Source organism: Nycticebus coucang, chromosome 2 (assembly GCF_027406575.1).
Source record: "Nycticebus coucang isolate mNycCou1 chromosome 2, mNycCou1.pri, whole genome shotgun sequence".
NCBI lineage: Eukaryota > Metazoa > Chordata > Mammalia > Primates > Lorisidae > Nycticebus > Nycticebus coucang.
In genome coordinates this window covers 6,541,434-7,009,561 of record NC_069781.1, presented here as the reverse complement: position 1 = coordinate 7,009,561, position 468,128 = coordinate 6,541,434, and the positions used below count along the sequence as shown (strand labels likewise).

General features: G+C 48.3%; 7 protein-coding genes, 1 long non-coding RNA gene and 1 pseudogene across 14 annotated transcripts; 7 read left to right on the top strand and 2 right to left on the bottom strand.

Moving 5' to 3' along the window:
* Positions 1-13,673: 13,673 nt before the first annotated feature.
* Positions 13,674-14,932, top strand: LOC128564062 (ribosome production factor 1-like). The gene has a single exon (XM_053559711.1). The coding sequence runs from the start codon at positions 13,688-13,690 to the stop codon at positions 14,735-14,737; it is 1,050 nt and encodes a 349-aa protein (XP_053415686.1). The 5' UTR covers positions 13,674-13,687; the 3' UTR covers positions 14,738-14,932.
* Positions 14,933-77,684: 62,752 nt separating this feature from the next.
* On the top strand, positions 77,685-143,603 carry FUBP3 (far upstream element binding protein 3). 2 transcript variants are annotated; one of them, XM_053559614.1, is made up of 19 exons: positions 77,685-77,836; positions 95,648-95,753; positions 112,638-112,668; positions 115,308-115,357; positions 115,756-115,827; positions 117,082-117,139; positions 119,103-119,265; positions 121,088-121,186; positions 125,132-125,236; positions 126,620-126,722; positions 128,072-128,172; positions 130,533-130,674; positions 135,100-135,260; positions 136,003-136,076; positions 136,378-136,458; positions 136,641-136,717; positions 139,255-139,326; positions 140,676-140,803; positions 142,279-143,603. In XM_053559614.1, exons 1-19 carry the CDS (start codon positions 77,753-77,755, stop codon positions 142,285-142,287), a joined length of 1,716 nt encoding a protein of 571 aa, XP_053415589.1. In that variant the 5' UTR covers positions 77,685-77,752; the 3' UTR covers positions 142,288-143,603. The 2 variants fall into 2 exon arrangements, with proteins under 2 accessions (XP_053415589.1, XP_053415586.1); XM_053559611.1 differs by having other exon boundaries at positions 112,635-112,668.
* A 21,805-nt stretch (positions 143,604-165,408) lies between these two features.
* On the top strand, positions 165,409-183,911 carry PRDM12 (PR/SET domain 12). Of its 4 annotated transcripts, none has more exons than XM_053559636.1 (6): positions 165,409-166,261; positions 166,982-167,301; positions 169,155-169,345; positions 170,800-170,955; positions 180,462-180,573; positions 182,359-183,911. In XM_053559636.1, exons 2-6 carry the CDS (start codon positions 167,079-167,081, stop codon positions 182,772-182,774), a joined length of 1,098 nt encoding a protein of 365 aa, XP_053415611.1. In that variant the 5' UTR covers positions 165,409-166,261; positions 166,982-167,078; the 3' UTR covers positions 182,775-183,911. The 4 variants fall into 4 exon arrangements, with proteins under 4 accessions (XP_053415611.1, XP_053415602.1, XP_053415597.1 ...); XM_053559627.1 differs by having other exon boundaries at positions 165,409-166,315; positions 169,155-169,291; XM_053559622.1 differs by having other exon boundaries at positions 165,409-166,315.
* An 8,770-nt stretch (positions 183,912-192,681) lies between these two features.
* EXOSC2 (exosome component 2) lies at positions 192,682-205,110 on the top strand. 2 transcript variants are annotated; one of them, XM_053559680.1, is made up of 9 exons: positions 192,682-192,849; positions 194,686-194,787; positions 197,278-197,323; positions 197,548-197,637; positions 200,067-200,132; positions 200,660-200,728; positions 203,007-203,159; positions 203,827-203,955; positions 204,722-205,110. In XM_053559680.1, the coding sequence occupies exons 1-9, from the start codon at positions 192,728-192,730 to the stop codon at positions 204,800-204,802; spliced, it is 858 nt and encodes a 285-aa protein (XP_053415655.1). In that variant the 5' UTR covers positions 192,682-192,727; the 3' UTR covers positions 204,803-205,110. The 2 variants fall into 2 exon arrangements, with proteins under 2 accessions (XP_053415655.1, XP_053415644.1); XM_053559669.1 differs by having other exon boundaries at positions 202,983-203,159.
* Positions 205,111-212,600: 7,490 nt separating this feature from the next.
* LOC128564061 (uncharacterized) lies at positions 212,601-213,583 on the top strand. Its single transcript, XR_008373954.1, has one exon. It is a non-coding gene; the product is annotated as an uncharacterized LOC128564061 (long non-coding RNA).
* Positions 213,316-364,416, top strand: ABL1 (ABL proto-oncogene 1, non-receptor tyrosine kinase). 2 transcript variants are annotated; one of them, XM_053559600.1, is made up of 11 exons: positions 213,316-213,451; positions 333,911-334,084; positions 334,636-334,931; positions 342,109-342,381; positions 351,337-351,421; positions 351,984-352,161; positions 353,880-354,064; positions 356,470-356,622; positions 358,798-358,887; positions 359,211-359,375; positions 361,722-364,416. In XM_053559600.1, exons 1-11 carry the CDS (start codon positions 213,316-213,318, stop codon positions 363,443-363,445), a joined length of 3,459 nt encoding a protein of 1,152 aa, XP_053415575.1. In that variant the 3' UTR covers positions 363,446-364,416. The 2 variants fall into 2 exon arrangements, with proteins under 2 accessions (XP_053415575.1, XP_053415580.1); XM_053559605.1 differs by lacking the exon at positions 213,316-213,451 and adding an exon at positions 315,461-316,265.
* Positions 255,889-256,973, top strand: LOC128564052 (cyclic AMP-dependent transcription factor ATF-4-like; annotated as a pseudogene).
* Positions 364,417-370,335: 5,919 nt separating the features above from the next.
* On the bottom strand, positions 370,336-371,537 carry QRFP (pyroglutamylated RFamide peptide). The gene has a single exon (XM_053576113.1). It carries the CDS (start codon positions 371,406-371,408, stop codon positions 370,998-371,000), a length of 411 nt encoding a protein of 136 aa, XP_053432088.1. The 5' UTR covers positions 371,409-371,537; the 3' UTR covers positions 370,336-370,997.
* An 8,576-nt stretch (positions 371,538-380,113) lies between these two features.
* Positions 380,114-410,956, bottom strand: FIBCD1 (fibrinogen C domain containing 1). Its single transcript, XM_053561744.1, has 7 exons — positions 410,647-410,956; positions 401,334-401,813; positions 397,458-397,617; positions 396,928-397,064; positions 386,586-386,682; positions 381,906-382,085; positions 380,114-381,449 (listed from the first exon to the last, which is right to left on the bottom strand). Exons 1-7 carry the CDS (start codon positions 410,716-410,718, stop codon positions 381,190-381,192), a joined length of 1,386 nt encoding a protein of 461 aa, XP_053417719.1. The 5' UTR covers positions 410,719-410,956; the 3' UTR covers positions 380,114-381,189.
* Between the last annotated feature and the right edge of the window lie 57,172 nt (positions 410,957-468,128).

Sequence of the window (468,128 nt, the reverse complement as noted above, 5' to 3'; positions counted from 1 at the left end):
AATGTCCATGCTAATAATGACTCAATGAATGTTAACTCTGCAAACATTTGCTACACATTTTATTCATGTTATGTCACTGAATCCTCAAAACAACACAGCAAGGCAAACACTTTTTATTGTCATTTTGCAGAGGAGGCAACAAAGGTACAAAGAAATTGATTTGCCGAAAGCCACTCAGCTAGCAAGTGACAGAACCAAGACCCAAACCCTAACCTGGCTGCCTCCCAAAATCTTGTGATTATGTCTTTAACCATAATGATAAGCTGTGTCTTACAAAAAAAAGAAAAGAAGGAAGAAAATAAGAAATAACTTACCCGTCATCTCACCAACCAGTTACAAACACTGCTTACATTTGTTATATTTCTTTTTTTTTTTATTATTTTTAATTTCAGCTTGCTTGTTCATTCTTCTTCGTTTGAAGTACTCTTTTTGTTGTTCTTGTTCATTTTCTTGCCTCTTTTTTTTAGATGTTCTTCCTCTGGCGATGCTCTGACCCCTTGCCTTCCCAGTAGCTGGGATTACAGACGCCCACCAACAACGTCTGGCTGTTTTTAATGTTAGTAGAGACGGGGTCTTGCTCTGGCTCACTGCTCATACTGGTCTCGAACCTCTGAGCTCAGGCAATCCACCCGCCTCGGACTCCCATAGTGCTGAGACTACAGGCGTGAGCCACCATGCCCAGCCTGTTATATTTCTTATCAGTCATATTTTTTCTATGCTTATAATCCTTTTGCAAAGTTATTTAGGTTAAAATATACTTCATATTTTATAATCTATAAATGTATAATTTATACTTTAAAATGTAAGTATATATCTGGGCTTAAATATATATACCTTGTACCTTGCTTTTAAAAAATTAACATTCTCAGCTCAGTGTCGGTGTTTCAAGCAGCTAAGGTGCCAGCCACATACACCTGAGCTGGTGGGTTCGATTCCAGCCCGGGCCCACCAAACAACAGTGACGGCTGCAACCAAAAAACAGCTGGGCGTTGTGGTGGGTGCCTGTAGTCCCAGCTACTTGGGAGGTGGAGGCAGGAGAATCGCTTGAGCCCAGGAGTTGGAGCTTGCTGTGGGCTGTGATGCCATGGCACTCTACCCAGGGCAACAGCTTGAGGCTCTGTCTCAAAAAGAAAAAAAAAAAACAACTCTACTTAAACATTTTGTTTGAGACAGAGTCTCACTATGTCACCCTTCGTAGAGTGCCATCGGGGCACAGCTCACAGCAACCTCCAACTCCTGGGCTTAAGCGATTCTCTTGCCTCAGCCTCCCAAGTAGCTGGGACTACAGGCGCCCACCACAATACCTGGCTATTTTTTGTTAAGGTTGTTGTTGTTGTTTAGCTGGCCTGGGCCGGGTTTGAACTCACCACTCTCAGTATATATGGCTGGTGCCATAACCACTGTGTTATGGGCGCCAAACCTACTTAAACATTTTCAACAACTACATGAAATTTAGTTTTTTCCACATTCTAGGTTATTTTTCTGCTCTGGATTTAATTAAAGCATTTTTAATAATTGGTTTATTATACTTCTTTTTTACTTTTTTTATTCAAATTTTTATTTGTTTATATTTAGGTACTTGCATTTTTGTATTAAAAAGAAATTTTGGGGGCGGCACCTGTGGCTCAGTGAGTAGGGCGCCGGCCCCATATGCCGAGGGTGGTGGGTTCAAACCCAGCCCCGGCCAAACTGCAACAAAAAAAAAACTAGCTGGGTGCTGTGGCGGGCGCCTGTAGTCCCAGCTACTCGGGAGGCTGAGGCAAGAGAATCGCTTAAGCCCAGGAGCTGGAGGTTGCTGTGAGCTGTGTGATGCCACGGCACTCTACCAAGGGCCATAAAGTGAAACTCTGTCTCTATAAAAAAAAAAAAAAAAAAAAGGAATTTTGGCACTTATTTTTTTTATTGTTTGAGATTCATTGAGGGTACAAAAGAATTAGGTTACACTGCGTTTTTCAGATAAAGTCCCTCTTATATTGTGTCCTGCCCCCAAGAAGTGTGCTATACACTGTGACCTCCTATCCCTCTCCTTCCTCCCCTCTCCCCACTAGCTCATTCCCCTACCCCCCTCCTTGTGTTAGCTCATCTGCTGCCTTCATATTGAGTACATAGGATTCTTGCTTCTCCATTCTTGTGATGCTTTACTAAAAAGGATGCATTCCACCTCCATCTGGGTTAATACAAAAGATGTAAAGTCTCCATCTTTTTTAGTGGCTGAATAGTATTCCATGGTGCACATATACCACAGCTTGTTAATCCATTCCTGGGTTGGGGGGCATTTAGGCTGTTTCCACATTCGGCGATTGTAAATTGAGCTGCGATAAACAGTCTAGTGCAAATGTCCCTATGATAAAAGGATTTTTTTTCTTCTGGGTAGATGCCCAGTAATGGGATTGCAGGTTCAAAGGGGAGGTCTAATTTCAGTTCTTTGAGGATTCTCCATACTTCTTTCAAAAAAGATTGTCTTAGTTTGCAGTCCCACCAGTAGTGTAAGTTTTCCCTTCTCTCCACATCCACACCAGTACCTGCAGCTTTGAGACTTTGTGATGTGAGCCATTCTCCCTGGGATTAGGTGATATCTCAGGGTAGTTTTTAATTTTTATTTATGTATTTATTTATTTATTTGAGACACAGTCTCACTCTCTCACCCTGGGTAGAGTGCCGTGGCATCACAGCTCACAGCAAGCTCCAACTCCTGGGCTCAAGCAATTCTCCTGCCTCCACCTCCCAAGTAGCTGGGACTACAGGCGCCTGCCACAAAGCCCGGCTATTTTTTAGTTGCAGCCGTCATTGTTGTTTGGCGGGCCCAGGCTGGATTTGAACCCACCAGCTCAAGTGTATGTGGCTGGTGCCTTAGCTGCTTGAGCCACAGGCACTGAGCCATCTCAAGGTAGTTTTGATTTGCATTTCTCTGATGATTAGGGACTATGAGCATTTTTTCGTGTTTGTTAGCCATTCATCTCTCTTCTTTAGAGAAGGTTCTATTCATGTCTCTTGCCCAGTGATATACGGGACTGTTGGGTCTTTTTTTGTTGTGGTGGATTAATTTGAGTTCTCTATAGATCCTAGCTATCAAGCTTCTGTCCAATTCATAAAATGCAAATATATTTTCCCATTCTGAAGGTTATCTGTTTGCTTTGGTTGTTTCTTTAGCTGTACAGAAGCTTTTCTTAAGTTTATTTAAGTCCCATTTGTTTATTTTTGTTGTTGTTGCAATGGCCATGGAACTCTTCTTTTTTTTTTTTTTTTGTAGAGACAGAGTCTCACTCTATGGCCCTCAGTAGAGTGCCGTGGCCTCACACGGCTCACAGCAACCTCCAACTCCTGGGCTTAAGTGATTCTCTTGCCTCAGCCTCCCGAGTAGCTGGGACTACAGGCGCCCGCCACAACGCCCGGCTATTTTTTTGTTGCAGTTTGGCCGGGGCCGAGTTTGAACCCGCCACCCTCGGTATATGGGGCCAGCGCCTTACCGACTGAGCCACAGGCGCCGCCCTACCATGGAACTCTTCTTCATAAAATCTTCTCCCGGGCTGATATCTTCAAGTTTTTTCCCCACATTTTGTTCGAGGATTTTTATTGTTTCATGCCGTAGATCTTTTTTGCTTTTTTTAGTGGCTTCCCTAGGATTTACAATATACATCTTTAACTTACCACAGTCTATCTTCAACCAATAGAATGGCACCTTACAACAGTACAACCTCGGGACATCCACTTTGTGCTTTTGCTGTCAGAGATACTATTTCTACCAAACCCATAATAACATTGCTATTATTAAGAACACTCTGACTTGATTATTACAGTTTTATAGCAAGTCTTCAAATTAAGTAGCATAACACCTCCAACTCTATTCTTCTTTTTAAAGATTAGAGCACAAAAACATGACAATTAGAAAAGTAGCTCATTTGGGCGGCACCTGTGGCCGGTACATAGGGCGCCGGCCCTATATACCGAGGGTGGTGGGTTCAAACCCGGCCCCAGGAAAAATGCAACAAAAAATAGCTGGGTGTTATGGCAAGCACCTATAGTCCCAGCTACTCAGGAGGCTGAGGCAAGAGAATTGCCTAAGCCCAGGAGTTGGAGGTTGCTGTGAGCTGTGACGTCACAGCACTCTACTGAGGGCGACAGAGTAAGACTCTGTCTCAAAAAAAAAGAAAGAAAAGAAAAAAGAAAAGTAGCTCATTTGTAATCCATTCTCACTGTATTCTCTAAAAAAATTGATATGTTAATGTGCCAAGAAGCCACCCTTGTTACTGCTTTTGTGAAGTGTAGTTCTGACGTAGCAGCTACACAGAGATCTCTCAACCTACAAACTGTACATTTCTGAGCCCTGTTGGCACAATAAACAGGGCATTTAGCAAACTAAAATGAGCGCGCCATTCAGCATCTGGAGCATAATTATAATAGCTGCTTTAATGTCCTTTTCTGCTAATTCCATCACCTTTAGCACTTGTTGATCTGCTCCTACTGGCTGATTTTCCTTCTGGCAATGGATCATATTATATTTCTTCATGTATCTCATAATTTTTTATTGGATTCTGGGCATTGTAAATTTTATGCTATCAAGTGATAAATTTTCTTGTATTCTCTTTAAGAGTATTGGAAGGCAATTCAGTTACTTGTACTTTGATCTTTTCGACATTTGTTGTTTAACTCTTCTGGGGAAGATCTAGTCTTTATTCTGGAGCTAAACTAATTCTATGTCTAATATTTGGCCCCTCTGGGATTTCCTTTTTTTTGAGATAGAGTCTTATTTTGTCGCCCTTGGTAGTGTTGTGGCGTCACAGCTCACAGCAACCTCAAACTCTTGGGCTCAATTTATTCTTTTGCTTCAGCCTCCCAAGTAGCTGGGACTATAGGCGCCCACCACAGTGTCTGGCTAGTTTTAGAGCCGGGGTCTCACTCTTGTTTAGGCTGGTCTCAAACCCGTGAGCTCAGGCAATTCATTCATCCCAGCTTCCCAGAGTGCTAGGATTATAGGCGTGAGCCACGATGCCCAGTCCCTCCTGGGATTTCTAAGTGATTTTTTTTTTTTTTTTTTTTGAGACAGAGTCTCACTAAGTCACCCTCGGTAGAGTGTCGTGGTGTCACAGCTGACAGCAACCTCAAACTCTTGGGCTCAAGCAATTCTCTTGCCTCAGCCTCCTGAGTAGCTGGGACTACAGGTGCCTGCCACAATGCCTGGCTATTTTTTGGTTGCATTTGTCGTTGTTTGGCAGGCCCGGGCTGGGCTCAAACCCACCAGCTTTGGTGTATGTGGCTGGCGCCCTACTCACTGAGCTATAGTCTCCGAGCCTAAATTATTTTTGTATTCAGTGAAGTCTCTCCACTCTAGCTGGAGGAAACTCAAACAATTCTTAGTTCTATGTGAGCTTACCAATAATTTTTCTTTCTGCCAAAGTTGTTGACCGTCCTCATGGGGGTTTATTGTATGTTTGGGGAGACTGGCACCCACCAAAGATGCAAAGTGTCCACTTAGGCCAGCGGTTCTCAACGTGTGGGTCACGACATTAGGAAGGTTGAGAATCACTGACTTAGGCAGCCTGCTAGAGTTCTTCCTGTTGGTCACTCCCCTTTCCTGGTAGTCAGTCCCACAGATTTCTTGGCTTCCTCACACTCCACCTCTGTCCCCCCAGATCAGCAGGTTCACTGGACTCTTTGTTTCCCTCTACATACTGCAGTTTTGGAATTATAGGCAGAAAACTAGGTGAAGGTAGGACTTAGCTTGTTACTTCCTCTTTCCTCGGGGATCATAGCCCTGTGTTCCCTGTTGCTGAATGTCTGAAAATAGTTGTTTCTTGAGTTTTGCCCAGTTTTCCTTTGTTTACAGTGAGAGAATAGTTCTGGAGCATCTTACTCCTTTGGGGGCAGACATGGAAGTTAATCTTTTTCAATATAAAAATTATATAATCTAGGCCAGGTGCAGTGGCTCATGCCTATAATCTTAGCACTCTGGGAGGCTGAGGCAGTAGATTGTCTGAGCTCAGGAGTTCGAGACCAGCCTGAGCAAGAGCGAGACCCCAACTCTAAAAATAGCCAGGGATGGAGGCGGGCGCCTGTAGTCCCAGCTGCTTGGGAGGCTGAGTCAAGAGGATCACCTGAGCCCAAGAGTTGGAGGTTACTGTGAGCTGTGACACCACAGCACTCTACCAAGGGTGACAAAGTGAGGCTCGGTCTCAAAAAGTACAGTTACTAAATGCAGAATATAAATATCTGAACACAATAACTAAGAAAATGCCATGAGGGCTATGTTAACCAGTTCGATGAAAATATTTCAAATTACAGGGGTACACATGAAACTTAGTAAATGTAGAATATAAATGTCTTAACACAATAACTAAGAAAATGCCAGGAAGGCTATGTTAACCAGTCTGATGAAAGATATGTCAAATGGTCTATAAAACCAGTGTATGGTGCCCCATGATTGCATTAATGTACACAGCTATGATTTAATAATAAAATAAATAAATAAAAAATAAATTAAAAAAAGAAAATATTTCAAATTGTATATAAAACCAGCACATTGTACCTATGGGTGCATTAATGTACACAGCTGTGATTAAATAAAAAATAACCTAAAGCCTTAAAATTAAAAAATATATATATATAATATAATCTATGTACTCCTAAACTACCCTTGCCTGAGATTAAACTTAGTATCTCATTAACATGAGTCTCATAGTTTCTCATACTTGCTACACTAACACCCCCCCACCCCCCGCTTTCCTATCGGCTCCCCACTTCACTCAACATAAAATGTGAAGTCCTTGCTACATCCAGCGCCAATTACCTGACAAGGGTATGAGAACCCACGGGAGCCTCCAGTTAAGCCATAAGATGAGAGCAAATAAATACCGGAATGGTTCCACATGAGAACAGTAAAACTGACTGCTAAACTGTAGCACCTGAGCAAGAATAAAGTATTATTTTAATACACTGGGTTTTAGGGTTGTTTCTTATGCAGCAACAGATAATTGATACGCTTTCTATGGCCTAAAAGCCCCTACTGGTTCCCTACCACCGCCCTTCTTCTCTGCCTCACTGTGCCCCTTCTCACCATCTCACTTCACGTTCCTCACACAAACTAAGTTCCCCTGGAACTTTCCCCAGCCAACCACAAGGCTCTGTTGTTACCGCCTCCACCTGACACTGATTGTACCCTTTCCCCTGGCTTCCTCTTCCCCATAGCACTATCACCATCACCTGACATGTGATTATTTGCTTTGTAATCTAGTAATTTTTTATTGACTATTAGGCATTGTTATGGGTCTCCCTCCAGACTGTGCCTGTATTATTCACAGCTGTGTCCCAGATGCTGAAACCATGCCTGGTCCATCACAGAGGCTCAATCAATATTTGTGAGTGAGTGAATATCCATCCAGTCTTCATTCAGAAGCCTCCCTTGAGGCATGTCAGGAACCTCCCCCACCTCAGGGCTCATCTCTGCTTAGGAACCCACAAAATGGTGCCTGGGCACTCGGGAGCCATTCTGATCTAGTCTTCATGCCACAGCCCAGAACCTACCCTCACTCACCTCCTTGTGTCTCCTATTACTCACTCCAGCCACCCCAGTTCCACTGAGATAGTAGGAAACCACCCCCTCAGGGGATCTACCGTAGAGTTGTTTAAACACTGAGATGTTAGAACCCTTAGCTTCCTTGTAAACAGACTGCTGGGCCTGGATATGCAGGTGTGGGGATGGTTTCAACCACTAGCCCCCAGCTGTCCCTGGAACCACCTTGTCCTCCAGCTCCCACACCCTATTGCAGGGGATAGCTCATTGGGACTCACTTTTCCTTCATTCAGGGTACGTTCTGGCCTTGGGAGACCCCCTGCTATAAGGCTTTCATGGGGCTGCCCCCAGACCACCGCAGAAGGCTGAATATGTCTGGGTCCAAGTCACTCTAGGAATGTTCCTAACCCTCAGTCAATCAGGAAATGCTAATAGATGTTGTGGTGTAGGTGGGATTGCTGCTACTCACAGCCATTGTTTACCTGGGCTCAGAGTGTCCGGTAAAGTATAGAGACTTGGGAAAATAATTGGAAAAAATATTCATTTCTGATTCCAATATCTTGATCAAAACGCTTTGGTTAAGGTTCTGATGTATTTCCTGTCAGTCATTTTTTCATATGCACATCTGTACACACACGTGTAATGTTGTTTGTTTGCATTGTGGACCTGCACATTGGTTTTAATTTAACCTAATAGCATAATTAATTTTCCACACTGTCAATAGGCTTCAGAGCCAACTTGAATTGTACATTTAAAATGGGTACATTTTATATGTATACGGCTCATAGATTTACATATCGTTAATGAGATACGTAAATCGTATCTCTCTGTGATCTCACCATGCGTAAATCGTATCTCATAAAGCTTTTATTTTTTTTTTTTATTTTTTCTTTTTTTGTAGAGACAGAGTCTCACTTTATGGCCCTCTGTAGAGTGCCGTGGCCTCACACAGCTCACAGCAACCTCCAACTCCTGGGCTTAAGCGATTCTCTAGCCTCAGCCTCCCGAGCAGCTGGGACTACAGGCGCCCGCCGCAACGCCCAGCTATTTTTTTGGTTGCAGTTTGGCCGGGGCCGGGTTTTGAACCCGCCACCCTCGGTATATGGGGCCAGCGCCTTACCGACTGAGCCACAGGCGCCGCCCCTCATAAAGCTTTTAAAAATAAATAATGTTTTAATGTAAAAAGGAAAGAAAAAATGGCCAATGTTAGAGAAAGGGATTGAGAAGAGCTGGGTTAACAAAGCACTGGGCTGGAACAGAAGGGGGTGAGGGGAGCCATCAAAGGCAACTGTGGGCAAGGCAGGGGGACCAGAGGAGGGGCAGAATGTTGGGCACACAGCGTGGTCTTTATGGAAGGTGGGGTGCAGAGTGGGACACGAGGGTCCCAGCTTGGGGACCAGACTTAGGCTACCCGGACTAAATCCTGCTACTTTCCCCTTCCCTTTTCATGGTGAGAACTTGGGCGTGAACTTCACCCCTGAACCTCAGTGTCTCCATCTGTAGGATGGGATTATAATGGGCCTTTCCGTCCATGGATATTGGAGGATCCTCAGAGGTGCACAGGGGGCCATTGGGGATGGGAGCCTGGTCTCAGGGGTTATTGCACATGAGAGGTTCTGTGGCATCAAGGTGGCCAGGCAAGGCAAACAGCTGCCCTCAGTGTGTGCACTGGGCCGACCACTCAGAGACAGGTGTTTTTTCTCTCTCCCTCTGTCCCCCTTCATGCCACAGGAGTCCCACAACCATCATGGGTGAAGGAAAGTGGAACGAATCCCCCCGTTTTTTTTCAAATCCCCTCATTTTACAGGGGAGGCAGCACAGACCTGGGTTTGAATCCTGGCTCTGCCACTTCCTAACCTGTGGCCTGGGTGACTTCCTCAGCACCTCTAATTAGCATCTGTGTCCTCAGCCATGAAACCAAGATAATATTAGTGCCCATCTCGTAGGGCTGTCGAGGGGAATAAAAGCCACGTGTAGCTTCACACTAGGACCAGGGTGTGGTGGGGCCTCAGTAGACATCCAGGACCGGCAGTGGGTGTGAGGAACCCGATAGCCAGTGTCCAGGTGGGTTCAGACACTGTCGGTGCTGACCCCGTGGATGTTTCTGCCCCTGCCCCCTGGACGTTTTCGGCATCCTGGGCATCCTCCCCAGAGTCCCTGCTGTACTAGTCGTGTTTGTCATTTTCTGAATTTTAGGACGCTTTGACATCCCAGGGCCTTGCTAATCCTGGACAGCCTGCCCCTCCCAGAGCTAATTCCTAGAGATAGCAAACGACTTGCCTGCAAACCTGCCTTTCATATACAAGCCAGCCAACCCAGAGTCCATATCCCAACCACCTCGTCCCTCTGACTCTCACGCCCCAAACCAATATTTCCCCTGCCTTAAATCACCCCCAAGCCACTTCCCAGGCAACGAGAAACCACTCCTATGGCTGAGAGTCCCCACAATTATTCAAATTAGCCAGTGCCAACCTTGTTCAAACATGCCTCCCCTGCGTCACCCATTCCTTCCTGCAGAAACCGCCAAGCAGGCTGAGGGCCGCGCTCTCCCCGTGCTCCTGCTGCCTCCCGACTGGCCCCAGTGCTTCCCAAGTCCTGAGTGATGCGGCAGGGTGCGTCCCCTCCTCTTGGAACTGGGACTCACCACCTCTCCCGGCAGGCAGCTGTCTCTCTCTGTGATCTCACCACCCCTTCTGAAACAGACCTGGGCAGCCCTCCCTCCTAAGCTGCCTGAGATCACATCCCAAACGCAAGGCCTGTGCCAGGTCCTTGTCTCAGGGTCGGCTCTGAGGGGAACTGAACTAAGACCACTGCTTACCAGGAGTGCTGGGCCCCAGGATGCTGAAGGAGGATTCGAAAGATCCTCCTGGGAGCTCCTGGCCCAACCCAGGCCATAGACACGCCAACACTTACACTGTGGGTTCCTGTGTGGTTGTCCCATGCCAACCCCTTTCTCCTGGACAGCGGATAAGGTGGGAGTCCCCAGGGGCAGACATGCTGAGCACAGAGCACTCCCCTGCCTTCCTCCCTCCCCTCCTCGCTCTCTTCCTCTCACTTCCGTCCGTCCTTCCTTCCTTCCTTCCTTCCTTCCTTCCTTCCTTCCTTCCTTCCTTCCTTCCGCTCATCTTCTCTCGCTCCCTCCTCTTTCCTCTCTCCTTCTCTTTTTCCTTCCCTCCAAATACACATTTGATGAGTGCTAGTTTGTGCAGACATCGTGCTGTGCTTCAGAGGATATGGCAGGAAACAGGCTGGACCAGGAGCTGGCGTTCTAGTGGGGGCGGGTGGGACAGACGGTAGCATGAGGGCATGTGGTGCTCTGCACTTGGAGGAGACAACCTTCAGTGGGTGGAGTGATAGAGCCCAGAGGCAGGTGCATGAAGCCATGTGGTGCTCTGCACTTAGAGGAGACATCCTTCAGTGGGTGGAGTGACAGAGTGATAGAGCCCAGAGGCAGGTGGGGGGAGCACCTGGACTGCATTCAGAAAGGCCCAGAACAGTGGCTCAGTCGGTAAGGCGCCGGCCCATATACCGAGGGTGGCGGGTTCAAACCCAGCCCCATATACTGAGGGTGGCGGGTTCAAACCCGGCCCCGGCTGAACTGCAACCAAAAAATAGCTGGGCGTTGTGGCGGGCGCCTGTAGTCCCAGCTACTCGGGAGGCTGAGGCAAGAGAATCACTTAAGCCCAGGAGTTGGAGGTTGCTGTGAGCTGTGTGAGACCACGGAACTCTACTGAGGGCCATAAAGTGAGACTCTGTCTCTACAAAAAAAGAAAGGCCCAGAAGACCTCGTGTGAGCGCAGGTCTGGGCCCCAGTGTCCAGGGCAGAGGAGCTGCAGTATAAAGGTCCTGGGAAGGACATGCACGGGCCCATGTGAGGAAACAAAACAAAACAAGGACTGGCATGCCCGGCATATTGAGAACAAGGCAGAGGAAGGTGAGAGGTCAGGTGACAGGTGCACCTGGCCAGGGCTGGGATTCTACCCTGTGAGAAAGGAAAAGACAAGACTTGGCCTGAGCGTTGAAGAGACGCCTATGGCATTGAGTGATGAAAGTGAGGGGAGAGCAAGAGAGGAGATGGAGGGCTGGGGGATGGTGGCCTGGACCAGGTGTTGGCAGTGGATCACATGTGGGGGATGTGGGAGAATGAAGACTGCTGTGGAACTGGAATTGGGGAGAGAGATGAGAGAACCAGAATTAAGGATGGCTTCCAGGGCTTGGCTGAGTCCAAGGTGAGGAAGCCCGAGGGGCAAGCCCTTGGCTCAGGTCCCAGGTAGCTCCCTGAGCACCCCCTTCAACTCCGGCAGGTGCCACAGCTGCTGGAACATTCAGTTTCCTGCCCAAATGGGAGAATGAGGAGGATCCCTGAAAGCTATAAGAATGACTTAGGTCTGTCTCTATGCATTCTCAGCAAGAAATATATGTATAGTAACACTTTATTTGGGGGGTTTAATAATCCTTTTTCTAGGCTCGGTGCCTGTAGCTCAGTGAGTAGGGCACCAGCCACATACACCAAGGCTGGCGGGTTTGAGCCTGGCCCAGGCCTGCTAAAACAATAATGACAACTGCAACCAAAAAATAGCCAGGCATTGTGGTGGGCACCTGTAATTCCAGCTACTTAGGAGGCTGAGGCAAGAGAATCACTTAAGCCTAAGAGTTTAAGGTTTGAGTTTGTGAGCTGGCACTCTACCAAGGGTGACATAGTGAGACTCTGTCTCAAAAAAGAAAATCAAAAAGGGCTGCACCTATGGCTCAGTGAGTAGGGTGCCGGCCCCATATACCGAGGGTGGCGGGTTCAAACCTGGCCCTGGCCAAACTGCAACCAAAAAATAGCTGGGCGTTGTGGCAGGCGCCTGTTGTCCCAGCTACTCGGGAGGCTGAGGCAAGAGAATCGCCTAAGCCCAGGAGCTAGAGGTTGCTGTGAGCTGTGATGCCATGGCACTCTACTAAGGGCCACAAAGTGAGACTGTCTCAAAGAAAAAAGAAAATAAAACGAAATAATAATCCTTTTTCTAATTTTGTGATACATGTTTGATTACGTGCTAATAATTTTTAATAAGAGGAATTTCATTTCACTGAAAATCAGACAACGTTCATTGTCATCAGGTACATATTTGTGTTACACGGATGTGTGATATGGTAGTTGACAAGGCTTTCTATGACAAAATAGTGCCATTGAATATAATTCTATGTGAAAAATAAAATGGAGGGCGGCGCCTGTGGCTCAGTGAGTAGGGCGCCAGCCCCATATGCCGAGGGTGGCGGGTTCAAACCCAGCCCCGGCCAAACTGCAACAAAAAAATAGCCGGGCGTTGTGGCGGGCGCCTGTAGTCCCAGCTGCTCGGGAGGCTGAGGCAAGAGAATCGCGTAAGCCCAAGAGTTAGAGGTTGCTGTGAACCGTGTGACGCCACGGCACTGTACCCGAGGGCGGTGCAGTGAGACTCTACAAAAAAAAAAAAAAGAAAAGAAAATGGAAATAATGAGATCAAGGGAAAATTAAAGCAAGCAATTGTCAGCTGTTGAAAAAGTGACTTGGACTGACCCCCGACGATTGAGGACTTGTCATGGTCTTGGTGAGAGGAGTGTCGACCTGCCTCTAGGGGAGGGCAGCCGCCCACTGACCAGGGCTCCCCGGGAACAACACGGCAGACATGAATCTTCCTCCCACCCTTGAAGGAAGCCCTAGCAAAAGAGCTCCCTGGCATGTGCTAGACTCTCCCTGCTGCCACGATCTGCTCGAGCCTCCCATGAGTGGGTGCGGTGGGCAGGATTAGGTAGAATTATAGTGTTGGGGTTGGCCAGTCCTGGGCTCGGGACTCAGACTGGCTGGGCCTGAGAGAATCCGAGGTCAGCCACTGACCACTTGTTTCCTACTCCATGGAACAGCCTCAAAATTGGACCAACAGCATAGTGTTGAGGTGGGAATGGAGGGAAGTAATATAAATACCAAGCACCGAGAATATTATATGCACTCAGTCCATACTGTTTCTAAAGATGAGAACAATGGACATGTTGAACCTTTACCATAAAGCCGGGCGCAGTGGCTCGTGCCTGTAATCCTAGCACTCTGGGAGGCCGAGGCAGGTGGATTGCTTGAGCTCAGGGTTTCAAGACCAGCCTGAGCACGAGTGAGACCCTGTCACTACTAAAAATAGAAAAATCGAGACGCCAGGAGCCAAGACCATGGCGAAGTCCGGGGATAAGAGCAGTGGCAACGGGAAGAAAAGCCTGAAACGGAAAGTCGCTACTGAGGAACCTCAGGAGGCTGCAGTCGCGGAGGATGGGGCGACAGAAAGCGGGGTCCAACCCGCGAAAGCGGCTGCCTTTCCCCCAGGCTTCAGCATTTCAGAGATCAAGAATAAACAGCGGCGACATTTAATGTTCACGCGGTGGAAACAGCAGCAGCGGAAGGAAAAGTTGGCAGCTAAAAAAAGACTTAAAAAAGAGAGAGAGGCTCTTGGTGATAAGGCTCCACCAAAGCCTATACCAAAGACCATTGACAACCAGCGAGTGTATGATGAAACCACAGTAGACCCTAATGATGAAGAGGTTGCTTATGATGAAGCTACAGATGAATTTGCTTCTTACTTCAACAGGCAGACTTCTCCCAAGATTCTGATCACAACATCAGATAGGCCTCATGGGAGAACAGTACGACTCTGTGAACAGCTCTCCACAGTGATACCAAACTCCCATGTTTATTACAGAAGAGGACTGGCTCTGAAAAAAATTATTCCACAGTGCATCGCAAGAGATTTCACAGATCTGATTGTTATTAATGAAGATCGTAAAACTCCGAACGGACTTATTTTGAGTCACTTGCCAAATGGTCCAACTGCTCACTTTAAAATGAGCAGTGTTCGTCTTCGTAAGGAAATTAAGAGAAGAGGCAAGGACCCTACAGAACACATACCTGAGATAATTCTGAATAATTTTACAACACGGTTGGGTCATTCAGTTGGACGAATGTTTGCATCTCTCTTTCCTCATGATCCTCAATTTATGGGAAGGCAGGTTGCCACATTCCATAATCAGCGAGATTATATCTTCTTTAGATTTCACAGGTACATATTCAAGAGTGAAAAGAAAGTAGGAATTCAAGAACTTGGACCACGTTTTACCTTAAAATTAAGATCTCTTCAGAAAGGAACCTTTGATTCTAAATATGCAGAATATGAATGGGTCCATAAGCCCCGAGAAATGGATACAAGTAGAAGAAAATTCCATTTATAAAGCCGAAGTAACAGAATTAGACTTTGCTGAACAGATCAATTTTAAAGTTGGTAAAATATTTGTGACAGAACACTCTTTTCAAAATGGTATTTACTGATTTCATAAATCATCTTTCGTGTCTGGACAAATTGCTAAATAATAGTATATTTATATATCAAACACAAATAAAAGTCACTTGGTGACATGTTAGATTTCCTAAAAAAAAAAAATAAAAAATAAAAAAAATAAAATAAAATAAAAATAGAAAAATCAGCCAGGCATGGTGGTGGGCACAGCAACCTCAAACTCTTGGGCTTAAGCGATTCTCTTGCCTCAACCTCTCAAATAGGTGGGACTACAGGTGCCCGCCACAACACCCAGCTATTTTTTGGTTGTAGTTGTCATTGTTGTTTGGCAGCCCCAGGCTGGATTTGAACTCGCCAGCTCCAGTGTTTGGGGCTGGTGCCCTAGCCGCTGAGCTACAGGCGCTGAGCCACTTTAACGTCTTTTTAATAAAATAATACAACTTAAAATTACATATTCAAAAATAACAAAATCAAAAACCATTCGAAAAAGAATAAATGGTAATAATAACAAAAACCATTTGGCTTATCCAAGTTTTCTTCCTAGAAGGAGGTTTACATCACAAGTTCTACTTAATTTCTATTTGGCTGTCTAAGCACTTTCTCATGACCTTTATTATGAAGGGATGACTAGCTTAGCACCCGAGTAAAGGATAACATTTTAAAATGTTTTAATGTGATTGTTTGGTAATGGGATTAATAGTAAATATAATTAAAATAAATAAATGAATAAAGGTACATTTTATGATAGAACTTTGAATTTTTATAAAATGTGTTCACTGAAAACTGTTAAAGGAGCAATGTGAAATGAGCAGGCATTTTTACAAGGTGTCAAGATAAAGAACTGTCCGATTGTCTTTATTACTTGACTGTGATTGCACCAGAAGTGCCTTTAAAAATGTTATCTCTATTATGCACTCATTGTGTTATTGAACTGCACAGTAATTTATTTGTTTCAATATCGTTCAAAAGAAAATAAACATCTTTCATGGCTAAGCGCTCATGCATGTAATCCTAGCATTCTGGGAGGCTGAGGAAAGTGAATTGCTTGAGTTCAGGAGTTTGAGACCAGCCTGAGCAAGAGCGAGACCCCATTTCTACTAAAAATAGAAAACCTAGCCAGGCATGTGATGAACACCTGTGGTCCCATCTACTTGGGATGCTGAGGCAGGAGGATCCCCTTGAGCCCAGGAGTTTGAGGCTGCTGTGAGCTGTGATGCCACAGCATTTTACCCAGGGTGAAAGAGTGAGAGCGTGTCTCTAAAAAAAAGGGGGGGGGGAATGAAAGAAAATAGACATCTTTCACATAAAAATAACTAAATAAATAAATAAAAATAAAAGTGGCCCGTAGTACAGTGGTTACGGCGCCAGCCACATACACTGAGGATGGCAGGTTCAAACCCGGCCCGGGCCAGCTAAACAACTGAAACAAAAAAATAGCCTGGTGTTGTGGCAGGCACCTGTAGTCCCAGCTACTTTGGAGGCTGAGGCAAGAGAATCGCTTTAGCCCAAGAGTTTGAGGTTGCTGTGAGCTGTGACTTCACAGCACTCTACTGAGAGCAACATAGTGAGACTCTGTCTCAAAAAAAAAAAAAAGAAAAAAGAAAAAGAAAGTGACTGAAGAGGTGTATCAGCCAGTCACAATGTGGGTTTCATATTGGACTCTTGATTCAAATAAACTATTAAAAGGTGACATTTTAAGATACAGGGAATGTGAGCACTTCCTGACACTGTTGGGGAGTTACAGTAAATGTTTTAAGCAGTGGTTCTCAACCTTCCTAATGCTGCGATGTATTTTCATTGTTACAAAGGGTTCAAGACCCACAGGTTGAGAACCGCTGTATTAATGGACTGTGTCTTTTTTTTTTTTTTTGTAGAGACAGAGTCTCACTTTATGGCCCTTGGTAGAGTGCCATGGCGTCACACAGCTCACAGCAACCTCCAACTCCTGGGCTTAGGCGATTCACCTGCCTCAGCCTCCCGAGTAGCTGGGACTACAGGCGCTCGCCACAACGCCCGGCTATTTTTTTTGTTGCAGTTTGGCCGGGGCTGGGTTTGAACCCGCCACCCTCGGTATGTGGTGCCGGCGCCCTGCTCACTGAGCCACAGGTGCCGCCCTGGACTGTGTCTTTTAAGAAAATGCTTTAAGGGTGGCTCCTGTGGCTCAAGGAGTGGGGTGCCGGCCCCATATACCGGAGGTGATGGGTTCAAACCCGGCCCTGGCCAAAAACTGCAAAAAGAAGAAAACGCGTTAAGATTCATACTGGACTGTTTAGAAATGAAATCTATGATGTCTGTGTTTACTCTGAAGCCATTAGTAGGGTGAGCAGGCTGGGGGGCTGATCTGGCACTGAGTGGCTGTGTGAGTGCTCATTATAATATTAAAATGTTCTGTTTTTGTGTATTTTCTTTTTTTGAGACAGAATCTCATTCTTTTTTTTTTTTTTTTTGTAGAGACAGAGTCTCACTGTACCACCCTCAGGTTGAGTGCCGTGGCATCACACGGCTCACAGCAACCTCTAACTCTTGGGCTTCCACGATTCTCTTGCCTCAGCCTCCGGAGCAGCTGGGACTACAGGCACCCGCCACAACGCCCAGCTATTTTTTTGTTGCAGTTTGGCCGGGGCCAGGTTTGAACCCACCACCCTCGGCATATGGGGCCGGCACCCTACTCACTGAGCCACAGGTGCCGTCGTTTTTGTGTATTTTCAATTTTCTCCCTTAAAAAAAAAAAAAAAGAGGTTGACTTGGCGCCTGTAGCTCAAGCGGCTAAGGCGCCAGCCACATACACCTGAGCTGGCGGGTTCGAATCCAGCCCAGGCCCGCCAAACAACAATGATGGCTGCAACCAAAAAATAGTTGGGCGTTGTGGTGGGTACCTGTAGTCCCAGCTACTTGGGATGCGGAAGCAGGAGAATAGCTTGAGCCCAGGAGCTGGAGGTTGCTGTGAGCTGTAATACCACGGCACTCTACCCAGGGTGAGAGAGTGAGACTGTCTCAAAAAAAAAAAAAAAAAAAGTTGGGCAGAGCCTCTGGCTCAGTGGGTAGGGTGCCAGCTCCATATACCAAGGGTGGTGAGTTCAAACCTGGCCCCAGCCAAACTGCAACAAAAAAATAGCCAGGAGTTGTGGTGGCCACTTGTAGTCCCAGCTACTCAGGAGGTTGAGGCAAGAGAATCACCTAAAGCCCAAAAGCTGGAGGTTGCTTTCAGCTGTGATGCCACAGCACTCTACCAAGGGTGACAAAGTAGGACTCTGTCTCTAAAAAAAAAAAAGGATTTTTCCAGGGGTGATGGCTTATGCCTGTAATCCCAGAACTCTGGGAGGCTGAGGTGGGTAGATCGCTTGAGCTCAAGAGTTGAGACCAGCCAGAAAAAGAGTGAGACCCCATTCTACTAAAAATAGCCAAGCATGGTGGAACACACCTATAGTCCCAGTTACTCAGGAGGCTGAGGCAAGAGGATCACTCAAGCCCAAGAGTTTGAGATTGCTGTGAGCTATGACCCCAAGGCACTCTACCAAGGGCGACAGAGTGAGACTCTGTCTCAAAAAAAAAAGGGTTTTGTGAAAAGAGGGATTGAATTTGCAAAAAGCAGCTGCTTCATGGTTACACAGGAAGAAGGGGTGCTGGGTCGACCTCATGTCCCATGGGTCCACATCCAGGCTCTTTCTACTGGTCCACACTGACCCTTCTTCAGAGGCTGGAAAAGTCCTGTGACCTTTTGGGGCTGTGGGGACAGAGAGGGATCCCAGCCTCCAGCTGGCCTCCTCCATCCAGCCGCTCCTACCTCCTTGGAAGAAACAACACATTCCTGTGGGAAGGCAGGAGATGAGATTGTTGTGTGCCGAGGCACACAATACACACAACACACGTGATGTGCACACACTTAATAAACGGCAGAATTTTTAGCTACACAGCTCAGTGAATTTGTACCTGTGTACTCACCTGTGTAATATTCACCCAGATGAAGATAAGGAAGATTCCCAGAGCCCCAGAAGACTCTCTGGTGACGGGGAGGCCATGTTGAAGTTACAGGGTTAGAAAAAGAGAAGGGAAATGCCTTTCTTCTTTTCAAAAATGTACAGAGGCGGCTCGGCGCCTGTATCTCAAGCAACTAAGGCGCCAGCCACATACACCAGAGCTGGCTGATTCAAATCCAGCCCGGGCCTGCCAAACAGCAATGACAACTACAACCAAAAAACAGCCAGGTGTTATGGCGGGCGCCTGTAGTCCCAGCTACTTGGGAGGTGGAGGCAAGAGAATTGCTTAAAAACCCAGGAGTTGGAGGTTGCTGTGAGCTGTGATGCCACTGCACTCTATCCAAGGCAACAGCTTGAGGCTCTGTCTCAAAAAAAAAAAAAAAATATATATATATATATATATATGTATATATATATACACACACACAGAGGCATGTTGGGCCCAGCGCAGTGGCTCACACCTATAATCCTAGCATTCTCGGAGGCTGAGGAAGGTGGATTGCCTGAACTCATGGGTTCGAGACCAGCTTGAGCAAGAGCAAAACTCCATCACTAAAAAATAGCCTGGCATTGTGGCAGAATCCTGTAGTCCCAACTACTTGGGAGGCTGAGGCAAGAGAATCATTTAAGCCCAAGAGTTTGAGGTTGCTGTGAGCTGTGACACCAAGGCACTCTACCGAGGGCAAAGATGTGAGACTTTGTCTCAAAAAAAAAAAAAGTACATAGGCTGGTTGGGAAAATGAGAAAGTGGACAAAGCTCAAAGTCACCTGGCTGTCCCCACTGCAAAGCTAATGGCCAGGGTCAGGAAGGGCCTCTTGCTCATGTGACATGAGCTCTGGGCTGCACTCACTCCTTCCCTGCAGGATTCTGGCAGCTGCCTTTGCTCTCGTGCCCTCCCGTGATTTCTGCTGAGATAATCGAGTGTGTTATGACCCACGCATGGGCCACGTGCCCACTGTGCTGTGGCGTACTGAGGAAAGCCGCTCCCCCACAGGCCTCCAGCCCCTGGGGCCGATCCTGAGGGTTCACCCTTCCATTCCCAGTGCTCTGATGCCCAACTACGGGCAGCTGCTGCAGACCTTAGCCTTTGCTACCAGGTCAAGGGGGTCTAGGGAGGAGGCTGAAGCCTCAGGAAGACAAAACGGTGTTGAGAGCATATCACCTCCTGGCCCCAAAGCTTCCTGTGGTCTCTCAACTGCTGGCATCGCACTGTCCTCCCAAAGCAGCCTCCTCCCACTCCCTGTAGCCCAGCCAGACCCGGTGTCCTTTCCAGCTTCGCTCCTTTCCTGCCACCCCTTAAAATGGCCCCTCCCCATCTCCTGTCTTGAAATCTGAGAGCACATGATGCAGGCTCAGCCTGCCTCAACCCCTGGGAGACCAGCCCAGGCCAGCCTGCCTGGGGGGACAGGTCAGCCCCACCTGGATTCTGCTGCTCCTGGCTGTGTGGAAAGCCAAGGGCCTTGGCTGCCTGGGACCACGAGCTGCAGGCTGCATGCCTGGCACTGAGCTGATCTGCACTCCTCTCAGGCTGGGGAAAGGGCTCGCCTGGGGTCAGCGCAATCGATATCTCATCCGCAGCTCTCCTAGCGGAAGTGATGGCTATTGGAACATGGTAATGGGTGTTGTCTAGTGGAAGAGACTAATCTTCCCAGCTGTGGAGGACTCTGCAGGTGGCCCATGCGCCAGCAGGCTTAGCTCAGTGCTCACTGCTGTCACTGCTGCTGCTGGGCTCTCAAGGCACTTTTAAAGCCACAGTGGCCTCATTGCATGCATGCTGGTGTCCGCCCAGTCTTCCCAGCAGCTTCCTGGCACAGTCTTTCCAAGCACAGGGGGGGGAGTCTGAGGCCAGTGATTTGCCCAAGGCCACATACTCATCTGGGAGATAGCCAACCAATATTACACAGACCATGGCCACGGGCCTAACTTGGCCTTAGGTATTCAGGGATTTCCATTGCCTGGCTTGTTGCTTCTTTTTTTGTGTGTGTGTGTGGTTTTTGGCCAGGGTTGGGCTTGAACCCGCCACCTGTGGCATATGGGATAGGCGCCCTACCCTGTTGAGCCACAGGCACTGCCCAGGCTTGTTGCTTCTTGGAAAAACTAGAATTCGGGCGGCGCCTGTGGCTCAGTCGGTAAGGCACCGGCCCCATATATCGAGGGTGACGGGTTCAAACCCGGCCCTGGCCAAACTGCAACCAAAAAATAGCCGGGCGTTGTGGCGGGTGCCTGTAGTCCCAGCTATTCAGGAGGCTGAGGCAGGAGAGTTGCTTGAGCCCAGGAGTTGGAGGTTGCTGTGAGCTGTGTGATGCCATGGCACTCTACCGAGGGTGATAAAGTGAGACTCTGTCTCTACAAAAAAAAAAAAAAAGAAAAAGAAAAAACTAGAATTCAGGAGGAGTACAGTAGCTCACCCCTGTAATACTAGCAATCTGGGAACCTAAGCAGGAGGATCACGTGAGCTCAGGAGTTCAAGATCAGCTTGAGCAACAGCATGAACCTGTTTACATTAAAAACAGAAAAAATTAGCCAGGTGTGGTGGTGGGCACATGTAGTCATAGCCACTCGGGGGGCTGAGCAGAAGGATCACTTGAACACAGGAGTTTGAGGTTGCTGTGAGCTGGGCCGAGGCCATGGCACTCTAGCCTGGGCAACAGAGCACATCTCTGTCTCAAAATAAAATAAACAAAACAAACCTAGAATTCAAATGCCATCAAGATTGGCCCCAGTGCCTACCGTTCCTTAATGTCTCACACTCAGTCCGCTGTGCTCATTCTATCACAATCTGATGTCGCATCAGTAACACTGAGGTCTCCACATGTAGAGATAGGGAGGGAGGGAATCTCTTCCCCTGAAAGAACCCCCCATCCACCCTTGTCCTAGCTGATGGCGGGTGGAGCCTGGGCGGGTGGAGCCTGGCCAGCTGTGTGCCCTGCGCCCTCTGCTGGGGGTGTTGCTCAGTGCATGTTTTAGCAATACTAACTGAGCACCTGTTGCATGCCAGACCTCCCCACCCACAATCCCTGTTCACCAGCTCCAAAGGACAAATGACTGGCACCCGCAAAGCCACAGAGAAATGGGGATCCAAGTGGTTTCAGCCCCAGTTAGAACACAGGCAGAATTGGAACATGCCAACTACTTCATTTTTCTGAGTCTCTGTTTGCTCATCTGTAAAATGGGCCCAATAGTAGTACTTACTTTATGTGGCTGTCCTGAGGAATGGATTATACACATAAAGAGCTTAAAGTAGGGTGGACACCTGGTAACTGTTACACAAATGAGAACTTTTGTCCTGTGAGTACTGTTGCCATCTTGCCACTGCCCCACACACTTGGGTCCTCCCCGGCCCCTCCCCTACACCCTGACCCTAGGGTGGGGGCAGGCACCAATTGTAACTAATCATGACATGACCTCCCACCCCCAGGGCCCACAGGAACCCAACCATCCACTCAGCTGAGACTAGTGAAGTGGCTATGGAATGGAAGGCCTTTCCACCTGGGCCCCTGCCCCGGCTGACTAGCTCCTGCCTGGGGTTGGGGAAGGCATCATGGAAGGCATCACCCCCCGCCCACAGTTTATCCCTGGTGCAGCCAGTTAGCTCTGTCTGCGCTACCCAGTCCCACCAGCTCCCCTTTCTTGTCACCCCTGCTGCTGTCCATGAAGACAGCGTCCTTAGAGGGTGGCTGGGGGGTGTGAGGAGATGGAATTAGGGTTGCCAGGCCCCCCTTCCCCCTTCCCCTTCTTAAAGCGGGAGTGGCTCACACAGTCAATACACATATATTGTGCCCATCTATGCACCGGCACAGTTGGAGGTGCAGGGTATAGAGGTGAAACAAACAAGCTCCCCGTGGGCTGGGAGATCCCTGGGGAGCATTTGGACAGGGACATCAGGGAGGCCTCTGAGGAGGCTGTGGGGGAGACAGACATGTGAAAGTGCGGGGAAGGGCATTCCAGGCAGAGGGAACAGTGGTCAAAGCTAGAGGTTCAAGGAACCCAAAGGAGTTGAGGGTGTACTCAGGACAGAGAGAAGGTGGGCTGGCAACCAGTGGGAAGGAGGGCAGGGTGAGGGTATGGGTTCATTCTAAGACCATCCGGGAGGCAAAACATGGTTGAGAAAAGCCAGGTTGAGCAGCAGCCAGGGAACTTCAGGACCCAGGAGTGCTGCTCCCAGTGACCCCAGGCCCCTCAACCCTACCCTCCCCGACCTCTGAGCCCAGGGCACAGTGAAGCTCATGGCCCACTCCTGGGAGCAGCTGGCCCCCTGTACCCTGGTGAGCCCCTGAGGGGGAAGCTCTCACCAGGGATTGGGGTCCTTGCTCTCTTGGAGCCCTCCCGACAAGGCGGCTTTGTCTGCAACTCCAAGGACCCCCATGCTTCTCCCCAGGCCCCCTGGGGCGCCTGTGCAGAGCTCTGAAAGAAGGCTTTATTTGTGTCCCCGGCCAGCTTGCTGGGAAGCGAGTGGCTGGGACCAGTACAAGGGGCTAGGCAGCAGCCACAGCCATGACTCCAGGGCTGCAGACACGGAAAGAGGCTGAGACACAGGGTGCCCTGGGGGGGGCAGGCAGGCAAAGCCCACCCCAGAGGAAGACAAGAGGGCTACACAGGCACCCCGCAGACCCCCACCCCACCCCTGCAATCTGGTCACTCATTCAAAGTGGTCAGTGACATGGCCCTTTGTGCAGCCACCGCCCCATGGGAGAGGGAGACAGGTGAGGCTGGGGCTGCCTGTAACTGGATCTTCTGGGGCCAGCTCTCTGTTCCCTTTCTCTGGTCCTAGGAGGCATTAGGAGGGTGGGAATGATTTTTCAGGACAGCACCTTTCCAAGTGAAAAGCAGCTTCAAGAGAGAGCTACACCCTGAGCCACCATCCAGCAGACTGGGGAGACTGAGAAGCAGAAAGAAGAAACGTCGGGAAAGCGGATGTCCACCGAGCCTTGGCTTCCTGGTGTGAGGAGTGGGTGGGGGTGTCTCCCGCACGGCCTCCTCAGAGGCCTCCCTGATGTCCCTGTCCAAATGCTCCCCAGGGACCTCCCAGCCCACGGGGAGCTTATTTGTTTCACCTCTACACCCCCCACACCTCTAACTGTGCCGGTGCATAGACGGGCACAATAGATGTGTATTGACTGTGTGAGCCACTCCCGCTTTAAGAAGGGGAAGGGGAAGGGGGGCCTGGCAACCCTACTTCCATCTCCTCACACCCCCAGCCACCCTCTAAGGACGCTGTCTTCTTGGATAGCAGCAGGGGTGACAGGAAAGGGGAGCTGGTGGGACTGGGTAGCGCAGACAGAGCTAACTGGCTGCACCAGGGATAAACTGTGGGCGGGGGTTTCCATGATGCCTTCCCCAACCCCAGGCAGGAGCTAGTCAGCCGGGGCAGGGGCCCAGGTGGAAAGGCCTGCTCAGCCCTGATTACTGTAGATGAGGGCAAAAGTGATGCTCTCACAACATGCCTGCAGGGATTGACTCACATATCTGTGCCAACCTGTGGCAGGGTGGGCAGCCCTGTCCTGGGGTTTATGAAGAGGCCCAGAGAGGCTACAGGACCTGCCCAAAGCCACCCAGCTTGTGAGAGGCACAGCTAGATTCAACCTCAGGAGTATCTGATACCGGAGCCCAGGCCCTGGACGTCATGCCTCTCAGCTTGGCTGGGTCCACCCATTTGCCAAACAGCTGACATGTCCAAAAGCTTCACATCAGCTTTGTCCTGGCTTTGGGTCTACTGAACATAAAAACTGGAAGAGGGCCAGGCACAGTGGCTCACTCCTGTAATCCTAGCACTCTGGGAGGCCGAGGCAGGTGAATTGCCTGAGCTCATAGGTTAGAGACCAGCCTGAACAAGAGCGAGAGCCCGTCTCTTAAAAAAAAAAGCCAGGTGTTGTGGCAGACACCTATAGTCCCAGTTTCTTGGGAGGCTGAGACAAGAGAATGGCTTGAGCCCAAGAATTTGAGGTTGCTGTGAGCTATAACACCACAGCACTCTAACAAGGGTGACAAAGTGAGACTCTGTCACAAAAAAAAAAGAAAGAAAACTGGAAGAGACACCAGTCATCACCTGCCACCTGCATAGGACCAACTCACTATCAGTCCTACTTAGGATTTTTCCTTGAAGTGAGTCTGCTCTCTCTTAGTTATGAATGAGTTTATTTATTTATTTATTTATTTATTTATTTTTTGAGACAGAGCCTCAAGCTGTCGCCCTAGGTAGAGTGCTGTGGCATCACAGCTCACAGCAACCTCCAACTCCTGGGCTCAAGCAAGTCTCCTGCCTCCACCTCCCAAGTAGCTGGGACTACAGGTGCCTGCCACAACGCCCAGCTATTTTTTTTTTTTTTTGGTTGCAGCCATCATTGTTTGGCTGGCCCAGGCTGGATTCAAACCCACCAGCTCAGGTGTATGTGACTGGCGCCTTAGCTGCTTGAGCCACAGGTGCCGAGCCATGAGTGAGTTTATTAACATTACTGAACTGTACACTTAAGGATAGTTAAGATGGTAAATTTTGTTATGCAGATTTCAACACAATTTAAATTTTTTCTTTAAATATTCAGACATAGGGGCAGCGCCTGTGGCTCAAAGGAGTAGGGTGCTGGCCCCTTATACCAGAGGTGGTGGGTTCAAACCTGGCCCCGGCCAAAAACTGCAAAAAAAAAAAAAAAAAAGTTCGAACATAGAAGAAAAAAAAGGACACCCTGGGCACAGTGGCTCACACCCGTAATCCCAGCACTTTGGGAGGCTGAGGTGGGTAGATTGCCTGAGCTCACAGGTTTGAGACCAGCCTGAGCCAAAGTGAGCTGGGTATTGTGGTGGGTGCCTATAGTCCCAGCTACTCGGGAGGCTGAGGCAGGAGGATCACTTGAGCCTAAGAGTTGGAAGTTGCTGTGAGGTATGATGCCATGACACTTTACTGAGGGCGACAAAATAGACTGTCTCAAAGAAAAGCGGGGAGGGGAGGCTCCCAGCTAATATCAAAGAGGCTCTAAACCAGTGGTTCTCAACCTTCCTAATGCCGCGACCCTTTAATAAAATTCCTCATGTGGTCACTGCTCTAAACAAAATGACACCAGCCCAAGTCTCCCTGATACAACAGGAAGGAGCGGAAGAGAGTGGTGTGGGGTGACGTCTTGTCACAGGGAGTTGGGCGCTGGGCGCTGCTCTTCGGCCAGCTTCCAGGCCTCCAGGCACACCCACTGCATTTCGGAAAAGCCATCTATGTGAATGGGGAGACTGAGGCTTATAGGGAGAAGGGCTCAGCCTGGATGCCAGCACTCGTCACGGTGAAGAAGCCGGGTGGGACTCTGCCAGACTCCCAGTGTGCCTCAGTCCAGGAGAAACTGAGGCTCAGAGAGAAGCCTCTTGCTCACGTCCACACAGCAGATCAGGGGTTCAGATGGGACTTGACCCCAGGTCTGTCAGACTCCCAGGCCTATGGGTAAATACCTGGGAAGATGTTGTGGGTGGGGCCGGGGGACAGTGCAATCCCAGCACTTTGGGAGGGCCCCTTCATGGCCACCACACCAGCCCATCCGATGGCCCCACACCAAAGCCAATGAGAGCTTTCTGGAACACAATTGCATCATGTCACTGCCCCCTCCCTCGGCCTGAGCTAAAACCCCCATGTGGCTCCTTAAGGTGTGAAGATGGTCCCCAGGCCACCTCTGGGCCTCACTCCCACGTGTCTAGAGCCCTCTTGGATTTCATCCTTCAGCAGCACTGACCTTCAAAAGCTCAGCCACTGGGCCAAGTCTGAGCCCAGTCTTCTCCATGTCAGTCTGCTCCTTCCAGGAAGGATAGAATATGGAGCGTGTGCAAACTGTAAAGTGCTGTCTCCGTCTTACATGACGACAGAGGAGAGCAGATCAAGCCCAGCCAGGCTGTGGCTGCCAGAGGCTGGGCATCTGTGTGCCCAGCCCATGGCCTCTCACTTTGCTGGCATCCCCTTCACTACCTCCTCCCGCCCCATCCTCACTGTCTCCACTGTCCCCAGGGGAGGCAGATCCACCCCCAGATTTACTAGGGCATGTTAAGAACGTGGTTTGAAGCCATCTCTGAGGTCACGAGGTCATGGCAGTTTCCCATCGATCTATTTGTCCCTCCCTTGGCTGGAGCCCTTTGCCCTGCCAGCCCCCAGAGCCATATCAAACTTCAGCAGCCCCAAGGAGCCAAAACACAGGGCAAGGCTTTAAAACGCAGCCACCGGGCGATTTACCAGCTGGGCTGCCGAACCCCTGACCTCCGGAGGAGATGTAATGCACCTCCCTGGTTTAGCTGGATCAATGTGCTGTGAAAAACAGCCCCATGTGGGCCAGTTACAGGAGAGGAAACACCCCCTCCACCAGAAATCCCACCCTTATAGCTACTGAGCCAGCATCTGTGCGCACAGTGTGGCCTTGGGACATCTCTGGGCTTGTCCACTGTTCCCTGAAATGTTTCAGGCATGAGCTGTGAGAGCTGGGATTACTGAGCCTGGTCACCTAGGACTCAGGTAGGGAAACTGAGGCTGAGTGGGCCCCTCAAGGCTGCAGAGCAGGTTCAACAGGGTCTCCAGCTCCCTATTGGAAACTCACCCTGCTCAGGGCTTCTGCCTTCCCCTGTGGGCAAAGGTGACAGTGGCCAGTTTTATAAAGCAGTGATGCTATTGAGGGTATCAGGGGTGCCTTGGGAAGTCACGTTTCTCTGTCCCACAGCCTGTGGGCAGAAGTGGACTCAATGGGCCATGAGGGTGGAGCTTCCTGCTTTGACTTAGTGTGGCCGAAACCAGACCTTTGAGACAGTGTCCTGGCTTGGTCACTTCGTTCTGCCAAGGGCGAGGCCTGAGGTAGCTAGCCACCCTGCACTTAGTCCCCCTGCTCCCTAGAAAGAACAGCAGCCTCTACTTAGGGAAGATTAAGAAGAGTGGGAGGGCCATGGGTCCAAACTTTCCTCGGTCCTCCCACCTCCAGCCTGAGCCAGCAGGAAAGGCCAGTGGCTCCACAGCCTCCCTACTTCAAGCAGGTGCACGGAGCCGCAGGACAGCCTGGGAGCCCATGAGAAAGGCAGCGGCTAACTCTTTTCCTCCAGACCCAGTGCTCTGGAGAAGCCGACATTTTAACAAGATCCCAGATGATTCCCATGCTTGTCAAGGTTTGAAAAGTGCTGGTGTGCAGGATTCCCTAGTTAAATGAGGAGGGTGTGTGTGTGTGTGTGTGTGTGCACGTGCTTACCCTGAAGAGAGAGCTTGAGTAGCAGAAGGAAGAAAGGGAGAAGGGAGGGAGGGAGGATACTCTGCTTGTGGCTTGTGTCCAAAAATTATCTGAAGGAACTTCAGAACAGGACGTGGCAACCCCTTTAAAGAAAACAAGCAAAACTGATTCCACTTGAAAGAACAGAGGGAGGCAGTTTCCAGGGCCACCGTGAGGCAGTCTCCCCACAGAAGCCTCATCCCCAAGCAGCCCAGTGGTGCATCTGCTGGGGCCAGAAGCTCCCAGCTCACCTGGACCACATTGTCCTAGAACTGACCTGTGCCTCTCAGCCACTCTGTCTTTGCAACTCTACTCAGGACAGCTGCTTCCTCCTCACAGTGGGGAGTGGGAGTGAGGGAGGGGCTGCCATCCTCCCAGGCTTATGTGCAAGCTTCCCTGGGTCACTCTGGCATGAGTCAGAGTTCTGGTTCTATATCTTTCTTGCGGTGTAACTTTGGGCAAATCGCTTAACTTTTTGGAATCGCAGTTTACTCATCTGTAAATTGGGAGCATATTACCACCTTACAGAGTGGTAGTAATATGCTTCAGTAAGGTAGCAGCTGTGATGTGCTTGGCACAGAGGAAGGGCTTGAGATGCTCCCTGCTATCCCTGGTGAGTTTCGGAGGGGCTGCCCTTGCACCTGCCTGCCCCTGCTCTGGACTCCATCAACCTGGCAGAGGCATAGATACTTTCTGTCATTTCCACAGAGCCACCTGTTACATCAGGCTTTGGTATATGCAAGAGCCTCTATGCACAGGGGCTTAGGAAGGAGAGGTTCATGTCACATAACCCAGGGAACTTCAGACTGAGTTAGTGTTCTAACCCCGGGCACCCTGCCAGGTGGCTGGATGTGTCAGAACCCCTTCCGACCTTCCTCCCCACCCAGTCCCCTATCCCACCCCATGCAGAGTGCCCTAGAGAACTTCTAGGTTTGTTTGGATCTTGCCAACCCAAGCCTCAAAGCCTTACTTTCTTTCTTGAGGATTCTGAGATGGCAGCTTGAAGGTCATAATTTTTCCACCCCTTCTCTGTGAGCCTAAGGCTTAAATGACCACTAATAACACCCAGCGCGGTACGTGATGTGCTATTCAACATTCATTTATTCCCTGCATTGAACATTAAGAACATGCCAGACACTGGGCTAAAGGCTGGGGATAGAGCAGTGAGCAAATCAGACGGGAACTCAGCCCCCAGATATTGGAATCTGGAGCCACACTGCCCAGAACAGTAGCCACCAGCTGTGTATGACGCTTGAGTGCAGAAATGTGGCCAGTTCCCTTCAGGATGTGCTGTGTTAAATACACACTGGATTTCAAAGACTTGGTGCCAACCAAAGAGTGCAAAATATCTCAATTTTAAAAATATTGACTACATGTTGACAAAATACACTGCATTACACAAGACATATAAATCCCATAAGTTCATATGTTTCTTTTGTTTTCCTTTAGTGTGGTTAAAAAAAAAGTCAAAATTACATACTGGGCTCACTGCACTCTGGAAAGCCAAGGTGAGAGGATCACTTGAGCTCAGTTTGAGACCTGCCTGAGCAAGAGCAAGACCCCATCTCTACCAAACATAGAAAAATTAGCTGAATACTGTGGCAGGCTCTATAGTCCCATCTACTCAGGAGGCCGAGGCAGGAGGCCTGGTTGAGCCCAGGAGTTTGGGGTTCTGTGAGCTAGGCTAATGCCAGGCACTGTAGCCTAGGTGACAGACTCGGTCACGTCTGGCCCTCTTTACTTTCACATCCCTTATCCCGGACAGAATGAGGCCACTGTTTCTGGGCAATGGACAGCAGGGAGCATGAGACCACCTTCCCCAGAAAGGAAACCCAGAAGGTGAGTTCTACAACCACCACCTCTCAGTGTAGGGCCAGTTTCCCAGCAACAGATCAAAAAGCAGGGACCCAAGCAGGACACGATCTTCCCCCTACACTGGGGAGGCTGAGATCAGGATGTGGAGCTGCCAAAGCGGCTGGGAGCTGTAGGGGGGAGGAGAGGAGGATGCTGCACAGGGCTGGGTTTCTAAGTCTTTGACCATAGTCTGGGCTTCCCAGGCTCGGAACAAGACTATGTGGGGCTTTCCAGAGAGCTGTGGCTGTGGGTAGGTAGGATGTGGAACAGATATGCTCTAGGACAGCGGTTCTCAACCTGTGGGTAGCGACCCCTTGGTAACAATGAAAATACATCCTGCATATCAGATATTTACACTACGATTCATAACAGTAGTAAAATTAGTGTTATGAAGTAGCAACAAAAAAAATTTTATGGTTGGGGTCAACATGAGGAACTGTATGAAAGGGTCGCAGCGTTAGGAGGCATTAGGAAGGTTGAGAACCACTGCTCTAGGACATACTGGGGGACAAGAGGCGGGAAGGAGAGAGGTGAGAAGGGACAGATCACACAGGGACTGTGGGCAGGGAGGAGAGTTTGACTTTTGCTGAGTGAGACCAGAGGTACTGGAGGATTTGGGCAGAGAAGTCTCGCGGTCTCTCGTATTATCAAAGGGCCTGCTGGCTACTGAGTGGACAAGTCCTAGGAGGAGGCACCGTCCAGACAGACACAGGAGCCCATTAGGAGATTCGGTGTGGGAGCTTGGGCCAGGGTCCAGGGCAGAGGTGGTGCCCTGCCCTGCAGGTCCCAGTGTGGGGTCAGGAACGATTCTGAAGGTGGAGCCCATGGACTGAATGTGGAGGAGGTGGAGGCCGAAGGCGAGAGCGACGGGGCTCCAGGGTTCTGGGCCTGTCGACTTCTAGGACACCTGACTTGCTCTTACAGCAAGTACATATCACTATTGTCATGGGAAAACCCCCAAGACATGTCTTTTACTCAAGGGGGAGAAAGCACTCTGCTTGTTGAGAGCGATCCTCAGGAAGGGAGAGGCGAGGCACAAGTTTCCCCAGGTCGCCCTCCCGGGTGCCCTCCCCTGCCGGCCGCAGATGGCGCCATGGGCTCATGCTGGCTCTTCCTTTCTGCGGCACATGCTCTTCCTCGCAGGCCAGGGCTGGAGGACAGGAAGGACAGAGGAATAGAAGGCCCGGCGTGGGGCTGTGAGGGAAGAACGAGAGGCAGCTGAAGCCCAGGGAAATCCTCGCTCCTGGTAAAGACAGCGTCTCCCTTCCCCGGCAACGGGGTTCTGGGCCCAAACAGGGCAGGTTCCTCCTGCCCGAGAACTGCCCCTGGGGCTGCAGTGTTCTCCGGCCTGACTTGGAGAGCAGGGCCTCCTGGTCTCACGCATGTGTCCAGCCTCAGGCGGCCTCCCCAGAACCTTCCTACTGCCCCTCCATTGCCCAGACGACTCCTCCTCTCCCTCCCTCTCTGCTCCCCAGAGCTCAGCCTCCTTCAGAGGCCAGTGAAAAGCCATTCTACCTCCAAAGCCTCTCCCTCTGTCCACCCTCGGGTGACCACTGCCTGTCTGCTGCTCTCCTCCCTCCTCCCGGGCCCCAGCCCCAGCCTCCCTGCCCAGTGCCCCCTCCACAGATGGCGACTTTCTTGCTCACAGCTTTTTGCCAAACCAGGAGCAAAAGCCTAAGCGCAGGTGCCTGAGAGACAGGCCCTTTGTCCAAGCCTCAGCCCAGGGTGTGGGCGTGGGGGCCCTCCCGCCTCCCCACTCCCTCTGCCATCTCTCTCTCTGACTTTTGTCCTTGGATCATCTGCGTGATCAGAAGAGGTTTCATTCTCTGGCAACTGGGCAGCCATTAGGAAGAAGCAGCCCCATTACCCTCTCACCACACAATAGTTGGCTACTTCAGTTATTCTGTTTCACCTGAAGACTTATTTGCAGACAGAGCTGCCCCTTCAGAGCAGGGCGGGCCCCATCTGTTGGACAGTTTGCTCCAATATCTCTGGCCATTGTGCCTGCACTCGGCCTGGGTGGCCTGTGCGCACAGAGAGCAGGAGAGACAGTGCGGCTGCCTGCCCCACACCCTCCCTCTTCCCTCTTTATCATTCTCCCAGGGCCGAACAGAACTTGCTTCAAGGAGTGATGTCAGATGTGTACAAAGCAGACCCATAAAACCTAATGCACTCACCACCCTTTGTCTGTCTCATTCTCCTGCCCCACGATTTCCACTCACAAAGCCACTCAAAACACATCAGCAGTAACTTCACAAAACAGCCACTTGTTGGCTAATTGTGCTCAGCAGCAGCCAGCAAGGCTGGGGGCAGGGTGGAGGGGGGTGACCTGGGAGCCCTCTGCTCCCCCTGACAGAGCCTTGCCCTAGAGGAGGCATCACCTCCCACCCCCAGCCTTGCACCTCGAGGATTGGCTTACTGGGTGGGGGCCTGGGAGCATGGGGGACTGGGGACCAAGCAGCGAGGATTCGCTCCCTGCTCTGCTCCAACTCGCTAGAGGACCCTGGGGAGTGACTGCCCATCTCTGGGTCTCAATTTCCCCACCTGCACCATAAGCGGGTTATGCGGATTTCTAAGGTCTCTTCCAGCTCCCAAAGGCTGCTTCTGTGCACCAAGAGCTTTGGACAACTGAGGTTCAAATCCTGGCTCTGCTGCGGACTGACCATTTTTGACATGCAGCCTGAGGCTCTCTGAGCATGTTTTCGTCCCTGGAAATGGGATAATGGCAGCACTGCCCCAATCTCAAGCTGTGAAAATTCACAGAGGTGCCATCCAGACACATGGAGGGGCCGATGAGCAAGGGCCTCCCCCTGCCCTCGACAGCTCACAGTCTGAAGGATGGACAGAGGACACTGGGGCCCATAACAGGGCACCCTGATGCAGTCTTGGAAACTAGGGTGAGTTAAGCTAATACCTGAAGGATTCTGGACACCAGGGCCTGGGCATGGGCAGGAAGGACATGTGCAAAGACCTTGAGACAGGGCTGAATTGGAGGACAGAAAGGAGACCAGTGTGACTGGAGTCTAGATGGAAGGGCTGGCCAAGTGGCAAGGCCAGGTTGGAAGCCCCTGCAGGCTGCAGTGAGGCACTTGGTTTTATCCTGAGGGCAATAGGGAGCCATGGAGGGGATGAGAGCAGCAAGATATCTTTTTCAAAGACTCCTCCTGGCTTCTAAGGGAGAAAGAGTTGGGGGATAGGGTCCCAGAGCAAAAGCAGAGAGTTCTCCCTCTGTTCTAGCAGCCCAGGCTGGGTAGGAGAAATGACAAGAGAGGATGGAACCGGGGCTCAGGCTCTGGTTCTGCAGGGACCCCTGCTAATTGGCACCACTGGAAAGGCAGGGGTTAAGCACTGCGGTCTCAGAGAAATCAAAGAATTACAGGTTTGCTGGTGGCCTGCCACACACAATGCCGCTTGCCATCTCTGGGCTCAACCGTCACCACTGTGCATGTATCCAAACACCATTAGGGAGGCCGAGGCAGTGCCTCACAGCTGTCACAAGGGCAACAAGTCCTCATCCTATTGCCACTGCACTTGTAGTTCTGTCCCCTTTGTCACAGGCTGGGGAGCCCTGGGCACAGTTAGCACACCTGGGGTCAGGGTCTGAGCGGCCAGATGTGAAGCCCACCTCTGCCACTTCTGCCTCCAGGCCCCTGACGCTGACCTGCACAGTGAGGGCAGTGGTGCTCCAGGCCCCTGACGCTGACCTGCACAGTGAGGGCAGTGGTGCTCCAGGCCCCTGACGCTGACCTGCACAGTGAGGGCAGTGGTGCTCCAGGCCCCTGACGCTGACCTGCACAGTGAGGGCAGTGGTGCTCCAGGCCCCTGACGCTGACCTGCACAGTGAGGGCAGTGGTGCTCCAGGCCCCTGACGCTGACCTGCACAGTGAGGGCAGTGGTGCTCCAGGCCCCTGACGCTGACCTGCACAGTGAGGGCAGTGGTGCTCCAGGCCCCTGACGCTGACCTGCACAGTGAGGGCAGTGGTGCTCCAGGCTGGCAGGCACCAGGCTCAGCCAGCTCTCAGCAACTTGGGGCTGCTGCCATTGTTTTTCTTCAACTGCCCCTTGTGCGTGTTATTTTTATTCTTCCACATTCTTCCCCTGCCAGTGTCCCTTTTGCCCTTGTCTTTGGAAGCTCAAAGTCAAGGTGAATCGTTCTTCAAAATAGCTCACTCTTCCTGGGTTCCTGGTATAATTACCACCCCCCGTCATTTTTGCTTCTGATATCTCTCCTGTTTTTTCTCAGTAAATTTAACTGTCCTGTGTGTGTGTGTTTAAAATCTTACAAATGAAAATAACTTAATTGCTTTTTCTGATTTTCAGAGTAACACATGCTTATTATGAAAAACACCCAGACAATATAGAGGAGTGAAAAGAGCAGAGGAAAAACAATGTGGTCGTTTCCAAGCAGCCTCAAGTAATTTGTAGCAGAGTCCGCGAGAATAGGCCCCCTCTTTGTAAGACGGGGTTCTCTCCCCACGCCCCACCCCACCCCCCATTCCCTTCTCTAACCATCCCCCCACATCCTACCCGCCCCCGCACGTCAGCTCCAGTGCTCAGCCCCACAGAGGCTTCCTACTTCCTAGACTTCAGCAGCGCAGAGCCATCACCCCTTCCACTGACCTGAAGTCTCTCCATTTCAGCAAATATTTATTGAGCATCTACTTTGGGACAAGAGATAACATCTAGCCATCTGGACTCAACCCCTGTTGCCTGCATTTAATCGGCTTTTGTTATTTTTTTCTGCCATGTGTCTAAACTCCTCCCTCCTCTGTAAAGGCACACCCCAGCTTCTGTCTTCTGTTGTTCCCTAGAAGGACTTCCCAGGCGCCTGCAGGGAGGGAGCCGCTGTGGATTGCATGAGCTGGGCACCGTGCCAAGCTCCTGGCATGCATGATCTTGTCTGATCCTCATACCGACTGTGGGAGGTGGGTGTACCCCGCTCTGCAGGTGAGGAAACTGAGTTCAGACAAGTTTGCCCAAGGAACCATGGTGGATGAATTGAGAGCCAGGAATTCAACCTGAGTCTTCCAGGCCTGAGCTCTGAGCTCCTTCCTTGAACAACTCAGTGACGGTATCTAGCAGAGGATAAATGCTCTCAGCAAGGTGTGCCCAGGTCAGGAAGAATAGTGCCATCCTCCCACCCCCAGGGACTTGGGAAGGCACCCTGGAGGAGTTGTTCCCTGATCAAGATTCAAAGGATGCATAGGAATTGGCCTGATGGAAAACAGGCAGAAGGCATTGATGAGGAGGGAACAGCTTGGGGTCAGGCCAAAGGTGTGAGTCGGGCCGGACGGGAGAACATGGGCTCTTCTGAGTTGCAGGTATAGGGTGCACACGGGACAGGGCTGAGAGGTCAGGGGCGTGGGGTGGTCATCACGCTTCACACACACTGATCAGGCATTTGGACTTGAGCTTTAAACCAAGTTAGTTCAAACTGAGCTACCTGGAATTCTCAGGGTTCCTCAGTGGTGTCGTGGCAACCTGGAGGAAGGTAAACCAGAGGGAGGTGGCTGCACAGGCTGTGTGCCCAGCCCCACCCTGGTCCTCGGGGGAGCTGTGCTCTCCTGAGCTGCTTGGTTAGATTTTCAGGATAGGACTTCACTTGAAGGGCTCCTCAGCAAACATGTTTAAACCGTGTGGGCTGGAGGAAGTTTTAAGCCTGAAGTGACACAACCAGAGTTTTACGATTCCTTTGTTCTTCAAAAACCTTCCCTGAGCCCCACCCTCTAGGCTCCTAGCTCAGGCTCCTGAGTCCTGGGCCCAGGGCCAAGGTCCTTGAGTTCTAGTCCCAGCTCTCCTGTGATTTACTGGGTAGTAGACTGTACACCTTCCCCTTCTCGGGGTCTCAGGATTCTGGCCCTAGGCCTTGACCTTGATCTGGGCTTGTGGCCACAGAGCAGACATAATCTTAGCCCAGCCAGTTCTCCTAAAGGCAGACGCTCAGTCCTGATGAGCATTTGCTGTCCAGGGGCAGAGCCTCCTAGATTAGAAAAAGAACTAAGATGGGCAGCACCTGTGGCTCAGCGAGTAGGGCACCGACCCCATACACCGAGGGTGGTGGGTTCAAACCCAGCCCCAGCCACATTACAATGATAGCAAAAAAAAAAATAGCTGGGCATTGTGAAGGGCACCTGTAGTCTCAGCTACTCAGGAGGCTGAGGCAAGAGAATCACCTAAGCCCAAGAGCTGGAGGTTGCTGTGAGCTGTGACACCATGACACTCTACTGAGGGCAACAAAACGAGACTCTGTCTCTAAAAAAAAAAAGAACTAAGAGAACCCAGCAGCCATGTCCAGTACCAGCAGCCAGACACTTCCTTCTCCATGTATAGTCTGACCACTCCTTGTACAGGTGGAAGAACAAAGACTCAGGAGTGAGGCCTCCTGCTAGACTCTCAGCAACTAAACGACAGAGGCAAAGGCTGTGGCCCTGGAGTCTGCATTGACCCCCACTTCCGGGGTGGGCTGGGGCAGGGGCTGTCTGCCTACAGCAGTGTGGCTGGCCTGCACAGGAGGGGCTGGTGAGCCTCCAGTCTGGGCCTCCACGGCAAGGCTCTTTGCTGTCCCTCCCAGGATGTCTGCTGGGGCCTCCCGGCCTCCCTGCCCTTGACTGTGAACACTTATTCCCAGCCTCGGATATGATCCCTGTGCTGTGGGCATGAGGACTTCCCTCCTACCTTCTCCTCTATCTCTGGAGTTCCCCTTGGTTCACACTGGCAGCTCTAACGGGAGCCCCATTCCTGCGCTCAGCCCCAATCTACACCCTAGAGTCGCTCACACCAGCGCTGTGGGTTTTGTGGCATTTCCTGGAGATTATTGGGCTGGGGGCCATCCCAGGGCAGTCACTGAGCTCCTCACCGTCCCCCCACAGACCTTCACCATCTTCTCCCTCTGCTCTGCAGAGCTCCTCTGGCCTGCTCTCCCCACCCTCCCCACCTTCCCCACATCTGCCACCTCGGGCCCCTTCACCCCAATCTCTGCTGTTTACCCCTGGAAACAGCCTGGTCCTCAGCCACTGCCAGGCCTCTGCTCAGCCCAGCACATGAGCAGGCTGCCAAGTGGTTGGACTCAGTGGCTCTGGTGAGTGTGCTCTCCTGACACACTCAGGGTGAGTGTGTCACCCTGCAGCATGCTTAGTGGTGGTTGCATGATTTTGCAACCCTGATGTTGGATTAACCTGACTGGAAACCCACGTGGATGACCACAGGGAGGGATCTGGGAGCGAGGAGCAGCTCTGCCTCACGCCCAGGGCTTTGAGTTCTTCCCGCAAGTGTGCGGCCCACAGTGGGAGATCTCTCCCAGGTTGTTCACATCAATTTTTTAAAGAAGGAAAAATTCTGCAAACACCTTTTCTACCGGAATGCTCATTTTGAGAAGTGTCCCCAGCTATGGCAAATTTACATAAAGTCAAAACTTCTGTTAAGAACTGCCCATCTTCATTTACCATGAGGAACAGCCACTGTGCTCCTGTGGCTGGGGCTCCCTTCCGTAGACACATTGAAAGGAGGGGGCTGGGACAGAAGCTTCTACAGTTTTTCTTTAATTTGCTCAGTTAGCAAATAAGTTGTGAGCTCCTGTCATATGGAGTATAAATTGGAAAAAGGCAAAGGAGGGCTCTAGCCCCCGGGGAACTGGGAATGCAGGCCAGAGGAACGGGGAAATAGTCAGTGTGGTTAGTGTAACAGCCAGGATGGCAGGCCCAGCAAGGGGGGGGGTGGCTTCGCAGCTTCCGGAAGGCACTCCCAGGGAGGTCTGGTCTGGCTAAGACCTGGGGAGGCTCAGCCACACAGAGAGGAGGAGGGAAGGGCATTGCAGCAGAAGGCTCTGCACGTGCAAAGGCTGGGAGGTTAGAAAGTGCTGTCTGGGAGCAGAAGGATCAGTGTGGCAGGAGGGAGGCACCCAGCCAGGGTGAAGGGACCCAAGGGGCCCAGGAGAGAGATGAGGCAGAAGACAAGGGCAGGGATGGGGCCTCACAGGAGGTCAGGAGTTAGGAGGTCACCAGGGAGGGTTAGGCAAAGGAGTGACTGAATCTGAAGCATACTTAGAAAAATCTCTGTGGAGGAGCCTTAATCTAGAGATTAGCGATTGGAAGTTCGGGCTCAGGCATCTCTGGGGTCTGACTTGGAGTCCTGATTCTGCCAGGAGTTAAGTAACTGTGAATGAACTGCTCAAGCTCTCTGAGCCTCAGTTTCCCCAGCTGTACGTGGAGCACAAAATCTCTACGAGTGACGTGGGAGGTGTCTGGGAAACGGTGTGTCGGGAGACGGTGTGACACTGTCAGCCCAGTACCTGAGGGAGGTGGATGCTCTTTGCTGCTGTATCTTCACACCCGGAAAATAATAGAAACCCCAAAGTATGTTTCCAGTGAATTCCAGAGGTGGTTGTTGAGTGGATGGTGGGTCGGAGGGGCACACAGGGAATGCTCTTGACTGGAAGACCAGCCAGTGAAAATAGCTCATTAGCAGTCACGCAGGCACAAGGCGCTGAGCCTGAAACTTGCACCTTTGACTCGGAAGCCTTTGTAATCAGACAGCTGCGCCACATACGCCATGAGGGCCAAGCACCACACTGGCCTCTTGCTCTGTGGGCAGCTGCCTCTGGCCAAGGCACCTGCAAGTGCTGGCCTAGTAGAGACCGGCAGACATGAAATTCAGTGGTGCCCAGAAAGAGCCCAGTCCCACAGAATCTCCAGTCGGTCACTGGCAGTTCATTGAGCTCCCACAGCATGTGCTGCCTGCAACTTCAGCACCCAGGCACGTGGGGGCTCACAGGCTAGTGGAGGGGACAGCCATCACACAGAGGCCTGCAGGTGAGGACAGGCAAGCTGATGGCTGCTGATGCCCACACAGGTTAAAGCCCCGGGATATTCTGAGTCTGTTTCCCTCATCTAGGCCCACTGCACATGCGTCACCACACCTCCAGGCCCTGCCAGCATCCCTTGTGAGCAGCTGTGCCCTGTCCCCGCCAGGTGCCATGACAGCCCGGCCTTGGTGATGCTTCAGTGAAGCTGGAGGCTGAGTGAGAGTTGTGAGCAGGTGGAGCGGGATCCACAGCTGCAAAGGCTCAAGGCGGGAAGGAGCTGGGGGCAGGGAAGAGGATTCATGATGAAGCTGAGGTGGGGCCGGACTTGTGGCCTTCGGTGCCAGGGCAACTATGTGGCTTTGATCCCAGGCCAACCAGAGGTTGTATCTCAATATCGATGACCCACAAGGGCTTCTAAGAAAAGCAGGGACTTGGCCTGGTGAGAAGGGCCTGAGAGGGGAGAGGCGGAAGAGGATGGCACAGACCCAGGCCAGGGCAGGGGCAAGGAGAGAGGCCAGAAGAGGTGCCAGCAACTGACAGGACCCTCCCCAAGTGTCCCTGCCACCCAGGGCCCAGGGCCTGAGGCTCAGACACGGAGCCCTGGGAGTCCTAGAGCCCCAAAAGAGACCTGTCTGGAGTCTGCTGCAGGCTGCAGAGCTGGGCCCTCACCCACCGGAGAGGCAGAGATGAGCGCAGCAGCCACCAGCCCCAGCTCCCCAGAGCGCCAATTCCGAAAATGACAAGCAGAGAGCCAATAAGAAGGTTGGAAAATGGGCACCTCTGTGCCTCCTTACGTCTATTGCAGGGTTTGGAAATAGCTGGGATGAGAGGAGAGCGGCCAGGAGGGGTGCTCGCCGGGCAGACGAGAGGCCTGGAGAAGCTGCTACTGCTAGTTAGGAGCCAGAGGTAAGACAGGAAGGCCAAGGAGGGAGAGGAGACCCCGGAGGGGGGGACAGGAGGAGGAAAGTACAAGAGCCCCAAGGACATGTACAGAAGACGGGAAGGACAAATGTCAAAATGGACACACACAAAAAGAGCAGCCGTGGTGTGTGCCTACAATTGTGGGGGGTGTGCGTGTGTGCAATTTGGCTTTTAAGGAGCAATTCAAAAGCCTCTGGCCCCTCGGCTCATCTAAACACCCCCCTTCTCTCTTCGCCCCCAACCACTAAAAAAAAAAAAAGAGAGAGAGAGTGAGAGAGAGAAAGAAGGAAAACAAAATATCTACAGTTGTCGAGACAAGAGGAGAAAAATAGAGGCAAACATCCGTAATTTTCTCTGTGGGGCTTTGCGGTAATTGAGCCATTTGGATAAAAATAAAGGCAGCAGGCCCCTTAGGTAAGAAGAGCTTTTGCAATCTAAGAAGCTTGAATTATGCGTCTTGTGTCACTTGAAATCCCCCGTTCTCCCCCTTCTGCAGCGACCCAAACCACTTTCCCTTTCCTTATTATTTTTTTTAAGTACCCTGTCAAATGTTGTCTGCAGAGCAGAGAATTTCAGCTGTCACAACTAATTTCAATTTTTCCATGCGCATTCTCCCCTTGTTGTGGGGGGGGCGGCTGAGCCCCCTTTCCCTCCCTCTTTGATCTACTCACTCTTTTTATTTCTCATCATTATTATTATTTCAAAACCAGATTTACATCATAAATTTGTTTGGGGAAGTGTTTAAGGACAGTGCTCTGCTGTTGAGGGAGGCTGGGATCTGCCCTATTGCCTTCTGCCTCTCTCCTCACTCACACGCACCCCACTACCATCCTGAGTCCTGGGCCTCCACCTGCCACTCCTGGCCCTGAGCTGCAGCCCCTGCTGGCCATCCCCTGGGGAAATCCAGACTTCAGACACGACATTAAATCTTGAGGTTCTGTCCGGACCGTGGGTACCATGTACATCTCCCTGGTGAGAGAAGGTTCCTGGTGGAGGGGACAGCCAGAGATGGCAAGTGTCGTGATCTCCCCATCTCCCCACCCTTTAGTCTCATCCTTCTTCCCCTCTCACTTTGAGCATTCACTCAACAGGCCTCCAGCCAGGCCCTGCCGAGGTGCTAGGCATACCAGGGTGAGTAAGGTGCAACCCTTGCCCTTGAGGAGATGACAATCTAGTGGGGTCTGGGAGAAGAAAGGCCAAGTGGATGGTGAAGTGTTTGGTGTCCTGCGGGGGCTGTGCAAGGACAGAGAGCCACAAAGGAGAGATGAGTTCTTCTGGCCCAGCTACTGACAGTTTGCTGTGGGTTGAAGATGTCCTCCCAGGATTTGGGTGTTGCCAATATGACAGTATCAAAGAGGGCTGGCTGGGAGTGGTGGCTCATGCCTGTAATCCTAGCACTTTGGGAGGCCGAGGCGGGTGAATTGTCTGAGCTCACAGGTTTGAGACCAGCCTGAGCAAGAGCAAGACCCCGTCTCTAAAAAATAGCCAGGCGGGGTGGTATGCACCTATAGTCTCAGCTACTTGGGAGGCTGAGGTGAGAGAATCGCTTAAGCCCAAGAGTTTGAGGTTGCTGTGAGCTGTAATGCCATGGCACTCTACCAAGGGTAAAAGTGAGAACGAGACTCTGTCTTAAAACAAAAAAAAGAAGGTGGAGCCTGTAGCTCAAGTGGCTAAGGCGCCAGCCACATACACCAGAGCTGGCAAGTTTGAATCTGGCCCGGGCCTGCCAAACAATGACAACTACAACCAAAAACTAGCCAGGCATTGTGGTGGGCACCTGTAGTCCCAGTTACTTGGAAGGCTGAGGCAAGAGAATCGCTTAAGCCCAGGAGTTGGAGGTTGCTGTGAGCTGTGAGGCCACAGCACTCTACCCAGGGCTATAGCTTGAGGCTCAGTCTCGAAAAAGAAAAAGAAAGAAAGAAAAGAAAAGAAAACAGGCTTGGCAGCTATAGCTCAAGCGGCCAAGGCACCAGCCACATACACCAGAGCTGGCAGTTTCGAATCCAGCCCGGGCCTCCAAACAACAATGACAACCACAACCAAAAAATAGCCAGGCATTGTGGCAGGTGCCTGTAGTCGCAGCTACTTGGGAGGCTGAGGCAAGAGAATCACTTAAGCCCAAGAAAGAGTTGGAGATTACTGTGAACTATGACGCTATGACACTCTACCGAGGAAGACATAGTAAGACTCTGTCTCAAGAAAAAAAGAAGTGGTTGCTGTTAAAAGGTGATTAGGCCTGAGGGCTCCTCTGTGTTGAAAGAGGTTAGGTCCCCTCCTATGGAGGTTCTTGCCGGAGAGAGTTGTCCCTTCTTGCCCTGCCACCTTCTACCACATGATTATGTAGCAGGAAGGCCCTCCCCAGATGCCAGCGTCTTGATCTGGAACTTTCCAGCCTCCAGAACAGTGAGAAATAAATTTCTATCTACTTCTACCCATTTTCGTGGTATTTTGTTATAACAGCAAGAAGAACAAACTCAGTAAGGTCTTCTCCAAGGAGTGGTGCTTGGCTGATTTTTGGAAGCAAATACATACTTGACAACCGGGGGAGGGGAGTTTCAGGCAGAGGGAACAGCGTGAGCAAAGCCTCATGTTACAGGCTGAATTGTGTCTGCCCCCAAATTAACCCTCAGTACCTCGGAATGTGAGCTCATGTAGAAAACTGGGTTGTTGCAGATACAGTTAGTTTAAGATGAGGCCCTACTGGTGTAGGAACGGACTCTAATCCAAATGACTGCTGTGGCTGGGTGCCCTGAGCTCAGTGGTTAGGGCACTAGCCACATATGCTGGGGCTGGCGGGTTCGGACCCAGCCCGGGGCCTGCTACACAACAATGACAACTACAGCAACAACAAAAATAGCTGGGTGTTGTGACGGGTACCTGTAGTACCAGCTACTTGGGAGGCTAAGGCAGGAGAATCGCTTAAGCCCAAGAGTTTGAGGTTGCTGTGAGCTGTGATGCTACAGCACTCTACCAAGGGTGACATAGTGACAAAAAGAAAAAAATGACCGGTGTCCTTAGGAGAAGGGTCAATCTGGACACAGACACACGCGCAAAGGCAGAAGATAAAGGCAGAGAGATGAGGGTGGTGCTTCTAGAAGCCAAAGAACACCAGAAATGGCCAGAGACCATCAGAAGCTCTGTGAGAGGCCTGGGACACATTCTTCCTCTCAGCCCCAGAAGGAACCAATCCTGTAGACACCTCATCTCAGAGTTTAGACCCCAGAACTGCAAGACAATAAATTTCTGTTGTTAAAGCTGTCGGGCGTGGTGCTTCATTCCAGCAGCCCCAGCAAAGGAATACACGTGGGGTAGCCGGGCATTGTGGTGGGCGCCTGTAGTCTCAGCTACTCGGGAGGCTGAGGCAAGAGAATCGCTTAAGCCCAGGAGTTGGAGGTTGCTGTGAGCTGTGTGAGGCCATGGCACTCTACCGAGGGCCATAAAGTAAGACCCTGTCTCTACAAAAAAAAAAAAAAAAGGAATACACGTGGGGACACGAACCAGCATGCTCTGATAGGGCTTATAGTTGAGCAAGGTGGGTGCTTGGAGCTTGGAAGTGACGAGGGTTGGGGTGGAGCACAGTGGGACAGAGCCTGTGTGCTGGGAATGTCACCTGCTGGGTGGTGGGGAGTTGGGGAGGTCAGGCAGGATTTTGAGCAGAAATGAAAAGGTATGGAATGAGATTTGAGCTTTGTTAAATGCACAGCCTGGTTGCAGAGAAAGCGCTGGGGCAAAATGCTTTTCTCCTCCCTCCCTCCTGGTCGCCCCCTCTCCTGCTAGTGCTGGGCAGGGCGGGGCCTGGCTCTACCTATGCCCGGGCAGATTCCTGGGCCCAGGACAGGGCCTGCCCCTCCCAGGCCTTGACCAAGAAATGGGCCAGCCACGGCCCTCAGGGAGCACCTGGGGTACAGGACACCGGAGCATAGACTAGAGGAAGAAGTGGGGTGGCCGGAAAGCACCAGAGATGCGGGTGCCTTGACCCGAGGAGGTGCTGTTTAAAGGAGGAGGTGAGTGACAATATGTCCACTCTGAGACAAGGTCGCAGAGGGAGAAGTGGCCACTTTAGGGCTGGCGCCATCAAATGAGGACATTTGTGGGCAAGATTCAGAACTGGGCCTCTTCTTCTCGATGCCCTCGCCTTCCTCCTTGGTCCAGCCCAGGTTCCTGGTGTGAACTGCTAATCCCCTGCTGTTCTGCCTTCCTCCTCTTCCCATTCTGTCCCCAGGGAAGAGTAGGGAAGGGCCTGGAAAAGGCTAAGACTCTTCTCTAGGAAAGGAGAAAGGACCTGACTAGTGACATTACCTAGGGTGAGTCAGGCTGGGTCACTGTCATAAAACCACACTGAGAAGAATGACCCCCTTGCCACCTGCCTGGCCCCATTCCAAGTGCTCTGTATGGATTAACTCACCGGATCCTCACAGCAGCCCTGTGCAGTCGGTACTTCACTGCCCCCATTTTACAGAAGGGGAAGCTGAGGCACAGAGCAGCTACCTAACCTGTCCAAAGTCATACTGCTGGCAAGAGGCAGAGTTGCGGATTGATTGAGCCCAGGAAGTTGGGACCAGCGCCCTCACTCTCAGACACATGCGCTTCCCAGTGGGCACTCAGTGTCCATTTATTCAATGCAGTACTATCTTCCAGAGAGGCAGTGTAGCCTGAGAGTCAAGTGGGTGCTCTCTGGAATCAGAGAGGTGGACTGAACTCCAGCTGGGCAACTGGACGCCTCTGAGACTCCATCTCCAAGCCTATGTCTCCTCACCTGCAAAATGGGAATGTGAGTGGTTCCTACAGGTGGCAAATATCAGTGGCATCTCTCTTTTCCTGCTGGGTACACAGCCTGACTACACTTCCCAGGATTCCCTGCAGGCAGGTAGGGCCATGTGACTGGGTTCTGGCCAATGGAATTTAAGGAGAAAGTGATGTCACTACTTCCAGTCCTGTCTCCTAAAACCTCCTGCAGTCTTCATGCTCCCAATCTTGGGCCAATGAATGACTCCAAACCCGACAGCCCTCCTCACACTGGATTGGGCTGTTACTGTAGGCTACTTGTTAAGATAGTTAGCCTGCTCTGGTGAACACACTTCCCCTGGGGTGCTCATGAGGATTAAAGAGTTATTCTCTCCTTGATAGAAGAATGGCCAGTAAATACATGAAAAAAATGTTAATCATACTTAATCATCAGAGAAATACAAATCAAAATCACTTTGACATATCACCTAACCCCAGTGAGAATGCCCCACATCACAAGGTCCCAAAGCAACTATTGCTGGTGGGGGAGGAGAGAAGGGAACACTCCTACACTGTTGATGGGACTGCAAACTTGTACATCCTCTATGGAAAGAAGTATGGAGATTCCTCAAAGAACTAAAAATAGACCTACCATTTGACCTTACTATTCCACTACTAGCCATTTATTCAAACAAACAAACAAACAAAAAAAGACATTTTACTACTGGGACATTTGCACTAGAATATTCACTGCTGTTCAATTCACAGTCTCAAATATGTGGAAATAATCCAAGTGCCCATCAACACATTGAATGGATTAATAAACTGTGGTATATGTATACCATGGAAAACTATTCTTCCCTAAATAAGATGGAAATCTTGCATTCTTTATAACAACGTGGATGGATTTGAAGAACATTCTCCTCAGTATCACAAGGGGGACAAGCATGACATGCACTCAATGCCAACTTGAAATTAGTAGATTAACAACCACAGACCACGTGAGAGAAAATCTCAAACTCAAGAAGTTGGGGGGAGGGGAGGGGTTCGGTAGCTTCCCACCCACTGGGTACAACGCATGGATATATGGTATGGCACACTCCCTGGCTGCAGGACACAACTATAACTCTGAGTTTTACCTGCCATGTGTAAATTATATAGCCTAATGGTTCGTACCCTCATACTAACCTGAAATTTAAAAAAGCATGGAAAAAAAAGGAGTTAAGCTCTCCGGAGTGCTCAGCCCAGTGCCTGGTGCTGGGAGAACCCTGGTTGGTGACTTGTCACTATTGTTCTGCAGCTCCCTCCTGCTGGAGGGTAAGCTCTTAGGGCCTGGCTCTGACCCAGTGCTCAGTCAGTACCTGCCAGATGCTGTGGGCACCCGTGTCTGGAGTCTCTAACAGCTATAGTGTCTAAGACAGTGTTTTTCAACCTTGTTTATCACATTTAAATTATGTTGATCCCCCCAAAAAAGAATAAAGGTGGGTGTGGTGGCTCAACCCTGTAATCCTAGCACTTTGGGAGGCCAAGGCTGGTGGATTGCTTGAGCTCAGGAGTTCAAGACCAGCCTGAGCAAGAGTGAGACCACACCTCTACTAAAAATAGAAAAACCCAGTCGGGCATGTGGCAGATGCCTGTAGTCCCAGATGTTCAGAAGGCTGAGGCAAGGGGAACGCTAGAGCCTAAGATTTAGAGGCTGCAATGGGCTACGATGATGTCACGGCACTCTACTCAGGGCAACAGAGTGACACTGTGTCTCAAAAAAAAAAAAAGAAAAGAAAATGTAAAATAAAGAATATACTCACTGTGCTTTGAACTTCTTTTAAAAATAATTTAATTAGGCTCCGTGCCTGTAGCTCAAGCCGCTAGGATGCCAGCCACATACACCTGAGCTGGCAGGTTCGAATCCAGCCCAGGCCTGCTAAACAACAATGACAATTGCAACCAAAAACTAGCTGGGCATTCTGGTGGGCGCCTGTAGTCCCAGCTACTTGGGAGGCTAGGCAAGAGAATTGCTTAAGCCCAAGAGTTGGAGGTTGCTGTGAGCTGTGATGCCACAGCACTCTACCCAGGGTGACAACTTGAGATACTGTCTCAAAAAAAAATAATAATAATAATTTAATTAGGCAGGGCGCGGTAGCTCATGCCTATAATCCTAGCACTCTGGGAGGCCAAGGCGGGTGGATTGCCGGAGCTCACGAGTTTCAGACCAGCCTAAGCAAAAGCAAGACCCTGTCTCTTAAAAAATAGCTGGGCATTGTGGCGGGCACCTATAGTCCCAGCTACATGGGAGACTGAGGCAAGAGAATCACGTGAGCCCAAGAGTTGGAGGTTGCTGTGAGCTATGACAGCACAGCACTCTATGGAGCATGACAAAGTAAGATTCTGTCTTAAAAAAGAAATTAATGAATGATCTTTAAAAATTTCTGTGGCATACCTAAGATCCTCTCATGGCACACCAGTGTGCCACAGCACAATGTTTGAAAACCACTGCTCTAAGAGCTGGGCTCCCAATCCCTCTCCCTTCAGGAGATGTTGCCCTCTTTGGTCTTCCTCATCCCTGTAGCTATAGACTCGACCTTGTCTCCACCCACCGCAGGGATCCCCCAGCCAGAGGCCATGCCTCAGATGCAAGTTAAGAGTTCCTGTGCAAGAATCTGAGGACCCATCCTAGGATTTGACCCCCCAAATCCCCCTAAGTTACTCCATAATCTGGGCAGTGCTGCACTGCCTCCCCCCTCTAAATTTCCGCGTAAGTAGTACTAGGACCACGCAGGATTGCACCTGCAGGGGTCCTCAAACTACTGCTGGCCACGGGCCACATGCGGCGGTGTGATTGTATTTGTTCCCATTTTGTTTTTTACTTCAAAATAAGATATGTGCAGTGTGCATAGGAATTTGTTCATAGTTTTTTTTTTTTTTTTTTTTGTAGAGACAGAGTCTCACTGTACTGCCCTCGGGTACAGTGCCATGGCGTCACATGGCTCACAGCAACCTCCAACTCCTGGGCTTACGCGATTCTCTTGCCTCAGCCTCCCGAGCAGCTGGGACTACAGGCGCCCGCCACAACGCCGGGCTATTTTTTTGTTGTGTTGCAGTTTGGCCGGGGCTGGGTTTGAACCCGCCACCCTTGGCATATGGGGCCGGCGCCCTACTCACTGAGCCACAGGTGCCGCCCCTTTTAGTTGTTTTTTTTAAACTGTAGTCCGGCCTTCCAATGGTCTGAGGGACAGTGAACTGGCCCCCTGTTTAAAAAGTTTGAGGGCCCCTTAGACAAGTCTTGCCTTCCTAACGTTTAGGAGCTTTTGAGGGGAGAGCTGTGTGACTTTGGACATGCATCTTAGCCTCTCTGAACCTCAGTTTCCCACCTTGACAATTCTGCCGGTTATGGTACAGAGGAGGGAGGGGCTCAAGCAGTGTACAGGGTCAGGGCTCTGCTCGCCCTTCCATGAGCCTTAAGTGTCAAGGAGCTGCTTCAGAGATAACACCTCAATTGGCAGCACAGAGCAGATCCAGGGAAGCCCCGCCGAGTTCTCAGCTCTGTGCTGAGCCTGGGAGTCATTCGGCTGGGAAATCACTTCTACCAGTCCGAGCCCACTCTTGAAGCTGAGCTACCGTGAGGGAAATTGCTCTAAATGTGAATCCACGTACGAGCCTGGGGAAAGTGATTTTGATGCTCATGAGCGAATTGCAGTAGCCCTTCTGTGCACAATGTTTTCAGCTTGTCTGCCTTTCAATCACTCCTAAATAATATGTTTTATTTGGTGTGACTGCTCTCCGGGGCCTGCTCCACCCAGCACTGGCAGCCAAAGCAGGACATTTAAAATCACATCTGCTTTTCATTCATAATGAACAAAATAGGTTTCTAACTCCCACAGTCGGCGCCCAGTGCTGAGAAGCCGGCCTCTCCAGGATGGCTTTGGGTCACCAACAGGCCTGTCACTGAGTGGGCACCCACATGAACTGGAGACCTGTGCCATCTGCCTGAAAGAAAGGATGGGCAGAGTGGCTGCGTGGATGGAGCACCCCTGGGTGCAAATCCTGACCCCTTCTCTACTTCTGTGCTGTGGCCGTGTGACTTCTGGCCCACTGCGTGTTCTCTCTGGGCATCACGTACTCATCTGTGGAAGAGATGACAAAGTCTTTGCCAGCAGGTGGTTCCCTCAACTTGTCTCCCAACAAGAAGCCCCTGGGGGCAGCGCTTGGTTTGCCCCTTCACGAATTCAAGTCATCTTCTGATGACTATTCATAATTGCCAAAAGGTAGAAGCAGCCCTGTCCCGGAAGACTGAATGGATATAGAAAATGTGGTCTATCCATGTGAGGAGAGAGCACTCAGCTTCTGAAGGGTAGGCCACCCCACACGTGGCCTTTGAAGACATTATGCAAAGTGAAATAAACCAGACCTTAAAGGGCTAATCCTACATGATTCTACTCACATGAGGTCCAATGACAGTAATCAAATTCTTTTTTTTTTTGAGATGAAGTCTCATTCTGTCACTCTGGGTAAGTGCTGTGCTTCCATAGCTCACAGCAACTCTTGCCTCAGCCTCCCAAGTAGCTGGGACTACAGGTGCCTGCCACAATGCCTGGCTAGCTTTTCTATTTTTAGTAGAGACAGGGTCTCACTCTTGCTCAGACTGGTCTTGAACTCTTGAGCTCAAGGGATCCGCTCGCCTTGGCCTCCCAGAGTGCTGGGAGCCACTGTGAAGGCCTGAGCCACTGTGCCTGGCAGAGGATGATGATTTCTTTCTTTCTTTTTTTTTTTTTTTTTTTTGCAGTTTTTTGGCTGGGGATGGGTTTGAACCCATACCTTCGGTATATGGGGCCAACGCCCTACTCCTTGAGCCATAGGGCCGCCCAAGGATGATTTCTTTATTATTTTTATTTATTTTTTATTTTTTGAGACAGAGCCCAAGCTGTCACCCTGGGTAGAGTGCTGTGGCATCACAGCTCATAGCAACCTCCAACTCCTGGGCTCAAGTGATTCTCCTGCTTCCGCCTCCCAAGTAGCTGGGACTACAGGCACCGGCCACAACGTCAGCTGCTTTTTTTTGGTCGCAGCTGTCATTGTTGCTTGGCAGCCCCAGGCTGGATTCAAACCTACCAGCTCAGGTGTATGTGGCTGGTGCCTTAGCTGCTTAAGCCACAGGCACCGAGCCCCAAGGATGATTTCTATGAGCAATTTCCTTGACTGTGGCCGAAGGGAGCCCATTCATCCATCAGCTTCATTCCAAAGCAATCAATGGTACTTCACTAGCAGTCCTGGGGCCCAAATCCCTCAAGGCCGGCTGGCCACACCTTGGGGGACGGCAGCAACCCAGAGTGGAATTAAGGTTATTGCTTAGGAATTCAACAGGATGTGAACAATTGCATTTTTTTTTTTTTTGTAGAGACAGAGTTTCACTTTATCGCCCTCAGCAGAGTGCCGTGGCGTCACACAGCTCACAGCAACCTCCAACTCCTGGGCTTAGGCGATTCTCCTGCCTCAGCCTCCCAAGTAGCTGGGACTACAAGCACCCGCCACAATGCCCGGCTATTTTTTTTTGTTGTTGCAGTTTGGCCGGGGCTGGGTCTGAACCCGCCACCCTTGGTGTATGGGGCCGGCGCCCTGTTCACTGAGCCACAGGCGCCACCTGTGAACAATTGCATTTTACAAATAGCTACCACAGTGGCTCCCAGCCCACCTGCTAATCAACAAGGTGACTTTGACACTCTTGCCATAAAAAATGATGTCTACATCCCCTTCCCTCCAATCTGAATGGGCTTTTACGATTGTTGCAGGGAATACTGAAAGGCAGAGGTGTTTTCCCAGGCAAGGTCAAAAAGGCTGGGTGTGGTGGCTCACACCTATAAGGCCAGAACTTTGGGAGCCTGAGGCAGGAGGATCTCTTGACCCCAGGAGTTCAAGACCAGCCTGAGCAACTAGTGAGACCCCCATCTCTATAGAAGAATTAGCTGGGCATGGTGATGTGGGACTGTAGGGGCTTGAGCCCAGGAGTTTGAGGTTGTAGCAAGCTATGACAACATCACTGCACTAGCTGGGGTGACAGAGCAAGACCCTGTCTCAAAAAAAAACAAGGCAAGCAGTGTCTACCTTGCTCACTGACAGCTCTACCTGCTTTCAAAGAACCTTCAGCCACCATGTGAGCTATCTAACTGCCCGCAGCTGCCAAGCTGTGCGGAAGCCCAGTGGAGCCTGTGTAAGGCCGTGTGTGATGATGCCACATGGAGAGGAGTCAGGAGCAAGACAGAGGCTCACTAGCCCCAGGCGGTCCCAGAAGCCCACAACAGCTGTTCTGCTACCACCCCGGCCATCCCAGCTTCAGTTATCTCACTGCCGCTCCATGCTCAAATGACCCCCCACGCCAGAAACAACGCCCGGTCACGCCCTCCCAAATTCCTGATCGCAAGTATAAACAAACACTTGTTTGAAGGTGTTAAGGTTTGGGGTGATTTATTATTTAGCAAGAGTAATAGAGTACCCGCTTAGAAGCCACCGCAGTAGGGTCAGGACCATGGGTAGGGCGTTTCCAGGAACTCTGCCTTGAAGCACTCCAGGAGTCTAAGGAGGGCCTTGCTGGTTTCTGACCTGATTTTTTTAAAGGCTGCACTCCTGTCAGGGTTATGAGAACTCCTTCCTCACAAGTAACTGGTCAAGAAATCTTTCCCCCCTTAGCCTGCTGCTCTCTCTCTCTCTCACTGAGCCCATCATGCCTGCAGGAACACCTGGGAGGGCAGCCCTCGTATAGCAGCCTGGTCCCTCACTGCTGTATGGTCCCTAAAAGCACAGCATTAGCCCAAGAAGAAGGGGGAAGAGGAGAGGGAGGGGCGAGCGAGGAGGGGGTGGGGTGGGCCGAGGGAGGGTAATTGGTGAGACCTCGCCTATGGTGCATTTTACAAGGGGACACGTTAAGTTTACTAAGTGTAGAGTATAAATGTCTGAGCACAATAACTAAGAAATTGCGGTGAAGGCTACGTTAACCAGTTTGATGAAAATATTTCAAATGGTGCATATTTTCAATCAGACAAAAGCTTGATAACTAGGATCTATAGAGAACTCAAATTAATCCACATGAAAAAAGCCAACAATCCCATATATCAATGGGCAAGAGACATGAATAGAACTTTCTCTAAAGATGACAGACGAATGGCTAACAAACACATGAAAAAATGTTCATCATCTCTGTATATTAGAGAAATGCAAATCAAAACAACCCTGAGATACCATCTAACCCCAGTGAGAATGGCCCACATCACAAAATCTCAAAACTGCAGATGCTGGCGTGGATGTGGAGAGAAGGGAACACTTTTACACTGCTGGTGGGACTGCAAACTAGTACAACCTTTCTGGAAGGAAGTATGGAGAAACCTCAAAGCACTCAAGCTAGACCTCCCATTCGATCCTGCAATCCCATTACTGGGCATCTACACAGAAGGAAAAAAATCCTTTTATCATAAGGATTTTTATCAACAGTACTTTTATCAACAGTACTAGACTGTTTATTGCAGTTCAATTTACAATCGCCAAAATGTGGAAACAGCCTAAATGCCCACCAACCCAGGAATGGATTGACAAGCTGTGGTATATGTATACCATGGAATACTATTCAGCCATTAAAAAAATGGAGACTTTACATCCTTCGTATTAACCTGGATGGAAGTGGAAGACATTATTCTTAGTAAAGCATCACAAGAATGGAGAAGCATGAATCCTATGTACTCAATTTTGATATGAGAACAATTAATGACAATTAAGGTTATGGGGGGGAGGAAAAGCAGAAATAGGGACGGAGGGAGGGGGTGGGGCCTTGGTGTGTGTCACACTTTATGGGGGCAAGACATGATTGCAAGAGGGACTTTACCTAACAATCGCAATCAGTGTAACCCGGCTTATTGTACCCTCAATGAATCCCCAACAATAAAAAATAAAATAAAATAAAGAAAGAAAATATTTCAAATGGTATATAAAACCAGCACATTGTACCCCATGATTGCATTAATGTACACAGCTATGATTTAATTTTTAAAAAAAGCACAGCATTATGGCCTCTAAAGGGTTAAAGTGTGCTGAATCATCTGAGGTGCCTGGATGTCCTGTGGAGAGTGAGACACCAGGGCTCAGCAACCCAGATCACCTCCATCCAGGCCTCCCAGAAGGAAGCCCCTGCCCCTGGCGTTTCCAGGTTATTAATGGTGAAAATGCTGAAGAACCAGGTGTGGGTGGAATCTACCCTGTCTCTGGAGGGATGCCATTCCCAGTCTGGGACACACCAGGGTTGATCTGCCCTCGAGGCACCTCCACCTACTCTCAGAGCCTTCAAGGAGGCCAGGTGCAGTGGCTCATGCCTTAAATCCCAGCACTCTGGGAGGCCGAGGCAGTTGGGTTGCCTGAGCTCAGGAGTTGGAGACCAGCCTGAGCCAGAGTGAGACTCCATCTCTAAAAATAGCAGGCACCTGTAGTCTCAGCTGCTTGGGAGGCTGAGGCAGGAAGATTGCTTGAACCCAGGAATTTGAGGCTGCAGTGAACTATGATGATGCCACAGCACTCTTACCCAGGGCAATAGAATGAGACTCTCTCTCAAACAAACAAATAAATAAAAATAAAAAGAACCCTGAGCAGCAGAGGTGGTCCGGGCTGGCCAGGAACACCTTCCCAATACCTGCAGGAGAGGGAAGGACAGAAGCTGCCTGGCCTCACCACAGTGTCTGCCACAGCGTAGAAACATACAGTTTGGTGGCTCAGTCCTGGAGACCCAGCCCTCAGCCCTGCTGGCAATGCCAACCCTGATAGTAGGCCCTTCTGAGCACCCTCCTGCCACCCGCCCGTGGCCTCTGCGCTTCCTGTGTAGATTTCTGAGCACATGCCTGTGATGTTTTATAAGGGAGGGCACTGGGGTCAGTCAGAGATTTCAGGGACTTGCCCAGGGTGACTAAGTGGCAGAGCAGGCATTGGGGCCAGTTCTGACACTAGGGCCCATGCTCTCATCCCTGGGGAGTGGGAGGGAGGACGTCAAGCCCAGGTGTCCAGCCTGGCTCGGGACCAAGAAGGTTTCTGAGACTTTACGCCAAGGTGCTCCCAGCCGCCTATTTCCTCTGCCCTGTTCCCCTTTCTCCTCCTTTGCACCATCCTTTCTTCCTGCCTCTCTTCCTGATGAGAGATCTGGCATAGAACTGGGGTGAAGACCCACAAGAAAGGAGAGGAGACCAGTCCAGGGACAAGGAATGACTTTAATAGAGGGAAAAGCAGAAAGGAGACTGACCAGGAGCTCAGCTCCCAGACAGTTGCAAAGGGCTTTAATTAGCTTCATCAGTATAGCTGGAGTGGGGAAGTGAGCCCAGAATACCACCCAGTTCCCTAGTGCTGGTCAGGATTACAGTCACATCCTTAAGGTCAAGAATATGGGTGTTTCCTAAGGGTCAGGGCTGTGGGCTTATCCTTAGTACCAGCCAGGAAATGGGTAGGGTGTTTCCAGGAACTCTGACCTTGAGGCATTCCAGGAATCTGGGGAGGGGATGGCTGGTTTCTAACCCAATTTTCTTTCTCTTTTTGTTTTAGACAGAGTTCTGGGTAGAATGCTATGGTATCACAGCAACCTCAAACTCTTTGGCTCGAGGGATCCTCTTGCCTCAGCCTCCAACTAGCGGGGGCTATAAACGTGTGCCACCACATCCAGCTACTTTTAATCTATTTTTAGTAAAGACAAGGTCTCACTCTTGCTCAGGCTGGTCTTGAACTACTGAGCTCAAGTGATCCTCCCGCTGCAGCCTCCTAGTGTGCTAGGAATACAGGCGGGGGCCACCATGCCCATTTTCTCACCTGATTTTCTAAAATGGCTACACTCCTTGTCAGGGTTGTAAGAATTCCTTTCCCACACCCAATTCCCACCACTTTCTAACATTCTTGGAGGAAGGGAGTCTAGAGTCAGCAGGGCCCTCTCCCCTGCTGGGGAAAAATTTTACCAAATGGTGTAACATCACAGTCAAAAGTGCTGGTTATGCAGTCGAAAGACGTGGACTTCAGTTCTGCAACTTAACTAACCTTGGGCAAGTCCTTTTACCTCTTTAAGCCTCAGCTTCCTCATGGGTAAAATGGGAATAATTAATAGTAACCAACTTAAAAGGTTTAAATTAGATAATACAGATAAATGTTTTACCTCAAGGCTACCCTAGCTCAGGATATGAACTAACCCCATCATCCCCCCAGGATTACTTGTAAAAATGAGGGGCAAATGTTAGGCACTCAGCCAGTGTTACTTTCTCCCCTTCCTTTATATAATCTGCAATCTTTGTTTCTCCCAGCTTTGGTAGCTTCACTATAGACTAGAAATTAAAGTCTTTTTAAAAATGGATGTTTAGGGCAGTGCCTATGGCTCAAAGGAGTAGGGTGCCAGCCCCATATGCTGGAGGTGGTGGGTTCAAACCCAGCCCTGGCAAAAAACTGCAAAATAAATAAATAAAAATGGATGTTTAGGGTGGTGCCTGTGGCTCAAAGGAGTAGAGCGCTGGCCCCATATGCCGGAGGTGGTGGGTTCAAACCTCGCCCAGGACAAAAACTGCAAAAAAAAAAAAAAATGGATGTTTAATTACATAAGTAATGCATAAATACATACTACTACTTTTTTTTCTTTGAGACAGAGTCTCACTTTGTCATCCTTGGTAGAGTCCCGTGGCGTCAACAGCAACCTCAAATTCTTGGGCTCAAGTGATTCTCTTGCCTCAGCCTCCCAAGTGCTGGGATTACAGGCATGAGCCACTGTGCCCAGCCATACTGCTTGTTTTTAAAACACTTTTAATACTATAGGTAAGGCTAAAATCTCTCTCTCTCTCTTTTTTTTTTTTAGAGACAGAGTCTCACTTTGTCACCCTCTGTAGAGTGTGGTGGCGTCACAGCTCACAGCAACCTCCAGCCCTTGGGCTTAGGTGATTCTCTTGCCTCAGCCTCCCGAGTAGCTGGGACTACAGGTGCCCACCACAATGCCCTAGTATATTTTTGTTGCAGTTTGGCCAGGGCAGATTTGAACCCGCCACCCTCGGTATATGAGGCCAGTGCCCTACTCACTGAGCCACAGGCGCCGCCCAAGGCTAAAATCTCTTACCTACCTGTTCTGCACACTCCCTCATCTCTGGGTCCCTTCCCTGCTCTTCTGAGGTAATCTCTGTTATCATTTTCCTGCCTCTGCCCCAGGCGTTTCTCTGTGCACTTGTGTACTGGTATCCTTATTCCTTGAAATAGACAATGTGGTTTCTATGTATTTGTTCTGTTTTTACACAAAGGGATCAGACTGATCATACCACTCTACAACTTGATTTTTTTTTTTTTTTTTTTTGGTTAGGGACAGAGTCTCACTTTATGGCCCTCAGTAGAGAGCGTCACACAGCTCACAGCAACCTCCAGCTCTTGGGCTTAAGTGATTCTCTTACCTCAGCCTCCCGAGTAGCTAGGACTATGGGCGCCCGCCACAACGCCCGGCTATTTTTTTGTTGCAGTTTGGCTGAGGCTGGGTTTGAACCCACCACCCTTGGTCTATAGGACCGGCGCCCTACTCACTGAGCCACAGGCGCTGCCCTTGATTTTTTTTTTTTTTTTTTTGACAGAGAGTCGCACTCTGTCACCCTGGGTTGAGTGCCAGAGCATCATAGCTCACAGCAAGTTCCAACTCTTGGGCAGAAGTGATGCACTTGCCTCAACCTCCTTAGTAGCTGGGCCTACAGGTGCCTGCTGCCATGCCAGGCTGGTTTTTCTATTTTTAGTAGAGACAGGGTCTTGCTTTTGCTAAGGATTATAGGCGTTAGCCACCATGCCCGGCCTTACAACTGCTTTTTTTATACAATAAATAACACATCTTGTTGTTCAAGATGTGAATATTTCAAATGCCAGAACAAAAGGAGGGAGGAGATCTAGCAGCTGGACAGGTAGACAGGGCAGAAGGTCCACCACTGAGAAGCCACTGGCTGGTCACCTGGATGCTTAACTTTAGGATGCTCCCCTGTGCTCTCCAGAGTTTCATCTGGTTTATCTTTGCAAACAAACCACAATCTATTCTCTGTCTGAATCGCCCACAAGCTTGCAGGTTCTAAAGAAATCAAAACATCCTTCTTCCCCGCTGTTCAATAAGTGGACCCTGCCTTGTCGGAGGGAGGCTCTCTGTAAGGTGCATTTATTTTATTTAATTTTATTTATTTATTTATTTATTTTGAGACAAAGTCTCATTTTGTCTCCCTAGGCATCACAGCTCACAGCAACCTCAAACTCTTGGGCTCAAGTGATTCTCTTGCCTCAGCCTCCCAAGTAGCTGGGACTGCAGGCGCCCAACACAACCCCTGGCTATTTTTTGGTTGTAGCTGTCATTGTTTGGCAGGCCCCGGCTGGGTTCAAACCCACCAGCTCCGGTGTATGTGGCTGGTGCCCTAGCCGCTGAGCTACAGGCACTGAGCCAACTGCAAACTCTTGGGCTCAAGTGACTCTCTTGCCTCAGCCTCCCAAGTAGCTGGGACTGCAGGTGCCCGCCACACCACCTGGTTATTTTTAGAATGGGGGTCTTGCTCTTGCTCAGGCTGTTCTGTCACCCTCCTCGGCCTCCTAGAGTGCTGGGATTACAGGTGTGAGCCACCGTGCCCAGCCTCGTTTATCCTTTATGAGATTATGAAAACATGGTTCAGGGGCTGCAAGGCCCAGGGCCTGTCCTCAGCACCAGCCTCTTTTCTTGAGCCCTGAGTCCGTCAGAAGCTGTGAAAATCAACAAGAAAAACCAGAAAGGCGCATGTCACCCACGAAGCATGGAATATCTACCAAGGCGTTACAAAGGTTGCCTGTGACTCAACTCTTTTTTTTTTTTTTTACAGTTTTTAGCCGGGGCAGGGCTTGAACCCACCACCTCTGGCATATGGGGCCAGTGCCCCACTCCTTGACTCACAGGCGCCACCCGTGACTCAACTCTTGAGTCAGACAATGTTTTAGTCACTGACAGAGATATAAGGACTGGCCCTCGGGGGATTTTTTTTTTTTTTGATCCCTAGGGTCATCCCAGCTACTGACCTTGTCCTAGAGATTAAATGGCCCTAACTCGAAGTGGCATTTTGGTAAAAATGTAGTCAGACTACTTCCTGCTGGTGTACGGGTGGAATTTTCTTTGGAAGCGTCACATTTTTTCTGCCTCATGACAGCCTTGTTCTGGTGAAGTAGTCATTGTCTCTCTCCTTGGCCTCCAGGCCCAGAGCTGAGCCAAGCACAACAAACAGGTTACAGGGCTGAGAACCAGTGTTCCTAAAATGTGTCTGAAACAAACCCAGTCCGCCTCTGTGGCTGGGAGAGGGGAGCCTGCCTGCCCCTGTCTATCCCAGATACTTCTAGCCTCAACCCGATTCCCCACCGCAACACACACACTCTTCACTATATCCCTAATTTGGGGGACCAAAAGTCATGAAATTTTAAGCTCTCTCGAAATCTCATTACCTTCGGTAATAAAGATAGCAAATTAATGTCTGGGCAGTCACTGTTCTAGAACTGTTGGCATGTCCTTCTCTTTCATAACCAGGCACTAGACTAGCCCGGGGGGTGCACTGCTCAGCCCCTGTACCATCACCACCCAGCCCCCCTCCACCTGCTCCTCCCTCTCTCCCCAGTCCCAGGCAGCACTTGCTGCTTCCCTGTCGCCTGGTCATCTCCTGGTAACCTTTGCAGCTTCCTCTTAGATTTCATTTCTAGGCCCCTTCCAAGGTCTCCTTTTCTCAGTATCAGCCCCTTACTTTTGAGGATGGATTGGTTTTGTTTTGTTTTTGGAGACAGAATTTTACTTTGTCACCCTCAGTAGAGTGCCATGGTGTCATAGCTTGCAGCAACCTCAACCTCTTGGGTCAAGCGATTCTCTTGTTTCAGCAGCCTCCAAAGTAGCTGGGACATCAGGGACCCTCCATAATGTCTGACTATTTTTTAGAGGCAAGGTCTCTCTCTAGCTCAGGCTGGTCTTGAACTCATGAGCTCAAGCAACCCCACCACCACCACCTCGGCCTCCCAGAGTTCCAGGATTACAGGCATGAGCCACCTCACCTGGCCAAGGATGGATTATTAAAGGCAAAGGCCTTTCAGCGACCCTGGCCTTAATAACTCATCCACAGGAAGGGCCTTTGTCCAATGGACGGATAGAAGTAAGTTTAGTGTAAGTCACTTTTATTTACTCTATATGCAGGAGGAAAGGAAGCACTTTCCTAGGCAACCAAATAATTCTATATTGTTCTAGGCAGGGAAAAAGACAACTCTGTCTAACTCTGTGTAAGTAGGCCTGAGAGAGAAGGAATATACGCAACGGGGGCACACATTTTTTTTTATTCTTTTTAAATTTCAGAGTAATATGAGAGTACAAACCATTAGGTTACATAATTTACACATGACAGGTGAAATCGGAATTGTAGTTGTGTCCTATACCCAGGGAGTACACATATTCTTGAATGCTGTATGAACACGACCCATTTGAACTCATCCTCTTTTCCCAAACCTGCTTCTCCTCCTATATCCTCGGACTGTCCTGGTGTCACCATTTGTTTGTTTGTTTCTTTTTTTGTTTTTTCTTTCTCCTTCTTTTTTGAGACAGAGCCTCAAGCTGTCGCCCTGAGTAGGTAGAGTGCTGTGGCATCACAGCTCACAGCAACCTCCAACTCCTGGGCTCAAGTGAGTCTCCTGCCTTCGCCTCCCAAGTAGCTGGGCCTACAGGCGCCTGCCACAACGCCAGGCTATTTCTTGGTTGCAGCCATCATTGTTGTCTGGCGGGCCCTGACTGGATTCGAACCCGCCAGCTCAGGTGTATGTTGCTGGCACCTTAGCCGCTCGAGCCACAGGTGCTGAGCCTGTTTGTTTCTTTATAGAGACAAGGTCTTGCTGTCTCTCAGGCTGCAATGCAGTGGCACAAACATAGCTCACTGCAGCCTTGAACTGAGCTCAAGTGATTCTCTGCCTCAGCCTTTCAAGTAGCTGAGCTCCAGGTGCACACCACCACACTTGGCCAATTTTTTTTTGCTGTTGTTGCAGTTTGGCTGGGGCCGGGTTCCAACTTGCCACCCTCGGTATATGGGGCTGGCACCCTACCCCTGAGCCACAGGTACTGCCCCACTTGGCCAATTTTTAAAAGTATTTTGTAGAGCCAAGTTCTTGCTATATTACCCAGACAGGTCTGGAACTCCTGGCCTCAAGTGATCCTCCCTCTTCAGTCTCCCAAAGTGCTTGGACTAAGGCACGAGCCCCCCCACCCCCCACCCACCTGGCATCACCATTTATAGTAGGCAAGAGTTGTTTATTTATACTGCATCAATTTTTCTTCTGGTAACATCCACATTTTCCTTAGGGGATTGTTCCCTTCACCCATACTCAAGCCCAGTGGCTCTGAGATCTCTGAAATCTCTGAAGTCATAATGATTTAGAGCTGAGATCTATGACTCAACTCCCTCCCCCCAAAATGGATCATAGAATCTTTTTTCAGTATGTTATTATGAAATTTTCAAACAGAGAGCAAAGTAGAAATAATTCAATAGTCCGGCTCAGTGCCCGTAGCACAGTGGTTATGGCACCAGACACATACACCGAGGGTGGTAGGCTGAAACCTGGTCTGAGTCAGCTAGACAACTGCAACAAAAAAATAGCCAGGCATTGTGGCAGGCGCCTGTAGTCCCAGCTACTTGGGAGGCCGAGGCAAGAGAATCGCTAAGCCCAAGAGTTAGAGGTTGCTGTGAGCTGTGACACCACAGCACTCTACTGAGGGCGACATAGTGAGACTGTCTCAAAAGAAAAAAAAAAAAGAAGGGCAGTGCCTGTGGCTCAAAGGAGTAGGGCGCCAGCCCCATATACTGGAGGTGGCAGGTTCAAACCTGGCCCTGGCCAAAAACTGCAAAAAAAAAAAAAAAAAAAAAGAATTCAAAAGTCTCCACCCATTAACCCACCACCTAGATTCTATTATTATTTTACTGCACTTGCTTTTTTGTGTGTCTATTCATCCATCTATCTGTCCATCAAAGTAACCCATCTAGTTTTGGGTGCATTTCAAAGTAAATTGCAGACATCAGTATACTCCCTCCTAAATAGGTACTATTGGCTCCAGTCAAATATTTATTTATGTGGTTTTTCTTTTATTGTAAAATTTGCATATAATAAACTACACAACCCTCGTCATTTGCTGAGCTTCATGCACCCTGTGTGCCCCAAGTCCCTATCAATATATTGAACATCATGCCAAAAAGTTCCTTCATACCTTTTTCCGATCAATCTCCACCCTCTGTTGCTGGACCAAAGTGGAGGAGAGATCGACAGTTTCACTTTTATTTACAGAAAAGCCAGGAATTCAGGACAGATGTGGGGATATCTCCCCAAAAAACTGCTCTGCCCTCCTGTTTCCCCTTGTTACTTTTATTTTCACAGTAAAAGTAAACATCAGCAGTGTGTTGTTGTTTTTTTGTAAAGACAGAGTCTCACTTTATCGCCCTCGTAGAGTGCTGTGGCCTCACAGCTCACAGCAACCTCCAACTCAGGGGCTTAGGCAATTTCTTTTGCCTCAGCCTCCCGAGTAGCTGGGACTACAGGCGCCCACCACAATGCCTGGCTATTTTTTTGTTGTTGCAGTTTGGCTGGGGCTGGGTTCAAACCCACCACCCTCAGTATATGGGGCTGGCGCCCTACTCACTGAGCCACAGGCGCCGCCCTAAACATCAGCAGTGTTATTACTCACCATAGTATACTGTAAACAGATTTCTCCTCATGGGCTACAAGGCTACTCCAAAGCTGCTATAAAAATTATTGTACAACTTCTTTTATAGACACATGGTTTTATTTCTCTTGGGTAAACTAGTAGGAGTAAAATTGCTGTGTTATTGAGTGAATAATATTTTCAGTTAAAGAAACTTCACTCCTTTTTTCTGAGTGGTTGTACTGTTTTGCATTTACATGAACAACGTGGATTCCAGTTGCTCCATAACCTTGCCAACATTTAGTGCTGTCAGTCTCTTTGGTGTTAGCCATTTGGCTTGGTGTGCAGCCATTTTAATTTGCTTTCACCTACTGGCTAATAATGTTGAGCACATTTCCTTGTGTTTATTAACCATATTCCTCTTCCTTTATGTAGTGTCTGTCCAAATTTTTCTGCCCATTTCATTGGGTTATCTGTTTATTTATTAATTTAATTTATTTATTTATTTGAGACAGAGCCTCAAGCTGTCGCCCTGGGTAGAGTGCAGTGACATCACAGCTCACAGCAACCTCAAACTCTTGGTCTCACCCAATTCTCTTGCCTCAGCCTTCTGCATAGCTAAGACTATAAGCACCCTCACAACACCCAGCTATTTTTAGAGGCAGGGTCTTGCTCTTGCTCAGGCTGGTCTCAAATGTATGAGCTCAAGCAATCCACCCTCCTCGGCCTCCCAGTGTGCTAGGATTACAGATATGAGCCACTGTTCCTGGCCTTTTCTTTTTTCTTTTAAAGAGACGGGGTCTCCCAATTGCTGGTCTTAAACTCTTGGCATGAAGCGATCCTTCTGCCTTGGGCTTCCCCGATTGCTGAGATTACAGGCACAAGCCACCTGGCTCAGCTATTTTCTTACTGGTGTTTTTGATGGGTATATAATGTGAGCCTATGTTAATTTGTAAATCTCATTGCCAAGGCCTTGGAGATTATTTGAGAGGAGTGGTATGTGGCCAGGCAAGCCCATGGGTCATTCTCTAGGAAAGCTGGGACAAAAAGAGGCACTCTGAATGTGTCTGGGCCTGAGGAGATGTGTTCTCTGTTGCTCTCGGCATCCACTCATCCATCTTTCCGCACACGGAGAGACTCAATCTGAGAATGGCTCCATGCCAGGAAGAAAAACGCCAGGCAGACAAAGAAACCAGGTCTCAGGGGCATCATCTGAGTCCTTGCTTCAGGTGATAGATTGGTAAAATGTTACCCACAAAGACGTCCCATCTTCTGGCCTTTATTCCTTTGTTCATGTGCTCCCCTGGCCAGGATGCCTTCGGCCCCTTCTCTGAGCATCCACAGGGAAGCTCAGAGGCTGCCTTCTGCACTGAGTGCTCCTGGGTCTCTCTAGTGACCTCCTCTTCTGAGTGTTGTTGGTGTCTCCCGGCTTGCATCATGTGTAACGTGCATCATCACCATTGGGATTCTGCATGACTTTTTTACAAAAGTGCAAACCCTCTTTGCATCTGGATTCTTATCTGATATTGGTATCACTCACATAATATGGCTTCTGAGAATATTTACTGACAGAGATTTCTGGAGGTGGGAGCACAGAAACCTTTAATTTTCCACATGTGGTATTCCTATAACCCTTTATAAAAGCAGATATTGCTTTTGTATTCAGAAAAGGAAATAAAGATGTTAAAACTCACTGAATGAGGCTCGGTGCCTGTAGCACAGTGGTTATGGCACCAGCCGCATGCACCAAGGCTGGTGGGTTCGAACCCGGCCTGGGCCTGCTAAACAGCAATGACAACTGCAACAAGAAAATAGCCGGGCATTGTGGTGGGCACCTGTAGGCCCAGCTACTTGGGAGGCTGAAGCAAGAGAATCGCTTAAGCCCAAGAGTTGGAGGTTGCTGTGAGCTGTGATGCCAGGGCACTCTACTGAGGGTGACATAGTGAGACTCTGTCTCAAAAAACAAAAACAAAAACAAAAAAACCCTCATTGAATGAAAGAGTGAACAAATGCGTATATTTAGTAGCTTTAATTCCACTCCCAAATGTCTGCATCCCAACTTTGGCAGGATGCAGTCAACACTGTATTTCCCCTTTGGGCTCCTCTCCCACCCGTTCCCTCCTTTTTACTGTGCTTTACTCCCCTCTCCAGTTCTCCTCCCTTCCCAAAGTACAAAGCACCAGCCAGGAATAGCTAAGATAGCCAGACTGGCACACAAGAAGAGTGGTCTTTTATGGGTCTGTTTTTCTACTCCTTGCATGACCAACTCATCCCAATTTTCTCAGGACTTTCCTGTGTTTAGCATTGAAAGTTCCATATCCCTGGGCGGCGCCTGTGGCTCAGTCGGTAGGGCACCGGCCCCATATGCCGAGGGTGGCGGGTTCAAACCCAGCCCCGGCCAAACTGCAACAAAAAAAATAGCCGGGCGTTGTGGCGGGTGCCTGTAGTCCCAGCTGCTTGGGAGGCTGAGGCAAGAGAATCCCGTAAGCCCAAGAGTAAGAGGTTGCTGTGAGCCGTGTGACGCCACGGCACTCTACCCGAGGGCAGTATAGTGAGACTCTGTCTCTACAAAAAAAAAAAAAAAAAAAGAAAGTTCCATATCCCGGGAACATTCCCAGGTAAGCCTGAATGGCTGGTTACCCTACTGGCTCCCCCAGACCCCACCCATCATATTCTATCACATGGAAGAGAGAAACTTTCTCTTTTTTTTTTTTTTGTAGAGACAGAGTCTCACTTTATGGCCCTCGGTAGAGTGCCGTGGCATCACACAGCTCACAGCAACCTCCAACTCCTGGGCTTAAGCGATTCTCTTGCCTCAGCCTCCCGAGCAGCTGGGACTACAGGCGCCCGCTACAACGCCCGGCTATTTTGGTTGCAGTTTGGCCGGGGCCGGGTTTGAACCCGCCACCCTCGGTATATGGGGCTGGCGCCTTACCGACTGAGCCACAGGCGCCACCTGGAAGAGAGAAACTTTCATTGGTTTCTAGGGTAGGCAGAATTCTAAGACCACCCCTAAGGGCCTGTCCCCTGGCATGTACACCCTATATCGCCCTCCAACCTTGAGTACAGGGGAGACCTGTGAATAGGATGGGCTCAATTCTTGTGATTAGGTTACTAATCAGTTGATTCTAGCCAACTGGGTGGGTCTGACCTGAACAGGTGATTCTTTTTTTTTTTTTTTTTGTAGAGACAGAGTCTCACTGTACCGCCCTATGGTAGAGTGCCGTGGCATCACATGGCTCACAGCAACCTCTAACTCTTGGGCTTACATGATTCTCTTGCCTCAGCCTCCCGAGCAGCTGGGACTACAGGCGCCGGCCACAACGCCTGGCTATTTTTTTTGAACAGGTGATTCTTTCAGAGAAGGTGAAGTGTCAGAGAGCATCACTCCTTCTAGTCATGCACACCTGCCCCTCCATGATCTTCAGCTATAAGGAAATGAACTCTGCTGAAAACCATGTGAGCTTGGAATGCACCCATGAAGAAACCTCAGCCCCAGCCTCTGATGAAACCTCAGCCCCAGCAAACACCTTAATTTTAGCCTTGTAAGACCTCAAGGAAAGAGTGCAGCCATGCTCTGGCATGACTTCTGAGCTACAGAACTGTGAGATAATAACTCTATGTTGTTTTAAGCTCCTAAATTTGGGGTCACATGTTACGTAACAATAGAAAAGTAATGCCATCTTTTCTCCATACAGGAGAAAGCTAGGTGACTGTGGCAAGTTCCTCCATCTGTCGGACCTCCTGTGAGCAGTGCTACTGTAAACATGGGTGCATAAGTATCTGTCGAATCCCCGCTTTCACTAAAATTGAATTCTGATTCATATTCTCTCATTGGACTTTGTGCATATCAGCTGTCCAGGAAGATAAACCCCAGGAGGCCTTACCTCTGTGCCCCATAGCACTTAGCATATGTGAGCACTCAGAACATAATGATGGGCTCATTGACAGAAAAAAGAGGCCAGATTTCCTCCCCAGCCAGGCAGGGTTATGGTAACTGATGTGCAGGCTACTCCATAATTACACACAGGGAGGGCCCGAGATAGAATCTCACCGTGGAATTTCAGAACACTAGAGGAAAACACACAAAAAAAGAAGGAAATGCTGTAGGTTTCCAGGGAAAGGAAGAGAATGTCACAAAGGATCATATATCCGAACAGTATCAGGCTTCACAACCACTACAATGCCTCATGGAAGATAATCAAGGAATACCTTGGAAATTATTATTTTGATTTAAAATTCTACACTCCGCCTAACTATTAGTCAACTACGGGGGCAGAATAATGAGCTAAAGAGATTTTCCTTTTGTCAGCAAGGAGTAGAACAGCTTTGAATAGAATTGATGCTACCACTTCAATTCTAGCACAGCGCCTGGAGGAAACTCTACCTGACTGGTAATACTTGGGGATTTAACTGGTTGGAATTCATCTACCCAGCCTACGTTAGTGTATTTATGGGCCAGATACCTGGTGTTGGGGATATAGACAGACAACATGGTCTAATTTCTATTAGGATTCTGGATACATCACTTGACCTCACTGTGCCTTACTTTCTCAACTTCTAAAATGGATCTGATGTTCACTTGTTTGCCTTACGAGGATGATGGAAAGGGCAAAAGGATAAGAGATAGAGTAATTTCAGCACCAAGATGAACAAATGTGAATCCAATTCTTTCTCTTTGTGCAACTCTGTAATAGATACTGACTGCTCAGCAAACACTTCCAGCAATATAGTGCTTTGGGTAGTGAGGACAGTCCCTCCCCTTCACTCCAATTTCATGGTTGATTTGGCTCCAATCTAGGCTACAGTTGATGGGTGTAGGGCTGGACAACTGACCTCTCTCAGCCAATCAGAATCTTGCCCTGGGATTCTGGAACTGAGTTATCAAGTCAGTTTCTCTTCAGGGAGCTGGAACTGAGTTATCAAGTCAGTTTCTCTTCAGGGAGCTGAAACTGAGGTCACTTGAGGTCATGCAGGTATGTTTGCATTGATATTTCATCATCCAGTGCAAAGAGCAAAAATAGCAAGTTGGCCACAGGAAAGAAAGATAAAGCTGGAGGAGGCACAGGAGAATTAGCAAGGTGAGGGAGGCAGAGAGAGCACTTCCTGACGCTGGAGCCTTTCTCTGTCGCCATCCTTGGCCCCTCTGTGGCATGCGTCCCTCAAGCTTCCCAGCATCACTCCAGCAGATCCCTCCCTTTCCCACTCCTCAAAAATTTCTTAGGTTGATTAATTTTAATTATGGTGAAATATAAATAACATAAAATTTACCACTTTAATCATTTTTAATTGTACAACTCATTGGCATTAAGTACATTCCCACTGCTGTGCAGCCGCCACTGCTATCCATCTCCAGAACTTTACCATCACCCCAAACAGAAACTCTGTGCTGTTAAACAATAACTCACCATCACCCCTCCTCCCAGCGCCTGTACCCTCTGCTCTACTGTCTGTCTCCATGAGTTTGACTACTCTAGGTACTTCCTATAAGTAGGTTGTATTTGTCCTTTTCTGACTGGCTCAATTCATTTAGCATAATGTTGCCAAGGATCCCTCATGTGATAGCATGTATCAGAATTTCACTCCAATTTCACTGGTCCCGGTGGCTCACGCCTGTAATCCTAGCACTTTGGGAGGCCAAGGAGGTAGATTGCTTGAGCTCAGGATTTTGAGACCAGTCTGAGCAAGAGTGAGACCTGTCTCCAAAAATAGCCAGCATTGTGGTAGGTGTTTATAGTCCTAGCTACTCAGCAGGCTGAGGCAAGAGGATCACTTGACCCCAACAGCTTGAGGTTGCTGTGAGCTATGACGCCATGGCCCTCTACCAAGGGCATCAAAGTGAGACTCTGTCTCAAAAAAAAAAAAAAAAGAATTTCACTCCTTAAGGCTGAATTTGGATTTATATACAATGTGCCACATTTACTTATCCATTCGTCTACTAATGGACATTTTGATTGTTTTCACTTCTTAGCTATTGTGAATGACGCTGCTATGGACATTGGTGTAAGACAGATGCCTTTTTTGTTTAAGTAAGCCCCGTAACAGTTTTTGTTTTAGACTAACTAATTTCTAAGATTTCTAACTAATACAGGGAAGGAGAAATTATAACCCTTAAAGCCAAAAGACCGGCTTGGCACCAGTAGCACAGTGGTTATGGCACCAGCCACATACACCGAGGGTAGTGGGTTCGAATCCTGCCTGGGCCAGCTAAACAACAATGACAACTGTTACAAAAACTAGCTGGGTGTTGTGGCGGGCACCCGTAGTCCCAACTACGTGGGAGGCTGAGGCAGGAGAACTGCTTAAGCCCAAGAGTTTGAGGTTGCTGTAAGCTGCGACGCCACGGCACTCTACCTAGGGCGACATAGTGAGACTCTCTCAAAAAAAGGCAGCAGACCTCTTCCCTTCCAAGAATAAGTGATCCAACCTCAATGTGACACCAGACCCATTTGGAATTGTGAGTATAAAAATCTAGGTGGAAATGAAGACAGGGAGCTGAAAAATGAATTACCTTTTGCATGCTATTCCACACTATGAGAGACTTGGTAGTCAGGGAAGTATAGTAGTCATTTACGATAGTAAGGCTTTGGGGCAGAAAAGCTCTTTAGTAGGCAGGAATTATGGAATAAATAGGTAAACCGAAACTCAAAGAGAAGACATGTTCAGAACATGACACTGTTTTCATCCTTTGTGTTTCATAACACTGGAATGCTTTTCTACAAATACTGACTAAGCATCCAACATATATGTCCATATATGCTGCTATGGACATTGGTGTAAGACTTAGAACTGAGCTGTGTGGCTCAGTGGGTAGGACCCTGGCCACATGCTTTGGGGCTGGTGGGTTTGAACCCAGTCTGGGCCAACTAAACAAAACAAAACAAAAAAAAGTCTTGCATTGTGGTGGGCACCTGTAGTCCCAGCTACTAGGGAGGCTGAGGCAAAACAATCTATTTAGCCCAAGAGTTTAAGGTTGCTGTGAGCTATGATGCTAGGGCACTCTACCAAGGGTGACAAGGTGAGAGTCTGTCTCAATAAAAATTTAAAAAAAAACTGAGATGTGAGGGCTGGCGTGGTGGCTCATGCCTATAATCCTAGAATTTAGGGAGGCCGAGTCAGGTGGATTGCCTGAGTTCATGGATTCAATACCAGCCTGAGCCAGGAGTTGCGAGGGGGTGCCTGTAGTCCCAGCTACTCGGGAGGCTGAGGCAAGAGAATTGCTTGAGACTAAGAGTTTGAGGTTGCTCGGCTGGGTGCCTGTGGCTCAAGCAGCTAAGATGCCAGCCATGTACACCTGAGCTGGCAAGTTCGAATCCAGCCTGGGCCCACCAAACAACAATGACAGCTGCAACCAAAAAATGGCCTGGTGTTGTGGCACACACCTATAGTCCCATCTACTTGGGAGGCAGAGGCAGGAGAATTGCTTGAGCCCAGAAATTAGAGATTGCTGTGAGCTGTGATGCCACAGTACTCTACCCAGGGCGATAGTTTGAGGCTCTGTTTCAAAAAAAAAGAATTTGAGGTTGCTGTGAGCTATGACACCATGACACTCCACCGAGGGTGACAAAGTGAGACTGTTGCCCCCCCTCAAAAAAAAGAACTGAGGGGCGGCGCCTGTGGCTCAGTCGGTAAGGCGCCGGCCCCATATACCGAGGGTGGCGGGTTCAAACCCGGCCCCGGCCAAACTGCAACCAAAAAATAGCCGGGTGTTGTGGCGGGCGCCTATAGTCCCAGCTACTCGGGAGGTTGAGGCAAGAGAATCGCTTAAGCCCAGGAGTTGGAGGTTGCTGTGAGCTGTGTGAGGCCACGGCACTCTACCGAGGGCCATAAAGTGAGACTCTGTCTCTACAAAAAAAAAAAAAAAAAAAGAACTGAGATATGATGGTGAATACGCCAGAAATGGCCTCTGGCCTCTTAGAACATCCAGTCTTACAGGGTCCGGCTCATAGCAGGTGTTCAATATGTATATTTTGAGTGAATGATCTATTAATTATTTCTGTATGCTCCCTAGTATTTTTATGTGTAGCAGTTTCTTTGACAGATGTCATTGCTTGAACAAATTCCTCCCCGTCAGAAGTGAAAAGAGGGGCAGTGCCTGTGGCTCAGTGAGTAGGGCACCGGCCCCATATACTGAGGGTTAGGGGTTCAAACCCGGCCCCAGCCAAATTGCAACAAAAAAATAGCCGGGCGTTGTGGCGGGCCCCTGTAGTCCCAGCTACTAGGGAGCCTGAGGCAAGAGAATCACCTAAGCCCAAAAGCTGGAGGTTGTTGTGAGCTGTGATGCCACGACACTCTAGTGAGGGCGATAAAGCGAGACTCTGTCTCTACAAAAAAAAAACAAAAAAACCCCCACAGAAGTGAAAAGACTCTTAGATTACATGAAAAATCAAACCTGAGTACAATAGCTGGGGCCGGTCAATGTGTGGTGGTGTTCCCAACTGGGCCAGGTTTCCATTGGCTGCAGTTTTCCTTGGAGCCAGTGAGCTTTTTAGCCACAGGCACAATCCCACCCAAGGCATCTGTTAGCTACCACGGTTACTTACTGTAATGGAGACATAAATGAAGATCCTCAGACTTTTTGAGTGTATATTTAAAAGACCACCTTGAAGGCCAAGCATGGTGGCTCACACCTATAATCCTAGCACCCTGGGAGGCCAAGGCGAGTGGATTGGCTGAGCTCACAGGTTCAACACCAGCCTGAGCACGAGCAAGACCCTGTCTCTGAAAAAATAGCTGGGCATTTTGGTGGGCGCCTATAGTCCAAGCTTCTTGGGAGGCTGAGGCAAGAGAATCACTTGAGCCCAAGAGTTGGACATTGCTGTGAGCTATGACATCAGATCATACCACTGTACCAAGGGTGACAAAGTGAGAGTCTCTCTCAAAAAAAAAGATGCTCAGCACCTATAGCTCAAGTGGCTAGGGCGCCAGCCACATACACCAAAGCTGGTGAGTTTGAATCTAGCCCATGCCTGCCAAACAACGACAACTAGAACCAAAAAAAAAAAAAAAATAGCCAGGTGTTGTGGTAGGCACCTGTAGTCCCCCTTACTTGGGAGGCTGAGGCAAAATAATTACTTAAGCTCAAGAGTTTGAGGTTGCTGTGAGCTGTGATGCCACGGCACTCTACCCTGGGTGCATAGTGAGACTCTGTCTCAAAAAAAAAAAAGAACGGAAACATATTAAAAGTTAAAAAGCCAGCACATCAAAGTGCATGGGGGAGAGAAAAACAGCTGACAAGAAGTGCAAACGAATTTCTAGAATGCACAAATTAGATGGCAGCAACTCACAAAGCATAGCAGAAGCCAAGAATCTTCGTAGGTGAGGATGCCGAGGCGAGGTACAGATGAGCCCTACAGACCACAGAGTTCCAGGACTCAGAAAAACAGGGTAAAGCAGGGAGTGAGAGTGAGACCAAAAATACAAACAAAGAAGAAAATAAGTTGATGACTTGCTAAAAAGTAAATAAATAGGTGCGGCACCTGTGGCTCAACGGAACAGGGTGCCGGCCCTATATGCTGGAGGTGGTGGGTTCAAACCCAGCCCTGGCCAAAAACTGCAAAAAATAAAAAATAAAATAAATAAGCATTCTTAGCCAGGCGTGTGGCTCACCTGTAATCAGGCCAAGGCAGGCAGGTTGACTGAGCCCAGGAGTTCAAGACAGATGGACATTGTGCCTGTAGTCCCATCTACTTGGGAGGCTGAGGCAGAAGGATCCCTTGAGCCCGGGAGTTTGAGGTTGCTGTGAGCTATGATGTCACGGCACTCTACCAAGGGTGACAGAGTGAGACTCTGTCTCAAAAAATAAATAAATAAATAATTCTAAGAATAAAAATAGATGCTTATCCCTTAAATATAATTGTTAAAGTCATGGTAAATAAACGTTTTATGGGACAATTAAAAAAATAATAATAAAAACAGAAACACTAGCCAGGCGTTGTAGCGGGCTCCTGTAGTCCCAGCTACTTGGGAGGCTGAGGCAAGAGGATCACTGGAGCCCTGGAGTCTGAGGTTGCCGTGAGCTGTGACAGACGTGACTGAGTGAGACTCTGTCTCACAAAAAAAAAAAAAAAAAAGATAAACATTCTCTAGAGGGTTCCAACAGGACCCAGAAGCTACATACACAATGTCTAGGACATAGTCCAGAATCTCTGGAAATACAAAGAACCAAGAAAATGTCTCATTTTCCAGGTCTCATTACAGGAAAAATGTAATCAACAAATGGCAACCCTGAGATGACTCACATGAGGCAACAAGAAGGCGGCAAAGCAGATGTTACAACTGTGCTCCACAGGGAGAAGTAAATCTGAAATGAAGATTCAGAAAACAGTATCTGACACTTAAAAATCACCGAATGGGCTAAATAGTAGAATAGGGATGACAGAGGACAGAACCAGTGAACTTGACGATGTACTACATATCAACAAACATTATGCAATCTGAAGAATAGAAAAGAATAGAAAAGGTTTGGCTCCCATAGCACAGTGGTTAGGGCGCCAGCCTCATACACTGAGGGTGGCAGGTTCGAACCCAGCCTAGGCCAGCTAAAAATTAAAAAAATTAAATTAAATTTTAAAAAAGGGCGGTGCCTGTGGTTCAGTGGGTAGGGCGCCGGTCCCATATACCGAGGGTGGTGGATTTGAACTAGCCCCGGCCAAACTGCAACAACAACAAAAAACAGCCGGGTGTTATGGCGGGCGCCTGTAGTCCCAGGCACTTGGGAGGCTGAGGCAAGAGAATCGCTTGAGCCCAAGAGTTCGAGGTTGCTGTGAGCTGTCGCACTCTACCGAGGGCAACAAAGTGAGACTCCGTCTCTAAAAAAAAAAAAAAAGAGAGAATCCATCACCAGCAGATCTGCTCTACAAGAAAAGCTGAAGGAAGCTCTTGAGGCTGAGGAAAAATGATACCAGATGGAAAGTTAGAACTTTAGTAAAGAAAGAACTAGTAAATGAAATGATTATCTGGATAATATAAACAATATTATTTTCTTGTTGAGTTCTTTAAAAATATATAGACCATTAAATTAAAAAATTATAACATCTGGCGAAAGTTTCAGTATATATAGATGTAATATATGCTAGCTATAACAGGGGACTTACATAATTGTAAGTCATCTACATTGTATCTACAGTAGTAAAATATCTACTCCAAGTGGACTTAGAAAAGCTTAGTATGTATATTTTAATGCCTGGGTAACCACCCCCAAACCTTACAAAGGAATATAGCCAAAAAGCCAATAAATAAATTGGCGCCTGTGGCTCAGTGAGCAGGGTGCCGGCCCCATATACTGAGGTGGCGGGTTCAAACCCAGCCCCGGCCAAACTGCAACAAAAAAATAGCCAGGCGTTGTGGCGGGCGCCTGTAGTCCCAGGTACTCGGGAGGCTGAGGCAGGAGAATCGCTTAAGCCCAGGAGTTGGAGGTTGCTGTGAGCTGTGTGATGCCACGGCACTCTACCGAGGGCAATAAAGTGAAACTCTGTCTCTACAAAAAAAAAAAAAATTAAATTAAAAATAAAAATAAATTGGCTCAGCACCTGTAGCACATTGGTTTTGGTGCCAGCCACATACACCAAGGCTGGCAGGTTCAAACCTAGCCAAGGCCTGCCAAACAACAATGACATCTACAACCAAAAACTAGCTGGGTGTTCTGGCGGGCGCCTGTAGTTCCAGCTACTTGGCCGGCTGAGGCAAGAGAATCGTGTAAACCCAAAAGTTGGAGGTTGCTGTGAGCTGTGACGCCACGGCTCTCTATCCATGGCGACAGCTTGAGACAGTCAAAAAAAAAAAAAAAAAGCCAATAGATAAATTAAAAGGGAACACTAAAAAATATTCAAATAGGGGCGGCACCTGTGGCTCAGTCGGTAAGGCGCCGGCCCCATATACCGAGGGTGGCGGGTTCAAACCCTGCCCCGGCCAAACTGCAACCAAAAAATAGCCGGGCATTGTGGCAGGCGCCTGTAGTCCCAGCTACTCGGGAGGCTGAGGCAAGAGAATCGCTTAAGCCCAGGAGTTGGAGGTTGCTGTGAGCTGTGTGAGGCCACGGCACTCTACCGAGGGCCATAAAGTGAGACTCTGTCTCTACAAAAAAAAAAAAAATATATATATATATATTCAAATAGTCTAGAAGGCAAAAGGGAAACAGATAAAAAAACAAAAAAACAACAAAAAAAGAGGGGATAAACAGACTACAAACAATAAAGTGTTAGCCCTAAATTAAACCAAATCAACAATTAGTCTATAATCAACAATTACAGGCTCACACTTATAATCCTAGCACTCTGGGAGGCCAAGGCCTGTAGATTGCTTGAGATCAGGAGCTCAAGACCAGCCTGATCAAGAGTGACACCCATCTCTACTAAAAATATAAAAAAATAGCCAAGCGTTGTGGCAGGTGCCTGTAGTCCCAGCTACTTGGGAGGCTGAGACAAGAGGATCTCTTGAGCCCAAGAGTTCGAGGTTGCTGTCAGCTATGACAACATGGCACTCTAGCCCAAGGCAACAGAGTGCAACTCTGTTACAAAAAAATAATAATAAGGCTCAGCGCCTGTGGCTCAAGCAGCAAAGGCGCTAGTCACATACACCTGAGCTGGCAGGTTCGAATACAGCCCGGACCCGCCAAACAACAATGACGGCTGCAACCAAAAAATAGCTGGGCATTGTGGCGGGTGCCTGTAGTCCCAGCTACTTGGGAGGTGGGGGCAGCAGAATTGCTTGAGCCCAGGGGTTGGAAGTTGCTGTGAGCTGTGATGCCACAGCACTCTACCCAGGGTGACAGCTTGAGGCTCTATTTAAAAAAAAAAAAAAAAATAATAATAATAATAAATAAAATAAAGAAAACAATATTACTGGGGACAAAGAGGGACATTACAATGTATCTGTAATATTAGATAAAAAATAATAAAATCAGTAAAAATAATAAAAGGAACAATTCACCAAGGAGAAATAACGCTATCTTTCTGCCCCTCTGCCTCCTGCCTGTCCCTGGTCCTTTTCCACAGGGCCCTGCATGGTGGTCTGTGCCTCCTATTTCTAGGGATGTATGAATATAACTTTCTTTCTTCATGATGATCATTTCCATGTCTGCACATCTTACCATACCTGATTAAAACAAATTCTGGGTACCCGAATTGCCGTATGTTTACACAAGAAATCTGGGGGCTCTCCACCCGTAGCTAAGTGAGTAGGGTGCCAGCCACATACACCAAAGCTGGCAGGTTTAAACCCGGCCCTGGCCCTCTAAAAAACAACAACTGCGGGTGGCGCCTGTGGCTCAAAGGGGTAGGGCACCAGCCCCATATGCCGGAGGTGGTGAGTTCAAGCCCAGCCTCGGCCAAAAACTGCAAAAAAAAAAAAAACAACTGCAACCAAAAAATAGCCAGTCATTGTGGCAGGCACCTGTGGTCCCAACTACTTGGGAGGCTGAGGCAAGAGGATCACTTAAGCCCAAGAGTTTGACGTTGCTGTGAGCTATGACACCATGGCACTCTACAAAGGGCGACATAGTGAGACGCTGTCTCAAAATAAATAAATAAAAGAAAAAGAAATTCGGGTATTTTCGGGATAGCCCTATATTTACTAAAGAAATTGATTCACAGATTAAAATTTCCAGCAACAATAAGTAAAACAAACAAAAACCCTCTAGACCCAGATGACTTCACTGGAAAATTCCACAAAACATTTAAGGAGAAATAAGACCAATTCTACACAAACTCTTAAAGAAAATAGAAAAGGAACTAATATCTCCCATTTCATTTTATGAGGCCCCCCAAATCAGACAAAGACATAACAAGAACAGAAAACTACAGACCAATATCCCTAATAAAGGCAAAAATGTTCAACAAAATGTTAGCAATTCAAATCTAGCAAAAAGGATAATCATCGTGACCAAGGAGCATTTATTGTGGAAACGAAAGTTCGTGTCAACATTTGAGGATTGATCGATGTAATTCACTGCATGAACAGGCCAAAGAATAAAAATCATGGCTGGGGGTGGCATCCTTAGCACAGTGTTTACGGCGCCAACCACATGCACTGAGGGTAACGGGTTCTAACCCACCCAGGCGTACTAACCATCAATGACAACAGCAACAAAAAAATAGCCAAGCGTTGTGGCAGGTGCCTATAGTTCCAGCTACTTGGGAGGCTGAGACAAGAGAATAGCTTAAACCTAAAGAGTTTGAGGTTGCTGTGAGCTGTGACACTACAGCACTCTACTGAGGGTGACATAGTGAGACTCTGTCTCAAACAATCAAACATGGCTCACCGCCCATACCATAGTGGTTACAGTGGTTGGCCACATGCACTGAGGGTGGCCGGTTCGAAACCATCCTGGACCAGCTAAACAACAACTGCAACGAAAAAATAGCTGGGCATTGTTGCAGGTGCCTGTAATCCCAGCTACTTAGGAGGCTGAGGCAAGAGAATCACTTAAGCCCAAAATGAGTTTGAGGTTGCTGTGAACAGTGACACCACTGTACTCTGCCAAGAGCAACGCAGTGAGACTCTGTCTCAAAAAAACAAAAAACTTCAAGTTGGGCCTAAAATGCTTTACCACATGGTTCTCCATTAAAATCCAACTTTTGGCACCACAGGGCTTGGGAAATACGAAATACAAGGGCAATTGGGTTAATTAAAAAATGGGCAGCCAGATTTTGGTGGGGTTTTTTTTTTTTTTTTTTTTTTGTTTTTGGAGACAAGAGTCTCATTTTCTCGCCCTCAGTAGAATGCCATGGCGTCACAGCTCACAGCAACTTCTAACTCCTGGGCTTAGGTGATTCTCTCGCCTCAACCTCCCGAGTAGCTGTGAGGACAGGCCACAACACCTGGCTATTTTTTGTTGCAGTTTGGCTGGGGCTGGGTTCGAACCTGCTACCCTCAGTACATGAGGCCTGCACCCTACTCACTAAGCCACAGGCACTGCCCAGGCCTGCACCCTACTCACTAAGCCACAGGCACAGATTTGGACCTGCTGTTACAGGACAAGTGGCATCCCAGCCAGCTTGTGGAGCTGGGGGGCTGAGGGCTGCCTCCACCTTGGCCGTATTGGTGCAGTGGCAGAGAGCAGAGGAACCAGCAGGCTGGAGGGTGGGGGTGGGGGTCCCCAGCAGGAGGCTCCAGTAGTCAGAGGGACCAGACAACTACTGGGGAGACACTAGCACCTTAGGTTTCCCTCCCCTTGCACTTGGGGCTGAACAGGAAACCCTCACTTTCTAGGCCTGGTCAATTTCATGTAAATTTCCCAGGCTTGGGAATTAAAGGGATTGTAGTCATTCATTTGGGTCCCAGAAACGTAGTCCCAGACACACTAAATGTAACCATTGAGGGTCCCAGACACGCTAAATGTAACTACAGAGGGTCCCAGACACGCTAAATGTAACCACAGAGGGTCCCAGACAAAGAGCCCTGGGACAGAGAATCAGACAGACAGAGAGTGAGCTTTTCTCTCCCTGCTGGGAGCTTTGGTGTTTTTGTATTCTTTTCTATAAATAAATCCTGTTCTACCACTGATCTGTGGTCTGCAGATTTATTCTTCAAATCAGGAGACCAAGAACCTACTGAAGACGAAATTCCGGTATCACTGCCACTAACAAGATGGGCGTGGAAGCCGCTTAGCCTTGTTACTTTGGGGTCAGGGGCGGTTTGTTTTCTCATTTGCAATACGACACACTTCAAAGTCTCGGGTGTATTCCTGCACTAAGATTCCTTCCCTTGCTTTGAAAGATATACCTACTACCTTTTTTTTTTTTTTTTTGTAGAGACAGAGTCTCACTTTATGGCCCTGGGTAGAGTGCCGTGGCCTCACACAGCTCACAGCAACCTCCAACTCCTGGGCTTAGGCGATTCTCCTGCCTCAGCCTCCCGAGTAGCTGGGACTACAGGCGCCCGCCACAACGCCCGGCTATTTTTTTGTTGCAGTTTGGCCGGGGCTGGGTTTGAACCCGCCACCCTCGGCATATGGGGCCGGCGCCCTACCCACTGAGCCATAGGCACCGCCCCTTTTTTTTTTTTTTTATTAAGTTACTTTAAAGCATTCCAAGAAGCCTTCTTGCAATACAGCTTTGACTCAGCAGGCACAGAAGCGTTGATGGTTCTATAGTATTTCCAGGACGCCAAAGTCCCAAAGACCGTTGGAGGAATGTTAGGCAGAAACCACGCTGCCTTTCCGGTGGGACCATCTGTCCTTCCTAAGTGGTGTCACCCAGCAATCCCAGAGACAAGTGGCGTTGGCTCATCCTCTGGCCCAGCCTCGTGCAGACTGAGTTCCGCGCCAGGACTCAGGCCTGCACGGGCGGTCCCTTGTCCTTCATGCCTTACTCTGGAGTGCCATGACACAGCACTCCAGTCCCAATATTCCAAACCAATGGTCATGTCAGGGAAAGGCTGCCCAAGGGTCAGGTCAAGTGAACCACGACAGCTTGGCCACTACTCTCCGAGATTCCAAACGGCCGACAGCCATACACCTCGAGCCACACTCGAGCCTCTTCGACCCGTCACAACGTCTTCGACGGCCCTGGGCGAACCAAGCCCAGTCGAGGAAACGCTCGGCGGCCACGCGTCCCCCGGACCTGACCGCGGCCTCCCGCTCCGGCCCGCCCCGCGCCGCGGCCCCAACCACAACTTCCGGTCGGCCCGCGGTCACGTGCCCGGCCCGCCCCGCCCCGCGGACGCGGCTCCGCTGTCCCCGAGCGTCCCGGTTTCCCTTCCGCCGGAAGTCGAGCGACATTCCCTTTCCGGCTACGGGTCCGGGCGCGGAGCGGAGGCCGGGCCGGGGAGCCGAGCGGCGGCGGCGGGGCGGCCATGGCGGAGCTGGTGCAGGGGCAGAGCGCCCCGGCGGGGATGAAGGCCGAGGGCTTCGTGGACGCCCTGCACCGGGTCCGGCAGGTACGGGCGCGGCCGGCGGGCGGGGGCGCGGGCGCCCGAGGCGGGCCGTACGGTTCGGGGGGCTGGTGCAGCCGACAGGAGCCTGGAGAGGGGGGCGCTCCGAGAGGCCCGGCCTGCCGGGCGGGACTCCGGGTGCCCGAGGTCGGATCTGGCTCGGGGGTGGCCAGTGTGGGGTCGTGGGGTGCGCGAGGGGAGCAGGCGCGGGAGCTCGAGGGGAGGGTTGGGCTTAGACACCAGGCAGCTGTCTCACTCCTCCTAGTTTGTTAAAACTTGGAAAACATCCTTAGACTTTCTGTATTTCAAGGGTGGAGTGGAAGGAACGCGAAGATACCTTACTTTTGAGGGTGCTCTTTGGCGAGGGGAGAGAGGGAGATGTTAAGTGGGTGTGGGTGGTACGGAAGGTGGGAATTTCTTATGGCAGTAGTTTTCCTCTACTGAGGATAATGCGATGTGGACTCCTTCTGACAGGGACACTTTACCATCTGACAGTGTCAGGCTTTTTGTCAGTTGGTTTTTAAGAGGTTGCAAACTTCCCCGGAAAGTGAATATGGCACCTGCCAAAAATACTCGTTTGCTTCTGTGATTGTGCTTAGAACAGAACGTGCTCTTGCATTGTGTCTAAAACTTAACTGACACATTAGCCGTAACACGTAACTTCTCCGTTGATTGTCTTATGTTCATCTACCCTTCCTATGTAATTGTAAGTGCACTGATACTTTAAAAGTTGGGCTATAACTAATGACTGCTTGATTCCTAACAGAAAGCCACAGGACTCATTGTGTTAGAAGAAGGTCTCCACTTGGGCGCTTGAAGATATGGTCTTTCCATCTCTTTCCAGTATTCCAGGGGAGGGACCCCTACCTGTTTCCCAGATACTGACTTTTCATGTTAATACTGATGCTCCTATAGACATACTGGATCCCAGAACTTTCCAAACCTGTGGTTCCACCTAAAATTTTATCTGATGAATTGTTATTTACTGTCTAGATGTCAACCAGTACAGTAGTGAGTATCCATCTTACTTAGACTTCAAAGCCGCCCACTGGCTATAATGGATGAGCTTGCCACCCAGCTCCCCTTCTGCTACTCTGCCTGCTGGTGTGTGACAGTGCTCTCTCCACAGTACAGGGTCCTGAACCTTGTTCCTCACTGACTACTAATATGTAATGGCTTCTGCTCTGTGCTGATGTGTGACAGCCACCTTGTTGGCCTTCTGTATCCAGGAAGAATTAGAGTCACTACCCTAAAGAGCTCAGATCCTCAGTTTGCAGAAGGCCTGTAGTTGAACATAAAATGAATTTTGAACCATTGGGAAGACTTTCCACTTCTCTTGACCCAGTAGTTGAACTCTCATATTCTTGGACAACCTGCTCAAGAGGGAGACCCTCTGTTAAATGCTGACCTAATGTGGATTGTTGAAGCAGTGGTGTTTACTACTGGCAGTGAAAACTTCATTGGAATTGTTCTCAGCTCTGAAATGCACCATTGACTGGAGCAAATAAGCCCAATGGAGACAGGGCTGTAAGTGTGTTCCTTCTGAATGTTAACAGCTGGAGGTCCATACTATCTCCAAGGAGTTCATGGCCTTTAAAAACTAAAGAAAAAAACAGGTTTGTGGGTAATTTCAGGTTTATTTTACAGACTCACATTGGCAAGAACAGAATGTTAGAAACCTATGATACTGTTTGCTTATGGTAAAGCTTACCTCAAAGAATCATATATTATTTGGGCATCTGGATAGTGATGATTCTACTTCTATATTTTTATTTTATTTTATTTATTTAGTTATTCATTTTTGAGACAGAGTATCACTTTTTTGCCCTTGATAGAGTGCTATGACAGTCATGGCTCACAGCAACCTCGAAACTCTTGGGCTTAAGTGACTCTCATGCTTCAGCCTCCCAAGTAGCTGTTACTACAGGCGCCCACCACAACACCTGGCTATTTTTAGAGACGGGGTCTTGCTCTAGCTCAGGCTGGTCTCAAACTCATGAGCTCAGGCAATCCACCCACCTCAGCCTCCCAGGTGCCAGGATTACAGGCATGATCCACTGCGCCCAGCCTACTTCTGTATTTTATACACAGCATGTTGCAGAGATATGATTTTCCCCCCCAGAAAATGGAGGTAAAAGACAGTATATTTCTTCAACTGATTGCAGAGCTTTCCCTCCATGTGTCCTTACAAACTCTAGCAAGAGGCTGTAAGGCCCTCTTAAGTTTGTCAGAGGGCAGTAAGCTGTCTTGCACTCCGTTTTTCTGGCAGATCATAATAGAGTTTGAGTTGACCCTGCTAGGATTTGAATGTCAGTTTCTGTTAAGTATGGCATATGGAGTCCAGCACCTAATCTGCTAAGCTTTCCTTCTGGCATCTTTTTTTTTTTTTGTAGAGACAGAGTCTCACTTTATGGCCCTCGGTAGAGTGCCGTGGCCTCACGCAGCTCACAGCAATCTCCAACTCCTGGGCTTAAGTGATTCTCTTTCCTCAGCCTCCCAAGTAGCTGGGACTACAGGCGCCCGCCACAACGCCCGGCTATTTTTTGGTTGCAGTTTGGCCGGGGTCGGGTTTGAACCCGCCACCCTCGGTATATGGGGCGGGCGCCTTACCAACTGAGCCACAGGCGCCGCCCTCCTTCTGGCATCTTGAAGCCTCCTTGTAGATCCTTTGGACACTTTCTGACAAAGTGAACCAATTGTTAGTTCACTCTGAGCATGGTATTCTTAGACTGAAAAGGGATTTCTAAAGATGTCAAATACAATTTAAAATTTTCCCCAGCAGTGAAGTCTAGTGAGTAATAATGTTTGGCACAAACAGGTAATTTACATCCATTCTAGAGGGCAGTAGAAATGTGATCTGATTCCATCCCATTGATGTAGAAGGTGTTGCACAATAAAAAACATCATGTCTAGTTTTCATAAATCATTGGCTAGTTAAAAAATATACATTTTTTTGGCTCGGCGCCTGTGGCTCAAACAGCTAAGGCGTCAGCCACATGCACCTGAGTTGACAGGTTCGAATCCAGCCCGGGGCTGCCAAACAACAATGATGGCTGCAACCGAAAAAAAAAAAATAGTCAGGCATTATGGTGGGTGCCTGTAGTCCTAGCTACTTGGGAGGCAGAGGCAGGAGAACCGCTTGAGCCCAGGAGTTGGAGGTTACTGTGAGCTGTGATGCCACGGCACTCTACCCAGGTTGACAGCTTGAGGCTCTATCTCAAAAAATATATGTATTTTTTAAACGGTCTCACTTCGTCAGCCTTGGTAGAGTGCTGTGGCATCATAGCTCACAGCAACCTCAAACTCTTAGGCTCAAGTGATCCTCTTGCCTCAGCCTCTCAAGTAGCTGGGACTACAGGTGCCTGCCACAACACCTGGCTATTTTTTAGAGACAGGGTCTAGCTCTGGCTCAGGCTGGTCTCGAAATCCTGAGCTGAGGCAATCTACCCACCTCAGCTTCCCAGAGTGCTGGGATTACAGGCATGAGCCTCCATACCTAGCCTCTAAGCATATATATATATATATATACACAGACACATTTTTGAGACAGAGTCTCATTTTGTCGCCCGTGGTAGGGTGCTGTGGCATCACAGCTCACAGCAACCTCCAGCTCTTGGGCTTAGGTGATTCTCTTGCCTCAGCCTCCCGAGTAACTGGGACTACAGGCACGCGCCACAACACCTAGCTATTCTAAGGATATTTTAAAAATGTCCCCAAAAGTTCACACTAATGGTTTAGTAGCATCCATCATTAAGCAATTACATGTCAATAGAATAGTAAGATACCACAGTATAGTAACAGATTCCCAGCAGTCTTCTGCAAGCTGTCACTCATCACCTAAATAGAAATTCTCTTGCAAAACTGGTAATCCCTTTTAAGATCCTGTTTTCATCTAGATAGACCAATTCAGTGCTTCTGCATTGTATAACTCCAGAGTATTTTGTTCACATAGAAAATAGTATGAGTGATGTTTCATGGAGCTGGCACCATGGTGGCCCTACACCCAAATGAGTGTGACCAAGCCATTGGAGAATCTTTAGAAAGTAACCATTTAGCTGCTCAATTTTAGCATATTAGACCTTGAACCTTGTCTTTACTGGCACTTTTTTTGGGAGAAGGGGGATATTGATCAGTGTGGGACCTCAGAAGTTCAGCAGTCCTCTGGAAAATTCCTCCTAGTGCTACTGTTTTACCCTTTGAGGTTGAGCAGTAGGTAATTGGGGATGTATGTCGCATATACTCTGGGCTGGTTTGGGGTTTTCACAGCTTAGGGTGCTGACTTTTTACACACGCACTGTATTTCCCTTAGGAGAACACTGTATCATGAAAAGAAAAGGCCTCTATTTATTGTCTGTTGGATGTGCCTTATAAGATTATGTCTTTGTTCATTTAATACATGTTTTTGACTCACAGCAAAGTCAAGTGTGCCAAATGTTCAGGAGATAGAAGTTATACTCCCCTTAGACTGTGTTGTTAACATCCAGTGTTTGAATAGTGCAAGTCAGCATTTCACAAGGGATTAACTCCTGCCTATACACTCATTGTAACTTTCTCAGACCCTTGAAGGAAACCAATGTCTGCAGGAAATCCATAGACCTTTCCTGTATCGTTGTTTTGATGCAAAGAATGTGAGTCCTTGTTAAAGGTTGTTTTTTTGTTGTTTTTTTTTTTTTTTGAGACAGAGTCTCACTGTGTCACCTTCGGTAGAGTGCTGTGGCACAACACCCAGCTATTTTTTGTTGCAGTTGTCATTGCTGGTTAGCTAGCCCAGGCCGGGTTCAAACCCACCAACTTCGGTGTATGTGGCTGGTGCCATAACCGTTGTGCTACGGTTGGTGAGCCTGGTTGAAGGGTTTTGGTGATGTCACTAAACCCATTGGGGTCACCACGTGTTGATGGAAGTGCTGAACTTCGTGTCTGGTATTTTAAAAATAGATGGTAGGTACGCATTCCACTGTGTGCCTCTAAGGCGTTTCTCATTTTCAGCCATGACTTGTTTATCTTTATTTTAAAAATCTGATAGCTCATGTGCATTATCAAACTTTGATTTCTTCTGAAGTCCCAGTTATTTTGTGGATACAGATTAGACCACAGTTGTCAAACCAGCCAGCCGCCTGTGGGCCAGAGAATAGTGGACCTGTGGGTGTGCTTTGTTGTGCCAACATTTCACGTAAACATCAAGATTTCTGTCTTCCCTAGAAAAGATCTGGCCACAGTGTTCCCACATCCTGCATGGTGATAAATGGCAATCATAGGGAGGTGCCAGTGGCTCAGTGGGTAGGGTGCCAGCCCCATATAGCGAGGGTGGCGGGTTTGAACCTGGCCTTGGCCAAATTGCAACAAAAAATAGCTGGGCATTATGGTGAGTGCCTGTAGTCCCAGCTACTCGGGAGGCTGAAACAAGATAATTGCCTAAGCCCAAGAGCTAAAGGTTGCTGTGAGCTGTGACAATACGGCACTCCACTGAGGGTGACAAAGTGAGACTCTGTCTCTTAAAAAACAAAAGGCAATCCTGATCAGCAGGAGCTGAGCAGCTGCTGCCCCTTCCCAGGGCCCTTGACTCTGCGTTGTCTTTATTCCTGCCACCTTGCTGCTGTTTTACATTGCCCATCGGGATGCCTAGTTGACACCTTTTTTTCCTGATCCTTTTCCACATTGTGAATCCATCTTCTCTTGAGTTTTATTTGAAATTCCTTATGGAAAAAACTCTGGATGAACATTTAGGAGATCTGAATTTCCTGCTAGCAAATGACCTTGGGCTAGCAAATGCTTTCCTAGCATTTGATCTATAGGCTGTTAATAGAGCTTCCATGGAGGGCAGCACTTGAAGCTCAGTGCATAGTGCGCAGGTCACATACACCCAGGTTGGCAGGTTTGAACCTGGCCTGGGCCAGCTAAACAATGACAACTGCAATAAAGAAAATAGCCAGGCATTGTGGCGGGTGCCAGCTACTTGGCAAGAGAATCGCTTAAGCCTCAAAGTTTGAGGTTGCTGTGAACTGTGACGCCACCACACTCTACTGAGGGCAATGTAATGAGACTCTGTGCAAAAAAAAAAAAAATGGCTCCACGCCTGTGGCTGAAGCGGCTAAGGCACCAGCCACATACACCTGAGCTGGCGGGTTCGAATCCAGCCGGGACCCGCCAAACAACAATGACGGCTGCAACCAAAAAATAGCTGGGCATTGTGGCGGGCGCCTGTAGTTCCAGCTACTTGGGAGGTGGAGGCAGGAGAATCACTTGAGCCCAGGAGTTGGAGGTTGCTGTGAACTGTGATGTCACAGCACTCTACCTAGGGTGACAGCTTGAGGTTCTGTCTCAAAAAAAAAAAAAAAAAATAGATGTTCCATGGAAAAGGGCTCACGGACAAATAAGTTCTGGGAATACAGGATTAAATCAAAGTGGATTGGCTTCTCTACTGGAGACTTTTCAGAGCCTTTACTATGCTTGTGAACGTTAACTACTGCAAGGGTGTGGTATGTGTATTGTAAATATCCTAAAGTTTTATCCCTCATGCTCTCTTCTCATGGAACCAAATTATACTCTGTGGATCAAGCTTCAGAAAATGTTCAGCTACATGGTAATTTTAACGGTCCCTTCAAACTCATGATCATTCAGAGTTTCCATCTACCTGGATCTGAAAACAATTTTAACCATGTTATTTTGGCTCTTTTGGTTTCTCTTGTTTTATTGGTTATCTATTCTAACTCCTTTGTCCTCTGCATGTTTTCGCGTCTTTTTATTCTGTTGTGTTGCCTTAGAATCATGCCAATTGAGGATGCTTTGGATTTGGAGTTCTGTCATAAAGATACTTGTTAAGGGATACCCAATACTTTTGGAGACATGCCTACACTTTGATTCTAACACCAGATGGTAACGAATTACTTGCAGGACTGGGTAACATTAATGGAAGTAGTGATATGATTTCAGGTTACTTCCCATTCATAGAGGATCTGCTGAGTTCAAGGCTCTTGCTGGGGGCTGGGTCAGTACAAAGATAAATAAGACAGGTTTGTAGCTGATTTTATCTTCTGGAATTGGATCCTCACAACAATCAGGTAGTCAGGCTGAGGGCTATAATTTTCATTTCCTATTTGAAAATAATGAGCCAAAGGGAAATGAAGCAGTTTTTTTCAGAGGTACACAAATAGTTAATATATACAGTAGACCCATGCCTTCTGCGTTTTGAGATCTTGATTTCTTTTTTTTTTTTTTTTTTTTGAGACAGACCCTCAAGCTATCACCCTGGATAGAGTGCCGCAGCATCACAGCTCACAACAACCTCCAACTCCTGGGCTTAAGTGATTCTCTTGCCTCAGCCTCCCAAGTAGCTGGGACTATAGTCACCCACCACAATGCCCGGCTGTTTTTTGGTTGTAGTTGCCAGATTCGAACCTGTCAGCTCTGGTGTATGTGGCTGGCGCCTTAGCCTCTTGAGCTACAGACACCACCCAAGGTTTAGTTTCTTTTTTTTTGTAGTGACAGAGTCTCACTTTATGGCCCTCGGTAGAGTGCCGTGGCCTCACACAGCTCACAGCAACCTCCAACTCCTGGGCTTAAGCGATTCTCTTGCCTCAGCCTCCCAAGTAGCTGGGACTACAGGCGCCCGCCACAACACCCAGCTATTTTTTGGTTGCAGTTCAGCTGGGGCGAGTTTGAACTCGCCACCCTCGGTATATGGGGCCGGCGCCTTACCAACTGAGCCACAGGCGCCGCCCAAGGTTTGGTTTCTTAACGGAGAGAGTTGAGTAGTTTTCTTTTTTCTTTCTTTTCTTTTCTTTTTTTTTTTTTTTTTTGAGACAGAGCTTCAAGCTGTTGTCCCGTTGCCCTGGGTAGAGTGCTGTTGCATCATAGCTCACAACAACCTCCAACTCCTGGGCTCAAACAATTCTCCTGCCTCTGCCTCCCAAGTAGCTGGGACTACAGGTGCCCGCCACAACACCCAGCTATTTTTTTGTTGCAGCCACCATTGTTGTTTGGCAGGCCCAGGCTGGATTCGATCCCGCCAGCTCAGGTGTATGTGGCTGGTGCCTTAGTTGCTTGAGCCACAGGCGCTGAGCCAGTTGAGTAGTTTTCAATCTCAGTAGGATGACTATAGCAGAGTCTTTGAACAGAGCTTTCAAAGGCTTTGTTGGGATGCTGGTGGGATTAAAGGAGAGAAAGTTAATGCGACTTTGGCAGGAAGAAACCTCTGTCTGGAGCAGTATTTCAGCTTAGAGCCTCTGCTGATCATCTTAGCATTTTGCCTACAAACTGGCTTCTCCATAGCTACTTTAATTCACCAGGTGTTTAATGAGTACCTTCTGTGTGCGTTGCATTAAGCTATGCATTAGGAAGTTGTTTAACTTTTTTGGACATGGACCTTCTTGAGATTTCTTGAAAACTTTGAACGTTTCCCTAGAAATATCTTTTTTTTTTTTTTTTTTGAGACAGAGTCTCACTTTGTCACTCTGGGTAGAGTGCTGTGGCGTCATAGCTCACAGCAACCTCAAACTACTGGGCTCAAGTGATCCTTTTGCCTCAGCCTCTCAAGTAGCTGGGACTATAGGCACCTGCCACAATGCCTGCCTGTTTTTAGAGATTGGGGGGAGGTCTTGCTTGGGCTGACCTGGAACTCCTGAACTCAAGCAGTTCACCCACCTCAGTCTCCCACAGTGCTGGGATGATAGGGGGATGAGCCACTGAGCCTGGCCTCTTTCCCTAGAAATATCTAACAGTCTCAAACCAGTGGGGGTGGCATGGGCCATTTTGACATGCGAAAATAAGCCATCTATGATCCTCCCCCCATTGGTATGTGACTATTTAGTTTTTATGTAATTTAGGGAAGTTAAACATTTTTTAAAACTAAACTCTAGGGTTCCCAGATAAGGTACATTTGACCTTGGAGTAGGTACCCGTATTCTGCCCAAGTGTGGTTATGGTGAGTTTGTCAGGAAAAGCTCCTGAGAAGACCTGACATTGAGTTGTCATAGAATTCCTTGTAAGTTAATGTCAGTAAGTAAGGCAGGATTGGCTAGGGTCTGTATCTGATGACAACAGTAACTGCCATTCACTGAGCTCATGTTGTGCTGGGTGCCAGGCAAGGATTTTTTTATTTTTTTTGACAAAAGTCTAAGCTGTTGCCCTGAGTAGTGTGCTGTCACATCATAGCTCACAACAACCTCTAACTCTTGGGTTCAAGCAGTCCTCTTGCCTCAGTTTTTCTGTTTTTATTTATTTATTTATTTATTTTAATTTTATTTTTTGAGACAGAGCCTCAAGCTGTCGCCCCTGGGTAGAGTGCTATGGCATCACAGCTCACAGCAACCTCCAACTCCTGGGCGCAAGCGATTCTCCTGCCTCTGCCTACCAAGAAGCCGAGAGTATAAGCTGCCACAACACCCAGCTATTTTTTGGTTGCAGCCGTCATTGTTGTTTGGCAGGCCTGGGCTGGATTCGAACCCGCCAGCTCAGGTGTATGTGGCTGGCGCCTTAGCCACTTGAGCCAAAGGCGCTGAGCCAGTTTTTCTGTTTTTATTAGAGATGGGGTTTTGCTTTTGCTCAGGCTGGTCTCAAACTCATGAGCTCAGGCAATCCACCCATCTCAGCCTCCCAGAGTGCTAGGATTACAGGTGTGAGCCACCGCACCCAGCCCCAGGCAAGGATTCTTATATATGTTCTTTCATTTGATGGTCACAGTCCCCAGGAGTAGTTTGTAAAATGGTTATTAAGAGGTAGACTTTGAGGCTAGGTATGGTGGCTCATGCCTGTAACCCTAGCTCTGGGAGTGAAGGTGGGAGGATCCCTTGAGCTCAGGAGTTCAAAACCAGCCTGAATAAGAGCAAGACTCATCTCTAGTAAAAATACAAAAACTAGCTGGGCATGGTGGTACATGCCTATAGTCCAGGTTACTTGGGAGGCTGAGGCTAAAGGATCATTTGAGCCCCAGAGTTGGAGGTTGCAGTGAGCTATGATGATGTCATTGTGATCTACTTGGGGTGACAGCAAAACTCTCAAAAAAAAAAAGTAGAGACTTTGAATTCAGACTGTATGAGTTCAAGTTCTGGTTCTGTCACTCACTAGCTTGGTAACTTGGACAAATTATTTAACTTCTTTAAGCCTTAGTTTTTTAGCCGGGCGTTGTGGCGGGCACCTGTAGTCCAGCTGCTTGGGAGGCTGAGGCAAGAGAATCGTGTAAGCCCAAGAATTAGAGGTTGCTGTGAGCGTGTGACGCCACGGCACTCTACCCGAGGGCGGTACAGTGAGACTCTGTCTCTACAAAAAAAAAAAAAAAAATCAAAGCCTTAGTTTTTTTGTTGTTGTTGTTGTTTTTAATCTGTAACGCGGAAACATGTTAGTTGATATTAGTAATAGTTTAAAAATAATAGATAATATTAGAAGTTAAGAGGTTACTTTGGGGTGAGTAGTAACTGAGGGGGGCGTGAGGCAGGCTTCTGAGGTGCTGGTAATGTTCTGTTTCTTGGTGGGGATGCTAGTTACATGGGTATTTTAGTTTGTGAAAATACAGTAAGCTGTCAACTTAGGATCCATGTGCTTTTCTGTATTATTATTATTTTTTTTTAAAGAGTATTTTTTTTTATAAATACTTTTTCTTTTTTTTTTTAATGTATTGCTCTTTATTTATTTATTTATTTATTATTTTTTTTTTTTTTGGTAGAGACAGAGTCTCACTTTATGGCCCTCGGTAGAGTGCCGTGGCCTCCCACAGCTCACAGCAACCTCCAACTCCTGGGCTTAAGCGATTCTCTTGCCTCAGCCTCCCGAGTAGCTGGGACTACAGGCGCCCGCCACAACGCCAGCTAGCTTTTCTGTATTATTTTTATACTTCAATAAAAGGTTGAAATAGCAAACATGTCTGGTTACTACTGTGTGCCCAGCATTGTTCTGGACGCCTTACATTGGTTATCTTGTTAACCCCATGGATATAATTCCAGGCAGACCGGCTTCAAAGCCCACAGTGATGAGAATAATAGCTACTTTACAAAGTCATTGTGACAGTTAAGAGGGTACTGTCAAGCACTTACTAAGTATATAATAAATTTGATATATTATCTTTTTTTTTTTTTTTTTTTGAGACAGAGTCTCACTATGTTGCCTTTGGTAGAGTGCTGTAGCGTCACAGCTCACAGCAACCTCAAACTCTTGGGCTCAAGTGATTCACTTGCCTCAGCCTCCCAAGTAGCTGGGACTACAGGTGCCCACCACAATGCCTGGCTATTTTTTTGTTGTTGTAGTTGTCACTGTTGTTTAGCAGGCCAGGGCGGGGTTCAAACCCACCAGCCCCAGTGTAAGTGGCCAGTGCCCTAACCACTGAGCTACGGGTGCTGAGCCAATATATTATTTTCTTAGTAACATACTCAGTAGTAAGATGTAGGCCTAGAACTTACTCTGTGTACCATGACTCCAAAACTGTCTTTGGAACTTGCTATTAACCACTGTGCTCTGATGCCCTGGGCACATACTATTTTCTCCTGCTTAGGGAGCAGGGACTGGTGGCTGCAGAACAGTTTCCAAAGAAACATGTTGGGTTCCTGCTCCCAAAGTGGTGATGTGAGGTAGCGTGGGCAGAGTTTGTTGTGAACTTCCTGACATTTAGGTAGCTTTGTTTCTTTCTTTCTTTCTTTCTTTTTTGACACAGAGTCTCATTTGATCACCCTCAGTAGAGTGCTATGGTGTCTTAGCTCACAGCAACCTCAAACTGATCCTCTTGTCTCAGCCTCCCAAGTAGCCGGGATTACACAAATCCCATAGTCACCACAATGCCTGGCTGTTTTTTAGAGATGGGTCTCTCTCTTCCTCAGGGTGGTCTCCAACTCATTAGGCAATCCACCCACCTCTGCCTCCCCAGGGCTAGGATTACAGGTGTGAGCCATCGTGCCTGGCCCACTTTGTCTATTTATATATTGTATAAAGTTCTGACAAGTGTGAAGTTGTGGAGATAATCACAGCTTTCTATTTGGATTTATAACTACTTTGATTATGAAACCTGTTGTCAGAATTTTAGTCTAGAAAATGTATAATGGAAGTAGGTGTAATTAATTGCCACTTTTCCTAACTTGAGCAATTTGTGTGCCACCTTTATGATTTTTGCCATATTGTTGAACCTTTGGTATGCTATTTACTTCATATATTTACATTTATATGTATTTAAATTTTTTTTTTAGAGACAGAGTCTCACGTGGTCGCCCTCAGTAGAGTGCCGTGGCATCACAACTCACAGTAACCTCCAGCTCCTGGGCTTAGGCAATTCTCTTGCCTTGGCCTCCCGAGTAGCTGGGACTACAGTTGCCCGCCACAATGCCTGGCTATATTTAAGACATTTTTAAACTGAAACTAAATCACTGTCTTAAGTGGACAACTTTGCCATGCACAGACATTAACTGTAAGAAAAAAATATATATATATGTTTTATATATATATATATAAACATTCAACCTCCTGAAACAAAGCAAACTTCCCAAAATCACCAGGTATCTTTGAGGAACACTGGTTTAGTTTGTTTGCCCTTGCATTTTACAGGTGAAGATGCTAAGGGCTCTTGAAGGTCTTACCCAAGGTCATACACTGGAAGAACTAGCTGGAAAACCGGGATTCTTTTTTTTTTTTTTTGTAGAGACAGAGTCTCACTTTATGGCCCTTGGTAGAGTGCCATGGCATCACGCAGCAACCTCCAACTCCTGGGCTTAAGCGATTCTCTTGCCTCAGCCTCCCGAGTAGCTGGGACTACAGGCACCCGCCACAACACCCAGCTATTTTTTGGTTGCAGTTTGGCCGGGGCCGGGTTTAGAACCCGCCACCCTCGGTATATGGGGCTGGTGCCTTACCGACTGAGCCACAGGCGCTGCCCTGAAAACCGGGATTCTTGAGGGATTCCTGGTCCAGTGTTCCCTTCTCCCAAGTTTCCAGTAATCACTATCAGAGGAGGCTAAATGTCTGTGACATTAATTTTCAACTATCACTGTATTTAAAATTGGTCAGATAGTCAAATAAACCATTCGCCTCCCCTCAAAAAGCGGGAAAATGACTTATGTGGTAGAAAATCTGTAAGAGTCCCCTCAAGGTCATGCTTACAGATAAGGAGTAGAGTGGCCTTGGTTTTGTTGGCATATCCTGGCTGTTATCTTCTGGCCTACACATTACGAATTAAGGGCTGTACTCACTGCCCTAAGTAGCTGCTGTTGAAAATGATCAATTATGATGTGAAGAATTGCCTGAGCTCTATGCACTGTAAGTCATTAGATTTTAAGTCCTTGGGAATTAAAATATGTATTATGTGGAAAAAGGGAGCTAGCAAGTGATCAGGAGCATGGACTCTTTATCAGGGAGACCTGCCTGCCTCTTAGAAGGTGGGTGAGTGAGGGCAGGTCGTTCAGCTTCTTTGGGCCCTAAGTTTTTCTTGTCTTAAAATGGAAATAATAACAATCTCATAGAGACATTAGGAAGAATAAATGAGATAGCATGTTTAAAGTCCTCTTAGGATACCTCACACATACAGTAGTAAGCACTCACTGAATTTTAATTCTCACTTTTATTAGATACTATAGTTAGATAGTATAACATGAATTATAATTATGTATTACAATGTTGAGCTCATATCTAACATTTGCTTTGCCAGCATTCAAATGCAGTCTCCTGACTACCTCTTAACTATTGTATACTGCTTCTCTCTTAGTGGAAATTTCCCAAATTATAGATAACTGAAGCAAGTGTGAATTAGGAACAGATCCAGATTTAATCAAAATGGGAACAGCAAACTGTTGTAATACCGCTAACATGTCAGCATTGGGGAAAGAATTACAGCCAGGGACTAAGAATACATTTTAGTTACTTTAGAGCTAAGAAAAAAGATCTAGAAGCCAAGAGGCACCAGAAGGACAGTGTTGCATGCCTGGTATGTGGAGTTGTGCTTGGGATCCGTCTTCAGGTGACAACACACGTGTGCTGTTGGGGACTCCCGAGAACCATAATCTCTTTACCCCTTTCTTCCGTGTTCCAGGGTCATCTTCACTTTTGCCTGGGAATGTTTTAGGCCTCTTTAAAAAACAACTGGGCCAATAATCTTGAGAACCTCCATGCTGGGCATTTACTGCACGGTTTTGTTTTGTTTTTTTATTGAGACAGAGACTCACTTTGTCACCCTCGGTAAAGTATGGTGGCATCATAGCTCACAGCAACCTCAAACTTTTGGGGTCAAGGGATTCTCTTGCCTCAGCCCCCCAAGTAGCTGGGACTGCAACCGCCTGCCACAGCACCTCAGTGTTTCTTTGTTTGTTTGTTTAGCAAGCCCAGGCCGGGTTTGAACCCTCCAGCTCTGGAGCATGTGGCCAGCCCCCTAACCACTGAGCTACGGGCACCCAGCCTGTTTTGTTTTTTAGCTCACCACAATGCCCAGCTATTTTTAGAGATGGAGTCTCGCTCTAACTCAGGCTGGTCTCAAACTCATGAGCTCAAGCAGTTCGTGCACCTCAGCCTCCCATTGTTCTGTTTGTTTTGTTTTGTTTTTTTGAGACAGAGTCTCACTCTGTCATAGCTCAGACTCCTGGATTCAAGCAATCCTCCTGCCTCAGCCAACCGAGTAGCTGGGACTACTTGGCCACCATGCCCAGCTAATTTTTCTATTTTTAGTAGAGATTGGGTGTTGCTCTTGCTCAGGCTGGTCTTGAACTCCTAATCTCAAGGGATCCTTCTGCCTTGACCTTCTAGAGTGCTGGGACTACAGGTATGAGCCACTGCCCTCGGCTACTGCTCACTGCGTTGTGGCAGATGAAAGGGTCCTTGTGGGGTACGCAGTGCTGCAGTATTCTCACCTGTTAAATTCACCTGTTTTACCCACTGTGTCTTTAACAGTGTTTTTTGCAGCTTTAGTAAGTAGCCAACCTCTATAACCTTTATCCAAAACAAATATGGAAAGCAAGATTGCAAGTCAGTCATAGAGTGCTGTTAGGCAAGATTTATATGGGATTTCATTCTACAGCAATTGACCTCTTGCCCTGAGACTTGGATATAGGAGGTAGGGTTTCTATCAGCATTCTACCTTATTATTTTAATTATTTCCAAAAAAGAAAAATGTTTTGGCCAGGCACAGTGGCTCATGATTGTAATTCTAGCATTCTGAGGGGCCAAGACGGGTAGATTGTTTGAGCTTAAGACCAGCCTGAGCAAGAGTGAGACCCTGTCTCTGAAAATAGCTGAGTGTTGTGGCAGGTGCCTGTAGTCCCAGCTACTCAGGAGGCTGAGGCAAGAGGATTGCTTGAGCCCAAAAGTTTGGGGTTGCTGTGAGCTGTGACACCATGGCACTCTACCAAGTGAGACGTGTCTCCAAAGGAAAAAAAGAGAAATGTTTTAAAGCAAGCACCTATTTATGCTACTATCATCTGTAGCCTAGGCAGGAATCAGCAAACTTTTTCTTTAAAAGTTTGCATAGTGAACGTTCTGTGTTGGCTTTGCACACCGTGTGGTCTCTGCAGTTCCTCAGCTGTGCTGTTGTAGGGTATAAGCAGCTACATCCAATACGTAGGCAAATGAGTGTGGTTGTGTTCTAACAAAACCTGAAGTACAAAAGCAGGTGGTTCACCAGCCTTAGTTCTCTGACCCCTAGCCCAAACTATGTTAGTGTCTCCTAAACGGCTTTCCTGCTCCTGTCACATGTCTTTTAAAAAAACAAGGCAGTGTGCTGCTGCCCTGATTGAGACATATGGTAGCTTCCCATCAGCCTTCCTATATTTTGAGTTCCTAAATTCAAGCCCCTTACCATGACCTGAAAGGCCCCAGGTGAACTGCCTGTACCCCTGGGAACACAGCTAGTTCCCTCCACACCGACACCATTAACGTCTCTCTTCTAGACTCCTACCTACCAGGCTTTCTCCTGCCTCAGGGCTTTGTCCAGGCTATTTCCTCTGCATAGAATATTGTGCCTCAGATTTCTGTGTGGCCTGCTCCTCATCATTTGGGTCTCAGATCACATGTCACCTCCTCACAGTGGCCTGTACTTAAAGCAGCTCTCCTGAGTAGTCCGCGTGTTACCACAGGCATGCCCTCCACGAGCTGAAATCAGCCAGTTAATTAATTACCTGCGTTACATGTAACTCCCCACGGGCCCCCGCTTACTCCAGGGCAGGAGGGGCCTCAGTGCCTAGAAGAATGCCTATTTGTGAAATGCTTTCTAGTATTCAAAACTTCGCTGCCTTCAGGATATCTTATCATTTCAAAAACCATGAAGAAAATGGTGTTATAGAAAGAGACTTGCCTATGGGCGGCTCCTGTAGCTCAGTCGGTAAGGCGCCGGCCCCATATACCGAGGGTGGCGGGTTTAAACCCGGCCCCGGCCGAACTGCAACAAAAAAATAGCTGGGCGTTGTGGCGGGCGCCTGTAGTCCCAGCTACTCGGGAGGCTGAGGCAAGAGAATCGCTTAAGCCCAGGAGTTGGAGGTTGCTGTGAGCTGTGTGATGCCATGGCACTCTACCGAGGGCCATGAAGTGAAACTCTGTCTCTACAAAAAAAAAAGAAAGAGACTTGCCCAATTTCACAGAACTGGTAAATAGAGGGTGAGACCAGACCAGGCACCTGACGTTTACATCCCACATTTGGTTTTCAGTCTCATGGTTGGTTGTCTTTGATTATTGATTTATTGTAGATAATTTATATTTATGTCCGTCCTAGAAGGTTTTAGACTTTAGACACATTTAGAGCAACTCAGGATTGCAGAGAATCTCCAGGCCATAGTCACACAGAATAAATCTTTTTAAATTAAAAAAAAAAAGAGACAAGACTTTGCTCTGGAGGACAGCTGTCCTAGCTGCCCCTTGATGCAGCCCTATTCCTTATAACATCAGGAGCAGTTGCCATAAATATTCCTTTGGTTAAATGAAAGAGATGATTTATTACAAATATCACAATTTCTTGACAAGAACAAAGTAGATAAGAGTTCTGCATACCATTTGTTTCTGGGGGGGGATAATGGAATAGTTCTGTTCTTTAATAATTAAAAAAAGTTGATGCAGCTCTCAGAAATCATCTCCCTTTCTCTGAGACCGAAACCCTTTTGAAATTGGACACTCCCAGTGGAGAGAAGGAGCTCATTTTCTGTCTCTATAGGTCGTATCGCCAGTTTGTAGAATGTATATATTCCTAAAGAGTTGTCACATTTGAGCAGACAAGTCCTTTTAAATATTCTTGGGGGAATTTGTTGCTTAAGGGAACCTTGTGAGAAAGCCTTTTGAACAAACCTGATCATATGATCAACCTGCTCTTTTTTCTTAAGATGCCACATAACAGGCCGAGTGCAGCGGCTCACACGTATAATCCTGGCACTCCCGAGGTGGTGGGTTGCCTGAGCTCACAGGTTTGAGACCCCCCTGAGCAACAGCGAGACCCCATCTCTAAAAATAGTCGGGCGTTGTGGAGGGTGCCTGTAGTTCAGCTACTCGGGAGGCTGAGGCAGGAGAATCGCCTAAAAAACCCAGGAGTTGGAGGTTGCTGTGAGCTGTGATGCCACGGCACTGTACTGAGGGTGACAAAGTGAGACTCTGTCTCTAAAAATAAATAAATAAATAACATAATGATGCAACACGCGTCTGTATTAAATGGTGACAAGAATACTGGTTAGCTTGTAGAAGACATATAGTTGGGAAGTTTTTTATTTCTAAAGACACATGATTATTAAGAGCAAAAGAAAACTCACTCAGTAGTGAAGTGTCCTATCATGACACTATCTAGAGGGGAGAAATGGGGTAACTGCCCTTTGAAGAGGTCTCATCTTTCTCCAGCGCTTAGAGCGTGGTTTGTTTCTGAGTATTTAAATCTGATTCTCTCTGTAGATTGCTGCTAAAATTGATTCAATTCCTCACTTGAATAATTCCACACCTCTAGTGGACCCCTCTGTGTATGGATATGGAGTACAGAAACGGCCCTTGGATGATGGAGGTAAGTTGCTGTAAATGTCTTTGCCTTTCAGATGGTACTGAACCTGCCAGTTAGCTTTGAATCTGTCAGGCATTTCCTTAACAGCGCTGGGAAATGTCACTCTGTTAAGAGGAATGGTTGGAGTGATTTTTCTCAGCAATCCTTAGGCATTTGAGTTCCTATTTGCCTCGATAATATAGGAATCTTTTCAGCTGGGCTCTAAGGTAAAAACTTGGCCCCTGACATCAGTTTGGAAGTAATTTGACCTATTTGAGAATTTGGCTTGGGCGGCGCCTGTAGCTCAAGGAGTAGGGCGCCGGTCCCATATGCCAGAGGTGGCAGGTTCAAACCTAGCCCTGGCCAAAAAAAAAAAGAGAGAGAGAATTTGGCTTGATTTAGCGCTTCACTCTGCCAGTGCACATGTGGGAATTGATGCTCCCACTTTTCTCCAAAGAAAAGCTAGTATTTGGTACATGGCTGTCTGGATTAGGAAGCTGTGGCTACGTCTTGACCTTAAAGAATGACCTTTCCACAGTCTTGTGCTGGGTTTTCACCATTTGCATTTATGACAGGCTCTTTCTAGAAACATTTATTTTTTCATTCATTCATTTGTTGTTTTGTTGTTGTTCATATACCCTCCTCCATCCCGAAAGATACCACTTAGAAGCGCCTATCACCACCACTTTGGGGAAGAGTTTCGGATGTGCTTCTACAGAGAGCTTGAACTTTTAGTATATTTTTATCTCCTCCAAAGCATCACTGTAACAGGAACAATGAAATGCACTGGGTTGCACGTGAATTCGCATGTAGTTGAGTAGGTCGTTACCTTCTTTGCTGTTCTTTCTGTTCATCTCTGTATGTGCCTAATCACGTATGTCTGTGTATTTCTGTGATAATAAGTGAAAAATCAAGGTATAAAACAGTATGTATTATGTAATCTTCTTTTTCCAAAGGTGGGTATTTTTATGTACATAGAAAAATAAAATTGAGACCAGTCATGGTGACTCATGCCTGTCATCCCAGCATTTTGGCAGGCGAAAGGGGAAGGATTGCTAGAGGCCAGGAGTTTGAGACCAATCTGGGCAACATAGTGAGACCTCACGTTTACAACAATTTTAAAAATTAGCCAGGTGTAGTGGTGCGTGCCTGTAGTCAAGAGTTTGAGATTACAGTGAGCTATGATTTCGCCATTGCACTGAAGCCTAGGCAACAGAGAGTGACCCTGTCTCTAAAAAATAAATAAATAAGAAAGAGGCTTGGCACCCGTAGCGCAGTGGTTACGGCACCAGCCACATGCACAGAGGCTGGTGGGTTCAAATCCCGCCTGGGCCAGCTAAACAACAATGACAACTGCAACAAAAAAAATAGCCGGGTATTGTGGTGGGTGCCTGTAGTCCCAGCTACTCGGGAGGCTGCAGCAAGAGAATTGCTTAAGCCCAAGAGTTTGAGGTTACTGTGAGCTGTGACACCATGGCACTCTACCTAGGGCAACATAGTGAGACTCTTGTCTCAAAAAAGGTAAATAAATAAATAAGAAAGAAAAAGAAAATTGGATTTGACAATAATTTCTGGGGTCTCTAGGAATTCTAAAAGAGGAGATGGCAATTATTTTTAGATGTGGGAGCCTCTTTGGAATAACTGTTTAGACTGTGATGATTTTAAGGAGACAACAGTCATTTGATTAAAAATTCTTGTCTATTTTAAAAACTGTTCATGATCATGAAACATAGAAATCCACCCAGGACCATTGGAACTGAGATAACCATTTAAACTGCTCCAAAATGACATCCTGCAATCTCTTTATACTTTGGTGATTTCTTAGACTAAATGTGGCTGATTATATTATCTGTACTTCTGCCTTAGTGAAAAGGTATAATGCAAAGTAACCTTTTTATCTTTTCAGGCCAGTTGTGCTTTGGTTCCTCCAAATAGTGGGGCAACTATTGTAAAAATAAAACTTGAGTTGTCTGGCTATATGTAAATATCTCATTAATGGACAGTGCCTCTCTGGCCCAGTGTTTCCAGAAATCGAGATCAATACATTTCACAACTCATTCAACCTTTCACAACAATTTCACAATTCAGCCTTATTTTTTCCACTGGCTGCAGGGAATTCAAGTATTAAAACTTGTGCACACAATGAACAGGTAGTCTACTGTGTTTTTTGCATAAGGAATATTTTTTAAGCATGAAACAAAGTTTATTGAGGAAGAGAAAGATGGGTTTACAGAGTAAAATGGAGGTTTACAAAGGGAGATAACCATCATCATAGACAGAGAAGGGGCCCCTGTTGTTGAGACAAGGAAAGGCGTGGGTCATGGTCACTGATTCTCTTTCCTAATGTTTGGATTAGACTGACCCCATGGTTCAGAGATCACTTTGAAACCCAAGTCTTAACTGCATGCATGCAGACCCCCCCCACACACACACACACAAGACTCTCTGAGAGCCCACCGAGGGTGTGGACTGCAATGTAGATTTAAGCTAGTGACATGATCATTAGCTTAAGACTGTTCTGGCTCATTTTTAAGACTCTGTTACACCTGTTGCTAGGTTAGAGTATCTCTTGCATCTTTTTGCAGTTGCCACGCTAAGTTCTGTTAGGTAGATTGGTACGGTGGTCCCTTCTCCCCAGGTGGGAACAATCACAGGGGACAAAATTAAGGTGGCAGACTGAGATGGGGGCGTAGAGACCCCGCTTTTGTCCTTCCTCAGGAATGCTGGATCCCTAGCTATCTACCTAACATTTATCCACTGTCTACTCTAGAGACCCAAATCTTGGATAGGGGGTACCAACTCATCTGAGGAACACCTAAATATTTGCAGATGAAACCATTCGGCATTTTGCAGACATTTTTCTCCAATCCTTTGCACACCCATTTGATAGAAATTAGCATTGATAAAAGGACCTGGATCACAGGCAGATGTACCTGACTCAGCTAACATAACCCAATAACTTCAGAATCTCATTTAAAGCCCTGGTTCAATTATTACATGTTTTCACTTTTTTTTCCTTTCCTTTTCTTTTCTTTCTTTCTTTTTTTTTTTTTTGAGACAGCGTCTCAAACTATTGCCCTGGGTATAGAGTGCCATGGTATCATAGCTCACAGGTACCTCAACTCGGCCTCAAACGATCCTCTTGCCTCAGTTTTTCTTTTCTTAGTAGAGACAAGGTCTCGCTTTTTGCTCAGGCTGGTCTCAAACCTGTGAGCTCAAGCTATCCATCCACCTCATCCTCCTAGAGTGCTAGGATTACAGGCGTGAGCCACCATGCCCGGCCTTCCCTTTTTTTTTTTTTGATCACCATAATTTTTTGCATGACTGCCTTTTGGGGACTAAATTTTTTTTTTTAAGAGACAAGAGTCTCATTTTGTCCCCCTTGGTAGAGTACCATGGCGTTACAGCTCACAGCAACCTCCAGCTCTTGGGCTTAGGTGATTCTCTTGCCTGAGTCTCCCAAGTAGCAGGGACCATAGGCGCCCGCCACAATGCCTGGCTGTTTTTTGTTGCAGTTTGGCTGGGGCCGGGTTCAAACTCGCCACCTTCAGTAAATGGGGCCAGCGCCCTATTCACTGAGCTATAGGTGCTGCCCAGGGGGACTAACTCTTTTTTTTTTTTTTGTGGTCCTTTACTTATTTATTTTTTTATTAAGTATAAACACATAGATCATGTATACATTAACACATTTATGGGGTACAGTGTGCTGATTTTATGTACAATTTGGAATGCTTGTATCAAACCAGTTAATATAGCCTTCACCTCATTTACTTAATTATTGTGTTAATTTATACCCAATAGATTAGATATGTACCCTTGCAATATGCACCATAAGAGTGGGACTAACTCTTTATGAATATGTTTTCTCTCTTTCCTCCTAATTATTAACCCTTCTTACAGCAGGAAAGAACCTTTCTATGTCCTGCCAGATCTCTTGCATCCCTGGATGCCTTGTCTATGTAACAACAGACTGTGTCTGAAGAAGAAGACATTTTGCTCAGGCTTTTTACATTATGCATTAGAAATAAATAAAATTAATCCTCCCTTTTGTTGAGCGCTGTTTATATAACAGAATTACAGAAATTGCCTTTGCCTCCAAGCTGGTCTTCAGGTGTAGAATTCGAGGTTTGCATTGAGTTCCATGAGAACACTGGGTGTTTGGGGCCTGCCACAACCCCATGTCAGCTGTCTTCTGCTGGGTGTAAGGTCACTGGGCCAGTTTTAATTTCCAAAGAGAATAAATATATGAATAAACAGATCCAGTTACAAGGAGTGATGTTCATACCTACTTAGCCTTCTAAGACACAGTCTTGACATTGGTGTGATAAAAGTTCAGGAAACAGGCAGACCGAGAAGCAGCCACTGTGGTTCCTTTTCTTGCTAGTGATGATTATCAAAGTCTTCGGAGCTGTTTGGTTGGTTGGTTTGGCTTAGGGTTTTTTGTTAGAAACTCAACTGATCACTTTTTTAGCAATATAAAATTTCTAACTCCCATGAAGCAGAGTTCTTTAACTCCCGTTAGGGAGTTAAAGTTTAGTCCTCCAGAAATTTGGTGTTATTTGGGTCAGCTTAAAAATACTTGAACTTTTTTTTTTTTGTAGAAACAGAGTTTTACCTTGCAACCCTCGGTAGAGTGCCGTGGCATCACACAGCTCACAGCAACCTCCAGCTCCTGGGCTTAGGCGATTCTCCTGCCTCAGCCTCCCGAGTAGCTGGGACGACAGGTGCCTGCCACAACACCCGGCTATTTTTTCTTGCAGTTTGGCCGGGGCCGGGTTTGAACCCGCAACCCTCAGTATATGAGGCCGGCGCCCCACTCACTGACCCACATGTGCCGCCAAAAAATACTTGAACTTTTTTTTTTTTTTTTTGTGGTTTTTGGCCGGGGCTGGGTTTGAACCCGCCACCTCCGGCATATGGGACCGGCACCCTACTCCTTGAGCCACAGGCGCCGCCCAGAATACTTGAACTTTTAAGTTAACTAGAAAGTAGCCTAACATAAGATTTGTTCAGAACCTTGGGTTTTGCAAACAAATGTATGAATTGGAGGATTTAAAAATTTGCTGAGTAGGCTGGTCTGAAGGCAGAGACTGACCTCAGTTGATTGTTCACAGTTGGTTACAGATTGAACTCTTTGTTCTGCTCTTCCCTCCTTTTCACTGTTGCCCTTGACTAGTCATTTGTTTTGTTGTTGTTGTTTTTGTTTTTGTTTTTTTGCAGTTTTTGGCCAGGGCTGGGTTTGAACCCACCACCTCCAGCATATGGGGCTGGCGTCCTACTCCTTTGAGCCACAGGCGCTGCCCTGTTTTTGTTTTTTTTTTTTTTTTTGAAGACTCTCACTTTGGGCAGCGCCTGTGGCTCAGTGAGTAGGGCGCCGGCCCCATATACTGAGGGTGTTGTGTTCAAACCCAGCCCCAGCCAAACTGCAACAAAAAAATAGCCGGGCATTGTGGCGGGTGCCTGTAGTCCCAGCTGCTCGGGAGGCTGAGGCAAGAGAATTGCGTAAGCCCAAGAGCTGGAGGTTGCTGAGAGCTGTGACCCCATGGCACTCTATTGAGGACAACAAAGTGAGACTCTGTCTCTAAAAAAAAAGACTCTCACTTTGTCACCTGTCACCCTTAGTTGAATGCCTGAGTGCCCTGGCATCATACCTCACAGCAACCTCAGATTCCTGGGTTCCAGCAATCCTCTTGCCTTAGCTTCTCAAGTAGCTGGAACTACAGGTGCCTACCATCATACTGGCTATTTTTATTTATTTATTTATTTATTTATTTTTTCTATAGAGATAGAGTCTCACTTTATTGCCCTCTGTAGAGAGCTGTGGCGTCAGACAGCTCACAGCAACCTCCAACTCCTGCGTTTAGGCAAGTGTCTTGCCTCAGCCTCCCAAGTAGCTGGGACTACAGGCGCCCGCCACAACGCCCAGCTATTTTTTGCTTGCAGTTTTGCCGGGGCCGGGTTTGAACCCACCACCCTCAGTATATGGGGCTGGTGCCCTACTCACTGAGCCACAGGCACCGCCCAGACTGGCTAATTTTAGAGATAGGATCTCGTTCTCACTCAGGCTGGTCTCTTGCTCAGCCTGGTCTCCAACTCCTGAGCTCAAGCAACCCACCAGCCTCCCAGAGTGCTAGGATTACAGATGTGAGCCACCACGCCCAGCCCTTTTTTTTTTTTTTTTTTTCAGACAAGAGTCTCTGTTGCCTTGAATAGAGTGCTATGGCATTATCACAGTTCATACCAACCTCTTAACTTCTGGGCTCACATCGTCCTCCTCCCTCAGCCTTCTAATTAGCTGAAACTGCAGGTGTAGGTGTCTATCACAACACTCCAGTAATCTTTCTATTTTTCGTAGAGACAGGGATCTGGCTCTTGCTCAAGCTGGTCTTGAACTTCTGCGCTCGAGTGATCCTTTCACCTCGGCCTCCAGGAGTACTGGGAGTATAGTTGTGAGCCACCGGGCCCAACCCTAGTCTTTTTTTTTTTTTTTTTTCTTTTGAGACATAGTCTCACTTTGTTGCCCTTGGTGGAGTGCTGTGACATCACAGCTCACAGCAACCTTAAACTCTTGGGCTTACATGATTCTCTTGCCTCAGCCTCCCAAGTAACTGGGACTACAGGTGCCCGCCACAACACCCAGTTATTTTTTTTTTCTGCTCTGAACTTCCTCCACCTCCAAAGCACATCCTCTCCTTCATTCTGCGTTCTTGCTCTTGCTCAGGCTCCTCTCAAACTCCTGAGCTCAAGTAATCCACCTGCCTCCTAAATGTGGGGATTACCAGCATGAGCCACCATGCCGGTCCCTAGTCTTTTTTTTTGAGACATAGAGGCTCAAGCTGTCACTGTAGGTAGAGTGCCGTGGTGTCATAGCTCATAGCAACCTCCAACTCTTGGGCTCAAGCAATCCTCTTGCCTCAGTTTTTTTTGTTGTTGTTTGAGACAGAGTCTCACTATGTTGCCCTTGGTAGAGTGTGGTGGCATCACAGCTCACAGCAACCTCAAATTCTTGGGCTGAAGCGATTCTCTTGCCTCAGCCTCCCAAGTAGCTGGGATTACAGGCGCCTGCCACAACGCCCAGCTATTTTTTTTTCTTTTTTTAGAGGTCTTGCTCTGGCTCAGGCTGGTCTCAAACCTGTGAGCTCAGGCAGTTCAGCCACCTCAGCCTCCCAAGTGCTAGGATTACTGGCATGAGCTACCACGCCCAGCCCCTAGTCTTTTATTTTTTTTAGTTGACAAGTAATAATTGTACAGATACATGGGGTACATGGTGATGTTTCAATATGTAATGTATAGTGATAAGGTTAATTAATATATTCATCTCAAACATTACCCTTTCTTTGTGTAAGGGAACATTCATTATTCTTCTAGTTGTTTGAAACTGTGTATACTATACAGCATTAGAATTGATTCCTCCTATCTAGCTTTGAGTTTTTTATCATTTAACAGATTTCTCTCTATTGCCCCCTTCCCACTGCCCATCCCAGCTTCTAATATCCTCTCATCTGCTTTTACATTTACAGGATAAATTTATTTTAGCTTCCACATATGAGTGAAAACATACAGTGTTTAACTTTCTGAAATCCTGGCTTATTTCATTTAACTTAATATCCTCCATTTCCATCCATGGTGCCATAAATGACAGGATCTCTTTCTATGGCTGAACAATATTCCATTGTTAATATATACCACGTTTCTTTACCCAAACCTCTGTCGTTGGATGCCGCGGTTGATTCCACATCACTATTCTGAGTGGTGCTGCGGTGAACACGGGGCTCAGACATCTCCTCAGTACAGGGACTTCCTTACCTTCAGGGAAATTTCCAGTGAGGGGATTGCTGGATCATATGGTAATTCTATCTAGTTTTTTTAAGAAACCTCATTTCTTCATAATCTAAGAGGGGAAAAAATGTCATAGGCAGTAGAATAAGGGAAGAGATTTGCTCCTGATGTAAGAAGGGCTTTGGGCTAGTTGTGTTTCTGGGAGTGCAATCTAGAGCTGTCTGTCAGATTGCTGGCTTAGGCAACTGCTGAAAACAGCAAGTAGGTTTTGGAGCTCAGTGTCAAAGCCCATCTGGGTGTCCTTCCCTGGGAAGAGCAGTCATTCCACGGCACCCCACTTCAGATCAGGTCATTCTCACTTATGGCATCTTCAGTCTTGGTTGACTCTGGTTTGTTCTGACAGTCTTTGGTGCACCCTTGGTACCCCACCGGTTTCGGAAATTGTTCCACTCCAGTCTCAGTTGCGGTAGCTTTTCCATGCCCTACTTTCTTTCTTCTTTTTTTTTTTTTTTTGAGATAGAGTCTCACTATGTCACCCTCAGTAGAGTGCTCTGGCATCACAGCTCACAGCAACCTCTAACCTTTGGGGCTCTTGCCTCAGCCTCCCAAGTGACTGGGACTACAGGCGCCCACCACAACGCCCGGCTATTTTGTTGTTGCAGTTGTCATTGTTGTTTAGCAGGCCCTGGCCGGGTTCAAACCCACCTGCCTCAGTGTATGTGGCCAGTGCCTTAACCACTGGGCCCTGGGCGCCAAGCTGTCATCCTCATCTTTTGACTTTCTCAGTGCCTAAGCTCTTGATCTTCTACCACCACCCCTTTTGTCTTTCCTTCCTTCCCTTTCTCCTCCTTTTTCCCACATCTGCCTCACTAGTGAATAAGTCACGCTCTGCTGTGAACTTCATCCATATCCAAAGTACGTCCTCTCCTTCATTCTGCAGTTCCTGGGGCACGTCACACGCCTGTCCTGCTGTCATCTGCATGCTAATCATAGAAGCCGTCTGCATGTCCCCACGCACCTTACATCCTGATTGAGTAAACGCTGCATGCTCAAGTTTTTCCTTCTCTACTACGAATAGCATTTTAAAATTTTCCTTGAAAAGTAAGCTCTAGGGGCAGGGTGAGGTGGCTCATCCCTGTAATCCTAGGAAGCCAAGGAGGGTGGTTTGCCTAAGCTCAAGGGTTCAAGACCAGCCTGAGCTAGAGTAAGACCCCATCTCTAAAAATAACTGAGTGTTGTGGCGGGCACCTGTCCCAGCTACTTGGGAGGCTGAGGCAAGAGAATTGCTTGAGCCCAAGAATTTGAGGTTGCTGTGAGCTGTGACACCCTGGCACTCTAAGGGCAACAAAGTGAGACTCTGTCTCAAAAAAGAAAAATAAGTTCTAAATTTGAAAGAATGATGATAGCTAATTGGCTTCAGAGGTGAAAATTTAAATTCAATTGAAACCAGAGATTGGTGAGCTTTTTCTTCTCTTTTTTTTTTTTTTTTCTTGAGACAGAGCCTCAAGCTGTCGCCCTGGGTAGAGTGCCGTGGCATCACAGCTCACAGCAACCTCCAATTCCTGGGCTCAAGCGATTCTGTCTCCGCCTCCCAAGTAGCTGGGACCACAGGCGCCCTCCACAATGCCCAGCTATTTTTTTTTTTTTTTTGGTTGCAGCTGTCATGGTTGCTTGGCGGGGCCGGCTGGATTCGAACCTGCCAGCTCAGGTGTATGTGGCTGGCGCCTTAGCTGCTTGAGCCACAGGCGCTGAACCTGCTGAGCTTTTCATTAAAGAACCAGGTAGTAAATATTTTAGGCTTATAGGCCTTATGTCCTACCTACTCAACTGTGCTGATGGAGCCCAAAAGCAGCCATAAAGGACATGTAAACAAAGCAGCAGGGCTGTGTTCCAATAGGATGTCATTTACACAAACAGGCAGCTAGCCCTCTGGCGCAGTTTGTCAGCCCCACTCTGTATGCTGCCCATCTACTACTGTGTAGGAAGAAAACTTACTGTATGTAAGGTTTAGTGTTGTTCATGGTTTCAGGCGTCTACTGGGTCTTGGAACCATAGATAAGGGGAGGACTGCTGTATTATGGGGTAAAGGAAGAATTCTTAGGTATACTATCAAATGAATTATTTGTATAAGATTGAAATAGAAATAAAATCATTTATGTCCTTGCCAAGTTGTGTGTCAGTACTTGTGGCATAGGGCAAAGAGATGGAGGAAAAGAAGGGATAGGAGAAAAAGGCATTCAAAACTGAAAATTTAGAGAGGAACAAGGGCTAAGAGGTGCCAGTGCTGGGTTAAGGTGCTTGCTGCAAAATGTCCTGGGTGCCCAGACACTGCCTCTGGCCTGCACCTCAGCAGGGCTGCAAGCACCAAAGTCTCCCCTTTGGAAAGAGAGAGGAAAGTGAATCTCAGAGATACTGATACTTTCCTGCCTGGAAAGGTTGTGTCCTTCCCCTTGTCACGCCTCTCCTCACAGTCCCTTTCTCTGATTGGCAATGGTGCCTTATCTGGGAGGTGAAATCTTCAAGCACAGAGGTGAGTCAAGAATTCTGGGTGGGAAATGCCAAGGTGAAGTATAGAGTCTAGGTAAGAAATACTGGTGGGGACAGGGTCTGGTTTATCCAGCTTATATGTAAATTCATGGCAAATGTTTCATGCCCAGCCCCCCACCCCAGTCACCCTGTTCCTTTCTCCTCCCCTCCCATCACCCATCCGTCCATTTTAGGATTATAATTCAGAAGTGAGGAGGTAGTCACATGGCTACATGTGTGAGTGGGGGAAAGGAAGTAAGCTCCCCCCCCCAGCAAAGTATGGTCTGACTGGTCAGTTGACAATTTACTAAGTCAACTAGGTGAAGTAGGAGACAGTTTCCACAAAAATGAATGAGCTAAATCTGCAGCATCAGTGTTGTGACAAAAATATAACTGGCACTCATGTACAATGCCTGTTATATTCTTTGCAGCTATTAACCTAGGGGGAAAAATTAGATGTTAAATTAAAAGAGGATTCATACTATTTAAAAGTTCATCTTGATGGTTCAGCCTTTCTGGAAAATAGTTTTGGTTTTGTAGCCTTACAATACTAAACATGGATTTACCTGCCAGGTGAGGTGGCTCACGCCTGTAATCCTAGCACTTGGGAGGCTGAGGCAGGTAGATGGTCAGAGCTCACGGGTTCAAGACCAGCCTGAGCCAGAGCGAGACCTCATCACTAAAAAAAATAGTCCATGTACTAAGGCTAAGACAAGAGAATTGCTTGAGCCCAAGAGTTTGAGGTTGTTGTGAGCTGTGACGCCATGGCACTCTACTGAGGGTGACAAAGTAAGACTCTGTCTCAAAAAAAAAAAAAAAAATGGATTTACCATACAATCCATAATTGCTTCCTAGGCATTATCACCAAGAAATGAAAACTTGATGTTCACACAAAAACTTGTCTACAAATTTTCATAGCAGCTTTATTCATAGAACCCCCAAACTGAAAACAGCCCAGATATCCTTCAGTAGGTAAGTGGCTGTACAAACTGTGGTGTATCCATACCATGAACGATGACTCAGCAATAAAAAAGGAGCAGACTGCTGGGTGCAGCTCCCACCTGTAATCCCAGTACTCTGGGGGGCGGAGGCAGGTGGATTGCTTGAGCTCAGAAGTTGGAGACAAGCCTGAGCAAGAGTGAGCCCCCATTTCTAAAACTGTCGAGGTGTGTGGCAGTCACCTGTAGTCCTAGTTAGTTGGGAGGCTGAGGCAGGAGGATTGCTTGAGCCCAAGAATTTGAAGTTGCAAATGAACTGTGACACCATGACACTCTACTGAGGGTGACAAAGTGAGGCTTTTGTTTCAAAAAAAAAGGAAAAAAGGAACAAACTCTTGGTACATGCAGCAACTTGGTTGACTCTCTAGGGATTTATACTGAATGCAAAAGTTAATCCCAAAGATCCTCTTTGTGTTGCATTTTTGGAATACAGAACAGACTGCCCATTGCCAGGGGTTAGGGATGGAGCAGGGAGGGAAGGTAAGAAATGATCACAGCTGGAAGGGAACTTAAGGCTTAAACTCTTTATTGTGTAGATAGGGAAACCAGTGTCTGGAGAAATAAGCAGATTGATGAATGCCAGATGCCTAGGAGGTGACAAAAGAAGACTCGAACCTGGGTCTTTGTCTCACAATCTATAATGATGTCAGAGTTTGAATCCCAGCTTTGCCAGTTGTTAGCTGTGTGACTCTGAAGCAGGTTGCTTAATATCTCTGAGCCTCTGTTTCTTCACCTGTAAAATGGGGGCCAGTAATACCTACCTTATAAGATTATCATAAAGGTTATGTCAAGTTTTTTTCTTTCCTTTTTTTTTTTTTTGAGACAGTCTCTCATTTTGTGACCCTCAGTAGAGTGCTGTGCCATCACAGCTCACAGCAACCTCTAACTCCTGGGTTTAGGCGATCTTCTTGCCTCAGCCTCCCAAATAGCTTGGGACTACAGGTGCCCGCCACAATGCCTATTTTTTTGTTGCAGTTTGGCCGGGGCCGGGTTTGAACCCGCCACCCTCGGTATGTGGGGCCAGCGCCCTACTCACTGAGCCACAGGTGCCGCCCATGTCAAGTCCTTTTAAAATGTTTTGAAATGCCACTTACAGTGTGAGAAATATATTTTCTTCAGGACTAGTTAATACAGCTGTATTAAAACACATCTAACTGAAATAAAAGTTTATGGAATATATGCCCTTATTATATATGCTACATTCTGTTTTCTACTTTATTTTTAGAAAAACTGGTTGTGATCCCATTGACTTCATAACCACTGGCTTAAATGAAAATAAAGCTTAGTGCTGTAACTACAGAATCAGAGTTATTTTTTTCCTTTCTTTTTTTAAGCAGTTTTTGGCCGGGGCTGGGTTTGGACTGGCCACCTCTGGCATATGGGGCTGGTGCTCTACTCCTTTGAGCCACAGGTGTCGCCCTGTTTTTTTCCTCTTAACGTCACTCCTTTGTTCCTTGGGTCAGGCCGTGGGCAGGCACTTGTACGTGGGGAAGAGGGTGCAGATCTGCATCCCCGGAGGCTGCTTTAGGCTCCTCATGAGTTTGCTTTCCCAGCTAGACTCGAGGTTCCTTGAGAGCAAAGGTTACCTTGTTTACCATTTTATCCTCAGGACCTAGCAGGGTGTTCAGCACCCAGAACACACTGGCGTGCTTGGTGAAGAACTACCAAAAGCATTAATACCACAGTGATGGTGTTGAAGCCCTCAAGATAAAAGACAGGGAAACACGATAGAGTCGAGCTCCCGTGAGCACCACCCCTGCCCGGGCATTGTCTGGGGCTGGCCTGGCCCCTCCTCTGCAGTACAGTGGGCCTGGTGGTGTCCCGGCGGGGACTGTACAGCGTCTGCCTCTTGGGCAGGGCTCATGGGATTGGGTGGGTTTGTGCAGGTGAGACACCTAGAAAAGCAGCTGCGGTCACTGGTGGTTGTATTCTTCTCTACTCAGAAAAGCATGCTGGAGACCACATGTAAGAGTGACATTATGGAGATAAACTTGAATTTGCTCTCACTTTAAAAACAGTAGTAATTTGCAAAATTAATAACATATTATTTAGCAGGGGCCTTTCAGCAGAACTCAGGATATCAGAATTTTGTGGCCCTGGAGTAAGAGTTATGCCTAAAACACAGGAAGCCTTTGTACTGTCCTGAGAAGCTTTTTGAAAACACTTTGAATCCCCACAGTGTTACTGACCTGAGCTGGGGCTTGGAAAGGCATTGGTCAGCGTCGGAAGAGACCGGAAATCCAAGGAAGGGGCTGAGAGGAAAGACATTTCCCTCCTGACTGGCTGGCACACCTGCCTCTGGCCTGCTGCTCTGTGGGGCCAGCCTATGTGGGCTGAGCTGCTGGGGGGGGGGACTTGGTGCTTTGGTTCCTTGGGCTTTCGGGGAGTGGTGTAACTACCGAAGCTGAGGCGCATTACAAAGTTGGCTATGTTTCCCAGTTATGATTCGTTAGCATTTCTTTGGGGGGAGAAAAATGAAGTCTTTTTTTCTTTTTTTTTTTTTTTTTTTTTGTAGAGACAGAGTCTCACTGTACCGCCCTGGTGTAGAGTGCCGTGGCGTCACACGGCTCACAGCAACCTCTTAACTCTTGGGCTTACGCGATTCTCTTGCCTCAGCCTCCCGAGCAGCTGGGACTACAGGCGCCCACCACAACGCCCGGCTATTTTTTGGTTGCAGTTTGGCCGGGGCTGGGTTTGAACCCGCCACCCTCAGCATATGGGGCTGGCGCCCTACTCACTGAGCCACAGGCGCCGCCCATGAAGTCTTTTTTTCTCTTCCTCTCTTAACAGGAAAAAAATGTTCTGACCACTTTTTTAAGATAGTTCTTGAGGGCGGCGCCTGTGGCTCAAGGAGTAGGGCACCAGTCCCATATGCCAGAGGTGGCGGGTTCAAACCTAGCCCCAGCTAAAAAAAAAAAAAAAAAGGTAGTTCTTGAAATTGGCAGAGTATTGCCCTTCAGAAAGAATTTCTTCTATTGTAGATCCCTTCTTTTCTGGGAGAAGTTTGTGTTCCCGTATGTATCTGGGTGGCTTCCCATTCTACGGAGTGCAAGATAAATGGGAGCGTCCCGTGTGTGCTGGGATTGAGCTGAGGGGAACTTTGGCGGCAAGAAGCAGCATTGTTGACTGGGGTGCGCCATTTATGGAAGTTGAGCTGATTTTAGGCAGCATTTTTTTTCATTGGTGCAGTAAAATGACTAGTTCCAGTCCAGTGAGTGTGGTGGCTGTTCCCATTTGCCTTCTGAATGTGCTGCTCCTCGCTGTGAAGACTGAGGGATGGTCCTGTTGATTGAGTTGGGCCTCACAGTTTGCTGTGTGAGTGCCCAGCACCCCCCTCTAACTGCTGGTTTTCAATTTTAGGCACCAAAGGGGAATGTTTCCGAAGGGAATGAAACTTTAAATCACATATTTCAGCCTTGGACCACAACGTTTGCATAGAGGAGGGAGACAGTTCCTTCTTAAAGCATCCCATCCACCAACTCAGAGTTGACTCTGGAGTTGAAGCTGATAACCTCCCAGGTGACTAGGCTCTCATCTGTGCAGCCCACCTGTGTGTGGGATGACAGTGTGTGCACTTTCATCTGCAGTCAGCGTGAGCACCTCCATTTGTGGCTGGCAGAAATGGTGTCGTGTGTGTGGCACCTGTGGCATGTACTTTGCCAACAAAAAGGAAATGTCATTTTGTGATGGGCACAAAATTCTGAATGGCTTTTGAGCAGGAGCCCTCCAAGTGTTCTCATGAATCTCATGAAGTTCTGTGGCTTTTCTGGCTTCTTCATGGTCTTACCAAACAGCATTATGGGCCAGGAGGTTGGTTGGCCGTGCTGCCTTGGCTGAGGAATAGGCACCTCTCCTCTTGGTGACATTGCCAGGTACATTAGCCCTGGTTTTCAGCGGATTCTCCCCACCGAGACAAGTGCTGACAGTGACCAGGGAAGCTGAGTTCGGGTGGAATAATGAGCCCGACTCCTGCATACCCTGTCGTCCCATTCTCCTCTGGTCTCTTCTTTTTCTCCCCGCTGCCTTAGGTGGTAGACGTTCTTCTCCTGAGCCAGCAGTTGTCCAGTTTTCATGTGAAACTTGAGTCATGAACACTCCCTATCCCAAGCTGGAGCGTTTGTTATATTCCAACTGGATATGCAAAAAGAAAAATTGAAGAGTCAATGAAGACAATTCTCTTATCCCAATCGCTTGTTATTCTGCTTATCTGAGATAAGCAGGTTAATAATATATAATGTCAATATTTTGGCAGCAGACCATTATCTTGCTATTGATCCCAAGAAATATGGTATTGACTCAGTAGCTTCGTTTACTTTTTGCTGGTGTTGTTTCTTTATGCCTTCTTTTTAAATGTCATAATCTGGTTTCTTTCCCTTTGTCTCTTTACTGTCCAGGCAGAGTGTGACAGGGCTAAGTTTGGAAAGAAAAAAGAGCAGTTGGACTTGTGCATTTCAGACCCTTTCACTCTTTGTCTTACAGTGGATATAATTGATCCGTTCCCACTTATCTCATGTCTATCCTTACAATAACTTTCCCCAAGACTTATTTTTGAGTGCTTTTAGTGTCTTATAATGTTCATTCTGTTCTCTCTAACATGTTTCCAAATTTATTTTTTCATTGTCTGCTGACTGTATTTCCTGAGCTGCATTTTCCAAAAGAGAAACGCCACAGAATCATTTTTGCTGATGGCTGGTGAAGGAGACACTCATCAATAGCTGAAAGAGGAGAAACTGGAACAAAAAGCGTAGCTCAAGTGGATTTGTGGGAATGTGATTACAGAGTCGGTTTTAATAATAAGAGGCTGTTTGGCACTGTTGTCTCTGTGAAATGGGCTTGAAAGGCTGGCTGGTTCCTAGTGTCCACTGTGTGTGGACTGCCATGGGGGTCGGTGAGGGGGCCCAGGCAGGAGGAGGCCAGAGCCTCTCCTCGAGGTGCTTGTCGGGGGGCAGGGTGGGGGTGGGCATCTCCTCCCTCATGGCCAGCAGGGCACATATGTGCATGTTCTGAGTGACTGCAGCTGCCGTGGAGCAGTCCTTACCAATGCTTCTAAGGAGGTTACATCTTCTCATTAGTTTTTAAAAGAGAGAGAAGGTAGCCGGGCGTTGTGGCAGGCGCCTGTAGTCCCAGCTACTCGGGAGGCTGAGGCAAGAGAATCACTTAAGCCCAGGAGTTGGAGGTTGCTGTGAGCTGTATGATGCCACGGCACTCTACCAAGGGCCATAAAGTGAGACTCTGTCTGTACAAAAAAAAAAAAAGAGAGAGAAGGAATCCTCTCCATGTACACACTGAGTTTGGATCCAGAGCAGGAGGGAGGTGGGAAGGTAGAGGGATTTTCTCCCAGGCCTCTCAGCATGCGGACCCACAGATCAATTTCTTACCCTGCGTTCAGCTGGACACTGGGTTAGAGACGTTGTTGATCAAGATGTCCCCTCCTGTTTCATATCACATAACGCATTCATTTCAGCCACTGAGCCTAAATTACTGTTGGCTTTCTTTCTGCCTTTCTTTTTCCCCCCTGAAATGGTAAGAACTCGTATAAGGATGAAGTTAGTTTATCCGTGCTAATGCTTTGATTTTTCTTTTCTTTTTCTCTTTGCCACAGTAGGTAACCAGTTAGGGGCCTTGGTACATCAAAGGTAAGCAGTGGGTTATGTTTTATTATTTATTGATCATTTCTAATTGTTTATTGATCCACCATCTGTACTAGAGTATTAGGAAGTCAGAGGTGGAGAATGTGAAAAACCATGGGCTAGATTTCTTTAAGACTCAAGTTTTTTGCTAGCCCTTTCTAAGATAGTGTAAGCTCAAGGGATAAGCTGATACAAAGTGTTCAAAGATCAGCCATTATTGTTTGTAAGTGGAAAGTTGCTCTTTCTACAGATGTAATTTAATTTAATGGAAAGAATGTGAAATTTTATGAATCCTTAGTCCCTTCACTTTATGTCCAGAAGTGTGCTGTACTGGGCTCTCAGAAGGGAATGCTGTGGGTGCTCATGGCCGGTGGGTGGGTAGCCGGTGCTTGGGTCAGGGAGACAGAAGCCTGAGTCCCACCCCCTGCCACGGTGATAGGGACTTACCAGAAAACCTCTGCTAAATGCCCAGTTGATTCTCTGCCCCATTTCCGCTCACAGCTCTGTTAAACGTTCAGCATTTTGAGAGATAAAAGACCTCTGAGCTTTTCCAAGGCCAATCTGTAAGACAGGGTATTTGTGGTCAGTGTATTCCTTCAAAAAGGAAAAAGTATGCAGGTAGCTGTATACCATGGTTTCTCTTCCAGATGGCATTTTGAGCTGTAAAATGTATCTGTAACTGTGTTACCCTAACTAACCTTCAGTGCCCGTGATACAATTCTCTCATCTTTGTTCTACATGGATGTTAGGGAGTTGGTAGAAATCACCAGATATTAGTTACCCAAAAGACTTATTCTGAATTTCTGTTGTTTGCTTGCTTTGTTTTGTTTGTTAATTAATTAAAATTATTTAAGTGAGGTGGTTGTTAGTATTAAAGGCTGATTTTTGGCTGGGCTTGGTGGCTCACGCCTGTAATCCCAGCATTCTGGGAGGCCAAGGGTAGAAGGAATTTCCTGATCTCAGGAGTTGGAGACCAGCCTGAGCAAGAGCAAGACCCCGTCTCCAAAAATAGCCCGGTGTTGCGAGTACAAGCGGGCACCTGTACTTGGAAGGCTGAGGCAAGAGGATTGCTTGAGCCCAGGAGTTTGAGGTTGCTGTGAGCTATGGTGCCATGGCACTCTACCGAGGGCAACAAAATAAAACTCTGTTTCAAAAAAAAAACAAAAAACCTCAAATGCTGATTTTCCTGGAAAGCCATAATTACTCAGGATTTTACTTTTCAAAATGTTTATACTTTGTGCATTAGACAAGTTCTAGCCTTGCATTAGAATGGAGCCTTTTCTTCCAGGAATCCCAAAGCATTTGTCTTGGTATGTTTCTTCCTCAGAATCTGCTAAAATTGTTCCTGAGGGCCAAGGAACCGCCCCAGCTTTGTGAAATTTTATATTACACTAGTGTTGAAGCCAACTCCCAAGTAATATTTTCTGAGGGTGCACAGCTGGTGCTACACAAGATGTGGGCAGCAATCTCACGGCTACACACGGGAGTGTTGTCATCCCTCGCCAGAGGTCGGGAAGCACAGCCTGACCGGGCCTGACATCTGCTGTGGGATGCGTTAGGCCAGCAAGGCTTGGCACCAACATCCATAGTTTCCATAAAGAAGCTGGGAATTACGTGGTTTGAGGGAGACCACATATATCCCAAGTGGCAAGAATCCCTCCTAATGCAGAAGCCTGGGGATGGGGATGTGAGCCCCAGGAGGAGACCGTTTGCTGCCATCACAGTGATGGTGTAGCAAGTGCCATTTACCCTGTTGCATTTCTTCTAAGTGCTGCACTTTCCCTAAAAACGTGCATTTATTCACTCCTTCCCATGATGGGTAAAAATCCAGCTGTGTGAGAGATGTTTAAAAATGCTTGCCTTTTTTTTTTTCCTTCAACTACTTGCATTTAGCTTCCTCCTAAGGTAAATGTTTAGATTTAATTGCTTTCTGGGGTGTTGGGCAAATTGGATATTGTCCACAATACACTGTATGGCAAATTTGAAGGTTTGTCTCAAGAGACAGTGCAGTGGTTGTTTAAAAAAAAAAAAAAGGCACATAAGAGGTGGACTAACATTTAACAGAGTGAGTGAGGTAATTATTCTGTCCTGGTCAACACTGATTAGGCCTCTCTTGGACACTGGTTCCGTTTGGGGCATCTTACCTTAAAAGACATAGATAAATTTGAGAGCTGCCAGAAAACAGTAAAAAGATTGGGAAACAAAGAATGTTGCAGAAAGTTGAGTATCTCTTCATCTAGGGAGGGCACCCTAGTAACAGTTTGAAGGTCTCCCAGGCGTGGAGGAGCTGTGCGCATCCCGGGACTAATGCCCTGTTTGTTAGAGAGGCCTGAACAAGCAGTACCCAGGAGCTGTGTGGGGGAAAGGGGCGTGATTACCAGGGGCGTGGACGGTTTAGTGAAAAACCAGAGGTTTCTTCCTCTCACGTAAGGAGAGATGGAAGGTTTAAATCTCTGCAAGGCGTGATTGACCAGAGGGTTCATTAAATGGCACTCTTTGTAGATGGTCATGGATGTTGACTAGAGAGGCATGATTTATTTTAAGCTTTTATCTTGCAGCATTGCCAATAAGGGCAGTTTGGGAACTTAACCGTGGCTGCAAAATTCTGTGTTCTATATTTTTTCCAAAATGTTCTTTGTTTTTAGGGCCGTAATAACCGAAGAATTCAAAGTGCCTGATAAAATGGTCGGCTTTAGTGAGTATCTGCGTTGTCTGCTGCCCCCTAATTTCTGTCTGTCTTTCTTTTCAACCTCGCTTTGTCCTTGTAGTGGAATGCTTTTCACACGGTACTTGCTGCAGTCTCTCCCCAGGCTCTGGAGAAACCAGAGCTTTGGGCTGTGGACCGGCACCCCCACACACCTCCCCCCCCCACCCCAACCTCGCCCCACTTTAGCTGGAATCCCTGCCTGCCACTGTGTTGCATGTAGAATTTCGTTGCTGTAGTGCTCAGAGAATTGAGATGGGCTCACCGGGCCAACTTGGCGTTTGGTACTGTGAGCCAAGTGTAATAGTTTTTTGAATTCATTAGGCCATTCGTGCATGGTTAAATAGGGAATGGGGGGGCGTGTTCTGACCTCGTTCAATTTGTTTCAGTTATCGGCAGGGGAGGTGAGCAGATTTCACGGATTCAAGCAGAATCTGGTTGCAAAATTCAGATTGCTTCAGGTAAGGGCATCTTTTTTATAGATCTCAGTTTGATAGAAAATATTTTGCAAAATTTCCAAGATCCAGTACCTTTGCTTCTCGCTTAGAAATTTAGGGGCTTTGGGTAAGTATATGCGATTGGTGTTTCCTTTGCACTTCTGGAGTTGAACTCCCAGATGACAACCAGAACGATCAGAGTAAAAGTAGGCCAAAAAACAAGGCCTCCTAGCTGCTCCTAGCCGGCTTCTAGGTTAGACCCTCTTGCAGTTCTGTGGCCGCCTCTCCAAACACCTGCTGCTCTAGGACCTGTGCTTTCCCACCAGAATGTTAGGCCAGACATTCTGGGGCCTGCAGGAGTCTAGGGCTTTGGGACTGCTCCTGGGGACTGCATGCCAGATCCTATCGATAAGACCGTCCCTTCCCTGTGTGGGAAGAGCACATCTGGGGTTCTGGCAGAATTAGTACACGTTAAACCCATATTAGGACCTTTCCCAGGTGAGTCCATTTTGACCCTACATTATGGAGAAAGACCAGTTGAAGAGCAATTTTTATTTTATTTTTGGTTTTATTGTCTAATATGAGTTTCACCTCTTTCCGTTGTGGAGGAAGGGGTTTGAAGGACATTTGAGTAGAGAAATGTTTATCATTTTGAAAGATCCTTATTACAGTGTCTTGAAGGCAGTAACTATTGTTAGCTGTTTCTCTTCAGTTTTTTGAGGAAAGGCTTTAAGAAGAAATTTTTTTTAGGAAGAAAGTAAAGCATCATTGTAGCGTTGGAAAGTAAGATTTTCCTTTCTTGTCAGATGGCCCAGAACCAGTTCCGTATAAGATGCCCCAATCTCTTAGGATATTCCTGCAGTAACTGGTAATATCTACTGTGCATATCATTGAATTCCTTACCATTGTACCCGGTTTGTGTGCAAACAAATGACCAGTAAACTATAAATGGAGAAACGGAAGAACAGCACTAGATAACGAACTCAAGCAGTTACCAGAAACGAAGCTGAGCCTGGTAGTAAGGACCAGCTCGTAGGCCTCTGAGGCCTCCTTCCAGCTTCCTCTGTCAGACTTGTTTCTACTTTGAGAACCAAGGATGGAGCTCCCAGCTTAATATTCTATCCACAATCAGAAGCAAACTGCCTTTTCCTGGGAGGCTGGGCTTCTTTGGGGCTGGTGTAGGAGCCAGCTCCAGAGTGATAGTCTGTGCACAGAGGCAGAGGCACACGGCCGCCTGGTGCTCACCAACACACCCCGTCTTCTTGATTCTTCTTATAGAGAGTTCTGGGATTCCAGAGAGGCCCTGTGTACTTACCGGAACCCCAGAAAGTATTGAGTAAGTTTATTTTATTTACTTTTTCCTTTCACTCTTCTTCCTCCTTCCCCACATGGGGAGAACTGGAAGGGCAAGACCATCACTGAACACTGCAGACGTGTGCTGCAGTCTGGCCACACGAGCCGATGCTGCTGCAGGGACAGCCTGGGAGGTTGCTATGCCAGGGGACCTTGCTGTTACATTAAATGCTCAAGATGTCACCCTTTCCCCAAACTCTGCACAACTTCTCACAGCTGTCACATCTTCATAAACCATGGTCTTGAGAGTGTACATTCATCCGCCTGAGTGCTTTAATCAACTCACTTCTTCCTGGTTAACACCTCCTTTACCTGAGCAGGTCTGAATTAGTGAGCCTGTCACTTTGTGAACTGCTGAGAATCCTGGTACCAGGTCTTTGGCCTGGGGCTGATCCCATTACCCTTCTGATATTTGTGAACTAAAGGAATAGATTTTCTTCGTGGCCTTTGTTCCACTCAGAGGGCTGTATGGACCTGCAAGGAGATGTCTTGGCTTTGGGGCCTTCGCCGCAGCCTCCGGAGTACCTTGCTTTTCTCCCCTGGTACACACATGCTCAGAGCCTTGTTCAGAGGCAAGCCCACCTGATAAGGGGGCACACTGACTGCGAGTCTGCTCACTTTCCTTTTTCAATCTACTGAGTAGCTTTGCATTTGGGGACAGGGTGCTGAGATTATGTCTGGCTCAATAGATAAGGTTGTTTTATTGTTTCCCTTTCTCAGGGAGTGTAGATGAGTTTAAATTCTCTCCTTCTGCTGTGACATTGCAAGCAGTGAACCAGAATAAATACCACTGGCGAGTGTACATTATAGGGCAAGCTGTATGGTATTGCTGGAGTCAAGGCATTTTTCCTCCAGTGCAGGTTAATCTAGTACACACGCAAAATATTAAAAAGCTGCTGTAACTGAGAAGATACACGAAGCTGATTTTGTACGCAAAGACTCAAGTCTGCAAAGGCCACAACGTGTTTTCTACCTTTCTCTTCTTTCTTCCTAATCTTCTAACCCATTTCTGCGTAGTGTCCACTCAAGGGGTAGAGACAGGGAGATTATGATCAGGAGGAAGCAATTTGAGTTTCTTCAGTGAGCTGTGCAGCCAGCCTCTTAGTAGCTGAGTTCTGCTCTGTTAGAGGAACCAAAAAATAGATTGTGTGCAGTGATTTAGAGAATAAATGCTGAAAGTAACAGCCAGGGGAGATTCTGGTGCAGAAAAGGAAGGCAGCCCCACAGATGACCTTGGTGGTCTGGGCTGCCCTGTCACAGCATTGCCGTTTCCCTCAGCACAAGTGGCACGCCACGTGAAATGCAGGTGTCTGTGAGTGCACGGCTACATCTGACCCACCTCCCCCCTTTCCCACCTCTGGAAACTAAACTGGTGGTTAGCAGCCTTAGCCCAAAAATCAGAGAGCAGTGTTGTTGGCTTTGGAGAAGAACCCTGGGTCGGAGGGTCCGGGCAAGTACTAACCCTGCTTCTTTCCTTTCTTTCTCGTGGCGCTCTCTCCCTGCCCATATCTAACAAACCTATGTTGAGAGTATACTCTCTGAGAAGGTTTATGCTGGGTTGGAGGACAGCGAGATGTGCCGAGGGGTAAAATGTGGTCCCTGCTACTAGAGCAGCTGGTATTCAGGTCCCTGCTACTAGAGCAGCTGGTATTCATTGGAGATAACACTTTGGTGGAGACACAAGCGCGAGCAGAGGCGGACTTGAATCGGGTTGTTTCTGGCAGCAGCCTGCTCGTCTGGGCTCCGTGTTGGAACGCTGGAATCATGGTGTGTGTTGCTTTTCAATTCCAGCCTAGTAGCTTGGCGGATGGCACAGAGCCCTCCCGAGCTGTGGGGCAGGAGCTGGAGCTGGATGCAGGGCTGCCGCGGCTCCTTCAGGTTTTCCCCTGGTGCACCTGAGTGTTCCTACGGTGCTGATTCTCCTGTGGTTCTCTTCCCTCCCAAAGACAAGCCAAACGGCTCCTGGGGCAGATCGTGGACCGCTGTCGGAACGGACCGAGCTTTCATAATGACGTAGATGGCAACAGCACCATCCAGGAGATTCTCATTCCCGCGTCCAAAGTGGGTCTGGTCATCGGCAAAGGAGGGGAGACCATAAAGCAGTTACAGGTATGCGAGCCCAGAGCGGCAGAGAAGAGCGGCCGCCCTGTAGCAGGTCCCCGGCCTCCTGCTCTGGGGCCTGGTCAGAGTAGACCTCCCTGGCTGGGCTGGCTTTGCACACCACGATGCTGGAGCGGCCCCCCAGACCTCTGCCCAAGTGGTTCCACGGTCAGTTGGGAGAGGCTTCCTTCCTGCATTTGACAGATACATTCTGAACTTGTACTAAAACCAGGCCTGAGGCCATGTACTGGGGGCAGGTGTGCCCTGGCAGGGGTCCTCATGAACTTTTCCACAACCATTGTGACAGTGGAGCTCCATGAGGATACTTTGTACATCAGAGGACAGCACTTCTCGAGTCAGGAGCTATAACCCTCATTATTTGAGTGGTTGTAAATATGCTCACCACTTTTTAAAGACTGTGAAAAGGGTAAGTGCCAGCCTCTCTGTTGTAATGAAGCTGAAATAATATCCCTTCTCTGATTTTTTATATAAGAGGCTGTTACTGAGTGAGCGCTACACGACCAGAAGCCCTCAGCTGAGACTCTTGGGGCCAGAACATGTTTCAGAATTTAACACCCACTTTGGGGCGGCGCCTATGGCTCAAGGAGTAGGACACGGGCCCCATATACCGGAGGTGGCAGGTTCAAACCTGGCCCCAGCCAAAAACTGCAAAAAAAAAAAAAAAAAATCGGGGCAGCGCCTATGGCTCAAGGAGTAGGGCGCCGGTCCCATATGCCGGAGGTGGCGGGTTCAAACCTAGCCCTGGCCAAAAAAAAAAACAAAAACAAAAACAGCCAGGCGTGTGGCGGGCGCCTGTAGTCCCAGCTACTTGGGAGGCGGAATCAGGAGAATCGCTTGAGCCCAGGAGGGGTTGGAGGTTGCTGTGAGCTGTGATGCCACAGCACTCTACCCAGGGTGACAGCTTGAGGCTCTGTCTCAAAAAAAAGAAAGATCCAGAATTTAACACCCCTACCAAGTTCTAGGGCTGCACCCTGAAATATGCACATTTCTGTACCTAAATACAACAGTAGTCACACTTACTGAGAGAAAGGCTAGGAATAAAAATAGTTGGATGAGTTCAGTTCTGCCGCCAAATTAGAAATGAACAAACTTTTATTTCAGAGCCGTGGGGCTTTTGCAGTTGCAGGTAAAGGGCTGTGGCTTGCCTGGCTCGCCCTGCCATGACCCAGACCCCAGACACTGGTTATGAGGACAGGATCTGAGTGTAGACTCCGAGAACTTAGGATCTGGGGTCCCAGCATCCAAATTTTGGGGGGGTTGTTCTTTGTTTTATTTCAGAGTCATGTGAAGGTACAGTGATGATTAGCTTACATTTGCATTTGTTAGGTGACGTCTCTGTTATTCGTGCCCCTCATCCAGGAGGGGTGCCATATACCCTTACATCCTGTTAGCCAGCATCCACATTTTGGTCACCCATTTGATAGCTCTGGATCCTTGGGCAGCATATTCTCAGAGCCTTCTTTATTTGTGAAGTGGAGAGATGGTGAGAACTTCACTCAGTTCTTCAGAATTTCTAATCAGATACCGTTAAGAGTCCTTAGTCTGTGGCGTTCCATAGCAGTAGCTCACTAATGCTGAGGTACTCTAGGCACTGGAGACAGAGGATTGCTTGGGGAGATGGTTCTATGTGTTCCATTTGGATGCGGCCTGCACGTCCTGTATGTCAGTCTTCACAGAAGCCAGCCTAATGGTCACGAGCAGCAGTGCCTGGGGGTAGCTGTGGATGTGACCTGACCCAGGCCAGTGTCCTGTGCTGTCCCCTGCTCTCATTCATGACAGTGAGGGCTGTGCTGGTGTGTGTCCCCCACAGGAGCGGACTGGTGTGAAGATGGTTATGATCCAGGATGGCCCGTTGCCCACGGGCGCGGACAAGCCTCTTCGCATTACCGGAGACCCATTTAAAGTACAGGTAGGAAAGAAACCACGGATGGAGTGAGTCGTGGGTGTGTGGCTATCACTTGGTGGTAACCTAGAGCTTTTATCTTAGTAATTGTAAGACTGGATATTCCTTTATTTAAGGTAAGCTTAATTTCCTAAGCAAAATTTGGTGATAAAGCAATCTAGGGTTGTCCTGCTCGATATTGGAGCTACTAGCTACATGTGGCTGTTTAAATTAAATAAAAGTGGCTCATTTTCACTGGCCATACTCCAGGTGCTCAGTAACGAGCACGAGGTTGGGGCAGCTATCTTGGGCAGTATAGTATACATAGGGAACATTTCTGTCAGTGAGAAGCTTTTGTGAGATAGTGCTGATCAGGTGTAATTTGGATTTGCTGACCTATGGTCAGCTGAGGTATAGCCTCTGTTTGGCTTTTGTTTGCCTGTTTTCTCTCTCTGGGTCCATTTTGTAAGCCTGGCAGAGGGGGTTGAAGGAGAACACCAGTGCTGGAGCCACACAAGCATATGTGGCCCTCATAGTGGGCGTCCTATGGCCTGAGCTCCCAGGGAAGGCAGCCCTAGTGGCTGAAAGCAGCAAGGGGCTCAGTTGTCAATCCCATGGAGTGGTCTTCCTTTTCCAACACTTGCTGATACAGGAATGCAAGTGGACTATGGCTTGTGTCTGTTCTCAGTCAGTGAAATACAAATACTCTTTTTTTTCTGCAGCCTGCTTTGCCAATGCTTCATTTAGAGTAGTTCCAGGTTGACGCACCTTGGTGAGCCAGGCTGCCATGGACAGTCAGTCCTTTCTAGGAACCTTGGGGATTTGATCCTGTAAAGGTTACCAGTCCTGACAAAGTATTTCCCTATCATTCTGGTCTGAACCCTATCATTCGCCTAAACTGGTCAAGGTACACCTGTAAAATAATCATTTTAGGACAGGGTTTGGGGCAGTGGTAGACAGGATCCTGTCCTGAAGCTTTCACGTCCTTCGGGTTGGGATCCCCCATGCACTGGTCTCTCCCAAACCTCCTGGCCTTCTTTCAGTGTAAACAGGCAGGCTCTTAACAGTCAGATTGTGGCCGGGCGCAGTGGCTCACACCTGTAATCCTAGCACTCTGGAAGGTCGAGGTGGGTGGATTGCCTGAGCTTAGGAGTTCAAGACCAGCCTGTGCAAGAGTGAGACCCCATCTCTACTAAAAATAGCCGGGCATTGTGGTGGAAGCCTGTAGTCCCAGGTACTCCGGAGGCTGAGCCAAAAAGATCACTTGAGCCCAAGAGTTTGAGGTTGCCATGATGCTAAAGCACTCTACCAAGGGCAACCAAAAAAAAAGAAAAAAAATCAGAGTGCATCTCTTCCATCCTAACTTTGCTCCTGCAGGCCAGCTCACGGCATGACTCCATGGTGTTATCCGTGGACCCTGAGGAGGGCCGGGTGGGACACAGTGCCTGCCCCCACCAGCCCTCCCCACTGCCCTTGCCATCACATGGACAGGGTGAAGACGGTTAGGATCCAGGATGGCCCAGTGCCCACAGGCGCAGCTAGCCTCTTCCCATCAAGCCTTTGATGTTACCTTTTGTTGGCAAAATGTCACAACCAAAAATTGTATCATTGGGTATTTTATAAATGTGTATGAAAATAATTATTACTTACAGTTTTTCGTATGTTTTTGTTTTTTGAGACAGAGCGTCCAGCTGTCGCCCTGGGTAGAGTGATGTGGCATTACAGCTCACAGCAACCTCCAACTCTTGGGCTTAAGGGATTCTCTTGCCTCAGCCTCCCAACTAGCTGGGACAACAGGTGCCTGCCACAATGCCTAGCTATTTTTTAGTAGTAGTTGTCGTTGTTGAGCAGGCCCAGGCTGGATTCGAACCCACCAGCTCAGTGTGTGTGGCTGGTGCCATAGCCATTGAGCTACAGGCGCCAAGCCAATTTTTAGTATTTTTAATTTAAAAACTGTGTATTCCATATTAAGAGAAGCAGTCTGCCATATTTTAGGGTAAATTGTTGCTTTTTGTCCTTTTCCTAACATTTTATTATAAAAACCTTTGACCATCAGAAATACAGATTTTGATAGCAAAGCGACATTAGTTGTGAGCTCTTGTGAGGAAAGTCATTGTCTTTATCCTCTTTAGAGTTAGACTGTTGGGGTGGGTATAAAAGATGGAGTCTGTCAAATCTTTCTTTCTTAGAAATTTATTTCTGAGTTAAGTAGAAATGGTTGTATTAGATGTTCTTTATCATTTAATAATATACTTGTGTACTAAAAGATACAAGTGCTGTATAAAATCAGCCAATTATGTTAAACCAGCATATCTGCCTGTGTTGTGTTTGTCATTACCCTGAATAGAAAGGCCTTTAAAATTGATTTTTTTTAGAAAGCATTTGAATGCATTTTGTTTGGTATTATATTTATTCAATTAAGTATTAGTGCTAAACAAACAAACAAACAGACATTTGACCAGAAAAGTTAAAACGATAATACAAGGAGCACCTGCATATATCCTTAACCTAATGGGTTTTTTGTTTGGTTTCTACTTTTCTTGAGATGGAGTCTCACTATGTCACCCTCTGTAGAGTGCTGTAGCATCACAGCTCACAGTAACCTTAAACTCTTAGGCTTAAGCCATTCTCTTGCCTCAGACTCCCAAGTAGCTGGGACTACAGGCACCCGCCACAATGCCTGGCTATTTTTTTGTTGCAATTGTCGTTGTTGCTTTAGCTGGCCAGCGCTGGGTTTGAACCCACCAGCCTTGATGTATGTGGCCAGCCGGCGCCCTACCCACTGAGCTACGGGTGCTGCCCTCACCTTAATGTTTTGCCATGTGCACGCATGTGCTTTTGTCTTTATCATTTGTAAGTAGGTGACAGATGTCAGAACTCTACCCTTAAATCCTTTAGCCTGTGTCTCCTGCGAGTAATTAGGCTTACATGAACTAACCGTAATTCCATAACATCATCTGACATCCAGTGCCTATTCACGTTTCTGTAAATGCCTTAGGCCTTTCATTGCTGTTGGAGTTTTGCTTTTTCCAGGCCAGGACTCCCTGTGTTCCCACAGCACCTTGAGGTGCAGGCACAGTAGATCTTCAGTGCAGATCTCTGAGGCTGGTGCTGGTGGGGCAGACTGACGTGCAGGGCAGACTTAACAAGGAGCACTCTTTGGGAGAGGACAGTTAAATCTGCCCTGCGTGCAGTCAGGTCCCTGGAGAAGTCCTAGCTAGCGACAGAAACGAGAATTCTGGATGCCAGAACCACGCTGGTGTCCCCTGGCTGGTCTTCCCTCTGCTTCTCTGGAGTGCCTCTGTGACCAGTCTCCTTGGTATAGTCTTCTCATGGGCCTGCCCTTGGTGGGAGTTCTCATTCCGCCCTTCCTGCTAGAAACGGCATCAAGAAACACCCAGGGGCTGGACTACACACAGATGTACTGACCCAACTGTGGCTTGAAAGAAGGTGGACCCTTATCTGCATGGACATGTTGGGTAGTGTGAAGAAAATATCACTTAAGATTTGATATATGGTCGGCGCCTGTGGCTCAGTGAGTAGGGCGCCAGCCCCATATGCCGAGGGTGGCGGGTTCAAACCCAGCCCCGGCCAAACTGCAACCAAAAAATAGCCGGGCGTTGTGGCGGGCGCCTGTAGTCCCAGCTGCTCGGGAGGCTGAGGCAGGAGAATCGCGTAAGCCCAAGAGTTAAGAGGTTGCTGTGAGCCGTGTGACGCCATGGCACTCTACCCGAGGGCGGTACAGTGAGACTCTGTCTCTACAAAAAAAAAAAAAAAAAAAAAAAGATTTGATATAAATACCCCTCCGTGTCAGCCTTCCTGTGTCCCCTAAGTAGGAAGTGTGTTTTCCCATAGCCAAGTGCCTTCTGAATCTTAGCCCAAGTTGGGAGGCTTTGATCCTGAAATTTCACCCAGTATCATGTCTCTTTTCGGGGCTTTTCTCCATAATGCTTTTCGTGTGTGTTTATGCAGCAAGCAAGAGAAATGGTTCTAGAGATCATCCGAGAGAAAGACCAGGCTGACTTCCGAGGTGTCCGTGGTGATTTCAGCTCCCGGATGGGAGCAGGCAGTATAGAGGTACGCTTAAAACCCAGCATAGTGAGCAAGTGAGACTGGGGTTAGATCTGTTAGATCTCTAATCTGAGAATATGCTCACTCCCCAGCGTAGGCATGAGGACAGCCTGGGGAGAGTCAGCTTGCAGTGAGGGAAGCATTTCAGAGCATGGGGCCATTCCATTTTGGGGCTTTGCTTTAAAGGTTAACCTGCTGCCCAGATAAAGACCAAAGTCCAGGTTTTCTTCACAATCTGTGTCATGATTGTGTCGAATTTGGCAGCCTGTTTTGTTGATGAGGTTGAAAAGGGATCAAAACCTGTCCTTCAGAATGAAATTTTGGTATATGCAAACAGTATGTTTAGTGCAATGAGCCAGATGCAGAAGGACAAGGTATGTGATTCCACTTGTCTAATAAGCAAATTCATAGAGACAAAAAGCAGAAGTTACCAGACACTGGGAGAAGCAAAGTTATTGTCTTTATTTGTTTGTTTTGTTTGAGACAGAGTCTCACTTGGTCACCCTTTAGAGTGTCGTAATGTCACAGCTCACAGCAACCTAAAATTCTAGGACTTAAGCGATTCTCTTGCCTCAGCCTCCCAAGTAACTGGGACTACAGGCACCTGCCACAATAACCAGCTATTTATTTTGCTGTTGCAGTTGTCATTGTCGCAGCTGGCCCTAGCCGGGTTTGAATCTGCCAGCCTTGGTGCATGTGGCTGGCTCTATAACCACTACACTATGGGTGCCAAGTCTACCCCAATTTTTTTAAATGGAGGAAAATATATTTTAAAAAATCCACTAGTGGCCAGGAGCGATGGCTCACGCCTGTAATCCTAGCACTTGGGAGGCCAAGGCAGGTGGATTGCCTGAGCTAACAGGTTCAAGACCAGCCTGAGCCACAGCAAGACCCTGTCCCTAAAAATAGCCAGGCATTTTAGCTGGTGCCTGTAATCCCAATTGCTTGGGAGGCTAAGGCAAGAGAATTGCTTGAGCCTAGAGTTTGAAGTTGCTGTGAGCTGTGACGCCACAGCACTCCACCAAGGCGACAAAGTAAGACTAAGACTCTGTCTCAAAAAAAAAAAAAAATCCACTAGTGTAATCACTGTGTGTGATATATTTATTTCATAGACTTTGGAAGAAAAAGTTACCATTTTTAATCCTTTATCTGTCTCTAAGGTTTAGTTTTGCTTTACTTTTATAACTATTTTGGTCAAATCTCAGACACATTGGATTCACTCTGGTCAAGAATGCAATTGGCAACCACAGTATTGCTCCTAAAAGGGAAAAAATGCTTTATTGTATCATCTCCAGGAGGGCACTGTAATAAAAACCTATTAACATCTATCCTTTACAAAAAGACACCTTTACGAAAAGCTCTACTGAAGTTTGGTTTCTCTGTGCCTAGGTATCAGTGCCTAGGTTTGCTGTTGGGATTGTAATAGGAAGAAACGGGGAAATGATCAAAAAGATCCAGAATGATGCTGGCGTGAGGATTCAGTTTAAACCAGGTTGGTTTTAATGAGTCTCGAAATCCTTAGTGTCACAAGGCTTTGTTATTAGCCCATATTTATGATCTCTTTCTCTCTCTTTTTTGCAATGTTCTTTTTTTTTTTTGGAGACAGAGTCTCAAGCTGTTGCCCTTGATAGAGTGCCATGGCATCACAGCTCACAGCAACCTCCAACTCTTGGGCTTAAGCGATTCTCTTGCCTCAGCCTCCCGAGTAGCTGGGACTATAGGCGCCCAGCTATTTTTTTGTTGTTGCAGTTGTCACTGTTATTTAGCTGACCCACCACCCTTGTTGTATGTGGCCGGCACCTTACTCACTGAGTTACAGTCGCCGCCCCTTTTTACAATATTCTGCTACCAGATTGCCAACCTAAATTTCTTTTCTTGGCCCTCATTCTCTCCTTGATATGCACTAGCTTGGTCACCTTTTCCCAGAATGTTCCCAGGCCTTTTGTTTTTTCCTTGACAAGTAAAATGCATAGCATTTTCAGCTTTTGATTTTGCCAAGTAAAGATGTTTTTGAAAAAACATACCATCTATTATTTTGATTTTATAAAATTGGGGATTATTTAAAACCACTCATAAAGAGACATGTAGTAAGAGCCTCCATAGCTGACCACCTTCTTAAGGTGACCTAATTTTCATAGACCAGGTGTGTACCAAATGTGTGTATGAGTGTAATAAGCCTAGTTCCTTATGTTGACCACCTCTGTGTGTGGACCAGTTTATTACAGTCCCTTGGGTGGTCAACTTATAGAGGTTCTACTGTATTTTATACATTGTCTGAAGACAAAACATAATTTTTAGAAATTATTGATAGAGTACTGCTGTTTTCCATGGCTTTTTTTTTTTTTTTTTGCTGTTTTTGGCTGGGGCCAGGTTTGAACCTACCACCACCAGTATATGGGGTCAGCGCCCTACCATGGCTTTTTTTTTTTAAGAGACAGAGTCTCACTTTGTCGCCCCCGGTAGAGTGCTGTGGTGTTGCAGCTCACAGCAACCTCCAACTCCTGGGCTTAGGCCATTCTCTTGCCTCAGCCTCCCAAGTAGCCGGGACCAGAGGCGCCTGCCAAACGCCCGGCTATTTTTTGTTGCAGTTTGGCCAGGGCCCGGTTTGAACCCACCACCCTCTGTATATGGGGCTGGCGCCCTACTCACTGAGCCACAGGCGCTGCCCCATACACATTTTCTTATCAGTCAAACCACTCCAGAAGAGTCCCTGGAGTTGGTAATATTCTTATTTCCCCTTTTGGTATTGCTAGTAGGAATGTTGATTATGAATCACATTGTCCTTTGTCTCTTTCAAATGTTGGGCTTTTTCCTAATCTCATCTCTCACCTGGTTCCACAGATGATGGGATTAGTCCAGAGAGAGCTGCACAGGTCATGGGCCCTCCAGATCGGTGTCAGCACGCAGCACATATCATCAGCGAACTGATTCTTACAGCCCAGGTGGGTCCAGCTCACTGGAATTCAGATCTCTCACCTGCAGAAGTGGAAAGTTTTACGTGGGTCTCTCAGGGCAAGACAGAGGGTAGTCACCCCTCCAGTCAGTTGGAGGCCTGCAGAATCTCTACATCTGCCTCTTCTTTTCCCTACTAGTTTATTATGTTTCTGCCTTTATTACCCCAGAATCTGGATTGTCTTTCCCCAGTTTCTAACCAGTTAAACTATTTGGGTAGGTATCACGCAGCTTGCCAGGTTTCAAAAAAGCAAGTGTACTTAGTGTTTTTATTCAGTGAAATCTAATCTTCGTGTTAGCACTTGAGGATTACCCCCAGAGTCCTAACACTGTCTGCACATACTTGATTTCATGCACTTTGGAATATGAGCAAGCTTGTATGATGTTATCAGCATCTCCTTTTGAACACCAAAAATTCCACCTGTCCCCCATTGTGACTTGCCTTGGGGAGCCTTTGTAATGTCCTCCAAGTATTCAGGACTGAGAAAAATCCGAGAATAGCCAGAGCAGAACAGAAGCAATAGGTTGGCAATTGTAGTCCCAGCTTTGCCCTGGGCTGTAAGTCACACATTAGTTGTGTGACCTTGGACAAGCCTTTGAATTTCTGGGCCCAGTTTTCTCAGTAGCAGGGTTTCGCTAGGAAGTGCCCCTCACATGAGCCCTTAATAGCCACCTGGGGGTACTTGTTAAGATTACAAATTTGTAGGCCCCCACCCCAGATATACTAAATCAGAATATTCATTAGAGGATCTTGAGTTTTTATTTTATTTTATTTATTTTGTTGTTGTTGCAGTTTGGCTAAGGAGGGTTTGAACCCACCACCTTCAGTATATGGGGCCAGCACCCTATTCACTGAGTCACAGGCACTGCCCGGATCTTGAGTTTTATCTAGAGTCTCAGGCAGTTAGTTCTTAGGACTGTACAAGTTTAGAAAAGCCACTAAATGATTTTTAGGGGGAAGTGTAATGTTGAGGTGTGTATGATTAGGTTACATTGTGTTTGTAAGGTGAAATTCTTCACCCAGGAGGTATGCTATTATATACCTTACATTGTCCCTGTTAGGTGGGGATTTACTGAACCACCTCCCCTCCCCTTCTGGAATTCAGTTGTGTTTTTCTCTCCTGTGGGCTGTAGTCGTTGACACTGACTGATTTCTAACTTCTTATTTATAGTAAGTTTATGGACATAGTGCTACAGAGGCTCTGAGATGTTTGGGAGAGAGCCTTGTTCTCAAGATTCATAGCAAGTCGGCTGTGTGTGGTGGGGAGGGGTGTGTGTCGAGGCCAGAATCTCCTCGTTTACTTGTCAGTTGTCTCATAAAAGCAGAGTGCAGGGAAAGAGCACTTCATCTGTCTCAGCTCTCCGCTGGCCTGGATTCTGGGTAAACGTTCCCTTTACTCTTCATCATTCAGGAGCAGGTTTTGCCAAACATTCTTCTCTGCACTCAGAACCTGTTCAGCTTCTCTCTTCCTTGAAGTAGCTCTGGGCTTGACTAAGTTTGCCCTTAAAATTTAAAAGATTTTAAATACTGGAGCTCTAAAGTGACTCAGAGGACAGCAGCAGGAATGAGATTTGTCACCCTCTAAATGGAAGGTATCGTCCTCTGTTCGGTGTTAGATTTAGGCTTCACTCCCTGCTGGGTGAACAGTGTGAAAAAGATTCAGAGACTTTTCCGGCACCTGACTATGGATAGGAGGACCTGGCTGCTTTCCCCTATCCCTCCCTTCTGAAGTATCCCTGAATGATGACTCCTGAACATATTTCTGCATTTTCTTGAGGGCAGGACCACCAAATTTTCTTACAATCCCTTTTGCTGTGGGAGTGCCAGGTATGGTAAATTGAAGCAGTGACTGGACTGGTCTTCCCTGCAGCCTGACTGGGGAGGGGCAGGCCCAGATGTTTCTCCTGTACTTTCCAGTGCCCAGAGTTCATTAGCACCTCAACATCTGGCTTCCAATAGGTCTAGCGTCTGTCAGCGCAAGAAAGAACAGCCTCAGCTTTGAGGAAAAAACCAACTCTTGATGCTTGCCAGTAATGAAAACTCCAGGCAAAGGGGTCATTGAGCTTCAGACGTGGAATTTAAATCTGACCGCCTGTTTTAATTGAGTGTATTTGTGCTGTTTAGGTAACCACATGCATTTATCTGTACATGTCGTCCTCAAATGCACCTGTGATTTTGCGTTAATTCTGGTTTGAAAGACTGCTTCAAAATCTGAAGTGCGGCAAGGTGCTAGGTTCTAATATGTGGCATTGGTTGCATCCTGTCACTTAACCTGCTCCCTGGAGAAGATGAAGAGTGGCGCTAGTGGCAGTGGCAGAGATCATCACTAGAGCCTCGCTTCCTTCCCAGGAAAGAGACGGCTTCGCAGGCCTGGCAGTACCCAGAGGAAGAGGTCGCAGCCGTGGTGACTGGAGTGTGGGAACCCCTGGTGGTGTCCAGGAGATAACATACACAGTGCCAGCCGATAAGTGTGGCCTCGTCATAGGCAAAGGTAAGAGGCAGCTGCTGTACCTGAGAGGAGGCAGGTCATGCAGACCTCCCAACCTGAGCTGGAGTCTCTGCTGCAGCTGACTGGGCCTGCCACGTCTGTGGGAACAGCTGCCTTCTGCTGAAAGCTTGCTTTGCACGGATGTTCTCTGAGATTGCTGGCTGCCCTGTCGTGGGGTGGGGAGTGGAGGGGTGGGTTTTTCATTAGTAAGTATGAATAGAAAATAAAGCCCACTGCTTTGTGGCGGCAGCAGAGGTTGTTGAAAGGATACCTTGCACTAGAGGAGAGACCTCAGGATGTTTGTACATTGACTGCCTGGTAATTAACTCACCTCCAAGCATCTCAGGGGAACGGGTAAGAGAGCGTCCTCAGTGAAGGCTGCTTTCTGACAGTGTGTCACCGCTTCCCTTACTGGGTTCAGGTATTCTTTATTGACACAACATGCGAAAACGGTTTTTATCCTTTCAGCACATTTCTCGTGAGTAGCAGATACCCTGTGGAGGGAAACAAAAATTGATTTGTTAGCTGTTTCTAGACATTTTAGAGAACATTAGGTAGAAAACCTCATTAATGGGTAATATAGCCCCTTCCCGTCCTTCAGTGAGAAACGAGAGAGAAAGGGCAGATTTCTGGGCCATCAGTCCTGGGTCATCTCAGCCGGCCTTGGAACCAGGAGTGTCCACTGAGAGCAAGGCCATGGCTTTGGGGGCCATCGTCCTGCAGGGCAGCTGGGCTTGGCTTCCAGGGGGCTCCAAGCCAACCCTCACTGCCAGCGGCAGATCCCCATTTGTCACTGGGTTTTGTATCTGTCTTCATTATGTATTCCACAGCATATGGAGGAAATAAATAGTCTTCTCCCCAGAGTTTCTCAAATTTCTTTGATCACCAAATATCTCTTAGCTGTTTGATCGCTGCTCAAGTTGCAGGGAGCATGCATGACTCAAGAGTATCTTCCCCAGCAGAGAGCCTAGGGCTGGGGCAGGGTGGGGCCCCTCCTCACCCTCCAGGGGTGTGTCAGCAGGAGCAGCACCCGTCTCTGCACACTGTGTGTTTCACGCTCTTTCAGAACATTTGTCTTCTGTATCCATGTTGTGGATGATTTTAGATGATTACCCCTTCAGAGGTGATGGGGGCGAGGTGGGTTTGCCTTAGTTTTCTGGCAGCGTGCTATGGGTGTGGCCCACTGCTCAGAATACCACCCAAGGCTGCACACTGCCCAGCCATCAATTTGACTGCCATGGCATTGAATCCTCTAGGCTGAGGAAGGTTGCTTGGCTCTTTGAAAACTATTTTGTCAGCACGGTTTTTATTTGCATGTGCATTTCATCCAGCCCTTACCAGGCCTCGCTGCTTCACTGGGACAGTTCCTCTGAGGAACCAAGAGGAGCCTTGGTGCTCATGGGAAAGCTCCTCATAATGTGCCCTCCACAGAGACATCCTGACTGATTCCTAGAGGGCAGACACAGGAGAACCAGTCCTTGTCTCCCTGTTCAGAAACAGCAAAGGAAGTCCCATAATGGTTTCACTGGACATGGGGAGGGTCTTTCTCTGTCTCGTCTGTGCAAGCGCACACCCTCAGGGCTGGAGTGAGGCATTTCTTTCTCTTGGGACAGGCGCCTGGGGAAGGAGAGGGAGCCCCACGTAGTCAGGCCCTGTTCTCCCCAGCTCCAGCCCTGGACAGACGGACGGGCCCCTGCTGGATTTCCATGATAAATACAGCAGCACTGACAGATAGTATGGCCAGCCTGCTCTTGTCAGCCAGGCCTTTTAGCCTGTTTGATTAATTGCTTTACGATTTCATGACCAGCCAGGGGGTCGCTGGTGGGTCGCTTCTGCCCCGCATCAGGTGGAAGAATGAGCTGGCTGCTGAATGAGTCTATAGACAGCCACCATGTGCCAGGCTGGTGACCTTGTTTTGAAGGAAGATGAACTTAAATTAACTCCTTCTGGGCTCCGTGCAGTTTTGTGGCGCCTCCTCACCTTATTAGCATGCTTTTCCCAAGACTGGAGTGGAGGCTTTCTGGGGCTGCTGGTCCCAGTGCCCAGTGCGGAAGGCTGGACGCTTGGTTGTCTGGCCTCTCATGCTTCTGTATCCAGACCAAGTGGCATCTAGGAGGAGGCAGGTAGGATCCCTCAGGTCCTGGGTAGGCCGATGGAAACAGCCTCTTTGTATTCTTTTCTCTTCATTTCTCCCCAAAAACTGTTGCCTAGGTGCCAAGCTGCTTACTTTTGGATACAAAGATGACACCCGTGACCTTTGAGTACAGGGCCTAATGAAAGGCGCTGCTGGGTTGGGGCTGCCTGGAGGCCATGCAGAGCTGTCCTTTCTGGCCTGTGTGTCTCCAAGACAAGCAGGTGTGTCCAGGTTGGAAAATGTAGGGGTGCTTTTCTGAAGTTCTAGGAATACTTTAAGAAAATAATCAGTACAAGACTTTTTTTTGAGACAGTCTTAAGCCGTCACCCTGGGTAGAGTACTGTAGCCGTCACAGCTCACAGCAACCTCAAATTCCTGGGCTTATGCGATTCTCTTGCCTCAGCCTCCCAAGCAGCTGGGACTACAGGCGCCCACCACAATGCCCAGCCATTGTTTGGTTGTAGTTGTCATTGTTGTTTGGCAGGCCCAGGCTGGATTCGAACCCGCCAACTCCAGTGTACATGGTTGGCGCCCTAGCCACTGAGCTACAGATGCCAAGCCAGTACAAGACTTTTTTTGGCATCTTTTGCCTCCCTAAACTTGACAGTTACCTGAAGCCTTGTCCACAAGCCATCAATCTCCTACCCTCCTGTGGTGCAAGGGCCGGTCTCCTTGGGAAGGGCCACCAGCCTGTGATGCCAGAGAGTCCTTTTAGGACACAGCTTGCGTCTGCCCTGTTCTCTTGATAGGTTGTTCAGACATGGCTTTCCAGCTATAGGTGGCAGGAGGCCAGAGCCCTGGCAGAATGTAGACTGTGTCACAGTGAAGTGGTACATGTCACTCGGGATCTGTTTGGCTGTGGGCAGTGGAGGGTGAGACACCAACCTCAGGCTCTGCTTTTGCTCACAGGGCCCCCTGCTTCCCTGTACCAGATTTTCAACAGGTATAGATTGTCTTTTCCCAATTTTTGCAGAACTCTCGCTGTAAGTTTTCCTTATATTCTGGCTCATTTTAACCTCCCCCTTGTGACCCCGCCCCCCTTGAGTTGAACAGAGCTGTTCTGTAAGTTCTGTGAAATCTTTTCTTTTTCTTTTTTTTTTAGAGACAGAGTCTCACTTTGTCACCCTCAGTAAAGTACTGTGGCATCACAGCTCACAGCAACCTCCAGCTCTTGGGCTTAGGCGATTCTCTTTGCCTCTGCCTCCTGAGTAGCTGGGACTACAGGCACCCACCACGATGCCTGTCTATTTTTTGATGCAGTTTGGCCAGGGCTGGGTTTGAACCCGCCACCCTCGGCATATGGGGCCGGCGCCCTACTCACTGAGCCACAGACTACTCACTGAGCCACAGACGCCGCCCAATTCTGTGAAATTTCAAAAGAAGAATCCAATCATTGTTATGCTGGTGGACCTTTTGTTATACAGATTTCATTAAGAGACTGGGACTCTAGGTTTTTCAAAGAGTCCAACTAAATTTTCATTAGGGAGCTCCACCCAGGCCCCTGTGACCCCTGGTGCTTGGACTGCCTCTCTGTCTAGACCCATCCGCCCAACCTCCCCCCCCCCCCCCCAGTGGAGGAGGCAGGGACTGGAGGAGCGACAGGACTGGATCTTGAAAGCAGGAGAGGGCTCCAGACATTATTAGGGGCTGGGGCCGTCTGTTTGACTTGTGCAGAGAAGGAGAGTTGATGCAGTGGCCCACGCCCTGGCTGAAGGCCTCCATTAGGCCATGGAGGGGCCATTGGGTCGCCATTCTTTTTTTTTTTTTTTTTTTTGGTAGAGACAGAGTGTCACTTTATGGCCCTCGGTAGAGTGCCATGGCATCACGCAGCTCACAGCAACTTCCAACTCCTGGGCTTAAGCGATTCTCTTGCCTCAGCCTCCCGAGTAGCTGGGACTACAGGCGCCCGCCACAACGCCCAGCTATTTTTTGGTTGCAGTTCGGCCGGGGCTGGGTTTGAACCCGCCACCCTCGGTACATGGGGCCGGCGCCTTACCGACTGAGCCACAGGTGCCGCCCGGGTCGCCATTCTTGTGCAGAGGAAGGGTACGGGGCCTTGGCTGCCGTAGGAGCACCATAGGCTTGGTGAACTCGAGTATGTAGACCCTGGACCTCTGCAGGATCTGCCAAATAGTGTCTGGCCTCAGCTTGGCTCCAAAGCTAGTTTTGCACATACAGAACCCTAAGTTTTCTTAGAACTATTTAAAAGTAAACAGTACTTCTCTCCTATCAGGACAATGCTGCAGCGCCTACAGTTGCCGTTTGTCCTGCTCTTTCTCCTGCTCTGCCCACAGGTGGTGAGAACATCAAAAGCATAAACCAGCAATCAGGAGCCCACGTGGAGCTTCAGCGGAACCCCCCTCCCAACACGGACCCCAACCTGCGGATATTCACCATCAGGGGCGTTCCTCAACAGATCGAGGTGGCCAGACATCTCATAGATGAGAAAGTTGGCGTACGTACAAGGTCCTTTCCCCCACCTGGCTTAGTAATAGCTGGGCTTTCTTTTGGATGTCCAAGGTACCTGTTTTTCCCCAGAACCTTGTGCTTCCTGTGCCTTGGAATCCTCACATCATGTGAGGGGCACTTCCCCTCCCACTTTGCTGAGGGGAAGGTTGGAGACCCAGGGAATGCCAGGGCCAAGACCAGAAGCCATGAAGGAAGCCTCTGGCAGGATTCCCCACAGCCGTGTCCTCTGCAGGCTTAGATGAGCACGGAGGCAGCTTTCCCAGTACTGCCCCTGGACTCTGCTGGCATGGCCAGTGGCCAGCCTCGCAGACAGTTTTCATTGACTCTGGCTTTAGTTTCAGGCACCTCAAAGCAGATAAAGAAAGGGAGAGTTGATGGAGGACAGATGGGCCACTGCTCACCTCAATGGGGACGTAGAATGGCAGAGAGAGCCTTGGGCCAGCCTAAGTTGGCGGGAGAGTCAAGCAGGTTGGTCCCTACCCCCCAGGGTGACATGCCAGGGCAATTGTGGTGGTGCCAGTATCGGCTGTGTGTGGTATTGGTCATCCAAGGGCAGAACCACTTCTGCAAGCCAAGTCCACTGTGGGGAAGGAAGGCTAGTGTGAGTGCTGCAGGTGTCTATTTCACTTGACTCCATCTCCCCAAAGCTGGGCTTTGCCTTGGGCAGGTTTGGGCAGAGGACAGAGGGACAGGTAACAGGAGGTAAGAGCTCCCTCTGCCCACCACAGGGGACCAGTCTTGGAGCACCTGGAGCCTTTGGACAGAGTCCCTTCAGCCAGCCACCTGCCACACCTCATCAGAAGTGAGTCTTTTGCCATCCGCCTTGCCTGGGAGAATTCTTACTCCAGGAGGTCCCTCCTTACTCCTTTTTAGCTATTTCTAGGGAGTGCCAGTCAGAGCGCACTGATTTCCCTTTCCTCTCCAGCCGGTCCATCATTCACTGACCAGTGATGGGGTGGGAGCATCCCCAGAGGGCACCAAAGGGCAAAGAGCCTTCCATTCACCACCAGCATCCCCGAGGGGAGTTTGCCACCTGGGGCTGAAGGGGAGTTGTGCAGAGCCTTTCTGTTATTGAGACACTGTTTTTGTCTTTACTGTTATAGCACCTTTCCTCCAAGGAGCTCAGGGTGCTTCCCAAACATGGCTGCTAAAGTGAACGGGAACCCCCACAGCACCCCTGTGAGGTAGGTGATGCCCACTTTTACTCCAGCTGGGGAGTAGACAGGACTAGGGTCATCACTCGGTCACCACCAGCGCAAGGGGGCCATGGTGCTTGTTTGGGGGTGAGGAAGGTAAGCAGTCCAGAGGGGGACCATGCAGGGGCCATGGCCCACACTGGAACGAGTGACTCTTCTGTCATCCACAGTGGTCCTCCGGCCTTTCTGACCCAGGGCTGGGGCAGCACCTACCAGGCGTGGCAGCAGCCCGCACAGCAGGTCCCAAGTAAGTGACTGTCGGGTGAGGGACGTGTGCATCCCCTCTGGAGGGGCCATGGCCAACGACCAAGGCTGCCAGAGGCTGTGGGGCTGATGGGGTTGAAACAGCCCTCATTCCACCTTGGCCAGCAGGGAGGTCAGGGAGTCTCTGGGGCTCTGGGGCTGCCAGCACATCTGTATAGAATGTGTGGGCACAGGAGGGGCTCCAAAGGGAATGGCACAAGCCTCCCCTGGGGTGGAGACCTGGGGCTGACACTCTTGGCCCACCTCTCCTCAAAGCTGTGGGCCCCTGACACTTTTGTTGCTTACTAGCGGGTGGGCCGTGGGTGTGGCTTGAGTTGGAGCCTCTCCTCCTCCTCCCCTCTCTCTGAGGCAGACCAGAGCCTGACCAGAGCTCTGCTTACTGGGCATCCTTCACACTCCCCTCAGCCTCAGGGTGACCATCTTCCTCTCATCTCTCCAGCATCTTCTTACAAGGATTGTTCTCTAACTCCTGAACATTTCAGAAGCAAACGATAGCAAATCACCTCTGCTGAGTACCGCCTCTCCAGGGAGACTGGTGTGGAGTCATAGCCACTGTCCACTGTGCCCCGTGATAGCTTCACCACCCTTCATTCTTAGGTGGTGGAGTGGCGTGGCCCATCTTACACAGCCTTCATGAAATAAAACAAGACCCTTACCTTAGTGAATTCAGGTTCTTTTGGCCCATCTGAAGTTTCCATCTGTCCGTCTGGAAAGTCTCCTTGAGTATATCTGCAGGAGCAGCGTCATGGCCCCTTGCTTGCAAGGGACTAAGCCTGCTTCCTGGGGTTCTGCCACTTTTCCCTTGAGCAGAATTTTTTAATTCTGGTAGTGGTGAGGGCTCACTTGTTGTCTAGGCTGGTCTTGAACTCCTGGACTCCAGCGATCCTCCCAGCTCAGCCTCCCCAAGTGCTGGTGTGACAGCAGGAGCCCCCTTGCCCAGTCCACAGCTGTGTGGCTTTAGGCACATACCCCTTCCCCTTCTCTGGGGCTCCACTTTGGTTGTACGTAAAGTGAAGGGTTTGAGTTCGATTTCTAAAGTACTTTTTCAAGCCCTAAAATGGTATGTTTGTGGGGTTTTCTCTGGTATTTTATTATGAAATAGTTCAAACATCATAGAGAACTCCACAGGGATTGCCAACCCACCACCTAGGTTCCATGTTCCATTTCACCATGCTTGTTTATCTCGGAGCCTGATCGTGTTTTGTTCTCATTCCTGGCTCCATTCCCACAATGGCAGAGTCATTGACTGCCCTTCTGATCTGCGGGCACACCCAGGCAGCAAGCTGTGGCTTCACATTTTGGACTCTTGTGTGGGGTATGCTTCTGCGGAGGCAGCCTGCCCGAGGCCACGGCAGAGGACGAGTAGAAGAAGAAAGGAAAATATAGTGGGCACTTGGTGTTTTTGCTGATGGGCAAAACACCTGTTGTTGAGCTTTACTTGTTTTATTTGCTTGCTTTTGTTGTTGTTTTAAGAGACAGAGTCTCACTCTGTCACCCAGGCTGGAGAGCAGTGCTGTCATCACAGCTCACTGCAGCCTCTGACTCCTGGGCTGATGAATTCTCCCATCTGCACCTCAGGAGTAGCTGAGGCTACAGGCATGTGCCACTACACCCGTCTACTTTCTTTTTCTTTTCTTTTTTTTTTTTTTTTAATTCTGGTAGTGATGAGGGCTCACTTGTTGTCTAGGCTGGTCTTGAACTCTTGGACTCCAGCGATCCTCCCACCCCAGCCTCCCCAAGTGCTGACTTGATAGGCAGGAGCCACCTTGCCCAGCCTGTTATTTGGAAGATTTGGGAATTGAGAATTGGTTTGGGTCAGTGAAGTCTTGTTTGGAAGCAGAGTCCTGAGGGAAGAGTTTTACTACCTGTGCTCCTCCCTCGTCTCATGGTCCCCGTGAGCGTCTTCTGCTCTTCTTACCCACTCCCCCCGACCCTCTTCAGTCTGTGGTGTATTAACCAGCAGAGGAGACATTTTGCTGTGAGTTTTTAGTAGCTCTTCCTGCCTACCTGCTGTAAACTACAATTCTCACAGGAAAAGATACATGAAAGGGGCCCTTGGTGGTCCTGACCTCAGCCGAAAGGAAGGTCAGCACCTGTTGCCATGGTCAAAGTCAGGTCCTTTAATACTCTCTTACTTCCCTGGGCAGGACACTGCAGTGTTTCCCGACACTGAGTGTCTCTCCCCTACCCTGATCTCCCTTGCCAGGGTGCCTAGAGGGTACACCCAGGAGTCCACACAGAAGAGAGGGTCTGAAACACCCCATTCACACCCTCTTTCCTCTCCTTCCTCCCCAGAAAGGCCTGAGGCTAGATCGGGTGCCTGTTGTGACCATGGGCCCCTCCACTGTGTGTTCCCCACACCTCCCACAGCCAGCCAGCTCCTGCCTTCTTTCCAGGCGGGGCTTATGGAGCCGTGTGTGGCCAGGAGTGAGCGCAGAGCAGGGCCTGCCGTTGGCGGGCTGGGGGCCGAGGCGCTGAGGACGCCAGGAAGGCCTGACTGCTTTTGTGTTCTTCGCACAGGCCAGCAGAGCCAGCCGCAGAGCAGCCAGCCTGACTACAGCAAGGCTTGGGAAGACTATTACAAAAAACAGAGTGAGTGTGATGGCCTTCATGACAAGCAGTTCCCCAGTGATAGAGTCCCCCACCAGGCCTGGAGGCTTAATTGCCCATGGCTTGCTGTCACCTTCTTCCCCATGTGCCTTGAGCTCAATACTTGCCTTTGTCCGCTTCCTCTGCGCCTGCTTGTCTCTGTCAGAGGAGCCTGAGCATAGTCAGCGACTGTGGTGCTGCCGTCTGCCTGGCAGAGGCACCATCCCCCCTCTTCTCTGACCCCCCTGCTGGACTCCAAAGGACCTAGAGGTGGGTGTGGCACCCGGAAGTGTGGACTCATGTCTAGCACTGGCTGTCCCCTTTGGAACGGAATGATTCTGGTTGACAGGGTATCTTGTTCTCTCTCTCTCTCTCTGGCTGTAGGTGAAGAGAAAAGAGATGGCAAAACTCAGGAAAGGGAGCCTAAAATTGGAGTAGGTGCTGGGTTGTTAGTTTTTCTTCTTAAAACAGTCACATACTGTGGGGGGTGGTCAGAGACCGGCCCCACAGATGTTTTCTCTGGGACCAAAAATACATGCCTTTGGGATGTGACTGTTTTAAGTAAGCCCATTTTCTTAGCTGTACCGTAATTTAAAGTGGGAGGGAGGGGGTCCTAACAAGCAAAAAAAAAGCTATGGTACATCACTTAAAATTCATACTCTCTGTGTACATGCCAGAATGAGCTCAGAGTACTGGGGTATCATTTAAGGAGCTGTTCCTTGTGCCTTGCATCTGTGTAATGTTACTTGCTGGTTGGAAGAGCTCAGGCCAGAGGCTACTAGGAAAACATTCACTCTGGTTGAACTCATCACTGGCAGAGGGTGAGGATGTGAAGGTTGCCCCCTACCTCTGAGGGAGCCTGCATAAAGCTCAGAGTCCCAGTCTTCCTGAGACCTCCCACATCCAGCTTCCCCAACACACACAGACCTGTGTTTAAAGCTCCTCATGGGACAAATCCTCATGGGATACTGATAGAGGCACCCAAACTAAACCCCCTGTTCTCACCTCACTTCTGCCTCTTCCAGCACTGGGGCTGATGGGGCAGGCAGACAGGTGCAGGGACTGGGCTTCATTCAGGCCAGAATCCTTCTGTCTCTCTGTGAGAGAAGACAGATGTGAAGGTTTGTCTTCGTGTGGGGCATGACAGGAATGGGTGACAGAAGACTAATGGCACTTCTATAGCTCCAAACTGTACAGCGCTACTGCACTGTCCCCAGGCAGCAGCCTCACCAGTGTCCTTACCTTCCAGCTGTCCAGAGGGAAAACGATGCCCAGGGTCTCTGGGAAGGACATCCAGCCCACCTCAGTGCATCTGCATTCCCATTAACCTGAATGCTTCCTTTGTCAACCAGGTCACGCCGCCAGCACTGCTCCTCCAGCCAACTCCCCACCGGACTACACAATGGCCTGGGCGGAATACTACAGGCAGCAGGTTGCTTTCTATGGGCAGACATTAGGCCAAGCTCAGGCCCACAGCCAGGTTTGTAGCAGACACATGTGCTGCCACTGCTCCCTGCCAACCCAAAGCCCTTCTCAACCCTCTGTGACCCTTGACCCCAGGGTGAAAGCACTGGGCTAGGAGGGACCAACTTTGAGAGCCCAGCTGCAGCCCCAGCTCCCCTCCTTGCTCCAGGGGGAGAGAGTTGGTTGTGCAGCCTTGCAGGAAACTGCCTGATCGTCCCTCAAATCTAGATCCCGGACCTCAGTGCTGAAGAGTAATCTCTTTCTTTCTGTGGGCCTCAGCTTCTCTAACTGTAAATGAGAGTGCCAAGCTTAGAAGACAAGTCTGACACCACAAGTAGGGATGATGGAGGGGACAGAGTGGCCAGGCTGTCAGCCTTGCCCTGGGCAGCAAGAGGGTACATCCACATCCGTGCAGGCAGGGCGGAGTAGAGCCAGAGCACAGCTCCTTCCTCCTGCACAGAAGCCTGGAGGATTCTGTCCAGAGGCCAAAATCAGGTTTCTTTTCTTTTAGACAGAGTCTCACTTTGTTGCCCTAGGTAGAGTGCCATGCTCTTGGGCTTAGGTGATTCTCTTGCCTCAGCCTCCTGAGTAGCTGGGACTATAGGCGCCTGCTACAATGCCCGGCTATTATTTTTTGTTGTTGTTGCAGTTTGGCCTGGCTGGGTTTGAACCCGCCACCCTCAGTATATGGGGCCAGTGCCCTACTCACTGAGCCACAGGCACTGCCCCAATTTTTTTTTTTTTTTTTTTTTTTGAGACAGAGCCTCAAGCTGTCCCCTTGGGTAGAGTGCTGTGGGATCACGGCTCACAGCAACCTCCAACTCCTGGGCTTAAGCAGTCTCTTGCCTCTGCCTCCCAAGTAGCTGGGCCTACAGGCACCCACCATAACACCCGGCTATTTTATTTTTGGTTGCAGCCATCATCATTGTTGCTTGGCGGGCCCTGGTCTGGACTCAAACCTGCCAGCTCAGGTTTGTGTGGCTGGTGCCTTAGCTGCTTGAGCCACAGGCACTGAACCTGGTGCCCTACTCCTTTGAGCCACAGGCGCCACCCAATCAGGTTTCTTATTAAAGGGAAGAGGCCAGATGTTCCCACAGAGCATACTCCAGATGACCTGATGCCAGTTGGTCAGATAACATACCCGTTACCTCTGGCCCTGGACTCAAAGCTGATAGGGCATCTCACCACCAGATTGGCCGTCTGGGTCTGGGGAAACAGGTGTCAGGGCTGGTGGAGACTGAGAAGGACTGCTGCCCCTGCCCAGAGTCCCCAGCAGGCTGAGAAGCCCCCTGACCTCCTCTGCAAGAGAGGTTTTGTCCAGGCTGGGTCCCATGACGTGAGGCCTGGGGGGTGGTGCTTAGACTTGGGTGTGTCGGTGGCTGTTGAGGAACCAGAGGGGAGAGGCTGACCTGTCACCTCCCCACCAACACACACGACACAGGGGCTTGAGAATTTGCCCGCACAGACTAACTCCTTCTCTTCCTCCCACAGGAGCAGTAGAACAATGTCCTCGTGGCTGGCCTCTCCCCTTGAAATCATTGTGAAAGAAAACCTATTTGTAACAGGTTTTAGATTCGCAAACCTTTTGATGAAGAACCTTTGTTTTGTTCTGTGAAACACTATATTTAGATTAACAGAATTTTTCTAAAAATTGGGGAAATTAATTACTAAAATTTGCTTATCATTTTTGTTTCATTATTTTTGTTTGTTATTTCATGTGTGTGAGTAAGCTCTGGGATTCTTTTTGGAGCAATACCTGCAAATTCAGGCACCAGAATGTACCTCAGAGCAGTGACATTTCAACATGGCGTTTTTTGTTTTGTTTTGTTTTGTTTCATGTCCTTTTTATTTACAGTTTTTTCTGTTGTACCAGAAAGTGGCTTGGAAGTCTTAGGTGGTATGTAACAAATTCTTTTTTAAATTTTTTAAACAGTATTTAAGTATTCTTAAATGTGTAAATTCATTAAATGTTTTACTTCTAATTTCTTGTATCTTGGCTGTCTGGTTTTATTGCATTTTTTAAAAAACTGAACTATTATGTATTATAATTAATTATGTAATTCTGAATTGAGACAGGTAATTGTATTACTGTCCAATAGGGATTGGGAGGGGGCATTTTATAGGGTTTGTATAATTTCTAGAGTTCTAAAGGGTAATATAAAAATGTATTCATGTGTTTAGCATACTTTTTTTTTCATGTCTCCATTACCAGATGGAATTGTGTATCTAAGACCTCCAAGCTGTTTTAAAAACAAAACAAAAAACCTTTCTCTATTCTCTTGGAAATACAAATACTGTTATTTTTAAGATTAAGAAATTCAGTATAACTTTTAACAAACACTGTGGAACATTAAACCGTATAAAAATGTAGTAACTATTTTTTAATTCCAAGGTGTTTTTGCTTTTTTCTTTTAAATATTTTCTTAATATTTGTCAAATTAACTAGACGAATGAATAAATCTAGTATTAACCACAGTACGAATTAAATAATTTTGATTTAATAAAAGGGATAATATGATTTTTCAATGTTTACTGTAGTGTATCTTGTACAGATAACATGTATTTTTAAAGGAAAAAAACGGAATTGAAGCTATTTTTTCTTGCATTTTTAATTGACCTGAGGGACATTCCGTTTGAAATTTACTGAAGTTACAGCTTCTGGTTTTTTCTCCTTATTATAATGCTTGAAATGTCTAACTATTAAAAAAGGCAATTGGAAAATGTTATGCATGTTGTTTTAAGAAATGTTCTTTTTATTTGACTGACAATTCATTTTACACTCTATGTAATAAAATTCCCACAAGGCCTCTTGCGGGTGGAGTATTTTCAGCCTCTGTGCTTTCCATTCGTGCGTCCCTCCCTCCACCCCCTGCCCGCTGCCACCTGAAAGGGAAAGAGGATTCTTGATTTCTTTTTCTTTTTTTTTGTATTTATTTATTTTTTTGTAGAGGCAGAGTCTCATTTCATTGCCCTCAGTAGAGTGCTGTGGTGTCACAGCTCACAGCAACCTCTAACTCCTGGGCCCAGGCGATTCCCCTTGCCTCAGCCTCCCAAGTAGCTGGGACTACAGGCGCCCACCACAACACCCGGCTATTTTTTCATTGCACCTTGGCCAGGGCCGGGTTTGAACCCGCCACCCTCGGTATGTGGGGTGGGCGCCCTACCCACTGAGCCACAGGCGCCGCCCAGGATTCTTGATTTCTTCACTGGTCGTCTCGTCTCACACCAGGCCAGCCTGACGTAGAGGGTGAACAGCCTGGATGTCTAGCTACTTCATTAAGATTATTTTGATTATCTTATTTCAATGATATTCTATAATTTGACAGTTTGCCTTGAGAGCCTTGGTTATGGTCAGCCCCTCTTCCCTGTCACATCTAAGCCTCTCTAAGTGGTATGACACCAAGAAGTCAGTAATGGGAGATTCATTGAAAGGCAAAGGGCACCTAATCAGCTCCCTCTTCCTGTACCCCCTTGCCCACACCCGCTCCGCTCCCTGAGCCATGCGCAGGTCCCTGGTCCAGGCATGCTGTGTTCCCCTGGCCACTGTGCCTGCCACCCTCTCCTCCCAGCCTCTGCTCTCACCTGCCGCTCTGGCACTTACTCTCTCAGCCCCGTGCCCTGCTGAGGCTTTGGGTTGCTGGGACAGCTGGGAGGGGCCAGCACACATACTCATTTTGTGTTGATTTTTTTCATTAACGAAACAGAGAAAGTGTCCTTCCCCATAAGGCTAATTCATAGAGGGACGTGTGGATTCGGGACACGTGGCAACAGTGTGGCCCCGTTCTAGAGGGACAATAAGGAATAAAGATGCTTTCCGCCTGGTTGAGCATCTGGCTTTGAGCACGGTTGTCTGCCGTTCCTGAGCCTGCCTACCTTCACCTTTGCCCTTCATGGGAGTGGAGCCCCTGCTTAGGACCCGCTGGAGCCCTCTTGGGGCCCCTGTTTGGGTGCGCTGTTCCAGGCCCCGGCCCCTTGTCTTTTCTCTATCCCAGGCTCTGAGAGAAGGGAAAAAGCATCTGTGACAGCTCCTTTAGGCTGAAAAGGGTGTGTAGAGCAGCCCATCTGTGACCATTCCAGGCCTGTTGAGAGCCGGAAGACAAAAAGGAGATGTGGCATCTTTAACTACACCTCTAGAGAATCGAGTTTGACGTTGAGAAATTGAATAGTAAAAGGCACTTGGAAAGAAGGGGGAGGGGGCCGGCGGGAGGAGGGCGTAAGGCCGATGACGGTAATGGGGATTCGGAGAGGGCATTATAGAGAAGACTTCCTTCTAATTCATCTTCCAAGCTCTGTGCCAAAACAGCATTTGGCATGGTTCACAGGGAGCGATTGTGTGATAATGAACCCTAAGGTGTCCCTTAATTGAAGACTGAGCATTGCGGTTTGTGCCAAGAGTCATAAATGGTGCAGGCTTGTGGGAGGATGCATTTTCTTAAATGTATCGGTAAGTACAGATTAGCACTTGTCCCCAGTGAAATGCCCATACTATAAATTATGGAAATCTCTCTTTCTCTCTGATGCAATCTTTTATTGTGGGGGAGGAGGTTCAGTGCAGCAAGAGGCGGGGGGGGGGGGGTAGTTTGCAAGCATATGAAATTTGGCCTCTCATTAACATGGCGCCCACAGAAGATGGTTTTCATCAGCAGTCTGGTGTCCTGGAAGACTAAAGTGCTTGAAATGTACCAAGTTCAGCGGTTGTGTTCCATTAAGAAAGCTGCATGGTCATCACAGAAAGGGCAGGCTGGGTGTGGGGGGCAGGGGCCTGCGCGTGCCCAGTCTGTCTGCTGGACACTCACCCCTCCCCCGCTGGCTGAGCGAGAGGGAGAGAGACACATATGCACTCCAGGTCTGCCAGCACCCAGTTCGGGATTCGTCAAGGACCCAGAAGTTGGGCTGCAATAGAGTTACCTGGCCAACATGCCGCCATTGCTGGCCATGGCCTCTCATCAGATGGGAGGCACTGCCTTCCGTGGTCCTTCTCAAATGTTGACCACTGTGATGTCCTGTGGCCCCCGTAGCAGGGTTGGCTGGGACACAGGCTGCACTCTGCAGGGCCTGCTCTGTGAGAACATGGGGCACAATGGAGCCACAGCTTCTTACTGGCTCTACTACTGCTGTCACCCAAGCCCCATTTCTGTTCCACCGGGGCCCAGCTGGGGTTGTTTGGGATGGTCTAGAGCAAATGGGCCCGATAGAGGCTTAGATATTAATGGCCAGAAAGTGGCTTGCCACTCAGTCCCACAGGGGCTGCTGGCCTGGGGTCTGTCCTGTGTGCGTGGAAAAGGAAGCGAAGATAGCCTCCTCATTCTCCAAACAACAGTCATCTTCGTGTCCTCTGTCTTGAGGCCTTTCTGAAGCATCTACCAAAGGGGTTCTGGTCATCCCAGGCATCTCCTGGGATGGTGGTCTTCACACTCTGCGAGGCAGGTGTGACTTACTCCTCTGCACTTAGCAGGTGAGGGCCCAGAGTCAGAGGTGGGACCTGCCCTCATGGGCACACCCATAGGGATGCGGCTTCCCTGTGAAGTTCTGTGCTGCACTCCAGTGGGGCTTCAGTGGAGAGCATGACCAATGCCTACTGGGGACTCATGGGCTTCTGCAGCTGCCACCAAGTGAAGTAGTTGACAGAATGGGAAGTTAATGTTGAGACTGGGTTTGCTGGCTCACACCTGTAACCCTAGCACTGTGGGAGGCCAAGGCGGGTGGATTGCATGAGCTCATCTCTAAAAATAGCCGGGTGTTGTGGTGGGCACCAGTAGTCACAGCTAGTTGGGAGGCTGAAGCAAAAGAATCACTTAAGTCCAAGAGTTTGAGGTTGCTGTGAGCTGTGATGCCACTACCCAAGGCGACATAGTGAGACTCTGCCTCAAAAATAAACCCAAGAAGTTAATGCTGAGCACCAGCCATGGGCCTGGAAGTACACTACAGTCAATCACCATTCTCAATTCCACGTGTACAAATTCACTACTCATTAAAACTCACAGTAGAACCTCTGTAGCTGACCACTTCCTCAAGCTGACCTGTTTTCACAGACCAGACGTGCACCACATGTACATATCAGTACAGGAGGCCTAGTTCCTTATGTTGACCACCTCCGTATGTTGACCAGTTTGGAACAGTTCCCCAGGTGGTCACCTTATAGAGATTCTACTGTATTTGTAACCCCAAATCTATTCTCCCGGTGCTTTTGTGATCATTAATTGTGAAAATTTTGAGTTACCTAATGCACATGTCCCCAGCTGCTTTGTTTTTGCTCTCATACTGTAAAATCAGCACTCTTCTTGCAATCTACTCAGGGCCACATTTTTTGCATTTTTGTGCCTTTTTTTTTTATTGTTAAATCATAGCTGTGTGCATTTTTATGCTTTTTAATGATAGTTTCTCTTTAGGGCGGCGCCTGTGGCTCAGTCGGTAAGGCGCCGGCCCCATATACCGAGGGTGGCGGGTTCAAACCCGGCCCCGGCTGAACTGCAACCAAAAAATAGCCAGGCGTTGTGGCGGGCGCTTGTGGTCCCAGCTGCTCGGGAGGCTGAGGCAAGAGAATCGCTTAAGCCCAGGAGTTGGAGGTTGCTGTGAGCTGTGTGAGGCCACGGCACTCTACCGAGGGCCATAAAGTGAGACTCTGTCTCTACAAAAAAAAAAAAAAAAAAATGATAGTTTCTCTTTAAAGCAGCCCCCAAGCACCGTGTTGAAGGGCTGCCCAGTGTTCATTCCAAAGCACAAGAAGCTGAGCTGTGCCTGATGGAGACACTACATGTGCCTGAGAAGCTTCCCTCAGGCCTTCGTCACGAATGAACTGCAGGTCTTACAATTAAGTTCTCAAACTCATCCTAGAAAAAGTTCTACACAACTCATCACAGAGGTACTCTCCTTGGGAAGCTGTGCACTGGGCCAGTGTCTAGTCCACCCTTCAAAGCAATTTGGGAATTCCTTCTGGAATGGCCATCAGCTCTCTCATCATACAAGGTCTGACAATTAAGTTCATGAACTCATCCTAGAAAAAGTGCTGCATACCTCATTGCTGAACATCACTATGGTCACCTTCAAAGTACTTCCCCTTGATGGGCAGCACCTGTGGCTCAGTGGGTAGGTTGCCGGCCCCATATACCAAGGGTGGCGAGTTCAAACCCAGCCCCAGACAAACTACAACGACAACAAAAAATAGCCAGGCGTTGTGGTGGGTGCCTGTAGTCCCAGCTACTCGGGAGGCTGAGGCAAGAGAATCGCCTGGAGGTTGGAGGTTGGAGGTTGCTGTGAGCTGTGACACCACAGCATTCTACCGACGGCGATAAAGTGAGATTCTGTCTCTACAAAAAAAAAGTACTTCCCTTGGCTATCTGGTGATTGTAGTGATAGTGATGAAGTATGTAGCATTTGTTTCTAGGATGAGTTCGAGAACTTAATTGTCTAACCTCGTGTGTGTGTGGGTGTGGGTGTGTGTGTATAAAGACACCTTTAAACAGAAACACATGAAACAAGAGTACAGAGCTAGGGGTGAGGGGCGTGCAGGCATAGTGGCACATGCCTAAAATCCCAGCTACTCGGGCGGCGCCTGTGGCTCAGTCGGTAAGGCGCCGGCCCCATATACTGAGGGTGGCGGGTTCAAACCCGACCTTGGCTGAACTGCAACCAAAAAATAGCTGGGCGTTGTGGCGGGCGCCTGTAGTCCCAGCTACTCAGGAGGCTGAGGCAAGAGAATCACTTAAGCCCAGGAGTTGGAGGTTGCTGTGAGCTGTGTGACGCCACGGCACTCTACCAAGGACCATAAAGTGAGACTCTGTCTCTACAAAACAAAAAAAAAAAATCCCAGCTACTCAAGAGGCAGAGGCAGAAGGCCAGGCACAGTGGTTCACACCTATAATCCTAGCACTTTGGGAGGCTAGCTCAGGAGTTTGCCTGAGCTCAGGAGTTTGAGACCAGCCTGAGCCAGAGTGAGACCTTGTCTCTAAAAATAACTGGGCATTGTGGCAAGATCCTATAGTCTCAGGTACTTGGAAGGCTGAGGCAGGAGAATCACTCGAGCCCAAGAGTTTGGGGTTGCTGTGAGATATGACACCAGGGCACTCTACCAAGGGTGACCAAGTGAGACCCTGTCTCAAAAAGAAAAATGATTATGGAAAGATTATGTACAGATCAGTGTAGATTTGGCTGGCAGGAGTCTCACCCTGTGTTTCTCTGAGGAACAAAGGTTCAGTATTTGCCGACTCAGGGTCCAGAGGGACTCCATGCAACGTCGCTGGCATGAATAACTAGAACTCACTCTATCGCGCTTTCCTCTGAGGAAAGGCTGTTTCCACCCCACTGTGGCGATGCGCAAACAGGTTCGAACAGGTTCTTGCTGGAGCCATACCATGGATATGCAGGTAGCAGGCCCAGGCCTCAGCCACCCATATGTGGGCAGGACTGGACTGAGTGCAAGGTACACTGAATTGCTCTCAGGGCCTAAGGGCCCCAGCCCACCTACAGCAGGTGGTGTAAGGTGTAGAGTGTGGGAGCTCGCATCAGTTTGCACCCTGTCTCTACCCCTTAACACCTCTGTGACTGAACCTCTTGTTTCCTTGTCCGGGTGCAGGCTCATAGGACCCAGGCAGGAGTCAGGGTGCTGATGGAGAGCACCCCCACACCTAGCTCCAAGTAAGCACTCACAGAACAGCAACCAGCAGTAACGACTGAACCAGAACTGCTGACTGCTTCAGTGGCTCCACCGTGAGTGCCAGGGACAGACTGTGTGATACGAGAAACACAGTAGCCTCAGCGCAACCCACTAGCTTTGCCTGGGCTCCCCAGGGCCAGCTCACAATGGTCTCCTGCGTCTTCCCAGCCAAGCCGCTGGGGAAGAACACCCCCTAAGGGCCAGGTGAGACGAGACAGCTCTGAGAGAAGGCAGAACCCATATAGGGCTGTATGTGACAGAACTTCCTGCATCTTGGGCCAGACTTTGTGTGGGTCAAGCAACACTGCTGGGTTCTGGCAGAAAAGACGACACTAAAGGAAATCCCATCTCAGGCACCCTGAAGCGGTCCGATCATTTGAGTCTTTCTTCTTGTATCAGATTCTCTGACTTCCTTGAGAAGCAGGTGCTGCGGCCCCCAGTTTCAGGGACTGTCCCTCACTGCCAGCCGTTCTGCCTAGTTTGCAGCAAGCCCCGAAACCCACACGCCTTCCACCCACCGGGGCACAGTCAGGTGTTCTAGGCTGCAGCTCTGTGTATAGGAGAAAAAGGTTGATAAAGATTAGACAGTGACAGGAAGCCACTGTCGGCGGCTTCCGCGGCTTCGTTCTTGCTTCTGATATCACCTCACTAGGTTGCCTGTCTCGGTGTATATTTTGGAAGGCTCCTCTCCGACTCTGCCTCTTCTTTAGTCAAGGGGAGAGAGCAATCAACTGAGGAGCCCAGAAACCTGGCTTTCAGTCCTAACTTGGACTTGGCTATGTGACTTCAATCACTTCTCTCGATTTCAGTTTCCCTTCCTTAGGAGTGGGGCCACATCAGTGTTTTCCAAATTGGATGAGGCTAGGGTCAGTGTTTCCATAGTTGTTTGCTTCATATTTCTTTCTTTTTTCTTTTTTTTTGAGACAGAGCCTCAAGCTGTCACCCTGAGTACCATGGCATCACAGCTCACAGCAACCTCCAACTCCTGGGCTGAAGCGATTCTCCTGCCTCCGCTTCCCAAGTAGCTGGGACCATAGGCGCCCGCCACAATGTCCAGCTATTTTTTGGTTGCAGCCGTCATTGTTGTTTGGCGGCCCGGGCTGGATTCGAACCTGCCAGCTCAGGTGTATGTGGCTGGCACCTTAGTGCTTGAGCCACAGGCGCTGAGCCTGTTTGCTTCATATTGCAATAAAACATATTAAATATTTATTTATTTATTTATTCATTGAGACAGAGCCTCACTCTGTCACCCTGGGTAGAGTACCATGGCGTCACAGCTCACAGCAACCTCAAATTCTGGGGCTCAAGCGATTCTCTTGCCTCAGCCTCCCAAATAGCTGGGACTATAGACACCCTGCCATCACGCCCAGTTATTTTTAGAGACGGGGTCTCACTCTGGCTCAGGCTGGTCTGGAATCTGAGAACTCAGGCAGTCCACCCTCCTCCGCCTGCCAGAGTGCTAGGATTATAGGCGTGGGCCACCACACCCGGCCTAATAAAATATTTAATGTACTTAAACATATTTAAATGTACATTAAAGTACTTAAACATTAAATATGTACTTAAACATATTTAAATGTACTTAAACTTTTTTTTTGTTAAAGGTTGTATTAGTTTGCAGTCCCACCAGCAGTGTAAAAGTGTTCCCTTCTCTCCACACCCATGCCAGCATCTGCGGGTTTTTTTTGTTTGTTTGTTTGTTTGTTTTGCAGTTTTTGGCCGCGTCTGGGTTTGAACCCGCCACCTTGGCATATGGGGCTGGCGCTCTACTCCTTTGAGCCACAGGCACCACCCAAACATTTTTAATAATTGTTAAAAATCACCACGCACTCAAGTCTATTCCATGCTGCATTTTCATTTTATCAATCTGTTTGTCTATCCTGTGCCAATTCAGAACTGTCAAACTCTTGAGCTCAAGTGATCTTCCTGCTTTAGCCTCCCAAGTAGCTGGGACTACAGGTGCCTGCCACCAACAATTGGCTATTTTCTATTTTAGCAGAGATGGGATCTTGCTTTGCTTAGGCTGGTCTTGAATTCCTGAACTCAAAAGATCTTCTCACCTCAGCCTCCCAGAGTACTAGGATTATAGACGTGAGCCTCCACCCCATCCTGAACGGAGGTTATTACAGTAAGTTCCCTAGTTATAAACATCTGACTGATGAACAGGTAAATGTACCTGTTTCAGCTTACATAGAAACTCAACTTAAGGCGGCGCCTGTGGCTCAAGGAGTAGGGCGCCAGTCCCATATGCCGGAGGTGGCGGGTTCAAACCCTGCCCTGCCAAAAAAATCACAAAAAAAAAAAGAAAGAAAAGAAAGAAACTCATCTTAAGAACAAACCTACAGAACCTATCTCATTTGTAATCAGGTACTGCCTGTATTATATAGAGCAGGGGTCCTCAAACTTTTTAAACAGGGGGCCAATTCACTGTCCCTCAGACCATTGGAGGGCCGGACTATAGTTTAAATATAAAAACTATGAACAAATTCCGGGGGCGGCGCCTGTGGCTCAATGAGTAGGGCACCGGCCCCATATGCCGAGGGTGACGGGTTCAAACCCAGCCCTGGCCAAACTGCAATCAAAAAATAGCCAGGCGTTGTGGCGGGCGCCTGTAGTCCCAGCTGCTCGAGAGGCTGAGGCAAGAGAATCGCGTAAGCCCAGGAGTTAGAGGTTGCTGTGAGCCGTGTGACGCCATGGCACTGTACCCGAGGGCAGTACAGTGAGACTCTGTCTCTACAAAAAAAAAAAAAAAAAAAAACTATGAACAAATTCCTATGCACACTGCACATATCTTATTTTGAAGTAAAAAACAAAATGGGAACAAATACAATTCACACCGCTTCATGTGGCCCACGGGCCACAGTTTGAGGATGCCTGATATAGAGGCTAGGTGCTGTGGCTCATGCCTGTAATCCTAGCACTCTGGGAGGCTGAAGTGGATAGATTGCTTGAGCTTGTGAATTTGAGACCAGTCAGAGCAAGATCCCCTCTCTTTTTTTTTGAGACATCTCACTTTGTTGCCCCTGGTAGAGTGCAATGGCATCATTTCTCACAGCAATCTCCAACTCTTGGGCTCAAGCAATTCTCTTGCCTCAGCCTCCCAAGTAGCTGGGACTACAGGCGCCCACCACAACACCTGTCTATTTTTCCAGGCAAGGTCTTGCTCTGGCTTAGGCTGGTCTCAAACCTGTGAACTCGGGCAATCCATTTGCCTCTGCCTTGAGAACCCCTTCTTTTAAAAAAAAAAATAGCTGGGCATTGTAGCAGACGCCTATAGTCCCAGCTACTTGGGAGGGAGGCTGAGGCCAAGAGAATCACTTGAGCTCAAGAGTTTGAGGTTACTGCAAGCTATGATGCCAGAGCACTCTACCCAGGACGATTAAGTGAGACTCTTGTCTCCAATAAATAAATAAATAAATAAATAAAATAAAATAAAACTTGCTGGGATCTTGATTGGGATAGCATTGAATTCTGTAGATCAATTTGGAAAGAGTTGACAATGTAACAATACTGAGTTTACACATCCATGAGTGTGTTGTATTCCTTCTTTTGTTTAGTTCTTTTATTTCTGTCTATAATTTTAGTGCTTTTCAACACAGAGGTTTTTTACATCTTTGATTTCATTTATTCCCGTATTTTTGATGTTTTGCTGCTATTGAAAATTATACTTTTAACTTTATTTTTTATTTCTTTGTTGTACTTATAGAAATACAATTTCTTTCTATATACTGACCTTGCTTCCAATAACCTTGCCTAAATTCACTTGTTAATTCTAATAGCTTGTGGATACTTTTAGTTTTTCTGTGTTCACTATCACATCACTTATGAATAATGATGATGGTGTTATTTTTTCCTTCCCAATCATTATGCCAAGTGTTCTTTTTATGGCTTGATTGCACTGGCCCAGACCTCCAGTGCATTGTCAATAGAAAGCTGTGAGGGTGGGCATCCGGGTGTCTGCAGTCTCAGAGGGAATGCTTTCAATAATTCACCATTAATTTTGTTGCTGTGTGTTCACTGTACATGCCTTTTATCAGATGAGGAAGTCCCCTTCTGTTTCTAGTTTTCCAGGAGTTTTATCATGAATAGCTGTTGACTTTTTCAAATGCTTTTTTCAACATTGGTAGAGATTATTACATGGTTTTTCTCCTTTTTCTTTTCCTTTTTTTTTTAGAGACAGAGTCTCACTTTATTGTCCTCGATAGAGTGCTGTGGCATCACAGCAAACTCCAACTCCTGGGTTTAGGTGATTCTCTTGCTTCCACCTCCTGAGTAGCTGGGACTACAGGCGCCCGCCACAACACCCGGCTATTTTGTCTCCTTTTTCTTTTTTTTTGAGACAGAGCCTCAAGCTGTCGGCCCAGATACAGTGCCGTGGCATCACAGCTCACAGCAACCTCAAAATCTTTAGCTTACGCGATTCTCCTGCCTCAGCCTCCCAAGTGGTTGGAGCCACAGATGTCCACCACAATGCCCGTCTATTTTTTGGTTGTAGTTGTCATTGTTGTTCGGCCGGCCCAGGCTGGATTTGAACCTGCCAGCTCTGGTGTATGTGGTTAACGTCTTAGCCACTTGAGCTACAGGCACCAAGCCTCCTTTTTCACTTTAATATAGAAAATTACTTTGATTGTCAAATTTTTAACTAGCCCTGCATTCCTAGCATAAACCTCATAATAGTCATAATGTATCATTCATTTTATATATATATAAATACACACACACATACATATATGTATTTGGTTTAACTTTTTTTTTTGTAGAGACAGAACTTTTTTTTTTTATCACCCTTGTTAGAGTGCCTTGGCATCACACAGCTCATAGCAACCTCCAACTCCTGGCCTAGGGCGATTCTCTTGCCTCAGCCTCCCAAGTAGCTGGGCCTACAGGCGCCCGCCACAACGCCTGGCTATTTTTTTATTTTTCGCCTGGGCTGGGTTTGAACCCACCACCTCCGGCACATGGGACCAGTGCCCTACTCCTTGAGCCACAGGCGCCGCCCAATAGGCTTATTTGCCTGGCTATTTTTTTTGTTGCAGTTTGGCCGGGGGGTGGGGGTGGGGGTTTGAACCCACCTCCCTCGGTATATGGGGCTGGCACCCTACCCACTGAGCCACTGGCACTGCCCTGGTTTAATTTTTTTGTTTAGGATCATTGCATATACATCCATGAACACATTGGTATGTAATTTATGCCGTATTTAACCGTCTAAAGACCTGTGACATGTCCACTTGTGTTACTACTTAACTCATTTCCTTTCAGTATCTCACTGTGCACATTCCCAATGAGGCATGTTTCTCTCTGGCCTAGTTTTCAAATTCAGGCCTTCAGACAACTGCTCTGGCAAAACTGCACCTAAAAGTGCCTTTCTGGGGCGGCGCCTATGAGTCAGTGAGCAGGGCACCAGCCGCATATACCAAGGGTGGTGGGTTCAAACCCAGCCCCGGCCAAACTGCAACAAAAAATAGCCGGGCGTTGTGGCGGGCGCCCGTAGTCCCAGCTACTTGGGAGGCTGAGGCGAGAGAATGGCCTAAACCCAGGAGTTGGAGGTTGCTATGAGCTGTGTTGCCATAGCACTCTACCGAGGGCCATAAAGTGAGACTCTGTCTCTACAAAAAAAAGTGCCTTTCTCAGTTACTACTTAATTACATCCTCAATTAGATGCCAGACAAGGGTCCAGCAAGTAGATCATCTCATCATGGCCAGTGGTCATTGTGCAGTTAAAACCCACACTAGCACTGCTGACACATCTGCAGTATTTAAGGCGCTGTGCTCAGCCTTGGGGGGATAGGGCAAAGCCACTTGCCCCTCTCCGAGCCAGTCTAGGAGAGGGACTTGTTTATATTCAGCAGCGGTTAGATAGCAGTTCAACTTTGAAACAAAAAAGTTCCTCCTACACCTCTCTGAATCTTGCAAATCACTCTTGTTAAGGAATATACAAGAGAACAAGGTAAGCAGTCCAGAAACTGTCGTCCTTGACAACTGCTTATTTGTCTGAATGGGGATCATATCCATCCTGGCAACCAATGCAGAAATAACTTGGCTACTGAGGCTCATGAGACCCTGTCATCCAAAATCCCCTTGTCTGGAATCTATGGACAACAAACAGCCTCCTGGTTGCCACCGCATATACCAAGTAAATACCATAATGTGAACTGGCAAATCTATTGCCATTTCAATGTCACTAGTACCTGTTTTCTTTGGTTTTCTGCAGTCTGAATGTGTTGTGCCTGGGTGTGGTTTCTGTGTGTTTGTTTTTGTTTTGTCTTTCTGATTTGTTTGGATTTAAGGGGGTTTTGTTTAGGGTTTGTTTTGTGGGGTAGAGGGAGTTCTTTTGTTTTGTTTTACTATTTGTCTGGCTTGGTATTCTCTGAGCTTGCTTGGTATTCCTGAATCTGTAGTTTGCTGCCTGTCATTATTTTTTTCTTTTTAAGAGGCAGAGTCTTGCCATGTTGCCCCGGCTGGCGTGCAGCCGCTATTCAGAGGTGCAGTCATAGCTCACTGCAGCCTCCAACTCCCGGGCTTGGCGGGCACGATGGCTCTCACCTATAATCCTGGCACTCTTGGAGACTGAGGGGAGTGGATCGCTTGAAGACCAGCCTAAGCAAAAGCAAGACCCCCATCTCTACTAAAAATAGAAAAATAGCCAGGTATGGCGCCAAGCACCTGGAGTCCCAGCTACTCAGGAGGCTGAGGCAAGAGAATTGCCTAACCCCAGGAGTTGGAGGTTGCTGTGAGCTAGGCTGAGGCCAGGACACTCTAGACTGAGCGATAAAGCAAGACAGACTCTGTCTCAAAAAAACATAAAAGGGGCGGCACCCATGGCTCAAAGGAATATGCCGGAGGTGGTGAGTTCAGATCCAGCCCCGGCCAAAAACTGCAAAAAAAAAAAAAAGAATTCCTGGGCTCAAGCAATTCTCCTGCTTCAGCCTCCCAATTCACTGAGAGTATAGGTATGTGTCACTGACTGCACCTGGCTAATTTTTTGAAAGCTCCTCAACCACCATTGCTTCAGGCATGTCTTCCGCTCCATATAGCTCTTTCTTCTCTTTCCGATATGGTAACTGCATATGTTACATCTTGCTTTTTTTTTTTTTTTTTTAAGACTGTCTCACTTGGCTAGGCGCCTGTGGCTCAAATGGCTAAGGCACCAGCCACATACACCTGAGCTGGCGGGTTCGAATCCAGCCTGGGCCCACCAAACAACAATGACGGCTGCAACCAAAAGAAATATCCGGGCGTTGTGGCAGGTGCCTGTAATCCCAGCTACTTGGGAGGCAGAGGCAGGAGAATCACCTGAGCCCAGGAGTTGGAGGTTGCTGTGAGCTGTGATGCCATGGCACTCTACCCAGGGTGATAGCTTGAGGCTCTTTCTCAAAAAAAAAAGACAGTCTCACTCTTGCCCAGGCTAGAGTGCAGTTGAGTCAGCCTAGCTCACTCAAACTCCTGGGTTCAATCCATTCTCCTGCCTCAGCCTCTAGAGTAGCTGGACTACAGGCACTCGCCACAACACTTGGCTACGTTTTTCTATTTTTAGTAGAGACAGGGTCTCACTCTTGCTCAGGCTGGTCTCGAACTCCGGAGCTCAAGGGATCCTCCTGCCTCAGCCTCCCAAAGTGCGTGAGCCACCTAGCTAGAACTGTGTTACACCTTTTGAAGTTATCCCACGATTCTTAGATCTCCTGTTGTGTTTCCTTCTTTCTTTGTTCTCTTTGTCCTTTGGTTTCGGAAGTTTCTATTCACATATCTTCAAGCTCATTGATTATTTCCCCAACAGGGTCCAGTCTACTGATGAAGCATTCTTCGTCTCTTTTACAGTGTTTTTAACTTTATAGCATTTCTTTTTGATTCTTTCTTTCTTTCTTTTTTTAAAGACAGAGTCTCGCTTTGTCACCCTCGGTAAAGTACCATGGGGTCACAGCTCACAGCAACCTCCAGCTCTTGGGATTAGGTGATTCTCTTGCCTCAGCCTCCCGAGTAGCTGGGACCACAGACACCCGCCACAACGCCCAGCTATTTTTTGGTTGCAGTTTGGCCGGGGCTGGGTTTGGGTTTTCACCCGCCACCCTCGGTACATGGGGCTGGCGCCCTACTCACTGAGCTACAGGCGCTGCCCTCTTTTTGATTCTTTCTTAGAGCTTCCATCTCTCTGCTTATATTTCCCATCCATTCTCGCACACTGCCCACTTTTTTTATGAGAAACCATCACATGTTAATCATAGTTATCTTAAATTCCCTGTCTGCCAACTCCAGCATCTGTGTCATAGCTGAGTTCTACTCTGATCATTGATTTGTCTCTCCAGATTGTGTTTTTTCTTGCCTTTTGGCATATCTTGCCACTTTTGTTGAAAATTCGCCATGCTGCACCAGCTGACAGGAACTGAGGTGCAGAGAGGCCTTCAGTGCGCCATGCGTTTTAGTCTGGCCAGGAGCTGGGCTGTCTTCAGTGTTCCCTGTGGCTTCACATTCTCTGGGGTCCTCATTATTGTTTTCTGCTCCAAGGGATTCTTGAGCTCTTTCAGCTGTGACCCTCTGTGGTTATGCAGCAGTAATGGCTGTGCCAGTGTAGTGGGCGTGGGAGCCTCTGTCTCAGTCATGGGCCTGGGTCTCGGGGGCTGTGACTTTCCCAACTGTCCCTGCCTCCTATGGCTCAGGGAACGTTTTTCCTCCCTTATGAGGTGCAGGAAGGCTGGAGGGGACTGGATGGGGGGGAGGAATCTTTTTCCCTCAGCTGGGTTGGGCTCGGGGAAAGTCTCCCCTGGAGCCTTAGTTATGGAGAAGCCTCTGGATGTGTTTCCAGAAGATTCTCTACCCTCTACCCTCCTTTACCAGAGCCTGCAAGGTCTTTCTCAGCTAGAACAAGGGGAGGTCTCTGGAAGCAAACCTGTGAAGTATGGGGCACCCCTTAGGACGGCCAAGTAACCATGTAAATGTTCCTGCTCTATAGGGCTCCAGGGCCTTCTGCCCCAGGTCAGTAGGTATGGCTGGGACGCTCCAGGTTCTTCCCTCTCTCCAAACTCCCCTGGGTGGTTTCCCTGCACACTAGGTTCTCTGACAGGTCCAAGCACGCTGCAGTGGGCTGGGCCACTTCAAGGCCCTCCTGTCCTTCCCCTTACCTAGAGCCAGACTTCAGATTTCTCCTGGCCTCTGCCTCCAACCTCCACCCTGTGGGGCACCCTGGGGTTTTCTTTCTAGGTTATAAAAAGCTGGTGAAGGCAGAGGGAAGCAGGGGTGGGGAACAGGCTGGCAGGGCATTTGGGACTCTTGCTGGGCCTCAATTTCCTCCTCTCTAAAATGGGGTGAATGTTGGGCCGTGCTTACAGAGTTGCTATGAGTTGTCCTTGGTCTTCTGTGTGTGTCCTTGACCTGGCATTGTGCCAAGGAGCCAAAGGAGCTCTCAGGACAGGAGCTATTGGCATTTTTATCCTTGGTGCTGGTGATGGTCTGGGAACTAGGGCAATGAAAACGACAAAAGTGGCTCGGCACCTGTAGCTCTGTGGTTATGGCATCAGCCACATACACTGGGGCTGGCAGGTGTGAGCCAGCCCGGGCCTGCCAAACAACAATGACAACTACAACAAAAAATAGCCGGGCTACTTGGGAGGCTGAGTCAAGAGAATCTCTTCAGCCCAAGAGTTGGAGGTTGCTATAAGCTGTGAGGCCACAGCACTCTACTGAGGGCGATGCAACATAGTGAGACTCTGTCTCAAAAAAGAAGAAAGAAGGAAGGAAGGAAGAAAATAAATGACAAAAGTGCTCCTGAGCCTGGGAGAGGCACCTCAGATGTAGAGAGACAGAGGCTGGAGGCAAAAAACTCCAGGTAATCTGAGACCCTGAATGGGGGGTAGGGAAGAAAAGGAGGACCGGACGCAGGCCCAGCCCACTGCAGACCTCTCTGGCGCTAGATCTCAGGTCTGAGGATGTGTCCCACCTGCTGGTGTCTACTCAGCTCAGAGCATTTGGGTTTTTTTGTTTGTTTGTTTGAGACAGAGTTTCACTATGTCACTCTTGGTAGAGTGCTTTGGCGTCACAGCTCACAGCAACCTCAAACTCTTGGGCTCAAGCGATTCTCTTGCCTCAGCTTCTCAAGTAGCTGGGACTACAGATGCCCGCCACAATGCTCAGCTATTTTTTGTTGCAGTTGTCATTGTTAGGCTGGCCCAGGCTGGGTTCAAAACCCACCACCCTCAGTGTATGTGGCTGGCACCATAACCACTGTGCTACAGACACTGAGCCAGGCAGAGCATTTGTGACTGAGCTTCAGCACCACTGACTAGGCCCCCAGTTTCTGAGGATCTGGCCTGGCCTGTTGGCTGTGTTAAGCTAGTGCTCTACATTCCAGAATTGTGGAATCATCTTGCTTAGATGCTGAGGCCTCCTTGTGCCACCCAGAGGTAGCAGGCAAAGCAGAGGCCTCAAGGTACCATCATCGTTCCTCCTTCCCACCATTCATTCCCTGGCTGAGCACTCACTGTGTGCCAGCATGCTGGCCCTGAGACGAAGGGAGATGGTACAAGGTCCCCTTACTCAATGAGTTCCCAGGCCTGAGATGAGTCAGGAGGGACCCTAGCATTTATCTCTGCACATCTCATGCCCCAACGTTCAGTTCCTGAACAGTAAATGAAAGCTGCTCCTTGCCCATGGGAACAGTTTCTCGGGGCTGGCACACAGTGCCTGGGTTCCCCTGAGTCACTGTCCCTCTAGCTTGGGCAGCCCTAGCAAGGAGGAGGCTGTGCTTAGTCAGGCTGCCTGGATTTGGGTTTCAGTTCTGCTCTTTGCTCACTGTGCGGCAACTGTGAGCGTATCAGTGAAACTCTGCCCTGGTCTCCTTCCAACCTGATGTGACAGCAGGTGCAGCAGGCACTAGGAGGCACCTTGAGAACAGAGGGATTCTCAGGAGTTACTTCCTTGAACTGCTGGGCCAAGGCCCACAGACGCTTGTCTACCTTTGTGGTCTGTTAGGTGAGAAAAGAAAACCCTCGGCACAGCGGCCATGAGGTCAGGTCCACTGTTGCTTGGGCCCAGAAATGTTCTCGGCTGAGACACTTAACCTGTCTGTAGCATAGTTTCCCCTTCTGGGAGATAGAGATAATTATGGAAGTGACCTTAGTGTGTACAGTTGAGGATGGATTGAGATAATCCAAGCGAAGTTCTTTTTTTTTTTTTTTCTGTAGAGACAGAGTCTCACTGTACCGCCCTCAGGTAGAGTGCCGTGGCGTCACAGGGCTCACAGCAACCTCTAACTCTTGGGCTTACGCGATTCTCTTGCCTCAGCCTCCCGTGCAGCTGGGACTACAGGCGCCCGCCACGACGCCCGGCAATTTTTTTGTTGCAGTTTGGCCGGGGCTGGGTTTGAACCCGCCACCCTCAGCATATGGGGCCGGCGCCCTACTCACTGAGCCACAGGCGCCGCCCCCAAGCGAAGTTCTTAAAAGAGAACTTCTCAAATATATCCTCTGTCTTATGCTACGAGTTTTTCATGCATTATATCGTCTATCTATTATATCTCAGTGGAGGGTCTATTGTTAATCCCCATTTTGCAGATGAACAAACTGAGGCTCAGGTAGGGGATGTGGATGCCTTGACTCCTGGCCAGTACCTGCTGGAACCAGGCTTGGACTGACATCTGCAGTCTCAGGGGCCCTTATACTTCTTGATGGCCTCAGAGTACCTGTGCACATGGGGGTGGTCTTTGGGGAGGGGATTAAAAATAGGAAAGACAGCCACAAGCATCTTTTCACCATTCACTACAACTTGAGTGTGACTCGGTCAGTTCAGGCTTTATGAGACATGTGTAGTTATTGGTGCCACTTTACAGATGAAGTAAAAGCCACTTGGAGAAAAACCCTTGGAAAGAGCTGTCCAGAGAGGCCTCAGAGCTACCAGGGTGCCTAGAAGAGGCTCTGGCCCACCCGAGTACCCTCTCCCAGAGGCTGGTCTGAGGAGACAACGATGGGGTCTGCCCTTGGTGCCCCTGTGGCCTGGCTCACAGTTGTGCTCAATAAATATTTGTTGAACAAACCGACAATTCTCAGTGAGGCAGAGATGGTCTGGATACCAGCAAGTGGTATACAGGAGCAACAGTGAGGGCACAGACCCCTGTGCCAACCCCTCTCTGCTGAATGGTGGAGGGGAGTTGAAGGGAGGATGGCCCAGTGGAAGACAGGTGCAAGGCTCTGGGGGGCAGGAGGTCTGGGCGGGGGAGGCCGTGGAGGAGGCCGGGTAGGCTGAAAGGGGTGGAAAGGAGCTTTGTGGAAGAAGGGGCATGAGTGGAATGGGGACGGCTCCTTCCCACTGCTTCCCCTAGAGCCACAGGGTAAGGGGTGAGGGCAGCAACCACTTCTCACCTACCCTACGTCCACCTACCTCTCCCAGCCTCCTTCTCCCTTAATCTTTCTGGCTTTCTCCCAGGACTCTCTTTGCCTTCACGCCCCTGGCTGTGTCTGAAGCACCCCCCCCCCTTGCCACCCTGCTGGCCACATAACCTCAGGAAGTCTCTGGGCCTGGGGCTCTTTTGGAATCCCTGCCTTTCTCTGCCTCTGCTTCCGTCATCTCTGTCTGTGACTTTCATCTGTACCCTTCCATGGCCTCTCCTTGCCTTAGTCTCCCTCCATTTTCACCCCTTTGCCCCCAGAAGCCTGTGCGCGTGTCTCTCCTGGTGTCCCCAGAGGAAGTTCCCTGGGTCTGCTGCCTTGATCCAGGGGCGTCAGCCAGACTGGGGGCAGGAATGTGGGAGATTGGGCTGAGGATCCCACCCAGGCGCCTAGGGAGGCTCGCGTGCCAGTCACCTGCCGGCCTGGGCGCAGGCTCCCCGCCGATTCACTCGATGTGGGCGCCCTGGGGCGCGCCTTTGTCTCTCCTTAGCCTTGGAGGCTAATTAGATTGGGCAGGGATGGGATGTGAGAGGGGGCCGCTGTCCTCATTCACTGCAGCTCTGCCGCCTCCGTGCTGGGCAGCCCCGCGCGGGCTCGGCCCCAAGTCACGTCTATTGAAGCCGTTTCTGGAGCCGGCCGCGCCCCTAATCCCGCCTCAGCAGCCGGTGGTGCCTTTGTACGTGCCGGCGGGGATGCCCTGGAGCCCTGAGCCGTCCTGGGGGGGGGGGAAGGGACGTGGGAGGCACATGGGCTCCACGCGAAGAATTTATGTCCTGGGCCACAGCGGAAATGGGGACAAGAAAGATTGAAACTCTGACAGCGAAAGAGACAGGACAGGAGGAAGCTGAGAGGGTGTAGAGGCAGAGGGGGTCATGGAGCCAGCCGAGAGCGCGAGAAAGGAGAGAGACGCGGGTGGGGCGAGCGCGACTGCGACGGGGCGAGGGTGGGCAGCTCAGGGAGCAGCCGGGAACCCGCGCGGGCGACGCCAGGCTGGAGCGCGGCAGCTGTGCCCGGAGCCGAGGGAGGCGCGGGCAGCGCCAGGCGGCGCAGGGCCCCACTCCCACCGTGGGGCTGAGCGCCGGGGCTGGAGACCTGGGCGGGGGGTCTCGGGCGCCACGCCTCCACATTCTTCCCCTTTTCTTCCTTGGTTCATCCCGGCCGATCGATACCTGCGCGGGACCTGCCCCCGCCGCTAATATCTTTTTAATGAGTTTGCCAGGCTTAAAGCGAGCGCGATCTGCCCTCCAGGGTGGATTTTCCCCCGGCAGATGTTTCGGGAGGAGGAGGCGCGCGGAGCCCCCGGGAGGGGGACAAATCTCTCTCTCTCTCTGAGGGGCAAGAGCAGGAGACTTTCTTCTAAAGTTCAAAAGAAAGACGGGCTTTCACTCGGCCCCCAAAAATGTATTTTTCGGCGGACAATGGGCTTCTTTCTGCGCCTCGGAGGGCCAGCGGGGCGGGAGGGGCGGGTTCCTACGCGCTGTGGCCCCGCCTGACCGACTCTCGCCCCCTGCACCCGGGCCGAGGCTGCCAAGCCAGAGCACTGCAAACGCGGCCTCCCTTCTGAACGCGCTGTTCGCAGCCGGCCGTCGGTGAGCTGAGCCTCAGCGCACCGGCAAGAACGAAAGGGCCCTGCAGGCTGGGCCGTGGGGCTCGCGGAGCCCCGGCCTGCCCCACGCTCCTCAGCTCTGGGGATTGCCGCCTCCAGACCGAAGAGGCGCGCGCTGGTGCCTCCAGGGGAGGAAGGACAGACCTGTGGGCTTGGGCCGTGGCCCCCGTCCCCTCGGAGCTCTGCTCTGCACAGGGCAACAAGTAGCAATTAGCCGGCCCGGGCGGCGGGGCACCGCGGAGCCTCTTCCTGGCCCGGCCGTCCCTCCTTGTCGCCCCTGCCTTTCTCCTCCACCCCCGCCCTCAATGTCCCGCTGTCCGTGGGTCCGTCGCCTATCTCTGTCCCCCTCTTTCCACTGCCGTGGACTCAGAGGGAAGGAGGAACCCGGGCGGCGGGGATGACCTCCGAAGAACCGCGGCCGATTGATTCGTTCCGCCCGGAGCCGGGGCGGCGTGAATGGGGGCCCGGGCGGCAGCGGCGGCGGCGGCGGCGACGGGGATAAAGATGTTCTCCCTGAAAGGGGGAGGGGGCGTGGAGCGGGAAGCGGGGCCATTCACTCCTGGCCTGGCCCCTCGGGAAGCCGCGCCGAAGAAAGGGGGACGGGGACTATTCAAGCCCTACGAGTCGCCCACAATGGACCGATATACTGGGGGCCTCTCTATTAACGCCCATGAATATTAAAGAGATCGCAGAGCAGCGGCCCGCGGGCGTGAGGGGGGGGCGGCGCCTGCGAGCTCCGGCCCGGCCTAGGGGAGGGGGCTTCGGCGCGGGCACACTCCGCTCCCGGGCCCCGTGGAAAATGACACGGTTCATCTGCCAGGAAACCTAGTAAGGCTTCCTTCGAAATCTCCACCCAGGAAGGTGCAAGCTCAGTAATCTTGCTCCCCTATTTCAATGAACGTTGAGACTGGGCGCTACCTATGGGGTCCCATTTTCCAGGTGGGTTTGCCGCTAGGCCAGAAGCACAAAATGCCAGCGCCAGTGGAGACGCCTGGGGTCCGCGGCTCACCTGCTGGGAGGCTGCACTGCTCCCGGGGTTTGCGGTCCCAGGAAAAGTATGGGGCTCCCTGGCTGCCGTTTGAGCCCTCAGTCCTTGCACATCTTTGCCCAAAAAGGTCTGAGACCTAAATTCTGAGCCCCGGGACGGAGGGACACACAGACATGAAGGTTTTTCTCAGTGGGGTATGGCCCAGGAATTGGCGAAATCCTCAGAGTTTTAGAGGTAAAGTGACCTAACCCAAAGCGGCAAAGCAGGAAGAAAGCTCAGCTTGCACAGTCCAATGGAAACCACTGCCCAGACGAGCCCAGTGGCCCAAGGACAAAGCAGTCCTCATCCGGGTCTCCATTTAAGCTCCTGGAGGCTCTGAACTAGCTTTTGGGGCTCAGAAGCTGAATGTGACGCTCCTGGCAGCTCTCTGGCCACAGGGGCACATCCTCCTCTCCACCCCAGAAGCCAAGGCCTAAGCACCGGTGAGGCTCCCTGTCTGGACCCCTCAGATTTCATGCGCACCCCCCAATCCAAGCCCTCACTGGGAACCTTAGGTGGTGGAAGTTTCGAGACCCTAACCCTCAGGCTGCACTCCCTCCACAGCGCTGCCCTCTGCTGGTGTGATGCCCAGCTGTGTACCCTTCCTTGGGCTCCTGTCTCTGAGCGACAGGGGCTGCTCCAGGCTGCCTTCCTCCCTCTGCAGCCCTAAGTACACCGAGGGATGCTGGAGACCACTGCAGGGGCCCGGGGTCTGCACCTGCCAGGTATGACGCCCTCTTAGCGAAAGCCTGGGGAGGGGCCTCTTAGCTGAGGGGGCCTTTGGACAGGTCTGGCTTGTGGGAGGCCAGGTCTCTGCCCTCCCACTCAAGTCCGCTTGCTGTGGAGGAGTTCGCACCGTCCAGCGAGATCGTAAACTCCAACCCGACCCACACCCAAAGGGTTCAGAAAACCTCCATTAGTGCATCTGAAATTGCAAGAGTGGGGGTGAGAAGTACAGCAGGTGGGGGAGGTTGTCCCATGTCCCCTCAGCGGGTGTGTCCGGGGCTAGAGTCGAGCCTTGTGACTAACCCTGGGAGGCGGTAAAGCCTCTAGGAAGCGGTGGTCTTCCCGCCTGGCTCAGCAGCTCCCGATTTCTGCAAAGGGATTGCGCTGGCGCTCAGAGGTGCCTGGGAACCGCCACGCGGAAAGAATTCTGGTAGGGTGAGGTGGGGGAGGAGGGGAGAGGAACGACGGGAGAGAAGAAAGGGAGGTCAGAAGAGAAAAAAAGAGAGCGAGAAGGCAAGAAATAAGGAGGGCGGGAGCGCAGCGGCTCCCCTGGGTTGCAGCACAGGAAGAGCTGGGAGGCCCCAGCCGCAAGCCCAGCGGCTCTTTGGCCTGCGCGGGACTGTCTGCAGTTTCCGAGGGAGTTCGCTCGCCCGCTCCCATTCAGGCCGGCCCGGGGGTGGGTGTGGGGGCTGTGATGCCCTGGCATCCTCAGGAAAGCCTTTTCCGAGGGACTGACTTCCAGGCGGATTCAGTTCCGCGGGTTCTGACCCCCGACGCAGCCCCCCTAGAGCCAGGGAGGCTGCCGCCCACGAAGCTGTTTCAGGCTGGGCCCAGCCCCGACAGCGGCCACAGCCCCGCCTGCGCAGCCCTCTGCGCCGGCGGACGAGTTTCGTAGCCCGCTGCTCACAGCGAGCAGGTTGGTGTGGCCCGTTTGAAGCGAAGCGCTGGCTTCGGCAGTGCGGTCTGCGCGGGAAACCAGAGGGGCCAGAGCTGGAGCTGCGGCCTCCGGGGCGATCAGCGCAGCCTGAGGAGTGCAGAGCCGGGGAGAGAAGGCAGCGCCGGCCCGGGCCCGGGAGGGCCGCGGAACGAAGGTGAATGACGGGCCGGGCCCAAGTGGTGAGCGCGGATCAGGCCTGGGACCAGAGGTGAGGGGACCCGTGGGCCCGAAGCCAGGCGTCCCCTCTTGCCAGTCCGGTCCCTGGAGTCCCGGCGTGCCGCGCCGCGCCCCCTCCCCTGCTTCGTCCCCTCCTCTCCTCACAGCCTGCTGAGCCTCCTTGCCTGCCCCGCGCTTCCCACGGGGAGAGAAGGAGAGGAGGGGGAAAGAAGGGCCGGGGAGGGGAGGGAGGAGCGGAGGGGGACTGTTCCGAGCGGTCCGCGCGCCCCCGCCCTTCGCGCTGTCGCTGCGAAGGCTCCTCGAGCACCGTAGGGTACAACAAGTCTGTCCTCCGACGTCAGGGGGTCATTAATAACCAATTAGGAGGGTCACTGCGGCTCCTATAAAGGCGCTGAGATTTTGCCAAGGGGACGACGATCCGGAGCGGGTGTGGAGAGGCGAGCGCGCGTCTGAGAGCCCCTGGCCGCCGTTTCTCAGCAGCCACCCTCCTTCCACCCACCCGCATCCCCTGCACCCGCCTCCGCCCGCCCGTCTCTCCACCCTCCGCGCCGCCTCTGCCATCTCTGCAGGTTTCTCCTCTCTTCCCCACACCCCCCTTCTCTTTCCCCCCAGCCACCCCCTTGCCTCCCGCTCGCTCCTGCGGTCTGCTCCTCACCGTCCGCCCCCTGCTCCTCTTCCTTTTTCTCCGCCACCGCAGCGCTCTCCTGTCGTTCCTCTGCTCCACTCTCACGCACCTACCTCCCCAAGTCGGCCCGGCCGTCAGTCCTCCAGCGCCGGCGAGCCCCGGGCCGCCCATGATGGGCTCCGTGCTCCCGGCTGAAGCCCTGGTGCTCAAGACGGGGCTGAAGGCGCCCGGGCTGGCGCTGGCCGAGGTCATCACCTCCGACATCCTGCACAGCTTCTTGTATGGCCGCTGGCGCAACGTGCTGGGCGAGCAGCTCTTCGAGGACAAGAGCCACCACGCCAGCCCCAAGACGGCCTTCACTGCCGAGGTGCTGGCGCAGTCCTTTTCTGGCGGTGAGTCCTGCCGTCGGGGCTGGGCCCTTCCCCTCCTCACGGCGACCCCTGTTCACCGCCAGCGACGCACTGGAGGCGGCCAGGGTACCGGGCTTCGCGGTTGCCGGCGCCAATCTGGGCGCTCCCCACGCTCCGTGAGTCTCAGTTTCCCCGGCAGCCAAGCCGAGGTGGGGTGCGGGGCCCCAGGCTGGAGGACAAGGTCCCGGCGACCTGGCCGCCGCCCCCGCCGTCCTCTGCCTTCTCCTCCCTCCTCGGAGCTGGCGGGTTCTCGGCATTTAAAGCCTTACTAGGCGTGTAATAGCAGTTGACTCAAAAAGAAGGGGTTTTAAATTCATTTAGTTAACTTGGGCTTGACCCGCGAAAGTTCCCACTTAAACCAAGAACTTTAAAAGGCAGCGGGGGCTAGGGAGGGCGGGCGGGCCGGGAGAAAATGCTGCGGAGAGAGTGAGAGAGAGAAAGAGAGAGCGAGAAAAGTTTCTTTTCTTTAAGATGTCTCAAGTTCTTATTCCTCATTCATCAACCCGCAAACAATATCTTTCCCCGGCGCTGGCATCTCTGCGCGTCGCTCTCTCTTCCCCTTTACGATTTCTGTTCCTCTCTTAATTTACCGTGAAGACTAATTCCACTTCCATTCACGCTATGTCAACCATCTAATCCCCCCTTTTTGTAAGGGGAATTCCTCGGCCCCTTTTAAACAAGTCCCCTCCGCATTGAGCTACAATTTACTGCTACAGCATTCTTCCAGGGCTAATGAATTTAGAATTAGCAATTTCTTTCGAATGGAGCCGAATGAATGCGATCACTTTAACGGCGTGACAAATTGCCGGCCGCGCCGCAATGGACACCGTTTAACCCCCCCTTTCAGCCGGCCGGCTTGCCGGCTATTTTCCCAGGTAGCTTAGAGGGGAACCTTGTAAGACACGGAGGCCGCCTCTGTGCGACTCACCGCTCCCACCCAGCTGCAGAGGCCAGACCCTCGCGGAGCTGAGGGCCGGCGCTCTTCCCAGCCGAGAGGCGACTCAGGGATCGTGTGATCCCCGGCGCCACCCTCGCTGGCACCCCAGAGCCTGGAAGCAGAGAGGGACCCGGCCGCCGTGGCTCGCGTTTCTCTAGCGGTCTCACAGTGACCACAAGCTCCCGGTGCCGCTCGCACAGTGGCCGCCAGCGACCAGCTGAAGCGCCAGAAAAGCACTATGCGAAAGAGTCCTGATTCAACTTGGCCTCAGTTTCCCCATCCGTAGAACCACGGGCTGCAGATGGCTCACTTACTAGTTCTTAAACTTTTCCCCCATGGAGGGTGAAAGAAAATTTGTGCAGAGACTAAAAACCTCCTGCTGGCCAGAGCGGGGCGGTGGCTCATGCCTGTAATCCCAGCACTCTGGGAGGCCCAGACAGGTGGATTGCATGAGCTCATGGGTTCGAGACCAGCCTGAGCAAAAGCAAGACCCCGTCTCTACTAAAAATAGAAAAACTGAGCAAGAGGATTGCTTGAGTCCAAGAGTTGGAGGTTGCTGTGAGCTACGACGCCACTGCATTCTACCCAGGGCAACGGCTTGAGACTCTGGTTCAAAAAAATAAAATAAAACAAAATGAAAACCTCCTCCTAGAGATGAGCCCCAAAGCACCACTCCTTTCCAGGGCACAGAGGGTCCCCGATTGCATACAGAGGAGACAATGAGCCTCCGCACTCCAGGCACTCCCACCCCACCCACACACAAACCTGGATGACTTCTCCAAGAACTGCTGCTTAGTCCAGCTGGCTGGGCAGCCAGGAGCCAGGGTCCCTGGCGAGGGAAGGGCTGGGCCTCCCCTGTCTCAGACTCTGACCTGTTCATCTGTTCCCGTGGCTGCAGAGGTGCAGAAGCTGTCGAGCCTGGTGCTGCCGGTGGAGGTGATCATTGCTCAGAGTTCCATCCCTGGAGAGGGACTGGGCATCTTCTCCAAGACGTGGATCAAGGCCGGCACTGAGATGGGCCCCTTCACCGGCCGGGTAATCGCCCCGGAGCACGTGGACATCTGCAAGAACAACAATCTCATGTGGGAGGTAGCCCGGGCTGGGGGTGAGGGGCGCGGGTGGGACCCCCACATCTGCCATGGGCAGCTGCAGCTTCTCTTCTAGCTGGGAGCAGCAGACTTTGGGGCCAGAGGCCCCTCCACCCCCAGGCCAGATTCTAAGCTGCCCCGTCTCTGAAGCTTACCCTGCCTGGAGACTTGTCTCCAAACCTGGCAGGGAAAGCCAGGTTGGGGAAAATCTGAGTCTCCCTCCTCCAGGCCACCTTAGGCAGCAGGGCTCTTGTTGACTGCACTTCACAGACGAAGCTACTGAGACCCAGAGCAGCCATGTTATTTGCCCAGAGTCCCCATTGGAGCTGGCAAGCCATCCCTGGGAGCATTCTTTCCCTGGCCTTGGAAGCAACAAGGGAAACCTTCCCCCCACTTCCCAGGGCAAGCCTGGCCAGAGGGTGAGGTGTGGCTAGAATGGAGAATGGTGAAGGCCTGTGCTTTTCCAGGCCTGGCTTCTCACCCCTCCACCCCCACCCCCAGCAGAGTGACATTCAATGTAATCATCCAGGAATTGGTATTGAGTCAGCTTCCTGAGCCTTCAGTCTGCAATCCATGTGTTAGCTCAGCAGCCCTCAGAGTTATGTTCCCATTTTACAGAAGGAAACTGAAGCCCAGAGGCTTCCATCCCAGACCTCTGACCCCGCCATACCCAGGGAGGGCTGCCCTTAGGACAGAGCCACTCCTGCAGAGCTTCCTCTTCCTGGGGCTCTCACCTTACAGGATGGGAAACCCATTGAGGCCGGGATGGTGCACCCCTTTTCATCCTAATCTCATTCCCTCCCCCCTCACCTCCACAGACCCTGATGTAACAAATCCTGCATCTGGTCACAGGAATAGGAGGCAAGGAACTAGGATGGCCCAGGGGCCTCTGCTCACCTCACCTTCTCCCTACTCTGGGGGCCTCAGCCAGGGATTACTGTCTCTAGTTGTTGCTGGGTCAGGAAGATGGTCAGGAAGTTTGACCTCTGTGTGCCCTTGATAGCGCCCACAAAGGGAGGTAGGCCAGGCTCCAGTGTCATAGTGAGGGTGAGTCAGCCTTCCCTCCCCATGCTCCTGTGCTTCCCTCTGAGTTCCCTGCCAACACTCCTCACCGCCCCAGGGAGCATCCTGCATCTTCTGAAATCCTAGCACCTCTGCATCCTAGCTAGAGGCTACTTTGTCTGGTTATTGACCCTAGGAGACACTTCTTGGGGAAGGGGAGGACATAGCAGTAGGATCATATCATGGGCAGCCCATAGGGCCCTGGAGACTGACTCCCTGTTGACTAGGCAAGTCACTGAGCCTCCCTTTCCTCAGCTGGAAAAAGAGGCTGGTAATAGCTTTATCCACTCCCTGGGACTGTTGGGAGAGTGGAGACGGGGTGTGGAGGTGCCCAGCAGACTGGATGCGTGCCACTGCCCTGCCTCACCTGGCCTTTGCTCCATCTGCTCCCAGGTGTTCAATGAGGATGGCACAGTGCGCTACTTCATCGATGCCAGCCAAGAGGACCACCGAAGCTGGATGACCTACATCAAGTGCGCACGCAACGAGCAGGAGCAGAACCTGGAGGTGGTCCAGATTGGCACCAGCATCTTCTACAAGGCCATTGAGGTGTGTTTTGGTGTGCACGTGTGCTGTTGTGCAGAGACTAGCAGGGGTGCCTAGGGGTGAGGGGTGTGCAGGGCAGGGCAGCTGTGTCCAGGGACCACAGTGGACACAGGGGGATCAACACTGGCATAGCTGGCCCTGGGCGGAAGCATGCCTTCCCAGGCAGTTTTCTGCTGCAATCAGGAGGAACAGGGCTTTACACTGTGTGCATCTCACTGGTGAGGTCCTTGGATATAGGCTGAGGGTGTCCTGAGGTCATAGACATACAAACAGCAAGGTGTGGAGACGGGGTGTGTGTCTGCAGTGGCTCAGCTGCCCCTCTGCATGTTTGGTTTCTGTGACTTGGGATCATGACTCTGGTCTCAGCAACAGCTCCCCAGGTGCCATGTTTCTCCCTGACTTAGTATCCTCTTTAATCCTCACAAGACCCCAGGAGGAGGATCCTCTTTAATCCTCACAAGACCCCAGGAGGAAGATTCTATGATTATTTATAGTTGACAGGGAAGAAAATGGGGTCAGCCTCAGGAACTTGGGCAGGGCACTTGGGGGTGGCAGACAGGTAAATATCCCTCTCCAGGGTGTATGGAGGTGTGTCACGGAGCTGGGGCTTCTGAAGCAGGGTTTCAGGGAGGAAGGCAGAGGAGGTGCTCTGAGAAGTACTTGGCAGGAACAGAAGGTCCAGGTACCTGGGCAGGGCCAGTGGTACAAAGCAAGCTGACAGAAATCTGGCCCAAGAATGGGGGAAGCTTCCCTGGACCCCCTTGGGCAGGTTGGTGACAAGTGTGTGCAGAGGGAAGGGAAGTTGTTCCCAGTCTTCTCTGCTCCCATGTTGGGGGAAGCACAGGTCTTTGGGGGTGGGACTGAAGCTTGGCTGAATTTTTTTTTTTAAAGGCAGAGTCTCACTTTATTGCCCCTTGGTAGAGTGCCGTGGTGTCAGAGCTCACAGCAACCTCAAACTCTTGGGCTTAAGCGATTCTCTTGCCTCAGCCTCCCAAGTAGCTGGGATTACAGCACCTGCCAAAACATCCAGCTATTTTTTGGTTGCAGTTGTCATTGTTGTTTAGCTGGCCATGGCTGGGTTCAAACCCGCCAGCCTGGGCGACACCTGTGGTTCAGTGAGTAGGGTGCTGGCCCCATATATTGAGGGTGGCGGGTTCGAAACCTGGCCCCAGCCAAACTGCAACAAAAAATAGCCAGGCGCTGTGGCGGGTGCCTGTAGTCCCAGCTACTCAGGAGGCTGATGCAAGAGCTAAGCCCAAGAGCTGGAGGTTGCTGTGAGCTGTGACTCCATGACACTCTACCGAGGGTGACAGAGTGAGACTCTTTCTCTAAAAATAATAATAATAATAGTAAGATAAATAAAAATTAAAATAAAATAAAAACAAACCCACCAGCCTGGGTGTATGTGGCCAGTGCCCTAACCACTGAGCTGTGGGCGCTGCCGTTGGCTGAACTTTTTTTTTTTTTTTTATTTACAGGGGCTGGGTTTGAACCCACCACCTCTGGCATATGGGGCCGGAGCCCTAGTCCTTTGAGCCACAGGCACCGCCCCCTTGGCTGAACTTTTAAGCTGGTGTGAAGGAGCCCCTCAGGGACAGACAGCCACTGGCCTGTAGTCCACCCTGTGTTTTCTCCCTGGGGCTCAGAGCCTCAAGGTCTTTCTAAGACCTCCATGGGTGCCAGGCCTAGTTGCTTCTGGGACTGAGTTGGTTGTGTCAGGCCGCAGGGAATCTCCCAGGGCTAACGGCAGGAGGCCTTCCCTGGGTCCCAGGAGATGGAGGGTAAAGGAAAAGTGAGCAGTCCCTAGACTAGGGCTCAGACAAGAGGTGAGACAGCTGTAGGGCGGGAGAGGTCTTGAAGGCCACTCAGGCCCAGGACAGAGGTGGCTCCTGTGACCTTCTGGCTGAAACACCCTACCCTAGAATCAGCTTCTGATGCAGCCCAGTTCCACTTCTAGCAGCGAGCACCCTGTCGGACCCTCCCCAGAACGCTTGCACACATATCCTTACATTCATACACCCCTCCCCACCATCCTGAGACAGACGTGACAGAAGACTCCCACTCATCCCGTCCCTCCTGTGCACACAAGACGACACAGGAGACAGAGCAGGAATGCTGCCATCACTGGGGTGGATGTGGGGGCCTGAGTTTCATCTTGCCGTGTAGGTCACACCGGGTGAAAGCCAGACAAAATCAGGAAACAGTAACAGATGTTTATACAGAAATTCAAAGTCCAAGGGCAGGGTGGCGGGACAGTCTCTCCAGGGAGAGATCTGAGTTTGTATGATTAAAGTAAAACGGTCGCTTACGTTTGATAAGAATTGATAAAAGAGGACCAGGAGACATGTGGCCCTGTGTGCGTATACAATGTGTACCCAAAAAATGAATATATGTTTTTTTGTTGTTTTTGTTTTTTTGCAGTTTTGGCTGGGGCCGAGCTTAATCCCCGGTATATGGGCCGGCACCCTACTCTTTGAGCCACAGGCACTGCCCATGAATGCATGTTTTATGAAAGAAAAAAGCTGGGGCGGCGCCTGTGGCTCAAGGAGTAGGGCACCGTTCCCATATGCCGGAGGTGGTGGGTTCAAACCCAGCCCTGGCCAAAAACCACAAAAAAAAAAAAGAAAGAAAAAAGCTATTAAAATTGTTACCGTCAATATAGACCAATAACTGGCTCGGCGACTGTGGCTCAAGCGGCTAAGGCACCAGCCACATACACCTGAGCTGGCGGGTTCAAATCCAGCGTAGGCCCGCCAAACAACAATGACTGCTGCAACCAAAAAAAAATAGCCAGGCGTTGGCGCCTGTGGTCCCAGCTACTTGGGAGGTGGGGGCAGGAGAATCACTTGAGCCCAGGAGTTGGAGGTTGCTGTGAGCTGTGATGCCACAGCACTCTACCCAGGGCGACAGCTTGAGGCTCTGTCTCATAAAAAACAAACAAACATATATATATGTATATATATAGACCAATAACAAAAGAATACAAATCACATTAAGCCCCTCTTGTAATTGCAGAAATCAAATGTGGCTTGAGTATTACAATTTTTTTTTTTTTTGGCCGGGGCTGGGTTTGAACCCACACCTCCGGCATATGAGACTGGCGCCCTGCTCCTTGAGCCACAGGCGCCACCTGAGTATTACAATTTTAATACATTTTTTTTCTTTTTTAAAATGCGTGCACGTTTTTTTGCGCCCTCATTATTTACACACACATTATGAGACGGACAGGTAGATAGATCTACCCATGTGGCTGTTATCGCTTTCACAGAGTTAGCAGGCCTGCTAAGAAGGGACTATTTGAGTGAGCGACAAACGCAAAGTACCACCCATTTTACTTTAAATAAGTAAGGCTGGACTCATTTTTTTTTATGATGGCAATTTTCTCAAAACTTTTTATCACAATATCAGATTCCACCTGCTGGATAGGCCATGAGTCTGGGCATACATGGCCGTCCTCTCCCAAGGCCAAGGCTCGGAGCCCAAGCAGCCCTTCTGGGCTAAACCAGAGGCTATTGTTGGCCAGCCCCCAGGCCACTCCCTGGATGTCTCTGGAATAAATCAGCTGTTTGTTCTGTGCATGTGTGTGAGTTAGCCAAGGAGAGGGACCTTTGCTGTGATCTGTTTTCTTAATCTTCCTGCCACTCAGAACTGCTATTTATATTTCATAACAGTAACTCATTACTTGCCAAAAAATTGGAAGAAACATCTTTATTCAATAACAGAATATACTGTAGTTGCTCTAAACTTTTCCATAAATACAAAAAACAAACAAACAAAAAAGAAATAGACCTCTCAAGAGAGAGAAAAGCAGTGGGTCTCAGAGCCTGGGGGTCCAGTGCAGAAGCCCTGGGCAGGATGGATCTGGCCAGATGACTGACATGTTATTCTGGGGGCAGCCTTCTGGTTACTCTGCCACCGAATTTACCACAACCTCAGTGCTTAAAATGACATTTCTACAAAGTGCCTACACATAGCAAGTAAGCAATAGTGTTAAATGAATAAAAGGACCTTTTTTTAATTTAATTTAATTTAATTTTATTTTATTTTATTTTATTTATTTATTTATTTTTTTTTTCTAGAGACAGAGTCTCACTTTATGGCCCTCGGTAGAGTGCCATGGCCTCACACAGCTCACAGCAACCTCCAACTCCTGGGCTTAAGCGAGTCTCCTGCCTCAGCCTCCCGAGTACTGGGACTACACGTGCCTGCCACAACACCCAGTTATTTTTAGAGATGGGGGAGGGGTCTCACTGTTGCTCAGGCTGGTTTCAAACTCTTGACCTCAAGCAGTCCACCTGCCTTGGCGTCCCAGAGTGAAAAGGGTCTTTTTAAAGGGTCTTAGCAGCTTAAAAAAAAAATAGAATATGCTCAGCCCTGTGAGGTGCCTTCTGTTATCATACGCATTTTAATGAGGACAGGATAATTTCAAAGACATGGTGAAGATGGGTGAGCTGTGATTTGAACCCGGGCCTATCTGATCCCAGGGCTGCAGTGTTTGATCACCACGCCATGTGGCCTCCCTAGCCAATATCTATTTGACGGAACTCTATTAATTGGCATGTCGGGACATCTGTGGTACAAAGGAAATTGATGTTTGTCCAGATGACACTGAGATCCTTTTATACTCGGGCATCAGCACGAGAGGGCAGGGGAGGATATGGAGCCTCCCAGGAGCATGTTCAATGGTGGAACATGAATTTATATTGGGAAAACAACCCCCAAGCCTCATTATTTCCAATTTATGATACAAATTCAGCAAGAGGAGCAGGACACCACCTCTGGGCTGATGGGGAAGGTGAAGGAGCACCATTGAGAGAACATGTGATTTGTCAGCAAGACCCAGAGCTTTGGTGATTTGGATTTTATGGTGCTGGGACTCTGTTCCTTTAGGGATTACTTTACTTGTTGTGTGTCCCAAGCCCATCTCTGCTCCCCAGCAAAGCGAATGACTGGCTGACTCTGGTTCTTCCTCCCTGGCTGGGCCAGGCCAGAGCCCAAGGGTAGCACTACAAAGCTCCTCAGAGGCCGACGGCCATTTCTTACACCTTGGCAGGCCAGTTGTGCAGCCCTGGGCCCCCCTGGATGGTACTTCCAGTATCTCAGGGAAGAAGCTGCACATCCCTGGTTCTCTTGTGCTGGATACAGGAGTCCGTTAGATGAGCAGGCAGAGACCAGCAGCTGGGCTGAGATTACCAGTCCCCAGCTCTGGGCAGGTGAGGCTGCTTCCTTAGCACTGGTGGTTTCTGGCTGTCTGGGAGTATATGTGATTCTCAATTCCAGAAGGTTCTTCTTAATGGAGTTTTTTGCTTAAAGATTTTGTTTCATTTTGTGTATAGAATATGTGCTCATTCTTTCTTTATTTTTTGAGACAGAGTCTCACTCAGTTGCCCTGGGGTTGAGTGCCATGGTGGCATAGCCAGCAAACTCAAACTCAAGCAATTCTCTTGCCTCAGCCTCCCAAGTAGCTGAGACTACAGGCACTCACCACAACACCTGGCTATCTATCTATCTATCTATATATATTTTATTTTTTTTAGGAGATAGTGTCTTGCTCTTGTTCAGGCTGGTCTCAAACTCCTGAGCTCAAGCAATCCACCCGCCTAGGCCTCCCAGAGTGTTAGAATTATAGACATGAGCCATTGCACCTGGCCTCATTATTTTTTTTTTAAATCAAAACCATCATGTAGACCCTATCACATTGCTCTACATAAGCCTTAAATCAGCAGTTTTTAATAATTTCAAAATGACAAACCCTTCAAAGGAAAGACCTCCAGAACACCAGCGACGGTAGCTAGTTTCCAGAGTGGTAGAGAGTCATTCTCGTTATATTCCCTCCTAGGGGTTCCTACATGTTTGCCCGTGTGGCTGCATTGCTGTTTTAGTTTTTTAATTGTTAGTAACATTGATTTTAGTATATTTAGAAAAAGTTAGTATATAAATGACTCATACTGAAGCTATTACCATTAAAGCTCTTATTTAAAAAAAAAAACATTGCATGGGCGGTGCCTGTGGCTCAAGGAGTAGGGCGCCGGTCCCATATGCCGGAGGTGGCGGGTTCAAACCCAGCCCCGGCCAAAAAAAAAAAAAAAAACATTGCAAATACTCATTCTGAATCATAATATTCAAGATTTGTACAATCTAAAATGTTCTGGCTCCAATCCTCATTCATTATCACCGTTATTGTTGATACTGTTATCATACTTATTATTATTGTGTTAGTACTTGTATCATACTTATTATTAGTAGTAGTAGTTTTGTTGATACTGTTATCATACTTATTTTATATTTAGTGATAGTTGTTATTTACAATTTAAATTAAAAGGCTGTTAAATTAAAAAGGTGTTGACTTAGTATTAGATTCCCAGACCTCAAGTTTGGAGGTGAAGATGAAGGTCAGGGCAAGGTCAGGTGGGGGACTGCAGAATCTCTCATCCCTGCTGTGCTGGATGAGTGGGCTCCTCTCTCGGGGGAGATGGAGTCAGGAAGCAGTGGCGTGGGGCTGTCTGGCCCTGCCTATACTCCTTTTTTTGAGACAGAGTTTTACTATGTCGCCCTCAGTAGAGTGTTGTGGCATCACAGCTCACAGCAACCTCAAACTCTAGGGCTTAAGTAATGCTCTTGCCTCAGCCTCCCAAGTAGCTGGGACTATAGGTGCCTGGCTATTATTTTGTTGTTGTTGTTGCATTTTGTCATTGTTGTTTAGTTGGCCCAGGCTGGGTTCGAACTGGCAGCCTGGGTGTATGTGGCCAGTGAACTACCCACTGAGCTACAGGTGCTGCCCCAGCCTATACTCCTGTTGAACGCTAAAGGTCACCCTGGGCTTTAGCGGTGCCCACAACCCTCTGCCACACTCAGACTCACTGGGCACTCTGCAGGCACTTGATGTACTAGAAACTGCTGCCAGCTTCTCTGAGAGGTTGGCGAGCTCAGGTGGGGTGATAATAACCAGCACTTCCATGTCTCCATTATGTAACAGCTTTATGCATATAGCCCTGCTGAACCTGACAATCACTCAGCAAGGTCAGAACTGAGGCTCATGACATGAGGCAACTTGTCCGAGGTCATTTGCTCAGCAGGTGGAGTGCCCAGATAGATCCCAACGTGTCTGACTCCAGAGCTGAGCCAGAGCCATCTGCAGTACAGACTCCTGAAGGGGCATGGGATTCCTGAAGGGCATATTTTGATGGTGGGGTGGAGGCTGATTGCTGATGTCTGCCTCCATTTGAGGCTTGCAGCCAGGGTCAGAACAGTGCTGGAGTCTTAGAGTTGGGGGAATCCCAGGATCATGTTCTGCAGCCCCCTCATTTAAGGACACAAGCAGAAAGGCAAAGTGATTTTCCTGAGGTTATGCAGGGACCTGGTGATCGAGGGCCCAGCTATACCATCTTGTAGGGTAGCTTCCTTCACAATTTATTAAAAATATGGTGGGGATCGGACGGCTCCTATGGCTCAGTGAGTAGGGTGCCGGCCCCATATGCCGAGGGTAGCGGGTTCGGACCCAGCCCCGGTCAAACTGCAACAGAAAAATAGCCGGGCATTGTGGCGCGCGCCTGTAGTCCCAGCTGCTCGGGAGGCTGAGGCAAGAGAATCGCGTAAGCCCAAGAGTTAGAGGTTGCTGTGAGCCGTGTGACGCCACGGCACTCTACCCGAGGGCCGTACAGTGAGACTCTGTCTCTACAAAAAAAAAAAAAAAAAAAAAATATGGTGGGGATCACATTGTTATTTTGTCACAATTTGACAAAAGGAAAACACTGTATTAAATTTGTAATTCCTAAGTCCTGTTTGACTTCTGCAATTATAAGAGGTGCTCAATGTGTCTTGTATTTATCTTTGTTACCAGCACATAGAGATTACCACTGTAATAGTTTTTCTCTGTCTTAAAATATGTATACTTTTTTTGCACACTCTATTTTAGTCCCATCGTCTGCTTCTCTGAGGGGCTCACAAAGCCTCTTTCTTCTGTGTCCCTTTTTCAGTGAGGGCCTCCACCTCTGACCTGCTGGCCTCCTGGACAGTGGCCATGACTGTGAATGATGCCAGGGAGGCCACTGACTTTCACTGTGGCACTTGGTTCTAATCTGCACACTTTCTCTGACGTACCACCCAATTTTCAGGGACTGGGCTTGGGTTTTCCATGTTCATACCCTTGAATCCAGGTTGGGGTGGCACTCTCTGCTGGCTTCTTGTCATTTGCTGACTCTGAGGTTCACTGGGATGCCCATAGGCCGTGGGGTCAGCTGGGAAGGGGCATGGTAACTCTCGGCAGAGCTAACTTAGGAGGGTGGCATTCCCCTAGGTGCTCTCATACCTTCTTGTCCCCACTCCTCTCTCAACTTCCCCCCCATCTTCACGGTCGAGCAGAAATTTCTGCGGTGATTGGAGGGTCTTCCCAGCTCTGGGCAGAAGAAAGAAGTGTGGTCTACACAGGGTTCTGTGTGTGGCAGGGCTCTGCCAGCCAGAACCAAATGGAGACTGTGGGGAGGTCCTCCTCTGGGTGGCTTCAGACCCCCCTAGATGGAATCCCATGTGGCCTTTTGTGCTTCAACTAAAAGAAGACCGAAAAACCAGAGAGTGACCCCCAGGGGCAGCTGCCAAAGCCAGCACATCCCAGGTCCAGGCCTCAGCCACAGCTGTCCCTCTCTTATTCCCCTAGCTGGGTAGGGCCTTCAGCTTCCCCACTTGGGAGGGGCAACTGGCTTTCCCTAAAGCGCTGGAGCACCCCTTGGGCTATTCTGGGGTGTGTGTGGTTTATGTTCAGTGCCACACCAGGAGCAGGCCTCCCACACCTCCCAGATGGTCACTGACAAAGCATCTGACCCATTTCCCTGGGGCAGGTTTCCCCCCCCCACCCGAGGGTAAAGAACCCTGCCATCATTTGTGGGGTTCTCTGTCACAGACCTAGGACATGGTGAAGTGTATTTTTGTTCATCAATCCGAATGTTTCTTTTTAGCATCTGCCATGTGCATGGCGTCATGTAGAGCCCTATTCTGGGTAGGGAAGTATGGGCAGTGTGGTGCTGCCTGTGGTGCTTTGGGTAAGAGTTGTTTCCAGAACATTATCCAGCAGAGTGTAACCAGGTATGTAGGATGCCCTACAGCCCACACTCCTCAGAAACGCCTGGTTCAGCCCTGAGCCCTGAGGCCCGGCTGACTCTGGCTCCCCTGGGTAACAAGTGAAAAGTTTTCTAGCTTTCTACCCACCGTCACTTCTGCTTGCTGTAAGGTTCCTATGCAGTTGCTGTCAGCTTGAAGGCTCTCATGTGGCCAGAGCTTGGACAGGGAAGGTGAGAAGGCCTGGACAGGACCAGGGGAGCAGACAGCACCACACCCCAGGGCCTTCTGTGTCTGTGCAGCTTGCCAGGTCAGCTTGGTGGAAATGGAGCTAAGTGTGGCTTTCTTGGGGCTGAGACTGGATCCACGTCTACTGGCTGTGAGGGGATGTGCAGAGACCTCTGACTTGCCCCCAGCGGCTGCCTCCTCTCTGACCTCCTCTTGCCTCTTCCCTACAGATGATCCCTCCTGACCAGGAGCTGCTGGTGTGGTACGGGAACTCACACAATACCTTCCTGGGGATCCCTGGTGTGCCAGGGCTAGAGGAGGAGCAGAAAAAGAACAAGCATGGTAGGTGGTCCCGTGGGCCAGGGACAAAGACCCACAGAGGAGGGAGCCCAGGAAGGGGAGAGAGGATAGGGGCAATGGGGAGGCTCTTGGCCTCGGGGGACCCTGGTTCAAGCTCTGGCAGCATCAAGCTGATGGGACCTACTATTCCAAGGAGGCCAATGCCCCTGGAACCACCACCATGCACTGAGCATGGGTGGAACACAGTTCTCCTGCTGTCTGGGCCCAATAGGCTGTCTTATGGGGAGACCCCAAAGAAACAACAGTGTGTAGTGGGAGCTAGACAGCAGGAGCCTGGACTGCGCTCTAGTTCTGCTGTGCAATCTTAGGAATGGCTCTGTGCTTCAGCTTCCTCATCTGTAAAGGCAAAGTGTCAGGCAAGATGACCCTAAGTTCCCTTTCAGCTCTGACAACCTGTACATTTCCTCACCCTGCCTGCCACAGGGTCTGGCCCAGAGTAGATGCTCAGCATAAATCTGTTGTGTGAAGGCAGGGCAGTATGTGCCTCTGTGTTGGAATGACGCTGACTGTCACCATAGAGACCATTGGCTTTAGACCTATTTCATGCCAAGAATTGGGCTAAACCTTTACCAGGCATCATAGACCACTGTGTCCTCACAAAAACCCCTGTGAAATTTGATTATTCTTAATTTTAGCCGGCAAACCTGAGGCTCATGATCAACTTTCTTTTTTTCTTTTTTTTTGAGACAGAGTCTCACTATGTCACCCTGGGTAGAGTGCCATGGTGTCACAGCTCAGAGCAACCTCAGACTCTTGGGCTTAGGAGATTCTCTTAGCCCGGCGCGGTGGCTCATGCCTGTAATCCCAGCACTGTGGGAGGCTGAGGAGGGAGGATTGCTTGAGCTCAGGAGTTCGAGGCTTGTCTGAGCAAGAGGGAGACCCCGACTCATGGAAAAAAATGGAAAAACCCAGCTGGGCGCCGCGGCGAGCGCCTGTAATCCCAGCGGCTTCGGAGGCTGAGAAGGCAGGATGCCATTGCCCTCTGCTCAGGGCATAGGGTAGAACTCTGTCTCGACAAAAAAGAAAAAAAAGAGATTCTCTTGCCTCAGCCTCCCAAGTAGGTGGGACTACAGGCGCCCGCCAGAACGCCCGGCTATTTTTGTTGTTGCAGTTGTCATTGTTGTTTAGCAGGCCCGGGACGAACCCGCCAGCCTGGGTGTATGTGGCTGGAGCCCTAACCACTGAGCTCGGGCGGCGAGCCTGAACTACTGTTTCTTAAACCCTTGCTCTGTGGCTGAGTAATGAGAAAGCTGAGGTGCAAGTCCCCAGCACAAAGTAGGCACTTAGTAAACACTGTGGTATGAATAAATGAAAGGATTATCAAAGTAGCAGCCTGGGCCCTCCGTGGAAGGCCTACTGTGAGCCGGGCGCCGCGCCCACTCAGGCCCTGTGAGGAAGGTGACACGTAAACCTTCGGCAGACCAGTCTGCTCACCACGGGTGACCGTGCATAGACAGCCTTATGAGGCAGTACTAGGTTCCCATTTTACAGATGAGAAAGCTGCGTTAACCAAGCAGAATCGCTAAGTGTGCCCAAGGTCTCACGCTCCTACAGGACCCACCAGGGTCCCTCGCGGCCCCTCCCATCCAGTCTGGCCGCGTCCCCAGCCGCTGCGCTCTAGGGCCACCCAGCGATCGGAGGCGGCCGGCCCTGGAAGGGGCGCGTGGGCGGCGCGGGTGCCCGGCCGCGGGGCGCGTATTCTAACTGGGCTGCCCTCTCTCCCCCTCCCGCCCGCCCTCGGCCCGCCCCGGGCGCCCGCGCGCCCAGAGGACTTCCACCCCGCGGACTCGGCGGCGGGCACCGCGGGCCGCATGCGCTGCGTCATCTGCCACCGCGGCTTCAACTCGCGCAGCAACCTGCGCTCGCACATGCGCATCCACACGCTGGACAAGCCCTTCGTGTGCCGCTTCTGCAACCGCCGCTTCAGCCAGTCGTCCACGCTGCGCAACCACGTGCGTCTGCACACGGGCGAGCGCCCCTACAAGTGCCAGGTGTGCCAGAGCGCCTACTCGCAGCTGGCCGGCCTGCGCGCCCACCAGAAGAGCGCGCGCCACCGGCCGCCCAGCGCTGCGCTGCAGGCGCACTCGCCCGCCCTGCCCGCGCCGCACGCGCACGCGCCTGCGCTCGCCGCTGCCGCCGCCGCCGCCGCCGCCGCGCACCACCTGCCGGCCATGGTGCTGTGAGCGCGCGCCGATCCCGCGCGTGCCCCAGAAGTGACCCCCAGGCATACGCTCTGCGCCCCGTTTCACAGATGAGGACATTGAGGGGCGACGTCCCTTTCCCAGGCCAGCCGGTAGGTGCGGCTGCTCGGCCGCCTCCCTTTAGGTGGGGGTGGTCTCATGCACGGCCTCACCCCGGAGTCTCTCTCTTCCTATGGAGCCTGTCTCCAGGACGGCATCCCTCGCGCGGGCAGCAGGAGAAGGGACTGACAGTCTCCGAGGACCCTCAGTGGGGGCAAGGGGAGCTCTCCGTACTTTGGAAGGGCGGGGGCGGACCTTCAGTCCCAGTGCGGACTGAGCGCGGGGGAGAAGGGTAGGGAGGAGACGCCTCCTCCTCTTCCTGCCTGCTGGCACTGGTGCCCAGAAGTGTCCAAGTCAAGGACGCAGTCTCGGCAGTTGGGAACTATTGAGTTCCAGGGGCAGCTGCAAGAGTCCTGCGCTTCCTGGGCCCTGCCCTCCTTCGTGGGGCTAGATGAGGCACGAACACTTTGCAGCGTGCCAGGCAGGCTGAGAGTGGAAGCACAACGGAAATCTACTGTAGGATCCCGGGCAAGACCCTGACCTCCGTGGGCCTCAGTTTCCCTATTTGTAAAATGAGGGAATGAACCAGTGATCCCTTCCCTCCAGCTCTGACATCATGTTTGGGAAGGAGCGGGTTCCCCCAACTCCTTCCGACACACACACTCCAGCAAGAAGAGGGCAAGACTGGAACCGCTGCCCTGGATGCCAGGTTGGCTTCTCTGCGCGGAAAGCACTTCGAGCTGTTCCCAGTCCCCGGGGTTCGCCTCGCCTGCCCGCACTTCCCCGGCAGCAGCCCGTTTCCCCAAGCTGCGGCCGTGAGCGCCCTCTAGTGTCGCTTCTCACACCTTGCTGTTATTTACCAGAATTCCCGTAGGGTGTTTTCTAAAATAAACTATAATAATATTAATGAAAAATATAAAATGTATAGAGTTTTCAAGAAACTGTGTTCTCCTTCCAGAAAATTGTCACTTTAACTTTGTAAATATTTATCTGAAATGATATTTACGAAACTGTGATATATATTATTTGACTGTATATGTACAACTGTAAATACATTTGTACCTCTCTTGTATTCTAAAATAAAATTACTTGGAACATTTATTGTTTAGCATCTGAATGGTGGATATTTTTTTCTTCAGGAAAAGGATGTATGGAAAATGCTCATAAGTTAGAAAGGGGATAGTAAGAGTTGTTCCACTTACCGATGTTAAAATCCACTGTTGTACCCTCTGAAAGGGAAAATTCTGTCATAATTGGGATGTGAGATCCCAAAGAGACAGACTGCAGTGAGACAAATCTCAAAAGGGCTGGGCGGAATTCTCCTGTTTTTTGGCTGATGCCCTTTGTTACTTCCGCAATATCTTTACTTTTTTCCATTTTCACGGCCTACTTGAAGGGTTCAGTGGGGGTGGCCAATGTGACTACCAAATGCCCTCCCAATACCTAGAATTTCCAAGTGGTCTGGGCACCCATTTCCAGACCCTCCTCACAAGATGAAAGAGTAGGACGGCCATCAAGGTGAAGCCAGGGAGCTTCCCAGTCCCCACAGGGCCAGACTGGGTTTTCCTCTGCATGACCTCACTCTGGGAAGAGTGAGTTTATACCTGTGCTACATACAGCATGTGCCAGCATGAGGATATCACCCTTCCAACCAGTGGTGCATGCACACACATTTGTACACACACACCTAAGAATTTACACTTGTGTACACAGGCCATCCCCATCTGGAACTTCAGGTGTGTACTCCCAAAGACAAATACCTTGGGGGATTTGTCTGCTATCCTGGCAGATGGGGACATGGTGGAGATGTATGTATACCTGATGAGTTCAATGGGGCCAGTAGGGGAAGCCACCCCCAGTTCTCCACCTCCTCCCAACCCTTGCCTTGCCTTTGATAGCTCACCATCTGGCTCCCAGTGCTTCTGGTGGCCCCTGCTTTACCTCCTCCGGTGGCAGCCCCCACCCAGGCCATGGGTTCCTATGACCAAAGCTTGTGAGTCCTGAGTCCCATTCCCTCTGATGCCAATGGGTCGAGCCTCCCAGCAAGTGATGCTGGCTTCCGGAAGAAGAGCCTGCAGGAGTCAGACTTCAGAGAAGTCAGTGGGGCCCTTGAATAAACATCTAAATTGCTCTCCATAGGTGATTCTGTTTTGTGATGTTCCAGTCAGCAGGTCACAGGGCCCATAACCCCGTCTCCAGAACCCACCTGGTGGCAGCCATCTGTAACTGCAGACGAGGTGACTCAGGTTGAGCACTGACCTGCTTCAGTTAGCAGTGCACGGCCTTGCGTGTGCCTGGCCCTGGGACACAAAGATGAGCAGATGTGAATTTGTGAATCGTTGTTCTCAGGAATTTGCACACTGGAGGGAGGCCTGACACTGAAAAGCCTAACCTTGTGGCTTGGCACCCCGTAGCACAGTGGTTACAGCGCCAGCCACATGCACTGAGGTTGGCAAGTTTGAACCCAGCCTGGGTCAGCTAAATAACAGTGACAGCTGCAACAACAACAACAACAAAAAAGATAGCTGGGCGTTGTGGCAAGCTCCTGTAGTCCCAGCTACTTGGGAGGCTGAGGCAAGAGAATCGCTTAAGCCCAAGAGTTTGAGGTTGCTGTGAGCTGTGACGCCAAGACACTCTACCAACGGTGACATAGTAAGACTCTGTCTCAAAAAAAAAAAAAAAAAAATGGGTGGCGCCTGTGGCTCAAAGGAGTAGGGCGCCCGCCCGGTGGGTTCAAACCCAGCCCTGGCCAAAAAAAAAAAAAGAAAGAAAGAAAAGAAAAGCCTAATCTTTTACTTTGCTTGCATTTCCATAGGAGGCCTCAGGCCCCTCTCCTGAGAGTGTAGCCTAACTGCAGACAGAGGCATGCAGACGCAGTCTCAGCAATCTTCTGTGGGCCAGCCCTGGGCTTAGGGATTTAAAGATTCCAGGAATCATCCCTACAAACCCACAAGCTGATACTTTCCTGCCTCCCGCCCCCATGCACGTTTAATTAACATCCATTTGAAGAATGAGAAAACTGAGGCAGAAAAAGAGTCCATCATTTGTCCACATTACTCAATCAGAAAATGGCACAGAGGGGTTGGGTTCCCCTTCACGCATCTGACCCCAGAAGCTAAGTTTGTGATCATAGGCAACACTACCTCTTAGTCAGCTTGCAGATTCAGTCCCAAAGCCTTTCCGCATGTCTTGTAGGGAAGCAGTGCAGCCTGGCCCTCGATATTTACCTTGTATTCATCAACCTAGCAAAGCTTACTTATTCTCTGGTATCATTTTACATATTCCTTGTACCTTTCTATGTACATGACTGAGTTGTCTGTGAATAAAGACACTTTTACTTCTTCCATTCCAATTAGGACTTTTTTCCTTGCCTTATGGCATGGTCCAGAACCTTCAGTAATAGAGGATTCTAATAGAGGCCAATGGTCTGGATTTGAAACTCCGCTGTGCCATTCACTAGTTGTGTGACCTTGAGCAAGTCAATTAACTCTTTTTGCCTCAGATTCCTCATCTGGAAAGTGGCACGATGAGTTCCTAAGGATATTGTAAGGATTAAATGGGATAATGTACAAGGCCTGGTGCGGTGGCTCACGCCTGTAATCCTAGCACTGTAGGAGTCTGAGGTGAGTGGATCCCTTGAGCTCAGAGTTGGAGACCAGCCTGAGCAAGAGCAAGACCCTGTTTCTGGGGCGGCACCTGTGGCTCAATGGCGTAGGGCACCGGCCCCATATGCCAGAGGTGGCGGTTTCGAACCCAGCCCTGGCCAAAAACTGCAAAAAAAAAAAAAGACCCTGTTTCTATCAAAAATAAAATAAAATAACAAAACTAGCCAGGCATTGTGGCAGGTGCCTGTAGTCCCAGCTACTTGGGAGGCTGAGGCAAGGGGATCATTTGAGCCCAAGAGTTTGAGGTTGCTGTGAGCTAGGATGCCAAGGCACTCTACCCAGAGTGACAGAGTGAGACTCTGTCTCACACACAAAAAAATAAATTGGGTAAAGTAAGTGAATAAATTACAGAGTTTGGTGTGAGACACAGTAGGTGCTCTACAAATGAGAGTCCTTGTTAACACAGGGATGCCTTTGGAGGACAAGCAGTGTAAATGTTCCCACTACCCACCACACTGGGCATCCCTTGGAGGGCACCTGAGGCAGGTTCCCCCAACCTTTTCTAAAATCCACTTGAACTAGAGGAACAGATATCCTGAGCTTTCAGCTTCCTTCCTGCATTGGAGCTGGCCTGCTGGGATGTGTGGGTGAGGAAAGTTACGGACAATGGCTGGTTAGTTGCCATGCTTGACTGCTTCCTCACAACATGGCTGCTCTACGGTAGTCAGACTTCTTACACGTCAGTTCAGGAATCCAAAGACAAGCATTTCAAGAGAAACAGGTGGAATTTGCATAGTCTATTCTGACCTAGCCTTGCGAGCCACCCAGAGGCACTTCTGACATACATTGTCTATCCAAGCAGTGATAAGCTTGTCCAAATGCAAAGGACGGGGGATGCACAGACCCTACTTCTCAAATGAAGAAGTATAAAAATGTTTGTGATGGCGGGCGCCTGTAGTCCCAGCTGCTTGGGAGGCTGAGGCAAGAGAATTGCTTAAGCCCAGGAGTTGGAGGTTGCTGTGAGCTGTGTGATGCCACGGCACTCTACCCGAGGGCCATAAAGTGAGACTCGGTCTCTACAAAAAAAAAAAAGTTTGTGAATATTCTTAAAGATGACCATAGGCATTAAGGCTGTTTCTAGTGTGTTTAGGAGATGGGTATCCTTAGGAAAACATCTTTGTGCACATCTCTGCTTAGAAAGTTTATGCAGCTACTTTTACCATTTTAATGGAACACAAGGTAAGCCAGTGGGTAAATGAAGATTGGGCCAAGAGTTCCAGGTGAAGGAGTCCCTGCTGCCTCTATTTTCATGTTTTTCAAGACCTCCTTGTCAGTTACTTTAACTTGGAGCTCCCTTGTCCACCAACCCAACTCCCAAGGGTCCATGGTCCCTCACTTCAAAGCTCACTCAAATGCCACCTGTCAGGTAGCCTTTTCTGTCTCCCCTCCCTCTCCCATCTTTGAATACCTTAGCACCTTGATGACTGTGGCAGCAAATGACCCAGGTCTGTCAATATGTCAACCCACAGCACAGAGCTGGTAGCCAGCCAATGTGTATTGAGTAATTTATTCAACAGATTTTTACTGAGAACCATTTTGAGGGTGCTAGAATTTGTTTTATTTTTTTATTTTTATTTTTTTTTATTGTTGGGGATTCATTGAGGGTACAATAAGCCAGGTTACACTGATTGCATTTGTTAGGTAAGTCCCTCTTGCAATCATGTCTTGCCCCAAGAAGGTGTGGCACACACCAAGGCCCCACCCCTCTCCCTTCTTCCCTCTCTCTGCTTTTCCTCCACCCCCCCATGACCTTAATTGTCATTAATTGTTCTCATATCAAAATTGAGTACATGGGATTCATGTAGGATTTGTTTTAATCAGGTATTGTAAGATATGTGGACATGTATTACCGGACCAAGGAGTCCATCCGCCTGTCACCCAAGCCAATCAGCCAAGAAGCAGATGAGAGATCAACAGTTTCATTATTTTGTTTTTTCTTTTTTGCCCTCCTTAGATGTTTCCGTTTCCCTTTGATGCTTTTATATTCTCGCAGTAAATGTAAGCATCTGTAATGTTATTATTCATCAGAGTATATGTCAAACAGACTCTTCCTCATAGTTACAAGGTTACATTCTCCCTATCTTAAAGTGGCTATCTCTCTAAAGCACTCCTACTTTTGATTAAATTCATAGTTAGTACTTTACTAAGTGCATTGTCAAGTGCACTTTGTACACTGGGTCCCCTGACTGGCACCATGGTCTTTGGAGTGTCCAGTTTTCTAACTTTATCTATGACAAAAGAACTTGTACGTGAATAAACAAATCCAGATGGCAGCATACAGGTTCATCTGGCCCTGTCAGGGCCTGTCCAGCACTGCCCCGTATGTAATGGACATTTAGGATAACAGGGGCCCGGGTGGTGCCTGTAGTTCAAGTGGCTATTGCACCAGAGCTGGGGGGTTCGAATTGGTCTGGGCCTGCCAAACAATGACAACTACAAGCAAAAAATAGCCGGGTGTTGTGGCTGATGCCTGTAGTCCCAGCTATTTGGGAGGCTGAGGCAAGAGAATGGCTTAAGCCCAGGAGTTGGAGGTTGCTGTGAGCTGTGACACCACAGTACTCTACCCCTCAGGGTGATAGCTTGAGGCTCTGTCTCAAAAGAAAAAAAAAAAAGGATAGGGATGGCCCCTGTGGCTCAAAGGAGTAGGACATAGGCCTCATATACTGGAGGTGGCCGGTTCAAACCCAGCTCCAGCCAAAAAAAAAAACTGCAAAAAAAAAGGATAACAGGGGCCTCCATTACTGGCACAGAAATGACTGTCACAAAGGAAGAACTTTGTTAACTCACAGTTTCCTAAAAGTAGGAGGCAGGGCACAATGGGAAGGCACAGGGATGGGTCAGGAGGTCAAAGGAGTGAGGAGAAATTGAGTGGGAGTGTTTATTGTGGTTTCCATGGGAAGGGATGGGTAGGCAGGGTAGCCAGTTTAAGATTGGTTAGTTTAAATAATGTCTGCATGATCTGGGGCACAGGGGTTGTACCTGGTTGTTTAGTACCCGGCTCTGGGGTGATCAGGGCAGGTGGATAGTTGCCTAAAGTGCAAGAAGCCCCAACAGGTGGGAGTGTGGGCTCTGAATTGGGTGGTTTGCATTTGAAAGGCCTGCTCCTGGGTGAATTATTCATTATCTCTAAAATGGGTTAACCCTGGCTTGAGCAGGCAGTCCCTCCAGGGTCAGCAAGGCCCCTAGATGCCAAAGTATCAGAGTACAGAATCAGGGACATGGTTGATACCAGGGCCTACTACATATCAAGCCCAGTTCTAGCAACCAGGCAGTGAACGAAATAGAGTCTGGGTGTTTGTGGGGCTCAGATCCTGTGGGGGAAGATAGATAATGAGCAAACAAAAAACCAAACTGGTATTTTGTAAATAAGTCTTATTTTTTTTCCTTTTAAAATTGTTTTTTAGGCTCAGCGCCTGTAGCTCAGCGGTTAGGGCGCCAGCCACATACACCGTAGCTGGTGGATTCAAACTTGACCCCAGCCTGCCAAACAACAGTGACGACTACAACCAAAAACTAGCTGGGCGTTGTGGCGGGCGCCTGTAGTCCCAGCTACTTGGGAGGCTGAGGCCAGAGAATTGCTTAAGCCCAGGAGTTTGAGGTTGCTGTGAGCAGTGACTCTACTAAGGGTGATAAAGTGAGACTCTGTCTCAAAAAAAAATAAAAATAGGGTGGCGCCTGTGGCTCAAGGAGTAGGGCGCCGGTCCCATATGCCGGAGGTGGCGGGTTCAAACCTAGCCCTGGCCAAAAACCAAAAAAAAAAAAAAAAAAAAAATCAGCTTTTAGCCCTGTTGTCTGTCTGGGCAGTGGGTGTCCGATTTGGCATCTTCAGTACACCAGGCGTATTATCCATGTCTTGAGCCAGGCCTGCTATCCCCCTATTGGGCAGCTGAGGACAGAGATATGGTGACTTATCCCGTACAGACCATATGCAGGTGAAGTGGCAATAAATGCTAAACTGTAAGCTCCATGAGGGCAGGGCTCTTTGTTTTGTTCTCTTATGTGTCCCAAATACTTGGAACAATATCTAGCACATGATAGGCACTCAATAAATATTTGTTGAATTAAAAAAAAGTGAGGAGGACGGCGCCTGGGGCTCAGTGAGTAGGGTGCCGGTCTCATATACCAAGGGTTGTGGGTTCCAACCTGGTCCCGGCCAAACTGCAACAACAACAACAAAAAATAGCTGGGTGTTGTGGCGGGCGCCTATACTCCCAGCTACTCGGGAGGCTGAGGCAAGAGAATCGCCTAAGCCCAAGAGCTAGAGGTTGCTATCGGCTATGATGCCACAAGACTCTACTGAGGGCAACAAAGTGAGACTTTGTCTCGTAAAAAAAAAAGTGAGGAATAGGCTGGGTGCAGTAACTTACACCTATAATCCTAGCACTGTGGGAGGTCAAGATGGGTAGACCATTGGAGTTCGGGAGTTTGAGACCAGCCTGAGCAAGAATGAGATCACTTCTCTATTAAAAATAGAAAAAAACTAGTTGGGCATGGTGGCAGGTACCTGTGGTCTCAGGTACTTGTGAGGCTGAGGCAGGAGAATGGCCCAAGCCCAGGAGTTTGAAGTTGCTCTGAGCTACAATGCCATGGCACTCCGGCTAGAGCTACAGAGTGAGACTCTGTCTCAAAATAAATAAATAAATATTAAAAAGAGAAATAAAATAAAGAAGTGAGGAATAAATAACAATGCTGTAAAGCACTCAGGAAATGTTTAGTAAATGGTGCAGGCACTGGGCTAAGGCATATACAGTTGGAACAAACATTGACCTTGTGGCATCTGCTATGTGAATTCTAGTCCTTTTTTGGCCTCAGTTTTCTCCTGTATAAATGCTAACTTTGTGACAGGTTTATGAACGTAAGTGCTGCGGCAATGGCAGAGGTTAAGGTTGTGTCCAGCCCTCCTGGGATGAAACTGGGTGATATCCCCTTGGTCTAGGGACGCTCTACAGCTTTGCTCCCTACTGTCTGGACTATGCTAGCTCAAAGGACACCATCGCCCTCTTATGGCTGCAGCCCCACTCAACAGCTGGCCTGTTTTTGCAATTTTTTGGCTCTAGGCAGGCAAGAAGGAGGCCAAAGGCCTGGCCCGCCCACTTCCCTATGACTTATGGGGCACTAGCATTTATGCCATCAATGTCTGGAAGGGTTGATATGCTTGACAAGTGTAGTTGTGAGCCTTGCTTAAGTGAAAGAAATGCTCTCTTTCTGAAGATTTATAAAACAGTTGACTTGATGGATCTTCAGAGGGCAGTGGACTTGATTTATTGACCTCAACATGGGTGGATGATGCAAATTACTTCCTTTAATCCTCTTCAGAGGCTCTGTGCATGGAGAATTATCATCTCCAATTCCCTCAGGTTGAAACGCAGTTTGCTGTGAATGCTGTAAACCAGGCAGGGAGTGAAGTGGGAGGCAGGCAGAAGAGACAAAGGAAACACTCCCATTAAACAGAGCCACAGAAAAGGCCATGTGGACATCTCTCTACCCACCAGTGCCCGGCACACAGCACTCAAGTAGCTGTAAGAGCAAAGCGAAGATGTTCATATTACGAGTGCATTTGCCTCCCCACAAAATATTCCTATCTTCCAAGGTTTGTTCTGTATTCTTGGATGGTTTTTCCTCGTTCTCTCTTTTTTTTTTTCAAAAGAAATGTTAGAGTAATATCAGCTCACCCCAAAGAGGTCTTTACTAAAGAATACCACCAACTGAGTAGTACCTGGAACACTATTTAGGGTGGAGCAGCACCCACACCTCGGCAGCTATGTAGAATGCCCGAGCTACTAGGAAAGGTCTGAAAAGGAGCTCTTTTCTCTGGTCCTAGCGTTTTGTGTAGATCTCACCTCCAGATCCTTCTGAGCTGTCTCATACAAACCACGTTTTAGCTGCTTACAGTTGGACCAGACCATTCTTCAATTATCTCTAACCCTTGTGAACAAAAATTGGGATGATGAGTACGAGATACTTTTAGTAAAAAGTTACACACTTTACGACGATGCCAGGTTTTTCTTTATCGTACGGACGCTTTCTTGCCAATAGTAAACATGTCAACTCGGTTCCCTCCTTCCCTTCAGGTTAACTTAATGGTTGCCAATAGTCAACATGGCCGCCGTACTCTGCGGTCCTGGTGGTTGGTGCCCGGAAGCCCCGCCCCTCCGGGTGCGCCTGGGAATTGCGGAGCCGGATGTTGCGGCTTTCCGTCGAGCTGCGCCTGCGCAAGTTATTGGCGCCAAGATGGCGATGGAGATGAGGCTTCCTGTATCTCGGAAGCGGCTTAGCGAGAGTCTGGGGCGGGAGACTAAGAAACACCTAGTGGTGCCGGGGGACACCATCACTACGGACACCGGCTTCATGCGGTATGTGGGGACTCGGGAAACCCAGGGCCGTAGAGAGCGGCTGCAGGGCTCTCTGCACGTGGCCTGCTGTCCCGAAACCCGACTTTTAGCTCCTTGCCTCTAACTCCCTGTGGTACCCAGGGCCCATTTCCTGAGCGTCCCAGTCGCCTCGATTATGAGCCTCGTGCTTTTTACTGGCCGCGTATGTGTCCCCCTCTGCGTTTGTCTCAGTCTCTTAAAACCCTCCTGTCTTGACCTCCAGTGGCCATGATTTCTGGGTCTTCTGCTTGAAGCCCACATCTTACAGCTTTTCTTGTTGGAGACCTGGAAAACGGGAGGGGTAAGAGTAGAGCTTTCTTTCCAGTTTCCAGCTAAAGGGACAGTGGGTTTACCAGACGTGGTTTTCTTCTCCCTCAGCGTCATCTACCAGCTAGGGGCTCGGTTTTGGAATTAATAACTGATTGGGCTTAGAGCAAACAGATGTATTGTGCTACATGCACCCAAATACACAATCTTTGATTTTAGGAGCATTTTAGTGTGTTGTAGTTGAGAGGGCAGGCTCTTGAGTCAGACAATCGAGGTTCCAGTTTTGCCACCACCACATCTTATTAGCTATATTACCACTTCAAGGTCAGTTTTTTCCTCATCTGAAAGATAGTGATGATAGTATTTAATAGGGTATTGAGGATTAAATGAGATAAGAGTGTAAAAAAAGAAGCAAAACTCTCCGTTATATCATGATCAGAGATAAAAACACTAATGGTATTCCAACCCCTTTTTTTGAACACAGGTACATATCCAAGGTACAGCATGTATAGCATTGCCCTTTAATCTCTTAGTTTAAGATTATTGGAGCCTCGGAAATCTTAAGATTCATTCATGCTTTCAACATATATTCTGTGCAGTTGGGGTGTAACAGTGAACAAAGTGAAGATCTCTGGTGGAGTTCTATCACCGAGAGACAGATAATAAATACAACAGAGAAGTTATACAGAATGTTAGGCAATAAATGCAGTGGGGAAATAAGTGGAATGTGGTTGGGAATATGGTGGGAATGGAAGCAATAGGGTGGGGTACTGGTCTTTTTTGTTTGTTTGTTTTTGATAGAGTCTCAAGCTGTCACCCTGGGTAGAGTGCCATGGTGTCATAGCTCCGAGCAACCTCCAACTCTTGGGCTCAAGCAATCCTCTTGCCTCAGTTTTTCTATTTTCAATAGAGATGGGGTCTCGCTCTTGCTCAGGCTGGTCTCAAACCTGTGAGCTCAAGCTATCCACTCACTCACTTCAACCTCCCTGAGTGCTAGGATTATAGGTGTGAGCCACTGCGCCTGGCCCAGTACTGTTTTTTCCCTAATGAATGAATGAATTTATTTTTGAGACAGAGTCTCAAGTTGTTGCCCTCGGTAGAGTGCGGTGGCATCACAGCTCACAGCATCCTCAAACTCTTGGGCTAAGTGATCCTCTTGCCTCAGTCTCCCAAGTAGCTGTGACTACAGGTGTCTGCCACAATGCCTGGGGTCTTGCACTTGCTCTTGCTCAGGCTGGTCTTGAACTTCTGAGCTTAGGCAATCTACCTGTCTTGGCCTCCCAGAGTGCTGGGATTACTGGCGTGAGCAGGTAGGCCTGCTGGAGAATATGACATCTGAGCAGCAGAGTTGAGTAAGATGAGAGAGATGTCTGCATTGCTAGCTCTCTGGAGAAGCAATGTTCCAGGCAGAGGTGAGCGGCCAGCACAAAAGCCAGGATTTAAGGTAGAGGAGCCTTTAGGTTTGAGGAACACAATGTTCATGACAGGCGAGGTAACCTCAGGTGTTACACTGGTACACTGGTATTCTTTTGTGTCGTCATCTTGCAACAGGGGCCATGGAACATATATGGGGGAAGAGAAACTCGTTGCATCTGTGGCTGGCTCTGTGGAGAGAGTAAACAAGTTGATTTGTGTGAAAGCTTTGAAAACCAGGTGAGAAAAAAGGTGTATATTCTCTTTGTTGTAGCTTCCATGCTATACAACCAGATCTTTTCTGCCTCCTTTTACCTCACCCCCCCACTTTTGCCTTCCCTATCATGCTGTAAGTCTGCAGTTTTGAACATGACTTCAGGAAGGGTGTTATAGATTAGCGTGGTCTTCAAAAGTTTCTCCATGTTGGCTTGGTGCCCTTAGCACAGTGGCTATGGTGCCGGCCACATACACCAAGGCAGGCAGGTTTGAACCCAGCCCGGGCCTGCTAAACAACAATGACAACTACAACAAAAAAATAGCTGGGCATTGTAGCAGGCACCTATAGTCCCAGCTACTTTGGAGGCTGGGGCAAGAGAATTGCTTAAGCCCGAGAGTTTGAGGTTGCTGTGAACTGCAACCTCAAATTACAGCACTCTACAGAGGGTGACATAATGAAACTCTGTCTCAAAAAAAAAGAAAAAAAAAAATTTCCCTATGTTACCCGACTTCTCTAAGCCTGGGTTACCTCGTCTGCAAAGTGAGAATAATAGCATGGCCTGCCTCATAGGATTTTCATTAGAATTCAGTGAGATGGCACATGTAAAGTACTTAGTACAGGTCTGAACCCAGAAGTGTTCACTAAAGGTTAGTCCCAGAAAGGAAGCCAGTGGGGTTGGAACAGAATGAGTGAGGGACAGAGTAGGAACTGATAGCGGCAGAGAGCTGAGCTACGTGGACAGTTGGTTTGCCTTATAGCCATGATAAGCATTTTGGATTCCACTTTGTGTAATCCAAGGAGCCACTGGAAAGGGTGGAGCAGAGAAGATACATGATCTGACTTAGGTTTTAATAAAATTACTGTAGTTGCTGTGGGGAGATTGAAAGGGGACCAGACACAGGCTTAGGGAATTAGATCAGTGACTAGATTCATTACCTGACGTGGTGTAGCTTGGATTAAGGTAGTAGCGATGGAAATGGAGAGGAGTGATTAGATTCTGCATAGAGTTTTGTTTTCTGAGTGTTTTTTTTTTTTTTTTTGTAGAGACAGAGTCTCACTTTATGGCCGTCGGTAGAGTGCTGTGGCCTCACACAGCTCACAGCAACCTCCAGCTCCTGGGCATTAGGCGATTCTCTTGCCTCAGCCTCCTGAGTAGCTGGGACTACAGGCGCCCGCCACAACGCCCGGCTATTTTTTGGTTGCAGTTTGGCCGGGGCCGGGTTTGAACCCGCCACCCTCGGTATATGGGGCCGGCGCCCTACTGACTGAGCCACAGGCGCCGCCCTTCTGAGTGTTTTTATCTTGAAAGGATGTTGGAATTTTTTTTTTTTTTTGAGACAGAGTCTCACTATGTCACCCTTGGTAGAATGCCGTGGCATCACAGCTCACAGCAACCTCAAACTCTTGGGCTTAAGCAATTCTCTTGTCTCAGCTTCCCCAGTAGCTGGGACCATAGGCGCTGCCTGGCTGTTTTTTTGTTGCAGTTGTCATTGTTTGGGAGGCCCAGGCTGGGTTCCAACCCACCAGCCTCAGTTTATGTGGGTGGTGCACTAACCACTGAGCTATGGGTGCTGAGCCACTTTAGACTTTTCTATATATAAGACCCTGTCATCTGTGAATAGGAATCGTTTTACTTCTTTCTTTCAATTAGGATGCCTTTTATTTCCTGCATAGATTTTTAAGGATAGAGTCAGCAGGATTTGCTGCTTGCTGGACTTGTCCTGGAGCATTAGAGAGAAAATGAGAGAGAGAGAGGTATCAAGGGTGGCTCCAATGAGGGGGATGGAGTCAACCATTTACTGAGGGGATGAGTTATCCCATATCAGTTTGCTATGGAGGAGGGGAGGGAGCTGTTGGAAAGCTTAGTTTTAGGCTTGTTACATTTGAAAATGCTTATTAGTCATCTGAGTGGTTATGCTGTGTAGCTAGCAGCTGGATCTGGAATTCAGGGACTGGTGCAGTCATCAGTGGCGTTTTAAAGCCATGAGGTTGGACAAGCTCACCAAGAGGTGAGTGTGGGTGGAAAAGTGAAGAGGTCTAAGTACTGAGCCTGGGTGTGAAATGCTTCGTCACTAGAATCAGGGATGAGGAACTCATTGGGGGTTGATACAGGCAGCAGTGGGTGGGGAGACAGTGAGTAGACTGGTTTGGGTGGCATCTTGTTTCAGAATTTCCTTTCTCTTTAGGCTGGTGCAGAACTCATCCATATCACACAGGAAAATATTCCTTGCTTTTCATTGTCATGTAATCAAAAAAAAAAAATAGGGATTTGGAGCAAAACAAACTATTTGCAATAGTGATTTGTTTAAGGATAGTTAATGGAGATTTTATACATGGGAGAATGTTTGAAGTTAACAATTTTTGAAAATAAGTCCAAGCAGTATAGATATATGAATTTGCTAAATGTGGTGTCTACTCAAAGCCCTCATCCTGTTTAACAGAAATCTCAAATGGTGCTTGGTCCTGTAAGAAAGTCTGTTCACTTATGGATGACCTTTCATTTTATCTTTCAGATATAATGGTGAAGTGGGAGACATTGTAGTGGGGAGAATCACAGAGGTAAAGTCAATATCAGTGGTGTTTACAAAGTAAAGGCAAGCTGGTGATTTACTGAATAATTATTCTATATGATTATTACATGAAAAAGGATTCATTGCATTTGGCTATTCTGTGACCTCTGATGTAAATATTTGGCTTGTTATCTTTGAGATTACTAGTCACTTAAGATGTGAGCTCTTTCCCTTGGAGCATGTGTCCAGGTGTGGAACTTCTTTGGTTTGTAGGTTCAACAAAAGAGGTGGAAGGTGGAGACCAACTCCAGGCTGGATTCAGTGTTGCTTCTTTCGTCCATGAACCTCCCTGGAGGAGAATTGGTAAGGCAGCGGTTCTCATCCTGTGGGTCGTGACCCCTTTGGGGGTCAAACGACCCTTTCACAGGCGTCGCCTAAATACATCCTGCATATCACATATTTACATTATGATTCATAACAGTAGCAAAATTACAGTTATGAAGTGGCAATGAAAATAATTTTATGGGTGGGGGGTCACCACAACATGAGGCACTGTATTAAAGGATTGTGGCTTTAGGAAGGTTAAGAACCACTGTGGTAAGGGCTCCAACAGGGCTCTGGAGCAGGGCCAGTCGGCTAGTGGGAGCTGTGGGCCCTTCTCCACCAGATAACTTTGCTTTACACTGAGGTTACCTCTTTTACTTCTTTTTGTCTGCTATGACATTTGCTGTCTGGGTGTTTATGTAGACTTTTAACCTGGCCTAGGTGTCCCCAGGTAGGCAGCAATTGGCTTATGGTAAGATCAGAAACTGTAGCAGCCTGTATAGCCTATGGCTTGGAGGAGAGAGTTCTAAGAAATACCTATATAGCTCAATAATGGAACACCTTGGTGGAAAGGGCATGGAGAGGGATTTAGCTCTCCTAACAAGCATGAGAGCTCGTGAGATGAGAGCAGCGGTGAATTGTCAGTCTCTACACCTCTGGTGTTGAGAGGCATGAGATCAGCCTTATATTAGGCTGGAGGAGAAGGCAGTTGGGAGCATGCGCATTCTATCACGGACTCGCTTACTTTGACTCTGTCTCCTCTTCTGCCTGCAGAACGCCAGCACGGCGTCTCTCTGCTGAAGATTACCAAGCTCTGCTAAAGACTAAGATCTATCTTTCTAAGAAGAGTGCTTTATTCTCTCTATGACTCTCTCTCTCCAGCTAAAGTAGATAGCCCTCATGCCCCTAACAGACCTGAGCAAGGTAACTTAGTGGTCCATGTCCAGAACCTAGTTAAGCTGGGCCTGAGACCTGGCCAGTCCTGGGCCCTGACAAGTGGTGTCACGAATGAGATGTGACAAGAAACAACCTTTGGATGGGATCCCAAAAGAGTGCTGGGCAGAGAAACTCTTGGGTGCTTGATGCTAATAATCTTCCTTTTCTAATTTTTCTATTTTGCACTTTTTGACCAGAGCTGGGTTTGAACCCACCACCTCCAGTATATGGGGCCGGCGCCCTACTCCTTTGAGCCACAGGCACCGCCCAATCTTCCTTTTCTGGATGTATCAGCTTTACACAGTGAAGTTGTTGTCTGTACATTAGTTTTTCATGACTTGAAAGGCATCTGGTTATTCCAGATGTAACTGGAGCTACAGCCTTTTTTAAAATACCAAGGTTCACCTTTATCTTCAGTCCAGCATATCTTTACAGAGAGGCTTGCTGTGCTGGGTGCTGAGGAGAATGCCAAGCATGAGTGAGTTCCCTAGCAGGGCATTTAGATAACATCCAAAACCTGGTAGTAGAAGAATAAACAAACATGTGGTTGTGCAAAAGGAATGATTGATTTCAGTGAGAGAAGTTCATAGAAAAATCTGGCATTGGAATTGATCCTTGAAGGATGGAGAGAATTTGAATGATGAAGTGAGGGAATTTTAGAGATAGGGAAATGTGTGAGCAGAGACAGCCACGCAGGAGATAGTCTGGTCCTGCCAGAACACACAGCTTTCAGGAAAAGTGAGTGTGGAAAAGGTGGCTGGAGGAGATTGGGAGAGTTTGAAATTTACTCAGAGGAGGGAGGGAAAGAGGATGGAGAAAGGGAGCCAGATGGAGAGATAGGCAGGGTCTAGTCTTCCCATAGTTCTGTTTTTGTTTTTTTTTTTAGAGACAGTCTCACTTTATCGCCCTTGGTGGAGTGCTGTGGTGTCACAGCTCACAGCAACCTCCAACTCCTTGGCTTAAGCGATTCTCTTTTTTTTTTTTTTTTTTGTAGAAACAGAGTCTCACTTTATGGCCCTCGGTAGAGTGCCGTGGCCTACACACAGCTCACAGCAACCTCCAACTCCTGGGCTTAAGCGATTCTCCTGCCTCAGCCTCCCGAGTAGCTGGGACTACAGGCGCCCGCCACAACGCCCAGCTATTTTTTGGTTGCAGTTTGGCCGGGGCCGGGCCTGAACCCGCCACCCTCGGTATATGGGGCCAGCGCCTTACCGACTGAGTCACAGGCGCCGCCCTTAAGCGATTCTCTTGCCTCAGCCTCCCAAGTAGCCGGGACTACAGGCGACCACCACAACACCTAGCTATTTTTTTTTTTTTTTTTTTTTTTGCAGTTTGGCTGGGGCCAGGTTTGAACCCGCCACCCTCTGTATATGGGGCCGGTGCCCTACCCACTGAGCCACAGGCCATTCTTCCCATAGTTCTTAGTGCTTGAATATTGCGTTTGCTGTAAAAATCTCTAAAGGGAATGAAGTGATGGAGATCTTTCTGAGGCTCAGTCCTGAGTAATGTGGTCATTTCTTTGTATATTTCAGAGGAGAAGATCTGCAGCAGATGAGCTTGCAATGAGAGGCTTCTTACAGGAAGGGGACCTTATCAGTGTATCCTGCACACTGCCTTCCAGCCCTTGATGCTTTTCAGTGGGGCTGGGAAACAAGCCTTACATAGTATATCTCTCCCAGGTAGGGATCAGATTCTCAGATCAAGTGTCAAGGGCTTTGCTAAAGCCTTTCTCTGTCTCTTTAACTTGGGCTGACTCTCCAACACTTGTTCAGACCAGCTAAGTCCTTTCTTTGGGTTTGGTAACATACAGTGACCTGTGCTTTAGGCTAGACTTAGATTCACCTAATGTGTTAATTTATACCCTAGGGCAACGGTTCTCAACGGGGCATTAGGAAGGTTGAGAACCACTGCTCTAGGGAGTAGAAAAGGTGTTTGTTGTTCCTGACAACCAAGGAGAGAGGTGAGGTTACAGTGGTGTGCTTGAGTTTGTCTAGATGTCTAAGGTCATTGATCTGGACTACTGGAGATGGGAGGAAGAGACGGAGGCATAGGGTTGGGGCTGGGGACACAGCAACATGGGAGGGGGTGGCTGAGCTGCTGTTTGTTCCTTCACCCTCCTGGCCAGGCTGAGGTCCAGGCAGTTTTCTCTGATGGAGCTGTCTCTCTGCACACGAGGAGCCTGAAATATGGAAAAGTAAGTCAGCTATTGGTGTTCTTGTTTGCTAACTGAGACTTCAAATCACCATAGTTTTCTGGAATTCTGACCTGGAGAACCTACTAGTTAAGTGCTAATAATAGTTGGCATCACACAAACTAATCATGTTCCCTGAACTTAACAGACAGAAGATTGGGATTCACAAGTCATGGGTTAGTAGCATTGCAAAGGACATCAACTTTATTTATTTATTTATTTATTTAGAGACAGTTTCACTGTATTGCTCTTCGTAGAGTGCTGTGGTGTCAGCTCACAGCAGCCTCCAACTCTTGGGCTTAAGCGATTCTCTTGCCTTTACCTCCCATGTAGCTGGGACTACAGGCGCCCGCCACAATGCCTGGCTTTTTTTTTTGTATACAAAGCCTCAACCTGTCGCCCTCAGTAGAGTGCTGTGGCAGTACAGCACCTGTAACTCCTGGGCTTAAGCAATTCTCTTGCCTCAGCCTCCCAAGTAGCTGGGACTACAGGCGCCTGCCACAACGCCTGGCTATTTTTTGGTTGTAGTTTTTGTTTGGCAGGGCCAGGCTGGATTGGAACCTGCCAGCTCTGGTATATGTGCCTGGGGCCTTAGCCTCTTGAGCTAAAGGCGCCAAGCCAATGCCCAGTTATTTTTTGGTTGTGGTTGTCATTGTTGTTTGGCAGACCCAGACGGGATTTGAATCCGCCAGCTCTGGTGAATGTGGCTGGCACCCTTGCCCATGAGCCAAGAACATCAGCTTTTATCCTTTTGTTTTGAGGAAACTGCTGACAGAAGAGCTGGTCTAACCCTCAGCTCTGAGGTGCCTCTGTCTCCTCCAGGGGGCACTGCTGGGGCCATGACTGAGAGGCTGACCTTGGAACAAAGAGGCCCAGGGCTGATGAGACAGCCCTTAGACAAATGTCCACTTGGTAAAATGGGTGTTACTGCTTGCGAAGATAGTTTTGTCCTCTGAGCTTCTAAATGAAATTTCACTGCTTTTCTTTTATCGGGTTACATTATTGAGGTTTTTTTTTTTTTTTTTGAGACAGAATCTCACTTTGTTGCCCTTAGAGTGCGGTAGTATAATAAATAGCTCACAGCAACCTCAAACTCTTGGGCTCATGTGATCCTCTTGCCTCAGTTTTTCTTTTTTTTTTTAATTAAATCATAGCTGTGTACATTAATGCAGTCATGGGGTACAATGTGCTGGTTTTATATACAATTTGAAATATTTTCATAAAACTGGTTAACATAGCCTTCCTGGCATTTTCTTAGTTATTGTGTTAAGACATTTATATTCTACATTTAGTAAGTTTCACATGTACCCTTGTAAGATGCATTGTAGGTGTGGTCCCACCAATCACCCTCCTCCGCCCATCCTACCCCCTCCCCTCGCTTTCCTCTCCCCCTTCCCCATATTCTTAGGTTATAACTGGGTTATAGCTTTCATGTGAAAGCCATAAATTAGTTTCATAGTAGGGCTGAGTATATTGGATACTTTTTCTTCCATTCTTAAGATACTTTGCTAAGAAGAATATGTTCCAGCTCCACGTTTTTCATTTTTAGTAGAGATGTGGTCTCAGTCTTGCTCAGGCTGGTCTCAATTCCTGAGGTCAAGCAATCCACCCACCTCAGCCTCCCAGAGTGCTAGGAGTTTTTTTTAACAAATTAGGAGGCACTAGTCTCTCTGCTTTACCAGCATGAACGTTTTCATTTTCTGAGCAGAACAAAAATCCCTTCCTTTGATGGAGAGGCTGCAGCCAACCAGGTTCATGTGCTTGCAATAGATGGATGCTGTGTTGTGTGCTGACCTTCACAGACCTCCCTCAGCAGGATGTGGACTTGGAGCTGGCCTGTCCCTTACCTGCCCAGGGGCACACATCTTTTGGGCAGCAGAGGTGTCTGATGTTTGGGTGTGAGTAGGGGGATGAGATAGGACAGTGGGCCTCAGTCAACAGGAGACTTGAGCTGTCTTCCTCATTGGCTCCAGCGTCTCTAACAGCCCATACCCCAACCCTGGATTAGAACGTAGGGGTGAATGCCAAGGGCAATGACAGCAGAGTACTGAAAGTTGTCTTTCGTTGGGATATATAAACACCTAGTGAATCCAGATGTGTTCTCTGTAAAAATGCATACTATGTATGTGCACATGGGTGTCCAATCAGTGACAGGAAGGACACTGATTTGAATATAACTAGGACATAAATTGTGTAGTCTACTTTTCATTCATCTCACTGATGACCTTACAGTGATCTAGCGTATGTATTTCTTTAGCTAGGTCAGGGTGTTTTGGTCCAGGTTTCCCCCTCCCTGGTGAAACGGCAGAAGACCCACTTCCATGACTTGCCGTGTGGTGCATCAGTGATTCTGGGTAACAATGGCTTCATATGGATCTACCCGACACCTGAACACAAAGAAGAGGATGCAGGGGGCTTCATTGCAAACCTGGAGGTGAGCACACACTATTGCCACTGTTGTTTGGATGGGGAGTGGCACTCTGTCTCCACTGTGTTTTTGTGTTGGGTGGTGTTCTTTTTTTTTTTTTAGACAGAATCTCAAGCTGTCACCCTGGGTAGAGTGCCGTGGCGTCATAGCTCACAGCAACCTTCAACTCTTGGGGTTAAGTGATTCTCTTGCCTCAGCCTCCCAAATAGCTGGGATTACAGGCGCCTGCCATATTTTTGTTGTTGTTACAATTGTCATTGCTATTTTAGCTGGCCCTGGGCCAAGTTCGAACCCTCCACCCTCAGTGTGTGTGGCCAGTGCCCTACCCACTGAGCAACCAGCGCAGCCTGGTGTTCATTGTTTTTCAGCTATAGTATTGCTGTAGTCTGAGTGGTCATGAATATTTACTGCCTTCTCTTTTCTAAAGAGCTAAACTCCTTGACCTGTTTGAGTTTTGTTAGCAGAGACAGAGTTGCAGGGTGCTATCTAGAGAGCCACTGAAGCAGCCATCCTTTTTATCACCCTTGGAGTTAGCTGTTTGGCTGATTTGGTGTCCCAGAACGATATTGTCTGAGTCATAGGTGATTTCTTTTTGGTGATTTATTGTAACTATTGACCTATTTTAGTCCTATTCATATATATATCTTTCCTTCCCCGTTGGTCCCCCTCTTAGCCTGTCTCCCTTGCCGATCGAGAGGTGATATCCCGGCTTCGGAACTGCATCATCTCACTGGTAACTCAGAGGATGATGCTGTATGACACCAGTATCCTGTACTGCTATGAAGCATCTCTTCCACACCAGGTACTCTCCCTGGGGCTTCCCTTTCCCCACTGATCTATGAGCTGCACCAGGGTTTCCTCAGATAGCAAGCAGATCTCCCACGGACTTGTATTATCATGCCCATCAGTATGAAGTAGCTTGGAAGACAGCCTTGTCCGTGTCTGGTGGATCTTTCCCCAACAGTATTCTCAATGTGTAGTGTTAATAACGGTTTGGTGGGCTTGGCGCCTGTGGCTCAAGCGGCTAAGGTGCCAGCCACATACACCTGAGCTGGCGGGTTTGAATCCAGCCTGGGCCTGTCAAACAACTGATGGCAGCAACCAAAAAATAGCCAGGCATTGTGGCAGGCGCCTGTAGTCCCAGCTACTTGGGAGGCTGAGGCAAGAGAATCACTTGAGCCCAGGAATTAGAGGTTGCTGTGAGCTGTGATGCTATGGCACTCTACCTAGGGTGACAGCTTGAGGCTCTGTCTCAAAACAAAAAAAAAGAGTTTGGTGAAGGATGGACGTGCCCTCTAGTTCATGATGCAGTCCTCTGGACTTCATCTTGCCCATCCCAAATTTCAGCTGTCTTTTTGATGAATGTCAGGAGGATCTATGTGCTCTTGTCAGCTGTATTGCAGAGAACCTTGCTGATTATTAAGCTGGTTCTAGCAGATACTCCATTGCAGCCTCTGACACATGAGGAGTACAGAAGGCTTACACTTGGTTTCTGTGTTTGGGTTGGTTTCGTGGTTGGCTTATAGTTGGTTTCTTTTCTGAGCATGTTCCTTTCCTTTCTTTTTTAGATCAAAGATATCATAAAGCCAGAAATAATGGAAGAAATTGTGATGGAAACACGCCAGAGACTTTTAGAACAGGAGGGATAAGGAGATACTCCTGGATAGGACTGGGCATACTTTACTGGGATAAAGAATCCAATGTGTGGTACCTAAGTGTGCTCAGTGAAGACCTGAGAGGTCATCACTTCATCTGCATCAACAGCTGTGTGGCTACTGCCAGGCCACAGACCTGTTTTCTCCTGTTCTAACACAAAGCCCACGTAGAAGGTGAAAGTGCCTACAGCTTGCCTGCTGAGCCCAGCACAAGGGGGGAGTTTTGGGTCTTTCAAAGTGCACAGAGTTCCAGCCAAATGGACTCCCATCCTAGAATAAAATGGAGAATGCTTTGTCTTCTACTCACTTCACCAGGCATAGTACCCTATGAAATTGCCCCAGTAGAAAATATGGCATCCCTGACCTGTAAAAGGTCTATTTTGGCCTCCATTCCCACCTCATTCTGAGCATAAGTATGACAAGGAAGAATATAGTTGGTATAGTTAGCCCAGCAGTCACATGGAAGAATAAAGCTAACCAAGCAGCCTTTTGCTTGGTTGGAGTCCAATTTCTCATTTCATATTCCATTTAGCAACTGCTATATGTCTATACCAGGTGGTCTTTGTCTCTCCTGCCTCGAAGGGTGACTTGTAAGAAGCTGAATTATCAATAATAGAATGGATGTTCTGGGTCCATGTACTTTTGAGTGGTGGGATAAACAGGAGAAAACAGAAAAACGGAGATGGGAAAAGCAAAGCTGTTTTCCTCCTAGAACTGAAATGGTAATGCATTAGCCATTGAATAATTCATGGTTAAAAGACAAAAAGGATACTGAAGCTCCCACAGAGGAATGTTAGAATTCTGTGCATTGCATTGTCTAAAAGTGGTACCTTGATTAAGGTTTTGGGAAACATTCTTTTCTAATGGCACTATGTGTAAGTGCTATTTTTTGATATTTATAAATGTATTGACAGCATTAGTTTCTGTTCTTGTGTTCTGGGTAATAATTAAGAGCTAAAGAAGGGATCAGGACATAATGCCTCTGACAGTGGCCCTAACTACTGTCATCTACTAAAATTTGAAAGCTAGCATAGTGGGGCGGCGCCTGTGGCTCAGTGAGTAGGGCGCCGGCCCCATATGCCAAGGGTGGCAGGTTCAAACCCAGCCCTGGCCAAACTGCAACAAAAAAATAGCCGGGCATTGTGGTGGGCGCCTGTAGTCCCAGCTACTCGGGAGGCTGAGGCAAGAGAATCGCGTAAGCCCAAGAGCTGGAGGTTGCTGTGAGCTGTGTGACGCCACGGCACTCTACCGAGGGCGGTACAGTGAGACTCTGTCTCTACAAAAAAAAAAGAAAGCTAGCATAGTTTCAGTAGTAATAACACTGCACTTGAAATTTCTGAAGTACAGCTCGGCTCTTTTTCATTAAATGGCATGTTTATTTTTATTAAACTTTTTTTTTTCTTGAGACACTGCTGCTTAGGCCAGAGTGCTGTGGTGTCACAGCTCACAGCAACCTCAAACTCTTGGTCTCAGGTGACCCTCTTGCCTCAGCCTCCGCAGTAGCTGGGACTACAGGCGCCCTCCACAATGCCTGGTTAGTTTTTCTGTTTTTAGTAGAGTTGGGGGTCTTATACTCTTGCTCCAATTGGTCTCAAACTCCTGAGCTCTACTGATCCACTCACTTCTGCTTCCCCAAGTGCTAGGTTTATAGACATGAGCTACCATGCTGGTTTGATTTCTTTTGCAGTTTTTGGCTGGGGCCGGGTTTGAACCTGCCACCTCCGTTATATGGGGCCATCACCCTACTCCTTTGAGCCACAGGCGCCCCCCCCCTTTTTTTTTTTTTGAGACAGAGTCTCACTGTGTTGCCCTTGGTAGAGTGTAGTGGTATCACAGCTCACAGCATCCTCAAACTCTTGGGCTTAAGTGATTCTCTTGCCTCAGCCTCCCAAGTATCTGGGACTACAGGCACCCGCCACAACGCCAACTCTTTTGTTGCAGTTGTCATTGTTTTAGCAGGCCTGGGCTGGGTTTGAACCCACCAGCCTCATTGTATGTGGCTGGCTCCATAACCACTGGGCTATGGGCGCCAAGCCATGCCTGGTTTTTTTTTTTTATTTCAAGGTGTATCTGTTTTGAAAACAGATTTGCAAACAACTGAATATAGGTTATGTTGCATCTCCAGATTGGTTCACCTGTAAATCTTTTGAGAAGACTTTCCAGGTTGTTTGCCTCTTAAGAGAAGACAGTAGGGGGCGGCCCCATATACCGAGGGTGACGGGTTCAAGCCCGGCCCCGGCTGAACTGCAACCAAAAAATAGCCAGGCCTTGTGGCGGGCGCCTGTCATCCCAGCTACTCAGGAGGCTGAGGCAAGAGAATCGCTTAAGCCCAGGAGCTGGAGGTTGCTGTGAGCTGTGTGAGGCCATGGCACTCTACCGAGGGCCATAGAGTGAGACTGTGTCTCTACAAAAAAAAAAAGAGAGAAGACAGTAGGGAAGAATGGCAGTCAGAGTCCTAGGTTTGGTTTTGACCAGGACCATGTAAGCTTGTTTATCCTCCTTGACTTGGCTCTCCGGTGCTACCAGCCTATGCTGTCCATTCAGTATCTGCTGAATGGTGATTACCTACCTACTAAGTGGAAATAATGTGAAGGTCTTAAAATTCCTTCTGATTGCCTATATTCAGTGGCACACAAGAGGGCGCAGTTGTTAAGTGTAATTCTAATAGATGTTATTAAAAATGTAAGATAAAGTTTTTTTTTGTTGTTTTTTTTGCAGGTTTTAGCCAGGGCTGGGCTTGAATCTGCCACCCTTGGCATATAGGGCCAGCACCCTACTCCTTGAGCGACAGGCGCCACCCTAAGATATTTTTACACTGGTGCTGAATCCCCTTAGCAACTTGGATTGCTTTGTTCTGTAAAAGAACAAAATTAGACTGAACTGAATCACTTTTATATTTTTGAGATAGTCTTACTTTGTACCTCTGTACTCTACCTTTGTACTCTACCTCTGTACTCTTTGTACTCTACCTCTGTAGAGTGCCAATGGTATAGCTCACTGCAACCTCAAAGTCTTGGGCTAAAGTAATCCTCTTGCCTCAGCCTCCTGAGTAGCTGGGACTCTAGGCGTCCACCACAACAACCAGCTGTTTTTTAGAGACAGGGATCTCACTCTAGTTCAGGCTGGTCTTGAACTCCTGAGCTGAGGCAATCCACCCGCCTTGGCCTCCCAGAGAGATAGGATTACAGCTGTGAGCCACCCAGCCAGGAATGAATCACTTTTTTAATAAAAATAAATGAGCTTAAAGGTATTTATTTAACATTTGGCAATATTTACTTAAGACTGTCAGCCCATTTGCTCGGCTTTAGATTCTAATTTTTAGTCCTTATAAGTATTTTACAGTGTTACACAGGGATTAAAACAGTGGGGCGGCGCCTGTGGCTCAGTGAGTAGGGCGCAGGCCCCATATGCCGAGGGTGGTGGGTTCAAACCCAGCCCCGGCCAAACTGCAACAACAACAACAAAAAAATAGCCGGGCGTTGTGGCGGGTGCCTGTAGTCCCAGCTGCTCGGAAGGCTGAGGCAAGAGAATCACGTAAGCCCAAGAGCTGGAGGTTGCTGTGAGCCGTGTGACGCCATGGCACTCTACCCGAGGGCGGTACAGTGAGACTCTGTCTCTACCAAAAAAAAAAAAAAAAAAACTTAAACAGTGTATCTCTAGAAAAAAAATTAACATTTACAACTTGGGGCTCACACAAAACTAGAAAACAGTGGAAGTGGAAAATGGAGATTAGAGATATGCCTTTAGGTCAAGTGCATTTGACCTGTACAGTGACTATCATGAAGCACAGTCTCAATTTTGGTAGAAAACCAAAGAAGACTTATTTTGATCCTCATGGTAACCTTCACACCTCACACTTCTAGGTGAAGAAGTCCATTCAAAGAATTAAAGTGACGGGTGGTGCCTGTGGCTCAAGGAGTAGGGTGCCGGTCCCATATGCCGGAGGTGGCAGGTTCAAACCTAACCCCGGCCAAAAACAAACAAAAAAAGAATTAAAGTGACTTGATAAGGCTGGGCACAATAACTTACGAACCTGTAATCCTAGCACTCTGGGAGGCCAAGTAGGGTGGATTGCCTGAGCTCATGGGTTTGAGATCAGCCTGAACCACAGCAAGACCTCGTCTCCAAAAATAGCCAGGCAATATGGTGGATGCCTGTAGTCCCAGGTACTTGGGAGGCTGAGGCAAGAGAACTGCTTGAGCCCAAGAGTTTGAGGTTGCTGTGAGTTTAGCAATCCAAGTTCCTAAGGGATTCAGTACCAGTGTAAAAACTTCATTGGCAACAACGCAATCAGGGCACTCTACCAAGGATGACAAAAGTGAGACTCTGTCTCAAAAATAAAAAAAAAATAAAGTGACTTGATTCAGGTCCTTTTTTTTTTGGAGACAGTCTCAAGCTGTTACCCTGGGGAGAGTGCCATGGTGTCATAGCTCACAGCAACCTCCAACTGGAGCTCAAGCTATCCTCTTGCCTCAGTTTTTCTATTTTTAGTAGAGATGGGGCCCTCAATTTTTGCTCAGGCTGGTCTTGAACTTGTGAGCTCAAGGAATCTACCCACTTGGGCCTCCCAGAGTGCTAGGATTACAGGCGTGAGCCACCTTGCCCAGCCTTGATAGAGTCCTTAAATCAGGAATAGATTTTAAGCCTTTAGAGATTTGTCATAAATCAATCTTCCAGAGGATGGATTGGACTGATTGGGAAAGGTTATGGGTCCAGAACTGTAATTTCCACTATTGAGACTGATTTTTTGTTTGGATTGTTGCTTATTTTGTTATTGCCTGTCCCTCAAGGGTGCTTCATGAAGATGAGGTTTTTTCCTCACTGCCATATCCCTGCACCTAAAACAGCTTGGCACAGGTGCTCTATAAATGCTTGTTAAGTGAATTGTTCAAGAAATGTGTATTAGGAAGAGTTCTGATTTGATTGCCCAATTTTAAACCAAACAAGAGAATGAAGAATGAAGATGTGGGAGAAATTATTAAAACATGAAAGTAAAATCTTCAAAAAGAATAATCAGAGTAAGGTAAGTGGCAAATAATCAAAGGCTTTGAAGTTTGATGAATGAAACCACCAATGAGGACTAAGATTGTCAGCTAGATTATTTTGTGATAGTGAACAAAGATAAACCAATTAACATCAATTTTATAAATTCTATTTCTATATCGGTACAAATTTTCATATGCTTCATATTCAGAACCTTCAGATGGCAATTTCCAGTTGAAACCAACATCGCAAATAAGTACCATCTCAATCCAGCAGAACTATTTTTTTCCTTTTTTTCTTTTTTTTTTTTGAGATTGTCTCACTCTGTTCCTGGGTGGTGGTGTTGTAGCTCACAGCAACCTCAAACTCTTCAGCTCATCAATCCTCTGGCCTTGGCCTCCGGAGTAGCTGGGACTACAGGTGCCCACCACAACACCCTGCTAGTTTTTCTATTTTTATTAGAGATGGGTCCTAATCTTGCTCAGGCTGGTCTCCAACTTGTGAGCTCCGGATCCTCCCACCTTCGCCTCCCAGAGTGCTAGGATTACAGGTGTGAGCCAACTTGCCTGGCCAGCAGAACTATTTCTACAATAGTATCATCTTACACAACATACATGATGTAGCTGTGGTTTCCCCTAATGTCAGTAGCAACTTAGGAAAAATCTGTTTGTTTGTAGAGACAGAGTCTCACTCCATCGCCTTTGTGGCACCACAGCTCACAGCAGTCTCTAACTCCTGGGCTTAGGCGATTCTCTTGCCTCAGCCTCCCAAGTAGCTGGGACTACAGGCATCTGCCACAAGGCCAGGCTATTTTTTTGTTGCAGTTAGGCAGGGGCTGGGTTTGAACCTGCCACCCTTGGGATATGGGGCCAGCGCCCTACCCATTGAGCCACAGGGGCCACCTAGGACAACAATTATTTTATATACTAAGTGGGACAGTAGGAAAACCATGGGTTTTGGGGCTAGGTCAATCTGGGTTGAAATTGTGACTTTGTCACATATTAGCCAAGTGACCTTCAGTAAGCACCATCTCTTAATGTTTCTTCATCAGTATAATGGTAATAATTATTACATGCCTTTGGGACTGTAGTAAGCATTAAGTGAGATAATGCAGTTTATGAAAAGTGCAAAGCTGGGTGTAGAGGAGGCGCTGTGCTGATTAAATCCTCTTAAAAATGAGTATAAGCGGTCACGTGCACGGCTCTGGGGAGATATGGAGAGTGAAGAATAGAGGGCCAGGGTGATTTTTAGTTGGGGAAGAGGTGTTATGGCAGGTGTGAATTTGGCGTGTCTGGGTCATTAGGTAACTGCAGGCCTACCAAACCCAACAATCCGGGCATTTTGTCGGCTAACAATTTGTGTTTATGTGTATACATGTTCGCCTGTGAAGTGTTTTGAAGGTTCCTTCCAGCACAAATCTCTGTGATTGCACCTGCCATGCCCTCTCATCAAATGCTGTTTATTTGATGAGTGCGCCTCCTGATAATCCAAAGAAACAACTGAATTCATTAGCGACATGTCGGATGCTTTCCATCTGCATATTTCTTCGCTAGCTCTAATATTTGTGCTTTTTGGAGGGTGAAAGGAGTGAAAAGCACCAAATACCTTGGCTTCCAAGCGTGGGCCAAAAATATTCTCCTGCAACGACTCTAGGAAGTAATCCAATTCCGTTCTAGGAAAATCCAATCCGCAGTTTTTCCCTTGCTTTGGCTCTTTCCTGGTCTTATTACTCGCGCAGGGGAGACGCTTCCCAGCCGGACTAGAGGCCGGCGAGAGTCCACCGACTCCCGGGAGGCGGAGCCAAGGTGCAGGGGTCGGTGCAGGGGGCAAGAAGTCTGGGAGCGTGCGGTTCCGCGCGGGCGCCGTGGGACCACAACTCCCGGCGCGCCCGCGGGCTGCCCAGAAAGCTGTTGGTTGGGAGCTCTAGCCGCTCTAGCCTCACCGGCCAATGGGACGGAGGACAGCCGCCTGACCCGGATCCTCGGCGACCAATGGCAGTACAGAGGAGGCGGCTGCTTCCTTACCACTCACCTTGGGCTCAGAGAAGCCTCAATTAAAAGGTCGTTCCGGCCAGGCCCTCGCAGGCTGTGAGAGCAGGGCCAGGAGGTGCGGCGGCGTCCTGGGAAAGCGACGCCAGGGAACCCGGGTCCCCGCGAGGCGGGCTCCGGTCGTCGGCGGGGGCGGGGCCAGGGGCGGGGCCTGGCCTCGTTGTGGAGCGGCTCGTAATCCATCATGGCGGCCGTGGGGGTTGGTGTCTTTCCCTGAGCAGCGCTGGAGCCGGAGCCGGTTCCCCGGTTCTGCACCTGAGGAGCCTTTCCGTTGTCCACGGCCCCTACCAGCGGGGGCAGGCTGGGTCCCTCGGCGGAGCTCGGGGGATGTGACTGGCGACGGTGGTGGCAACGTCTAGGGCCGGGGGAGGGGGTGTCTCGGCCAGAGACCCCCCGGGCTCGGGGCAGCGGAGGCGGCCGGGTCTCCTCCCCCAGTGCCCGCCTTCCACCTTCGGGGCCGCGAGAGCCTTTCGTCCCTTACTGCACCGTTCTGGCTCTGGGAGGCTGGGGGTGGTCTCTGTTTTCCTCCAGACCTGGGACACCCCCCTTTCCTGAGGCGTGGAGAAGCATCGCCCCCCGAGTAAGCCGCTCGCGCCCCGCCCTGGCTGCTTTCCTCTTTGCCCGGAACTACCCCTTGCTCCGGATCCCGGCCCCAAGTTTGGCCACCGAGCACCCCATTCATATCCCCTCGCTGCTGTCAGGCGGCCTCCCCTTCAACCCAGGTTGCTGTCGCAGAGCCTCTAATGCCCTGACTTTTTCCAATGTCACCTACAGCACCCTTAGTCTCAACTCAGCCAGAAACTTTAATGCAAAGGAAAAGTCTGGATTGGTTTCACAGGCCTTTTAAAAAGCGGACTTAAAAGTTGCTGGCAATGCATTCCTTTTCGTCAGAGTCGAGGGGCAAGCTCTCGCTGAAGTCTGGGTGACCTGTGTCCTTTTCCGGAGAGCGGACTGGAGAAGCGAGAGCCGCAGCCAGTTCAGCAGGAAATTTGTTGGAAGATGAAGAAACTGAGATAGGGGGTTGGTGACTTCCACAGGAAAAGTTCTGGAGGACCATCCAAAGACGATCAACGTTTCCTTTTTGTGCAGGAATGAAAATGGATTTAGTATTGTGGACCCTCTGCCGCATCCCTGTGAATATTTCTGTTTAAGTTTTTTTTTCTTGAAAAGAAATTATTATTCAGCCAGGAAAATATACTTTAAATCAAGGAACTTTTGGGTAGCATTGCAATTATATTACTTTGAGTTGATAAACTGAGAAAATAATTGGAACTCCTGTTTACATGTGTCAACTTAAAAAAAAAAAACTGCTTCCTTTTGTTACTGAAGATCTCTTTTTGTATTTGACCTCAATTACTGACTTGTGGAGATGAAGTGAATGTGAAACCCCACCGTATACCATTTTCCTTCTAAGCTAACTGACCGTTCTGGAATATCTTGAATCCTCTTCTGGCAAGGGGTCCCTATTATTACTTTATGGGGCAGCAGCCTGGAAAAGTTCTTGGGGACCAAAGAAGGCCAAGTTTGCCTGCCCTGCACTTTATCAAAGGAGCAGGGAAGAAGGAATCACCGAGGCATGGGGGTCCACACTGCAATGTGTTTGTGGAACATGGTGAGTTCTTTTTCAAGATTTCTGGTTGTGTTTTTCCTTATGTGCACAACTTAGGCCATTAAGGAGCTTTTGAGCAACAGTGCTTGTGTCAGTTCCTTCCATTTCTACTTAAGACTTTTGTTACTGTAGTTATCTCTTAGTTTCTAGTGGAACTTTGTATAAGGAAAAGTTACTTTGTGATTCTGTATGGCTTTATTCAGAGTCTGTTCCATTTGCTACTTCTGATTTACTGTTGACCTTGGAAAAGCCATTTTACTGTTCAGGGCCTCAGTTTCCTGAGGCAGTGGCTATAGATTCTTCCTTAGAATCTATCATTCTGTGATTCTGCTCCAACTGAAGACATGGGCTTTTTTCCTAACTTGTGTGGATTCTTTACTACAGAGAGCCTTTATCATATTTTCAGAATGGTTTGTGCTCCCAGAAAGGTTAAAAACCACAAATACTGGTTGACACTAATATCCTTGACCTTTTCAATCATGAGTAGGACTTGAAAATACTCACTTTGGAGCTGTGTGGGAAAAATCAATAGGGAAGCAGAATTCCCCGTGAATTGCGAATACACAACTTCTAGTTATTTTACCTTCTAAAAGGTAAATCTTTTCTTCGTTGATGTATCTTTCCTCCTCCTCCTCCTCCTCACTCTCTGTTTAGAATGATATTTGGGGCATTAAAGGTTGTCTTTGACATTTTTTGTGAGCGTGTTTGACATTTGAGTGCTGACAGTACATATTATATTGTTCACTTTTAGTAGTTCTGAGCGAAATTAAAGCTAAGGGTCAGTTTAGACTGATGCCTATAACCAATTAATTAGGGTTCTGTTTATTTCTATTGCAGCCTGACATTTTTCAGACTGCATCTTTTCTATTAAAATATCAATTGAGCCCACCCATCTTTAAGCAAATGTATGATATGTGTAAGTTCCACATACTTTGAAATTCAATCACAATGAATTTCTAAAGGATGGGTGACTGCAATAGACAAAAGGGCCTCTGTTCAACGAACTTGCATTTAACAGTTGAAGTTTTACTTTATTACAGAAAAATATTCACCTCGTCTCAATATATCTGGGTATCTAGATTTCACTTAGCCTTGAAACATTACTTCTGTTTTAGCATTGATTTTAGGCAGGCAAATATATATAACAAATTTGGTATTTAAAAAGTGATTTATTTACATTTTAACTATTGGTGATCTTGCAGCTTTAGATGGGGAAAATTGGTATAGACTTTGGAGAACTTTGGCAAAATTTAAAATTTGAAATGTACAATCTCACTTCTAGGAAACGAGGGTAGAGCAGTGTAGTTCCCAGAGTGCCCCTGAAAGCCCTTCAGGGGTTTAGAGGTTAAAGGTATTTTTGTATTAATATGATAGAAAGATCTTATTTGCCTCCTTTACTGTGTTGGTATTTGCAGTAATGATGCAAAAGTAAAGCAGGCATCTTAGCATGAATCAAGGCACTGAACTATACTAAGTAGCCATTGTATTCTTCATGACAGGCACTCAGGAAAAAAAATCCTACTTTTCACTAAAGAATGTCTTTGATGAAGCAGCAAAAACTATTTCATTAAATCTTTATCCTTGTCTTTTTAATATTCTGTGGAATGAAAAGGTATGTACTTGTAAAGCACTTCTGTGAACTGCAGTATGATGGTTATCTCTAGGACAAGCATGGGGGGAGCTGTTGGAGTTGCAAACTGAACTAGCCAGTTTTTTCATGGACTACTATTTTTACTTGAAACTTCATTGACAGATGAACTGGTTATTCAGACTAAAGAATGTATGAAGGAGTCTTTTCTTTCAAGGAAAACGATGGGTAATATTTATTGCCAATAATAAAATTTTAGTAAAAATTAGGATTTTGGAGAACTTGTGTAGACTGTTGTGATATAAAGACCGATGGTAATGTCGAGAGATGTGAAATTTTAATATCTAGAAATTTACTTGGTAGATCTATATAATCAGTGAACCAATATCTTCTAAATGGCCAACTCATGACATAAAATCACGCACATGTAAAGGATCCATTCAGAGTGCAAGGTGGACCAATAGGTTTCAATGTAACGGAGTACAGTTTGTTGGTGTGGTTTCAGATTCTACCTACCCTGTTTCCCCAAAAATAAGACAGTGTCTTATTTTAAGGTGTGCTCCCAAAGATGCGCTAGGTCTTATTTTCAGGGGACATCTTATCTTTCCTGTAAGTAGGTCTTATTTTCTGGGGAACAGGGTAGCAACCAACCTTTAAGAAACTATCATTCACTGAGTTTTGGTATCGCATCAAAGAAGATTGTCTACAATTATCTTTTTTTGGGGAAAAAGTTATTTTCTGGCAACAATAATAATATTTGTAAGTGAATAAATATTTTTAAAAATTTTAGTTTTCATTTGTGAATGGTAAATGTTGAGATGATAACCTACATAAAGTAAAGATGTTTGGGACCTTCTGTAATTTTCAAGGACGTAACAAGGGCCTGAGATGAAAAAGTTTGAGCACTGTTGCCACAGAAAATCTATCCAGAGGGCACATAAGGATGTTATTGCGTACAGATATTAAAGTTCTAATACTAAATGAAGTCTATGTTGTGGTATTGGAAAAAAGCAATTTGGAGATCAGTCTATGTGGTATGACCCCATTTTTGTAAGATAGAAGTATCTATTTGTATATGTGTACGAAAAAAGTTTGGAAGGGTATTTATTTATTTATTTATTTATTTATTTATTTTTTGTAGAGACAGAGTCTCACTGTACCGCCCTTGGGTAGAGTGCCGTGGCGTCACACGGCTCACGGCAACCTCTAACTCTTGGGCTTCAGCGATTCTCTTGCCTCAGCCTCCCGAGCAGCTGGGACTACAGGCGCCCGCCACAACGCCTGGCTGTTTTTTTGTTGCAGTTTGACCGGGGCTGGGTTTGAACCCGCCACCCTCGGTATATGGGGCCGGCGCCCTACTCACTGAGCCACAGGCGCCACCCTATTTATTTATTTATTTATTTATTTTGAGACAGAGTCTCACTTTGTCTCAGTGTGTGCCGTGGTGTCATAGTTATAGCAACCTCAAACTCTTGGGCTTAAGCCAGTGGTTCTCAACCTGTGGGTCACGACACACAGGAACTGTTTAAAGGGGCACGGCATTAGGAAGGTTGAGAACCACTGGAAGCGATTCTCTTGCCTCAGCCTCCAGTAGTCCGGCTATTTTTAGAGATGGGGTCTCGCTCTTGCTTAGGCTGTGAGCTCAGGTAGTCCACCCGTCTTCGCCTTCCAGAGTGCTGGGATTATAGGCCTGAGCCACCGCGCCTGGCTGTGGAAGGGTTTTTAAACAAAATTGTTATCTCTAGGGAACTGAAATTTAGATGGAATAGGAGAAAACTTTCACTTTTTACTTTACATCTGTAATGTTCCAAATGCTTTTTACACCAGACGTATCATTTTGTAATACAAAAAACATAAAGATTTAAGCTTTATAAATTGATGACAGTCCAACCAAATAATCACTTCTTTGTGGTACCTATTTTTTTTTTGAGACAGAGCCTCAAGCTATTGCCCTGGGTGGAGTGCTGTGGCATCACAGTTCACAGCAACCTCCAACTCCTGGGCTCAAGCGATTCTCTTGCCTCCGCCTCCCAAATAGCTGCGACTACAGGTGCCCGCCACAACCACTGGCTATCTGTCCTTGTTTGGCGGGCTGGCCTGGATTCGAACCTGCCAGCTTAGGTGTATGTGGCTGGCGCCTTAGCCACTTGAGCTACAGGTGCTGAGCCTCTGGTACCTATTTTTTTTTTTTTTTTTAGTATATGTGCTGCTGAAGCGAGCGCACTGGTACCTATTTTTTAAAGAATGTGCCTAAACTGTGTTTGAAGATAAGTCAGTTTCTTTGGACCTTGGGTATCATCTTTTAGGGCAATGGTTCTCAACCTATGGGTCACAACCCACAGGAACTGTATCAAAGGGTCGCAGCATTAGGAAGGTTGAAAACCACTGTTTTAGGGGAACACAGTGTTATTTTGTGTTGGAGATTATTCCTGATCTTTCATAGGCTGATCTTTTCTAGAGTTGGTTAGTATCCACTTAGGTTAGAAGAAAAAGTTGAAGTCAGAAACATACGGTGTTGGAAGCCAAGAATAATATTGGTGTGGTGGTGGCGGTTGTTGGTGGGGGTGGTGAATATGAAAGGAGTGAGCAGGTGCCATCATTTTGCCAGAATTATTCAGGGTCAAAGGGCTAGTCATATATAGGAGAAAAAAAGCAATCCATGTTGTTAGCATGCACCTTATGTTTCTTTTAAATTTCAGAGGCTTGACAAAGAAAATTCACTTGTAGGCGAGTGGGTAGAACAACTGAAAGCAGTCACTAGTAAAACTTTTCCAGAGAGTTTCCTTCTTTCTTTTTCTTTTTTTTTTGAGACAGAGCCTCAAGCTGTCACCCTGGTTAGAGTGCTATGGCATCACAGCTCACAGCAACCTCTAACTCCTGGGCTTAAGCGATTCTCTTGCCTCAGCCTCCCAAGTAGCTGCGACTACAGGTGTCTACCACAACGCCCGGCTATTTTTTGGTTGTAGATGTCATTGTTGTTTGGCAGGCCCGGGCTGGATTCGAACCTGCCAGCTCTGGTGTATGTGGCTGGTGCCTTAGCTGCTTGAGCTATAGGCACTGAGCTGAGTTTCTTTCTTTCTAAACAGTTACTTATTGAGCACACACTGTGTGCCACAGGTAGCATTTTAGCCACTGTGATACATTGGGAAACAAACATGTCCCTGGCCTCCTACAACTTACTTTCCACTGGGAGGAGAAAGACCGTACATAAGCCTTATAAGGTGTTTTAGATGGCGGGAAGTGCCGAGGAGGCACATGGAGAAGAGTTGGGGGAGGCGATGTGATTTTAGTTAGGTTGGTTTGAATTAAGGCCTGAAGGAGGGAAGTGGAACACGTGCTTGGGAATTGCGAGCAGAGGCCTCAGGCAGAGAGCTTGCTTAGCCTGTGCAAGGAGCAGCCCAGAGGCCAGTACAGCCCGAGCAGAGAGAGCAAAAGGAGGGTTGGGGGAGATAAAATGGGCCACGGGCAGAGAATGGCTGGAGGAGGGTGTGCCCTTGTTTGGCTGTTTTCCAGGATTTTGACTTTTACGCATGTGGTTTGGGAAGTCCTTGGAGAAGTTTGGGAGGGGAATAACAGGATCTGATTTATGTTTTGTTTTTTTTTTTGTAGAGACAGAGTCTCACTTTATGGCCCTCGGTAGAGTGCCGTGGCCTCACACAGCTCACAGCAACCTGCAACTCTTGGGCTTAAGCGATTCTGTTGCCTCAGCCTCCTGGGTAGCTGGGACTATAAGCGCCTGCCACAACACCCGGCTATTTTTTTTGGTTGCAGTTCGGCCGGGGCCAGGTTTGAACCCGCCACCCTCGGTATATGGGGCCGGCGCCTTACCGACTGAGCCACAGGCGCCGCCCTGAGTTATGTTTTTGTAGAATCTTTCTGGCTGCTGTGGTCTGAAGGGGAACAGGGATTCCAGGTGGGGTTGATTGCTCGGACCAGCGTGGTGGCATTGGCTGAAGGGTTAGATTCTATAGGTATCTGAAGGTGGAGCCTACTGGATTTGCTTTCAGATTAGGTATGGGATATGAGGAGTGAGAGAGGTCAAGGGTGACTCTCAGGGTTTGGACTGAATAATTAGAGGATGGAGTTGCCTTTTACTCAGATGTGGAATAGAGGAGCAAGGTGGAGGTTGGGGGTTGGATGGGGGGAAGAAAGCCAGGAGCTTCTTTTTTTGGGGTGTGCCCCATTTGAGGCACCTGGTTAGGCATGCAGGTGGATACATCTAAAAGATAGTTGGGTTTATGAGCTTGAATTCAGGGAAGTAATCAGTCTAGAGACAGAAATCGGAGTCACCAGGCTGGTGATGGTGTTTAAGGCTGTGAAACTGGACAAGGCGCTGCGGGAAAAGTCTCTATATGTGTCTTTCCTATATGTGAGGTGACAGTAGTTGATGAAGTTGAGATTTTACTTTTTTATATAGGATTAGTTTGAATTTTTTTTTTTGAGACAGAGCCTCAAACTGTTACCCTGGGTAGAGTGCTATGACATCACAGCTCACAGCAACCTCCAACTCCTGGGCTCAAGTGATTTTCCTGCCTCAGCCTCCCAAGTAGCTGGGACTACAGGCACCCACCACAACGCCCATCTATTTTTTTGGTTGCAGCTGTCATTGTTGTTTGGTGGGCCCAGGCTGGATTTGAACCCACCAGCTCAGGTGTATGTGGCTGGCGTCTTAGCTATTTGAGCCACAGGCGCGGAGCCTAGTTTGAATCTTTTTGAGGGTGTAGGATGATGTTCAAATTTTGCATGGGATTATGTTAACTCATCTTTTAAGTTTTATATTCTTTTTTTTCTGCAGATTTTTTTCTACTAAGTCAAAAAGTTGGCTCGGCGCCCGTAGCTTAGTGAGTAGGGCACTGGCCACATACACCACAGCTGGGGGGTTCAAGCCCAGCCCGGGCCTGCTAAACAACAATGACAACTGCAACCAAAAAATAGCTGGGTGTTGTGGCGGGCACCTGTAGTCCCAGCTACTCGGGAGGCTGAGGCAAGAGAATCGCTTGAGCCCAAGCAAGAGTTTGGAATGGCTGTGAGCTGTGATGCCACGGTACTCTACTGAGGGCGATATAGTGAGATTCTGTCTCAAAAAAAAAAAAACAATTGCAGGTAAAAAAATTGCATATAGTTTTTCCTAATTTTCTTGGTATTGAATGTTTTAAATTTGAAATCATTTCATTTAAGAAGTTTCGTATTGCTTTGCTAGCTCATGATTACAGAAAAGTGTTTTTTTATACAAATTTATTTTATAATTTTAAGTTAGTACATCCGTGTCCTTCAAGGTATATGTCAGATGTTTTATTATAAGCTTAAGTGAAAATGATTTTAAGAAATTGTTTATTATCAATTCAAAACTACGGTTTTCAAGTAAAACTTTATTCAAGGTAATAGTAATGGAAACTTGATAGGTCAACACCATAATTCCCATCATTGTTAAATTACACTGAGCACTGGGAGGTGGGAAGAAGTGCAGCTATTGAACCCTGTAGATGCTAAAGTTAAATCAATCCAAAAAAAAATTTTTTTTGGCTGTTTTTGGCCAGGGTCGGATTTGAACCCGCCACCTCCAGTATGTGGGGCCGACACCCTACTCCTTTGAGCCACAGGCGCCACCCAAATCAATCAAAATTTTAAAGAGGTTGTTCGTAAAGATTGTATTCATCCACTTATGTTAGGAATATGGACAGTGTAAATGCCAAGCTGTGTGCATGTACATTTTTTTTATAGGTGTCTTCCAGTTACCCACAGTCCAATATATTTTGTAGTCTTCTTATTGCCCAATTTTAGAAATGCACTTGTAATATCAAAGAATGTAGAAGTTTCAGTTGTAAAGTGAAAACTGGAGTAAGTAAAGAAGACGATCAAACATGATTCAACCAAAAGAGTTTTACCTCATTTAAATGAAGCATCATTTCTAGGAAAATAATACAAGTTGGAGAAAATGTGAAATCATTTTGTATTGATTAAGGACTTCCCTTGTGCTTCAGATCTTCAAGTGCGAATGCAGAGGTGTGTTGTGAAGTATGTTGCAAATAGATGCATTTTTTGAGTGGGAGGGAAAGAGTTGACATGATTGAACTGGGAATTATACCCAGAGGAGTATGTCAGGCATATTTTCTGGGGCTAGGGGGTGAAAAGATTAAAATTGTTACTTAGAATTCTGACAGGCTTCAGTAAGAAGTAGCACTCCCTAAGGTGCTTTCTTTTTTTTTTTTTTTTTTTTTTTTTGTGGAGACAGAGTCTCACTTTACCGCCCTCTGTAGAGTGCCATGATGTCACACAGCTCACAGCAACCTCCAAGCTTTTGGGCTTATGCGATTCTCTTGCCTCAGCCTCCCGAGCAGCTGGGACTACAGGCACCCGCCACAACGCCTGGCTATTTTTTGGTTGCAGTTTGGCTGAGGCCGGGTTTGAACCCACCACCCTCCGTATATGGGGCCGGTGCCCCACTCACTGAGCCACAGGCGCCACCCAGGTGCTTTCTTTTTGTTTATTTATTTTTTATTTCAGGTTAATGTGAGGGTACAAACAACCTGGTCACAATTTGTTAGGTAGAGTCACTCTTGTAGTTGTGTCCAGCACCCAGAAGGTGTGACATACACCCCTACATTGTGCCCATTAAGTGGGAGCACCTCAAGGCCTCCCCCCACTTCCTCCTCTCGTTCCCCCCTCCCAACTTCAATTGAAGTGAGTTCTTCTCCTCTGTGGGTGTGAATTAGATCATCTACTGGCTTCGTATTAGTATGGAGTAAAATTGAGTATTTGCTTTTCCATTCTTATGATACTTTACTGAGAAGAATGTGTTTCAGCTCCCTCCAGGTTAATATAAAAGATGTAAAGATACCATCTTTTTTTATGGCTGGATAGTATTCCATGGTATACATGCACCATAGTTCCTTAATCCATTCCTGGGTTGATGGGCATTTAGGTTATTTCCACATCTTGGCAATTGTAAATTGAGCTGTGATAAATAATCTAGCACAAATGTCCTTATGATAAAATGATTTTTTTTTCTTCTGGGTAAATGGCTAGTAATGGGATTGTAGGGTCAAATGGGAGATCTAATTTGCGTTCTTTTTTTTTGCAGTTTTTGGCCAGGGCTGGGGTTTGAACCCACCACTTCCGGTATATGGGGCCAGCGCCCTACTCCTTTGAGCCACAGGCGCCGCCCTAATTTGAGTTCTTTGAGGATTCTTCGTGCTTCTTTCCAAAGAGGCTATATTACAGGTTTTGGTCCCACCAACATAGTAAAAATGTTCCCCTCTCTATGCATCTATACCAACATCTGTAACTTTGGAACTTTGTGATGTGGGCTAATCTTACTGGGGTTAGGTTAGGGTGGTTTTGATTTGCATTTCTCTGATGATTAGGGACAACGAACATTTTTTCATGTTTGTTAGCCATTCATCTGTCACCCTCAGAGAAGCTTCTGTTCATGTCTCTTGCATAATGATAGATGGGATTGTTTGCTCTTTTTTTGTTGATTAACTTGAGTTTTTTTTTTTTTAGAGACAGAATCTCACTTTGTCACCCTGGGTAGAGTGCTGTGGCGTCACAGCTCACAGCAACCTCCAGCTCTTGGGCTTAGGTGATTCTCTTCCTTCAGCCTCCTGAGTAGCTGGGACTACCACTAGGTGTCCACCACAGCACCCAGATATTTTTTTGTTGCATTTTGGCCTGGGTCGGATTCCAACCCACCACCCTCAGTTTATGGGGCTGCTGCCTTACTCACTGAGCCACAGGCACCACCCAGTTAATTTGAGTTCTGTATAGATCCTAGTTATCAAACCTTTGTCAGATTTGAAATATGCAAATATCTTTTCCTATTCTGAAGGTTGTCTATTTGCATTATTATTGTGTCCTTAGCTGTGCAGAAGCTTTTCAGTTTAATTAAGTCCCATTTGTTTATTTTTGTTGTTGCAATTTCCAGGAAAGTCTTCTTCATAAAATCTTTCCCCAAGAGGCTGGGAGCTGTGACTCATGCCTCTAATCCCAGCACTCTGGGAGGCAGAGGCCAGTGGATTGCTTGAGCTCAAGAGACCAGCCTGAGCAAGAGTGAGACCCCCATCTCTAAAAATAGCTAGGCATTGTGGGGCGCCTTTAGTCCCAGCTACTTGGGAGGCTGAAACGGAAGGATCACCTGAACCTAGGTGTTTGAGGTTGTTGTGAGCTAGGCTGATGTCAGGGTGCTCCAGCCTTGGCCAGAAAGTGAGGCTGTGTCTGAAAACCAAAACAAAAACAAACAAATAAAAAGCAGGCATTGAATGTACTAAATAAGAAAATAAATTTATTATCCACTTATAAGGAATGAGAGAGAATTCTTGAATGGGAGAGAATTCTTTTTTTTTTTTTTTTTTTTGTAGAGACAGGGTCTCACTTTATGGCCCTCGGTAGAGTGCCATGGCATCACACAGCTCACAGCAACCTCCAACTCCTGGGCTTAAGCGATTCTCTTGCCTCAGCCTCCCGAGCAGCTGGGACTACAGGCGCCCTCCACAACACACAGCTATTTTTTGGTTACAGTTCAGCCGGGGCCGGGGCCAGGTTTGAACCTGCCACCCTTGGTATATGGGGCCGGTGCCTTACCTACTGAGCCATTTAAGGGAGAGAATTCTTAAATAGGTAACTTCTCCTTTCCTGATGGACCCTAGGACATTTTATCTAGTAATGTTTTAAGCTTTCTCCTCCATTGAGTATACTGATGTGGTGCATCTCTTGTTATTGTGGTAAAATATACATCACAATTACCTTTTTTTTTTTGGTAAGCGAGTTGAGTTTATTAGAGGTTACTTGCTAGGGTACTTGTTCCTGGGAGGTGCAGGAATTTCTTCCACAGAAGCCTCTTGCATGAAAATCCACATCTGCCCTCCTTGCAGTGCTGATGTAAATCCCTTCCCAATGAATAATGCCAAGTTTTTGTATCTTTACTTATTCATAGTAAAACAAATCGTGAAGTCCCAGTACAAATCATTGCACACTGTCATACAACCCATTATGTTAATGATATTACAATTTCCACCAGGCGAGGATTTTAGTGTTACAGTTGGCCAAAGAGCCCTACAAGATAGTTGAACCAGTTCTACAGCAGTCAGGACAAAATTACCATTTTAAGTGTGCAGTTCAGTGGCATTATATTCACAATGATGTAGCTATCACTGTTGTCCATTTCCAGAACTTGTCCATCACCCCAAATTAATAATATCTCATTTCTCCCTCTGTCCAACCTCTTTTATTTTTTTATTTTTTGAGACAAAGCTTTATTATGTTGCCCTCGGTAGTGTGCTGTTGTATCACAGCTCACAGCAACCTCAAACTCTTGGACTTAAGCGATTCTCTTGCCTTAGCATCCCAAGTAGCTGGGACTCTAGGCGCCTGCCACAACACCTGGCTAATTTTTTGTTGCAGTTGTCATTGTTGTTTAGCTGACCTAGTTTGGGTTTGAACGCGCCTGCCTCGGCATGTGGCCGATGCCGTAACCACTGTGGTACAGGCACTGAGCCCATCCAACCTCTTGGTAACCTCTATTATACTCTCATGTCTGAGCAAATGTCAGAAGACCAAAATTTTACAGAGGATGGTCTCTGACCAAATGGAATTAAATTAGAAATCAATAAGCTGAGTGGCGCCTGTGGCTCAGTCGGTAAGGCGCCGGCCCCATATACCGAGGGTGGCGAGTTCAAACCTGCTCCCGGCTGAACTGCAACCAAAAAATAGCCGGGTGTTGTGGCGGGCGCCTGTAGTCCCAGCTACTCGGGAGGCTGAGGCAAGAGAATCGCTTAAGCCCAGGAGTTGGAGGTTGCTGTGAGCTGTGTGATGCCATGGCACTCTACCGAGGGCCATAAAGTGAGACTCTATCTCTACAAAAAAAAAAAAAGAAATCAATAAGCTATCTAGAATCCCCAAATATTTGGGAATTAAACACTTAGAAAACAGCATATCAAAACCTGTGTAATGGAGCTGAAGCAGTGTTCAGAATGAAGCAGAAGTATGATCTACCCTGGGGACTGTTGCGTGTGTGTTCTGTGGATGTTGGGTCTAGTTTCCACGCGTGTGATTTAGATTGAGTTGTTTTAGTGTTGTTTATTATCTTTTACATCCTTGCTTAGTCCCTGTCTACTTATTGATACCTTTGCTGTGGGTTTTGTTTTGGGGGAGAGTGGGTCTTTTTTACTGAGAGAGGGATATTAAAGATCAACAGGCATGATTATAGGTTTATTTTTTATTTTAGTTCTATCAGTTATTTTAGCCTTAAAAGTCTCTGTTAGAAAATAAGAATGATGGGGGTGGTGGTGGTGGGAACTCAGCATTTAACTCAAGAAGTCAGAAAGATAAATTAATCCAATAGTACACAGAGGGAAATTAATAAAAATAAAAACAGAAATTAAGGAATGGAAATGATCAACAAAACCAAAAGCTAACTTTGAAAATAAATTAGTGAGGGCGGCGCCTGTGGTTCAGTCGGTAAGGCGCCCGCCCCATGTGCCGAGGGTGGCGGGTTCAAACCCGACCCCGGCCAAACTGCAACCAAAAAATAGCCGGGTGTTATGGCGGGCGCCTGTAGTCCCAGCTGCTCGGGAGGCTGAGGCAAGAGAATCGCTTAAGCCCAGGAGTTGGAGGTTGCTGTGAGCTGTGTGAGGCCACGGCACTCTACCAAGGGCCATAAAGTGAGACTCTGTCTCTTTTTTTTTTTTTTTTTTTTTAATTTGGCCGGGGCTGGGTTTGAACCCGCCACCTCCGGCATATGGGACCGGCGCCCTACCCGCTGAGCCACAGCGCCACCCCACCGAGACTCTGTCTCTACAAAAAAAAAAAAAAAAAAAAAATTAGTGAAATAGGCAAACATCTAGTAAGACTGATGAAGAAAAGGAAAAGGCACAAATGTACAGTATTTAGAAGGAAAATATAACTATAAATATTCTCTTAGGTCCCCCTCCCACAGTTTTTGGCCAGGGCTGGGTTGGAACCCACCACCTTTGGCATATGGGGCTGGCACCCTACCCCTTTGAGCCACAGGTGCTGCCCTTCTCTTAGGTTTTGTCTCATGTATTTTGAAGCACTGTTAGGTTACTAAAACTTTTCTTCTTTCTGTTTTTTAGTTTGGATATTTAATGTTGATCTGTCTTTAAGTTCACTAACTCACCTGCAGTTTACAATGTTCAGTGTTCTGTATAATGTTCTTTTTTTTTTCTTTCAATAAACTGTCCTTTTGCTTACTCTCTCTCTTTTTTTTTTTTTACTAAGCCTTTTCTGGAGAAGAAAATATTCTTTTAAAAATATTTTTTGAGACACGAGGTCTCACTCCATTGCCCAGGTTGGAGTGTAGTGGCATGATCATATCTCATTAAAACCTGGAGCTCTTGGGCCCAAGTGACCTTCCTGCCTCCTGCTTCTACGTAGCTGGCACCATAGGTGGTGTTGTGTAAAATTTTAGATGTTTTACTTTTCAATTCTAAAATTTGTATTTGGTTCTTTTCTTTCTTTCTTTTTTTTTTTTGTTAACTCCTGAGCTCAAGCGATCTTCTTGCCTCAGTCTCCCAAGTAGCTGGGCTATATTTTAGAAATGGGGTCTCACTCTTGCTCCGGCTGGTCTCAAACTCGTGAGCTCAAGTGATCCACCCACCTTGCTTTCCCAGAGTGCCAGGATCATAGGTGTAAACCATTGTGCCCGCCCTATTTGGTTCTTTTTTATAGTTTGTGTTTTTCTGCTGAGGTTGACCAGCTTTGACTCATTAGACTCATCTTTTCCTCTGAGTCCTTAAAGATATTTATAATAAAGACCTGGTCTGTTAATTTAAACATTAGGGTCATTTGTGGGTCTGTTTTTATTGATCACTTTTTCTCTAGATTATGAATCACATTTTCCTGGTCTTTGCATGTTAAATAATTTCAATTGTATGCCAGACATGTGGATATTACATTGTAGGGATTCTGGATCTTGCCTTTCTTTAAAGAGGTTTTTTTTCTGTTCTGACAGACAGTTAAGTTACTGATATATTTTTTTTACCCTATCAGGTTTGGTTTTATGGTTTATTGTATAGATTTATCCTCAGTCCAGGATAAATCCTGAAAAGGTCAAGCATTAAGTCTAAAGAGGGTGTTCTTTAGACTTAATGCTTGACCTTTTTAGGAGTCTCAACTAAGTGACCAAAAGACTTAGCAAGATCTCCGTACTCTGGACAAGCTGGCACTTGATTGTTCGCACCATGAAGCCTTTGTATCTCCGTGCCGTTCCCCGCCTCTTAGCCAATGCTGTCTGTTAAGACTTACAGTATCTTACCTTGCCCATGTGCCATCCAGCCCTCTTGATGCCATGAAAGCCACGGACCCACTTTCCACATCTTCTGTTCCCCCTCCCATAACTCTTTCTTTTCACATTTCCTCCCCTACAACTTCGACCTGCCTCAGCCTCCTCCAATTCAAGTTTTTGAGTCCTCAGGTCAAGGAGCTTGCTGTGGTCAGTTTGGCTGCTTCTCTCTGCACATGGTTGGGAAGGTGCCCCAGCCAGGAAGTTGGGGGTAACATGCTGCTTACCTTGTGTTTTTCACTACTCTCAAGGGTCCCAGCCCTATCTTGCCTGTTGTCTAATGCCTGAAAGCAGTGGTCTGAAATATTTTTTTCAGTTTTATAATTGCTTAGGGCAAAAGCATGAATCTGATACCGCTTACTGCATTATCACAGAAGCAGAAGCTTAGTTCTGCATATTTTGACCTGAATACTCTACAGTTTTTTGTGGATTGGCTTCTTTGGCTCAGCGTTATTTGTGTAAGATTCTTCCATGTTGCCACATTAGTCATCCATATTTTGTTCACTTCATGGTAGTTTAGTACTCCGTGTATAAATTTTCAAGGTGTGTTGTTGGAACTGCTTTGTGACAGCATTACTCTGTTAGAGATGTGTCACTGGTATTGCCTTGAAACCCAATCCTGGGGTGGCCATGAGGCCTGGCTTGCTGCCTTTTCTCAGCCAGCCCACCATTCCCGCAATGGGCCTTGTTCTTGGAGTAGGTACCTCATGCTCTTGTGGTAAGCTCCTGGCCATGGTTAGAGAACACAGGACCTCTGGCTTAAGGAACTTTTATGTTTGGTCGAGACTCCATTGTAGGGAAGCCACAGGCAGAGTTCAGAGTTCTTGTTTGCTCAAGGGTCTGGTGGAAAAGTCAAATTGAGGCATCTCTGCTCAGCTCCAGTGTCCTCCTTAAAGCTGGCTAGTGACTACCGTCTGCCTTCTTTGCCTATGTATTAAAACTGCCTCTGCCTCAGAACATCATCCTTTTTTGACGGTCTATTGGAAGGAAAGGTAAGTCTTAGTGCAAAGAACCTCAGAGCCTGTTGAGATAGAGTCAGAATACTGCCTAGGTGGGGTAGGGTGGATGTCATAGTGCAGTGTGGACTTCAAAGGCCTTTCTTTTCCAAAGCTAATAACAACAACAAGTAACTTTTTCTTTGTTTTTATTTTATTTTATTTTTTATTTTTTGTGTTTTGAGACAGTCTCATTATATTGCCCTGGGTAGAGTGCTGTGGTGTCACAGCTAAAAGCAACTTCAAACTCTTGGGCTTAAGCGATTCTCTTACCTCAGCCTCCTAAGCAGCTGGGACTACAGGCGCCCATCACAACACCCGGCTAGTTTTTTTGTTGTTGTTGTTGCACTTATCATTGTTGTTTAGCAGGCCTGGGCCGGGTTCAAACCCACTAGCCCCAGTGTGGCCGGCACCCTAACTGCTGAGCTATTGGCACTGAGCCAATAACAGGTAACTTTTGTTGAGTGTTGCTATATTTCTGGTCTAATCACTTTTAATATGTTGTTATTTAATATTCACAACAAGGAAGAAAACTAATTTTATCATTGTTATCATACTTGATGGGGTTTGTTTTTCTTTTCTTTTTTTTTTTTGAGACAAAGCCCCAGGCTGCTTCCCTGGGTAGAGTTCTGTGGCATCACAGCTCATAGCAACTTCCAACTCCTGGGCTCAAGCAATTCTCCTGCCTCCGCCTCCCAAGTAGCTGGAACTACAGGTGCCTGCCTCAACATCTGGCTATTTTTTGGTTGTAGCCATCATTGTCGTTTGGTGGCCCTGGCTAGATTTGAGCCCACCAGCTCAGGTGTATGTGGCTGGCACCTTAGCCGCTTGAGCCACAGGCGCTGAGCTGGGTTTGTTTTTCTTGAGAAGCACATTGGGTTTTGTTTTGGGTTTTGACACTGGATCTCACTTAGTTGCCCAGGCTGGAGTGCAGTGACACAGTCATAGCTTGCTGTAGACTCAGTTGCGAGGCACAAGTGATCCTCCTGCCTCAGCCTGCCCATGTGCTGGTACTGCATGTGTGTGCCACCGTGCCCGCCTGAGAAGCACATTTGAAGTAGTTTCTGGAATGAGATGGTTTATGTGGGTGACCAAGACCCATAATTCCATTGTAACATGTGAGTAATGGTAATAGTTCCTCCTCCCTTTCAAAACAGAATTTTGTTTAGTGGATATAATGTGAGGGAAAAATCTTTTCTCCTCAGATAAATGTGTCCTTTTAAGTGTGGTATGTGAGTGTTTTTAGCCTAGCAGTGAAAATGGAGCTCTTAAAGAATGAAGAGTGTGTGGCTCCTGTTGTTTGCTGGTGATAAGCTGCCTTCATGGCCTTTGTATCACTGTGTCTAGTACCTGACGTGTGATGTGTAGCTGGTAGCTAGCAGCCTCCTCAGCATTGCCTTATTTGTGGTCATGCCTTTATCTCTTTTGAGACAGAATCTCAAGCTATCGCCCTTGATAGAGTGCTGTGGCGTCACAGCTCACAGCAACCTCAAACTCTTGGGCTCAAGCAATTCTCTTGCCTCAGCCTCCCAAGTAGCTGGGACTACAGGCACCCACTATAACTCCTGGCTAGATCATGCCTTTATCAAACTAAATGCATAGTGTTTCTGATTTTGTTTGTTTGAAAGGGTGGAGTCTCACCAGGTTTCCCAGGTAGGACTCAAACTCCTGGGCTCCAGCAATCCTCCTGCCTCAGCCTCCTGAATAGCTGGGACTAGGTGTGTGCCACTATGCCCAGCTGGCTTTTTTTTTTTTTTTTAAGTTGATGGAGGTATACAGGTACATTGAAGAAGATTTTTTAGGAAATATAAATACAAGAAAAGATTTGCTTTTTTAAAAATAGCTATTTTTTTATTTCAAAATATTAAGGGCATGACTAGGACTTTACCATACAGATGTAAACTGTGTAACCTAAATCATAGGTACCCTCATATTAATACAAAATAAAAAGAAATTAAGGGGGTGCAGATGTTTTTGTTACATGGGTACTTTGTGTAAGGTTTTTACTGGGCCCATCACCAGAATAGTGTTCACTGTACTCAAAAGGTAAGTTTTAGCTCTGACCCCTGCTTTAGTCTCCCAGGGCCCATAGTCAAGCTCCCAGGGATTAGAGAGAACCTGTGGTGTTTATTTTTCTATTCCTGAGATACTTCACTTAGGGTAATATATTGTTTTTTGTAAAAACAGCATACATTATTCAGTCAAGGAAGGCTTGATTCAGAAAGTCGTTTGACGTTCAATTGCCTGATAAGTAATATTTCAACTCCTGTTCAAATGAAAATTATCTCCTAGTCAAAGTGAGGAAAATGTAGGTGTCCTGAGGGCACTTTTCAGGGTGCCTTTGGCTTATCGTATTTCCAAATCAGGAAGTCATGATATTGGATGTATTTTATATGTTGATCAACCCCGGCATGACTTCCTTTCCGTGGGTGCTGGTAAGTCGTCCACATCATCGCTTTGTAAGAATGTGTAATCATTAACTTAATGGTGAGTCAGAAGAGTTGGGAAGTTTCTTTGTTTAAGTTGGCTTGTAGAGGAGTAATCAGTAAATTTAGAATGAGTTACATAATGAATGGCCACACATACACAGACTAAGGAGCAACATCATTGCACCTAGGAAAATCCTTCAGTCACAGGCTGGAGGGTCCTAGAAGTTTGCTACTTTTCCTGTTTAGGTACAAAGTTCCCAGGTTCAGGGCTTGGTTGCTTTGTTACGAGCGAGTGTTTGTTGTGGAGCTGCCTGGCACCTGCAGACGCCATGGCAGACCCACAGTAGAGGGAGGAGAGCGGGAATAGCACAGAGGAGAGCTTGCTTGGACCACGTCTTTCAGAGAGGGGCAGGACTGCATCTGTCCTCAGGTATTCACAATATAGCATGGAGAAAAACACGAGCCACTTAAGATCAATGTAGTAAAACGAAAATTGGACAAAGCCCTGGGAAAAGGGATAAAGTGCATTGGTTGGGATTGTAGACTGCCACAGCTTTCTGCCTCTGAACACCGTTAGTGCTGGGTGGCTGTGAGCATGTGCCCCAGACCTTCCCAGACCCTTTACAGACCAGGTGTAAGGAGGGAAGAAACTGCCATTGACCATTTGCCCAATAGCCCTAGTTTTTTGTGTGGTACAAAGCTTATTCTTTGTCCAACCAAATTTACAGTGTTAAGTATGTTCTTTTGTTGCCTCTGCTTTTAGCTGAACTTGGAGGATGATGAGAGCACTGGCACTTTTTGTCGTCTGTTTGCTCTAGCTTAACAGATAGCATTTTGAGGATGCACGCACAGCAGTAAGTCGGATGAGATGTGCAGTGTAGTGCCCTGCTGGCACGCCTCTGAGACCAATGGCAAGATTTAAAACTTTCTCTCCACCTGCTAGAAGTTGAGACCCATTTCAACAAGCTTCCATCTCTTCTGAAGTGCATTAGGAAAATGGGAGGTCATCACTTGATTCACAGATTATAGGTTGTGCATGAGGGACCCATCTTAGACAGACACCAGGTGTTGCTGTATTTTCCTTGCCTGTAGGAGCTGCCATTTGAGTGCTTTCTCTGTGCTCGGCATTGGCAGAGTCCTTTAAATATTTTTATTAGATGATTTGTTAATAAAAGTTGCTGAATAAGTAGCTTAAAATCCTCTAGTAATAAAGCAACAGGCTCTATTTTTACAAGCGAATCATGCCCCTTATCCTTGAATTTTTTTTTTTTTTTTTTGCAGTTTTTGCAGGGGGCTGGGTTTGAACCCACCACCTCCAGCATCTGGGGCCAGTGCCCTACCCCTTTAAGCCACAGGCGCCTTTTTTTTTTTTTAGACAGAGTCTCAAGCTGTCATCCTAGGTAGAGTGCCATGGTGTCATAGCTCACAGCAACCTCCAACTCTTGGGCTTAAGCAATTCTCTGCCTTAGCCTCCCAAGTAGCTGGGACTATAGTCGCCCGCCACAACGCCAGACTATTTTTTGGTTGCAGCCATCATTCTTAATTTTTTTTTTTTTTCTTTTTTGTAGAGTCTCACTTTATGGCCCTCGGTAGAGTGCCGTGGCCTCACACAGCTCACAGCAACCTCCAACTCCTGGGCTTAGGCGATTCTCCTGCCTCAGCCTCCCGAGCAGCTGGGACTACAGGTGCCTGCCACAAGGCCCGGCTATTTTTTGGTTGCAGTTTGGCCGGGGCTGGGTTTGAACCCGCCACCCTCGGCATATGGGGCCTGCGCCCTGCTCACTGAGCCACAGGTGCCGCCCGTGTTTTGTTATTTTTAAAATCTTAGTTTAACATCTGCCATCCAGCTGTTGTACCGTCCTACACTGTCCTTTTGATACTAGTATGTTTGATGGTGCTCGTGGTGCGTGGCCTCTGAAATGGCCCCAGAGTCCCAGCTCGTGGTGTCCCGGCTGTTTCATACATGTCAGTTCTTTCTACTTTGGTCTGAAGATCTCTCTGTTGCGAGTGGCTGTAAATTCTAGCCCTGACCTGGAAAGAAGTTAGTTGAGATGCGTTGGTCAGGTAAGACACACAGGAGGTGGCAACAACGTAACCTATAACATGACAGCAGCAGCTTTTCTTTTAGACAGAGCCCAGCTAGAAGCAGGGGTGTCATCATAGCTCACTACAGCCTCAAACTCCTGGGCTCCAGTGATCTTTCTGCCTCAGCCTCAGGAATAGCTGGGACTATAAGCTTGTGCCACCACACTTGACTGGTTTTTCTATTTTTTGGTCTGGCTCTTGCCCAGGCTGGTCTCCAACTCCTGGCCTCAAGGGATTCTCCCACCTTGGCCTCCCAGAGTACTCTCTCTACCCAGGGTGTCAAAGTGAGACTCTGTCTCAAAAAAAAAGACTGTTGTCAGGCAGGTATCTAGATTGACCACAAGGAGGAACTGGGAGGAGGTGAGTTTCTGTGCTCCCTTGACACAACTGGTGAGGAGATATCTTTAGAAACAGCATGCTTGCATACAAATGTGATTGCTTCCAATTATAACAAAAATTTTTGTCTCTAAAATAAATTTTAGTACTGGTCATTTTTTTTTAATTTCAGATTAATGCGAGGGTACAGAGAATTAGGTTACAGTGGTTGCATTTGTTAGGTAGAGTCCCTGTTGTAGTCGTGTTCTGCACCCAGGAGGTGTGCCGTATACCCTACATCGTGCCCATTAAGTGGGAGCACACCAGTCCTCTTCCTCCTTCCCCCCATCTTGAATGGAATTGAGTTTTTCTCTTATATGGGCATGTATTAGTTTGTCTACTGGCTTCGTATTAGTATTGAGTACATTGGATACTTGCTTTTCCATTCTTGTGTTACTTTATTAAGGAGAATGTTCTTCAACTCCGTCCAAGTTAATACAAAAGATGTAAAGTCTCCATCTTTTTTATGGCTGAATAGTATTCCAGTGGTATAGATATACAGGAGTTATTAATCCATTTCCGAGTTGATGGTCATTTAGGCTGTTTCCATATCTTGGCGATTTCTAAATTGAGCTGCAATAAACAATCTAGTGCAAATGTCCTTATGATAAAATGATTTTTTTTTTCAGGGTAGATGCCTACCAGGATCAAATGGAAGGTCTATTTTGAGATCTTTGAGAATTCTCCATATTTCTTTCTAAAGAGGCTGTATTAGTTTGCAGTTCATCCGACAATGTAAAAGTGTTCCCTTCTCTCCACATCCATGCTGTCATCTGTAACTTTGTGACTTTGTGATATGGGCTGTTCTCACTAGGGTTAGGTGCTATCTCAGGGTGGTTTTGATTTATATTTCTCTGATGATTAGGGACAGTGAGCATTTTTTCATATGATTGATAGCCGTTTTTCTCTCTTCTTCATAGAAGCTTCTGTTCATGTCTCTTGCACAATGATAGATGGGATTGTTTGCTCTTTTTTTGGTTGATTAATTTGAGCTCTCTGTAGATCCTAGTTATCAAACCTTTGTCAGATTCGTAACATGCAGATATTTTTTCTCATTCTGAAGGTTGTCTATTTGCTTTAATTGTTGTGTCCTTAGCTGTGCAGAAGCTTTTTAGCTTAGTTAAGTCCCTTTTTTTTTTTTTGAGACAGTCTCACTTTGTCACCCTGGGTAGAGTGCTATGGCATCATAGTTCATAGCAACCTCAAACTCTTGGGCTCAAGTGATTCTCTTGCCTCAGCCTTCCAAGTAGCTGGGACTATAGGTGCCTGCCACAGTGCCCGACTATTTTTAGAGATGGGCTCTTGCTCTTGCTCAGGCTGGTCTCAAACCTGTGAGCGTAGGCAGCCACCCACCTTGGCCTCCCAGAGTGCTAGGATTACAGGCATCAGCCACTGTGCCTGGCCCTGTTTATTTTAATTTTGTGTTGAGATTGCCACCGACGTCTTTTTCATAAAATCTTTCCTCAGATGGACGTCCTTAATTTTTCCCACATTTTTATCTAAGATTTTTATCGTTGCATGTCTTAGATTTAGATCTTGAATCAATTTTTGTGTGTGGTGAAAGGTGCAGGTCCAGTTTCAGTCTTTTACATCTCATTATCCAGTTCTCCCAGCACCAGTTATCGAATAGGTATACTTTTCTCCAGTGTATATTTTTGTTTGGTTTATCGAAGATCAGATAGCAATAAGAGACTAGTTTCGTCTCTTGGTTTTCTATTCTGTTCTATTTGTCTGTGTCTCTATTTTTATGCCAATAAAAATACCAGCGGTTTTGATAACTGTGGACTTGTAATATAACCTGAAGTCTGGTAGGGTGATGCCTCTGGCTTTGTTTTTATTACTAAGAATTGCCTTGACTATATGGTTTTTTTCCTGGTACATACAAAACAAAGATCTATTTTTTCCAGTTCTACAAAGTATGATGTTGGTATTGTAACAAGAATTGCATTGACTTTGTAGTCAATTGACTTTGGGTAGTAAAGACATTTTAACAATGTTGATTCTTCCCAGCCACAAGCATGGTATATTCTTTCATTTGTTAATGTTCTTCTGCTATTTCTTTTCTTAGGGTTTCAAATTCTCTTTGTAGAGGTCCTTCACCTCTTTTGTTAGGTATATTCTTAGGTATTTCATTTTCTTTGAAAACTACTGTGAAGGGAATTGTATCCTTGATTTGCTTCTCAAGTTTGCTGTTATTGGTGTATACAAAGGCTACTGATTTGTGGACATTGATTTTATACCCTGAGATGTTACTATATTTGTTCATCACTTCCAAGAGTCTATGGTCGAGTCTCTGGGTTTTTCTAAGTAAAAGATCATGTCATTAGAAAAGAGGGAGAGTTGACCTCCTCTGCCCCCATTCGGATGCCCATAATAAATAAACTTCTCTTACCTGACTGCATTGGCTAGAACTTCCAGAACTATGTTAAAATGTTAAAATAGTAGTGGTGATAGTGGACATCCTTGTCTAGTTCCAGTTCTGAGTGGAAAAGCTTCCAGTTTTACTCTGTTCAATGTGATATTGGCTGTGGGTTTGTCACAGATGGCTTCAATCAGCTTAAGAAATGTGCTACCGGGTGGCACCTATGGCTCAGTGAGTAGGGTGCTGGCCCCATATACTGAGGGTGGCAGGTTTAAACCCGGCCCCTGCCAAACTGCAACAAAAAAATAGCTGGGTGTTGTGCTGGGTGCCTGTAGTACCAGCTACTTGGGAGGCTTAGCAAGAGAATCACCTAAGCCCAAGAGCTGGAGGTTGCTGTGAGCTGTGATGCCATATCACTCTACCCAGGGTGACACAGTGCTACCTTTGTCTCTAAAAAAAAAAAAAAGGAAATGTGCTACCTATGCCTATTTTCTTAAGTATTCTTGTCAGAAAAGGATGCCGAATTTTGTCAAATGCTTTTTCTGCGTTTATTGAGAGTATCTTATACTCTTTGTTTTTGCTTCTATTGATATGGTGAATTACATTTATGGATTTGCATTTTTTTTTTTTTTTTTTTTTGAGTCTTAAGCTGTTGCCCTGGGTAGAGTGCCGTGGCATCAACTCACAGCAACCTCCAACTCTTGGGCTTAAGCAATTCTCTTGCCTCAGCCTCCCAAGTACCTGGGACTACAGGCGCCCACCATAACGCCTGGCTATTTTTTTTTTTTTTCTATTGTCATTGTTGTTTTAGCTGGCCCTGGCTGGGTTCGACATGTATGTGGCCAGCACCGTACCCACTGAGCTATGGGTGCCACCTGGATTTGCATATGTTAAACAGCCTTTCATCCCTGGAATGAAGCCTACTTGATCATGATGTATAATTTTTTAAATGTGTAGCTGTAATCTATTAGCTAAGTGAAATTGGTCTGTAGTTCTTGTTTTTAGTTGGGTCTTTTTCTTGTTTTGGTATTATGGTGATATTTGCTTTATAGAACATGTTGGGGGAAGATTCCTTCCTTCTTAATGTTTTGAAATACGTTCTGCAGTATAGGTACAAGCTTATCTTTGGAAGTTTGATAGAATTCTAGTGTAAAGCTATCTGGTCCAGGGCTTTTTTTTTTGTTGGAAGCTTTTTATTGTTTCTTCAGTCTCAGTGCTTGATATTGGTCTAGTCAAGAGATCTGTTTCTTCCTGGTTAAGTCTAGAGAGATGGTGTTATTCTAGGTATTGGTCCATTTACTCCATATTGTTGAATTTCTGGGCATAGAGTTTTTTGTAGTAGTCAGAGATAATCTCTTGTATCACTGTGGTATCTATTGTTATTTCCCCTTGTTTCTGATTGAGGTTATTAGAGATTTTACTTTTCTGTTTCTAGTTCATCTGGCCAAAGGTTTATTGATTTTGTTTATCTTTTTAAAGAATCAACTTTTTGTTTCATCAGTTTTCTGAATGATTCTTTTGTTTTCAATTTCATTTATTTCTGATTTAATTTTGGTTATTTCTTTTCTTCTGTTAGGTTTGAGATTAGATTGCTCTTCCTTTTCCATTTTGTTCAGATGCTTCATTGGGTTGTTGATGTGCTCTCTTTCTGTTTTTTAGATGCAGGCATCTAATGTGATAAATTTCCTTCTTAGAACTGCTTTTGCAGTATCCCACAGGTTTTGGTGGCTTGTGGCTTTATTGTTGTTATGTTAGAAGAATTTAATAATTCTTTATTAATTCCTCCTTTATTTCCTCCTTGACCCAACTGTCAATCAGCATAAGGTTATTTAATTTCTATGCCTTTGTGTGGGGATGAATGTTTTTGTAGGAGTTAAGATCCACCTTTATGGCTTGGCACCTGGAGCTCAAGCAGCTAAGGTGCCAGCCACATAACCAGAGCTGGCAGGTTCAAATCCAGCCCGGGCCTGCCAAACAACAATGACAGCTACAACCAAAAAATAGCCAGGCATTGTGGCGGGTGCCTGTAGTCCCAGCTACTTGGGAGGCTGAGGCAGGAGAATTGTTTGAGCCCAGGAGTTGGAGGTACACCCAGGGCAACAGCTTGAGGTTCTGTCTCAAAAAAACCCCCCAACTTTATTGCCTTCTGGTCTGAAAAGATACAAGGTATAATTTTAATTCTTTTAATTTTGTTGAGATTTGATTTGTGTTTTAGGATATGATCTATTTTGGAGTATGATCCATAGGCTGATGAGCAGAATGAATATTCATTAGCTCTGGGGTGTTATGCTCTGTATATGTCTATTAAGCCCAGTTGTTTTAGGCTCATATTTAAGTCCCTTGTTACTTTGTTTAGTTTCTGTTTAGAGGATCTGTCCAGTTCTGTCAGAGGGATGTTAAAGTCCCAAGCTACTATGGTGTTGTAGGATATCATATTGCTCAGACCAATTAAGGTTCGTTTCATAAATCTGAGAGCATTTAAGTTGGGTGGATAAATATTTGGAATCGAAATGTCTTCTTGTATTGTTCCCTTGATCAGTATGAAGTGACCTTGGTACTAGTAATTTTTATTAAAACTTTTTTCTGTTCCCTCATTCACCAGCTTTTACGTCAAAGTTTTTGTCTCCATTCTTGTATCTGTAGTTTATCATACCAAATAATTAATGACTTTTGCCCTGAGAGAGACCAGTAAGAGTTTGCTTTTATAAACCAGAATTTGTTCTAGACTTAGAAGGGTAAAACTGTCTTACCTTCCTGGTGTCTTTTGTTCTTTTTCAAGAGAGAATTTAAAGTTAGATTGGTGTGGCCTAATGACACAATCACCAAAGTTTTGTTTGATGTTTTGGGGTTGAATGGTTTTTACTTGTTTTCTTTTATCTACTGCAGAGTGGGCAAAAAAATAAAGGTAGGGAGGAAAGAAAGGTATTGTCCCTTCTTGAAACTTTTTAATTGTCTAGTGTGTGGTTTTATGCTGCCCTGTCTTAATAGAGCACCCTGCTGCCTTATTTTGGAAACAGAGTCTCACTCTATTGCCTTCAGTGGCATCATTATACCTTTTGCTTTGATTTGCAGGTTTCTGCAGAAGGTAAAAAAAAAAAAATCAAACCAACAGTAGCAAAGTGATGGATAACTCCTGTTTCTCTCTTCTTCCCTCTGCCTGCATCTTTTGGAAATGGAAATTCCTACTGTGGGGGGAGATGACTGTCGCATTTAGGTTTTTTTCTTTTTCTTTTTTTTTGAGACAAAGTCTCACTTTGTTGCCCTCACCCTTGGTAGAGTGCCTTGGCATCATAGCTCACAGTAACCTCAAATTCATGGGCTCAAGTGATCCACTTGCCTTAACCTCCTGAGTAGCTAGGACCACAGGCACCTGCCACAACACCTGACTGTTTTTAGAGATGGGGTCTTGGTCTAGTTCAGGATGGTCTTCAACTCCTGAGCTCAGACAGTCCACCCACTTCAGCCTCCCAGAGTGCTAGGATTACCACGCCAGCCTCACTCACATTTAGGTTTCTCATTCTAAAGTTCTTTCCTCCAGATTTTAGCCTGAGTAATAGATTTCATCTCTTGTTCTTTGAAATGTGTGTGGAAGAATATTTATCACTGGGGAAACTGGACACTTTTTATCTTACAAAATTCCAGAATTGTCAGATTATTAAATTCCTGCTTATTCGATTATGTCTAAAGTTCTTGTTTTAAAAGACTAGGATGATGGCTCAGTGCCCGTAGCACAGTGGTTAAGGTGCCAGCCACATACACCGAAGCTGGTGGGGTTGAACCTGGCCCGGGCCAGCTAACCAACAATGACAACTGCAACAACAACAACAACACAAAATAGCCAGGTGTTGTGGCAGGTGCCTATAGTCCCAGCTACTTGGGAGGCTGAGGCAAGAGAATCGATTGAGCCCAAGAGTTTGAGGTTGCTGTGAGTTGTAACGCCATGGCACTCTACCCAAGGCAACAGCTTGAGGTGCTGTCTCAAAAAGAAAAAAAGACTATAATGTACTCCCAGCAAATTGAAGATCAAAGAAATAAAGTGGACCTGGAAGAGAAAGTAAGGCTTGATAGCCTAATAGTGTGTGAGACCCCACAGACCCAGGACACAGACAAAAGTAAAGACTCTAGAGTACATAGGAGCTCTGCTGTCCCTTGGCAATTTCATTGTCTGTGTCTTAGCTATTTTGGCCAAATGGGGAGACAAGGGTGACATTAAAATTATGGTTTTATCCAAACTCAAATCCCATCTAGCTGTCCACTTCTCAGCAGTGTGACTACAGATGCCACATTCACTTATTAGGTACACTGAGCACATCCTCCATGCTGTGTGCTTTGCCAGGTACTGGGGGACGGCAGGGCCTTCTAACCTCTTTGAGTTTCCAGTCCCCAGTTTGATTGTACTGGTGAGGAGAGAATTAAATAAGATAATGAATAAAAAATGTCTGTGTGGGGTACTTGTTAAAACAAATAGTAAATACTATTGCTGTTATTGTTTATAATTCTGTCACTAATGAGGAGGCTAAAAACAACCAGAGAAGACTAAAATGTCAATTCTATTACTAATAACCCTGTGGTAAGCAATTTGCCTGATACAAGGCTGTAAAATGTTGGTAATTAAAGGATTATCCAGCCGGGCACCGTGACTCACATCTATAGTCCTAGCACTCTGGGCAGGAAGATTGCTTGTGCTCAGAAGTTCAAGATCAGCAAGAGCAAGACCTCATCTCTACCAAAAATAGAAAAATTAGCTGGATGTTGTGGCAGGCACCTGTAGTCCCAGCTATTTGGGAGACTAAGTGAAGAGGATTGCTTGAGCCCAGAACTTTGAGGTTGTTATGAATTAAGCTGAGGCCATGGAACTTTAGCCCATGTGACAGAGTGAGACTCTTTCTCAAAAACAAAAAATTTAAAGGATTATATGTAAAACCCAAAGGATATAGCTTGAACACATGGTGGCACTGGGATACAATTCTTTTTCATTTCATTTTATTTTTTTTTTTGAGACAGAGCCTCAACCTGTCACCCTCAGTAGAGTGCTGTGGCGTCATAGCTCACAGCAACCTCCAACTCCTGGGCTCAAGCGATTCTCTTGCCTCCACCTCCCAAGTAGCTGGGACTACAGGCATCTGCCACAACACCCAGCTACTTTATGGTTGTAGTTGTCATTGTTGTTTGGCAGGCCTGGGCTGGATTTGAACCTGCCAGCCCTGGTGTATGTGGCTGGTGCCTTAGCCGCTTGAACTACAGGCACCAAGCCGGGATATAATTCTTTTTTTTTTTTGGGCCGGGGCTGGATTTGAACCCACCACCTCCAGCATATGGGACCGGCGCCCTACTCCTTGAGCCACAGGCGCTACCCAACCCGGGATATAATTCTTTACAAAAATTCTAGAGAGAAAGTTTTGGATTGAATGGTAGCACTTTTAGTACTTCCTATAGAGTGATTAGAGGATATGACTGTGGAAATCTCTCTATCTCTGCTGCAAGAAATCAGCAATTCCTGTGATTTTCCTAAGGGATTTCCTTTTCTGGGGCTTTGGGGCTTTCTTGCTGTCAGAGGCAGCAAGCATCCTCTGACAGAGAGGGATTCCTCCTTCTAAGTAATTTATTATTTCTTCATGACAAATCCTTCTCCAGTGTTTAAATCTGCCATTTCTTGTTTAGCACATTTCATTTTTTCTGTCTCTTTTCCCAGAGTCTCTGCAGGTTTTATTTATGAACCTGTATGGAAGATGTCTTTGTGAAGCTCAGTTTATTTTGTAGTACATTACAGTTAGTTTGATGGAGGTAAGTGCTGGGGTTTATGAGTGTGTGTGGCTGTCAACCCAACCTAGAATTAGATGGTAAAGCTAGTTTTTAATTTGCCTATCAGAAGGATTTATTTTATGGACAAAAGCCTAACAAATCTACAAGTGTACCAGAGTATTTGTGTCTTCTCTTTATGTTGTAGTGATGGATGGTTTTCCTCGTGACTTTCTGGGAATGTGTCAATTTAAAGAAAGTTAAAGGAATTTAAGAACGTCTTCTGTTCCTTGCTGGCTACATGGAGCTGGGTTTCCCAGGCTCTTGCTCTCAGACTCTGCTCTTCTTAGCTGTGTTCCTTTTCTCTGGCATCCTTACTAGGATGGAGGGAGCAGGTGGATTACTTTGAGAGTCTTTGCATTTTTTGACTCTACAGTTATTAAGTTTGTATTTGAGTGTGAAGTGAAAGATAATTGGGCTGACCCCAAGGTTTTTGAGACTTCTTCTGGTTCAAGGATTGTGCCCTTGTCCCTTGTTCCTGTGAGCCCTGACTTAGGAAGGGAGGGTAGACTGAGCCTGCCTGCATTTTTCTTTTTTTTTATTGTTAAACCATAGCTGTGTACATAGTGCAATCAAGGGGTACCATGTGCTGGTTTCATATACAATCTGAAACATTCCCATCAAACTGTTCAACACAGCCTTCATGGTATTTTCCTAGTTATTGTATGTAGACATTTGTATTCTGCCTTTAGTAAGTTTTGCCTGTACCCATTCCAAGATGCACCGTAGGTGTGGCCCCACCCATCACCCTCCCTCCACCCTAACCTGCCCCCTCCCTTCCCCTTCCTTGGCCCCTTCCCCATAGTCTTGTGCCATAGTTGGGCTATAGCCTTCATGTGAAAGCCACAATTTAGCTTTATACTAGGGCTGAGTACATTGGATACTTTTTCTTCCATTCCTGAGATACTTTGCTAAGAATCTGTTCCAGCTCCATCCATGTAAACATGAAAGAGGTAAAGTCTCCATCTTTCTTTAAGGCTGTATAATATTCCATGGTATACATGTACCACAATTTGCTAGTCCATTCGTGGGTCGATGGGCACTTGGGCTTCTTCCATGTCTTAGCAATTATGAATTGGGCTGCAATAAACATTCTGGTACAGATGTCTTTGTTATATTATGATTATTGGTCTTCTGGGTATAAGCCTATTAAAGGAATTACAGGATCGAATGGCAGGTCTATTTTTAGGTCTCTAAGTATTCTCCAAACATCCTTCCAGAAGGAACATATTAGTGTGCATTCCCACTAGCAGTGTAGAAGTGTGCCCTTTTCTCCAACGGAGCTTTAATAGAATTTGTATTAAAATTATATATTGCTTTGGGTAGTATAGACATTTTAGCAATGTTGATTCTTCCCAGCCATGAGAATGGTATGTTTTGCCATTTGTTAACGTCTTCAGCTATTTCTTTTTTTAAAGTTTCATAGTTCTCTTTGTAGAGATCTTTCACGTACTTTGTTAACTCCCAAATATTTCATCTTCTTTGGCACTACTGTGAAAGGAATAGAGTCCTTGACTGTTTTTTCAGCTTGGTTATTGTTGATATATATAAAGGCTACAGATTTATGGGTGTTGATTTTGCAGCCTGAGACATTGCTGTATTCCTTGATTACTTCTAAAAGTTTTGTAGTAGAATCCCTAGTGTTTTCCAGATATACGATCATATCCTCTGCAAAGAGCGAAAGTTTGATCTCTTCTGACCCTATGTGGATACCCTTGATCACCTTTTCTTCCCTAATTGCAATGGCTGAAACTTCCATTACAATGTTAAAGAGCAGTGGAGACGATGGGCAACCTTGCCTGGTTCCTGATCTAAGTGGAAGTGATTTTAATTTAACTCCATTCAGTACGATATTGGCTGTGGGTTTGCTGTAGATGGCCTCTATTAGTTTAAGAAATGTCCCTTCTATACCAATTTTCTGAAGTGTTCTGATCATGAATGGATGCTGGATATTATCAAAAGCTTTTTCTGCATCAATTGAAAGAATCATATGGTCCTTATTTTTTAGTTTGTTTATGGTGCTGAATTACATTTATAGATTTACGTATATCAAACCAGCCTTGAGACCCTGGGATAAATCCCACTTGGTCATGGTGTATAATTTTTTTGATGTGTTGTTGGATTCTGTTTGTTAGGATCTTATTGAGTATTTTAGCATCAATATTCATTAGTGATATTGGTCTATAATTTTCTTTTCTTGTTGGGTCTTTCCCTGGTTTGGGGATCAAGGTGATGTTTGCTTCGTAGAATGTGTTGGGTAATATTCCTCTTTTTCTATATTTTGGAAGAGGTTTAGTAATATAGGTACTAGTTCTTCTTTAAAGGTTTCGTAGAATTCTGACGTGAAGCCATCTGGTCCTGGGCTTTTCCTTTTAGGGAGATTTTGTATAGTTGATGCTATTTCAGAACTTGATATAGGCCTGTTCAACATTTCCACTTCATTCTGGCTAAGTCTTGGTAGGTGGCCTACTTCGAGGTATTGGTCGATTTCTTTCAGATTTTCATATTTCTGAAAGTAGAGTTTCTTGTAGTATTCATTAAGGATTTTTTGAATTTCTGAGGGGTCTGTTGTTATTTCATCTTTACCATTTCTGATTGATGAAATTAGAGATTTTACTCTTTTTTTCCTGGTTAGGTTGGTCAAAGGTTTATCTATTTTATTGATCTTTTCAAAACACCAACTTTTGGATTTATTGATCTGTTGTATAATTCTTTTGTTTTCAATTTCATTTAATTCTGCTCCGATTTTGGTTATTTCTTTTCTTCTGCTGGGTTTGGGGTTGGAGTGTTCTTCCTTCTCCAGTTGCTTGAGATATCCCATTAAGTTATTGACTTCCTCTCTTTCCATTTTCTTGAGGAAGGCTTGCAGTGCTATAAATTTCCCTCTTAGGACTGCCTTTGCAGTATCCCAGAGGTTCTGGTAATTCATGTCTTCATTGTTTTGTTCCAAAAATTTGGTAATTTCCTTCTTAATCTCATCTATAATCCATCTATCCTTTAGCATAAGGTTGTTTATCTTCCATGTTTTTGTATGGGTATGTAGGTTCCTGTTGTTATTGAGTTCAACTTTTATTCCATGATGGTCTGGGAAGATACAAGGAATAATTTCTGTTTTTTTAAATTTGCTGAGGTTAGATTTGTGGCCTAGGATGTGGTCAATTTTGGAGTTTGTTCTGTGAGCTGATGAGAAGAATGTGTATTCAATTTTGTTGGGATGAAATGTTCTGTAGATGTCTGTTAAGTCCAGATGTTGAATGGTTAAGTTTAAATCTAAAGTTACTTTGCTTAGCTTCATTTTGGAGGATCTATTCAGCACTGCTAAAGGGGTGTTAAAATCTCCATCTACTATGGAACTGGAGGAAATCAAGTTGCTCATGTCTGTTAGAGTTTCTCTTATAAATTGAGGTGCATTCTGGTTGGGTGCATAAATATTAATAATTGAAATCTCTGTTGGGTGCATAAATATTAATAATTGAAATCTCTATTCTGTTCCAGACATCTACTTCTCTGTTAGATTTGTGGCCTAGGATGTGCTCGATTTTGGAGTATGTTCCGTGGGCTGAAATCTCATCATATTGAGTATTACCTTTAACAAATATGAAGTGTTCATCCTTATCCTTCCTTATTTTGGTTGGTTTAAGCCTATTGCGTCTGCGAATAGGATCGCAGCGCCTGCTTTTTTCTGCTTTCCATTTGCCTGGAGTATAGATGACCATCCCTTCACCTTGAGCTATATTTGTCTTTTAATGTAAGATGTGATTCTTGTATGTAGCATTTATCTGGCTTGAGTTTTTGTATCCAGTCAGCCAACCTGTGCCTCTTTAGAGGACAATTTAAACCATTCACTTTTTTTTTTTTTTTTTATATAGAGACAGAGTCTCACTTTATGGCCCTCTGTAGAGTGCCTTGGCCTCACACAGCTCACAGCAACCTCCAACTCCTGGGCTTAAGCGATTCTCTTGCCTCAGCCTCCCGAGCAGCTGGGACTACAGGCACCTGCCACAACGCCGGCTATTTTTTGGTTGCAGTTTGGCCAGAGCCGGGTTTGAACCCGCCACCTTCCGTATATGGGGCCGGCACCTTACCGACTGAGCCACAGGCGCCGCCCTAAATCATTCACATTAATTGAGAATATTGATAAGCCTTTTGAGAGTCCGGTGGACATTTTTAATTCTTTTGCGACTGTGGAAGTTGGAATTTGATCAAAATTTTCTGGGTGGGTTTACTTTTGTGGTGGACGATTATGCTGGTCTTTATGGAGGATAGGTCTGAGAATATCCTGGAGAGCTGGTTTAGTTATGGCAAATTTCTTCAACATGTGAATGTCATTGAAGTATTTAATTTCTCTGTCATAAATGAAACTCAGTTTAGCTGAGTACAGGATCCAGGGTTGAAAGTTCTTTTGTTTTAGGAGATTAAAAGTCGATGACCATCCTCTTCTGGCTTGAAAGGTTTCAGCAGAGAGATGTGCAGTTATTCTAATATTCTTGCCCTTGTAGGTGATGGTTTTCTTTCGTCTGGCTGCTTTCAGAATTTTCTCCTTCACATTAACTTTAGTGAAATTATGGTGTGTCTGGGGGATGTCTTATTTGGGTTGAGTCATGCTGGAGTTCTGAAACTGCTATCTGAATTTCAGAATCTCTTGGCATGTCTGGAAAGTTCTCCTTCATAATCTCATGGAGAAGAGACTCTGTGCCTTGTGAAGCCACTTCGTCGCTTTCAGGGATCCCTATGAGACGAATATTGGTTTTCTTCTAATTATCCCAGAGCTCTCTGAGAGAGTGATCTGTTTTTGCCCTCCATTTCTCTTCCTTTTTGAGAGTTTGGGAGTGTTCGAAAGCTTTGTCTTCAGTGTCAGAAATCCTTTCTTCTGCTTGCTCCATTCTGTTACTGAGGGATTCTACTGTGTTTCTCAGATCTTTGAGGGCTGCAACTTCTTGTCTCAATGTGTCAAAAATCTTTGGTCATTTGGTCTTTGAATTTGTTGAATTCTTGAGATATCTTTTGTTGAATTCTTGAGATATCTTTGGAATTTTGATTCGATCTTATTTGCTATCCAGATTCTGAATTCGATTTCTGACATCTGAGCTATTTGTACATGGGATCTTATGCTGTGTCTGCCCCATTGATCCTTGGGGGAGTTGATCTACTCTGATTATTCATATTGCCAGAGTTTTTCTGTTGATTTTGCCTCATGATTGTTTTCACCATTGCCTCTGGCCATCCTCAGAGTTGGGGAGGTGTCTCTTCAAGATTAGACCCCAATGGAATCACTCTATTGTTGCTGGATCTTTGTAGGGAGTCACCCCGTGTAGTTCCTCTGGGGCTGTCCCAGGCAGGGAGTTCTGGTTGTGGAAGCAGCTCTGGAGTGTGACACACCCGGATCCAGCAACAGGGCGGGGGGTAGTGCACATGGTTGTGGAAGTACCTGGCGCCCAGTGACTTTGGGACAGAGAGTCCAAGGCTCCAGCAGTCTCTGGCAAGGAGAAGGGCTCCGCGCAGAGGCAGGGAGGGCTCCAGAGGACATGCGGCTACCAGAGTCCCTGGCCAGACGAGTGGGCTGGTGTGGAGGCAGGGAGGGTACAGGAGGGAGGACGCTGTGTTGCGTGGCTCCCACAGTTCCTGGTCAGGGCATGTGGAGGCCCAGTGGGCGCGGGGCGCGGGTCGGGTGTCGCAGCGCAGCTCTTATGGAGGTCCGGGCGGCGACAAGCCCAGGAGTTTGAGGTTGCTATGAGCTGTGACACCACGGCACTCTACTCAGGGAAACAGCCCGAGACTCCAGTTTGCCAAAACCGGTTTCACTCTGCCCCTGAGGGTTCAGGATGTAAGGCAGCTCAGTCCCTGCCTTTAGGCTGTTCAGTCCTTAGGTTACCAGCTCCCGCCCGATCCTTGTTCTGTGACCCTGAGGGCGGAACTTGCCAGGGCAGTTCTCTCACAATGGCTCCCTGCAGCCCACATCTGAACACTGTTAGCCCGTCTGGCTCAGCAGCTCAGTCTGGGGCCCTAGACAATGCCCACAGTTCGCCACACTCCTGCTCAAGCTCTCCCCAAGGCAGTTCAACTGAGTGCCAAGTCCAAAAACACCGAAACAGTTCGCAGGTAAGGCCTTTCCGGTTTGCAGTCTTACTGCTGCTTGTACTTATAGCTGCCGGTGGGATTAGGTCGATCAAACACAGGCAACCACTTGCCAGTTTTCCACTGTTTTTGTCCTCCTCTTGGGGTCCAGAAGTCCCTTGCTGACTCCCTGTATCCTCAAGGGGATGATTATAGGCAGATCCCACCAGCCAGAGATGCCTTGAGTCTTATCTCCCCAGACTCACCATGCCCAGTTGAGGGAAGCTGTTAACTTGGCCGCCATCTTACTCCACGAAGGTGGCTGCATTTTTCTATGATGTTCCTCAACCCCTTTGCAGTGGAGGAACAAGAGTGAGCTACACCAGAAATTAGTTAAAAAGCCCAGAGTTGGGTCCTGGGTTATAAGCTCCTTAACATAAAGTCATAAATATTGTGCGATTCTTGATTTCTGGGAGAGATTTTCCAGTTGGAGGACAGCCTGGAACACTTCTTTGGTGAACGCTCTGGCTGTGGTGTGTCTCCAAACTCTTCTGGGTCATCTGGTCAGGGCAAATTCTTTCTTGTGTCCAAATTTAAAGTTTTGAGAATTTAATGCCCTTTTTTAGGGGGGTAAGTATTGATAATTTAACTTTTTAAAAAATTATTTTAATTTTTTTTTGTCTGAGACAGAGTCTTACTTTATTGCCCTTGGTATGGTGCTGTGGGGTCACAGCTCATAGCAACCTCCAACTCCTAGGTTTAGGCAACCCTCCTGCCTCAGCCTCCCGAGTAGCCAGGACCACAGGCGCCCGCCACAAGGCCTGGCTATTTTATTTTTTTGTTGCAGTTTGGCTGGGGCCGGGCTTAAACCCGCCACCCTTGTATGTGGGGCCAGCAGCCCCCCACTGAGCCACAGGCGCCTCCCTATTTTAATTTTTTTGTTGTTATTTTTTGAGGCAAGATCTCCCTATCTTGTACAGCCTGAAGTGCAGTGGTGTTATCATAGCTCACTGCAGGCTGGAGCTACTGGTCTCAAGTGATCCTCCCACCTTAGTGTCTCCGGTAGCTGGGACAATAGGCACCTGCCACAACACCCAGCTAATTTTTTCTACTTTTTAGAGACAGGGTCTAGCTCTTGCTCAGGCTGGTCTCAAACTCCTGAGCTCAGGCCATCCACCTGGCTCAGCCTCCCAGCATGCTGAGCCTTGCCTGCCTGACCAGTCTTGTGGTTTTTTTTCACTTCCCTTTCTCCTTGAAAAAAATGGGTTAGCAGTGAGTCTGTCTTATTCACGTCTCCTGGACTGTCTGCATTTGTATGGATGTTTTAAGTATTATTATTATTATTTTTATTTTTATTTTTTTTCAAATGAAAGAGAGCCATTTACCTCAAATTTCCCCCACACTATTGCAGCTGTCTTTAGATTTCAGATTAGCTAAAGCAGTGGTCATTTAATTCTTCACAATTTTTTTTTTTTTTTTGTAGAGACAGAGTCTCACTGTACCGCCCTCGGGTAGAGTGCCGTGGCGTCACACGGCTCACAGCAACCTCTAACTCTTGGGCTTACGCGATTCTCTTGCCTCAGCCTCCCGAGCAGCTGGGACTACAGGCGCCCGCCACAACGCCCGGCTATTTTTTTGTTGCAGTTTGGCCGGGGCTGGGTTTGAACCCGCCACCCTCGGCATATGGGGCCGGCGCCCTACTCACTGAGCCACAGGCGCCGCCCTAATTCTTCACAATTTTTAAAACATTTTACAGCTTTGAACACAATAAAATTGGTGCCTTTTCCATCTATTTCTCAGCATTGCTATAAATGGAAGTTTTTGTATTTCATGCCATTGAAATACATTTTACTCTGACATTTTCTCTTTACCGTTGGAATTATCCTAACAGTGTTTAAGGCATCCCAATAGCATTTTGCCAGAAAGGAGAAGTTAGGGCTTGTGGGAACCGAAGGGAAGGGGATGATTCTATTGTTGCTCTTTGCTGAATTATCTTTGGATGTTTAAAATAAACTTGTAAGTGTGGTGCCAGCCTGTCGCTGGCCTTTGCCGGGTCAGAGTTGGTCAACTGTGCTGTGATAGGGGATACCTGACCTGTGTTCCCTTGGACTTGGCTCTAGGAAGGCTTTGAGAGTATGTGTGTCTGAGGGTGTTTTAAAAAGAAACTGAAAACAAAGCTCTTTCTTGCATTTGGGCGTTTGCAAGAGCTGGGATCCCTAGGGTGCTGCTGCTTGCTGCCTTCACTGCACACTTATGCTCTAGAGCAGGGGGCAGTGCTCATGCCAGAGGGAAGGGGCTGGGCTGGTTCATTCTTCAGGGTTCTCTGCTGGCCCTCTGTGAGGAGGCTATGGGAGCCCTTTTAGAAGCTTGTTTTGTTAGTAAAGAACTGAGGCCAGGTGTGTTCAGGTTCTCAGAACTCAGCAAGAACAAGGTGTGCTGAGGTCAGTCCCCTCAGCTCACTTGGGAAGGTCTCATCCCACTCATGGAGGAGGAACCCAGGAGAGGGGAAGCATACAGGCCCCACATTCCTGATAAAAGTCCAAATTTCATCTAAAAGACTGCAAGAGGTTGATGAAGGAAGTTAATTTGGCAACTACTTGACATGTGCTTCTCAGCTGGGCATTGTAGCTCACTCACACCTGTAATCCCAGCACTTTGAGAGGCTAAGGTAGGAGGATCACTTGAGGGCCAGGAGTTTGAGACCAGCCTGAGCAACACAGCAAGACTTTGTCTCTATAAAAAATTAAAGAGTTAGCTGGGCATGGTAGCATGTGGCTATATAGTCCTAGCTTCTCAGGAGGCTGCTGGCAGGAGAATCAGAGCCCAGGAATTAGAGGCTGCAGTGAGCTATGATCATGCCACTGGTCTCCAACCTGCGCAACAGAGCAAAATCCCATCTCTTACCCCCCCCCCCCAAAAAGTTCCCTATTCCATCAAAGGAAGGGACATGCTTTACTTTTCTTCTTGTAACAATATATTTAGTTATTTTGCAGGATCAGATTCTTGTTCTGATGATGCATCCAATAAACTCAGAAATCTGTATGGATTTGTTTCTGATAGTACCTTGTTTCCTTCTGTTACATGTAAGGTCAAGTACATTGTGTTTTGTGTTTCTGACACCTTGGTTTGAGATAAATGTCATCATTTTAGAGGATAGAAGGAGAATTAGTAGAGTGTTGCGATGTTCCATCTGCCTCATAAAAGAGAGTCGCTTAAAACACAAGTTCCTCCACCCTTTTTCTTTTTGGGCAGAGATACACATTTTTTTTTCCTTTGAGATAGGCTCTATGCTCTGTTGCCCTGTTTAGAACGCAGTAGTGTCATCATAGCTCCCTGCAATCTCAAATTCCTGGCCTAAAGCAGTCCTTAGGCCTTAGCCTCCTGAGTAGCTGGGAATATAGGTACATGCTACCATATCTGGTTAATTAAAAAACATTTTTTATATGTTCCCTTATATTAATCCAAAATTAAAAAACAAATTTTGTGTGCATGGAGATGGGGTCTCTTTATGCTGGTCTTGAACTCCTGCTTTCAAGAGATCTTCCTCCCTCTGTCTCCCAAAGTGCAGGGATTTCAGGCACGAGCCACTGCACTCATCCCTATTTTAGAATTTGTTATTTTGTCAGGATGATTTTTTTATTGTTAAATATGAGCGTTATGCTTTTCTCTGGACTGTTTAGGCCTTCCTGAAATTATATGCAAACATTTGTGCATTCATATGTTTGGTTATTGGATCTCAAGGAGATCCATAGCCATTATTGGCTTGTCAAGGAGGCTTGCACAGGGGGCTTTATGGGTTATGACAGTGGTATGGCTAGCAACCTGGGGGATACTTGGGTGCTGCTCTCTCACTTCCCTGCAGAGTTCTTGACAGGAGGAGGGAGTGCTGTGAAAGCGTAGCAGGTTAGAAACATGATCTGTGTGGAAATCCAAATAGTGTGTGGATAGGCTGTGATTTATCCTCCTAATCCTCCTTTGACGGACACTTGAGTTGCTTGTAGTTTTTCTTCCAGAATCTTCATGATCCATTTTCATATGTTCTTATTATTTCTTTGGGAGGAATTTCTAGAAGTAGAATTTGTGCATCCAAAGATCAGATTTTTAAAGGTTTTTCATACACATTGGCAGCTGCTCCTGTGGAAGGTGGACCAGGTATGTCAGTGCACCTTTCTGTTATCGGTGAAGGATCAGTATTCATTTCTTTTTATAAGGGAGGAGGTGAAAGTCATTTGGTGGCATAGAGCCCCAGTTAGATCTGATTGCCCCTATTTCTCATCTGTCCCATAAACCCCCTAAGCCCCTTTTCTGCTTTCTTCTTTACGCCCTAGGTTTAATGCTTGAACAAATATTGAAGAGTTTGAAAGTTACAGTGACTCTAGTGAGGCATAGTAGTGTGGTAGGTTTTTTAAAACCTGGCAGTGGCTGGGCGCAGTGGCTTACGCCTGTAATCCTAGCACTCTGGGAGGCCGAGGTGGGTGGATTGCCTGAGCTTACAGATTCAAGACCAGCCTGAGCAAGAGCAAGACCCTGTCTAAAAATAGCCTGGTGTGGTGGTAGGAGCCTGTAGTCCCAGCTACTTGGGAGGCTGAGGCAAGAGAATCACTTGAGCCCAAGAGTTTGAGGTTGCTGTGAGCTATGATGCCATAGCACTCTACTGGGGGCACCAAAGTGAGACTGTGTCTGAAAAAACAAAACAAAACAAATAAACAAACAAACAAAAAACCTGGCAGTGGGGCCAGGTGAGGCGGCTCATGCACACAGGGACCAAGCAGCTGCCAACAGAAATGGTGTGTACAGGGGCTCCCTGTGAGCTGCTCTAGAGCACGGCAGCACTCAGCCCCAGCAGACAGCCCCTCGTGAAAATACAGAGTTTTGTTAAAATCTCCTTAAAAAGAATTATACGTGGCCAGCCACCGTGGTTTTTGCATGTAATCCCAGCACTCTGGAAGGCCAAGGCTGGTGGATTGCCTGAGCTCAGGAGTTCAAGACCAGCCTGAGCCAGAGCAAGACCTCGTTTCTAAAAATAGCCGGGCATTGTGGAGGGTACCTGTAGTCCAGCGGTTCTCAACCTGTGGGTCACGACCCCTTTGGGAGTTAAATGACCCTTTCCCAGGAGTTACCTGAGACCATCCTGCATATCAGATATTTACATTATGATTCATAACAGTAGCAAAATAACAGTTATGAAGTAGCAACGAAAATAATTTTATGGTTGGGAGTCACCACAGCATGAGGAACTGTATTAAAGGGTTGTGGCATTAGGAAGGTTGAGAGTGGGCGGCGCCTGTGGCTCAGTCGGTAAAGCGCCAGCCCCATATACCGAGGGTGATGGGTTCAAACCCGGCCCCGGCCAAACTGCAACCAAAAAATAGCTGGGCATTGTGGCGGGCGCCTGTAGTCCCAGCTACTCGGGAGGCTGAGGCAAGAGAATCGCTTAAGCCCAGGAGTTGGAGGTTGCTGTGAGCTGTGTGAGGCCACGGCACTCTACCAAGGGCCATAAAGTGAGACCCTGTCTCTACAGAAAAAAAAAAAAAAAAAAAAGGAAGGTTGAGAGCCACTGCTGTAGTCCCACCTACTCGGGAGGCTGAGACAAGAGAATTGCTTTAGTCCAAGAGTTTGAGGTTGCTGTCAGCTATGACACTACGGCACTCTCCCGAGGCGACAAAGTGAGACTCTGTCTCAAAAAAAAAAAAAAAAGGCTCAGCGCCTGTAGCTCAGGCAGCTAAGGCGCCAGCCACATACATCAGAGCTGGCAGTTCAAACCCAGCCCGGGCCTGCCAAACAACAATGACAACTACAACCAAAAAATAGCTGGGCATTGTGGCGTGCACTGGTAGTCCCAGCTGCTTGGGAGGCTGAGGCAAGAGAATTGCTTAAGCCCAGGAATTGGTGGTTGCTGTGAGCTGTGATGCCACAGCACGCTACCCAGGGCAAGAGCTTGAGGCTCTGTCTCAAAAAAAAAAAAAAAAAAAGTCTGGCACTAATCAGACTAACCATTCATCTGTGGTGGCTTGGTGGACAGACCATTTCTTAATAGAATTTGGTAAGAAAACAGTCACTAGGACAGGGTGTTGGTCTCAGTTTTGAGCTCTTCCCCGAGGAAAGAAAAGATGAAGTAAAGAATTGGTGAAGTCGTCAGATGGAGCTGGCCAAGTAGAGACCCGATGGGTGTAGGTTATCCTCGTCCACGGCCAGTCTCCCAGTGTTGCAGAGAAACTGCTGTTTAGGAGCTTGTGATGGTAAGGGCCCTAGGCGGGGCATGCGTTGGTACGCTCTGAAGAATGTGGCTGTGGCTTTCACAGGCACAAACCAAGCACACTGGGCCTCCAGCCCCGCCCCCCCGCCTGTTCAGGGCCACCAGCCTGTTCAGGGCCATGCGGAAGGACCAGAGTAGCCCACGTGACCACAGCCGGGAAAGTAGGGACTGATGCCTTACTGTTGGCTCAGGGAGAGAAATGATTGTAGACAGACTTCTGAGTACAATCTGGAGAAAAGAATGGCAAACATGCAGTGAACCCAGCCCTGGCACAGGCAGGGAGCAGGAGAGCTGGCTGTGTGGGATGTGCCTGGTCAGGGTACAGTTGAGTGGTAGGTTCCCACCAAACCTGCTCTTCGTATTCTGGTCCTGTTGTGTTTTTGATGGCTTAGGACCTGGGGAAAAAGTGATAGCCTGTGACCATGGCATCATCTCCCTAGGTGCCTTGACACCTGCCTGGTCTCTCTCCCATATCTAAAGCAGCAGCAAGTGCCCTAGGATAAATCTCACACCTACCCACTGCTGCTGCCACTGGCTCTGTCCCGAGAGACTTCCCAGCCTCCTGTTGCCATCTGGCTCTGCTCTCCCTCCACCAGCAGGGAGACCCTGTCATAAACTTACATCAGACCTTTTTACTAACTAGTCTTCCATTCCGTGGTAGGTACTGTCTTGAGTAGGTCTGTGGGGCCATGTGGTCAGAGCTCCTGCCCCTTCCTTTGTTTGCTGCCAGTGCTTCCCTGTTGGGTGAGCCTGGCCAGGCCCTGCCTGGCACTCAATCCAGGGTCCTCACACCATGTCTGCTGATGCCTGGCTCTTTCAGATCCACGAAGGCTGCAGCTGATGTGGCGCCTCTTCAGAAAGACCTTCCTGATGACCCTGTTCGGAGTGCCCACACCAGCATCAGCTCTTTATGCCCTTCTCCTTTTAATTTGTTCATGGCTGGTGCATCTGAAATCACCTCATTCTTCCAGTGATGGAGTTGTTTGTCTGACCTGCTAGAATGCTGTGTTCCTTAGTTGTACCATTCTTCTTCCAATTTTTTTTTTTTTAATTGTTGGGGATTCCTTGAGGGTACAATAAACCAGGTTACACTGATTGCATTTGTTAGGTAAAGTTCCTCTTACGTGTCTTGCCCCCAAAAGGTGTGGCGCACACCAAGACCCCACCCCCTCCCTCCTTCCCTCTCTCTGCTCTTCCTTTCCCCACCCCTCTCTCCTCCTTTCTCTCTCTGCTCTCCCCTTCCTCTACCCCTGCCATGTCATTAATTGTCATTAATTGTCCTCATATCAAAATTGAGTGTATAGGATTCATGCTTCTCCATTCTTGTGTTGCTTTACTAAGAATGTGTTCCTACATCCGTCCAGGTTACTACAAAGGCTGTAAAGTCTCAATTTTTTTAATGGCTGAACAGTATTCCATGGTGCACAGATACCACAGCTTGTTAATCCATTCCTGGGTTGGGGGGCATTTAGGCTTTATCCACATTTTGGCGATTGTAAATTGGGCTGCAATAAACAGTCTAGTACAAGTGTCCTTATGATAAAAGGATTTTTTTCCTTCTGGGTAGATGCCCAGTAATGGGATTGCAGGATGAAATGGGAGGTCTAGCTTGAGTTCTTTGAGGGTTCTCCATACTTCCTTCCAAAAGGTTGTATTAACTTTGCAGTCCCACCAGCAGTGTAAAAGTGTTCCCTTCTCTCCACATCTATGCCAGCGTCTGCAGTTTTGAGATTTTGTGATGTGGGCCATTCTTGCTGGGGTTAGATGGTATCTCAGGGTGGTTTTGATTTGCATTTCTCTAATAATTAGGGATAATGAGCATTTTTTCATTAGCCATTCGTCTGTCTTCTTTAGAGAATGTTCTATTCATGTCTCTTGCCCATTGATATATGGGATTGTTGGCTTTTTTCACGTGGATTAATCCGAGTTCTCTATAGATCCTAGTTATCAAGCTTTTGTCTGATTCAAAATATGCAAATAGGTTTCTGCTGCACCCGCCTGTAAATGTAGTTCCTGTGCAGTTCGTCCTTCCCTCCTTCCCTCTCGCAGGGTCCATGGCCATGGCATATTGGAGGCAGTAGTGCTTGTGGCAGTGTTGGCCTTTGCAGCGGCAGCAACAGCACCAGGCTCTGCAGCAGCAACCCCAGCGGCTTAAGCCGTGGTGCTTCTCACAGCCTCCAGCAGCAGCATTGCTGTAACCAACAAAGACACCTGCGAATTAAGTACATTCCTGGATTTCAGCAAAGCCCCACAACATGACCGAGATGAGCTTCCTAAGCAGCCACGTGTTGGCGGGGGACTTGATGTCCCCCTTCGACCAATCGGGTTTGGGGGCTGAAGAAAGCCTAGCTCTCTTAGATGATTACCTGGAGGTGGCCAAGCGCTTCAAATCTCATGGGTTCTCCAGTGACAAGGCTAAGGTGGGCTCCTCCTAATGGCTGGCTGTGGATGGGTTGGTCAGTGCCTCCAACAATGGCAAGGACGACGCCTTCTCTGGGACAGATTGGATTTTGGAGAAAATAGATCTGAAGAAGTTTGACTTTGATGCCCTGTTGGGTATGAAGACCTGGAAACTGTGCCAGATGAGCTTTTGGCCACATTGGATGACACGTGTGATCTCTTTGCCCCCCTAGTCCAGGAGACTTAGGTGCACCCCACCCCCACCCCACCAAATTGGCCCTCTCCCAGAAAATTTAACAAACTTCACCTTCTTGCAACCTCTTTCCCTATCCCCAGGGGTCCTGTCCTCTACTCCAGATCATTCCTTTAGTTTAGAGCTGGGCAGAGAAGTTGGATATCTCTGAAGGAGATAGAAAGCCAGACTCTACTGCTTACATTACCATGATTCCTTGGTGTGTAAAGGAGGAAGACACCCGCTCAGATAATGACAGTGACATCTTTGTAAGCCTGGAGTCCTGTCTGGGCTCTCCCCAGCATAGCCCCTCTACCTCCAGGGGCTCTCCAAATAGGAGCCTGCCATCTCCAGATGTCCTCTGACCATCCTAAACCTTACGACCCTCCTGGAGAGAAAATAGTAGCAATAGTAAAGGATAAGAAGCTAGATAAGAAGCTGAAAAAAATGGAGCAAAACAAGACTGCGGCCGGCCACTGTGTACTGCCAGAAGAAGAGAGCAGAGCAGGAAGCTGGTGAATGCAAAGAGCTGGAAAAGAAGAATGAGGCTCTAAAAGAGAAGGCAGATTCCCTGGCCAAGGAGATCCAGTACCTGAAAGATTTGATTGAAGAGGTCCGCAAAGCAAGGGGGAAGAAAAGGGTCCCCTAGTTAGGGCAGTCAGGAGTGTTGTGTGCTTGTGCGTAGTCTCCAGTGCTGAAGCTCTGTGCTATAATAAATTATTTTGTAGTGGAAGAAAAACAAGAAAACAAAATATGCAAATATCCTTTCCCATTGTGTAGGTTGTCTATTTGCTTTGGTTGTTGTCTCCTTAGCTGTACAGAAGCTTTTCAGTTTAATTAAGTCCCATTTGTTTATTTTTGTTGTTGCAATTGCCATGGCAGTCTTCTTCATGAAGTCTTTCCCCAGGCCGATATCTTCCAGTGTTTTTCCTATGCTTTCTTTGAGGATTTTTATTGTTTCATGCCTTAAATTTACGTCCTTTATCCATCTTGAATCAATTTTTGTGGGTGGAGAAAGGTATGGGTCCAGTTTCAGTCTTTTACATATGAGTATCCAGATCTCCCAGCACCATTTATTGAACAGGGAGTCTTTCCCCCACTGTATGATCTTGTTAGGTTTATCGAACATTAGGTGGTTGTAAGATGTTAGTTTCAATTCCTGGTTTTCTATTCAATTCCAAATGTCTATGTCTCTATTTTTGTGCCAGTACCATGCTATCTTGACCCCTATGGCTTTGTAATATAGCCTAAAATCTGGTATGCTGATGCCCCCAGCTTTATTTTTATTACTAAGAACTGCCCTAAGGCAGATGGGATTTTTTCTGGTTCCATACAAAATGCAGAATCATTTTTTCCAAGTCTTGAAAGTATGATGTTGTTATTTTAATAGGGATGGCATTGAATCTGTAGATTGCTTTGGGAAGTATAGACATTTTAACAATGTTGATTCTTTCCAGCCATGAGCATGCTGTGCTCTTCCATTTGTTAATATCCTTTGCCATTTCCTTTCTTAGGGATTCATAATTTTGGTTTATAGAAGTCCTTCACCTCTTTTGTTAGGTATATTCCTAGGTATTTCATTTTATTTGAAGCTGTGGTGAAGGGAGTTGTGTCCTTAGCCTCTCATCTTGGCTGCTATTGGTATAGAAAGGCTACTGACTTGTGGACATTGATTTTATATCCTGAGACATGACTGTATTTTTTGGTGACTTCCAGGAGTCTTGTGGTTGAGTCTTTGGGGTTCTCTAAGTATAAGATCATATCATCAGCAAAGAGGGAGAGTTTGACCTCTTCTGTTCCCATTTGGATGCCCTTTATTTCCTTGTCTTGCCTAATTGTATTGGCTAGAACTTGCAGCACTATGTTGAAAAGTAATGGTGACAGAGGACAACCTTGTCTGGTTCCAGTTCTAAGAGGAAAAGCTTTCAGTTTTATTCCATTCAGTAAAATATTAGCTGTGGGTTTGTTTTAGATAGCTTTGATCAGTTTAAGAAATGTGCCACCTATGCCGGATGCTGGATTTTATTGAATGCTTTTTCTGCGTCTATTGAGAGGATCATGGTCTTTGTTTTTGCTTCTGTTGATATGGTTAATAACGTTTATGGACTTGTGTATGTTAAACCAGCCTTGCATCCCTGGGATGAAACCTACTTGATCATGATGTATGACTTTTTTTTTTTTTGAGATAGAGCCTCAAGCTGTCGCCATGGGTAGAATGCTATAGTATCACAGCTCACAGCAACCTCCAACTCCTGGGCTCAAGGGATTCTCCTGCCTCTGCTTCCCAAGTAGCTGGCTCCACAATGCCTGGCTATATTTTGGTTGCAGCCATCATTGTTGTTTGGCGGGCCTGGGCTGGATTTGAACCCGCCAGCTCAGGTATATGTGGCTGGCACCTTAGCCGCTTGAGCCACAGGCGCTAAGCCATGTATGACTTTTTTGATGATAAGCTGTAATCTATTGGCTAGGATTTTGTTGAGAATTTTTTTCATCTGTATTCATTAGTGAAATTGGTCCGAAATTCTCCTTTTTAGTTGGGTCTTTTCCTGGTTTTGGTATCAGGGTGATGTTTGCTTCATAGAATGTGTTGGGGAAGATTCCTTCTCAATTTTTTGGAATAATTTCTGCAGTATAGCTCTTCCTTGAAGGTTTGATAGAATTCTGGTGTGAAGCCATCTGGACCAGGGCATTTTTTGGTTAGAAGATTTTTTATTGTTTCTTTGATCTCAGTGCTTGAAATTGGTCTGTTCAGGAGCTCTATTTCTTCCTGGCTAAGTCTAGGGAGATGGTGTGATTGATCCATTTCCTTCACATTGTCAAATTTCTGGGCATAGAGTTTCTGGTAGTATTTAGAGATGATCTCTTATAGCTCTGTGGGATCAGTCGTTATTTCCCCTTTTATTATTTGTGCTTGAGGTTACTAGAGATTTTACTTTTCTATTTCTAGTTAGTGTAGCCAAAGGTTTATTTTATTTTTTTCAAAAAACCAACTCCTTGTTTCATTAATTTTCTGAATGATGCTTTTGTTTTCAATCTCATTGATCTCTGATTTAATTTTGGATGTTTCTTTTCTTCTGCTGGGGTTAGGCTTAGATTGTTCTTCTTTTTCCAATTCCAAAAGATGGCTTGTGAGTTTGTTGATGCGCTCTTTCTGTTTTTCGAATATAGGCATCTAAAGCGATAAATTTTCCTCTCAGAACTGCTTTCGCAGTATGCTACAGGTTTTGGTAGCTTTTGTCTTCATTGTTATTACGCTCAAGGAAGTTAATGATTTCCTCTTTTATTTCTTCCTGCACCCAACTATCATTCAACAGAAGGTTGTTTAATTTCCATGCCTTTGTGTGGGGTTGAACGTTTTTTTTTGTGTGTGTGTGTGTGTGATTTTTGGCCGGGGCTGAACCCGCCACCTCCGGCATGTGGGACCAGCGCCCTACTCCTTGAGCCACAGGTGCAGCCCCGGGTTGAACGTTTTGTTGGGGTTGAGTTCCACCTTTAGTGCCTTGTGGTCTGAGAAGATACAAGGTAAAATTTCAATTCTTTTGATTCTGTTGAGGTTTGTTTTGTGTCCTAGGATATGATCAATTTTGGAGTATGTTCCATGGGGTGATCAGAAAAGTGTATATTCTTTATCTTTGGGATGGAGTGTTCTGTATGTGTCTATCCAGCACAGTTATTCTAGGTTTTCATTTAAGTCCCTTATATCTTTGTTAATTTCTGTTTAGAGGATCTGTCCAGCTCTGTAAGAGGAGTGTTAAAGTCCCCTGTTATTATGGTGTTATAGGATATCATATTGCTCAGACTGAGTAGGTCTGTTTCAAGAATCTGGGAGCATTTAAGTTGGGTGCATAAATATTTAGAATTGAAACATCTTCTTGTTGTATTTTTCCCTTGACCAGTATGAAGTGACCATCTTTGTCTTTTTTGACTTCAGTTGCTTTAAATCCACATGTATCAGAAAATAAGATTGCAACCCCTCTTTTCTTCTAAATTCCATTTGCCTGAAAAATTGTCTTCCAACCCTTAAATCTGAGTTTAATTTGTCTTTTTTTTTTTTGAGACAGAGCCTCAAGCTGTCACCCTGGGTAGAGTGCCATGGCATCACAGCTCACAGCAACTTCCAACTCCCATTCTCAAGTGATTCTCCTGCCTCCGCCTCCCAAGTAGCTGGGACTACAGGTGCCTGCCACAACGCCCAGCTATTTTTTTGGTTGCAGCCATCATTGTTGTTTGGCGGGCCTGGGCTAGATTCAAATCTGCTAGCTCAGGTGTATGTGGCTGACGCCTTAGCCGCTTGAGCCACAGGCACCGAGCCTTAATTTATTTTTTGAAGCTAGGTGTGTTTCCTGCAGACAGCAAATGGATGGCTTGTGTTTTTTTAATCTACTCAGCCAATCTGTGCCTCTTTAGTGGGGAATTCAAGGCATTACCATTTATTGAGATAATTGACAAGTGTGGTAGTGTTCTGTTCATCTTATTTTGTGAGAGTCCATTGCTTAGTTTTATCTTTTGCATCATTGTAGAAGTTAGGTTTTGTCCTTAATTTCTGAGTTCTTACTCTGCTGTTGATCCATTGTGATGGTCAGTACGTAGAACAAGTTGAAGTATTTCCTGTAGAGCCTGTCTTATGGCAAATTTCCTCAATGTTTGTGTATCAGTAAATGATTTTATTTTCTGTCAATTTTAAAGCTTAGCTTATCAGAATATAGAATTCTGGGCTGGAAATTGTTCTGTTTAAGTAGATTAAAGGTAGATGACCATTGTCTTCTTGCTTGAAAAGTTTCATTAGAGAAGTCTGCAGTCACCCTGATGGATTTGCCCCTGTAGGTGGACCGATGCTTACTCCTGGCAGCTTGAAGAATCTTTTCTTTTGTCTTGACTTGGACAGGTTCATCACAATGTGTCTTGGAGAAGCTCTGTTAGAGTTGAGGTGACATGGGGTCAGATATCCCTCTGAAAGGAGTGTGTCAGAATGGTGATATTTGGGAAATTTTCATTTATAATATTCCCTAGTATGACTTCCATTCCTCTGGAGCATTCTTCTTCCCTTTCTGGGATACCTATAACTCGTATGTTTGAATGCTTCATAAAGTCCCATAATTCTGTCAGTGAACATTCTGCTTTCTCTCTCTTCTTTTCTGCCTCTTTAACTCTATGAGTTATCTCAAGAGCTTTGTCCTCTACCTCTGAGATTCTTTCTTCTGCATGGTCTAATCTGTTGTTGATACTCTCTATTGCATCTTTAAGTTCCCTAATTGACTGCTTCAGTTCCTTCAGCTCTGCTATATCCTTTCTATATTCTTCATATCGTTCATCTCTTATTTGATTCTGTTTTTGGATTTCCTTTTTTTCGTTCATCTCTTATTTGATTCTGTTTTTGGATTTCCTTTTCCTTTTGGATTTTCCTTATTTTCCATTTTATCAGCAGTTTCCTTCATTGTTTCATCATCTGTATTCTAAATTCCCCTTCTGTTATTTCTAACATTTCTTTATAGGTGGAATCCTCTGCAGTAGCTACCTCATGGTCCCTCGGGAGGGTTGCTCTGGACTAGTTTTTCATTTTGCCAGGATTTTTCTGCTGATTCTTCCTCATGAGTGTTTTCTTTTATCTGTTTCCTTGCCCTAATTTTCCTTTCACTTCTTCTTGCTCTTGAAGTTACTGTGCCTCTGGCCTAGCGTTTCAATGAGTCTTTTTGGTACAGGACCAGAAGGATGAGAAGACTGAAGAGGAAGAAGGGAAAAAAGATTTAAAAGAGAAAAAATAAATAAATAAAAGAAAAGAAAAAAGAGAAAGGAGAGGGAGTGAGTAAAAGGGAATATTGACAAAAAGAAGAGAGGCACAGAAAGAGGGAGATAGGGGCAATATACTGCAGGGTACTTTGACCCAACCTTAAAAACCCCAACCTTTCGAGGTGCTGGGTTGGGTGGTTCCCTTGAGGTCAGCAGCTCTTTGCCCACCTGTTCAGACACAACACCTCACTGCCACCAAGTAGAGAGGAAAGACAAAAATGCTATAAATCAAACAAAATAAGCAAACAGAAAACTTTACAGGATAAAATTAGGGGAAAACCAAATAATAGGGGTAGAAACACTAGCAAAAATGAGGTTTTAATTGAAGAAGGCAACAATGGAAAATTATATTTAAACTAGAAAAATGAAGAAAGAAAAGAAAGAAAAAAAGGAAAAATCTAGAGGGAAAATGTTGAAATTAAAAAGAAAAAAAAAGCAGTATATATATCTTGCTGAATGTTGTCTGGGCAACAGGTAATCTCCTGGAGTATGAGATGTTAATCACAATGCTGATACAGCTATACGAGATGGAGACTAGAGGCCTTTGCCAGTTTTTCAAACCCTGCAGTGTGAAGAGCCTAAATCTCTCCTCAGCCCACTTAAAAGTCACTTCAAACTGTTAAACTGGCTAAGCAGAAGCTTTCCCAGTAAAGCACTTGTTACTGGGATCACTCCTGAAGTGGCCACCTACTTACCTAGTGTGCCAAAACCGGTCTCACTCTATGCCCCTGAGGGCCAAGGCTGTAAGGCGTCTCAGTCCCCGCATTAGGCTGCTCAGTCACTAGATTACTCACCCAAGGTCTCCCGCCTGATCCTTGCTCTGCGACCCTGAGGGCGGAGCTTGCCAGGGCAGTTCTCCCACAATGGCTTTGCAAGGCCCACAGCCAAACACTATTAGCTCCGTCCGGCTTAGCTGCTCAGTCCGGGGCCCTAGATAATGCCTAAAGTCCTCTGCACTGTTCTCCCAAGGTAGTTCAACTGAGTGCTGAGTCCAAAAAAAACAGAACAGCTCACAGGTAAGGCCTTTCCAGTTTGTAGTCTCACTGCTGCTGTACTTACAGCTGCCTGCGGGATTAGAAGGAACGAATACATGCAACCACTTACCAGTTCTCCACTGCTTTTGTCCTCCTCATGGAGTCCAAAAGTCTCTCACTGACTCCCTTGTCCTCAAAGGGATGTTTATGGGCAGATCTCACTAGCCAGAGATGCCTGGAGTCTTCTGTCCCCAGTCTCACCATGCCAAGGAAGCTGTTAACTCAGCTGCCATCTTGCTCCTCCCCTGAGTTACTTTTTTATATTGCGATCCCATACTTCTAAAGCGGTGGTTCTCAATCTTCCTAATGCTGTGGCCCTTTAATACAGTTTCTGCGATTGCGACCCACAGTTTGAGAACTACTGTTCTCCAGGCTCACATAGCCTCTGAACACCTGGGAGGGTCTGACCTTGTATTCAAATACCAAGTTGTAGTTTTGGAAGAGCCACAGGTTGCGAAAGGACCACATTCGATTCCTCAAGCCAGCCATAGTCCAGCTCTCCAAAATGAAGCACACACATACACACGTGTACAATAGGGCATCTCTTAAACAAAAACAGGCACCTGCATTTGTGCAAATAAAGTTTTCATACAGAGGAAGACATTAAAATATAGCTCCAGACAAATTTTAACGCTCAAGTCATCAACATTTAGACTGAGGGGAAGTCTATGAAACAAATGACTTGGCTTAATTAAGAGGTACATCGCAAGGGGGAAAATAAAGTAGAACCTATAGATTTAAAAATTAAAAATTAAAATATTTTCATAGAACATGTAATTTTTGTTTTTTGAGACAGAGTCTCACTTTATTATCCTTGGTAGTGCGCCATGGCATCACAGCTCCCAGCAACCTCAAACTCTTGGGCTTAAGCGATTCTCTTGCCTCAGGCTCCCAAGTAGCAGGGACTACGAATGTCTGGAGATATATATATCCTTTTTTTTTTAGAGCTTGTAGCCTTCTCCTTTGGTGTTTTCTTTGAGGAGATGATTAGTGGCAGGATTTTCGTGGTTATGTTTGTGAACCTATGAAATAATTCATGCTTTGCTAAGTATAGAACTTGGTGGGAGGTGAGGTGTGAACTGGCATTTAGCAGCAGCACGAAGCTTGTAGAAGACTTTCATGAGCAAGAGCAAAGTCCCCCGTAGTAGAGCCTATTGTGACTTGCTGTGTGTCTTTCATCCAATGGGGGTGGGAGGGAGGCAGCTCCAGGGAGCAAAAACATGAAGTTCCCACCAGTGACCGTCTGCCCCCAGTCTGGTCTGAGACCCCCTGGATCCCCCTATAGCCCTATCTTCAATCCCCAACTTGCTCTTGTCAAGAGAGTTGTTGCTTGTTCCACGCAGTAAAGAAAGGTAGTGAGTTACTGTGTGATGGCCAGGCCAAGTTTTTATGTGCACTGTGGTGTTCCTGCTCCGTCTTTGTTGAATGATCAGATTCATTCTTTTCCAACCTTGGAGGACTTAACTATAATAAGCCCACTCTATATGGTCCTTGTGAGCATTAAATTAGAACAGCGGTTCTCACACAGGAACTGTATTAAAGGGCTGAGGCATTAGGAAGGTTGAGAACCAATGTCTGTGAGAAACCTAAATAGGAATAAATGCAGTAGCTTAAAGATTTATTGGGAATGGCTAAATAAATTGTGGCCATCATTCTCAAGAGATTGAGGTAGTTTTTTTTTGAGATTGAGGTCGTTTTATGTGGACTGATGTGCAGAGGTGTTCACAGTGCTCAATGGAAAAACCAGGGCAACACAATGCCATTCACTCTGCACAGAAAAACCTGGCCTGGGAGTGTTTTGAGAAAGGTCTGTCGATAGTGGTTATCTCTTGGGAGTGGCACAGAGAGGGTATGGTGTCGAGATGTGAGAGGCATTTCTCATTCTTCATTTTACATCTATGTGTAAAATATATGTATTTACGAAAATATATATATTTATATTTATATATTTTATATATATATTTATATTTATATATATATTTATATTTACGTAATATAAATATTATGAAAAGTAATTCGTAAACCTAAAGAAATAGAATAGTGCTTGTTATACAGCTAGATCAATAAATTGTAACTTTTATAAAGGGTAATTATAAAGTCAGTAAAGGTCAAAGGTCTAACTAGCGTAAGTTGGTTGTAGAGGAAAACAGTCTAGCCAGTTATTGTTTAACTTTTATAGAATGCAGCTTCCTTACCTTCTGCATAGGCAGTCTCTAATTTGGAGAGCCAAACTGTGGTCCTAGTCTTTTATTGTGTTGTACTGTATCACTTTAGTCAGGTTTATTGAGTTATAGTTTACACATCATAAAACTCACCTTCTTCAGTATACAGTTCTGTGAATTTTGACAAATGCTTACAGTTGTGAAATTACCACCCCTTCCAAGTTACAGAATAATCCCATCACCCCCAGAATTCCCTTGTGCGGTCCCTTTGTTGTCAGCCCTGTCCTCTGCTCCCAGCTCCTGGCAACCACTGCTGTGTCTTCTGCCTTGTCCAGAAGGGATCCGTGGACTCACACGGTATGTCGCTCTAGGTCGGCTTCTTTTACTCATTCTGATGGTTTGAGAGTCACGTCATTGGCAGCTCCTTGCTTTGAATCTCTGAGTAGGATTTCCCTGTAGGGCTGTACCGTAGTTATCACTCACCAGCGGAAGGACAGTGTCCAGGCTGTTAGAGCACAGGCAGGCTTCTGGCGTTTGCTGTCATCTCTTTTTCTACCAATTATGCATCTTTTTATAAACCTTAGAAGTTCTTAAGATTTGTAAGATAGTCTATTTTTAAAATCCTCATATGAAAGATGTATTAAATACAACTAATTTGAAGGTTTTAAAATTTTATTGATTTGACATATATAGTGCTTGCTGTGTGCCAGACACTGTTCTAAATATGGCTTTACAAATATTTATAAAGTGCTTAGAACAGTTGCAAGCATATAGTAAGTGCTGTTGTATACTGTTAGATAAATAAAACTTTTAAAGACACTAAATAATTTGTATTCATATAGAAAAGAAGAGCTGTGGAGCGGGACACAAAGAGGCAGGAGAGAAAGGGCTGTGGGCCCAGGTAATGCCGCTGCTCCAGTCTGTCCCTGCCAGTGACAGGTGTTGGTCCCTTGGTGATTATTTGACTCTGGATTTCACTGATATATAAAATAAGGCTCATCATCTGAATCCTTTTGAAGAGGATTCTAAAGTTTAATCATTATAAATATAATCTATAAAATATTCTGTAAAATGTGGCTGTGTCTGTTTATGTATTCGATACAATATAAATTTGTTGGATAATTTGTTCCTTCACGCTTCCAAGTATGTAACACCCTATTGGGAAATCTGTTAAAAGTACACTTAAAGAAAAAGTGTGGCTCAGCGTCTGTAGCTCAGTGGCTAAGGTGCCAGCCACATACCCCAGAGCTGACCAGTTTGAACCCAACAACAATGACAACTACAACCAAAAAAAAAAAAAAAACAAAATAGCCGGGCATCGTGGTGGGTGCCTGTAGTCCCAGCTACTTGGGAGAGAATCACTTAAGCCCAAGAGTTGGAGGTTGCTGTAAGCTGTAATGCCACAGCACTCTACCAGGGCAACATAGTGAGACTGTCTCAAAAAAAAAAAAAAAAAAGAAAAGAAGAAAGTACACTAAAAATGCTTACCACATGGTGGCACTCCCTTAAAAAAACCAAACTTATGGTGTGTGTCACACTTTATGGGGGCAAGACATGATTGCAAGAGGGACTTTACCTAACAATTGCAATCAGTGTAACCTGGCTTATTGTACCCTCAATGAATCCCCAACAATAAAAAAAAAAACAAAAAACCAAACTTAAAAAATTATAGGTCAGCATTGAATATTAGGCATGGAATTGATTGGGGGCCGCTGGAATGCCAGTTCATATTCTATACATTTATGCTTTAAGTTTTGAGGGATGAAAAAATAGGGAAATAGTCTTGTAATTTTATTGGTTCAATGAATTATACAAGTCAGAATATAGGAAGATTTGTTCTTTCTTAGGCACTATGACATTTATGTATATTAACTGATGGTATGTTTCATTTTTCATTTTTTTATTTTTATTTTTTTTGAGAGAAGCTTGTCACCCTCGGTAGAGTGCCGTGGCGTCACTGCTTACAGCAACCTCCAACTCCTGGGCTCAAGTGATACTCTTGCCTTGAGAGAATGTAGCTCTTGCTCCTGTAGCTGGGACTACAGGAGTCCACCACAACGCCTGGCTATTTCTTGTCGTAGTTGTCATTGTTTGGCAGGCCCTGGCTGGATTTGAACCTGCAGCTCTGGTATATGTGGCTGGTGCCTTAGCCGCTTGAGCTACAGACACTGAGCCTTTTTTTTTTTTTTTTTTAAGTCAGAGTCTTACTTTGTTGTCCTCAGTGCAGTGCCAGTGCTCACAACAATGTCGATCTCTTGGGCTCAGCGATTCTCTTGCCTAAACTTCCTGAGTAGCTGGGACTACAGGTGCCATAATGCTCGGCTATTTTTAGAGATGGGGCCTCACTCTTATTTACACTGATCTTGAACCCATGAGCTCAGGCAGTCCACCCACCTTGGGCTCCCAGAGTGCTAGAATTACAGGTGTGATCCACCCGGCCTGGCCATTGCTATGCTTTTTAAATGTTCCAAATATCATCACTTGGAGTTTATGTATACCTAACTGCAAAAAAATACATCCATAAAGAAAACATCATAGACATTTCTCTTTCAGGGGCTGATGTTTAAAAAAATGCTGCCTAGTAACCACTGTAGGGAGAACAGTTTTATTTAGCATTTTAGTTGTGATTTTCTTGAACTTTTTAGATTTAAAATGGACATTTCTTTTCTCTCTCTTTTTTTTTTTTATTTGAGACAGAGTCTTACTATGTTACCCTCAGTAGAGTGCTGTGCCGTCACAGCTCACAGCAACCTCCAGCTCTTGGGCTTAGGCCAGCGCCCTATCCACTGAGCCACAGGTGCTGTGACTGGCCGGTTTTAGTCATTTATATCAGAATACCAGGTTGGTCAGCCCTAGGCCCTCCTTGGTAGAGAGAGAAGTTTACTCCCAAGCCTACTACTCCCCTTTAGGATTTTTTTTTTTTTTTTAGAAACAGAGTCTCACTTTGTCACCCTCGGTAGAGTGCTGTGGCATCACAGCTTACGGCAACCTCCAGCTCTTGGGCTTAGGCGATTCTTTTGCCTCAGCCTCCCGAGTAGCTAGGATGACAGGTGCCTGCCACAATGCCCGGCTATTTTTTGTTGCAGTTTGGTGGGGTTCAGGTTTGAACCCACCACCCTTGGTATATGGGGCCAATGCACTACCCACTGAGCAACAGGTGCCACCCTCCCTTTAGGATTTTCATTCCTGTAGGTGTTCACTGATTCATTTACCAAGTGTTTATTGTTTATCACATGTGTACCAGGCATCATGTAGTGCTGTTGTAGGTTCAAAGATGGTCGTGATTTTTAGGAATCAGAGAAGAGGAAACAACCAAACATTGAATTCAAACACTAAGCATTGACCAGCACAGTGGCTCACACTGGTAATTCCTGCACTCTTGAGAGGTGGAGGCTGGTGGATTACTTGAGCTCAGGAGTTAGAAACCAGCTTGAGCAAGAGTAAAACCCTGTTTCTACCTGGCCATCATAGTGGGCACCTGTAGTCCCAGGAACTTGAGAAGCTCAGGCAAATTGATCACTTGAGGCCCTGGGAGGTTGCTGTAAGCTAAGATGGTGCCATGGCACTCTACCTGTGTGACAGAGTGAGATTCTGTCACAAACAAACCAAACACTAGGCATTTTGGATTTACAGTAGTAATATAAGCAGGAAGGATTATAGTGGTTGAGAGGAAGGAGACAGCTCCTCATCAGTGTGATTGGTTAAGGAGAAAGATGAGATGAGAGGGGATTTGGGCTTATGAAGAATTTCACCCCACCCAACTCTAACTGTTGGAAGAGGAAAGGGTATAGGCAGGAGGCACAGAATCTGTGCAGAGGGAATATCCCAAGCAAGGACATGAGGAAAGGAAAACACAGGGGAATGGGGATTAGGTGAGGATCCAACTCCCTGTGCTCACCTGGGGGGCCTTACTAGAGAGTGAGATAGGGACAACATGATAGATACACTTTCAAGAAATCGAGCTTTACCTTCAAACACAGATACAAGGGAGACTTGCTGATGAAAGGACAGATTAGCTATCCTGAAAATCCGCCTGATAAAAGCACACATAAGCTCTAAAATATAACAAACATCTTTTTAATGAATAGCTGAACTTGCAAAAAAGGAGGGAAATTCCCAAGGCCTAAAGAATAAAGGATGAGCCAAAGATAATGACAAGCTAAAACTATATAAGTCTTGGAGTCATTTGCTGATTTTAGTAACCAAGAGGCTTTTATCCCCTAAGTACTTGTATTGAAGTATAATTGACATATAAACTGCACACAGTTGAAGTGTATAATTTGATAAATTGTAGCATATATATATTATACACACACACACACCCCTGTGAAACCACCATCACAACTAAGATAGTAAAAAACATCTACCATCCTCAGAAGTTTCCTTATAACTCTGCAATTTTTCTCTGGTTTGCCCCCCTCCATCCCAAACGTTTACCTCTTTTCTATGTCACTATAATTAGATTGTTATTAAAATTCTAGAAAATACAGTTATTTACTATGTACTCTTTTTTTTGCCTGACATAATTATATTGAGATTCATCTATGTTGTATGACGTACGTATCAAAAGTTTTTCCTTTTTATTGCTGAGAACTATTCCACTGTATTGCTTTAATGGATTTTGGATATTTGCTTTCATTTTCCTGGGTTAAATCGAAGCAGAATGGCTAGGTCACAGGTTAGGTGTCTATGAGACTTGCCTTGTTAGCTATTTGGGGAACAAGAGACAAAATCTTGTGCCCATGGTAAATGTGGAATTGGAGCTGAGACCACCATATGAAGCTGGGATCACTGAAGGGCTGTATCTGTAGCAAAATGGTGGATTAGAAAGAATAAGGCCATTGACAGACTATTAAAAAAAAAAAACTTGTCTGACTTGGTTGCACTGTAGGAGGAAGAAATTTATCTGGAGAATTTTAATTCAAAGCTTACTTTCATTTGAACTTTGTTTGAATTTACCTGACCTATGTAGTTTGGGAAATTCCAAGAAAATAAATTATCTTAAAGAGATCCTAAGGCAGTGGTTCTCAACCTTTTCTTATGCCATGGCCCTTTAATACAGTTCCTGTGGGTCGCGACAGTGGTTGAGAACCACTGTCCTAAGGCCAGCCATGGTGCCTCATGCCTGTAATCCTAGCATTCTGGGAGGCCAAGTGGGTGGATCGCCTGAACTCACAGGTTTGAGACCAGCCTGAGCCAGAGTGAGACCTCATCTCTTAAAAATAGCTGGGTGTTGTGGCAGGTGCCTGTGGTCCCAGCTACTTGGGAGGCTGAGGCAAGAGAGTCACTGAACCTAAGAGTTTGAGGTTGCTGTGAACTGTGACGCCACTACACTCTACCCAGGGCAACATAATGAGTCACTGTTTTTTTTTTTTTTTTTAAAAAAGAGAGACCCTAGGTTGCTAGAGTTACTAGTTAGCTGGCAGAAGTCAATATATATCCTTTTGGATTATACCTAGTTTCATTTATCTTAGCCTTAGCACAGGATTCCCACAGATAAAGCCTTTTCAAACATGAACTCACAATCTAAAACTTATTACGAGGAAACAACCAACCGATCATAACAGAGTAGGAAAATGGGCAGAGAACTAGAGTACTATATAGCTTTAGATATCAAAATTATCAGGTAAAGGCTGGGCATGCTGGGATGGTTTTCTGGTTTTGGGGAGATTTCCTTGACATCCCAGCATGACATGTCAGTGAGACAGGGTATCACTTTTGTTCAGCCCGGTCTTGAACTCCTGAGCTCAAGCAATCCGTCCTCTTGAACTCCCAAAGTGCTAGGATTTACAGGTATGAGCTACCATGCCCTGTTCCAAAGCTCTTTCTTATTTTAAGAATATTTTTCATAGCATCATTCTTGATTTCTCAGCATATAATCTTTTTTTATTTTTGAGTCAGAGTCTTAAGCTGTCGCCTTGGGTTCAGTACTGTGGTGTCATAGCTCACAGCAACCTCCAACTCTTGGGCTCAAGCGATCCTCTTACCTCAGTTTTTTTTCTATTTTGAGTAGAGATGGGGTCGTACTTTTGCTCAGGCTGGTCTTAAATTTGTGCGCTCAAGCAATGCACCTGCCTCGGCCTCCCAGAGTGCTAGGATTACAAGTGTGATATAATCTTTTTTTTTTTCTTTTTGTGTGATATAATCTTTAAGAGTACATGAGTTGGGTGGCTTCTGTGGCTCAAAGGGGTAGGGCTCCAGCCCCATATGCTGGAGGTGGCAGGTTCAAACCCAGCCCCGGCCAAACACTGCAAAAAAAAAAAAAACCAGTACATGAGTTGTGGTTTTTGTTTGTTGGATTGTCTCCAGTATCTTGAATTACTGTTTTTCTTCAGGGTTAGATAATCTGTTTGGTCTTCTTCTGTGATGTTCTAGGCCAGGGGTCCTCAAACTGTGGCCCACGGGCCACATGAGGAGTGTGATTGTATTTGTTCCCTTTTTTTTTTTTAACTTTAAAATAAGATATGTGCAGTGTGCATAGGAATTTGTTCATAGTTTGTTTTTTTTTTTTTAAACTATAGTCCAGCCCTCCAACAGTCTGATGGACAGTGAATTGGCCCCCTGTTTAAAAAGTTTGAGGACGCCTGTTCTAGGCTTTCCTAGAACATTGTCCATTAACATTTAAGAACATGGGAATAGGAAGGTCGATTGGGAATCCTGCGTATGTGATTGGGAATCCTGGGTATGTCAATTGGCTGGTTCCATTACTGGATTAATGAGTAGGGGACCCAAGGAACCCTGTCAGAGGCTTTATGTTGAGAGCCTGACGCACTGCACCAGTACTTTGTAGACTTTCCTTTAAGTTTCTCAAGGAAGATCTCTCCTTACAGGGGGTAATGTCCAGGTGTGGAGAGGCATGTTGGGTGTGTGCTTGGGCTCGCTCTCATTTCACGTGCAGACTTCTAATCCTCGTTTCACCCCCGTGTCTCACTCTTGTCCTCCTCTCTTCTTGCCATCTTCACTTTAGGAGTCCTTCCAGGCAGCTGGGCACGTTCTGCTCCTCTGCTCTCCTTAGCCGCTCACCCTCTTTCGGATCCCTGAGATTTGTTGAGGTCTCCTGTATGAGACTTCCCCTTTGTGTTTTCATCATTGTTGTTTGTAGTTTATTCTTCTACTGTACTTTACAGGGGTCCCAGACAGGAAAGAGATGTGTGCATGTGCTCCATCCACCATCTTGCCCCAGACCCCCGGAGCTGTCATTTCAGCACCTTTGATCCTTGGGGCTTCCTGCAGGTGGAGGAAACACAGGCCATCAAGCCAGGCACAGATTAACCTCCAGGGAAATATTGAGAAGTTGCATAGAATTGCTTGAACTTCCCTTATATTTGTAAATTTGTCATTTTCTTCTTGAAAATAAAAACAAAACAAGTATATGGTAAATAGGAAAGAAAAATCTTTCCAGTTAATTGGGAATTATGATTAGGTAACATTTAAATATTATTAGATATTTATGAGGATTATGACTTTTTTTTTTTTTAGAGACATAGTCTCACTTTATCACCCTTGGTAGAGCTCTGTGGCATCACAGTTCACAGCAACCTCCAACTCCTGGGCTTAGGCGATTCTCTTGACTCAGCCTCCTGAGTAGCTGAGACTACAGGAGCCCGCCACAATGCCCAGCTATTTTTTGTTGCAGTTTGGCCGGGGCCGGGTTTGAACCCACCACCCTTGGTATATGGGGCCGGCACCCTATGCACTGAGCCATAGGCGTCGCCCAAAACTGTGACTTTCAAATTTTTTTTTTATTTTTTGTTTTTGTTATAACTATGACTTTTTTAAAAATGACATCTGAGAATTGATTTCTAATTACTTGTTCACAAAACAGTCCTCTTGCTGTGAGGTGATAACAGTCTTTGTCCTAAGCAGCTGCTGGGTGAGTGAAAGCTCTCTGGAGTCACAAAGTGACAGGAACTGCCCTGGAGGTGTGTGTGTGCAGTTTGTTAAAATGATTCAGATCATCCTTGTGACAAAGAAGTTCCACAGGAGATAGACAGACACCGGGAAAGTGGCAGCACGTTTAATGACAGCCATCATTCACAACAGCAAAGTTGTTTACGTGCATTGTAAAAATTCTGTCCTTCCTTGCCTCTTGCTGCCCCCCACTTTTTCACTTGACGTTGGAGCTTGCTGATTTATGGCATAATGAAATATATTTCCCCTCTGAAACGAAGCTTGTAAGTCTTGAGCTCTATTAAAGTTTTAGTCCCAATGGTACGAAGGTGAAAGGGTCTCATGCTGCTTATCGAGTCCTTTATGCTTGAGGAGGAGGACCTTATAAACTTATAGAGAGACATTGATTTGCAATAGCACATTTGGTGGTGAATGCCTTGACTAAACAAACAAGGCTGCTCCAGGAGAAAACAAAAGACATCAAATGCATTATATACAGGGTGGACATATCATGTGCAATTAAATTTAAAATTAAATCACACATGAACTTTATGTCCACCCAGTATATCATATGAGTAATCTGTTATGTGAGGATTTATTTGGGGTTTAAAACAGTATCATAATCTTTTTTTTTATTGTTGGGGATTCATTGAGGGTACAATAAGCCAGGTTACACTGATTGCAATTGTTAGGTAAAGTCCCTCTTGAGCATCATAATCTTAATGCTATTAGGTGGCTAATGTTGTGATAAGGATAGAACAGAAATATGGTGGAATTGTATTTGATCTTGAAGAATACTGCTGGCACAGGCTGACCGCTTGATTACTAGAGGTTTGATTATTTATAGCTGCTCTGCGCTGATATTCAAATAGCGCCACTCTGCCTTCAGGCACCATGATGCCTTTTATAATTTCAGTGTTCCTCAAAAGGAACACTGTGTGAAAGTGATCAGCCCTCCATGTGAACCACTTCACAATAAGCAAACACAGTTTATGTCAGCTCATCCTCTGGTTTTTGGTTATCTGCTTTAGGAAAGGAGCTCTGGAGTGAACTGACTGATGCTGAAGTTGCCTGATTCCAGGCCTTGTGGATGTCACATCATTTACCTTCCTGGTGTTGGTGGTGACCGTGGGGGGGTGTGGATCAGACTATTCTGCAAATGAAACCTCTGGGAGCTTTAGTTTTTAGATCTGCTTACCTCATTTCTATATTTGCACCTATTTCTTTTTCTTTTTTTTTTTTGTAGAGACAGAGTCTCACTGTAACGCCCTCGGGTAGAGTGCTGTGGCGTCACATGGCTCACAGCAACCTCTAACTCTTGGGCTTACGCGATTCTCTTGCCTCAGCCTCCCGAGCAGCTGGGACTACAGGCGCCCGCCACATGCCCGGCTATTTTCTGGTTGCAGTTTGGCTGGGGCTGGGTCTGAACCCGCCACCCTCGGCATATGGGGCCGGCGCCCTACTCACTGAGCCACAGGCACCGCCCTCTTTTTCTTTTTTTAGACGGTCTCAACCTGTCACCTTGGGTAGAGTGCTGTGGCATCACAACTCACAGCAATGTCAAACTCATGGCCTTAAGCGATTCTCTTGCCTCAGCATCCCAAGTAGCTGGGACTACAGTCGCCCGCCACAATGCCCGGCTATATTTTGTTGTTGTTATAGTTGTCATTGTTGTTTGGCAGGCCCAAGCTGGATATGAACCCACCAGCTCTGGTATATGTGGCTGGCGCTCTACCTGCTGAGCCATAGGCACCGAGCCTACACCCGCTGTTTCTCGGTGAATTGTCCTTTCCTTTCCAAACCTCCCGCATCTTTCCCTGTTTCCTCTGCCTGGCTGCTATAAGGCAGAAGGAATTTTATTTAGGTAAAAAATAATAATAATAATAAATTAGAGGAGGGAATTCCAGATGTGTGGGATATCAGCACTGAGGAGAGTTGAACTGGATTTCTTGTTTCCTTTCTTTTTTTCCCACAAAACTAAGTAAGTCCAAGAAAGTAGATTGGAATCTGAGTGGGCAGTGAAGGTGGAGATGAGGTCCTAGAGAGGACGGCGAGTTAGGGAAAGGTTTTTAAAAAGGGGTCAAACTATTTTATCATTGAAGAAAATGAGGAGAACATTCTCATGTCCTGTCTGGTCCTAACAACTGTACGAATGGCTGCCTGATTGATCTGTTGGCTCCAGAGCCAGCCTTTGCCTGGATATATTCGCAGTCTGTTTTGAAGTTGTACAGAGAACCTCACTTGCGTCATTCTGAAGATGCAGTGAGTCAGTGCAGTCCCAAGGGAGCAGTAATGGCCCCAGACAGAAACTTGGAATGAAAAGTAGCCATAGATTTAAAGACATAGTACTTTCTTCCTGGGACTTCATTTGGTAATGGTAAGATTAATTCACAGAAAACCCTTCTTTAATGGTGGACCTTAGACACATGGGGAATGATTTTTAAAAATAGGACATATGGTGGGGTGCTTGGTTTGGAGGACACTATTAAAGTTGTTTTCCACCTCTCACTTGCCAGCATGGGCCTGCCCCCCCATTCCCCCCAGTACATACTCCTTAGCTGCATTCGGACCTCTCTGGGGATGTTGGAGAGGTTTCCCTGGGTCATTCTTCACCCTCAGTCATGTTGACATGCATTTGGTTTATTAGTGGAGAATTGCCAAAGAAGACCCTTCATCTGACTTTAACTATAGACTATATTTATATATACAGTTTCAGCCTGAATTTTAAATTGATATCTTTTAATAGAGTTACAGATAACATCTTACCATAACAAACACCAAGAGGATTATCCAAATTCCTACTTGAAAATATGTCTTTTATATTACCATATTTGTTAGCTGTGTTATTATCTATTAATGTGTGCTGAAAGTATATTATTTTGGCTTACGTTAAGATTAGAGAAGTCCCAATGGAATTTTCCCCTTAGCCATCTAAATCCGTATCCTTTTTTTCCTCTGGTCTCCTAAACATTGAGGCTCCTGGCAGGAAATGAACTAGGAGGTGGTAGCAATATAGAATAATGTGGTGGCTTTCAAACCTTGCGAGCTGGGTTGGGAGTGCATGTTCTGTTATGATCCGGTCCTCACATATGTTCACATGCATATACACATATCACATAAATATGCATATACATAAATATATGCATAAATGTAGGTCTGACAGTTAAGTCCATGAACTCATCTTAGAAAAGTGCTACATACCTCATTGCTGAGTATCACTATGGGCACCTTTGAAATGCTCCCCTTGGGAAGCTATGCATCTATGCCAGCACCTAATCCACCCTTCAAAGCAATTTTGGAATTCTTTTTCTGGAATGGCCATCAGAGCTGTCGTGTGGCATGCTAAAATAGGCAACAACAATAATGAATGCCATTCTGCAACACATCTCCACATGTCAACATGAACACAGCTGTGAGATGCTGATATTCCAAGGTTATGAAACCTCCCTGAGTTGTTTGTACAGTGCTGCCAACATAAGCAGAAGGTGGCAAGTTCATGAACTTGTCAGACCCTCTCCATATCTCTACTTAGATACAAACATTTCTCTTTTACCACACCACCTGAAAGCTGACTATAGACTCATGTTAGCCAAGAATGACAATTTCTTATCCCACATCACCACCATTACCACACTTAAGAAAATCAACATTGATCCAGTAACATAATTCAACATACAGTTCACATTCAAAATTCTCCACGTGAAAGTAACATTTTAAATATGACCCATTCATTGAATTTAAGATGGATTAGATGGTCTACGGAGTTCCTCATGGAGCTGAAAATGCCTGTGAAGTCAAATTTACCACCCAGTGTTAAGGGTAACTCCCATGTGGAATATTAAATCGATTATGTGAACATCAGAGAGCTGATGCGGTGGAGATGGCTGTCTACACTGTGTAGGACAGGTAGTTTGACAGCAATCACCACTGCGCTAGGGATTGCATCCTCTGCTAGTTCACACAGATGTGCTCTAACAATAGAGTGAGGGAAATCAGGATACACCCTGAAATGCAAAGTAGTAGATCAGTAGGTTACGTTTGCATTTGAATTTAAATGGCTGTGAACTGGAAATACTTGTTAGAATTGGGATGTGTTTTAGGAATTTAAGTTCTACCCTCAAATTAGGCATCCCAAGGATGTCTTCTAAGGAGAGAATTTAAGGTGAACTCTATTGGAAGTCTTGCAAGTGGGTTTTTTTTTGGCTGGGGATGGGTTTGAACCCGCCACCTCCGGCATATGGGACCGGCGCCCTATTCCTTGAGCCACAGGAGCCGCCCTTGCAAGTGGGTTTTTAGTAAACATATACGTGGTAAGAAAATTCAAACAACAAAAAAAAGACATTCAGTAAAATGTAAGGCCTACTTTTCAGTTTCTTATGTATTTTTTCAGAGCTACTTTTTTTTTTTTCTTTTTGAGACAACATCTCACTCTTTTGCTTGGGCTAGAGTGCAATGGTTTCATCATAGCTCACAGCACCCTCAAACTCGTGGGCTTAAGCGATCCACCTGCCTCAGCCTCCCAAGTAGCTGGGACTACAGATGTATGCCCCCAGGCCTTGCTAATTAAAAAAATTTTTTTTTTATAGAGATGGAGTCTCACTGTGTTGCTCAGGCTGGTATTGAACTTCTGGCCTCAAGCAGTCTTCCCACCTTGACTTCCCAAAGTGCTGGGATTACCAGCATGAGTTCCTACACCCAATTGACTTTAATTAATTCTAAAATGCATATTATTTCACATTTTAAAAGCATCTGTAAAATTAGAGTGGATCTTATAATCAACAGAATGCCATGATTTAATTACAAATGGTTTACTGATACATAAAGACGTATCTTACAGTGGCATCTTAGATTTGATGAAGTGTTAATATTCTGTAAATATACAAATTTGTATTTTTGGTTTTATCTTCCTTTTTAGGATGTGGCAATGTTGTAGGTTCGTAGATTTATTACTATATTCTCTTTGCAGAGAAATTTTAGCATTTAAAAAAATCATTAGTTTTTCTCATAAGTTGACATCTTGTAGTGGGGAGAAGTAAAGAGAGGTATTGTAGCTAATAAATAAGGTCTCATATTCTTTCCGTTTAAATAGTATCTTTTGAGTAAATTCTGTCTTTCATGTTTCTTTCCCTTCCCTCCTTGGTCACCCATTTGAAAACAACATCTGGTATTTTGGGGGGTTGTGAGATCTTGTGGGGCTAGAAAGGGTCTCTTGCCTCTGCATGCTTGCCTTCTGGTGATCTAGATTGATCTGGTTCCTGGGCCCTTTGTACATACCCCTGACATGTGGTTGGTGACCTTGTGGGGGTTTTTTTGTTGTTGTTGTTGTTTTTTTTTGTAGAGACAGAGTCTCACTTTATGGCCCTCGGTAGAGTGCCATGGCCTCACACAGCTCACAGCAACCTCCAACTCCTGGGCTTAAGCAATTCTCTTGCCTCAGCCTCCCGAGCAGCTGGGACTACAGGCGCCTGCCACAACGCCCGGCTATTTTGTTTTCTTTTTCTTTTATCTCCATCAGGTCCAGGGAACTATCCTTGCTTGCCTTGCAATACATTCATCCCGTGGCAGATGTTGTGGTTCTCAACTTGAACTTCAGAGTTTCTTACCACACAAACTACCCTGTTTCCTTGAAAATAAGACATCCTCCGAAAATAAGACCTACTTACAGGAAAGATAGGAAGTCCCCTGAAAATAAGACCTAGCGCATCTTTGGGAGCACACCTTAAAATAAGACACTGTCTTATTTTCGGGGAAACAGGGTAAGTGAAGCTCGGAGTGCTAAAATTTAGATTCTTACTCTGCCTTACCAGGCCATTCCACCACCATGTTTGTTCGGTAGCTACCCATGTTGGTATAGGTGGGAGGTTGCTTCTCCAGGTGGTTTTCTCCCAGAGTTTCAATTAGGACGGGTGCAGAAGCCCCATGGTTTTCCCCAGTCTGACTACCAATCCGTTCACTCTCAATCGGTGCCAGTTATGTTTATTGCCAGTCAGCTCCAAATCCAAGCTTCTTTGCCAAGCTGTGTGACATTGGAACAGAACCCTGTAAATATTTCTCCTTAGCCAGCGGGCTTAGAGGTTAGTCTTTGTCAACAGGTTGCTGAAGGGACACTTGGAAGCTATAGTGAGAGGAGGGGCTTCCTTCCCTATTTCCAGTAGGCTGATTTTTAGTGGACTGGTGTACAATATGCCATAACACTCAGCAGCCATCACAAACAGCACAGTGGGTGATGCTGTGGACCCGCACCAACCCATTCCCATTCACACCCTCCAGCAAGTGTCTCCACCCTGTAGTGTCCACTCCGGTGGACCAGTTCCGGATCATGCCCTTTGGCAAGTATCTTTGACGCCAGCAGGCTGTGTGTCCAGTGGAGCTGGGTCCTCTCTAAAGAGGTGGGAATCTCAGCTTTGGGTTGGGGGAAGCTCTCCTAAATTCTTAGTTCCTCCCTATTGACTTTCCCTCAGCTCTAAGCCATAGATATTCCCTGTGTTTGCTGCTTTTGTACTTCTATGAGTCCTTTTTAGATCCCTCTGTCTTACTTGTTAAGTATCTCCAGCGGGATTTTAATTTACTGAGGCGACTGAGTGATGACACAGAGATGACAGTGCCAGCAAAAGATTTTTTTATTACCTTTCTGAGAGGGGGGCTTGCCATACCATATAGGGCCATGTGGGGAGCACAAGCCCCAGGAGCAGAAGGAGCCAGGGGAGGGCTAAGGCAGAGCCTGGGGTGGGTTTCTGTGGGAAAGGCCCAGCAGGTCAGGGGAATAGCCCAGGATTGGTCAGTGGGCCTTGGGGCAGAGGGGCTATTTCTTTTGTCTAGTACTTAGCCCTGGGTGACTTGGGGCAGGGGAAGTGAGGGCTTTGTGTGTGAAAGTTAAAGACGTGGTTCAGAGGACAGGCTCTGGATTGCTGGGGAGATGGAAAACAACTTTGGCTGTTTGGCCTCCTGACTAATGGATGCCCAATAGACAAATGCAGAATCTAAGAAAACATAGTTACAACACTGCTTAGCAATAACCACTTTTTGTTAATGATCAGGTCTTTATAGGAAATGACCGGTGTGGTTCGTCTCCTGAATGGACTGTGATTGGTGCATCATCTCTTTCCTTGAATTTGCAGGGAGGGGAAGGCGTGGACTGTTTGCCCCTCTCTCTCTTCCTTCTCTTCACACTCTGGCGCAGGGAAGGGCTGGACCTTCTCTCTTTCTGTCTGGACGAAGCTCCTCTGGTGTCATTTCCTCCTCCTTCTTAGTGTAGTAAACTTCTCTGCCAGCTTGTCACAGAAGAGTATTTGAGTTATTTTGCCAACACAAACAGTGCTACAATGAAAATACGCCATATTTTGAAATTACTCACTAGCTCCAAAAGTTTATTATCATATAGTAATGTAATACCTTAGAAAGCTAACTTGGACCAATAAGGATAGAAGAAAAGTGAAGAAATAACTGGTCAGAATTAAAAGGACTAAATTACTACTTTTATGAAACATGTATTATTTCTTTGTTATTATTTTGAAGCTCTGTTATTAGACACATACACATTTTGAGTTGTTATGTCTACTTTGTCTGATAGTTGCTTCAGTTTTTTTTTTTTTTTTTCTGTTTTTGGCTGGGGCTGGGTTTGAACCTGCCACCTCTGGCATATGGGGCCAGCGCCCTACTCCTTTGAGCCACAGGTGCCACCCTCTTTTTGTCTTAAATGACATTATATTTTTCAAGAATATAGGCCACTGAGTTTATAAACTGTTATTAAGTTTTGATTTGTTTATGGTTCCTATTGTTAGACTCAAGTTGCACATTTCTGTCTAGAATATCACAGAAGTAACGGGTCTTTCTCATGGTATTACATCCAACTGTATACCTTATCCTTCTGCTTGTCATTAGTCATATTAATTTTGGTTATCTAGGCTCAGTGCCCATAGCTCAGTGAGTAGGGCGCCAGCCACATACACAGAGGCTGGTGGTTCGAGCTCAGCCCGGGCCTGCTAAACAACAATGACAACTTTAACCAAAAATAGCCAGGCGTCATGGTAGGCGCTGAGGCAAGAGAATCAATCCCTTAGGCCCAAGAGTTTGAGGTTGTTGTGAACTGTAACACCACAGCACTCTTCCGGGGATGACATAGTGAGACTCTGTCTCAAAAAAAACAAAAAACAAAAAAAATTTTGGTTATCTAGTTTTCTCTGTTGGATAGTTGCTAGTTTTCTTCTTGCAGCTAGAAAAGCAGTATTTGGGGAGACATTTTGTGACTATGTAAATAACTTGCTTCTCATAAAACTGTAGCACTGGATTAAGAACCCATTGACAATACCCTGGGTGTATAGATCCTAATGACTCAGAACTTTGGTGAGGATGAGGGGAGTTGGAGAATCCGTGAAAAACCTTGAGTTTTTATTATTTCCTCTTAGGGTGGGGAAAGGAATCAGTGATCCAAACCATATTTTGTAAAGTCAAGCCTTCAGAGAAGCTACACTCTTAGAGAAAAGGTGTCCTGGGGAGAAACACTTTGCATAGTGTTAACCAGTAAGGAAAATTGTCTGTCTCAGCTTTGACTTTGGGTGAAGGGCAAAGAAATAAAAAGTCATATGAGAACTTTTGGCTACTTACCAGCTGCTCCCACAGCTGATTTTATACTATTTATGTGACCCCCCAAAAGCTGCAAGTTGAAAAATCTTGATTTGAAGTGGATGTAAGTTTTTAGGGTCCCTGGACACTTGGCAGAAGCAAATTGAAGTCTGCTTGGACTCAAGAGTTGTCATAGATCATTCTATCCAATGTGGACGCTACAAAAAAGGATGGACACACACACACAAACAGAAGCAAGATATCATGGACAAGAGTCAGTAGAGGCAATAGTAAAAACCCTGACCTCTAAAGATATCAGGTATTGGAAATGTTGAATATAAACTTAAAATAAATTAATTTACTACTTTTGGGGAAGCAAAAGAAGGTATTGGAACATGAGTAGAGTAGAAAAAAAATCATAAAAATACACCTAGGCAGATTTATTTAAAAAAATAAACAAACAAAATGTCCAGAAAGAAAGCATTATCATTGAAATAAAAAATTTGAGGGGTGGGGCGGCACCTGTGGCTCAGTCGGTAAGGCGCCGGCCCCATATACCGAGGGTGGTGGGTTCAAACCCGGCCCCGGCCAAACTGCAACCAAAAAAAAAAAAATAGCCGGGCGTTGTGGCGGGCGCCTGTAGTCCCAGCTACTCGGGAGGCTGAGGCAAGAGAATCGCTTAAGCCCAGGAGTTGGAGGTTGCTGTGAGCTGTGTGAGGCCACGGCACTCTACCGAGGGCCATAAAGTGAGACTCTGTCTCTACAAAAAAAAAAAAATTTGAGGGGTGGTTAAATATTATTAGTAGAATAGATATAGCAGAAGAGAGAATTAGTGAACTGGAATATAAATATGAAGAAATAACACAGGGTAAAGCTTAGACAAAAAGATGGAATATAGTGAGAAAATCCAACTTATGTCTATTTGGAGTTCCAGAAGAAGATGCTACGGAACAGCAAAGAGGCAATATTGATACAAATAATGGCTAAAGTCTTCATAATTGATGAACCACAGGCCTTTCTCTGTCATTTGTGGAAGGGTACACAGCAGTTTAAATGGAGGTTCACAAGCCATATGTCTAAATATTGAAAAGCTGTCAATGTAACCAACTGAAATAAAATACGGTAAAACCTCCATAGTTGACTACCTCCCTACAGTGACCATCTCCTTAAGTTGACCTAATTTTCCTAGACCGCACAGGTACCCACATGTACATATCAGTACAGTAGGCCTAGTTCCTTACATCAACTAACTCTGTATATTGACCAGTTTGTTGTAGTCCCTTGGTAGTGAACTTAGAGAGGTTCTTCTGTATGTCTGTACTTCTACCTTGACAAATAGACCCTGATATGATACTATAAGGCTAGGTTTAAATTCAGAGTTCTTGAACATTACAGAGTTCTACAGGGGCATGCAGCAGCACAGAGTGAACCAGATCCTAGCCGGTAGCCCAACCCTCTGGTCTTTCTTCCCCCAGCTTATCTTACACTGTGAGGGGTCTCATGTACACATGAGTAGACACTTCAGCCTGCAAATCTAAGTCTCTTCACGTTCCTCACACATTCTACTTTCATGATAGACCTGGGGAAAAGGATCACGCATCCCTGAATGTGAGCTTGGGTCTGGTTAGGGTCTTAGATACCTAAGATTCGTTAGTCAGGCTCCAGGTGGACATATCACCTGGGGTCTTCAGACCCCTTGCCCTGTGGGGAAATGTGGTGTCTTAAATTATGGAATCTAGGGAAGAGGCCTCTCTCGGCCTGTGCTCCAAGGGTGGTAGTGAGAGACAAAAATTCTCAGGTCAGGAAGCCCATCATATTCCAAAACAGTAAAAATAGAAAAGGAAAGGAAAGAAATGGTGAAAAGAGAGAACATCAAAAACAGAAATGATTCTTAAAAATAGCTAGAGAAAAAAGATAACCAACAAAGGAATCACACAAGCCGGCTTTTCTATAGTAAGAGCAAAAGCTGTGAAACAGTTGAATAATAGTTTCAAAGTAGGCAGAGAAAATAACTCTTAACCTAGAATTGTGTAGCCACGAAACTGTCTTTCAAAAATGAGACTAAGCTGAGTGTGGTGGCTCACGTATGTAATCCCAGCCCTCTGGGAGGCCACGGTGGGCAGATTGCCTCAGCTCACAGGTTCGAGACCAGCCTGAGCCAGAGCGAGACCTCATCTCTAAAAAAAAAAAAAAAAAAATACCCAGGTGTTTTTGTGGCAGGCACCTGTCGTCCCAGCTACTCAGGAGACTGAGGCAAGAGAATCGCTTGAGCCCAAGAGTTGGAAAGGTTGCTGTGAGCTAGGATGCCATAGCACTCTACCAAGGGTGACAAAGTGAGACTCTGTCTCAAAAAAAATCAGAACAAAATAGAGACATTAGATAAATAGAAAGAAAAGAAATTTACCACTGAGAAATCACTAGAGAACATTCTCAAGAAGGGAAATGACCCCCAAAAAAGGAAAGTTTAAAATTTAAGAAAACATTAAGTAATTCAAGAGCAATGCACTAAGGTACGTGAAGACCACGCTGGGTCCAGCCAGACAGGGTCACTTTGGGGATAAGCTCTACCTTTTTGCTGGGACACACCTCCACTGACGTGTTGAGTCTTGCAGTCTCTGGGACTTTGCTCTAAGCTTCCCATTGCTCACGTGTCATTTTTTCCTTTCTCTTGCCACTGAGTTGGTTGCTCAAATGGAGAACTTGACTTTCTGCTCTTCAAGAGGCCATATGGTAGCCTCAGGCCACAAGAGGCCCAAACCCTCTGCAGTGTTGCCAGGATGACTTTGGTTTTGCTATAATTTCTTGATACTCTTTTTTTTCCTTTCCAGTTTCCATGTGCGACTTCCTGCCCCTGCTCGTCCTCCCAGTCTTTGGTTCTGCCTTTTTCTCCCTACCACACCCATAGCCTTATCAGATGGGACTTCCGGCTTGGGACCCTGGATGACGAAGGAGAGGAAATGCTGAATTGGGGGAGGCATAAGAGGGTTTAAGATGTGTGAAAATAATAAGTAGGGTATTTTAAGACATGGTTCAAATAATATAGGACCTTCTGCTTACATCTTTGCACTTGGCAAATTTGGTCATATGACATCACCTCATTTGATGTCATATGAAATGGCAGATATTATCCCTATCGCAGGGCTCAGTGAGGTAAAGTGACCTGCCTGTGATCACAAAGTTAGGAAGTGGCAGAGCCCCAGGACTGTACCTCAGGGATTCTCTCCAGTTTCTAATCAAATGCCCTTTCCACCAGTACCATCTTGCCTCTGCTTAGTAACTGGTTTCCAAATTTTTTTTTTTTTTTTAGAGACAGAGTCTCACTTTATCGCCCTTGGTAGAGTGCTGTGGCATTACAGCTCACAGCAACCTCCAACTCCTGGGCTTAAGTGATTCTTTTGCCTCAGCCACCCGAGTAGCTGGGACTACAGGTGCCCACCACAACACAGGCTATTTTTTTTGTTGCAGTTTGGCCAGGGCCAGGTTTGAACCCGCCACCCTTGGTCTATGGGGCCGGCACCCTACCCACTGAGCCAGGTGCCGCCCTGGTTTCCAAATGTTAAAGAGCAACACTTTTCAATCAGCTAGAAGCTTATGGAATTTGTGTATTTTTGGTATTCTTGACAGTATTGATGGATTTATTTAAATGTTTTTCTTGCTTAGTGTCTATAGCTCAGCAGCTAGGGCACCGGCCATATACACTGGAGCTGGTGGGTTTGAACCCTGCCCGGGCCCACCAAACAACAATGACAACAACAACAAAAAATAGCCGGGTATTGTGGCAGGTGCCTGTAGTCCCAGTTACTTGGGAGGCTGAAGCAAGAAGATCACTTAAGTCTAAGAGTTTGAGATTGCTGTGAGCTGTGATGCCACTGCACTTAACCAAGGGTGACATAGTGAGACTCTGTCTCAAAAACAATTAAAAAAATACAAGTTTTTCCCATAGATTTATTTTGCTTTCTCCTTTCCCAACTCCTCCAATTGCTTTAGCACCTTCCATGTTTCTTCCCCATAAATATTGTGAAGTCTAACCTGGACCTGAATTTATATGAATCTTCAATTGGTGGTTTCTATACTAATCTGATTTCCTATACTGGGAATGTTATTTATACCTTTGATATTTGCTGATATTATCCTCTCCGTGTATTTTAGAATTTCCAACCTATTTCTTCTGAGAAACAGCTGCAGTCCATGCAAGCTATGTTGCACATCTTGACTTGAATTTTAGTGCTACGCCTTGCCTGATGTTTGAATAGGCAGGTAAACCCCATTAATACAGTGTGAAACCTAAGCCAGCATTATACTATAGATCTCTCCAACTCCCTCAGGGCAGACCAGTACCTGCTGGTGGCCTGTTAGGAACTAGGTTTTTTTTTTTTTTTTTTTTTGTGGAGACAGAGTTTCACTTTATGGCCCTCGGTAGAGTGCCGTGGCCTCACACAGCTCACAGCAACCTCCAACTCCTGGGCCCAAGTGATTCTTCTGCCTCAGCCTCCCGAGTAGCTGGGACCACAGGCGCCCACCACAACGCCCGGCCATTTTTTGTTGCAACTTGGCGGGGCCGGGCTTAAACCTGCCACCCTCGGTACCTGGGGCTGGCGCCCCACCAACTGAGCCACAGGTGCCGCCCAGGAACTAGGTTTCATTGCAGGAGGGGAGTGTCAAGCCAAGAACACTTGCTTTCTGTGTGACATTAGATTCTTTTTTTTTTTTTTTTTTTGTAGAGACAGAGTCTCACTTTATGGCCCTCGGTAGAGTGCCGTGGCATCACACAGCTCACAGCAACCTCCAACTCTTGGGCTTAGGCGATTTTCTTGCCTCAGCCTCCTGAGCAGCTGGGACTACAGGCGCCCGCCACAACGCCCGGCTATTTTTTGGTTGCAATTCGGCCGGGGCCGGGTTTGAACCCGCCACCCTCGGTATATGGGGCCGGTGCCCTACTCACTGAGTCACAGGTGCCGCCCGTGACATTAGATTCTTACAGGACACCCCCTGCCCCTCTGCCCCAGCCCTGCTATAAACTGTGCATACCAGGGATCTAGGTTGCTCACTTGCTCCCTTCTTTGGAGAATCTAATCCCTGGGGAGATGGGATCACCATCTCTCCTTCCCCCTTCTGTGAAAAAATTGTCTTCCATAAAATGAGTCCCTGGTGCCAGAAAGGTTTGGGGACCACATCTGTAGATGACATTGGATCACGGCACATTGCTGTCTTGTTGATTTAAATACTGTAGACTACAAAGTTTGTAACTGCCCTTAGGTCATGTGTAAGTTACAAACATCTGACTTACATACAACTCACACTTATGAACAGAGGCTATTACAAGTAATAGATAAATGTACCTTTTCCAACTTACATACAAATTCAACTTAAAAGCAAACCTATTTTGTTCATAACCTGGGGACTGCCTATAGGTATATATTTTCTACATGTGAGCTCCTATCCATACAGCTAGTAGAATATGTCACAGTCAAGAGACATTGCTTCATGAACCGGCTGATTTATTTTGTTCATTGTTCATTTAGAACAATGCTTTAGAAAATTTTTTTTTATGGCCAAATTTTAGATACCTTAGAACACAGAAATATGTGTATTTCCTGCCCTGTTCTATCACTTGAAGGCCAGATTTCATCAAAACAAATGAATCACTGTTTTTCCTTCCTTCATCATCCACTAATTGGTTTCCAAAATGAAATGATTAGTAGCTACGTTTCTCAAGTGCGTTGTTTTGATTATAGTCTTACTGGCTGTACTAGTGATACATTGGGAAATACTTTCATAACTGGTGACCGTTGTTGGCCTGGGTTATACGACTTCACAAAGGTTTACCCAGCTTTGTTGCCACTAGGAAGTCTTTGGAGAAGCAAGCTCTTCCTTGTGCTTTTGTTATAAAGTTAAGGAAAACAATTTTATTTTTACTTATTTATTTATTTTTGAGACAGAGTCTCACTTTATCGCCCTCAGTAGTGTGCTGTGGTGTTACATCTCACAGCAACCTCAAACTCTTGGGCTCAAGCGATTCTCTTGCCTCAGCCTCTCGAGCAGCTGGGAGTACAGGTGCCCACCATGCCTGGCTGTTTTTAGAGATGGGGTTTTGTTCTGGCTCACGCTGGTCTCTAATTCATGAACTCACGTGATCCACCCTCTTTGGCCTCCCAGAGTGCTAGGATTACATGTGTGACCCATTGTGCCTGGTCTCAGGGAAAACAGTTTTAAGTAATGAGACCTTAATAATTTAGGCTCCACTTTCCTTGAGATTTGTGTTAGTCTTCAGATAAGAAAAAGGTGTCATTTTAGAGTTCCTCTTCCTATGGGAACAGTGTTGCTCAGCTGACTTCCTGGCGGAATGTGCTGATTATTCCCAGCTGTAGGGCCCTTTTCTCTGATACCTTTAAAGGCACACTGTACAAGGTGGATTAACCTCCCTTTCACTGCCTTCGACACCCTACACAGCTCTTTAGCACTTTGTTTGATGAAGGGTAAGAGCTGGTTGGCAGTGACCCAAGTGGTCTCTTGGCTACAGTTGGGCCTTCTGTCATTGGTGAACTGCTCTTTGCCTTGAGGTCTTGTAGCTGGTCACTATTCCTTCATAGCAACAGGAAGGAATCATTATCCTGATACTATGAAGTGGGTGGTTTTAGAACTCCACTTCAGATGGCCTTGAATCTTAATACAGCTGGTTTCACTTACCATGTATTGTTTAAACAAACTCTGTTCCTGAAAATGGTTTTAGAATAGTCCGTTCCTTGCAGCTTTCATTTGCTCTTTTTTTTTTTGTAGAGACAGAGTTTCACTTTATTGCCCTCGGTAGAGTGCCGTGGCATCACACAGCTCACAGCAACCTCCAACTCCTGGGCTTAGGCGATTCTCCTGCCTCAGCCTCCTGAGTAGCTGGGACTACAGGCGCCCGCCACAACGGCCGGCTATTTTTTTGTTGCAGTTTGGCCGGGGCTGGGTTTGAACCTGCCACCCTCAGCATATGGGGCCAGCGCCCTGCTCACTGAGCCACAGGCGCCGCCCTCATTTGCTCTTAATATTAAAAGTGTTTTCCCAACAATACCATAAGGGAGTGAACAAGACAGATTAGAAAATTGTACTTATGAATCGTGTTGTATACAGATACAATGTATTGATTATCCTATTTAGTAGCTTGAAGGTTTAAGTGATACCTTTATTTCGCAAAACTAATTTTGTGGCTTAAGTGTATCCTTTAAGTTATTCTTTTTTTTGTAGAGACAGAGTCTCACTTTATGGCCCTCGGTAGAGTGCTGTGGCCTCACACAGCTCACAGCAACCTCCAGCTCCTGGGCTTAAGCGATTCTCTTGCCTCAGCCTCCCGAGTAGCTGGGACTACAGGCGCCCGCCACAACGCCCAGCTATTTTTTTGGTTGCAGTTTGGCCGGAGCCGGGCTTGAACCCGCCACCCTGGGTATATGGGGCCGGCACCCCACCGACTGAGCCACAGGCGCCGCCCCTCCTTTAAGTTATTCTAATGTCTAGAATTCTCAATGGACAAAAACCGGTAAATCAGAGAAAGTACTTGTAAACAACAACAAAAAATATTTCTTTTTTTGAGACAGCCTCAAGCTATAGCTTTGGGTAGAGTGTTATGGCATCACAGCTCACAGTAACCTCCAACTCCTGGGCTCAAGCGATTCTCCTGCCTCTGCCTCCTAAGTAGCTGGGACTACAGGCGCCCGTCACAACGCCCGGCTATTTTTTTGGTTGCAGCCGTCATTGTTGTTTGGTGGGCCCAGGCTGGATTCGAACCTGCCAGCTCAGGTGTATGTGGCTGGCGCCTTAGCTGCTTAAGCCACAGGCGCCGAGCCTTTTTAAAAATTTTTTTGAGGCAAGAGTCTCAGGCTGTTGCCCTGGGTAGAGTACTGTGGCGTCATAGCTCACAGTAACCTCCAACTTGAGCTCAAGCGATCCTCTTGCCTGAGTTTTTTCTATTTTTAGTAGAGACAGGGTATCGCTTTTGCTCAGGCTGGTCTTGAACTTGTGAGCTCAACCAATCCACCTGCCTTGCCTTCCCAGAGGAATAGGACTATAGGCGTGAGCCACTGTGCCTAGCCCCAACATTTTTTTTTTCTTTTTTTTTTTTTATAAGATCTTTTTTTTTTTTTTTTTTTTAATTTGGCCGGGGCTGGGTTTGAACCCGCCACCTCTGGCATATGGGACCGGCGCCCTACCCGCTGAGCCACAGGCGCCGCCCTTCTTTTTTTTTTTTTTTTTTTTTTTTCTTTTCAGTTTATGGCCGGGGCTGGGTTTGAACCCGCCACCTCTGGCATATGGGGCCAGCACCCTATTCCTTGAGCCACAGGCACCGCCCGCAGCCCCAACATTTCTTAACAAAAGAAAAAAGCCAGGGTTGGGATAATTAATTAATTGGTATATTTTTAAATATAAATTTAGATTTTAGATATAAATTTATATTTTAGGTAGGATATGGGAATATTTAGATCGGATATTAGAATATTAGAACAGACTGGATGGAAATACAAAATAAGATTCTAATAGTCTTTACTCTGACTTTTGTTTTCTTTTCTTTTTTTTTTTTTTTTTTTGAGAATGTCACCCTCACTGTGTTGCCCTCAGTAGAATGCTGTGGTGTCACACAGCAACCTCAAACTCTTGGGCTTAAGTGATTCTCTTGCCTCAGCTTCCCAAGTAGCTGGAACTAACAGGTGCCCATCACAATGCCCAGCTATTTTTTTGTTGTAGTTGTCGTTGTTATTTGGCAGGCCCAGGCCAGGTTCGAACCTGCCAGCCCCGGTGTATGTGGCCATCGCCCTAGCTGCTGAGCTACAGGTGCTGAGCCTATTCTGACTTTTTAAAAACAAGTTTGTATTCATTTAAATATGTTTTGTGAGAGAACCTTTTAAAAATAGCGATTTATAGGGCTGGATGCACTGGCTCACACCAGTAATTCCAGCACTTTGAGTAACCAAGGTGGGAGGATTGTTTGAGGCCAGGAGTTCAAGACCATCCTGGGAATCAGCAAGAATCTATCTCTATAAAAATTTTAAAAGTTAAACTGGTTGTGGTGGGTACCCGTAATCTTAGCTTCTCAGGAGGCTGAGGCAAGAGGATCACTTGGCCCAGGAGTTAGAGGCTGTGGTGAGTTATGATCATGCTACTACACTCCAGCTTAGGTGACAGAGTAAGACCTCATCTATTTTTTTTTTTTAGACAGAGTCTCACTGTGTGGCCCTCAGTAGAGTGTCGTGGCGTCACAGCTCACAGCAACCTCAAACTCTCGGGCTTAAGCGATTCTCTTGCCTTAGCCTCCCAAGTAGCTGGGACACAGGCTCCTGCTACAATGCCCAGCTGTTTTTTGTTGCAGTTGTCATTGTAGTTTAGCTGGCCTGGGCCGGGTTCGAACCCTCCAGCCTGGGTGTATGTGGCTGGCGCCATAACCACTATGCTACAGGTGCCAAGTCAAGACCTTGTCTATTAAAAAAAAGTAATAGGGGCCAGTGAGTCACAGGCAATGCCCCCATATGCCGGAGGTGGCAGGTTCAAACCCAGCCCCGGCCAAAAAAAAAAAAAAAAAAGTAATAGGGTTTTATAAAATATATACAACTCATTAAAAACTTTTTGTATGGGCGGCACCTGTGGCTCAGTGAGTAGGGCACCGGCCCCATATGCCGAGGGTGGCGGGTTCAAACCTAGCCCCGGCCAAACTGCAACCAAAAAATAGCCGGGCGTTGTGGCGGGTGCCTGTAGTCCCAGCTACTCGGGAGGCTGAGGCAAGAGAATCTCGTAAGCCCAAGAGTTAGAGGTTGCTGTGAGCCGTGTGACGCCACGGCACTCTACCCAAGGGCGGTACAGTGAGACTCTGTCTCTACAAAAAGAAAAAAAAATTTTTTTTTTGTATAAACTTTCATTTTGTTATATAGTCTCTCAGAGGATTTATTCGTCTTTGGAGAACTTAGTGTATAATTACACATTAACTAATGTGATACTTTATTCAGTACCTCTGTCCTCAGACTGGAAAGTCCCTTAGCACAGGGATCGGGCCCATCACATCTTTATCAAATCCCAAGACACATCACATTTCCTAGCACATAGTAGACATTTAGTAGAACTTATTGAATGAATGAATGGATGAATGAATGAAATGTTTTTCACGTAGAATGTGGTATAATGAGGACACCAGCAAATACTTACATTACACTGAGCTATGTCAGTATATTATTAAGTATTGAGTGGGGACTACATACCAAGCTTTCAACAGCTTGCTGGTTGACATTGAAATCTTTGTTGCAAAGACCTTTGTCTGGGTTTGACATTTATTCCAGGCATTTTCCATACAGGAATCATTTGCCAAATAGAAGAACACCGGATATTCTTCTGCTCCCAGGGCTAGTGCATTTGTGATTCCAGGTGCAAATCGTTGTTGCCAGGAACATGGACCTGTTCTAAAATTCAAATACCGTATGAAGAGATTACACCACATGCCTTTTTCTTTTCCCTAGCTCTTTCTCTTTAGTTTTCCTTGCCTCTTTAATTTCTTCAGCATCTCAGAATTGATACAGCTTCCTGAAGAAGTAGTAGTACTAGGTATGGTATTAGTTTTTTTTTTTTTATTGTTGTTGTTAAAACAGGCCTGGGCCGGGTTTGAACTTGCCACCCCAGTTACAGGGCTGGTGCTCTAATCACTGAACTACAGGTGCCCAGCCCCAAAAGATTAGTTTTTAATTTTATTCTATTGAATAATTTTTGTTTGAAATTGTTTTTATTAGAAAGGTAGTGTTTGCTTATTTAAAAAATAAAACAAAGTCTTTTTTTCTTTTGATTGCTCACCTTATTCATAACCACTGTTAAGATTTTTGAATATTTTCTCATATCTTTGTCTTCTGACTTTTTGACTGTTAGAGACATTTCTTTCTAGGTTGCATTTTAGAAACATTCTGTTGTACACTAACATATGTAAGTGAATGTTCTGTTTCTCAGAGTACAGTTTAATTTACTTTGTGGACATTAGTAACACAAGGCAGAGAAGACATTGGACCATAGCAAGTGTTGGACTTAACAAAAAGGTACATTGCGGATTGTTACTAAGTTCTGCAGTGGAATCTGTAACACATTCCTGTGAAGTTAATCTGAAGTTGCTGAGTACATAACTGGAAAAAGCAGAAGTGGTAAACAAATGACAGAACGGGAGACTTGTGCCAGGTGAAAAATAAACATGGGTTTATGATATTTAGGAATCGTCTGGCAAATTGAGTGATCACTGAGCTCCTTCTTGTCCCTGAGAATAGTGACAATGTAGAGGAGGCCTGCTGTAAGGTTGAGTGTGTATTTCTCAGCCTGCATTTTCTGTTTCTTGAAAATTTTATTCAGGCGTCCTCAAACTCTCAAACTACGGCCCGTGGGCCACATGCATCGGTGTGATTGTATTTGTTCCCGTTTTGTTTTTTTACTTCAAAATAAGATATGTGCAGTGTGCAAAGAATTTGTTCATAGTTTTTTTTTTTAAACTATAGTCTGGCCCTCCAGCGGTCTGAGGGAACAGTGAACTGGCCCCCTGTTTAAAAAGTTTGGGGACCCCTGAATAGCACTTTGTCGTAGCTTGTTATCTTGATGACACGAGGCACTTGGGCCTGCAGTATTTCCCACCACACCTTTCTCCAGGCCTCTTCCCGCATGAACGATGAACTCTTTAAGAATGGGAAGGGGATGGAAGAAGCAAGGTAGTTAAATAAAAATTGTTTTTATATCTACCACCCCACTCTGTGATGTACATGAATCAGAACAGCTCCAGTGCCAGTCTGTGTTTTACCATTAGTAGAAATATCTGTAAAGTTAGGGAAGTCATAAAGCTGAGGGTTTAAGGTCCCACGAGGAAAGGAGACTTCACTTACGCCAGTATTTGGAGCTGTGTTTGAGCTCCCAGAGGTGTTTGCACCTGCAGGCAGTGCTCCATAATGAAACTTAGGATAAGTGAAGGGGTGAGCTTTGCTTTTGTAAAGTGTCTGAAGGGTGGCCAGGAAAGGGCAGTGGAAGGAATTACTGAGGGGCATTGCAGGTACATCGTCTCAGGCAGATTGGAGGAAAGAGCACACAGGAGGGTTGAAATTGGCGGTGTGTTCCCGTAAGTGATCCATGGCATAACCCATGGGAAGTCTGAATCTCCAAGAAGTATACATACCTCACTCTAGGCTCTAACCTAGGTTCTACCACATGTGAGTTTCGACCCTAAACCAAGTAACTTTACTCTTATAACCTCAGTTTCCTCTTGCAAAAAATGTAGATAATAATGTGCCTCCCTAGTGAGTTTGATGGGATTTCAGCAGGATAGTGCATGGAAAGTGCTTGAGACACAGTAAGTGTTGACCATTACTAATATCACGATGATGAAGTGTGGTGTTGGCTTTTATAAGCAAAATATAATTGAAATTTGCTAATAATAATTCTTCAAAGACTTTTCAGGGAAACCTGTCAATCAGGAATGTCAGTCAACGTGTAGGAATGGAGAACATTGAATACTACATTGATAGTCCTCATAGTTAAGGAAGGATATTTATAGAATTTAGGATATTTGTAAAATTTATCTATTTTTATAGATATGAATATAATTTTATGGCCTAGGTGACTTTTTAAAAGTACTTTTTAAAAAATTAAGGTATTTTTAATGTATAATAATATCTAAATATTTGAAGTGCACGTTCTGGTGAATTTTGGCATTCCATCAAAATACTTTCTCTCACAGCCAATATAAAGTTACTTCACCATTCAGAGTTTTTCTTAGGGTCTTGTGCCTGTGATACTAGCAGCTCCAGAGCTGAGGCAGGGAGATTGGTTGAGCCCAGGAGTTCTAGGCTGCAGTGAAGTATGATCTATGTGACACTATACTCCAGCCTAGGTGACAAAGCAAGGCCTTATATATAGATATTAAAAAAACCCTAAGCCGGGTCGCACCTGTGGCTCAGCGGAGTAAGTTGCCAGCCCCATATGCTGGAGGTGGTGGGTTCAAACCCAGCCCCAGCCAAAAACTGCAAAAAAAAAAAAAAAAAACCCTAAGCCATAGACTTATTTATTTATTTATTTTTGCAGTTTTTGGCTGGGGTCAGGTTTGAACCCGCCACTTCTGGTATGTGGGGCTGGCGCCCTACTCCTTTGAGCCACAGGTGCTGCCCTAAACCATAGACCTTCGTACTTCTTTCACATAGCATAATTATTTTGAGATTTATTCATGTTATGTTTATATTTTTGTTCTTTTTCTTGCTGGGTAATATTGCATTATATGGCTATCTCATAATTTGTTCCTCCATTTTGTCAGTGGAAAACATAAGATTGCTTCCAGTTGGGGGCCATTGTGAATACTGTTACATGAACGTTTGTGTACTAGTCATGGTGTGAATACATGCTTTTATTTCTGGTGGGTAAATACTGAGGAGTCAAATTTCTGGGACATAGGATAGATGTATGCTTGTAAGATAAATACCATATTACTTTCTTTTTTCTTTTTGAAACAGAGTCTCATTTTATCACCCTCGGTAGAGTGCAGTGGCATCACAGCTCACAGCAATCTCCAACTCTTGGGCTTAGGCGATTCTCTTGCCTCAGTCTCCCGAGTACCTGGGATTACAGGCGCCCGCCACAATGCCTGGCTATTTTTTTGTTTTGCAGTTTGGCCGGGGCCGGGTTTGAACCCGCCACCCTCAGTATATGAGGCCAGTACCCTACCCACTGAGCCGCAGGCACCGCCCACCATATTATTTTCTAAAGAGGTTGGATTACAATATTTTATACATTCATTTTCATTCAGTTCATTAAAAAAAAAATTTCCCTTAAGTAATTCACGTCCTATAATCCATGGAAAGTCTCTGTGTGCTTCTCTGCGACCCATGAGTTATTTAAAAGTACATTATTTAGCAAGATAAGGTGTCTCATGCTTGTAATCCCGGCACTATGTGGCTGAGGCGGATAGATTATTTAAGACCAGCTTGTGCAAGAGTGAGACCCAATCTCTACTAAAAACAGAAAAACTAGCTGAGTTTTAGTTTGCAGCAGGTGCCTGTAGTCTCAGCTACTCAGGAGGCTGAAGCAAGAGGATTGCTTGAGCCTAAGAGTTTGAGATTGCTGTGAGCTGACACCACGTAACTCTACCGAGAGCAACAGAGTGAGCCTCTGTCTCAAAAAAATTAAATAAATAGGCTTGGTACCTGTAGCTCATCTGCTAGGATGCCAGCCACATATTCTGGAGCTGGTGGGTTCGAATCCAGCCCCAGGCCTGCCAAAACAATAATGACAACTACAACCAAAAAATAGCCGGGCGTTGTGGTGGGCTCCTGTAGTCCCAGCTGCTCCGGAAGCTGAGGCAAGAGAATCACTTAAGCCAAAGAGCTGGAGGTTGCTGTGAGCTGTGATGCCACGGTACTCTACCCAGGGCGACATAGTGAGATTCTGTCTCAAAAAAAAAAAATAAATAAAAATAAATAAATAAATAGAAGTACATTATTTAGGTTCCAAATATTTGAAAATTATTCTGTTATCTTTCTGTTATTAATTTCTAGTTTGGTTTCATTGTGGTCAAAGAACACACTATGTATGATTTTCGTTATTTGAAAAAAAATAACAAAAATCTGATCCAGAACGTGGTCTGTTTCTTATATGTTCCATCCATGAACACTTGGAAAGATTGTGTATTCTGTTGTTGAGTGTACTATTCTATAAATATCAATTAGACCCTGTCGGTTAATGGTATTGTTGAGTTCTAACAATTGATAGTTATTCTATCAATTGAGAGAAGAGTATTGAAATCTCCAAGTACAATTGTGAAATTGTCTGTTTTTCCTTTTTTTCCTCTCCAGTTCTTGCTTTACCTGTTTTGTAGCTCTTACACATTTAAGATTGCTGTGTTTTCTTGCTGCGTTGACCTTCATATCAGTATATAATCCCTCTGTCTCTGGTCATTTTGTTTACTCTGAAGTCTACTTTATCTGATATTAACCTAGTCATTCCTGTTTTCACAGCATGATATATCTCTTTTTATCCTTCGACTTTATACTCAAAATGAATTTCATTTAGGTAGCATATAATTTAGTCATCTTAAAAATCCACTCTCAGGCCAGGTGTGGTGGCTCACACCTGTGATCCTAGCACTCTGGGAGGCTGAGGTGGGTAGATTGCCTGAGTTCAGAAGTTCAAGACCAGCCTAAGCACAAGCAAGACCCTGTTTCTAAAAATAGCAGGATGTTGTGGTGGGCGCCTGTAGTCCCAGCTACTTGGGAGTTGAGGCAAGAGAATTACTTGAGCCCAAGAGTTTGAGGTTACTGTGAGCTATGACGCCATAGCACTGTACCAAGGATGACAAAGTTAGACGCTGTCTCAAAAATAAAAATAAAAAAAAAATCCACTCTCAATCTGTGTCTTTTAATTGGTATATTTAGACCATTTACACCTATGCAATTATTTGCTATTAGGGTTTGAGTCTGCCAATTAATTTTTGGTTCTGTTTGATCTCTCTTCATCTCTGTTTTACATTTCTCTGTTTTTTCTTCCTGCCTTTGAGTTACTTGAACCTTTTTTTAGAATTATATTTTTATTTATCTATAGTGGGGTTTTTAAATTTTTTTTTAATTGACAACTTTGATTGTATATATTCACAGGCTAAAAAGTGATGTTATTGACAAATACAATATAGAATAATTAAATCAAACTCATTAGCATATCTATCATCTCAAATACTTAACACTTTTTTGGTTTTTCGTGTGTTTTGGGTTTTTTTTTTTTTGACAGAGCCTCAAGCTGTCACCCTGGGTAGAGTGCCCTGGCGTCACAGCTCACAGCAGCCTCCAACTCCTGGGCTTAAGTGACTCTCTTGCCTCAGCTTCCCAAGTAGCTGGGACTATAGGTGCCCACCACAATGCATGATTATTTTTTTGGTTGTAGTTGTCATTGTTGTTTGGCAGGCCCGGGCTGGATTCCAACCTGCCAGCTCTGGTGTATATGGCTGGTACCTTAGCCGCTTGAGCTACAGGTGCTGAGCCATTAACCCTTTTTGGTGGTGAGAATATTTGAAATTTACTCTTTTAGCAATTTTGGAATGTCCAGTACTCAATTATTAACTATATTCACCATGCTGTACTGTAGATCTCAAACCGCCCCCCCCACCCTGTTCCTCCTGAGATTTTGTATTCTTTACCATTGTCTCCTTCTCTGTTGTGTTTTTTAATGAATCTGTTTGTGTAGTCTTTTAGTGGTTACTCTAGTATTACATTTTATATGAAGTCTAACAATTAAGTTCATGAACTTGCCATCGTGAACTTATGTTGGTACACTGTACAGACAACTCAGTGAAGTTTCATAACCTTGGTACATTAGCATCTCACAGCTGTGTTCTTACCATAGGTTGCTGAGTGGCATTCGTTATTGTAGCCTGTTTTTGTGTGCTGCCACAAGAATGTCTGAGTTTGAATTAGAGTGATGAACAAACATTAAATTTCTTGGCTCGCTCTTTCCTCCTTCTCTCCCTCCCTCCCTTTTCCCCTTCCTCCCTTCTTTCTTTCTTAGACAAATTCTCACTCTGTTGCTTAGACTAGAGTGGCATGACATCAGCCTCACTCACAGCAACCTCAAATTCTTGCATTTAAGTGATCCCCCTGCCTCTCAAGTAGCTGGGATTATAGGTGCCTGCCATCACATCTGGCTAATATTTCTATTTTTAGTAGAGATGGGGTCTCACTCTTGCTCAGGCTGGTCATAAACTCCAGAGCTCAAGCCATTCTCCCACCTAGAGTGCTAGCATTACAGGTGTGAGCTACTGCACCCAGCCTAAATTTCTTGTTAAACTTGGAAAGAGTAGAAGTGAAATCAGGGACATGTTAGTCTGAGTTTATGACTCTGTTTTTTTTGTGAAAAACAAAACAAAACAAAAAAAACAAAGGTGTGTAAATGGATTAAAATATTTTTCTGAGGCGAGAGAAAGTGTCACTGACGAAGAGAGGCAGGGCAGCCAGTAATGAGCAGAACTGATGAAAACACTGCAAAAATTCATCAAATTGTGCATTGAAATCGACACCTGACTGTGAGAAGTATAGCAGACCCAGTAAATATTGACTGAGAAACAGGAAAATCTTTTTTTTGAGACAGAGTCCCACTGTGTCACCCTTGGTAGAGTGCCGTGGCGTCACAACTCAACAGCAACCTCAAACTTAAGGCCTTAAGCAATTCTCTTGCCTCAGCTTCCCAAGTAGCTAGGACTACAGGCACCTGCCACAATGCCCAGCTATTTTTTTTTTTTTTTTTTTTTGTGGTTGCCATTGTTGTTTAGCAGGCCCAGCTAGGTTTGAACCCACCATCCCCAGTATATGTGGCAGGTGCCCTAATCACTAAGCTACAGGCGCTGAGCCCAAAACAGGAAAATCTTAAGTGAAAATCTTGGCATGAGGGAAGTGTACACAAAAGTGGCCCTGAAGGAGCTCATCAGTGAGCTTCCTTCCTTTGCAAGGAATCAGTATTTATAATCCATGAACATAGTATATCTCCATGTATTTGGACAACTTTAAAAATTTCTTGCTTTCGGGCGGCACCTGTGGCTCAGTGAGTAGGGCGCCGGCCCCATATGCCGAGGGTGGCGGGTTCAAACCCAGCCCCGGCCAAACTGCAACAAAAAAATAGCCGAGCGTTGTGGCGGGTGCCTGTAGTCCCAGCTACTTGGGAGGCTGAGGCAAGAGAATCGCGTAGGCCCAAGAGTTAGAGGTTGCTGTGAGCCGTGTGACGCCACGGCACTCTACCCGAGGGCGGTACAGTGAGACTCTGTCTCTACAAAAAAAAAAAAAAAAAAATTCTTGCTTTCTGGGTGGCACCTGTGGCTCAGTACCAGCCCCATATCCCTAGGGTGGCGGGTTTGAACCCGGCCCGGCCAAACTGCAACAAAAAAAATAGCTGGGTATTGTGGCAGGCGCCTGTAGTTCAGCTACTCAAGAGGCTGAGGCAAGAGAATCGCCTCAACCCCAGGAAGTTGCTGTGAGCCGTGACGTCATGGTACTCTACCGAGGGCGGTAAAATGAGACTCTGTCTCTTAAAAAAAAATTCTTGCTTTCTAACTTTTTACTGGTAATGTAGGAATACAAATGAGTTTTGTATACTGAACCTGTTCCCTTTTATTTGCTAAATTTACTTATGTTTAGAAGCGCTTTTTTTTTTTTAACCAATTTTGCTTCATCTCTTTTGAATCTATTATTGAGCACATACATATTTCTGGATAGTTATGTCTTCTTGACAAATAGATCTTTCTATCATTTTATTTCTGGTAATACATTTTGTTTTACAGTCCATTTTATTTTATATTAATGTAGACCTCTAATTTCTTTTGGCTGTGCTTGCATCTTATATCTTTTCTATTTGTTTCCTTTCAAACTTACAGTGCCTGACATTTAAAGTTCATCTCTTGTAGTCAGCACAAGATAAAGCCTTATTTATAATCTTTTCTCTGTTCTTTACCTTGGTTAACTTCTACTCATCGTTCTTGAAATTTCTTTTTTTTTGCAGTTTTTGGCTGGGACCAGGTTTGAAGCCACCACCTCTGGTGTATGGGGTCGGGGGTTGCACCGCCCTTCTTTTTTTTTTTTGGAGACGGAGTCTCACTTTGTCACCCTCAGTAGAGTGCTGTGGCGTTATAGCTCACAGCAACCTCCAGCTCTTGGGTTTAAGTGATTCTCTTGCCTCAGCCTCCCAAGTAGCTGGGACTACAGGCTCCCGCCACAACACTCAGCTATTTTGTTGTTGTTGTTGTTGTAGTTGTCGTTGTTTGGCAGGCCCAGGCTGGGTTTGAACCCTTGAGCCCCGGTGTATGTGGCTGGCACCCTAGCCGCTGAGCCTGCAAACCTGTTTCTTGAAGGGCAGCTCCGGTTTCTTAGATCTTTTGTCCTTAGCTGAGGTGCTTTGTCTAGTCCATGCATGCATCGCTCACGGGTCAGAGATGTGATTGTACTGGGTTTGGAGATCTCCTGTCTCTTTCCCTTCCAGGATTACTTCACTCTCTCTAGCATTCAGAGTTTCCTGGCTTCCCTTTTCTAATTCACCAAGCCAGAAATGCTGGGAGTTTTTCTGTGCATGTTCCTGCCATGTCTCTATGCGCAATGTTAAGTTACAGTATCCAAAGACTCAAAATTGCTAAAGGCAGTACTTTGGAAGCACACAACAATAAATAAAATGGTTGTGGGGACTTCGCTTTAAAAAAAAAGGAATGCTTTGTTAAAAATAATTCCTGAGTATGCTAGAAAATTCAAATAGTTTACAAAATATTTTGATGATAAAAAGGAAAGGAATCTGTTGTCTGGGGTGGAATAACTTGGTTACTTTACGGAAAGAAAACTCAAATTCTAATTTTACTTTTTGTATATCATTGATTTAACATTTTGTAATAGAAGATATACATTTCCTATTCTTCTTGAACACATTTATTGACATTGCGCCAATATTGCCAAAATTTTAAAATATAATTCATTATTTCCTTTCTGTTTATCATCTATAGCAGTGGTGGTCCCCTGACTTTTTTGGCACCAGGGACTGGTTTCATGGAGGGCAGTTTTTCCAGGGACGGGGTGGTGGGTAGGGTGCAGGGGGGCGGGTGGAGATCGTTTCAGGATGATTCAGGCACATTATGTTTATTGTGTACTTTATTTCTATTATTACTACATTATAATATATAACAAAATAATTATACAGCTCGCCATAATGCAGAATCAGAGGTAGCCCTGAGCCTCTTTTTCTGTAATTAGACGGTCTCAACTGCAGTGGTAGAAGACAGTGACACCTGAGTTGTGTTGCTGATGTCCAGTCTACTCCATAACCTCATTTTGGTAGCTGTCACAGCATAACACTCTGCTTCACAGAGATAGGGTATTGGAAATAGAAGCAGGGTTTTCATGCTTCTGTGGCAATCACAGGATACTCCGCCTTGACTTTAATCCAGAACACATGGAGATTTGAAGTTGTCTCGAACATACTTTTAAGGCCACTGCCATTTGCAGTTTGAAGCAGTTGATTATTTTCTAGTAGGGATAAAGTCCATCCATCCCTTCCCAGTTCGGGAGTCTTTTGTGGTTGGGAAGTAATGCTCAAGCTCTTTTGAAAGGCGAGGTAGATGATCATGTACCAGCTGGGAGAGAAGGCCCTGGCTCAGCCTCTTTCAAAATCTCTGCTAATGCTGGAGACATGTCAAAAATCCCAATGTTCACTCTTCATCCCCCAAAATCCAGTTTGACTTTGAATGCAGCCACGTTATCTGCCAACTTGAACACAGTTGTCATTTTCCCCTGAAGTGACAGATTGAGTTCATTGAATATGGTTGAATATGTCACACAAGTAAGCAAGTTTTGCAACTCATTCTGTGTCACTGAAATGTGGAGACTTTTTCTGAAAGAAATCTCTGGAGTGGCTCTCGTAACTCCAAGACTATGGCCAGTGATCTAACTTTAGAAAGCTGTCTCACTTCTGTGTATAAGTGAAGATGTGTGCCTCTGTGTCCATCTCCTCACAGAGCTGTGTGAACAGATGTTAAAGACATGTACTTTAATGTGGTTGATAACTTCATTTAATTTTTTTTTTGTATTTATGTATTTATTTTTTTGAGACAGTGTCTCACTCTGTCACCCAGCTAGAGTGCTGTGGCATCAGCCTTGTTCACAGCAGTCTCAAGCTCCTGGGTCTACGTGATCCTCTTGCCTCAGCCTCGCAAGTACCTGGGACTACAGGTGTGTGCTGCTAGTTTTTCTATTTTTATTAAAGATGGAGTCTTGCTCTTGCTCAGGCTGGTCTTGAACTCCTGAGCTCAAAGGATCAGCTGCCTCGGGCTTCCAAAGTGTTAGGATTACAGGCATGAGCTGTGATGGATAATTTTAATCACATCCTGCAAAATGATGTTTAGTTCAGGTGACATTTTTTGGCTGGCTATCATTTCTTCATGGATGACACAGTGTATAGACTGACACTCAGAAGAGACTTCCGTGACCTGAGCGGTGAAATCAGAAAGCCATCCAGTCACAGCAGGTGCTCCATCTGTGCACTTTCTGGCACAAAACGACCAATTCAGTTTTCCTGATATGTGATCATTAGAAGACTTCAATAGTTTTGCAACAAAACTATTCGTTGGCAATAAAAATGCACACATTTTTATCCTTTAATCTTCTTAAAAATATATCCCACAGAAACAAGCATTGTTGTCCTGTTAGCATTGGTAGACTCATCAACCTGGGTGCGTGCCATGGAGATTCATTTATCCTCTCTAACGATGGTGCCTCAGCATCCTCTGCTGTTTCATCAACTAATCTAGTGATGGTGCGCAGTTGAAGAGGAACATGTGCCACCTTTTGAACTGCAGCCACTCCCAAAAATTCATGGCAGATGTCCTTAGCAGCAGGCAGGACCAACTCTTAGCTTTAGCAGTGCAGTTAGCCACTAGGAATGTCTGTTCTCAGTGCAGACGCATTTGATGAAGTTGTAGCCTGCTTGTTTTTCTGTTTTTATTAGAGATTTATTCCTTCTGTTCTTTGTGTTCACTTTTTTCTTTTGTAAAACCCCAAAGGCTGGCCAGGTGCTGTGGCTCATGTCTGTAATCCTAGCACTTTGGGAGCCTAAGGTGGGAGGATCTCTTGAGCTCAGGAGTTTAAGGCCAGCTGGAGCAAGAGGAAGACCCTGTCTCTACTAAAAATAGAAAAACTAGCTGGGCACTGTGGTGTGTGCCTGTAGTCTCAGGAACTCAGGAGGCTGAGGCAGGAAGATTGCTTGAACCTAAAGAGTTTGAGGCTGCTGTGAGCTAGGCAGATGCCATAGTACTCTAGCTTGGGCAACAGAGTGAGACTCCATCTCAAAAAAAAAAAAAAAATAATAATAATAATTAACTAATGCATTCACAAGTCAAAAAAATGAATTTAGGGCGGGTGCAGTGGCTCATGCCACTCTGGGAGGCTGAGGCGGGTAGATTGCCTAAGCTCATAGGTTTAAGACCAGCCTGAGCCAGAGTAAGACCTCGTCTCTAAAAATAGCTGGGTGTTGTGGCAGGCATCTGTAGTCCCAGTTACTAGGAGGCTGAGGCAAGTGAATTGCTTGAGCCCAGGAGTTTGAGTTTGCTGTGAGCTATGATGCTACAACACTTTACCAAGGGTAACAAAATAAGACTATGTCTCAAAAAAAAAAAAAAAATTAATATAAGCCAGCCAGGTGTGGAGGCACATTCTTATAGTCCTAGCTACTTTATAGGCTTAAGTGGGACGATCAAATCACTTGAGCCAGGAGTTTGAGACCAACCTGGACAAGATAGCCAGTGCCCGTTTCAAAAAACAAATTAATATAAAAAGACAGATTGAGAAGTTTTACTGTGACTCTTGTGCCTTTCTACTGATGATCCCATTCTCATTTCTTCCATGAGTAAACACTATAGTTTCTTATATATCTTTATGCAAATATGAACAAATATGAATTCATATACTTTATAATCCCATTCTTACACAAAAGCTAACATATTATATAAAGTGTTCTACACTTTGCTTTTTTACATAATGACATGTCCTAGAGATATTTTCCTATCAGTTTATAGAAAATGTCATCATTTTTAACATTTTAATTTCTTTTTATTTTTTATGCCTGCATAGTACTCTGTAGTGTGGTTAGGCCATAATTCATTGGTCGTCAAGTTTTTTGTGAATGCTAGCAGAGTTTTAAAAACTACATATATCTCCTTGCACATTTAAATTGACATCTAGGATTTTTATCCTAAGTTTAAATACCTTCAAAGGATGTATTTTCTATCATATTTGATATTGTATATGTATACTATGCTTTAATTATAATTCCTTAATATTTTTGAAGACATAGGTTTAAATTGGCAAACCAGCTCTCAGGGTCAAATTAATTGGTCAAACATAATATATTTACTCTCTGTAAAATTTTGACTCTATTCAAAAATCAAATAAGTATGTTAATTAGGTATTAATGTGACAACTTTTATTCTTCTGGATTCTAATTTCAAGAATATAGGGCACATAGGAAGACAGACAGATAAATATGGCCCTGAGACTTACCTTGCAATTATCTGTTTTAAAAAAATAAGGCAATACCCCTTGACTACTTCTTTGGTGAGATTATTTAGTGTTGTGACTTTAAATTCCAACTGTATTCTGATGACTTCCAGACGTGCATATCCCAGATTTGTATATCCAGCTGCCTCCTGAACAGTTCAGAGTTGATCTCCTGTCAGTCTTCCTTCCACTCTAGAGGGAGTAATAGGACTCAGATTTGTCCTCAGACCTGAAACAACTATGTATGTGAAACAATAATTCTGAAGTTGTTTTATCTCAGGTAATGAAGGACATGAACCCTAAGATCTAGGAAACTGATGAACTGAGCCCGATGATTGCTGTGACTTAATGCCCAGCTTTAGGCTGTGATGCAGGTGAAGGAACATCAGCAGGACCCAGCAGATTCTCCGAGTTGAAGTGACAAAATTGAAAACTCAGGCAGCTGGAGTTCATACTGCAGAGTAACAAAAAGAAAAAGGAGAGGGACACAGAAAGAAAGGGGACACTGGAGATGGTCTAGAGCTCCCGCCCAGTGTACAGCTGGGTACTGATGAGTGCCCCTGAGGAAACCACCCATCTCCAGGGACGGGACTACCTAAGAGGATCCTGGAGATAGTCCAGAGCTCCTGCCCAGTGTACAGCTGGGTACTGGTGAGTGCCCCTGAGGAAACCACCCATCTCCAGGGACGGGACTGCTAGAAAGGGGACACTGGAGATGGTCCAGAGCTTCCTCTCAGTGTGCACTGGGTACTGATGAGTGCCCCTGAGGAAACCACCCATCTCCAGGGACGGGACTGCTAGAAAGGGGACACTGGAGATGGTCCAGAGCTTCCTCTCAGTGTACAGCTGGGTACTGATGAGTGCCCCTGAGGAAACCACCCATCTCCAGGGACGGGACTGCTAGAAAGGGGACACTGGAGATGGTCCAGAGCTTCCTCTCAGTGTACAGCTGGGTACTGATGAGTGCCCCTGAGGAAACCACCCATCTCCAGGGACGGGACTGCTAGAAAGGGGACACTGGAGATGGTCCAGAGCTTCCTCTCAGTGTACAGCTGGGTACTGATGAGTGCCCCTGAGGAAACCACCCATCTCCAGGGGCGGGACTGCCTAAAAGGACCAGCGTATTTGGAGTTTTCACAGGGCCAGACATAGTTCCTGTTCCCATGGAACTATTTCTACTATTTGAGGTAAAAAGCTTCATATTCATGGACTATTTATTAGAGCAATTTCTGGGCAGCACCCATTGGATGTTGAACAATTAAGTTCTGGAATCTGTCCTAGAGAAAGTGCTACACACCTCATTGCTGAGTATCTCTACCTTGGAGGTGCTCCCCTTAGGAAGCTGTGCACCCACCAGCGCCTAGTCCACCCTTCAAAGCAGTTTTGGAACTCTTTCTGGAATGGCCATCAGAGCTGTTCTGGTACGGAGCTCTGACAGTTAAATTCGCAACTCATCCTAGAAAAAGTGTATATAAAAGTGAACATCCCTACAATCCCCTTCAAAGCACTCCCTTTGGCCATGTGGTGACTGTAGCCATAGGAAGGGTGGCAAACGAGAGAACAGCTTTTACCAGGTTGACTTTGGAAGCGAAATTCTGTTTTATAATTTTCTTGTCATCTTCCTGCGGTTGTCACAGTGTCACTTAGGGAGCAGTTTTTCTGAGGTTAACTGTAGCTGTCTTTGTCAGTTAATATGTAGTTTTGGGTTAATATGCTGAATCTGTCTCTTTAAGGAAGCAAAAGAGAAGTATGGCTTCATTTAGAGATGCCATTGCTTTTCTCTAAGGACAACAGTAATTTCTAACAAGTGAAGAGAAGACATCTTCTAGTCCCATTTGTTCTTTGTGTGTGTGCTTAAAACCTTGACAACAAAATGAAGTGGTACTAAATGTTTTGAAGAAATAAACACGAACTCCCCTTTAGCATTTCATTTCTAGGGTTTCAAGCCTTGGTAACAGTCACCAAGGACTTTGCTGTTCTGGGGCACAGCTGTAGGCTGCCAGGAGGGTGTGAATGCCGGGAGCCTACACTTGCACAGCCCATTTCAACTGCCCAGAGAGAGCTTGGCTAAACTCGGGCTCCTCTACCAACCAACTGCTCCCTGCTAGGCTTTACGCGGTGGGGCAGTTTAGACAACTTGTTTTCTTTCCCTTCCAGCCCTTCTCTCTACCCTCCCTCCAGCTGCCTTCTTCCCCCACCCCCAATGGTAATGTGATCTCCTAGGCCTGGTCTCTTGCTTTCACAGATTCTTTTAGGCTTAGAGAAAGAGAGGAAAAGAAATTAACCATTGGTGTACCAATTCACAATGAACAAAACTTTAAAAGCCAAACACAGTGCTTGTGTTCGAGAACAAAAATATCGCTAGTTGACAACCAGGGCTTAGGCTTTCCTTTTATCTGTTGTTTCTACTTAGTGTCTTTGAGTTTACCTTACGTATTCCTATTACACAGGTAATAATTTGGAGCCTTTAGGATTTCTGCCCCAAACTCCTGCAACAAAGTTGCAACATTGTTATTTTTTGATTTGTTTTGTAAATACATTAATCTTTATTCAATATTCAGATTAAAAGGAAACAGATAAGGCTTTTACTGATTTTAAAATAAAATTCTTTGGCATTTATTTCAAAAGTCAAAGAGCAGAGCGATTTCATGAAAACATGTAAAACTTCTTTAAGTTAAATTCAAGAACTTAGAGTTTAGTAAGAAAATTCCAAAGTATTTCTGTTTAATAATATTTTTTCTTATAATTAGACTTTAAGGTACAGTGTTGCAACTAGATTTAAGAATTCAAGGTTTGGTTGTTTGTTTCTCTACCACTAGCAACTTAAGATTTGAAACCTGTAATTTGCAATAAAATTTAAATAGTTTTTCACCCTAGCCTCTTAAAATTTTCAGCTCTTAATTATGGGTACCTAGTAGGTGTCATGTTAACAAGAGAGTTTAAAGATCTGGGTTCTTCTCTTGGCTCTGCCAGGAACTTGCCATGTGACCTATGCAAGTTACATAACTTGTCCTGTGCTGTAGTTGTCTCATCTGTAAAATGGGCAAAAATAGATGCTTAATGAACATGATTAAAGGCAGAAGATCTGTGTTTATGTCCATTCTCTCCCCAAACCCCACTGAAGTGACAATTAAAAGTTTTTTTTAAAAAACAAAGGTGTATAAGGACAACAGGAACTCAAAGGAGGCAGTGCTGGATAAGAAAGTCAACAGCACAGTTCTGGAAAATGGAAGGTAGTCAAAAGAGTGGTGACAGACTGAGAATCCAGGACGCTGAAGCTGGACCTCTTCTGAGAGAGACCTTGGCAAGAAGCGAGCCAGTTTGCTTGTGTGACCCCGAGGAAAGCCCAGAAGTTGGTGGCATTAGTACTGTGAAGTCAGGGCATGAGGCCTGTAGGTGAAGTCAGAGGGACCTGTTGAAAGGCTGTAAAGGGGGTGTTTAAATTCTTCAGACTGCTCCCCAACCCTGCGCAGCCAGAGGACCAGCCCTCTGCCCACACGGAACTGGAGGTACTATACCGAGAAATACCCTGTAAAGGCTCCAGACTCACAGCCTTACCCACAGCATGGGTGCAGGGACAGGCAGGAACGGATTTTTTTTTTTTAAGTTTGCATGTGAAATAGTGAGATCCCCACCCCTCTTTCAATACTTGCTCACCAGACCCTCACAGAGAAGAGACTGAAATATTCTTTTCTGGAAAAAAATTAATTTGATGACCCTAGAGAAAAGCCCAGTAGACACCAACATTTGGGGGTCCTCTTGAAGAAAAGGAACTCTAAATTAGCTCCTTTAGGTGAAGCCCCCCCGTCATTTGCCCTCTCACGCACACAGACCTTCAGTCATCCTTTTAGTTTCTCACTCATATACTGTAGTATAATGAATGGACAGCCACATTTCCCTAGACATCAGAGGACAGTTCCTCATGTAACAGATAAAGGGTAAGATAAACTCACAGGAAACAGGAACTTGGTGGAAATGACGACAATGCAGGGAACAGAAGAGTTCTCTTTCTTGCTCTCCTCAGAGAGAAAGACTGCTAACATCAGACCGCAAGATGCTATCAAAAACAGTAATAATCAGAATAAGAGTGAGTTCTTTCATATTAAAAACATTAGGGCCAAAATTTAAAATTCAACAGAAGACCTAGAAAATAGCCTGTTTCAGAATGTAGAGCATAAAGACAGAAACAATAAGAGAGAGCAGATAAAATCAGAGGCTGGGCCCAGGCTTTCCACCTAGGGGGTAGGAATCCAGAAAGAGAACTAGGAGAAGCCAGGAGATAGTAAGTATAAGGAAAATTTTCATCGCTAGTGAAGTGTTTCCCAATGCTAAAAGACTTAAATCTCTGGACTGGCTGGGCCCCGAGTACTCGGCATAAATAATATATGAAAAAGACTTACTCCAAGCCATATCATCATGAAATTTCAGAGCACCAAGACAATTAGGAGATCCTAAAAGCTTCCAAAGAGAAAAAGCAAGTCAATTGTAAATGGTTAGGAATCAGAATCAGATTGAATTTCTAAACAACAGAACATAATGGAAACTAGAAAGTGGTAAAGAAAATAATGCTTTCAAAATTCAGTTGGGAAAATTATTTTCAGCCTAGAATTCTATACCCAGCTGAACTGTCAAGGTCAAAGAAACTTATTTTTTAGAATATACTTTCTATAATATTACCCCCCACCCCAGGAAGCTAATTAGATGATGAATTCCTGCAAAATGGGGAAGTCAATAAATAGAACAGATTATTTGAAGTGTTTTAGTGGTTGGAAAAAAATACCACTAGTTGTTTGACAGATCTTTGAAGTATTTGGGGAACAAGTAGTAATAGGTATATAGAAGACTAATCAAATAAAAAACCAAGGCACTATCTCCAGGATAAACAAAGTGATATAGTGAAGGGATCATTTGTAGGGTATTATTAGCTAAGCAGTGAACAATATTTACAATGCTGTACTTTTACATAAACACTGTAACTTACCCCTAAATTGTGATTGTACTCTTTTGGGAGGTGAGTAGTGTAATAATAGAGAATTATTATTCTGTTATATAGTTAATAGATAGCATGTAAAGTTGATAAATTCAGAAATGGCAAGATGAGGATTATTAGGTAGAAATCTGAAGGCGAGTGCTTCTGGGGAAACAAGGGACTGCTGCTTTTTATCACGAGATTTTTTTGTTTTTTTTGAGACAGAGTCTCAGATTGTTGCCCTCAGTAGAGTACTGTGGTGTCACAGCTCACAGCAACCTCCAACTCTTGGGCTTAGGTGATTCTCTTGTCTCAGCCTCCCGAGTAGCTGGGACTACAGGCACCCGCCACAATGCCCAGCTATTTTTTTGTTGCAGTTTGGCCGGGGCTGGGTTTGAACCCGCCACCCTTGGTATATGGGGCCAGCGCCCTACTCACTGAGCCACAGGTGCCGCCCTATCATGAGATTTTTACAAGACTTTAGTATTGTTTTATTTTTAACCATGTGTGTATATTACATTGATTAAAAATAAAAATTAATAAAAATGGTTATTGATTTTTATTTCTACCTCTGCTCTTGCTCATGTTATCTACTTTTCACTTACATTGGAAAATTTCTGCCATTTTGGAAAGTACAAGGCCTTTCTACCTGAATTGCCTCCCAGTTCCAGTGAACCTGAATAGAGTACTTCCCCTTTCTCTCTGCTTCTTCCTCTCAGTTTACTTACCTGTGAAATGGAATTCACTACACAAAATTCAGAGGATTGTGAGGCTTGAGAGCTCCTAGCACATATTAGGTACACATTAAAAGTCGATTCCTTTCCTAAACTAATACAGTATAGCAAACAAGTTCACAGCCTTTTTAATACCTTTAATTTTTTACTTTTCTTTCTCTTTTATTTTTTTAATTAGTGGCTTTTAGGTTTTCGGCTGATTAGAGGGAATCTTTCTTGGGCCATATTTCCCTCTGGTGTTGAAGCTCTGCTTTATTCACTTGTAACAGAATGCTTTTTATATTTTGCAAGTGAGCTTCAAAAGCATCAAAAGTTGGATCTGGAAAGAATAGGCCAGGTTTGATATGGTTGTATACAGTTTGACAATATTTTCAATATTCATTGCCACTAATCAGAGTGTTTTGCTAGGCCTGTTGATGCATGGTTTTGTAACTAAATTTTAAAAGATTTGGACACAGTTTGTAAGCATTATTCATTATAAGAAGATTTAAGAGGCTGAGGTCATTTTAGACTTGAGCAGAATGTTAGTAGTAGTCCTTAGCTTTTAAAAAATAAGTGTATATTGAGTGTAAAGTATAACATGTGAACAAATACATGGGCTGGTATTAATAGATGGTATTCAAGGATATAGTTAGAATTTCAAAAATGCCTATTAATATGTAATTCTTGGCATTCAGCTGCCAATTTGAATGTCACCCTTTAATCTGAAATGATGTATAATGAAACTTTATTATAGTCTGATGAAGGCCCTTACACTTTACAAAATGGCAGAACAGACAGATATTGTATTTTCTTAGCTTGTTTGAGTTGGTGGTGCTCTTTTGAATGTTATTTTTTGCATAGTATGTGCAGGTTGAAAGGTTCAAGCCAACATTTAACAAGTTAGTAGTCCTGGGCGGTGCCTGTGGCTCAGTCGGTAAGGCGCCAGCCCCATATACCGAGGGTGGCGAGTTCAAACCCGGCCCCAGCCAAACTGCAACCAAAAAATAGCCGGGCGTTGTGGCAGGCGCCTGTAGTCCCAGCTACTCAGGAGGTCAGGAGGCTGAGGCAAGAGAATCGCTTAAGCCCAGGAGTTGGAGGTTGCTGTGAGCTGTGTGATGCCACGGCACTCTACCGAGGGCCATAAAGTGAGACTCTGTCTCTACAAAATAAAAAAAAAAACAAGTTAGTAGTCCTTACAGGAAGGCTGTCTAACAAAATGACAGCATGTCTCAGAATCTAGAAAGCATCCAGAGTCTCTCTCTGCACTTGTCACCTGGTGGCCTTGCAGCACTGCGTCTGCAGGTGATGGGCCCTATGTTCTTCCTTGGCAGTGCCTTCTTGGGGCCTGATCTGGTAATACAAGACTAACAGTAGGTCCACTCAGTTGCAGTAAAAATGTATCTTATATGCTGACCAGAATTTGGCCGGACACTTCTAAAAATTTAATGATATACTGGCTGAGTACTCCTATGATATACACTAGTCACATCCAGTCCAATCTTGAACTTTTATGTGCTATTTTTGGCAGAACTAAGTTAACCATTCCTGCTGTGTTGAAGATAGTGTGGTTTTTGTCATTACAGGATAAGGTAGAAAACCATAGTTATCTGAAAGATACAGATATGCAATGCTTTCATCTATGTGGAACTTACTCTGTCTTTTTCTTTCTTTCCTTTTTTTTTTTTTTTTGAGACAGAGTCTCATTTTGTCTCTGTGGGTAGAGTGCTGTAGCATCATAGCTCACAGCAATATCAAACTGTTGGGCTCAAGCGATCCTCTTGCTCAGCCTCCTGAGTAGCTGGGACTACAGGGGCCCACCACAACGCCCATCTGCTTTTTAGAGATGGGGGTCTCACTCTTGCTCAAGCTGGTCTCAAACTTGTGAGCTCAAGCAATCCACCCGCCTAGGCCTCCCAGAGTACTAGGATTACAGGCGTGTGCCACTGCGCCCAGCCTTGTGTGAAGGGGCAGCCTAATCCACTGGCCAGGAGCCCCGTCCTTGGAGCCAGGCAGACCTGGGTTGAGCCCATCCTTTGCCCATTTCCAGCTGTAGGAACTTGGACAAGACACTTGACTTCTCTGAACATCAGTTTTTACCAGAATACCTAGGCTAACAACTCTATTTTCCTCACAGGGTCGTTGTGTAAGGGCCATTCAGTACTGAACGTTAACATGCTTTTCACGAATGTCTGGCACATAGTAATAGCTCAGAACATGTCAGCTCTTTTTATTCATGGCTGGAAGAAGCAGACTATATTTTTTTAGATTTTAGTTTATTTATTTATTTGTGTGTGTGTGGGTTTTGGCCGGGGCTGGGTTTGAACCCAAAACCACACACTCCCTTCGCTCTCCTCTCCCCTCTCTTTCTGGACTATCTTTGTGTTTTATCAATTGTATGAATGTGTAAGTGTTTACATATTGGTTTCATGGAAGTATTGAGTACATTGGATACTTTTTTCCCCATTTTTGAGATACTTTACTAAGAAGAATATGTTCCAGCTCCATCCAGGTAAACATAAGAGATGTGAAGTCTCCCTCTTTTTATGACTGCTTAGTATTCCATGGTATACATATACCACAATTTGTTTATCCATTCATGGGTTATGGGCTAAATTTAGGCTGCTTCCATGACTTGGCTATCGTGAATTGGGCTGCAGTAAACATTCTGGTGCAAATGCCTTTGTTGTAAAATGATTTTTGTTCATTTGGGTAGATAACCTAGTAATGATATTGCAGGATCAAACCATAGTTCAACTTACAGTTCTTTGAGAATTTGCCATACTTCTTTCCAAAAAGGCTGCATTAGTTTGCAGTCCCACCAGCCGTGTAGAAGTGTACTTTTCTCTCCACATCCATGTCAACATCTGCCGTTTTGGGATTTTGTGATACGGGCTGATCTTACTGGAGTTAGGTGATAACTCAAAGTGGTTTTGATTTGCATTCCTCTGATGATTAAAGATGATGAGCACTTTTTCACATGTTTGTAGGCCAAGCGCCTGTCACCTTTAGAGAAGTTTCTGTTCAAGTCTCTTGCCCACATACAAATGGAATTGTTTGTTCTTTTCTTATTAGTTTGAGTTCTCTGTGGATTCTAGTTATCAGACCTTTGTCAGAAACGTAACCTGCAAAAAATCTCCTCCCATTCTGAAGGCTGTTTGCTTTACTTACATTGCCCTTAGCTGTGCAGAAGCTTTATAGCTTGATCTGATCCCAGTAATACATTTTTGGTGTTGCTTCAATTGCCAGGGGGGTTCCTCTTCATAAAATATTTTCCCAGGCCAACATCTTTAAGCATTTTCCCTGTACTCTCTTCTAGTACTTTTTTTTTTTGCAGTTTTTGGCCACATCTGGGTTTGAACCCACCACCTCCGGCATATGGGGCCGGTGCCCTACTCCTTTGAGCCATAGGCACCTCTTCTAGTATTTTTATAGTTTCATGTCTTAAGTTTAAATCTTTCATTCAGTGAGAACCAATTTTGTTAGTGGTGAAAAGTGAGGGTCCAGTTTCAGTCTTCTACAGGTTGCTAGCCAGTTCTCAACTATGAAACCCTGAGAAAAGAAATAGCTGAAGATGTTAATAAGTAGAAAAACATACCATGCTCATGGCTGAGAAGTATCAACATTGTTAAAATGTCCATAGTACCTGAAGCATTAATTCAATCCTATCAAAGCACCAATGTCATATTTTAAAGAACTTGAAAAAAGGGCAGTGCCTGTGGCTCAAGGAGTAGGGCACCGGTCCCATATGCTGGAGGTGGCGGGTTCAAACCCAGCCCCAGCCAAAAACCACAAAAGAAAATAATAATAATAACTTGAAAAAATAGTACTTTGTTTTATATGGAATCAGAAAAAACCTTGAATAGCCAATACATTACTTAGAAATAAAAATAAATCAGGAGGCATCACGTTACTAGACTTTAGATTATACTGTAAATCTATAGTGATCAAAACAGCATGATACTGGCACAAAAACAGATGTAGATATTTGGAACAGAATAGAGAGCCAAGAGATGAACCCAAGCACATACCGGCATTTGAATTTTGATAAGCCTAACTAAAACATACATTGGGGAAAGATTCCCTATTTAACAAATGGTGCAGACTATATTTTTTTCTCTGCTGCAATTGAGTCATTGGGTTCTATTTATTAAATAAATTCCTTTTTCTATTGTTATTAGAACTTATCTGATTTTTGTTAACTTATTTGGTGTAGTTGGGTTCCTTGTTTCCTACTATCTACATTTCTGGGTCTGTGCCAGGAACACAATATTGTGACTATTGCTACTTTATAGCATTTTGCACTAGTGTCTGAGATCAGTCCTAACCAGAGTTATAAAAAGAAAGATTCAGGGCGGCGCCTGTGGCTCAGTGAGTAGGGCACCGGCCCTATATGCCGAGGGTGGCAGGTTCAAACCCAGCCCCGGCCAAACTGCAACCAAAAAATAGCCGGGGTTGTGGCGGGCGCCTGTAGTCCCAGCTACTCCGGAGGCTGAGGCAAGAGAATCGCTTAAGCCCAGGAGTTGGAGGTTGCTGTGAGCCGTGTGACGCCACGGCACTCTACCCGAGGGCGGTACAGTGAGACTCTGTCTCTACAAAAAAAAAAAAAAAGAAAAGAAAGATTCAGGGCCGTGCCTGTGGCTCAGTGAGTAGGGCACCGGCCCCATATACCGAGGGTGGTGGGTTCAAACCTGGCCCCGGCCAAACTGCAACAAAAAAATAGCCAGGCATTGTGGTGGGCACCTGTAGCCCAGCTACTTGGGAGGCTGAGGCAAGAGAATCACCTAAGCCCAAGAGCTGGAGGTTGCTGTGAGCTGATGCACAGCACTCTACCAAGGGTGGCAAAGTGACACTGTCTCTAAAAAATAATAATAATAATTTATTCAGTGACATGGATTTTAAAAAGTAGTACAACATGACATTCCCCAAAGAAAGGGAAACAGCTCTCTGCAAAGAAGGGCTGCTGCATCCTCACTGCGGAGACTCACCTCCCTTTCCTTTGGACTCAGAGTCTTCCCGCAGCTGTTGGTCTGGATGTGTGATCTGCCCAGTGTGTCGCTCATTTGTGTAGCCATCATGTGGGTTCCAGCTCTCAGTTCATTCCTCAGACACCCACTGCCTCAGCCTTAGTCACAGTAAGCTTGCTGAATATAAATGAGACCAGTGTTGGTAATTCCAGAGGAATGTGCATTTTCACCCATGTTCTCGGGACCTAGGATTTGCCTGGCACCACGCACGGTGAAACTCTCCAGAAGCGGTGCGGGTTGGGGACGTCCCGTGCCACCGTGGAGATAGACGCGCGCGGTTTCCAAAGCGTGGACGAGCAGGCCTGCGCTGCCCGGGGCGCCGTGAGGACTGCGCTTCCTCCTCCGAGAAGGGCCTCTGCGGGCCGCGCTCGGCCCTGCCCGGTTCAAATAGCCCCCCGGCGGCTCGGCTCGTGAGTGCGGCCTCGGCCTGGCGGCCGTCGGCGCGGCCAGGAGGGGGTTAAGGCGAAGGCGGGGCGGGCCCGGCGGGCGCCCGCTCGGGGCCCTTTGTTAACCGGCGCGTCCGGGCCGAGGCGGAGACGCGGCCGCGGCCATGGGCGGGGGCGGGCGCGGGCGCGCGGGACGGCGGTGAGGGCGGCCTGGCGGGGCCGGGGGCGCCCGGGGGGGCGCGCGGGGCGAGCCGGGCCTGAGCCGGGAGCGGGGCGCCGGGCCCAGACGCCGCCGGCGCGGGAAAATGTTGGAAATCTGCTTGAAGTTGGTGGGCTGCAAATCCAAGAAGGGACTGTCCTCGTCCTCCAGCTGCTACCTGGAAGGTAAGTCCGGGGCCAGCGCCGGCCCTGCGACCGCCGCTGCGCGCCCCCCGCCGCCCGGCCTTCCTGGGCCTCGCCCGCCGCGCGCTCCCGCCTTCCTCCCTGCGTCTCCGTCTCCTCTCTCTCCCTTTTGCCTCCCTTCTCTTTCTCTTTCTCTTTCTTCTCCGCGGCCCTGGGCCGTGCCGGCCGAGTCCGGCGGGTACTGGCCCCCAGCCCCCGCGCTTGAGCCCGGCGAGGGCCGGCGGCGGTGGCCCTGGCACCCGGCCTCGAACTCAGGGTTCTGCCCAAGAAAGTTTTAAAAAGTGACTCTACAGGCCGTAACGTCCTTGGGAGCACACTTTGTGGAATTTTCACCACTAATTGGGAATTGTGTGGCAAAAAGGCCGACCCGTGTTTGTGAAAACATGCGATTTCCATTAAGTATCGTGTACAAAGGGAACTCGGCTCTACCATTTATGGATACAGAATTTCAAGCGATCTTCCCCCCTCCCAACTCATTCTTATCTGCAGTCCGCGGAGAGGTCTTAGGAATTCTCTCCCTTTTCAAGGGAAGGAAGAGAAATTGTACCAAATTGTAAGAAGGCATTTTGACTGAGCTAACATAATGCTAACTTGAGGCGGGGTTGAGGGGAGGACCTCATTTTAGGTTCCTTCAGTAAAGCTTAGAGCCAAGAGCTTTTTGCTTTTGTCTTTTCTCCCAGTCTCAAATTCTATTTTAATATTTTTTTCTCAAATTCTATTTTAATATTTTTTTCTTTCTTGTTGTTTGTCTTTAGTTTTCCGTTGGAAAAAAGTAAAATGAGGATGATGAGTGGTGGTTATTTGTGTAGCTTTTGAAAGAGTATGAAATCTAAGACTGGTCATCTCAGATTTGAGCAGAAAGGCTGTTTGTACTCATGAGATGTGATAGTACTTGGATTCCTCTGTGGTTTTCATACAGGACTTAAAATTGCAGTAGAAATGTAAAGCTCACTTTAGAACAAGTAGGATTTCTGCTATAGTGCCATAAAGTTCTGCTGCCTTTCTTTTTAGAAATGAAGGAGAACTTTCCAACCTAGTTTCTTTTCTTTCCAACTTTAAGCCTGCATGGAGCTGCATATGCGGTTCAAACCATGTGTGCCAGCGATGTGGGGGAAACCCATATGCCCTTCTCCTGGCAAGATGTGTACCTCAGTTCCCTTCTATCTCTGGGATTTCAGGGTGCTTGATGCTCCAAGAAGGCTCTCCAGAGGGAGTGGACTCACAAAGTCTTAACATTTGCATTTGAAGAGAGGAGATGGTTTATTTGTCCCTAAAAGTTGGCATCTGAGCAGCTAAAATCATCTTCAGTTAATAACATCACTTATTTTTTCCAAATTGCTCAAAACACTGAACACATACTCATTTACATCTGTAACCAGTTAGTGTTAGGCATGATCATCTCCATTCTGCACAGGCACACAGAGTGCAGAGATGAATGGACTTTTGTAACTGCAGAGTTGAAAGAAAGTTTAGATCACAGCCTGGCCTTGGAGTAAACTGGATATTTAGTATGTATCTGGCTGGTTTAATTTTTGTTTTGGAGGGAAAGAAAATCTATCTAAAGGTTCTTATTCCAGCCTGTCTTGAAATGAATTATAGTGTTGGTTTTTAAGTCTGAAAAAAGTTGTAGTATGGCAAGGCTTCATCTAGGAAGGTGTAACTCTAGGAGTTCTTTCTTAATTGCGTTTTCCATATTTTGTTATATTTAATTAGAGAAAGAAAATGGCATCACTGTTTTGTAATTGAGAGAATTTAACAAACCTCAGCGATCATTTCTTAAAGACTGGAAGTGCTGGCTTGGCGCCTGTGGCTCAGGCGGCTAAGGCACCAGCCACATACACCTGAGCTGGTGGGTTCGAATCCAGCCCGGCCCACCAAAACAACAATGATGGCTGCGACCAAAAAACAAACAAACAAAAAAAATAGCCGGGCGTTGCGGCGGGTGCCTGTAGTCCCAGCTACTTGGGAGGCAGAGGCAGGAGAATCGCTTAAGCCCAGGAGTTGGAGGTTGCTGTGAGCTGTAAAGCCACAGCACTCTACCCAGGGTGACAGCTTGAGGCTCTGTCTCCAAAAAAAAAAAAAAGACCGGAAGCGCTGTTTGTTTCTTGGGGAAAAACAGTTGCTGACATATGGATAAGTAATCCAGGTTTTCCATTTTTACTCCCATCCTGAATCAGCCAATCATAGTTTATTTACACCCATCAAGAATCCTGTAAGAGGAGAAAATTGATAAGATCAAATTTTCCATTGTTCTGTCAAAAAAATTTCCACCACAAATGTAGTTTGGTCCTATATGCTACCTGCTGCTCAGGCCAGGTATCAAAGAAACAATGGTAGACGGAAAGATAGCTAACATTTATTAAATGTTTACTGTGTGCCAAGTAACTGTTTCAGCACTATTTGTGATTTAATATACTCTCATGATGCCCTTCTGATTATTGTTCATTTTATAGATGAGGAAGCTGAGGCATCAGAAGGTTAGGTAACTTATCTAAGGTCCCAGAGCTAATGAGTGGGGCTCTGGGATTTGAATGCATGCTGTCTGCAGAGCCAACTCTTAAGTTACTCTGCGTCCTGCTATGACTGTCTCCTTTGGAATTCACTGTGGATTTTTAAATGGTATCTTCAGAAACTCGCAAACTATTGCTGAAATAAGGGCAGTCTTATATTTACAGAACCCTAGATTTTAAAAAATGGAAGTCTTTTCTGGAATCCTGACATAGGCAAAATGATTACATTCGTTGTAGGATTAAAATTTTTTAAATGTGTATAAAAGTACTTGTACAAAAGAAATTCTAAAAGGGTATTTAGTGAAAAGTAATTACCTCTCCTATATATAGCTTCTCCACCCATAGGCAGTCACTCCGGAGTTTCATGAGTGTCCCTCTACAAGTAGCATATGGATATACAAGCATTTATAATGTTTGAATTTTGCTCTCCAACTTTGTGAGCGTGTATGTTTACAGCAGTATCTATTCCCCGTGACCATTGTTAGTTGAATAATCTTCAGTCTACTTTGAACACTGAATTTGCTGATTTTTCCTTCCCTTCCCGGTTCAGGTTTTTCTTTGTTTTTACTTGTTCCTGTGTTTGTATTTACATATATTGTACAGGGATATTATACAAATACATGATAGTTCTATAATTCTGTACTGTGGAATCAAAAAACTAATGTCAGAGCGGCGCCTGTGGCTCAGTGGGTAGGGCACCGGCCCCATAGACTGAGGGTGGCAGGTTCAAACCTGGCCCCCGCCAAAATGCAACACACACACATACAAAAACCTAATGTCTGTGAAGTGAACTCTTCTTGAACTTTCTAAATTTATTTTAAGGACCCACTTCTAAATGCTGCTTTTCAGCAGTTGACTCAAGTGAATGCTTTATGTGGTGCCAGCCACACAGATGCACTTCCAGAACTTGTGCTTTGGAGAAGCTTGTGCTTTCTTTCTAAACACTCTCTCCTCGGGTCATCAAACACTTCCTGGTCCTGATGGGAGGCCAGCTCGTCTATTTCATTTGGGTTATTAACAGTGCTTCACATTGTTGAACACACATGATGTTCAATACATCATGGCCCTGGCTGAGCACATCACCTACAGCCTAACTTAATTCTCACCCCAGCATTCTAAGGTTTCTAGAGAAAAGGAGGAAGGGCCATGTATCACTTTGGGGATAATACTTTTATCTTGGGAGTCTGGAGATTGCGCTCTCTGAGCTTCTATTTCTTTACCCTTAAGACAGAGAGACCACTTGCTGTCCAGCCCACCTAAGAGGATTGTTTTGAGGACCTGTGAGATGGTCTAAGGAAAGCTTTGAAATGTATGTATTTCTGTCGACATAAGATTCCCCTGTGGTTTTAGGGCCACCACAAGTGTTCCTAGGGTCCCATTCTTTTATGTAGGTGGCTAGCTCCAGAGTCAGCCAGCCTGGACACATGTGCCAGCTGCGCTTTTGGCTGACCTCAGGCACTCCCTGAGCCTCCCTGTTCTCAATTCTAAAATAAGTCTCATAGCAGTCCTTCGCTCACCCAGTGGTCGAGAGATTTCATGTAAATTGTTTAGCAGAGAGCCTAGTATGCGTAAGCTGTTATTGTAAATAAATATTTAGCCATCTAAGATGGTGGTTTTACCAGTCTCTCCAAGGCTGAAGTGATGATGGGATTGAGGTGAACCCACCTGTGGTTTTTCTTTTCCTTTTTTTGGAGACAGAGTCTCACTTTGTTGCCCTCGGTAGAGTACCGTGGCATCACAGCTCACAGCAACCTCTAGCTCTTGGGCTTAGGCAATTCTCTTGCCTCAGCTTCTCAAGTAGCTGGGATTACAGGTGCCCGCCACAACACCCAGCTATTTTTGTTGTTGTTTCAGTTTGGCCAGGGCCAGGTTTGAACCTGCCACCCTCTGTATATGGAGCCGGCGCCCTACTCACTGAGCCACAGGCGCCGCCTGTTGTTAATGAAGCAGTTTGTTTCCAAGTTTGTTTTTGATGACTATAATTAATACTTCCTCTCCTTGTTTTTTAACTGAAAAGTATCTTCCTTCCTTCTAACCCTCTCTTATTCCCATGGTGAATATTTTTATTGTGTAAGGAAAATTCTCACGGTTGGCATTTTATTTTCTCCTCTCCAGAGGCAGTATTTCCACATTTCCAAACAAGTGAAAACTGAAAATAATACCTTGCTACTTATTACCTTGTAAATCCAAGTCATTATAATTTTGCCAGTATAACTGCTGTTCTGAAATAGGAAAAGAAAAAAATATCAATGGATAGGACTTTAAATAGGCCCAGTGTGGTGGTTTATGCCTATAATCCTACCACTTTGGAAGGCTGAAAAGGTGGGAGGATTGCTTGAGGCCAGGAGTTTGAGACTAGCCTGTACAAAAGTTAGACCCCAGCTCTACTAAAAATAACAGATTAGCCAGATGTAATACAGGTATGCCTGTAGTCCCAGCTATTTGGGAGGCTGAGACTTGAGGTTGCTGTGAGCTATGATGATGTCACAGCACTCCAGCCAGTGTAACAGAGTGAGACCCTGCCTCAACAAAAACAAAGAAACAACAAAACAACATATAAGAACTAAAGCCCAAATTGGACATTGGGACAATTTAACTTTGCCTTCATAAGAGTGGATCATAATTAAACACACAGAAGAACAATTTATAAAATTCTATTGTTTTTTTTGTGTGTGACAGTTACGGTGTAGCTGGCACCGTAACCACTGTGCTACGGGCACCAAGCCTAGAAATTGATTTTCAAATGCTTCTTATCGCACATTGTAGATATGTCGTTATTGTATGTTGGGTGGTGGTGATGGGGAAGATATGGAGAGGCCAAGAAACAGATGGGTAGGGAGAGAGCAGAGAGGAGAAGCAAGTGGAGGCAAAAACAGAAGGGGCAGATACAACAGACTAGGAGAAAAGACAAAAAGGCTGAGAGAGGAGAGAGAGAGAGAGAGAGGTTGAAGAGGAAGGAGGAGGTGGGGTAAGAGTGAGGGGTCGGAGAAGCCTGTGAGCCATAGAGACACAGACAGACTGATGGATAGGCAGCTGGTAGATGGACAACTAGAAGGAGAAGCCCACCAGTAACCTCTCTCTCTGTTTCCATTTCCTTCCCTCCCCAATGCCCTGCCTAATAGGGTTATAGGGATTCAGTGCAGATAAAGTGCTGGCACTCAGGAAAGCTATTATTCTATCACATTAAGTTATATAGACTTTAACCTCATCAGTCCTAAATTCTCTATAGCAGTGGTTCTCAACCTTCCCAATACCCTGGCCCTTTAATACAGTTCCTGTGGGTCACGACCTGTAGGTTGAGAACCGCTGCTGTATAGAGACCTAATCCTTATCTCTCTTATTTACCAGTCCTCAAGTTTAGCTAATGGCATTGTACATTGAATACCTTAAACTTGTATTTAAAGATGGGCCATGAATAGAATTAGGTATTGCGTTTTGGAGACAAAACGCCAGTTTCTCTGGGAGGGGTGGGCGCGCACCAGGGTCGTCTTCACTTACCCAGATTAGCTTTAAAAGTTCTAATGGCTAACAAGACAGTCCGGAGAAATTGCCTGTCATTGCCTAGCCCCATTGGTTCAGAGACCCTGGTCTAAACTGACTCAGGAGTCCATGAGGACACACTAACGAAGAGACCGTATGAAATGAGGTGTTCAAACCACCCTGTGGCTGGCAGCAGAAGGGGAGGCTTTTCAGGTTGTTGCAAACAGCCTGTGACAGTAAAAACGCTCCTGTGGTTAGCGGGCTCACCCTGGACAGTTTGGATTCCTGGAACCTTCCACAGAGACATCAGGATCTCACCATGCTGACTGTCTGTTAGGAAGCAAACCCATGTCTTTTGAAAGCACAGAGAAATTATGTGCTTTGTGCTTTGAAAGCACAAGAAATTTTTATGTTTTACCTTCTTTTCTCCTTGGCACAAGCGATCCTCATGCCTCAGTTTTTCTATTTTTAGTAGAGACGGGGTCTTGCTTTTTGCTCAGGCTGGTATGGAACCGTGAGCTCAAGCAATCCACCTGCCTCGGACTCCCAGAGTGCTGGGATTATGGTGTGAGACACTGTACCTGGCCTTCTTTTAGGATTCTGGCCTTGGTGTGTATTTTATTCAAAACAAATCGTGGTATTCCCCAGGCATTTATAAAGGCTTTCCTGGTCAGGTTGCATTTGTTTTTCATCTTTACTGTCTGTTATGCATCTTTACTGTTGCTGTGCTTATTGAGAGTTAACAGATTATTACACTGTACTTTCTCAGTTGTGACTTAATGCTTTACACTTGCTAAAGACAAGCAATGCAGAGTGTCCCTGAGCAGTGCTGTAGATGCTACATTGTGCTAAGAAGGTACTTAGGACTCTGCAATACTAAGACTTGGTCTCTGTCCCAAAGAAGTTTATGTTAGTGGAATAGTGGTCCTGTAGTGCAGTGCCCTGGGCTGGCGTTCATCCAGAAGTTCTCTGCATGCAAGATACTAGGTTGATGCCACTGTCGCCCCATTGTGCAGTCAAGAAACAGGCTCAGATTTCAACAAGACCTGTTCACCCCAGAGTCCATGCTTATTGTGCTACAAGGGACATGGGAACAGAACACTGGTGGATGTAGGGTTGTGATAGAGACAAATACCAAGTACCCAAATGGGGTGAAGGAGAAGTATTCAGGTGGGAGTGAGGTGGTAGGGAGGAGGAAGGACCAGTTAGAGAAGGTTTCCTAGTGGGGAGGTCTGCAGGGGAGGAATGGGCTGGGAAGGGCATGTCAGGGAGAGCAAATGGTACTTGTTAAAGTGCAGTCAGAGGGGGCACTGGGGTATGGGGTGCAGGAACCGCACAGATTCTGGGGAGGCTGGCATGGGAAGTGGGTACGGGGCAGAAGCTGCTGCCAGTCTAGACCCTGAAGGGCCTTTGTGTGCCTGCTTCAGGAGCTCAGACTTCTCCTACAGAGGTGGCAACAATGACAACTCCAACCAATTTTTGAGAGCCTGTTTGTGCTTAGCAGCAGCGTGTCCATATTAACTACAAACTGCCAATTACCCCACAAGGCACATGATGTTCCAAACATTGCCCAGGTGACACTGCTGGCCAGGGGTGACTGACCACTGACAGGCAGACACCCTCCTAAGCCTGTGCTCTCCTCTGCCTCTCAGCCAGTAGCTATCTCCAGAGAATTATAAGCAGGAGAGTGACCTGGTCAGCTCTGCGTTCTAGAAAGATGGCTGTGATAGTAGGGAGTGGAGGTGGAATGGTCAGAGGGAGGAAGCCAGCCAAGGGTGTGGTGGGGCATGGAGAGGACAGGAACGATGAGCGATTTAGGAGGAGCAATGCCAAGATGTGGGGTGTGCATGGGCTGAGGCTGACTCCCGGCTCCGGTCCTGGCAGAGGAGTGGTGTTCAGAGTGGTTTTGAAGCTGGTGGTATCTCTACTTACAAGAATCTTTATACTCTACTTCAGTGATTGGAGACTTTTTGACAATAGATTCTTAGCAAACAAACCTGTTTCTTTTTCTTGTTTTTTTTTTTTTTTTTTTTTTTTGAGACAGAGTCTCACTTTATCACCCTCGGTAGAGTGCTATGGCATCACAGCTCACAGCAACCTCCCAACTCTTGGGTTTTTTAGGCGATTCTCTTGCCTTAGCCTCCCGAGTAGCTGGGACTACAGGCGCCTGCCACAACGCCCGGCTATTTTTTTTTTGTTGCGGTTTGGCTGGGGCTGGGTTTGAGCCCACCACCCTTGGTATATGGGGCCGGCGCCCTACTCACTGAGCCACAGGCACCGCCCTTTTTCTTGCTTTTTAGTTGAGGGAAGGCCATGGGGACCCTGTATCTTCAGGAAGGTTAATATTTGGACTGTTGGTAGGGGCAGAGTTTAAAATTGATGGGCTAAGAACTTTGTGATACAAAAAGATTCCAGGAGAAATATTTAAACCCTGGACTAGTTTAAATAACTTTTATTTTTTAATTGCCTTATTCCTAGAAACCTATTTAATTTACTTCCTATAACGCCCGTAAGTGCATTTATTTTAAAAGAAAATTGCATAATTTAGATTTATCACTAATTAAACCGCCACCCTCTTCTGTAGGCTTTTCTCCCTGTTAGATTACTGGGTTGTGTTGAACTAATTCCTTCCTGCAAGAGTTGCTCACCTGGAAGGCCCTGGGATCTAGGGTGGAATTTAGGAGTTCTGTGTCCTCAGGTGGGAAAAGTTAAAACTTTGTTTAGCCTCTAACTAAAATTTAGCATTTCACTTTTTTTTTTTTTTTTTGGCCAGGACTGGGTTTGAACCCATCACCTCCGGCATATGGGGCCGGTGCCCTACTCTGTTGAGCCACAGGCGCCGCCCTAGCATTTCACTTTTTAAGAATATAGGTAAACAGGGCGGCGCCTGTGGCTCAAGGAGTAGGGCGCCGGTCCCATATGCCGGAGGTGGCGGGTTCAAACCCAGCCCCGGCCAAAAAAAAAAGAAAAAAAAAAAAAGAATATAGGTAAACAAACCGCAGTACTATTCTTATAGTCTTTCTCCAGTGGAAATTAAGAGATTTTCATATCACATAAATTGTAATTATTATTTACATTCATCACTACTTTGAAATGACAGTAGTTACCATAGATCTTGTTATTTAATGTGTTAATAATGACACATACTTAATCTATTAAGACTAAAAACTGCTCTATCACAGTTTTTAAAAATATTTTGAGGTCTGTTTCTGTTTGTTTGTTTGTTCATTCATTCAGAGACAGGGTCTTGCTCTGTCACCCAGGATACTGCAAGCCTTCAGCTACGAAGTGATCCTCCTGCCTTACCCTCCTGAATAGCTAGAACTATAGGCATGAGCCAGCACACTTGGCTAATTTCTTTTATTTTTTGTAGACATGGGGATTCTCACCATGTTGCCGAGGCTGGTCTCCAACTTGTAGCCTCAAGTGAGCATCCTGCCTTGGGCTCTGAAAAATGCTGGGATTACATATGTGAACCACCTCACCCAGCCTCTTGAGGCCTGTTTCAATATGGTTGCCTTTACAATCCTCTGTATTTTATTTTATACATTTACAGACTTTATTCTGAGGAGTCCCTGGGCATCACCTGCCACAGAGAGGTCCACAACCTGCCACAGAGGTGGAGCCTGGTCTCCGTGGCATGGTGTGGCGGTCTGGCCTTGAATCCCTGGTTAATCCTCCTCCTCTGGCAGGGCATTAAGCTGTTCAGGGTCCACCCTCTTCCTTGCCCCAGTAAGCATGGCACCCCCCCCCAGAACTCCCAATCCTTGACATCTGTGTTCTTTAATTGATTAAATCCATCCATCAAGCATCACTTATCTTCCATTAGACCTTAGAGTGAGTGTGAGTTTTAATTAGCTGTGTTTTTCTCACAGGGAGCAGAAGCATGTAATGATCTTTGCATCACCACCCTGCCCTTATCCCTGCAGCTTATCAGTGGGCACGGTGTTTTAGGGTGCTGGGAAAATTTTGTTCAGGGTGTATTTTGTAATACAAAATTTTGTAACATAATGCAAAGATTGCGTTTTTTAAAAAAATAGTTTTAACTACTCTGGGTGAAGGTGTAAATTACAAAATAAAGGACCACATAGAAGTAGATAAAATGACTTTCATCAGGTTCAAATCGTGGGAAATAATACTTTTCCTCTACACTCGTATTGTGAAAAGTTATATGAGACTGTTATAAACTGACTTGAGAATAGTCTAAGCATGATCTCATCAGTTGGAATACAGTATGAAATAAAACACGAAGCCTTCCCTCTTTTTAGAGGGATCTGTTTTATAGATTTTTAAATTATAGAGATGCCTTGAACTGGTGGATAATAGTGAAATACCCACAAAGGAAATAAGAATAAAACGAGTTTAAATAATTGAATGTGAGCAAAAGTTAGAGGACCATTTCTTATGTCTGACACATCCCTGCCCTCCTGCCCCTCCCCCATGCAGAAATGTCTCTGAGACCTGCTTCCGGAGGCCCCCAGTGTGGGCAGGAATGAGCCCTGCGGAGCTGGCTGCTCTGTGCTCTAGAGGGAACTGTGACCTTGGGCACAAGTGCCAACAGGAAGGTGGGAAGCTTCCCTGGGATGTTTTTCCTGGAGACAAGTCTCTCCCCTTTGGGACTGTGCAGTAGCTGGCCACTTTGGGTTAGCTGGTGTCTGTAGCAGACCCGAGCAGTCTAGACCAGATATGTGGTATCAGAGTCTTCTGCAAACATTTTTCATCAGTGACTCCCAACTTTGAGAAAGGATTATTAGTATATAAAACAATCATTATTATTATTATTATTTTAGAGACAGAGTTTCACTTTGTTGCCCTTGGTAGAATGCTGTGTTGTCACAGCTCACAGCAACCTCTAGCTCTTGGGCTTAAGCGATTCTCTTGCCTCAGCCTCCCAAGTAGCTGGGACTGCAGGCGCCCAGCTATTTTTTTTTTATTGCGGTTTGGCCAGGGCTGGGTTTGAACCCACCACCCTCGCCACCCTCGGTATATGGAGCTGGTGCCCTATTCACCTAGCCACAGGCACCACCCTAGAAAAAAACTTTAAATTATACTTTAAAGACCCAAACCATTCTCTTAGAATACTTTCCAAATGAGTTAATCATGCACCGGTCCAGTGAGTTTTGTGGCCTCGTTTTTACATAATTTTCAAACAATTTGATATATTCTTATAGCCATCACCATAGCTTTTCAGTGGTTTGGAGGCATTGTTTTAGATATCATCATTCTTGGTGCTCAACTGGCTAATTAATGACTTTTCCTGAGTTTACTTGGTAGGTGGAAATCTTTTGTTAACATTATGATAAAATCACAAAAGGGCTTCAAATGGGTGAGAGACACCTTTGAAGATCCAAGTCTTAAATATATTTAAAATATGACTGAGAAAAGGTGCTGCAGAAAATGTTCACACACACAAAAAATTAGAATAGCAGATGCTAAAATTTTTTTTCCCAAGACTTAGCTGTAGATATATGGAAGAACAGGAGAGGGGGTTATGTGGGACGTGTTTCCTGAATGAAGCCTTTAGGCTTCTTACGGGTCTGACTTCCTGAGAGTGGGAGTGGCAAAGTTCGCGTCTTAAGCAAGAAAGATTTAAGTACATTCTGCAACTTTGGCCTTGTAAGCTGTGATCGTTTTTTAAAGTTGATGAGCATAGTTCACTATGAAATGAAGCAAGTAACTTGGCATTTGTGCATTGTGAGTCAATTTTGACATCAGCCTGGATTGGGAATTGACTGGGAGGTTTTGGTGTTCGACTGTGGCTACATTTCAGCCTCTGGTTCCAGAGGCATGCATGAGCAATACTTCCCTTTGGGCTTTGGCCATTAATTTGTGGAATAGAGTAAGGACTAGAGAGGCTGCCTTGGATTGCCTTGGACTGCCTGACGTCCTGTTGAACCAAGAAGCAGTGGGAGGCCCTTTCCTTCCTAAGGAAGGCCGCATCATCCTCTTGGATAAAGTTCCCAGCATTAGTCTACATGTTGGGGACAGTTCCACTTTAACTCGCACTTGAAGTTCATAGTCACCTTTGGACGGGTATCTGCATTCTGCTTATTCCAGGTGTTTTCCAGGCCATTTCCCTGATTATGTAACTTTGATCAAATCCAGATGCTGCAGAATGTTTGATAGAAGAGGTCAAATGGCATTTGAGAAGAAAAGCATTTCTGTATTCATGACTTTGGTTTAATTTCCTGTGGGCCTTGTCTGCCAAAGTTGTGTGCTCACAGCCATGAGCTTAAGACACTAGAGGGAAACAACACAAGTACTTTTTCGGGATGACTCGAGATTTCCCTCTTCCCCAGTGTACTCTTTCCATGTTAAATTATCAATTATGTAAGTACTAGTTGACTTCTATTAATGATGTTTTTTTACTTTTATAATTGTTTTCCCTCCCTCCCTTTCTTTCATTTCTTTTCTTTCTGTTGTTTTTTTGAGATAGGGTCTCACTGTTCCACCCAGGCTGGTCTCGAACTCTTGGCTTCGGGCAGTCCTTCCCCCTCAGCCTCCCAAGCATCTGGAACTGCAGGCACGAGCCACCGAGCGTGGCTACTGCAGTGATTCTCCAGTAATGAAAATAATCCATGTTCATTGTGAGAAACGGGCAACAATATAGAAAGGTATAAAGGAAACTTAAAACACTTATAATCCCCCCACCCTGAGTTAACAGCTGTTCATATTTTGATGAAGTTCCTTCTGGTCTTTTTTCAATTTTTGTGAACTTGATCCCAATTCTGTATAGGCCATATATGCTGAATTGTGATATAAATATTTAATATATTATTATAATTATATTCCCAAACCATGAAGTATATATTTTCAGTGAAGTATTTATTTTTGAATAGATTTCTGTTTTGTAGGTGGAGCGTAAACTAATTTATCTTACAGTGATATATATTTTAAACTTTTCCTTTCTGTGCTGTTATTTAAAATCAATAATAATGTATATAAATCATTATGTGGCTCTCTTAGGATAAATTCTCAGAGGTAAATCCCAAATTGTACAATCCTTTAAAGACTCTTAGTTCATATTCCAGTTGCTCTTCTAAAATGTTATAGTTTATCTTTTTTCTTTTTTTTGCAGTTTTTTTTTTTTTGACCGCCACCTCCCGTATATGGGGCCAGCAGCCTACTCCTTGAGCCACAGGTGCCACCCCCTAAAATGTTATAGTTTTTATACCTACAATTTGCATTGTATGAGATGCCCCATTTTATTGAAGTCTTATTCACACTGTCAGTGTCAGGAAGATAAAATATATCTGAGAATCTGATGCAGAATTTGCCTTTTTTTTTTTGAGACAGAGCCTCAAGCTGTCACCCTGGGTAGAGTGCTGTGGCATCACAGCTCACAGTAACCTCCAACTCCTGGGCTCAAGCGATTCTCCTGTCTCTGCCTCCCAAGTAGCTGGGACTATAGGCACCTGCCACAATGCCTGGCTATTTTTTGGTTGCAGCCATCATTGTTTGGCAGGCCCAGGCTGAATTCGAACCTACCAGCTCAGGTGTATGTGGCTGGCGCCTTAGCTGCTTGAGCCACAGGCACCGAGCCGTTTTTTTGAAACAGGATATTGCTCCATCACCCGGACGAGGCTGTAGTGGCATAATCATAGCTCACAGCCGCCTCAGATTCATGGACTCAAGTGATCCTTACCTCAGCCTCTCTAGAAGGTGGGACTACAGGCGTGCAACACTCACCTGGCTAAGTTCTTTTTCTTTCCTTTTTTTTTGAGTCAGAATCTCAAGTTGTCACCCTGGGGGGAGTATCATGGCACCATAGCTCACAGCAACCTTCAATACTTGGGCTCAAGTGATCTTTTTGCCTCAGTTTTTCTATCTTTAGTAGAGATGGGGTCTCACTTTTGCTCAGGCAGGTACCTGGCTAATTTTAAAAAGATTTTTTATAGAGAAAGAGTCTTGCTCTGTATCCCAGGTTAGTCACAAACTTCTGGATTCAAACAGTCCTCTTGCCTTGACCTCCTAGGGTGGAGGTTTGAGTCACCATGCTCAGCCATTGCATTTCTTTTTTTTTTTTTTTTTCAGCCATTGCATTTCTTTAATTATTAACAAGAATTCACATGTTTTCCATGTTTAATGGTAATTTTAATTTTCTGTGAATTGCCTGGGCACGGTGGCTCACGCCTGTAATCCTAGCACTCTGGGAGGCCCAGGAGGGTAGATCACTTGGGCTCAGAATTTCAAGACCAGCCTGAGCAAGAGTGAGACTCCCATCTCTAAAACTATTTGGATGTTATGGCGGGTGCCGATAGTCCCAGCTACTTGGGAGGCTAAGGCAAGAGGATCACTTGAGCCCAAGAGTTTAGAGATTTCTGTGAGCTATGCCATGGCACTCTACTGAGGGCGATAAATTCTGTGAATTGCTTATAATTGGTTGCTGTCCATTTTTTCCATAGCAGAGGGATTTATCTTTTTCTTGTTGGTACTTAAGAATCTTTTTATGTTAGAAATCCTTTATCTGACAGTTTTCCTTAATATAATGACAATAGAAACTTTTGACTAGATTCCACTTAACTGATTTGCTGCACTGGCCAGTACTCTCCACTTGAACAAACATGCCTCCCTGGCCGGCGGCACCGGATAGAGCGGGGCAGCTCCCCTGCCTGTGTCTGCTGCCCTGCACTGCTTCTGTCAGCCAGGAGCCAGTTGGCTGTGTTTGTTTCCAAGCCTTCTTACTTATTTCAGCTATACTGTTGTAATTACTTGGTTAATAAAACCAGTGAAATACAGGTATGAAAAGAGAACTGTGTCTATGAAAATTAAGATGCATGCTTTAGAAAGACTCAGTAGAGGAAAGCAACTTTTAAAAATTGCTATAGAATTAGATGTAGAACAAGTATAAACCATCAGAATGGATTGTAGAAATCTAGAAAGAGCCTGCGGTGGGAATGCATAACACAGGTGATAAGTTCTCCCTCCACCTGTAGGACATTGAAGCCAGAAGTGAGTGATGCATTCTACAGTGGACAGCAACCTGTTCCAGTGCAGACCCACGCTCTAAAGACCCACACTCTAAAGGACAGTCTTTGGCCCACATATTTTAATAAAAAGCAATTCCATGCTTTTACCAGCTTTTTGGGTTAACTGGTCAATCCCTGATCATTGTGACGTTAGTTGTATTTCAGAGCCAGCGTGAGCACTCAAAGAACAGAGAAGCCTAGTGGAGATGGTCGTGTTACCAAACCCTCTTCCTTAAAGTTATCTTTGCCCTGATGATTCATAAAATGGCATTACCAAGTTTGTAATGACGTAATTGGGGTTGTACTCTTTCAGAAAAACAATTCCTGGAGGTTTACTTTAGTTAGTAGCACAAAAGCTAGAATTAATAGATTTTTATTATTTATGTTCTTTTTTTTTTTTTTTGAGACTGAGCCTCAAGCTGTTCCCTTCGTAGAGTGCTGTGGCGTCACAGCTCACAGCAACCTCCAACTCCTGGGCTTAGGCGATTCTCTTGCCTCAGCCTCCCAAGTAGCTGGGACTACAGGCGCCTGCCCATTATTTATGTTCTGTTGGTTTATTCCAAAGAGGTCTTTTAAAGAATGTCTGTCTCTGAAAGTTCCCAAGTCATATTTCTGGAAGTTTCGCCTGGTCTCCAGGTATCCCACGTGACTCCAGTGTTCTATCTTGTGTAGGCAGATTTAGGAGGTACACGCTGAGTTCCGTTACATGTACATACTGCTAGTGGTGGAGCGTGGGCTTTGGGTGTACCCACCACCCAAATAGTGAACATTGTACCGCATAGGTAATTTTTCATCCGTCTCCCTCTCCCAGCCTCCCCTTTGGTGAGTCTACAATGTCCAGCATTCCAGTCTGTGTGCCCGTGAACAGCCGTAGTTATGCTCCCACCCGTGAGAGCACACCGATTTTTCTGTTTCCGAGTTCACGTAGGGTAATGGCTGGTTACTGCAGATGTGATTTCATTCTTACCGCTGAGTGTGCTCCATGGTGTACATACACACGCACCATTCTCATACTCCACCCATCTGTTCATGGGCACTTCGGTTGATGCCCTATCTTTGCAGTGGTTGACTGTGCTGTGATGAACATGCGAGCGCATCTGTGGGGTTTATTTTTTTGAAGTAAATGTGGAATCAGGTTCATCACTGAGAGAGGTATTATTGTCCAAGAAAAGACATTTGAGGATCCTTTGAATTCATAGAGAGGGAAAACTAAAACATAATGTTATTTTGTTACCATTTGTATTTGGCGCAGGCCATGGTAGATCTAGAACTCAAACTAGAATTTTCCCCTCCTTTTTTTTTTTTTAAGTTTGATTTCTTATTGTAGTTTCCGTAGATTGAGTATTTCAGATTTTATTCCATAATGTTCCTCAGCTGTAACATCCACTTCAGTGGACTTGCTGGTCTGGAAGAACCCTTCTGTGTATTGTCGTTATCATAAAGAAATTCTGGAGTTTGAGCACAGTTCAAGAAAAAGAGGAAGACACGAAGACACTTTGGAAAAAATAATCAACTATCTGACCCTTTTGTGAACAATATTCACACATTTTCTAATTTAAGAGCCATTGGTTGGTTTCTAACTTTTAGAATCTATTATAGACCAAGCATGGAACAGACTTTATCATTAGAGAAGAAACTATTACTGATTTTCAGAAGGCAATTTTTAAAATGTGAAGAACTGTTGGCTGTGGTGACTCACGCCTTAGCACTTTGGTGGGCAGAGGTGGGCAGATCACTCGAGCTAGGGTGTTCAAGACCAGGCTGAGCAAGAGTGTGGCCCCATCTCTACCAAAATAGAAAAGAATTTGCCAGGCCTGGTGGCTGGCACCTGTCGTCCCAGCTACTTGGGAGGCTAAGGCAGGAGGATCACTGGAGCCCAGGAATTTGAGGTAGCAGTGAGCTATAATGACACCACCGTCCTGTAGCCAGGGTGACATGCTATTTAAAAAAGAAGAAGAAGAAGAAGAACGCGTTTGAGAGTGGGCATGGGGAGGAAGCCAGAAGAAGAGTGAGATGTTAATACCCTTAGTTGTGCTGTAAGTCCTTGAGAGGTGCTGTCTCTAGCTGAAAGAACAGGCAGTGAAGGTGTAAGTCTGTTCCTGAGAACAGGGAGGCAACCAGCAGGGGATGACACCTAGGAGAGGTGGCGGGGGGACGTGGTGGCGGAGCTGATGGTAGAGAGCCGGAGGTGCTCCAAGAAAGGCAGCTGCTGCCTCTGTGGGTACAGAGGAGTGGGAGAGCAAATGTTTGCCTTTCATTTTAGGCCCCTCTGTCCTGTTTGATTTTAAGTTATGTGCATTTATTCACTTTGAAACATTTAAGAATGTTTTAAACCAAGAAATTTTTGCTGTATATTTTAAGCAAAGGCAAAAACATATGAGGATGAACTGTTTCCATTTCTGACTAAATTCATCTTGAATTAATGATTTTAAAAAGCTTAAACTATTTGGAAACAGTAATTACCTACTCAGACTGAAAATATTTAGTGTATTTTTTAACTATCTTATTAATAATAGTGTGTACAGATATTAAGAAATGAAGTAAATTAGGAACATACAATGTTGAAAATACAGACTTTTTTGCTTCTAAGAATAAAACGAAGTTTTTCTTCTAATTCTTCTTCTTCCTTTTTTTTTTTTTTCCACTTGTTCTCCTCTTTCTCTTCCAGAAGCCCTTCAGAGGCCAGTAGCATCTGACTTTGAGCCCCAAGGTCTGAGTGAAGCTGCTCGTTGGAACTCCAAGGAAAACCTTCTTGCTGGGCCCAGTGAAAATGACCCCAACCTTTTTGTTGCACTGTATGACTTTGTGGCCAGTGGGGACAACACTCTAAGCATAACTAAAGGTAAAAGGGCTATGGGTGGCAAGGGCGGGTTGCAGGAGACACAGATCAGGGAATTGTGGCTTAACTTGCTACCCCCCTGCTTGTGAAGGAGCAGCTTTAAAGTTCGAATGCAGAGACACCCAGAACAGTGTCAGCATCTTTCAAAGGCAGTCACCTCTCTTTAAGGAGAAGAATTGTTGCACAGTAACCTTTAGCAAAAACAGAACTTGCTCTGTTTTTTGTGCTGAAAAGGATATCTGGTCCAAATACTGAAAACATTTTTTTCCCTTAAAAACAAAAAATTTCCCCCCAAAAGTTTGCTTGTATTAGGAACAGAGCACTAGAGTAAACATAATGGATTTAAACAAATTGAGGCTACATGCTCACAAACAAGAAGCTTCATATACATAAACGTGTTCCATACACTTATAATTGCATGTATTTATGTAGACTTATTAAAATGAAATCAGTATTTAGGAATTTGGGACTCTTCATAATCATACAAGAATGAATAAAAAGAATGACATTGGTGTTTAAAGCCAATTTGTCTGACTTGGTTCTTTTCTTCTAAGGTGAAAAGCTCCGTGTTCTAGGCTACAATCACAATGGGGAATGGTGCGAAGCCCAAACCAAAAATGGCCAAGGCTGGGTCCCAAGCAACTACATCACACCAGTCAACAGCCTCGAGAAGCACTCCTGGTACCACGGGCCAGTGTCCCGGAACGCTGCCGAGTATCTGCTGAGCAGCGGGATCAATGGCAGTTTCTTGGTGCGGGAGAGTGAGAGCAGTCCCGGCCAGAGGTCCATCTCTCTGAGATATGAGGGGAGGGTGTATCACTACAGGATCAACACTGCTTCTGACGGCAAGGTACCTCGTCAGGGAGCTGATGGGTCTGGGAGAGTGGCAGTTAGTCCTTGGCCAGGAGAACTCAGGGGTCCTGCTGTCGGGGTGGTAAGTTATTGCAGTGAGCTCAGCTGAGAAGATGTTTGAAGGGCCTTCCTAGTAAACAGCAGCAAACTTTATTCCTTAGCCTTATGAAGACCCTTTTTTGAGGATCAGTCACTTACTCTTACAAGTCCTTGGGGCTGGTATGATTCTCTCAATGACCTGCTGGTATTTTGTTATTAGCAGTTTGTTAAAATAGGGAAAATATGTGTTGGGTTTTAGACATACTTCTTACAGTAAGACTTTTCCTTTGTAAGAAAATCTCTTCTAGGCTCAGCACCTGTAGCACAGTGGTTATGGCGCCAGCCACATACCCCAAGGCTGGCAGGTTTGAATCCAGCGCAGGCTAGCTTAAACAACAATGACAACTGCAACAAAAAATAGCTGGGTGTTGTGACGGGTGCTTGTAGTCCCAGTTACTTGGGAGGCTGAGGCAAGAGAATCGCTTAAGCCAAAGAGTTTGAGGTTGCTGTGAGCTGTGACACCATGGCACTCTACCTCAGGTGACATAGTGAGACTCTGAGTCAAAAAAAAGGGAAAATCTCTTCTAATGTTAGTAATTCATCCTCAGTGAGAAAACTTTAAACAACAGATAAGTTTTCGTAAAGCAAAAGACCATTTTACAAGCACTTCCACGAAGTAAGTCTGGTAATATGGCCTTCTTCCTAGAGATAAAATCACATCTATGGATATGTGTGTGACACATATATACATACATACACAGGAACCTCTGTAAGTTGACCACCCAAGGGTCTGTAACAAACTGGTCCATATACGGAGGCGGTCAGTGTAAGGAACTGGGCCTCTTGTACTGCTGTGTACATTGTGCATGTGGGACCATGAAAATGATGTTAGCTTAAGGCAGTGGTTAGTGGAGGGAGGTGGTCAACTGTGGAGGTTACAAAATATCCTCTACGTGTTAGTCATCTCTTTGTAAAACTTTGTAATGAATATTTTGTAAATAAAGGTACATTTAGCTACAATTTCCCATTTTCCCTATGTATGGAGACTTTTAAGGTGACTGCGACACCCCATATAATATATAGTATGTATACACATACATAGTTTTTAAAAACAAGCAGATCACGTTATACCCATAGGTTTCCAAGCCCAATTATAGTGTCGTAAAGAAGTTGGCATAAGTGGTTTTGTGGTCTTCATAGAAATAGTCCTAAAGGGCCCATGAAGGAGAGGGTGGCATTAACATTACTGAGTTCCTACTGTGTGCTGGGGCATCTTGCCGTCTCGTGTAAGCCTCACATGAGTCCTCTGGGCAGTACTGCTGTAACCTGGTTTTCTTTTCTTTCCTTTTCTTTTTGTTTTGTTTTATTTCTTTTTTTTTAAGAGTCTCTTTTTTTTTTTTAAGAGTCTCAATCTCACTCTGTCACCCAGTCTAGAGAGCCATGGTGATGGTATCAGCCTAGATCGCAGCAACTCCAGGGCTCAAGTGATCCTCCTGCCTTAGTCTCCCAAGTAGCTGGGACTACTGGCACCCACCACAACACCCGCTTGTTTTTCTGTTTTTAGTAGAGATGGGGGTCTCACTCTTGCTCAGGCTGGTCTTGAATTCCTGAGCTCAGATGATCTTCCTTCCACCTTGGTGCTAGGATTACAGGCCTGAGCCACTGTGCCTGGCCTTATTTAATTCATCTTTTTCCTACATATTAGAAATATTTCCTAATGTATGTAGGCCTGTCGTTCTCTCTGTTCTCTTCCATTGGTGTAGCTATATGCTGATACCAAAATTTTGATTGCATTAGCGTTAGTGTAGCTAACATCTGGTAGGCTTAGTCCCCTCTTTCCTTTTTTTTCTCCCTTTTAGAGACAGAGTCATGCTGTGTTGCCCAGGCTGGACTCACCCTCTGGGCTCCGGCGGTCCTCGTGCCTCAGCCTCCTGAGTAGCTGGATTACAGGTGTGCGCTGCTACGCCTGTCTCGCATCATCTTATCTTTTCACCAGTTTCCTGGCTGTCCTTACATAGTCATTTGTACCATGTGAACATACATACACTTCTTTTTAAAATGTTCTCATTTATTTTCTTACATGTCTGAAAGTCTTCTAAGTCCTCTTGCCAGTATCTGATCTTTCCCATCGAGTGTCTTCAGTGCCAGCACTGTGGTGCTGTGTGGGAGACAACAGAACCTGTCGACAAGGTGTGCCTAGAGACGGGCCTTACCAGCTTGCTTTTTGGGTCTTTATTCTTATTCCAGATGTGGTCTTTCGGTTCCGGAGGGCTGTACTCCAGGGAGGTGGGGCCTTGGAAAGAGCCTTCAGACTGCCAGAGTACCTTTCTAGTGACTTGGAACACCAGGGCGTACTGCCTAGAGGAGGCAGTGTTCTAGAGCAGATGGCTTGCTTCCCATCTGTGCTGCTTGTCCAAGGCAGCTCACACTGTACCAAGATAATCACCTGAGGTTTCTTCTAGTGAACAGGATAATGGTTTCTTTCCCCAGAGTCGCTTAATCAACAGTTTTGGAACAGACGCAGGCAGGCATGATCTCATTGACAACTCATTAGCTAGGGGTTGGTCAACATACTTTCTGGGGCAAGGAGAGACTTCCATATAGGATGTGCGATTTGCAGAATTTGAGATTTATCCCAAGAGGAAGCCAACCCCTCTGTCTAAAAGCTGCTGTGTATTGGGTGGGTTTCTGTCACCCCATGCAGAACACAAGGCACTGATTGGTCTGTCGGTAGCCTCCACCGGGCAGTCACCGGCTTCCCGGGCATCCTGCCCTCCCCTGTCCCTCCATCAACTGTCTGAGCACCTGAACACTTACCAGCCCACAGGGTCCCTGGACATACCCTCTGTGGAGTTTCCTTTCCATGAGTACCACACTAGAGGGGATGTGTCTGGGCACATGGACAGTGTCAGAGCAAGAAGATGAGACTGGGCTGCTCGGTGAAAAGTGCTTCTCACATCACAGAACTTTGATGCAATCCATTTTAGATTTCAAAGGGGAAAATTTAAGATTAGTAGGAAGGACAGTCTGGGATTGAATAAGTATAATTTTTATTTTTAAATTAGCTTACTTCAGAAAACAAGTGAATTTAGAAGATTTCTCCCATAAGACCCCAACCCCCCCCCCCCACCCTTGGGGCCCACTTGCCTTCCCCATGTGTTCACGTTTTTCAGCAGCTGGTGTGTCTGGTGAGCCTGGGCTGGTACTCTTGGAGTTTTGAGTTAGATCTTGAAAGGCTGAGCCATGGCTGTTTCTTAGGATGTCGACAGTCTTGAAATTCTTCAGATACTCTGGGGTTTGCTTGTTGTTCTTTTGATCTTCCTCGAAGTTTCTTTTTCTTTTCTTTTTTTTTAGACAGTCTAACTTTGTCATCCCTGGTAAAGTGCTGTGGCGTCATAGGTCACAGCAACCTCAGACTCTTGGGATCAAGCAATTCTCTTGCCTGAGCCTCCCAGGTAGCTGGGACTACAGTCACCTGCCACACACCCAGCTCCTTTTTGTTGTTGTTGTTGTTGTCATTGTTTTTTAGCAGGCCCGGGCAGATTTTGAACCCACCAGCCCTGGTGCATGTGACCAGCGCCCTAACTACTGAGCTACGAGTGCCGAGCCACTCCCCAAAGTTTCTAATGCTCTGTCAACACAGAATTAAGGACTGATTTTTCTTTGCCTCTGCCTCAGTCATTCTTAGTTCTGAATATTTGTATCTACACCTCATTTATGTCTGTGTGATGCCACAGTGAGGTTCTTCAGTTCCTTAGCCCCCGATAGTCTTTCCTTTTCTTGAAAGATATGCCCAGTTGACATTTATTTTCATGGTCTGCTGAAGTGACAAATTCAATTTGGGCTTAAGGTTGAGCAGCGTGGCAGGAGGGACTACTTGGAGCCTCTTAGATTTTTAAGGTTTACCCACCCTACTGGTGGCTCGGCAGGAGCTTGCTACACACTGCTCATCTGCCCTTGGGGAGAAGCCTTGAAACCTTACTGAATACTCCTGGGCTTCCGCCTTCCTGCTGGGATGTGAGCAGCTCTGGAACAACCTATAAGTAGTGTGTCTGGAGTGGATCACCAGGGTCTGAAGCAGCCAAAGGTTACACAAGTTTCAGATCTGTTAAGCTTGTGAGTGTGGCTGTTGGGAGGAGTTTCTGGGGATTTATTTGACAAATCTTGTCTTTCAGGATCAGGGATGATTAGGAAGAGGCAGCAGGCTTGGCTGTGCACCCTGAATGTTTATGGAACCAGGTGCACAGCATGGCATAATGGCATGCCATTCACAAACTAACTTGACTTTCTTCCCTGAACATGCCACGAATTCCTGATAATTACCCAGTTCATCAAACTAGAACTAAGCAGAAGAAGGCCAGCAGACTAGACTTACGGAGTCATAGAGAAGTTGAACCCAATACACTGTGCATTTGAGGGAGATGGTTTTAATATTTCGTGTTGGTCTGTAAGTTTCATGTCAAAGATGAGCTAAGTCAGAGGATGTGTAAATTTAATTACTGAAAAGGATAAAGTTTGCTCATTCGGTGAAACCTCCTGTAACTCTGGAATCTCTAGTGGAATAGCCTGTGAGGGAATCACATGGGACTAAGCAGATTCTGCACAGACCAGGGCGTAGGAGAGCCATTAGCATGCTGTGCAGGATTGGAGGAACTTGACCTTCCGGGGAGTGCTGCTTTCAGACCCATCAGATGGGAGAAGCGGATAATGAGCCCTGCTCCCAGGTTCCCTGCCCCACAGGCTCTTTTGCCCCACACTGAGCCAGCGCTTTCTGAGGTGGGAGGGTACTCTGATTCCAGGAATGTCTTCTTGGAATGGCCATTCTCGTTTCTCCACAGTCCTTGGTAGGAAAACACCGCCAGCTCAGCTAACCTGAGAGAAGCGAAGAGGGGTTGGAATGCTTGCAACTTGCTGCAAAGTTACTGGATGTGCTGACAGCCCTTTGCAGCGGGGGCAGGGATTAGCAGCTGTCCCTGTGTCCTCCTCTGGTTTTTTTTTTTTTTTTTGGTAGAGACAGAGTCTCAGTGTACCGCCCTCGGTAGAGTGCCGTGGCATCACACGGCTCACAGCAACCTCCAACTCCTGGGCTTAAGCGATTCTCTTGCCTCAGCCTCCCGAGCAGCTGGGACTACAGGCGCCCGCCACAAGGCCTGGCTATTTTTTTTTGTTGTTGCAGTTTGGCCAGGGCTGGGTTTGAACCCGCCGCCCTCGACATATGGGGCCGGCGCCCTACTCACTGAGCCACAGGCGCCGCCCTGGTTTTTTTTTTGTGAGTGGCACTTGGGTCTGTGACTGAGCTGAACAAGGTGCTGTGAACATTGTCGGGTATGAAGCTGACAGCAGCCTCAGCCATGCTGACTCCCACACCCCCTGCTCCATTCTTGTGTGCACATGTGTCTGAGTGTAACTTAGCGTGTCCCAGAGCAGTTCACTCAGGTGTTCTTGGGCACTCTGAAAGATGAAAAGTATATAAAAGTGGGTGCCTCCTTATCCTGCAAGTTCTGCACATCAGAGTCACCATCTTGCAGAGGGACAAGCCAGTGTCCTCAGGTCACAGTCATCACATGAGGAGCAAGTTCCCAGAGCTGAAGCCTTCAGTTTGTCAGAATTTTATTTTAGTAGGATTGTTATCAAAAGAACATAAACCCCCAAAGTCTGCCATTGGCTTACCTGAGTTTTAGAAATTCATTTATGCCATTTCCCCAAGCAAAAAGAAGAAAGAAAAAATATCCTTTTTGATAAATCCTCTTTGCCCTCTTGAAGGTTATAGATGGGGTCACATAGCTGACAGGTGCAGAAGTTTTGGCCCTGCCTCCTGGAGGCTTGTTCTTACCTTTTCTGAGTAATAAGCTATTACAGTGATGGCAGAAGCCTGAGCCTGTTCCTTTTTCTCCCTCTTGTCCCTGTCGCCACTGGGACATCCCAAATTCGTGTTCCTCCTTCCCACATCTCTGCAGTTTGGGCAAGTTTTCTGAATGCCTGGTTGTGATTTTAAGTATTCTTTCACCTTCAGTGATGGTTGGCTGCTCTGAGCAAGCCAGCAGATTCAGTTGTGTGCCTGGAGCCCAGATGTTCTGTGTGAATTTTAATGTAGAATTGTCTTTGGTAAGAAACATTCCCTTGCCACCCTAGTGAAACAAACACAAGGACAAAGAAAGGAAGAAAAAAAGGTGGCTGCTGGCCCCCACATTGTTGCTTTGTGCCAGCCTGCCCCTCCACTTCCTCTCCATCTCAGCTCCATACAGAAGGGAACCCTGCACGGAAGGGTCTGCTGCACAGGGACTCAAACACTTCTGTTTACTCCCCTTGTTGGAAAAGGCTGTGTCATCTCCTTGTGGGGCCCTTTAAGCCCAAGCCCCCGCTCTGTTCCTGGGAGCAGGGGTGTTTCACCTGGGCAAACCGCTATGATTTGCAAGTCACAGCTTCTGATGCTTTGTGCTCCGGCCAAAAGGAGACTGAATGCTGTGTGCAGTGATGGTCACCTCTGATCACTGTTCTATTCTACACTTACCCAGTTTTAGTTATAAGTTATATAAAGTATTTTCTGTCAGCAAATAGTTGTTAAGTTCTATTCATTTAATCAACAGCTATTTATTGGGGTATACCTATTATGTGCTCATTTCTTGTTCTCAACATTGGGGGTACTGAATAACAAAGAACAGTTTAGGGCTCTGTTCTCGTGAAGCTTATGTGCTATTAGGTAGAGACAGATAGTAACTAGGCAAGTAAACAGGAAGTTGTCAGCTGATGGTGAGTCCAGTGCAGAGAAGATAGGCGATTGACTTGTGATGAGCAGTGAGTTTAGATTGGGCAGTCAGGGATGACTCCACAGATGTTCTAACTGGCTGGGAGTATGGGAGAGAACTGGGCATGTGAAGATTAGAGGCTGGAGGATTTCAGGCAAAGGAGCAGTAGGTGCCAGTGAAAGTTTCACAGTGTCTTTCTGCTTTAGCAAGTAGATTATAAGCATGTGTAGAGAAAGGGCAATATAAGTGTTTTTCTAAACACTCAGCCCTATATGGACAGCCATTTATCGGAGTTTTGCTGTGCACTAAATTAAGGCTCAACTGGCTTATTTGAGTAGTTTGAGATGGCATCTGCTCTGTGGCCTGAGGACCATCCCTTGTTTTCCTCAGCTCTACGTCTCCTCAGAGAGCCGCTTCAACACTCTGGCTGAGTTGGTTCATCACCACTCGACTGTGGCTGACGGGCTCATCACCACTCTCCACTACCCAGCACCCAAGCGCAACAAGCCCACGGTCTATGGCGTGTCCCCCAACTATGACAAGTGGGAGATGGAGCGTACAGACATCACCATGAAGCACAAGCTGGGCGGAGGCCAGTACGGGGAAGTGTACGAGGGCGTGTGGAAGAAGTACAGCCTGACGGTGGCTGTGAAGACCTTGAAGGTGAGCCTGGGCAGCAGTGGCCGCAGTCTGCTGGTATCCGGGGATGTGCCCTCCGGGAAGCCTGCCCTGCACACGTGCTCTGAGGGTGCGCTGGTGCCGAGTAATTGACTCTGCGTCTGTGTCCTGTGTGTGTCTTTGAACCATTCTTAGGTTTCCACAATGGTGAAAGCTGACAAGAGCTGGGGGGGGTTGATTTAAAAAGAGTAGTCCTTGAAGAAGTTTTCTCATTCTGTGGGAAGATTCTTTTAAAACTGCAGGTTCTGTTTGTGTGTTGTGGAGGTCACTTCATACTGAGTTAAGAGGGAGAAGAAGAAAAACCTCTGGGTTTTGAAAGAAGGAGATTTAACTAAAATGCTTTTGACTTCTCAGTTGATTTTATTGGCAGATTTGAAAGGCAGGTGCAGTGGTGTTCCCAGCACGCTCTAATTCTGTGTCCCCGGGAGTTTGAGGTTGCTGTGAGCTAAGACACCATGGCAGGAAACGGAGACAAAGCCTGATCTTTCTTGCTAACTATGACGTTCACCCTCTTCACTAATGAATAGTGTTTAGTTTCTTGGCATTTTTTTTTTCTCTTTTAAAGTTCTTTGAAATCCTTAGGACACCAAGGGAAGGGAAAGGTTTTCATTTTCAACCCTCTGCTTTCTTCAGAAGGTGATGAGCCTTTGCTGTGCTGAGAGTGCCCCCTGGTGTTGACTTGCCTTATCTGCACTTATTTCAAATAAACCCTAATATGTCGTTCTGTGCACAGAAATGGAGTCCCTTTTTGTAGCTGCTAGAAAAGAAAAAGAACTGAAATGTCTACTGCTGAGAAGAGTAGGCTCAAGTCTGTGTGTGTGTCTCAAAATTCTGCACACATGTTGAGACCGTGCAGCCAGGGACTTAGCTCTTAGGGACTCTGTGACTGACTTAATGACTTCCCTCAGAGGCATAGTAAAGTGGGACAGATGATTTCTGGCTGGTTTAAAGTTTCAGCTGCTTCAGAGGAAAGGTCACATCTGTGGTCCTAGAAACCACAGGTGGCTTCCTGATGCTCGTATTCAACATGTGCCTGTCTCTGGGGCAGGGCTGGCACTTGGTGGGGGTGGGGGTGGGGTGGCATGGATTGGAGTCACCTTGAGGATTTTTCCTGGATGGAACTCTTTCTTTTCTTTTCTTTTTTTGGGGGACAGAGTCTTACTTTGTCGCCTTTGGTAGAGTGCTGTGGCGTCATAGCTCACAGCAGTCTCAAACTCTTGGGCTCAAGCAATTCTCTTGCCTCAGCCTCCCAAGTAGCTGGGACCACAGGCACCCACCACAATGCCCAGCTAACTTTTTTGTTGCACTTGTCATTGTTGTTTTAGTAGGTCCAGGCCGGGTTTGAACCACCAGCCTCAGTGTATGCAGCTAGCGCCCTATCCACTGAGCTACCGGCACTGCCTGGATCTTTTTTTTTTTTTTTTTTGTAGAGACAGAGTCTTACTTTATGGCCCTCGGTAGAGTGCTGTGGCCTCACACATCTCACAGCAACCTCCAACTCCTGGGCTTAAGCGATTCTCTTGCCTCAGCCTCCCGAGTAGCTGGGACTACAGGCGCCCGCCACAACGCCCAGCTATTTTTTGTTGCAGTTTGGCCGGGGCTGGGTTTGAACCTGCCACCCTTGGTATATGGGGCTGGCGCCTTACCGACTGAGCCACAGGTGCCGCCCCGGATCTTTTTCTTAATTGAATAAATATTTATTGAATTCTTTACTTCTATTTGCCAGACTCTGAGCTCAACGTTGTTATCAGAAAATGAATCAGGGCTAGGCACAGTGGCTCACACCTGTAATCCTAGCACTCTGAGAGGCCGAGACAGGTGGATCCCTTGTGCTCACAAGTTCAAGACCAGCCTGAGCAAGTGTGAGACCTCGTCTCTAAAAAATAGCCAGGCATTGTGGCAGGCGCCTGTAGTCCCAGCTACTTGGGAGGCTGAGTCAAGGGGATCACTTAAGCCCAAAAGTTTGAGGTTGCTATGAGCTATGACACCATGGCAATCTACTGAGGGCAACAAAGTGAGACTCTGTCTCAAAAAAAAGAAAGAAAAGAAAATGAATCAGACAGAGGGTGGTGGGGGTGGGGGAGATGGTATCTAGGCCATAAGAGAAGCAGGCAGAGCCCTGGGTTGCAGCGTAGCAGTGGAGGGCACACTCAGAGCTGCGGTGCTGTGTGGGTAAGCAGAGGAGGAACAGGTGGCCGTGCTTGGCAGGAGGAAGCATTTAGGGAATTGTGATCCAGGGCCATAGTGAAGGAGCAGGACATGGGCAAGGGAGAGAGGCTGGGGGCAAAGAGGGGTAGCGTAAATCACTGAGGCCTTGAACCTCAGGTGAGAAGCTGGGATTTTATCCTGAAGGCACTGAGGAGCCGTCAAGGGGCTTACTGCACAGGAATGACAGGACTCAGTTTTGCGTTCTCAGAGGCCACTGTGTTGTAGCACACCAGTACTCTATAGATGCGGAGATCGTACATATAGCCACACTCACACATGGCAATTACCTGTGGCTTTGAGGTAACAGATATTTATACCTGAATACCAAGTTTTGTAATCAACTTCTGTTTTTTTTCCATGTGTGCATTTTAGTTTACAGTCCTTAAATAAAAAACGGAACAACTGTTGCCTCTGTCTCACAGACCAGGTAACTGCAGGGTGTTTGAGTGTTCCATGTCGATTCCATACAGATTAGAGACTAGGCCCAAAGAAACAGGGCCTTGATCAAGCTCGGTGAACTCTATAGGCCTGGGCATCATCCCCATAGTTAAAGGATTTGCACAAAAACTGAGGACTGAAAGCACAAAATACACTAGATTTCAGCCAGTCACAGCTTGTCTGAAAGCTTTAACGAGAGATAAGAGTCTGCATAGTTTAAGATTTGGTGAAAACCCACGTAAGGAGATGATGCTGCAACATTATTTTCTGAATGAGCGAAGAAGAAGATTCTAGAAGAAGAAACCCGCTGGAGCTCAGCGTGGTGGCGGCAGCTTTCTGACACCAGTGAATTGTCTGGAAGTGGGTGCCCTTCAGGAAGTGCTTTACCAATAATGTATCATTGGAGTTTTTATTATGCTTTCAGTTTTTCCCAAGAGCCTAATTAATTTATCCCCTATCATAGGTAAAGAATTACAAGATTTCTTTGAATAGTCACCACAAGTAGTATCTAATTATGGAGAAGACAATACATTCCCTTCTAGAGCTGTATTAACTCAAAATATGGTACTAACCAAATGCTAAGTAAATTATCCCTCCTTCTTCCTGGCCCTGCGCATGCACACGCACACGCACACACATCCCTACCGCATGCTGACTATTTGTCAAGTTAGAGCAGTGTCAATATTTGGGACATTTATTTCCACTCAACTTCCACGGAAGTTGAGAACTCTGGGGTCTGAATCGCAGTGCCAGCTCATGCTCACTATAAGCCTGGCAGAGTTCTTGAGTGCTTCTTACATACCGCATCATTTAATCCTCACCACCTTCGGAGAAGGATACTGATGTTACAGGTTGAGCAACCCAAATTTGAAAACCCCAAACCTGAAATGCTCTAGAATCTGAAACTTTTTGAGTACTGACATGATGCTCAAAGGAAATGCACATTGGACATTCAGGTTTCAGAGTTTTGGATATGGGATGCTCACCTAATACAGATATGCAAATATGGAAAACATCCAAACAATTCCAGAACACTTCTGGTGCCAGATATTACAACTAAGGGATGCTCGCCATGTATTAATATTTTAAGGTTGTGGAAACTGAAGCAGAGAGAAGTCATGTGAGTGGCCTGGGCTCCAGTAGCTAAGAGCAGCAGTGTCGGGATTTGAACTTAGGCACCCAGCTGTAAAGCTTGACTCTTTTTTGTTCTTTGAGACAGAGTCTCACTGTATCACCCTGGGTGTCACAGCTCACAGCAACCTCAAGCTCTTAGGCTTAAGCGAGTCTCTTACCTCAGCCTCCCAAGTAGCTGGGACTACAGGCGCCTGGCTGTTTTTTGGTTGGAGTTGTCGCTGTTGTTTGGCAGGCCTGGGCTGGGTTCAAACCCACCAGCTCTGGTATATGTGGCTGGCACTCTAGCTGCTGACCTACAGGCGCTGAGCCAGCTTGCTTCTTTTTTTTTTTTTTTCAATTGTAACTCAGATTCTTATTCCTCAAACACTACAAAAAGTAAACGTAAACCACAGTTATACCTTTAAAACAAAAATCACCTTTTCCCTCTCTCTCACATATACTTCCTTCACAGGTTGTGGCTGAAATCTACCTTCTCTTCCATGCCCCTTGAGAAACACCTGCCTCGCTAGCCGGAGCTTCATTCCCTCAGCATACCTCTGGGTGTCTTAGTTCCTGTACAGCCCATTACCTTTGCTGACCCCTGTGAAGGCAGAGCCAGAATCTTCCAAGCATGCAGGCAAGGCCCTGCTTCTAACGATGGTCACCTCGATGGTCACTTCTGGAGCAGAAGGAAGGCCTGGGGAGAGCAAGGAAAAGGGAAGGCATTAGGCTGACCCCTGTGTATGGGAAGCTGGGGTTACAGCATGGGCCCATCATAGGGAACTGCTCCTTTGAACTTTGATGGTGTCTGGCAGGAATAAGCTTTTCTGAACTTAGGTGCATGCTGTCTGTGCTAAAGATAGCAAGAAAGTGTTTGAGAGAACCAACCAATTTTTTTTTTTTTTTTTTTTTTTGAGTCAGGGGTCTCACTGTGTTGGGGGTCTCAAGTGATCCTCCTGCCTCAGCCTCCTGCCTCAGCCGCCCAAGTAGCTGGGACTACGGGCGTGTACCACTGCTCCCAGCTAAGATGCCCCAATTTTAAAATGAGCTGTATTGCAAAAGTTTGTCAAGTTGGTTTTTTTTTCTATGAAACTTTTCTCTAAATAATAGAATTTAGAAAAAACTACAGATTGACCCATGAGCTAGATGACAGGTTTACTATTAAAACAGTAAGGGCGGCGGCACCTGTGGCTGAAGGAGTAGGGCGCTGGTCCCATATGCCAGAGGTGGTGGGTTCAAACCCAGCCCTGGCCAAAAAACACACAAAAACAGTAAAAAACAGGGCAGCGTCTGTGGCTCAGTGAGTAGGGCACCGGCCCTGTATACCAAGGGTGGTGGGTTCAAACCTGGCCCCGGCCAAACTGCAACCCAAAAAAAAAAAAAAAAAAATAGGCGTTATGGCAGGCACCTGAGTCCCAGTTACCTGGGAGGCTGAGGCAAGGGAATCGCCTAAGCCCAAGAGCTGGAGGTTGCTCTGAGCTGTGACGCCACAGCACTCTACCCAGGGTGACAAAGTGAGACTCTGTCTCTTAAAATACAAAAAAAAAAAAAACTGTAAAAAACAGCAAACAGCACTTGCCTTTCAAATAGACGGTCTGTGCACATAGCACCTCCCACCCACAGTTTCTGTCTTTCCTGAGTCCACGTGTGTGTGGGTGTGTGCGCGCGCACTGTGGGCGCTGCTCCACCCCTTCTGTTCTCCTTCAGGTGAGGTGTCTTAGTGGTCGCTCCTCATCTCCTTTCTGTGTGGATGTATTTTAAATGTGCCCGTTCTCAGCAGGCCTCTGTGTCACTTGCAGCATTTTGTTATTCCAAAATGCAGACAACACTGTAGGGATGATCCTCATTTACACGTATGTGAAGCTTTCCTGATGAGTCAGCTCCTTGGAGCAATTGCATCAGTGCCCTTGTGCATTTGTGGTTTTGACTGTACTGCCCAAGTGCCTTCCAAGGAGTCCATACCCATGTGCGCTCCATGGATGGTATTGAGAAAGCTCCTGTTCGCTCCACCCAGCACATTGCGTTCTAGTTTTATTCTTTTCTCCTAAGAAATTGGTTTTATTGGTGAGCTCCAGAAACAAGCAGAGAAGGAAGGGCTGCATAGCATTAGCGCCTGGTGGCCGTGTATGCAGTGGCTCTGAGAGAGGCCATGTAACTCAGAGCCTGCTCTTGCCACATTGCACTGCTCTCACAAGATAATCGTTCCTTGCAGTGGGTTCTCCTGTAGCTGTGGAGCTGGGTGCAGTCATGCTATTGGGCATGAGTCCCAGGGGTTCCCCTGTGAGGTAGTTTCTCTTGGGCTTCTCACCTGAACTTGAAACCCCACATCGGGTATCTGATCTGCCTTCCTCAGTCTGGCTCAGATGCTTCGTGCCATCTCTCCATCTTGTTTTTTCATCATATTTTCTCCTGATCCATCTGACAGGTGAAGATGGCAAATCACTGTGCTTGTAACCTTACTCACCTGGCAGTGGTTAAAAATCAGAAACAGACGTGGAAACTTACCTAATAAGAGTCATACTCGGGGTCAGAGATCCCTGCTGAGACAGAGGCTCACAGAACCTAAAGGCTGCACAGAAACTTCCCAAAGGCCTGGCCACTTGTGAAACAGTGCTCTTTTTCATGCTATAGAATACCTACACTGGGGGCGAGCACAAAGGGAGAGGCTGATTAGAACATACTGTGAGGTGCTGAGTCTGGGAGAATGACCTGTGAGAAGGCAAGAACACGGTATCCATTACAGAACCAGCCTCTCCTTCACACAGGCAGCATGTTTAGTTTACTTCTCAGGAGTAGAGGCCAGCCGTCTCCACAGTGCTGACAGTGACGCTGCTGTGGGGTGCTGCCTGCCTGCGTCCCTCCCAGGCCCTGCTCTTGGCACCTTGTGTGCGTGAGGTGGACACCGATATTCCTTTGGTGGTGCAGATGTGAAAACAGGTTCAGATAGGGTAAGTAACTTAGCGTGGTCACACAGCAGCAGAGCTAGGTTGGTGTAACATCGGGGCTGGGTCAGTCAGTCCTGTGCAGAAAGGCTGTTTGGCCTGTGTCTCTCCTTAACAGACACAGAAGAGACAAGGCTGGAAATTCACAGCTTTTGTTTCACTATATAAATGAATTCTTTTCAAACAAATGATAGGAAATTTTTAAGTAAAAGTAAAGGAATGTCACAGAATTGCATCAGGAAAATTTCTAGTTTAATATAACTACAAATGTAGGTTTCTGTTAATAGTTTAAATTATAAATTGAACTAGGTGCGATTCCAGCAGGGGGAGACAAATTCGCACTGATTTTTCTGCAAGAAAAACATAGGATTATTTATACTTTGTGTGTGTGTGTGTGTGTGTGTGTGTGTGTGTGTGAGAGAGAGAGAGATGAGAATAGGGTGCCTTGGAGAGCCATGTTGTTCCCTTTGCATTGTTTGTGCCTCTCAAGATCCATGACATGGGTCTTTTAGAAAAGGGTCAGTGGCTCTAAAAGCAAATGATATTTCTGAAGTGATTTCACTGGGTACGGTGTATTATGTGATGCTTTTAAAAGGAAAAGCTCCACCTGTCTAGGAAGCTTTATTTGAGAGCTACTTTTTGAACATATTGTTGGCCAAGCAAGATTCCTAATGCCCTAGTCCTGAATGTGAGCAGCATCAAAAGCCCCGATTTTGGCAGGTGTTCTCTCTGACATTAGTGTGTCACTCTGGTAAATCAGAGCACTCCACGCCAAAAGCAGCATTGTCTGCTGAGCACGTTAAGGAGCAGAAAGGACTCGAAAGAATGAAATGGCCAATGGGCAGCAGTGGGGTGGGTTCCCCCCTCCATCTATATAACTTGGCACAGTAACTACCAACGATGTTTAACTGGCATTAAGTGCAGCTCACCAGTTTTAAAGAGCAATAAATTGTTTCTAAGTTTCGGTCTCTGTGAGCCGGAGTGAAGTGATGGGCCTCTGCGTAGCCTCGCTGGTTGTGCTCTGCTCATAGCAGGATGGACCAAAGCAAGCAGGCTCCAAGTACAGGTTGACTTATCCTCTGGACGTCTCCCCACGATGGGGGGAGAAATAGGTGCAGCCACAGTGAGTAGTGCCTGAAGGACACTCTGGTGCCTTGTTTCCCAAAGGGGCAGGAGCAATGTATAAGGTTCCATGTTTCACAGAAGGCTGAGACAGCCCTCCTTTCTGGGGAGCCTAATTTTCAAGGCATTCACTCATGGCTCCCTGTGCACCCTTTCTCTTGGGCACACTCCAGCTCCACACTGAAACTCGAGGTGTCTCGCTTCCTTTTGTGGGCTTTATAGCCAGGTTCTCATGGCAGAAGAGGCCATACTGCTTAATACTCACCTGCTTCTTGTTTTGCTGGTGGGTTCAGAAGACAGGGACTGGAAGTCACAAAGAGGATTACCAGCAGAAGCCAGGGCCCCAGCTCAGACTTGATCCTGGACCACAAACACATGTGGAAAGTGGAAGTAATATTCCACTCGTGCCGGGCCCTCGGCGTGCACACACTGTGGACTTGTTAGATGTGTTGTGCGCCAATGGTGCTTGTGAACATGTGGCCAGGGGCTACTGGGGCGGGTTATTGTAGAATCTGAGTAATTGACCTGACAGATAGTAGTAATTGCTTCATTAAGAGCCCCGTGACACCACGAGCCGAAGCAGTTGGGCATCCTCTGTTGCTGCCATGTTTTGAAGCATCATTCTTTCTTGGTAATGTACCATCTCTGTCTGTTATCAGCGTCTCTCCCCTTAAATCTGGTACATTTCAGATTGTTGGAGTGATGATCTCCTTCTGCTGTTAGGGCTCCTTGAAAACCAGGGTTCCTTAGGGAAGTTGCCCCTGCTTGTCATGTTTGCCTCCATGGATCTCCCCCCACCCCCAAACTCCAGAGGCAGGGAAGCCGCAAATATGGTTCACATGGCCCCCAGAGGTGAGCATCAGCGTGAGAAGGCCAACTTTGACCTGTTACCCTGGGTGAGAACTTAGAAGTTCAGTACCAAAGAAGAAAGGAAAACTGTTTGTGCCATTAGAGTCAGGATCAGCTGTCTCAGAACCCATCCGCAGCAATGTGGCTATCACAAAAGGTGGCCCGGGACGGGTTCTTCAAGCTCCAGTTTGTATTAACCATTCAAGTTGTACTTTCCCACTTAAACACGTGCTGAAATTATTTCCCCACTGATTTTTTTCTTCCATAGGAAGACACCATGGAGGTGGAAGAGTTCTTGAAGGAAGCTGCAGTGATGAAAGAGATCAAGCACCCAAACCTAGTGCAGCTGCTTGGTGAGTGGGATACAGGTGCTAAGCAAGAGGGACAGGCATTTCCCGGCATCACAGCTTCCGACAGGGACATCTGTGCTTTTCTGACATTTAGCTGCTAGTAAAGGAGGACTCTGTGGGATGGGGAGCTGAGAGAGAGAGACAGAGAGGAAATATGTGATTATACAAATCTGGAATTGGCTTCTGAAACTTAAGAATTTTTAGAGTTTTTTTCCTGAAGTGATTCTGTAGGTAAACAGACATATAATTGTCAGACATAGCAATTTGGGGGTAAACACACAATGGCTGAGGTCATTTGGTGTGGAGCCTGATCTTTGCTTCTGAACTCACGGCAGCCTCTCCCTGTGTAAGTTCAAGTTCATTGCCTTGAGAGGAGGAAAAGAGCATGACCATCCCTGTCCTAGGAGCGCAATCTCAAGGCATAGGCACTCGGAACTGTGGGAGAAGTTAGGCCCAGGGCTTCAGGGCACATTAGAGTCCAGCTCAGTAGGCTTTTTCTTTAGAGACATGTTTGTTCACTCAGGAGTAGAGCTGCATGCTGAAGTCCTCAGTGTCTTGTTGGCAGGGGTCTGCACGCGGGAGCCCCCCTTCTATATAATCACCGAGTTCATGACCTATGGGAACCTGCTGGACTATCTGAGAGAGTGTAATCGGCAGGAGGTGAACGCGGTGGTGCTGCTATACATGGCCACTCAGATCTCGTCAGCTATGGAATACCTGGAGAAGAAGAACTTCATCCACAGGTAGGGGCCTGGCGAGGTAGTCTGTTGGTTACCAAAAGCCCGTCCTGCAAGGTCTCAGGCTTAGCTGCTACCTCTAGTGCTGGTAGTACATTAGACCTTAGAACAAAGACAGACACCAGGTCCCTGACACGGCCAGCCTCGGGTACACATCCCAGACTAAATTCAGCCAGGCCTCGACCCTGGACTAACAGAGCAGTTAATCCTCAGGCTAAGAATTATTTCATTTTTGAACCATTTTGGGCTAAGTAGAATATTAAATGAGGTTCATAGAAGGCGTTCTTCCCAGTAATCACAGCTCCCTCTGAAATAGAGCGCTCATTGTTCCTGCAAGGCCGGTGTTCCTCAGTAATGACCTCTTCCTGGGAGCAGTCGGCACTGCTTTCACACAAACTCGTGGTAACAGCCGCTGCACAGTTCTGTTTTTAAGTGTGTGGGGTTTTTTCCCTCCTTTATTATCATTTCATTCTCTAATTCACTTGCTGTCATCTGGTTCAGGGATGTTTCCACGATTGTCAGAATTGTATATGTGTAGGCCTAAATTAAGTGTCTTTGCTGTTTTAAACCCTGGAGAGTTTTGACCTTCAAGTGTGCCACAATTATCATGGTCTTCACATTCTTTGCTGGTGGAAATGGCTTCCTAGCACAGCAACAGCCTGTGCAGGACAGAGCCTGATGGGCTTTTGTCCAAGATGTTCTCCATGCCACCCTTGTGACCTTTCCTACCCAATTAACTCAAGCATGAAACCTCTACATGAGGTTTTGTAGCGTGGAGGAAGAGTAGCGTGAGTGACCTGCCGGTGGCTCTGTGCAAGACAGATTTCCTGTGCGCCACAATAGCCTGATCCGGATGCTTTGGCAGTCAGGAAGGTGAACCCTCTGGTGCTGCAAATTGAGATTGCTTGACTTCTCGTTTGCCTTGCCTGGTTAGGCCTGTTCCTTCTTCATTCAGGCAAACTTAAAATGCTTTACCAAAATCCTATTAGTCACAACTCTTCTGTATTTAATTTCTCTCTCATTGCTGATGATCAGGCTGTCTTGTGCAGCCATCACCTCAAGCTGCTGCCTCTTCTCATCCCTCCCTTCCAGTGATTTTATGGTTAACATTCATGACACAAAGATTAGACTCCTACCTCCCTGGGAAGATCAAGAGGTGAGAGGAGGAAGATTATATAGGAGAGAGTTTTTAGGATACAGTTGGGTAAGCATTAGGAAGAAGGAGAAGAGTGGGAAACAGAATTTGGGTTAAAAAATGCCATGGGCTTCATTTTATTTTTTCCTGTCAAGTCTGGATAGGACAAGCAGAGACTCACTGTGATACAAGCTGCTTGTGACTGAGGACTGGGCTGAGTGTTTACCCTTCTCCCTGGCACAGAGGAGCAGTGACTGCACACTTGCTCTTCTCAATGCCTGGATCTGAGCACTTTGCATATTAATTTATTACCACTCACAACAACCCGAAGAGGCAGGCACTGTTACTATCATCTTCATTTTACGGATGAGGTAACTGAGACCCAAGCTAATTAACTTGCTCTGGGTCACGGGCTGGGAGCCTGACCCCAGTGCCAGCCTCTGCAGCGGGTCCCCGTGGGGGGCGCTCACGGTGTGCCGCTTCCCAGCGGGATGATCCTCGGTGGTCAGTGTCTCATGCCTTTGCTCAGCAGCGGTAGGTTTGAAAGCTGGCCAGGAGCTCTCATAGGTGAATTTTTTTCCTTTCTCAGAGATCTTGCTGCCCGAAACTGCCTGGTAGGTGAAAACCACTTGGTGAAAGTGGCTGATTTTGGTCTGAGCAGGCTAATGACAGGGGACACTTACACAGCCCACGCCGGAGCCAAGTTCCCCATCAAATGGACAGCGCCTGAAAGCCTGGCCTACAACAAGTTCTCCATCAAGTCTGACGTCTGGGGTAAGGGCGCTGCTGCTGCACGGGGCCCCGCGCCCACGGCTAGAGGCTTCTTTGCTTTTCTCCTGGCTTTTTACCATGTCTTTCTTGCTCTTCCTTTTCTCTTCTCTTCATTACTTAATTCTCTTTCTTATTTTGTTTCTTCCACTCTCATTTTAAAATCCTTTCTCATACTTACTTTTCAAAATGAAGTAAAAGTGAAATTTTTCCTCTTAAATAATCCAGGATAATTTTTTTTTAACTTACCATTATTATGGGGTTTTTTGGTTTTTTTATTTTTTATTTTTTTTGTAGAGACAGAGTCTCACTTTACTGCCCTCGGTAGAGTGCCATGATGTCACAGGACTCAGCAACCTCCAGCTCTTGGGCTTCCGCAATTCTCCTGCCTCAGCCTCTCGAGTAGCTGGGACTACAGACGCCCAACACAACGCCTGGCTATTTTTTGGTTGCAGTTTGGCCGGGGCTGGGTTTGAACCTGCCACCCTCGGTACATGGGGCCGGTGCCCCACTCACTGAGCCACAGGCGCCACCCGCCATTATTGTGTTTTTATTCTAAGTTTGTTGCTTGGATTTTGGATTTGCTCAGGCAGCTGGCTGACCCTATAGGTACCTAAAACCTTTCCCTGCAGGATATAGTATAGAAGTCTGATTGTTTTTTTAAGGAACTTTTTATTATGACAAATTGTAAGTCTACGTTGAAGAGACGGTCCTGTAACAACACTCCCACCGAGCTCATAGCCCTGCTTTGGCTACTCGTGCTTCCTCTGGGCCCCACCCAAGCCCCACCCTTCACTATTTTGAAGCAATTCCCAGACATCATATTATTTTGCATAATAGTTTGGGGAACTATTTCAGTATAAGTATCTTAAAGACGACTTTTTAATGAGCATAGTCATGTTGCAACCCCCAACATTGGTAGTTACTTCTGATAGTTTCAGATATCCAACGTCAAATTTTCAGTTGAACTATGAAAATCATACTCTCTTTTGTTTTTATAGCGTTTGAACTGAGGCCCAAATGTGGCCACCGGTGCGTCAGTCACTCTTCCCTTAAGTCTCTTCTCCTCTGCAAACTCCTTCTCCCATGTTTCTGTTTCCTGAAGAAACTTCATCGTCTATCCCTTACGGCTTCCCACATCTGGGTTTTGCTCACTTTGTCCACAGTGTGATTTAGGATCTTCCTTGGGCTTCAGTATTTCTACGAAGTGGGTAGTTGGTCCAGGGAGTTTGATCACATTCAGGTTTGAGTTTTCCCCTCTTGGTAAGCATGTGTCAGAGGAGGATGCTCTTCCATCAGTAGATACACAATGCTTGATTTTCTTTTTTGACTTTTTTTTTTTGCAGTTATTAATATCCAGGGCCTACATCTAACAGTTCACTAGGGGTTGCCAGATGGAAATTCTCTAATTCTTTCGTTCCTGATTTATCAGTGGATAATACTTCTACAAGAGGAAACTGCCCTTCTTAGATTTGATTGCATAGTGGGCCTATTCATATAGAAAAAGCAGGATAAATTCTCTGCTTCTCTACCCTTATTTACCAGTTTTTGAAATAACTATTTGGTTTTTTAACATTTTGAATGTGAACAGCACCTCTAAGCATTCAAACTAGATACTCCTTTGGTGCAAAGGATGCCTGTAGACACGTTTCGTTTCTGAGCTCTCTGCAGTCAAAAGGGATAATACTCTTCAATTGTTTTTGCTTGTCTTTTGTGGTATTATTATGAACTCTTCGGATTTAAATATATTTGGTATGTTTTAATCCACTGAAGTTATTTTCCTTGTTGATACCCAGATTGTCTCACCTGTGGGCAGTAGGAACTTGAAATTAGCTCATAGGCCTTTTGACCTGACCTGGTCTACCATGACATCCATGCTCTCTGAAATCACAAGATACTCCAGGTTCATTCTCTGCCCCTGACTGGTTCTTTGAGGAGTTCTGGTTCCTTTAATGAGAAATGATGTTTCAAGGCCATAATCTGGGATTTCAAAGACCTCATAGGATTTTTATGAGCTTTTTAGAGTTGGAGGAGCCTTGGAGATACACCTGGTAACAAGGTGGTGGCCAGTAGCTGGTTGTCACAGAGCTAAGAGAGGACTGTAGTCACCTGACTTTTAGCCCTAGGTTTCTTCCACAAGGTATCAGCAACATCAGTCACATAACCCCCCCAAGAGGCTGATAATCCAGTCCTTTTCTGGATTGTTTTAGTCTATTTAGAGAGTAAACTGAAAATGTCACTTTGTCCTGTTTTGTCTTGTACTGTTGGTAACTAAGAGCCTTGTAAAATGACAGTGCTTGGGGTGCTTCTGAGGGCGTAATTTCTGGTGCCCACTGGACAGGTAACCGATTTTAGTTACAATGTAGTTAAATCCTGTACATCTTGAACCACCTTTTTCTTTTTTCTTTTAGCATTTGGAGTGTTGCTTTGGGAAATTGCTACCTACGGCATGTCACCGTACCCAGGAATTGACCTATCCCAGGTCTACGAGCTGCTGGAGAAAGATTACCGCATGGAGCGCCCAGAAGGCTGTCCAGAGAAAGTCTATGAACTCATGCGAGCATGTGAGCCTCCCCAGCCTGCCCCGAGACGCGCAGGGCACTGTGAGGAGTCCAGCAGTGCAGGGGTGGACGGAGGAGAAACTTAATGTTTTTCCATTTGCTCTGTCCTAGTTCCTTGGAAGCAACTAATACAATAGTTTTATTAGTTGCTTCCAGACTTTTGTCAGTGGTTCTCTATTTCTTTATTTACAGGTAGCATATATGTCAGTTGTTTTTGTTTTTGTGGGCTTTTTTAAAGCAAAAATGGGGTAAGTGGCTTCTAAACCTGGGTTTTGTATTAATAAATACAGGTTCCAGGGCCCTGCCTTCCGACATTCTGCTATAATCACTAAACGCTGAGGGTAATGTTTAGCCTATCAGTTTTATATTATTTACTTATGCCTGTTTATACTGTGTGTTTATGTGATTCTTTATCATATGTTCTGTAAGATAGTTACACGATCGTAGCTCTGTTTTTCCCACTCGGCAGGGTAACAGGCTTGCCTTTCCATATCCATGTATTTAGATCTCTCTCTCTTCTCCCCACCTGTTACCTTCCTACAGTTGCCTAGCATTCTGTTGAATGATTTAATGCGTTCATTCATTCCAGTCCTCTTTTTGATGAGCATTTGGTTGTTTTATACATTTATTTGCTTTTCTGCTGTTATAAATAAGGCAGGAACGGGCACCCTCAAAGAGATATCTCTCTGGGTATTTATACTAGTATTTCTAAAAGTTGAACTGTTGGTTCAGAGGACTGTGTGGGTTTTAAATTTTGATTAATTTTACCAAATTCTTTTCCATAAATGTTGTGCCAGTTAATACCCAGGTGAGAAGGGCAGGAGAGGGCCCACACCTGCTCCCCAGCTCAGTTAACACCCAGGTGAGAAGGGCAGGAGAGGCCCACACCTGCTCCCCAGCTCATTTAACAGTGAGAAGGGTGTGAGAGGGCCCACACCTGCTCCCCAGCTCAGTTAACAGCGAGAAGGGCGTGAGAGGGCCCACACCTGCTTCCCAGCTCAGTTAACAGTGAGAAGGGTGTGAGAGGGCCCACACCTGCTTCCCAGCTCAGTTAACAGAAGGGCGTGAGAGGGCCCACACCTGCTCCCCAGCTCAGTTAACAGCGAGAAGGGCGTGAGAGGGCCCACACCTGCTTCCCAGCTCAGTTAACAGTGAGAAGGGCGTGAGAGGGCCCACACCTGCTTCCCAGCTCAGTTAACAGAAGGGCGTGAGAGGGCCCACACCTGCTCCCCAGCTCAGTTAACAGAAGGGCGTGAGAGGGCCCACACCTGCTCCCCAGCTCATTTAACACCTGGGTGAGAAGGGCGTGAGAGGGCCCACACCTGCTCCCCAGCTCAGTTAACACCTGGGTGAGAAGGGCGTGAGAGGGCCCACACCTGCTCCCCAGCTCCGGGCTTCATCAATCTATGTAGTCTTCAGTCTGTTCTTGTTTTCATTAGCGTCTCTGTACTGGTGAGGATTTCAGACTTCAAAAAGTCAAGAATGAGAGTAGATGGAGAGCTGCTTGGCTTAGTAATTTCCTGTACCTGCTAGACTGGGGCTGAGGAAGATATATGTTTGTAATTTTTTTTTTTTTGGTTGTAGTTGTCATTGTTGTTTGGCAGGCCCGGGCTGGATTCTAACCCACCAACTCTGGTGTATGTGGCTGGCGCCTTAGCTGCTTGAGCTACAGGCGCCGAGCCTGTAAATGGAGTTCTTATTTTATTTTACTTTATTTTAATTAATTTTTTTTTTTTTTTTTTTTTTGAGGCAGAGTCTCACTCTGTCACCCTGGGTAGAGTGCAGTGGCTTCACAGTTCACAGCAACTTCCAGCTCTTGGGCTTAAGCAATTCTCTCTCTCCCAAGTAGGTGGGACTACAGGCACCAGTCACAACGCCCGGCTATTTTTTGGTTGTAGTTGTCGTTGTTTAGCTGGCCCAGGCTGGGTTTTAACCACCCAGCCGCGGTGTATGTGGCTGGCACCGTAACCGCTGTGCTTCAGGCACCAAGCCTCTGTCTTTTCAGATTGTTAATGTCTGTTAATAGGACACATGGTGTTCATCATTTTAACTTGTCACAGCAAAAGCTGGTTAGCAGGAATAGTATGCTTCTTTATCCAGACTTTTCCTTGAGAACTGCTGGCTTCACGTTGGTAGCAAGGTCTCATGGATGGTCTGACTTCGGTCTCGTCTGTTCAGGTTGGCAGTGGAACCCCTCTGACCGACCCTCCTTTGCTGAGATCCACCAAGCCTTTGAAACAATGTTCCAGGAGTCCAGTATCTCAGATGGTAAAGTCCCTCCCCAGAGTGCCTGCAATGGGGGTGGCCATGTGGGACTCCAGCCTGGGTTCTTTAGTTCATTTCCTGGTGAAAGTGCACACAGGCCAGTGAAGCCCTGAGACTAGAAAGCTGGGCAGAGGTGCTGAGTGTCTTCTGCAGCCCTGCAGGGATTTCTGAGAAATACTAACTGCTGCTTCTCCAGCATCTGTCCCTTTTCTTTGGCCATGTATAGATGGCCGCTGTTACCTGAGAAAGAGAAAGAACCATCACTCTAAGCTGACCTTGGTACTGACGGTGCTGGGTTTCTGTTTGTATGCATGTGTGATTCTTAGAAGTGGAAAAGGAGCTGGGGAAACAAGGCGTCCGAGGGGCTGCCAGCACCTTGCTTCAGGCCCCAGAGCTGCCCACCAAGACCAGGACCTCCAGGAGAGCTGCTGAGCCCAAAGATGCCACCGACATGCCTGAGGCCCCCCATTCCAAGGTCCAGGGAGAGAGTGGTATGTCCCTACCCCTACCTCACCCCAACCCCATCACTCTTCTCTCTCCCAGAGGTCCAGGGAGGGTCAACAGCCTGAGGCCCATAGAGGCAAATGGGAAGCTGTAAGCCGGGTCCATACACCATATCCTTCCTCAGCAGTGCTGCAGACAGAGGAAGGCTCTCCCCACAGTGTCCCCCCACCCCACCCCCCCGCACGGCGCTGGCTGTTGGCTGCAGCGGTCAGTTCAGGGAGATGGGCAGCACACCTGCCATCCCTGCTGCTTGCAGCATTTGTGCTGCGCTCTTGGGGCAGATGTGACAACGGTAAGCCGTGAACCGAGTGACAAGCAGCTTGCTATGAAAGCACCGACATGAAAAGCTCACTGGAGCTAAGTGGAACCAGGAGACACCTGTGCACAGAGCTGGTGTCCTCATGGTTTCTGGGAGGAATGCCTTTCTGGTGCTCTTCCCTAGGTGAGTGAGGGCAATGGGGTCAGTTCAGGGGGTGGTCTCAAAATATTATTAAAAATGGTATTAGCAACATTTATCTAGTTTTCCTATATACCAGGCTGTGTTCTGTGTTAGTTACCCCCAGCAGCCTGCATTCTGCTGCAGAGCATCTGAATGAAAGCGCAAGGGTGGCCACGTGTCTGGGTTATCAAGACTTCCAGGGCATGCCGACAGTGGGCTGGACTCTGAGGGAAGGGACTGGACAAAGCCAGTTGTTTTTATTTTTTATTTTTTTTGACCTAGGGTCCCACTCTTTTGCCCTGGCTAGAGTGCAGTGATGTCACCATAACTCACAGCAGCCTCAAACTCTGGGGCTCAAAAGATGCTTCTGCTTCAGCCTGGGACTGCACATGCCCATCAGCATGCCCAGCTAGTTTTTCTATTTGTTGTAGAGACTGGATCTTGCTCTTGCTCTTGCTCAGGCTGGTCTCAAACTCCTGACCTCAGGCAATCCTCCCATCTCAGCCTCGCAAAGTGCTAGGATTACAGGCAAGAGCTTGGTCCAAAGCCAGGATGTGATGGAGATTTGTGATGGGATGTCTACTCACAGCAGAATCTCTAGACCTCAAATTTTTTTAATCATATACCCATATTTTTTAAAATGGGCCTATGCATGTATAGTATTTAAAGTATTTATATATATACACATACTACTGTAGGAATATAGCATGTGTATTACAAAATATACCCAAAATACACACTTAAAATGTTTATGTAAGAAATCCAAATTATAGTACTTTCTTTCTATACCTGTTCAAGCATCTTGTTGGCCCACTCTGGAGGTTATGGCATGTGGACTCTCGGGAATCTTTGACCCTTTATCCTTGTGATGGTTTTTATTGGCCGGGTTGCTGAGTAGTGGGGGGAGGCCACCAGGGGAGCACTGTGCTCGTCACAGCCAGTGGTAAGCGTCCATGTCCATTTATACCAGTGAGTCCTCTCCTGAGGGGCGTTCGATATGCCATCTCATGGTGAGCCGAGGGTGTTAGCCACTCGGCTCTGAGACAGTGCTGTGTATAACTCATTAAAGTTTTGCTCTGTTGGCCTTCTTCCCCTGGATTGAAGTTTTGGGAGGTTCTTGCTGCTCTTTGAGCAGATGTCCTGCGTGCTGCCTGGGTTCTGCCAGATCACGCTGTGCTGAGGGGAACCTCTCTTCTTGCCTCTGAGCTCTGAGGGAGAATTCTGTCATTTACAGGAGCCTGGCAACACCAGAAAGATTTTTTATGAACTAGGTTTCATATTTAAGCGTGCCTATTTAAAAATTGTCCAAGCATGTTTCCCACACATAATGCCCCATTGTCCCTTCCTTCCTGTGGTTTGCAGCTCCTTCCCTCCAAATCACACCTCGTAGGTACCCTGCCTGGCAGCTGGTGTGAGAGCCACAGGTTTGAACCTTTGCTTGGCCTTGTCATTTGAATTACCAGAGAGAGATGTTGGAGGAACCTTGCTGCCTTGCAGTAAGCCAGGGCTGGGACGGAGAGCCCAGAGCAGTCCAGCTCTTTGTTCCTCATCTTCAAGGAGAGACCTGAGTCTTCCCTAACGATAACACTACCAGCAACAATGAAATTCATTGAGAGATTGTGCTGGAAGCTGGGACATGTGTTCCACATTCATCATACCATTTACTCTCTCACAGCAACAGTGTAGTCCTTTATAAGTGAGAAAGCTGATAATGAGCAGAGAAGTCACTTGTCTAGGCCTTGTGGAAAGTCGCTGGCAGAGCTGGTTATCAGGTCCAGGCCTATCAGGTCAGACCAAATCCTACCTGGTCCTCTGGAGCGTGTTGGATGCCCAGCCCCACACTAACCGTGCAGGAGCCTTTGGTCTGGGTTCACCTCTTCCCAATGTGTTTCAGATCCTCCAGACCACGAACCTGCTGTGTCTCCACTGCTCCCTCGAAAAGAGCGAGGTCCCCCGGATGGTGGCCTGAACGAAGATGAGCGCCTTCTCCCCAAAGACAAAAAGACCAACTTGTTTAGCGCCTTGATCAAGAAGAAGAAGAAAACAGCCCCAACCCCTCCCAAACGCAGCAGCTCCTTCCGTGAGATGGATGGCCCGGCAGAGCGCAGGGGGGCTGGTGAGGAAGAGTGCCGGGAAATCAGCAATGGGGCACTAACTTCCACCCCCTTGGATGCAGCAGAGCCAGCCAAGTCCCCAAAGCCCAGCAATGGAGCTGGTGTCCCCAATGGAGCCCTCCGGGAATCAGGAGCCACAGGCTTCCGGTCTCCCCACCTGTGGAAAAAGTCAAGCACTCTGACCAGCAGCCGCCTCGCTGCTGGCGAGGAAGAGGGCAGCAGCGGCTCCAGCAAGCGCTTCCTGCGGTCCTGCTCTGCTTCCTGCGTGCCCCATGGAGCCAAGGACACGGAGTGGCGGTCGGTCACACTGCCTCGGGACTTGCAGTCCACTGGAAGACAGTTTGACTCCTCCACATTTGGAGGGCACAAAAGCGAAAAGCCAGCTCTGCCTCGGAAGCGGGCTGGTGAGAACAGGGCTGACCAGGTGACCAGGGGCACTGTGACTCCCCCGCCTAGGCTGGTGAAAAAGAACGAGGAAGCTGCTGATGAGGTCTTCAAAGACACCATGGAGTCTAGCCCGGGCTCCAGTCCCCCAAGTCTGACTCCAAAACTCCTCCGTCGGCAGGTCACGGTGGCTCCTTCCTCGGGCATCCCCCACAAGGAAGATGTGGGGAAGGGCAGTGTCTTAGGGACCCCAGTTGCAGCTGAGCCCGTGTCCCCCACCAGCAGAGCGGGCTCAGCCGCACCCACAGGCCCCAGCAAGGCCTCAGCAGAGGAGTCCAGAGCACGGAGGCACAAGCACTCTTCAGAGTCTCCTGGGAGAGACAGGGGGAAACTGTCCAAGCTCAAACCTGCCCCACCACCCCCTCCACCCCCTCCAGGCTCCACAGGGAAGGCTGGGAAGCCCTCGCAGAGCCCAAGCCAGGAGGCAGCTGGGGAGCTAGGCACCAGCACAAAAACAAGATCCATGAATCTGGCTGTTGATTCTGTGAACAGTGATGCCGCCAAACCCAGCCAGTTAGGAGAGGGCCTCAAAAAGCCTGTGCTCCCTTCCATACCAAAGCCACAGTCATCCACCAAGCCACTGGGGACCCCCACCAACACAGCCCCTACTTCTTCCACATTGCCATCAGCATCTTCAGCCCTGGCTGGGGACCAGCCGTCTTCTACCGCCTTCATCCCTCTCATATCAACCCGTGTGTCTCTTCGGAAAACTCGACAGCCTCCTGAACGGATCGCCAGTGGTGCCATCACCAAGGGTGTGGTTCTGGACAGCACTGAGGCCCTGTGCCTCGCCATCTCTAGGAACTCTGAACAGATGGCCAGCCACAGTGCGGTGCTAGAAGCCGGCAAAAACCTCTACACATTCTGCGTGAGCTACGTGGATTCCATCCAGCAGATGAGGAACAAGTTTGCCTTCCGAGAGGCCATCAACAAACTGGAGAACAACCTCCGGGAACTTCAGATCTGCCCGGCAACAGCAGGCAGTGGCCCGGCAGCCACTCAGGACTTCAGCAAGCTCCTTAGTTCTGTAAAGGAGATCAGTGACATTGTACAGAGGTAGCAGACGCCAGCAGTCAAGAAGCTGGAGCTGCCTGCAGCACAAGGGGGCCTGTCATGCCCATGACAGTGGCTGACGGGACTAGTGAGCCAGCACCTTGGGCCAGGAGCTCTGCACCAGGCACAGCCAAGGGCCCCCGTGGAGTCCAGCCCTACTACCTATGTGTGCCCCAACTGTCCCCCTACACTGTCCTCCTCCCCAGCCTGGGCTCTCTGAGCCACCTTTGTCCTCGCATTTTATCTGTGGAGTCCCTGCTCTGTGGACTGCAGTGGGCACACCCTGGCCCATCAGGCTGGTTCCCACCAAGTGCTTCAGACTGAGCTTTCCAGCTCAGGTGGGAACGGTCACAAAGGAGTGCCCTTTTCATTTTTCTCTCTGGAGACCCTCCTCTGGTGGTGCCTTCTTTCATTTGCCCCCCCAAAACGGAAGCCTGAACCAAGTCCATGGGCCTTGTCCCTCCCCCACACTCCTTGCCCCTGCACCTCCTGCTTTGAAAATGTGCTTCAAGAACCACATTCTAGGAGGGGCGTGCATGGCCTCCTCTGGTCGCTCTGCCCTCCTCTGCTCCCCAGGGCTACACACTTGCTTTACCTTGTGTGCAGAACAGCTCTTGATTCGGGTGGGAAATAGGGTGCTAACACCAACCAGCCTTTGTGTCCTGAACACCTGGAAGCTATCATCTGTCCTATCCAAGTCCCTGGACCCCCATCCTTACTGTTTTTGACATGCTCTGCCAGGTCCTGGCAAAAAAGCTTAAGTCTTAAGGATGGCAGGTCACTGTTACTGCTGCCTCCCACCCCCACCCGCAGCAGAACAGGGCCGGACAGGGAGGCAGTGGCTGGCTGTGTAAACAGCTGATGCCAGGTCTAGCCCTGGACTGGGCCCAGGCAGATCTGGTGGCCCAGGGTAAGCCTTCCTTTCTCACATCCTGGTGACCCATTACCTTCCCTTCCTAGCTCCTTTCTCTGTGATAAGACAGTCTCCAATTTTTTGGAGTTCTTGAAGCATTTCAACGCTCTACCCTCTGCAAAGCCATTTGGATACAAAAAGGAGCTGCCACAGGGCACCAACAGACAGGCTGAGGCAGAAGAGGACTGTCGGCACCAAAAGCCTGATCAGTGTTAGCTGTGCTCTTGAATTGGGGAAATGTCTTTTATTTAATTACCATGAGGAACATTTGGCCTCACGTCCCTGTGGGGCCATCAGGGAGTGTTAAGAAAACCACAGATGAAACCCCAGAAAGTATTTTCCAAGAGCAGGCCCTGGTGTCTCTTCCTCTGGGTTGCCCAGGACCAGAGCTGAGGGACAGAGACCTTGACCTTTGGGGACCTCAGGTGTTCCGGACTTTGGCCTAGAGCAGCTAACTCCCCAGGGCCTCACCTGGGCCCAGGGAAAACCACCTTAGCACTCCTTGGGCCTCTCAGGCCTGTAACCTCACAGGCTCTGTTTTTACACTGATCACCTAAAACTTGTGTTTTGTTTTTCTGGTAGAAATGATTTCCTCTGGATCGTTTTATTATGCGGTTCTCACAGCAAATCACCTCTTTGCCCCCCAGATGGCTGTGTTACGCAGCCTGAGGGAGGTGCTGACACCAACAGCGGCCTTGCAGACAAAGCAAACTGACCACCTGGTATCCCTGACTGCCTGTTTCTACAAGGTACTGGGCTCTTTGTTAACATGATGTGCCACTATATTTTACATTTATACCTTGGTATTACACTCTTTTATAGACTTGCTCTTTTATAAATGACATGTAAATAGTTTTCCACTCTCTTCCCTTCTGGAATGCCTATGGGGTCCCTCCTTTTTTTTTTTCTGGGTCCAGTACATTTTGTTTCTGTATATGACTCCTTGTGTTTTTTGAATCCAAATTTTTCCTCTGTAGTATTTTTTAAATAAATCAGTGTTTACAATTTTAGAATCCTTGGCAGATTGCTTTGGTCTGTGACCCTTCCCTGTCCTGAGCCTCTGTGTGTATGTGGATGGGGATGCAGTGGCTTCTGGTTTCCAGCAGGGCTCCAGGCCCAGCATTGGGTTCTACAGAACAGTGGCAAGGCTGCCACCTGGAGGTAACTGAGCCCCTGGGCCTGAGTGCTCAAGGGTCATTTTACAGGCCCCTTGCCTGCTTTTCTCAGGCCCTTCCTGAGAAACTAGTTCGCCAATAGCCTGGCTCTTACCGTGTCACTGAGAGTAGGGAGGAGGTCACCTTGACTTCCTTGCTGGCTGAAAGCTGTTCCTGCCCACGTCCCTATTCTCTCTTTCCCTTTGAATCCACTGCCCTCAGCCCCACGGCCGCCTCACTCACTTGTATTCAACATGCTGATGTCTTATTTCTCTGTGTGAACAAGGAATGGAGGGTGCTGGCCTTCCAGCCTCAGGAAGGCCATCCGGGCCATGCCTTGGCCCCCCAGGGGACCATCAGGTGGGCAGTGCTCGGTGACATACCCACCAGCTCACCCAGACAGAAACGGACCTGCCCCCAAGACCCTGCCCTTCCCTGCCTGCATTTCTGCCTCGCTGACAGCTTGGAAAGGGGAAGGAAGGGAAGGAAGCAGCACCCTGTGCTAATGACACTTATTAAGCTGGCAGCTTGTCAGGGATGCACATCCTGCTCGCCAGAGCATGCTGAAGAACACGGCTCAGTGAAGCCTCTTCACGGGAGGCCTTAGCAGCAGGACATGCCATGCAGCAGGCGAGGGGGCTGAGGCTGGTGGTGTCCACCATAGCGTGCTCGCAGCGAGTGGCCAAGAGCAGTGCAGGGCATCAGGTTCTCCCGTTTCACAGAGACAGAAACTGAGGCTGGGTCTGCAGAGTTGCTTAATGGTTGAACCTAACTGAATACCACAGCTCCTCCTGTGCCTGGGGCTTTTCTATGGCCAAGAGGTTCGTCCCTTGAATGACTATTCCCAATTGTGAAAGATGTTGAACAATTCCGGCAACAGCCACAAGTGGTGGCTGCTTCCACATGTCAGATCTTGACACTCACAGGGTCCACCAGCTCTGCAGCAGCCTCAGGCAGGTGTGTCATCATCCCATCTCCTGTCACTGAGCGGCGAGGGTACTCAACCAGGCACCTGGGCAGGTGTGCCCTTGTTGAGTAAGACACTGCTTGTTTCCTAAAGAAGGATCTTCTGTGTGTGTTGCTTGTGTTTGTAACATTTCTTTTGGTTTAGCCCTTTGTCGACAGTGGTTTCTTAACCATTCTAGGTCACAGAACTCTTGAGGCTCTTAATGAAAAATGCACAGCCCCAGAAAAATGCACAGATCTGCACACACAACTCTTCCCAGATAATTTTGAGCTTGTTTTTTTTTTTTTTGTGTGGTTTTTTGGCCAGGGCTGGGTTTGAACCCGCCACCTTCGGCATATGGGACCGGCGCCCTACTCCTTGAGCCACAGGCACCGCCCTTCCCAGATAATTTTGAGTCCTGCCCTCGAGGTTCTGAATGGAGAGCCAGCCCACCAAAGGGGCTAGCAGCTGCTGCCATCATGACAGAACCACAAGCCTAAAGTATCACAAGTTCCCTTTAAAATCAACAGAGAAAAGGATAACAAGATTATGGCGTGTTCACGTAGCATGGTGAGCATTGTCACGCCTCCTGATGTGAGTGAGCAAAAGGAGCCAGAGGGGAATGGTGAGGCCTTCGAGCCCGGTGTGGCGCTCACCTCCAGACGAGGGCGGGCGAAATGCAGGGAGGGAAGGGCAGGGTCTTGGGGGCAGGTCCATCTCTGTCTGGGTGAGCTGGTGGGTGTGTCACTCAGTGAAGTTGTATTAAACTGTGTGTTTAGAATTGATGCACATTCTGGCTTGTGTTATACTTCAGTGAAAGTTTCCTTACAATTACAACTCACATGTGAGCACTTAGAGCGGTGGTTCTCAACCTGTGGGTCGCGACCCATGGGAACTGTATTAAAGGGTCGCAGCATTAGGAAGGTTGAGAACCACTGACGTAGAGCGTTTCAGCTACTACTGATTCTCCGCATCACCACCTAAAACGTTCATACCTTTTTTTCTCAATGAGGGAGTTTCTGTCATTGTCCTCCTCTGACAGGTGAGGAAGCAGGGGCTCAGTGATGGGAGCAGCTTGGCCAAGGTCACACAGCATATGCCCACTGATGCCTACCACAGCACGCTGATTTGCAGACTTTAGATGGCCACAATACAACCAACAGAGTGCTCAGGGCCAGGCCTCTCCCTCCATACTAGAAGAGAAGCAGCCAAGAATTCCAGCTAGCCCAGCTTCTCAGGTGCCAGAGATAATGTATGGGAAGCTTCCTAAATTGAGTGCTCTGGGAAATCCATCTCTAAATGTCTCAGCCCAGAAGACAGCAGGATCAGACAGTCTTCAGTGTCCATCTGTCAGCACTGTCCTTGGCCCTGGTGGTCTCCTGACGTCTTGGGCAGGTCCTCCAGCTCCAGCCAAAGTTACTGCTGTTATAGGGGAGTTTCTGAGGCACGGGCTAGGTGGGCCTTCCCGAGGCCCCAGTGCTGTGGACTGTGGCAGCTCTTCGCCTAGAGGGTGAAAAGTACCACGTTGGGGTCTCTAAATGAAGTCTGTCGTGTAGTGTCTTTGGCACTAGAGCAAAGCCAGGATGAGGCCACTTCCCTTCATTCACTGCAGCAGCTGCCTTATTATGGCTGGCCACCCCGGGAGCCTGTATTGGCTTTTTTTTTTTTTTTATTAAATCATAGCTGTGTACATTGATATGATCATGGGGCATCATACACTAGTTTCATAGACCATTTGACACATTTTTATCACAATGGTCAACATAGCCTTCCTGGCATTCTCTTAATTATTGTGCTAAGACATTTACATTCCACATTTACTAAGTTTTGCATATAACCTTGTAAGATGCACCACCCATATTGGCTTTTTCCATAAACATTTGTATTAGTATTTCAAACATACAGGAAAGTGCAGACAAATATCTCCCATCTACATTGATTGCTAAATACCTTTAAATCTACACACACAGATGAAAACTTTCATCTTCAATAAATACAATGAACAGATGCAAACAGCATTCAGGTGCTCTGGGCTGGAGGAGTCCGAGCTGCCAGACCAGGTGGAGCCAGCCAGGACCATTCACAGGAGCTTGGTCTCTCTGCTTCCAACACAAATGCTTTTGGGAGTGCCTCAGCTTCCTTCACCTGGAGAGGAGTAATCTTGCCCATGGAGGACTGGGGCCGAGAGGCCTTGGCTGAAGCCATGGGGTTGGCAGCGGGATAAGTGAAAGGAAGATGGCCAGATCCAGTGGGAGTTGGCAGATCAGGGCCCCTTACTGCTGATTCCTGTGATTTTCAGGGTTACTGAGTGTGAATGTACAAGCAGACTGAGGAGGACAGCTGGTTGACTTTCTTCAGTGATAAAAGCGTAATGACACCCACTCCTAAGAAGGCCTCCCCACCCCAGTTTTCTTTATCCCAGGCTTCTCCATCAAGGTTAATCTAATTCTGCTAAATTAAGAACCGCCCCGTGCATACCTAAAGCGTGTACAGAGATACTCAGGAGGGCCCAGCATTGCTCTCCAAGTTCTCAAAACCAACCATGAGGCAGGGTCTTTTGGAGAGGAGGTAGAAATTGAGACCTTGCTCTAAGGGGCCACCCTGCCCTTGGCCTTCAGTCTGTTGTGTTTTGTCTGGCCTTTGGTGAGCACATTCTCTGGCTGCTTTATATTCATGGATGAGCTATGGGAGGGAGTGCTCCAGATTACCACCTCTCCCATCCTCAACAAACCAAGTGGAATTGGGGGGGGGGGTGAGAAGATCTGTCCATCCTGTGAGTGCCAGGGCCATCCTTAACAGGACCCTGGGAAACGTGTCCTTTCCCATCAGTGTGATGTGAGCAGCTGGGGACGCATCTCTTTGCAGGAGGCACCTGACTCACCTCTTCCTCAGACAGTGGTGGAGGTCAGAAAGTGGTGTGGCCCCCTGGCTCAGGTGCCATTGTCTTTTCCCTGTCACAGCAACCCCAAGAAGCAGGGCACCGCACCAAGCCTAGAGGAGGTCTCCACCATGGAGGGGAATGGCAGGATCCCCAGAGAAGGCTGGGTGTGTAATGTAAGGTGCTGCTGTGACGCCTGTGTTCCTTTCCCACTTCACCACCCATTTCTGCTCCCCGGTCAGGTTGGTTCTTTTGTGGCTCAGATCTGTCACCCTCTAATAAAGTGGCTTTCTGGCTGTGGAGGATTGAGAGCTGAATGTAAGTCACTAATAGAATGGAAAACACTGTGAAATACTCCAGGGCACCAAGCTGGGCCCAGCCCAGTGTGGTTCTAAAAGGCTAATAAAAATCCACCAATTAATTGTGACAGCTCAATGGAAAATTATTCAATTGTGAACGGGGCAAGCTGCAGCTGAAAAGGAGGCGGGGAGAAGTTGCCATGGTAACATCAATGTAAGTTCTCATCTCTGCGGTGGAAGCCAGCCTGGGAGTGAGCAGCATCCGACTGCCACGTCTGACAGGATGGGATGCAGGACACACCAAAGCAGCCTTTGAAGTGGATGCTCTGCCGGGACCCAGGACTGTAGCTAGTCCAGGCTGAGCGCAGGCCTTCCCTGGGGTGGAGAAGTTACTTTCTGAAAGCCCCTTGTTCTGAGAAAACCAGGGAAGGAGTAGTCAAGTAGAGGAGGAAAAAGCACCTGTACTGTGTCTCCCTGTACCTTTGGCCAGCTGTCAGCTAAGGGGCTCTGGGGGAGAGAAGTGTGTGGGTACACACGGCAGGTTTTCCTTCTCCCCAAAAGGAAGGCACTCGGACGAGTGCTCCAGAAAACCACGTTCTAAGGCACAGAGGTCCTTCAGGGAAGAGGCCAGCATTCCATTATGGCTTTGCAGTTGTTACAACTTTTATTTCAAAAGACAAAACACATTTACGTTTGAACATCGGAAATGCAGCCTGTCACAGCAACGCTGTTCCCTCCCAGTCTGCCTGTCCCCCCAGAGACTCCTAGTACGACAAACAGTGCACCACACAGAAGGACATCCGTGAGGGGGCTCCACACCACAGCAGGGGCTCTCACCAGTGGAATCTTGTGTTCATAGGATGGAGCATAAGATTTCTTTTTTTTTTTACTTTTGGAACCATACTCTGCACCCAGTGGAATGTGCTTATTCACAGATGAACTTTGTCAGCTGCTGTGTCCCTAGGGAGACTGTCAAAACTGATCACCCTGCTGACATCGCTCTGTCAGCTGCCTTGCTCTGCCTGCTCATGTCCGTGGCCCTCTGCAGCCTCACCTCCTTGCCATGGAGGCCAGCACACTGCTCAGAGCCAGACCTCTGAGAGAGGAGGGAGGCTGAGACCAACAGGGTCCTGCCCGTGAGCTGGAACTGCTGCAGCGTTGTCCTCATAGTCAAGAGACAGCTTGCTCTCTGTCACCTCCTTGACACCACCTAGTTTTGCTTTAGCAAAGTTGGAAATAAAAAGTAAGCAAACACCTAACCAATACTACCACTGCTTATTCATAATCTACATCTGTGAGACTGGAGGAGCAGATGGGAGTGAAGATGGATGAAGAGTCCACAAAGATGTCCTTCCAGGAAGCCTGGCCCTTACCGCCGGCCGAAGCGGAAGCTGAAGCCGCCCTTTTTCCTGCTGTAGCCGGTGAGCTCCTCAGCCAGGTTTCCTAATGGGCTGCTGGCCTTCTCACCCTTGGCAGGGAGGAAGCTGGTAGCCTCGCTGCCTTCGTCCTGCCTCCCGAAGCGGAACCTGAAGCCAGCACGCACTCTACCCAGTGTCTGCAGCTCCTTGGCCTTGACAAGCAGGGCCTGTGGCCATGGAGCTCTCGACCACCGAGAAGACCCCCACATGAAGTGAGGTCGGAGCCCCTCAGCTGGAATGGCCCAGCCCACTCTGGCTGCGATGCTACTCAGGGCGCCTGTGGGTCCTCCTCTGTCCTGTAGAGGAGAGCAGTTGACCAGCGACAGGAGGAGGAGGTAGGCCAGGGAGTAAGGGCTCATCATCTGCCCCAGAGGAAACAGGAAGAAGTTATAGTCCACATGTGCCCTGCACAGCAGCTTGTCCACAGTCCTTCCCACGCCCTGAGCAGCCGTCAGTGAGCCCAGCTCCTAGCAGTGTTAGGGACCAGGAACTGATTGAACCAGCGGGGCAGGTTCTCTCTCTCCTGGACTCGCTTGCATCTCACTGCCTTGGCAGCTTAGCACATGATGCCACTGCTGCTGGATGGCAAACCATGCCCAGGCAGACCCAGGAGAGCCAAGGGAATTTGGGTTCATTTTTCTTTTATAATTATTGATTGTTGGGCCACATCATCTCAGAGCCAAAGGGTAGGAAGTTAAAAGCATCAAATCTCCCTTAGCTTTCAACTTGATAATAAATGGTTCTAGCTAAGCTGTTTATCTGGGACACCCTGCTCGTGTCTCTTTAACATGGAAATTAGCTGCTTCTAAAAGCAGAAAATAGATTTGGTGGTCCCAGCCTAACTTGGACCCCTACCTGGGGGACAGCGTGCAAACGTGGTGGGGCCAGGCAGTCCCTAGGGAACACTGCCGCTATGCCGGGCTCCGAGCCAAGAGCTTCATTTCCACCAGTTGTATTTCATCTTCACAATACACCTGCTTCATAGGCACTGTTAGTCTTTCGGGCAAAAGAACTGTTGGAAAGGCTAAGAGTTTGTGCCCAGGCTGCGCAGCTAGAAAGTGTAGAGTCTGGATTCATGATCTTTTTTTTTTTTTGAGACAGTCTAATTTTGCCACCCTCCGTAGAGTGCATCACAGCTCACAGCAACCTCAAATTCTTGGGCTTAAGCGATTCTCTTGCCTCAGCCTCCCAAGTAGCTGGGACTATAGGCTCCCGGCTAATTTTTTGTTGCAGTTGTTTAGCTGGCCCAGGCCAGGTTCGAACCTACCACCCTCGGTATATGTGGCTGGAGCCATAACCACTGTGCTACGGGCGCCAAGCCTGTGGAAGATACTATTCACACATTAGCATGGTCCTCACAGCCCTGTTCGGGGGGCACTTCATACAGGCAGTGTCTCACTCCAACAGCAAGGTCCCTTCCCCAAGATCTTAAGGCCTTAAAGTGACTGAGCTGGGGTTCAAGCCCAGATGTAACATGGGCCCTGACCTGCTCTGTACCACACATGACAGTCTGAGGGCTTGAAACAGAACCTCCTAGAGCACCCCTGCCTTAGCAATAACTGCTCCTTCCCTCAGAAAAGGAGGCCTTTTTAGTAGTGGCCAGGGGTGCATTAGAGCTGGCTCATCCTCCGTGGAGTAGAACTGGGACTAGAATGGAGAACACTAGCTCTGCAGAAGAAGGGTCAGAAGTCCCCAGAGCCCTCTCCAAAAAAGGCTCCTTTGAAAACATTTCAAAGAAGTGTGCTCAGACAGAAAGCTTTAAAAAAATAATGAGACTCACGCCTATAATCCTAAGCTTCTGGAAGGCTGAGGTGGGAGGATCCATTGAGCCCAGGAGTTCAAGACCAAACTGAGCAGAAACCCTATCTCAAAAAAATAAACAAGTGTGGTGGTGGGCAGCTGTAGTCCCAGCTATTTGGGAGGTTGAGGCAGGAAGATTACTTGAGCCTAGGAGTTTGAGGTTGCTGTGAGCTATGATGATACCACAGCTCTCTAACCTCAGCCATGGAGCAAGACCCTATTAAAAAAAAGGCATCCACCCCCCTTTCTTTCTCCCCAGATCCACTTCTCCCAAGCTTCTCTAGGCACCAGTGTTAGAGTGATTACTGGCCTGCTTATCCCTGGGGCCTGGGAGGAGCAGGGGCGAGCCCTCCCCTTCTCCGCATAAAGAACACTTTGCTAGCTGCTCTGTGGATGGGAACATTTCCATCCTGGTGGATAAATCCACCTGGGGGTGTCCTTGGGTTCTCTAAAAAGGTGCTATCTTGGTAGAGCAGTTAGTGGCCCTTCTCCCCTTGTAGGGGATCATGGACCCTTGAAGAATTTGGTAGAAACTGGGAGCATTTGCCACGGAAAATGGGCCTTCGGCACAAATACTTGAGGTCTCAGAGTCCAGGAGAGGGCAGGAAAAGCACAGGGCAGGAGGCAGTGGCACTGGCCCTGGCAGGGCAACTGTGGCCAGTCTTCACTGCTAGGACTGTCAACAAAGTGAAGTTTCTCCACCTCTCTGGGCCTCCCTTGCCCCGTGGTTCCATTTACACTCTGATTGCCTGTGCCCAGCTTCTGGCTAGATGAGGCCCTGAGCCGGGGTTCCCAGCTGGGGACAGGGCAGCTGTGCTCACCATGTGGCAGGGCTTGCTCCGGAGGGCTGGTGGGTCCCTGGGTCCGGGGCTGGGTGACCGTCTCTGGGTCCTCGTCCAGGAGGTGTGGCGCCCAGATTTTCCCTGGTTTATATGGGCCCGTGGGTGTCCTTGCCACAGTGCCGCCTGATTGCTGTGCATTCCTGACCCTGCGATTCCATTGGGGATGCTGTGGCGAAGGAGGGGGCAGTGCTGACTGCATTGATGAAAGACGCGACACACACAGGATGTGGCCTGATGAGAGGACAGCCGGTTGCCCTTGCGGGGGGGAGAGCGGCAGCGTTACTAAGTAGGAATTGCAGGTGCAGACGCTCGAGCCCCTTGGCTGAGGCACTGATGCCCACCTTGCTAATCCCAGCAGTCCTGCCTTTGTTGGGTCAGCCTCACTGTCTAGAGTGGACATGGTGGATGGATGTCCATACCTTACACACTGCTGCCCAGCTAGCAGGACTGCTGTCATGGGCAGGAGTGTCACAGGTGGCTGTGAAGCCAGTGCTGCCTCTTCCCCTCCACAGTGAGGTGAGCAGTTCTGCTCTGGTGCCCAGAGGCTGAGCCAGCCAGTGGATACCCTGTTCCCTGGAAGGGGGCTCAGGGCTCAGGGCTGCATGGCTGGGCAAGCCCTCCTCAAACCATGGCCCCAGCACCCCGGTCCATTTGCTTCTTAGGCAGCAGACTTGGTCTTCCCCACCCTGGCCACCCTTGGTGTCTGATGCCCATGGGGGATGTTTTCAAAGCTCTGCTGGCTCCTGCAGTGGGCCATGGGTGCCTTGTCTATTCTGAACCTTGGCTGACTGATCACTGCCAACTTTTGGACTGCAGCAGTGGACCCCAGGGTGAGACTGTCAGCCTCCCCAGGTGAACCTTGGCAAGGGCGCAATGGTAAACTCCAGGCTCCTCCCATACCACTGTCTACAGCAGAGGATGCCAGCACTCATCACCGCCTGCGCTTGTCACCACCTGCCCTCTCACACCCAGGTACTTGTTATCTAGGTGAGTCTGCGGGCCAGGGTGGAGAACGATGCTGTTCTCACCCACTCTGCATCTCCACAGGAAGTGGCGGGGCCGCGGGAGTCTGCATGGTGGGCCGCACATGCCCCTCCTTTCCCTGGGAACCACTTGGGGAAGTTGCCTGTGGATCGGCTGTGGCCTGGGCCTGGCCAATGCCTGTCGTGGGACACCTGTGACTTCTCAGCATAGAGCCTGATGTGGCCCTCCGCTACTTTGTGGGAGATCGTGGGGCCACCCTCAGAGCTGCTGTAGGACATGGGCTGCATGGCTAAACCAGGTGCACATCCTGGGCAGGTGGAGCCCTCAGCAGCCTGTTCTCCAGGACCTGACTGTGGAGGGGTGGTGGATGCCTGATTCGAGGGTGGAGCATTTGCCTGTAGTCCCCAGCCTCTTCCCTTCTGTGGTACAGGTGGCCCTGTGCTGTCTGAGGCACCTGTGGGAGCCCAGTGGTAGGACCCCAGCTGCTGCTCCTCACCTGGCCTGGATCCTCCTGCCAGTGACAGCGGGGTGCTGGGTGAGGTTGCTACACCCACCCCTGTTGAGGGGTGGCTGCTCTCTCCAGTCCAGGAGCTGAGCACAGGATGTTTTTCCCCAGTCCCCAGGGGCCCTCACCTAGCTAACCTGTCACCTGCATCTGCAGAGTGTGAGGGGGCCAGAAGTCACCCTGCAGGATAGAGACAGCCTTGTGGCAGAGCCTGCTGACCAGAGCTGTACTAGCTGGAACCCATCCTCGTGGCAGGGCTCCCCTGAGGGGCCTAGATGTCCTCTGCTCTGTGTCTACACGCATGTGTATGCCTGTGTACACGCGGGTGTGCATGTGTGCATGCCCGTGAGTGGGGAGGTGTGGTGATCTCTGTCTCCCTGGTCAGTGCTGGTTGATTGTGGTACTGGGTGTTAACGATGGGGCAGCCCACAGCAGGTCCTTGTCGTGTGGGAACCAACCAAACAATGGGTGTTGGTTCCAGAGCTGTGCTTTGCAGAGTTCCTTAGGGACAGCTGTGGAGGTTGGACAGAGGGGCAATATAGAGTCCAGCCACACAGGAACTCCCTCTGCCCCTATGAGAAAAGCTTCACTCTGCTGTGCTTGACATATTGGGCTCCAGGAAAAGGCTGGGCTGTGAAAACTGCTGGGGACCTCTTCAGGACTGAATCCGGTGGCTCTGGGAAGTGGCCACCTTAGGTCCTGAGTGTTGGGTGCTGGTTTGGGCTCGAGCAGTGTCAGGGTGAGTCTAAAGAATGCCTCTGTGGCCCACCTGTTCCCCAACCCAGCCTCAGGTCCCCATCTGCCCCTCAGGATAGGGGCACCTGGAGCCAAGTCAGGTGTTGGAGTTGGCACTGAACTTCCCGACTCCAGGGGTGGTCAGGTGCACCCCAACACCTGGACCAGAACACTGCTTTCAGATGCACTTTCCCTGTACCTGAAGCTTCTGGGTTCCTCTAACTCTTGAGCAGTTGGGGGGACAACGGTGCCTCTGTATCTGCCACACCAGCCAAGCCAGGGTGGTGAGGGTCTCTCCACTAGCAGCTGTTGGGCAGGGTCTGGGCTACCTGGAAGTGGGCAGCCTGCCACACAGAGGTGTTTCGTGCTGTCAGGGGAAATGCAGAGGCCAGTGGGGCCTGCAGAGTAGAAGCAGCTCAGGGGCAGGCGTCACATAGACCGCAAGGTTCCCCAGGAAGCCGTAATGGGAGGGGCGCAGGGGGAGTGCACACAGGTCTCAGCATGTCTAAGGTGACCAATGACCCCCTGCCCTTGGGTCTCAAGGTAAGAAAGCTGAGACTTAGGAAGGGTGGAGTTGGGTGACACAGCCCAGCTGTGCTGAGACTTGGACCATTCCTTGCCAGCCCTCCCTTTACCACATGTGAGCGCTAGGACTGGGTTCCACTCCTGGTTCAGCCTGGGACCAGCTGTGACCTGAGGCAGACCCCTCCCTGTCTGAGACTGTTTCCCCACCTGGCTGGGATAACAGCAACACCCATGTCCTGGGGTGTGGAGCTGTCATCCTCACTGCCGCTAGGGAGAGCCCAGAAGGTAGAGCCCTCGTCACCCCATCCTCAAGCACAGGTGGAGGTGCTGGCAGCTGCTGTCCCTCTCAGAGCTTCAGTGTGGGAACCCTCCCAGGGCCCAGGCCAGGACAGCTCTGCCCCAGGGTCCCTCAGCCTATGGCTAAATGTGAGTAGCACCCACTGCATCCAGCTGGCCCTGTGAGCTGCAGCCAGAGACGCTGCCCAGGGAACCATCTTGGGGAAGTTTGGGGGCAGGGGCTAAGCTGGACAAGGTCCCACTGAGGGGCTAAGCTGGACAAGGTCCCACTGGGCAGGTAAGTGACCATGATCACCTTGGTGACTTTCATGGTCTATTTCTGGGGTCCCATCCCCACCATCCCCATCTCTGCCCCCTCAACCCTGTGGCTCAACATGAGCTGTAAGAGTGGGGAGGACTCCGTGCCTGGTCTCTGGGAAGAGATAGTGAGATTTGTGTTTTGTGAACCCAGGCAGAGCCTCTGCCACCTGGCAAGGGGTGCAGGGGGACGGGTGGGACTGCAGGTCACTTCCAGCTGCAGGGCATAGCCACCGTGGGCTCCTTCACCGGCCCCGCACAGCACCGCCAATGCAAGCACTAGATAAATACTGGATTTTATTAAATAAACTCAGGGGATCATTTTATCCGTAAGCCTCAAATTGGCTTTATGAATAAATAGCCTTTGGGGACTGTTAGTTCTTAATAAAGAGTCTCAACTCCTCAGAATTCCAGCCCCAGCCACAAGAGAGACCCGCAGAGATGGTGTATCACCCTGGGGGTCCTGGGGAAGCACAGATAGCGGGGCCAGACCCAGGCCTGTCTCCCTTCACAAACTACCAGAGGGTCCTGTGCAGCCTCCTTGGCTCCGGAGCTATTTGAAAAACTGGCTGCTCTAATAAAAGGGATAGGGGAGCACAGGGGAGGCAGGGTAAGATGTGGTCCTGCAACGTCTGGGGGTCTGAACCACCCATGCTCTGACATGGGGGTTGTCCAGCTGGACTAGAAGCAGAGGACCAGAGCTGAGTCCACAAGACTTTATTGGAGACGGAACACACAGAACGCCAAGTGCACACAGCCCTGCCCAGTGAGTGTCCTGTGCCATGTCTCGTCCACAGACTGCCATGCTTGCCCTCAGAGCTCCCTGCCCGCTGCCCCCCACATCCCATGGAGGCCCCATCACTACACCTGGGTTTGCCAAGTCCTGCCAGCTGCTTGGACCATTCAGAGTCTAAGGACAAGCTTCTCTTGCAATCAGATAAAGAGCAGAGGCCTTGGGAAGGCCCCGTCACTTGGGCCGAATCTTGGTGTCCTGCCTCCTTGCTCTGGGTTCTGCGAGTCCCCTGCTGGTCTTCCTGCTCGTTGGTGTGTTGCTCCTGAAGCCACAGGATAAGGATGTGTAGTTGGCCATAGGCCTTGCTCACGTCCACCCCCCTCACTCAGAGAGGGCTCCCCCATCTCGACTGGGGCCAGTGTCCTTGGTTTTGCCAGTGCTGCTAGCAGTTTAAGTGGACACATCTCACCAGTCCTCTAAATCTTTCTGCTCCTGGGTGACAGGACCTCTGGTGACTGTGGCTCCTGCTTCTGAGGCTCCAGCAACGGTTGGGGGACAAAGATTAGGTAGGCACTGGCAATGTCACTTCTGCCCCAAAGATGAAGATTATAAAACCTATTTACATGCAGCTGGAGGGAAGCATCCTCTGAGAACTGCTCGCAACTCTGTCCTTGGCTCCCAGCTGAATCTGCTGCAGCCACCAGGGTGGAAACCAAGGGTCCTTCCATCCTCTGGACTGAGTGGGCTGGGGCAGCCAGCTGAGTAGCCTTTGGTTTAACTCTGAGATGTATGCAAAGTTCAAGGGTCAAGGAACAAAGACACTGGCTGACCCACAGCACCTACCTATGCGTGACAAGGCAGCTGCCAGCACTGGGGGCAGTGTAAAGGTGTCGAGGTGGAGACTCACCAAGGGAGCAGGCAGGGGGGTTTGGTCAGGTGACAGGTGGGACAGCAAGGCCACAGGCAGGCCCAGCAGAACAGGGTCTGAGTGCAGTGGCCATGGGTCCTGGGTGAATATGTGCACACATGAGTTCCTTGGCCTGCCCTTCCCCCATATGCTCTTTCAGCATCCCCATTTTCCTATGGTCACTCCCATCTCAGGGGACAGCCACTTGCAGTGACATGAGATTGGGTCTGTGAGTAGAGGGGGTAGGGACCATTCCTGCTCAGTGCCAGCTGTCAAAGGTGCCCATCAGGACAGCAAGGTGCACTGGCCAGGTCTCTCCCTATGGTGGGCTTTGTGCCCACTGAACCAGAGCTTGGCATGGCCATGTCCCCAGCAGGACCAGCCTGGCCTGGGAGAGGGGCTGTAGCAGTTAACTGAGGCTCTAGAGCAGGGGTCCTCAAACTACAGCCCGCAGGCCCCATGAGGCGGTGTGATTGCATTTGTTCTTGTTTTTTTTACTTCAAAATAAGATATGTGCAGTGTGCATAGGAATTTGTTCATAGTTGTTTTTTTTTAAACTATAGTCCAGCCCTCCAACAGTCTGAGGGACAGTGAACTGGCCCCGTTTAAAAAGTTTGAGGACGCCTGCTCTAGAGGGACAGTATCTCCAGTGTAGCTGGCTGCTGAGGACACATGCTACCTGCACCTAGCTCCTTAAGGCCACCCTCACCTGTCCCCCAACCCCCAGCCAAGCGCGAGCTGCAGCACGTCTATTCCACAGCCAAGCACTGGCACGGGGGGCTCCTGTGCCTCCTGCCACACACGTATCTGCGAATCCATTAACATCACACTCACCAGGAGTCTGTTTGATGACACATCAGAAAGCGCTTGGCACTTTCTAAACAGCGGCTGGCATGGCCAGGCTGGCAGCGTGCTGGGTAAGTCGGGTGGGCTGGCTCTCTTGGCTGCCAGAGGATGGGAAGAGGGGCTGGGGAGGGGGCAGTTCTTCAAATCTCCTGTGCTCATTCCACCCCCGCTCCTGAACCTGGGCTACTCCTTGTCACCGCCCTGGGCACACTGGACCGTAATTGCCAATTTCCTGGTTGTCTGTCCTTCTGGCTGGGCACCAAGAGGGCAGCGGACCAGTCCTGTCCAGCACCCAGGGTACCAGGTGGGGCTAGAGGAGACAGCCAGGTTACAGGAGCCTTTCCCACCGCCCTGGCCAACTCAGATGTTTTGTGTTTTAAGCACACACTTTGGTGGGAGAGGAAGACAGCGCTGCGCTCTCCCCCATGACCTGCCTTTGTGTGTCCTGTAAAGGATCCCCCTGCTCCTGTGGTGATGCTACTGAAGCTGCTACCCTTCCAAAGCCCTGTGAGGCCCCCTAGGCGGGACCTCAGACAACAGACCTGCCCTTGGGCCTGAGCCGCTGAACAGGCCGCTGAGGGCTGGGGTTACGGCGCTGGCACCTGCAGTTCCCACCTATGTGCGGGAGGACGTGGCCGGACAACCTCTCGGTGGTGTTCAGCCTGGTGCCCCACCCTGACTGGGTCCAGGTGGTGATGCCCACAGTCACCGGCAAGGGGCAGCCTCCCCGTGGTGACAGCAGCCTCTGGGGGATGCTGCAACAGCCACTGGACCTCCAGTGCCTCCACTCATGATCCCAGAAAACCAAGAGGCCCCTGCTGGCCCAGCCCAGTGGCGAAGGCTCTGCCCCCCACAGCCCAGAGGCAGGAGAAATGGGGTGGGGGCTCCCAGTGTGGGGAAGGCAGGAAGCTGGGTGGGGGTGGAGCAAGACTTCACTGCAGACAGCAATGGCACAGCAGCTAAGAAGGCTGGAGACCCCCTAGGCCTGCAGGGGCTTGGGGTGGGTAGCCTCCACAGAACTGCCCCCAGCCTGAGGGTGAGGGTCTCCACAGGTAACTGTGCCCTAACCTGGCCTTGGGGCATAATGGGAAAATGGCCACTCAGCCCATGGCCACAGGAGTCCTTAGAAGCAGCCACAGTGAGGTCCTGTGGGGAGGTGGGTCCTCCAGGCATCCGGGAATGCAGGTGGGGGCTGGTGTCCAGAGGACTAGGAAGACCGGCTTTCCCCTCTGAAATGCTTGGAGGGCTCTGAGGGTGTTTTTGTTTGCCCTCTGTATCCCTGCAATGCCAGGGGTTTGAGCAGACAAAGCAGAGGGGCTACCTGGTGGCAGACTGCACCGTCCTGGCTAGGAGATGGCAGACGTTTAGCACAGGAGCCAGTCCGGACAGGTAGAATTTGGGGTCATCAAATTTGCCAGGTCCCATCGGCAGAGGCAGGAGATAATGTTAGTTGCCAACCGGAGGGTTGGGGACAATGAGAAGGTGGTATGTGACCTCACTGGCCCAGGGAGCTTAGTGTCTGGGCCTCCCTGGCCATGCCCCCAGCAGAGCAGTCAGCCATGCACAGGCGGGCAGAGAATGTTGGCACAGGAGTGGGCTGGTGACAAGGATGGGATGGGAGGCATAGGGAAGGGGCAAGGCCAGAGGGAAAATAGCTGGACAGTGCTCCTCTCTAGTGGTCCTCCCGGACCGGCCGGATCTTCATCTCAGAGAACTTGAGTGAATACTGCCAGCCGGTCCAGGAGGACCACTCCACACCATCAGCATAGGAGGCGTGCGCGCCTCGCAGGTACTGCCCGTTGAGGTTAGACGTGTGGCAGTTGCGGTACCACCAGGCACCACGGTAGAAGGCAGCACAGTTGTTCTCCGAGTGGTCACTGTCACGGTCCTTGGTGGTGAACCTCATGCCACTGTGTTTCAGGAGAGAGTCGCCTGCATGGTGTGGAGACACAGGGGCACAGGCACGGTGTGTTGTATGTGTGAGCAGACCTGGATGGAAGTGTGCACACACAGACACGTGCTCCTCACACGTGCACATGCACCTGCCGGTCCACGCCAGGGGTGTCCATGCAGCACACATTCACACACCATGCCACTGTGGTGGTCCCCGGGGGTGCCCCTGGAACTAGGCAGTCTCTGTGCCGCTTCCCAGTTCATCCACCTCCGCTCCTCCATTCCCAGCCCACAGGGGTTCAGGGGCCTACTTTAGAGCAGACCCATACCCCAGGTCTCAATTCCTGGCTCTGGTCTCAGTTTCCTTATCTGCAAAATAGGCTATGCTAGCTTCACACTGCAGGGGTGAGGACCAGGTGGGACTTGGAGGTGGCAGCAAGTAGCCTTGATCGTGGCCCCCCCTTCCCCATGCTCCACTGCAGCCTGTGGCCTTACCTGCAGTGCCCGAGTAGTCAGCCACGGTGAGCGGGTACCCATCTTCCTCTGGGTCCACAGAGAACAAGCCCACACCAAAGCTCCCATAGTGGGCATAGGCCGTGCCGTTGTCAAAGTCCTCCAGGTCCACGTGTAGCTCATAGGCAGCCTGTGTGGTCAGTGCATGGATCCTCTTGAGTCCTGAAGTGGGGCAGAAAATGGTGGGAGAAGTTGAGGGGCTCCCCTCCCCAGAGAGAATAGAGGACAAATGACAGCTGAGTTCTTGTGGTTGGTGACAGAAAGAGACAACCACCAAGTGCATGCTATCAGCCCTAGACTGCTTCCTTCTTCCAGCGGGCTTGTGTTTCACAAGAAACTGAAGACTGAGTTTCCATGTCTGGTTTTCTCAACTTGTTTTAAGTTGGGCTGTGCTTTCCAGATGGAGAGGTTCTGAGCTGAAGGCTGGGAGAAAGACTGCATTAGTCAGGAGGAGTTGGTGGTGGTAATAGCCTTATCCTCCCTTATGCTCTGGGCACCAACCTCAGCCAGGTGGGGCCTGGTACTTGCACTTCCCTCACCTGGCCTCTGAGCCTCTGTGCATGCTGTTCCTCTGCCTGGGACACTTGTCCCTGTTCCTCCTCACCTGCCTACTTTCACTTTCAGGTCTCACCTCAGGAAGGCTGCCTGTCCTCCTGTCCGGGTTGAGGACCTCCTCTGCCAATCCTTATGTGCCCTGCCACCAAGCTTCATCACTCTGGGCCCCAGCTGCTGTTCCCTTGCTGGTTTCTCCATCAGTGTGTATGCCCCATGTGAACAGTGTTGTGTGTTCTTCACTGTGGGTGCTCAGTAAGTGCTGGATTGGTGGAGAGGAGGCAGGAGGCAGTTCTCACGTTCCTGTGACCCCAGGGCCTGGCTTTGTACCACTGCCATGGCCCCACCCACATGCCCCTCCCCTCCTCAGTTCTCCTGCATCCATCCTAAAGGTCTCACACCAGTGCCCTCACTCACACTCAGGGTGCTTCCCTGCTGGTGTGATTACCTCTTGATTAAGAGGGCATTTCATTAAAAGCCTTACAAGTTAGCAGCAGCGAGTGACATTTCATCAGCCTCTGCCTTCTGCCTGCCTTTCCCCGGCTCCAAACCCACTGTGTGTCAGTGTTATGTGGGGCCTGTGGGGACCCCTCCCATCTGGCCTGGACAGAAGCCATTGGTCCCATCCACCAGGTCCAGGGAACAGGAAAAGTGGCCGTGAGAGGAGTGATAGCAGTGCTAACAGCAGACTTCACCCAGCAGTTCCCTACAGCCACCCACCTTCCTCCCCAAGGACCTGGGATGACAGAGGCTTTGGGAGCACAGGGTCCTGCCAAGGTCCCCACCTTCCTGTGCTCCCGGCTCAGGGAAGGCTGCTCCCCTCTTGGGTCAGCATCCACAGAGGGACATGCAGGGCAGGCATGAGCGTCCAAGAGAGCTTCACACACCAGAGGGCAGAAGTAGATGACAATGGCAGCAGCCCCCACCTGGACGGCACTCGTGAGGGCCAGGCAGTGTTCTGAGTGCTTCACTCACATCAGTGGTTCTCGGCCTTCCTAATGCCGCAGTGTTTAAAAAAGGGGTCACGACCCACAGGTTGAGAACCGCTGAGTTAGATGAATGAATCAAATGGATTCAAATGAGGCCAATTTAATTAAGAATCCCTGGGCAACTCTTCCCGCAGCGCCTGGCCCAGTCTCCCTGCTACCCAGGTGTTTGTTGGTGCTTCCTAGAGACCAGTGGAGGAGGGTCTCTGACTGTCCCCGTCCCACAGCCAAGGACAATGAGGTTAGGCTGCTGGCCCTGCTGGCAACCCAGGCTGAAGGGCCTAGACCCCTTGCTCTTGTTCAGGTCTGACCTGGGGGTCGGGGGGGATGCTACGAGATCCTTTTCCCATGGCTAAATGCCATTCCTTTGGGCTAAGCTATGCTCCTAAGGGGTGCCGAGGGGCAGGTGGGGACGCTGGGGCCTGAGTCCCCCTACCCTTCCTTCCTCTCTCCTTCCTTTCCCTCCATCCTTCTTCCAGGATCACTCCCAACATTCATGGCTACTCCTGATACCCTGCGCCCCAGATGGTGAACCCCATCACTCTTCCAGAGTGTAGGTCACAGAGAGCTGGGGAGGGCCTGGCAGCCAGGACAGAGAGGACAAGCACTTCAACCCCACCCCTCACGTGGTCACCGGTGAACCGCAGATGGATTAAGGATCTGAACCTACACCACAACACTGGGGAAGCCCAAGGAAACAATACTGGAAACGGTTTTAATAAATCCAGGAGGGAAAAGCAGGGCCTAAAACCCAGAAGATATGAAGAAAAAGACTGGCAAGATTGACTACATAGAAATTTAAAACTTATAGGAAATAAGCAAGAACATGACTGAAAAAGGGGAAAAAAAGAAAAAGCTAAAAGACAAATGTCCCACATCGTGTATATGGGACAAAGGATCAATAACCTTAATATATAAAGAGCTCTCATAACTCAATAGGAAAAGACAAAACACTCCATGTGGGAGTGTGGGAAGGCAGAGGGAGAGGGCTGCGCAGAGCTGAGGGGCTGCCCTGAGTTGCCATTCTTGTCAGGGTTGGTGTCTGCAGGATGCTCTAATCAAGCCCTAGTTCCGTGCTTCCTTCTGCACCTTCCGCAGCTCTGATAGATTTCAATTAAGATACTGCACAAGCCTCCATGGGGGACCGCCCCCCTGCTGCCACCGTCTCCTTATCTTTACACCCCACCTGGGTGGGGAGGGACTGAGGCAGTCCCCTCCTTTCAGCTAGGCAGTTTAGAGCCCAGGCAAGGCCTGGCTGGGCTCCCCCCACCTCAACACACTCACATACTGTGTCAAGGGACCTTACATTTCTGGGCTTCAGTTTCCTCATCTCTAAAAGGGGTGGACAACAGCAGTGCCCTCTTCTGGGGGTGTGTGGGTTTTAGGAGTCGACATTGGGGCTGACATCTTCAGGGAAACACGTAGCTGGGTGCACAGCAGGTAGGCAGGAGGCAGGCGGTGGTTGTGAGGTCCACACCAGGGTGTATATGACCTCTCTGCAGTTAGTACCCAAGTGGGTCCCAGGGCACAGCAGAGAGGGCCATGCCCTCCTGGACCCCCAGGTCAGGGGAGACGAACATCAATGACAGATCACACCCCACGTGTCTCTGTGCACAGCAGGGTGGGCACCACCTCACCACTTCGACCCTGCCTTGGGGCCCACAACCCCCATCTTCCAGGGGCTCCACTTCATCCTTACCTGGGACCCTCCTGACCACCTGGGTTCTTGGGCCCTCAGTCGTACTGGCCCACACCTTTGCTTCCTCCGCCCTTTCCTGTCCCTCTCTCTGGGGACTTCCCAGACATCCCTGCCAGGAAGTTAAAGCACCAGAGGAGCCTCAGGGGCAGGTGGGATGCCCGAACGAGGCAGCTGCGCCCCTTCCTCCATGCCCACATGTTCACTTTCACATGTGTCTAAAATAATGAGGGGTGCTGCTAATGGGGACACAGGGTTTCTTTTGGGAGTGAAGAAAAGGTTCTGGAAGGAGTGATGAAGATTGTACAACTCTGAATATATTAAAAACAACTGAATCCTACACTTTAAAACGGTAAATTTTGTTGTAATGGAAAATTACATCTCAAAAAAAACAACAAAAATCTCACCTCAAGCCATAGCCACCTCCCAAATATATATGCATACATGTGGCTGGGCGCAGTGGCTCACACCTGTAATTCCAGCACCCTGGGAGGCCAAGGTGGTTGGACTGCCTGAGCTCACAGGTTCGAGACCAGCCTGAGGAAGAGCAAGACCCGTCTAAAAATAGCCAGGTGTTGTGGCGGGCGCCTGTAGTCCCAGTCCTGAGGCAAGAGAATTGCTTGAGTCCAAGAGTATGAGGTTGCTGTGAGCTATGATGCCACGGCATTGTAGTGAGGGTGACAATGTCTCAAAAATAATAATAATAATAAATTATATGCATATATGTGACCTCAGACTTGTGGGTTTTGAGGATATTGTTTAGAATGAAATTAGATTCAAAAAATTTTAAATGCTGAGTGAATTTAAAGGTTAATCGTAAGTAAATAATATAAACCGAGCCTTTCTGAGCCCTTACTTTGTGCAAGGCACAGACTATGGACAGCACACGGGTACCCTCAGGACCAAGGCAGGACCACAGCTAGGAGCACCTGCCAGCTGCTCTGGTGAAAGAAACAGGCTTGGTGTCCCCAGCACAGCCACGAGGCATTGCTGACCCTGGGGCATTCTGCGGGGGTGGGGCAGTGCAGGGGCATTCTTGGTCTTCTGGTGCCTGGGACGGTCGGTGCCCTGCACCTGCCCCCAGTTCACACCATTCGGGATGGTGAGCAGGTCTCAGGGCGACAGGAAAAGGGCCTACTGGCTTTTGGTTTGGGGTCAGTCCCACAGCTCCCCCCACCTGGCTCCAGGGGCTGTGGGACCCTCAGGCTTTACAAGCCCATGTCCATTGGGCCCTGTCCCCGCCAGCCTCACCTCCGTTGGCTGTTCTTACTGGCCTTGTGCATCCTGAGTGCCTCAGTCACCTCGTGCAACTGTGAGCTGGCCTGGGTATGCCAAGGCTGGGGAAACTGAGGCCATATCCACTCAGGGCAGGGCTGGAAAGCACAGAAAGAAGGCCACCCAGGTGGGGCAGCGGTCAGTGGCTCTCACCTAGCCAGTGCTCCCCCGTGAGCTTGCCGAAGCCATCGCGGTACGCCTCCCAGCCCCGGAAGAAGTTCACGGAGCCATCCTCCCTGCGCTGAAATACCTGCAAAGGGTAGAGGAGGGTGGAGAGTGGGCTGAGCACTCCAGGGCCCCCAGCTCCCAGTGTCCACAGGGGCCCCCTCCCCGCTCCTGACCTGCTTGTTTACCTCAACAGCTCCCAGCCCGGGTCTGCAACAGAGCAGGAACTCAGCGGCCCTGTGGTGGCGTGAGGTGGGATTGGCTGAGGGCCCGCCAGTCCCTGAAACAACCCCTCAAGAAGGACCCTCATGGACTAGAGTGGGGTTGGAGGAAACCCACCTTCAAGGCCATCTCTGCCACCTCACTTCGGGACGTTCTGCTGGCCTCACCTTTGCTCAGTTTCCCCACTCATCAATTAAGGTGGGTGGGCAAAGGGCCTGATACCTTTTTTGAGGTCAAAACAAAACTGAACAAAACTCTATTCTCAAGAGTTTTAAGAACCAAGAACAGGGCCCCCTCAGGCTTGGCTACCAAAGCCCCAGCTCTCAATAAGCATCCCTACCCCTCAAGAGCCTGGGCTGGGGTGGGATGGGGCCTTGGGAAACCAGCATCCAAGCCACTGCTCGAGGAGGACATGGAGGTCTGGGGTGTGACCAGCGTACCAACAAGCGACCGAGCGGCCTCTGTTCTTCATTTTAATAACATTCTTGATCTGGGAGTCAGGAATCACATCGGCTAAATTGCTTTGAAATAAGTACCCACTGGTCCAGGCCCGAGCTGCCTGGAGTATTCACAAGATCTGCTGACAAGCCGCCCGGACCGCCCCAGCCCTCTTTCTGTTTAACAAGCTTTTTCTTGCTCACTCGCCCGGCCGCTCCCCAGCCACTTCCCGGCCGCCCGCTGCCTCCACCTGCGCCAGTGTCTGACATGCCAGGGACGTGGCCCTGGTGCCAGTGAGCTGCCAGCTTCATTACTAAGCAGCCTGATTCCAGTGGCTCGGAACTGCCGGGTGCAGGGTCTGACCGGCAGCGTCTGCCGGGTGAGTCCGTGGGGACCCGTCAGTCGCGGCATTTGGGCAGCTCTGACGTCAGGGGGCTGGAGGGAGATGACACTGCTTTTTTCCTGCTCTTCTGCCTCAGACGTGGCCTGGCCCTGAAATGTGAACGTCCCCAGGAGGAAACCCGACGAGGCTGGGAGAGATCTGAGCTTGGCGGAGGGTGGTACTGATGGCTGCAGATTGGGACCCTGAGCATGCACCCTGTGAAAGGCCTGATGCTGGCAGCAGCTCCTCGGCAGAGTGCCACCACAGGAGGGAGCTGGACGGACCGGCAGGGACCCCTGGCCTAGCGATGCGCCCTGAGCACATAGGTGCTGAAGGAGGCTCCATGCCAGGCGGGGGGGCCTGTGGTGGTCTTGGATCTGCCTGCCAGAGCCCTAGCACTGCCACGGATAGCTCTGAGGCAGGTCACTCAACCTCTCTGAGCCTCAGTTGTCTCACTGGTAAAACAGATCAACATAGCGCCTTCCCCAGAGGTGGTGACAAGACGCTGAAAATAACTCAGGGCCTGGTACACAGCCGGTGCTCAAAACATGCCAGCTGGATGCGCCAGGTAGCTCCAAGTCACAGGCCTGGCCATGGGGCTCCTCTCCTGCCCCCTGGGCCACACCTGCTGCCCCTCTGGACTCTGGCCTACACATTTCCATTTCCCAAGGGGTTTTTCAAACAAATGTGCCACTGACTAGCTCCATGCTGGGCACTGGGGAAACCAAGTCCGGGGGCACAGCTGCCCTCTAGGACCTTAGAAACACAGGGAGAGGCCCAGGCTCAGAGAACCTCCCCACCCAGGAGAGGCAGGACAGATTGGGGGATGGGAGGGTGGCTCGGTCCAGTGGGGTGCCCCACTTCCAGAATTCCAAGGTGGTCCTGGCAGAAGGGAGGGTCCTGGGCCCCGTGTTTGTCTGCTGTGTGGCCTGAATCACTCCTCCCCTCTGAGCCTCACTTTCCTCACCTGCTGATAAACTCTGACCCCCAGGACCTTGGCAGGGATTATCCAGCACTGCCACTGCAGCCACAGCCGGCTTTATTACTGCCACTGTCGTACTTTTCCTGCGGGGCTGCTGGGCTGCCAGGCAAGAGCAGGACACATGCCCTGAAAATTGGGAAATCCAAACCCGACAGAGAAGCCCAAGGGCAGGGGAATGTGGGAAGTAAGGCCAAGGGAGGCCCAGTATTCCCCATGGCCACTGACCATGCCCAGCTGGGGCTGTGAGCAGGAGGGACCTATTACACAGGTGCCCAGCTGTGTCCTTCCGAAAAGGCTCAGAGTGAACACAGAGCTTTCTAGGAGAGCTGGCACCTCTGAGGAGCTCCCCCAGGCTCTGCCTCTGCCCGCAGCCCAGCCCCACATTCCGCCATCAGGAGCCTGAAGCCCAATGCTGGGATCTGTGAGCTCGCCAGGCCCTGCCCTGGGGACTGGGGACATAGCAGGAGGGGCTCCAGTCAGGACATTCACATTCTGGGGCCCTGCTGAAGGGACAGCATGCAGAGCAGCCCAGACCTGGTGGTGGTGTGGCTTGAGCCCTTTTCACTGAGTTCACGTTACTCCCCGAATCCTTGCCCTAATCTCAGGAGCTGTCCGTGTCCACCACACGCCCCACCACGGTTATAGTTCAGAAGCTGAGACTTCGGCCACAGGGCAGGCGGCCATGCACAGCCAAGAGGCCTCTAACCCGCACCTCATGCTCTCAGCCTAAAGGTGGGCTGGACCTGCTCTCAACACCAGCACCCACTGGCTGATGTCCTGCTGTGGTGTTCACGCTATGCTTGGCACTGGTCCATGTTGCCAGCCTGTGCCGAGGGCTGTCCTTACCCACCAGCTCCAATACCAAGTGACCACGGATGCCGGCACCATGCTCGGAAAGCCTGTCCTCATCCCTGAGCCGACTTTAGCAGCCCAATGTAGCCAGACAAGTTCCAAGTGCCGAGGGTAGCCCCAGATTATCTGTGGGGCTCTCCCGTTCCCAGGCGTGGGGGCATGTTTTGTCTGAGACCCAGGGACAGCTGTCGTGGCTTCATATTTCTGGGAGCCAGCTGGACGTCTGGTTTTCACAAAGCAGAGAGGCATTTAATTACAGAGCAAGGACCAGCCAGACAGGAGGATACCAGGAGGAAAGCGAGTGAAGGATGGACGAGGCCACACCCCCCTCCTGCTCCACCCACAAAACAGGAATCCCCACTTAGGCAAAAAAGGGCTGGGGAATAAAACAAAATGATGGCCAGTCAAGTTTAAGACTATCATATTCACTGGTCCAGCTCCTGGGGGCCTCTCGCTTGGGTTCTGGCTGGAGAGTGACTGATGTAGAAACACAGCCGCGGCCGCTTGGGTAGGTGCCATGAGTGGGACGACAGTCGAGCATGCTTTCTCAGTGCAGTCTCAAAAGCCCGCCAGCCGCCGGCACATCTTGGAAGGGCTGCTTAGGGGGAGTCTGCCAAGGGAGGCTCAGCCCACACGGTCCTGCAGATGGTGCTGGGCGGGTTCAAAGGAAGGAGTGTGGCACTTGGGGCAGCAGAAGGGAAAGGACAGCGGCCGCTGACAATCCCCATTTGTCAGCCGGCCGTGGGGGCTGAGGGATACAGAGATGCCGCTGGGCTTCGTCCACCTCTTCCATGGCCAAGGCCACCAGACCCTGTCTGACCTGCTTCTTGTTTGCCGTGGTGCCAAGGGCATGCAGCTGGCATCCTGAAGACCCAAGCTGGGTTCTCTGGTCACCCCAGCACTGGCTAGCACCATGTGGTGGGCAATGTCCCCACCACTGCCCATTTGGCAGATGAGAAGACTGAGGCTTGGAGAGGTAGGCAGCCTCTGTAGAGCCCAGCTACCTCCAGGCTGAGAGCCAGAGGAGCAGGGGACAGTGCACAAGTGCAAAGGCTGGGGTCTGCCCCTTGGCTTGGTGGGGACACTGATCCTCTACATCCCTGAGCCCAGCTGGTCCTCCTGGCTGGCACCCAGGAGACCCGAGTTCCATCCAGACTCTAGCCACAGGCTGTGTGACCTTCCAAGTCTTGCCTTCTCCCCTGCAAAACAAGGGTAACTGCTCGGAGCCCCGAGTGTGTGCTTAGACCCACACGGCCCCAAGGAGGGACACACAAGACAGCAGTCCAAAGATAGAGCATCGCCAACCTGGCACATTCCTCCAAATCCCCAGCCTCAGTCTCCTCATGTATAAAGTGGGGATTATAGTAGCTGCAGCTGCAGGTTTTGAAGAGGATTAAATGAGCCAGCACACAGCCTTCAGTACCGGTAACTAACAGGACTCGCTGGGAGCACAGAGGAGTGAGGCCCTCCGAGGGGGGAAGTAAGAGGTAGTGGGGGGCTTCCTGGAGGAGGTGATTGGCTGAGCTACCGATTGGGCAGGGACTCGCCAGGTGGTCAGAGGAGCTGAGACCAAAGAGATGGGGCATGGGCAGGTCCCCAACCTATAACACTGGGGGTGCGTTGGAAGGGTCCTCAGGAGGCAGCAACTGGGATTTTTCCTAGACTATGGCAAGGCTCTGCAGAAACCAGTCGCAGACAGAATTGTGCGGTTGCGGAGCTGCGGCATCCACCTGCTTCCCAGGCCTCGTAAGCAGGTGATGCTGGAAGGAAAGTGGAGGGGCCAGGCAGAGGCAGGTTCTTATTTTTAAAGAACAAAAAAGGGGGATGTGTGAGCAAGCACAGCCCTTCAAATACAGCCCCCGGGGAGCCCCAGCCTGCTCTCCTAGGAGGCTATCTTTCCTTGAACCCTTGCTGGGTACCTCTGAGCAGTGTCCCCAGGGAGGCCTCTGGGCTTGCTGGCAAGAGCACAGGTTCCAGAAGGAGCAGAGCTGAGTTCAAATCCTGACCCTGCCTCTTAGAGGCAACGTGACCTGGACAAGTCATGGACCTTTCTGAGGCTCAGTTTCCCTCTCTGCAAGCATTAAACATGTACAGCGGCAGCCCGCGGTAGGTCTGCCTGGCGTCACCACCCCTCCCTTCAGAGCCAGCTGCTGGGCCCAGAAGGAAATCAGGCCCACTCCTTGTTTTTGCCTGAAAATGGTACCCCCGGGCTTGGCGCCCCGCCATAATTCCCAAGCTTGGCAGTCAGCGCCTGCTAGCTCCTGGCACAACACTGCTCAGGGTTGCCATTTATCAGATGCTGCGTCAGGCACGGGGCTGAGCGTGTCACGTGCATTCGCCTCTCAGTGCATTCACCGCTCAGGTGAAAAGTTTGCAAAAACCACACTGCTCCGGAGACAGGCAAGCTCTATCGGCGCGGACTAGCCAAGGGAAGGTGGGGCATCATCACTGGTCACCTTGTCATTATTTAGTGTATGTGCTCTGAGGACCACTCCCCGGGCAGGGTGTGGGCCATGCAGCAGTGTGGTGACACTGTGGCCCACAGCAGACCCTGGGATGGGGAGAGCTGGCCACAGGAAGGAGCCAATGTCCCCTCTGTGGGCCCCTGAGGCCCTGCTGCCCAGCCTCCCCAGCGCAGGGCTGCAGCTCCCACCCCAGCTGCACCCCCAGAGCTGTTCCTCCCTCCCTGAGCTGGATCCCACCACAGGCGTCTTTGATGTTCCCACATGAGGGCTCAGGCAGGGAGGGCACCAGCGTTGGGAAGGAGGGCTGCCCTCCAGTGGGGCCAATTAGAGGGATAGCTGAACCTGCTGACCCTGAACGCAGGGAGACGCCTGGTGAATCAGGGGTGCAGGCAGAACAGTTTGGGCCACTCAGTGCTTATGATCTGGAGGGACACTGGCCATGCCATGGATCAGAGCACCTGGGCACAGAGCCACAGGGTCTACTCCAGGTCCCTGCCGGTGGAGATGCTGAACTGGACCCAACTCTGTGACCTTGGCTGGTGATTATTCAAAGACAGAGGGTTGGCAGTTAGACCTGGGTGGCAGCAGTGCCTGCAGACCTTGGTGGCCGAGTTCGTCCATTCACAGGGAGCCTCCTGCTCATTCCTCCTGGCCTCCTCCCTCCTGGATAAGAAATTTATGAAGGATTCTGACTCTCTCCACATGGGTACAGCAGCCCTACATGATATCCATTTAACAGATGAGAAAAGTGAAGTTAAGAAGGGAAATTGCACTGCCAAAGGGTGCCAGCAGATGCGGACGGGGTGAACCTGGCATCAGGTTGGTGTCACGGAGGAGCAGGAGGGTCACTCGCACCACCCAGCCCCTGCTGCCTCCTCTGCCTTCTTCTGACCCAGACCCCTCACACCAGGTATGTCAGAAGCAGGCAGCCACCCTGGCCCCAGAACAAGCCCTGTCATTTCTCTACCTGTCACCTGCTCCATCACTCAGATCTTCCATCTAGCTCTTGGTGGCTTTAGACCAGGGTAGGGCCTCTCTGAGCACCCACATAGCCCCTCAGCTCTGACACAGTCGACTGATTGGTCCCACTGTGCCAGGAGTCGGCTGGCCTGTCATGTTCCCTGCCAACTGTCCTGAGCCTGGCTGGGTGTTGGTGCTCAGTGTTTCAACACTTGATTAAGTGAGTGTCACCACTGAGGGGCACCTGGGAGGCTCAGGGGGCCTGAGTGCAGGTTGTGTGGGCCAGGCAAATCTCTGGCCCTCTCTGAGGCTGCCCTGCAGCCTCCAGGGGTTGAAGGGCCCCAGGGCGAGGCCAGGTAGGGCAGGGGCACGGAAACTGTCAAGTGCACCTCGGGCAGGGAGCTGCCAAGCCCCGTTCCTGCCCACTCCAGCCTCTCTGGGAAAAGGCTCTGGTCAGACTGCCCAAGCCCCAAGCTCCAGGAGTCCCCAAGAGAGGAGCGTCCAGCACCAGTGCCTGAGGCCCAGCTGGCCGCATGTGAAGCCTAATGACAATGGATGGTGTCCGGATGTGGAGAGGCGGCACCAGCTCCCTCCCAAACAAAAATGGAGTTTCAGAGAGAATCCGTGTGGCAGGGAGGTGATCCTGACAGATGTCTGGAGGTTCTCAGGGAAAAGATTGCTTTTGATGAAAGCCTGAATGGATATTAACGTTTACTCATCATGCGAGCACTTCTCAGACGAGAACGGCCTCCCTCCCAGAGCCCCAGACCAGGAGTCTGAGCGCCGGGGCTAGCGGGGCACTGTCCCTCACGCACCCCTTGCAATCACCCTGACTAATGCCAGGCCTGGGAATTACCCACCTCCTGGCCTGAATCCTGGCTGACTTCCTAGGAGACTGGCTTGAAGTCCACCGGAGTGGAAGAGGCATGGCCTGCACCGGCGTCTCAATCTTTCATTACATCTGTCCGAACCCTTAACTCTGATTTCTGGGTCTGCCTGGTGCCTCTCACTGTTCTGTGCTGAGGGGTTCCCAGTGGCAAGCGCCATAACTCAGCTGTTCTTGCAGTTAGTAAAACAAAAGAGCTTTTAACCCCCAGACGCTGATCCAATACATTTAAAAGCTCTCCTCCGGAGCTGAAGGCAGGGTTAGAGCCACGTCTGTGTTTGAGGTGTTCACAATCCTGTTCCCACATTGGCCCCAACATGGCCAGCTCTGCCCTGCCAGCTCCCCTCAGCCTCCTCTGCCCGCCTGGCTTGGGCGTCCCTGTGTTCACCCTGCTCCGGTGGCTGACCCCTTCCCAAAGTGCCAGGGCTGTGCCTTCATTCCCACCACACATCCTTCCCCTCCAGAAGCCGCCCTGTCTCTCCTCTCTCTTGGCCACTGGTTTTACCGCCTGGCAGTTTGCAGCCTGGGCATCAATACACCAAAAATGGTCAAGGCCAAGCTCCTTGGCAAGGAACTGAGGATTTTGCTGGCCTCTCCTCCTGCCTCAAGTCCAAGGTCAGAGATGAGGGAAGCTTCTACCTGGACCCCACCTCCCATGGCTTCAGCTTCCCACCTCCTGGACTATTGTGGATCCCCTCCTGGTGGGGCTCAGTGAGGTGGGGTCACCATGTGGTGGCCAGTGCCTTGCAGAAAGAGTGACCAAACAGCTGCCAGATCTCCTGTGAAATGCTCGACCGCAGGTGCTTGGTGGTAGACACCCAGATCAGGCCCATGAAGTGCTAAAGTGAACATGCGTCTTTTTGTCTGTCCTTCCTCATCTTCTGAGGTTTGGCAGAAGGCATGGACGATTCCTGCCGTGGCTGCTAAAATGCCAGCTTGCACAGAGGACTATAGATGTGTGACCAGGACCCAGCAGTTGGAAGCACGTGCTGACCTTGAATCAAAGCTGAGAAGCAGCACAGGAGGGATCTCCCCTGAAGTAAGCATGAGACTGCACCCCAGGCCCACATCCATCAGGGGGTTGGGGCTCTGTGCCCAGTCCTGGCTTCGTCCAGCACTCAGTAGCAGCAACCCTGTGACAGTAGGGTTCTTACCAAGGCAGTGGGGGCCTCTATTCCTGGCTGTGTGGCTCTGAGCTGGCTTCTCAGGCCTCCCGGTGTCCCTCTGGTACCATCCTTCTCTGCTTCACTTGGTTGCTTTCTGTTGCTTGCAGTACAGAGCTCTAAGTGCTGAAGGTGGTTATCCTCGTTTCATAATGGGGGAAACTGAGGCTCAGAGAACTAAACTAACTTGTCCGAGGTCACGCAGCAGGATTGAGAGCCACACCCAGGGCTGTCTATGGATGGATGGTGGAGGGGCTCCATCATAGGCCTGAGTGCACAAAATGCCTCCTCCCCTTTTCGCTCCCCACGCTGCCCATGAACACAGGCTGTGGCTCCTGAAGCACAGTTCTTAGCCCATCTTTCCTCTCTGCATCACCCTCGACAGCTCCCCGTGTCCGTCCCAAACCCCACAGGCTGGCACATTTAGCCCTCTAGCCTCGTCTCTTCATGTGCCACACATCCCAGTTGACTGCTCCCTGAATGTGCTGCAGGACCCTTGCCGGGCTGCTCCCTCTTCCCAGGGTACCTTCTCTCCTGCACATACTCACACGAGTCCATACCCACCACTACAACTCAGAAGTGCCACCATCTCTACGAAGCTTCACAAAGCCTCCCCCACCTCTGCCACCTCCAAACCCCACAGACTTATGTTCCTTGGAAGGACTAGGACGGGGGCTTCCCCATCTCTGTGCTTCCCTACTTCCCAGTATGCAGTAGGAGCTCAAAATGTCAACTGAAATTAAATGAAGCTGAGAATCCTTAAAGAGCCAGTTCTACTGTCCTGCTACCCCAACCACAACGTACTGGTGGAGGCTGTGCCGCTTTCAGGGTGGCACAAAGACCTTCAGACAGTGGTGCAAGTTGTTCACTGCTCAAGGGCACCTGGCCAATAGGGCCGAGCTCAGATCTGTTCTCTTCACCAAGCCCAGCACCCCACTATGCATAAAGGAATGGACATGCATTTGCTAAATTTGTACAAAATCACCCTCAGGCTAGTGGTGGTCCTGCTAAAAGCCCAGTCTCAAGCCTGAGCCTCAGGAGAGGGTCAGAAGCCCACCAATTTGGAGAAGGGGCAGTAAGCCTAGGTCCCACTGTCCGTAATTTCGGTAATCCTCAGTTCCAGAAGCCGGGTCAGCAAGCCACAACTGTGGACAATTCTTGCCTGTTGCCTGTTTCCATACAGCAAGTGAGCTAAGAATTATTTGAACTTTTGAAGAGGTTTTTAAAAGGCAAAAGAAAAAATTTTAAATATCCTCTGAGTAATATTTGAGGAAGTATATGTGAACATTTTATGAAATTCAAATATCAGTGTCTACAACTAAAGCGTAATTGGAGCAAAGCCACACCCGTGCCTTTTTGCATTCCCTGTGGCTGTGTCCCCTGCAAAGGTAGCGTGGAGGTGCTGTCACCGAGACCGCTGGAGACAGCAAACTGTGTGGACCACAAACCCAAGACACTCCCATGTGGTCCTTTGCGGACGCAATGTGCAGACCCAGCTCCTAGAACAGAATGGGTCCTGGGGTCTGCAAACCCCTCTCCCTGCACCTGCAGCCCTCCCTGCCCTGTGACTGGCAGCCGGGCTGTTTCACTGCTGCCTCTTCCCTCCTGGGCAGAACTCAGGAGGTAGGGAAGCCGTGGGCTCTCTGCTTTCCTTCTGCACATGTGCCCTGTACCAGATTACTCAACACGTTGGCTCTTCAACTCCCGTTAGCAACAGGTTCCTGGTGTCACGTGTTATCCCAGGACCCACCCCTCCCGCAAAGAACCAGGGCTCGGCTCAGGGTGCAGTAAGTGGCCCCTGAGCAGCGTCTGCCCTGGGTGGGCCCCTCTAGGGTCAGCTCACCGACCCTTCTCTCCAGGTCAAGTTTCTATAGGGGTAGAGATCAGGCAGAAGGGCACCGGGACAGGGTCTGCCCACAGTGGGAGCCTACCTGGGCCACCCCAGGCCTGCCTGCCCACCACATAGCCCAGTAGACTCACCGTCCAGCCACCACCATCTGTGCGCATGTCACAGTAGACCTGGAAGCCGGCGGGGTAGTGGATAGGGAAGACAGAGTACACGCCATCGTCCTGCTGTCCACTCAAGAGGACGTCCAGACAGTCCCGGGGCCGAGAACCTGAGACAGGCCAGGCCCGTCAGCATGGCTGCATCGGGCCCCATGTCCCCACCCTGACTTGTCTGTCCCTGCAGGGCCACACATATGGTCATGTGGGGTTGAGTCAGACTTTGGCTCTGCCCCTCCCTGGGTGGGTTTGGGTGAGTGAGCTACCTTCTCCAGCCTCACTTCCCTCATCTGAGGGCTCAGTGGAGGGTGTGGGGAAGGTGCTCACAGGCCTGCTGGAAGCCCTTTCCAACCTTACCAAAATGCAGTGGTGGGGCCACAAGCTGGGCCGCGTGGAAGCAGGCCTGGGCTGTGGGCAACTTGTGGTGGGGTAACCCTCGCCCAAGCTTTCCCTGATCCCCAGGGCTGGGTACAGACGCACCACCGGCACAGCCCTTGCCCACTCACCGCTGGCACAGCCCCGGGGCCGGGCTCCCCGGACAGGTGCCCTCTGAAGGTCAGCCTTGACTCGGGGCCGGCCCAGCCCCCGGTCCCTCTGCAGAGCATCCAGGACGTCACTGACGGAGTTCACCAGGTGAGCCAAGTGGCCTTGGCTCTCAGACAGAAGCTGTGAAGCACAGGGGTGGGTGAGCTGAGGGGCAGGGACCCTGGTAGGCCTTCCCCTAACAGGAGCTCCTGGGTCAATGGCAGCCCTCACCCTGCTCTGGCCCCAAGGTCCCTGTCTAAGGCGGTCTGAGGGGGCCGCCAAGCTGTGATGAATACTGTGCTCTGGGACCTCCAGTGCTCAGAGGCAAGAGTGCAGAAGGGAGGGGACAGGGTGGTCCCAGCAGGTACCTGCCCCAGGCTTTGTTCTCTGGCCACTTCTGGGTGTTCAGCCCAGGGCCTGAAGGGCTAGAGAGGGAGTGCCATGTGGGCCCAGGCAGCCCGTTGTCAGGCAAACCTGGCTTCAACCCAGCTCATCCATACGCTAGTGACAGGACCAAGGGCAAGAGCCCACCCTGAGCCTCATCTTCCCAACATGGTTGTGCTGCCCAAACTGCAAGGGGACCATGGTGACACCACACAGGGAGCCCAACACAGCACTAGGCCTGGGGCAACTCAGTTTTGTGGACCAGTACAGCACCTGAGCAGCCCCAGACGCCATTCCTGAACCCCAGCAGGGCGGCCCAGGCAGTGGGGATTGATCTGCACTTGGAAAAGGGGGTGGGTGCCCCAAGGCTGGAGGATACCCCAATCTCACCCTCCTCCCACCTGCAAACATCACTTTGAGTTTCTGTGGCTCTCTGACGTTCACGACCTCAGCAGGACCCCCACAGTGCTACAAAGAGGTGGAATTTGAAGTTGTCATCTCATTACAAATGGAGAAACTGAGGCCCAGAAGGAGAGGCTCCTGAGAGCCACAGGATGGGGACCAGGACTTAGGCCACTTCCCCAGGGTTGGCTGCCAGAAAGGAGCCCAGAGCTGCATTCTTATAAAGTGAGATGGGGGAAGAGAGGGGGCCGGGTACAGTCTGGACCCAGGCTCTGGTGCTGGCTGCCTGTGTCTTGGCTCCAGCCCCCTCCTCCTACTATCTGCGTGACCCAGGAATGCTGACCTCCCCAAGCGGGGTGATGAGACCTGTTTTTCTGAGGCCAGGGAGTCAGGATAACCTGTGTTTGGGAGCCCAGACAATGTCATCTATTTTTATGACTCACTCTTCCCTCAAAGGGGGTTGGACCTCAGGTACATTCCTGTCCCACTCCACCCCTCCAAGGGTCTGGGCTCCAGGAGGCTGTAGGACCACAGGGGAGGAGGGTCACAGGCAGACTGCAGCTAGCCAGCAAGTGAGCGTGGAACCAGCCAGGTCTGCACGCACTGACCCTGTCACTTGCCAGATAGTAGCCCGTTCGTGGAAGGAAAATAGAAATACACAGTGCTGGCAGTTTACAAAATATAACTCTCGGCTGCTCCCAAGGCAGCGGCGGCCCAGTCAGGCTTTTAGCTTCCCTGTCAGTTTCCCCTCTGCCAAGCAGGTGATTCAATGAGGGCTGAGGATGGGGAGGGAGGAGCTTCACTGGGTGGGCAGGTGTCGGTCAGGGCCTTCCTGCAGTGTCCTGTAGGCAGGCTTCATCTGGCAGGCCCCACAAAAGGACACAAAAGGCCCTGGAGGGAATGACTGGGGGCCAGAAAGATCACTTGGTTAAGTCATACCAGCACGGCCCACCTTTCTGAGCCCATGCAGCCAGGACACACTCAAGCACGACCCCTCCCTCTTTCTAACTCAGGGGAGAACTCAGTTTAAACCAGCAGATAATTAAAGGTAAAAATGTCCATATAAACTTGCCCCAAATTAATGGAGAAGTCAGTCCCTCCTAGCCAAGCTGTGTGGTTGAGTCAGGGAGGACTTGGCAGCTTTTAGCAGCAGTGACATCAGAGTGCCTCTGTCTGGCATGACTTAGTTGCATGACCAACCTTCAACAAGGCGTTTCACCAACCTAAGCCTCAGTCTATCCCTCCGGAAAGTGGGGAAACACCTGGTGGGCCATCCGGTGGCAGGGTGCATACCCAACATTTCTACTAGAAAACAGATTTTCAGTGGCGGGCCCCCAAAGGCTTAAATTTCAGCTCACAAACAGTTTCTCCCATAACAATAAAGAGATGCTATAGAGTACAGACAGTGAGTGTCCCCCACGCACCAAACCCTGGCCAAGCCTCACACAGGCAGGAGCCCCAGTGTCCCCTCAGGCACATGTTAGCCCCATTTTCCAGGTAAGCAAACCCGCCCAAGGTCCCACAGCTCATACAGAGCCTGGACTGGATGCCCCCTCTGCCTCCTCAACTCCCAGGGCAGAACCATTCCACTCAGGCCTGACCTGTGACCACAGGCAACAGTGCACACAGATCACACGGCGCTCACCCAACTGCAGGTTTCCACATGCCCCCAGTGGGGCACAGGGTGCTGGGGTGAGGCCCAGGAAACTGCCTTTTAACAAGCCCCTCTGGTGATCTCAACCCAGGGCATGTTTTAGAGGAATCCAGGTCTAGGCTGGTGGCTGAGGGTCCAGGCAGCCTAGAAAGGAGCTGGAGCCACGCTGGCTGCCTCTGAGACAGAAAGACACACGGTCTTGGGAATCCCACCTCTGCAGGAAATAAGTCACATCATACATTTTTTTGAGAAGTAAATATGGTCAGGTCTGCCATGGTCCTCCTGGGCCCTAGCATGGCTGTGAGTCTCAGAGTGAATCATGGAGTGGGGTGGGGGACCCTGAGGCCCCAGTGCTCCACTCCAGCTCTAAGGCCAAGTGATTTGGAGCGCAGTGGGAGCCCTGGTCACCTTGGAGATCAGGAACTGTCCCTGCTCCCTGCTGGTGGGGTCTGAGAAGCAGCAGATGGAGGGCAGCTGGGGGAATGGCTCTACCCCCTGGAGGGGGAAGCCACCTTCCTATCAGTGATCCAGACAGGGTCATCAGGATGGTGATGTGTCAGCTGCAGCCTCCAGAGGGAAGGAAAAAGGTCCTGCTATGAGCTGCTGGGTGACCCTTGGTTCTGAATGGGGTGGGTGGAAGGGGAGTGACTCCAGCCCTAAGGATCTGAGTCATGGGGGCAGGTGGCCCCTGCTGGAAGCTGGGTAGGGAACCAGGGAGCTAGATCCCAGCCTGGCTTCACCATGGCACCTAGGACAAACTGAGACCTTTCTGGGCCTCAATTTTCTGTTCTAGAAAATGGCAGAGGCAGATGAGATGACCTTAAGCCCTTGACCTTTGAAGGGGAAATGCCTGGCTTATGCTTGGTCTCAGAGGCAGGATCAGAAACGTTTCACCCAGACCCACTTTGGCGCTGGCTGAAGCCTCGTGTGGCTAATGGGTTCAGGGTGTAAGGGGAGAAGACTTGGGATAGGCTGAGGGTCTGGCTGGGCTCCCTGGACTGGCCTCTCCATCCCTGGAAAGCTGTGGGCATCATGTGACAGTGAACTGGGATGGGCTTCCAGGAAGGGTACAGTGCTCTCTAGCCTAGTGGCACTGACCACATGACCCTGAGCAAGTTGCACTGTCCTACCTCACCTGCTTCCTGGAATGCCTGGGGACACCCTTTAAGCCCTGGATTTGACCCAACCCAGAGGAGAACTGGGTCTGATTCCTGGCACCCAGTAGCTGTATGGCCTCAGGTTAGTGACTTCACCTCTCTGAGTCTCGTAGGCTGGTCTGTAGATGGGAAGCAATAAGCTCTGGCCTTGGGCACGTGGGGATTGAGGGAAGCCTGTGGACATCAGGTGCCAGCACCAGGCTGGCAGGTAGGGGCAGCAGCCCTACACCACCAGCAAGGCCCAAGGCGTGACCTCTTACCTGGAGGAGGCGGCCCTGCTCACTCTGCAGGGCACTCAGCCCCTGGCCCAGCGTGCTGTGCCCCTTCCGCAGCCCCACACACTCCTCCTGCAGCTCCGAGGCCCGGGCCAGCAGCCGGGGCAGCTGTTCCGCCAGCGTGTCCAGCAGCTCCTGCTCTTGCTCACCCGGTAGCCGAGGCTGGGCCTGGTGCACGGCCAGTGCTTGCAGCACGGAGGCCTGGGCACCCTCCAGGCGGGCGAAGCCGTCGCTGAGGTCAGGGCAGCGTGGGTCGATGAGGATGCTGAGGCGCGAGCTGTCAGCCCGCTCCACAGTGACCAGGGCGCTGTTGGCACCAGCGGCTCCAGTGCTGACGATTGGTGGGGGTGCTGTGCCCGGTGCATGGGCGTGGTTCAGGAAGAGCACAGCACCAGTGACAGCCACGGCCAGCAGCACAGCCAGCGACAGCAGCACGGTGCACAGCACGTAGCCACAGCTCGGCCGCTGTGGGTCAGCCCCAGACATGCGGAGACAGGAGAGAGAGGGGCGAGCATTAGTGGCGGCCCTGGGCCTCCAGCTTGGCCCAGTGAGGACTTGGTGAGGCCTAGACAAGGCTCAAAGGATCCCCTTCTTGGGGGCGGGGAGGCGCATTACACAGAGACTAAGGTGGGAGACTCAGGGCACACACAAAGACACAGCAAGAGGAGAGAGGGAGAGATTCAGGGAGACAAAGACCAGAGGGGAGAGACGCACGGGAGACAGAGGTGGGAGGATGGAAACGAGAAACTGAGGCAGGAGCCGGGGAGACAGAAGAAAGAGAGGCATGCCTTTCCTGCCACCGCCCCAGTCCCAGCCTCACACCCTGCCAGAGCAGGCAGAGTCCTGTGGCCCCATCACCTGCAGAGCCCTCACCATCAAACAGGGCTGGAGGTGGAGACCCCCCACTCTGAGGCTAGACAGGCCTGGGTTCAGGTCCCCGTGCTGCCATCCCCACTGTGTGACCTTGGGTGAGGGACCTCACCTCACTGAGCCTTGGTTTCCTCAACTGTAAAATGGGCTAATGACACCCTCCCCTACAGGTGGCTCACTGCCTCAGACTCACAGGAGAAAGCCGTGCTGGTGACAGCAGTGACACTAAAAATGGTGGTGCTGCCAAGGGAACAAGTGCTCTGAGGTGGCAGGCACTGGTCACTGGAGGTCCCTTCCAATCCAGTGCACCCACATCCCATGTTCTGCTCTGGCTGCCCGCTAGTCCCCAGGGCACAGGGGAGCTCTGACCACCTCCTCCCCCATCCTCTCGCCTGTCACAGAGCAGCCCTGGCAGGATGGACAGCAAACTGCTGGAGGAGAGAACTGCTGCCCTCTTGGCTGTGGCTCCAGAACAGGTGATATCTCAACATGGGAAGGAACAGTGACAGGACAGGATGACAAAAACCGTGTCCAGGCCTGCACGGCTCAGTGGGGACCTAACAGCAAAGGAAGCCAGAACTGAAGCGTAGCGTGTGCTCAAAGGGGGCTCCAGGATGTGCAAGCCAATGCCTGTGGGGCCCCAGCCTCCCTGGACAGGCTCACTCACAGCCAAGCATGCCATGCGTGAGGCCCAGAGAGGGAAAGGGGCTTGCTCAGAGTCACACAGCAAATCAGAAGGAGAGTACGCAGACTGGGCCCCAACCCTACTGCATTCCCCCGGGGCCAGGCAATGCCTATGATTGAATTTACTCAACTCTAACTGGGACCCACGTTTTCCCCACATTTGCAAGTATCCAAATTTGAGATATATCTTTAAATGAATTAGTATATTAAAGCATTTGGATCCATGCCTGGCACACTCCACTTGTGCAATAAATATTAGCAGCTTTTATTATCCAATGGTTGATGTGCACAGAGCATTTGGAGGTGTTTTTTTTCCACCTAAAGTGTTATTTCTGTGTGCCATTGATCCTGGGATACACTTCGTCTTTTTTTCACTTGTTAATATCTCTGACATTGAAAGGCATCTTATAGTTACAATTGATAACTCGCTTGCTTTGGTGATACATAAAATAGTGATGCCCCTTACTTCACTGCATCTTACCACTGAGAAACGCAAACAGATTCTTTTCTGTAAATTCAAATTCTACAAGTAATTCCTGAATATCCTACTTGGCACTTGAGGATGATGGGGTCAGGGTGAAGTGTGGGTAGACAAGCAGACCCCAGGAAGGGATCTGTTTCATTGTCAAAACAAGGGAGAGAGTTCCTTGGCCTGTCCCTATCATAATGATGTGGCCAGAATTTGGTACTGCACACCTGCCCAGACCCTTTGGGGGACACAACCACTCCAGGCTTCACAAGAGATATTTATTATAGCCACTCTCCCTACCACCCGCTCTGCAGAGACTGCACCCTCATCTGGGAACGTCCACTTGCTCTGCTCCCCTTCCACTGGCGTTATTCTGTGCCTTCAGGACTCAGCTAGCTGTCACCTCCGCCAGGAAGCCCTCCTTGACTATTTTCTTACCCCTTCCCCACTTAAAGAGGATCGTCCTCTGCTCCCTCACAATGGTGCTCATCAAGACAGTCACAGCCTTTGACTTCATTCATTCATTCAAGCACCTGTTCAACATTCACCAATCTCCCTCTAAGCCAGGCTCTGGGCCGGTCCTGAGGAAGCCCAGAGTGTACCAGCCCCTGCCCTGGAGGAGCTAGTGTTCCATGGACTGTCATTCTTAACTTTATTTGGGGCACTGACACCTTGGGGAGCCTCAGGAAAACTGTAGATGCAATTTCAGGGGATTTGGGGGGGGGGCGCTGGTGAATCCCAGGTCCAGGAAACCTGCCCTGATCACGAGCCCATCCACATGCAGGGACCTGTTCCCCGCCTGCACAGAGCAGCTCTGATGCTGGTTGTTGGATGGACGGGGGGATGGAGGGACAATGGATAAAAGGATCTGACAAGGGGAGGGCTGAAGGCACTCCTGGGACCCAACAAGCTTGGAAAGTCAGGCTCCTAACCTTCCGGCTGAGCCCTGGAGACTGAGGCACGGCTGTCTCTGACTCTGGTCACCTCTGACAGCATGGCACAGAATGAAGGCAACCTCCAGGCCATCCCAAGGTCCAGCCGCCTGCAGGCCGGAAGCTGAGACAGTTGGGCACGGCATTATCCTGGGCACCTACCATGATCCACCATTGAAATCTCCAAATAGCCCCATGTGGGTGATGTTACCATTGAATTAATTTTGTAGATGGGAAAACCATGGCTCAGAGAGTGGAAGACCCTAGCCCAAAGTCGCCTGGGGACAAGTGGCAGAGCAGTGTCCAAAACCTAGAGCAGGGCGGCTCCAGAACTGCATCTGTGCCAGGCAGGTCTGCTGAGCTACCCTACGGTTCCTTTCCTCTGCCTAAAGTGTGGCTGGAGTTTGACAGACAAAGCTCTGTGTCAGCAAGAAAGTCCCTGTCATGCCCTCTCCCAGAGCCCATCGGGAGGCACCTTGCCCCAAGCAGGCCAGAGCTGTAGCATCAGGCAGCGTAGTATTAAGGTACTCGGGCTGGCGAGGCAGGGAGCTAGCTGGCCAGAGAGGCCGGCATCTCCCCTTGTGTCTCTGGCACCCCAGCCTTATGGGGCACCCTCCTCCCACTCGAGCCCCTCCCTGGTGGGAAGGCAGATGGCACAGAGGGGCAGGGGCTTGAGGAAGCTGCAGGGGCTCCCCTAGAGGTGGGGGGATGGCGGGCAACGGAGCTTGGAAATGAAACAGGGCACTCAGCAGAGGAGAATTAGTCTTCAGAGACCACCTTAAAGATGAAGTACTGTTCGCTTTTATAGGCTGTCATTTACGTGCCTCGCAAAGAAATCTGCCCGAGATAATAAGGGGGACTTTGGGCGGCGGCAGTCCGAGCGGGTGCGCCTCAGGGCTGAGCTCAGCAGCCAGCCCTTGGCCCGCACAGCACTGCACACCCTGGGGGCACATGAGGGGGAGATGCTCAGAGCCCCCAGCTCTGGAAAGCAAGGGCATCCTAGAGGGGAGCCTAAAGCCGGTGGACCGGAAGATGCAGGTTCCAGGCCCACTTCTGCCATAACCACCTGTGTGAGCACCCAGCTGGAGGGAGGGGGCTTCCCCAGCATGACCCGACCACCACCCATGCCAGCCCAGGGACAAAGTGGAAGCCTGCTGGAGGGAGGCAGGAAGCCTCCACAGGAGACTTAGCTATAAGACTTAGCTATATAACCTCTGTCCAGGTTATCTCCTCTGGGGCCCAAAACCTCAAGGGGTCTAGAGGAGGAAAGAGAGGATCAGGAAGGAGGGATTCAATGCCAAGGTGCTTGGTGACGCTGTCCTGCCAGCCTCACACTCCTTTCCTCCTTGTGTTCTAAGGGAGCTGCCGGCAGTGGTCCCCTGGGTATGCTGAGACCATGCTACTCAGATAAAAGCAGAAGAAGAAAGTCTCCCTCACAGGGAAGCCAGGCGAGGTGAGCCCCTCCAACCTATCTCCTGGGAACACCCCAGACCGAGGCAGGGTGGCTGTTCAAAAACCATTGTGGGAATTTGCATTGGGAAAACTAAGGGTTAGGTGGTATGTACTCTGGACCCAGCAGGGGCTGGCTCAAAGCACTAAGAGCTTTGTGGGTTGGCAGAGGCCAGACCCTCCCTAGCCCAGACTCCCAGGGAATTCCTCCTGTGTCTCCCTCAACCCCCCATCTGCACCTGGCTGGACCATGCCCCCCTACCTAGGCTGAGCTCTGAGCCCCTGGCAGAGGGAGGGTCCCAGAGACACCCTGGGCATGAGGGGCTGGCGGGCTCACAATTCTGGGGTCCTAAAGACTTAGGAAGAAGCTCTGCGGGCTTGTTCTACGTGACCTGAGCAAGAGCTCTTGTCCTGCTGTGGCCTCTTCAACAAAATCTCAGGGCACTGGGCTGGTCCTGGGAGGAAAGCCTAAAGGGGTCCAAAAAGACAAAGGGACGCGCAGAGCTCCCCAAGCTCTCTCCTTCCCAGGAAGCACTCAGCTATGGGTCCACGGCAGGGTCTATGGATGTTTCCTGTTAAGGGTCTTGCCCACTTCCCCCGACTATAGCTCCTGGCTCAGGCCCAGTGTGGCCCAAACAAGGTTTTCTCTACCCCCAACTCGAGCCCTCTTGAGTTTTTCACCCTGGGTGTGGCACCAGCCCCACTAGCTGCCCCTCCCAGACTCGTCTCCCTAACTCCCATAGCCAGCCTGTCACCTGGCCCTGTCCACTCCACCCCTCAGCCCCTTTGCCCTCTGTCCCCACACCTCCAGCTCCTGCCCTGGTCAAGGCCCGGCATCTGCCTCCTACCCCCACCTGGCAGCCAAGCAGACTAGGACACTGTCCTGCTTAGAGCCTTCAGGGGCACCAAGGGCTCAGGAGCAGGGCCCCTCACAGGGGGCCCTGCTAGCCTCTGCTAGCCTCAGGGGCACAGGCTCAGCGCTGTTCCCTTCCCAGGAACCCCTCAACACCCTGCAGTTGCCTCTCTCTCAGCTTCAGCATCATCTTCTCCATCTCTGTATCTGGCCTCTGGCTGGGCCAGAGCCTTTTCCAGACTTTTAGCCCCTGACCTCCCAGGTCACAGTCACACCATTGAGCTAAACAGTGCAGGGGATGAGGGGCTCGGAAGCCCCAAGCCTAGCACAGTAACCTCAACCCAAACCCCAGGGAGCAAGAAGAAAGAGGTATGCACCTTTCTCTTTGTCACGCCAACTATGCTTTGCAATCATAGTTGTGAGTTTGCCCATGCCCCATACCCTGTGAGAGGCTAAGCTTCCTGAGGCACAGACCATTCCTACAAGGCTGGTGTGCCCCTTAGCATGAAGCAGGGACTCTATAAAATTTAAAATACTCACTGAATAAATTTAATACAGCAGGTATTTAGGTTAGACATCAGGAAGAACTTCCCAAAGAGGGTTTGTTGTTTTGCTTTGTTTCTTTCTTTTTTTCTGGGATGTTTTTAGAAATTTTGAAAACTTCAAGAGATACTGCTTTAGAAAGGTCAAAGGTTGACCTCCCTGTTGGGTATCTTAGGGACCCAACCAGAGATGGTTATAGGGTTCCTGCCTGCCCCCCCATTCCAGGACTAGAAAGAGCATATCTATTTCTAGATCCTTTCATCTGAGCAACTCCAAAATCCTGGCAAATCCCATTTCACCTGCCCCAAGGGTGTGAGAGCCCCTTCTCCATGGGGAGAAAGGATGCTTTAAGAGCTGAGGTCTGCAACTTACACAGCAAATGAAAAGTTGAGGCTGGATAGGGCTGGGACAGAGCAGGACTGAAGAGGTCCCCAGAAATGGCAACACTTGGCTGCAGGCCCTTCATTGGTGCTTCGAGGGCCCTGAGCCACACTGCCCAGATGCTAGAGCCCTGACTTGGGCTGAGTGAGCTGAACCAAGAAGACAGCCAGCCTCTCTCCCTTCGTCTTCCCATCAAGGCCCTCATCTGCTGCCCAGACTCAACAGTGGCTCTCTTAGCCTCAGTTTCATCTGTCAAATGGGTTAATCATTCCTGCCGCCAACCTCCTAGGTAGTGGCAGTTAAGAAATGAGAGATGTGGTTCGGCACCTGTAGTTTAACAGCTAGGGTGCCAGCCACATACACCTGAGCTGCTGTGTTCGAATCCAGACCCAGCCAACCACAACCAAAAAATAGCCGGGAGTTGTGGTGGGCGCCTGTAGTCCCAGCTACTTGGGAGGCTGAGGCAAGAGAATCGCTTAAGCCCAAGAGTTTGAGGTTGCTGTGAGCTGTGACACCACAGCACTCTACTTAGAGCAACATAGTGAGACTCTGTCTCAAGAAAAAAAATGAGAGATGTGGGCATGGGACCAACTGGTGCTTGCGGCGTGGTACTATCCATTATTCTCCTGGAGGAAGTGCCCCCTTGAAGAACCTCAGCCAAGCCCTTGTATATCAGGACACCAGCAGCCTGTGAAAGTGGACAGGCTGTTTAGAGAGCCACCCTCCTCAGGGGTGCACTGTGCTTTACAGTTTGCAAAACAAACCAGTATTTCACTTGACCCTTTAACAGCCCTTGTGAAGTGAGGAGGAAGCAGGGATTGCTGTTCCCATTTTACAGATGGGAAAACCCAGGCCCAGAGAGAAGTAACTCACCCAGAATCACACAGCAGGTCATGGGCAAGGTGAACCTAGAAGCAAGGGAGGAGAGGCTGGCCCAGGGAACCCAGCCCAGCAAGGCACTCTATTCTGACAGCGGACACAGGGAGGGCCTTGTCTCTTGTCTGAAGTGTCTACAAGCCTGGAGTTGGCAAAGGGGACCACCTATCTACACCCTGGGTGACCAAAAGAGTGAGGAGAAGAGGCAAGTGTTTGCTATTGACTCAGGCCCCTAAAGCCATAACGCTTCAGCTGCCCCCAATGCCCAGGGGACAGCAAGAGAGGCTAGGCCTAGTCTGGGAGGCCTTGAAATCACAATACATTTCAAACAGATTCCTCAAAAGCCACCTCCTCTTCAGACAGAGTGGCACTTGCTGGCTCCTCTCCTGAGGCGCCTCCTGGCCGAAGCTTCATGCAGTTCAATTTGTCATACACCTGTCAGCTCCCAACCTGAGCTGCTGGAAGGGATGGACCCTGGGTCCGAGACAGACCCAGAGCTGGGTGCAGGAGTATGTGTCCACAGGGATCTCTTGATGGAGGAGGGACTCAAGACTCACAGTCAAGGCAGTGAGATAAAGGCAGCTGAGTGGTATAGGCTAAACATTGCTAGAACACACAGACACAGCCATTAGGCATCAGGAAAGGCTTCCCAGAGGAGGTGGCAGCACTTGAGCTGCGTTTTAGAGAACACATAGGGTCTCTCTGAATGATGGGTTGTGTGTGTGTGCATGTGTGTGTGTGTTGGGGGAGTCTGGGGAGTCCGACAAGATGGACAGCACAGATCTGGACATGGGCAGCCTGCTGTGGGGTCCAGGGTTGGCAGATGACAAGAAGATACCACTTGTAAGGGGTTAAGAGGAAGGCAGAATGGGCCTTGGGAACGGCCTTGGAGGACAAGCCTAGAGGTTATATTGCTGCTAACAGGGAGGTCAGATCTCAGCAGGAGAGGACTTATCTGGGGATGGCTTATGTGAAGACCTGACCTAAAAGGGGGACAAACCACCCCTAAGAGGCAATGGAAGACACATGCCGTTACACTAGGTAGATTAGGGTCTGCATCTTCACTCTGTTGCTAATGTGCTGTGTGTCTTGGGCAGGTTTCTCAACCTCTCTGATGTCTGGTCTGTGCGACATGGGGATGAGCACCCTGACTCACCCCAGATTGCTTCAGGAAGCCAGGCAGTGCAAGTGAAGGGTGAAGGGCTTTGTGATTGCAGAAGGCGAGGCCCCTGCACCATGGCAGTGTCACTCTAGGAAGAACAAGCAGGCTGCAGTTCCTGAGAGTGAGGGGCCGCCAAGGCCCGCCCCTGCCACCCCCTCTTGCAGCTGCAAACAGAACTGTTTCTTCCCCAGTGACATCAGTCTGGGAGAAATTTAAAATTTAAAACGGGCAGCCCCATTATTTCCTTTCCTTGGTGAGCAGCCTCCTCTCCAAGCTTGCCTGCCCCAGTCCCTTGGCAGCCCAGCCAGAGGCAGCCCTGGGGCAGCCCCTCTGCTTTAGCTTCCTGACTCCAGCCCCTTGGCTGGCCAGCAGAGGCTCTGTCCTCACCCCCTTCCAGTGAGCAGCCCTGGGCACCCTCCAAGCCCCACCTCCACTGCCCCTAAAGAGGTGGAAGAAGGGAGGAATGAATCAGCCCTGGAACACACAGACCAGGAGCTGCGTGCCCTCAGGTAGGAGCTGGCCCTCTCTGAATCTTTCTCTCCTGTCTTAAAAGTCAGAGAATCCCAACACCCAGCATTCGGACAGATGAGTTTTTATTGATCTTCTGAACGCAGAGCTCTGGCTAAAGAGGGAGGATGCAGAGGAGACCCAGGGGGTCAGATACTGGTCCTGAAGCTCAGGTTAACGTGTCAGGTGCCTGGAACAGGGTAGCGCCCAGAGGAGGGACTTTGTAAGTGGTTAGGATCCCCATTTGTGACGTGAGGAAACGGACACTCAGCAAGGTGAGTGATCTGACTGTGGTCACACCGCGAAACTACAGGTCCCCCACTCCCCCTGCACACGCGTGCACCGGGGTCTCTGCTGGCGGTGCGTGCCGATGCGGAGCGGCTCCTGCAGGGGTACCGCCCCCATCCAACCCTGAGTTCAAGCCTCACTGGGGCAGAAGGACAGGAGGGTGGCCGCCCCGCCCCGGGCCTCCAGTGCGCCCCAAACTCCAGCACCCCGCACTGGGCACCCACCCTCCCGGCCCGAGGGGCCACCGCCTCTCCAGCCGCCCGAGCCCCGGTCCCTGCGCGTACCTGCGGCTTGTCGCGCGGCCGGTCCTCAAGTTGGGAAGCGCCGCCCATGGTCTTCCACCGGTCGTTGACCATCTTCCGGCAGGGCCGGCGGGGGCGCCGGGCGAGGGGCGCCGCTGCGGAGCGCAAAGGCGGCGAGGTGGGCACGGGCGCGGGGTGCGCTCTGCTAGCCCGGTCCCCGCCTCGGTGCGAGAGAGCGGGCGTGTGCGGGGGTGTGTGCGCGCCGGGGTGTGCGGGCGTGTGCGTGCGAGAGCAGGAGCGGGAGCGCGAGAGCCGCCTGCCCGCCGTCCGCCGCTCGCGCCGCGCGCCTCCCCGCTCCCGCTCCCGCGCTCCCCGCGTGCTCCTCTTACTCCTCCCGTATCCCTCCTCCCTCCTCAATCTCCGCGTCTTTTTTGTCTCGGACTCTCTTTGCCTTTTATTGCTCCCCTTGGCCTCCCCCCGACACACGCGCACATGCACACGCACACCCGCAGACTTCCACAGTTAACTCCACCTCCGGAAAGGCCGAGCTAAACCGACCCAATACCACCGGGGCCGGCCGGAGGGCGGCAAACAGACGCTGGCTCCCGAAGGGGCCCGAGCGTCTCGGCGGCGCCTCTGCACAAACTTCCTCCGCGGTCCAACTCGCACCAACTCGCCGTGCGCGGGGGGCGCGGCGCCGGGCGAGCCCCGTGGGTGCCCCCGCCGGCCCGTGGGGCGTATCTGGGGAACGGCGCCGCCCTCCTCCCGGTTCGCTCCGGGCCCAGGGCGCTGGGCTTTCCCCGAGACCAAAGCCGGGCAGGGGCTGGGGCTAGAGAGAGCGCGTCCCTTGCGGTCTCCGGGATTTCGGTCCGGGCCCGGGGAAACGTGCGCCCAGTCCTGGAGCTCCTGGGAACCGCCCCTCCTGGTCCTGGGGGCGCTCCGGCCCGCGTCCGCAGACACTTGCCCTGGCGCTCACAGGAAGACAGCGCCCGGACGCCTCCCTGCTCCGGCGGGCCGCAGGCGGAACGGGGGTCCCTCCCTGCCGCCACTGCAGCCGCGGACGCGCGGAGGAGCCGCTCCGCGATCTGCCCGCGCTCCCCAGGAGCTCCCCGCGCAGTCTCAGCCCCCGCCTCCTCTTCCGCCAGGAGAGGAGAGATTTGTCCCAGGAGGGGGCTTCTTAGTCGCCCCTTCCCACCAGCAGCACTTTTTAAAGCATTTAATCCGGCCTTCAGAGGTAATTGGCAAAGTCCTTAATCTGCGCCAGGAACTAGCAGCTACTGTGGCTCCCGACCGAGGCGCCCACGCGGCCCGACGCCGAGCTCCCAGCGGGCCGAAACCCTCCCGGCCCGCCACGCCACGCCCCTTTCTGCGGCCCCCACCTTCTTCTGGTCCCCCAGCTCCAGACAGACACCCCCGTTCCCCGCCCTCGCTTCTCCCCAGAGCTGTCTTCCGGCTCCCAGGGCGCCTTGGCCCGCCGCGCTGTTCCCTGGCACAGGCTCTGTCTCTCCCCCACTGGCTGCCAGTCTGTCTACCCATCTCCGTCCTTCTCCGGATCCCTCTGCGCGTCCAGCGAGGCAGGCCGGCTAGGGGTGGGGGCAGCGCCCAGCCTGGGCAGGGACGCTCCTTGGTCCCCACAACTGAGCTGAGGATCTCGTGCTCCCTTCCATCTGAGGAGACAGCCACCCACCAGAAGCTGGGTTCACAACCCGCCGCTTGTCTGTAGCCTCCTTTTCCTCTCAGGCCTGCGGCGGCCTCACCTGCTGCCCACTAGGCGGCTGCCCGGGGAGCAGGAGTGGGAACCCGCTGGGAGACTCAGGGTGGAGTCTCCCCTGGCTCTTCCTGGCTAGCACCTATTCCCCGGGAATTCTTTCCTATTGATGAGGGGTGGGGGGAAGCAGCAGGTGACCTAGAGGGGGCCGTGGCTTTGTGGCCTGGGGCAAGCCACTGTACCTCTCAGCCCTAAGTACACCAAGGGGCTAACAGCCCCCTCCTCAGGGGGGCTCTGCCCTTGTAGGATTCTGAGAGACGCACCTGAGGAGGGTAAGGGCTCAAACTTCCCTGCTGTGACCTTGGGCAGATTTCCTGTCCTCCTCAAGCCTCAGTTCCTCATGAACAAGAAATCTCCTCTTGGTGGGCAGTTGTGAGGTTTGCAGGCTGCTGGGCAGTGCCTGGAAGGAAGCAGGCATGTGGTGAGGGCTGCACCTCTGTGACTCCACAGTTTGGAGACAGGATCTAAACTCCTCCGGAAGTGTCTGTGCGCAGACAGAGGTCGCCCTGGGGAGGCCCTGAACTGAGAATCTGAAGCTGGGTGCCAGGGGCCTATGGAGTAGATCCTAGGGGTGTGCTCTGGGCAGTTGAGGAAGGCACCCGGGGATGGAGAGGTGTGCACTGGTTGGTGAAGGCATGTGAGGGCAGCTTCGTCACATCTGGATGCTGGGGAAAAGGCTGCAGAAGCAAAGGCAGAGAGCAGAAGTGACCACAGCATACCTGGGCAGGTGCAAACCAGAGACTGCTCTGGCCCAGCGGCTCCCAGGCCTGCAGAAGGGGGTTAGACAGGTGAGCGAGGGCCACCTAGTGGCTCCTCCTGGCAGCGTTTGCTGTGAGTCACCTCCCCTGCTCAGCAGTAGTTTCTTCAACTTCCCAGCCTGGGGAGTGCCCTAAGTTTGTCTTTGGGGGTGGGGCCTATTCCATCACCTCCTCTGATGATACCTCTGCTCAGCACCCTGGAGAAGGGGTCAGCCGTGGTGCAGGTCTGGCATGAGCCCCCAGGTGGCGGCTCAGCACTTTGCATTCTGGGCTCACCTAATGCCCTTGGGGCGTTGTCCTAGGAGAAGAGAGGGCTGCCATTGGCCCCTCAGGTCTAGTGCCAAACCTTCACCCTAATATTTGTGACATAGAGACAGCAGCTGACTGTACAGAGCAGTCTCCACACCCTCTGATTTCCCTTTGACAAGGCTGATGGCCACTGAGCACAAAGGCTGACTAGATGTGCTCAGCAGACTGGCCAGGGCAGGACCAGAGTTTTCTTTTCTTTTTTTTTTTTTTTGTAGAGACAGAGTCTCACTTTATGGCCCTCGGTAGAGTGCCGTGGCATCACACAGTTCACAGCAACCTCCAACTCCTGGGCTTAAGCGATTCTCTTGCCTCAGCCTCCCGAGCAGCTGGGACTACAGGCGCCCGCCACAATGCCCAGCTATTTTTTGGTTGCAGTTCAGCCAGGGCCGGGTTTGAACCCGCCACCCTCGGTATATGGGGCCGGCGCCTTACCAACTGAGCCACAGGCGCCGCCCAGGACCAGAGTTTCTACCCATCCTCAGACTGGACGTTCTGTCAGAGAGCAGGGAGGACATCAGGGGTTCCAGAACCCAGGACCTACAGACCCCAGGCCACTTGGTACCTGTGGTCACTCCCTGTATATCCACTCACCCTCCTCTCTCCGGCTCGCCAATTCTGCGGGTTCCTACTTTGCCCTTCTAAGGCTCCCTGGTATGATGGCCCCACTGATGGACGACTCCTGTCTGGGATTGAACCAGGAAATACCAATCACAGGTCGTCAGATGGACCAAGGCAGCTGCCTTTGGTTGTTGCCCACCATGGTCCAATGGGGGGCATGGCTGCTGGGTCCAAATGCAGGGCACCTCCCTTAGTGAAGAGCAGGTGTCAGGCAGGCTGTGGGGCACGCCCACACTGGAAGTGTGGAAAGGAAGAAAACCAACAAGGACAAAGAAGAGAGGCAAGGATTGAGGGTGACCACGTGCAGGGCACCAGCCCCTGACCCGCTGCTACACAGAGCCCAGTGCCAGGCACTGCACACCTTCCCAGCCACCCTAATAAGTGGGAGCTATTGTTCCCATTTTGCAGATGAAGAAACGGACTCAGAAAGGTAAGTTTTTTAACTTGTATAATTGTGCCATTAATTAAAAGATGTAGAGGGCCGGGTGTGGTGGCTCATGCCTGTAATTCTAGCACTCTGGGAGACCGAGATAAGTGGATTGCTTGAGTTCAGCCCTCTGGGAGGCCGAGATAGGTGGATTGCTTGAGTTCGAGTTCAAGACCAGCCTGAATAAGAATGAGACCACATCTCTAAAACTAGCCGGGTGTTGTGGCAGGTGCCTATAGTCCCAGCTGCTTGGGAGGCTGAAGCAAGAGGGCCTAAGAGTTTGAGGTTGCTGTGAGCTATGATGACACCATGGCACTCTATCCAGGGCAGCAAAGTGAGACACACGTCTTAAAATAAGTAAATAAATAAATAAATAAATAGATGTAATTACTACTGATTATAATATCATTTCCCACGTGCTGGATATAGTTCATTAGCAATACCACCTTACTTCATGTAATCTTCATGAAATACCCAAGACCTATGGGTGTTATTAATATCCCCATTTTGTAGATGAGGCAATAGATGCCCAGAGAAGTTAAGGAGCTTGACACAGCAATCAAGGGGGCCAGAACTGGAACCCCAGGCAGCACACTGCCAGAGCCCGCCTGGTTCTCAGATGCCTTGGTGCATCGTGGTCTGCCAGGGCTGGGCCTAAGACGCCCCTCGAGCACTGCTGAGCTGGCAGGCAGCAGAGACTCCGTGCACGTGGCCTGAATAGCGAATGTGTGCATCTCTTGAGGCCTGAGGGATTGGATGGCCAGGGGGTCGGGACCTCTGGCCCTCATCTACCCAGCCTCTGCCCTACTCTGCCAGGGGCACTCAGCTCTCACCATAAAGCTGTTTCAACTTAACTCTGACAGTCACATTTATCATTAAAAATAAATGTATCTTGGCTTCCCGTGGCATGGAAAGCTACTGTGCAGTGATTCAATGGGCTTGTCACCCCTCACGGTTAGGCACGGGGAGCTGAACAACTGGATGGTCTCCAGCGCCAGCTCCTCATTTTCTGCAGCTGGAGCCAGAAATGTACAGTGGGCTGACATTTAATTTAGAATCCAACATACCTTGACATAAACCCATAATACAAAGGCAGGGGCGGGGGTGGGGGCTGCCAAGCCTGGCGGGGGCTGAGGGAGTCCAAGTGACAGGGTGGATTTTTCCTTTTTTTTTTTTTTTTTATTTTGCTTTATCAACACTGAGTGGTGATGACAGACGAGAGGCTATGATCAAAGGCAAGAATTAGCAGGGAGGCAGTGTGTGTGTGTGTGTGTGAGAGTCGGGAGCCTTTGTGTTGACGTGTGGTGCTGGGCCGTAGGTCTATGCCCAGAGCCCACTGGAACACCATGTGTGGCATCTTGTAGAGGGCTGTCAGATGTAACCAGAGGACCACACGCCGAGTCCAGGCTGTCACGGCTAAGGCTGGAACCCAGAGCAGGACACAGGGTTGCTACAGGCGAGTTCGGCACCCACCTGGTCTGTGTGTCCCAGCCCTTCCCACAAGTCCCCCAATGTAGTCCTCAATCAATATGCAGCAGGAAAGGGGAGATGCTATTTTAAATGGAGTTTCTCATAGGGAGAAAACTGGCTTTTCCTCTGGCAGAAGGTATTGATGGGCTATATGGGCATGAACATTGGAAGCTCCAGGCTGTCCTGGGAGGAGAGAGCAGAACCAGGAGGGGCACAGGAATGCCAGCAAGAAACCCACGGCTGCAGTGGAGAGGGGGGAAGAGATGGGGAGGGGATCCAGGCAGGGGCGTCCGGGAGAAGGCCGGACTGCACGGTAAGTCCAGACGCACAAGGCGATGTTCACTCTCGCACTGAAACCGGTTTTCAGTGTTGGGCTGCAGCGTCCTGTCTGCTCTCTCCCCCTCTTTGCTCCAAAGTCTGTCCTGCTCAACAGCCTTGAGTTCATGTCGGTTTGGGGAAGTGAAAAAAGGGAGCTCTGCCCTCCCACCAAAGTCAGGGAAGGGCAGAACCAATGGGCCAGCTACAGGACGGGAGGGCAGGGATCCTATAAAGGTCCAGAATTCAGACCAAGCAGGAAATCCAACCAGGAGTCGAGAAAGGAGCCCATGAGCTTGAGTCACTCTCCTCTGCCTTTTAGAGGTCCATTCTAAACCCACAGCTGCAGAATTTGGAGACCTTTGGGCAGCAAACACTTGGATTTCAAATGTCAAATGAGAGGAACTGGGAGTAGAAACGGGAATTCTTTTTTTTTTGCAGTTTTTTTTTTTTTTTTTTTTTGGCGGAGCTGGGTTTGAACCTGCCATCTCTGGTATATGGGGCCGGCACCCTACTCCTTTGAGCAACAAGCGCCGCCCAGAAACGGAAATTCTTATTCTGACATCTGAATGCAGTCTGTGACCATATCCCAACCCACAGGTGGCCAAACTTTCAAAAATGGCATCTTTTCTCATCCTTCTTTAATATTCCATATACTATGATTTCACAGTCTAAAGTCCCCTGGGTGTTAATCCTGTCAGTTATTTCTTCCAACTCTCACCTATGGTGGCTTGTTTCCTCACCTGTTTTGTAATTTTGGATTGTGAATTTGTCAGAGGTTTATCTGTGGGAATCCAGTGTGTCCTGGGCTGAGAGTTTGCTCCTCCCTAGAGGGTGCGCCTCAGGTCCGTTAGGCACCTGAAGACACTTCAAACACGGGACCACTTTAAGTTCTCATCTTGCAAGTAGAATAAATTCAAGTCCAAAATATTCATGAGAACAGGCCTGTCACTATTAATTTACAGAAGAACTTTTTTCCTTGTCATCTTCCTTTTTACCCTGCAGAGGAATTTTCCAGAGCCTGCCTGTCCACTGAGGTTGTGGCCCTCTGGCTCCAGCCCCAGCTCCATTCAGGTTTCCTGCTGTTCTTTCCGGCCTGGCACCTGATTCCTCTCATTTTGGGGGAGTTTGACCATACATTTAAAAGGATGTTTGCCAGGTTGTAGCCAAACTTTTATTATGGGTGTCTAGTCTACCATATTGTTGAAAACAAAAGTCCCTTCTTCTCAAATGCTTATTCTTCTTGTCTTTTTTCTTTTTCCCTAACTTAAAGTCAAATTTACATGGAGTGAAATGGAAAGATCTGATGATACAGTTGGGAAGTTTTGAGCACCATGCCAATCAGATATAGGACATTTCTGTCTCCCTAGAAAATTTCCTGTGTCCCTTCCCAGGCATCTCCCAGCCCCCAGCAGTAACCACTGTTCTGACTTCCATCACGATAGCTTAGTCCTGCCTGATCTTAAACTTTGTGTGAACGGCATCCCATGGTGCCTGCTCTTTCAGGTCTGGCTTCTATCACTCCTTGTCAGACTGTGTGGTGCGTCCATGATGTGTGTGTGTCGGCTGCTCGCTCCTTCCCATTGCCCATAGTATTTCATCCATGGCTCTGTCATAATTTCTTTAACCACTTTCCTGCTGCGAACATCTGCCTGTTGCTAACTGAGGCTGCTGAGGATAGCACGGCTGTGAGCATTTGCACACATGCCCTGGATGCAGACACATGCTCATTCTTTGGGCGTATTCTTAGGAGTGGAATGACAGGAGCCCAGAGTGGGAAACAGCCAAAGTGCTTTCTAGCGTGGCTGTACTGTTGGACACCCTCCAACTAGCAGTGTGAGGGTGTGCAGGTACTTGATTTTATTCCAGCATCCCTTTAAATACTGTGTTGTGTCTGCCCTGAGCTCACCTGAGTCTGTTTGCTCACTCAGTCATTCCACAAACCTTCACCCAGCACTTCCTCTGTAGGCCCAGCCTACCCTGCCTTGCCCTAACTCGGTCTGGGATTTTGGGGTCGGGGGACATTGGGATTGGGGTTCCAGATGTCCTATATCTCATATCCCAGGTCTCACTCAGAAACCCCCTGCCAGGAGAGGCAGGCGCTGGGCAGACAGGCCTTGGTTAACACCCCCTCTACTGCGTTGGGGTAGGACAACCTCCTGTATCTCCATGGGGATTTGACTGCTCCTGGCAGGGCCTGTGGTTCCCAGGAATCCAGGACCCCTTCTCTGGAGACCTACCTGAAAGCCCCTGACCATCTGAGCACCCAGGGAGAGCGCTCACTCTCTCGCCCCTTACCTTGCCTCCCACATCAATCCACCGACAGGTGAGCGTGGTGGTGTGGGGTTTAGTCAACAACAAGACCCATTCGACTGGTGAAATGTGCTCTCAGGGGGCCACCGCACAGAGTGGTTAGGAGGAGGCTGCTGAGGAGGTGGCATTTGAAGGACAAGGAGAAGCCCACCCCAGGAGGCTCTGAGGGAGAGCTGTGTGGGCAGATGGAGTGGCGCAAAGGCCCTGCGGCAGGGGCAGGAGCAGGATTGGTGTATGTTGAGCCCTGACAGAGGCCTGTGGTTGAAGCTCAGTGACAGGTGTGGCGAGATGAGGCTGGAGAGGGAAGAAGGATGCAGGATACAGGCAGGGGGTAGAAAGTTACTGGAAGATTGTAGGCAGGGCATGCCATGATTTGACAGATGTTTTGCAAGTTCTTTCTGGCCACTGTGTAGAGGATGGGCTCCCAGGGGACCAGGGTGGGGAGCAGGGATCAGGAAGGAGGTTGGGGCAGCTACCCTGGCAAGAGGCAGAGGCAGTTCAGACTGAGGTGTTAGCAGTAGATACAGAGAGAAGTGTTCAGAGGCAGGACAAGTTTTGGAGGCAAAGCCAGTAGTTCAACTGATGGATCAGAAGTGGGAAGGAGGGAGAAAGCTGAGATTCAGGGCCAAATGCAGGCGGATAGTGACACCACCTACAGAGCTGGGGAAACCCCGAGGAGGAACAGGGCTGCCATCGGAGTTCTGTCCTGGCTGTGTTACGTTTGAGATGCCTGGAGGAGTGTGGAGTGGGCCCTGGATACACGAGTCTGGAGCTGAGAGGAGGGATGCAGGCTGGAGTGAGCAACTCTGACCATGGGACTCAGTCCCTTGGAGTTTTCTAAGAGGGCGGGGCAGTGGGGGGCTCTGGGTTAGATGCAACTGTTGCTCCTAATTCTTTTTCCCTTTTCTTTTTTTTTTGAGACAGAATCTCACTTGTCACCCTCAGTAGAGTGCTGTGGCGTCACAGCTCACAGCAACATCAAATTCTTGGGAGCAAGCAAGTCTCTTGTCTCAGCCTCCCAGGTAGCTGGGACTACAGGCCCAGCCACACAGGGCTACAGGCCCCCGCCACAATGCCCTACTTTTTTTTGTTTTTTGGAGACGAGGTCTTGCTCTAGCTCAGGCCCATCTCAAATCTGTGAGCTCAGGCAATCCACCCACCTGGGCCTCCCAGAGTGGCTAGGATTACAGGCGTGAGCCACTGTGCCTGGCCTTCTTTTTTCCTATTAGAGAATACGACCACTTCCATGCCCTTTGCCTGCTGGGGCACAGCCTCTACTGTGCCTCTAGTGACTTTGGGGTTGGCCGTGGGACTTGCTTTGGCTGATGGGGTGTGGGCAGAAGCACAGGGTGGTGTTCTGAGTGCAGATTATTATAACAGGCACCTTTGTAGGCTTCCCTCAAAGCTGTAGAAGAACATTCCCGGAAGCCATTGGTCCCAGAAAACTGAGTGACGTGTGGCACGCACGGGTCTGAACCCAGCAAAGCCAAGAGTGAGAAAAATAAGCCACTGAGTGCTGGAAGTGGTTGTTACACAGCACGCTGCAGCCAAAGCCGACTGACACACAGCAGGGTGAGGGCCTCTCCTCCCTCCCAGGGCATGGGGAGGAGATGAGGCTGTGCGCTGGAGGGCTTGACACAGGATCTGGCACACAGCACGTGCTCACCAGACATTAATTAGTATTACCGCTGTGCTACTGACCATGAACCTCACACAGAGACACTCCTATGCACTTTTTCTCTTGCTGGCCCCTGCCATGTGTTTCTGCTTCCATCTGTGTTTCTTTTTTAAATTTCACAATTTTTTTCCCAATCATAAAAATCACCTATTGTCATTACCCGGAGACAAGCTGGTTACCGTTTCAGCTGCTCCTTCTAGTCTGTGTTCTTGGTAATGACCGGGTGCTCCCTGGGAATCTGTACCAGGGGGTAACGTGGACAGAGGGAAGGGGCTTCACGGTGCTTTTGTGGACAGGCACTGGGGTTTGGACGGGAAAAATAGCAGCAGCGTTTATTCACACTCACCAAGTGCTGGCACACCTCAAGATGTCGGATCCCTGTCCACATACGCCCTCTGCATTCAGCCTTCCAGAATGTGCCAAGACCACCCAATGCACCCTCTCCCCACAAGGACAGTCCTTGGCCAGTGACAGATGGAAGTTGGAAGAGTTAGAGGATCAATACCCCAGCTCCCTCGCCCTTTGGGAGGGGCACTTTCCTCATGTTTCTCGGAGTCCCAAGTGCCCAGCACTGCACTCTGACGCTCCCTGAATCCAGTTACGGTCACCTTCCTTCAGCCTGTCTCACTCTCCACCCCTTCCTAAGCTTCCTCAGTCACCACCAAATAAACCACTGGTATTGGCCAGGCTCAGTGGCTCACGCCTGTAATCCTAGCACTCTGGGAAGCCAAAGGGGGTGGATTGCTTGAGCTCACAAGTTCCAGGCCAGCCTGAGCCAAAGCGAGTTCCCGTCTCTACTAAAACTAGAAAAAATGAGGCAAGAGGATTGCTTGAGCCCTAGAGTTGGAAGTTCTGTAAGCTATGATAACACGGCACTCTACCCAGGAGGATAGCTTGAGACGGACTCAAAAATAAACAAACAAAAAAACCCACTGGCATGACATCTCTGCTTCTGATGAAAGCTTCCAGTTTGCAGGGTGTGGGCCTCTCCCCATCCTTCTCACAAGCAACAACAAATTCTAATCTAATTCATGGTTTTGTATCACCTTCTGATGCTATGTCCCAGACATGGACCAAGGTAGGTGAGACTGCCTATGGCCCAGTGACCAGGTCTTGCCCTCGACCCAGAGAAGGGCCTCAGGCTAAAGCGGAGATGGCCATTTCTGGAGCACATTAGACTTTGCCTATACGGTATACTCCATTGCATCATATGAGTGTGAGAATTTCCCTATGTTCTTAAAGTACACCTCTTGAGGGTGGAGCGAATTATAAGAGGGACTGTACCTAAAAACACAAACATTATAACCTATTTCCTGGTAACCTCAAATTAACCTGAATTTAAAAAAAAAAAAAAATGCAAATACAGTGGCTCAGGACTGTATTCCCAGTGCGATGGGAGGATTACTTTGAACCCAGGACTTTGAGACCAGCCTGGGCAACAGCGCAAGACCCCGTCTTTACAAAAAATGTATAAAAAATTAACCAGGCATATTGGCATCTGAAGTACTAGCTACTCAGGAGACTGAGATGGGAGGATCACTTGAGCCCAGGAGTTGGAGGCTGCAGTGACCTGTGATTATGTCACTGTACTCCAGCATTGGTGACAGAGTGAGACCATGTCTCAAAATAAAAAAGCTCTCACTTTTAAACTTAAGCCTTTTGAATGATGGTATTAGCTAATATGTACAGAAGATGTTTTATGTCCCAGGAGCTGAGCTTATCATGCTGTGTACTAACTCAGCCAGTCCTCACAGTAACCCAGCCAAGTCCTGTGATTATTCCCATTCACAGATGAGGAAACTGAGGCACAAAGAAGCCACACAAGTCATTTGACTCCAGAGTGGGAGAGGGAGGGACTGGGTGTTTGCAAACCTTTATTTTTGGATATTTATTTCTATTGTAAACAATGGAAATAAATGACCAGAAATGTAGCTGTTGTAAACAACGCACAGCAAATAGCCTTGCCCTCACTCAGATGGGCCTTGCTAATTATTTCCTTAGGGTAGATTCCCAGGCAGAGAATTGCAGAGGTGAAGGGCAGCTCTGTCTTTAAGGCTCCCACCCATTGCCCTGCTCTGGGTGTGCTCCCGTCTCCTGCTTCTCTCCCACACTGCCGTAAGCCAAGCTGATAGGAAGTGTGAGGCTTTGGTCCCTGCCCTTCCTGCCTGCCCGATGTAGAAGTGACCTCCATCCCAAAGCTGGGTCCTGCCTTGTATCCCAGCAGGGAGGGACTTGATGAAAGGGTCTTGGTTGACCACGGCACATAGTAGGGGCTTGGTTGTGATTGAAGGAATTAATAAGTGAATGATGGAGCCACTTCTGTGAAGCAGCCTCTCCACTCTGGAGCCCCTGGGGGGGCGGCCCCCCACCTCAGAGGGCAGCGCCTTGCTGCTGGACAGCAGAAGGGAAAGTGGGACACAGACTCTGACCCCTCAGCCTGTCAAAATCCGTTTGATTCTGATAGATGCTGTCCTTGCCAGTGTCTGGTTGGAATGCCTTCCAGCTTGGGTTTTCCCATCTGACAGGGCCTTCCCTGGAGAGAACTACGGTAGGCAGCCATGCTAACCTCCACCCACATGGGGTCACCCCTTGCTCTGACACTAGAATCCTTGCCCTCTGCTCATCTGGTCCCTTCCTATGCCCCTCTGTGTAGGGGCATAGGAACACAAGGCCCAGCAACAGCCATCTTGTCTCCCTGGGGCATGACTCTGTGAGGCCCCCAGCCTCTGGCTCTCCCTCTAGACCCAGGGCTTGCCATGTCCCCTTGGCCTGAGCTTAGGGGTGTCAGACTCCTCCAAGGAGTGCACTGCTAGAACAAGCCCACCTGCCAGCCTGCATGCCCCTCACAGCCAGCCCTGCTGAGTTGTGTGTTACAGACAGCCCTGCCCTGGCTCCCACCCCGTGTCCGGCAGTGACTACAGCAGACTGTCACTCTCCTCAAGGGCAAGGCAAGGGGGGGGATGTGAGAGCTGGCCGGGGGCTGTGCAGAGGCAGCCCAGAGCCTCCTGGATGCTCCCAGCTCATGGCTCCAGCTCCGTTCTGCCCGGAGCTCCGTGTCTGAGCTGTTGGCTTGGAGCAGACAGCCATGCTAATCCTGTCCTGGGCTGGTGGCCGCCCCCGCTGGGGAGGGGAAAGCCAACGTCCAGAAACCTGGTTTGAAGTCCCTGTTAGCTGGGGAGGGTGACCGCGGTGGCACGGGGAGATTATCCACACACAGCTAGTCCCCGGTGGCCGACCCTGGCGCCCTGAAAGAAGGCAGCCAGCTATTATGGAGATTCATGGGAAGGGGACAGCCAGAGAAGGCTAATCAAGCTGTCCTGATTGTAATTGTCCGAAGGTGCTGGCCTCTCTCGTAAACATGCCTGCTGCGGCCCTGCCTCTGCAGCCTCGGCAGGACTTCTCCCTGCTGGGACCGTGCTGGGTAATGTTCTTTCAACATAACTCTATTTAAATTCACATTTCCATCATCCCCCAGAGGAGCCGGCGAGAGAGAGCTGAGCTGCGTGGTATAAGCCGGGAAAGGATTAGATGGGGTGGGTGTTATTTTTTTTTTCCTTTTATTTTCCCTTAGTGATGGAGATGGGGTTGTGGGGGGTGGGCTATTCTTGAATCCTGAAATATTGGAACTGGGAGGGCTGCTCGAGGCCATTCAGCTCCACCCTCTTGCTGTCCAGATGGGAAACTGAGGCCCACGGGGTCCTCGGCATGCCCCCTTCCCACACTCCTTCCCCTTCTTGACCCTGGAGCAGAACAGATGTCAAGCTGAGGGTGGGGAAGGGAGGCTTTGGAGGCCTGAGCCCATCTTTGTCCCCGGCTACTTGGCAGTTGGCACTACTTTCCTCCAAGCTGGTGTCAGATCGGCTGAAGCACCCAGAGACCCAGCCCCTTCTCTGCTGCCCTGTCATGAGTCACCTTTCCTCAGAGCACAGCAGGGCCCTGTGTCCTCTTTGGGAGGTCCCCAGGGACTGGCAAAGGCCATGGCCTCCCAGGAGGAGAAGTGGGTGGGTGAGAGGGCAGTTGGATCTTGTAGCAGGAGCTCAGCTCTCTGGGGAGGCCAAGGCCTGGGTCCAGGGCAGGGTGAGGACGGCAGTGTGGCCTTGGCTGAGCCTCCCAGGCAGGTGTGGACCCCTGTCATCTGGGGTTGGGCCTGGACAGCACAGGAGCCTCAGGCAGTGGGCAGTGGACAGGAGGCAGCAGAGAAGAGGCAGTTGCAGCATTGGGATGAAACTCCTAGCTTTTTAAGTGCCAGAAATGTTCAAAAAAGCGTCTGGTTTTGTTTTTTAAAAATTTCTCTCATTATCAACCACTTGGGTGTTGTTGAGGGGGCTATAGCGTGGCCCAGCTGTACCCCCTGCTAGGGTGTCTTGCCACCACAGTGACAGCAGGGTGGGTGGTCCTCTCTTCTATCCAGCAGCCAGACAAAGGCCTATGATGCCTATGACCTTGGACAAGTGATTTTACTTCTCTGAGCCTCAATTTCTTCATCTATAAATAAGGATGATAATAATAAAGCAATTAGGCAAACTTCTTTGGTAACCATGAAGCTGAAATGAGATGAGGCACCTCAGCTCCATAGCACAGGGCTCAGCACCTAGCAATGGCTCATTACTACCATCCCTTCCACTGCCACCACCACCATCACTACCATTACCACCACCATCACCATCACCACCATCACCTCCACTACCACTACCATAACTTCCACTATCACTAGTACCACCACCACCACCACTATCACCTCCACTACCATTACCATCACCACGACCACCATCACCACCACCCTCGCCTCCACTACCATCACCAGTACCACCATCACTTCCACCACCATTACCACCACCACCTTCACCTCCCCACGACCATCACCAGCACCAGCACCACCAACCTCCACCACCACCACTACCACCACCATCATCTCCACTACCATTACCATCACCACGACCACCATCACTTACACCATCATCACCACCACCATCACTACCACTACCATAACTTCCACCATCACCACTATCACTAGTACCACCACCACCACAATCACCACCATCACCACCATCACAACAACCACCACCACCATCTACTTCCACTTCCACCACCTTCACCTCCTCACGACCATCACTAGCACCAGCACCACCATCACCTCCACTACCATCACCATCACTTCCACCACCACCACTACCACCACTATCACCTCCACCACCACCACCTCCACTACCATCACCACCATCACCACTACCACCACCATCACTACCACTACCATAGCTTCTATCACCACTATCACTAGTACCACCACCACCACAATCACCACCACAACCACCACCCTCACCTCCACTACCATCACCAGTACCACCACCATTACCACCACCATCTTCACCTCCCCATGACCATCACCATCACGGGCACCATCATCATGTCCACCACAACCACCATTACCACCACCACAATCACTATCACTACCATCATCACCACCATCACTTCAATCACCACTACCATTACCACCATCATCACCACCAGCACATCATTTCCACCTGACACCGCTCTACCCATAGATCATGAGATATTCCCCAAGGCCTGGGCTGAATCTGAGGTAGCCCTTGAGCAGTGCCAAGGAGTGAAAACTCCCTGCCCTCTTAGTGGCCCCAGCATTAATTCTCTACCAGAGTTGAAAGCTGCCTGCATCAAGTGGGGCCTGATTATGAAGCAGGTGCCTATTTTTGGCTTAGATTTTCTGCTGGCTGCTCCCACCTGCCACTCTGTCCCTGATACTTCCCCATCAATTATCAACATCAGAAGCAAAGGGCTCACAAAGGAGCTGGATCAACTAAACTGTGGGCAGCTCCAGCCCCAATGGTGCCCATGGGGTCCCAGGCAGGCAGGGACCACCTGGTGGGACCCAAGAGAAATGGGCTGAGACTGGGGACTGCTGGATCTGGTTGTCTAAGAACATGGATCCTTCCCTAGGAGATGGGCACCCCTTGGGGTCCAAGAGGGAGACTGGGTCTAGGGATGATGACAGTGAATGGGAGGTAAAGTAGGAGTTGACTGCATCCAATTCTGGAAGTTTCCATGTAGAGTTCCATCTAGTCCTGAACAACTCAAGTCTAAACTGCCCAGACCAAGGGAGCCCGTGACCTCAATGTGGCTCATCTGACTTTCTCTGGGCCCACTCTGTCTCTGCTGGGAAGTAGAGTCAGTTCTCCCCATAGGCCCAAGGGAAGGATAATTGAGAACCAGGGCCAGTAGGTCATCTTTGCCCTCCTGCCTGGAGCCAGCACCTGGACAGCTGCTCAGGAGCAGGGCACTAAGGAAGGGAGGAGAGCTCTGGCAGTTCCATGTGCAGTGACTGTGCCTCAGTAGAGGTGGCCCTACCCAGGGCCTAGGACAAGTTTCCTCTTAGCCTTTGATGGTTGGAGTGGAGGGGAGGGCCTTTGAACTCTCCCCCTGAGAAGACAGCATCTTGCCCGTGCTAGACGGGGGGAGGGGCAGGTGGTCTAAGGCCAGGATGGGCTCTGCTGCCCACGTGGTGGGTACCCGTGGACCTGATTCATACCTGTCCCCTCTGACGCTGAGTGGGAATCTCTAGAATCTTTAAACCACAGAATCTCAGAACCAGAGAATCTTGGAATCATGAAATCACAAGCCTCCCAGGATGTTTGGTAGAATGTTTTTTTAAAAAAAGAGAGATAACAAATGGCAAAGGAATTAGAAAATGCTTCCCAAATGTGAGGCCAGCTGATTCCTTTATACCGTCTTGGAGGGTGGGTGTGGGTTGTCGGGTAGGGGGCGGAAACTTGAAGGGGGCTGGAGAGACTTCAGGAGGCTGCCAGGACACCTGCTTCTTCTCCAGTGAGAACCCAGAGATGTGAATTGTTACTCCACTTGTCGCCAAGCTCCCCTCCACCCTCCTCTGCCTTCTGCAGTTCCGTCCCTGGGCTGGGTCCCCACTAGCCTAGGGCTCTGCTGTGACCAGGAAGAGACACCCGTTCCCCCTACACTTTCCCCATCTGTCAAATGAGGTGTCTGGATTCGATTTTAGCTGCAATACTCTGTTAGACAGTTCTCCAGCAGAACCCCAGACAAACATCGGAGTTGTTCTGGGCTGTGGGTGGTTTTTGAGGATCACCCAGTCCCCTCCCGCAACCCTCCTGCCTTCAGCCCCCTGCAGAGTCGCTCCACAAGACCTGAGATTTCAGGGCACATCTTTAAATCCCCAACCCAGATGGATGCTCTCTAGATGCAACCTCCCAAACTTCTGCACATCAGAGAAGCATCAATTCTAATACAATGGATTGGCCTGGGCTCCCCGCCAGCCCAGTGAGCGATTCCGCCTGTGTCTCGACAGCTGAGCCACGGCCCAGACATAAGTGGCAGGAGGCAGCTAGGGTGATGGGACATGTGCCTGCTCAGAGGAAGGGGCTCTTCTGAGGGCCACTTGGGGTTACACAGTGCTGTTTCAGGGATACAGGGGACCAGAGCCTGACTCAAAGTAGGTATACTATCAAGAGCAATTGGAAAGCCTGGCGCAGTGGCTCGTGCCTGAAATCCAAGCACTCTGGGGGGCCAAGTCGGGAGGCTTGCTTAAGACCAGGAAGTTGAGACCAGCTCTACCAAAAATACAAAAATTAGCTGGCCTGGTGGTGGTACACCTGTAGTCCCAGCTACTCCAGAGACTGAGGCAGGGCATTGCTTGAGCCTGGAGTTTGAGGGTGCAGTGATCTATGCTGATTCCACTGCATGCTAGCCTGGGTGACAGAGTGAGACCTAGTCAAAAAAAAAAAAAGAAAAAGAAAGAAAGAAAAGAAAAGGCAATTGGATAAATGGCACCCCAGGGAAGTGGGCAATCTCGTGGGTCTCTGCCTGGACCCAGGCACCTGTGTGGTGCAGGGAGTGCTGTGGTGGGGAGGTGATACTGGCATCCCTGGGCTCTGCAGTGTCAGCCAGGCTTACATCTGGGCTGAAGTTGCAGGGGAGGTCTCCTTTCAGAGGGAGCCAGGAACCCACTGACATGTTAAACAGAGGCTCAGTGTGACCAAGTGTCACCTGGGAGTTCACTCTGATAGTGGAAGGGGATGGCTTGAGGGGCTTGCTGGGGCTGCAGAGGCCAGAAATGTGATGGCGACTTGGATCAGGGTGTGGAGAGGGTGGCAAAGTCAACAGGTCCTGAGGGGCACAGTGCTGGAAGCAGATTTAGGAGATGAGCATCAAGGATGGCCCTCTGCTGGCATAGACAGTGGGGTGCTGTTTACCTTGTGGGGACCCTAAGGGAGAACAGACTTGGTGAACAGATCCAAAGCTTCAGGTTGTACATAGTGGGCTGAGGTAGGGCAGCCCTCGAAACCCCATGCAGGGCCAAGGAGGCAGTGAGAGAGTGTGGGGCAGGGTGCAGCCGGGGCACAGGCACAGGTGAGGCTGCAGGTGGGGGCTGTGCGTTGCCTCCATACACCAGGTCACTGAGGGTGATGAGTCAGTGCTGAGACCAAGACAGGGCTGGGGGCTGAGAATCCCAGGTCACCATCCTGGGCTGGGAGGAACAGGGAGAAGCTTCCTCTGTGGAGAGGCCAAAGCAGACATCACCAAGGGCCTCAGTGTGCAGCTTGTGAGAAACTCTGGTGACCCCAGAAAGATCCAGGCGACTTCGAGAGGAGGCTGTGGCCCCAAGTCATGTAGGTGGGGGTGAGAGGTATGAAATGATGATTCTGCAGCTAAGGTGATTTTGTCAGACCTCACAGCTGGCAGGTCTGCACCTCGGGATTCAGGAGAGCCCTTCCAAGATGCCACGAGTCTAAGAATTTACCATCTCCGATTGTCAGAAAGTGAGCTCAGGGTCAAAGATGGGGCCCCATCTTATTACAGAGAGCCCAGGGGGACCTACCCTGTGCCCCCGCGTTGGGATGTCTCCAGCTTGACTTTCTACCCCCGGCTGTGGTCCCTGACCTGGTCAGGGACCAGAGGGACAGAGGGAGAAGGGAGCACTGGGGCGTGCCTCCCCACTCTGTCCTGCAGTGCGAGGGCTTCATGGACCAGGGCCAGGCTGCCAGAGCTCATCCCTAAGACTCACCTCACTCATCAGGCGGCCTCGTAATATTAATAACGAGAGGCCAGCTCCCTCGGAGACTGCAGGCTCGCTTGGCTCTGGCAGGAGCTCGGAATGCAAAATCTTCCCAGGGATACCAGGGCAGACAGATGAGGGAGGCCTCTGCGGTGGGCAGGGTGGTTTTCTCAGCAGCCTGCCCCCTGGCCCCACCCCTAGGGGGCTGTCTGGGACATCTTTAAGGATTCTTTGTTAAGCCCTATTAAATATGCATGGCCTCCATTAAACTTTAATGTCCCACTTTGAGGTGTCACATTTTTCTCCTCCTCCTGGGAGCGCAGAGGGGAGGGCTGAACCAGAGAGCTGACTTACTGGGGACCCAGGCAGAGGCTGGGCTGGGGGAGCCAGCGCCACAGGCCTTGGACAAGGCTCTGCTGAGAGACTCTGCCCCTGCGGTGCATGGCACCCAAATCTCGCACCTCCCACCCCCAGTCTGGAGGGCTCCACCTTACACTGGTTACTCTGGGCGGAGCAGGGCTCAGAAAACCACGGAAAGCCAGACAGTAAATGTTTTAGACTTTGCATATTCACTTTTCATTTCTTTTTACAACCCTTTAAAAATGCAAACACCATTCTTAGCTCACCATTTCAAAGAAAAAAAATATTCAATGGCCCTTGTTAAAGTTCAGTAAGGCAAACTAGAGTGGGGACCATTAGGTGTGCCTGAGGACGCAGCAACGGAGCCTGCGGCCGGGCAGAGAGATGGGGTGGGAGGTGGGGGCAAGTCTGAACACTTAGAGCCAAGGAGCAGGGTAGGGGTGGTGGGTGGGAAATGACTAAGAGAATACGGCAGGGTGCGGAACATTCTCCCTGAAGCACCCAAACAGGACAGGCCAGGTGACCAGATCACCTGGGGAAGGTGGAGAGAGAAGAATCTGATTGGAGGTGGAAGGTGATCAGATATCCAGATTGGGGGTGCTGGCTAAGGTGACTTAGCAGGGTCTTTACTAAAACTTGGTGGGTTGGTTGTTTGTTTGTTTTTGAGTTACAGATCTAAATTTATTTTTTTCTCTCTAAATTTTTTTATTAAATCATAACTGTGTACATTAATGCATGCGTAGGGTACAATGTGTTGATTTTATACACGATTTGGAATGCTTACATCGGACTGGTTAACATAGCCTTCACCTCACTTAATTATTGTGTTAAGACCTTTATACTCTACTCTTAACAGATTTGACATGTACCCTTGCAATATACACCATAGGTGAGGTCCTATCAGTTATCCTCCCTCCACCAGGCCACCCCCTCCCCTGCCCTCCCCCCTTCCCTCCTTCATCCTGGGCTATAGTTATGTTATATCTTTCATATGAAAGTGTGGGTGATTATATATTGGTTTCATAATAGTACTGAGTACATTGGATACTTTTTCTTCCATTCTCGAGATACGTTACTAAGAAGAATGCTAAAGTAAAGTCTCCATCTTAAAACTTGGTTTTACAGGGAAGTGCACAGATGGGCCTAGAAGGAGGTTCAGGAGCCTGACTGAAGTTTGGCCAAGTAGAGAATCTTTGTTACTGGCTGAACGAAAGCAGGCTGGAGCTGGATTTGGCCTGTGGGCGGTGTGTAGTTTGCCAAGCTCTGGGCCGTCTAGAGAGGAGACACAAAGGGTCTGGGGATCAAAGGGTTTGGGGATCTAGGACCTGGGCCCAGAGAGGTGACTCTGGAATGTTCACACCTGTGCACCTCTGGCTTCCCAGCTGGGGACAGATGTCAGGCGTCAACTGTACCAGAGACCTCAGACCTTGTGGGGGTGAGGAGGAGCCCTCCTGGCATTGTAGTCACTCGGGCATCTGCTCTGTTCTCTCTATAAAGCAGAAACACAAAAGGGGCCTCCGCAGGCTGCTGTGAGGATTAAACGAGATGAGCTGGGAAACCAAGCAGAGCACCACCCCCCATCCAGGCTACAGGCTGCCCACTCTGTCTTCCCCGCTCCTTAAAAATACTGTCAGTACAGTGGCGCCCGTAGCTCAGTCGGCAGGGCACCGGCCACATACACCAAGGGTGGCAGGTTCGAACCTGACCTGGGCCTGCTAAACTGAGAGAGGATACCCGTGAAGGGTGAGGTCTGGGAGAATAGGTCTTCTCAAGGAGAACACAAGGATACACCTGCAGGGTCCTCGCCAGCTCAGCTCCTAGGAATTTATAAACTTAACTTCCTGGAACTTGGAAATTTCCAAGTTCTGTGAAATCCTGTAGTTCTGTAGGGGCTGGAATAGCATCTCCCGCTTGATTCAAATTGGCCAATGAGAAGGGTAGCTGTGGGGTGGAACTTTTTTGACTGTCGATAAAAAGGGAAAGATCAAGCCAGTCAAGGAGCGCGGCCATTTGGAATTCTTCTATGCCGTAAGCTCCCAGCTGGTGAATAAAGCCCTGCCTCTTATAAACGTGGTGGTGTTTGGTGCTCTTTCTCTCCGTTGGGCCTCGTCTTCCTGCAACAAAACAACAATGACGGCTGCAACAAAAAAATAGCTGGGCGCTGTGGCGGGTGGCTGCAGTCCTAGCTACTTGGGAGGCGGAGGCAAGAGAATCACTTAACCCCAGGAGTTAGAGGTTGCTGTAAGCTGTGACACCATGGCACTCTACCAAGGGTGACAGCTTGAGACTCTGTCTCAAAAATATATATATACATATATATATATAGTGGGCAAAACTAGTGAGAGCCCACTCACACCCGTAGGACAGCCAGCAGTTTTTCTTTTTGGAAAAAAGGAAAGTAGGGTGCCTGTGGCTCAGTGAGTAGGGCGCCAGCCCCATGTACCGAGGGTGGTGGGTTAGAACCCAGCCCAGGCCAAACTGCAACAAAAAAATAGCTGGGCATGGCGGCGCCTGTGGCTCAGTCGGTAGGGCGCCGGCCCCATATGCCGAGGGTGGTGGGTTCAAACCCGGCCCCAGCCAAACTGCAAGCAAAAAATAGCCGGGTGTTGTGTCAGGCGCCTGTAGTCCCAGCTACTCGGGAGGCTGAGGCAAGAGAATCGCTTAAGCCCAGGAGTTGGAGGTTGCTGTGAGCTGTGTGAGGCCACGGCACTCTACCGAGGGCCATAAAGTGAGACTGTGTCTCATAAAAAAGTGTTTTTAAAAAAAAATAGCTGGGCATTGTGGCGGGCACCTGTAGTCCCAGCTACTTGGGAGGCTGAGGCAAGAGAATTGCTTAAGCCCAAGAGCTGGAGGTTGCTGTGAGCTGTGACGCCAGTGACAAAGTGAGACTGTGTCTCAAAAAAAAAAAAAAGAAAGAAAGAAAAGAAAAAAGGAAAGTAAGGAATGTTGACAAGGATTGTGGAGAAATTAGAGCCCTAGTACATTACTAGTGGGGCGTAAGCTACCACATTCCCTGTGAAAAACAGTTTGGTGGGTCCTCAAATAATAAACAGAGTTTCCGTTTGGAGCAGCAAGTCCTCTCCAAGGTCTGCATCCAGGTGACACAGACACGGGTGGCCCTCACAGCCACGGCAGCCGCGCTCACTCGCTCTGCTGTGACTCTGGTTACTGTGCTTTCCTGACACTGCGGTTGACACAAATTAAAGGTCACAGCACGCCTGCATCAAGTGAGACCACAGACACCATTTTTCCAATGATGTGCTCACTTTGTATCTCTGTATCACGTTTTGGTAATTCTTACAGTTTTTCAAACATTTTCCTTACTAATATATCTGTTGCGGTGATCTGTGGTCAATGATCATTGATGTTAATTATAGTTGTGTTGGGGTACCGCAGATGGCACCACAAACTTAACTGATAAATGTTGTGTGTGTTCTGACCTCTCTGCGGACCGGCCGTTCTCCCATCCCCTCCCTCTCCTCACCTCCCTATTCCCTGAGACACAGCAGTATTGAAATTAAGCCAATTAATAGCCCTACAGTGGCCTACAAGTGTTCAAGGGAAAGGAAGGGTCATGTCTCTCTCTCTCTAAAGACTAGAAATGATTATGTTTAGTGAAGAAGGCATATCAAAAGCTGAGTTAGGCCGAAAGCTGGCCCTCTTATACCAAAAAGGCAAACTGTGAATGCAAAAGAAACATTTTTTTTTTTTAGAGACAGAGTCTCACTTTGTCACCTTGGTAGAGTACCGTAGCGTCACAGCTCACAGCAACCTCCAGCTCATGGGCTTAGGTGATTGATTCTCTTGCCTCAGCCTCCCTAGCAACTGGGACTATAAGCACCCACCATAAAGCCCAGCTTTTTTTTTGTTGCAGTTTGGCTGGGGCCAGGTTTGAACACGCCACTCTCGGTATATGGGGCCGGTGCCCTACTCACTGAGCCACAGGCGTCACCCAGGAAATATTTAAAAAAAATTTTTTTTTTTTTTTTTAGACTGAGTCTCACTTTGTCACCCTCAGTAGAGTGCTATGGCATCACAGCTCACAGCAACCTCAAACTCTCGGGCTCAAGCGATTCTGTTGCCTCAGCCTCCCTAGTAGCTGGGATTACCAGCACCCACAACAATGTCCAGCTATTTTGTTGTTGTTGTTGCAGTTGTCGTTGTTTTAGCAGCCCCCAGCTGGGTTCAAACCCACCAGCTGGCACTCTAACCACAGAGCTAAGGAGCCTCCCCCCTAAAGGAAACATTTTTGAAGGAAATCAAAAGTGCTACTCCAGGGTGGTGCTTGTGGCTCAGTAAGTAGGGCGCTGGCCCCATATGCCAAGGGTGGCGAGTTCAAACCCAGCCCCAGCCAAACTGCAACAGAACAATAGCCGGGTGTTGTGGCGGGCGCCTGTGGTCCCAGCTGCTCCGGAGGCTGAGGCAGGAGAATCGCGTAAGTCCAGGAGTTAGAGGTTGTTGTGAGTCGTGTGACCTTGTGGCACTCTACCCGAGGGCGGTACACTGAGACTCTGTCTGTACAAAAAAAAAAAAGTGCTACTCCAGTGAATGCATGATTGATAAGAAAGTGAAATAGCCTAATTGCTGATATTGAGAGTTTGAGTGGGGCGGTACCTATGGCTCAGTGGACAGGGCACTGGCCTGAGGATGGCGGGTTCAAATCCAGCCCCGGCCAAACTGCAACAAAAAATAGCCAGGCACTGTGGTGGGCGCCTGTAGTCCCAGCTACTTGGGAGGTTGAGGCAAGAGAATCGCCTAAGCCCAGGAGTTGGAGGTCGCTGTGAGCTGTGACGCCACGGTACTCTACCCAGGGCGACATAATGAGACTCTGTCTCTAAAAAAAAAAGAGAGAGTGAGTTTGAGTGATCTGGATAGCACAAAGCAGCCACGACATTCCCTTGAGCCAAAGACTGATCCAGACCAAAGCCCTGACTCTGCTCAATTCTACAAAGGCTAAGAGGTGAGGAAGCTCAGAAGGCTCAGGGGCTGGTTCACCGTGTCTAACATCTCAGTAACATAAAAGAGCAGGTGATGCGGCAGGTGCTGATGCAGAAGCTGCAGCACATTGTCCAGAGGATCTAGCTCAGCTCTCTGACGAAAGTTGCCACACTAAACGACAGACTTTTAGTGTGGACAAAACAGGCCTCTGTTGGAGGAAGGTGCCATCTGGAGCTTTCATAGCTAGAGAGAAGTCACTGCCTGGCTTCATACTTCAAAGGACAGGCTGACTGTCTTACTTGGGGCTAAGGTAGCTGGAGACTTTAAATTGGACCCGATGCTCATTTACCAATCTGAAAATCCCAATGTCTTTATGAATGATGCCAAATCTACACTGCCTGTTCTCTGGAAATGGAACAAACATGTCCAGATGACAGCACATCTGTTTAAAGCAACGGTTCTCAACCTGTGGGTCAAGAACTGTGGGAACTGTATTGAAGGGCCGCAGCATTATGAAGATTGAGAACCACTGGTTTACAGTATGGTTTGCTGAATATTTCAAGCTCACTGTTGAGACCTATTACTCAAGAAAAAGATTCCTTTCACAATATTGCTGCTCACGGACAGGAGCTCTGACGGAGATGTACGAGATCAGTGTTGTCTTCATGCTGCTAACACACATCCATTCTGCAGCCCACGGATCAAGGAGTAATTTTGATATTCAAATCTTATTATCTAACTAATCTATTTTGTAAGGATATAGCTGCCGTAAGACAGTGATTCCTCTGAGGATCTGGGCAAAGTAAACCGAAAACCTTCTGCAAAAAAATTCATCACTCTGGATGCCATTAAGAACATTAGTGATTCCTGGGAGGTTAAAATATCCACATAAACAGGAGTTTGGAAGAAGTTGCTCCAACCCTAATGGATGACATCAAGGAGTACAAGACTTTAGTAGAGGAAGTAACTTTAGATGGGGCGGACACAGTGAGAGCACTAGAGTTAGAAGTGAGGCTTGAAGATGGGACTGAATTGCTACAATCTCAGGATTGAACTTGAACAGAGAAGGAGTTGCCTCTCATGGATGAACACAGAAAGTGTTTTCCTGAGGTGGAATCTACTCCTAGTGAAGATGCTATGAACATTGTTGAAACAACAGAAAAGGATTTAGAATATTCCATAAACGTAGTCAATAAAGCAACAACATGGCTTGAAAGGATTGACATCAGTTTTGAAAGAAACTTTACCGTGGATAAAATGCTGTCAAACAGTATCACGTGCTATAGAGAAATCTTTCATGAGAGGAAGAGTCAATCAATGTGGCAAACTTCACCACTGTCTTATTTTAAGAAATTGACACAACCACCCTGAACTTCAGCAACCACTACCCTAAACAACATCGAGGCAAGACCTTCCACCAGCAAAAAGATTATAGCTCGCTGAAGGCCCAGGTGATTGTTAGCATGTTCAGCAATAAAGTATTGTTTAACTGAGGTATGTATGTTGATTTTAAGACATAATGCTATTGTACACTTTTTTTTTGAGATGGAGTCTCACTATGTCGCCCTCGGTAGAGTGCTGTGGCATCACAGCTCATAGCAACCTCCAACTCTTGGGCTTAAGCAATTCTCTTGCCTCAGCCTCCCGAGTAGCTGGGACTACAGGCATCCACCACAACACCCAGCTATTTTTTTTTTGTTGCAGTTGTCATTGTTGTTTGGCAGTCCCAGGCTGGGTTTGAACCCTCCAGCCCTGGTGTATTTGGCTGGCACCCTAGCCATTGAGCTATAGGCACCGAGCCACTACGGTACACTTAATAGACTATACAGAGTATAAACATGACTTTTTTAAAAAATATATCTATTTTTTTGTGACAAGATATATATATGTATATATCACAGTGTACATGATTGTTTGTTTGTTTGTTGCAGTGATTTAGCTGGCCCAGGCTGGGTTCGAACCCGCCACCTTTGGTGTATGTGGCTGGTGCTGTAACCACTGTGCTACGGGCACTGAGCCAATATAAATGTCACTTTTTATGTATACACTGGGAAACTAAAAACTTTGTTTTTTTTTGTTTGTTTGTTTTGTAGAGACAGAGTCTCACGTTATGGCCCTCGGTAGAGTGCCGTGGCGTCACACGGCTCACAGCAACCTTCAACTCCTGGGCTTAAGCGATTCTCTTGCCTCAGCCTCCCGAGTAGCTGGGACTACAGGCGCCCACCACAACACCCAGCTATTTTTTGGTTGCAGTTCAGCCGGGGCTGGGATTTGAACCTGCCACCCTCGGTATATGGGGCCGGCGCCTTACGGACTGAGCCACTGGCGCCGCCCGAAACTAAAAACTTTGTGTGACTCTCTTGTGGTGGTCTGAAACTGAGCCTGTGGGAGCTCTGAGATTTGGCTTTGTAGGAATGATCACGGCAGCATTGTTCCCAATCATCAAAATGTAAGGACAACCCAGTGCCCATTAACAGATGAATAAGGAAATTGTGGTAGATCCATACAGTAGGATATTATCCAGCAATAAAAAAGAATGAAGTTTTGATACATACTACAGCTGGACACAAAAGGACACATAGAGTATGGTCCTGATTATGTGAAATGTCCGGCACAGGAAAATCCATAGACAAGAAACACTCTAGTGGTTTCTGCTGGCGGGGCGGAGAGAGAGAGATGGGGTCTGACTGCTTAATTGGACTCCATTTGAGTGATGGGAAAGTTCTGGAACTAGCTAGAGGTGATGGTTGCACGACATTGTGAATGTTCTAAATGTTGCTGAACCATATACATTAAAATGATTAAAATGATAAATACTATGTCTATTTTTCACAACAATAAAAACAAAATAGATATGAAATTCTGTATAATCTAAAAGATTATTTCATAAAATAACTAAAATCCTAGGCCCAGGTTCATGGAATTGGAATCCATGGCGAGACCTAGGAATCCAGACTTTTAACTCTTCCTGGGTGCTTCTGATGGACAGTCAGCACTGGACACCATCAGATGGGGTGGCAGCCCCCTGAGGGAGCCAACTTCAGGAAGGGTAATTCCTGATGCAGAAACTCGTGGGGGCTGAGCTGGGACAGTGAGGGGCACGTTACCCAAAGGGGCTGTTGAGCCTCTAAGAGACTCTACCTCCTGGGTGGTGAGGATGGAAGGAGATTGTATACCTGCCCAGCCCACAGTGGGTGTCCCGTAATAGCTGTCAGGTGGTAGCAGGAAGACCGGCCAGCCCAGGTCCAGGCATGGGGGGAGGTGAGGGTGCTGAGCCTCCGGGCTTAGCCTCGGGCACATTTGCTTTGAGGTGCTTTAGCCCAAAGCTGAGCTGGTGCACAGCAGACACAGTGAGTGCTCTCTGCCCTTGGAAAAGGAGGCCTGGGGTCCAGCAACCTGCAGGTGGCCAAGAACATGCAGAATAGGCCTTGGAAGAACCATGGAAGGAAGAGGAGAATCCTAATTTTTAAAATTTTGTTTATTAATAACCTAGTATAGGCCATTGTGATGGCTCACACTTGTCATCCTAGCACTCTGGGAGGCTGAGGCAGGTGGATCACTTGAGCTCAGGATTTGAGAGCAGCCTGAGCAAGAGTGAGACCCCATCTCTCCTAAAAATAGAAAAACTAGCTGGGCATTATGGTGGGTGTTTTTCGTCTCAGCTAGGAGGCTGAGGCGGAAGAATTGCACAAGCCCAAGAGTTTGAGGAGGTTGCTATGAACTATGATGATGCCACTCTATCCGGGTGACAGAATGAGACTGTCTCAAAAAAAAAGACCATCACCACCAACCCCACAAGAACAACAAAAACCCTAGTGTAGCCGGACACTGTCCCAATCTACACATGTTCCAGAAGGGAAGAAAGGAAAGATGGAAGGAGACGGAGGGTGGGACGGCTCTCTCTCCTGGCAGTGGACATTTGCCCATCCTTCATGAAGGACTCGGGCCGCCTGATCTGCCCGCTTATGAGTTTAAAGAGCATCGATTTAGGTGGTAGAAATGCATTTTCAAAAGTTGAAAAACAAAAAAGGCCTGCATGCAAATCCCATCTCTGTGAAGGACGGTTGCATGACCTTGGACGGGTCCTTTCATGTGTGTCCCCTCTGTTTTCTTGTCTGGAGATGGATTCTCTGTGCCTAACTTACCGAGAGTCATGGGGTCATCAGATGGATGTGGCACATGGGAAGCTTCTGGAAAGATAGATGCTTGTGAGGGGCCCGAGGATCAAGGACGAGACCCCAGTGAGCTTGAGGGGGGAGGCAGGCCCAGCCCTGCAGCAGCTTCTCCAAGCTCGGGGAGGAGCTCAAACCCCTGGGTCCCCTCCCCAGCCCCTCTGTCCCTTCCCCACATCTCCTCCTCCCACGGCTGGTATTGGCCCCGCGTCTCTGATCCCGTGTATGGGGTGGAGCTCTGCACCGCTGTCTCCCTGAAAGTCTCTGTACTGTTCAGCTGTGCATTTCTCTGTCCCTGTCACTGTCACCATTCTTCTCCTTCCCTCTTTCTGCCTGGGCCTCTCTCTGCTCCTCTCTGTGGCCCTTTCCTGTGTCTCTCTGTGTCCAGTGTATTCCTCCATGTCTCTGTTTTTTTCTGTTTATCTCTGTATTTCGTTAGGTCTTTCCAGTTCTCTCTGGGTCTCTATCCTCCCATCCCCTTCAGTGGAATATCGATCAGCCTAGCTTATTAAGCCCCATTATTTCTCAGAACATTTGCCTTTGAAATCTTAGCAGATGGGCTGGGCCCTGGCCAGTGCCTCGGGCTGCCCTGGCCACACGGCCCACTAGGGGCCCAGCCAGAGGGGATGCCCACTTCCCATTTGGGCAGAGGCCAGACCTGCCTTCCCCAAGGTCTCTGCCAACCCTTGGCTGTGGCCAGCCGTTGCCGGGGACAGTGGTCAGGGAAGCATGAGTCCTGCCTTCAGTAGGAGGGAATGGTGTGAGAGGCAGTCAATGAAGGTTGCTGAACCCCCTCCATGGCCAGAGCCTTGAGTGCCGCTCACTCAGGTCTAAATTACCCTTGGGGTTGTGGCCTATGGATGGCCTGTGGGCACCCAGGGGGTTAACTGAGGCACTAGAGCACCAGGTCCGTGGAGGCTAACTCAGCACAGCTGCCCACCCTCAGGTGAGTTCTCTGCCTCTGGCAGTCCCCAAACCCACCCCAGCCTCACCACCACCTCCTAGGACTCCTACGGATATTTAAATGACATTCCCTCTAGCAGCCTGGGAGGCCTGGTGGAGTTGTGGGCAAGGCTGTCTCTGAAGGCCTCTGAGTATCTAGCTCCACATCCTAGCTCCCATGTCACCCCCGGGGACACAGGAGGGGCAGAGCTGGCTGCCCCCCTTCCCCATTCCCTCATACCTCCAGCTCTAGGACAAGGTTCCTGGGGGCTGCTGGGCTCCCTCTCCAGCCCCATGGGCCACACTGGCCATACGAACCACCCTGGCCAAGCTCTGAATCAGTCTGTGCTCCTGGCCTATGGTTAGAATGCCCTCCCCCACCCAGTGTCACAGCTGACTCCAGCTCATCCTCCCCTGACCACTGGCTGCTCTCCCCCGGGCTGTGGCAGACCCTCCTGTCACAGCTATGGTGGAAACCCTTCTGCATGCTCCACCTGTAGTAAGTCCGTGTCCCCCTCATCCTGGCTCCAGCTGGCCCCAGTTGAGCCCATTGAAGAAGGGGTGAGGATGCCTCCACACCTCATCACGGGAGGGTCTGCCAGAGGGCAGCAGGCCTCTCCCTGGGCTGTGCTCTACCTCCTGGCCCTGGGAACTTCCTCCAGCCAGACACAGGACTCCTGGTACTTCAAGGGAGCAGATGACAGGATGTCCTCCTGGCCACAGTCTCTGCAATCCCAGCAGCTCCCTCCACCCCTGTCACCCTCCCTCCTCTCCAACCTCAAGGGACTTCTGCTCTCCCACAGTCACAGAGGCAAAGGGACATGGATTTGAAAGCACAGCAAGGAGCTCGATGTACAAAGGAGTAGTGAGGGTCTAGAGAGGTCCAGCCCCTCCCTGAGCTCAGGGAGAAGAGAAGAACATGCACCCAACAGTCCTCCCGGGGCCACCCCCCCCCCCAGATGCCATCATTCAGCCCCCACTCTCTGGCCCAACAGCTGCCAGCCTAAAGGACACCCAGCTGTTTTTCCTAATATGAGGATGTCCAGGCCATCAGCAGTGGGAGTGGTGTCCAGCGATGTTGCACCTTTGACAGGTACATCGGTCTCAAGAATGTGTGCAGGTGAGTGAGTGACTTTCCCCAGATGTGAAACACCTCCCCACCCCTCGGCGCTTCTCCAGCTCCCTGACGCTGTAGGGGAGAAAGTCAGTGCAGGGAGCTGACCCATCTCTAGCACCTTGAATCTCTCCTGTCAGCTGCTGCAGCTGGTCTAGGGGCAGGACTGTGAGGCCCAAGGTCATAACTGTAACAGCTGAAGGCTCTGGACATCAGCTCTCTGGATCCCCATGACAGCTCTTAGAGCTGGGTACTATTTAACACCCATTCTGCAGAAGAGAAAACTGAGGTTTCCACAAGATGTCCAGTGACTCTCCAAAGTCACACAGCTAACAAGAAGGACTGGAGCAGGAGGGGTCTCTCTGGCTCCAAAGCCCAAAGTCTTTGCCATGGGGAATAGACATCAGCATGTGCTTAATGGCACAAGGTCTGACCCCTGAAACAGGGACCCCAGAGAAAAAGCCCAGACTCTGAGCACAGAGCAGCTGGAGTAGGAAGGACGACAAGTTCACACATGGTGCCACCCAATGAAAGGCAGTGACTTGTCTGTGAGAGGTCGTGGCCTGAGTGTGGACCCCAGAGGTGCGGCTGGGTCTGTGTCCTGGCTGGACAGAGAAATTCAAATACATATTCAATGACTCATGGCCTTTCATGGTGCCAATCAATGCAAAGGCTTCATTCTCTCCTTCCATTAATATAATTGTTTCTCAGTATCCATGGGAATTGGAGCATCCAAAAATCCTCGGATGCTCAAGTCATTTATATAAAATGGTATAGTATTTGTATATAACCATGCAAATCTTCCCGTATACTTTAAATTATCTCTAGATTACTTATAATCCCTAATTCAGCATAAATGCTATGTAAATTGTGGTCAAACTGCATTGTTCAGGGAATAATGACAAGGAAAAAAGTCTGTGCATGTTCGGTACAGATGCAACCATACCTTTTTCTTTTTAATATTTTAGAACTGAGATTCGTTGGATCCACAAAGGTGGACCCCGCAGATATGAAGAGCCAGCTAACTGTGTTTACTAAACGCTCCTTTGTGCCAAGCACAGGGCTTGGGGGACACACAGTAACAAGACACAGTCCCCCCTGCCCAGAGCCCGTTCTGGGGGAGGCAGACATTGAACAAGCACCTACAGCAAGGGGCAGGGCTGGGCTGAGACCCAAGCACAGAGCAGGTGTGAGGGAAGGTGGGGCTCATGCACAGGGACATGTGGGCACACATCCTGTATGTTACTGGGCCCCAACTGCAGTGGCCTCTTAGGCCTCTGAAATGAGGCCTGGGGGTGGTGTGAGAATAAACCAGACTAAAGTCACAGGGAAAAAGCATTCCACGCAGCAGGAACAGCCATGCAAGGCCTGCAGCAGGACAAGTGTGGCGTTTTTGAGGACTGAAAGAAGGCAGTGTGGCCTGAGCTTCTGGCCTGGAATGGAATGTGATGTGAGGTGAAAAGGCAGCTGGCCACAGCAGGGGGCTAGGCAACCACAGCAGGGCTCTGTTCCTGGGACACCGGGGAGCCAGCAAGAGGCCTTGGACAGTGGGTGGTACAAGCAATTCATGTTTTGGAAAGATGACCTGGCTCCTGGGTGAACAATGGATTTGCAGGGAGCAAGGGAGGGGTGATGTGAGGGTCACCATACCAAGGCTGGAGGTGTGAGGCTGAGCAGACAGAGGAGAGGGGAGGGGCTGGGAGAGGCCTGGGGTGTAAGAAAAGAGAACTTGTTGACAGATTGGCTGAATCCCCCGGGGATAGGAGGGGACTCATGGGGAGGGGAATAAGGATTGGACCTGTGTCCTTGGCCCAAGTGGGGCAGCGGTAAAGTGGCTCACGCCTGTAATCCTAACACTCTAGGAGGCCAAGGTGGGTGGATTGCTTGAGTTTAGTACTTCAAGACCAGCCTGAGTAAGAGTGAGACCACATCTCTAAAACTAACCAGGTGCATTGTGGCAGGCACCTGTAGTCCCAGCTACTTGGAAGGCTAAGGCAAGAGAATCACTTGAGCCCAAGAGTTTGAGGTTACTGTGAGCTATGATGCTACAGCACCCTACCAAGGTTGACAAAATCAAACTCTGTCTCAAAAAATAAACAAAAGAGACTGGTTCTGAGTCCTGGTTGCCCTACTTCCAAGCAGGTAAGCTTAGGAAAGTCACTTCCAGCCTCCTGCCCTCACCGATTGCCCATCTCTAAAACACCCCATCAGCACCACGGGAGGGGTAACATGCCCAGAACTGTGGGGAGTTAAAGGCATGAAGGTTTGTTCTTCACTCACATGGCAGGTCTGTCCCCCAGGGCTCAGGGAGCCCCACCAAGCAGCAGGCGAACAGAGCCCAGGGTCCCGCACTTAAATGTGGCTACTCCCCTCCTCCCCTCCTGGCTCATTGGCTGGAGCCAGTCTCCAGGCTGGGGGTCTGCAGCGGGAGCCCCCAGAAGTGGATCCCACAAGGCTCAGTTCCCAGGCTGCCTGGGAGCCCCGAGATGTTGTAGGTGAAACCACTGTGTGTGGCTGCTCAGTGAAGGGCAGAGATGATTATCACAGGACCCTTCCTCTGTCCCCTTGTCCCCTGGTCCCTCAAAAGGGGAGTTTGATCTGAACCCTTGTCACCTGCCAGATTCATAGCCCACTATAATATCAGCTAGAGAATTGTTTTTCTTTAAATTGGCTTTTTGTTTGTTTCTCGTGCCACCCAAGGAGAGGGGCCCTAATTCAGGAGTGTATAATTGTTCCTCTGCTTGTGGGGCCGTCTCGCAGTTTGCAGAGCCACATGTGTATATCTGAGGCTGTCCCCACGTTCCTCCAGCCCAGAGTCCCGTTGCATAAATAATACATGAGACGCTCTGTGCTGTATTTTCTATGGTGAGACTGTGTATTGGAGCCTGATACAGTCCACGGCATAATGAACACAGGTGATATATACTCATGTCATTTGGTGCTTGGAACGTGCCTCTTGGCTCCAAGCAGAGAGCAGGAAGCAGAGAGGAGGGGCTCTGAGTGAGGATGCCGTACCAGCTCCAGGGAACAGTGTGGGCAAAGGGTAACATACCAGGTGAGCAGATATGTTAACCCCAAGTATGTGGGGTGTGTGACTCAGAGCAAATATTGGGGGAACCTTAGGTGTCCTGGCCAGGTCCCCCATGAACACCCTTTTACAGGCAGGCACTGCCATTCCTCTGCCAGCTTCTCAAGGTTTGCAGCTAACACTTCACAGTGTGTGGGTGCAAAAATCCAGCTCTCAGCTTTGGGACGGGACATGCTGAGGATATAATCTATGTTCCAACTCCACACGGATCAGGCTGAGCCCAGCCCTCACCTGAAACCTACCCCTTCCCTGGTCAGTCTCCCTGGCACCTTACCAGCTTCTCCTGCAAGCTCTTCCTTCCAGGAATCACGTGCCCTGAGATTCTAGACTCATGGATGCTCCTGGAAACACATTGTGGAAACAGCAAGTGATTTTGCTCTCTGAACCTCACTTTTCTCATCTGTAAAGTGGACGTAACATCTCCCACGTGCAGTTAGCACAGGGGCCTTAGCACTCGGCCTCGCACATGTTAAGTGCTCAAGAATTGACCTCTTCTGATTGCAATGGAACACACGGAAGCCTGGTCAGCAATGCTGCTGAGGCCCGAGGCACTGCCTCTGGGGCAGTGCAGTTGGCCTGGGTCTCCTGTCCAGGGATAAAGAAGCAACAGCTCCAGAAAACCTCTGTAGCCCCTCCTTGGGCCAAGCCCCCCACTTGGCTCTGGGGTCCTGGCACGGCCCCCCCCCCCGTCAGGTTGTGGGTTGGGCCTTCAGGGAGGTCAGTTGTGGGACCGGGTATGACCCTCACATGGTCACTTCCTGGAGCTGAGGCCTCAGTCATGCAGGTCCCGGTTAGAGGGAGTGGATGCTTCACTGAAAAGTCATGCCCATGATTTGGGGTGTGGGGGAATCTCTTTACAAAGAAGGTGGGCTGTCAGGGAAGACAGGCGCAGAGGCAGCCTGGACGCAGGAGCCCACCCTGGGCCACCCACCTCTGTGGCCACATTCTTAAAAGAGAAGCAACTCAGATGAATAATGGATCAATGCTGGAACGTGCTCTTGCCTGAGAACGGGCAGGGTGAGCTTCTCTTCTGTATCCTTTTGAGTCCAAGCGAGATGATTTTGCAATTCTGTGAACTAGTTAAGAAAAGAAAAGGAAAAAGGGGGAAAAAGGAAGCGGGCCTGCCCCTCCCCCACCCCACCCTCATTCCCTGGGTGAATGTCTTGGCAGGGACTAGGCCACCCACCCCCTCTGCACTCACTCAACACCAGCCTGTCCACTAGAGCCAGGCTTTACAGCAATACCTCCTTTAACCAGCCCAAGAGGTCACTGTTCCCTCCCTGTTACTGCTGAGGAAGAGGAAGGAGCCCACCAGTAGGCAGAGACTCCCAGGGCTGGGCTCCTTCCCCTTGACCTCAGCCACAGAGTCACAATGGGTCATTGTAAGTCTCTGTCCCTGGCCTGGGATGAGGTCTGTAACCTGAGGACTTTCCCCGCGGGGTGCAGATGTGAGGGATGTCCCCATCCCCACCCCAGGCACATCTCAAACCTGAGACTGAGGTTCTCTGCAGAAAAGAATCCTCAAAGCTGCCTTTGGTCCCTATGAAGTCAGCAGGTCCGGGAGGAGGGCGCTGGGTGGGCACTCGCTGCTCCACTCCCGCCCTCTTCTCCTCACTGCACCTTTCATCACAGGGAGGAAAATCCCAGGAGAGCACACGTCAGCTCAGCCCGAGTTACCAAGACAACTTCCCCTGCCCACCCTCCAGTCGGCTCTCCACCCGCTCCCGCCCTCCTCATGGTCCAGGAGAAGCCCAGGATGGGCTGTCAGGGCGAGGAGGAGCCCTCCCAGGTCTGCCAGCCTGGGTTGCAGGCTGGGGCAGTTTTCCGAGAGATGCTGCCTTCAAAGTGGATTTGGTTCTCTCATGTTCCCAGTGGCAAGATAAATGAGGAAGGAGTGTCCAGGGGATGGAAGGAATCTGCTGCTAGACTGGTGAAAAAATCTCTGTCCTGGCCACCTCTTCCTGCCACCTGCCGTCCACAAAGGGAAACCTGGGCCCTGGAGAAGGGGCTGAGACAAGCGGGCTGAGGCGTCAGATCAGCCTCCGGCAAATCCCAGTTCCTCTGGTTTCGAGCTGTGTGATGTTGGCCAAGTCCCTTAACCTCTCTGAGCCCTAGGTCCTGAATGGGTGTCAGTTACTGCCTTCATAGGTTTGTTGTGAGGATCAAATAAGAGAGTATGAAGGCTGGGTGAGGTGGCCTCACACCTGCCATCCTAGCACTCTGGGAGGCTGAGACGGGTGGATCGCCTGAGTTCACGAGTTCAAGACCAACATGAGCCAGAGTGAGATCCCTCTCTCTAAAAATAGCCCGGCATTGTGGCGGGCGCCTGTAGTCCCAGCTACTTGGGAGGCTTAGGCAGGAGAATTGCTTAAGCCCAAGAGTTTGAGGTTGCTGGGAGTTGTGCTGCCACAGCACTCTATTGAGGGCAACAAAGTGAAACTCTGTCTCCAAAAAACGACCAAACAACAACAAAAAAAAGCGAGAGTGCATAGGTAGCCTCTCTCATGGGGCCGGTACCTGGCCAGTGCTCAGTAAGCAAAATAGGGTATTGTGATTGCAGGGCCAGGGCCCATTCCCTGCCCCAGCCCCAGCTCCAGCCTCTCCTGGGTAGAGCAAGAGGTCACAGTGAAGGGCACTGACGTGTAAGCAGAGCTCCCAGGCCCTGCTCAGGGCTCACACCTGAGCTGCCCAGGAGGCTATTAAGGTCCTGCTCACGGTCGGTTCATTTAGCAAGTGAGCTTGAGGGGGAGGAGCCCACAGCACTCAGCAGGTACTGAGGTGACCAGGTCCTCCACAGGGCTGTGTGGTCCAGAAGCCCAAGATTGTCTGCGAAGCCCACCTTCTTTGGGATTTTGCTTGGTTTCTGGCAGCAGCAGCAGGTTGCAGAGCCCAAGATTGGCAGAGGCGGTAAGCCTGGGGTATCCCTGCTGCCCCTCGGCCCTCAGAGCAGCCCAAGCTCTTTGGGGCCCCTCTTCTCCAGTGGCCAAGGTTTCTTACCCCTCTCCTGTCCTTGGGATGACCTCAGACCTGTCACAACAGCCCTGGGAGACTCACAGAATCCAATCACCAGTCATTAAATGTCCTCCATGGTGTCTGCCCTAACGGAGAGGAGGAATATGAAAAGAGCTTGGAACAGGAGGAAGCAGTAAACTGATTAGCCGAATCCAATCAAGTCGGGGAGGCCTTGAGTGGGGGCTTCAGACCAGCGTGAGCAGCGAGGAGAATGAGGGTCTGAGGAATGCATCCTGCTGTCCAGGAGTACCTGGGAGTCAGGTGCAAACGGGCTCCATGGCCCTGAAGGTGTCGGGCAGGAGTGTGGGCACCCTGGCTGGGGAGACAGGTAGCATCTGAGAAGGTAGCCTCAGATCGCCAGCCAGGTGTGGCAAGATCATCTCCATAGTAAGTTAGCATTTTTCAGCCCTGAAGTTCAGGTTGAAGTATACACATGTTTAAGAGAATTAAAACAATAATATTAATATTCTTGTCTCAAGTGGGTGCATACTGGGTGGTTTCAGCTTCACTTTGGGAGAATTTTGCTGATTGAAGGACAAGGTCAACCTCGTGATTCTAATATAAACCGTGAAACTGAGCACTTGGTTTGGACTCAGGATTTAAGTTGCACTCTTAGGAAGTTGGTAAAAGTGCTAGAATTTGCCACATTTGTAAATTCACTGCCTTAGGCGCACAAAAGCTGCTCCTTTCTCTGTGGAGAGGCTGCTTTATCAGGCCACTGAAGTACTTAAAAAGAATCTGAGCACGTTAGGTGCTTTAGAAAGTCTAAAGGAGCTTGATGAACTGGGTTTGTAAATGGGACCAAACAGTCATGAAATGATCCTTAGAAGGGACTGTCAGGCTGTGCCAGATTTATAGAGTGATGATAACATGTGTAAAGTAAACTTAAAGCCTTAATAAAGGACAGCATTTTTTTTTATTTTTCTTTTTTTTTTTTGTAGAGACAGTCTCACTGTACCGCCCTCGGGTAGAGTGCCATGGCGTCACACGGCTCACAGCAACCTCTAACTCTTGGGCTTACGCAATTCTCTTGCCTCAGCCTCCCGAGTAGCTGGGACTACAGGCGCCCGCCACAACGCCCGGCTATTTTTTTGTTGCAGTTTGGCTGGGGCTGGGTTTGAACCCGCCACCCTCGGCATATGGGGCTGGCGCCCTGCTCACTGAGCCACAGGTGCCACCTTAAAGGACAGCATTTTTCAATGTGTGGCATTCCTATTAGTGTTTGAAATCAAAGTCATTGTTTGAGTAGCCTTTTCTGTAAACAAGAACCAACTCAAGGAACAGTAAAGGACTCTTTCCATTCAAACATCTCCCTCCTGCGCTCCACCCCTACTGTGTCCCTTCCCAATTGGTGAGCTCCTGGGGTGACAGGCCCAGCTACAGTCACGGTCATAGGTTTAAGTTTCATGGGTTAACATCTGGCTTCAACAGGACACACTTGGGTCTTGGAGCAGGGTCTTGGACCACAGGTTTCTCATGGAGGGGCTGCCCAGAGGCCTTTAGTTAACCTTCCCACTGGAGAGGGGAAAGATTCATTGATCACCAATAATATCCAGGAAGTACTTACGGTACGGAAAAAGGTAACAACCTATACTGCCATGTGCTTGCTACACGCCAAGACCAGTGATGAAATTTTCTCGATGTTAATTCATGTAATCACCACAATGACCCATTTCACAGATGAGGAGACAGAGAGCAAGTGAGTGGCAGACTGGGACTTGGCTCCAAAGAGTCTGGCTGTAGAACCTAAGCTCTTGCTCATGCCCTTCAGCATCTTGTTCCATCCTCCCACAGCCTCTGCAAACTGGACATTATTATCCCATTCTTCAGATCCATCAACTGAGGCTCTAGGACTCTAGAACCTCCCCCAAGGGGGCACGGCCAGCGGGGGACACAGACCTGGCAGCTATGGCCCTTCCAATGTCTGCAGCCCAAATCCAGTGGGAGAGGTAGATGCTCAAGAGATAGTACTTAGTGGTTTTTAAATTATATTCATGGCCAATGTTTTGCAGCAAAGGGCAGGGACTCAGAGTGCTGTGGGAAGGAGACCTGGCCTGGCCTGGCCTGGGGACAGGGAGGCATCCCTGAGGAAGCAGGCAAGCGTGTGCCTGGTGGGGAGGGGCTGGGGCAGAGCCCTTGTGAAAGCCCAGGCAGGAGGCCACTAGAGAGGTCCGGCAGATGCTGGGGAGAGGATGGCAGGCCGAGAGGGTGCATGGCCGGCTCAGGTAGCCCTGGAAGGTCTTCGAATGTGGATATTCTCCTAAGAACAGTTGGGGGTGATGGAAGGGTTTTGAGCATGGGAGAGACCTGGTCAGCTGCATGTCTGTGAGCCATCGTCCCAGGGGATGGCTCTGTGCCACCAGGGGATTAGGGCATGTGGCTAAAGCCTGGGCTGGCTTGGTGGCACAGAGCCTGGGCGAGGTGGGCATATGGAGGGTTGTTCAGGAGGCCACATAGAGAGAGTGAGCATGGGGGTGGGGAGCAGGGGTGGACTGAGTACCCTGGAGGACCCCAGGGCCACACGGAGCCATAGGTATTACTGCCTCTATGCAGATCCCAGCATGCCACACCAGAGCCCAGGGCCTTCCATCACCCATGGGTGGGACAGAGAAGTATGGCCATGGGGACCAGCTGGGTCCCCAGCAGCCCCCCGGACTGGCCTGAGGTGCCCTCACAGCGACCTGAACCGCTTAACTCCTCCCAGAGGAGTCCGAGTAATTTGGTCTCTGTGTTTACTCCCGCTGTGAGTGCCTCTGAATCTTTCATCTTGACTGCTGACTGTATCAAAATTCCCGTGGTAATTGGATCAGGTGCAGTATTTTCCATGAGGATATTAAATCAGGCCTTCTGCCCGCGTCCAGAACGATCCATTTCAGAATATAAAGACGCAGGAGATGGTATTATCCAAGGTATTTTTCCTCCTTTAAACTTTCTCCCCCTCTCTTCATCATGGCAGCTCTTTATTTGTTGCCAAATAAATTGGGTCGTCCTCCCCTCCCCCAGTATGTACCCAAAGGAAAGGAAAGATTCTTGTGGGTGGAAGCTGGAGGCCAGGGTGGGGGGTTCTGAGGGATGGAGAGAGAGTCCAGTTGACTCTACCTGTCCCTCAGTATCCTGATCAGGCCACGTGGTGAGGAGGTTTGAGCCTCCAGGCAGTTGGGAGCACCCCCACCAGCCAGCATTGCCCTCTTAGCCAGCATTAAGGAGGGACATTTCAACTGTCATTAACACACTGTGGGAGAGAAACTCATGGATACAGCAGAATTTCTTGGGGTGGGGAGGAAGTTGGAAAGAAGCACAGAGATACTCAGTTGTTGAAAAAAGAGAAAGTATTAAGGTCACATCAGAGGTTGATAAGGCCATGGCAAAATGGCCCTGTCATTTGGACCAATAGGGGTGGCGATTGCGTAATAGAATGAAAGGATCAAATGTGGCCAAATTGTATCCTGTAAAATGGTTAATTTTATGTTATGTGAATTTTACCTCCATTTAAGAAAAAACGTCTCTTGTTAAAATGCTGTTACCCACCCCCGACCTAACTTCGATTGTTCAACCAGTATTGATCGAGCCTCTTCTGAGCTAGGCACAGATCTGGGCCCCCAGGATGTAGCAGTGACCACAACAAAGATACCTGCCCTCAGGGAATGACATCAGAGAGGGGCAGACAGATGCTAATAAACAATGACTGTGGTGGAAAACGCTGGGCAGAAAGAGGAAGCAGGGACAGAGGCAGGAGAAGGCAGGGACAGAGGCAGGGCCCAGGAGGGGAGCACATCAGGTGAAGATGGAGGCAGAACGCTCCCATGCTGTTGGCACAGACTGTCCCAGCCACGCTGGAGAAGAAGGTGGCAGTTTCTGACAAAATTAAACATATGTCTCCTTGTGCCCCAACAATCCCCTTCCCAGACACATACTCGAGGGAAATGTGTGCTCGTGTTTACAAAGAGATGCATGCCAGGATGCCTGTAGCACCTTTATTCATGATTGCCCCAAGTTAGAAGCACCCCATCTCCAGGAGAGGAATGAACAGCTGTGGTGCACTCACAAGGTGGAATATTGCGTGGCAACGAAAAAGAACGAACCCCTGACACCTACAATGACCAAAATGGATCTCACCAACATAGATGATAAGCAAACAGGAAAACAGACAGAACTGCCACACCCTTGGATTCCATTTGTCTAAGGTTCTAGAACCTCCTGAGTGTGCTCTCAGGATGGAAGACAGAGGTCCTGGGAGGTGGGAGTGCATAAGGGAACTTCCTGGGGTGACATGTCCTCTATAGTGTTTTTAAACATGTAAACAAGTAAAAATTCATCCAGCTATATAATTACAATCTATGAATTTTACTGAATGTAAACTATACCCTCCCTCTACCAAAAAAGTGGCTCTGAGAGGCTTAGCACCTGTAATTCAGTGGTTAGGGCACCCGCACATACACTGAGGCTGGTGGGTTCGAACCCAGCCTGGGCCTGCCAAAACAATAATGACAACTACAACAAAAAAATAGACAGGCCTTGTGGCAGGCGCCTGCAGTCCCAGCTACTTGGGAGGCTGAGGCAAAAGAATCACTTAAGCCCAAGAGTTTGAGGTTGCTGTGAGCTATGACACCACGGTACTCTACCCAAAGGCAATATAGTGAGACTCTGTCTCAAAAAAAAAAATGTGGTTCAGAGAGAGCATGGTGGCTCCAACCAGGTTGCAGTGTGGTGGTGAGCAGGAGGGGGTGGAGGCCCTAGAGCAGTGGTTCTCAACCTTCCTAATGCCTCAATCCTTTAATACAGTTCCTCACGTTGTGGTGACCTCCAACATATTTTCATTGCTACTTCATAACTGTAATTTTGCTACTGTTATGAATCGTAATGTAAATATCTGATATGCAGGATGTATTTAGGCGACCCCTGTGAAAGGGTCTTTCATCCCCAAAGGGGTCGCAATCCACAGGTTGAGAACCACTGGCCTAGAGGATCTCCATTCTCTGCCTGGCCTTGCTGTCCGGTCTGGGCCACATGTATAATGCCAGCCACCTCCTGCCCTTCTCAGGGTCAATGGCCCTCAGTCTGAGTGGGACAGCCCAGAAGAGTAAACTCCTGCCTCAAGGAGGGCAGGTGATCTGAGGAAGTGGCTATTTACTTTGGGGACCTGGCTTGTTTGTCTAGTGGGGAGGGACTGGTGGCAAGCATCATGGGACCAGATTCCTGATTATAACTTCATAACGGGCACTGGCTATTCGGGAGGCGCTGATATTTATGGAATAAATATGGTGCAATTTATGGCCATATCTCCCTCTGATGTCCCATCTGATATGCAATTCAATTTCTTTTATTGTTTTTGGATCTTTGCCATGGAGGAGAATGCATAAATAAATAAATATGTGGGCAAATGGCAGCCGGCAGGCCAGGCTGGGGCTGCCAGCCGGCCGTCTCCGGTCCCATATTAGGCCCATCGATCACACATTATGAAGCTGGAGCCTGTCCCCTGGCTGGGATGAGCAGTGGACGTGCTGGTCACCCTCCGTTATTTAGGGGTCTCTATTGGCTGGCTGCCCCGCCTGCCCTCTGTCTGCCACCAGGCCGTGAAGTCCTTACTCAGAACCCGAGCCTACACTGCTCTGCCTCTCGCTTGCAGAAATCCCGAGGCCTCCCTCTGCCCCAGACCCATGAGAGGTGTGTCCCGGCTCTTCTGTGGTCAGTGAGCACTTGGAACTCACGGCTTCTGCCCCCTGCCTGGCTCTCCCATAGGAACCTACCAACAGTCTCCCTGTTTCCACGCTGAGCAGCCACACCAGCAGTTCTGCTCTGGAGTCAAACCATGTCTTCAAAACCAAGTGCCAGTACCTCTGAGTCCCAGGGTGCTAGGTAAGTCACCCCGTCCAGAGCCTTGTTTCCTCATTGTCCTGGGGCTGCTGGGACAATGAGGACACTCCCTGCATGCGGATGGTGACCGGCACTTACTGACCAGGTAAGTGAAGTAGCAATGAAAATATGTTGGAGGTCACCACAACGTGAGGAGCTGTAGAAGCAGCAGACCGGGGCTCTGTCCTGGTCAGTGGCTGTGCCAGGGTCATTCCTGACCTTCAGGACCCCCGTCTATGGGAGGACACAGCTGGAGAGTCCTCCAGCTGCCAGGCTGCCCTCCATGACCTCTCCATAGCCCCATCTCATGGAGACTCCTGGCCCTAAAATTTGAGTGACCTGCAGAGTCCCTCCCTGTGCCCTGCCCCAGAGAGGACCCCCACAGCTTCTCTCATTCTCTGTCTTCCCCAGTGCAGAGCAGGCTCTGAACCTATGTGTCCCCAGCCAGACAGGGCCAGGTGTGGGATCTAAGACAAGCCCACAGCACAGCTCTAGGGACCACTATGGGCCCTGCTGCCCCTTTGTTTCCAGCCGCCTTGTCGTCTGGCTCACACGGCAGCCTCCTGCCGCCAGGTCTGGTCACTCTCAGGGCTCCACAGCCTTGGGCTGGTTCTCCATGGCCAGTTCTGGGTCTGCCACATGCACACATATTACCACACACACCCCATGTGCACAAACACACCACTCCCATGTGCCACAGTACCCTCCGCCTCCCCCCACAGATCCAAATGGAAGCCTGACAGCTCCCAATACTCCTTAAGACACATCCATGCATGAAAAGTGATTTGCAAAGAATGTCCCCATTGCAGACACAAAATCCCCTGCTGGGGGCTGGGGACAGACAATAAACTATGGAGAAGGCTGATCTCAGCTGAGACTGGCGCAGGAAGGCAGGGGTGCAGCCAGAGGGTGTCTGTGCACACGGACGGTGAGCGCACGCACAGCCCTCAGCCAGACCCATCCAGTGGACTGTCCTGACCGAGGTGGGGGACAGCAGGCCAAGGAGGCTGCTAAAAGAGTCAGAGACTGGGGTTTACCTCCTGCTTCACCTTCTTGGGGTCAGTGATTTGGGGCTCCCCTGAGCCTTGGTCTTCTCATGAGTAGCACCATGCTAAGGCCCCCTCCCTAATCCTAATGATACTATCTTGAGTGATTTTAGAGTGATTTTGTACATCAAGTGGTTGGACACAGGGCCTGGCCTGGTCTTGCTCCAAGGGGAGCAAGCATGTGGGGGTGCCCCTCCCCAAGTCTGACATGGTGCCCCTGGGTCACTCCCACCCAGCCACTACCTGTATCCATCCCCATCCTCCAGGTGCCTCCTGGGCTGCACCCTCCCGGGTGGGCACAGCTTGGGCACCTCACTTTTATTTTCTGAGCCCCCCTCCCTGGCCTTTTTTGGCACAAGCCCCAGCAGGCAGCATAAATTTCTGAGGTCTCTGCAGAGCCCCATTAGTGCAGCGCCTGGAATGCTAATGGGCTCCTGGTGGTCCCAGGCTGAGAATCCTGCCTTTCCCTGACATTTGTAAAGTTCACGTTTTCAAAATAAAGCCACGTGAAGGGCGAGGCACACTCTTAGATCACTTCTCTGTTGTGGGCCTGCCAGCTCCAGCTCCTTCCCTGACCTTGGCCTGTACCCCTCAAAGGCCAGAGGTTCTGGAAGGGCTGTACCTCAGTGGGGAGCCTGGCCTTACTGGCCAGGTAAGTCAGGGGAGGGAGAGCTTCCCTGAGGAAGTGACATTGCTCTGAGGCCTAGAGGAGGAGCAGGAGTCAGCTCTGTGAGAAGAGGCAAAGAGCATTTCAGGCCAGGGGACCAGCAGTGCAAAAGTCCTGAGGCAGGAGGGGCCTGGTGGGTCTGAAGGTCTGGAAGAGGCTGGTGAGGCTGGAGTTCTGGAGTCTTAGGAGCTGAGGCCTTTACCCAAAGGCACTGGTAGCCCCTGCAGTGTCATTCCAGGTCTCAGGTGCAAGCTTGGGGTCCCAACACAGTCCCAGAGGTGCTAATGGTGTGCAGATGGCGATGGGCAGCTGGGGTGCAATTGTGGCTTTGTTTGCACCTAGCCTTCCTGGGCTGGGCCTTGCTGGTGGCTTTTCACAATTGCTGTATCCTTGTCCTCAGTACAAGGAGCTCAGAAATGAAGTTACTATTTGCATGGCTTAGCCACTATAACTTGTGGCTCGGGTGCTGGCCACATACACCAGGGCTGGTGAGTTCGAATCCAGTCCAGGCCTGCCAAACAACAACGAAGACTACAAAAAAAAAATTAGCCAGGCGCTGTGGTGGGCACCTGTAATCCCAGCTACTTGGGAAGCTGAGGCAAGAGAATTGTGTAAGCCCAGGAGTTTGAGGTTGCTGTGAGCTACTGAGGGCAACACAGTGGCAATATAGAGGGTAACATAGACTCTGTCTCAAAAAAAAGAAAAGAAGGGCGGCGCCTGTGGCTTAAGGAGTAGGGCGCCGGTCCCATATGCCGGAGGTGGCGGGTTCAAACCTAGCCCAGGCCAAAAAAAAAAACCAAAAAAAAGAAAAGAAATTATTGTTTGCAGTGAGAATGCCTGGTGCAGACCAGTGTCCTCTCCCAGCAGTGAGGAAGCTGATGCACGCAGCCCCCTCAAGGAGCTCGCCATCTGAGAGGGGAGACAGGCCACTGTTATGCTATGTCAGGTGCAATGACGGTCAGGGAGAAAAATGACCTGGAGGCTGATCTCTCCATGAAGGGACATTGGGACAGATTGGTGCAGAAGTAAGTTCAGAAGAGTGCTCCAGGCACAAGGAACAGTCGGTGCAAAGGCCCGGAGGTGGGAAAGTGCTCTGTGTGTATGGTTTTGAGGCCAGGATGGCTGGAGCCAGCCCAGTGTACAAGGGGAGAGGTGGCAGGTGTGGCCAGAGACATAGGGCCACAGAGCTGGTCGTGGCGAGCCCATGAAGGAAAGGCCCTCACCTTCAGCATGTGTTCATTCCTCACTGAGTCACACTTTCATCTGGGCATCATTCATTCATTCATTCATTTTCATTCATTCAGAGTTGCCATTTTTGCCTTCATCATTTGCTAAGCGTTTGGTGAGTGCCCACCCTGCTGCCTGCCCAGGGCCACCTACCCTCAGAGGGCCCCTAGTCTGGGGTGGGGTCAGAGGGACAAGGAAGCCCACCTGGGGAGCTTATGTGGGTTCAGTGGCTCTGGATCCCTGGCTGGGCCTGTTTGTGGGGGACCTATGGCATCGCCCACTGACGTGGGACCTGTGTGGGCAGAGTGGGGCTGTGTCTGTGTGGGCCTGACCATCATCATTTTCTCAGAAAGTGTCAGGCCCCAGGGGAACCACTCAGGACCCTGGGTGTCCAGAGAAAGTGGCCATGGGAATCAGCAGGACAGAGGCTAGGCTAGGGCTGGAGCCTCTCACTGGGGACGGGGCTGCCTGGACCCTGCAGAGTGGTCCAGGAAAGAGAAGCTGCTCTAGGCAGGCCTCAGAGGTCATCCTTTGCACTCCTTTCTCCTACAGATGGGAATTCTGAGGCCCAGAGAGGGGAAAGGATTTGCCCCAGGACACACAACATGGGAGAGGTCAAGCTAGGAGGAGAGTCTGGCCCTGGCCACCTGTCCTGATGACCTCTAGGCACACCCTTCCAGCATTCAAAACAGAAATTCCTATCTTCCCACGTCCTGTTCCTCACCCTGGACCCCATTTCAGGATCACAGCCCCTAGGTGGCCAGCCAGACTCGGAAGCTGCTCTCAGCTTCGCCCTTCACAGCCAGGCTGGAGATGTTTCTGCCCCAACACTTTTGGGCACAGTCACACTCTGCTCCCAGGCCCTGAGGACCCCAGCCTCTCTCTGTACCCATTCAGGACACCTTGCTCCTCTCAACCTCTTGTGGCAGCTTCGGAACTGTCCCTGTTTCCACACCACCCCCAGTAGGCCCATGTTCCTGCAGACAGGGATGGCTTCCCCACACCAAACCTGCTTCTGTACCATCTCTGCCAAACCTTCCTGGGACCCCAGTGGACCCTGGTGAAGTCTAGGCTTTTAGGCAGGACCTGTACTGGCCCCTGCCCACCTGCCAGCTTCCCTTCTCCCACTCCCCACACTGCCATTTGCAGCCACGCGGCTTCATTCAACCCTTCAAACTTTTGCTTCTGAGCTGTTCACACACTGCTCTGTGCCAGGGGTGCTCTTCCCCACCCCCTTATCTGGGCTACCCCATCTTCCTCCAGGTCTCAGCTAAGATCCTGCTTCGTCTGGGAAGCCTTCCCAGATCTCTCCAGGCTGGGCTAGGCCCTCCCTCCCTCCTGGCACTGCCTGGTGCTTACTCTGATCACCTGTGTTATAATTCCCTGTTTATTCTCTGGGCCCTCAGGTGCAGGGACAATTTCATCACTCATCACTCCATGCCCTGTGCCCAGCCCAAGCCCCAGCCCCAAAGTGTAGACTCAGCAAATGTCCAGTGGCTGAATGAATGAACGAACATACAGCCATTGTTACCTCCTACACAGCCCCTGGCCCCTGTACCACCCAGAAGGGGGACATTTTTTATTCTTCAGGACCCCCTCAATTCAGAGGGCCACCCAGGGCTGACTCACCCTATGCCCTGGCCCAGCTCCATAGCAGGGAGGCTAAGGGAGTTGTTGGGGGGAGTGGCGACGTGCCCTGAGGCCAGCCGTGTGCCCTGGGCCTGTCTAAACTTGTTAACTCCTGGGGAGGAGATGCTCCGTCAGGGTGACAGCTGAGGGCCCCCTGTCAGCTCCCATCAGCTCCCTCCCCACCCTGCCTTCCATCTCATGTTGCTGGTCTCTCACCTCCTCTGAGAAGCCTCCCCGGTTTGTCCTCTCCATCCTGGGATTCATCCGGCCCCTTGTCTGTTCCCTTTGTGCTTCTTACTGCAATCTGTCACTATCTAAGTCATCAATTTGTTTCCTAGGGCACTGCCTGTCTTCCTGATTCTCTGGGGAGCCGCATGAGGTCACAGACCACCCTCCCCTGCAAGGTGGTAACCCCAGTGTCCAGCCCAGGGTGGCAATGCCCCCTAAAAGAATGTATGAATGAATGGAGGCCAAGGTACAGAAAACTGTGGCCCTGGGGCCAAGCACACTGGGGGTTGAATCTGGGCTCTGTTCCTGACTGGCAGAGTGGTCCTGGGCAAGGGGTTGCCTCTGCTGAGCCTCAGTTTCCCTGTCTGCAATGTTTACCTGTATAGTTGGTGCACTCCGTCCAGATCTGGCCCCTACAAAGCCTCTCTGGTAGTGACCTTGTCCTTGTTCAGAGGGACAGGATGGCACCCTGCAGAGGTGTAGACAGATGGGCTAAGGCCTGGCAGCAGGGTCCCCAGGGACTGCGTGTAGCCAGTGACTAAATTTTCTCTCTTCTAGTTCCCCACAAGCCCCGCCTGGTTCTCACTTCCTGCTCTTGAAGCCTGTCCAAACAGTGGGTGACATCTCCCCACTTGACAGAAGGGAAGACTGAGTCCCAGGCCTGTGGACAGAGAGCACAGACTTATAGAGACTCTGAGCCAGACAGGGCATCCTCAGAAACCACCGAGACCAATGTTCTCACTGAATGGGAAAACTGAGGTGCCCTAGAGGGGCAGGCCCCCACCCGTGATACTAAAACGGGTCTGGACCCCAAAGCTGGGCAGGGATCTGTTTTTCCCTCCTGTGTTGCCCCCAACTCTGGGCTCCAACAGAGGTTGCAGAGCTGTCAGGAGGGATCAGGCCTATCTCCCCGGATTTAATTAACGGGCCTTTCATCTTTGTCCTGGAGGGATCAGCTATCTTCTGTCTTCTTAATTAACGTTCATTAAGCAAATCAGAACAACAGGGTTTTTCTCCCTCCTTTCTTTGCCTGGAAGGTTTTAACCCTTGGTAGGTGGGCTTCGGGGAAGAGAGCCTGTTACCTTTACTGGGAGCCAGAGCAGACCAGGCTTCTGCAGGGACTCCGTCACTGGCTGCATAGACCTCACTTCCTCTCGCCATACCACCTCCGTGCTGGCCCCCTGGTTGCACCTCCACCCATCCTCCTAAGTTGGAAACAGGCCTGGAAGACTCTGCTGCTCAAGAACCTTCCCTGGCTCCCTGCCACGGCTAAGACAATGGGCAGACAGACCTCTGCCTCTTCATTCCTGCTCCCTCTCTAAGCCAGCTCAGTACCTGCTCCCCCCCAAAGCATTCCTCTCCCCTCAGAATCAGCTCTCTCCATGAGGCCAGGGCAGCTCCCTAAGTCCCTGCACGGAATATTCAGGCACTACTATTCCTAAGGGACCCCAAAGATCTCCTGGGTTGGGGGAACAGGACCAAGGCCACTGGTCCAGGCACCCCCACCAGTGGGTCGAGGCCAGTGTGCCCCATGTGCTTCTCACCAACTCTATGAACTGGCACCAGCGGGGCCTTCATGTGGCATGTGGGGGGCACCTAGGCAGGACTAGAGATCCCGGGGGTGGGGATATAAGGATGCTACCCAGGGAAGATGGGCTGCAGGGTAAGGGCCTGGGGTTGGGAAACCAAGGCTACATGGCCATGGCTTCTGTCATATGTGTATAGAGGGGGACCCCAGCTTCAGGGCACAGATGCCTTGCTTGCTGGGTGATGTCCCTACTGGCAGGTCCACCAGAGTCTTCTCTTGATGGAGAGTTGGCAGCATCCACCTTATTGCCCAGTGTCTTGAATGCCAACTTCACAGCTCCCCTGCCAGCTCACTGTGAGCCCTTCCAGAGTTACAGAAGTAGTCACTGGCCATAGTCACCCAGATTTGGGGAGCTATCCTGAGACTTTGTGGCACACTTTGCTTCCCAGATTCTGTGGCTCTGGGCCCTCCTTGTATCCTAGCCTGGGAGGAACCAGCCACAGCCATGGGAGAGACCTGGTCACATCCTGCAATGAACATGCGCCCAGAAGCTACATCCCGTCTCTGGGTCTGCCTTCCCACCTGTACAGCCTGCACCCTGGACCCCATGACCTTCTTAGGCCCATCTTCTCAGACCCCAAGCCACAGAAAATGAAGTGATGTTTAGCTGCATACCACTCACCAGAGGGGGAGGGGATAAGAGCTGCCCTGCTGTCCCTCCCCTAGGCTGTTGGAACAGCAGTCACTAAGAGTGGCTCACATCTGTGATCCCAGTATTCTGAGAGGCTGAAGTGGGAGGATCACTTGAGGTCAGGAGTTCAAAACCAGCGTGGGTAACACAGAAAGAACCCATCTCTTAAAAAATGAAAAAAAAAAAAAAAGGTGTGGTGGCACCTGTAGTCCCAGCTACTTGGGAGACTGAGGCAGGAGGATGGCTTGAGCCCAGGAGTTGGAGGCTGCAGTGAGCTATGATCGTGCCACTGCACCCCGGTCTGTACAACAGAGAAAAACTCTGTCTCTAAAAACTATATAAAAATAAAATAATACCCTGTTTCCCCGAAAATAAGGTGTGCTCCCAAAGATGAGCTAGGTCTTATTTTCAGGGGACGTCTTATCTTTCCTGTAAGTAGGTCTTATTTTCGGAGGATGTCTTATTTTCGGGGAAACAGGGTAGTAAAAAAGAATCTGAGAGGCCAGTGACCTTTGGCTGCCCCTCGGAGGCTGAGGGATCTCCAGGCTGGGTGGTGGGGGCAGGGACGGGACTTTGTCATCAGCGGTGGGGTGGAGGGTGGCCTGAGCCTCCAGCAATTGGAGCCCGGCTCCAAGCCCCATTCGGGACTCCCCATCAGCCCGGCTGCTCCGGGACCGCGGCCTCTAGCAGAGCTTCCTTCCTGGCGCTGGTCAGCTCCCCCGCAGCACCAGTAGCCAGACGCGTCCTCGCCACCAGAGGGCGAGAGGGGCGTCCCGGTGTTGTGGCCAATGTCGCCACCTGGTGGATGGTCCCGTGAGCACAAGCACCTGGACGTGGAGAAACCCGGGATGCGGAATGAGGGGAGCCTGGGAGGAGGGGACACCCCCACCCCCGCAGACCTTGAAGGAGAGTCCTCTCAAGGGCTGCTACTAGGCCTGGGAGCCTGCTGCCACCGCCACCCAGATGTGTCTCAGCACCCTCAGGGCTGGAGAAGGGGCAGGGAACGGTCCTGCTCTGTGATCTCTCTTGTCACCAGAAAAACCCACCAGCGGGGCGGAAGACAGCTCTGCTCACATCCACCTTCTAAGTCTCAGGCAAGGACATGCACTGGCAGAACTTATTTTGCATGCAGGACCCCAGCTGCAAAGGTGGATTGGAAGAGGAGTGCATAGCGTGCCCACCTCAGAGGTCAGGATGACTCCAGAGAAGGAGGTGGGACAGGGGCTGTGTCACTCCCACAGTCATGCGAGTGCTGGAGACAGGTGCGAGCCTGGGTCTGACTCAGGAGGCCAGGTGGCTTTGCTCCTGCAGTACAGGTCTCCTCCTGCTGAGACAAGCAAATCAGTAGCAGCCGCACGCATTGAGTCCAGAGGAGGCCCATTAATTTGTCCAAGCAGAGTCCTTGACTGCCAATTATTAGGGGTGGTGATGTCTGCTTTGCCCCGAGTGAGGGAGGAAGAGCACTGACCTCTTTGGCCACACCTCCTATATCAGGCCCTGAGCTCTGGAGGGTCCAAATCAATGTTTTCCCCCTCCCATAGGCTCACCCGCACACCCCACCACCTGTCTGAATCTTCAAGTCTTGCTGCACCCAGGTTGCTAAGCCACTCGCCACTGTCCACGAGGTCCAGTCCACCTTCCCCAGATGGCAAATACTGCCTACTGGGACCATTATCCCCAGGGCCACCCCAGAGTTGGGTGGAAGGGCGTCAGCAGTCCATTTCGATTCCGTAACTGTACATGGAGCTGACCCACCTGGGAGCCAACCTGGGGCTTTTCTCTCCACCAGCTGGCCATAGGGAACCCTCGTCCTCCAGGGCATAGTTGTGAGCCAGAGAGGAGGCATCAAGTCTGGGAGTCTGTGTCACCTCTCACATAGCTCATTTGCACTCTGAACCATCCTTGCCCTTTTTGTGAAGGATGGCTGCTGGGCCGGCTCCACTCTGTGACTTAGTTATTTCATGACACTGGCTCTGGATGGCAGTACAGGCCACATGGTCATTTGATGACCCCTGATCATCACTCAGTCTCTGCAAGAGCCTGGTAGCAAGTCAGGACCTGCCTTTTGCGGCCTGGAGCACTCTGTGAGGCTGGCATGCCTTGCTTCAGAACTCTAGGCATCAAGATTGTGATTTTTCTCTTGGGGCTCATCATGACATGGCTCCTTTCCCTCCACAGACAGCTGAGCACATGGCCTACAAGGCAGCACTGCTCATGTACAGCCTGGAGCTGCTGCTTGGCCTTTTCCTACTCTGGGCACCACTCAGAGCTATTAGTTGTTCTGAGTTGCTCCTCTGCCTCATGAAGTGGGTCAGAAAGGTGTTCCTAAGTGCACAATATGCTGCTTCTAGAACCTAAAGAGGCCCACCAACATTATGCTTCTTGTCCTGTACTCTGGAGGGTGTGATGGCTCATCTTATATGTGTACTTGATAGGCCACAGTGCCCAGGCATTTGATCAAACAGTATCCAAGGTGTTTTTGTGGACGTATTTTTTAGATGAGATTAAAATTTAAAGTAGTACTCTTTGAATTAAGCATATATATATATATAAAATGTAGGTGGCCTTATCCAATGGATTGAAGGTCTTTATAGAAAAAAAACCTTATCTCCCTTGTGGAAAAGGGAATTCCACCAGAAGACTGCCTTTGGACCTGAACTTCAACTCTGCCTGAATCTCCAGCCTATTGGCCTATGCTGCAGAGTTTGGACTTGTCAGGCTTGATAAATCACATGAGCCAATTTCTTAAAATAAATCTTTATTTTATTTTATTTTTGCAGTTTTGGTTGGGGCCAGGCTTGAACCCGCCACCCCTGGTATATGGGGCCAGCGCCCTACTCCTTGAGCCACAGGTGCCTCCCTATTTCATTTTATTTTATTTTTTGAGACAGAGTCTCACTCAGTCACCCTGGGGTTGAGTGCATGGCATCATAGCTCACAGCAACCTCAAACTCTTGGGCTGAAGTGATCCTCTCAGGCTCCTGAGTATCTGGATCTATAGGCAACTGCCACAGTGCCTGGGCATTTTTAGCGATGGGGTTTCACTCTTGCTCAGGCTGGTCTCGAATTACTGAGCTCAAGAAATCCACCTGATTTCTTGTGGCAATTGCGGCAAAGAAACCGGAGGCCAGAGCAGAGAGAATCTGTGGGATTGATGGCCTCAACAGCCCCTCGCCATTAGCTCCAGAGAATCCGGGCTTCAGGGCTTGTCTCTGTGATTCTGGGAACAGCCGGGTGCCCTCTTGGCTGGGTGCAGGCAGGAGGGGAGGCTGTGCGAGGGGAGAGATGAAGCCACAGGCTGGCACCATACACATACATAAACTCTGGTGAAAAGGGATCTCAGAGGAATTGGAAAGAATCGGGTCCCCTCCCCAATTCCCCCAATTTAGAAGAGAGGAGCTTTTAATGGTCTTGGCACAGGTTGAAAGTTTGCAAAATACAGCTGTGAGCGCCATCCCACAATCAGAGTCGCCTGTCCTACCCCTGCACTTGTTGGGTGAAATGTGCCTCTGAGAAGTGCAAATACATGGACTCCACTGAGGAAAAAAAAAATGCAGCTTTCTTGTGCCTCTTGGCCTAAGCCCGCTGCATCCTATGCCTGGACAGTGTTCCCTTCCTACACTCCACCCCTGCTCCACTGGCCTGGCCTGTGTTGTTCCAGCAAGCCTCAGCTGTAGTACCAACTACTCAGAGGAATCTCTCTTGCTTTCCACGGCACCTGCCAAAACCCTCCACTAGGTTAGGCGCCCCTTCTGATCATCCTGTATTGGCTTTCTCAAAGCCTCCATCACACTGAACTCTAATGTTATACCTCCACCATTAGCATGGTACCTGGCAAGGAGTGGGCAGATATTCAATAAATGGGTTTGGTTTTTTGAATGAAAAAAAAAAAAAAAGAAATCCACCTGCCCTGGCCTCCCAGAGTGCTAGGATTACAGGCATGAGCCAGCCTAAATCTCTATTTTAATTGATTAACTTCTCTCTCTCCATATATATGCATTTTCTCTCACTACATGCACACACAGAATCATGCAAGGACACTTTATGAAAAATGCATGGGTAGTTGATGTTGTCATGGTGTGAACATCATGGAATGTTTTTACACGAACCTAGATGGCACAGCCTACTGCACATCTAGGCTATATGGTCTAGTATATTGCTCCTAGACCACTAACCTGTATGCGTGTTACTGTATGGAATACCGTAGGCAATTATAACACAATGGTATTCATATATCTAAACCTAGAAAAGATACAGCATTTTTACTGTATCTTTCCTATAAAGATAAAAAACAATGGTGCAGGGTGGCACCTGTGGCTCAAGGAGTAGGGCGCTGGTCCCATATGCTGGAGGTGGTGGGTTCAAACCTAGCCCTGGCCAAAAACCAAAAAAAAACAATGGTGCACCCATACAGGGCACTTACCATGAATGGAGCTTGCAGGACTGGCAGCTGCTCTGGGTGAGTCAGGGAATGAGTGGGGAGTCAATGTGAAGGCCGAGGACACTACTGTACACTAGACTTTATAAATACTGTACTTTATAAACATCGTACACTTAGACTACATTACATTTATTTATTTATTTATTTGTTTTTTTGTAGAGACAGAGTCTCACTGTACCACCCTCGGGTAGAGTGCTATGACGTCACACGGCTCACAGCAACCTCTAACTCTTGGGCTTACGTGATTCTCTTGCCTCAGCCTCCCAAGCAGCTGGGACTACAGGCGCCCGCCACAACACCCGGCTATTTTTTTGTTGTTGTTGCAGTTTGGCCGGGGCTGGGTTTGAACCCACCACCCTCGGCACATGGGGCTGGCGCCCTACTCACTGAGCCACAGGTGCCGCCCTACATTAAATTTAGTTAAACAATAAAATAATTACACTACAAAGTTATGACAGTTATGACATCACTGGGCAATAGGAATTTTTCAGCTTTTAAAATTCTATGGAACTACTGTTGTACAGGCAGTCTGTCATTGATCAAAATATCATTATGTGGCATATGACTGTGTATTTAAAGTTAGCACTGTTAGCCAGTCCCTGCAAATGTCTTTGGAGCATAATCCCACTCCTTTTTTGGCAGGCCTGGAACCTCCTCAATCAGGCCATGTAGGGTTTAATACTAATTAATGGACATCTGGCCAAGAGGATCATAAGGAAGGCAGGATTGTCTTACGGGACACCTGCCTCATTTGAGGCTCCTGTGTACATGAGGCAGTGGTGGTGGGGATGGTGAGCACTATCCTGTGGGGAGGGGTCACCCGTTTTGCAGGCCCACAGCATTTCAGGGAATCTGGAGATTCAAAGTTCTCAGCACATCATCAAGATCCAAGATCTGTGTCCTAGGTCTCAGAGACCCACTCCTTCCTGATCTGGTCACTGTGGCATAGGACAATTTCCAGGAGTGAGAAGTTGATTTTCTCTGAAGTTCTGCTAATCTTATGATCAGACCCTGAGCCTAGTTTTTTAAAGATTATGCCCTGTGGCTAGAGTTGACAATGTCTTTAACTGTTGCCAGCAAGGGCCCCTGGATTTCCAGCTTTCCTTTGGACTAGTGACTGATCACCTTGAAGTGGTCATTTTCCCTTCTCAAAGCATCACTGATGCTCCATAAGAGCCACCTGAATCCAGAGTCCCTGTAACCACTACTCCCCATTCTCAAACATCAGAGATTGCACGAACCAGTCACTGGCTTCCACCTGTACCTTGGCCACGTTCACCACGTTCATTGATTGCAGTGTCACTATAATGATATTATCAATACCCCACCTGGCTTCAGTGCACTAGCTGGCTGGTATCAGTGACATGTTATGACTTCCTGAACCCTAGGCATTTTTACCTTAGTGTAGTGAATTTCAACCAGTGTGCCACAGCACACTGGCATGCCAGGAGGGGATCTTAGGTGGTGCTAGGAAAATTTTTAAAGATCATTAATTAAATTATTTTCAAGAAAGGTTCAAAGCACAATAAGTATATTATCTTTTTACTTCTTTTTTTGATCAATATAACGTAAGTGCGCCCAGAAAGTTTAACTATAGGTTCAATATGCTGTGAGATAAAAAAAGGTTGAGAAACATTGCCTTAGTGGGTTCCTTTTTAAAGGTTCCTTTTAAAAAATATTAAAAATTAGCTGAGTGTGGTGGCTCTTACCTGTCATCCTAGCACTGTGAGAGGCCAAGGTGGGTAGATTGCTTGAGCTCAGGAGTTTGAGATCAGCCTGAGATCGAGATCCTGTCTCTACTAAAAATAGAAAAACTTACCGGTCATTGTGGCAGGTCTCTGTAGTCCAGCTACTTGAGAAGCTATGGCTAGAGGATGACTCATGCCCAAGAGTTTGAGGTTGCAGTGAACTAGGCTGATGCCAGGGCAGTCTACCCAGGGCAACAGAGTGAGACTGTTTAAAATTATATTTGACAACTGCATTGATACAAAGACAAATGTATTAATATATTAAAACATTTTCTTTAAGGCTGGGTGCGGTGGGTCACATTTGTAATCCTAGCACTCTGAGAAGGCAAGGCAGGTGGATTGCCTGAGCTCAGGAGTTCAAGGCTAGCCTGAGCCAGAGTGAGACCCAGTCTCTAAAAATAGCTGGGCGTATGGCGGGCACCTGTAGTCCCAGCTACTAGAGACAAGAGGATCGCTTGTGCCCAAGAGTTTGAGGTTGCTGTAAGCTATGATGCCAGGGCATTCTACCAAGAGCAACTCAAAAAAAAAAAAAATCCAACATTTTCTTCAACCTAAAAGTTCATTTTTTCCCATCTGACTTTGAAAACAAATTAGAACATTTTCATAGGCTCCTAAAAGTACTGTCAGCCACCATGTCTCCTGTGCCTAATGAATGAATTGGTTTTGGATGGGCGCGCAGCCCAGCAAAGGGCATCTGGGTGGGGCACCGACAGTCCACTGCAATCCTGTTCCTGGCCATTAAAGAAAACTCTAATGAAGAGTCCTCCACAACACTGTCAAAGAACAATTTGGGGCCAGGTGCAGTGGCTCACTGTTATCCCAGCGCTTTGGGAGGCTAAGGCAGAGGTCACTTGAGGCCCGAAGTTCATGGTTATAGCTAGCTATGATCACACCACTTCACTCCAACCTGGCTGATAGAGTGAGACACTATATCTAAAAAATAAAAATAAAAAAAAATTTGGAATTACATTCAATTGATATTTTTAATTTGGGAAGGATTTATATATTTAAATAGTTGGAAACCCATGACCACAAATGCTGATTTCTTTATTCAGGTTTTATGTTATTTATGTAGAGTTTTATAATTTCCTTCATTTATGTCTTGCATATATCATCCTAGATTTATTATTAGTTATTGAATCATTTGTATCATTTTGTGAATGGAAATATTTTCTCTACATTTCTAAATTATTGTTGGCATTAGTTTTAGCACTTTACCGTGTACTCAGCCATTTAATTTTAAATTCTTATTAATTCTCAGAGCCTTCAGTAGAATGTTTTTGTTTTGTTTGGAGACAGAGTCTCACTCTGTCTCATTGGGTGGAGTGCTGTGGCGTTATAGCTCACAGCAACCTCAAACTCTTGGGCTCAAGTGATTCTCTTGTCTCAGCCTCCTAAGTAGCTGGAACTACAGGCACATGCCACAACACTCAGCTAATTTTTTTCTATTTTTGGTAGAGACAGAGTCTCACCCTTGCCCAGGCTGATCTTGAACTCTTGAGCTCAAGCAATCCACCTGCCTTAGCCTCCCAAAGGACTAGGAATACAGGCATGAGCCACCGTGCCTGGCCTTTAGTAGAATCTTCTATGTTTTCTAGATGTATCTTCAGATAAATATATTTACATCTCTTAAATTTTTTGTCTTTTTCTTTTAGCTGGAACTTACAAATAATATGAGTGGTGACATCAACCACTAACTTTACTTGGACCTATTTCTGGAATGCTATCCCATGGATCCATTCTACAGTCCTTTCCAGAACTATGCTGTTTTAATTATATTTAAATAACTGTTAGTTAACCACCCCACAACAATTAATCTTTCAAAATTGTGTTGACTCCTCTCCTCTCATTTTGGTCTTTATCTCAGTGGAGGTACCTTTAGAATTTCACTCTTTAATACAATGTTTGTTGAACAGCATATTATCGTGTTTTGGAAGTTTATTTCTATTTTCCTTAGTGTTCTTCTGGGAATGGCTGCTAAATTTTATCAAATGGGTTTTCTCCTTCCATTTACTAATTTTAATGAATAGGAGTAAAAAGGGACTTCTACGGGGGAGAAGACAAGGGTGGCCTCTCCAAGGTGAAGCGTGCTGGGGTTGGGTGAACACATAAGGTTAGTCTCTTTGCTTTGAGAACCCAGG

Bases quoted from the DNA above. Each gene is read 5' to 3' on its own strand.
- FIBCD1 (XM_053561744.1), bottom strand. From the start codon at position 410,718: ATGGTCAACGACCGGTGGAAGACCATGGGCGGCGCTTCCCAACTTGAG. The intron at 382,086-386,585 runs GTGAGAGCCACT...GCCCCACTTCAG, and splicing joins CACGGGGGAGCACTGGCTAG to GACTCAAGAGGATCCATGCA. The intron at 381,450-381,905 runs GTAAGGCCACAG...CACACCATGCAG, and splicing joins TGACTACTCGGGCACTGCAG to GCGACTCTCTCCTGAAACAC.
- EXOSC2 (XM_053559669.1), top strand. From the start codon at position 192,728: ATGGCGATGGAGATGAGGCTTCCTGTATCTCGGAAGCGGCTTAGCGAG. The intron at 197,638-200,066 runs GTAAGGCAGCGG...TGTATATTTCAG, and splicing joins ACCTCCCTGGAGGAGAATTG to AGGAGAAGATCTGCAGCAGA. The intron at 200,729-202,982 runs GTAAGTCAGCTA...GTATTTCTTTAG, and splicing joins GGAGCCTGAAATATGGAAAA to CTAGGTCAGGGTGTTTTGGT.
- FUBP3 (XM_053559611.1), top strand. From the start codon at position 77,753: ATGGCGGAGCTGGTGCAGGGGCAGAGCGCCCCGGCGGGGATGAAGGCC. The intron at 125,237-126,619 runs GTACGCTTAAAA...CTCTGTGCCTAG, and splicing joins TGGGAGCAGGCAGTATAGAG to GTATCAGTGCCTAGGTTTGC. The intron at 135,261-136,002 runs GTACGTACAAGG...TGCCCACCACAG, and splicing joins TCATAGATGAGAAAGTTGGC to GGGACCAGTCTTGGAGCACC.
- QRFP (XM_053576113.1), bottom strand. From the start codon at position 371,408: ATGATGAGCCCTTACTCCCTGGCCTACCTCCTCCTCCTGTCGCTGGTC.
- PRDM12 (XM_053559622.1), top strand. From the start codon at position 166,266: ATGACGGGCCGGGCCCAAGTGGTGAGCGCGGATCAGGCCTGGGACCAG. The intron at 167,302-169,154 runs GTGAGTCCTGCC...CCGTGGCTGCAG, and splicing joins GGCGCAGTCCTTTTCTGGCG to AGGTGCAGAAGCTGTCGAGC. The intron at 170,956-180,461 runs GTGTGTTTTGGT...TCTTCCCTACAG, and splicing joins TCTTCTACAAGGCCATTGAG to ATGATCCCTCCTGACCAGGA.
- LOC128564062 (XM_053559711.1), top strand. From the start codon at position 13,688: ATGGCGAAGTCCGGGGATAAGAGCAGTGGCAACGGGAAGAAAAGCCTG.
- ABL1 (XM_053559600.1), top strand. From the start codon at position 213,316: ATGGGGCAGCAGCCTGGAAAAGTTCTTGGGGACCAAAGAAGGCCAAGT. The intron at 334,085-334,635 runs GTAAAAGGGCTA...TTTTCTTCTAAG, and splicing joins CACTCTAAGCATAACTAAAG to GTGAAAAGCTCCGTGTTCTA. The intron at 354,065-356,469 runs GTAAGGGCGCTG...TTTTTCTTTTAG, and splicing joins CATCAAGTCTGACGTCTGGG to CATTTGGAGTGTTGCTTTGG.